General features: G+C 41.1%; 7 protein-coding genes across 12 annotated transcripts; 3 read left to right on the top strand and 4 right to left on the bottom strand.

Moving 5' to 3' along the window:
- Nucleotides 1-22,518: 22,518 nt before the first annotated feature.
- Nucleotides 22,519-49,430, bottom strand: IRS2 (insulin receptor substrate 2). 3 transcript variants are annotated; one of them, XM_065741013.1, is made up of 2 exons: nt 45,862-49,430; nt 22,519-23,182 (listed from the first exon to the last, which is right to left on the bottom strand). In XM_065741013.1, exons 1-2 carry the CDS (start codon nt 49,298-49,300, stop codon nt 23,178-23,180), a joined length of 3,444 nt encoding a protein of 1,147 aa, XP_065597085.1. In that variant the 5' UTR covers nt 49,301-49,430; the 3' UTR covers nt 22,519-23,177. The 3 variants fall into 3 exon arrangements, with proteins under 3 accessions (XP_065597085.1, XP_065597083.1, XP_065597084.1); XM_065741011.1 differs by lacking the exon at nt 22,519-23,182 and adding an exon at nt 44,041-44,567; XM_065741012.1 differs by lacking the exon at nt 22,519-23,182 and adding an exon at nt 44,551-44,608.
- A 143,656-nt stretch (nt 49,431-193,086) lies between these two features.
- Nucleotides 193,087-299,569, bottom strand: COL4A1 (collagen type IV alpha 1 chain). The gene is made up of 52 exons (XM_065741010.1): nt 299,329-299,569; nt 256,681-256,731; nt 239,200-239,289; nt 239,066-239,110; nt 237,504-237,548; nt 237,331-237,393; nt 237,180-237,233; nt 236,881-236,907; nt 236,015-236,098; nt 235,841-235,903; nt 234,814-234,849; nt 234,268-234,309; nt 233,077-233,166; nt 232,439-232,474; nt 232,232-232,291; nt 231,719-231,763; nt 231,465-231,518; nt 230,975-231,016; nt 230,032-230,125; nt 229,433-229,468; nt 228,225-228,389; nt 225,915-226,010; nt 224,934-225,017; nt 224,181-224,251; nt 221,428-221,619; nt 220,498-220,666; nt 220,047-220,139; nt 219,849-219,953; nt 218,086-218,183; nt 217,620-217,770; nt 217,173-217,286; nt 215,833-216,000; nt 215,197-215,286; nt 214,498-214,650; nt 212,683-212,781; nt 212,501-212,590; nt 211,249-211,388; nt 210,235-210,365; nt 210,053-210,129; nt 209,244-209,342; nt 208,705-208,755; nt 206,706-206,891; nt 205,914-206,047; nt 203,835-203,907; nt 203,128-203,199; nt 202,642-202,770; nt 201,120-201,218; nt 200,455-200,667; nt 199,642-199,819; nt 196,964-197,078; nt 195,906-196,078; nt 193,087-194,609 (listed from the first exon to the last, which is right to left on the bottom strand). Exons 1-52 carry the CDS (start codon nt 299,389-299,391, stop codon nt 194,528-194,530), a joined length of 5,010 nt encoding a protein of 1,669 aa, XP_065597082.1. The 5' UTR covers nt 299,392-299,569; the 3' UTR covers nt 193,087-194,527.
- A 139-nt stretch (nt 299,570-299,708) lies between these two features.
- Nucleotides 299,709-430,385, top strand: COL4A2 (collagen type IV alpha 2 chain). Its single transcript, XM_065741008.1, has 48 exons — nt 299,709-299,956; nt 300,085-300,145; nt 337,616-337,696; nt 382,718-382,852; nt 382,935-382,979; nt 385,050-385,166; nt 385,781-385,852; nt 387,425-387,460; nt 387,558-387,620; nt 389,789-389,824; nt 390,469-390,510; nt 391,045-391,119; nt 392,254-392,298; nt 393,413-393,475; nt 394,211-394,255; nt 396,142-396,195; nt 396,459-396,525; nt 397,678-397,779; nt 398,193-398,348; nt 400,061-400,153; nt 400,486-400,652; nt 403,117-403,189; nt 403,277-403,383; nt 404,689-404,890; nt 405,628-405,687; nt 406,466-406,528; nt 408,908-409,015; nt 409,373-409,594; nt 411,658-411,819; nt 412,384-412,554; nt 413,616-413,759; nt 414,462-414,587; nt 414,945-415,126; nt 415,905-415,968; nt 416,348-416,422; nt 417,031-417,138; nt 418,108-418,215; nt 419,704-419,775; nt 420,140-420,265; nt 421,268-421,384; nt 422,867-423,028; nt 423,154-423,252; nt 423,651-423,797; nt 424,371-424,487; nt 425,274-425,465; nt 425,782-426,068; nt 428,737-429,420; nt 429,456-430,385. Exons 1-47 carry the CDS (start codon nt 299,913-299,915, stop codon nt 428,989-428,991), a joined length of 5,148 nt encoding a protein of 1,715 aa, XP_065597080.1. The 5' UTR covers nt 299,709-299,912; the 3' UTR covers nt 428,992-429,420; nt 429,456-430,385.
- A 2,848-nt stretch (nt 430,386-433,233) lies between these two features.
- On the bottom strand, nt 433,234-454,451 carry RAB20 (RAB20, member RAS oncogene family). The gene is made up of 2 exons (XM_065741007.1): nt 454,190-454,451; nt 433,234-434,336 (listed from the first exon to the last, which is right to left on the bottom strand). The coding sequence occupies exons 1-2, from the start codon at nt 454,359-454,361 to the stop codon at nt 433,816-433,818; spliced, it is 693 nt and encodes a 230-aa protein (XP_065597079.1). The 5' UTR covers nt 454,362-454,451; the 3' UTR covers nt 433,234-433,815.
- A 31,741-nt stretch (nt 454,452-486,192) lies between these two features.
- NAXD (NAD(P)HX dehydratase) lies at nt 486,193-535,176 on the top strand. Of its 2 annotated transcripts, XM_065740999.1 has the most exons (12): nt 486,285-486,346; nt 487,218-487,786; nt 488,817-489,188; nt 492,453-492,603; nt 493,790-493,835; nt 495,337-495,425; nt 507,576-507,684; nt 522,979-523,029; nt 523,110-523,214; nt 523,552-523,672; nt 532,767-532,887; nt 535,026-535,176. In XM_065740999.1, the coding sequence occupies exons 2-12, from the start codon at nt 487,237-487,239 to the stop codon at nt 535,174-535,176; spliced, it is 1,866 nt and encodes a 621-aa protein (XP_065597071.1). In that variant the 5' UTR covers nt 486,285-486,346; nt 487,218-487,236. The 2 variants fall into 2 exon arrangements, with proteins under 2 accessions (XP_065597072.1, XP_065597071.1); XM_065741000.1 differs by lacking the exons at nt 487,218-487,786; nt 488,817-489,188 and having other exon boundaries at nt 486,193-486,346.
- Nucleotides 535,177-537,474: 2,298 nt separating this feature from the next.
- On the bottom strand, nt 537,475-564,493 carry CARS2 (cysteinyl-tRNA synthetase 2, mitochondrial). 3 transcript variants are annotated; one of them, XM_065741002.1, is made up of 15 exons: nt 564,192-564,493; nt 564,060-564,110; nt 559,461-559,578; nt 556,525-556,596; nt 555,772-555,877; nt 554,986-555,069; nt 553,153-553,315; nt 551,579-551,712; nt 548,426-548,493; nt 546,194-546,260; nt 543,122-543,260; nt 541,447-541,570; nt 540,596-540,694; nt 538,214-538,477; nt 537,475-537,631 (listed from the first exon to the last, which is right to left on the bottom strand). In XM_065741002.1, the coding sequence occupies exons 1-15, from the start codon at nt 564,383-564,385 to the stop codon at nt 537,557-537,559; spliced, it is 1,758 nt and encodes a 585-aa protein (XP_065597074.1). In that variant the 5' UTR covers nt 564,386-564,493; the 3' UTR covers nt 537,475-537,556. The 3 variants fall into 3 exon arrangements, with proteins under 3 accessions (XP_065597074.1, XP_065597076.1, XP_065597075.1); XM_065741004.1 differs by having other exon boundaries at nt 553,153-553,282; nt 564,192-564,400; XM_065741003.1 differs by having other exon boundaries at nt 537,631-537,705.
- A 3,905-nt stretch (nt 564,494-568,398) lies between these two features.
- On the top strand, nt 568,399-571,585 carry ING1 (inhibitor of growth family member 1). Its single transcript, XM_065740992.1, has 2 exons — nt 568,399-568,596; nt 570,417-571,585. The coding sequence occupies exons 1-2, from the start codon at nt 568,461-568,463 to the stop codon at nt 571,118-571,120; spliced, it is 840 nt and encodes a 279-aa protein (XP_065597064.1). The 5' UTR covers nt 568,399-568,460; the 3' UTR covers nt 571,121-571,585.
- The last annotated feature ends 5,131 nt before the right edge of the window (nt 571,586-576,716 follow it).

Here is a 576,716-nt window from a genome sequence, read left to right as displayed (position 1 = left end):
CAATACAGGAGAATGATGATTATACATAAGTATGTATATAAACACCTATTTTAGATCAACTCTGAGACATACATTTGCTTCTTCATCTCAAATACTGCTAGGATGCTCCCATACACACTAATTCTAGTTCTTTGGTTGAAACTCTTTCACTCTCAGAAGAAAATCTTGCTAAAGGCAAAGAACGTGTTCTCAGATCATCACTGAGATAATATTCAGGCCCAAACCTTTACCCCTATCAGAGATACCTGTGATCTGCAATTCAACCAGAGTGATAATTCTGACACTTCTCCTGAAGGGTTACTGGCTTTCTCCAGCTTTTGACTTGAGTCTTAGTAATGCTGCTTTCATATAGCAAGGTGGGGTCGTCACCTGATGAGCAGAAACTTGCTGAGAACTATTTCTGAACTATATTATGTTCAGTATAAACAAGTCATTAACCCACTGAGGAGGGAATGTTCCCTTCCACCTGATGTTCAAAGAATTCAGCTCTCAGTGTATATATACTTTAAAAACAAAACTCTGTATCTCATAGAAACATCTAAACTGTCAATTGTAGTTTACACAAGCACATAAATTACAGCATGATGGAGCTCTTTATGTGCTGTTGATTGAGGATGCACATAACACTAAACAAAGAACTATTAAAATGTTGTAGGTTTGAAGGTTCTTGTAGTCTGGACTTGGAAGAATATCATGCTGTTTTTAACAGGGACTGATACCAAGCAGCCATGACTATGATGAACACTTTTTCATTTCAAACCTAGAAAATGTTCTTCATTATACCTGGAGTAATAAATACAGCACAGATAAGTCAGGTCTAAAAAATAAGACACAAAAGTTCCTACCAGCGAAATCGCTTCTTTGTTGATCCCAGGAAAAGCTTTATGGTTCCCAACTGGCACCAACTCTCAATTTTTATGATCAAAGCTGAAAGCACAGCTGCCACCTTGAAGCTCTTAGCCTTTTGTTTGTCGCTGTAGAGACTCACAGTGGTTAGAATTTCTGTTGCTGAAAATTATCATTTTGCACAGCAGTCTTTAGTAGAAGCAAACTTAAGACATTCATCTCCTCTAATGGCAAAGCAATGTGACAGAGAGTCATATAATCACAGAACAGCTTAGGTTGGAAAGGAATTTGAAGATCATTAAGCTCCAATCCACCCACTGTGGGCAGGGCTGCCCCCACCAGCTCAGGCTACCCAGGGCCCCATTCAAACTGGCCTTGAGCGCCTCCAGGGATGGGGCACCACAGCTTCTTTAGGCAAAAGACCTCATTGCTACACTGTACTGGAATGCTTGGCTCCCTTCTTTGCAAAGTCAGCTGGCTCACCACCACAGTTCAGTGCCCTCAGCTGTGCTGGCTTGAAGGTACAGCGGGGCTGGGTTGGGTTGTGCACTGATCACAACCACCAGAAGGATATGGGGGAATTTTTTTAAAAACTACTTCTAAAGCAGGGTTTTGATGATTTCAAGGATGTGGTTGGCAACATAACTGTACAAATGATTGTATAAGTACATCTGGGAAAGAAGTAGGAGAAGCATAGCAGAGGAGGAACAGGTAAGGGAATAAGAAAAGGAAGAACCTCTCAGACTCTCTTTGCTGGTGGGAAAAGGATTACTGGGATGAAATTCTGGGGGTATGGCTTTGTATGAGTGGGAAAAGAAATGAAAAGCAAGGAGAATGCATGTGGGGTGGGAAGAAGATGGAAGTAGAGAAGGAAAAGGGTCTGCTCTTCAGGGGCAGCGGTTACTGATCTGGCTCAGATGAGTTATAAAATCTTGCCATTACCGTTAAAAAGCAGCAGTGCTAATAAAAATATAACCTCTGCAACCAATAAAAATATCCACATGCAGACACATTTCTTGTTATGAGGACAGAAATGGGTTCTTACTCAGCAAATCTCCTCTGTGTGATGTTGTTTTCATGGACATGATGAAAACGTGACCCCAGAGCTAGCAGTGTTGCACTCCAGCAGGTAGAGATAGGGCCTGCACTCTAGACTGGACTTCAGAGTGTGGGATACAAAGTAGCTAAGAACACGTCCATTCACTGGTCTAATCTTTAAATATGTTTGGAAGCGAACATTGTCACACTGAACCATCCTTCTGGGACCTTCTTCCAGAGCTTTCCAGCATACAGCCTGCATTGCCTTCCACTCCTCTTGGTCTTCATTTAATCCAGCAGTGTCTCTTGGATGCGGCTCCAAAGGAAGAGTATGTAGCAGGATGCTGTTGCCAAAAGTCACTGCAGTGCTGCTGTTCAGGCAGTTTTGTCTCCTTTGCATTGTCAACATAATCAAAAACAAGGATAGATTAGGCTCTTCAATAGTAATAGTTTTGCATGAGAAAAAGGAATAAAAAGCTTGAAATCACTGACTTCTTATTGATGATACCATGTTATCGTTGATAAGGTACTAAAAGTCCTCTCTGATGCATACTTGCCATTTTATGAAAATATAGTTGTTCCTGATTTTTCCCGTTTTCATACTTTGCTTTTCATTGGCATACTCTATTTTTGTACTAGGTTTCACTGAAGTTAACCCCCAATGGAACAAACAATAATCAAGCACATACTAATTTAGCATGGGGTAAAAAAACTGAGAATAGACGACAAACTCCAGGCAGCTTGGGAAACAAAAATGAAGCATTCTTTTCCCCCCAAGAAGCAAGGTAAAGAGCAGCAGGGACACTAAACTGCCGTGTCCTTCGGTATGACTGTGCAAAACAGCATTACCTGTTGGCAGAGTTGCTTGTGGGTCTAGAGTTCCTCGCCTGCAGCTTATTAATGGTAAATCTGGGAGTCATTGCCTTAACCATTGCCTCATCCTGACATTGTGCTCGATTCCAAGAGCATCAGCTAGTTTTCTGGCGACCTCTTTGAATCTGAGTTGCTCAGCACTTTTCCAAACAGAGCCATAAGCTGGATAAAGTTCAGTGGTTTCACTGCAAACAAGTCTGCCTTCTGCTGGGTTGTTGTTGGTGTTAAATTGTAAAAGATCAATCTGCTTTCTTAAAAAAGATTATTTTCCTCTCTGGGAAAAGTAACCAAACTCCAGTAACTTCCTCTGTTAGGAAAACATTTTTTTACTCTTTCCTTTGTCAGCAGGCACCTGACTGCTGCTGTGGCAGACACCGAGCCTTTGCTCTGTTTACTTTAAAGAATAAGCCACTGCTGTTTGATTTAGTTTATCATTTTTAATGCATAAGCCTTCTCTTGATCCTGCATTCCAGGGAAAAGGAAGCAGAGTTCCTCTAAACATCATGCAGGGTGCCTCTGGAGCCAGAGCTGTGGATGTAAATCTCCCTAGCTAATCTGCAGAAGCGAGATTATAGGGAAAAAGCCACCACCCACAAACATGTGAGCACCAAGTTCCCCTGGCAGCATTAATATGACAGGTGTACCTCAGCCCCGACAGGCACTTCTCATTCCACTGTCAGTGCTCCTGTTCAGTTCTTCTGACTGCATTGCACCAGTATAGTTTTTTATTCTAAAGGTCAGTCACCCACATTAGAGTTCAACAAGACATTTAATACGAGCAAAAAATAAATAAATTGCAGGTGGCTTTCATCAGACTTTGCTTAGAACAACTTGGACAGGTAAGACTCGTTGATGCATAGGGCCTAAATTAAAAAATAAATAAAAAAATCTTGTCAGGGATGTGTGAACTGCAGAATTAATAAGATGTAAAGAGCTACGTTCCTCCTTGTGCTTCCATCTGTTTAAAGGACTCAGGTTGCAAACGGAATTGCACGGGGTGTTTTTTTTATGCTTGTATTTGCAAAGAATAAACACTGAAGAGCAGGTCTTAATGTTTCATTCTTAAGGCAGAAATCTGGACTATGATCTTCTCTCATGAAACCTCAGAGCAGCTATTAGGTGGTGAAAAGCTGGATTCAATCAACCTAGAGGAACTCTCAGTCCTAGGTCCTGAAGGCACTCCCCAGGTCGTCTCACTGGAGGTGTCTGACACAGGTGTGACAGCTGCTGAGCATTTGCTGTCAACAGAGCAATGAACAGGGCAGAGTCCTACTGTCCTGCTAGATCCTTCCCCATATCACATAGAGGCAGAAAATGAGCTGCAGTGACATCAGCAGAAGATATCTCTGTGCACTCGCAGTAGAAAAACAAAAACAAAAACAAAAAAAGCTCCTTCTCTTCCTTCCTCCTGTGTCTTTTCTTTCCTTTTTCGTCTCTGGAAAAGGGGCTGGCAGGGGAATCACAACAGCACTTCACAAAACTTGGGGATCCTGTGAGGCAGGAATATTCCTTCTTCTGGCCAAATTACCTGTTATTTTTGCTGCCAGAGGAACAAAGCAGCCACTATGTCCAAGAGGAATGGAAACAGGGTAATAAATGTGAAGTTAAAGAGTTTTTTGTTTTATTCATTTATTTATTTATTTTTCTCACAGAACCAAAAACAGCAACAGCTGCTCAAGATGTAAACACAGACCTCTTTAAGCATGGAAAACACTTATACAAGTTGTTTGAACTGACTGATGCTCAGTTAGGGAAAGATGTTTACATAAATCCCATACTTCATCCAAGATAACAGCATGGTGACATCTTAATTTGAATGATGCCAGGCCTGATCTTTCATGTGAAGACTTCCTGCAGAATTCCCCAGTTCAGAAACAGGTTACTATCCCTAAGTGCATCTATCTGATGAAAATATTTGCTGTTCTTCACACAGCAGATCAGCCTTGGGGCATCTTAGCTGGTTATGCCCACACAGTGATCCTGGAGACGTCTTCGGGCACCAAATGCTTGAGATGTTCTGGCTATGCTAAGGTAAAAGAAACAGATTGCTGGGGCAGTTTTCTAGTACTTTAAAGCTTATTTACAGCTACAGAAAACAGCATTACAAATCATCCTTCCAGTGAAGAGATCAGTCTGAAGAAGCTTGAAAGTTTAGTAACACCTAACCTGACCACTCTGACCATGGGGAATCAGTCTGTCTCAGGAGCGACCATAACTGATCTCCAGACCTTTCCTCTGCAAAGCAGGAAAAACAAACAACAGATTTCTTATCCTTTTGTTCTCATGTCATTTTTTAGTGTAGACCTGGGGATAATGTTCTCACAATTTTCATAATTTTTCATGTTTTGTAAGAATGAAGAAAAAAATAAACGGTTTCCAGTTGGAAGCTTGGCTTTGAGGAGTGTATTGTTTTTCCTCTCGTGGAGTATTGAACAATGTGAAATTTTTGCTATCAGCTGAACAGCCACTTCAAGTTACTTCAAGTTAAAAGCAACTTTCTGTGTAAAAAATGTCATCAGTTCCATTCTGAATGCAAATCTTTAGAATCCTTATTCAAAAAATTCTGAGCATTTCAAGGGATACTCCTAGGCCTTCCCGGTGTTCAATAAGGATGTGCAGGGGCTCAACTTGAAGTGTTTGTTCAAGTGTTTTGCTGTAGAGGAGCCCCTGAGACCTTGATGGCAGAAGGCATTGTTGTGGTGATTTCAGAGCTTGAGGCAGGAAGCAAATTGCACATGTGGCATCTTGCAAAGGGTAGAAAACAGCACCGGCCTTTTCTGAAAATATAAAAGCGGGCTTCCCCTTGGATTCTAAATGCACAAATTAGTGGTCATCAGCAGAGTCAAGGAAAAGAGGAGGAAAATGATAGAGAAAGTGAATCGCAAGAATAAATAGAGGTCTGTCTTCCTGCAGGCTTTGCTGAAATGCTTTCAAACAATTGTCTTTGGATCAAGAAGAATTCCTGAATGATTTTGCAAAACAAAGTAGAACTGCAAATGAAAGCAACACTCTTGACAACCAAAGGAGATGTTTCCAAACAGAAATATAGTGAAATAAAAGGTTGGGGGAAGGAAGGGGGGAATGTGTAGCTCTATGCAAGAATGGAAAGAGTGTTTTAGAGGGCTGGAAGTAGCTGTGAGGTTGTTAAAGCACTTTACTGCCTGAAGTTTGTGTGGTACATGTATATCCTCAGTGTTTCACAACCCTGTCTCTGGCTGGTGTGGTTTGTAAGAGAATTTGTGTTTTCATCCTCCTGTTGATGGTTTACATATCAATAGAAGAGTTTTCCTCCAACCGGAGATATCCATGAAGTTGTTTTGCTGACCAAAGTTTTCACGTGGATCCACTGGGGGTGCCTGGGCCTTTCACCCAGCACTGATCCCTCTGTCTGTCTGTCCCCGGCCCTGTGGCATCATCCACCCTTTGGAACAGGGCTCTTTGGAACAGGGACTCCATTTTCGGTTACTTTTTAAAGCCCCTTAAACCCAGCCCCTAAAACACATGGTCCTTCCCTCTGTGGAGGGCATCTGGCTTATTTCTTTAATTATTTGGGATTTCTGAGTAAGTGATTGTGTAACATTTGGAAGACTTTCATTTCTTTGCGGAGCTCTGCATATTTTCCCTGCACTGCGGCCATCCTGGACCTTGCCTCACTCGTGGTTGCTTCACTCACAGACACGTTGTGCAACCTGACAAACCTCCTGGTGCTGCAAACCCTTACACTGATCCTAGTTGTACTTGTGGAGTGGAAAATCATGGTGAGAACCACTCCAAAACTAAGCACAGCCTCCCTGGCCATGTCAGAAGGGGCATGGCCCCATGCAGGTGCCCCTGCACGGCTCTCTCAGTTCACAGGGACAACAAATGCCCCCAGAATTGTGCTGAAGGATACATATCAGTCTGCAGTATCTTTCTTTAGAGTGAGAACATTGAGCGCAGCCTGACTTAGACTGGTAAAGACCAGCTTCAATCCAGCATTATTATCCAAACTTCCACAAAAACAATGTAAAAGAAACACATTTATTGCCTGTATTCCAGGAACCTGACTGAATAAGCAATGGATGCTGTTTACCGTAGGCCAGAGAAAATTATCTGTCAAAATAAGATTTTATTCATGGTTTAACGATGTTAATTCAAGAGATCCAGACCTGGTGTTGGACGGCTTTGGTTCCACAAACACTTGAGTCCAGTACTGATGCCAAAAGAAGCAGTGTCATTCTCTCTCTGCCATGATTTTTTTCTGACTGGACGCTGTCCTCTCTCTTGTTCTGGCATCAGAAACTTGTGTGTCCATGCAGTGGACCATGTTAAAGCCAGCCAAGGCCTTTTTCCAAGCATAGGTTTTCTCCTGGACTTGTTCCCCTGTGTGAAGCCCTGTGGTGGCACAAAGGATGTAATGGCACAGATTATAGAGGGAGACAACCACGGACCAAGGAGGCAACAGGATGACTTATGTCAGTGGTGGTGCTGTCTTCTTGATTAACTTGTCCGTAAACAACTCTATGGCATCAGTCATTCCTTCTTGCGGTGGCCTTCAAATTTGCTGACCTGTTTTGGAAACACACCCTCCACAGTGCCCTGCTACAAAGAGGTTAAGAGGATGTTATGCATACAGGATATTTATTAAAGTCACTGAGTAGCACTCACCCAAAGAAAATATACAGAATGTGCAGAGAATAGGCAGCATACCTATCACATGGGGTTAAAACTATGTCAGTGCTGAATTTCCAAATCTGGAACTCAGGAGGCTGCATTTTCCGAACACTGGCATAAATGTTTGTAAACTAGAATGGGAAATGGGGGTGAGGCCATATCATCTATCTCTCCCATAATCCAGACTTCCATAATCTATGGGATTATGCTGTACCAATAGGTACAGCAGAACTACTGTTGAAAATACGTTCCAAAATAATTAACCTGATTTACAAGCAGTTTAAATAAAGAATATTTATTTTGCTTTGCTACATTTTGGATACTCCTTAATAACAGGAAAAAAAAGCCAACAACAAAACCCAGTATTTTTCTGGGACCCAAAAGCAGCAGTTAAGTTGCTGGCATGAATCCCCGTAGAGTACACGGAAGAAAAGAGAGGAATTGGGCTGTGCTATTTTAAAAGGCTGCTTTCATTGACCGGAACTGCTCACTGGACTGCAGCACATTAACACCAGGGGAGTATTTTACTTCTTTGTTGTTGTCGTTAATGCAGCTCTTAGAACTTTGATATTCTCGAGCACTAGCCAGACTAAATATTAAATATTTCTTCTGTGATGTTGATTGTTCTTTTGTGCTTCTTCCTCTGCTTAGGATGCACTAATCTGCTGACAACACACTTCGTTGGCATACAAATTGCCATTTTAATTTTTCATGATACTGATACCACCAAATGCCGTGTTGCAGGTGGTTGTCGGTGAGAACAGGGGTTTGGTTTCTCCACATTTAACACCTCTGTTTCACAGACAATATGACTTTCCTGGCAGACTTCAGTCCATAGCTGGGACTGCCGGAAAGTAGCACCATGAGATCTGTGTCTCCAGCACTTTTTCTTTTTCTTCTCTCCTTCCCTTTCCTCCCCATACCTCTTTTTTCTCTCACTCCATAGCCTATTGAACTCCAGTTTTCCAGCCTGACTTCCTGCATTTCTCCTTCTTCTGGAACGATGTCCACCTCACTCACATCAGTCCCTCTGTCCCTATGCCCTTGTCCCTATCAAGACTCATCCCAGACCCCATGACAGCCTCCTGAGCAGTGAACCAGTGATCAGACTGAAGGAAAAACAAAGTAGAGAACAGGGCAGTACTCACTCCCAGTCCATGCTCACTATGCTGATGAGGCAGAGGGCAATCCTGAATATAACTTACAGATTCAAAGCTGTAAGATCAAAGTGGGAAAGGGCTAGGAGAGGGTCATGGGTATCGCACACTGCTAAGTGGTGCACTGGTGTTGCAAAGGCCGTGCAAGCATCAGTAGCTTGATTTGGTACTGCTCAATACCATATGTGTTTAGAGCTGCAGCATGCTGACACTTCTGGAAAAAGGGTAGAGAGGAGAATTGTTGCTATTTTGGAGGATTTTTACTTGTATTCTAACTTTTTAGAAAATATTTTTTACTGGAATTGAGCAAGTAGTTACTGTACAACATAAGGCTGGTTATTCACTGACAAGAAGGCACCCTACATCTGTTCCTTGTCTCCTCAGGCAGTGGTCCCTGACTCTTGGCTCAGAGACAACATGCTGAGCTCCAGATTCCTCTGCACTACTTGCAGCCACCAGGGAAAGCAGAGCAGGGAACCAGACATCACTTGTGGTGCATCACTTCCTCAGCACTGTCACACCAGGATACTGGAAGTTGGGGTTCTCTACTTGGGTTTTGATGCTGGCCAGAAGACATCAGAAAGAGAAAATAACTGGAGCTGTAAAAGGAGTTTTCTTTTCCTTTTCTCCAGTATTATGTCCTATTTGCAAGGATGGAGAGTTTAACACCTTTCTGAGCAACCAGTTTCTGAGTTAACCACCATATATTATGTGCAGATTGAGGTGCCAAGCCTACACAGCATTGTGCTGCTCTTCATCTCTGTGCTAGTCTTGGGCTCCTGGTGTCACACTGGGTTCTGTTGGAAATCTAGAAAAAAACATGTCTATGTTTATAATAATGACTCAAGCGAATGCCTGAGAACATAAAGTAATTCAAATCACACAAAGCTATTTACTTGCTTTGGAATTACTGTCCTATTTAGTTTATGAATAATTATTTAAAACATTCTGGAGTTCGGACAGACCCCATACTTCTATTTATGCTAAAGTTGGAGCAAAAAAGTAAATAATTCATGAAAAACTAATTAGATTGCAGTATATTGCTGATACATAGCCACCAAAATGGCAAGTTCCCACTAACCAGCTCTGAAGGTATGTCACAGAATCAAAGAATCATTAAGGTGGAAAAAATCCCTAAGACCACCTAGTCCAGTCATCCACCTACCACCAATATCACCCCCTACTGTGTCTCTGTATTACATCTACCCTTTTCTCAAACATCTCCAGAAGCAGTGACTCCATCACGTCCCTGGCCAACCAATTCCAATGCCTGACCACTCTTTCCGAGAAGAAATTCTTCCTAATATCCAACTTATCACTATCCAACTTATCACTCCTTATATTCAAATGTTGTAATAATGATGGAAACAGGTTACTTGTTACTGTAGTGTCAAGGGTGGCAGCATTAATCCCTTCTGCTCAGCAGAAGTGAAAGGCTGTCCAAGCAAAGAAGACACATACACAAGTTGGCCTCATGGATACATAGCCCTGGTCAGCCAGACTTGAGGTAAAACGCATGTTTACAGACAGGATTGAAAGCATGCGTGTGCCTGACACTCTCCAGATTTGGATTATAATGGTTACACACAGATGAGTTAATCTTCTTCACTGCACAACCCGATTGTGGATGAGGAAGAGATGATCTATCTTAAGGGATCTTGTATCTGAATCTCCACTCTGCTTTCAGAAGTGCTCCCCAGCCAGGGCTAATAATCTCATACAATCTCCTGCATGGAAGAGGAGGAAGAGATACCTCCAGTGACCTCTTGAAATTATGCCAGCTTGGTCAGTAGCTCTCTTCTCAAGCATAATGGGCTGCCCTAGGTTCATCTCAGTGCACTGACAATGCATTTCCTTCCAAGCAAGTGACACCACAAGCTCCACATGCCTCTTAGCCGTGCTGTGAGCTGAGTCCCTGCCACAGCACAGCTTGCTTAGCAAGTTGCCAAGGCTACCCCACATCTCCTCTCCTCTCCTCTCCTCTCCTCTCCTCTCCTCTCCTCTCCTCTCCTCTCCTCTCCTCTCCTCTCCTCTCCTCTCCTCTCCTCTCCTCTCCTCTCCTCTCCTCTCCTCTCCTCTCCTCTCCTCTCCTCTCCTCTCCTCTCCTCTCCTCTCCTCTCCTCTCCTCTCCTCTCCTCTCCTCTCCTCTCCTCTCCTCTCCTCTCCTCTCCTCTCCTCTCCTCTCCTCTCCTCTCCTCTCCTCTCCTCTCCTCTCCTCTCCTCTCCTCTCCTCTCCTCTCCTCTCCTCTCCTCTCCTCTCCTCTCCTCTCCTCTCCTCTCCTCTCCTCTCCTCTCCTCTCCTCTCCTCTCCTCTCCTCTCCTCTCCTCTCATCTCCTCTCCTCTCCTCTCCTCTCCTCTCCTCTCCTCTCCTCTCCTCTCCTCTCCTCTCCTCTCCTCTCCTCTCCTCTCCTCTCCTCTCCTCTCCTCTCCTCTCCTCTCCGCAGATGTCAGCGCGTGTGACCTGAGGCAGGCAGGCAGCTGGCAGCAATGGCGGCCCCAGAGGAGGAGGCCCTTGCTGGAAGGACTCTGCTGGCAGCATGCTGCAGGCTGCCCTTCTCAGTTCTCATTCTCTTGGCACCTACAGCCCTGTCTGACTGATTTTGACACGGGCAAAGAATCAGCCCAACAGATGGGCCTGGTGGCAGGCAACCAAGGTTCTGTGAATGCACATTGTCTGGGTGCGGGGACCCAAGCTGCCAGTCAGGGATATCCAAAGAGCTGCCCGTCACAGCCCTGTGACGACAGCACCAAGCTATGCCCTAGACAGACAAGTCTGATTGTCTTTCATAGCAGCAGTGTTTGGAGAGAAAAGGAGCGTAGTAAAATGGTGTCAGAGCTGACAGTCTTCCTAGGGCATCTGGACAGGGCTGTGGTGGAGAGAGGAGCCCAGAGGAAGACTGGCTGTCGCTATTCCTGTCATTAAACCTTCCAGACCACAGGAGAGGATTTTATGTAGGGCAAGGCAAGCAGTAGAGAAAGTTTATCACTTGTCCCTTTGAAATTAGTACCAAAATCTCACACATCACATGCTCTAGCTAAATGGCTCAATAACCTTTGGACAATATGCGGTGGCCCCTGCACATACCATGTGAGCAGACCAGCCTTGCAAGCCTAGTTACCAAGGAAACAGGTTTTAAACTTCAAACATAGGTAGTCAGGAAGACAGAGATTTTGTACTTTTTTGGAACACACTGCTTTTCTGATCAGGGAATGTAGAATCTTGCTTTTAAAGTCATCCCTGGTTTGATCGTGGGGCTGGTGGAAAAAGCTGCAGCACTGCAGGTCCTGACTCAGTGATCAAGCAAAAAAGGAAAGAAAATATATATAAGGAAAGTTCACCAGAAAGCATTGCCTGGTGGTTTACCTTAAAAGAAAGCAAATACAGGTGTTAACTGGGTGAGACCTTCCTTTCTGTGAGGGAAACAATCAAATCAATCGCATTTTTTCTGTCCTGAGATATTTTAGCATAAAGCTTTCAAGTAGCAGTGCTACGGCTTTATAGGAAGAGTAAACTGATCACTGCCATTCCCTGACAGAGTGGCGCTGAACTGAAAGTGTCTTTCTTGCAAAATGTATTCCTTATCCCCTTCTCAAATTCTGAACTTCTTTGTTTGATTAAATGATTAAAGCAATTTTGTTCTAAAACTGCAGTCTGTAGCACAAACTTAATCAAGCTCTGGGATTGAAGAATGGGAAAGCGTGTGTATGCACCTTTCTTTATATGAGCTCCTATTCTCAAATAACCATGTGAAAGCCACTGTGAGCCCCTGCAGTTTGTCAGGCATCTGTCCTTTCTGGTTCCTTTCCACCTGCCTGGCTTTCCTAGAGATACTGCTGCCGTAGCCATTGTTACCCTCTTTAAAAACAGCTTAATGTGCAGTATAAGCAGTCACTCCTTTAGGATCTCATTTCTCAGACATTTTAGAATACATAAACTGGCCACAGAGAGTTTGAAAAACAGCTTTGGTGCATGTAACACGAAGGGAAAGAATTCTGCTAGCTTCACTGTCATCTCATCATTTAAACACATAGAAAAGTTACACCCTCTGTAGGATAGTGCAGAGAAAGTTGCAAAATTATTACTTTCCCTGCATTTCATTTAATCAGCCTGTCAGGTCTTATCTACACCATCAAAAATGTGAATCTTATTTCTTCACTAAAATAGCACCATTTTTGGCAGCAGTGTAATGTTAATGCAGACTGAAATCTTCAGCATTGTTTCTCTTGAATTTCTCAGGTTATCTTATCCTAGAAGATTAGAAATTGAATCATAGAAACGTTTGAGTTGGAAGGGACCCTTAAAAGCCCTCTAATACAACCCCCCTGCAATGAACACGGACACCTACAGCTTGATCAGTGTGCTCAGGGGTCTGTCAGACTGACCTTGAGTGTTTCCAGGGATGGAGCATCCACCACCTCTAGGGGCAACCCGCGCCAGTGCCTCATGAAAGATATTGGGCTCCATTTGTTAACATCAGACTGCATCCGGCCATCTCACCGGACCATCAGAGGTGGATTTATCATGTAAATACCCCCTTGTAAACAAGGCTTGAGAGAGAGATTGTAGGAGCAATGACAGTGCTTGATAGCATGTCCTTTTAAAACTAAGCTGTTCTATCGACTTCAGAGGGGCTGCATAAAAATAACTGCTAGTAGAACTTGGCTTGGAAACAAAAACAAACAAACAAACAAACAAGAAAGGAATAAAAAAGAAAACCTTAAGCCACAAGCACTGTGTGGTTCATTTTGCAATTACTTAGCTCACCAATATATCGAAGCTAAAAACAAACCTCCCCCACTCCCAGACCAAAGAGAAATAAAAGTAAGAAAGCAGAATTGCCTACACAGGGTAAATGACACACAAACAAACAAACCAGAGCAGGAAAAGCAGATTAATGAATCTTCTTTTCCGGGGTAAACAAAATGCTGGCTCTTTGCCATGGAGGAACACATCGACATCGAGCAGGGAATGGCAGGAAGCACAGTGAGCAGCTGGTGGGGCCTCTGTAGGGCTGCACACCAGGCAGACTCAGGCTGAGCCATCACCATGCCACGCACAAATGGCAGTGAGCTACAGGGGCACATAGGTCTCTGCTCCAGGCCAAGGGTGGCAGGAGGCCTCTTCTTCATGGAATGTGCTGGAATACCACCAGCATGGCGTTCCTGCCCTTTCAATGAGGAGAGGACAAAGGTAGAAGGACTCAGCCAAGGCTGAGCCTGATGCTTTGCATTCCCCACTGCTGCTTCTCATCTGAGAAGGAGCAGCTTGAGCTGAGCTGGGCAGGTGATGCATCGCATTGGCTCACCAGACCCCACTGCTAGGGAGGCCAGCATCTGCTTGTACGCTGCTTATGTACCTGCCAACGTAAAGGCTGACGGGTTCTTAGCTGGTCAAATCATAGAAAGATCCCTTTGCTTCAAGTCCATCATGTTCCGGAACCATCTTGCAGGTTAATGCATTAAGACAGTGGTTCAAAAAGAGCTTCGCAGAGCGCTTTCCCTCGCTAAGTATCAGTCGTAGGGATTAATGCAGTGATTTAAATGCATGCACTGAGACACACAACCAGCAGTCACAGTGCTGAGAAAGGAAGATGGTTTCCAGCTACAAACAAAAATCAGAGGCCCATCTGAAACTTCAGTTTGCATTCACAGGACGTTAGGTCTTTGTGAAGATTTTCTGCTAAAGGACAAGTGAAATAGTCACCCACCCATCAGTAAAATAAAAGCAAACAAAGAAATATAGTCCAAATCCTCAGCAATGTGCACACTGACATCTGTCAGGGTTTATTTGACTGCATACACAACTGGAGATTCCTTGTGTAGCGTTAGGTATAGCTAGGCCCCTAGCACGATATTGGTAAGAACCGATGCTGCCTCTGCAGAAGATAAGAATCAGGGAGTTTAGCTGAAAAGCACAGAACTCTACCCACAGAGCAACAAACACACCCCAGGCAATAAGAAGGTACACAGATACTTTAAGGATCACAGTGTATATCGGCAGAATTACTGGAGCTTATGATTTGCAGTAGAATAGGCCATTCATTCTACAACCTCACTTCAGGTAGTTATAGAAAACAATAAGGTCTCCCCTGAGCCTCCTCTTCTCCAGACTGAACAATGCCAGCTCCCTCAGCCACTCCTCATAAGGCACAGGCCCCCTATGCTCCAGACCCCTCACCAGCTTTATTGCCCTTCTCTGGATGCAATCCAGGGCCTCGACGTCTTTCTTGCAGTGAGGGGTCCAAAACTGAACACAGTGCTCGAGATGTGGCCTCACCAGTACTAAGTACAGAAGGACAATTACCTCCCTGCTCCTGCTGGCCAGACTATTTCTGATACAAGCCAGGATGCCATTGGCCTTTTTGACCACCTGGGCACATTGCTGATTGATGTTCAGCTGAGCATAGACCAGTATCCCCAGGTCAGTTTCCTCTACACAGTCTTCCAGCCACTCTGCCCCAAGCCTATAGCACTGCCTGGGGCTGTTGCAGCCAAAGTGCAGGACCCAGCACTTGGTCTTGTTGAACCTCATCCCATTGGCTTCAGCCCAGAGATCCAGCCTGACCAGATCCCTGTCCAGATCCCTCTGTAGGGCTTTCCTACCCCCAAGCAGATCGACATTTCCAGCCAACATGGTGTCTTCTGCAAACTTGCTGAGGGTGCACTCAGTGCCCTTCTCCAGGTCAAAGGCAACAATTTAAAGGCAACTCCAAGCATAACTGAGATTCTAACCAGGCCCCCTAGATGTTTTTCCTTATCTGTGTTTCTGTAAATGAAGAGCAAAGATTGCAGAGATAGCCTGGCAACAGATCCTCCAGGTACATCTTGTAACAAGTGTGCTCAGTAACCAACGGAAGAGTAGGTTTCTAATCGAAAAACTGGATACATTAGATTTCCCTGCAATGCAGTTTTTCTGGTTCTGAAGGCACTGGACTACAGCTGCTCAATTAGAGATCTAATTTTATTTATTCCTTTAGAACAGAGAAATCCTGGGGCTCATTACATTCAGAGAAATACAGACAATACGGAGTCAATACAGTAATGCAATGTTTATATTGTCCAAGTATTTCCTGTGAAATAGTAGAATCATTATTTGATACAAATAATATAACATCCAGCACTGGACTATTAATCACACTGCAGCAAAGGCAAAGAATAATACCATTATTTCTCTTTAGTCAAATCTGTTACTAAGAAAAAACTATGCTCAAAGTAGAAGCATTTCAATATTCGTTCTTTAGATAATTAAGATGAAATTTTAACCTTGATTCTTCTGAAACCCTTAGAGAAACATTCATTTATCTGCATATGAAATTAATATTGGAATGCTTTATTGATCCAGTGGCTAAAGGCACAGACAAGCCCTGGAAATTCCTCTCTATTTGCACTGAGGCATTGAGATGGAACAACAAAAAAATGTCACTTAAAAGCAGTTCAGCCTTGAGAAAATGGACTGTCATTGTGGGGTTTGGCATTCTAGGGAAGAAAAAGAACACGTTCTTATTGTATCCCACTTAAGAATGAATGCATTTATATAGAATAGCTTGGTAGACATGATAAATAACTGTCAACAATTAAATTAATTGAGGCACTGCTCAAGGGCAATAGAAACATAGAAAAGCCTTCACAAGACATAAGGTTTAAAAAAAAAGACCAGAAAATTAAACAAACAAACAAACAAACAAACAAACAAAAAAACACGTAAATAATCTCTCAACTCTGAGCTAGAGCTTCCCTTACAGTAAACCACCATGAAAGCAGTGGTGGCAAATTCCTAATCTACGGTCACTGATACCACGGACTCAGGGTTTATCCTTGTGCAATAACTTGCAATATTTAGACTGCAAATTGGCAGCACGAAAATGGCAGTGAGTGGTCACTGGGTAAGTTGCAGGTGATCTGGGTGATCCTACTATGGGTGAGCTCAGCACAAGTTTACTTCCCAGCTTCAGTGTTTAAACTCTGATCCCTTGGCAAGTGCAAGATAATTTGAGGTAATCACTGTTCCATACCTCACAGCCATCAGGGGTTGAGATTAAGTACGATGGTAGGTATGGCAGCACAGTTGCTGTATCCCTTATTATTTCTTCCCTTATCTCCACTGTTTGTTTAAGTATATCCATATTAATTTGAACTGCAACAGGTACATGTAGGTCCACTGACCAGCTTCACCTCTAATGAGGAGAGTGGAGGAGCCTAATTCTGACCCAGATCACCCTTGGCAAATGGGAATTGTCAGCATTCTGTGACAAATGGGAAGGTTCAGATCCTCAAAAGCATCGATGTCTCCTGATACAGTATTGTACTTTCCACAACCCCAAGAAAAGTCAATCACATTTTCTTTTCTTTAATAAAATCATGGTGTTGAGTAAGGAGTTTAATCTGCAGCTGGATAAGTGTACTCGAGCAAATGATTTGAGTTTTAATTGAGAGTAGTCAGTCTTACCAATCCTTCCTCTTCAACATCTACTTCAAAGTCAGGACAATTCCCGATAAATCATTGATGCTACAGATATTATATGTATACCTCTTTTATTTTTATTTTTATTTTTTCCAAAAATAACTCTTCTGGCAAATGAGATCATCATGTGTTTTATTTAGACTGTATCTTGAATACCTCATGAGGAACACCTGGAGACCTTTCCAGATTCACATAATGTACAGCCCTGTAAGAAATGCCACTATGCTTGAGTGATAGGAGATTTATTAAAGAAATAAAGAGTATTCAGACATTACTTAATATTAACTCCGATGCTTTAGGGTCAGGCTTTTCACACACAAGATGTGATTTCAGATGTATAAAATTCAGTCTTTTATACAAAAGTTTCATCTTGAATTAAGAGTACAATTCATTTCACTGACTTTGAAAAGGTCTATGTTGAAAGTTCTGAGTCTTGGCTTTCTTGCTTAGGCAAAATTTCGAATTTTGGTGTTGTTTGTAGTGGAGCCATAGGCCTGGATATTCATCTCTGCAGCAAAGGTTACTCAAGCTAATGAATGAATGGGGAACTATAAACTGTACTGTTGGATACTCCCACATTTTCATTTCTACTTAATGAGAAGGAAAACTACTGCTAGGAGAGGTAGCATACATTTCAAAGGTTGAGACAGAATAATATTTTTATGTTAATTCTTGTCAAATGTGGGGGCATTTAATTTTATCAGTCCATCTGCAGCAAGCATGATTCTAAGTAGGGGAGTCCTTTACCTTTACGTAAATCCGATGATATTTATATTAGTAGAAGTTTCAAGGTGCGTCTGATTCCACCCTGTGCCACCTCTGCTTATGGTATGCAAACACAGCCTGATGTTTATAACCTCTACCTTCTGTAAGAGCTAGTATTTTGGCAGAAGGATTCCTCACATAGAGCTATCTGCTACATTCACTTTAGCACTTACTGATGCATTACATACATATTAATCACTTAGGGTGAGGGGAAAGAGAAGATTTGAAGATTCCCTGTGAATAAATACTGGGGATCGAGTAAAATTTCCAAAAACTTTTGGAAGCTACACATTCAGCATGTAACATGGTGTTGACTAATAGTATGAAGTAAATTATCAAGCCATGGCTTATAAAGAAGCAAAGCTGTGTGTCACAGTCATCCCACAGGCCAGTTCTACTTTAAACAGTGTAGAACATGTTTAGTCTGATATGTAGATTAGACTAATAATAAATTAGGCATCTGTATTCTCAGAAGTGGACTGTAATATTTTCTGTCCTACTTACTTTGGTAGGTCACTGGGATACTACAAGGAAGTACTGTTTTCAGAAGTCCTATTTCCACTTAATGTCACAAACTGTACCCTTAAGTAAGAAATACGTATACAGTACCTAACCATAAGTTAAATATTTAGTGCCCCTAATATGCCAATCACTCATTCATTAAATACAATCTCTATTTTCATACCCTTTCAGAGGCTCCTGTCATCCAGGAAAAGCCAGGCACAAAGGTGATTCCTGCAATGTATGTTGATGTAAGAGTGTGTAAGAGCTATTTGAAGTTCCTCATGATGGAGAAGCTGTCTGGGAGTGACTGAAGTAATACACTGAAAGATTCAGTAGGTCATTTGCCTCCCACAGAGCGTGAAGGCTTGCATCTCTGACCAAATCTCTTTCCTTTGTGCTATTCAGTAATGTATCTTCAAAGAGCTAGTTGCATTTCTTCACTCAGAATATTCACAGAGGGATACAGAATTCTTACAGCTGAGACCTGAACTCTTTCTTTGCCCCATTATCTTTGAGAACACAAAAATGTTGAGCATTAGGGATAGATGTTGAAGAAGGAAACTTGTTTGACCCATGCTCTAAAGGCTGTCACGAGGTGATGCTTTTCATAGTGGTCTCCAAGACCATCCTGAATTGGAGAATTTGGGAATGTTGCTAAGCTCTGGGCACTGGTCTATGCTCAAGGTAACCACATCCCATTCTAAGATGGTACCTGGATATGTATTAATCCCTCCCAGCTGTATACCACAGAAAACAAACCAAAGTTCCCAAGAAGGTCCTTGAGAAGGATAGTCACTGGATGGGAACCTAGCAGCATAAAATAACATCCAGGTCAGTGCAGATGTTGCTCTCCTACATCACACAAAACTATGCTGTGGGTGAGCTGAGTAGCCAAAGGTTTGCCTTATGCTCTATCAGAAATTGAATTCAAAAGAATTCATTTCCTGATGTTTTATCAAATGCGTCCACATTCTGTGTTAGTGTAAGGTACCACTCACACAACCCACTGACATTAGAAAGGAAGATACATATGGATAGTTGTTTCTCCATAGCTATCAAAGACTAAAGCAATTGCTATTTCCCTTCAAGGATGTCAGTACTGTTAAGACCCACAAGGTATCATTTCATCTCACCTAGCTTAGCCTACAGTAGAGACAGTCATGACATGAGAAGCAGCTGAATGTTTTCTCTTGGATGGCATACACATTATCTGTGATTTAAGTAGCCCAAGCTCAGGAAGTGTACTACTAATACCCTTCCACAAAATTAGGAGGAGTAGAGTGACCATGGAGAAACACATACTGGTGCTGGTTCTCAGATGTAATATAAGGCAGTCTCCCTCTGTTAGGCAATGTTGAGGTGGGGAAAGGGGATGCATATTTTGCCACTGGTTTGCACAACATTGTCACAAGCAAATGTAAGAAATAAGCTGTTGGTAACAGTGTAAAATGGCTTTGCATTTATTGGAAAGCTCTGTTTGAAAAGAATTGTTGGCTGGATAATAATGGTGATAAGACGTTGTTCTGCATTATTTTTCCATTATGCTTTCTTTGAGAAAATATGCTTATTACACGTTCAGTCAGATAATGTGAGAGGTGCTGCAGTACCTTGCAGGGTGGACATATAATTACACTGGTTTCTTAGTCAAGCAGGAGAGGTGGTATAGAGGTAGGGTTTATATTCTTCTGCTCCAAGAAGAAATCCAGAACAGGAAATGAGTGAAATTTGTGTGTGCTTTTGTGAAACGAGGGTTAGCCACAGTGATATAGGGTCACAGAAAAGCAAATGGATACAAATGCATAAAACCAAAGGATTATGTGTAAGATGGAAAGCACACCTGCTCTGTCTCATAAAGGAGGACTGGCAGGTAGGTTGGACTATATGGTCATTAAAGGTCCCTTCCAACCCAAACCATTCTACGATTTGATGATTCTGTGGCTTATATGGATACTTCAGCAGCAACAAGATGATCCTACTGTAGTAGTGACAGACAGTTCCAGCCACTTTCAGAGAAAGAGACTGAGTTTGCTGCAGCGAGACGGGGGTTTGTCCTTTTAAAACAAGGTTGTATTAATATGCTTCTCCAACTATGCCCCAAACACAAGGTAACTATGAAAATATCAGCCCACTTAGTGGTAGATGTTGCCAGGAGAACATAACATATTGACTGGATTTCATTCCAACTAACTTGCACATCTGTGCCTTGCTGTTGGGATGACAGCTTTATAAATCGGAATTAAAAATTAAGACCATATTCCATTCCCAGTTGTTTCCTTCCCCTTTATAATACAGATTTCTTTATTATTAAGAAACGATTTAAAATAATTCCATGGATTTTCAGGAGCGTTTTTTGTGTTAAAATAAAATAAAGTAAGTATGGGGGTAGCAGATTTACTTAGAGAAAGGGTGTTTCACTTAAAAAAGAGAAACTGATTTTCATATAAACAATGCCCAAGCCCCCACCTCTAAAGAAAAAAGGTTCAGAAATAGTTTCCTCCTTTCATAAATAATGTATTTTATTGCATATGGCTATTAAGGAGAGCATCCATGATCAATACAGACTAAATACAATACACTACTCTAGTTCCATTTATTCTGGTCTCCAGCAGCATCACATTTATCCTTATATACAGCGTGTACATTGGAAGACACAGCAAGATAAGTTAAGTCTCTTGTCATATCACAATAGCAAGAAATATATTTAACATCTTGATATCCAGAAACAATACGTACCCAAAAAGAAAACACTGCTTAATAACTGTTAAGGTTATATAGCAAAAAATATTTTAAATTTAAGGTAAGTCAGGCAAAATGTACAAAGACCCAATATACATTGTGAAATTTTAGCAAACATAACATTTATACATTTTGGTTCCATTCTGTAAACTAAATTAAGAATGTAAGTATTGCATATGCCTTTGTGAAATCTACAGGATAGAGAAGAACTGACTACATTGTCAAGTTTTTGTTTTGAAGTTGATGTATGTATTTTAGCCATTTACTTTAGTGGCATGATTTCCTAATTGGTACAGGGGGCTACTTCAAAATAGAAGATCAAAATATTGTATTCAGCAGGTACCACACTCGGTGCTATGGGGAGGTTCAGACAGAAAATGTCAACAATATTATTTGTACTTTCAGCTACAGAATTGAACAAGCAGCATTTTAGAATGTTTTAGAACCATTTATAGAATTATTATTATTATTATTAAAAAAAAACAACACTCAGATTAGATGTTTAAATTGATTTTAGATCTAATGTTGTATTAGCCTATGCATTGTTGTGATTTAAGATCCCCCAAAATTACAATGAAAAATAATGTCATGGGGTAGAGAAGGAATTTGTTTACATTCATCTTTGTCTTGTAATACAATCCTCAGTTCTAAAATGTCAGCATGTGAGCAGGAAGATCACACTGTCGTTTGTTACATTTGTAAGACATTGACTCTCATCTTCCTCAGAAAAAAAAATAAATCCCAAAAGATAATGCATCATTAATAATGACGTACAGGTCCCACCTAGCACAATGATTAAAAAAAGGTCTCACATAACTGAAATAACTTAGTAATACTTACATGTCTATCAAAGCAGGCACTGGGGAGGTACCATTAAAATGTATACAAACTCTTGAACAAATTTATCAAAGGAGAAACAAGGTGGCATGACATTCTGCTAGTCTGGCACACCAGTTGTATATGATGTTTGTGACCACAACCGCCACACTGCTTGTATTTTCAGACTACTGAAAAAGTGATGCACAAGTAGTCGTAAAAAAAACTCTGGATAAGCAACCGCAACGTTTCTTCTTTCCCTGTAATAATGCCTGTAGCTGCAAGGATGCTCTTCTGGTAGAAGGCAGATTTCAGGACTTTCTAGATGGCAAGATAATACTGTGTTCATATTAGTGCTTGAACCTGTCCTGTACCCACTATCATCCCTGCATTCCTAGCATGCCTACCTAGATTTTTGGTTACAAGAAACGCAGCTAAGAACAGGGTTAGCTGACAAAAATGAGCTTGTAGATAGGAGAAAAGGCTTTTGCAATCTGAAGTACCTACATCAACACCTACCTAGAGAGAATTAAACAAGTGTGTCAAAGGTAAAGAGAGATAACCCCGATACAGTTTGATGCTTTTAACTTACGTCGCTTCGGTTACATGTTTTTACTTTTACGTTTTTAACTCCTCTGAATTCTCTGTCCCAGTCCAATCCACAGAGTTCCCAGTGCCCTCACCAGGCTCCATCCCAGAATCAGACACCACAGCTTGTGATGGAGGAGCAGGTAGCAGCTGCATGCGTTACGAGTTCAGTAAGGCTGGCGACTGCTCTTGAGAGACTCAGCATAGAGATAAAGGAGGTCCTGTCGTACACCAACACCACAAATCCGGCTTTACTTTGAACTGAGGTAGGTAGTACTGTGATAGGCTTGAAATTATGCCAGTAAATACCAGATCTGACTGCTTCAGCAGGTGCCACAGAATCCCCCAATATGTTGAAGGATAAATACAGTTTGTCTTTGCAGAAAAAGGAAATGAAGGCATTGGCCACTAGTTAAAGAGGCCGGCAGAAAAGTTCCTACTGTCTAAAGAACATCTTCAACTTCTGTCAAAACAGCAGCAAAATGATAATGTAGATGCCATTGACAGGACATGAGTTGGGCAGGTTGCTTTCCCTTCCTCGCTGATTTGCTGTAGGGTTTAGTCCACAACAGTTTGAAAGTTCAGTAACTGTCCAGACCAACAATGACAACAACAAAAAGTAAACCTTAAGCAGCTTCAATTAAAAAACAAACAGAACAAAACAACAGAAAACCATATATGCCGAGCAGCTTCTTTGAATGTTGTACTCTTTGAGGTCATGGTGATAAAACTAACTCCTTCACTCTGAAAAGGAAAAAGACAGAGTCAGTAACAGCTGCAACAAAAATCATACATAAATGATAAGAACAACTCAAAAAATACCATGCTGAGATTATTCAGAATGGGGTTGCACAGGAAAAAAAAAAGCTACGTAATAACTGCTTTTCTATTTGCATACATCGTAAGGATTTACAAAGGGAACAAAGAGAGCTCTTTCCACACCAAGTTCTTAGTGTTGGACTTCCCCTCTGTGGCTCTTCAAGCCAGCAAGTCCCGGGAGGCACAACCAGTCAGAAAACCTGATATGAAATCCCCCCAGTTCAAGTTATGACCTTCACTCAGTACTGTTGGTAAGAAAAAGGTGTTGAAGAAAGTAGATACTAACTAAAGTAGTTTCACAAAGAAGGAATGGACAGGATGTGGCATTGCCACAGAGATGTCGTCATAATAACAACATAAAGGTGGTTTGTTAAAGTGGTCATTAAAAATCAAACCTCTTCAACATATAGTTTATTACATAAAGTTTCCCAGTTTGATATAATATTTGGAAATTAGCAATGCAATCAAAAAACCAAGACCATGCATTTTACATAGCAGAACACTGATACTTCGTTTTGAAGGGTGCCAAATATGGCACAGCCCCATACAATCCCAAGTTACAATATTACATTCCTCATGTTTGCTATTAATATGTCTATTCACAGCAATTTTGTTGTATGTTGCTACCCTAAGTTTACAAGTTAAATGAAAACTTCAGTTTGGATACGTGTTACAAAGGTTTTCCTAGAAACTGAAATTATGTGGAACACTTGGGTACTAACATTGTTACTTAGAAAAGCTGTAACACTTTAATTTCAACTGTATGGATACAAGTATTTGCTTTGGGATCACTCTGAATTCTTCATGGAACCTGGAAGTTAAAATAACTGTAGTGCTTGTCTGTGCAAGTTTTATCTTACACGAGTCTCTGATAAACCAATACAAAGACTCTTCTTCAAGTCTATACAAAAAACGCAGGTTGACATATCTTGGCATACATGTGAGAATTGCTAAATTGCTATTGAATCTCTCAGAGCTAAGGTTTACTTAAGAAATAAGTCCTGTCTAAGTCAATTGGAGCTGCTCTATGATCAGTTACTGATGATATTACTTAGGATTTAGTTTACTGACACAGGTTGAGATGAATTAATAGCTTGCCAAGAACAAAAAGAAAGCATCTCACTGCCCACATCCATTATCATTTATTTGGTGCCACTTTTCCGATATAATGCCAAGTCAATTCTAGACATTCTAACATCATAAAAAAAGCCTTTTTTTTCCCCTCCCCAAATTAATAACCTGAGATGGTTTATGATGCAACTAGGGGAGCTTCAAAACTGCCAGTAGAACTGAAAGGGATGTTCTACTTGAATTCAGAATATGAAATAGGAGCTGAGATGGAAAGAAGAGGACATAGAAAACTTGAGAGGACAGCAAGATTCCTCACTTTTGCTGTTTGCAAACTGTTAAGCCCAACCACTAAGGATGAGGATCTCATAAAACCATACCCTCGTGGGTTTTCTAAATTTTAAATGTGGAGTTGGAAATTAAAAACAAAACAAGACAACCCTGTATCACCTGGATTAGTAATCACCATCATCCAGCAAGGCTAGGTGGGAGAACAAGTGGCAGGATGGGTGGCTCTCAGAAGAGAGCACAGATCCCTCTTTTAAGGTACAGCTGCCTTAACACTTTCTTCTGACTTTTATTCAGGCAATCAGGATGCACATGCACGATGTCTACCTATGGTGGTCACCAGGGAGGATTGTTAATTTTTGAGTAAGTCTGACACTGCTCTTACAGCATAAGTACTTTCCAGATATAAACTGTGTGGGTGAGGCAACCTATGCTTCAAAGCTTCCCCAAGCTTAGTTCATAGGGTTTTGTAAAAGGACAATGGGGACTGTGGGTCTAAGCTTTACAGTCCGGAATGCAACCAACACATCACCCAAAGACACTATAATGCTAGTTCATAACCTCAGAGTTAACCCCAAGGCCATCTTCAGTAATTATAAATGGCTTGGGATGGAAGGGATATCAAAGACCATCTAGTCCCAACTACTCTGCCCAGGGCCCTATCCAGCCTGCCCCCCAAATTCAGTGCCTCCAAGGGATGGGGCACCCACAGCTTCTCTGGGCAACCTATTCCAGTGCCTCCCAACCCTCTGAGTAAGGAATCTCCTCCTAATATCTAACCCAAACCTCCCCTCTAATGAAACGATAACTAGTGCTACTCTGCAACACCCACAATAGCAAGAAGACTACTAGCAAGCATTAATTCCGAGTTCCACACTAAAATATTATTTTGTTTGTTGTTGTTTTTTTAATTACATCAATATCACTTTTGTTTGTTTTTGTTAAATTCAGTCATCAGTATCTCCCACTTTTTTCAAGTCCCAGATCAACACTGCACTTAAATCTATCACTGCAAGTGTACACAGTCTGTAACCAGGAACTAAACAAAATTCCTGAAGGACACAAATATATTACTTGATAACCTCATTCCCCTGGGTACAAATCACAATACAAAGTGCAGCACTGTTTCAATGCTGAAGCTCCCTCTTGATTCTGAGCTTTATTAAAAAAAAACAAGTCTACAATTGCTGCTGAATTTCCAGACCTACTTCACATCATCTGATTCCACCAGTGCTTTCTGGGGAATAAATCAGACAATAAACACACACACAAATTGCTAGGAAACAACCAAATGCTCGAAGATTTGCTAAGTAAACTGTGAAGAAAATATACTAGCTAATCAATTAAATATCTCTTTTGCTTATTTATTTTCAAATTCAGTAAGCAATGAATAAAATTTTTCTAAATTCCTAAAAATGATTCTCTTCTGCTGGCAAGCACAGGGACAGAGCTATTCACATGGTCGATGGCTCAACACTGTGCAGGGTATTCTTTGCTTGTCAATTTATTCAAGTGGCAGAGCGACCATCCAAGTGGGTAGAGTGTGGGGAGGGGAGCCCACAGCACTGCCACAGACCCAAACCATGACTCAAGGTAAACAGCTCCCTGGCTTTATCCCTTTGTTCCCCCTCCCCACATTGCCTGCCACATCAATTGAGGCTCTGATCCTGGTAATTTTTCCTAGGAGAGCAACCCTATTGATATAACTGAATCCCAAGGTCAACAAAGGGAATGTTTCTAGACTTTGGGCCAGGCCATTCAATGGCACAGCCCAAGGACCCAGATCCCACCTGCAAAACACACAGGATGAGACACTCCTTACCTAGCTCTGACTCTCATTAAACAATTTAGTGAGACATATATACAATAAAAAGCCCAGAAACAAACTTGCAAAGACAACAGGAGACCTCATCTGTCTCCACCAGTACTTCCAGGGAATTCAGTGAGACTGCTCTAACCAAATAAAGCAGGGCTTGGTCATCATCACAAGTAAAGCTTTCAATTGGAGCTTAAACATTTGCCATAATAACACTTCACAGGAAAATGGAAAGCAGTACACTCTGACAGATTACAAAGTCCACAAATAACAGCAATCCAAAGTGAAGTGCCTTCACATTCAACGAGAAAACAAAAACAAAACAAACAAACAAAACAAGCTAAATTATGAAATTTAAAAGGCTATGTAATAATGATTTCTTTTAAACAAGTCATGGTTCATCATATTTAGCTGTACCCTTTTAGTACATAATTCCACAAAGGAACAGCACACAATGTTACGTGGATATGTTTTTGCTGTTTTATGAATTTAGGGAAGCAAGCACTGGGACAATGCAGACTACTCAGAACTGATAATGAAAATTACCAAATTTCTTTAAAGTTGTGGCCCAGTTATCTCTAATAACATAAGCTTTATTAGTAATCTTCTGTCTTGAGCGACACAGTTAAAAAACATAATATTTTGAGTTCCGTTATGATGAACATGGAGAAAGATCTTATCTTTTAAAGTAGGAAAAAAACCACTAGATTGAAAAAGATCCTGCATGCCAGCAGTTGCAAGTATGTTCCCCCCCCCCCCCAGTATACATACAGGAGGCTGAAATGTTCATCTGATCCATGCACAAATCCACACAATTTATACCGAGTGTCAACTTTTATCCAAAGCTGCTAACAAAATCAAAGTCATTTGTATTTGATACCATCTAATTACACGAATAGCAACTACTTTACTCGTAATTTCACTAGCAGCTGAGTGTTAAGTTGAAGTGCAGATGACAGCGAGGGCTACACTTAGTTGATTTCAGAATTTGATATAATTTGTAGTTCATATCATTTTGTCAAGGTTCTTATAGATTTTGTAATATGAATAACTAAAACATTAAAATGTAATTATGTGGAAAATAAAGGATTAAGCTTACAAATGTCATTATAATGAATTTATAGCTAAAGTGCTGGTCCAGAAATACATTTCCCATATAAATTATAATAAAAATAGGCATTTAAAATTAAGAGAGTAGACATGCTCATTTTTCCAGGATAAATTTAATACATCTGGAATCCTACCTCTTAATTTTGGAGCAACAGACATTGTATAGATGTGATTTAATCCCATGATCAAGAATAAAATAAATTAGACACAAATACCTCAACATAGTACTATCTGAAATTTGTTCAGTTATCCTCTCTTTTGCAAGTTGGGTATACAAGTGCTTAAAGACGTTCAATGAAAATGAACAAAATGAAGTTTTTCTGAGAAAACTAAACATTAGAAAAAATATTTAGTCTCTTTCACCTTTTACTGGCAAGTTCATAGGGGGGACTCAGACAGAAAGAAGCCAATATGGAAACTACATAGGAAATTTGCTACTAAAATGAACAGTTGGTGATGGCCAGCCAAAGACTCACTCTGCAGTTCACCAGTATAGGATTTAGCCATCATGGAAAAAGGAGTAACGTTCTAGTTTGATGACCATTACCAGCAACTGTAACTGCCTCCCACCTTGCAGACCATCACACTACTCCTTTATCAATGCAGATGTAAAACCTGAACACTGGAAACATAGCTTCAATTAGGTTGTTGGTTTGATTTGTTACAGCTTCTTTGGCCACATCAAAGAGAGTGCAGCTCTTCCCAGAACAAAACTGATGGCAGTGAGCAAATTCTAGCAGCACTGCTTTGAATACAAAGTGAGGCTTGAAGCTTCTTATTAGAGATGAGTTTTGCAAAATAACATGCTCACCACCTTGGAAGTGTTGAAGGACAAGGGAGGAAGGGATTGGTGACTAATGTGTTGAATTACCTATTAACTCCACCTTAAGAGATGCAGTACAACCACGTACATTTGCATGTCTAGCTCTTAAAGTGCACACTAGATGACATCCATCTCAGCTAACTTCTGGTATCCTCAGTGCATACCTCTACATCTCTGACCTACTCTATGAAGAGCTAGAATGACTCATTCCTTATAGTTTAGGAGAAGAAACAGGCACTTTAAGCAGCATTTCACCTGGCTTATTTCACACTAAGCTCATACAAATAAGAGTTATCAAAAGGTTTCCAAATCTGTGAGGTGCATGGTTTTTTATTCATCTTAGGAGCAAAGACCTAATCCTCTTATATGCTGAAACATTGATCAGCTTGCAATTTGAAGGTATATTTGTCTCTCCTGTAACACGTATCAGTAGATATTAGCAAGGGTAACAATGTCTGACAGGAAAGACCCTTCATAAATAGAGCTAGAAATTCTCACACATCGAAATGCTGTTGGTGGACCTTATACATATAGGCAACAGTAGAAAAAAAAGAAAGATGAACGGCACTACAGGTTAGAGCCACTAGCAAGAACCTGACTGACATTTCAGACACCAACAGTCAATACCAAAGTCTGACAGCTTCTTCTAAGCCACTGGGTCACCTCCATGACTAAATACACAATGGTTAAGTGCTCTCAAAGACAGAAAAGTATGCCTTTTCTCTCTTGTTCGGGAGAAAAAGCAATTTTTTCCACTGATTAAATTGAAGAATTATTCATATTAAATATTTAAATATTCATGGGAACAGGGATAAGGACTCACGTAAATTGTGGGAAGTTGTGTTCACTCTCTTTCCACTACAACAGATATCTAATTATTCCATGATAACAGCTTCAGTAAGAAAGAATGAGAGCACTCTATTGAAGAATATATGGCTAAGATGTGCTAAGGGCTAGGGGAGTGGGGAAAGAGAAATGTGATTTTCTTCTGCCAGAAAGATACTGGATGCAGTGGAAGAGTGCCCTAACCACTTATTTAAATGTTGTAGCTAGGGGAACAGAAATACTTCTTCCAGGCCCTCTGTGAAAGACTGATACTGTCCTTCATCATTGAGGATAGAGCTGAGGCATATAGCATCAAAAGAGATTTCTGATGTACAAAGTTAATATGGGGACAGGTCCATTCTTCCTTCCTAGAGGAAGACATTTACCTTTCAGAGAGTGGCATGCTTTAAAACAAAAAGCATCCTTCAGTTTTCACAGTCAAGTTATCTGCCTGCTGTGCAAACTGACTTCAGGACTGCTTATCAAGGAGACAAACACATTTTGGCTTATCACCTTGACTTCAAATTCTCTGGATGGTTACCCTAAAACTAGCTTTTGCAGCTCCGAGATTTTCCCATGTTCAGGGAGATGATGCTTCTTGCTAAGTAGTTTGGAAGGGAAGGGATGAAGAAAAAGAGCAGGGAAAGGCTAACAGGAACAATTGGGCGTGCATGGTATGACAGTCATGCCCTTACCACTTTCCCTTGTTGCCACACTCTCATCTACAACTTCGTGCATCTGACGGGAGTAGGAAATCATTTTAAGAGGTTGTTTTCAATTTCCGACAGTGCTTTTCTAGAAATCTTTCAGAAATTTTCAACAGTGTTCTCATTGTGAATTGGTCAATAATAAACAAGAAGAAAATGAAGCTAGGCAAGAAGCTGTGGACTTAACATTCTCAAGGAAATTCTCAGTGAGAAAAGAAACATCTACAGGTGTCCAGTGCTTCTCAACAAAGCTCACTCCTTTATTTTGCCCATTTACTTCAAGTTCTCTTTTTAGGACAAAACAATAATAAAAAATAATAATCAAAAAGCCTGGAGCAAAAGAAGTATTCCCTTCTAACATAGTTTCCTAGGGGGCTTTCAGTATTTGACATACATATAGTGCCTTTAATTTGTTTTTTAAACAATCTTTTCTCAGGAGGTTTATATGAAGAATTTTTTTAGTATTTTTTTTTATTCTTAATTGACATTTGTTCTTTTCATATGCTGAAGGAGTTGTTTTATTTTTTTTTCCCATGAGATCAGGTAAGAACCTTTCACACTGAAGGAAAAGTGAGCCAATGTATTTTGGTGGATGCTACAAAGTAAGAACAGTTTGCTTTCTCAATTTCATATCTTCCAAAGTATCATTATTGAATATCATTAAATAACTACATATTTTAATTCATCTCTTAATCTTTTTTGCATATAACGTCACTCCTGCTTTTTTAAAACTCTCTCTCTAGTAGCCCAGAGGTGTTAATACAGTAACACAAATTGGGTTAAGTCCTTAACCTTTTTCCTCTGTTAATTCTATCTAAATAGTAATTGAAGCATCAATATACACAAGTGTGCATATTAAAAAAATATATATATTCATTAATAAAGCCAAAGTCTCCTTATTCAAAGGCTACTTCATCCTGTAAACTTTATGGCTTCTGTATTTCTGTTGTGCAAAGGCACTGCGCACGCACAGGCACAGTACATTTTTCTACTAACCGAAAACAAAACATTCTAAACAAAGTAAAATCTAGCAAAAGATAAATTTGACTCACAACAGACCTCAACAGTTTGCTTGCAGCACCCAGCCACGAGTAATAGTCAGGTCCAGTCTGTTGTCAGGGTCACATAACAACACAGACACAAGGGAACTACATCCTTCTGTGAATGAGCATTAAAATTTTCTGAGCCTTTGAAATATTTCTGAAGATGGCTGTATGAAATAAAAGCTTATTTTGTTGTGGGTCAAGAACTATTTTTTTTTTTTGACAAATGACATGGGATTTAGGAGATCGCTCCTGCTCAGAACCAAAAGAGCCCAAGTTAAACAAATACTTTCTAGTACACAGAGAATGATCAAAGCATCTTACCCTTTTCTCAGGTACACATAGGCCATCATCATATTTCAAGATAATGTTTATCAAAGTAGTTCTAGTGACCTCATTAGAGACAACAATCTGAGCCCTCACAAACATCTTTAGATTGTGGGCTTGCAGCCAACACATGCACTTGGCACATTGGTTACTGTCTTACGATGAAACTCACAAATTTTGCAAGGTACCTTCCCCACTGATTTCAACACCCTTGCCCTTTAGATTCCTTATTTACAGACTGGATTTATCCTCCCTTGCATTAACATTCCTGAGAAATGCTAGAAAAATTAAAAGCGTTTCTATGTTGTACTTATAAAGCTAGCTTTTAAAACAAACAAGGGTACCTGCAGCTTCCTTTACAATATGGTGCTCTGAAGATATATTTTTGAAGCTGATATAGACTGCATATAGAAGCAAGTATTATGTTAGGATATAAAAGGAAAGAATGTATATTAATCACATCAGCATCATAACCATCATCAGAGGCTAACCATCATCACATCACATTTGGAGGCTAACTGCTATTTTGTTTGACAGAAAAGGCAAAAAGCTCAGTAAACTGTTTCAAAAAGTATTTTGTTGTTTAAAATTTATCTCCTGAGAAGACCAGTTTAATAACTAGAAGTTGTCATAAAATAACTTGTGAAAGCAACAATGACGCTGAACAAGCCTCCTCAGTCCTACTCGTATTTTGCTTTCTTTCTCACTCTAAAAGCACAGATTGTACAGAATAAATGAGATTGTTCCCAGCTCCACTGCATGCATCTTGAATCCTCCCTAAGTTTCCTGCAGAAACAAAGTGAAGCAATCCTGGATTCATTTGCTCTGCAGGACCAAACAGCAGATGCTAAAGTTTCACTTTCAAGAAAGGTAGCTAAAGAAATGCAGAACGCCAAGTTTCACTTACCCTAAGGAAGAGCTAAGAATAAGACAGACAATGAATCTCAGCTTAGAAAACAGCATGTACTTGTGTTGTTTCTCCATAGTGAGACCTGCAGTACAAAATGTTACTTTTCCCAAGAAAAGAACATTTGTTTAAATATGAGAAATATTATGTTCTCAAAGCACAGTGTGCTTTCCCAGCACTCTTCTCCAAACTTCAGAGACTGAAAAAGAGACAAAAAATAGGTATCAATCATGTCCAACACTGCTGACTGCAGAGCATCAGGCTCTTTCTCCTGTAATTACAAGAGCTCTCAGAACATATTTGCATAAAGCTGTACTTGGCTGTCTCAAGAGCTACGGTTTTTCCTCATCTCCCAGGTGCTCTCACACATGCATCTCTGCATCCTTTTGTTTAATGGCTCACTGATAAATTGATGTGTAAATATGTTTATAGGCAACCTTCGATGGTTAATTTTCTTTTTACTTTTCTTTTTAAGGTTTGCATATAGCATTTTGACAAACACATTCTACTCAGAGCAATAATGACTATGTGACTGCATAACTGAGAGCAGTGTTTTTTTGAGATCGTCAGAATCACAGAACAAGAAGATTAAAACTCACAGTTGTCACTTCATGAATTACACCTGAAAGTTTGGCTCTAGACCTACAAGTGCTCACAAGAGAATTTCCTTAGACTCCAGTGGGCATTTCCAGCAGAGAGCTGCATATATCTTCTCCCATTGCCAGCATCCTAACTCTCTAAACCTGCTTAGGACATCTCAAGTTGGTGTTGTGAGCGCTTCAGAATGTCAGTCATGAACTGGAACCCCCTACCATACAGTAGATGAGACTTCATAAAAACTAAGATACTGTTGTAGAAATACTCTCTGCAAAAAGAAGATTGCAGAAGAAACACTTCGCAAACCACAAGAATTTTCCCCAGTATGCCTGTAGCTTTAAAGCACAAGTTTATTTCCAAGTTCTAAGGAGGTGATATCACTGCATATTTAATGTATTGTGATTGAGATCAGGAAATGCATTGAAAAGTGTTCAGTCAACAGTGCAGCAGCTGCATACCTAGAGAAAACACAAATCCCTTTTAATTTCACATTTACTGAACACACACAATGCATCATAAACTATGATAGAGAGTACAGGCCAGGCCAGGCAGGACTGCTTAGCTGTACCAGTGGATATACATATGAATAGCAGTCTTGTTTTGAAGTGCTTTTGTTTTAAATAGCCTTAATACAGCAAGTTTGATGACACCAAACCACAGCCCTCTAGAAGTTACATGTCTCTTTTCCTTTAAGCATGTAGGCTCCCTCTATAGTCAGGGAAGGCAAAAGGATTCTATCAGTCATGAAGATGGGCCTCGTCCTGCCTCTCCAATATACCTTAAAGTTACATATATCTTTCCAGTGATTACTATTGGAAGCTTGAACCTCATTTTAAGAGGACTTTTTAACTCCTAACAAGTTGCTGATGAGATATCTACAGATGGAGTCCAAACCTCTTAGATCTATGTGTATCAAAAAACCCTGGCTAGATGAAAAAAAACCAAAACAGGAATACTGACATTTCATACCTATTGGACACCTTCAACACTGGATAAACAGAGCAGTTTCATTCTGAACACATGTATTAAGGTCCCTAAGATTTAACCACAGAATTACAGAACTGTTCAGGTTGCAAGGGACCTCAAAGCTCACCCAGCCCCTCCCTGTGCCCTGGGCAGAGCTGCCCCCCCCCCCCCCCCCCCAGCTCAGGCTGCCCAGGGCCCCATCCAACCTGGCCTTGAGCGTCTCCAGGGATGGGGCACCACAGCTTCTCTGGGAATCTTGTGCCAGCTCCACCTCCCCACAGTGAAGAATTTGGGGTCCTGTGATCACTCTGTTGCCTCAGGCAAAGATATTTCTGCCTATTAATTACACTTTTGCATCCATCAGGAGCTCAGAAACATTTAAACCCACAAAACACATTAGGAAAAGAATGGCTAAATTACATCCTCCAGAATATTCCCCCTTGCCTTGCAAATAGTCCTACCCAGCCTACGCTGAACAATCCAATTGAAACTTTTCCATAGCAGTCACAAGATGTCTGTTTACAAACAGGGAAAACCAACCAACCAACCAACCTGAGGCTCAACTCCACCAGTGTTTTCCAGTTTGACTCTCAGCCTCCTTAGTAGTCATCAGAAAAGTCCCAAAATAAACATCTAAGGAGTCTGGCTTTTTTAAGACAGAAGACCACAAGAACACATCCCCATACAGTAGATACAGTAGATACAAGACTTGGGCACGTTCCCTCAGGTAAGAAAAATAATTCCATAAAACATGTGTAAAATAAACCCAGCACGAACAGCCTCTAAATGAGTGGCTCCTCCATAAAGCTTGACAAATTACAGTCCATGGACTGTAGGGCTGGCAGCTTACTCTGTATCAGAGGTTCTTAATTCCAGCAGCTATTTTTAATTTAACTACATTGAAAAAAATTAATTTGAAGGAATTAATTATTGTGATTCCAGAAAGATATGACGTGGTTGAAAATGGTCCAAAAAGGGATCTAAAACAATTCAGAAGCAAGAAAAGAAATGGCTGTAAGCTTCCCTATTAGTATCTGATAGCTGCTATGAAAGATCTTAGAAGCCTCTGTCAAGTAAGATTAAAAATTCCCACTTTATAGAGGCTGAAAAGTTTGAAAGTAGGTGCCACCATATACTTCAAGACAAATATCTATGCTGCAGAAGAAAAGCTTCACTAACATCTGTTCCAATACAGAAACAGCAATTGGGTTCAAAGACATATGGCAGGGCTGTTCATTCCCACACTCAGTGTCCCAGCCCCACACAGTTGTCTCAAGTACTGTTCTGGGTACTGTGTATTCCCAGTGTTTTTCCTGAACTAAATCACAGAATTTGGGCAAGCGTTTCCTGCTCCTGGATTACTTGAAAAACACCAAACATAATTATTGTCAGCACTGTGCTCATTTTGGTTTTTTAAACTGATGAGGAAACAGTTTCCCACATATCAAACACACTGTATTTCCTGCTTCTTAGTGAGAATTAGCTTTGCTTCTATTTTACTTAAGTAACGAGTTTAACGCCTTCTTTGACACATATAAAAATGTGAGTTGTTTCTTAGAGTACAGAAGGAAAATGAAAGCTTTACTCAGGTACACGCAGACTGCTATACTAATTTGAGTATGATAAAGCCACTTCACCATTCAGTAAAACAATGGTTTTACATAATTAAAAAACAGTAATAAAGGATTGCAAAGAAGAATGTAACAGGTTACTACAAAGGACTTATTTGCCTGCTACTCTGTCACACTGAGCAGAACTTGCTGGAGGCTTGCCTACCAAGTGCAATGAATAAGAGTTGGCTGCTCAGGCAGCTGTCAGCACAGTGCTTGGGAAAATTCCTCCAAATGACCAGTTGAAAATCAGTACTCGGTAAAGAGAATGGGACCGAAACCAAACTAACAGGAAATACTGAACAAAGAAATGTTCTTAATACTCACATAATCAGAGCTAAGATACCTGAGGACACGACGCGTACACTACATTCTACTTGGGATGGAGAATCTAAATTTTTGTCCTACAAATCAAACATCTGAAGAGCTCAGTGTTTTCCTCTTAACTTCAGCAAGTAGAGAACTGTTGAAGGAATGGCATTTGTCTAAGCGCACCAGACCCGTGACTCCCATCTGCTAGGAGTCTAAGTACTAGGGACATATCTTAACATCTCACCAATGCTTAATTTAAGGAAACAAAGCATGCTGTACTATATAGTTATGTGGAAATCGTGAGCAAAAACAAATGTCCTTCAGCAAATTAAAAATAAGCAAAACACATGCCTGAGTCAAATAAGAGAAAAGCATCTAAATATCTCTAAAACTGTTTTTAAAGCTGTATGGCTGAAGTGTTATCACCTCGTAAAGCTACAAAAGACAATGTATGAGTACAAAAAAGAAAACCATTTGCTGAGGATTGTGAAGAGTATAAAGTGTTACAGTACTTTCTCTCACTACATTGATAAGATCTCCCCCCCTCTCAGCCTTCTCCAGGCTGAATAGCCCCAGGTCTCTCAGCCTTTCTTCATAGGGGAGGAATTCCAGTTCCCTCATCATCATCCCTGAAGCCCCGATAATAAACAAACAAAAAAACAACAGATGCACTATTCTAAAGTTACCAGCTCTTACATTGCATTAAGTTTATTGTCACTTGAACGTTTGCACTAACGGGAAAAAAATAAAATAAAAAGGACCTGGTCTAGAAATCATTTACAGTGCTGAAATACACTGGTGCATTTATATCTGGAAATCATCCTATTGGCTAACATTCAACAACTGATTACTACCAAATTATTTATTTAGAACCTACACAATCCACTATTTATTTAGATTACAGCAGTCATTGTTAAATTAAAGGTTTATCTTGACTTTTGTTTGACATTTACAGATTAGAACAGAGTTTGATACATCATATTTCTTGTAGAACTCCAAAAGAAAGCAGCAGCATCCTAGCACTTATTTGTGCAAGCAAGAATCTCTCTCTGATATTTGCAAGTGGAACTGCGGGAAATATTGAGTTTAAGAGGTCATGAGTACTCCCATTTTACGTTTACAGCCAATTCCCTGAAGCATTACGTGCTTTAGGATCATCCATCTATCCCTTATGCCTCTTTGCATACTCATTTCCTGTAACTATTGTTAAAGTCATGAACAATAATTCTGTGACCATTATGGAGTGAATTACGTACCCTTGCACTGCTTTAGAAGTTTGATTCCAATTCTAAATGTAAATGTTCAGTGTTTTATTAGGTCAAGACCAATTAGTTGCAAATAATGCTCATAATAAAGGGATTTTTTGCAGTTCACAAACAATCTGAATATTTATCGTCATCATGAGTTTTTAATCAATAGCTCTTGTTTATTACAACAGAAGCAAAACTTTTCTTCTTGTTACGTTAAAGAGACAATATTATTATAGTCAATGCTTCATTAATTTTGGCAGAAAATTGCTCAGGAATTAAATCTTCATTGGAAAAGATGCAAGTCCACCCTCTTATAAACGTTTACAAATGATATTGTAACACAATTTAGAGAAACTACCATAGAGATGAATTTCACCTCTACCTTTCAGATCCAAGTCGCAGAATCCCCTTGCAAATAAACCTTTTTCTGGCATGACATAACAGAGTTTATGTCAATTCTACTCCTACTTCTTATAAATAATGCTAAAATGCAGCACCGGTAGTTGTTAGGAATAACTTTGTACAGTGTCAATTACTCTACCCCTGAAAACAAACTAAGCCAGCTTCAGTACTACTTTGCCATCCTCAGCAACTCTTCCTGTCATGCCCAGTACTCCCATGCAAAAGCCAAGTCTAACTTTCCCTCAGAAGATGTTCACAAGAAAATCTTGTTCGATCAAGTCTGTAACTTTCAGGGAGCGAAAGCCCAGACCCAGAAGAAAAATCTTTCAAACTCTCATTCTACATATTAGCTTGACAGCATTCACCAATTTAATGAAGGGTTAAAATGGACATAGAGAACCCTCTTTAACATTATTTTTAAATAATATGCTGCCAGAGAAGGCATGAGACAATAGGTAAATCTAAAATTGCTTAGATCTAATTTCATTGACATGATTTTCCCACAGCTGCTGGAAGGATTTAATAATTTGTCTTTGACTTCAGAGAAGCTGAGTCCTCACCTCAAGTCTTGCTTACAGCATTATTCTTCATCTACTTGAAACTGCCTGTGAAATCGAGACAAACTGAACAGTGAGTTTCATACCTCACACTCATCACCAGAGCACGTTTCAAACACATTTTTTAAAGCAGCACTTGAAAAATCTTGGAAGACTTTCCACCGTGTTGTTTCTAATAAACTTCTGCTGTTTGTGGTGGTGGCAAGTTCCCCAGTTTGGCATTGCACTCAAGCCCCAGTGCCTCCATTTCTGACCCCTTCAAACAAAAACAAGCTGCTCAACAATGTCTAATCCGTGCGTCATGTAATCCTGCTTAATACTCTACAAACTCTGGGTAATATTTGGGTAGTTTTTAAATTTAGCAAAGAACATCCTGGCCTACTTCAAAGACACCCTCGCCTTGGGTAGTGTCCGCGAGGAACGTCACCCATGCGTATTTCAAATCAGAACGGCAGGCTAACCTAAACATACAAGTGAAGGAAAGACAAATGAAGAGATCCTGGCCTAGTGACATAATAACAACATGCAACACTGGAAGGCAGATGACTGAAAAATGAATGCATTATGCAACCGCAGCACACACCATTCATAAACAGCTAACAGCAGCCCTGGACCCTCCAAGCAGCGCAGGACTGAGCCCCCCGCAAGCACCCCACGCCCCTTCCAGCAAGGAGCAGGTTTTGCTGCACAAGACTGAAGGCTAAATGACACACGTGCTCCTACCATCTGCACTGAGCTGAGGAATAGGAAGTTGGGTGTCACTCCAGCAGAGAAACAGAAAATCCCTTCTTTGAGGCACCCTTTGCTTTCTGCAATATCATTATCTCAGAAGCGTCTCACACCACGGCAGCTTCCGAAGAAGGTTAAATTAAATTCCACGATAATTCTCGTGTATACACCCAACCGTCCTTCCTAAGATCTTTCAGAGTCTTGCTGAAGGACAAATGTGCTCCTGTTTTGTTGAGGCTGTCAGGCAGACAGTCTCCCATCATTAGCCTTTTGTCAACAGCGATGCTGGGGTAGATTACGAGCGCAGAGCCTGTCGTGGCAGGTGCATGGCCCTGGGGCTGCCATCTGCCAGGAAGGAAGTGTTCTCCTCTAGGACGCTGAAGAGATTGAGAAAATGTAAACAAAACACTGAATCACTACTAATCTATGGAATCAGGCTACTATGTTCCCCTTCCGCAACGTAGATGCTACGATTAGAGGAGGGGCTTAGGTCTGGCACTTGGGCTTTTCTGTCAGCAAACCGATGACAGAGATAGATTGTTGTTTATTCTTTATTTATTCTGAGTTTAACCGAGACAAGCAAATCTGAGTGTGACAGAAAACAAACTCAGTGCCAAAAAGATGCGTATTTTGGAAATTACCTCTCCACCTGCAGCTTCTAGTGTGCTTTTTTATAAAACACGTTGCCTTTCACTGCGTGTGCAAAAAACCTGCTTTTTGTTATTGCTGTTAGTTTTGCTACACCTATACATAACTCGGGGCTGTCATTGCTGATGAATAATTGATTATTTGAAAAGCAAAATAGATAATTTGGAAATAATGAAAAACTGGGTAGATAAAAGAACCCAAAATATTGTCCTTGTTTTAAAAAAAAATAGTCTTCCAACGGAATCCCTCACATTCAGACCAAATATTTATGCTGAACAGTGTTAGTTTTGCTTTGACTGGTGTTGGAGGTCTGTGCTTCACCACAGCTGCCAGACACACACACCTCCAAGACACACTTACCAGAGGAGTCCCAGTAACAATGCCTGTTCCTCAGGTGAGCTGCTCTTAGCGCCTAACAGAGATGGCACTCCTCTGCTGTCCTTTAGTAAGCCCCAGATGTTACCCTCTTAGTGCTCTAACACTGAAGTCCACTGTTTTAAGTTACTCTCTGCAAAGATGTATGTAACCCTTTCAGTGCTTTTTCTAGTTTTTTTCTAAGTTTTCAGTCCAGATACCGATGCCTAAGCTGCAAATATAAATGCAATCCTGCAGCTACAGGATTCATCCAATGTAAAGGAGTGTGGAAACAACAAATGTGAACTAAACCAGTAAATCCAGGTTTCTTCTATACCTGACAGAGGTGCAGCCAAGTGGAGGGGAAAATTCACGCTGCCTTCTAGTAGGTTTCTACATTAGGTGGGAGGAGCACTTCTCTAAGAGGAGCTGTTTACCTCTGCTGATTCTAGAGGATTACCAGGAGATGCACACAGCCAGGCTGCAGAGACAAACAGCAGGGTGAAAGCAAAAACAAAAAAACAACAACCTTGTCCTTTGGACAGGCTCCAGGAGGAAAAGCAGTCTTCTCAGCAATTGGCAGCAAGGAACTACTCAGCTGAACGTGGCTTTTCAGGACTGCCACTCTTGACCCCCTTCATGCATACACACAGAAACTTTAAAAACAACTGCGCTCCAAACACACATACATGCAAAACACATCTGAACTTTAGGGTCAGTGCAGTATCACTAGAAATGAATGGATGCTACCGATTTCCATGTGTATGCAGCTCACTTCTAAGCAAACGCGCATAGAAGTAACAAAAAGAACTGTGAAACCCTCAACATTACACACCCTAATCGATCAAATAAGTCACTGTGTTCATGTTTTACTGTTATTATACACATTTTGTGAACGTAATGTTAAAACTCTCACAATCTTTGCTACACTAATACATAACACACACAGACACGGAGAAAACAAGTGGACAACCACTGCAACAATGTACTACACCCTCTGCAAATTTAAAACAAAAATAAGCTATGGCCATTTCTGTTTATTACTTTGAAAATAAACATATTAAGTGTGCTTCCTAAGTGCTTTAGAGAAAATCTGATACATAGAGAAAAATGCCTTAATGTGCCTAAGCTGCCACTGAACTGACAAATAGGGAGGAAAGTTACATTACATACAATAATGATAGCATAATTTTTGTGTAGATGCTTGCTGTGTTTCAACTTTCAAACCACTTCAGCATTCCAGTATAATTATCACTATTTAAAAATGATAGTAAATGAAGTGTAAAGAATCCCATGTTATTCCCTCATTAGAAAAAAACAACCAATACACAACAACGCAAAGACCACCATATAAAACATGTCCTAATGCTCTTTCTGCTCAAACATTCCTTTATGCATTTTAGTTACAAGGGAACGTTAGTCTCTGTAGCTATCTTGAAAGAAATCAAGTAATCAGAAGCAATCATCAACCTAAGCATTTCCTCTGCCTTGAGCAATGACTGTACCGGTGCATTTTAGAACAAACCCACCATTCAACTCTGTCTATAACAATTTATCTTAAATGACTCAAAGTAACCATGACATTCTTTATAAGAACAGTATAGCTAAATATAATTTAGAGTATAAAGCAAAATAAAAGTCTAATTCACGTTACAAGTCTTAATATTCCGCTTGTAAAAAGCTGATATCCACATAATCAACAGAATTTAAAATATCAAAGGCTTCATTTAATCTCAGATAGCTTCAGTTTGTTTTGTTCCACGAATGGCGCTGCTGGGTTCAGACTTAGCCATTTTGGTATGGTTACCTGTAAAATGCAATCTGAGAGACAAAAAGTGCATTCATAGAGGCAGTAAAAGACAACCTCAAGTTTTTAATTCAAAGCGGTAAAATACAACTAAAAAGCCAACTCTGCGAGTTGTTAAAAGTAGCTCAGTTCTTTCAGGTGTTAACTACAATGTTCTTAAGGAACTTATCAGCAAGGGAAGATACTACACTTCCAACTAATTTACCCAAAGATGACTTTAAAAGATGTGCAGGCTTCTAATATAACACAAAGCTCTTTCAGTCCTTCTAAGAAGTCACTTAAAAATGAATACAAGTCTTGGAAATGCGACAATTAAACATTCTCACGCTGCTCTCAGAATCAAAACTTTATGGCAGTTGGCATTCTTGATAGGAAAAAATTTTAATAATTCACTGTGCAAAGCAATCCAAAGGAAAAAGGAAACAAGGGTTATGCTTTAAATAATCTGAAATGCCATCAGAAAGACACAGGGAGAGATTTCTTAAGATAGGCTCTTTATTTGTTTTAGGTGCAATCACAAAACCCTCACAAAAGTAAGAACTAATTAACAAGGGGGAGGTTCATTATTATCAAAAAACACCTTACGTGGATGCATTACAGATAATTACTTTAATTAGGACAACAAAACTAATACAGGAGGAAAACAATCCTCGGGTTGTTTTTTTTTTTTTTTTTCCTTTTTTTTTTTTGCACCATTATACATAATATCTGTTCAGTTTTAGAAAATTAGACCAACTTCTATAAGCATTTAAAAGTTACAGAGCATTTTGTTAACAGAAGACAAAATTAATGAGAACACACCCAAGTCCGGTGCTCTCAATTATGCAGAATTCCCAATTATACAGTCACTAACCTTAATGGGAATTTTACTTACTAATTCCAGGATTACACATAAAAGGTAAAATCTTTACCCCACTGAAACTGAGACAAAACTCCCACTTTACTTCAACAGAGTTCAGATTCACCATAAAAAGTCAGCTCATTGTTGAGTGTTACCTGTCATATACACTGGAATAAATAACTGACACTATATGAGAAAATGACTCCAAATGTCTCTATAAATAATAAAACCATAACACAGGCCATACATTTTTTTTCTTTTTTCAGCAAAAAAAAGTGGTCAGAATGTCAGAACAAGAGGCTAGCTAATTATCCACATCCAACAAGAGCTTGAACTGACCAGTAGAATCATTGTTTTATTTACAAATCGGATGAAAGCAAGCATTTCTCAGATTCTTAAGCACGCACACACTTTCAGAGTACAGTAAAACTAAATGCACTGATAATTTCAAGCAACCTTTTGATTTCTCCGTTGTCACGGCCATTATGGTGGCACAAGCTTGCTCCTGTCTTGAGAGGACAACATGGAAAGAAATCCCAGAAATACAGCACTGCTACAGCAGAGGTCAGGTACTGGCAGCAGAGAAAAGCTACACGTGAAAACCAACCACTTTCAAATGACACAGATAATTTCCTGCAAAACATTTATGCATGTGAAAACACATTGATTGCTACAGAGCTTAAGGAAGAATTCAAATTGATTTTTTCCATATACTTTACACTAATTTACTATTAAAGCAACTACAAGGAGCTTGTTTGTATATCCTGTATCTGACCCATTCTCTTGTTCCAATTATTAAGCGTATAAGGATCCTCCATTGTTTTAAGAACTCCATAGAAAAATCCCCCGTGTTCAAAGAGGCAAAGCCTACCACTTTAATACATATTCCAAAACTAAATTTGAAAATAGTGCAAACAGCTCAGTAAACAACGCTGATTACATGTGATAGATCTCTCATGCAAACCATTACTTTACTAAAATAGATTCTCTCCAATCTACCTGAAATACTGCTTTGTTAAAATAACAATTTACTCTTGCTTTTGCTCAAATATAGTTTCCTTTAAATGGTCTCTACATTTCTCTGCAGAATATGGAAGTCTTAACAATCTCCCAAGCCACAGCTTTTGGAATTTAAATACACAAAACTCAGCAATCGTTTTAACAGTGGCAGAAGCAGCTCTGTAAACAAACTTCAGTGTGAAACCCTAATGAAAACCAAAAGAGAAACTCGGAAATTTGCACAAGTGGATCCAACATACCCTGACAAGTCTTTTCCCGATACATTTCTACTGTTCCCTGCTACAGCTTTTCCTGCTTGCTTACCACAAACAGCTCACATGAAGCCCTGGGTTTGATACACAACCCAAAACACTCTGACTGATGCTTTTGCAACTTTTATCTTACCACCCTGGCTTCATATTGGCTACAGCAATCCCCGAGTACAGCAACTGCGCAGCAGGCAGACACATTTTCCAGGGAAACAGGAGGGTGGGAGGAGAGCTTTGCCTCCTACGTGAAGATTAAACCTCAACGAGTTTACCCAGAGCACTTCTGGATGAGGTCTACATTTATGAGCTTAAAGGAAATAGGGAAAATAAATACACATACAGATTAAATATTAAAATCTGTCTATAACCACGCTTTGATAAATATACAATAGAATTAGATCCTCTCCTCTGTACGTTATGTACCAAATTAACATGGTCTTGTTTCTGGCATTTCCCCTTTGTTTACTTTGCAGGAGGACAGCAGTCAGTCCCCAGCTCTGCTCCCCAGTCGGCTGCCCCACTCCCACTCCCAGCCCAGCTGATGGGAGTGCTGCCACACATGCCAGGTTTTCTCTGTCACTGCCTCCCACTGCCCTCCCCCCTCCTCTCCCCCCTCTGCCTTGGGGTCAGCAGTTTGGAGACTGTTGTGGAAATAGTTCTTTCTCAACAACAGCTTGGTTTGCACTTAGGGCCATAGGTGGCTCTAGAAAACCTGTTATTTCTGTGAAAAAAATCAGTTTGTAAAGAAACACACACAATAGCTTGCTAGTGTCCTGGGCTGTGAATTCAAAGCTGGCCTTGTAAAGGGCAATGCAACCCATACGCGCAGCATCTGCACCGCTTTAGGTCATGACATACGAATCCCGAAAATGACCCCAGCAAAAACAAAAGCAACTGCCAAATAAAACTCTGCCCTTGGCCCTTCAAGTCATTCAGAATAAGCGTTCATCCTTTAAAACTTTGCCATCTCATTCAACAATCCTCTCGTGTTAATTAGGTTCAACGCTTGCTCTGCCAACGTTGGAGCTCTCATCTTTTCCATCTTCCTGTACTTCCTATCAAAAGAGAAAATATTTTCTTCTTCAAAATCAACTGGCTAGGAAGAAAACAGAAGGAAAAAACATCGCGAGCGTGGCTCTTAAAAACTTGTCACTTTTTGCACATAATTGACGGCCTCTGTCAGCAGTACAGATGCAGAAGCAACACGTATTTACCTCCAAGCAACCACTTCTGCGCACTACGTCGTTTCACCCAGCCAGCCCCATAAACATCTATTACAGCTCTATATGCATACAGGTTTAAAGTACCGTGTCTTGCATAAATGCAACAGCAAAGAGGATCCCTATGGTGCCTCATCATTAACTTTTAATCCTTGACAGATTGGCTGTTCTGGGCCCTCCCCAGCCAGCGTTCACTTGTGTACAAATTCCCGCTTGTTAGAAAGAGGCGGGTTGCTATTTGGGGGGGGAGGGAGGGGGGCGAGAGGCTTCTTTGTTCTTCCCTTTTTAAGAAAAAAAGAGCAGGAAAACCAGCACCTCAACAAAGGAACAGCTACAGAATTAAAACATACATTCTTCCTCTGCCCTCGTTTCAGATTTCGCTGGCTTGCTTTTGTCACTGAACACAGAGCATTGGTGCCCCAACACCCACCTATCACCCCCGGAGACAGCCCAGTGGAGCGCGCACAGCCGCCATGGGGTGAGCTCCCAGTGAGATGCACAACGCCACGTGGGGCAGCCTGGGCACACAGCAACTGCTGGACATCTGGGGACAGTTTTTTGGTTTTGTTTTCTAATTTCACATTCCACGCTCACCATGATTTACTGTTCAACTTTTGCAAGAGATAAGAGATTTCAAAATCGAGATATTGAAATAACCTTTCTAATTTTGTTAGGATTGACCTCCCTAGCTTGAGTGCCAGGGATTTTTTTGGTAATCTCATGCCCTCACCCCAATTCAATCGTTTTACATTGTTAAATAATATTTAGAAGCTGTATTAATGTGAATCATTTTGGCCACGTTTTCCAAACACTTTCTGAAATCTTACATGAGAAAATTCTGAAGTACAACCCAACCATGGCAACAACATGAACATCAGCTTCTTTGGGGTATCCCGAAGTAAACACTCACAGCAGCCCAGCAGAATTTAAACACAAAGGAACATCCCCCCAAAGTAAACTTTTCCCTCATACAAAGAGGCAGCAAGCTCCTTCAAGACTGGGGATTACAGCATGTGTTTGGGAAAGGAGATTTTGGAGAAAGAGCAATGGGAGTCTCTGCCACAAAACCCAGTCCCCCCATGAGGAACAAACCCCCTCCAGCCAAGCACCACCTGGTGTAACTACTCACCTTTCACAGCGCTTGCTTCTTTCAGGTTGTGAGACAGAAAGTCTATGCTGGCGTAGGCGCTCATCTCAACTCCGTTGACACCTCCATTCAGGACATGCCTGGCTTTCGACCTGGCTTTGTCACAGCCTGCCAGGCTGCCGTCCACCAAGTCAACAGCGATGTAGTTGAGGCCGTTCTGGAAGCCAGCCGAGGTCTCCCGGCACATGGGGCTGCTGCCCTGCTCCTCCTCCAGGCCTTCGCTTTTCCTGAGGGACACGTTCTCCACCGAGGCTGAGTTGTGCCTTTTGGGGTTGTGTGCAAAGGAGGGGGACACGGGGGTCACAGTGGTGGTGGAGGAGAAAGTTTCCGAGCTGTGCCTCCTGCGCCCCTGGGGGTCAGCCCGAATGACCTTGGCCCCGCGGTTGGGGTCTGGGGGCGGGCTGGAAAGAATAAAGGCCTCCACCCCAGAGAGGGTGAGCCTCTTCACCCCGGCCGTGGGGCTGGTGACCCGGGCACTTTCTGGCTTCTGAACGATGGGTTGGGGTGGGGTAGTGGCCATGCCAAAGGTCATCTCAGTGTAATCCCCACTGTCGGATGGGCTGGACAGACAGGCCACCCCCCCAGCCGCCTTCATGTAGCGCCCGTCGGGCTGGCTGGTGCTGGAGGAAGAGCCAGGAGAGAGAGCTTCCAGGGAGCCCACCGAGACCGTGCCTGACTGGGAGGGTGACTGTGAGCTGAAGTCGATGTTCATGTAGTCGGAGAGAGGGGAGCGCCTCTGCCCCGTGCCAGAGCCCAGGGAGGAGGCTGGGCTGTCGGTGGGCAGCGAGGGGGGAGAATAGACAGCAGCATCCCCGAAGTCAATGTTGATGTATTCCCCGGGGCTCTTGGGCTCGGGAGGCAATGGGTGCTCATTCATGCTGGGCAGCATCGTCCGCAAGGTCTCCAGAGAGAGGCGGCTGGGCCGGACGGCCCGCTGGCACCGCTGGCTGAGGAAGCCCTCGGTCCGGCTGTGCCGCAGGGGCGAAGGCACCGTGTGGCTAGAGGGGGTGAAGGTGCCGGCCGGGGACGGAGTCGCTCCGCACACCGCTTCCTCCGGGATCATCCTGCCCGGAGAGTTCATGAACACGTACTGGTCACAGTCCTTAGCCGGACCCTGGCTCTTGTAGGAGCGGGGCAAGGAGCTGTACGAGTAGCAGCTGGGTTTGGGGGGCTCGCCAGCCCCATGCCCTGCGGGGGCAAAGAAGAAGTCCGGGGGGGTGAGGGAGGGAGCCTGGGACCCGTGCTGGGGGTCCCGAGGGGACATGTTGATGTAGTCGCCGTTGCTCAACCTCCCGTCCGAACTCTCCACGGATAGCTTGGAGCCGCACCACATCCTCATGTAGCCGCTGTCGTCGGGGGAGCTCTCCCCAGGCGAGCTGGTCTTGTAGCTGCTCCCGTTGCCGGGGGAGCCGCCTCCCACCCCCGCCCGGGGCTGCAAGATCTGCTTGGGGGCCGACACGCTGGTGGGGCTCATAGGCATGTAGTCATCGCCACCCCGCCCCCCCCGACCCAGGGCCGCGGCCACGCCGGGGGTCATGGGCATGTAGCCATCATCATCTCCGCCCCCGCCTCCTCCTCCTCCCCCCCCTGCCGGCGGCCCCAGGTTGGTGCTGCTGCCGCCGGAGCTGCGGTGCGAGCCGATCTCGATGTCCCCGTAGTCCTCGGGGTACGGGGTGTAGGTGACTTTGGGGGAAGCCCCGGCCGGGCAGGAGGGGAAGAGGCGGCCGGCGCTGCCGGCGAAGGTGGCCCGCATTAGCGTGTACTCGTCCAGGGAGGCGGAGGAGACCTGCGGCGGGGCGGGCCGCTGCCGGCACGGGGTGGTCAGCGAGTAGGTCCGCTTGCGGTGGCCCCGGTCAGCATCGGGGCAGGGCCGGTAGCAGAGACGGCCGCTCGGGGGCCTCTCCATCGCCATGTAGCCGTACAGATCGGTGCCGCCGCCGGAGTCCCGCACCGGGGGGGTTTCGGCCACCGACTCGGGCGTGTTGCTGCGGTTGCTGGCGGTGGAGGAGGAGGAGAAGGGCCGCGGATCGCCGCCCGGGCTGGAGCCGTACTCGTCGAAGGACATGAAGCCCGCGTCGCTGGGCGAGCCGGACACCGAGGCGCTGCCGCTGGACGGGCGCTGTGGGTGATGCGGGTGGGCCGGCTCGGAGCCCAGGCCGCTGCTGGAGGAGAGACTGACGGGGCTAGTGGCGGAGGGGGGTGAGTGGGAAGCGGGCATGGACATGGAGCGGCTGCTCTGCAGCCCGCCCCCGGCCAGCACCGGCAGCAGCTTCCCCGCCGGCCGCCCTCCGCCGCCGCTCAGCGTGTGCGAGCGGCTGAGCGGGGTCCGCACGGGGCCGGGGCTCATGGGGCTGCCGGCGGCCGAGCCCACCCGGCAGCCGTCGCCCTCGCTGGCCGTCCGCACCCGGCACGGCGCGGCCCTGCTGCCGGCGGCCAGGCTGTCGGTGCGGGAGCGGCGGAGCAGGCCGGTCTGGCTGGGCGGCAGGTTGACCAGGTGGTGGTGCCGGCGGCCCGGCACGGTGATGGGGTGCGTGGCCGAGGGGCCGCCGCCGCCGGCCGCCCCCCCGGAGGAAGAGGAGGACGACGACTGGCTCTTGCTGCGGGGCCGGAACTCGGACAGCTCCTTTAGAGCCTTCATAGCCTCCAGGATGGTCTCGTGGATGTTCTGCGCCACCACCGAGTCGTCCGCCTGCATCCACAGCTCGCCGGGCCCGGTGGCGGCCGAACGGCCCACCTCGATGAAGAAGAAGCTGTCCGAGTGGCCGCAGCGGCGGATGTTCATGAGCTGCAGCGTGACCGAGGGCAGCTCGCAGTTGAGGCGCACGAAGCCGATGGTGCGGGCCGAGAGGCAGAGGCGATGCACGCCGGTGAGGTTCTTGCTCTGCCCCAAGCCCTTGGGCTTCAGCGTCACCTGCCAGACCTCCCGGTAGGCGGCGGCGGCCGGCGTCACCAGCCCGTAGTCGGGCTCCTCGCCGGCGGCCAGCGCGGCGAAGGGCGAGGGCAGGGGGCGGTGCGGGGAGCCGGCGGCCGCCTTGCCCTCGCTCAGCAGGTCGGTGAGGGCGCGGTACCAGCCCTCCTGCTCCTGCTCGTTCTCGGCCGCCACGGCGAAGTACTCGTCCTTGGTGTAGAGGGCGATGAGGTACTTGTGCTTGGCGTCCGCCCGCTTGTTGATGTTGAGGCACGAGTCCAGCGCGATCACCCGCTTGGGCGCCCCGGACTTGTTCCTCCATTTCTTCTCGCTCTCGTAGTACTCCAACCGGGCACCCCCCGCCTCCTCCCCGCCGCCCGGGCCGCGCAGCACGAAGAAGCGCTTGTGGCCGTGCTTCTGTTTGCGCAGGTAGCCGCACTTCCTCACGCCGCGGTTGTTGTTGTTGTTCAGGTTGGGGCCGGGAGGCAGCCCCGGCGCGGCGGGGCTCGCCATCCCCCGGCCGCGCGCCGCCGACGCCGAGCGGGGTTGGGGCTGAGCGGCTCCGCCGCGGGGAGAGCGCGGCCGCCCGGGCTCCTCAGCCGCGCCGGAGCCGGCTCTAAGCAGCGGGAGCTGCCGGCGGCCGTCCGGCGTCCCGCCCGCCTCGGCTCCCGGCGGCGGAGCCCGGCCGGTGCTGCTGCTGCCGCGGCGGCTGCTGCCTGTGCCGGCGGGAGCGTGGCAGTGAGTAACGCATCGCGCACCGAGTGCCCCAACTAAAGAGCAAAACAACACGTGACCGCCGAGTTACCGAGGCGCTCGCACACCGAGACGGGGCGGGACAACGCCGCCGCCGCTCTCGCCCCGCACTGGTCGCCGCGCCGCCCGAAGGACGGCCCGATCCGCCAATCGGGACACGGGGCGGGCCGTCGGGCGCGAGTAGGCAAGCTATCATTGGCCGTCCGGCGCCTCGCCTCCCCCCGCCCACGGCCCCCGGCTCCCCTCAGGCTCTGCCCCGCCCCGCCTCCCTGGAGCGTGCCTGCGGCGCGAGAAGAAGCGCGCGCGAGGCGGCCGTTGGGGGCCGTCGGCGGGGTGCACGGTGCTGGGGGGGCGTGCACGGCTGCGGCGGTCCTTCGCCGCCATCAGATTCCCCCCGCCCCGCAGCGGAGCTTCCGGACGCTGTGTGTGTGTGTGCATCCGTGCGTCAGCCCTCCCCACGCACGCACGCAGCGCCCACGCTCGCAGCCCCTCCACCTGGCGGCTGCGCGCCCGCCCCCGTCGCGCCCGCCCCCGCTGTGTGCGTGCGGCGCGGAGATGCGCAAATCGGTCCCCGCAAACGTGGAAGGATTTTCCTGGACGTTTATGAAATCAGCTCGGTGACCTTGAGCACGCGTTCCTGGATCTGACATATTAGAGAAGATGAATATTCATTCGCCCAAATGATATTTTCATACGTGTTACTCATTAGTATACGGTCAATAGACGTTTTGATCCAGTGACCCGCAGCAGAACTAAGCACGCTGTTTGTATGACAGGCGTTAAGACAGACTCGAATTCGAGATTGATTTCTATATTGACATTGGTAGAAAGAGCGTCTGTAGCATTTAAGTTTTAGTAGCGCCTGATGCATAACAAACCAGTATTTTTCCTTTTTATTTTTTGACATAGAACTTCGGTGCAGAACACAGCAATTGATACCGAGGTTTGCATAAACTTCAGGTAAAAAAAAAAATAGAAGACACTTTTTTTTTCATGACCAACTCCCTAGAATGGGTGCCCCTAGTTTACATAGTTGATCTACATCCCGACTCTATGCCTTCCGGAAAAATAACCCAGTCCTTTCAGTGTAATTACGGCATCTTTAATTAAAATAAATGGACTAACGTCACTACTCCATCCCACCTCACTGCTACAGTTCCCTGCTTCTGACGTCTCTTATGCTTCCACTATTTCAGTGCATCGTGTTAGCAGACTAGCTTTGATTTCTGCGGGGTTTCAGCGAGGCAGGCTGTGAGTCTGAATGGCTGAAGCTTAGCACATGTTCTCCTGTGCCACCGAGTCAGGCAGAACACAGGGGTGGACAAATAAGAACAGTAGCACCTTCAAGTAATTGCAATAGATTTGCCAGAGGATGTTTGCTCAAATCATCTCCAAGGGATAATTCCATCATGATGAAAGAAAAAATGATCTTGTTTTACCTCTCCCATTCTTTTTTCCCTGTCATATCTCCCTGCCCTATCTCTATTTCACCACATTTATCTTGTAGCTTGAGGTCTCTGCTGGGAATGCTTTGCCAGTATATGAAGTAGACCAACAAAATAGTGCTCTTTCAACTGCTAAACTCTGCTTTTGCCAGCATACCGTGTTCCAGCCATCTCCTTTTTCATCCAAGAAAAATAAGCAGTGCTGGGTAATGGTCAGACATCAGAACAGACTATCCGTGATAGGGGCCTTTGCCTACAGTTACATCAGCCATCAAGTGTTGCCTCCTTTCACCCTAAGCTGGCAGAGACACGCCAAGGGAAGAGCAGCCTTTGCTTGTGGAAAGGGTGAAGTTCAGTTTAGATACAGCAAACAGAGTTTTGCTAGCACAGAGCAGAGCCTTACTGAGTTCATGCTGCCACTCTTCAAGTATTTGGAGGTCCTACATGCCAAAAGAACGCATGTGATCCTTTCATATAGTTACAGATATACTTAGACTCGTGTTACTGAACTGTATGGATGGATAACAGTGATCAGCAATGCCGTGATCTGCAAGCCACAAACCTCTCAAATGAGTTTTGCTTGGGAAGATTGCCAGAATGTTCAGCATTACCTGCACCTGGTCAGATAAAAGTATTACCTCTGGGGATGTGCAACTGTTTTCAGGTGCATGTGGAAGCTTGATTCTACAAGCCCAGCAGCACATGCAGGTTCCATCTTTAATTTTTTTCTCACGCTAGGGGGATTGGAGCTCCAGGTGCTGCGAATACGTTTAGATATTGCCCCAAATCACAGGCAGGTTATCCAAAGCAATCGCAGAGGCTGAGTGCGTGAGTCGGCTGGATTTCAGAATTTGTCACGCACTTCAAAAATACAGTTTTGTTTGTTCTTAGCCTAAATATAATTTTGAAATACCTTTCAGTCTGAGGATAAGGAGTAAGAGTTGAAAGGGATGTGCTTGGTGTTTGGCTTGGCTGTTGCCTTCTACCTGCTGCCAGGATCACAGAGCTGATGGTAGTCAAGCCATGGGAAAAGCACAGAGAAAGATTATGTGCGTCAGCAGCACTTTCTTGTACTATCAGGAGTACACTTATCTGTTCCAACAAAATAGAGTGATTTATATTTTGATGTCCTTGAACTTCCACATAAACAGGTGAAGTCAGTTTATTCCCTTGTACATTTGTTTGCATACTTGCGATACAGTGTCATTCTGGTTATACATTTCATAACCTTACTGTATGAGGACACGAACTCTCAGCAGCGTCTTCCTCCCTAACCTTTCTCAGTTCCTTTGAGTGCTAATGGGCCGTGACAGCTCCTGGCCAGGCACGGGGACCACAGTAGTGGGGTGAGAGGAGTGGCTATCCCTCTGATAGCTTTAGGGACCTGTTTGTTGATACTGCATCTTGGTTTGTGTCAGCTGCAGGTGCGTGTTACACCTCTGTAGCAGGAGCAGCTTGAAGGGGTATAATCTTCTCATTCCCCAAACCGCCACAAACACAAATGATGTTTGCTCAGACGTTATAATATGGGATGGATGGGGAAAAGCACGGGGAAATCTGGCCCACGCCTTGTTTCCAGTCCATTGCTTTCTGCAAACACAGAATTGGGTATTTTCCTACCTGTCTCAAAATTTGTGCTCCTAGTGGGCAGTTCGAAGCGTCACAGTCCGGACCCGCTGGGAGAGAGCGCTTCGGGGACAGCAGCAGGTGAAGCCCTGCGCACGGAAGAGACTCTCCGCGGGACAGCTGCACCGAGACATGGGCAGCAATTTAACCCGGGGCCGGACGGAGCCCCCGGCGCGGCCCCGCTGCCCGGCAGCGCGCATGCGAAAAGGAAGGGCAACGCGCGCTCCCGCGCCCGGTGCGCGATCGCGCCTCCCCTAGCGTGGTCCCCACGGTGGCGCGCCGGTGCTGCCCCCATCCGGCGGTGGTTGGAGCCTATACTGCTGCTGCGTGAGGGAGCGCGTAAACAAATAATGTAGCGCTCTTTGGAAACGATGCCCTTTTAAATTTTCATTTTAAGAGATTGTGTTACGTCCGGCGCTGAGCTGCAGGGATAGCCGGGATCTGGGGTCTTTCAGGGCCTCTCTGTTCAAGAAGAGACTGATGTTAGAAGTCAGCATTTCTTTGATGCAGTATTTACAGAAAATTCACCCAGGCTTTTTTGCCTGAGCACAACAGCATGCAGCAGAAGTCGGGTTTCCTTTTTTTCTTTTTCTTTTTCTTTTTCTTTTTCTTTTTCTCTTTCTTTTTCTTTTTCTTTTTCTTTTTCTTTTTCTTTTTCTTTTTCTTTTTCTTTTTCTTTTTCTTTTTCTTTTTCTTTTTCTTTTTCTTTTTCTTTTTCTTTTTCTTTTTCTTTTTTTTCTTTTTCTTTTTCTTTTTCTTTTTCTTTTTCTTTTTCTTTTTCTTTTTCTTTTTCTTTTTCTTTTTCTTTTTCTTTTTCTTTTTCTTTTTCTTTTTCTTCTTCTTTTTCTTTTTCTTCTTCTTTTTCTTTTTCTTTTTCTTTTTCTTTTTCTTTTTCTTTTTCTTTTTCTTTTTCTTTTTCTTTTTCTTTTTCTTTTTCTTTTTCTTTCTTTTTCTTTTTCTTTTTCTTTCTTTTTCTCTCTTTCTCCCTTTCTCTTTTTCCCTTCTTCCCTTCCCTTCCCTTCCCTTCCCTTCCCTTCCCTTGCCTTCCCTTCCCTTCCCTTCCCTTCCCTTCCCTTCCCTTCCCTTCCCTTCCCTTCCCTTCCCTTCCCTTCCCTTCCCTTCCCTTCCCTTCCCTTCCCTTCCCTTCCCTTCCCTTCCCTTCCCTTCCCTTCCCTTCCCTTCCCTTCCCTTCCCTTCCCTTCCCTTCCCTTCCCTTCCCTTCCCTTCCCTTCCCTTCCCTTCCCTTCCCTTCCCTTCCCTTCCCTTCCCTTCCCTTCCCTTCCCTTCCCTTCCCTTCCCTTCCCTTCCCTTCCCTTCTTTTCCCTTTCTTTCTCTCTTTCTCTCTTTGTCTTTCTCCCTTTCTCTCTTTCTCCCTCTTTCTCTTTCTCTCTTTGTTCTTTTTCTCTTTTCATTATTTTTTTCTTCTCTGCTCTTTTATCACTGTTTATTCCCTAGCAGCTTCTGTGTGAAAGCCCATTTGCTTGCCCTCTTCCCCAGCAGGTCCTTTCAGCATCCATCTGTTTGCCTCTTACTGCCTTTGGAGGCTGTTCCCCAGCCAAACAGTCCCCAGTATTCAGTGCTTCCCTCTAACCTACTGCTTCATTGACTGTTTCTCTTTGTTTCAGATCTACTTTAGGTAGTAACTTGTTTCCTCTTTTTTTTTTTTTCTTCCTTATTTATTTGTTTGTTTTTCATTTGAACTTCAGAAGAGATCCCAACATCCTCAGTTATTTATCTTGACGCTGGGATAATTCTAACAGCAGGGGTTATGCAGTTCTGGGGCAGGTTGTCAGGGGATTTTTATGGAGTCCCCATCACTGAAGCATTTGAAGCAAGGCAAATATTTATCAGGAATGACACAAGTATAGTCGTCCTGACTCAGGGCAGTGTGATACCTGCGTGATCTCATGTTTACTTCCAGTCCTGTTTTATTGGATTTCTATGATATATACACCTTATAAATAGCCCCGGGATTGTTAATGATGAAAGGGGAAAAACAAACTTCTCTTTTTTTTCTGTGTCTCTACTTGTTCTGTCTACCTATTTGACAGAGTAAAACAAGAAATGTGAAGCTATTAATTATCATAATTATTAATTGTCCCTTTATTTCAGTGTTTGGAGTATGCCATCAGTGCAATTCTTACCCATGCAAAACATTCACTGACTTAATCTGTCCACACACAAGCATCAGAAATATGGGCACTGCAGAGGAAACCTTGGCGCTTTTTTCTATGTGGCCCTTCAGTGGAAGTTTTATGTGCGTAAAATGAGGAAGGCTTGCCCTCAGAATGGACTGGCTGCTTTCACAGAGGGTTATCATCTATCTGCATTATTTAGACAGCGTCTGGGATACTTGCTGGAGCCTCGGGCTCCCATTGTGTTAGACATTGTGTAGATGAGTAATTAATGTTGGGCCTCCTTCTGTTTTGCTTAATGTATATATTGTACATATACAATGAGTTGAGGAAGGTTGCTGATGTGGGGAGTCAAATGGGAAAGACAATTCTGCGGCCCCATACACAGTCTGGCTGGCAGAGAGACTTCATCCTGACAGTGGCCTCACAGGTGAGCACTGCAGACATGTTCAACACTTAAAGAAGAACCCCAAAAATGCCAGCTTCACACATTTTGGCATGTTTGGCCATATGGGGAAGGCAGGAAAGGCAGTGCGTATGCTGAAGGAAGAGGTGGAATGTCTTTTTCAAGATACTGTTCCGTATTTTTTCAGCTGTGCAGTTTAGATGCAGCTATTCATTTCAGAATGATAAAGCATACTGACAAAAGAAATACAGAACTGGTATTTATCCAGTTAGAATAGATCTTCTACTAGAAGCTGAAGAAAACCTTCCCACAGTCAGTGGGCTTGGTGATGCGAATACCACACTCACTGGTATGAACTGGATGATGGGGCAGAAGAAGCAGAGGACATATTGCCAGGATTGCTCTTAACAAGCACCACCATGCTTGGAGGCAGTTTATGTATCTAAATAATAATAACTTGCCAGGATAATTGCTATCAAGTAATTTTCACAAAAATAAAAAATAAAAAGAAAATAAAAAAGAAAATAGTATGCCGTGCATGGTCTGCTGAGTGCTCATGGACACAGAACAAAATGGTCACTTAATGATAATAAAATATTCATGTGAACATTACATTTTCATTACTGAAGTGGGAGACCACAAAATCAAATAGAAGCGAAGAGTGCGCTTTCAGTTAAACTGCTGATTTTGCAAAGGAATGTTAGACAGCATTAATAACAGTAGAGCATGATGTAATCATAGCAAATTGACGTGTTTTTAATTTCATCTCTTGTGTGTAATCATATAACAAGAGAATATTTCTAGGTACTCCATTCCCACTCACTTCTGTTTTATCTCGTCTCCCTCTCCACTTTGTTCTTTTCTCCCAGGTATCTCACTGATGCTCAGAGAAGATTTCCCCCCACACACACAAAGCCCACAGGGAGTGGGAAATGTCCACTGGATCATGCTTCAGTCTATTTGGACCATCTCCTAAGGAGAAATAGTCTGTGCATTGGAAGTTCGGCACACATCTGAGCTCAAATGTTCACTTCTTCCTGTGGTGTGAAGGGATCTGTAGCCATTTTTGGCTAAGGAGTTGCTTACTTGTAAAACGTTTGAAGCTACGAAAGTAAATTGTTAAAAGGTGAATGACTCTAAACACAGATGTTGCAGAAACTGCAGCTGCAATGGATGTGGATCAGGTAGCAAAGGCTCAGTGCTAGCAAATCAAAGGAAACTCTTCCTGCAGCTGGAGCAATGCAAAGACCTGGCAGAACCCTTGGAAGTGCAGCTCCCTACATATCTTTTTCTTACACCTTCTAACGGGCTGAAAGAGCCTTTCAGTTCTGGTACAAAGCGTTCTGGGGTTGTTTGCTAACAAAAACTGCTTTTGTCTCAGCTGGCTCAAATCTGACGAAAGATCCTTGGATGACTCTGTTGCTCGGCCTTTCTTTTATCTTTCCCAGCCAGTGTATCTGCCCCACAGTCTCTGCAATGCTTTCATGGGATGGTGTCCCCCTTTGTAACAGTATGACCTCTTTTTTACTTTGTTTAGAAATACGTAAGGAGAGTAAACGGGCAAAACATGTAACAGTATCGCAGTGATATAAATTACACAGAGGTACAGTATTGATTGTGCAAAGATCAGATAGTTTTAAAGTCAGTGGATGGCTGTCAGGTTGTTAATTGAACATTTGCTGAAAAATGCCTATGGATAAGTGATCTAGATATTGCTGCAGGATAATGGAGTTTAGAAACAACATTTGTCTGCCACCATTCTGCCTTGGATGCATTTAAAGAAGTACCAGGAAGCTGAAAGTCACACTCCTAAAAACATTCGCACTCAAACATCCTTACATTAGTAATCCTTTAGAGCGATGATAATGAAATAACCCAATTTAATAGCTTGTTGATTTTAGTTACTTTTTAACTTTCAGTTGAGTAAAAGGGCTCTCTTGATTTTCACACTTTGAAGTCTGTCTATAGTTAACTTTGATTTGCTCTTTGCAGGTTCAACTTTGTAACTGTTCTGCACACATATATCAAATTAACCTATTACTTTAAACAAATTTATTGTCCCCAGCCTGACTTCAATAATTTAAAAACAATTACAAAGCGTTCCCTGTGAATTGTTTCCGTAAGACTCAGGAATACACAATAATTGGTTTATGGGAGGTTCAGGCTGGATGTTAGGAAAAATTTCTTCTCAGGAGTGGTGAGGCAGTGGCACAGGCTGCCCAGGGAGGTGGTGGAGTTACCTTCCCTGGAGGTGTTGAAGAACCATGTGCATGTGGCACTGTGGTCAGTGGGCATAGTGGGGTTGGGCTGGCACTTGGACTAGATGATCTTAGTGGTCTTTTCAAACCTTCATGATTCTATGATTCCCCTTTTTGAAAACAAGCCCACCGAACTGACAGTATTTTCTCTCAAGTTAATTAGTTTCAGAGAATTAGTATCTGCTTCTCATCATGAATAAGCCCAGGAGAATACACTTTTTAGTGCTGTGTAGGCCAAGGGTATTTGACATAAATGCTGCAGCTATACTCTTGTGTTTCCAGAGGTGATGTTAGAGCTCTAGAAAAGCAGTCCACAAAACCTCTTTTCTATCAGCCAACACATTTCATTTTATTGGTTTTCTTGGATATATTTTATACTTTTTCTCAGGTTTTATGAGTCAATTACAATTGATTCAAATATAATTGAAGCTGTATTTGTTATAGCAGCAGGGTATTTAAAACTAACTGTTGAGACTTCAGTGATCTGATGCTTTCCATAGCACAAAAAAAACCCACCAACTTGTCATTAACTAGAGCACATGTAATTCTTCCTATGTCATTAGATTATATCCACTAGTGATGGGATATGTGAAGTGAGGCTATATGCTAGGCTGGACTGAATCTCCTGCATGTATGGTGAGGTGGAGTTCATGTCAGCTGTAGAAAAGTTGGGTGGTTAATGCACTAGGGTTTCTCCAAAAGTGGTGAAGAGTGTCATTTATCCATTCTTCAGTTAGATCTGAAGCCCCATAGTGATTTGGTCGGTCTGTAGCCTAACAGGACTCAACATCGTGTGCTCTACTCACTTAACAAAAACATTCAACTTATATTAAAATAAACATTCATGATATATTTAGTATTGTTTGTGTGCAGCACTTGGTGTGTTTGTGTGCAGCCCTGGTATTAATGATCAAAAACCAATGGCCTAAAATAAATATAAAATATTTATATCAGAAATTAAATGTATCTCTCTACTTTCTGTAAAGAAACTCTAGAGAACTAATATCCCAAATCTTTTAGATGGCTAAGATGAATATATGCATTTATTTCCTTGCCTGTCTGGATACCATATGACCACCTTAGAATTTATCGGAAGCAAAACTGAAAACTTCAGGAAATGTTCTAGACATTGTGGGGACAAATCTTAATAATTTCGCTGAAAATCTGAAAACTGAAAGGCATCTGCACTTTAAAGTTGCTCATTGCTCTCAGAGTGCTGTGCACCAGCTGTAGGACAGATGTTTAGCCAGCAAGGGAAGTCAGAGGGGAGCCAAATGAAGACATCTGACTTTTTTCCTCTCCTCCCTCACAAACTGTCTGCTGTTGATGATAGAGAGAGAAGGAAGACACCAGCTGTTGGGTCACTTTTTCAGAAAGGGCAGAATTACAGACTGTTTGGAAGGGGGATTAAAAAAGGAAGCCTGAAGTATCTATAGTATGATGGCGAAGATTCTGAGGGATGGTATTCCAGCTATCTGTGCATTGGCACTTAATCAGAGATAATCTGTCCTTTTTTATCCACTTTCATCTCTATGGATCTTCATATTCCATACAAATGTCAGTGGTTATTAGCTAAGGTGATTTTGACTCCTGCTGTATCAGTCCTGCCTCACATTTGCCAGTCTGTCTCATGCATTAACCATGAGATTTGTACACTTGCTCCCACTTGTCCCTTCTCTCCATTTGGCCCACATCTCACATATGTTTTCTGCAGGCTCCTCTGCTCCATGAAATGATGTAGTAGATGCAGCTGATAGAAATAATAATAATAATAATAATAACTCCTTATTTTACTGATCAGATAGAGATAGGATCACTTGTCAGGTCACAGATGAGAGGCTGCAGAACCTTAATGCAGTGACTGACCAGATAGCTTGCACTCACAGGTTTATGGTGCATATGGCCCCATTGCAGGTAAGTGTGTTGCCTCATACCATGACCTAATGCCTCAGTCTGATTCTCTATCATGTTAGCGTACGTTACTGCTCTCTTATCCACTGGCATTGAGATTATTTGGTAAGACCCCTTCCTGATGGTTCAAGCTGGCAGCAATGAAGTCACTGAGAGAAACCTGAGGACTATCATAAGGGGCTTCAGGGGACTGGGGCAGTTAGTGGAAAAGAATTTTCCCAGGAGCTGTTTTGGGCTCATTGACAGAGCTTTAAACTAGGTTTGAAGAGGGAAGGAGGTGATAGCCTGACCACGACAGTGCAAGATAGCATAGCTAAGTTAGAAGAACAAAGTGTCAGAGAGGGCCTGCAACCTGCTACATCTTATAATGATGAAGGCAACAGGGAATCTAATGGTAAACACTTCAAAGGAATTAAGGAGTTATCCTCCAAGCAGGTGACAAGACCAGCTGTCCAGCTAAGTGCCTTTACACCAATGCACGCAGCTTGGGAATCAACCAGGAGAAGCTGGAAACAGCTGTGATACTAGAAAACCATGATGTAGTTGCCATCACTGAAACCTGGTGGAATCATTTCCATGACTGAAATGTGGCTACTGATGGCTACAGGCTGTTCAGAAGGGACAGGCAAGGAAGGAGAGGAGGTGTTGCCTTCAACATCAAGGAAGGAATGCTGTGTCAGGAGCTGTTCCTGAGGAGCAAGTCAAAAGCCTGTGGATGAAAGACCAAGGCAACAAAAGGTGCCTTATGGTTAGCATCTATTACAGGCCACCTGATCAAGTGGAATCTGTTGAAAAGCCTTCTTCCTCCAGATATATAAGATGTCGCAATCTCATCCTGCTGGGGAACTTCAACCATGCTGACATTTGCTGGAAAAGTATCACTACAAGCTATCGATGATCCAGGACGCTCCTGGAATATATCAAGGATAACTTCCTGAGCCAGGTAATGGACAGCTCCACCAAGGGGGGATGCAATGCTGGACCTGTTGCTCACCAACATTAATTAAATGATTGGTGACATCAGGATTGGAGGCTGCCCGGGATGTAGAAACCAGGCAGTGGTGATGTTCAAACTCTTGAGGGATTTCAGGCAGGCAAATAGTAAAATTAGGAAGTTTAATTCTAGGAAAGCCAACTGTCAGCTATTATTCAAAACTCCTTGGGAATCTGTCCTGAAGCACATGGAAGTGAAGCAGAGCTGGCAGATCTTTAGGGAAGATATTTCCTGAGGGCACAAGAGCTCTCCAACTCCAGATGTAGGAAGGAAGTCAGGAAAGGAAGGCAATAGACTATTATGGCTGAAACAGGACCTGTTGGTCAAGCTGGAGAGCAAGAAGGGATGCTGCTAGGCTACGTAAGGATGGGGTCAGGAAGGCCAAGGCCCAACTGGAACTGGACGTGGCAAGAGGAGTAAGGAAGGATAAGAGAGGCTTCTGTAAGTACATCAACAGGAAAAGGAAAGTCCAGGACTCCCTAGTGAGTGACACAAGCAGGCTAATAACAACAGACAAGGAGAAGTCTGAGATATTTGATAACTTTTCTCCTCGGCCTTCACTAGCAACTGCTCTTCACACAGCCCTTGACCAAATGGTTTGGAAAGTGGAACCTGAGGAGAGATGCCACTTCTGCTGTAAGGGAAGATAAGATTTGTGACCTCCTGAGGAATACGAACACCCATAAGTATATGAGTGCTGAGGAGATGCATCTCAGAGTCCATAGTCACCAAGCCACTCCTGATGATATTTGAGAAGTCATGGTGGTCAGATGAAGTCTCTGGTGACTAGGGCAAAAGGCAATATCACACCCATATATAAGAAGCGTAGAAAGGATGATCCAGGGAACTACAAACCTATCAGCCTTACCTCTGTACTGGGGAAGGTAATGGAACAAATCCTCCTGGAAGCTATGCTAAGGCATATGGAAGAGGAGGAGGCGATATGGGACAACCAGCATGGCTTGACCAAGGGGAGGTCCTGCCTGACCAACTTCATTGCTTTTTATGATGGCATAACTGTGTCAGTGGACGGAAGAGCCACTGATGTCATCTTTTTGGACTTCGGTAAGTCCTTTGCCACAGCTTGCCATAACATACTTCTCTCCAAATTGGAAAGATTGGATTTAGTGGGTGGACTCTGATGGACAAGAAACTGGTTTTGAGATTAAGAAATGAGGCTCCTAGGACCAGCTACATGTACCCTGTCTGGGGCAGCTTCACAAGCTATCATGAAACTGCTTTTGTATGTGCTTTCTTGTTTCCAAACCAAGACACAAGGTGAGGCCGACTCCAATTTTTAATCTCTTTCCACTTTAAAGCATTAAAAAGTTTCTCTGATGCTCCTGGAGAGGGGCAGACAAATAACTGCGTCCCCTCCTAATGATGATGACTCCCCTGGAGGGGATCAGGGGACCATTCCACCTCCTGTGCTTGATGGTTCTTTCATGAAACATCTCCAGAATTTCGTCACTGCCTAGAGCTTCCTGATTTCCTCTAAGACTTACTTTATGTTTACAAAAGTAAAAAACAGACAAGTAAGACAACAAGCAAGCAAATAGCCAAAAACAAAAACACAACATCAAAAAAGCTAGCAAAGTTGTGCAATCTTATTTACAAATAATGTAGTCAAAGTCCTTTTTCTCCAGTCATAGCATATAAATACTCCCTCCTTTCACACTGGAACAGGTTGCCCAGAGAGGCTGTGGATGCCCCATCCCTGGAGGCATTCAAGGCAAGGCTAGATGTGGCTCTGAGCAGCCTGCTCTAGTGGTTGGCAGCCCTGCCCATGGCAGGGGGATTGAAACTAGATGATCTTTGAACTCCTTTTCAACCCAGGCCATTCTGTGATTCTGTGATTCTATAATTCTGTTTCACTTTTGCAGACATATATATAACCCCTGCTAACCATTTCTTCATCCACTGTGCTCACATCACAATATATCCCATATAAATTGCTCTGTCTGTACATTACAAAGCAGAGTAAAATGTGTTTGCTGAGCGGTAGCATTCATTGTTTATGCCTTTCTCTATGGAGACCTTAATTTGGTTTGGTTATCATCCCGTGAGAAGCCCATCTCTGGCCCCTTTCAGAGTAATGCTATGGATCATGTCAGCCAACTTCATGTTATTTTTTCACCAAAAAACTGGCTATCAGCTATTGTCTTCTCATTTTCTTAGAGCCATTACACTTCTCAGGCCTGCAAGTGTCATCTATATATCCTTCTTCCAAAATGTTTTCCCTTTAATTGGCAACATTAGCATCCATATTGTTTCTGCTTAGCCAGAAAGTAATATGGATCACTTCCTGCTTGTAATCTATTTTTACAATTTCTCTATTCCTTTTTGTTGTTCGCACCATTTAGAAATATTACTAGAATTAGTTTGTGTTTTGTTTTTTGTTTGTTTGTTTAGTAATATATTTTCTCCATAACATAGGTAAAAGCATTGAATATGGTCTTGGACAAGAAAGCCGCCTCCAGCACTGAACTGGTGAAACTTGGTAGGTTTTAGTTAACAATTACATATTGAATTTGCAAGTTACACAGTTTAATCTTATTTAATAAATATTTTCTTGATTTCCTTCTGAGGTTATTATTATTTCCTTCTGAGAATATAATGTGGTATCAGTGTTTCACAGATGTCTGAAAACCATTATTTTGTCAGCATATTTACCTTTATTAAATAGACCAAATAATGGAAATTCTGATCTCATAAAATACTATGCAATTTGTTTAACTTTAACTGTTTTGCATAAAATCATGTTGACTGACAGCAATTATGTTACCCTTTCTTATTTCCTTATGGACAGAGTGCCATATCAGCTGTTCCATTCTTCTGCACAGAACCAAGGTTAGGTTAGCTCATCTACAATTACCCTGTTTATGCTTTTGAAATATCAGCACAGCATTGGATATTTCCAGGCCCCTTTGATTTCCACAGCATGCCAAGGCTTTTTGCCAGAAAGCACCACTACAAGATTCTTTGTAAAAGTTTAAATAAGTTTTCCACTTTTGCCAATTAAAGAAGTTAATAGATGCTCTTTACCACCCACTTAGAAAAATATTAAAAAAGATGGTATTTCAGCAATGAAAAAACTCTGTTTTCATTTCTAAATGCAAAATGTAAATATTCACTGAATGCTTCTTTTTCTTCCCTGCAGATAGCAATGGAGCTGTGGATCACTGGAATTACTTGTGCTCTGAATAGTCCTTCACAAATGAAAAATAAAGCAAAGAAATATTATTTTTTATCTCTACTTTTGCATAGATGTACTTTGCATACCACTGTACTGCATTTATTAATGTACTAAATTTGTTAATTTATGTAAGTGTCCACTGACTTTCAGATGCTTTGTTAACGACAGCTGTTATCTATAGTTGCATTTCAATCATTCTATTACATGTACGTGCTTACATACAATACTATTAATATGCTCTTCTGTACACTTACTGTAGTGCATATACTAATCAACACTGAATTTTGTGTATACATCTTTAATCAGATCACTGTCATGTACTTCTTGACAAGGGCCAGTTTTAAGCTTTGTAACCAGTGGCTTTCATGACTCAGAATGGAAGATAATGCAGTATTACGTGATATTCGTTGTGACAGAAATTTCAGACCGTAAGTTTTAGAGGATCGGCACTGTAGGTAACATGGAACAAGAGCTTCAGCAAGTATTACTGTATTAGAAAACTTTTAGAGACAGTATTTTTTTCTTCATAGGTGTTTGTTCTTGATTACAGAAATTACACAGAGTGGAAATGATCTCACCTTACTTGATAACACAGATATCCAGATCTAAGCTCATCATTCCCTAGGGTGACAGTGCCTTTGTCCATAGTGAAAAACAGACATTATGGAGCTCCTCGAATTTGACCTATTTTACATGCTTACATTAGAATGGAATGAATCATGCCTCAGAGTGCCTTTTTTATTTTATTTTATTTCCTATAGAAAATAAAGTGATTAGTCCTGATCCAGTTCTTTGCACTGCAGCGATCTACACCTGGTCAGTTCATAGTACTGAAAAAAAAATGCTGGTTATATAATTATGAGGAGAAAGCAAGGCAGCAGCTGAGCCTTGAATCTTCAAGATAAAAAAACAAACAAAAAAGAAATCATTGCTTTTCTTAAGAAAAATAATAAACTGGACTATGATTTTAAGAGTACTTAATTATTTTTAGTTACATTTGATGAAAGAACTTTAATAGCTTTGCAGTAAGTAATAATTATAAAATTAGATATTAATACCTTTAAGGTTACTATATGTCAAATATATCATACTCATTCTGTCAATAAATCATTCTGTAATTCCAATCATTCTCTAATTCCAGTAAGTGTTAATTAAACTAATTTGTTCTATTTTTCTTTGCTTTACCCAAACACTACTTTTGCTACACTTGAAAAATAATTTTAAGTTTCTAAGACTCTAAAATATGTTTTAAATTTAAAGCATAAGGTGAATTTTTTTCCATTTACAAGTAAACCATTAATATACATATAATTTGTTAGAGAGCTATCTGAATGCATATGTTGAACCAGATTTCAAAAATCTCTTGTCTTAGCTTATCAGTCAATCTGGCAAAAGATTTCAGCGTGCTGAATGCGTATAAATAATGAGATGGGTGCACAGATCACTTCAAATGGCTTTGGCCAATGGGTGAAGAATTTTTTTATCATTTGACAATTCTGCTCTAGTGATGAAGAGGGAGGACATCCTTGGAATAAACCATTTGGATTTTGTTTCTTCTGTAACACAGGATTTTAAATTCACTCATGGGCTCATCAACGTGATTTAGATAATCATCAACATACTTACTAAGTGTTCAGTTTGAACGAAGTTACTGGATCACCAGGTAGGAAAACTCTAGAAAAATTACATTTCAAATAAATTACATTGCAAAAAAATTCTATCTAAGTAAAAATCCAACATTAGAAAATGCCTTTCTCATTGTTGATGTTATTTATTTGCTTCCTCTGAAGATTGGAGGCATTTGCAGTGTTGACCAGTTCCTTTTTGCTTATATAAGCTATGACAACAAAATCTGTGGACCAGCCAAAACTTTTTTGCTACCTACCATTGTGAATAGGAAAACCTGTCATGCAGGCTTTAAGAAAATCCCCTGAAGACTTTATCACACACAACATCGGAGGTTCTTGTTGCATGTGTGTTTCTAACCAGGGACTTGAAGGAAACAACAATCCACGAGATGTGTATCATTTGCTACCAATTATGCAACTGTACCAAACGCTTGAGTACCTCTGAAACACATTGCATTATGCCAAGGGCTCCCCACCTGTCTGAGCTCTGTAGATCTCAAGAGTAATCGAATTTGTTGATGCAGTTATGGAGTACAGAGTTCTTCCATTCTCTTAGTGTTGGATGTACTTAAACTGCAGCCTTCTCATCCTCACTTGGCTATGGCCATACTTGGCTCTTTTGCTGAGTATGTCGAGAACTAATTAATTTAAGAATTAATCCAAGAGTATGTCTTATAAAGATGTTTCCCTGCATGTAATATACAGCATTCCTACTGCAATAGATGCTTTGTCAAAGGTTTGAAAATAATTCTCTCTCCATTTTACACACGGTCTTCAGAAATACATATGTACATCTATGTGGTTTCCAGGATTTACTCGCTTTAGTGTTCCTACCTTCTGCAGAAACAATTGAAGGGTTATCATAAGCATTATGATTTCTGGTCACTTCTTTCTGGTTCTTTGACCCAAGTAATATATTTCTGAGTTGGCTGTGGGTAGTCTTCACTACAAATTTAAAGCAGCTCTTTTATTTACGTCTCGTGATGGATGTCAAGATGCCTATCCACTTCTGATTCTGTAATGCACATCACCTCCATACAAATGTCATCTTCCTCGAATGGCTAGTTTCTAACATCACTAGCACCTGTAACTTCAGATATGAAAGCTAAAATATCTCAGTGTGCAGTACCACAGTCTCATTTCCTGTAAACGTAAAGCAATCCTCACATGAAATCTGCCAAACTGCTCTTTATCACTGTTGTCTCTATCTCCCATTCTACTATTTAATTCAGATTCATACCTATCCAACGTGGCAACTCCTGTGTGGCCTAATTAATAGAATGAAAGTTCATTTTAACAACAAGTACAGGATAGGAAAAAAATCATGGAATAATTTTCCTGGCTCATTTTCATTATGCTTCAGATTTGAACTGAACTTTTAAAGGTAAATCACCCAACTCTTGAATACACAAGCATTCAAATAACTACAGACATTGTTAGCTTTTTTTACCTTTGGTGACTGCAGATTCGTGTTTATCTAACAGTTGACTTTATACTGACCTAAGGGTATTAGAAAAGAAATATTCAGGTAAAGATAATACTTTATTTTGGAATGGATATTGAGCAATTAAGGAAATAATATTTTACCATTCTTGGCACAGAGACTAGTTCTTGGGCAATGACTACCTGCTCCTTTTTATCTTTGCCACCCATGCCATATTGCAGCAAATGTGGCCGCAGGTGCCTGCACTGGATGAACACCTGCCCAAACTATGCAAGAAGGAAAGGAAATCAAGGTATGTCGTGCTCACAGGTTTTATGTACACAACTCAGGAGAGTGATAAAAAGGAGAAATGTGAAGAAATTTAAATTTAGCATGATTAAGAAGAGAAAGTTGAAGAAAATGGCTGTGACCTTCAGAAACAGCTTTTGCGGGAGACGGAGAGCAGGTGAGTCTAAACATGCTTCTTTCAAAGGCAGAGCACCACTTTCTGTGTCTGTCAGCCTTTCTAAAGCAACACATCTACTACAGTGAGCTGGCAGGAACCTTACAGAGTTCAACAAGAGGAAATGCAGAGTCCTGCACCTAGGGAGAAACAAGCCTAGGCACCAGGACATGCTGGGGCCACCCAGCTGGAAAGCAGCTCTGCAGAAAAGGACAAGGGGCACCACATGAGGACAGCACTTTGGACATGAGTAAGCAGTGCACCTTTGCTGCTATGAAGGCCAATGTTATCCTGGGCTGCATTAGGTTATAAATTGCCAACAGGTCAAGAGAAGTGATCCTTCCCTCTACATAGCCCCAGTAAGGCTGCACCTGGAGCAGTGTGTCCAGCCAGGTCCCCAGTGCAAGAGACACAGATGTACTGGAAAGGGTTCAAAGAAAGACAACCAAGATGGTCTGGGACTGGAGCACCTCTCCAGTGAGGAGAATATCATCAGTGTCTGTAAATACCTGACTAGATGAGGCAAAGAAGATGAAGCCAGGCTTTACTCAGTGGTGCTCAGGTTCGGGACAAGAGGTAAACTGGAGCACAGTGACTCCCTCTGAACAACAGAAAGTAGTTCTGTCCTGTCAAGTGATGGAGCACTGGAACAGGCTGCCCAAAGGCTATGGGGCTTTCTCCTGGGGGATCTCCAGAAGCTGCCTGGCCATGGGCCTGGGCAGCCTGTAGATCTGTAGTGGCTTTTTATAACAATTTACAGGTACAAGTTTGTCCTTTCTTATTCCGAGTTGCAAAGCAATGAATAAAATACATTTCATATGAGACAACATAAGCTCATTCATTTACCTGCAGACATAGATTTTTTCTATGCTTCCACAGAATATTTCTCCCTGCTTTCTTTCTATAACTACCTCATAATTTCTGAAATTATGTTTATAACATTACTATATTAAAAGCTTTACAGAATTCCCTGTGTGATTTACTGAAACCTTTTCTGTATACAAATTTCCTGACTCCTGCCCTACCAGGGAATCCATTTTATTCAAAAATCTGGTTTCATTTCACCTTTCAGTCATAGTGCATCTCTGGCTGTCTCATTTCTGATCAGAGAAGTGCACTATGGGTACTTCTACTACTTAAAATGTTTCAGAGTTCTCCTGTTCACTTTGCTCTAAAAAAATTCTGTGTAACACAGAGCAAATAATTCTCATATAAGGTAAACAGTGCCAACCCAGGATCAAGTTTTTCAGTGTTGTTAATGCATAGACTATAGTAGATGGGGAATAATTGATCCTTTCTTCTGTTGAAAGTGAATCCAGTGAAAGGCTTCATTAATGAAGAAGAGATGGGTCTATGGGTGTACTAAATCTTTCAGCTGGACAAGAATAATCAAAGCGCTATTAATTTATGTATTTCCCCTTAAAAAAAAAAGCACTAAGTAGCCCAGTGTTTCTAAAAATGTAAGTTTCTTGTACCTATCCATCACATCATTCTAATATTAGCAAGTCTTCTGTGATGATCATCTGTCTTCACTACATGATAGAAGAATCCTGCCTTCTGTTAGGTATGATCTGAAGTGAGAACAGCCATATCAGTCACATTAATTACCTAAACATAATGAGTAACCTGCAAACATTTAGATTCATCAATAAATGCCTGTGCATTGCTAAATCATAAGGAAAATGGTTTGTTAGTTGGTGCACATGGCTCCTTCACAGTAATCCTTACCTTTTTTCTTTTTTCTGTGTATTTCTCACTTCAAAAATGGTTACCAAATGAAAATGGTGGGACTTCAGATGAAAATGGATGATTATATTTCACTGTGCCAAGAGAAATTCTTATGACATGTTCCACTCTTGCAGTTGTAAGGCAATTTCTCCATTTAAGGCTCCTGAAAGTTAGTATCCCCGAACTCTGTTGAAACTTCTGGCTGTCCCTGCTCTGCATCACTACTGAGCCTTACCATTTCATGCTTTATTTTAGTCAGATGTCTCTGCTCAGTTTCATCTGCACACATGTCCCTGTCCCTAAAGATAAACAAATAGCACCAGGAACAGTCTAGCCGTTCATGGAGGATCCTGCCTGGTACCTATCATTCCTTTTCAAATGTAGTTCCCTTCTATCTCTGTGATGAGATGAGAGAAACTGTGGGATATTTTCCACAGGCCGTCTTTTACAGTCAGCATAGGAAAAGAAAAAAACATGAAAAAAAACCAACACAAAAACAACATATCAGAAAGACAAAGTAATAAATGATAGAATCAACCAAGAGTGCAAAGCAGCAGTTTAGTAATAGCAGTGAAGACACAGTGATTCCAAATCTTCGTGTAGACGTGATTAGTGCAAACACAGATCGCATCACCAAGGATAATGAAACACTCTGGACACACTGCTCCCTATTTCAGATGACCTAACATAGATACAGATGTCAAGAGTGAATTTCAAATGCATGTAGAATTTAGGTCCTTTTGATAAATTGTGCGTTCTGTATGCTGTGGTGAGCAGACTGCAGAATTGCTTCTGGAGTGTAAAAGCAGATGATATAGACTAAATCTTTGCTGCTAAACAGTATGTGATATTTTTGTATTGAAGTCACATATAGATGTCAGATATGCCAAATTAGAAACACAGCCTGGATACTTTAATTTCACCATAAGTTTGCTCAGCAAGGTCAGCCCTGTCCTCTGGCCTAGGACTGACCTTGGAAAAATTCACCTCAGTACAAAATTAAAGCACCTTATCTGGACTGTGGTTTTACCACAGGAGGGCTGACGCACATTGGTTTCTCTGATGTTAAAATAAATTAGTTAATCTTTTTAATGATGAACGACAGTCCAAATCAACAGAGCCTGTTCCAGTAGGGCATCTCTGCAAAACCCATGTTACCTATGTTCTTCTATGTGCTAACAGTGCATCAGAATATGATCAGTATGATTAGTAACCACAGTATGGACGCAACATGGCAGTGGTGTGGCTGCTGGTGACTGATTGTTGGATTGTTCTTGACAGTAGGAGTGTGAATTAAGTATGACTTTGAAGAGACAGAGGCTGGCATAACAAGCAACTCTGTCAGTTACACAGATGGCCACTGAGGTGCTTTCTCTCGTATCTTTTCCATTCTGGACTAAGGGAAAACCCACTTAATCATGGCACAAACGTGTACAGGCTGTTTTGCACTTCTGTTCTAGTATAGGTTGCATAGGTGAAGCACTTTTCTCACTCATACAGGATCCCTCTGTTTTATGAGGGCTTCCACTCACCAGATAGACTACACTGGCAAATCCTTCTTGACATGGATTTGGCTCAAATTTTTAAGTAGGGCACACTTACTGGAACACACATCTATGAAAGTATAAGAATGATTTTTCTCACTGATCTTGAACAAGATTACTGACAAATTAAAAATGATAAATGCCCTATTATACCAGGAAGGTATGTAATACAGACAGACACTATGATGACTGTACTGGCTTCAAAGCTAATTAAATTTACCTCAGTGCAGCTTTCCCCCATAGACAAACACAGTAGTGCCAGCCACATCAAGCATTGCCTTACCTCCCTGTCCTATCTTTAAAACTAGAAAAAATAGCTGATCGCCTCCTCTCCATTTCTGTTTTGTGCTCCCCAGCCTGAAGATCTTTTTAAGTCCTAGCTCCTGGCACAGTGCCTTCCAGTCACTGGTCAGATTCAGCAGTGCCAGCTGCTAGCAGAAAATCCTACTATTCAGGAGATGACCTTATGTGCTCCGAATGCTGCTTTCTCATTCTGCTTAAATCGTCTCCTCATGTTCAATGCCTGCACTGATGCCGTGATGTAGACAGATAGGTTGCAAGATTTCTAGAGGAAAAGTTATTATGTAGAAGATAAGAGATTTTATATTTTTAGTTCAACACCATGGTCTTTTTACTAAACAGAATATCTCACATAGAGTACCAACATTTTGTTTGGAAATCAGTGTGACAGTACCCATTCCTGATTCACTTATGAAAGATCCTCTGTAAAGCCTTGTAATGCCTTGTGAATAATTTCAGTGATTCATTCCCATGCAAATCTCTTATTTTCCAATGCAAATATTGCATAAGGGTAGCACAGTACTCTTAAACTTGAACAAGACATAAACCAATTTCATTCAGATTATGTTTGTGTCATAAATAAAGCTCTGTATCCACTCAGTTCAAATCGGCCTCCTTAAGCAGGCTTGCACTTGTTAAATCCTGTCTATGACCTCAGGCAGCCTGCTCTAAATGCATGATTCTTGCATGTGAAGAGTGGAGCTTGGAAAATAACACTGAACTGAGCTAAGGCTAAATCTGTTTGGATTCATTACGTCTATGGCCAGACTGTCTTTGTAAATAACACATATATTTCACAGCCTATCAGTTCTGCATGTGGAAAACAGAATCACGTGGATATGGAAAACTCACTCAAGTTTATGTGACTCCTAGACCCCCCAAAATGGCTCATTATCCTTTTGTACTTCACAGAAAATAGGTGGTGAGTGCACGCTTCCTCAAGTCCCTACATTTCTTCCTTCCCTTTTACACACCCTTTTTTTTTCAGTTTTCTGCTTATCTCACTAGCTTGAGTAGGTTTTACACATGCAATTCTCTGTGCGTGCATATGTCTGAAATAATTGAGTGACAAGCCAATACCCAGGAACATTTTGATGCATTTTTTTAAAGAAATTCCAGCAATGTGAAGGATGGGAAAGTAAAAAAGTTACATATGGGGTGATGACTGTTTTAAAACGTGTGTTCAGAGAGTTTTTCTCACTGAAGCAGACCTGTACATTTCAAGATGCTAAACTGATTTAGCTTTGATTTGTATAAGTTCAGCTCTGTTAAATTTTTAAATTTTCTTCTTTTTCTTACATCTTATTTTCTAAATTTTCTTACATCTTCTTTTCTTGTTTTTATTTTAGCCTTTGCTTAGCTGCTCCAGTAAGGTGCTGTAGCTAGAAATCTTATGTAGTAGTACTACCACAATTAGGGGATTTGACTCATGCTCACAAAGAACTCTGACTCAGGAGAAAGAACGACTTAAGCTGGCATGACTGTAATGTTTCCTGCTCACAGTCATCTATTTTGGTCCAACTTTCTCCTCTCTTTCAAGTACATTGCACAGAGGGCTAGATTTCATGAGAAGCAGCCATAAAACTGAAATTTCTTGGCCTGTCAGAATAAACTAGCACTGATACCTGGGTCTTTAATTCATACCATTGACAACGTGTGAGATGCAGACAGAGCACTTTAGCTGGGAAATGCTCCTTGTTGCCCAAGATTTAGCACCTTTGCTCCTCAGTTGAAGCTGTGGAAGTCCATCTTCTTCCAGATCTGTTTGTGGTATCAGAAGTTACCATCGTCCATAAACAAGTATTGGCAGGTTATGTCAACTAAGCCAGTTTTGTTTAAGAAAGATTAAAGGGGGTAATGAGAGAAAACAGACAGATGCCTCCCCTGAAAGGACTCTGAGGACCTAGGAGATTGAGACATTATCAGAACATTACATTATTTGCAAAAAAAAAAAAAAAAAAAAAAAAAAAGTCCATTATAAACAGTATGATGATCAGACAAAAAAACACCTCCTGGTCAAGAGTTATGTCAATCAAATGCAAGTCTACATGTTGGCACACAAGTTCAAATCTTGACAGATTATTTTAACCTCACCTCTATAAAAAATTGACAGTTAAGATACTTGACTCTGCTGCAAAGCATCTGAGGATAATTCACGTGTTTTGTGCTGCCGTTCTCCTAAGCAGGTTCTACCCTTGATCAAGGAAAAAAAGGAAAGACAGAGGACCAAATAGCTGCAGGTGGTAACCTCTTTAAATGCTACTGTTCATTCTTCTAAGTATTCAGTGTCGAGAACAGGACCAAATAGACATTACATGATTGTATAAAAGTCCTAAATCCCATTACACAATTAGTGTGCAAGCTCCGCCCTCTGCTTTTGCTTTAGGGATACAGAGCATATGCATACTAGTGCAGATAAACCAGTTTCAATTACTTTGGCCTGAGGGTTGATACTGAAATAAAGAGAATATTTTGCCAAGTTTAAAAGGTATATTATTTGGCTCTAAGTGTAAATTCAGGCAAACCAAAATGGATTCAAACTGCCTAGAATTATGAGTAAATTGACAATTCAAATAAAGCACCCTAATGGGAACAGTAATATACAAACAGGATGGGTTAAATTGCCAGGGAAGATGAACTAGATGAGAGCCTCTAGAAAATGTCATTTTTAATTTTTTTCTGTCCCTTGTTTGTCAGCAGCTTACTAAGAAGCAGACCTTTTACACTATTGGTCTTCTTGTGAGCACATACAGACCTCCTCAGGAGGAGGATTCATTAGAGGTATTGTTCTGATTAGTCCCAGAAAGAGAAAAAGAGTGGGTAAGGAAATACATGTCATCTCTGGAGGCACGGGTCTCCTACCATGTGAAGGCAATTTGATTGTCCAGGTCACCACACACGCTGGTTTTTTTGACATGAATTGCTGCAGAACAAGCCGCAGGCTCTTTAGAACTAACAGTCTTTGGAAGAAAGTTAAGCAAAGACTATTTCACTTGTAAGAAACAGCAAGCAAACTCCATAAATGTTTCTTAAAGTAGGGTACCACCAATAAATTTGGTGATTCTTGTTGGAACAACTTAAGGGATTGCCCAATTGACAATGGGGCAACAATTTCTTTCAGAGAGGCAAAGCCACCAAGGGGAGCAATTGTTGTCTTAGCAGCGCTCTTCTTAAAGCACAGTTGTATTTGTTGCTGTTTGGGACTGTCAGTGGATACTACTTACTTTTTGTGAGCTACCAGTACAGCAGGCTGAGTGGCCATACCCAAGCCAGTAGGTAGGTCAGATGCTCTTCCAGCATTATAACCTTTGCAATGTGGAGTGTGCAGTCTGAAACACAGCAGGCTATGTCTTAACTAACAATTAATATTAATGCCTTCCTCCCAAGGAATCTATTGATACTTTGTTAAGTAAAACGTGCCATTACACAACACCTTTTGACTGGGAAACACTAGGAAAATGGTCACTGCTATGAAAAAAAACATTTCTGTGGAATCCATGGTTGCTCTATTGTCTAGACAGAGGCAAGCTCTGAGATGAAACATTTGTTTTTCAAGTGGTTTTTCTCTTGGCCATTATGAAGATAGAATGCTGTCCCTTGGTTCTCTGAATAGGAACAGTACATATTTCTTCACTCTCAACATAGGAGCAAACTTTTAGCTAGAGGTTGTTTCTAAATTTAGCTTCAGAGAAAAAAAAGGAGGCAGACAAGAACAAACAAACGAACAAAAACCAACCAACCAACCAATCAATCAATCAAACAAACAAACAAAAAAACATTAAATCTAAGGAATAGATTTCAATCAATTAATTTGCCTCAATTCAGACCAATGGATTAGCACTCCATGAAGAACAATAACAGGCCCTGCTGGCAGAGGTCTTATTACCTTCAGGCTAAGGTCTTACTGATGCATCAAAGCTCAGTTGAAACTCCTCATACAATTAGAGAAAGGTGCTGCTTTTAACACCACAAAATCATAGTCAGCTTAAGTCAATTTGAAAATTCAGTGCCACTGATGTGAACCCTTGAGCTCATCTGCCTGCCACCCCTCCTATATTGGCACACAGGTGATCAGTTTTCTAATCTCAGTAAACACTGACTTTACAAAAAATCAAAAGTTGTTTTTCAGCTATGTCAGAGGAGATTTTAATGCATTGTCAGGACAAAATAGCCACTTCTGTGAGCAGTGCTGTCTTGGGTTTCCTCCCCAACCAAATGATTGATCGGCGACTGTATTTAAGAAATATGGTCTGCCTATGGTCAAAATTTCCTATGAATAATGTTTTTAAAAAGACAGTATGTATCCAAATTGTTCTTTATATGGTTCCCTATGGTTCCTAGCATAACAATTCTAGAGCTTCTAAAGTGTTCTTAAATTTCTAGAATTCTAAATGCTCTAAATCTTGGAATATTTATGAGGTTGTTGTACAATCATAAATACTGTAACTTCTCTTTATTATATAACCCAATGAAAGAGATGTTATTCGAATCAGTTATGGAAACAGAATCATAACAATTGAAATACTCAGAAAACAAAACAAAATGAGATTCAGTCTGATTTTATGCTGTCTTTATGCTAATTGTCTGTGATTAGCTTATACAGTTAACAATTCTGCCTCATGTCTGGTGCCAAAATAGTACTTCTTTAGCACTGATAGATTAGAATTTCATGGCAAGAGCAGACAATTAGGGAATTAGACTTGTCCTTTTCGTCTCAAGTGAAGCTGGACAAAGATATGTTAAATCAATAAGATTTTATTTATATTTGCTCAGAGAAACATGTTAGTTCAAGAGGAAAATGTTTAAGTAGGTTTTAATTACCATTTAACTGTCTAACCAGTTCAGATTCACATCTGTTAATCACTCAATACTCAATACTGTTTGTTCTGTGGCTTGGAATCTTTTATAACACACCATCTACTTGAGTACATCCATTCGAGTTAATTTTCCTCACTGTAAAAACTGTCAGTATAGTCATGAGAACAGAGAACTTGCCCGTATCTTCTTGTCGGGATCCTCTGCCATCACACAAACCTCATCACAATACTTGAGTAACACTGTCACCTGTTTTACATTGCCATTCTTCCTTAAAACTGTTGTGGTTCATTAATCCATCTTATCCATACTAGATTATTGTCCCAGAGTCTTATTCTTCTGATTGTCCGGAAAAGTCTAATTTCACAAAAAGGTGAAATGCAGCACATTGTCACATTTCACTGCAAAGACATCGGAGCATCTGTATTTTCATAGTGATGAATGCTGTAAATTCTAGTCACCATAGAACGTTGAGAGGTTTAAATATGAAAGGGCTGTAGCAACAGCAAGACCTACGTTTACCTAAATCAGAAGATAATGTACCATCAACAGATTTTTTTTTTACTGCTAAAGCTCTGTAACAAATCTAAACAACTCATGAATTGTTCAAGACAATACATTGCAACCAGCTCACATCAGGCTATTTCTGTTAAAAACCAGTGCAAATGAGGTGTAGCAACTAACGACATAGGTCTTCTCTTTCCTAATATAAGGCTGAATTTTCATTGGTAAATCATAGTATGCCTAGATCACTGATGGCATAATGGGCAATTACATTTCAAATTGACTTCAAAATTAGCAACTTCCTTTATACCTTCAATCATTTAATAACTAAGCACTTAAATCTTCAAGTGATCATTTGTATTCCATTGTCCTTCCTTTTCAGAACTAGGTAGGAAGTAATTAGAAGGCTATCTTCTTTGCTGCTCCTTTCTTTTTAAAATAATACCTATTATTCTACATGTAATCAGAAGTAGAGGGGAATCATTTTAAATATATAAAATTAAAATGGAATTACATTTGATAGCTCCAATAAATTAGTAAAAGGACCTCCATGATTATTTTTGTACAGTGATTACTTAAAACTACTCTATAGTGTTGCCTTTTTAAAGAAAGTTGTATTCTGTTTGTCTTGTGTTTTATTCTGTAACTTGTATTGGAAATGTATGCATATGTAAGTTTTAAGTTATTCTTGTCTTGTTAGCAAAAACACTTCTGTAAACTACAGAAAATAGATGGGAAATATAAAAAGCATCCCAAATATATTTGAAAGTATAGCATTTTAAAGTCTTTTGGAGCAACAAAGCTGGGAATCGTTACAATTTCACATTTCTGAACTGGAAACTCTTTGTTGAAAACATGCTCTAGTTTCAAAATGAATGCAAAATGATTTTTTTCTTCAATTAGTGTACATACTTACAAAGGTTCAGATGAAATTAGAATTCAGTCAAGATGAAAAACTACTTAACATGCACAAAATGGGACCCACAATTACAGACTGGAAGTGGGTTAGACACAATAGTGAGAATACATAATGCAAAATGTCACTCAGAAATCTACGTTGGAATAACGTTAGTTGTATGCTGATTCTCCCGTTTGGCAACTGAAAACACGCTTTAGTTCAAAACAGGAAAAGAAACTGTATTTCATATCATTCTGTTTGGGAGCACAACAAAAACGAGATTTTCTGACAGTTTCAGAAGAAACCCATACCAAATTAAATAAAGCTGCTGTCTTTCACTTTGTCGTCACTCAAAAACATAATTAATCTGCACACAATTCATTATAGAATTCCTAAAGAGCTCAGCGTATCTGCCTCAAGGTTTCAGCTTACTGTAATGTAAAGTAATGCAGATCAACCTGGACTAGCTTGAAAAGGAGGGAAAAAAAAGGAGGAAGTGAGTTGAATGAACGCTATAAAAACTCTAAGCCTTTTCAGGAGACAAAAAAAAAAAAAGTGGAGTTCACTAATCCATAGTTTGGAGTTTTATTCAAGTTCTTCTTCAAGGCTTTCAGAAGAAGAGAGTTGAGAAGAAAGAAGGGTACTTCATGGAATAGCTGGAAAATACAACAGTAAGGGCTGCATATTTGCCATGAGCAGTTGTGGAAAACTGTCAGACAGTGACAGGAAAGTCAATTGACAGGTGCAAAGGTCAGCATAAAAGAAATCAGTACTGAGGCCCTGAAGCGTGGAGAAAAAGGTGAACGAAATTGTTTACTCAGTTTTGATTTATAGCTGCTGCATCGTGAATTTCAGTTACAGTTTGCTGCATAAGACAACATTTCTTTTCAACACAGTCCCTGCCAGTAAATGAAAATAACTGATTTTCAAAACAACCTTTCAGAAAGGGAGTATTAACTAGTTTATTACTGATGGGTAACTACAGTGTATTAAAATTAATCTACTCTTATCCACTCTTTAAGTCTAAGAGTGAGTTCATTGTTCCAGAAGAAAGGCAAGTTAAACAAACAAACAAAACAAAACCAGCAAGAACAACAAACCAACATTACAAAACTCCAGGCTTTACTTCATGTTCATAAGTAGCAATCAGATTATTTGCTTAATGATGGCAAGTGAGGTGCCTAACCATTAACCTTCCTGAATGCCATCAGATATGATAATATATTGAATCCAAATTAATATTGTCAGGTAACTGCATTTATGAGAAAAACTTTGGTTTGTTTGTTTGTTTTGCAATCTTTCTCCATTAAATTGCTCTGCAGCCACAGGGAATTGTTGAAGCAGCTGTTCTAGTGAAAGGTGGTTCTTCCTAAGATCACACAGGGAATATAGAGAATGCTGTTAGATATTTAGGGATATTGTGCAGGTGGGACATCATCCCAGAGACCTCCAAAAAGATATAAAATGAATTCTAGCACTTATAAAGTGTTTCTTTAGAACATCATCTCATGTGGTTGTGCCAGCTGGGGCACGGACAGATGTTGACCGCAGAGCCCATGAACTTAACATTTTTGTTCCACTTTCCAGCTGCTTAACATCACCTCTCAACGATATCTCACTTCTGTGACAGAACAATGTTCTTCACCCAATGCAGCTTTAAGGCCTTTAAGTTAGCTAAAGCTAGTTTATTACAGAAGCAGATGAGATGTATTCATGTAGTCAGTTCTAGCATCTCTGAACACTAACCTCCAGTGAAGCTTTTTGACAACTCAAAGTGGCAGCTGCTTAAAATGAGCTGATTGAAATATGTTACTGGTTACTCAGTCTACAAAAGAACACCTCCTGCACATCACCATAGCAGTGTAAAATCAGCAATGTTTTAGCCATAGCTAAAACTATGGAACTTACATCCATTCTTGCCAGTTCCACCTCTACTCTCAGAGATACCAGTGAAACATGGGACCTTTGTCACCAGAGGTGACAACTGGAACCCATTTTGCCTTTTATTATTCAGGTTTCTAAAGCCATAGTGGACATTGAGCACCAAGGATTTATCTTTGATAATGTCTTGATCAGCTCTTATATTTACAGATTACTTTTCAGCACTGTTATGGGATGCAACAGATCTGCTTAGGGTAAGCAGGTGGCAGAGTATGTGTTTGTTTAGGGACACAGGAAAACTAAGTGTCCAGTGAATGAGGAAAACAAATTAAATTAACAGCATAAAACTGCTGCCTCGAGTTGCTGTTAGAAAATAAAATGCAGAACTGCACCTACCATGAAAATTTTATAGAATGAATATTAATGCTATGAAGATAAGTAGGGTGGATTTGCATTATGTATTTGACTTGTCCCCAGAGCGCAAAGACTGAGACAGACTTGTGACTGCATTAACTATAGCTAAATTTTAATTGAAGATGATTGATTGTTGAGCATTCAATTAATTAACCTATTTATTCAACATTTTCCTACAGAATCTGAAATGTCCTCTGAAAGCAAGTTTTCCAGATTAACTATAAAAATATGCACATGAGCTTTATTTACCAGAGATGCTTTGATAATAATAAGGGAGAAAGAAAAGAATAAATGGCAAGCATAGTAGGATTGGATTTGAGCTCAGAAATGGTTCAGTGCAAACAGGAAAATATTTAATCCAGGCTAGCTACTTGTCATTTCAAAGCTAGAAGACCTCAGAAGGTGACAGGGGTTGGTACTCATAATATAAAGGTAAACTCTCAGAGATCTCTTTCAATAAATACAAGAAAATTAAAATAAAATATATTCAATTTAAAATTAAAAAACAATCAGTGAAAGAATCTTCCCATTTTCTAACTAAATGCAACAAACCTTGCTTCTTGTGAGCTTTTGTTTCATTTTAGATTTGAAATTAAATACAAATTTAATTACAAAATACATTTTTTTTCAATGAGTTCTGCATTATTTGCTGACAGGTTTGTGCAATGCACTTGATTTCTCATCCTGACGCAATACAAAGGTCAGATTTGTGATATGAATGACTAAAATCATTTGCTTGGGATAAAAAACAAAACAAAACCACAACAGAATACTTGTCTGCAAATGCAAAATAAGCTTCTTCTAAGTCGTGTACCTTTCCCAAACAATAGCAAGTGCTATGTGAAAAAAAGGAACCTTGTACACGCAGTGAGCTACAGAAAGGGAAGGACTCTTCTTCAATCACTCAATATCAGTCACCACAAGCAGCTGTTCTACATCTCATCAGGCATCACTCCATCACTCTTCGGCTGCCACACAAATGGCATCTTTGAAGCATCTTGTCAGTGGCAGCCTAATGCAAATTCCAGCACCTTTGCTTAACAGTGCAAAAAAGATCATGATTCATAGAAAACCAGAAGAAAAACAAGGCAGTTAAAATGATCTACTCACTTTGGGATGGCACACTGTACCATTCAGACTGAAATTTAGGGTGGGATCAATCTAAACAGTGAAGTCATCTCAGCACCAGAGGCTGAAGCCAAATTGTTTCTCTGCACTACCTCAGTGTGTGTCCAGGAAAAGAGATAGACACCACCAGACGGTGATCACCCTGTCCTAACACGGGTGTCAGAGGAGGTGTGATGCATTGCTTCCTAAGGTACCTACTTTTTTTCACTGACTGCAGAGGAAACACTGCCTAGACATCTTATTTTATAGGCTAAAATTAGTTCAGAATAAGGCTACCCAACTGCTTCAAACTCAGGCAGCATTTATTTTGCTCTTATGTACTTCATAGGAGGTGCAATTAGGAAGATAGGGAAAGGATGAACAGAGATTGGTGAGTGGGTAGTTCTCCAATATTTTGTTTTAAACTCATCTTTCAATGTATGCCCTGTCCATTATTTACTGCATACCTTCTGAGTGCTTCACTGAGTAGAACATCACTCATTTTCTCATGGGTTTCTCAATGGTGCTCTCATTGTAGTACTCCATTATTAATGAATTTTTCTTCCCAACACCCTACTGATATCATCTTCCTCTGTGTTGTGAGTTGAGACACTGAAAAGTGAAAACTGCCCTCTAATTGTGTTTCCTTCACATCACATTCTTTCCAGATGCTTTTTTTTTTCAGAGTACTTAGCAATTTCTGAGCCTTCATAAGGTCAACATACAGTTCCTGCCCACTTCTATTGTGGTTATTGTTGCCTAGCATTCAACTGAGTAAGCGGAAGGGTGTTTTAAGATGGATAGCCAGAAAGTGAAGAAAAAACTGGGATCCAAAGGCTTCTAATTGAAGTTATTTGCCATAATCCTGACACGTTTTCTAACATTTAAGGTGAAACAGATTTGAATCATAAAATCATAAGGGTTAGAAAAGACCTCTGAGATCATCTAGTCCAACTATCCACCTACCCTAAATGCTGCCTACAAAACAATGTCCTTAAGTACTACATCTACTTTTTCCTTAAACACCTCCAGGGATGGTGACTCAACCACCTCCCTGGGTAGCCTGTTTTGATGCCTGACCACTCTTTCTGAGAAAGAAGTTTTTCCTAATATCCAACTTGAACCTCCCCTAGTGCAACTTGAGGTCATTCCTTCTTGTATTACCACTTGTTACATGGGAGAAGAGGCCTTGGGCATTTTCATTGTTCAAGTTTGACTCATTCCCTATCTGAATGCTTTTCCTCACTTTTACCTGTCTGAGGGACCTTTGGCTTTTGTGGCTGCTTGCTCCTGGAAACTTCATATATCCTCAGACATTTACAGTTACAATCCAAGCCATTCCCCAGATACTCTGCAAATATATGCAAGCTCTGTAAAATCATTACTAGACTGAGTGGCAGGAGCATGCTCTTCTACTGGGGACAGAATGGGTTCACCTACAGGCAGGTACAGAAGCCAGAATTGAGCACTAGGTCCCTCATCACTGACACTGTTAGCTCTTCCTTCCTTGCCCAGCTCCAGCCATCTATGTGTAAGTGGTCCTCAATTGTAGTCTCAATTGGTAATGGAACATACCTGGCAATGCTCTTAAAATGCAAAACAGAGGAGCCTGCTTCACTCTGGTAGATAGCAACACAACCCTTGAACCATTTTAGAGGTTATAAACCAGAAGAAATTCCCATTTGAATATGGTACTCATGGCCTCAGACCTCAGGAGCCATCCCATGGAGACGTGCTTTACAGCACAGGAAATTATTCTGTGGAAGAATGCCACATGGTTCCTGCAGCAGGATTTCATCTTTGGCTCTCTTATTTAGCAAAAGCTCTCCTCCACGCTGTGTGCAGAGAGCAGGTCCGCATGAAGAATAGGCTGGCCAGCCAATATTTGTCTGAAGGGTGTGATCGTCCCCTTTCTGCAGCTCTGCCTGTGTAGTGTCAGGCACGAAACAAATACATTGAACAGTACATGCTCTTTCACTACTTTGTTTTGAAAACAGTAATAGCAGTGTTGGGATGGGTTAAGAAATGTGTTTGTAGGAAAAAATTCTATTTTTTACAAATCATGAAATAATTACAAATAATTTTAAATCACTTCGCCCTGTAAATCTCACTCATATTTCAAAACAAGGCATTTTTCTGTGTTAAACAACCTCATCTGTCAGAAAAAAAAATAACGAAAGCTTTCTTTCTCTTCTTTTCTTTCTTTTATTCTGAAAGGATTGCTGCCAGAAGTATGTTTTTGCCAATGCTGCACACGGTCCAGGCTGTGTGGCAGGGGCACACCGACTAGATATGTTAGCTGAATAAGCTTTTTTTATTTCAGTGAATTTCAATTACTCTATTAGAATAAGACAGACTGCTACACTTAAGAATAAAAAAAAAAAAAAGAAAGCTACAGGAAAATTTAGAATGAAAGTCACCGGTACTGTGGCCTGATTTTAATTTAGTGAAAGTTAAATTAAGATAAGCACAAACGGTAAATTAAGATAAGTGCAAACAGTGTTTATGGAATGAGTGTAAGTTTTGGCTAGTATTTTGTTATAAAAATAATTAAAAAAAAGAATAGGATATTCAATATTGCCAAGTGAGTTTCTAAAAATAAATATGGGATTAATCAGAGTCCATTAATCTTCATTCTCTGCCTCACCAAATATAAAGAAATTTTATTTTATCAGCCTCATTGGTCATTTTTGCCATTCACGTTTTTTACAGTGTGTGAACCTCTCATTTGCTACTACATTTCTGCTTTTAATGGGAATATTTTGTTTTGGAAATTCTGAAAAAAAATACATTTGACATTGCTCTGCTTCTGTCTTCGTAAGTCTTTCTTTATCTCTGCATCCATTAGCCGACTGTTTGCAATATGGATTTATTTCAGTCTGCTTCTTGCACCATCAGGGTCTTTAAATTAAGTTCTGCCCTTGAACATGAAAAGACTTCTTAATTCATAGTTTCACATTATACAGAGATTAACAGTAAAAGGTTATTAACAGTGCAAGGTTATTAAGAGCATGTTTAATATTATTTGAATGATGGCAGAATCCCATGGAATCCCATTTTGGTGTAACTTTATTAATGACAGAAGTATTCCGCTGATTCCATGCTTTTTCATAGAATAAGCAATAATAAATCACTGCAAATTAGCAGGCATTTTAAGCTCCTTTTCAAGTAGCTGTTGACAGATATTTTAGTTTATTAGAGGGTGTGCTTTCTTGGTGTAAGCAATTGGAAGTGGATGCACTTTACCAATGTCAAAGCCAATAATGGTATTACTGGTATTTTACAGATTTTCTTTCTGGTTTGTATGTTATTGCAGATACATTTGGAAGTTTTTGAGTTCAAGCATAGCATTCAGTAGGATTTAGGTTTCCTAAACTCTGGTGAGAGTCGGACACTTTCACATTTTGTTTCTGTGCAATCCAGGCAGGAAGAGAACAGGGGTAGTGCGACAGATCTAACAACCAATTTGGCTTGTAAGGCCTCAGAGGAGGCCATTTCTGGACCTATCTGGGGACAAAAATTAGCCTCTCCATGCTTCATTACTGATCCTCAGCAGAAAGTCTTTCTCCTTTGAGCTCAGTTGACATCAGGGATAACCCAGGAGCATGTTTTCCCCTGCCTAGCCACAGGAACCCATATAGATGGTAACCTGACCAGCCCTGTGACTTTGAAACTCTCTCCAAATCCCTCACAACACCTGTATTGGAGGATGGTTCCACCATCAAACCACATGTCAAGTGTAAACATCTTAAACTGCCATGACTGTAGATAAAGTAATCATAAGTCTAAGCTCTTAATCAACACCTACACTGAAAATACCATAGACTTACAGGAGTCAGCTAATACATTAAGAGCTCACACCTACACATACCAAACAAAACTCTTCTTCCACTAGCCCAGGTAATACCTTCCTCATGAAGATCCAAACTCTCACAATCAGCCTCAATTTTTATCCTTTTGTGATTTTCTCACAAGATTCCTGCAAGGCCAGCCTAGATGCACTACTACAATTCACACACTTGAGGATCTACTTCTTCAAAAATGCCCATTCTTTTCCACTAGAAAAATAAACAGATTATTTTCTGTTGTGGGACAGATGTACTTTGATTTCAAAATCAAACAGTGCCTAACCCTTGGAGCCTCGTCTTCATGACACTTTGTTTCTTTATTTAAATTGCCCATTGTTACACGGCTTCTGCAGCAGTGGGATGCTCAAATAGATGAGCCCCTGGCAGCTATCGGCGCTTTTCAATCTTCATGTAATCCAGTCCTACTTAGAGAAGGGCTATAGTGTAGTTCCAGATTTCATTTTCTCTAGTAGCAAAACCAGTGTAATAGATTTCCATCCTTTCTCATCCAGTTGCTCATCCCCGCCTTTGTACTGCAATTCATCACCTCCTGAGCAGTGCCTGCATTCCAGAACAATGCATGGTCAGTGCCATGCACTAAATTAGATTAGTGAAATAATCTAGATTGAAAAGACTTTTTTTTTTTTCCTGAGGATTTTCTTAGCTTAGAACATTTTGCCCATCCTATTGAGTACAATCTCATCAATGACTGCACTGGTAGAAGCAAGATGATAAACATCAACACAAGAACAGAAGCAAGCAGCTAGAGAAAACAACTTTGTCAGAGGGAAGCTTGCTCATAGACATCCATACCATATGTCTTAGTTACTCCTATGGATAACCAAAGCTCCTGTTTTCTATGATGTGGAAACTCAGTGAGGCAAAGAAATCTTCAGAACATATTTAGTAATAACTATGAAATCCACACATTTCAGAGCATTCTAAAAATCCATTGAATGCTTTGGCATTTTTATTCCAACTAGAAAATACTTATTTGGTTCCAAATTCTATTGCATATTCAGCTTTTTTCCCCTGGCTCTCAGATTTGCTGCTCCGTAAGAGCTGACTTTGCACTTTCCACTTGAAAACCTATTTTTCTGCTTCAGAAGAAGGTTTTGGTCCAGCACTGTGAACAACCTTTTGTTGCTTAGCTTCTTTTCAGCCTGGGAGTGTGAGATAATTGACACAGAACAGACAAAAGCTTGAATATACTCTCCACAACAATGGTGAAATGGTATTTATGTACACACACTGCACAGGAACAGCCAAAAAGAGATTGTACGGTCAGTGACTGAGATCCCAATGAGCAATGAAAATCCTGGGAACATCTGTCTTTGGGCATGTAGTGGATACCTGCCTAGATGGAGTGGTAACATTTTTAGGATCAGATTTGAATGTGCTTTCACTATGACTCTTTTGCAAAGAAATATCTGGATAACTGAAGGTAAACTGGTGAACAGTGAAAAATAGAGATTGTTTTAGGTAACCTGTTGTAGAAAGAGAGGCCAAGGTCATGCTAGGCCAGGATGTCAGCCCACAAATGGGGTTCAGGATTAGATCCTGTGAGAGGAACTGAAGTGATAAGAGTGGATGAGCAGGGCCAAGGGCAGTGACAGGCCAAGAACGGGTTGGGATTTGAGCGTGTGGTTGGACCTAGCTCGTCGGGCCCCGTGGCTGGGCAGGGCAAGGCTGTGTGCAGCTGGAGCCCAGCACTGCCAAAGTCTCACTGGGGTAGGGCTGATGGCCCTGGGGTTGGTGTTGGGCCCTGCACCTGAGTGGATTGGGGAGCCCTGGGCTGGGCAGGGACAGGGAGGGCCTCAGTGCCCTCAGGGTCAGGACAGGCTGAGAATCACAAGGAGCAGTGAAGTGAGGGAGAAGAATGTAAAATAAATCTGCCAGAACTCATTTGCCATGGGTTAGGTGGAAAGCTACCGTGGAAAAAAACTAACAGATTTAACAGTTTGCTGAACACAATTTGTTATGGTATTGATATAGAAATAAAACATACTCTGCCTCTCTAAGTCAATGAAAAACAATCATAAAATTTCTGCAGACAATAAAGATACAGTGATGGTAACAGAAATGCAGAGTAAATTTGTTAGGCCTAGTCTTACCCTGCATGTGAGAGGAGGGGAATCTGAGCTATTGTTAATAAAGGTCGCAGAAAAGACTATGGAGACAAAAGGTCTTGCAAATATGTTTTCATTCGAGCCTAGTGATCCTGCCCCTTTCCAGCTCACACTACCTTCCTGGTTATAAAATGAACAGCAGCTCTCACTGTTTGCCTTTCCCTCTTATCTTGAGCGTCTCTGTGGGCAATTAGCACCCTGGGGGAAAATAGATTGTTTGCTCTCTTCTGTATTTAGTGAATAGGAAAAGCTGTTTTGGTTTTGGTGTTGTTTTTATTAAAAAAAAAAAAAGATATTTAAAAAAGAAAAAAAGGTTAATAAATAAGTGGGAAGGTGATAATTTTGGTTCTATTCTACCCTGAAAAAATAGGATCTCAATTTTCTAGAAGGTTTTTTGAAGGATGGAAGGCTATTTCCATCACTCACAGCATAGATAGATACTGATGATAGACTTCATGAAGGTGGTGGCATGCCTATCCTACTCCCCCACTGCCCATTTGTCACTCATACCACACACTTTTGGTGGAGGTGAAAAAGTTTGAGGAACCAGATAAACCTATTTGCACTCTTACATCAACATGTCCCTGACAAATGTGTCCATCTACGAACATCTAAACTGAAGGGCTTGTTCCATAGAAACACCGAGATCTAGAAAGGACCTGTCATACTTATTATTCATCTGCCTGTTTTACTGTGCTTTCTGTACATTCTGTACACTAACATTTCACTAACATTCTTTAAGAAAAGAAAATATGCTTTTCTTTTTTTCCATTTTAAGCCTGACTGTATTTTATTTGCAGATGGTTATGAGAAGAAGCACTTATCTCAAGCCACAGGGTTTAGCATTTGATTTTAAATCTGAGGTAATGATGGGTCCTCTGCAATTCTCTTACTGCTGCTTTTGTAGAGTTTATATCTTATATGAGACAAGATTATGTCAAATAGCTAAAATATGCTTTTTCCCCAGTGATTGTTTCTAATTATTGTTTCACTATAAAACTGAATGAGGAGTTAGATAGGCAGAATGACAGAGAAGTTGACATAAACATTCAAAATGAAAAATAAGCTTATTTGGGAGAGGAGATGAGGGCAGAAAAACAACAAAACATGCAACCCGTTTTATAATCCAGGTCATTCTTGAGCATTTCAGCTATTGCTTCAGTCTGACAGAACTAAAGTTGAGAAAAGGCAGATTACCAGAATTCCCCAACTTTAGAGTTCCTATGAAGATAAGGTGATTTATTTTGTTGAACTTTCTCCACTGAGACTTACATTCTAATTTGTTAATGTGGAATTATGTTAGAAGTTCCATAGGCCTAATATGAAAAGCCTTTCATTTTCAGGTGTCACTTCCAAGCTGTCATTTCACAATATGCTGTCCCTAACCACTCATTCTTACCTTCCCATATTGTACCACCTCCACAGTTGTGTCAACACAACTGCTTGTGGCACTGCAATCTAAACTGGATCACTGAACTGATTTGGATTAAAAATAACATTTGCTTTGGAGGGGCCAGGGCGTGGGAATGAGCAATGAGGGGCAGAAAAGGGCTGACTGAAACAGGGGGAGGAGAAAGCACAGGAGATCATTAAACTAGTCTTACCACTGAAGTGGAGCTATTGTAAGATTGAATTTGCTCACCTTTCAGCTAGTACAGTCATGCTTTTCACAGAGTATTAATCAAATTAGGCACTTCAAACTCTCATTCTCTTACATTTAGAGTAAACAAGTGGACAAATTCCATGAAGAGCTTATGAACTGTCACTCAAACTACATCCGATCCATATAGTGCTCATGTTATACCGGGTGAGTCAGCAGCAAACAACACTGCTGTAAATGTCTAACCCAGACCTCACAGAGACAAGTAAAGGTACACTTTACTAAACAACCAAGAGCCATGGAGTAGGTTCTTTGGTTTTAACCGTTCCCACAGCAGATTTGTTGCTTCACTCCCAGTCTCTGCGCTGGAGTGTCACATCTTGCTCTCTTCAGGCAGTTCTTACATAAAAAGGACTAATTTGAAATTGTGGGTGCAGTTCAGCAGTTACACGCAGACTTCAAGCCAAGTACTCATTCCTAACCCACTGTTGTTAAGATGTAGAAAGAGACCTTACCCCCCTTCTTTGGCTTTCAGCAGGCTTCAGATCAGAATCCAGAAACTGCAATGTCAAAACAAATTGTTCATACTTGAATTTCACACAAAGAGTTGCAAGCAACACAAATACACTTGTACGCCCTCTGTATATTTTGCTTAAAATAGATCTGGAACTAAAGGAGTTTGGAGACTGAATTAGAAACTGACTCAATAAAAGTTGATTCCATCTCGTAGAAAGTCACCATGATTACCCAGTGATCTGGAATTATCATTTAATGACATCAGTATGTCAAGTAAACAATTCCACAACCAAACACCAGAGTGACCCATATGTAATTCCCTTATTTATAGCACAAGTATCAACAGGACATAAAATTGTAATTAAATACACTAGCTCATTTGCCATAGATTAATCAATTAGCTTCTAAAATCATTGTTAATATGTCATGAGCTTAGATAATGTTTTGTCATATCTTAAAATATTATTTCATACTTTCATGCCAGCATTCTTCTAATGAGCAATTATTTCCCAGGTGTCCTATCAATCTACATAAATAAAAAGCCTAGGTAATTTGCTAACATGTAGCACTGAGAACATAGTTAGACATTTGTTATTGAAACACCCTTGGGATTATTGCTAGAAGCAAAGAGAATCAGGTTAATAGAAAAAGATAAAATCTTACGTCCTCTTGGGGAGAAAATCGGCATCAACAAATTAGTGCTTTCCAATTTTCTCGTAATTATTCTTTAGCAGGCTCAGCCACACAAATAGTTGTGATTCTTAATCTATCCTGCTCTGAGCTACGATACAATGCTCAGACACAATCAAGTGCAGTATCTAAGTTAACATGTCCAGGTCATGTTTGGCTGAGAAAAAGAAATCAAGTATTTTTATTTTTTGAGCGCCACATTTGTGAAAGTTGTTGGTAGGACAGTGGCTAGTGATGTGGACAGACATTCAAGTGTTGTTTAATTCTGCTTAAGCAAAAGTTATTTTTTGACAAGGTTATGACTGTCACTATCATAGACCAATTAGTGCTCTTGATGTTATCTTTAGCCAAAAATACTATGTGATTCATTGTGTGCTGTGGCTCCCATATGGGAAATTTGACAGGGAATGAGCCCTCAGAAATAATAAATCAGGCCTGAATTTACCATGGAAGAATGGGATGCCACGATGTATAAGATTTGTCTCCTGTATCACGGACAGAGAAATGTGATGCTTTGGTTCCTTCTGATTATTGTTCTGACAAGGAAAGCTTTTCAATTTTCTCATATTATTCCAATTTCAACCATGGGCACCAGGCATATAAACCAAAAAAAAACACCAAAAAAACCTCAGAATCTATAATACAAAACTCAGACTATTATAATAATAATAATTTTTTTCTGCAAGATTCTAAATAGTTGCAACCTGTATCATTTTGGAGGAGTGAATCTACACCCTCTGATGCAAAGAAGAGCTGCAAAAGGGAATGACAGTGCCTACCTGCAGATGCCTCCACATTTTTTAGTAGCTAAACAATGCAATTGCAATGAAAAAGAAGCTCCAGTGTCCGACAGCACTATCAATGTACTGAATGAAGAGACACAGAATTCGAGGATTCAGATTTAGCTGACTGTTAGAAAAACAGAGCCTGCTGATTTTTCGAATTCTGGAACAGGAAGACCTGCAGTGCGTAGAGTGACAGGTGATTTCTGTTCCATGGCTTCATACTACAAAGAGTCTCTGCAAGATTTACAATGCCATGTTCATCTTCAAGTTCTGATGCCACAAATAACTTCTCAGCACATCTAAGGGTTTGCCCTCAGCCATGGTTCACAGTAGAAGGAGAAGAAAAGGAGAAGAAAATACAAAGCCAGTGTTCATGCTGAGATCTTTAGGCCAATGAACAACATCTTGAACATCTTGATTTTCAAACACATTAGGCAAATCAAACGACCAGAAATCACAAGTTCTTGCAAAAAAACAAGGACTTTTTATTAACAGTTTGGAATAAACTGCCAAAGGCTGACACATCAAAATTCATTAGTCACTTGAAGAAAAATAGGGTATATTTAGGTCTAGGAGTTGTTTATGCAGCTCCTAGAGGTAAGGTAGGAGGATAAAGATTATTTTTGATGGATTTTGGTCTATCTCAGGCAAGAAATTTTGTTTTAATTAACTTTTCTGATGTACGGAGATCAGTTACCTCTACAAGAGAGCATGTTTCATAAATGAAACAAAAGAAAATTCAATTAAAATCTGCAAAACACTACTGGCAAGCCTGGCCAGATCATTTTTAAAATCACTGCAGACAGCTACTGAAGTTACTGTGAAATAAAGGAATTGTTTTGTAGAGGTAGCTGACATAAATTATATTCCCTTACACATGGAAAAGAAGAATGAGAACTATTTCTAAAATATCTAGAAGCTTTGGATCTAAGCCAGTTTTCTAGCAACTTCAACACTGATGACTTACCAAAACACAGGATATTTATAAATATATCATTAGAAAAAAAATCAGCAGGGCTCTAAATACATATATTTTACTTTGAAATTTAGACGTGAATTAATATTACTCATTGAGATTCAGATTAATAGTTTCATTTTAAAACTCCAGCGAACTGAATGTGGACCACCATAACTCTTGTTCATGCGTCAGTGAAAATCTCTACACTGTTCTATTAATGTTTGGGAATAGTATTCTCACTTTTCCCAGTGCTTATCAGGCCATTATGTAACAGTTCTGAGTAAATAAGGAATGGCAAAAAATGGGTCATTTTAGTTACTAAAACTTAGGACCATTTTATGAAATGCTATGCTGTTTGTTCTCAACATCTTCATTAAGTATTAAGGGTTGTCTGTCACTCAAAAATTAGGGCTCATTCTTCTCAAGTTATGATTTTATAAATAGATTACTATTACTCTTTACCAAAATTTATTAGAAGTACATAGGTCACTCCAAAAGTAATACCTTCAATTAATTTCCATTGAAAATACAGTGGATATCATGAGCACAACACTGTTTGAGAAAATTTTCATCTACAAAACACCTTTTCAACATGGTCACCATCATTACAAGAGCCTGCATGCCATGTTTGTGACAATCTGCATGGCCATCTGGAATGTGGCTTTTCTTTCACATCACTGTCACCACTGCTGAAACGCACCATCTACCACCTCTCTGAGCTCACAGCCACCATTTGGTCTCCATAAATGTTCAGAAAACACTGATGAATGTCAACGGGTGCCATTTTTTTATGCATGGAGCAATTCAATGACACACCTTTGCTTCATGTGCACTTTCATTTCAGATGCCATTGTGTAAGACTGCCCCTCTGCTGCCATCTGTCGCATGGCAACGGTGTGTAATGGAACACTGGAAGAAAGGTTCAGCCTCTACTTCCATGCCATCAACATCTACCTCTGATGTGGGCCAACATAATAAAATAGGAGGCATTACTTTCAGACAAGGTACTAACAAGGATCCTGGAGAACAAAGACAATGGGATACTCAAGGACAAGATTCTTGACTGGTGTAAAAAAAAGAGTAAATCCCAGATTTCAAAAAATGTGTATTAACCAGCACCTGCAGACAGAATAAGTCTGTAAGTACACAGGTGTGGACAAAAACAGTTCAGTGAACTTATTTCCCCCCTGGGGGTCTACATACAGCCTCCTGCTCACTTCATCCCTTTTTACTCCAAACAACCTGCACATTATGAACCAACTCAATGTGAGTAGGAGCGGGGAAAAATAGGGTCGTAAGTTGCCTCAAACCCGTGAGCTGGAACTTTGGGAAAGGAATTTTAGTACTCATGTTTTGTTTCACTTCAGGGGTTAACTATTGAGAATATTTTTCCAGTCTTCAAGTAGGAACTTGGCAGCTTCTTTCTGAAAGGCAGCACTTTGGCAAGGATCCCCTGACAGCAAGAATGTCCTTACTATGGAGCACGTAGGAGCCCTCGGAAATGAAACTATGCTTTCTTCCCCACGGATGATGAACTGTCGTATGACAAAACTATTTATTATCATGGATGAACATGTGGCAATCACTACCACACATAGTTTTTCCATGCTTTTACAAATACATCCGAAAGGAGATAGTGCCCATGTATGTGACCATCAAGAAATCCCTCTCCAGTACATCCTGTAGGAGAATGATGGATGGTAAAAACAAGACCAGCTTCACGTCTGAAATAGCAAGTGATACAGAGCAATGACGATAGAATGAACTGTCAAGAAATTAGTCTATTTGAAAATACAGATGTTTCCAGCAATCATACAGGAGAAGAGTACCTCAGGAGGGTCTCAGGAGTAGTTAGTAGTCAGCAGCTTCAGCTGAGAGTGATAGCTGAACTGGCCTTAAATATGTAGTCAAGTGCTCTCATTTTTTGCTATCAACCTCATGTTTAGAGAAATAAGGAAGTTAGCAAGGAAAAGAAACTGAGAACATTTGCCCCAAACTTGTAGGATCAGAAATGCCAGTTCTTAAACCTTAAATTCTATTTGCAGACTGCCCCATGCCCTCTCACTATTAAGGCTCACGGTGACCAGTTTAAATATTTCCAAGGACAAGATGTGAACAATTTACCTCCACTGTTCATTCCTTAGCCTAGTAACAGCAAAATTGTCATCTACTGCTGGTTATTTTCTAAATATGCTTTGTTTAAAAGAGATTTTATTGGCCTACGTATAGCTGACCCAAAATAAAACTGCAGTGAAGGCTTAAGGTGAAAGACTAGAATAATGGTTTATGTGATCAGGTCTATCTCTACAAGGAAGCCTGCAGTTCCTTTGTAGTCTCCTTCCTCCCAACAAATAACAAGTTTGTAAGTGACACATAAGGAGTTTTATTTGCCATTTTTGGAACTGTGGAGCTATTTTAACATTGTTATTTACATGCTTAATAATTTAAGATAGTGCTTCTCTCATTTATTCTTTTAAACATATTTTAAGTATGTCATATGAATCCATGAGGGAAAGCCTTCTCTCTCTTTTTTCTTCATTGCTAAAAAAATGACAAAAATGATTAAGAATATTCTGCTGAGCATTTACACTTCGTGATATCAATATTTCACTTCACATTTTGTAGAAAAAAAACTAACTGTGTATCCTTAGTTTAGTCACTGCGAAGTGGCTCTTAGAAGGGAAAAATTCATGGTTTTTAGAGACCACAAAACAACATAAGCAACGGAAATTCAGTTGAAAGATACCAGCATCACAACACAGAAGAGCTGTCAGGGGACACTTTACATTCTGCACCTAGTCGCCTGCTAGTGTCTTCAAGGTTACCCTTTGTCACATGAGAAGCATCAGTTTCCATGGAGCATGGAGCTACAGTTACAGCAAGCTTAAATCTGGAATGGTTGTCCTTCTCTGTTCATAACAGCGTTTAAAGCATTCGTAGCTATCTCGTAAGCTCTTTCTGGCTGAAGAACTTTTGCTATTTTGCAGTCCAGGGAACAGTGTGTGCTGTGCTCTGGAATATCTACTATCTGTACTTCACATACAGCTGAGACATTAATCATTTGATAGTAAGTCAATTACTTAGTACATTACAGCTTGTCGCTTGCCTATAGATTTTTTCTTACCTGTGTTAAAATTGCAAAATCTTCTTGTATAATACTTAAATTAAACCTAGTACATGCAAATATACTGAGTCTTAGCTGCCTCAGTTTGAATTAAACTGTGGCATAATAATAATAAAGAAATGAAATTATTTATTCTTCTAGAAATTGACACACTTGCCCTCCAGAAATCTCCAGAAATTTAAGAGAATTCAGAATACAACTTGATCTTGAAAAACTTTTGGCATACGATAAGAAAGTCTAAACCCTGAAACAAAATCACTGTACAAAATCATAAATTATTGAGTATTGCCATTTAAATCACGCAACCTGTTTCTTAAGCACCAACAAACAGGGCTATTTATCTTTTGAAATCAATCATGAATTATCATAATATATTCTACAACCTGATTTTGGATAATCTCTGAAGAGCAGTAAATCCTATAATTTGAGTAACAACAATAACAACAACAATAATGATAATAATCTTATTTTCCTGTCATGAATAGAAATAAGTCGATGCACTGCTCTTCAATGGTACTTAGCACCTACCAGTCCCATGATTTTAGAAGCATGGTTTCTCAGTAATAACTGTATCAGATCTGGTCACACTAAGCTCTTCATTATGCACTAATAGTGCACATATGTTGTTTTTGTATGATATTATTTCTTTGTAAGGCTTATACTACAATGTCATCATAGATACATCTTGAAAAAGTACTAGACTATATCTCATATATAGACACATTTGTAAGGGTGATATGACTGAGGAATACAAAAAATAAGTTTGTGCATTGTCTGTGACTTAGGTTTGTTATGCATTTGACTTTTTCTTTATGCTTAGAGATGTGATATACAACCAAACACCTCACTGGTGTTTAAAGCAATTTTGCTCCTGAGGGAACTAAGATTGAAGTAACACAGAGGAATACCACCCAGAGCACCTCACCTGCAACCTGCTAAAGTCCTCCAACAGTCACCTGCCATGCATGCACAGATTGTGTATGCCAATGCCCTGCCATTGGCATGAATCTCATCATTAATAAAGATGCAATAAATATGCAAGTATGGTGCTAAAATTGTAATAGGTCTTAGCAAGTTGAAACTCGGTGCTTTCCCTCTGCATTGCACCAGCTGCTGATAGGGATGCAAATCAAATATTTAAAAGAACTCTACAAATAATAACAAATATATATTTCTTCTAAAACATGACATTCACATTTCTGACACACTTATTCATCACAAACACTGGCCTTGCCATATTTAAGTAGGGTCTCTCCAAATCTATTCCATATACCTTCCTAAGTAAGGGATGTCCCACTCTAAATGAAATCAATGGAAGCTGAGTTGTATGTCTGGATCACTGTAAGTAATCAGTCGCAACCAAATAGTAAAGCAGTATATATAGAACGTGTATGAATTTACATAGCATTTATCACCAATCTGGAGTGTATTTCTTTTTATTTCTTGCTGTTGTAGCCAAGAATTTTACATTTTAGTTAACGATCTAGAGTTCACATTCAAACATGGAGGTGCTTTGAAAGCCAGCTGGTGAAAAGAACAAACAAAAGTTAATTTACTTATTTCCTTCAGATGCACAAGAGGATGCAAAGACAAGTTTCTAGGATGCATTTTGCAGCAGGATGTACTATTTCTGACATGCATCTGTTCACAAATGCCTCTGTTTATGCTTTTGTTGGTAAACTATTAAAAGGTCAGCGAGCTGTAATAGTTTCCAGTTCAAACAAATCAAATGTGTTTAAGTAGGAGATACATCTGTGACTTTCATGCACTGCTTTTTCACTAGGGGTTAACAAGGAGAGATGTGGTTCCTAATGCTGGGCCAGCATTCCTCACATAACAGCAGTAACTGAGAGTAGCTACTGAAGTTATGGACATCCCTTTTGATGTTTCAAAGCTTAAAATGGAGATATGGTTGGCAACAAAAACCCAAGCAGTTTAAAAGGCACAGCACACTGATATAGAAGCTTAAACTTATAAGGAGATTAATTCCTCTTTTTAACAAAGCAAGACCCATCCACTCTTTCCACATGGTGTTCCTCATTTCTGCAGTAAACAGCTTTCAGCAGCAAAGCTGAGTAGACACTAAGTTCGTGTACTATGTGCTTCTTCAGATTTAAAAGGAGTGGCATTGCCTAGAAATAAGGAATAGCTGAGAGGTACAGGTATGAGTATATGTTGTAGCAGAAGGAAGATAATTTTGGCAGTAAGTTTTATGTATAATGACACTGTGCGGCGATGAAAATTAAACAAATTTGCCCAAAGTAATTAATGCAAACCAAGTATGATGTGGCTTTGAGAAAACATACCCTTGGACTGCTGACAACAGAACTCATCTCCAAGGAAGCCTGCATTTAGGGAGCATGCCTGTCTACAGCTTTATTCCACAACACTGACTTACTTGGCAGTTTCAGTCCTTTTTCCTCTCCTTGTCTGCACAGACTTGAAATCAAATACTTTCCCTGCAGTGAGTTTTGTGTACACATTTTGTGTACTGCTTTAGTTTTAAGTACTTTGCTGATAATAATCTCACAGTGATAGTAGTAGCATAAACTGAGAAGGCATTCCATCTCAGCAAAAATAAAATAAAATAAAATAAATAAAATAAAATAAAATAAAATAAAATAAAATAAAATAAAATAAAATAAAATAAAATAAAATAAAATAAAATGAAGGAACAAATATGAGCTGAAATAAATCTTATAGACTCTGAAGATACTATTTATGAGAAATCACAAAGGTTTCTGGGGATTTAAAAATGCATTCTACATTTAACTTCATAAAGTATGTATCTTTAATAAGTCAAAATGCTAGCTAGATATACTTCATAAAGCTTGCTATCCTCATCCTGTATGTCAACAGCAATGTTAGTGAGGAAAACAAAATTAAAAGGCCTCTGTAATTGTCATCAAACCAGACAGTCAAGAAGAATAGGAGCAATGAATTTCTGAAACACATAAAAACTCTGTCAAAGCTCCATAACTTAGGTTTTAGAGAGAAAGGGAAAGGTACTTGGAGAACTGAGTTAAAGAGATTATTTTAACAAACAAAAGAAGTCATGGTGCCTGCAATAATGAGAAATAGCTCCTTAAATCAAAGGGTTATTCTCCTCTTCCCTGTTTTCTGCAAGAAGTGAAAACAGAGAGTCAAATGTCTATCCACGCTAATGACTGATTTTACAAGCAAAAGAACGCTAAACAAAACTTCTCATATAACACTTCATGCCCTTATGTCTTGAGAGAGGTGCCAAAGGACAGTATTGCGCTCTGCACTTTTCTCAAACATTTGCCTCTTCCTGCAGTCCTTGACTCAGTCAAGGCTCCTGGTTGTGCCAAAATGTCAGCTACTCTCATTGTGAGGCCCACGCAGCATCGGATCTGAGCACCTCAGCACTTTGGGGTCAAGGTCTTTCTTGCTAAAAGCACAACTGGTGTGCAAGGGGTAAAACATTTGCCTGGCAAAACAAGAATTTTCTTCCTGTCATATAAACAAAGTAGCAGAAGCCAGATATCACCTTAAACAAAAACAGTAAAATGCAAAGCGCTCAGAGCCAAAACAAGATCAATGCTGTATTTTGGTGTAAGAAAAAGGAAAAGAGCTAGAAAAGTACAGCAGAAGGCTTTCAAACCTTAACTTCTAGCAAATAATTGCCAGCAAATGTCTAACAATTTATACGAGGGAATAGAAATATTCGTTGTGTGTGTGTGTTTTGGCTTTGAGCACTGTGTTCACCCTCCAGCTAAGGAGCTGCTTACATCTGCCAGCCAGCAGCCAGCCAGCAGCAGGGAGCTGGCAGGGCCCTTATGGGCTTGTTATGTGTGAGCCTGGCCAGGGAGCATGGCCAAGGCTCCTGCCTGGGCTCTCCCCAGCTGCCAGCAGCAGCAGATCCCCTCAGCAAACTAAAAATGGCCTCCCTACCTGCTGGCTGGGTCTGGCTGGGGGCCGGGCCCAGGTTGGCTGAGTTGGACGCTGCTCCCAGCACGTCCCTCTGAGTGCTTCCTCTGTCTGCTCGCACCTGTGTGGCGAGCCAGAGGCCCTTCGACAAAGACAAATAGATTTCAAACAAAACTTCACACTTCAGCCTCTGATTTTTGTTTATTGTGGAGAAGAACAGCTATGGTCCTAGTGCAAAATCACCCCTTGCCTTCTCACAAAGACACAGCAGAGGTAGAGAGGTGAAGGAAAATGCCCGTAGCCAAGCCCATGTGGGGAGTGATTGCCCCAGTCACTTTGCTCTCTGTTTCTTCAGCTTCTTCAGAGTTGCTGGATACAAGCTTGGTTGTATTCATCCATGTGTGGGAAGACAACTGAGAGGAGTGCATAGCGTGGTACCACAGATGATGTAAGACCAGCAAGGAATAAAGGAAAATAAATGGAGGAGAAGAGGCCTTCCATGGAGCATGGGAGACAAGGCTGGTAAGGGCTGGCTTCTCCTCTGCTCTTGAGCCACCCGAGCTAGCTATATGATGTCTGTAAGGTAGTACCATCTTGGATACTTCCACATTAGCAAGGGCCTGATAGCCAGAACCCAATTGCAGCCACATAGCCCAGCTAGCACACTAGCACAAGGGTGTGCACCAAATTTACGTTTTCTTTTCTCAGGACATTTTGAGAAAATTGTTTTTCTATCTACCTGTAAGCCAACATAGATGTAATTCATGCACACAGATTGTGAATCATTAGTGTATTTATGAACTGAAGTAATTGCAAATATAGATATATCTAGAAATACAAAGCAACTAGAGTTCAGTTCTGTTAAGTGTGAGTGCTTTGTGTCAACAGATGTACAGTGTATCATAACATTCACAGTGATGGACATACCTCCTTCACTCACTCAGTACATTGATCCTAAGCAAACATGATTATTCAGAAGGCTATGGCACATGCTGTTTTGTAATTCAGATTCGTGATCTTTAAAACAACTCAGTGGGAACTATATTTGCATTTTGCAAGTAGAAGATGAATTGCTGGTGAGTCCATAATTAGCACTCTCTCATTTGTTTCATTCAAATTTGATTTTTGCTTTCCTATTTCTCAGAGTCCAGGATAATTTCTTCAAAGTTCAAATGTTCAGCCAGATGATGTTTTTACTGTCTTACTCATTTTATTCAGGTAATTCCTTTGGAAGTAGGAAATGGAAAGTCATTTTAAAAACAGTTAAGAAATGAGATGGAGAGGTGTGGGCTACAAGTGAGATTTTCATAACCTTAAAATGATTTCTGTTGCTTGAAATTAAAAAAAAATCATAAAAAGTGATGATTTAATGGGTTTTTATTTAGTGTGGCCGATCACAGCATTCAGGAATCACAAGTCATTCAAGAATCATAAGCATAAATGAATGAAATTGGCTTAAAAACAGATTTTACATGCAATAGGCTTAGAGTTCATTGTATTTATATCACTTTTTGTACTTTTAAAGTCTTTATTAACAATGATGGCTAGAAAGCTTCCATAAAGAAAACTGAGAATCTTCTATAGCTGAAGGAAACAGTGCTTAAGTAAAATACAGACTTAGGAAGCTCTGTAAACTGAAATGTTATCTAAAATTTTTCAATTCTGTACTAAGTTCACTGCCTGAAAACACTTTGTGATAAGAGAATTTCAGCACCTTCATGTCAATGTTTGCATTTAAAGAGCAAAATGTATATTTTTGAAGGTTTGAAGTTTTCTCTATAAAATAATTTTAAAGGGTAGTACATTACAGAAAAATATTTTAGGTTAAACATTATGACTACAAAAAAAAAAACAAACACAAAAAACTCTTTGCAACTAACCTTAGTTATTCAGTTGGAGCATTTCAGAGACAAGTATACACTTTGTTAAGTGGTGAGTGAAAAACCTCATGGGAGCAGAGAAGCTCATCCTACTCCTGTGGAGTTTCTCATGTTCAATAGCAACAAGTAGGAAACAGAGAAGATGAACAGCTCTGTACCCTCCGTACCCCAAGGCATTTCTAGGGAGAGAGGATTATGCTTGCAACAAGTTCTGCAGCTCTACCTCAAAGAGGAATCCCTCTGGAGTGTTAGAGAAATAAGTTAAGAAACAAAAGAACCAAACTCCTTTAGCAATCTGAATCCCTCATTCAGTAAGTGAATGGGAGGTAATTTTGGAATAGGTAGTGAATGACATTAGCAAGCAGATAGATGGGAGCAGATGAATGATGAGGCAGTGAATAAGTAAGGAAGGAATGAGTGGTAGGTGTGATTTGAAAGGGCATAGCCCAAAGCTGCTATCTTACAGCCTTAACAGGACTCCACAGCAGAAGAGAAAGAGGACTAGGAGAAATGCCTGAGTCACTTGCAAGATCAGCTGTCATCAAAGATTTCACTGGCTTTTTTTTTTGTTGTTGTTTTTACATTTGCAACATTTATGCAAGGATTGTTACAATGAGGTCTCTGAAATATACTGTCAGACTTACTGGGTCCTGTTTACTTTCTTATCTGGGAACTCCTGATCACTTTGACTAGAGCTTCTAGAAAGACACATGAACACCTCCAGCTCTGGTGGAATAAATTTACAACAAAAAGGCTTAGGCATGTGCTCAGTGGCCAACTCAGCTGAGATAGCTGAGGCAGCTTTTACCCATAGCTATCCCCTCCCTCTCCTGGCAATTGTCATCAGAAGTGGCTGAGCATGACATATATAAATCACTCCTTTTTACCATTTATCGTACAGTCACAAACAGAAACTGACAGTGGTTTAATGTTAAGGTTAACAATATGATAATACATATACATGCTGGAAATTATAGCAGTAGAGGACTGGATATCAATCCCATTTAAACCTCTTCAATATTGTGACTGATACTTCAGGAGGGTGGGCAGCTGAGGCATTGGCCACTTCCCAGCTAAATCTTCTGAACTCAAATCAAAGTCCAGATTAAAACAGTCTGTAGCTGAAATCAATAATACTCATATCTATATGAGTTTTAAGTTGTTTTGTGACTGACTCTTGCATATTACCAGCAATCACAACAACCACTTATGAGCGATTTGGGGCCAGTTTATAAAACATCCTCTGAAATGCAGTTCCTCAGGACCACATTCATCCTGCATCAAACTTTCCCATGTGTAATTTGATTGCCTGTTGTTGCTAGCATCATTTACTATAGCATCATTTACTTGGGACTGTGAAGGACTGCATCAGACCAATATTCAAAGACATCATGTTATACTGCAACTGTGCAATACCTTCCAAAGCAGTGCAAACTGTGTTCATTATCTTAAACCTGTGTTTATTCTGTATTCTTGACAACCTATTCTCTAAACAGACTCCTTTGTAGCTGAAAATTATACAAAAATGTCCAAAATACACAATGACCCAGTAATTCCACTACCAGAAGTGGTACTGGCTGCTTTGGCTTCTAGGTCTAATTTAACAAGGTTCGAGATTTCAAACCCTTAGGATACTTCAGAGAATTAGATCCTGTATGAATATAGGCAATCAGGCCTAATGAGTGTGAAAACAAAACAAGAAAAACATTTATTTAAAAGCAGTCTGTTTCTTAATGCCCATGAAAGCCTCTGTATTTTGGTATATCTCCTCTTTTCTTTTTGTAAGATTATCACAAATAAAATAGAGGAGGAGAGAGAATGAGCTCTTGTCAGAATGAAAGAAGAAAGAACGATACCTATTCAGCTACTCTTGGAAAAATACTTTAACTGTGTATTGAGTGAATGCCAGACTAAGCAGCCGTTTATGACATGTGTGGGTATTATATCCTGAAATATTAAACAAGAAAAGTGATTTTTAAAAGGTAACAGTAAGTAAATGTTTAAAAAAGATTTGTTGTTCAGAAAAAAGAAAAAGAAAATAGTCAACACGAGGGGCAGCTTAAGATCAAAATATCATCTGAAAAACCAAACAAAAGTCCCCACTAAATAAAACTGGAAATGTTACATAGTTGGGGCTACCAGAGATCTTTACATATGATAGGACAGTAATTCTATGCAGAAGTTGAGTGAGGATGAAATCACCATTGCTGCAGTTCCATTCGTGGTGAATGGTCTTTAGTAACAGGGACTGAAAACCTCCCTGCAGAAAAGCAGACAGCAAAAAAAAAAGAGGGGAGTTATTTTCCTAACAGTGGAGAACAGTGACGTTAAAACCCTTAAATCTTTTGATGATTTTTATGATCTCGTTACCTCAGCAGTGCTTACAGTAATGAGTAGTGTATAAAACATGTTTCCCCTTTAGAAATAACACTGTTGCTCAGGTAAGGTGTTTTTGTAAGAAAGCCAGTCTTGTGCTCATATCATGTTACGCTGCATCCAGGTCAAAGTTAATGGAAACCCACAGCTCACAAAAAAAAAAAATAATAATAATCCATTCTGTTACTTGCTCTTCCTCCATAAGTAAGAAAATGAAGTACGAAACAACTCTTCTGGTGACGCACAGTTCAATATGGTTGAAGTGTTATGTGTTACTTGAGTCATAACTGACGAGGTGCCAGCCTTAACATTTGTTAGAGCAAACAGAGATCAGCTTTAAATTTCCGTGCTATTATGTAACCATGCTATTACTTAAAGGACTACTTGTACTCAAACAAGAAAGACCACCTACCTTCCTGTTACAGTGATGATATAATTGTCTCTTCTACAGACAGTTTTGCACAGGCACAGACATATACATTTATCCCCCTACATACATCACAGCATTTTAACCACATTGAGAGAGCACTCACTACCTGGCCCTCAAGCATGAGAAAAAAAAATAGTTCACTAACATTGGAAGATTATTGGGGAGCACAGCTTCAATGTTACTGCTGAAAATAATAGAAGTTGGCCTGCAGATTCCATGGACAACAGGTTACCATGCAGTCTAGAAATGTCTGATTCTAGGGTCTACCTGCAAAATAGGCCAGGAAGTGGCAAGTCCTAGGTGTCACTAATACAGAAGGCAAACTAAATTGTCATGGTTTCAGCAAGCAGTCCAGAGGCCTCCTGAAATCCAAGGAAGGCAGGCCACAGTGTAGCTGCTTGCCTTTAAGTGCTGCAGCAACTTCTTTACTTCTTTTCAGAGGCTGAATCAAGAAGACAGTGCTATTCTTGCTTAGATTATCAAAGATAGCCATATGACTAATGGTTAAATCATTCAAGTATTTATCACTTCTATGTAATTTCTACATACTATTACTGGGGTTGCACCTTCACTGGTGTGGCACGGGGATGATTGGAGCTGACACTTGGGGAGCATCTTTCAGCAAAGAGCTTAAAGAGCTTGAGTGCCTGAATACTGACAACAGGTGACACTGCTGTTGGCTTGGATGCAAACAGAGGAACAAGCTAAGAGGCCACGACAGCTGTGGAAGAAAGCAGAAGTGACACAATTTGATATCATCTCCAGGCTGCTCCTTCAGGTTTTCCCTGGAAACCCAGGGCTCTTCATCCTATGATGTGAGGAGAATTTTGGTGGCAAGTGACATGGACAAAGAGCCTGAACATATTGTCCTGAGGCATGTGCCTGAATGAAGCGATGTGATAATGCTTCCACAGCCCCTAGAAATCATAGGGTTTTCTCCATCGGTCTATCTCACCTCTCCATGGATTTTCCTGTGCACACAATGCAAAAACCTGTGATTTCTTCCTTTGTGAAGGTCTAAGGATATGTGTTCCTCACCTTCTCCAGTACAATAGCAGTGAAGGCATAAAACAAAGTTTGGTGGAATTGTGATATCTCTTTATCACAATCTCAAGGTAATTTCTGTTCTTTAGGTTTTTAATTCAAATATGGGTGAGAAGGATACTTGCTTGAGCATTTCTTCTGAGGTAATCATACAGTGACACTTTTCTCTTCTGCTTTGAGAATGCAGCTTTCACCTGGTTTCTCCTCAGGCAAACATGTTCCATGACTTCTAATGCTGGGAAAATTCTGCTATCATACTGGCATTTCTGAATTTTTCTACAATCTCTATATCAGCACAGAATATCTCTCCCATGTCATTTTTCTCAGTCTGCCTAGGCAAGGCAGCAGGAATCATTTTTCCAGCCCAACTCTTTCCTTCTACTTTTCCACTAGTCACTTGTGGTTCAAGCTAGAAGACTTATTGAGAGTATATGACAGTCAGTGGGGAGAATGTGCTCTACCCTTTCCCAGCTCTCTAAGCGAAATTGTGAAGCTTATGTGGATTATTTTACTTTTTGTCAGAGATTGTTGCTGTTCTCCATGGAGGCTGCCACCTATTTGTCCTTCAACTCTTCACCTTTCAGTGAATGTTGAAGGGGCTTTTACAGATCTGTCAGAGGTAAAAAAAAACAAAAAAAACCACAGAAAACCAGCATGTAATACAGACAAAAGAATTACTTCTTGGCTTATCATTGATGGCACAATGAATTACATATGGATTCTATGGATTCCATTCCCTTTCCCAAGTTTTGTTTCATGTTTTAAATTATATAGCCATCAGATGACATACAAAAAAACAGGAACAAAGGATTAAAGGACTTCATGCTCTCATTGAGGTGCTTTGCCCACTAAGACATGGCATCATAAATGTAAGCCTTCATCTCATTCCTCATTAAGGCTGAAATCTTTTCTGTACAGTGGCATATGCCACTAAGGGAAAGAAGCTGGCAGCAAATGACATGGTCAAATAGGAAATGTTGGTCTGAGGGCAGTGAAATGTGTTTTCTGTTTCCTAAGTTGATGCTTTGACCCCTAAATTATGAAAGAGGAGCACTACTTCATCATTTTTTTTTTTTAAAGAAGAAACAATAGCATTACTTGAGGAGCCCAGTACTGTGGGTATGTTGTAAGTGTGCTCTGATTACAGATTAGGTTCCCCAGGGTAATTATGTGCAGTGAAGCCGAGCAGCTAGATTTCAATCACACCTGTGAGAACCAAAGTGTTCACAGTTGGTGACTGCGAAGTGCCTGAAGTTCCCATCAGGGTGTCTGCAAAACAAGACAGTACTAAAATGGGTATTTAAAGTTGCGGTTTTCGTCCTACAGATTCCATTTTGGGTGTTCTGATTCTTAAATTCAACCTCCTCATATCTAGCAACTTATAATAATGCCTTCTTGTGACTTCTCTCACAGCACCAGAGGTTTCTGCCATTCTCACTATTAGCTTGTTTTGCAGAAGTGTGACATTTAGAGACACAGAAAATATGAAACATTAAGACACACTTCTTACTGTAAGAAATGGGTCAGAGAGCAATCAAATAAACAAAACCACTGAAGTATCCCTGGTATCTTGCCCTAGTATCTGCCCAGGAAATCCTTGGTTCCCAAAATATCATCACAGCCTTCTCTCTGCTACTACCACTTACTGATATCTCATCCTCATATGAGGAAGGGAATTTGAAAATCTGGATCCTATTCCCTTAAGAAAAAGTTTTCTCTGTTAGATAATTCCTATGCCTTCCTTACTTTGGTTCATTTTCAGGCAGCTGTTACAAAGTCTCTCAAGGAGCCATGTGGCCAGGAGGCCATCCTTTCCCTTCAAAACTACCTTGCTTAAGCACAGAGCAGGAATAGAAGATTCTGACATGATTTAAAGGTCAGAAACTGCCAGCCCTCTGTTTGCACATCAGTATTCTCTTGCCTGGACAAGCCAATATGATGCATATACAGAGCAGTGCCATGGTTACTCTCCTACTTCAAGCTACAGCTGGTGTTTGGCATCCATCACCTGGTTAGGAGCCAGTGATTTAGTTCCCCAGCTATCACTGTGCCTCCACAGGGGATCTCGCAGACCAGCAGCACAGCCTTCTCTCCGCTCTCGTCCTCCAAGCACATGATGCACAGTGCCCTGAGATGCCCCCGTCACATTGCCACACGCATGCACAGCAGACACACGACTCCAGCGCCCTGGACCCCTGCCACCCATCATTTGACCCAGTTCATGGCATCTCGTATGCAGTTATGGAAGTAACTGCACAGCCTGTACTTGCATTCCTCTGAAGACTGCTTAAGCTTGTGGACAGAATGTATTTCACAAGATATGCCATGTACAATTTCTGCTGTTCAGCCTATGTGTACATATTAAAATAAAGCTGGCTGTGTTTGTGTATGCTCATCTGGGGATAACTACATGCAGAACCAGGATTTGGTCCTGAGGCAAAAATAGGAGAAGCACAACCCGGCAGGCACTTTAAAAAGATATGAGTCTTAATAAAGTGGTGATAGTCCTATTTTTAATTTGGCTTCTGTGTCTGCTCAGTAACAATTTTTCATCTGGATTTATTAGCCCCGGCTTTTTACTGTGCTCTTCCTGCTAACACTTTAAGAATGGTAAAAGCCTCGGTCCTAAAATTTAGTGCTTTATAGATGCTTTCTTGAGAGAAATATCAAAAAGTGGTTTGGGTTAGCCAGATTTTTTTTGGCTGTCTCATTTCTGCTTGGCTCAAGGCTTACTTATTAAACATTTTCACGTTTGTAACCTTGGCAATGGAAAAGCTATACATTCAGAAATCTGGCACATGCACAAAGATGCGCACCAGCATTCACAAAACATTTGCTAAGGTTTTAGTTGCTTGAATTTCAGCTTCTTAATTAGCAGGATACCTACAAGAAGACATTTTCAGGGTTGTTCTTACATTTGATTATTCTATTTAAAAGGTTACCCCTAGGATTAAATTTACTGTGGATCCTGACCCTGGATACATCTATGGATTTCTAGACAAATTGCCTTTCACCACTTTGAGTTTTTGTCCCAGTTAAGGAAGATTCTAGTACCCAGTGGTCATTTTCAACGCAAAAATCTAATATGAGGTAAAGGCAGCACAGTCAGAACATGTTTGCCTTACTCCATATAGTATGCAGTCAGTAGCTATCAATACCTAACAGTCTTGGTGCATTCATACTGATAGTCAGCAGGACTGACATGTCGCAGAACACTGTCCTCAGGGTGCTTGTTCTGCATGGTTAGGTGTGCAGGATTTCCTGGAGAGAAATGCAGGAGCCTTCCCCAGTCTTCCCTTCTGTGAATGGTTTTGTCTAGACAAGAGAAGATTTTTGGCATAATTATTCTCTTGCATTTTAGTTCTATGTGCAAATAACTAGAATTATGATGTTACAGAATGATTTTGAGCAGACTGTGGTGCTTGCAAAGATCAGAAACAAACTCTTAGAGACCATTGGGAAAAGGGAATAATCTAAAACGCTGACAAGTCAGCATCTAATGAAAAATAATTTAAAAAAATCTAGTATAGTTCTAGATATGGTGCTAAATATTACAGATAATGAAAGTTGGTGAAGGAACATGGTCTTTCACAACACTGTGCATTTAGACTGAATTACTCTGCCATGGTACTCAATGCACACCAACTTTTGCTCTTGAAATTATGACTGCTTTTAATAGCAGAAAGTTTTCTATGTTTAGATAATGCCATGGAAGATTCATAGGAAATAAAAGGAAAAGAGATGCTTATTGTCAGCCTGCCATTCATTCCTTTGTTTGCCATATGCAGCACAACTATGTGTAGTGCCAAGTGAGGACCTCAGCATGAAATGAGGCATTAATATAGATTAAAAAGATACACTTTTTCTGGGTGTGTTTCTAGGTTATCAGTTTCCCAGCCTAGCTCATTCTGCAGCTGTACAATGGAGTCCATGAAAATGGGGACTCACAGTATGAACTATTTCTGCCACAAAAAATAAGTGTTCATCTAAATGGGGCCTCTGTTGATTTATCTTAAAGTAAGCAAACTAGTTCACCATGTTGGATGTGCTGTACTTAAACTATTCAAAATTCCTTATCTCTTCAAGAAGTTTGCAAACCTAGATACTCACTCTTGGTTTTTTTTATTTGGTACAAAACCACCTGATATAATGATCTCACTTTATATATGTGCTTGAAACAACTGCACAAGTTCTAAACACCTTTTGGAATGTAGGAATATAATATTTTTAGGAAAACTACTAACATCAGGCTTAGATGAATAATCAAAATTGTAATACAGTCTATGCATCTTTTTTACTATTTCTATATTCTACAATGTCTCCTCCACATAGAGAGTGTTATTTGAAATAGAGCTGTTTTAGTTTTAGGACATCTACCCTGCTTCATAAGTAGAGTAATTATTCTGGAACATGCTCATTTACATTTTGGAGCAGTGCCTGCAGAATAGCTCAGAGGAATAATTATTTGGATGAGCTATTCTGATCAATTTCTGCATCTGAGGCCCTACAGACCATATGTGTCACAAAAAGCAGGCCAGGGCTCCACAAAGTACTAATTGAGTCCTTTCACTTGAAAGACTTAACACTATTTGATCCAATACTTAGAATTAACTATTTACAGTGAGAAACAATAGAGTTATCACACATTTAGATCACTATTTATAATAGCCAGATAAATGCAGGATGTAATAGTTAACTGCCCAGCACAGAAATTTCAGCACATTACAGAGGAAATGCATTTGCCTACAATATGCTTCTAGGGCATTGATGGCCTTGTAAGAAATGTAATTTTTTTGCCATAACACACTTGGTATTGCCAGTGTAAAACTTGAAAGAGAGATTCAGCTGGCCCTAGTATGCAGGTAGTAGCTGATCAGTGGATCAGGTGATCAAAAAGCTGCCCAAAAAAATGTCCAAACCAAATTCTTTCCTTCAACACTGTAACTACAGGATGCTAGATGATGGAAATACCCAGCCAGCACAGCACCAGAGAGGAGGGAGACTTATGGACTGGGAATGTTCCCTAGCAGCACCTTGCTCACTGGTACAGTCACAGATTTATATTTCTGTCAAGGAACATGCACAGTAAGATGGTTTCCAGATTATTTGTGCTCCTGAAAAATGATAAGACTTTGTACACAGTGTCTTTGATTTGCTGTCATAGCTCATATCATTTCTTCCCACGGAATATCCAATGGGAGCATGTGCCAGGAGCAAAAACCTCCCAGGAGACCTTGTTGTGGAAAACTCCTCATTTCATTGGGAATGTCCTCAAGGGCAAGCTGTGGGGTCTGTCCCAATTGATGTATTTATCAGAAACTCAAGATCAGGAGGAAGGAGAGAGCAGAACCTACTTATTAGTCGTTCCATAATAGATTAAAAAAAAAAAAAAGTGCAAGGTCACTTACATAAAGCCTGCAATGCCATATGCTCAACACATTCCAGAACAGCAAACACATGAATCACTGCAGCTATATTCATAAAAATACTCTCCTACTCCCCCAGCACATCACACAATGATGGAGTTACAGGAACTTTTTTCAGGTGGTAGCTGATTTAAGAGGCTCCTGCAATTGCTGGTTATTCCTGCCCTGTAGCTATAACTTCATCAGTTGTGATGGCTTAACTTTTTGTGGAGATGTGCCAGCAAGCATACTGGGTTAAAAAAAAAAAAAGAAAGAAAATAAAAGAAAATAAAATAACAGAAAGCAAAACCATCTCAATTGATGTACCATGGAGAGATAAACTGTTGCTTCACCACTACCGAGGAAGTAGTGAACCTGTTTGCCTGGTGATAGGAATATTACATAAGGATAGCTTATGTTGGCCAGAATGCTGGTGAACGGCCTGGGGAGCAGCTGAGCAAACTGGGATTGTACACTCTAGAGAAGGCTCAAGGGAGAGCTTATCATTCTTTTCAACCACCTAAAAAGAGGTTGTAGCAAGGTGGGGTTTGGCCACTTCTCCCAGGTAACAGTGGTAGGAGAAGAGGTAATGGTTTCAAGCTGCACCAGGGAGGTTCATGTTGGATAGGAGGAAATATTTCTTATCAGAGAGTGGTGAGGCACTGATACAGGATGCCCAGAGAGATGATGGAGTCACTGTCCCTGGAGGTGTTCAAGAAACACGGATGTCGTTGTGGTTTAGTGGGCATGGTGGTGATGGGATGACAGTTGCTCTAGATGATTTTAGTGGTCTTTCCAACCTTAATGATTTTATTAGAGCATGTAGCAACAGGACAAGGGGAAATGTTTTTAAACTAGAGACTAGATATTAGGAAGAAATTCTTTACTGTGAGTGGTGGGACACATGAATAGGTTGCCCAGTGAGGTTGTGGATGCCCCTCCCTGGAAGTATTAAAGGCCAGTTTGGATGGGGCTTTGAGCAACAAGGTCTAGTGGGAAGTACCTCTGCCTATATCAGGGGAGTTGGAACTATGTGATGTTAAAGGTCCCTTCCAACCCAAACCATTCATTCTATGATTCTTCTATTCTACGTGGGGAAGATAAGTGCTCTTAAGCACCTACAGTTAGAGACAGCTGATCAGTCAGACTGGATTCTGAGAGAACAGCAATGTTAAGGATAAAACAAAGCATGTCACCAGAAAATGTCCTTCTCAAAAACTTCTGCATATCTTTTAAATAATAGAGAAGATCAGTAGCTGTACCATAATGCATCTGCATAAAAATGACAAACCTATGAATGTCCCAAGCAGTAAGTAGGAGGGATGTGTGAATTGTCTGGGAAAAGCTTGCAGGGAATTCAATGCTTCTTTAACTGTTGCATCTTTCTAAAGGATGCATAGCAATAATAAAATATATATTAAAAAAGTACTTTTTAAAAAATCTGGTTTCTACTGAAAAGCAGTTTTACCTTCCCTCTTTTAAAATCAACATTTCTATGTATATTCTGCATATATACATACTAAGAAAAATATGACTCTTCATTTGTTTGCATCATTTGCACAAGCACTTAGACTCAATAAATCTGCTTTTTTTGTATTGTTTTGTTCGTGCTTTTTTTTTTTTTTCTCACTCTCTGGGATGCGACAAGAAGGCCTCAGTGGAGCTGACAGAATTAAGCCATCCTTAATAAGTACTGATAAAAGACGAAGCAAAGCCTCTTTACATTGGTATTTAAAATGAGGTCAGTTGGGAGACAAATTTCCAATGTAACTGGCTTACTAATCAATATGGAATAACTTTCATTTGTTCCATAAAATTAACTCAGTATGCTTAAGAAAGCTGTGGTTCTGCATATTGAATGCTACGGGCATGTGTGTGGAGAAAACATTGCCAAGTGTTACTTTTGTGTTTGATGGAGATTTGTTCAAGACAATTTGACTTCTATTTCATAGAAAGACTAGCAGTTTTTCTGTAATGTGTCTTGACGTTTGACTGCTGTTGTCTCTAGAGTAAGAACTTGATCATATATACAATGTTGATTGATTTTTTTCTCCCTGTTACAATAAACTGTTAGTTTGCAGGGAGAGGTCACAAGAAGTCCTGTTTCAGTGAAAAGAGCCGAAGAAACATGATGCTATTTCACCACTGACAGCTTTATGGGCACTGATTAAGGAGTGGGAATGGCATAGCTGGAGGTGGCAGAAGAGATTAGACTCACTAGAGATTAGACTTCCACTTTCAATAACTTGTTTTGCACATCTGTATGAAGAGAATCATATGATCATAGAGTCACCAAGGTTGGAAAAGACCTCTAAGATCATCCAGTCCAATCTTCCACCTACCACCAATATTTCCCACTAAACCATGTCCCTCAGTACAACATCTAAACATTTCTTGAATACCTCCAGGGACAATGACTCCACCAACTCCCTGGGCAGTCTGTTCCAGTACCTGAACATTCTTTCAGGGAATAAATTTTTCCTAACATCCAGCATGAACCTCCTCTGGTGCAACTTGAGGATATTACATGGGAGAAGAGGTTGACATCCACCTTGCCACAGCTTCCTTCAGGTAATTGTAGAGAGTTTTGAGAAAGTGCAGAATTACTGCTGCCTACAGCTGCTTCATAGTAGAGTAAAGAAGATGGGGCCATACTCTTCACAGTAAGGTGTGGTGGAGAAAGACATGGTGGGCACAAGCTGCAACACTGGCAATTCCCACTCAAAACAAAAGAAGTATTTTCACCAGGAGTGTTGTCAAATAGTGGAATAGGAGGCCAGGGAGGTTGTGGACAATCCACCCACAGGGATATTTAGTTTTTGACTAAATAAAGCTGAGGTTCTGCTATGAGTAAGGTACTGGGAGAAACTACCTCCATCAGTGAAGCCACACTACTGAGTGATGATAGATGGCTTACCCTAGGTTTGATTTACCCCAGAAATTTAGGTAGTGAACTGAGGCAGCTCAGCACCCAACTGAAGGCTTAAGTGGTTATATTGAGGGCACAAATCAGGGAACAGAGTCAAAGTCTTATGCTCAGGTCTCCACAGTGAAGCCTCCCTTTTCTAGTCAAATTACACTGATGTCTAATTTCTTGTTTTCCTCTCATCCTTTCTCCAAGAAGATTAACTCCAGAGCTGTACGCATTGTGAGTATCACTGAAGTAGAAAGAAAAATCAATTTTCAGTGATGTTATGGACAGGTACACAATGTGAATGTATTCCCAGACATCCAGTATCAAGGAAAGAAAGCTTATCTGTCTGCAGCTACTCTAGGGTCACCAGTTGCTTTCGCATCAGAGCTCATTCATCTTTGGTCTTTTGCCTTCTGCCGTTTTCCATTCATACATCTGCAGCAGTAATGTGGGCTCTTATTACTCTGACTCCTTCGAAGTCTTCTTCTCTGGTCTCAGGAAGAGCCACTAACATCTGTTCGTATTTCTGCAGAGATAGTTTTGATTCATCACTATGACAACATCATCCTTAGTGTTGCCTCCCAACACGGTCTCTGCTCCCACTGTTGCATCAGTCACAAAGCACTTGTCTTCAGATCTCACCTACAGAGAAATCACTTGCTCCACTGCTGAGCTTCGTCTTTCTCTGGGATGGTACTCCAGTAATAGATAACATCAGGTTTAGGAGAGGAAATGAAAATTTGTAGTGTATACAATATTAAATAAGGATGGATCTATGTAGGTAGAGTGTAACAGCCAAGTAAGAACTTCTGTTTGGAAAGAGATTAATTGTATCTTACTTTCTGACATGTCAAAATTTCTCATTGGCTTCTGGGATTTACCCAAAGGAGTAGCTTAACAGGCTCCTATCAAATATTCAGTGCAATTGCACTCAGAAATAATTTGCATCACTTTTAAAGAAAGCAACCAACTGAGCTGAGCCTGGCTGCTGGAAAGATACAGCATGATGACTATCTGAACCTGGCCTTAGTACTCTACTGGTACATCCTACTCTTTCTTTAGAAACTAAATGTTAATTTGTTTTTAGTAAAAGAGTTTGCAACAGAGGTAAAAAGGACCATGGAAGCTTCCATTCCTGTGCTATGATACATATGCAAATTTCTGTGTTGGTTATGTCCTGACACAGAAACTTGACAAAGCATTAATTTTCTTCATAACACTCCCGAGCCATGCTTGATACAGTGGTGCATTTGGCTACAATTCAAGATCTAGTTTGATATTTATATGCTATTTTACATTGAAATATGATTGCATGCTTTTAGATTTACAAAACTCTGTTCTTGCCAGGAAATTCTTGCCTGTAAAGCTATTTTAGGACTTTATCAGTTAAAAGGTTTAAGAGCTAAATTTTGTCCTCACATTGACTTAAATGGATATTGTGTATGCATATTCAGAGGCAAGCTTTGGCCTTAACTTTGATTTAATTGTTTAGCATGGTTAGAATTACATACTTAAAAGTCTAGGGTGATTAATGAGACTGGTGACAGTTTGTGAACTCCTAACGTTTCTCTGATGCTTGGAAAAAGCTCTAAATTTCTTTCTCTGACACTTTATACAAACAATAGCTTAAAGCCCCATATGGTTTCTATTTGTCATAAATGCAGATGATCTAAAAGTTATAGTGAAATACTGACTTTGAAAAGAAAATTTTCACATTGTGTATTTCCTTCTTTCACTTTTTTTTTCCTGACTACTCAGTAGAAGAATTGAAACATTTCCAGCATTCAGAATCAATCAATTTTAGTTTCATACAGAAGATATGAAATCTCTCTTCTCTTTTATTTTTATTTTTTTCTCCTTTAGGGATGCTCTTGTTGTTTTGTAAACTTTTAGGAAATATTTACAGTTTCCTAACTGACCTAGAGATGTGAGCCAGAAGAGCTCAGACACTTGGTCAGTAGCTGCTCCTGGCAGCCATCACTAAGTTAGCAGCCCACTGGAATCCCCCAGAAATCCAAGCTTTAGCTTAGGAAAATAAATATGTTTCCAACCCTAACCACTTCAGAAAACAGTGTAAACATGAACTGGGAGTAAATCAATGCATTGTTCCTTCACTGACTGTGCAGACAGCCTGAAGTAAAGGCTGGAGAGCCTGGAGTGTTTATCACAGTAGACTACTGATTCAAAATCCTTAATATGATAATTTAAGTTTTAACATCAACTGATTTGTAACTGTTTATCATTTTAGCAGCAGTACTGAACTCATGTGAATGCATTATGATTCTAAAGTGGCTGACAATCTGTTCAGTGTGACAGCTGCCAGAACCTCTCCTGAACCTGGAAAATGGAAGACATTGATTTTTGTATCACTCAGAAGTCCAGTCATGGAGGTCTTGTTGCATAAACCATTAATTAACACAGAACAAAAGGCTAGTCTCTGCCCTAAGGAACTTGCAATTTAATTATGACTGGAGTCAACGTATAAATACCAACAGAATCATAGAACAGAAAATAAATGAGGATTCATTTAAGATTTCTCCTGGGAATCACATTCAAGTAATGTCTTCTTCTTTCATCTCATATCCCTTTTCAGGATCGAAGAAGTGTTCCTATTTAAAAACCACCGCCTGTATTTTTAGCAGGGGCTTGAAGAGGGGTTAGCTTGGATCATTTCACTTTTTGGGGCAGGCATGAGAGCTTGCAGGGATACAGATCAGAACACTTGGGGCACTGATCGGCACCCCATGAGCTTGTGGCTGATGCCTTACACCTGATTTAAAATACAACTGGTATCACAATGACATTTTTTTTCTGTAGATATTACGCATACAATAACCACTGTAAAAGATAGAAGAAACTCTTCCCTAAGTGTATTCTCTGTACACTCCACCTGGGTCTTGCTGAGTCCCCCGTGTAATTGTTATGTTTCACTCAGCTTTTAAATAAAACACTCTTGACTACCATGAATTTATGGTACATGGCAACTTTAAACTTGTTCATAAAGGTTTAAAGGCAGGAATTGAATTCTCTGGAGTGAAGTTAATTTTAAATGCTTTAATGGGTGAGTTCTCTTACTGTAGAGTGATAGTCCTAGAAGCTTTATAAAATGCCAGTGTTTGAGGATACAGAGATAGTCTCTGAGTCAGGTTGCTGAAAGATGTCACACACCAATGGCAATTACCACTCTCCCTTTTGCAGTCACATGTAACGCCATAAAATTGGCCCCAGACTTCCGTATTTAATTGCCTGTTTTCTTTTCATCTCAAGCACGGGGCAACAGAAATATGTTTATTTCGCCTCTGTAAAATAGCACACATTTTCTTACCTTTGTGCATTTGAAATATTGCACATGACAGCGAATATTTAGAGAATTTCATGAATGGGAGAGACTTGTAAGCAGCCTTATCCTGGGGATATTTACTGGCAAGAAAGCCTCAGTGGCATCATGCTTCAATGGTGTTGAAAAGATAAGTGCATGCTAGTGGATGTGACATGTGAGCTGACTTTTCCCGTTTTAGAAGGGTAATTTGTGGCCTAGTATGGCTGCCTAAGGACCATGCACCTGGTGTGCAAGTCAAACATGTCCTCATTTTTAATTAGAATATTTTGAATGAAGAGATATTAGAATGCCATTTTGCAGAAATATTTTAACATTGAAACTTTAATTTGACAGGCAACTCTTGTCCTGGACCTTGATGTGATCTTGGATCAATCATAGAATCACAGAATCACCAAGGCTGGAAAAGACCTCTAAGATCATCCAGTCCAAATTTTCACCTACCATCAATACTTCCCCACTAAACCATGTCCCTTAGTACAACATCTAAATGTTCCTTGAACACCTGCAGGGATAGTGACTCCACCACTGCCCTGGGCAGCCCGTTCCTGCACCTGACCATTCTTTCAGAGAAGAAATTTTTCCTAGCATCCAAACTGAACTTCCCCAGAGCAACTTGAGGCCATTCCCTCTTGCACTGTCACTAGTTACATGGGAGAAGAGGCTGATTCCCACCATGCCACAACCTCTGTTTGGTAACTGTAGAGAACTACAACGTCTCTTCCAAGCCTCCTCTTCTCCAGAGTGAACAACTCCAGTTCCCTCAACTACTTCCCATAAGACTCACGCTCCAGACTCCTTACAGCTTCACTGCCCTTCCCTGGACAAGCTCCAGGGCTTCAGTGCCTTTCCTGTAGCAAGGAGCCTAAAAATGAACAAAAATTTCTTCATGCAATGGACAAATTGTACATTTATGCCTCCTTGTCCCTATATACTAATCCTAACTAATACTAATCCCTATATATAATCTCAACTATATATTAGGAATATTAAAAATAACAGAAATCCTGCTGTGTTTGCTGAGCAAGTTTGGAGAGCCCCTGTGAGTTGTAAGGGTTCCTATGTAAGCACCAGGGGAAGGAGTGAAAAGCCCACATTTAAAGTCTGTCACTGCAGACTACTAGAGATTACTGTCCTATAGACACACTTGCTGAAGTACTTGGATAGAGAAAACCTCTTGTACATCTGATTGCACATACAAGAAGTGCAGCCAGCAAGGTGCCTTCTCTGACATTCTGTACTGACACATGAGCCCATCCCCAGTGCCAGTGTGCTACCACCTGCATGTTTGACTCCTTCTCTCCTCCCATAAGGACCTGGGAGACATTGTTTTGAGGTAACACAGTCTCTTTCCTTTTTTTTCCTACTGAGAGGTGATAAGCAGGTATTTTGTTCTTCCCACTATGTCTGAGCTTCTCTCAGGGAATCTTCTGTTGGTCCTCCCATAAGTGTGCCCTTTTGATAGTCTAAAGTGAAGAAACATGGGTCCCTCAGTCACTGATCTCCCAGCAGGATGTTAGTGACAGCTCCTACAGAAAGAAATACACTTTTATTAATACATTTGAATACCTCAGAAGATAAAGCTTAGTCTGTAAAAAGTTATGAAACAGTGGTTAATATGTGTGCATAATGAGTTCTGAACTAAGAGATAAATTAAAGAAATCAATCCTTTTACCCAGCAAGAAGAAGAAAGGGGATGAGTACACCCACAGTAATAAAGATACAGGCTTTTAAAGCCTGTAATCACTCTACTTTGCACAAAATGAATGAATCAGAAACTCAATGAGAAAAGAATTACAGGGGAGCGTGGAGACAGTCTTGCTCCAAAGTTGGATAATCTCACTAAAGCCTGGAAAAATAAATCCTCTATATTTGAAGATTGGATATTTCCTCTCGTATTCTTTCCTATACAAATTCCTACATTAATTTCCTAGCCCATGTTGCCACTAGAGTACTGGTGTGATCTCTTGTGCTAAAGAGAATTCTGTGGCAAGGAAGGTTAAAAAGAAGAAAAAAAAAAAGAGAGAAAAAGAGAAAAAGAAAAAAAAAAGAAAAAAACTCAGAACCTTCTAATAATTAGATGACTGAGCTTCCTCTCTGTTAGCTCCAAGGAAAAGGAGAGAAAAGCCTACCTTTAAGGTCTGTTGCTGCTGTAAAACTAGAAATTACTGACCAAATAGCCAAAGATCTTCTTGGAGTTTCTTTTTTTTTGTTAATTTACATTCCATTTGCAATGCACTGAATACCACATTCAGAGTCTGTGTGCAGGGACGTTCAGATTCTCACGTCCAGCAGGAGTACTTGAATGGGATTAATCCTACACCTATAAGCTAAGGACAGCTTTTGTTGCCGTGCTGTAGAAGGGATGGTCAATAGATGTTAGGCAAACTTTGTAGGAATATGTAGTACATTTTATTAAACCAGCCAGTAAAAAACAGAAACATCTACTTCAGGCCTGAAATCAAATCCTTTTATCCTTTTCTTTGCCTCTGGGAGATGTTACACTGGGACTAGTTGGTTGTGGGGAATTTTCTGCCACAGGTGAGAATGGAAGCTGATCAGCCACCCATCCATACACCGCAAGAATACCTATAAAGGGGTGTGAAAGTAGCAGTGGTGTACCTCCATGTGAACTGTATCTCTTTTGAAATGTATCTCCTATGATAAATATGCCTCTTTGTGTATATAGACTTTATCTATCTAGTACCTTTAAGGGTGACTTTTCTCTGCATTTCAAATAGAAAAAATGAAATATTACTAACCAGGGCGGCATAAAGTAAACATTAACTTATTTAGTGTGTCTGTTGACCTGCAGAAATGAAGCACAGAGATCTACCATGCAGGCTTACAATTTGCTCTGATTTCAGCATTCGATTCCCACCTTCCCCACCACAAGTGCCCTATCCCAAGAACTGATACAGTTTATCTTCTGTCCAAAAAGAAGTCTACCTCCTTTGTGGTCAGCTGGATGATTGCTCCAGACGCAGACAGAACAGGCAGGTGTGGTAGAACAGGTAGGTAATGTGTACACTAAAACACCTTCGGTCAGCGTATACTGGAGCAGCAATTAAACATTCCTTTGGTCAGTGGCAGCTGCAATACTGAGATAATGCCCAACAAGGCAAGACCAAAAGCTGAGATAGTGAGCTGGTAGTTTCCCAGGGACCTGCTTGCAGAAACAGGATCTGGTAGTACTGATTTATTTTGCAGCTGGGTTTGAGGCAGTCACAAAATGACTACAATGCCAAGAGGTAAAGAAATGTGGTAGTGTGTGTCAACTTCAGGCACTGCTTTGCTGAGTGAGTTTTTGGGGAATAAGTATTAATGAAAAGGTCGTGTCTGAATTCTTGAAAATGGAAACTGCCTCCTCCTCAGTTTTACAGCATTTAGGAGAGCAGAACTTTAAATTTATTTATTTTTTAATTTCGTGTTAAATATGTGAAGACTGTATCAAAGAAATTACTGATCCATAATTAGCTACTTATAGTAAGATAAAGCTGTCCTGTGTGTTCCAAATGTCAGTACTGGCTGCTTGAACCAGCTAGTGAATGGAGTTTCCATGGCAAATGGAAAAATTTCAAAGGCAAATGAAGATGCATTTTTTCAATCTGTTTTGCTTTAGCAAGTTTGTGAGGGGTGTGCAACAGGGCCACCTTGGTTATTCAGATCCTTGTAAAGTACACAGCTGGTACGGCAGAATTTTCTTTCATCAGGTTAATTTTAAGACGGGACCAGGGAGCAGAAGCTGTAAAGATTTTGCAATTTTTAATTAAGGAGTTATGTAAATAGATGAACAAGGCAGGTAGATGATGAACAAAGAAACTAGGCATAAATGTGTTTGTGTTTACACAATACATACATAATAAAAAAGAGTCATGTAAGGAGATAGCTACCTCCCTTCAACCTACTAGAAAACAAAGTACCCTAAATTGCCTCTCACCATGCTTTCACAAACACCCTCATGTTTTATCACCATCAGCTCTATCTGAAATACCAACAGAATGGAGCCACACAAAACTACTGTTGAAGAATGAAGTCATCTGGCACTGCAAACTGTATAGCACCCTGAGAATGAGCATTTTTTTTTTTTGCCAAATTAAAAAATATCATGCCATATACACACAGGTGCCAAATGGGATGGAACCATGGACATCACTGGGGAATAACTTGGAAGTTTCCAGGTGAGCAAGGCATCCTTGTTCTCAAAGGCAAGAGGTCAAGGCAGAGGAACACAGATGGCTCTGCATGGTGGGACCAGCTGCCCTGATTAACTCCATCCATTAAGGATAACCTCAAACACCTAAAACAAGTTGTACCTTACCTAACTGGCCCATTGAGCTTCCTTTAGGGGATAGGAGTGGTTTTCATCAGAAAAGGGTCCTGTGGGCTCCTTGTAAGGCAAAGTGAGTTGTCTGTGTTTGAAAAATGTGCTGGATTTTGACCAGAGGAAGCATGAGCAAGCAGCTTGAAACTTTCATGTTTATGGAAACTGACAATCTTGTGCAGAAAAATAGTCTCATATAATTAACACTGACATGGCCAGGCCTTTATGAAGAGTTTCAAGGGAATGTGAGAAATTATTATCTATCTCTAAACTTTTGGCTCAAAAACTGTTCTAACACAGCCAGATTTGTCTAATGGTAACACATAGCCATCATCTGCTGAGCTGCTGCTGACCTCTCTCCTGTCCTACAGCTCTTTTCCTCTTCATTGACATTCCCCAGCTCAGTGGAAGGCAATTTGCCTACATTTGGGTAATGAATAATGAAATGGTGAGAAGGAATAAGTAGAGATAGGAGGTGTTAAAAAAAGTTGGATAACTACACTTTAAAGACAATGGTTACAATGGCATTTCAAATAGCTATAAGAAAAACATGTATATTTCAGAAAATAACCACATTTTTTAAATGAAAACTCTGATTTCCTTCATGATAGTGAGTAGTACTTTTACTCAGTGAGAGAAGTCAGAGTCCACACAGGTACAATTTCCTTAAGCTTGCTGTAACTCAAACAATAACAGTAACAAGAAAACGACTCTCGAGTCGTATCAGAGGTGATAACTGTACAAACTTTGTTCCTCTAATTTCAAAAGCACTTTCAAGAAGATTTTGAAGGATTTATTTAACCTCTGAAGAACATCTTGAAAGATTACAGCTGAGTGACAGAACAACTCCTGGGCAGTTTTTACTCCAAATGCTACAACACCAGTTTTGAAGTCCCTTACATTACTTGGGTATAATACCAAAGTCTAGTTTCACACGGTGTAATTGAGATCAGAGAATTTCTTCACATCAAGTGACCATTAAATAAATGTAAGCATATCCCCTTTTTCTCCCACAAGCAATATCATGGGCTGCTCTGGAATTACTGACAGATTTATTCAGTCTTTAGACTGGCAAGATGGTGTTGCTTGCATGTAAATATGTATGTATACGCCTTCACACAGGAAGTAACTTAACATCCATGCCTAAAAAAGTGCTCCTCAAAAGGTCTTGTGGTGTAGATATGTAGATCATTTAATGAGTTCCTGCTTAGATGTATTTTTATTGGTCTTTTATCAGAAAACACAGCTTCTGCTCACAGGTGGTACCTCTTTGCATCTGCCCTATTTTAGTTGTTTCCAACAAAAGATGAGGGGATTTGAGGTTACTTAACTACATCATTTGTAATTTAATCATAAAAAAAATCTCTGCATCCTGTTACACAGGGCTGGTATACAAAACTCTGCCTGTTACAAAACATGTTGTTTACCAGAAACATATAAATTGTACATACACACAATAGAAGTCATTGAAAATACATAAACAAGAAAATTAAATCTCAGACATGAATTTCATACTATGTAGTATACTGGATTTCAGCTGAAAGCACAAATTTGTAAAAACATCCATGAATTTTCATACACACATGTCCCACATTTTCAATTGTTCCGTTAAGAAACTAGCAGAAAAACAAATCTGTCTACTAGATGAACCTGGTAGAGAAAAATCAAGCTTTATGCTATTTTATATTATTGTGGAAATATGTAGAGAAACATCACAGTTATTTCTCAGTCCTTTGAAATATGTCCTACTTTCCTTTGTAGACTCTAAACCTTAATCTACAGAGAAACATTTATATTCCATGTATGTGCATTTTTACAGTCTATGTAGGTATCAGTGAGATTTCAGACTATGGAAAACTGATTTAACTGAGTCATTGCATGTAAGTTTGGTTTAAAAATGCTTTTTTTTTTCCCCATATCCGTATGTTTCTATACCCCATCACTGTAATGACTAAAAATGATCCCACATCAACATTTGGGGTCAACATAGCTCATTTGTTTATAAAAGATGTACTAGAGATAGTTTGTGAGATACAAGCCATGAAAATACAATTTTTTAAGTTATTGTGAACATTCAAGTAACTCTAAAGTCAGGATATGCTGGCAACATCAACACCACTTTTACAGAGTAATTTTTTAATATAAAGCATTTATTAAAAATTATAGTTCACTAAAAATTTTGAAATACAAAATAATTTTTTCATACATTTTTAGAATGCAGTGTTCTCTCCCTCTAGGCCTGAGCACAGAAGAGATATGAAACACTGAGTAAGCAGAGTTTCTCAGAAACTACACAGTGGATTTTTCACATCCTATGTAGTCTTCTAAGAATATCTTAAAATCAGGAGAGGCCAAACTGGTGGTATAACTGATGGGCTGGTGCACTTCTCCTGTAAAGAAAGGCTGAGGGAGCTGCTCTTGTTCAGTCTGGATTAGAGGAATCTGCAGGGAGACCTCGTTGCAGCCTTTCACTACTTGAAGGAAGCTTATATAAAAGCTGGAGTGTGACTTTTTACTCACGCAGACAGTGGCAGAACAAGGGAGAATGGCTTTATACTAAAAAAGGGGAGACTTAGGTTAGATGTTCAGGAAGAAATTCTTGAATTCTTCTGTCATTCTGAACAGATCAGCATCCCACCCTTATTCCCAACCCACTTGGGCATTTGTATAGTAGGTCAGTACTGTGATACTGGCAACATACTTTGGAAGGCACAATTTCTGTAAATTTTGTACAGATGAGGTCAATATGAAAGTCTTCTCTGCCTTATACATAAACTCGTGTTTCCTTTAAAAGTAGAAAAAAACTTTTGATATGGAAGTAGAGAAACTCATATAGATCACTGTGGGCCGGACTGGTATGGCTGGTGCACACTAAGGTCCCAGAAGACAGCACATCTGTCGCCTCAGTGCCTCATCCCAGAGATCATCTGGCTCCAGTCTCAGGTCATTGCTGCCTTTGCAAAGCATAACTGAACAAATCATCCCTTGCTGATCCTCCGATATGTGTTTTGGGAAGCATCAGCCATTTTCATCCAAAGTCAGTAGGAGAAAAAGCTTCCAATACCATGAGGGTCCAGACAGCTCTGTGCATTGGCGGAAGGAACTGTCTATAGGTGTGTCTGCAGAGCCATGTGGGATTGTGTGACTGCTCCACAAAGTGAAAAGAACAGAGCAAAATATTATTTTTATACAGGTTTTCATGTCTCCCAGATGCTGTTTTGGGTATTAGAATCAGCTGAATACAATTCTCTTAACCTTACTGTCTTGGCAGCCCATGGTCACCATTTGAGAAATCAGCATTTATTCTCAGGCTGGTTTGTTACCTTCTGCCTGACTGCAAATGTTTCAGGAAAAGGTAGAAGAGTGAGCAAGCTGAGAATTATGTAGCCAGAGGGGAAACATCTACATAACCTCCACTATCTGATAGTTCTCTAACCCTGCAACACATCATGGTTATATTCTGTACATTTCTTATCCCATCTAATTAACTATGAATGTTCTCATTATCTGTATAAAAGTCAAACCATTTTTCAAAGCCTGCTAAGTTCTTTGCCTTCATATCTTTTAGCAATCACTCCTAATAGACAATTAAAAGTTGCCTACAGAGCATTTCTTTTAAACCAAGTTTAAACATGTTGTTTCCTCATTTCACCATCTCCTTCCTCTTCTATTATGGGACCCATAAAAGGAAGTGCACAATTTACATTCTCTCTGTTTAAATTCCCAGTATTTCTCCCTCTCTTGTGGTTCACCATACTTGTCTCCCTCTTAGCATGAATTATCTCTTGCTCTCAAGATGTGGAAGTTTCTGCATAATCCTCAGGATTTTAGCCCATTGACATGAAAATTTGGGGCTTGTTTTATTTTACTTTGTTATTCTTCAATGTGACTACCAAAATTTGGCTCAGATATTATTGTATTTGTCATTTGCTTTCATATTTTAAAAACTTTCGTAATGGGCTCTAATATAGGCAGTTTGAATCTCAAGACTGCTTGCTTTTGTATTAAGGGCAGTCAGGAATTTTTCAACAAAATATTTTTACTCCAAAATGCAATGTTTTATTCAAATGTTTTGTCTTTCTTTAAGAAATATTCAATTGCCATTTTTTTTTAGTTTTTTAAGATCACATGAAATTGTGACAAAAAAAAAAAAAAAAGAAAAAGAAAAAAGAGGGGATGGGGAGGGAGGTGCACCTCCATGTTGTCTGTGCTGTAGAATCAGGGCTCTTCCCAGGATGGAGAGCATCCAAGTTCAAGACCACACATTCAGTAATGCTCCTGGCATTTCAACAAAAATCAAAGGATCCAAGCAGGTCAAATATCAATTTTTCATACAAAATGCAGGTTTTTTTGTTTTGTGGGTTTTTTTTATTTTTTGTCATTCTCATCCCTTGTACTTTGCTTTTGTGCTGAGACTCACAAATAGACATTTTGTTTTTGTAGAAGCTGTACTTATTTACCTCTGTTATGTCACATTTATCACAGCATTCTATGAGTCTAATTTTGGCTACTGCTTCAATTAATTTACCAGTTACTGAAGAACTGGTTTCTCTGGTTTTGGTCTCAGGAACACCCCTTACATTATTATTAAAAGGAAGATTCAGTATTTATTTTTGGTACAGAAGCTGATTTTAATACACCATTTCATATTTTTAACCTTTCTTTCTCGTATCCCTCAGAATTACTACCCCAAACATAGTCCTAGCATTTTTTAAAACTTTATTTGTGAGTGTTAAATATTATTTGTATAAAGCAGTTGCCCAGCTACCTTCTTGATTTTCTACCAGAGCCACATACCGTTGGACATTTTAATTTCTATACGCTTCAGTGACCAAGGTGAAAAATGACATTTTAATTATTTTTGCCTTGTAGATGGCTAAATAAGAATTTAGGGAAAACTGGCAAGGTATGTGAGTTTTTGGCCATATGGTTGGAGGGGGACATATGGAAAAGCAGGGCACTGTGCACGGATAGCAAAATTCTGCCCCAGACATACGGTACTTTTCAAGTAGAAATTGCCCTGAGTGGAACGGATGGGAGGAGAGGGAAGAAATTCCAGATCAACAAGCACACGTGGCTCACACCATCGCTTGTCTCGTGGTGGTCAGGTGCTGGTGAAGGTGAGTCTATTACAAACTTGATTTGTGCCTGCTAACAGCTGTGCATACAGTATGTGTAATAGTAATACAAAGCAACTTGAAGAAGGAGTTGTACTGCTGTGAAAACCAAAAACCATGCCCCCCTCCTCCCCTCAGGTACCTAGACATCAATTTACAAGTTGTGTATTGCTGAGCTGTGTGCCCCAAGCCTCTGAACACCCACAGTCTACGCACTCAAGAATATTTAAGTTGTTTCTCCAAGGGTGTTCAAAGTCTTACTTGATAAAGTGTGAGGATGGAAGCTGGTATTAACAATCACACGGAGTGTGAGGCACCTCCCTTTTCCAACAGCACTGACACTGCTGCGCTCCATTGCAAAACCTCCATGAGTGTGGGCTCAGCATGTTTCTCCTATGCATGGTGGATGCTTGGCACTGCACCACTCAGGTTTATAACACTTGGGTAAGGGGATTTGTATACCATTACTTCCTATTTTGGACATAGGGCAGTTCTGTACAGAAAGTGGTTTTGAAGAAAACCATGCGGATGAGGAATAGTGTCTCCTCCACATGATGTCAAGCTTTTGCCCCATAGGTAGCATTCTCTCGCTCTCAACAAACCTCACCTCTCAATCACTCCAGATTTTGTCAGAGTGAGTCTTTATCATCACAGTGGTAGTGGCTGCTCTCCCTTTTCCACAAACACACACAGAGATACACAAGTTAAGGCTGAACATTGTCTTTTTAGAATGGAATTTACCTTCAGTGATGCTTGGCCTGCTGACCTTACCCTTGAAGGTGAGAGCCCTAAAGTGAAGAGAATAGAAGATGAACTTCTGGACTTCATGTTTATCATATGAATATAGCACGGAGTGTGGCTACTTGGACCTCAGAAGGATAAGAGACCAGGTTTTGGAGTTGCAGATTGTAATGTAGTTGACTAGGAATGTAAGAGACCTCTAATTTTTGTGGAGTAGCCTTAACTTATCCTCTTCTGAACACTAACCATTATGCTGCAGATTTGGGATGCTACTGACTTCTACATAAGCTGGATGTACTCGGTATCGACATCTGTAGTGATGGTTATTGTACGCTCCTTGGTTGTTGAGGCTCATGAGTACATGTGGCTGAGTTTGCTGGAGCAGTAGATACAATTCTCCCTCCCTTGATCCCTTCTGCATGAACTTTTCATGCTAGAAGTGTGCAAGTCTCTGCTTTAGCCACTGATTAAACTATTAAACTTGGCAAAGTGACAGAGAAGAAAGAAAACTAAATGGTGGAATACGCTGACCATTACTGAAAATCTAAAATCTTGAAACTCTACAAACTTTTCATATAAAGCACTGAAGAATTACTGAAATTCTACTTGTGGTTTTGTTCTTTCTCCAGATCAGGACCTCAGAACTCTTAGGATGAGTCCTTTCCATCCTCTCTCTGCAGTCACTTCTGGAAGGTGTGATATTGCTGTATGTTCCAGTTATCCCCTGCACAGTCAAGGACCACATGCTCTGGGCAGCAACCAGCACTGTTTTACTACAGGTAAGCAAAGCAAATTTAACAGGTGTAGCCAAGTTTTTGAGAGCAAAAGTGGGGGAATGCTAGGAAATGAACAATTAATAGCATCCCGTTTGACTTGTTGAAATGATCAAGTGAAGAAAAAAGAAAAAGCCCAAACCTTAGATCAAATAAAACTTTTCCCTTGTTTCCAAGTAAGGAAATTAAAAACAACAATGAGGTAATGGAAAGAAAGGATAGGCGTAAGCACCGATCACAAAAATAGCATGGAAAAAAAAGTCTAAGATTACAGTTAAAGCCACCCAAGATGTGGGAATCTGAGGTTTAGTTTCCTCCTCCATCTGAAAAGACGAGAACGCCTTCCTCCCAACATTGTACTCTTATACTGACACAGAGAGAATAAGCTTCTGGGTATTTTAGATGTCCTTATGCATGGTTTCTAACACCAGGGTCAGTGCATATTTCAGGATCCCACACAGCTTAGGAAAGCTCCAGTCACACACAGATGATTGCAGCATTCAGACGGTTCATGGGGCTGGAGGCCCAGGTGCAAACCTACTTCAGCAGGGAAGGAGCAAGCCCTAGGCCTTCTGAGCTGTTAATAAAAGTTCTTAGTCCTGAAGAACAGACTGAAGGGGACAGACTCTTCAACAGGGTCTGTGGTGATAGAACAAGGGGAAATGGCACAAACTCAAAGAGGGTATGTTTAGGCTAGATATAAGAAAGAAGTCTTTTACAGTGAGGGTGGTGAGGCACTGGAACAGGTTGCCCAGAGATGTGGTTGATTCCTCATCCCTGGAAACTTTTAAGGTCAGTCTGGATCAGGCCCAAGGCAACCTGATCAAGCTGTAACATCCCTGTGCATTACAGGGGAGTTGGACTAGCTGGCCTTTAAAAGATCCCTTCCAACTCTAAGGAGTCTATGATTCTAAGAAGGAGTGAAAATGAAACAAATATTATTTCTTTGTATTCTTTTCAAGTTAATTGTTCGTATATATATAAAAGAAATTGGATTTATCTTCTTGTGCTCAATTATGAAGCCATAATGCAGGCTTTGGGGTTTTTTTATAACTTTAGATAGTTTGTCTCACTCTACTTGCTTGGGATTGGAAGGAGCTTTTTTCCATATGAAATTTTTCCATAAGGTATTCCGAAATGAAGACAAAATGAGCTCTCATGCCAAGCTGGATTTTGGCTAGTGGTGCAACAGTTTCCTTAAACACAGGTCATTTCTGGGAACACTGAGCTCCTAGCATTTCAAACCACCTACATGGCTTGTTCTGGAATAAAGCTGTCTGCTGTCTGAAGTGTGATCATTCACCCACAAACATGCAGGACACTGCTGTACAAAAAGCAACGCATCTCTCCATCACTTCATAAAGGAGTCGATAATAGCAGGGCTGACAGAATGTCCCAGGCAAGTGAAATTACACTTTTTTGCAGGATCTTGGTGATGATTGCAGGAGTGGACATTCTCAGACATGTCTGCTGTTTGTAGCTTGAAGCCTGGGTGCTTTTACTCATTCATTGACTAAACACAGTGTGAGTCATTCATCTTTATATTTACACACGCTTACACACACACACACACCCTGAACAGCTGGGCTGCTAAAAACTTTTAGACTAGAAACATTAATAATTAAGTTGCTCTGGCAGCTACCTGCGCTGCTTCCTGCTACGTCTTTCACCCTTCTCCTCGGTGGGAATTGTTCTGCAGCACACGCACACGCACGGGTGTACGCAAACACACGCCAGGCAAACTGCACATGGCAAACACACTGTTCTAGGAGGCTGTCATGGAAATAGATTTACAGGGCTCTGAGCTAGTCATTGTATGCCTACAAAACAAAGGGCTGCGCTTTTACGTCGGCTGCAGTGTCCCAGTACGCACACACATAGCAAAGAAGGAGGAACAGGTAAAGGAATAGTGGAATATTTGTCAGTTCGATTCTTTCATGGAATTGCATGTTCAGCACAGAGTAGGAGCCACGTATTTAAGATGTCTGGGTGCTCAGCTCTTGTACTGTCAGGGAGTCAAATGCTTTCAAAGATATGTTTTAGTTAAAATCAGTAGTCAAGAAGAACTTAAAACCACCAGATCTCACTGTGAAGGGAGATTCCCTGTGGATTTTAGCATATCTTCTTAAACAACTTCATGGTAATCTTCCTGCCAAACAGAAGCTCAATCACATATTTGCATGAGCAAGAGCCATACAGTACATGCCACCAAACTCAGGAGGCCTGAGGAAAGGAGGAACATGAGGGCTTTCTCTATGAGGAAGGAAGAATTTCCAGCAAGGCTCATGGTGGGATGGGAACGGGACATGGAAGGCCAAAGCTTGAGTCTGCAGCCTCTTCCCACTGCAGGATCTGCCTCAGCTCCTGTGCAGCCTCAGGCATTTAATGTTGATCTCACACAGGTGTCTTCTTCAAACTGGTTCTGATAACTGGCCACCCGTGTTCAGAGGAGGAGACAGCCCCTCCTTCAGTGGGCAGCTCTTCCTGCTGTCTCCATTGATCTCTAGAGAGAACTGCCACATGATGTTGCAAGAAGCCTGCAAGAATATTTCCTTGCATTTTATTATCTTGAATTTCCTCATTCTTTTTAACTGGTAAATGTATTAAAAGGAAGAAAATGGTCACACAGAGGGTGTGTGTTTTGCTTTGTGTTATTGATGCTGCAGGTTTATATGTGCACATTAATAACTGCTGTTGTTTGTAGTCTCTTTGTGAAATAGAGGAGGCAAGCCTTTCCTGTCTCCCAGGGGTGCAGTGGCATTTAATGAATGCTCGTATTATATTTTCAGCTGCAGGTTAAAACGCTGGGCATATTGGACAAAGGTAGCACTTTCAAATGTTTTTTTAGAATTAGCAATATTCTGATGGACCACTGTTGAAAGAGTGTCCTAGGGCTATGGCCATGAATGTAAACAGACACAGAAAACATAGAGGTGGATGGAAAAAAGCCTGTGGTTTTACTTCTGCCAAAAGCAAGGCTTTTATTTTTATTCTCTTTCACAGATTACTCATATCTTTTCTGTTTTTTTCTTTTCTTATTAATTGGACACAGTGGATTCACTTCCCTAGGGTCCAGTTTCACCTACCTTACTCTTTCCAGTTACCATTCCCACAGCTGGAATCATCGGGTCATTAAAATTGAAAAGACCAATATGATTATTTAGCCCAAACATCAGCCCATGCCTTTGACCACTCTAGACTCAGTGCTGCATCTACTCCTTTCTCAAAATCCTTCAGGGACAGTGACTCTATCACCTCCCTGGGCAGCCTGTTCCAATGCCTCACCAGTTAGCTGATATATGAAAGTAAAAATGATTTTTCTTACTATAGCAATGAATCTGTGCATCACCAGGGGTTCACACCATATACCTACTGTCTTTTTCACTCTTCCTATTGTCCAACCAGTTAACTGTATTCTAAGAGTTAGCCCAAGGGACCAGAGAGAACAGTGCTTATTGCTAAGCACGGGCAAGCAGTCTGACAGCCATAAGAACATCTGTAGCTATGCTTTCTACCACACAAATCTGTGCTGCCTGTGGCTGCCTGGGGGGACAGGAAAGCCTCCATGGCATACGCTTAGTTCACATCTGGTCAGATAAGTGTCAGTGCTTTCACTGTGTTGGCCACAGCAAGAGACATGAAGACTGATAGGCAATTTCTGTAATTGCACGTTTCTCTGGAACTATTAGCCAGCAAGTAAGGTTCCTGCTGCTACAAATATAACCGGGAGAAGTAGTGTGCTGTCAAAATGAATTAAACACTACTCTGGTTTAATTAACAAATTGGGATTGTGCTGCAACCGTCCAAGTCATTTTACTGAGTATGCACTTTAAGTTGCACAGTCTGAAATGGGAAAAGAACCCTTCACCTGTGCAAATGAACACACTGGTCCCAGCTGGAAAGAGCAGACATATGCTACCTCTGCCAGATTGCTCAGAAACGGTACTTTAGTCATCCTCACCTCCAGCCCACAAAGATGCCTGGAGCAGGGAGCTTGCTGGCAGCCACCATGCTTAGTCCTAAAGCCTCAAGTGCAGAGAAATAAAATGATACCAAAGACAGAGAGCACTGATCAGCTGTTTATATAGGATCTCTGAGACTTGAACTGGGTGCATGGGATTTGGGAGGGAGTACATTCCTTGATAATTTACCCTAGTATGTTCATGCTCTATAACATGGACAGAGTTTAGTTCTGCTTTCCACCAGATGGTATGTAGTTCAAGGATAGCAAGTATATATTTTGCTCCTTTTTTCAATCCTTCACTCTGCTTTGCAGTTGATATACGGAAAGCTGAATAGTAAAATGTATAAGTTATGTAAAAAGCACAAAATATTAGAATATTCCCTGACAAACTGATGTGGAGCTTGAACTGATGAGGAGGAGTCTAATAAAATTAAACACTGGTGATGAGAACAAATTAAAATCAAAACAGCCACTCCTTCTTTGGTTTGCTACTTCATGGAGAGCAATTAAGAAGGCACAGCGTGCAAACATCTCTCAGTATCATCCATCCCCTGGCTAGCCTGCTAGGCATACTGTTTCCTTGGCCCTCTCCTCCTACTTTTCATCCCTGGCCTCTCTGCCCCTCACATTAAGTACCTTGTTGAGCTTCACTGGGGTAGTGGGTAGAGAAAAAAGAAAATAACTTTGTAAGATAAGAAAATGAAAGAATAGTGCCTGAATAAAAATGTGCTAATTTAGAGGTATTGTTGATAGCGAATTTCACAGCTTTGTTTTCATCAACATCATCTCAAAGAATAATATTTGGTATAATATCTTCCTCATTTTCTGTTTGGAACATCCTGATCCATGCTGGGACTCATTGTACAGATATATACATAAAGACGGGACATTTTTGAGATATCTTGCGTATGAGGAAAGAATGCCACACAAACAGCAGCATTAGAAACCAACTCTGTGGATATCAGATGTGACTTTCCCTGAAGCATCTGACATTGTCTGCTGCCTGGAGAAGAGTGATTCGTTTTAGTTTGATAATATTTTTAATATTTCTGTTTTCTTGATGGTGTAGTGTGTTCACTATTTGTTTTCCTTACCCTAACCCTGAGCAGGTTATCTGACACAACAGGAGGAAACTAAAATTCATCTACAGGCTTGAAAGTAATCTAGGACCCAGAAGCATAGGAATGTGGATATGATAAGAGGTCTGAAAGGAATTGGAAGAATCAGAGGATGTTCAAATATGCAAATGGATATGTAATTATACTCCCACACCTCAGTGAAGCATCTAGTGATGCAGAATATCCCTTTATAGATGCACTCACTCCATTCCACAGACATCTGATAACATCGTACATTTTAGCATAGGAAATAAAAGTGAGTGTCACAAAAAATAGGAGAAAGAAAAGAATAATACTTCTGAGAGCATGGCTTTATAAAGATACTGTAGGAATCAACTCATATGAAGCTCAGTTTCTAATTGACTAATTGATAGCAGAAACTCCTACTGCAATTCTAAGCTCAGGTCTTTCTGCAAATTCATTGTAGAAGGTCCTAGGAAAAGGGCTCATAGAGGTGGACAGAAGGCAGTTCCATGAGCTTCACTGAGAACATATTGATCCTTTTGCTGCTCAAATGCTGGACTCTGCTGGCCGCTTTCTTGACAGTTGGACTAGATGACCTTGAAGGTCTTTTCCAGCCTTGGTAACTCTATGATTCAGTGATTCCTGCAAGACCCTCAGCTGTAGAGGGACTCTCCTCCTCAGGTCCTGCTATTAATAGGACAAAGAGGACAGCTTGCAGTATTATTTCTCATCTGCCCTCTTGAACTCCAAACTGGCATTTACTCTTCCATGTTTGGCAAAACATTGCTCGGCTCTGGTTAATCCCTTCCTACCTTATTCAAATATCTGGCTATCTGTCTTTCTGTCACCTTCATGTTAGCTCAAAGATTCTTGTAGTCTGTGCAGAAATTGAGCTTGATAACTGATTTTGGATTAAGCAAGTCCAATTGCAAATACTTTTTGTCGGGTATTTCAGGAGTCTTTTAGTACCTGGTAGACTGAAAAATCTGAACATATATTCACCTTTAAATATTATAATATCTTGTTTCTGAACTAATACACCGAAACATCAAAACAAGACCAAAATCCCAGTTCGAATATCATCACACACTAAGTGTGAAAAGATACATAAAACTTGAATATTTGTGCTTAGTGACTCAAGAAGATGAAATCCTTAATTTATGCTCCCGATAATCCCCCAGATTGTGAGGAACAGATTTAGATGTGATCACATAGTTGAACCTCAGGCAGACTCCTTGTGATGATTCACTGATGCTTATCCAGATGAAACACATAGAGTGATGAGGGGAAAATACCAGACACTCTACTGGAAAGGTTTGGTTTCATTTTTTGTAAGTATAATCCTATGCAAAATATTTGCTTTTAAAATATATGTTATAATGTGAAAAGATTGTACGAATTATATCCTACAGAAGTAAACAAATTAGGTTTAAAGGACAGCCCTTTGTTACACTTTTATGGTACGTTTTTTTTTTCACTTTGTTTGATTCCAAAATTATCATTCAAGGAGAGAGAAAATAAAAAGTCACAGAAGTCCAGTGGGATGCTTACTTTCTCAATAATTCATTACTTGAATTATTTTTTTCAACATTTTCTTGAATTATATACTGACAAATGAAAAAAAAATTAAGTCAGGTGGTGGAGTGATTTTGGTGTGCAGTGAGATGTTCCTTGGAGGAAACTTAAATATCTACTTCAGAAGTGCTCCAGTGCTCCATGGAGACTGGATTTTGAGTCACCATGTGGTCCACATCACCATTCGGTGATGCATAAAATATCATTGGCCACGTGTCCACCAGTACAGATGTACAGTTGCATTTTGGGGTGTTTCTGACTTGGCTGCTCCCAACGTGACCTGCAACACCCACTCTTGGATAAAGTTTTCTAATCCTGTTCCTGCACTTTGAGGAGAAGGAGCAAACCTCTAGCAGAACTGTAGCTGTATATTTAGTGTTGTGGTTTAGTACACTGCTGGTTTCCATTTCTGCAAACTATTGTCCAAGGATTATAAGCTTCAGAGAATTCCTCCATGCAGCAACTGTCTACATCCAAACCATTCATCCAGTCCTACCCAGTATGATCACCTACCTCAGACCAGGCATCCAGGCAAGCTGGAAATGCAGCACGCTATGGTGATTCATTTTTCTTCATGTTCCACAGTCAGACAGAGACAATACCTTCCCTTTCCCATGTGCACTGGATTATCATTTGAAGATGTAGAAATGTCACCATGCACTATTACTCCCATTCCTGACCTCAGCCATGAGACAGGTAAAATGTTTCCATGTATTTACAACACAAGGCTACTTTTGGGGTAGACAGGTAGCTACTGTGCCTCTGCGTCTTCTATATTCTCACCTTGGCAAAAAATTTTCACAGTTCCCCACTTTTGTGGATACTCACCTCCTTCAAGGACTTCCTGCAATAATGGCTATCCTTTCATTAGGGTCCCTTATGTCACCAAATAACAAAGTTTGGGAAAAAAAATGGTTCTAGGTAAATAGATGTAAGCAGATCTAGAAAACATATGGGGGTGTTTTCTTGTTTCGTTTTTTTTTTTTTTTTCAAACTTTCACATTTGGATCATGGACTTTCATTTCTGGAAAAGACAGGGTCTTTTAAATACCCTGTCTAAGTCCTAGGTGATCTCCCAAATGAAGGAGCAGATAGCATCCTGAGCATGAATGCCACTCCAACTGTTTTGTGTGCAGAAAATGCAATGTGGATTTTCGGAAGGAATTGTTCCTCATAATTTCTGCCCACAGTGCTTTCTCCCACAACCCTGGAGGAAAGTGGGCATCCTTAATGTGGAGGGCAATGGTATCAAGGTGTCGCCGTCTGGCCCTCCACCTTGCATCAAGGTAGCCAAATGTACCTAACTTGCAGATGGCACCAGGGAATCCCTGCAGTAAGGGAACATTCCCATCCATAGTGGTGTAGTCATATTCATTAGTATGGAGGGCCTGAGTAACGTGAATGATCCTTGTTCACTTTTGGAAGAGAGTGCCAGTACCCCATTGAGTTCATGACCAGGGCTGCAGAAAGCATGAGTATCCTGAATCTTCTCAATAAAGCCTATCCCATCAAGGGACCTTGGCCTGCCATGTGCCCATACAGAAGATTAGATGGTCATAGATGCAGTGCCATGGGAAGTGAATGTGAAACAAGGTCATTACCTTGCTCTTCCACCCAATAAAAATGTCTGCAGCCCCTTAGAGGCAAAAGTCTGAATGATTTTGGTGACATCACTTATTTGCACTATATGAAAGAAGCAGATGTGGTGAGCGATCTGGGAGTGCTTCACTGCATTTGCCTATGGTCTACTTGCCCATCCCACTCTGGTTAGCCACAGACCAGACTTTGAAGTCTGTAAAGCTCCACAGGCCTGCAGCTGCTATTTTGAATACAGATACCAGCTTTAAAAAATTTAAGAATGGTGAGGTCACGACACCAGCTTACAGGAGAGATTCCTGATGGTGCTTCACTGCAGTGGAGATCTTCATACGTACCATCGGTCACTTCAATGGTAGTGCAGTCCCAGTCATCTCAACTCAACACCAGTCAAGCCTGAAGAAAGTAGTCATTGCAGACAGAGAAAACAGGGACTGAAGTTGTCAGATCATCCTGGTCTTCAGGCCTAGAGCTGATAAAATCACAAGCCCTATTTTGGAGTCTTCCATCCTGGGCCACAGAATTGGAGGTACTTAAGAAAAGCAATTATGCCCACAACAGTTCATCTGCTCAGCATGACAGACTCCAGGCCTTAGACAGGGGAACTAACAAGTTCTTACAGCTTCTGGAAAATGCTGTGCTCTGAAGTTGGACTGACGCTTAGGTGCCACAAAGTCTCCACTGCTGGACTGAGGTGTCCGTAAACTATAAAGAGAAGACCAAAGCAGAAGCAAACAGCTCAGCTTTGCCTATGTATGCAGGCAGAAACTCTCACTGATTCACAAAAGAACAGTTTTCAAGAGTGGAGTTTGGGGAGTTGTTTATGAAATGAATTACGTGGTATAGTTTATTTCTAGTTCTGTGGCCCCAAATCAGTGGGAAATACTCCACAGATACTATAAGGTTATAGAGTAATCTCATTTTAAGTATATGCCTTACAAAGGAAAGCAAACATCCTTAGATCTTTATTACAGTTATCTTTACTCTTGCTAAATCTAATATCTCATTAAATTTATATAAGTGATGCATATCTCAACTGTGCATATTTTTAAGGCAAACTGTTCTCCATTTTCATTTAACTTCATTTCCTGAGGGCTGACAGAATTGCATTTATGCATACCAGAACAGGAAGAAAGAGTTATCCTAAACTTGTAGGGTACAATAATGCCTGAGACTCCAGTCTTGCTTTGTATCTTTTCAGGACAACGTTTAGTCTTTGCCTTCATTATCTTATTCAGTATCTCAGAACCACTACCTGTCTTGTTTTAACACAGCTATGTACACGCAGCATCTCAGTCACCTTTACTGACCACGGGGCTTGGCATCTGTTGAGATTCATTGACTCAGAGCCAAAGAGAGATCATTGTATACCATCTAATCCAATCTTTTGGATGTATGAATATAAATTACAAAGGTACTATTTTACAGGACATTTTCAAGTTATACCTTGTTCTCTTTCATGCTGTTTTTTGGTCCCAAATCCATACACTACAGAAGCAGCTCTGTCCATGTATAAATTGTTACCATCTTTTCAGCTCAAGCCTTTGGGTTTAATTTTGCAAAACCTTCCTACATAGCTCTTACTCAGAGCTATCATATTTAAAAGTGAGAATATTTTCATTGGCAGGATTGGGTCAAAGATTTTAAATTGTTTTGTTTTTTAAACACTTTTTCTGTTAATTAGAGAGGATATAGCTCCATCTAGCTGTTCTGGATCCAAAGGTGGAGGCTGACGTGAATGTATACCAAAAGAACAGACATCCTAACGGGACAGAACATACCCTGTTCTGATATCTCGTAACTATTTGGGGAAAAAATAACAACCCCTCCCCAGACATTATATCAGTAATACATTAAATACATGGTAAGGCATCACTGAGACCACTAAATGAAACCATTTTGAGAAGACATTCGGAGGCAAAGGGGAACCTTTCCAACCACAAATGCACATAATTTGCTTTCATTTTGAGAAGTAATTATCCCCAGAAGAAAATGTACAATGAATTGGAGCAAAAGAGCCCACAGCTCATTTTGTTTGCCGTCTTCTGTTGCATCACCTATTCTGTACTAATAAATAAACATCTACTGCACAGTGAATAGTTTTCAAATGATTCAGCAGAAGTTATTAATGATGCATTACTATTTCTATTGCAGCAGCGCCTGAAGGTCCCAGTGGGGAATTGAAGCCCACTGCACAAACAAATATGGGCAGAGCTGCTCTGTTTGTGTGGAGCAGCGGCTGCTGCTCATGCACATGAACTCAAGCTAACTGTAAACTAGCAGGAGTGCTGTTACTGCGTAGCTATGGCAGCACAACTCCTAGCCGGGGTTACGCAAACCACCTGAGAAGTTGAATAAATAGCTGGAAACAGCCTACACTGCACTCTGTACTGTTTCAGCTATACAGCAGATACTTCAAAGCAGGGTCAAACACATCTGCTCAACAGCTGCAGCAGCTGAAGATGTTTCAGGTCTCCCCTGTCCTGCAGTTGCTTTTTCTTCTGCTGGTGGTCACTGTCACAGGATAAACCAGGAAGAAAGCCACACAGTTTGTTCTTTAGCATCTTAATGCAAATCCGCTGCCATCAGCAGCTCAAGTGTGAGATGGAACAGCCACGGTGTGAGCACATGTTCTGCTCTGCTGGCCATCCTCAGGGCAGTAGCTTGACAAAGGTGCCTTGGAGCAGTCACATCCAGAGCCAGCCCAGCACCTGCTGCAGGGCTCCTCTGCCAGGGCCCTTCAATAACTGGGGAGGGAGTAAGCAGAACAGGAAGGAAGAGTGGCTTTACCAACATAGCCTTTGGAGGCATTGCTTGTATTGCAGGTATTGAAGAGGAGTGTTCAAACCAGAACTTTAAGAAAGTAGTTTTTAAGAATATTTTAAGATAATATTTTAATAACAATGAATAAACTCTACTTATAACGTATTAATGAATAAACTGTGCTGAAGATTACAGCTCCAACCTTGCTGACAGAGGTAGACTATCCCTGCATCTTGCCAACAGCTATTGACCTACCTCAAAGAAAATAAATATGAAGTTGTTATTTATTGAAGCACTCCAGAGTACTGAGTGTGGCACTATCTCTATTCCATGCATTTATACACACACAGATTACTGCCATCATTGCAGCTGTTGCAGATACCAAAAGCAGAAAATTGCTATGACCACAAGTAATACAGGTTGAAGTTCCAGGCAGCACAGAAAGGCAGAGATAGCAAGGATTTGTTGTCTAATAACAGGAAACACTTTTGGCGACAGGAGTTTTTAAAGCTTCTGTGCAGTGAGATTCATTTCAGATGTGTGCAGAACTGAATGACATACCTGGAGGATGGTGGCTGATTGAGATCACTGTTCTGCAAAATCAGAAGCTCCCTGGCAGAGTGGAGACAGTTCTTATGGTTTTGTCTCTGAACAAAAGAGAAAGCTGATCAAGTCCTCCACTGTAGTTGATATTACTGACTGTTTGCAGTTTGCCATGCAGCCTCTTTCTTTCTTACAAAATTTAGATTAAACTTTGCTCCAAAATTTGGATCTTCAGCAGCACACCTATCTTAACCATCCTTGGCATATGAATGATCTATTTTCCCTTCTCACAAGTGGAAACCTCCTGAGGTGGAGGACCATGATACAAAACCCAAAAACCAAAGGTTATTTAAACCTTTAGGAAGCATCTTAAGAACTTCTAGGGCCTTCTATGTAGTCACTCTGCAAGGAATCATTTTTTCACTACAACTTCTCCTCCATCCACTGGGAGTACAGTGTGGTTTGGTTTTATGTAAGAGCATTCATCCTAAAATGTCAGAGCTTTATGTAAGGATTTACATTAAGGAGTTTTCTGCTGCTTCTTGAAGCAACTAAAGGATTCAGAATATACACAGAGATCATACAAATGGTCTTACTGTCACTTTGGAAAAGGTTTGAAATTGTTAAGAAGCATTTGGTAGTTTATACATGTATTCTCCCTTGGTGGTATTCATATGCTTCATGTGGACCAGAAGAAATGGTATTTAAATCATAAAAGAAACATCCTGGCTTACAGGAGGTGGGTTTCCATGGCATCTGGATACTATAGGGATAAATTATATCCACTTTGGTGCTTTCTAATATACATTTGGAACAGCACCAGTGTTATTCTATTTCCCATGTATATCCCGTATGAAGTGTGAATGGCAACCCTACGAAGGCTGCCTCTCCTCAAACCCCCACCCCAAAAACTGCTGCTGGGAGGGAGCTGCTCATCACTCAGGCATACCTCTACAACTCTCATAAGTGCCTTGCTACTTGCAATTTATCTGCAAGTGAAGGGTTATGGAATTATTTCAAGAAAAGGAGCATGCTTTCCTGAGCAAAACCAGTTACTTCTCATTTCCTGAAGTCACTTACTCCTTGGCAGTGCTGCTGAAATGTTTTAGTCAAAGTTGTATTTCTAAATAGTTGTATTTCTAAATAGTGGGTTTTGCTCTGGTAAATGTCTTTCTGTTCTGACCAGTACCAATGAGAATAATGTCCTGCTTAATGAGCGTTACTGATTTCCCCTGCTGTGCACAGTTTGCTATTGATTTCTAAGTATTATCTTGTCAAGCAGTGTTTCCAGAACTGCTTTACAGATAGAAGGATCTATTTAGAAGAAACTGCAAACATAATTTTAACTATCTTGTAAAATTCCATAAGATTAGCATGAGTAAATCTGTAAATTGAGCACTTACAAAATGGAACTTGTTTCCATTTTTATAGTTGTTTCTAATACTCCAAAGTGTATTGATCTTCATTAATATTATGCCATACCTGGCAGGGATTTCAATTTCTAGTCTGGAAGAAATGCATATTTACCTGTGCTTGCCTTTGTGAGTGAACAGTGAGCACAGAGACAGATCTTAAATACAGTGTCTCTTGCCAAAACTGTGTTCTATCTTTGTAAAATAAGAAAACGCAAGTATCGTGAAGAACAAGAACTTTAAATCTCTTATTTAAGGATTTCAGAGTTATGTTCTGGATTTCTGCAAAGCCTTTGACATGGTTCCTCACTACACCCTTCTCTCTAAATTAAAGAGGTATGGATTTGGAGGCTGGACTGTTCAATTGATTGAGAACTGGTTGACTGGTTGCAGCCAAAGGGATGGGATCAACAGTTCTATGGGTGGAGGCTGGTCATGAGCGGCGTCCCCAAAGAGTCAGTCTTGGGACCAGTGCTCTTCAACATCTTCATCAGTGACATAGATGATGGAATCGAGTGCATCCTCTTCAAGTTGCGGACAACAACAATCTGTTTTAATCCTCCTTTGCATTCCTGATGTTTTTAAAATGTTGCTAAGGTTTATAGTCCTCTTCATCTTCCAAATAGTAACGTGTAAGCACAATAAAATCTTTAGATGGGCATATCCCTTTAAGATGACAAAATACACATCCAAAAAGTGTGCCTAGTTTGAAGGGAGCCCTTTGGCTTCATGGCATTGATATAAGCTTCTAATGTCCAATGTGGATCGCAGAGCAGATGGAGGATGTATGAGTCATGCTTACACACACCTGGGAATTTTATAGGGTCCAGAAATGCAAGGTAGGGCAAAAGATGTGGCAGATGGATGCAAGGTCATAAAAAACTGTAAGAAAGTTTGTTTTAAGCTGTTAGCAGTCATGGACTTGGATTCAGAGGCATCATGATTTACACAATGTGTTGGTAAACATGTCTAGTGTGACGAGTTCCCTGACAAAGTATCTGTGTAATAAAGAGACTGTCTCTGTCAAGACCACTTCTCCCCTCTCTCCTGCAGTCTCAAAAAGGACACATCTATAATCTAAGATATGATGTATTCAGAAGCTAAGTATTCCTGTCTTCAAAGAGGTCAGCGCTGGAGAAATCACAGCCGTGAGTAGATCGCAATGCCACGTTTTTCAGTGCCTACATTAAGAACAGAATTTGCAGTTCTACAGCTGGTTTCTTCTTCAGGGAGGCATATGTCTCAGAAGGGACCTAAAACAGCTACAACAGCATACTGAGTGTGGACACAAGACAGTCATTTGGGAAAGGCTTTTCTTTTATACTGTAGAATGTATTTGCCTTGTTTGGTTGTCTCCCACAAGATTCACTGTCCTGAATATCTTTCTTACAGTTCTTACAGAACTAGAGCAGGGGATGACTCTCCCCTTGCCAGATGTAGCTAGAGGAAGAGAAGGTGATAACATCAGTCTCCTCTCCCTGAACAGAGACTCCACAGGCAGAGGAAAGCTCTGAGATGTGGGAGATGCAAGGCTGAGGGCATTTTCCATCTCCAACCAAAATCAGTCTGGTAACTGCAGATTCACTCAGCTACCAAGTAGGAAGTAGAATAATTTACATGTTCACATATGATAGGGGTGCTCAGATGCATGCCAGTGCATATTATAACTGCAAGGCTCTGTAGATCTCAAGTGACCTCAATTGCAGAGGTGATTGTCCTTTTCTGGCTCTCTCCTGTCATTTTTACCTCCTGTCTCATAGAAGCCCCTTTCAAGAAGATCCAAAAGAGCCTCAATACATCCCAAACATAATACTGTGCCTTGAGTAGGAGGAAACAAGGCTTTTCAGGGCAACTCTGCCCATCACATCTTCCAGTGTTTGACTGAGGTGGTTTGCTATTCAATACACGTGTGTTTTCAGCTCCCTCTTATCCAGGGGCACAGGATAGTGGTGCTGGGTCTGACTGCAATCCTGGCACCAGGAGACAGTGTGCAACCTCTGAGTCCTTTTTGGTTGTCAGTATAAGAACCTGAGTAGTGACATTTCATCAGACTCAGTAAATTTTGTTATCCTCCTTAGAATCAGGAATGGTACCTGAGTTTCAGCTTGCAAAGAGCTGAAATGTTGAGTTACCTTCTAAATATTAACAGGCTGTTAAGCGGAGGAGGCCTTGCCAGTTACCACTATAACTTCTTGGACTGATTTTGCACTGTGTAATGCATTATCAGCTTTATGCTGGCATTTCTTTAAGATGGGACCCAGTTTGCCAGAAAGGCAATATTTCAAAATGAGTACGATATTTAAAACATTGGTAAAACATTGCCTACCTTGTCTGCTTCTTTCAGAGCACAACTGTAGCCTCCAACTCTTATCTGTCTTACACTAGCTTTAACTTATCCTAATACATATTAACTTTATGCCGAGAGAAAATGTCAGATACGCAACCTGTTATACATGGGTTTGTCCAATAGAGAAAAAAAATCTGAAAATGACTTGGATGTAAAAGAAACAGTAAAGAGACTCACTTTCTGAAGAAAGAATGGCAGATAAGAGAGCAACAAAATCAGCAGGGCAATTATGGTCAAAGCAATGTCCACACAGCCTTGAGCGGGGTGAATAAAACCTGCTCAACTCACTATCAGCCTCATTCTCTTCACAGTGTTGTTCTTGTTGGAGACATACCAGGAGATTCTCAGTCTAATGAGACAGCCAGGGGAGCATAGATCCTTCAGATAGGTCAGTACTACTCTGGTTATTTTGACTGCCATCGTTTTGGATCATCCATCTATTAGCTGGCTGGAATGACAGAACAAGGAGTTGATGCTGCATGCAATGACATGGGATAGTAACCTTGTCCTCTAATCTAGAAAAGAAGACCTGTTCCTACTATGAACATCTACAAGGGCACTTAAAGGAATGAGTACCCTACAAGTATGGCCCAGGATACAAAATCATGTAATCCAGAAGCAAGGGGTTTTCAAAAGAACCTCAAAAGATTCCCTAGTTCAACACCTTAATTTCTTTCTTTCCTCCACCACTCCCCTAGTCTGCTCTTGTCTTGTTTTTCTAACCTTTTCCATGAAGATCCCAAGATGATGGAGATTTCCAGCACCCTTTCAGTGCTTCTCTGGCCATACTCTTATAAATGGTGTTTCATCTGTCTCTCCCTCACTATAGTTTAAGACCATTCCTTCTTGCTTTATCAGTCATCGGCTTGGAAGATATATATGCAAAACTGCTTTTCAGATATCTGAAAAGTATTAAGTTTTCTCTCTCAGTCCACTCTTTTCTAGACTAAACAACCTTGATTCCTTCAATCTTTTCTCTAGATCTCTGCTCATTCGTCTTTCCTTTCTTCAGATTCTTTCCAGCAAATTCATATCTTTCCAGAAGTGCAGTGCAAAAACTGACCTTCCAGTATCTGAATCTCAGTCTTGGTTTGTACGAATAATCTAAGTTTGAATGATAAGCAGTGTCTGAACTTAGTAAGTCAGTACAAATTACAGCATAACAGAAAGGTAGGTTCACAAATGGAAATGGAAAATATGAGTTTGATTTTACTTTTAGCAGTGCAGACACTTCTGGTGTGTGTCTGGAATACTGATATATGTCTTTGTATATATACACACTTTTCTAGCAATTAGTACAAACATTTATAATCGAGGCCATAGCTGCTGCTGTTCTCTATGTAACTCATCTGGATTTATTAATAAATATTTTAAAAGATGAAAGATTAAGTTCATAGCAATGAAAACTGTCAAATTGTGATGATTGTTCACACATGTAATTATATTCAAAAGGATAGTTTCCACTACTGCTGTCTGAAAAGAATCAACTATAAACTGTCATACCATTTTACTACCAATAAACTCAATTTGTCTTGCTGGGGAGAAAAAAAAAAGAAAAAAAGAAAAAAAAATCTCAATAGTTGGTTTTGCTTTGGTTAAAATTCTGTCTCTTTCAATTGGGAATGATATATCATTCGTCAGCATAAAATTTCCTACTTCCTAAATTTGAGAAGCAATGATACCTCTGTGAATAGCCAAGGAATAGTGAAAAAGGATCCAAAGACACCATTTCAACAACTAGCATATTTGCCACTATCAGAGAAGTAAATACATAATGAGTGTGCAGGACTGTGTGTACTTTTCCTTTCACGGGTAGTGGGTGGAAATTCTCAATTACCAAATTACTGAAATTACATCAGACTGTAACAGTTTGTTCCTTTCATTATTTGTTTTATAAAGTTCCCTTTCCTACACATGTGCCGCTTATAGAACGTCAATCTTGTTTTTCTGAAGTGTAATGAATACAGTCTCTCCTTGTATCATTTTGTTTTTGTGGAATAAATTGCTACGCAATAACGTTTTATAGATTGGTAATAGCCACTCATCCTTTAAAGGCTCTTAAACTTATGGCTCTGCTCCACAGTGCAGTGCCAGTTTAAGATACAAGAAGCATTGCTGACTCTCAGCAGTCAGTTTGCTAGCAAGGTAGCAAGCTAGGAAATTAGAAAGCTAATTGGCTTTCTGACCACTGACACTGTGCAGGTAGATACGCTCTCTCAGGTCTATCCTGAAAATCAATGCAGGTGGTTCACAGCAGTCCCTGAGACAGTATATCTGTCTCTCAGGCTCCAGATATCTACCTTACATACACAGTTGTATCACAAATGCACACTCTACAATATGAAGCTTCAGTTTAAAAGTCACAAAAAACAGGTTTAGGGTTCAAAGAAAAATTAATTTTGAGAGAAGAGGTGCAAGGAGAGAAACATCTTCAGTAGCAGATCTTCATTTACAGATTCTTCCTTTTTTTGAAGGAAGTGAAAAACATTCATAAAATCATTGCTTTTAAGGAGAAATGCATGTCTCGAGTCCTCATTTTCTGGAGTATTTGCAATCTGCTGCTGGAGGAAAAGAAGAAAGGAAGCAAATGGATTGGAAACACTGAGTAATCAAAGTTTCTAATTGGAACTACAATCTGTGTTTAAAAATGATGTTAAAATTTTGTTATGGTTACATAGATTATACAGTGTAGCTTGGCTACCAACAAGGTAAATTAAGCAAATAAGAGTGGAGATCACATTTATGATATGGTAACTTCTCTACACGGGTATAACCCACTGTTGATATGTCATACTTAAACTGACCATCTCTAACAGAAGAAGAAAAGACCACATTTTGCTTAAATTACAGCAAATTTTATTCAAAGGAAGCATTCCAGGCAAAATAGTACACTCTCCTTAGTTTTCATACATTTCACTACTTTAATTTCTTGATTATTTCACCCAAACACATTATCAAGATTCTTCAGGGCAGAGGGAGGGGAACAGAAATGTTGCAAAGCAGAGGCAGCCAAAGACTATATGGAAAAAAGGAAACATCCACTCTTTCAAAATATAATATGTACTTGGACAGTGTTAATAGTATTCATTTTCTGAGGAACAGAATCAAAACCAGAAAACAGATTTGATCTGTATCATTCTTCAGAAGCAAAAAGACCTGTTGTTCCTCAGTTAAAAGTAAGCTTATGTCACTACTTGCAGCTGTAAAATGTTGCATGGGGACTCCAACTTCCGATGTCAACCTGAGTGGAGTGTTGTTTAAGCTGGGGTAAATCAGGTAGGCATTTTTATTGATTTGATAATGTGGGTGATCACTAAGATTTAACTTAGGATGACACACATTAACTGTATTTCCTGAGTGACTTCTGCTGCAAGCTATATGAATATGAATGGTAGCTCACATGTCACCATTAATATTCCTGTTCACTATTTCATAGAATAGAACCATTAAGATTGGAAAAGACCTCTAAGATCATCTAGTCCAACTACCAACCCATCCCTACCACCATGGCCACTAACCATGTCCCTCAGTGCCACATGCACACAGTTCTTGAATACCTCCACAGTGCCTCTACCACCTCCTTGTGCAGCCTGTTCACCACTCACTCAGATAACTATTAGCCAAACCCCATACACAGCTCACTGACACTGTCTCTGCAGCCTGGCACACAGGATTGTGTACTCTACTTCTGTAAGCATTAAACTCTTAGCAACAACAAAAACTCCAAGTCAAGATTGAAGTTTTTATTTCCAAGTGCCAGTTTGGATATCTCAACACAATCTCTGAAGTCCTGCCGCCAGCAGGCATTTCCTGAAGAGATGTATCTACCACAGAAAACCACCAGCCAGCTTCTCCTCCATCCCAGATTAAATGTCAATTATTGCTCTTTATAAATTAATACTTTTTAAAACTTAGTGAAATCTAGGGAAAGATTAGTTTCACTCAAACTTGAAGAGGACACAAGCCTCACTCTTAACATAAATTTCTAAAGAAATCCCAAGAATGCAGTTATAAGTAATATCCATTTAGAGAATTCTGGGAGTTCATAGTCAACCAAGATCTATGCAACTCCAAAAGCCTATTTAAAGTCTTTTGATGGGGAACTAGACCAGAAGAGTGATGTGGAGGAGGGAAGTAGACGGTCATAGCTCTTGTTTGCTCTGTATCAACTGTGTTCATTGCTGTTGCTTTCTCTACAAAAAGAGCACTAGCATAATTATTTCAGAATAGCTTTGTTAATCATTTTATTGGGCTCCAATAAGAATCTAGTAATTATGTGGGATTATAGAACATAATTAACCCTCTGACCAAAAATAAATTAATTAACACAAAGATCACAGTTTTATAGCCACTGTTTGCTAATCCACAAAGCTTCCATGTGGGGAGGTATTTTCAGAGGCATGGAAGTGGTGTTACTGGTAATTGAGCTGATTACTGAACTGTGCACCTCTGCCTGTGAGCAGGAATCAGCAATGCAGAGGGCAAACCAATGGTACATGTAAACTTCTGGGGAGCATGCAATAGGACAGGCCCAAGGGGCTGGGGGCATGGCATCCTGGGATGCACTGATGGGAAGCAGCACTCACTTGGAGAGGGAAAGAAGGATCTTGCTTTCTGTGGAAATCATTTTTCTCAGAGAAAATCCAAGGGTTTTACATGATACCTTCAAGGCTTGACACAGCATGTATCTCTAGTCTGAAGGAGAAGTATCTGACTTCAGATTTGCCACCCCAGGCTTCCCAGCCAGCTGATGCAGCACAGTGCTGTTATCATCCATTTTGCACAGGCAGATACACAGGCTTTCTAAAGGCAAGGGTATATTTCTGTCATCAGTAGCACTATGAGTATCCACCCACACTGCACATGAGACAAATTCATGTGCTCTGTTTTGATGGTGACACACACCGTTACCTATGTGCAAACACACAGCCCGTACACAAAGCTTCATGGAAGGAAATGCACCTCTGAAAATCTGCACCCTGGATTATGCATACTGCCTCTAAATGAGTTCTTGCAGTATATGCTGGAGTAATTTAAGAGGTTATTATTCTCAGCTGCCTGCCCACACAGCCAGGAATTACTGCCCAAGTGCTAAGACCTACTGCAGTTTCAGTGAATACACCAGGCTGTGACCTCTGTAGCTGAGAGAAGGGTATATTACCCTTTCTGCTGCCTCTGCTACTGGGGTAATAATGTCTGGCAGAAAAATGGAGCAGACATTTTAATATACTCCTACACAAATCACCAAAGTTCATCCTGAGGTACCCTCAGCAAGGCCAAACTAGAAGACCAAAATCCTTATGCTTCCTTGTTGCCCTATCTGCTTGCCTGAGGAATCTTTGTGAAGTTCAGAATCCATCAATTCATCCAATAATTGGTAGATGTATTAAAAAGGGAAATATAATTCATATCTTCTGTAATTAGCCAGGAGAAGAGAAGCAGGTAACAACAGATGAATGACATATCAAGCATTAAAAGGGAAATCTTGTTTTCTGGAGAGTCTTCCAGCTTTCACATTCCTCTGGAATATCCAGCACATTTCTCCCTCTAACAGCGGGGTTTAAAGTAAAGAAATGCTCTAAACTGGAGCCAGAACCTCAGGAGATTCAGCAGACATAATATCGCCCCCATTTACATGTCCCTGATTGTACTAAATTCTGTAGTTCAAGCTTCTTATCTCTGTTAGTGTAACTGCAAATTAGCACAATATGTTCTTTAACCAAGCATGTCAGCAGACCCCACACTGCTTGCCAAATAATTATGTTCAAACTTCAAAGTCACCCTTGGAGGCCTTTATGTATAGCACTAGAACTTTTAAAAATAAATTTTTTATATATTCTGAATCTAAGCAATGATTAATCACAAGCGGATAGAGTTAAAGAATGTTCTCATGTGAATTCATGCACCAGAATAGCTTGCTCTGCAGAAGCAGGGTGATACCTAGATAAAACTAGGAGGTGAGAACATTATTTCTCATTCAAAACAATGCCAGAGACAAGAAAGCTCCTTTTTCTAAGTGAGACAGCTGACAGACAGAAACCGGCCCTCAAAATGCCAGCAGCACACAAGGCTGGCCGGAACCGAGACACTGAAAGTGTCTGATGTGACAGTAAAGGGGTGATAATCCAAGAAAGGAATTGATTTGGCACAAACCAAGAAATGCTCCCAATATTTCTGGTTGAAGTGAAGGGAAACCTTGAGAAAATCTTTCACGTGTTGCATTAAACCTTTTATTTAACTCAATTCTGTCTGAGATGCTGATGATAAATACAGATGATATGACAAGCTGGAGTCACAGCACAGGAAGGAGGCTGCAGCTGAGGAAAATCAAGAATAAGTAGGGCATGTTCTATGTAGGAGACAGAGCTTAGACCCCAGCTACACTAATTCTCCAACACATACCTGTATGGGGAGGTTGGAGAGAAAGAAGGCTCGTTGCTCCAGTGGTGATACAGAGAGGTCATCTGCCTTGTGAGAGGTGGTCAAGGTGTTTAATTTGCATATGGGTGAGGTAGCTCTTCACAGCCTCAGCCCAAAAATAGAAGTAAATCCAGATCTGTAGCAGATCCTCTGGGGCCAGAACTCCCATGAGATTTAGCTCATCCAGAACAAAGCCCCTCAGAAGACACTGAGACTTTACTATCATTATTTTTTCCCTCCCAGCTGAATTTTAACCTGACTGGAGCAGCATTCCCAAGACAGCTACAACTACATGCCACGTACCAGATGTCTGTCAGGAAAATAAAATAGTTCACCAGTTCTGCTGGGGGCCTGGAGACCAAGCACAGAGGGACATGGATGCAGAGGGAGGCTAACAGGTACCCTCTGATGAAGCAGTGAGTGCCTGACTCTGCATGAGCCTTCTCATGAGTGGGAACACATGGAGATCTGGTGGACAGCAGCCAGCAAGCATCAAAAATGTCGTTTTATGCTGAAGTCATGGTCCTGGCAGGAAGCCTGCCCAGCAGGGGAAGTTCTTTGCTTGCTGATGGTGGGCACTTCCAACTGGAAGTAGAGAAGACAGTTTCCCCTTTCAACTCCTTCCAAATTCATGGGCATTGGATCTCACAGCAGTTTGTCCTCTTAAGAGAAGCATCCACCACTGCTCTGAATAATGACTAACCCTTGGTGACAAGCAGGACAACAAAGCAAGGCCTGGAGCATGAGTAAGACCTGTGCTCCCCAGGACTCTTATGCATAACCGCCTCACCAGTTGCCTTTGCTTAGGTAAATGTCACATGTGCTAAATAAAGGCTGTGACTAATTGATTTCTGCTGGGAAGGAATGAGGAAAAACAATTGTTTTGTTGTTGTTTTTATTTTTAATACATCCAGTTACTGTAGACTAGCAACAGTTGCCAGGACAAGCTGTTTCAGTTTCACTCCCAGTGCCAGGGGGAAGCAGGCCATTTTAAGGAGTGGTTCATAGGGGAAAGAAACAGAAATACCCAAAAAGCTGAAGTGTCAATACATCCTTAAGCATGCTTGAGAAAGCTGGCAAAGTACTTGGGGAAAAGAGCCCCCGAGAGAGGCTTCTGAGATGAATTATTACAGATTTATTGTAGTTCTGAAGTTGCAAACAGCTCTTGAAAGCCCAGCAGCAGATCAGTATGACTTACCAAGGCAGTGACTCCACAGAGATCACAGTTGCTCTGATTAGTTAACCTGTCCAATAGTTTTCTGGTATACCCTGAGTTTTCTGTAGGTGCGGCTAAATTTTAAACCACCAAGAATAGGAAATTATTTCACATATGGGATTCAGCTGAGGAGATGCACATTCCCACCAGACCACCTCCTTGACTCCGTAAAGTAACAAGAAAATTACTGCTAAAGAAAGAGCCCTGTTGCTGCATCCCACCTTTCTGCTGTCTTCAGGGTTTCAGTTGGAATTTTGTTTTCATCACAGCCTCCATGCATGAAATAAGCATTCATCATTACTGCTTTTAGATTCTGGGTGGAAAAAGATGGTTTGTATCCCAGAGCACTTGAAGCAGGAGCATTTTAGCTGGAGGTAGATAGTAGTTTTGTCCCAATAATTAAGATCTATTAACTATGAAGAATTTTGGATTATTATATTTAGATAAGATTTCATTGCATCTTGAGTTCAGAATTAGATTTCTCAGGCCAAATGCTTATTTCTCTACAGTTTGTAAATTTTTTTAGGCAAATTTGTACTGCTAAAGTAAGCAAACATGTATTTATTTCATAGCCTTCTAGAGCCAGAAGAATTTGAATGAATATGCCAGGTTATAATTCTTTAAACAGCCCTAGACTTAGTAGCAATATTGTCAGCTAAACCATTTTAGAAAGCAATCTCCTCTCTTCATCTTTTCAGTTACAGTTCCCCCACACTTCTGGCTCCTTGATGTCTGTTTGGCCTTGAGACAGTGCCCTTCCACAAAGGAAAGACAGACTCAACCAATGAAATGAAATTTCTTTCACAATTGCCTCATGAAAACTTGCTCTGATTCTTTTTTTGGTGAAATATTCCTATTCCAACAGGAGTTACAGACTATTTACCGTGCACTCTTCTTTGTAAATAAGGTTTATTGTTTAGCCTACATATTCCGTGAGACACCACATGGTCTCCCATTAGCAAAGGAAGCGATTGCATCTGTGGGTCTGAAACAGTATTTCAGTTCATGGAGGGGAATAAGATGCAAAGAAGAAAGAAAACTCAAAGCAAGCTAATTCTTTATAGACTCTGCCGCAGAATATCTGAACTTAAAATTCTGGATGACTTTTAATCAAGTCAATTCAAGCAAGAATTTCTTGTGAACTTTTCTTTGGAAATCCAGTTTTCTTTCTGAAGCAATCTTGAAAATAAATGTCTAAACATCTTCCTGCCCCTCTAAGCTTTTTGTTGGAACTGCATAAATTCTTTAGAGTCAAGATTGTGCTCTATTTGTTTTGCGTAAAACCAAAATCAGCCATGAATCACCATAAAAAATGCTACCTTTTAGATGAACAAGCATAAATATCTTGTATTCAGAACAACAGCAACAAGAAAAAAAATAGCTCCAACAAGATAGAACAATTCCTCCCTTCATGTGATGACATATGCCAGCTAATTAGCCGCATGGGACACTGAACACTGCAGGAGACACAGATGGCAATTCGGGGCTTATAGTCCTACCACAATCGAACAGCACAGTGCTTGTTGGCAGAATAAATAGCCATTTCTGTGCTGGTCTGTGGAGTAATCATAGCAGCTCTTTGTTTTGATAGGTATAACTTCTCTCAGTACAGATTCTCAGGAACAGAAAGTAAATTGTTTTGAGATTGGCTATGTCTGTTCATGGAATTGGAAGATCTGAGTATTCTTTCATTTATGGATCTGCACAGGTACCTTGACTACATCCTAGTTCATTTTTGCAAAGGGATGCACAACTTTCCTCATTAATCCAAAGACCAGGTATAAAAGGACAGGGCATGTGAAACAGGTGTGCTCTCTAACCATGATCCCAGATTAGATCATCAGGAAACCATGCTATAGGTTACAATATGACACACCCCCATACAGACTGACCATTAATTTCTTGGTAGAGTTGCACAGTAATCGTGAATATTCACTTTAGCATCTTGGGTACAAGCACTCTAATCCGCCTCCCATCGATTGACTTAAGTTCAAATATTCAGAGTCTCCACAGAAGGAGCATATCACTATATTCAACTTGTTGTCCCTATATCAAATTTTTGGATATTTTTGGATGTATTTGGTGTACTGGTGGCCCTGTCAATTTGTCGTCATCAATGTGATTGGGGAAATTAGGGGAGACAAGTTATATGCTCATTCTTGTGCATGTTTTAAATGCTGATCTTGTTCATGCCAGGCATAGCAGAGAGCAGGAACCCCTGACTGGAAATGTTTCTTGAAGACTTCACGTTCATTTTCAGGGCTAAAGAATGACTCAAGTATTTCTCTGCAGTAAGACATTGATTTCTGAACCCCATGGCACATTCACGGGCTGTGACATTACTGGATAACTATATAGGGCTGTGGCAGATACTGTAGCAACGGCATGCCACTCAGGGGGTATACTCCTTGGCAGGGCTTGACTTCTACTGGTCCATATAAAGACATGAATCCCAGTAGAGCTTGGTCAAAGTTTCCTATAGAGAGTAAGGATGGGAAGAGTTTATTTGGTATAGAGAAAAGAGATTTTAGCCCCTCCATTTCACTGCCACTTGCTTTGTGGGCCGCAGAACACCATCTACACCATGCTGTTGTAGGACATACCTAGCTTTCTGGAACTTCCTAGTCCAGATCTAACTGAAGAAGTTTGATGGAAAGCAACATTCTCAGCAGTTTGTTCTAGGTGTACCAACTAAAGCCTGAACAGTACCTTCAAGAAAATGGGCTTATACTTTTGTCTGTCAGCCAGCTCCCAAACATAAAAATCCTTGTGCTGTCTGGCACAAAGCCCTGGAAGGAGAGGCCTCACATTGCAAGCCTCACTCTACCCCTGCTCCCAAGCCAAAACATGCATCACCCCATTTAATACAACTTCATACTTCTCTGCCAGGCTTCTCTCTTCTGGAAATACTTCTCACAATCTCTTTCCATCACACTCCTGATACTCTTCCAGGCCTTCTCTCATTTCCTGGCTAACCCAAGCCTCCATTCCTCCATGCCTCCTCTCATATCCTTTCATCCTTTTATCTGGCTTCCCTTTTATTATTCTGGTAGACAGATTATTCCTGAGCCCTATGATGCCAATGATTTCCCTTTGAGATTGCATTTCCAAAAGATTCCTGTTGTTAAGCCCTCTTAAGAGCTAGAATACTTGATCATGGTCACAGTCTCACAGTGAATTGCCACTGTAATACCAGAAGGTATCCCCTAAGAAAGAAAGAACAACTCACCTTCTGCTAGAAATGTATGCTTAACAGCACAATAGAATAGAATGAGAGTGTGCCAAAGGCAGATCTAACACTGTGCTCATAAAATGAGGAAATGTTGAATCTGTTGCAATTAGGTGTTTTTATAGTATGTTTGTTCCTGTGACACAGAAAGGAAGCCGGTGTTCCTGGAGCTCTGGGCAATAAAAGGCTACCTGTCTCCTCCTACCAGAACCCAGAACATCACATAAACAGTTGATGAACACATGCCAAATGCTGTGAAACTTGTTTGGTTAAATACATCTAATTTGATTAACTGAGCTAATTTTATGTCTGAAATAAGCAGGTGGAAACACAGCAGAGGTTTCACCTGTTCACACAGATTTTTATTAAGAACTCTTTAAGAACACTTCACTGGACAGCAGATAAGTCATTCAAGCAACAGATTAGGTGGAAATCCATACCTGAAGATGAAGAAACAAACAGTAATGTACTTGAGAATCATTTGCTACAACTGGGAAGAGAGCAATCCTGGAATGTTATTAGTAGAGACTGAAACTTTGCTCATGTTAACTTTAAGCTTGATAAGTATATGGGAGGTAAAAAATAACTTCTGTGGATTTGAAAAAGTTATTGTATAAAGGGGGAATTTCATTAATAATGAATTTCATATTCTTACTGTTACAGGGAAGGTGGGTAAAAAGATTTACTCAAGCCCTCACAGCCATTTAAATCTTCCAGGCACTCTCATTAGTACATCACACTCCCTTTAAACGTGCAACTGCCTTTCAAATTCCAGAAGCAAAATATATTAGTGAAATGTCATATGCTTGTAGATCCTGTTACCTTTATTCAGCACCCTGCTCTCTCCACCTCCCTTTTCTCCGTCATTACTACTCCATTTGTACAGTACATCCAGGACACAGACCTCATTTCCCATTGGTGCTGAAAACAACTTGGAACACAATTAGCCTTGTCAAGTCCTTCACTGGTATGCCACACAGGGCTGCCAGCTTTCCAAGCAATTCAATAGTCCCTAGAGCACTGCCTCAGGGTCTGCGATTAACAGAGGTGTTTACATGGCTGAAAATGTACCAGACTAAAAATAGAAGTCATTTTCTTAGCATCCTGTGATGCTGGATTTGTTCTTTTTGCTTTCTTTCCATGTGCCAGGTTGACAAATAAAACACATTTGCTTAATTCCTCCTGCTGATAGAGAAGAAAAACAACACAAGAATATCACTTCTCTGTGGTGGTGGATGAAAAAAATTCCAAAGAAAATACTTTCTGATGTAAACTGAAAACAAAAAAAGACCCAAAACTGCTTGCAAATATGTTTTTCTTTGCAACACAGAGCACAACTCCACCTTGGGGCATCCAAAGCAGGGTGATGGTCCAATATTCCCCCATACAAATTTTGAGTTTAAGGGTAAGGCTCTGCTGCTGCACAGGGGAAGGCAAGAGACATATAAGAGACATATATAAGAGACAAGTATCAGGAGTGCTTCTGTTTTCCTGGTGTGATAAGATAAGTAGGAGGAATCATATTTATTTCCCCTTGGGTCAGGTGGGATAAACACTTTCCTGGAAGAAAGCCATGTGAAGAAACACTACTCCAGGAGTTCCTGGAAGGCTGGCATCTCTAAAAGAAAAACTTAAATATTTCGTATTCTTTTTCTGAGGGTTGGCTTACAGATGGAAAGGGACAGGACCCTTTGTCCTCTTGCCCTTCTAAGGCAATGTGGTTCCCTCAGGAGCCACAAACACAGTTCCTAATGTTCAGCAAGAGGACAAGTGAGTGGGCTCAGCTCCTGGACACCTGATCACTCCCTGATAGTTCCCTCCCTAGTTTTCTTTCAAGTAATTACCATTTTTCCTCATTAGGGTGAATAATGTCTAACAGTGGCAATCTTAAATTGAGTGGACATATTCCAGCCTGTGGCACTTATCCTTGGGCTAGGAATTGGTTACTGAAAAATTTTGCACTAGAGACCCAGGCAGAACTTCTTGCCTGTGATCTGTTTAAAGACTACTGCTGGGCTGAAAGCTACTCCTATAAATGTCAGGTCAGGTATTTTTTCTGAAGACAGAGCTTGTAACACTGCTTGTCATTAGCTTCACATGAGTGAAAACAAATTCCCTCGATATTTTCGGGATATACCTCCATTTGAGCAGAGGGCTACAAACAGCTGGAGCACCTCTCCTATGAAGACTGGCTGAGGGAGATGGGCTTGTTCAGACTGGAGAAGAGAAGGCTCCAGGAAGACCTCATTGTGGCCTTCCACTACTGAACAGAAGCTTACAAACAAAACAGTGAGAATTTTTTATGCAGACAGATGGTGTTAGGACAAGGAATAATAGTTTTAAATTAAAAGAGGGAAGATTTACGTTAAATATTAGTAAGAAATCAGTTATTCAGATGGTGGTGAGGCACTGGCACAGGCTGCCCTGAAAAGTTGTGGGTGCCCCATCCCCAGAGGTGTTCAAGGACAAGTTGGATGGGGTCCTGGGCAGCCTGAGCTGGTAGGGGCAACATTCCAACACAAATCATTCTATGATTCCATGATTTCCAGAGAGTTGTTAACTTTTCAACTTTGGGCAGGTAATTTAACTTAGTAGACTGCAAATTAGTTTATTCATTTACTGCTGTGCTTGTGAAATCTGTAAAAGTCTATGAAACACCATATGGATTCAAATTCTTCCAGAAAATGTTACAGATCCACCAAATGTCTTCGTACATTACATTTAGCATTTGACACTCATAGCTCACTGGGAATTAAGTATACCCATGTGTCATCAGGTAACTATACGTCACTTCCCAATTAGTGATATTGAAGATCATGGGCTGCTCCTGTCAGTATGAAAATAATATCTTTGTGTTTCAGATGGTAGGTAACCCCTCCACACATTCTGAAAGATATTATCATCTTGTGAAACTGAAACTTTAAAGAGGAGCAAAGGTGGCAGATACTCCTTTAATCACAGAAATAAAGCAGAAATCAGGAATGCAAAGCGAGCAGCAGAAATTTCCCCTATGAACTCACTGCTTCCAAATGTCCAGGGTTCAAGCCTCAGAGTGCTTTAAGTGCTGCTACCTGAGGCATATTCCTTATGAAGTCAATGTAAATTTTATCCCTGTAAATTATTAATGGAAAGGGGACCTATTTTACCTCCAAATTACAATCTACTCTCTATCTGTTAAAATCATAGCTTCATCTTTCCCTGAATCTCAGCACAGTTGCTCACATTATAATGGGATGTAAAAAAAGATTTTCTGAGTGCTCTTTTACCCTGAGATATCATTAATAAAATGTCTGTCCGATTTTTGTTCCAGACTTCAGCACAGACAGTCTTCCTTTTGGACCCCAGGTGTTTATCAAACAACACAAATGGACTAATATCAGAAGGTTGTTCTGTCCTTTTAGGCTGAGAAGAACAATCAGCATCTGTTTTTTTTTAACCAGTGTTTGACAGAACAACCAAGCTATGCAAAAAAAAAAAAGGTACGTTTTGACACTTCACTAACTGGTGAAGTGGTGTTTTCAGTTCCCCCAAAGCTTGTCTCCTGCAAGGTAATATGTCACAGCAGACCACAATAAATTTGCTCCTTCCTGAACTCTCTATCAAAGCATTTGTCTTTTTTGATATTACCTGTGGATGGGAGACACTAATTTGACTGGCAAGACTGGAAAAACTAATCCAGTGAAGATTTTTAAATATGCTACAGGGAGATCTCACATTTTAACAGACCAAGTTTGTAAAACGAGCCCTTCGCTCCGGCATCCTGACCTACAGTTTCTGTCACTCAGCAGCTACTCCTTAACCAGGAGAATGCTTGGCTGCCAGATGAAGGAGTCACCTCTATATGAACACATAAGGCCCAATTACTTACTCACTGTGATGTCTGATGTGACCAGTTTGCCATCTCCAGCATGAGTGCAAAATCCCTCTCTTTAGATGGGAGTGTTATTTTTATTCTGTCCTTCCTTCCTCTCCATATGTATCCCTATGGAGCACGCCTGCTAACAGTCACTCTGGCATGGTTAAAATGTGGAGCGAGAGTGGCACTGTTAGTGTGCCTGATCAGCAGCTGGGCTTCATGCTGTGCGTGAAAAGAGCTGAGGACATTGCACACGGATTGAAGACACTCCCATAAATAATATAATGTTCTGTTCCTTATCTTTCATTTCTGTAATTTCTTCTTGGCTCAGACAGATTAATAGATCTTTCTCATGGCTACAACATTGCTCTTTATCAAAGCATGCTACCCACATTTTGTCCGGATTGTTAAGAGGATCATAGTGACTTTCATCTATCTGACTCCAAACTCTGAAATGTCCCTTTTACTTACTGAGGTATGATAGATATACTCATAGGTATGATATCATGCCGCCAAAAAGATATGATCCCCAAATATAATCGCTACCTGAAAAACTCACTAATGGGGTCTTTGTAATGGGTGACCTATAAAGGACAGACAGCTCTGGAATGGAAACGGGGCTATTTAGTCATTATGGCAAAGATCAGTACTTTGCAACTGTGGAAACACTGAGTTAACTCGGCTTTCCTACATGGAAGTGAAGTATAAAGGAATGGGAACTTAATCCCATATTTATAACCCCTGGCTGAAGCTGTAGACATATGTCCTCTTCCAAATCCATCTAGGTCAGCTGAAGATAACATCAGCTTCCATTCCCTCCCAGCTGTTTTGTTACCACAGCACAGACAGCACACAGAGTGTCTTCTCATGCTTCACTTATCCAGGACTGCCTTGGCAGCTTGAGGCCTTGTGTATGGGGCATGCTTTTGGATGCCATTGTCCTGACTTTTGCAGTCCTACATAGCTAGAATAACCATTGTACCTTGTGACTCTGTGTCCTACCTGCAGCTAATGAGGCTGGTGAGATATCTGATGTAAACCCCAGAAAGCAGGTATGGTAGGTCTGAAACTTCTCAGACTCTATTAATGATTCAGTATTAAAGAAGCTTTACAAGAAAATATGAACATTTAAAATCACTACTTATTTGTCTTCATTTGACTGTCAATAGAATCTGGATTTAACTTGCAAAGTCCTCAGTTGTCCCACTGTTGCCATTTGGCAGGATGGTATTTGACTGAATTAGATGCCAGACTTACACCTCTCAGGCTGGTTTTGAACTTACTTTGAGAAACACATCACTGCAATTTCCCCAATTTTCCAGTTTCTTTCTTCAGTCTTTCTTTTTTCCCTATAGTGCCACTCACTTATAAGGAAGTTCACCAGGGGGAGGTCGTGCTTGACCAACCTGGTGTCCTTCTATGATGTCATCACTGGCTGGGTGGATGTGGGGAGAGTGGTGGCTGTAGTCTACCTTGATTTCAGCGAGGCATTTGACACTGTCTCCTACAGCATTCTTATAAAAAAGTTGAGGAATTGTCCAATAGATGAGTGGATGATGAGATGGGTTGAGAACTGGCTGACTGGCAGAGCTCAGAGGGATGTAAGTGGTGGTGCAGAGTCTAGTTGGAGGCCTGTACTTAGCAGTGTTCCTCAGAGGTTGGTGCTGGGTCCAGTTCTGTCCCACATCTTCATCAATAACCTTAGTGAGGGGATAGAGTCCACCCTCAGCAAGTTTACTGATGATACACAACTGGGAGGAATGGCTGACACATTGGAAGGCTGTGCTGCCATCCAGCAAGACCTGGACAGGCTGGAGAGTTGGATAGAAAGGAACCAGATGAGGTTTAACAAGAGCAAGTGTAGAATCTTACACCTAGGGAGGAATAACTGCATGCACCAGTAGAGGTTGGGGGATGACCTGCTGGAGAGGAGCTCTGAGGAGAGAGACCTGGGGGTCCTCGTGGATGACAGATGGGCCATGAGCCAGCAGTGTGACCTGGTGGCCAAGAAGGTCAATGGGATCCTGTGGTGCATTAAGAAGAGCATGACCAGCAGGTTGAGGGAGGTGATCCTCTCCCTCTACCCTGGTGATGCTTCACCTGGAGTACTGTGTCCAGTTCTAGGCTCCCCTGAACAAAAAAGACAGGGATCTCCTGGAAAGAGTCCAGTGGAGGGCTACAAAGATGATAAAGAGTGTGGAACACCTCCCTCATGAGGAAAGGCTGAGAGACCTGGGTCTGTTGAGTCTTGTGAATGAAAGACTCAGAGAAGATCTGAGTCTTCTTTTCTCTAAATAATATCTAAATAATAAATATCTAAAAAGCGAGAAGCAAAGGGATGAGGCCAGAAGTGTGTGTAATCTCAGTAATCTCAGCAGTGTGTGGCAATAGGATGAGGGGAAATGGCTGCAAACTGATGTATAGGAAATTCTGCACAAATGTGATGGGAACTTCTTCACAGTGCAGTGACGGAGCAGTGGCACAGCTGCACAGAGAGGTGGTGGAGTCTCCTTCTCTGGAGACGTTCCAGATCCACCTGGACGCCTACCTGTGCAACCTGGGCTAGGGAGCTGCTTTGGCAGGGGGTTGGATGAGATGATCTCTATAGGTCCCTTCCAACCCCTACAATTCTGTGATTCTGTGATATATTAAGGCTATGATAAATCAAGCTGAATGCTTTGACCTATGAACTATGTTTGGTGGAGAAGCTCCAAGGAGAACTTGTTTTAAATATGATATTGTGTGAGAAGTGGTATAATGACTGCGTGAGTTTCAATCGCCTTTAGATTTTATTTCTGTTAAGGTCAGATTCCAATGTATGATGTGTTCTTGTTCGAAGTGCAGTGATTTATAAATAGCGAATGCTTTCAAGGTTTTCCTTACTGGTTTTGACGTTAGTGAAATCCATGTTGTAAATAGGACCAACCATGTGCCGAATATACAAAGCAAGTCACTTGACTCACCATCCATCACAGCGCTTAGAAAGAGTGGTTTACACAAAAATTGACATGGACATCTTGGTTCTGTATTTTCTAGTTTTTAGGCTGTGTTACTGATCAGTAAGCAACACTCAGGGAGTGTGCATTTTAAACTCGTTACAAAGATTGTTATATCTGCATCAAACATTTGGGCTTCCACTTATTTTGAAGCTGAAATCATCCGTAATGTAGTGTGTCACCTCTTCCAATTACTGTGTGAATAGAAACTGCTGAATATTTACAAAAGCATGGCTCTTGGGAGATGCATGTGATATTCTGAGCAGATAGTATAATTAATTTGGTCTTCTTTTTAGGGATATAAGTAGAGCTAATTTTGTGTGAGAGCAGGTGCAGCAATACTTTTCTGGAGTGCTAACAGTATGGCACTCAAGATAATTCTGGTATGAAATTAGTTCTTCAAAACCCATAAAATCTGCTTGAGGGAAATAGAGATCTTTTTTTAGGTACAGCATTACAAACCATCATTACCTTACCTGAAAGGCTGCTAATATAGTGTGATCACCTTGCTCTACAGATTGTGCATGCTGCCTTGTTTTATAAAAAAAAAACAAAAAAACAGAAAATGAAACGTGCACCCTATTTTGTAGCCATTGGCATGTTCTTCTCTCGTGAGCAAAATGGATTGCCTAACTAGCAGATTTATGGGAGTCAGTATGCCTCAGATGGTGGAGCATCACATGTGCACAATTTTTTCCTATAAATATCTCACTCATCAGGGCCTTAGAATATATATGCTCCATTAAAGTGGTCCTTCTTATATGTATGGCCTAATTTTCATTAAAAGTTTATTGTCTCCTCTTACAACACCATTCTCCCCTCACCACTTTCTGCTGGATTCATCCTTTTTCCTGCATACCTAGAATTCTTTCATCCATTCTAGTTACATTTTTCATCTTGTGCTCTTGCTTAGCAGTAAACATCTCCAAAACCTAACTGAAAATGCACTGGGGAAATTAGAGCTTCCATTTGTTTCCCATCTAAATACATTGATTAAAAGAAAAATATTGCATTATTTAATTTCTGGAAACACTTCTGCTAACTTCTGGCTAGCTGCACAGGGCCTGGGGCTCCTGTCAAGAATCCCCCCAACCTTGCCATGCCTGTACATCATGGGAGCCTGAGGCTATGACTATACATCTGTTGTGGAGCGTGGTACTTCCGTCTCCATTGTCACCAATTTATCTTAATGCAAATTCCTTTCCAATCAGGCACGAACATTTGAAGCATACCACATTCACTCAGAGGTAGAGATCTGTGCTAACAACTGGTATAGATTATCCTGAAATGCACTGGGAAATATTTATGCTGGGCTCAGAAACTGTGAGATTTTCTACCATCAGGAGGGTGGTAGTAATCCTCTGTGTGTATAATCCTGTAGCGAAGTTGAGGTAATTGGATTTAATTGAGCCTGCAGTAATGAAGAGTTTAGATAAGCTGAATTATCTTGCATTTGCTAGAGACTAAGAATATACAAAGGTAGTTACCGTGCCAGCTGATGGGTGGCAGCTAGTTAAGCACTGGAAGCTAACTATCTGAACCTTCTGCAGTAATACTCAAAACCTTTAGACAGAATATCCTATGGTGGTACTTGCTACCCTGTGCCTGTACAGACAATGGAGCAAGAGCTGGTGGCAATGAGTGGGGCCCAGCAGGTCCAGGGACGATCACCAGGGCTGACCTGAAAGGCAATGGGAACTGGCCAAGGTCAGGTGGTGTGCCACATCGTCCAGGCAGGGCCAGGATTAGCCAGGCTGGGTGCAACTGTACTCCGACAGACCTCAGGCAGGAACTGCAGTGTGACAGCAGTCACAGGTCTCCAAAGCCATGAGCCAAATGGGCAAGTCCACCAGCCTTCATCAGCACCTCACAAGGAGACCTTCCAGCCTGAGGGGAGCCACTTCCTCCTTGAAACAGCCAGAAGAGTGACTGTGGTATGTCCACAGACCTTTTCTCTTTAATTATAAATTCATTGCCAAAATGTTGGAAACAGATGAGGGCTACAAATTTTGCTTCATATGGAATAAAATGTACGTATTTCCTCTCATCACCTGAAGGGTCCTAAACTCTCTCACAAACGACAAGCATGATTGGCAAAGTTGTAAGCCTTCAGTATACATAGTACACAAGGCTTGAAAATAAGCAGAAAATATGAAACAAAATCTATGAGGACAGCAGAGGAGCAACTTGCAATTAGAGAAGAAAGGCAAGTATAAGCTTTTTTCCTAACAAATTGCAGACAAACTTGCAGGGGGAAAAGTTGTAAACAGGTGTATATATATGTATGAGCAGCATAGGGACATCTACTAAAAACAATTGAGAGTAAAATGGAAAAAAGGTCTAGAGACCACTGAACCTCATGTTCCTGAGATCCTGCAGAGTGTAGCAAAGAGGCAAAGAAACAGACTGAGTGTCTCGAAAGTTTACACTATATCCACTACAAATTACACTGCCTTGCTTTTAGCACGCTTTCTGTAACACTCAGGTATTCACAGCCTTCATTACATTTATTTTATTGATATCCCCCCACTCATTTTCTTAAATGCTCTTTCCACCAGTGGTAAACAACAATGTAATAGGGAACATGTAAATAAACACTTAGGTCCATATCCCTATCTACATGCTACATAAGAAACAGAGGAGGCAGAACCAGTGACCCATGGTACTCTGACACTACTAGGAGACTGATCCTGATTTCTAGCACAAACTGAGACAGATTGAAGGTCACAGAAATCTTCAATTACCTCTCCATTTCCCTTCATGCTGTATGTAGATGAGGGTCCCATCTCTGCCATGTTTGCTTATTCTAGAATAAAATTTCAGCTAAACATTTAAATAACTACATACATGGTGGACACCGCACATGGAATTTTTGAATAAAATTGGGCAGAGCAAAGCCCAGCCACCTACAAGAGCAAGTATCTGGAAAGTGTAGTGTTTTATAGGTTTTTCAAACTTTAAAGACCCATTGCTTTACCTAGAGGTTCACAGAAAGCACTAGAGATGTATCCTATTCAGATGGCTCACAGCCCAGCCAGGGCAGCCAGGCAGGTCCAATGGCCCAACCAGATCTCTGTACTGAAAAGGTCTCCCCAAGCAACCCAGATTAACTCTGCAGGGTCCAGGAGACCATGCCTGAACAACACAGCTTCGCCCTCTTCACTGTCCCCTGGGATGCAGCAAGAAAGCTGAAGTCCCAAAAAGTATCAGCCTTTAAGGCTCTATATTCTGTTAGCAAATGGTCTATTAATTATTACAGAGTGACTAGCAGTAACAGCAGTATCCAGTCTCTCTAGATAAAGTAATAAAAATAACCTAATCATTTACCTGGTTTTCCCACTCAGAAAGCCACTGTGCATTAACTTAATCCATCATACAAGAAGTTTCATTTTGTTTCTGCATTTCAGACCTAAAAGGAGGCTGTCAAGCTCTCATGATAAAAAATAATTACCTCTTTTGACAGTGGTCCCATTTAAATGAATCTTTGAAAGAGACATCTCGAGTATATTTTTCCTTTCTTTCACCTTGGCAAAAAGAAATATTCCTCAGCCTAATATTCCCTTCCACTTCCAAATTCACATTAAAAATAAAACCTAGTTGTGTTTATTATTGCTTGCATCTATGAGCATTTGTTTGTTTACCCAGAATTTGAAACAAAGCTAATCGAAGTCAGTATGTTTTTTGAGCTGACTTAATTGAGTCTTGAGTGAGGTACCAAAATATACGGTCAGAATAACATATTTTACTAGAATGTTGGTGTTTAAATAAATAAATTATACATATAAATATATATGTATATATATGTATTTTTCCATTTCTGTGCTGATTGTGCCTGGTAGCTATCCCACCTAGGAAATCAGCCAGTACTTTCTATTACATTACTTTATATTACAATACAAGACTTCCTAATATAGGATTTATCTATCTCTATCTACATATATGGAAGACTTCAGATAGAGGTAGACACAGCACATGGAATTTTTGCATAAAATTTGACACAGTAAGGTCTAACTACCCACAAGAGCTAGTGTGGGAAAAAGATGGGGCTTTATACAGTTTTTAAACTCCTAAAATCTATTCTTACACCTGCAGCTTCACAGAAGGTACTTGAAATCTCTGGGGGGATTAATGACTTCTTATTTTTCTTACCCAGAACAGTCCAGTAATAAGCCTTTGAAAAATCACAATTTCACTTAATGTTTAAAAATCTGTAGCTAATTGTGTAGAAATTGCATCCTTTGCACAAGTGTTCTAGGGGGAAGCTGCAGAGGGCAGAGCAAGACTTTTGTTCTACCTGGGCCAAGCAGGAAAGGATTCCATGAGCTGGAGCTGGAGCCGGGGCTGTAGAGTCCAGGTCAGGCAAAGGATTTCATTTCAGGGGGATGTGGAGCCAACAGGAAGGATGTGCAAGGGTGGAGCAGGAAGGACAAGCGGGCAGAACAAACCTGCAAAGGGAGACTTGGACCTAGTGGAAGTATAGAGTAATGGGAAGGAAGGTAGAAGAGCGCAAATGAGCATACTTTGGGTTCCTGAGAAGGAGGAGGAAACAGTAATTGTTAGAATAAGGATAAAATGGGAAGCCTGGAGGCTAAGAATGGCCAGATAAAGAGGTTTGGCTTTCTTTTCCCATCAGACAACTTGTATGTCTTCTAGCAAGTGACAAAGCAGTAACAGAACCCCCACTTTTGTTCCCAAGATGTTATAAGCACCCACTGACCTTATCTCAGGTGACCTTATCTCTTAAGGTGAGAACCCCTGCATGAGTAAGATAGAAGACAACTCACCAGGGCTGCATTCAAACATGCTTCAAACCCTGCAAATTCAAGATCCTCCTTTCTATTCATTTTTCCTTAATTTTTTTTTCTCCCCTCACCTGTGTTTTCTTCGGAACTCCAACACTGTGTTTGCCTAGTGTCTCTGAGGTGCTAAGAACCCTTTCCCCCTTACTTTCCACTGTCTTTGATAAAATTATAAAAATAACAGAGAGGAGCACTGCCCTACTGTTAGTGTGCATTCCCACACAGCTCGTGACTAATTCAGCTCTAAGCACTCTGGACACAGTATTTCTTTATACACTTTGACATGATTGTATTAAACAAGTAGAAGATCCAGTTGTAGCAGAACAGTGCAGCCATCCAGTTGACTAGTGAGCCATCAAAAGTATTATAGGTCTTGTGGACTCTGCTGTAGGACAGAGAGGACACATGCCCATATAATGCGTTGCATTTCATACTGGGATTCCCCAAACACAACAATGTGTGCATATATCACACCATCCGGTACTTCTGAGAATTGATAGTCTAGACAGAGCATGCATAGTAAATCCAAATCTTTCCAGAAACATGTACATCTTTGGGTTTATCAGCTTTGTATGGCAAAAGTTCTGGGCAAAGACTGAAATGACAGATAAATATGCATAAAGAAAGAACAGAAGGCAAACAAGGGCCCACTTTAACACTGATGAAAGAGGAAATGGTTCATGTGACCTTTAACTAATTTCTTTCACGTGAAGCGTCTGATACACTCAAATGGCTTTGTCCATTGAAGAGATGTACTTATCTTAATAAACTACATTTGTGCCATTGAATAGCATACAAATTAGTACTAAGAAAGCCTCGTTCCACTACTATAATTACTCATCTGGCATATGAAACCTTTTTACTAATAATAATAATAGCATTTGCAAAACATTGGTTTAAAGGCAGTGGTACTCAGTGCAATATTAATTATAGTGCATTGCCAAGCAGCCAAGGCAGTGCTCATATAAGCAGCTAGATGGGCAACAAGGCATAACCATAAAAGGAAAACACTCCATAGAATTGACATAACATGTCTCCCTTATGATAGAATTACCAGCATAACTGCATACTAAGAAGAAAAGCAGAAATCCTATGTCATAAATGTATACCCTTCTGCTTTCAGTCTAGTCTTAGAACAATTTTTACAACCAGCCTCCAGAAATTAGAATCATAGAAATCCTTAGAGCTGGAAAGGATCTTCAAAGGTTATCTAGTCCAGCTCCCCCGCAGTGAACAGGGTCAACACAGCTAGATCAGGTTGCCCAGGGCCTGATCCAGCCTGGCCTTGAAAGTCTCCAGGGACAGGGCATCAACCACACCTATTGGCAACCTTTTCCCACTGCCTCTCTACCCTCACTGTTAAAAGACAGTTCCTTATAACAAACCTCAATCGACCCTTTTTAAGTCTTAAGCCTTGTTCTATCACCACAGACCCTGCTAAAGAGTCTGTCCCCTTCTTTCCTGTAGCTCCCCTTTTAGATACCGAAAGGCCGCTATCAGGTCACCTTGCAACCTTCTCTTCTCCAGGTTGAATGGCCCCAGCTCCCTCAGCCTGTCCTTGTAGGATAGGTGATGCATCCCTCGGATCATTTTTGTGGCCCTCCTCTGGATGCACTCCAGCAGGTCTATGTCTCTCCTGTACTGAACCCCACATCTGGACACAGTACTCCACGTAAGGCCTCACCATTGCAGAACAGAGGAGCACGATCACTTTCCTCAACCTGCTGGCCACACTTCTTTTGATGCAGCTCAGGATATGGTTGGCTTTCTGGGCTGCAAGGGCACACTGCTGGCTCATGTCCAGCTTCCCATCCACCAGTACCCCCAGGGATCAGCAGAGTTGTTCTTAATCGTTAAGAGACAAATTTGCTCCATGCCATTCCTAAGTAACACCCACCAGTCACCTAGACTTTGCAAAGATAATTGAGAGAGGCTTCACAATGACATCAGCCTGCTCCCTTAGCACTCATGGGTACAATCTATCAGGACCCTAAGACTTAAAATGCCCAGTTTAATTTTAAGAGCTCTCTAATATGGTTCTACTTCATCAAGGGTAAGTCTTCCTTGTTCCAGAGTCTAGTCTCTGGAGCATATTATTCATTATTCTATATAGAGAAATAAATAGATGTATAACAATAATAAACACTGGTTAGATCCTCAAAGCTACGTGAGTGCATAAATTTTATTCAAATTATCCAAATTAGCTAATTTAGTCACTGCTAAGTTTGGCCCTCAAAAGTTATTTAGATTGCCTAAATGAAGTGCCCATCCCTTTCCTCTGGCCTGCAAGCAGCTTCCATGTCTCTAAATTGGTATTTTGTCATTCTGTCATGTTGAACAGAGAGTGACCAAGAGCTGGCTTGCCACAAACCTTAATGAAGAGTCAAGGAAGGGAGAGATGGGTAGGCTGTGAGAAGCAAGACATGAGTGATGCTTCCCTAGGAAAACAATAGGTCATCTTTCATTTGTTTTCAACCATTTGACAGGAAAAAGAAAATATTTGTTTGCTGTTGCTGGAATCAGCTTTGCTTTCCTTCATTTGTTTTCACAGTACTAGATTCAGATCTCTATCCACTCAGTGGTCTCAGTGCCCTGTGGTTCAGGGGCATTCAGCCTGGGAAGCAATCAATGACCCAGCCCAGCGTGCCAGAAACTCACATTCTTCAGTCATGTATCAACAGACACATTTGTGAAAATGGATATTTTGCATACGTTCATCTGGCATTTCATAGCAACAAGTCTAAAAAGCAATTTCTAATCTTATGAAATTATTTTCCTATCCTGCAGCCTGAGCTGCAGAGCTGAGCTGCATCCTTCCACAGCCACACTAATTTAAACTGAGGTTATCCAAGGCACTACAGTCAGCTCACATAAATCTAATAGAAAGATCAAAGCCAGTGCTGTAAAGATTGTAACAGTTATGATGGAGATTAATAAATGGAAAACTCAGTTACTTTTCACTTTTTATTATATGTGTAATTGCTGGTACTCACTGATATGTCATCAAAAAGTGATGTTTTGTGTTCTGAAAAGCATGGCTTTTTGTTTATTTTCCTCTATTGTGAGTTTTCACATCTTTCTAAAACCCTAAGCTTCTTTCTGATATGTTTTTTTTTCTCTTCCAACTTAACGAGATGTTTGTGGACTGCCCTTCTAATTAGAAAAACAAGCTACAGATGGTCTTGAAGGAGATCTAATTCCTTAACTAAGCCTTTGCTCATTGGAAAGATGCCTCTCTGGAAAAGGCTAAGGGAGAATTGTGCCACATCTGAGCTGTTTATGAGCAGGCCTTCAGTCATACCCAAGCTCTGGGGCCAGATGTGATAAAAACACTACAGGTAGGTTGCTCTTCTTCACAGTATTTTGAGATTGCATTCTCAAGGTCCTCTCTCATGACTTCCGAAGCTTTTATCTGTGCATGGCTTGATTCTACCCTGGAACACGTCATGTTCTCTCTGCAGTGTTGGTATGTGCCTCATCCCACTAATAGTTCAATTATTTGTTGATGTTTTTGTTATTTACAGTGCAAGTTACTGATAACGTGTGATTTGGGTATTTTTGTTTTTTGGTTTTTTTTGCAAGAGGACTTTCAATGGACTTTCAACTAAACTTGATTTCTGAGTTGATCAGTTTGAAGTGCGTTACAGTCATTTCAAAAAATAAAAAATAAAAAATGCAGTGGCAAATTCAGGGCTAAAAAGAGTTTGTGTTTAACAAGTTTAACGCAGATGGTATGTATTCAAGCACTTGTACAACTGAATCTACTTTTAGAGGCTACAAATACAGTTACCTTTTACATATACTGCAAGAATGTCAGATTCTCAGATCTCTATTGCACATTGAAACAGTTATAGTATAACCAGGTGTCACGCATATAATGAAATTGAGCTGTTTAAAAACAGAATCAGATTTCTATAATAGGATCTCACTGTATCTGTGAACTTAATCTGTCTTAATACTAAGGAATAACATATGTTTTTAATGGAACAAAAATACCTCTGCCAGTAGAACAAATAAAACTGTAGAACTTCTGAACTGTACATAGTAGAGATCCCTTAGTACAGATGACATTGATTTCCCGTATTTGCATATTGAAGACAATAATTCAAACATTTCCTGGAAGAGAATAATTGGATTGGCTTTGCGTAGAGGAATGAAAAAATGGTGGTTGGTGATGAAACGAGGCACAGCAGAATAAATATTAAAAGGCTGTCTTCAATACTGCCTTTAAATTCCATTTAAAAGAGCTTTTTATAAAACTGTACCATAAGTTCCTGATGACACAAGGTATTTTTTGTTTCTTTTGAGTTTTATTATAGATATGTGTCTTGAAGTATGTTTGCAATCCCAGAATGAAGTTAGTTCTCCTGTGACCATAGTCCATACCATATTCAGAAGAAAGGTTCTATAATCGTGAGCAGTAGCTGCCTACTGAATTTGATGGACTTTTTAAGAGGATGCCAGATAAAAAGGCTGTTCAGGACAGTCTCTATAGGCTTTTTCTGAGATACATGTATCTGTTTTTCTGAATAGGAAACCTAATAACCACACATACCACACACAAACTTGAAGTTTGTGCTTCAGCTGGGAGGTACAAATACTTCACAGGACCCCTGCCTATGTAAAAACTGCCACGCATAACACTACTGTTGCATACCGTCTCACTGAAGTCAAGTACACTACTACAATTGCCATGCACAACTGTTTGCAGGATCAGACACTGCTGGTAATAGCAGACAAAAAAAAAGAAAAAAAAAAGAACCTTTGAGGACTTATGTCATTTTAAGCGACAGTGTCACAATTGCTTTAAACCAACCATGTTTACACGCTTGCATTTTAAATGAAATACACAATTTCTTTTCAAATAGACTGTCCATCTTAAGAACTAGCAGCATTTTCTACTTCCAGTACTTGCAAAGATCATAATGTTTTATTTCTGTGGAGTTATTTCTAAACATTTTTGAATGCTTGAGATATTCAGTTCTGGAAAATGGAAGAGAATTAAGCAGTGTGTTCAAATAGGCAGTTCAAAGACATATTGAAACAATTTGCATCAAATGAAGGGCTCATAATGAAAGGGGCAGCTAGTAATCAAAAAAAACTACAAACAATTTAAAAACAGAAAAAATGAAACCAACATCTTATCATAGCTATTAGACAATCAGAAGGAATTTCAACTTCTTCTTCCTACCATTGTCCGTGGTTTGAATAACCTGCCCTGTGATACTGACTTTACCAGCCTTCCTCTTCCTCTATCCCCAGGCCTTCGCCTCCAGAGTGAAATGTGAAGAGCTGTGCCACGCACATACAATTATTCTGGAACTGGTTTAGCCCAGTCTCCTCGCAAGCAGTATAAGCAGAACTGGAAAGAGGTCCCAGAGTGAAAGCATTCACACCAGTATGTCATCATTCAGATAAAGTTGCACTACTACACGGAAAATATTTTTGTTGCTGTGTAGACCAGACCTGACTCCTGCCAACTCTTCTGGAACTGGTTCCCTAGACTGGGTTTAATTTCCCCTACATTTAGATACTTAGCAGTCTGATATCAAAGTGAAAATTAACAAGGAAAGGTATGCATGTGTTGGAGAGTATCACTAGGTATCCCCTAGCGATGTCTGGAGTACCATTTTCAAATGACATGGCACTCCTTCTCCAGGGGCTCAAAGCTGGAGTTGGAGTGACCACAGGGCTGTACCTCTGGGCACAGTGCAGCTCCCCTGGGAGGAGTTTTTTTCTTTTACTTGCCACAGTACTTGACTAATCACACATGACACACAATGTCATATGCTACGGAATATCCCTTTGCCCAGTTTAAGTCAGCTGTCCTGATTCAGTCCCCTGCCTGCTCCCACCCTCCCCCCTGCTCAGAAACCACTATAAACATTGGCGTGTTATTAACATTGTTTTTCTCCTAGAACCAAATAGCATCATGCCAGACAGTCTTGAGAAAAATGATTCTATCCCAGCTGAAACTAAGACAATATGGAGATCATATTGGGTTTAAAGTATCTCAATTTAGGAGGGCTTGGAAAGCATCCTAGAAGCTCCTTCTCAAACAAGCATTAGGAATCATTTCAGTAGGCTCAGATGTATCCCTAGACATAGGTGTCAGTGTCAGATGCATGCAGGTATCTGAGACATCTGTGCTGGCTGGCAGATACAGCACAGGCCTGTCTGTCCTACTTGTTTCAGGAGGGTCAGCTGTAAGACAGATGGCACAGCCTAGGGCATCTCAACTGGCCTTTAGACTTCTACGTGAGCTTAGGTGAGTGGGCCGTAAGTGACATATAAGTGCTGTCACCACAATTTACATATTTTATTCTCTAACCAAATCTCAGCTATCACTTTTTAAACACAGTTTAGGGTGAGATTCATTTAGTTCATCAATCTGATCTTGAATGCTAAGCTCACATTAACTGTCCTCATCCGCATATAGTCTCTTTCCTACCTTGATCACAACATGTTGTTGCTAAAATGAGTTTGCTTTATCCTTCCCTGTAATTGTATCTCAGATAATATTTGTAATCTCTCTATGATATTTCTCTAGCCCTGTATCTTCAGTTCCTGCTACATCCCTCAAGAATAAAATAGTATCTGCATAGGTGTGAAGTGGTATCAGGGCATGATTGTAGCCTTTTTAACTAGGCTAAGGTCAAGGCCCACAGATGGAGGAAATGTGAATTCTGGCTTTTAGACAGACATTGATATAAATGTGTGGCTTTCATGATGAATCTTCCCATTCAAACCCACACCTTTCCCTTCACCTCCCAATCCTAAAATCAGCACAGACAGTTTTAACTTGATGTTGTTTTGCCTTCTGGCTGCTTGTCAGCACCAGACTCTTTGCCTCTATCTCTGCCCTCTTTCATATGATAAGAACCATTCTTTCTTATTTTTGTTACCTGTTTTTGCAACTCTGAGCCCCATTGCACCACACACCTAAATTAAAAACCCCTAACCCATACTTACAGTTTAAGTAGAAAGACACATAAGGTAAGTCAAGTCTTTATTTTTTTCTTTTTAAAGTCAAGCATTGTTTTATGCTTTAGGCCTAATCTTGAAAATCATACACACACTGAGATAATTTAATCATATTGCAACCATCACTTGAGATCAAAGAGGTCATTCACATGTGCTTGCAATATTATATCTTTGACAAATTGAATGGGTTCACCTTATTCATCTGCAGAGTACTATGCACATTTTAACTGCAAATCAGCACCTGCAAGATTTACCTTACAAAACTGTCATCACTGGAAAGGACCTATAGCTGAGCAACAGCAGGTTAAAAAAAAAAAAAAAGAATATTCAACTGTTGCTATTTCTAGTCAGCTTTGGTGTGCAGGAGTGAATTTCATTCTCTTTTGTATCAGTTGGAGGTTTCACTTTGTGACTTCATATCTTATGTAGTCAGCAGAACAGAATGGCAGTGCTACTTGTTGTAAATGCTATTCATAACAAGCTCATTTGTTGATGTTCTGCTAAAGTGGAACTCTTCTCAAGGACATTTGCTCATTGTGACTGTGAACTGTTGCATTCACATTGTCTGGTTAATTTAGTGAGTACTGTAATGGGACTTGTCTCCTCTGAGAGAGCAAGGTGATCACAACTTAGCTCCACGGGATGGGGTTACAGCCTGAGGTCTATTAGAACATAACAATAGATGGTATTTATATTAGGTAAAATCACTTACATTTTACTGCTTAAACTTGTCTCAGTATCAATCCCTGAAGAAAGATGCCTTGTATGAAAGAAAAATCTCTTTTGCAGGTAATTCCATGTGTGTGAACACACCAATGCAAGCAGAAAGAAAAAAGGGTCATGAGAATGTTATAAATATCTTGAGAGCTTTCCCATGATTTGAGATACACTGCAAAAACTCACCTGATAAGCAAAGGTATCTCCTATAAAATTTCATGCCCCATTAGAATAAAATGTGTAATCTTTATTTGAGAAAGAGATAACAGCTTAGTGATTTCATGCCTTGTATAACTACATAAAGCTGAGCTGCACGGCCTTGCGTCTGCATGCTATAGAGGCAGGAACTGAAATGCAGGCTTGAAGCCAGAAAAAATGAGCAAGGGAGCAAAACACTTGTGCACGAACACTTGTGCCTTGCAGCAGGCAGCTACACCCATAGGAACTAGGTCCTAATGCCAGAGATTAAACTGGATGAGAGGCTCTTCTGGACCTCCTCTATTCCAGTGGTCTCAGAGTATGTTTTATGCTTTGTGAAGAGGTTTTTCAGTCCTCTTTCAACAGAAGTCACAGCACACAGTAGCAGCCCATGTGCCAGAATGGGTGGCCCCATGGAGAACCCAGGACTATCGGCTGGCCAGACTGGCAGGACTGTCCTCACACTCACTGAAAGCATGAAGTAACTGATTTTTAAATAACGAAGCCTGCTGAGTTTACTTTAAGCAGCAATAGCTAAGAATAATAGCAGGTATTCATTTAACCTTTGCTGGTTGTGAGCCCAAGGGTTTGGCATTAAAGAAACCATAAATGTTTATGTCCTGTGACAGACATTTCAGGAGTGTCCAGACTGCACGTAGAACTGTGGCTGCTAAAGTTTAGAAATAACCTGCGTGCTCCTCACCGAACAGAGCCAGGGACTCGACAAAGTCTTTTTGACTGTGCATCTGGGCTGCAGCCGGCAGGGCCGCGTTGCACAGGCCCATGTGTCTGCCTTCTGCTTTCTGCTGGCTGGCTGAAGGAAATCTTGAAAACACTGCTCCTGGTGCCTTCTTTTCCCAGCTCAGGATAATAGAAGGGACGATGATTATATGATGTTAATGCTGTATCTTTAATCTGCCCCTTAACTAGTCTAAATAGCCTTTTGCACGTGGTTCTTAGGATCGTAGACTCGAGGAATCACAGAATCATTCAGATTGTAAAAGACCTTTAAGTTCATCAAGTCCCACTATCACCTAACACTACCACAGCCCAAGACACAGGTGGTGGGATCAAGTGCACCCTCAGCCGGTTTGCCAATGACACTAGGCTAAATGGTGCAGTTGACACAATAGAGGAAAGGGATGTCATCCAATTTGTATCTGGATAGGCTTGAGAAGTGGGCCCATGAGAATCTAATGAGAATCAACAAGGTCAAGTGCAGGATGTGTCACTTGGGTCAAGGCTATACCAGATACAAGTACAGGGTGGGAGAAGAATTCATTGAGAACAACCCTACCAAGACCCACCAGTTCTGGGGGTTCTGGAGGGCAAAAGTTTGACATGAGTCAACAGTGTGCAATTGCAGCCTGGAAGATCAACTTCATCCTGGGCTGCAACAGAATAGGAGTAACCAGCAGAGAGAATGAGGTGACTGTCCCCCTCTACTCTGCCCTTGTAAAGCCCCAAAGTACTGCATTCAGGCCTTGGACCTTCACTACAGGAGGGATGTGAAGCTGTTGGAGCCCAGAGGAGGGCCATGAAGATGATCAGATGACTGGAACACTTCAGTTCAGAAGACAGGCAGAGCAAGCTGCTTGTGTTCAGTCTGGAGAAGAGAAAGCTCCAGGAAAACCTCATTGCATCCTTCTAGTAAAAGAAGATTATAAACAGAAAGGAGACCAATTTTTTACATTGTCTGATAGAGATAAAATAAAGGAAAATTATTTTAAACAAAAAGAGGGATTATTTAGATTAGGTACTATTTAAAAGTTCTTTACTCAGAGGGTGGTGAGGTGCTGGCACAGGCTGCTCAGAGAAGCTGTGGGTTCCCCATTCCTGGAGGTGCTCAAGTCCAGGTTGGATGGGGCCCTGGGCAGCCTGAGCTGGTGGGGCAGCCCTGTCCACAGCATGGGATTAGAACTTGACGATCTTTAAGTTCCATTACAAACCAAGCCATTCTGTGATTCCATAATTTAATGACTTAATGAATCTAAGGACCACATCCACACATCTCTTAGACACCTCTAGGGATAGCAATTTCACCACCTCTCTGGGCAGCCCAATTCTAATTCCTAACCACTCTCTGTGTGAATGAACTTTTTCCAATATCTAGTCTAATCCTCCCCTGGTTTACTTGAGAGCATTTCCTTGGATCTTAGATCATTTCCTCTTGCCTCCTTTGCCCACTCCAGTATGTTTCCTTGTCTGGTGCTAAAGTGCCTTATTCAGTAAGAATGGGTCTGGTGAAAGGAGTGAATTCAAACCTAAATTCAGAGTCAAGCCAGGCCCAAGCACCTCATCCTGCACTGTCTGCCTTCAGCCCATAGAGTGGAAATGAATCGTTTGGCCTCACTGCATGATCAAACAGCAAAGCAGGGATATCTACTGAATTTTTGTCTTAAATCAACTCTTTCTTCATATGTCTCCAGATTCACTGTGAATGGAACATTTGTTTTTCATGCTGCAACTATTTTCATTTCTGTTAAAATAGTAGAAGGGAACAGTCCGTCTTCCCTGGTATCATTTTGGGTGATTCTGCACAGAGCCTGACCATCCTGTGTTTCCTAATCATCATTTCATTACCAAGAGCTACTTTCTACCAAGTTAAATTTATTTGTGTAAACCCACGATCTTCATGATCTTCCAGTGTGTGCAATTGGACAGCTGCACAGACCCATGGAACTTGTACTAGAAAAAATAGCAGGACCAAGCTGCACATAGAACTTAGTAAAATAGCTTCTCAAGCAAAAGCAGACGTGATTCACAGAGTCACAGACTGGTTGAGGTGGACAGGGCCCTCTGAGTCCATCTGGCCCAATTCCTGCTCCAGGAAGGACACCCAGAGCAGAGCGCCCAGGGACATGCCGCCTCTTTTAGTAGTGTTTTCTAGTAAGATGATACCTTTGCAGCAACAACAGGATTTTACAACAAGCACATGAGAACAGAACTTTTTTTTCCATCCAGCGTAATAAAGATCCAGAGACTTTTTTCCAGTGCTACACTCTTTAACAAGCAAAACTGTCTCCATTGCTTCAACATGCTGATTTCCTTCTGTGTCATCAGCATGAGCTCCTTCACTTCACTTGGCTTTTATATTTGGCATATATGACAAAATTTAACAGATTCGTCAGTGCAAAATAAAAATACAGAACGAAGCACTGTTTGAGACATTTGCTTTCCAAATTTCCAGGAAATTTCAACTCAATTGGTGCTTTTTTTTTTTTTCAGCTACTCATTCCACCACTCTGAGCATTTCACGCAGGTAGTATTTTGTTCCCAGACAGTATATGTTTTTTCAGAAGGCACTGTGAGCCAAGGACCAGGACAGAGGCCTGCTTTGTCTAGCATCTAGGTAAGGATCAGCATTGTGTAACGTGAGCTTCTGCAGGGTGCAGGACAAAGAGTTTCAGTGGTGTGTGCTAGGGATTTTTAAAGGTAAAACTAAATTCACTTGATAAAAGCTCTGAATAAATAGGAATGAAATGGATCTTGGGATTTTAGGAGTAAAGACACAACATTACTGCTTTTAACAGCCATTAGATTTTCACAGTGGCTGAAAGAATAACTTTATTCAGTTGTTTTTGAGTTAGCATGCAATTCTAAGTAATATGTAGGGATAACTTCAAATTTCACCTTCTGGGATGGGTACTTCTCTTAGAGACACGTCCTTCCTTGGTACATTTCTAATCCCAGGCAGACAGCTTAGCGGTTCAGGTTGCCTCTCTGTCAGTGTGAAGATGAACACTAGCAGAGCTTAATGGTCTTTGGGTTCATCTATTCTCTGTCTCTTTGTTAACCCACTGCTCTAAGACATTTACAATTTTGCCAGTATTTCCTTTCCTAATGAACCCGCACATTTAGGATATGTAAGAAAATAGGCCCAAAGGGGTGGTAAGAGCTTCATTTCAAATCACATCAATAGTTTGAAAATATTTGGGAAACCTTGTACGTGTAGAGGTACTGCTACCTCTTCTAACTCTTCGTTGTTTTCTAACCTGCCATGTCCTTGCTCAATAATCAGTCATCCATGCAAACTTGACTACAAGCTCAGAAAACTTGGAGTCTCTGGCTCATGCACACAGCTGGATGGTACCTGTGTGAGAGGTCCTTTACTGTTAACCCCACTCCACTCCATCAAGTTTTCCCTCAGCAGCAGGGCAGAGTTCAGCTTCCTAAATGGGAGCTGCCTTATCTCCCTAAAGCACAGATGCAGCCTGCTACTGAGTTCAGCTAAAGATACATACACATATCTGTAGGCACCCATGTATACTACGTACAGTGTACCTTGAATATCATGGCAGTTGGACTAAACAATTTCAGTGGTCTTTTCCAATCTTAATGATTCTATGATTCTATATATGTACAAGAGGAAAGAGTCTGTTTGGCATCCCTCCTGCATATTCCCCTGTAATCAAGCAGCAATTAGGGAACTTGCATGAGCCTCAGAGGGCTGGTTCTACCCAGGAAGGATAGGTTAGGGCCAAAATAGGTGACTGTTTTCACAAGCCAGTACAGAAGTTTCCAAGGTGGAATGGGTAACAACTGTAGAGCTCATAAGTCTGGAGGATCTGGAGCCAGTGGAAAATCCTTGAGAAATGGCCTCAAATTACAGCAGTTCCTATAGCTGATGTGGTTAACGCCCAGTGATGCGTCAGTGGCTGGAACACAGTCAGTAATGGAGAGAGCACACCTTTCCCTGCCTCCCTATTCCTCAGAAGACACAGGAGACTCCTATTCTGAACCTCTAGCAGCAGGTTAATAAAAATTAAGATCAACGATTAACTACAAGTGCTATGTGCTTTTAATTGGTGCATTTAAAAGTGCTGAGAAGGCAATTTCTCAGACTGTGGGTTGAAGCAGCTAGCAGGAAGTGGCACAAAAACAGCAGAGCACCACATACCCTGGTGGGAAGGCTGAGGCTGGGATGGGTGGAGGGACATCAAGGGTCATCAAAGCATGCTGCCCCCACACAGGAATGATGTGTTGTTTTTTTTTTTTTTTTTCCTACAAAGCTGATGAGAAAAGGAGCCATGGCTTTTGCAACCTGGACACCAGTCCTGTAAGGAAAAGATAAAGACTGTCCAGAAAATCACGCTGGGGAAGGAATGACAACATAACGCAAGAGCGCTGATCAAACCAAGGATAAACCAGGAGGGTGAGATCAAACTTGGAGGGGCTTCATAGAATCTTTTATTTCTCAGAGTGCTATACTTTCCATTCCTGTCTCTTCAATTACCCTGTTCCAGAGTTTTGGCTTTACATGTGTCCAGAAACCAGAGTTCCCCCAGCTAACAAGAAAAAGTAGCTCAGCAATTAGGGGCTCAGGAAGGCTGTGGCACCAGTTATGGTCTAAAGCCATATCTACAGGATCCGACTGACTACAAAAGTGTCAGATACCACTTCAGAACCCAAAACACTTCTATGAAAAAACAGTAATGCTGTCAAAGTTCGGAGCCTTGGAAACATGCAGGCATTCACATTTTGTTTACAATGTGCCCAGTGATAAGAAGTGAAAAGATAGTAACTGTTGTGAAAAATTAGAAGCAGTAAGAACAGACAATACTAAAATGAGTGTTGACAGCACATCTGAAGAAATCATAGGTACAATTAGTATGTTGGGGTTGGAAGAAGGCAGTGTCCACGTGTTATCTGTGTTGTAGGAACTAACATAGTGTGCTAGTATAGGAGTGCTCAGAAGAAGGTTCTCACATTTTAGTTGGCAACATCAGACATTTTTCATGGGAGACTGCAGAGCATTGAGAACCAACACCAGCAACATCTGTGTGGAGAGTTGGCTATGGTAACTACAAAGTCCTTAAAACAGTCATAGAAGGTGAAGACAAGAGAGCTCATCTTGATGAACAGAAAAAAATAACTTCTGATTTAGGCTTTTGTGAACATTAGTAACCATCCTCTCAACAAATTTAGTTGACTTAGTACGGGTACTAACAAATATTACATCATATCAAGCTTTTAGGAGACATTTTTTAATGCTTAGACTAACTGGCAACACAGTAGACTGGTATGTGTATTTTAAGTGAGAAGATGTTTTAAAAAAGCACACCAGGAAACATTCAAGAACTACTTCTTAGATGCTGAATAAAAAACCGTGGTTTAATAGCAGTGATCAATGAAATGTTTCTGGTGATTTTTTGTTTTGTTTTGTTTTTTTGTTTTTAAAAAAAGGTCCAGAGTAATAAAGAAATTCTCAGAATAAACGTTTAAAATCTTGGCAGGAACAAAGAATGTCAGTGGCGATCAGTGATAACATGGAGAAGGAAGGAGAGAGAGGAAGCTGCAGGAATCAAAGAAATGTAACCAGTCACAGTGAATGGCCGATAAAATTTAAAACGATTACAGAGCTTTAAAGAAGGAACACCACATTAGAAACAAAATGTACTCTTGAAGTCATGCTCCAGTCTGCAAGAAATGCTGACGGTGAACTGTGGTGACTGAGATAAAAATGGAACTTTTAGCTGGACTCTTTTGAGAGGGAGCATTGAAATACAGTGATCCGCACTGTGTTGATAAAGTTGCCATTCACAGTTAAAAATCAACAAAAAGGAGCAATGGTCTCTGCTATATCTAAGTAATTTTGAGTCAACAGACTGTACACTAGTTTATGCTAGTGGTCGAGATGCACAGGTCCGGCTTACTGTGCTCAACCAGGACTCATTACAAGCACAAAACTGAATAGGAATGCATCTGAACAGGAGGAATATTCTTCACGCTCCAGTGCCTAGTATTGTTCGTTAGAATTGTGGAATCACAAAACACATAAGTTGGAGACATTCCAGGTCACACTGAACAGGGCTCTGAGCACCCTGATCCAGCTGTAGGTGCTTCTGTTCATTGCAGGAGAGTTGGACAAAAATTCCAACTCAGATCTTTCAATGATTCTATGGTAATTAATTCTGAAACAAAATAATTCTGGTTCAGTTTTGGATTTCATCTGCACCAGCACCTCAGTCTTGCACTGGCTGTGGCCTCAGGTACCTGTGAGCCACCAGCAGAAAATTAGGACTTTCTCTTTTGTGTTTCAAGCTACATTGGCAGTGTTCAAACAACAAAATCTGCAGAAGTGTGCCCTGAATAGAGGATTTTTTCTTCCATTTTCTCAAGAAAATGACTCCCCTCAAACACTTGCATCTCTATAGGATCAGAGAGGCAGAATAATTTTACCCCAATTTCAAGTACCCAGGCAAAAGCCCAAATCTTCGCACTCAACACACCTAACAACTATTCAGAAATATTTGTGATAGCTGTAATTTGCAATGATGTGGCAGTAAGGCTTGGTATTATTAGACTGGTGTGGAACATTCATGAGCAAGTAGAAAGTCTATGGGTGACAGAGACCAAGGCAGCAAAGTGAGCCTTGTGTATACTACAAGCCACATGGACAAGTGGAGCCTGTCAATGGTAACTGCTTGTCACACAGCCCTCATATGTTTGGTTTGGAAGGAGGGGATCAGGGAAGCAACATCCTTCCCACCATAAGCAAAGATCAGGTTTGTGACCACCTGAAGTACCTGAAACATACACATGTTCTGATGAGAAGCATCCCAGAGTCCTAAGGGAACTCACTGAGGTAGTCACTAAGCCACTCATGATATTTGAAGTCATGGAGGTCAGGTGAAATCCCTGGTGACTGGAATAAAGGCAACATCACATCCATTTTTAAGAGGGTAGAAAGGAAAACATCAGGAGCCACCAACCCATCAGAGGCACCTCTGTGGCAGGAAAGATCACAGAACAGATCTTCCTGGACACTACGCTAAGGCGCTTGTAAGACAGGGAGGTGATACATGAGAACCATGCATGGCTTCGCCAAATCAAATCCTGCTTGACCAACCTTGTGGCCTTTCATGAAGATGTCACTGCATCAGTGGTCAAATGAAGAGCCACTGATATCATGTCTCAACTTCAGTAATATTTATGACACAGCTCCCCACAATACCCTTCTCTCCAAATTGGAAAGATTCAGATTTTATGGGTGGACTGTTCAGTGGATGAAGAACTGGCTGCAGGATCGAGTCCAGAGAGTGATGGTCAATAGCTCCATCTGGATGGAGATCAGTGACGAGCGGTGCCCCTCAGGGGACAGTACTAGGATTGATACTATCTAACAGCTCCATCAATACCATTGACAGTGGGGGCAAAGGCACCCTCACCAAATTTGCCGATGATGCCAAGCTGTGGGGTACAGTCGAAATGCCTGAGGGACAGGATGCCATCCAAAGGGACACAGACAGACTCAAGCAGTGGGCCCACAAAAACATCAGACTGTTCAACAAGCACAGTCTTCACCTGGGTTGAGGCAACTTCCACTACCAATACAAGCTGAGGGACAGAAGTATGGAGCACATCCCTGCCAAAAAAGAGTACTGGTGGATGGAAAACTGGACACAAAAGCCAAGCTTATCCTGGGCTGTATCAAAAGAAGCCAGAAGGTCAAGAGAGGTGACCCTAACCCTCTTCTTTGCACTAGTGAGGCCTCACCTGGAATACTGCATCTTGTCATAGAGCACCCAGAGGAGGACCATAAAAATGATTAAAGGGATGCATCAACTATCCAAGGACAAGCTGAGAGAGCTGGGGCCATTTAGCCTGGAGAAGAGAAGACTTCATGGTGACCTGATAGCAGACTTTCAACGTGTAAAGGAGAGCTACAGGAAAAAAAGAGGACACAGTTTAGCAGGGGCTGTGGTGATAGAACAAGGGGAAATGGTTTCAAACTTAAAGAGAGTAGATTGAGGTTGGATATAAGGAAAAAGTCTTTAACAGTGAGGGTGGAGAGACACCTGAACAAGTTGCCCAGAGATGTGGTTGATGCCCTGTCCCTGGAGATTTTCAAGGCCAGGCTAGATCGGGCCCTGGGTATCCTGATCTAGTTGTGTTGTCCCTGTTTGTTGCAGGGGAGCTGGACTAGATAACCTTTGAAGATCCCTTCCAGCTTTAAGAATTCTATAATTCTAACAAAAAGTGAATAGAAATGAAGATGGATGGATATTTACCGCCTTCTCAAAGCTATGTACCTTGTAGATGAGAGTAGAGGTAGAGCTAAATTTAGTGTGCTAACACCTAGAAGTTGCCAGTACAACACCTTCCAATGTTTAGTCTTTATTTTTCCATCACTGATCCTGGATTTTTTTCTGCAGTCCATGGACATTCTTCAGGGTAATGCACTTCACTAGGCAAGATTTAAAACGACAGATCTACAAGTCATGCTGATGGAAAATTCATTCTGATTTGGGATTAGTTGCTAATCTTCAGGATTATTAAAAGTATACCACCCGGGCATTCTTCTTTTTGTTTTAATTGCCTGTGTTATGAACAAAGGGCACAGCCAATCTAGCATCTGGTGCATGTGCATAATTTCTTATGAGCAACGACAGACAAATAAATAGGAGCTATTTTCAAGCTGACCTTCTCCTTCTATCTGTATTAGAATGTTCTGACAAAATTCATAATTGACTCAAGTCTTTTTATAGCAGCCGTAAACACAATGACCAGGGACAGAGTTTCCAGCCCGCCCTGTCTCCGCTCAGTTTCCTCTCCCAGACATGGCTCCAGTTGGACTACATGCGATCAGGGCAGCGCCTTTACTCTGGCGGAGTGTAAAGTCTCAGCAGTCTCACTGCAGGATTTGACTTCACAGTGGATTGCATTTCGAACTGGAAATAACGATGTTTTGGAAGTGTCTAGTAAATCCCAGCTGGCCATGTGTCCTATTGTTCACTGAAAGAAATGGAAATTAAGCCATCAGCTGTAGTCTGCAAACAATTTGCTGCAAAATGCATCCCTTTCTAGAAAAAGTCTGCCTGGTCTAAGGTTGCTAAATAATACTTAGTTTTCTTATTACAGTTTGTGAACCTTGCTTCAATCTAAATTAGGAAAAACTCGCAAATTCATTATAAAGACTTAAACTGACCTGTGAGCTTCCTGGTTACTGCACCAAATGAAATGCCTTCTTGCCACTTGATTATAATGCAGACCCCTTGGAGTTCCAGTGAGCACTGAAACAGCCTTTCTGATTCCAAGAGAGCGAGCAGTACAGCAGGAACCTCAGAAAGCAGCCACAAAGAAGGAAAGCAGGACAGCTGATAACTACCAATGTCACCCTCTTTTTCTTTGGTACCTATGAGGCAAAACAAGGAGATAATAGTGCCTTCTACTAGGATGCAAGTGCTATGGAATAACAGAAAATAACAAAGAAGATAAATTATCTCAACCCTTCCAACAGCCAGTGACATCTCAAGGGGAATACAACCTCTATTCAGAAAAATGCTACTCCCTTGGCTGTTAACCCTTAAATGAGGGTGAGGAGGGGAGGACCCAGGCTCCACCCTTTCTGATCTCTCAGGTGCATTGCTTGCACCTGAGCCCTATGGATTAGCCATGCCTTCTCACCTGGTGTTCAACCCAATGGTTGAATGGTTCAGGCCATGACTTGGCAATTCTTCTGCAGTACCCAAGACCTCTTCAGGTTCATATGAATGTATCTAAGGATCACAATCCCATCTAAGAAGGTCCTGGCGTGGAAGGAAAATCTTGATGTATTAGAAAATCAGCAATACACCAATGTGAGACATGCATGCAGTCCACTGTGAATTAATTACCCCAGTAGTTAATTTGAAGGACAAGTTTTTCAACACTCTAATGTGATCTTAGTGATCTATGCATAGAAGTGTATCAAATAACACATGTAAGATCAAGCACTTTACCAGCTTTGAATCATGATATCAATGTAGAATTTTCCTATGATCCCTTAACATTCCTCAGAACAAATACTTTAATACAGCCCTAAAATTCTAGCAGCAATTGTGGGCGCAAGGACAACAGTGGGTGTTATGGACATGGCCTCAGACTGCAGCACTGGATGTGTGTAAAGGCAAAGGGACCAGCAGAAACAAGGAGATTTTACATAAGGAAGGAAAATGAATACTCACAGGTCTCCAAGGACTAGGCTCACAAGAAAAGAACTCCAGAAGAAGGAATCTCTAATGAGATACCCTTCTTCAGTGCAGTGGCAGTCAGCCCTTAAATGAGGCTCCACCCCTTCCAGTTGCACAGGTGAATTGCCTTTACCTGTGCTCCCAGGGCTGACTGGGTTTTTCCTTCGGATGCTCTATCAGTGGTTCAGGCTGTGACTTAGTAGTCTGTATACAATGTGTGAGGGCTCTAACTTTTCTCCTAGCCCACAGCATTTTCATAGAGTCACAGAATGGTTTGGTTTGGAAGGGACCTCACAGTCCAGCCAGTCCCACCCTGTGCTGTGGGCTGGGCTGCCCCCCCCCAGCTCAGGCTTGCCAGGGTCCCATCCAACCTGGCCTGGAGCACCCCAGGTGATGGAGCATCACAGCTTCCCTAGACAACTTGTACCAGCACCTCACTTTCCTGTTAACATCTGACCTATATTTCCCCTCCTTTAGTTTAAAATCATTCCCCCTTTCCTAACATTATCAGCTCATTGTTTAAAAAGTCAGTCTTCATTTCTTTATAAGTTCCCTTTAAATATCGAAATCTTTGCCTTCTCTCCTCCACCTGTGAAACAAGGCTGATCAATTGTATTGCAAAATGTCATTATGTAAGGTCAAAAATTTGGCATTTCATGATGTTTTTGTGCGTACAGTATGCCTCGATGTGGTCATCAAGAAAGGACAGAGCAGCAGGTGAGGAAGCAAGCCAGGTGCTTTTTCAGGATACGCAGATGGCAGCTTGTACCATGTCAATGATGTCAAAAGAACTCATACTTCATGCTTAACAGAAAAATTATTCATCCAAGAGTTCTTTTTTCCATTATGGTGAAATGTGAGAAAATTACTTTGGTTACTGGGTGCAATTACCTACTTAGAGAACATCTCCCTACAATGTTATCTGAAATAGATGCATTTATTGTACTTTAAAAAGATATATATATTCTTGCAAGTCATGGACATAAAGCAGAATGGTGACAAGCCTGAAGAAGACTTGGTTAACTGGAAGTCTAGAAGCAGTTCTTAGAAAGGCAATGACTTTGCCAACTAGGAAACATTTAAATGGCAACCTTCTCACAGAGAAACCCTTGGAGATAAGGAAAAAATAGGAAGCTGTTCAGTTGTGCCAGGAAGTATTAACAGAGGCACTGCAAGCTGGGCTGTTTACTTTTGTTGCAAAGGCAAAGGCTTTTGTTGTGTGCCCTCGTGATTTAAAACTAACCCAAGCAGACTTGGAGGGCAGAAAATGAATTCAATTAAGTTTATGCTTTGTCCTTAGGAAAGGGGCAAATTTTCTGTGTATGCAGCAGAGGAACGTTGGAGCAGAAAGCCTCACTCGGCATCATAATTCCCACCTTGCCATAGGAAACCAAGGTATCTTGATACCCCACTGCTCCTGTCACTTTGTCAAGAGAGGATTTCTTCTGCTGAAGAAAATATTCTTGGGCCCTTCTGCTGACAGCACGAACTTCCCAGCAGTACTGGAGGAGGCGTGCATGTAGTGCTGGCACACTAACTCTACAGCATTGAAACAAAACTTAGGAGCAGACACTGCCTGGCATGTGGGTCTGTCTCTGAGCAGCCCAAGAAGGACAGTGAGAGACAGATGCTTATGGCAACACATGGGAGGCAGCAAAGAGAGTTTGCTGAGATTTTTAACTGCTATGTAGATAACAGAGAGCAAAGTTCGGACTAGATAGTGGCAGGAAAGCAGTAGGTCTCTCCAGCTTACTTTCCTTTCATCAGGACAACACACTGTACAACCAGCCACAGTTTCAACAATGGACTGGCTGGAGATGAGTCACTAAAATGAATAATCCTTCTTAATCTCTATGAAAAACATCCTGTTAGTACTGTCATATTCTAGGAATTGTTATAACAGGAGCAGCAAAAGGATTAAGTGCTAAAACCCGTCCCATCAGGGCAAGTTCACAGCAGCAAAATCTCTGCTGGTAATGAGTCTCCACTTCTACCTGAGAAAGCAAGAGAACAACCCTATTCTGTGTTTCTTCCTTTTTTAAGCAGCCCTCCAAGACCCACCAACAGTATTGCTGGTTTAGAACAGAATTGCTGGTTTAAAATCTAGATCAACTCACAGCAGACACTGAATATGAAATGCAGGAAGGGGCCATGGGTTCAAAGGGATCCCAGCAGAGCCTGCTCTTGGTGCCTTTTGCTAAGGGCACTACATTTCTGTCAGCACATCCACAGAGAATATGAACGCTGGAGTCACAGTGCTGTCCTCTCTGTGCTTTTCAGTGCAGCACTGCGCAGCTTGCAGAAGGTGAGTGATTCTAGCAAGTGATTAAGACATACAGGATGCTCTTTGCAGTCAGTCTGAAGCCTGCACCTTCAATACCAAACTTAAGAAGGCTCACAGCTGTAAGGAGGAACAAGCGATCCAGCTACCTGACAGCAAAGATTAGTCTCGGGAGCTATGAAAATTGCCAGAGGAGGCAGATGAATGCTTTGTTTTCCCCACAATACTTAGAATAGCAAGAGCTCACTACAATATTTTGTGTTAACAAAAACCAATGACAAGTGCTTACTGGTCTCAGTTCCAGAAGGCTGAGTTCAAGGAGCCTTGCCTCCTTCCCTGGCTCTGTCCCAGTACAGCACCCACGGGATTATGCTGATGCAGTAGAGGATGAAGGAAACACTTCAGTTATTCTCATAGCTTTATCACCAACAGGTGCCTTAGTAGAGCTTCTTCTGGCCATCTTTCTCAGCAGGGATTTTTCAGGGCTCTCAAGCCTCACCAGCTGTGCTCCCACCAACCCAAAGCAGGGTGGGATGACGTCGGCTGTATGTGCACTGTGGGGCAGGCAGCTGTTGTGCCTGAAGGCCACACACCTTGGCCAGGCCCTGCTCCCAGAGCAAATTCACACTGCAACGCACCCACCTGTCTGAGCACCCCGCTCGCAGACCTGCCAGAGCCCTTTCCTGTGCCTCTGGGCATCTTTCCAAAAGGAAGTGAGGGGGAGAGGGAACAGCCCGTGCCTGGGTCTCTGTTCAAGGTGAAGCTGAGTCAGAGCTAGAATTCACACCTAGGTCTCTCCAGCTCTTGGCACAGCTCCCACCTTCCTTTGGGGAATTAAAAACTGTAGAACAGGACTTCGGAACTCCTATGCATCAGGTTCTTCTTTCTGTCAGCTGAATTTTAATGTTTTGGATGAGTAATAGAAAGGGGGATAATTGTTCCTAGATGTAAGATCTGTGTAAAATAATTGATGATAACACATATATATGTTATCCCAAATAAGAATTCCAGTAGAACATAAAAAGAAAATATTTGATCATAGGAAACTACAGAAACGGACAACAGATGTGCTTTTCTTTTCAGTAAGTGATAACACAGCTTGGAACATGCCTCAGTTCTTCAGTCTCACCAGCCCAGGCACTCCCATCAAACAACAGGGCAACTTTACCACGTCTCAACATACTTTTGCACCAACATTTCTAGCGCAACAAACAAACAAACAAACAAAACACGAACAAAAAAAACCACAACCAACCAACTCCAAATCTCCCTCCTTTGATAGTTATAAAGGAATCTCCAGAATATATATATTTTTTACGGTCAACATACACCCAGTGTGCAAAGTCCCTTCTCTATTAAATGGGAACATTTCTCAGTCCCTTCCTTCGAACTGTGTGTAGGAGTTTCACATTTCTTATCACAGAAAAAGAAGTGCTGGAATGGATCAAGGAGGGCACTGGTAGTGGTCCCTACCTCAGGATTCTCACCTAAGAGCATCCTCTTCCATTCATTGCTGCTTCTTCAATACTGACTTTTCCTGGAGCCCAAAGAAAAGAAGTAATATGCTGCTTTTCTTTGTTACATACATATATCTATTTTCTTGCTTCATTTCACCTATCATTGGTTTGCTTTGGAGGCTTTACTTTGAATACATGCTTCAGTGATTTTCTTCTCCAAGAAAGTGACGGAAACACAAAAGGACTTGAGTTATTTGACATCCAGCCTGTACATCTGATCCAGCTGCAACTGCTGCACCTGTTGGTATTCTGTGTACATGTATGAAGAAGTCTAACATGTGCAATGGAATGTGCAAAAGCTCTCTTTTTTTGGCCAATACTCAGCAGTGTCAGACAGTTTGGGGCAGGGCATGATCAAGTAGGGGCAGAACTGGCCCAGGAGTTACAAGACCAACTCTCTTCCTTCCTTACTACAAGTTATTCCATCTTCCATTTCCTGCTTGTAAAAAGAGAGCGATGGTATTTACTTGCTGTTGCATCAAAAAGCTTGTGTATCAGTCTATTCTAAATAATGACTGGGGGATATTTGCTTCTAAATTCCTACGGGTTTCCTTTAGAACAATTTGTCTGTATTTGTGGCTGGACATATGTTCGTATCCAATGCATTTTCTTACAGGAAGTGGAAAAAAAATTGGTTGTCACAAGTCTATACAATCGTGTTTTAAATTAGTTTCACTCCATAAACATGACAGGAATGTCCTTTATGGAAGCCCAGTATCCCACAGAAGAGTGGGCTGTGTGGAAACGGAGGCAGATGATTTTACACGTGCCTTCTCTTAGCACTTGCTGCCACATGAGGAGTTAATATTTGATTAGACAGTACTGTAGCTATGACACCTGTTCACCAGGGAGACTAGGCCAACAACTGATGTAATCTACCTTATTATACACTTAATGATAGAGGAGAAGTGCTGCTTTTTCAGCTTCCCACGTCTGCTTTTCATTTCCTCTCCTACACATTCCTGAGGGGTCATGTTCTGTGTCTTGCAAAAGCAAACAAACAACTACAAAACCTCTCCCCCCCTCTCTGTGATCCTCTGCAATTTGCTTGGAAGAAAAGAAGTTAAAAATTTCCACTGTACTGTGTGTTCCTGAAAAGAAATCTACTTATTAGCAGTTATTAATCTACATGTGTTGGCTAGGTTTCTCTGACCACAGTAGACCAGGAAAAAAACAGCGTTGGTACTAAAGTTACTTAGAAGAGCTCTGACTTTTCCTATGAGCTAATCAAGCACTTGGCCACAGCTCCCAGATCCTGACACAAATGCAATTTCAGACTCCCAGGCTTTGACCATTGTTCAGTTTTCTGAGTGGCTGTAGCTGAAAGCACACAGGTGCTCTGGGGCACCTCACCTGAGCAGAATTTCAATGATCCTCTTTGTATCTCTGGTCCTCAGATCACGGTGTCATCCTGTAGGAAACTCTGTACATCTGGTTTGCACCACTAGCCATCACTGGCATCAGCACATGACTTTTATTTCAGATGTATAAGGTTGTGTTTACAGAGAGTCTACTCAGCCAATTTGTTTACTCTGTGTTTTTTTTGGGTTTTTTTTTCAGTTTCACCTTCATAAATTCTGTAGCCATCCTGTTAAGAAATCCCCAGCTTTACCCCACAACTATGGGTGATTATAGCGTTTCAGATACTGCCTTTCTTATGCTGAGCAACTGTAGTTACAATGTGAATATATCACCCATTTTCTTACATTTCTATTGCAGGTTTCTTCCCTCCTTAATGAGAGAGTTCACTATCTTTCCCTGAAGAAATGTTTATCTCGGAGCAGAGGAGGAGAGCTGCAGCTTCTTTTTATTGGAATGCCAGCAGTCCCCTTCCTTTTTACGTGTTTATTATTGGCAAAGGGAGGCTGAGAGTAAGACAGGGTGCATCACTCATTGCCTTGGGCTAACTGCTTTTCTTAGTGCAGGGAAAACGCTGACAGGTCGGGATGGTGTTACAAACACTTGTGATCACAGACACTAGGCAGACCCCAAGTGCTGATGAAATGTGGCCAGAAAATGTGTGAAAAATCACAGAATCACAGAATGGTTTGGGTTGGAAGGGACACCAAAGCCCACCTGTGGGCAGCGCTGCCCCCCAGCAGCTCAGGCTGCGCAGGGCCTCATCCAACCCGGCCTTGAGCACCTCGAGGGATGAGGAAAAAGCTCATCTGTTTGGAAATGAGAAGAAGCCAACCTTTCATTCCCAGACATGCCTGTTGTGCTACTGAGAGCCATTCACATTCACTTCCACCAGGTACATACCTACTTACCTGTCTATGTCCTCAGTCCCAAAATCATGCAGATGATGCAGAATATTTGTCGTGCTATGGCAATAGGCAGTAAATCTCTGCGCAGATACAAACCCTTTCTCACTGCGACTTGTCTGGGAGCCAGTGCCTGAGCGTCACAGATAGTGTGGGAATTCCCAGAAACATTTTTCAAGGGGGTACACAGAAACAATTCTTGACATGTGATTCATGTGGTTGTGTTTCAAGTCCCCGTGATCTGATTGCCACTTTGATCACATCTTGCAAATAGGTTCGTTTCCAAAATTAGTCTGGAAAACATGCTGCTATAATTATTTAGAGGAAATAAGAAGAGGCTAGCATCTTCCACTGCCCACCATGATGCTCACAAAGATCACAAAAGCTTTGGCACTGGGCATGTGCCAACACTCTCCACTTTGAACTCCCTCCAAGGTCTGGTGGTGAGAAATAACCACCGTGGCAAAAGCCTGGGAGGGATATTCTAGAGAAAGAATACAGTGAATTATACCAATATAAAAGCAGTGCACTAAGAGTAATAAAAAGGTTTGATCAATGCTCTTTCAACTGCTCTACAAGGGCTTTCTCCCCCGCCTGGGCCATTGTACATGCTTATTTACTACGATGTAAATCATACCCCGTGCAGCTGAGATGACAAATGAAGCCTGCCATGATTCTGCATGAAACGTAACATGTTTTCTTAGGCGAGACAGAAGTTGACAGAGCATCAGATGATCGTGTTCCATCTATAACTTTCACTCTGTCAAATCTTCTGTCCTCTGCATGCCAATTACAATAAATACAGCTGACTGCTGAGAGCCAGGAGAAAATAAAGGCAGCTTTCTAGCATATGTGAAACCAAAACATTCAGGCATTTGTAAATCTCCCATTTGTTTACAAAAACGTTGTGTTCTGTTCTCTTTGGGTTGAAGACAACAAGAAGGAATATATATTTAGAGATCAACAATGCATGTAAGTAAAAATATTCAGCTCAGAGTAATATCCTCTTATGGTGAGAGGTGAAAACAAGAGATGGTGTCGGTAATCCCAGTTGGGTGAGACATCTTTACCATAGGAAATATTACCATGCTCATGTGCACTATTACTGATTTATCACCCCATATGTATTAACACTTCAAGAAACACAACACACACATCATTGGCTAAAAAGAAATAACCAAACCACAAGTCTTTCTTTGCATTTTTAGGAGGGAATTTCTTCTGCTACTCTGAATTATTATAAAGCATGCATATTTTTTTTTACATTTTTCTGACTGTTAGTATCTCTTTCACAAGTAACGTGTGCTTTTTGCTCAGCTGTTAGCAACACGTGTGTTGGACTTGATGATCCCAAGAGGTCCCTTCCAACCTCTACAATTCTATGGTTCTGTAATTACATTTGCATATTATTTTGATTTATAATCAGACTGTACTGATCTTCCCAATATCAGAAATTTACAATATTGAGTTCATATTAAATATACTACAATAAATGGATGGAATCATTTCCTTTTCTCTACGCTCTTACCTCAATCTGAAAACTGAGGCTGAATGCATCGGCGTGCTACTGGATGCCTCTTTTCTTAATAATGATTAATTACATCCTAGTCCCCCACCAGTCTCTGCATTAGCCTGAAAATGATGTATGCATTTAAGCATCCACACTGGTCTCATTTTCTCACTGTGTTATCTTATTCAGAATGTGAACTTCATAGGAAAGATTATTTCTGTATGAATAAGTAGAAATGCACTGGCAGCACGCCATTGCTGCTATGTGGACAGCAGAGACAGAGGTAACTCCACTGCAGCGTCAACAGAAAAGCTGCTAAATTCCACCTGAATGCCACAGTGCAGACATGATCTGACAAACCCCATGAGTAGAACAAACAACAGAGAATATGGAATCATAGGTTCATAGAAACAGAACAGCCTTGTTTGGAAGGGACCTCAAAGCCCAACAAGCCCCATACCCTGCTGTGGGCAGGGCTGCCCCCACCAGCACAGGCTGCCCAGGGCCCCATCCAACCTGGCCTTGAGCACCTCCAGGGATGGGGCACCACAGTTTCTCTGTACGGAGATACCAAGAGAGCTGTGATTTCAAATTGCCAGGAGTGTTTCTTCGTGCCATATGTTCTGCATACTGGATCTTCTGGGACCCAAGCACCTTGTGCATTATAAATGTTAGCATTTTGGCCTGGGTACTTAGTGTAGGTTATTCCCAAAGCATGAAAGGTGAAGAAGAAACTCTCAGAAAATCAGAGGTTTAAGATTTCAGGCATAAAAAGATATAGCTTATACAACTGCTTTTCAGGGAGCCTACCAAAAGGAGGTAGTTTTCAGAAGACATGTTTCACAGGGGGGGGGAAGAAAAAGCAACAAAACACAACACAATGTATTTCATCAAGGAAGATACCAGTAAGGAAAAGAAAAAAATATTTAAACTGAATGAACATCTGCCAGAAAGGATGCAGAGGCTAACAGATCATACTCTGAATTACTTCATTGCATTGTATGGTTATTTGGTCTATATAAAAAATCTGTTTTGGGAGTGGGAGTTGGTTGGTTTTACTGAACGCTGCTCTGTTCCTATTTGAATAAGAAAATTTCTGGTAACACAAATGTCTCTGCATAGAAACAGAGACTCAGAAACACAGAGCCCTGCCACCCTGCTGTACCTGTTAGTGGGTTAGAGAGCACAGCATTTGTTAGTTTAAAGTGGTTAGTACCAATCTTACCATTAAAAGAGCAAGGGCACCACCTGCTGTTTGAGAAATGTATTTATTTGGGTCATGAAAGTTACTCTTCAAGTACTGCATTCAAAAACAGTCAGGCCTATTAAGCAAGCCACACTGCTTTAGGAGAGCATTTTCCTTAAACTGAAGCTTAAATAGGACAGTTTTAGGAAGGATGTGCTTGCAGTTGCCTGTTCACACAACGAACTGTACTGAAGTGATAATGCTGGCCCCCAGTGGCTGACTGGGGGACACTTACAAACTTGTGGAAATAAGAAAGGATTTCACACCTGTGCTGCTTAAAAGTTCATGGGCTCTCCACACTCAGGGCTCTCAACCTGAACAGTATCTTCAGGAGATCTGTTCTGCATTCACTAACACTGACAAGTGAAACCACCGACTGAAGTAGAAACAATATTTCTAGCATGATAAAGGTTTAGGTTATTTTATGAGTCATAGGTTATGGAATAAAGTCTTATTAATACAGAAGTAAGACATGAAACTAATTCAAATAGTATTGATTTCTTTTTCCCCCAAAGGATCTTGTTTCCAAACTACTCCTCCTCAAGGAAACAGAGGTTAGTACACAGCCACCTGCAGTGAGCAGTCCCTCCATGAGCAAAAGGCATTATTTTTTTCATTTAAACATACATGCAGGACTTTAAGAAACCAAGAGAGATGATCCGAATCAGGCAAATCAAATACCTAGCTGACACACAGATAAGCTGTAGAGTGCAATTAAAAACTCTGAGAGGCAGCTTGGATCTTCCGAGTTGCAGAAGGTCTGTATGTCTGCTTGATTCCTCCTAGACAAGAGGAATCACCCTACATTCACCTCTTCCTCTGAAAAACAAGCAGCATTTTGCAAAACCCCGCTCCAGGCTGATTAGACAGAAACAGACTGTACTTTACAGGCCAGTAAAGGGCTCTTGTGAGGACTGCTCGTTTATAAATAGAATGATCATCTGTCAGAACCTTCACGAGAGTAAGAACCGGCACTAAAGGGAATGGCTGATTTCTTTTCTGGGGCACTCAGTCACTTGGCCAGCCAATATTCCCAAGGAATTGCAGTGAAAGTGAGTTCAGAACAACAGCAGCAGCCTGTTCATGAATCCGGGAGAGCAAAACACAGCATTAATAAATCATGTGCTTTTGCCATGGAAAAAAAGATGGCACAACCCATTTCTGCTTCAGACAACCACAGCAAAGATAGACCTTTGCTGCCTACGAGCAAAATTACACAATGCACTTGGATTTTTAGCCTGTATAATTTATTTCTGATTTGTTCTTGGAAAAGTCAAGGGAAGAGTTTAAAAAAAAAATAAAATTGTATAACTTGATCACTTCCCATGAGCTGAAAATGAAGTTTGAATATTCCTGTAACACGTTAACACCAAACACATTCAGTGGAAGGACCCACGCTTTGTCTGTCAGTACAGTTCTCACAACTAACAATTGAGGTGTGACAGTACAGTATCCTGCTTTCCCCTTTTGAAGCTGCTTTGTACATCTGCAAGATGTGCAAAACAAAAATAATCTGTGTTTGCATCAAGCTCGTGCATTTATTGGTGGCTTATTATTCAAAATCAGTTCACTGCTGTAAATGAAGGCTAATAACAAATTAGTAGAAACTTTTTCTTTCCTTCTTTTTTTTTTTTACACAAATAGTTTTATTACAAACTTGAATTTTTAAGAAATAATACACGTTTAAGAAATTACACAAAGGCCTTGGCATTTGTAAAAAAAACTTTTGGTATCTGCATGATTATAGTCTGTAAAACACTTTTGGATGCCGATGTGCTCAAACATCGGTATCGTTGCATAGAAATTCCTTAGAAATATTAATGAGGCCACTGTAAAGAATTTTTTGGCACAGTATTAACAAAATTAAGGCCTTATACTTTTCAAAATCAAGTCATTCAGTGTGTGAGTAGTGTTTAAAACCCTGAAAAATATTAAATACAGAATAAAGACTATAAGCTCAAAGCAGGATTTACTATAATAAACACAAATAGCTATTAACCTGGGTTCAGTCTCTGTAAATTTGGAAATGAAATGACCTATATAAAATGAACATTTCACATCATATTTTGGTATTTGACACCTAATTTATGACACTGCAAAGAAGAAAACTTCTGTAAGCTTCTTTTTGAAATGATAAACTCAAAGCCTAATGGTTGATATCTATATAAATTACTAACACATTTATATACTTTTTTCTTAACCATTGCTGGATCATTCTTAATTCCACAGGAAAGTTTGTTCTACTGCATGAAGAAGCTGCATAGTACCAACATAGCAGAAACACTTACTTGCCTATTTGGGAGACCATTTCAGAGGTCTCTTCCAGGTGTAGTCCCATTAAAACCAATAGCACTAAGGACTACATCAGAAGCAAAGGTTCGCGGGATGGCAATCTATGCTTTGAAAAGATGGTTATTTGTTGCTTAGCCACAGTCTGTAATCCCAAAACTCCTTTTTTTTTTTACATTAGTATTGCTTTGTACAATAAGGAACAATAAGTACATACACAGGAGTCTGGGATTTTGAGACATCTAAATAATGATATCAACAAACTCATCTGGGGAAGAAAAATGAATCTAAATATATAATACAAGAATGAGAAAGGGGAGTCCAACAGTATAAGGCAGAACTGCATACCTCCTAGCACCTTTGCATTTTTCTGGATGAATGCTGACTCTTTATTCTATCAGTGCATTGCATTTATATAAAAAATATATATTTTTTGATCAAAAGTGCCATTTGGCATGTCAACATTTGAAGCTTATCTTTGTTGTCTCTTTTCTTCTTCAGCAAGGACAGGGCCAGTAAAGCAGTGTGTGTTAGTTATGCAAGTTCCTAAAAGGCACTTTACTGTTTTCATATTGGACAACAATGAGGTACATATGATATATGTCTAGGCTTCATTGCTGTTAAACAAATAGCACCATATTGTGTGAAATAAGTTGAAATTCAAAAGTCATTATGTATTTCTCATACAGACTTGACAACGGCTAACGTTTGAGCGCAGATCCCCTGCTTTCAAAGTTGACGGAGTCGGTTTCCTATGAAAAATCAAGAAATGAAAAGACCCATTAACAACTGTTACTACAAATGGGAAGGTTTCAGTTGACAAGGCAAACTCTGCACGCAGCCACATGCCACTTTAAGCTGTGCTGAATCAAGAAGTATGCTTACATTTGACTTTTTTCTTGAAAAAAGGATTATAAGTTTATAGGAAACTGAAGAGTACTTGTGAATTAGCATAGCATAACAGGTACCCTAACCTAGGATTTAGTAATTCAATACACAGTTTGTAGCCAGGAAGGTAAATGGACTTCAGAGGTCTCTGTGAAGGAATCAATGAAGACAATTCTGGTGCTGACTCCACTACATTTTTCTGACCAGCTTCCCTTCTTCCAACAGTGCCAGTGCTCACTCCAAAATTCACACATGGGCTCTTTTAGTAGATTTTCTGACTAATGAGACTGTCACAGCCCCAGTCACTGTCAGACACAGCGCTCAACTCATCCACCTATTTATTTGGCAATTATCTCATAGACAAACAGTCAGAACTGGGTCAACATCTTGCTTCAATTTGACTGAGACAGGCTAGGGAGCAGCCACACCTACGAGCAGAAGACACAAACAGATGAAGTGAACTTGAAGTGGCAGCCTGGAACACTGTGGAAGAGGATGCTTGCCTGCACTCCAGAGAAGTATTTGTTAATCAGGTAAGCTTTGTAGACCTGGGAGCTGGTCTAATTTGGAAGACAGAAATGAGATTGTGTTGAAAAACACAGTTGTGTGCAAGAGACCTGAACAAATTCTACTACCACTTAATTCCTGAAATTAGAACCTTAGAAGGACTGAAGAAATGCCTAAGAACTCTGCCTTCAGCTACATTTTATTCAGACATACTTCCTCCACCATTGCAGAGCAGTAAGTAACTGTTCAGCTTACTTAAATTCCTCTCTATGTTCAACACCTGCACTAATTTCAAGCGGTTCTATTACATTCTAATGTTACATTCTAACTTAATTTTAATCAGGATGTCAGCCTTTTCCAGTTACAACTCAGTGAATACAATCAAACATAGCAGGAATTAGAACATTGTTAGATTATGCCAAAGAGCAAAACACCATGAACAAATGATAAAGACTAATGGAAGATACACTCATTAATTCCCCACAAAGCTATTAAAATTTTTCTTTTTGTTATTAAAGTCAGTAACTATATATACTAACCACACTGGGCACAGCCAATACTTGAACCATGTATTACACTCAAAGAATACTTCTGTTATTCAGTGACAAGGCTTGACAGAGTCTCAGATTCCAATAAATAAATCATGAACTTACTTGAACATCTCATTCCTCTCTATAGTGGCAAGCCAGAAGCTGTAAGCATTTGCATAATAATTGCAGGTTCCCCGGCCATGGCATTCAATGAAGGGAGCGCTGCGGAACTCCTCCAGGCAGGAACCAGGAGATGCCAGGGCCTGGCCAGAGCCCTCAGCTCCAGCACTGGTGTGCTAGGAAAATGCAAAATCATCAGTGAGAAAGGGACTTTTCACCATTCCTGCTACAATTTCTGTTATTTCTCTTGCACAAATACTTCTGCACATTTCTCTCTTCATCCTCTGTTTTGTGTGTTGTTTTGTTCCTCTGCTCAAGGAGGAGTGAGGAGGTGGAGCTGAAGAGCTCCTAAGGTCGCACTGGGTTGACTAGTTCAATGGCAGCACAGCACATCACCAATATGAACCTCAGGACAGCTATATGCACCGAAATCCCTCGGGGCTGACAATGAAACCCAAGCTATGTCTGTACTATTATAAGGCCAGAAGGCTCTCTGGCCCAGAGGGCATACAGATCACTATGGCTATGCTGATAAAGGCTGTAGATACCTACCACGTGCTAGCCAATACAGTGGACTACAGATAGGCTCCTCAGACTACTCCATGGCCCTGCTGGTTTTCATAGCATAGATAAAGCTGAAGAAACTTGATAACCAATCAAAAATACCATTTGAAAAATAAGGGTTTATTTATGAAAAGAAATGGGAAGAAGATATCAGGCACTGATACGCTACTGCCTGAGGAGGATGCTGCAACACAGATGTGGAAAGACCATAGAAAATTCTGCTCATTTCATCATTTATTGCACATTTGGATTCTGTGTTGGAGCTGTAAACAACAGAATATGCTTCATACATTTCCCAAAAAATGAACAACAAACTGCTGTTGTGCTATTCTCATTTAATAATTAGGCTGAATTGTTCTCAAGTAATCAGAAAAGGCAGAGGTCTAATGCTTCCTGAGACCTAAAGTGATATAGTTAGCTTTCCCAGAGCAGAAGTGTATATCAGATGCCTGAAATAAATGCTTTTCTCAGCTCAGAGTATGTCCCAGTACACTTACCATGACAAAGGAGTAACCAATCCAAAGGGAACTCCAGCCTTCAGGACATGGTGGTATCTGAATTGTTTGACTGTGAACGGCTATTACCATAGCAGGAGCTTCACACACGGCGCACCTAGAAAGACCAAGATTGAATGAGATGCATGCATGTGAGGCCTAAACCTATCTTATCTGAATAGATGCCCTTCAGAAAGTTTGAACTAGAAAATATGGTCACCTTCAAAAACACATCAAAGACCAAACTGTTACATGCAGAAAAAAAACATCTACTGCTTTTTCATTTCTCATGTACTTAGGAACCATTTAACCACTTAAGTCTTGTTCATATAAGCCTTCCTAAGAGCACAGAACAAGAGACTTCTTATCTGAATATTTAATTGTGTTTGTTTTTCATTGTCCCACTTGTACTGTTCCTTAAAGTGCTCAATGTCATGAACACCAGAGGCAAATGGTCTCACATCGTAACTCAGCAGGTATCACTTATAAAGTGGTCTACTGTAATCAGAGACAGATAGCAGCCAATCGTCATCCTGAACACAGCCCTGAGTGAATTACAGAAAGTCATCTCTCTAGAAAAGATCTTGCAAAAATACTCACTACCAACCCCTAATGTGATTCAGACTCTTCCCTGTGCATTTTCCTTGAAAGTGGCTTTTATTTACATCTGTGGTCCATATTTCCCATAGAAGATTTCTAGCAAAATAACTGAACAATGCACTTGATGAAAGAAATTCTTCAAAAATTGCACCAGTTCTTTTACGTTAGTAAATTCATTGTTTCACAGAACTGCTAGGTCACTGAGTACTCCAAAGGCCAATCTTGTTTTCACAGGGGAATTACAGAAAACACAAAGTAAGTTGCCCATTATAATATGAAAGCTGGTAGTAAGGAATTTGATAGATATCCATTTTCTTCTACAACTCCCAAATTGACTTCTGTGGTAAGCAATGATGGAAATGATTCAAAACAGATACCTACAAGTAAATAGTCTTAATTCTATTGTTACAGCTGTTAAAAATCCTCAAGCGCAAAACAGATTTAGTTGTATTGTAGAAAATGCACAAAAGGAAAAGAATTCAGAATGAAAGCTTTCTATTTCTGACTTATTAAGACTTCTTTCACACCTACTGCCTTCATCTTTATTGCAAAAGGAAAACAGCTATTTTAAGAAAATATTAATGAAAGAGTAAGTTAAAAGAATGCAAGAGCTGCCTTCGTTCTTGGAGCTGTCACTGCTTCAAGAAGTTACTGGTATTTCAGTGGAAGTCTTTACATGAAATTAAGTCCCATGACCCAAGGCAGCAAGTGACACTTCTATATCTTTTCAACAGGGATAACTGTTGGTTTTAAGATTTCAGCTAATAAAATAAATTGAAATAACATTTTTTTTTATTCCTCGCTGGTTTTTAAAAAGGGGTATTACAATTATCCCACTCTCTGACATGGCCAAAAGGAGAAAAACTCATGTATAAATAAATGATGGCACAAAAGGAACTTGAATTTCTAAGTTCAGTCATTCGAATTTTTCAAATCCCTTCCATCCATATCAAGTTAACAACCAAAGATGCAAGACCAACAGAAGCTGTACACTCTTGAGAATCTGTCTGCCTAATTTTCAAGGAAAATACATTTTTTGCCACTATACCACAAGTAGAGTATGGAGGACAAGTACAAAACATATTTGATTCTATTATGCAAAAGTAAATATTAGATCTTCTGCAGTAAGAACAAATAGGTTTTTTGAACCTATAAATAAGTCAGGACAGTTAAAATTATTAGAAGGTTGCAGTCTTTTCTCTTACACGCTATATAGCAGCCTGAGAAAGAAGTGCCAACAATCTCCATTCCTATACACATTATATGGCAGGAAGAAAGATCAAAAAATGCTAATAAAGAAGTTAGAAGCAATTATGGGAATCTAAACAATGCTTAGATTTACTGATTATCATTAAAGTTTTAGGGTGGAGCTTCCTTTGTCAGACTCCTGACTAAGGACAGCAATAGAATTTACCACACCTCTGCCTTCAGCTCTATGCACATCACACCAGGATATTTTTTTGAAGACTTAAAATCGACCACAATTTTAGCACGTTGGACAGATAAAGAACACTTAAATCCAATGTAAGTGTCACAATTTATGCTGAGAATCTGGATTTATTAAAATATAGATTATTGACTTTGCAACAGTTTCCTGTAAGTCAGATTCTAATAGCTGTATTCAAGCAACCTGTCCTAAAGAACCTCGTCAGACTACTGTGAGATAAATTATTCTGCCATTTGCAGGCAAAAAGAAACTGAGTGCTAAAAAGTTTCCAGCTACAAATAAAAGTTTAATTGTTTTGGACAGGAGTTGTGAATAAATTCAAACCTTTCTCCTCTTCAAAGTACATCACAGATTTTGCAAAACATTATTTCAAAGTAAATATTTTTGTTTCAATTAGACTCAAAACAGACTACCTTATTTGTTTGGGTTTCCTCTAAAACAAATTCATTTTTGATCAAAGTCTGAACTGAATACATTCACACTTTGAGGGTCTTCATCAAAAGGACTCAGATTTCAAATTTAAAGGCAAGAAACAAAAACATACAGAATATGGGCCTTTTGCAAGGAAATAAAAGTACCACGCACACCTTTCAGGCTTCTTCATTTTATAGACACAACAGAATTTAAACTGTACCTGCTGATGAATGGTCTGATACTTTCACCAGTGATTGGTGCCATACTCATTGGCATGGGTTCAGGAGTGGACAGCCAGTAGGAATAGTCATTCCTCGATGCGAAGTTACATACATTGTTGATATTGCAGAATAAGAAAGGCATAGTACTAAATTTACGAAGACAGCTCCCTGCAGTGCCTGAAAAGTGAAATGTTGGCCCATTTTTGTTAAATCATTACCAGTTGACAAACAAATACTTACAGTAGCAGCTTAAAAGGACTTGCTCTAAGGAGCCCAGAACAAATATTAGCTTGATATGTATACTTCATAAAGAAGGAACAGGGCAGGGGAACAGCCTAGTTTTGCCTGCACAATTAAAGAATCATTTATACCAGAATACATCTCTAGAGGTCACCTATCCTAACCTCTGCCAATTGGATCACATTGCTCAGGTCTATACTCAATTGAGTCACGAGTGTCTCCAAAAAGAGAGATGCAACAACCTCTTCAGGTTCTTATTCCAGTACTTGAGCACAGCTATTGTGAAAAATCATTTATCTCACTGGGATATCTCATCCTTATATGTGTTGCTTCATCTAGAATCATTGAGCCTTTTTGAGAAGAGTCTGGACGTCTGGATCCATCTTCCACCTGCTCTCCCATTAGTTAGCTGTAGATTCCAATAGAGGACTTCCCTTAATTTTCTGTTTCAGCTGAGCCAACCGAGTTCCATCACACTGATCATACTCCATACAGTTTTACAAATGAAAGAAATATTTGGTTGGTTGAATTTGTATTCATTTTACTTGAATACTAATTTATTCTCTCCTTACCCAGATCTTGGCCATGTGCTCTTTCATTTCCTTGTACGTAAAGCAAGGAGTAGCCATGGTAAATGAGCCTTGTTCCAAATGGGCACTGTGGTTCTTCAGTGGTTTGACTGTGTCTGGTAACAAGGAAGCCATGAGCAACAGATGCTGCACCTGGTGGGCCCATAGCTCCAGGCAAACCTTCAGGGCCAGGTGGACCAGGGAATCCTCTGGGCCCTACAATAGAAAAAGTCTTCTTTAATCTCTACAGACATCACCTGGTATGTTAAAGTGTATCCTCCTTGCTTTAACTTAACTAGCACTAAAATTCAAAACATTTCGAATTTTAACAGGCTGTAATTATACTACATAACAGAATCTCAAGAATTAGTGTTTACTAGTAGCTATAAACATTAGAATACAATTGTTCAAAATGTACCACAATTTTTAAAACTTATCTTTTGTGAAGCATTCAAAGGTCAGTAAACTCTCACTATCAGTGACCATATTACCTTCGTTCTAGCTGCTTTTCCTTCAGCATCTGCAGACAATTTCAGATCTAGTCAACCACCTATGCTGTTTAGCCTTGTCTATATAATTAAAGAACTAAGATTAGGTACTTTCACACCTAATCTCTCATGTTATTTTTCTATGAAATCATCAAGTCTTCACAGAAGTCATGTGCTTACCTGGGGGACCATAAGGACCAACTTCTCCTTTTTGCCCGGGTCTGCCATCAAACCCTGGACTACCAGGTGGTCCTGGTACACCTGAAGGTCCTGTTACTCCTGTTTAAAAAACAAAGAACAGTTATTACTGAATGCTATTGTGCCAGGTCAGATCTGACTTTCCAGCTTTTGATAGTACAATATGGCACACTTGAGCATAGATCATGCTCATTTAGACTCAGTGCACATACTTCAGTATCTTCAGCAAATACGTAGGTTAATGCAGGTAACATCATTGTAGTAGAGACAACAGAACAGAAAAAATAGGCAGCGTGTGCTTCTAAAACAACTGGTATTTGCCTGGACTATGAAAAGGAAAGACAGCAGTCTCTTCCCTCTGCATATCATACAACACATTCAAAAATATAAAAAGTAGGGTCACGAGCAACAGAAAAACTAGAAAAACAAAACCAAATAGGTTTTAAAACATCTATTGTGTCTTCCTTTCATTAGTTTCAGCATCAGTGGATGTTTTGAGTACTACACAAACTCAGTAACACTGACTTTGTGAAGAATAACACCATCAGTACTTTAGCAGCATATCAGCCTTTCTGTGGCATAATCAGTAGCTTTAGTAAGTCACAGTTGATCTTTTAATGAACACTTCAAAGCAACACTGTATTACTGTATTGAACTAACTGCTACAGAACAGCAAAAGAACCCATAAAAGCACACCTGCGCTGTGCCCAGGCACTGAGATATCATAAGCTACATCCTAATGGGCAATAGTTGCAAAGCTGTGATCCTACTTTCAAGAGCAAACTTATTTTCTTCTGTATTAAACAGAAGGAAAAAAAAAATAATTGTAATCCACCATAATACCTCCTCAGTTCCTTATGAAACAATCAGGAATAAAGCTTTCCCTTAAAATCTTAATAGCCGAAGAATGCATCTTAACAACTCCTCAAACCCTGTCATTCTGAAGGACACAGGATACAGCCCCTCTGCTTGCATTTAGCCTAGCCCCTTGCTTCATTTCCTTATTTCCTATTGTGCTTTATTTCTGCAGGTCACCTTTTCTGTACAGAAATTGTAATGTTTGTGCTAAAAGCAAAAGTTGAGGACTATGTAACAGGCTTTCCCAGGGAGCCCTTTCCACTCCAGGATCAAGCTCTTTTTCCTTAGGCTTGTTCTCACTCAGAGATATACAGTAATTAAGTTTGGATTCAATACTAAAGACAGAAGACACTCAACCAAATACCTTCTGGGAATTGTGGCAGATCATCCTGTTTAACACTGATCTCAGATACGGGTGTGACGACTGAAGAGAGAGAGCCTATAAAAATCCCTAAGGAAGGCATTTGTTTCTGGCACTCCTTTTTGGAAGAGCTTCAAAGAGAAGTACTCTCTTCTTTCTTGTCCAACAAAGCTTGTAAAAGCTGGATAGTGCTACACCAAAAATCTTCTAGTGTCTAGCCTGCCATTGGCCTGTTTTTGCATTACTTAAAATGTACCTGTACTGGCAAGGTACAAATCCTCTCACCTTGCTGTCCTTTGGGACCTGGAAGTCCTGGAAATCCTTTGAGACCAACTGGTCCTACAGGGCCAGGTAAGCCAGGATCCCCTTTGATAAGCTGAAAAGCGCCTGGGGGGCCTGGGGGGCCCTGTAAACCTGAAAAAATAATAAAGGAAAACAGAACATATATAGAGTGGCACAATAAAAAGGTGATACAATAATGTTACCTTATATTCCCATTTGAAGGATCTAATACTATGAAAATCTCAATATTTATCTTCCAAAGCAAGAAAAAGAAACAAGACTCTACCCAAAGCTCTACTCAATACTCAAAACTAATCTGAACAAGTGGATAGTGATACCACAGTACCTGTTTTCATATTCTACTTTTTTATACATAATAAAAGTGTGGAGGATATATGCAGTAGTTACTCACAAATAACCATTTTAATAACAAAATCTGGAAAAAAAAAAAAAAAAAAGTAGCAGCAGTAGTTAGTCTTCACATTATACCTTTAGATCCAGGAAGTCCTTGGTCACCTCGCTCACCCTTTAGGCCTGGGAATCCCGCAGATCCTTTTGGACCTGAAGCCAAATAGAATGCCTATGTGAATACTCAATTGTTTCCTTATTTGAAAGCAACAGGTTCAGAGTCATCAGGATCCCATGATCGTTCAAGAACCACATTTTTATTCACACAAGTACCAAATGCACTGTCACTAAAGAACCAATCTTGAAACAGATTTCTCTTTATTTAATTAGTAATCTTCCTAAACATGAAGATTTTTTTCTATTAATAACTGTATTTTTTCTACATACAATGTTTTCATCTATGCAATCTAACAAGAAGATAAATTCATGAATCCATGTTTCCTCCAAAACAGCTATACTAGCCTCTCCCACTAAAGAAAATCCTGAAGATTCTTGAGTGGTAATGTCCAAACAATTGAATTTACACCTATTTTCTAAAGAAAGAAACTTTACCAATTTTAAGTGCAGATTAAGAAAACAGGAAAAAGATTAAAAACAAAAATACTTAAGAAAAATCCCAATACTCTTGATTGCTTTTTGATGCAGCTTTCCATGTTCTGTTCCAAATATCTTGTAACATAAAGTCAACATTCTCTGAGTATTTTTTTTAAATTTATTTATTTCTAGAAAGAGGAAGAAAATGAAAGATTGATCCAGCTTTTTAGGAATATGACAAACTCTCTCCTCACCTGGAACACCTGGGACACCTGGAGGCCCTAGATCACCCTTTTCACCAGCACCTCCTGGCGAACCAGGACTACCCTGTACAAAAGAAAAAGTGAAGTATAGTTATCCTACTCTATTATGATATGAATTTCAAATAGGCTATTTAGTTTTGGAAATCTATGAAAAATACAAACAAGGGAAAAGTCATTATGCTTATGAACATTCTCTGACATGATTAATTAAAAAGCTTCTCCTACACGAACAAGTTTGGCACCCTACTAAACTATTTCTGCCTCACAAAACACTAGCTCAGAATAAGGTGTCTCATTAACAATATAGTTAATAAATAAGTCTTCAATCATAGACCATGCCCTGATGAGAAACATCAGTAAGCACAAAAATCATCAAATGAGTCAGTAACTTCAGTGCACCTCCACCACAGTAGGCAGATAATCAAATAAAGTAATTCCAGATTACAGAAGAATTAAAAGCTTCTGCATCCAAACACAGAACGAAATTAAATGTACTCAAAAATTCATAAACATTCGAAGGCTTTCACGTTTCAATACGGTAAAATACTAAATAACTTAAACTATTTAAGCAATGTGAAATCTTCCTCTGGCCTTCTCTGTTACAAACTGCTCCACTGAAATTAATGAGAAATTCTTAATAGCTTCATTTCAAGGAAAATCAAGCCTGTGTTTCAGAAGATACTGTAGATAGCTGTTTACCCATCAACGTGCTTTTCTTCTTTTGTCTACTGCAGCTCATGTGCAAGAAGCTTTTAAGCATAGCTTAGAGTTTTTCCTCGAATAATTGCTAACACAAGTCTGAAGCAACACAGTAATGACAGTTCCCTGCATAATACAATGTAGAACACGTGGAGGAAAGAAACAAAATCCTTTTGCTACGTAACCTACTAATCAGATCTTGGAGATATGACTTGAGTACTCAGTGAAAAATAACACTGATTCATCTCATTTTACAAAAGCAATAGAATAGATACACACAGAAGTGATTTTTCATCTGATGCAGGTTAGATGTTTACATTAAGGTAAGAAAAATGGGTCCTTACAAATGCTTAATTCTTTCTACTGACTATAAGGAGAGATGGCTATCTCTAAAATGAATGTCAACAGTAAGACTTCCAAAGTTAAATGAAAGAAATCCTACCCTTTGAGTGGTAATGGAGACATTCATAATGCCAAGTTAACTGGTTTCTTATAGTCATACAACCATAGTATGTATAATTTTTTAAAGAAGTGGCCCTTGCTTTGTATCATAACATGAACTTCTGCAGCACAAATCAGAAGGGCTAGCATTCATTCAAAAGGCAATCATGTGTCAGACAATCTCAGTAAAATTCAGAGATGTTTAATAACGTCGGTTTTAGTTTGTAATTATAAAACAGATTAACTTATAATGGGATTTATATCTCAGGGTCTGACTTTTGCATTTCCTTTTTTGGATAGACCTGGATTTATTGCATCACTCACTCGTGATTTAACTTGATTTCCATTTAGGTTTCCACATATCAGTAGTTATCAAAAAACAATTTAAGCTGATAAATAATCAGGACAGAGACAGTCACATGGAAAAGGATGAAGACATCAGAAACTCATCTTTAGCCTGACAAGAGGAAGTTTTGTATTGAAATTGGTACTTTTCACATTGGGTTGACAAACTGATACTAAGCATTGCATCTGAAGGATTCTAAAACATGCTGTTCTAATCAAAGACATGGAATCAAAATCATTTGCCATCTCTTATTCTTAAGAAAATCATCTTGGAGTGGAATATAAACCCATAAATAACTTCAGAATTCCCTAATAGAACTATTTGAAGGACAAGTATATTGGAAGGCTCTTTTGATATATACTATTTTCGGATCTCATATCATAAAATGATGCTCTCAAAGACAAAAACAACTAGCCAAGATCCCACATTCTGAAACTGACTTGACACCATCAGCATTAAGTCCGAAGTCATTTTCTTTGCATAAAGTATCATCATTTTGAGCATGAGACATCTGTGATTAATGTACTAATTAATTATAAGAACCAGGTTTCTGCACTCAAGATGGTGTGCTGAAAGTTACTTACTGGCAGTCCCTGGAAACCTGGATCACCTTTGTCTCCTGGACCTCCAGGAACTCCAGGCCAGCCATCGGTCCCCTGCTCTCCCTTAGCCCCTTTCAGACCTGGAGGTCCTGGTGGCCCTGTTGGACCTGGTAAACCTACAGACCAGAGGAAAAACAAAATATTTAGTGGCAAAAAGTGGTATTACAGAAGTAATACCCTCTGGAGTTTGAACTGGTTCAAAATACAGAGAGGTGGAATTAAAGTATCAACAAGATTTCAAGAAAATATGTAGGAAAATCTGTTGCAGGGAGGTACAATTACCCATCTGACTGGGCATCTATCATTTGTTATGTTTGTAACTGATTGATAGACAATAATGTAAAGAGTTCTATATAAGCGGAAAAACAAGCTGTAGATTTTCAGCTACAAATGTGCTAGAGATGTATTACAGCTCTGCTCTACTCTCCTCCTTAACCTCCAGCACATAGCACTTGCTATGTTAAGGCCACACTGGCTGTTTTTAAATAGATTAACTCCTCAGGACTTAGGAACATCAAGCCACAGCTGTGCCAAAACAATAAGTAAAGCCTAGAGGGAAACAAGTGGAAATTAGAGGCAAACTTCTCAATGTCAGGAAAAGCCTGAGGACATCAATGTGTCTGCTCTATGACATAAGGCCAAAATGCCTACGGTGGATAGCTGTTCCCTCATCTCTGAGAATAGGATTCAAAGCAATATGTAATATTGGTTATATTATTAATCAATTACTGAGGAATTGATTAACAGCAGTAGATTAATATTAAGATGAATTACCTGGAAGGCCAGGTTGGCCTTGGGGTCCTCTGTCTCCTTTAGGGCCCTCAATTGCACTTCCTGGTAGTCCAGGAAGACCTTGGTTGCCTTTAGGGCCTGGTGGGCCAGTGTACCCTTGTTCTCCTTTTAAGCCTGGAATCCCTGGGCTTCCTGGGGATCCTGGGAAACCCACTTCACCTTTTGCACCTAAAAGTTGAAAAGAAACCCAAAATTTTATTAGAGAAAATATCAACATGAATGAAATCTTCTGCCTTATCATCCTCTCTTAATAAGCTTTATTTCTTAAGAAAATACTAACCTTGCCTTTATATTTTTGGATAAAAACACAAAGGTTCTCTATATTACTGGTATGAAATGAGAGAATAGAGTAGGTTGAAACAAAACAGATGAGCCTTTAACATCTCTGTCAGCCCTTCCACAAAGAACAAAGCCCCTTGAGTCCTTATTTCATTACAATTATTATTGTCACATGCAAATAATTGAGTTTTTACTTTAATAAGCACTAAAGAACTTGCTATTGGAGAGAAAGGGAATATGCATACTATGATCTAGATAAAATTTAGTACTTACTTTTAATATTGTACAAATACTAAATATTTGCAACTCAGTTGGATTTTAGATCATTATTGAAGAAAAAGATATATAATAGCTAGCACAAGGATAACAATAAGAGAAATAAAATGTATAAAGAATACTTTCCCCAGCTCCTTAGCTAAACAGAAGATGAACTTGTTTTTTGGAACTATAATACTTGCAGAACACAAATGATGTCAGTTGGATTTCTATTTACTCTAAGACTAGGTATTCTTAAATGATCTGTGTTGGCAAAACACACAAAATGGGTGAGATGGGAAAATGGGTTTCATAATCTTACATGCCTTACTGAGCTATGAATAGAATATTTGCTTATTAAAATAATTCTTTAATATGAGGGCAATCAGAATGACAATTAATTACTCTGAGACGGTAAATATAATGTTCTAAAGTTAATCATTATTTATTGTCCACACAAGTATCATGTACTTCCAGCATGAATGATGTAAGACAATGGTATTTCAAGCTATGTGAATTCTCCCAGATCTGTCACATCATGTAAATTTTATAGATGGAAACTAGCTGCATCTTTTTTATTTTCTGTACTTTTAAAATTGAAAATCCTTTAATTACATATAGTTGTTTTTTGGGTTTTTTTTTTGTATCAGCAACAGCTTGATGTATCTTCAGTACTGTATCTACTGCAGTCTAGTTTCTAGGACATACTTATTTCATAAGTGGAACATGGTGCATACGGACACTTTGAACAAGTACTGACTCAAGCCAATCAAACCAATCTGACAGCACAATGTGCAGATACATTTTGTGAAGACTGGAATTGGTCTTCAAATTGTGATAACTATGTGCCTACACTCAAGGTAGTAAGCCTTGAGTCCAGGTAATAACAGTTTTCAGTAGGACTTCATTTGGTCTCTGACATTTTTGGCACCTCTGTACCATGCTCCTGTGCATAGTTTAGACATGCTCTACTGAGCAACAGAGAACACTTTTTTTAGCAATGAATATGACGGTATCAAGGCTGAGCAACAGTAAAAAAAAAAAAAAAAAAAAGACTGTGGTACCTTGGCCACAAACTGTTATCTTAAGCTGTCTAGTGCAAAGATTTTCAGTAGACCTCAATCCTTACAAAATTAGTAGGAAAACAAAATTCTTGAAATCAAAAACACAGCACACAAATACAGGAGTTATTTGTATCACCTCATCACAGCACAGCTTGCAGTGAATTCCAGACTATAAATAATTACCTATTTTAGGGTTTAATCTAACTCATGTCCAAGATGCTGCCACTGTAACAGAAATTAGTTTTTGAGCCTCTGAGTTTCTGCCTGCTCTGAAAAGGTATAGCATATAAAACAATGAAGTAGCAAGTATGTCTGAATGACAGAATAATATTTAGAGTATGTTGGGAGGGAGGTTGGCTGCTTGCTGAAAAATAGTGTTTTACCTTTATCTCCTTTGGAACCTGGATATCCTGGAAGTCCTCTCCCTGGAACACCTGGAATACAGAGGCAGCAGAAAATGAGAAAATAGGACAGCAATTGCACTCAAGCTGGAATGAACAAAACTCTATTCAGCAAATATAAAATCTAAATAAACAGTTTATACAAAAGTTCTTCAGGGTATAGACCATCTCTATTGTGCATTTAGCACAATGGCTCCTGTCTGACTGAAAACTCTAAGGAAAGACAATTCATTATTTCTCAGCTAGCTTGAAAAGGGAAACTAATTCCAAAACATAATTTTTTCAAGTATTGCTAGCTTTTGTGGGAAAAGAATTGTTTATGACTATATCAGTTAAACACAGTTGCTCATCTATATTATCAATTTTATAGTGGGATGATAGTAGATTGCAGTACTAATTTCATTTTTTTAGGTTTTAAGGATAAAGTATCTCAAAACCAGCACACTCTTCTCCCAGCTTATCTTGTTTGGCTGGTTTGTGTATTTTTGTACCACACAAACATAATGTGACAGTCACAGTACCTTGTTCACCCTTCGCACCAGCTGTGCCTGGAATCCCATCATAGCCTGGTTCACCCTTCTGACCGATGGAACCAGCAGGACCAGGAACACCAGGTTCACCTGAAAAACCATTGCCATTTTCATGTCACCTATGAATCATCACACTTGTTGTTACACACATTTCTTCTGTAAATAAAAGATTAACTTATTCTTCTGTTCCCACAAAGATCAAAGATTCAGATCTCTGAAGTAACTTCCGAATTAAGTCAGCGCAAGTCAGGGATCAAGTACTACTGAGTTCCACATAATTAATTACAGTGAAACTCAGAGAGTTTTGAGTGTAGGAACTCCTGCAAAGACTTGTGAATAGCATAGCCCACATTCAGTGAGGTGATGTATTCTACAGCCAGTAAACTAAGAACAGCAGACTCCAAGTTCAAAAATGCTGTTATACTCCTGACAACAATGGAATTACTTCACTTGCTTTATCTTTGTAATGATGCTCAATGTGGTGATTTGGGTTTGGGCTCATGGATCAACTTTATTGTCTTTAAATGCACTCAAAAACGACATAACTAAGACTATAAAAATAACCAGTCTTGTGGAAGGTAGTAAAATCTCTTTCACAAACAGTGCAAACAGCCCTATGCTACAATGACTCAAATTTACCTGGGAAACAGCACTGTGTTTTTTCCTTCATGAAATGAATAAATATAACAGGAAATATCTGAGCCAGAATGAACGTAGAAGGCCACAATATTTCTTTAAGCTACTGCTTGGAGGTGAATAACACTTTAAGGAGCATTTGGTGTTTTATATTTCTTCTCTACCTGGTTCTCCTTTTAAACCTGGGATGCCACTTAAGCCAGGAAGTCCTTTTTCACCCTTTGCTCCATGGAGGCCTGGGCTCCCTAAAGAAAGCGAGAAGACATGGGTTCATATGCTGGATATTAGTTCTAAGTTTGAAAATACTTGTTTCACTGCAATTTCCATTTATTAAAGCATTAAACACCTGCCTGGAAATCCTGCTATGCCAGGGGATCCTTTGGGACCTGGAGCACCCGGCATTCCTGGAATTCCTGCATTACCCTTTTCACCTTTGTCTCCAGATAAACCCGGACTACCGGTTCTTCCTGGTTCTCCCTAGAAGTAGCAGCATTATAAAAGCCACACATTAATTCTGAAACATTTTATAGTTGCAATGGTAGACATCACTCACTCTTACCTCTTGGATTTAAAAATAATTTCACTCTTCTTCCATTCAGGAACAAAGTAATGTAAGATTAAATTTAGCATTAAATTCCGCTGTCAGAAACACTGACTCTTAGCAATTGCTTAGTAATTGCACATGAAAATGTGCATTCTTCTATGCATTTTTGCGATGAATTTCACAAAGGCTTTTCCAAATTAGCCTCATAACTTGATGATTACACTTGATCATCTTAAAAAAAAAATCTTTAAGACTTCAGTAAATTTACTGACAGATTAGTAAGTTTTATTTTTCCAATTTTTACTTATAAATTCAGGATTAGTGTCATTCTATAACTAGAAAAAGTAAGGTGAAACAAATGAGAATGCTATTAGAATACTATTAGAAGTGAAATTAACTTTACAGACTGTAGTAATACAGTTCTCTTTTCAGAAATATCTGAGCACTTTGCAGTTTTTTTTCAGCTTCTCAGTATCTTTGTAGAAGTACAGAAACAACACCTATTTGATCTGTTTGTAAGAACCCTTTTTAAAATGTATTTCCTCAGTGTTTTTGCAAGTTCTTTCCCTCCTCCACATTTCTGTCAATGTAAATTTAGCCTGTTCTGAAAGGACAGAATAAATGAAAACTCTGAATGTAGTGGTCCCAGCAAACAGAATGCATCTAAACCTGTGCAAATATTCAAGTTTTTCATCAGGTATTTAAATGAGCATAATAGAAAATACAACAAAATAGCTTAAAGGCCAAAGGTATCTTTTTAAATTAGATAGTCAGCAGAGACGAGACAATTAAATCCTCATGGGTGTAAATAAATACCTTCTCACCAGGAGATCCTGGAAAGCCAATTCCAGGAAAACCTGCTGCTCCTTTGTCTCCTTTTTCACCTTTTTGTCCAGGGAACCCTGGTGTACCAGGTGAACCTGGTATTCCTGGCAGACCCTTTTCTCCAGGTGTTCCTAGCAAGACGAAAGGAAAAATGTGTGTAACAGAGCTAGTGATACCTCAGCAGAGTTAGTAAGCATTTTTCAGCATTGCCTTAACTACTTAGAGCTAAAAAACAATATATCTTATTACAATAGCGAGTAAGTTCAATTCTGATATCCATCACCTTAAGGGGACCTTTTATGGGAAGATAAACTCACCTGATAAGAGGAGATTCTAATATTGGATTAGTAGAAAACAGAGCTATTGATAATAATACAGTTTGAGTAAAAGTTTATGTTGATTTGAATAATATCTAATAGGACAACAGTTTACATTGATTTGATTAATATCTAACAGGACAATAGTGACAAAGAGACTCTGCTGTAGCAGATCTTTCTGTCCCCCTCCTCATTTTCCACTTCCGTCTTCAATCTTTGATTTCCCAGATAGGCAGAAGGCCATCTGAATTGATATATAGCTTCCTTGCTGAGGTTTTTCTTCACCCTGTCCTTTATGAATCCCCACACCACAACAACCCCAAAGCACTAGAGTTTGTAAACACTGTTCAATACACTGGAACTCACCAAACTTTTTAGAAGGGGGAAGATACACAAGAAGTTTAAAGCAGTTCACATGCTAGCAGAGAAAGAGAGAAAGACAGACAGACAGACAGATACCACTTGAAAAACTGCCCACCTGCAACAAAAACATTTCTCCATACATCCCTTCTTTTCATGCACAAAATACCATTTAATATCCAGCTAAAGTACTTACACATAGAAGCTTAAGAAGCCACTGAACAAGAATTATTTGTATACCAAGAAGAGGTGTTACTGAAAAAGTAACATCTCCAAAGCCCTACAGTTCAGGCACTGAAAATACTTTCATCAAGTAGATGCACACAGAATCACAGAATCAAAAAACTGTAGGGGTTGGAAGGGACCTCCAGAGATCACCGAGTCCAACCCCTTGCCAAAGCAGCTCCCTATACACCAGGTTATGCTTACATTTTCACTCTCTTTAAGGGTGGGCAGAGCAGGAATGCAAAACTTTTGATGCCAACTAACATGCTACATAGTCTTCTCATAATGCTCCAGATAAACTTGAGGAAAAAAAATTAACAAAAATTCTTAGCAATCAGTACCTGGCAAACCCATTTCACCAACTGATCCTTTTTGTCCTGGAATTCCTGGATCTCCTGGGAACCCTGGAGGGCCCTGATCACCTTTTGGTCCTAAGGAGAGCAGAGAAATTAAGAGTTCCATTAGTTAATGTAGTTTAGAGTACCTTATTTAGCAATCTTTCTGTTGCTAGCTTCAAACATACCTGGTTGCCCTGGAGTACCGGGTTCACCATCCCTTCCTGGAATTCCTGGTTCTCCATACTCCCCACGTAACCCTTTTTCGCCTGTTGGCCCAAGATCCCCTAGACAACAAGAAAACAAACACAGATTATTTATATCAAAATTTATTGTCAAGCCATATAGTGGTCCTTCTAGTTAATTTTTATCAGTTGTTTCTTTCTGCTGATTGGGAATGGCTGAATTCAAGCATCATGTACATTCTACAGTAGAGTCACACCTGACTAACAGCCAACCCTCCAGTCAAACCAGTGTCAAGAGAAGGCTGCAAACTCCATAAATTTTGCAGGCATTCGTGCAAATTACAAGGCATATTGTGTCTTTAAAAGAAATTACGTGTACTGCAAAAGAATACATATGTCTGAGTTAGATTAATGAGTTATTTTTGATGTGCCAGCCAATATGAGGTATTAACAAAAATGATTTGACTTGGCTGTTCTGCTGTCTAAGCAGGTACATGTGATCAGCCAATTCACAGGCAGAAATGTCCTGCTTCCCTAGTTCTGTCTAATATTAAAGTATTTTAATTCCATAAAGCTTATTTATATACATGTAACCACTGTGTCTGATCCTCATCTCTGGAAAGGAAATAAAACTATCAACCAATCAACCTACAGGCCTCAAGCAGAAAAGAAATGAAAAACAACCTATGCAGACTTGTTTTAAAGCTTTTCACACCACCAGATATAGGACAATCAGAAACAAATGAGAGAAAGAGATCTAGATGAAGTTGTTACAGGCTTTGCACCTTACCAAACACAAAAGCTGCATCTCAGTTTAGAGGCAGATGCACTCCACACTTGTCCCTGCCCTTCCTCACAGTCTCTGACTGTTTAAGATGTGAGCCATTGCCTGTCCACATCCTATGTTTCTCCAAGTCCCAGCCAGCACACAAGATCTAAGGTCTCACTTTGAGCAGTCAGGCATGGACAGAACAGACAGCTAGACTGGGAAACCGAGAAACTCTCCTGTACCCATAGTTTAAATATAACATGGTTATTTGCTGCCAAACTGGAAAGGAGTCTCAAGGGCTTTGTCCTGAGCCCAGCAGAAAATTTATTAGGGTAATCTGCAGACATCATCACACCAGATAGGCATGAAAAGAAGACAGGATTAGCTGTGAAAAGGTTCTGAAGAGTTGGATAATGGATTGGAAATCATAATCATGAAATTCAAAAAGTGCAATACACCACATTTTTGGCAAGGAGTATTCCAAAAGCATATAAAATTGCATAAGCAGCAGTCAAGGAGAAAAAGATTAAGGATTATAGCTAATCACAAACCAAGTCAGTAACCATTTCAAATAAGATAAATTTCATTCCAGTGGGGCCTGAGTTGAGTTACTTCAGTTTCAGCACAGTGCGCTGCAGCAAGAATGCAGCCAAGCTGGGAAGAAGTCAGAAGGGGTAAGAAGAATTATAATTATTTCAGAAAACGTGATGAAAATTTTTAAAGATCTGGTTGAAAGAAATGGAATACTACATTATTTCCATAGCTCCCATCCAGCTCTCAGGTTGTTATCAAGTGGTCTTTATAACAACACTGTTTCCATTATTTACATGAAACACAAGCTTTACTCTTTTAGCAGGCTCTAGTTTCTAGTTTATTATATCCAGTCACAATCCCTTCTGCTTGTGATTGGTCTTTGTTTCTATGGAGTTGAGGATGATGGAAAAAATATTTGCATTTGCTTCTTGACATTCTTAAATCCTGCTTTGAAATCTCTTATCTGAAGCTAAAATACAACTAAACTCAACTAACTAGTCAGAGTCAGAAGTCACCTTTTTCTCCAGGATCTCCCTTTTGGCCTTTGAGACTGACCATGTCCATGGTGTCCATGCTTCCGGGTATTCCCGGAAGACCAGCTTCACCTTTATCCCCTTTGACACCTGGATCACCTTGAGGTCCAACCACACCTTTCAAACCTTGGCTACCTGTAAAGCACAGAATGTTAAAGTGGAGTATAAAACTTTGCAGAGATATTTAGTAGGTAAGAACAACTTTATTCAATTCTTAAGCATGGGTTAACATATTCCAGAACACTTCTTTTATCTCATATGCAAATATTTTATTTTATTTTTATACAAGGACTTAACAATATTGCTACTGAAAAAAGCATCTTTTTCCTACATCACAGCCATTAGTTTTAGATAATCAATGGGAATAGAAGGTTAAGAATTTAAAAATAGGGTACCAAATGAAGGATTGAATTAAGTCCCTTCTGCTGTCTATTTATAACATAAAATGCAGCATTTTTCTGCGAGTAATACCTATACAAATTTTTTCCCAGTGCCCAAATACATGACTGCTCCTAAGATATGGCTTTCTAGATTATACCACCTCTAACGTAGAGGGATGTTATTTGACATAAAATATTCCTCAGGCCAAGCATATTCCCTGTATTTGGTTATTTCCAGATTTGTCTTCAGTTGGGTTGATTTTAAAATATTCTAGAAAATTTTGAGAAAAATCTGTCCTACCTTTTTCACCAGGGAACCCTCGATCTCCAACTGGTCCAGGAGTTCCTGGCAACCCAGGAGTTCCCATAACTCCCATTTCTCCTTTGGCTCCTGAAACCAAAATGAAAGAGTAAAATAAAGCAAGCACTGTAAAGAAACATGAGAAGTGGAATGATTCACTTCCAATTGTATTAGGGGTTGCTCTACTTAAGGAAAAATGCTGCAGAGAGGATAATCTAATGTAAAATAGCATGATAGAAAACAACAATAAAATAGTATTATGAAAACCAGAATACATCATTTGTAACAGGTTTTTGGCAGATTCTTAAAACTTCCAACTACAGAAAAACTACACAGTCATTAACAGAGGCTTCATTAAAATCACATTCTATCACTGAATAATCACCTTCCATCACAACAGATTAAAGCCTAGATCCTGCAGATAGCTGTATTTCATCCACCAAAAGATTTTAGTATGAAGTTAAAGCTACACATCTACAAAGAAGCTTTGTCGATAGCAGCCCATATGTTTATCCCATCTTTTGATGAATCAATTCCTAATTGAGTGAAGAGGCGTGCTAACAGGACTTAATAAAACAGTTGTAAAAGACACCAGTTTCCAAGGTAGATTACTTTCCCAGAAATAAATATGTTTACCTGCTGATCCTTTCAGTCCAACAGATCCTTGTGGACCTGGAAGGCCAGGTAACCCCACAGACCCTGGTACTCCAGGCTGGCCCTGGCTACCTTTATCTCCTTTTGGTCCTGGCATATCTAGACCTGGGATACCAGGGAAGCCCCTTTCTCCTTTTATTCCAGGAAATCCTATGAAAAACAGATGACATGGGATTAGTCTTCAGAAGAAAACAGGGAACACAGTTAACAAGCATACCTAAGAACACACTCAGAAATTACTGAATAAAGATTCAGTAATTTCTTATTATTGGCTTGGGGCAGAATGGCTTGAAGAATGTAGAGAGGAAAAGGACCTGGGGGTGTTGGTTGATGCTCGGCTCAACATGAGCCGGTAGTGTGCCCAGGTGGCCAAGAAGGCCAACAGCATCCTGGCCTGTATTAGAAATAGTGTAGCCAGCAGGAGCAGGGAGGTGATCATCCCCCTGTACTCAGCTCTGGTATGGCCGCACCTCGAGTACTGTGTTCAGTTTTGGGCCCCTCACTACAAGAAGGACATTGAGGCCCTGGAGCGTGTTCAGAGAAGGGCAACAAAACTGGTGAGGGGTCTGGAGCACAAGTCTTATGAGGAGCGGCTGAGGGAGCTGGGATTGTTCAGTCTGGAGAAGAGGAGGCTCAGAGGAGACCTTATTGCACTCTACCACTTCCTGAAGGGGGGTTGTGGTGAGGAGGGGGTAGGCCTCTTCTCCCTGATAAGTAATGACAGGACGAGAGGGAATGGCCACAAGTTGCGCCGGGGAAGATTTAGATTAGAGCTGAGGAAGCATTTCTTTTCTGAAAGAGTGGTCAGGCACTGGAATGGCCTGCCTAGGGAGGTGGTTGAGGCACCATCCCTGGCGCTGTTCAAGAAGCGTTTAGATGAGGTGCTAAAGGACTTAATTTAGTAGTTGGGTAGAGATAGTGATAGGAGGATGGTTGGACTAGATGATCTTATAGGTCCTTTCCAACCTTATGAACTTATGAACTTATGATTCAAAGTCAGTTTCTCTATTTACATCAAAAGAACATAAATATTCCTCATTTCCTGCTTGCAGCCTCAATCCTGTACGTATTAGCCACAGTAAACTGAGGAGACTGAACAAGACAACAGATATTTTCTCACCCCTTGCCCTGCTTTACAGAACAGATGGATGAGGTCTGCGACCCCACCACAGATCTTAGAATCATGAGCAATGCTTTTAAGAACATCAACACTGATTTATGCAAAAAAAAAAAAAAAAAAGAAGAAAAAAAACCAAAACAACAACAACAACAAAAAAAAAAAACACTTCCAGTCACCAGCATGGGATAATATTTTCCCCCACCTGGTGGCCCCTCGGGTCCTGGCTGTCCAGCGGGTCCTGGCAATCCCTGTGGGCCCACTCCTGGTGAGCCCTGGGGACCTGGCAAACCCTGTAGTCCTGGAAGGCCTGGATCTCCTGTGGGGAGACAGAAACCAGTGTACTTGAGACTTTGTTTGGTGAAGATGCTAGACAGATGCTTAGAAACCACTTGGCCAACAAAACTTCATTTCAGCTTCTATCCTGAATGGGCTCAGGGAAAGGGTTGCTTTTTGTTCCTTGCCATTTCCAGTAGTTGTGGCAGGTGAAAAGGAGAGAAAAATGAGAAAATGAAAAAACCTTGATAAATTAGTAGGAATTATGTGTTGAATAGGCTTTTTTCTACTTCTACAGGGGAGTTAACTATAGAAAAGAAATAGAAATGCAGAATTGTATCTTTATTTTTCTGTCAATATTATAATATTACAATACCTCTGAATCCCTGTTGTCCAGGTATACCCGGGAATCCTTGTTCACCTCGTAAGCCAGGCAGCCCTGGATTTCCCTTTTCTCCGGGGATGCCAGCTGGGCCTGGGATGCCTGGTAATCCTTTAGGGCCAGGGAGACCCACTCCAGGCTCACCCTAGTCATAGAAACACAACAGATTTGTAATCAATGCATCAAAATCAAGAACTGATTCACTGAATGTATTTAAACTACTCAGAAAACTAACACTATGCATGACTCAGGGCATAAACGCAAGCCACACAGAGTTAACATCAAGCATTCATCTACTTTCATCTTTTGCTTGCACAGAGAGAGACAACACTGTTTGGCCAACTGTTCTTTTTTTGGGGGGTTGTTGTTGTTGTTTGTTTTTAATAAAAAGCAGGATATTTGCTCAGATTCCTGTTAACTTGAGCAGTCACAGAAAACAGCATCAGCAGCAGACACTTACTTTTTGACCTTGTAAACCTGGTGTGCCTGGAAAACCATCCAGGCCAGGGGTTCCAGGAGTCCCTGGCAGACCAGGTGAGCCAGGCTGACCTGGGAAACCTACAAAACAAAAGAAAGCTCAGATAATTACTATCTGTCCCAGTAAGCATCTCCTGTTGTTTCTTCAGACCTCTAACTGAACTACTCACACCCTCAGAGGGCTATGATTAAAAGATCTGTGTAGTCTCTTACATAAAATTTCTAGGGATGCCAGCATCCAAACATCAGTGTCCTCAACAGAGAAAACTTCGTAATTCTGTGAACAGAGGTTTAAACACTGAGTTTCATGAGACAAAGACATAAATTCTAAGTGCTCTTAAATTAAATCCTGATGAGTTAACGTTATTGAGAAACATCCTGACTGAAAAGCTGTGTTCCAAATGTCTTCTTCAGTGACAGCAAATGCAGGGGAGCAGTTAGGTTAGGGCTTGAACTGTTGATTGAGCACCTGGTGAAAGAGTGTGGTTGTCCCAGGGAACACAGGCAAATTGTTTGTTCCTGTGATTCCTGCATGACCAGATGGGATAGACCACAGGTGGAGCCACTCTGGGCTCATATAAGGACCAGCCACTGGCAAGAAAGCATCTCTTGGACCTAGGCTGTTTCCTGAAAAGGAGTGCTGCATAGCCTGAGCACTGCTTCACCAGCTTGATGAATTCTGCTCTTCTTTCTGTATGTGACTATTGGCCTACCTTGGATGTCTTGCCTGGTATCACCAAGAGTCTATTAGAAGCAATTTTGCTTCTTTGTAAGGAGAACAGTAACTCAATGTGTGGGCTGTAATACCTCAGATGCATGACAGAAGCCACCTTGGAGTCAACACTTTCTGATCAGCATATGTAGCCTAACATGTCCTATACACGTCTCTGTAGGTCACATATGTTTCTCTGCCACAGTTGGCCTACAAACTCTGCCTTCTGAATGCCAGAAAGAATACAGTCAATATTCTGCAGATCACTAAAAGATAGTGCTTGCTCAATACTAGCACATATTTAGTAAATTAAAATGATGCTCCTTTCCTAGGTAAAGACTTCAGGGAGTACAAAACTCAGCATCCAAACATGAGTGTCCTTAACAGAGAGCGCCTTGTAATTCTGTGAACAGATATTTAAACACTGAGTTTCTCAGTAAATGGAATAATGACAAAGACAAAAGAGTCTAGGAGCTGAGGTGTCTACTGAAAGATCTAATCCAGAATGAGTAGCAGCAGAATTATAACTTACATTTCCTGACAATTCAAAACAAGAATACAAACATACCCTAACAGTGGCCATTCAGGGAAGCCTAACTTTATGCTGGCTATGCCTGTATTTTGACCAAGTCACTCACGTTCACCTGGGTCGTAACGGAGTTGCTAGTGCCGGTCCAATAAAGTCATCATTGTGTCAACATGTTTTTTTTTCTACCAAGCTAATCTCATCTTTCAGAAAGGCCATTTCATCTCTCAGAAATCTCAGTTGCTGCAATGAAATAATATGTACTGTATCGCTTTCTGTTCTGGCAGTAGTGTTTACACTGCTTGCATTTGCACTACATCACTGCACAAAGCAGGTGTGCCTTGAGAATATCCTTACTGTGGCTCTTCCAGACATTCACAAGGGAAGTTCTTCTGCTACACTTCCCAAATTCCGCCATACAGCCATGGCTGGATGATAGTGTAGTCCTCCATCCACACTGAAGTTATACCAGCTCTATTAGATCACAGGTAGACAACTTTTGTCTTACCTTTGGGTCCTGGAGGTCCAGGAAACCCTATACCTGGCTGCCCAACAGCACCTTTTTCTCCTGGCAGGCCAGGTCTCCCTGGAAGCCCGGGATTTCCTTTGTCACCTTCACAAGTGTAAACAGGAAAAATGTTAATACAAATTTAGCTTCTGGGAAACAAATCCATTATGATAATCAAAGATTAAAAGGATGCTGCACCTTGGGGTCCAGGGAAACCAGGTGGTCCAGGAAGGCCATCTGCCCCAGGAGGTCCAGGCAGTGGTACAGTTCGTCCTGCTTCACCCTTTGCACCTGTAAAGATGTATTAATTATGCAAACAGATTAAGCTAAATAGAGAAGTTTAATCCACCTAACCAGCAGTGTTAGTCTCTCCATGCCATTAAAACCAACATTATATCAAGTTTATTATAGAAAGTTCATAGAAAGCTACAATTAATTAGGTTTGAGATGAGCTTAAACTATCCTGATTGAACTAACTGAAAAAAAAAAAGAAAACTGACCTCAAAAATGTGCAAGTAAGCTGCTGAAAGAAAAGAATTCCATTGGTCTAAATTAGGCTTTTTTTTTCGATCTTAAATTTCAGTTGATGCTCACTTAAAGGACAATTTTTTTACATGTTTAATTTTTTAAAAAGAACATATAGCATTACCTGGAAGTCCTGGTAAACCTGGGGTTCCAGCAAAACCTCTCTCTCCTTTGTCACCAGGTAACCCTGCAATGCCTATCCCAGGAGAGCCAGGTAAACCTCTTTCACCACGTACTCCAGGGAATCCAGGTTGGCCTGGAGGACCACGTTCTCCTTTCAAGCCAGCTGTACCCTAATTTTTTTGAAGTATAAATGTAGGTGAGACGAGAATATATTCTTCTAACTGTGTAAGTATTTTTTAACTTTGATCTAGCACAGCATCCTTATCTGTAACATCGAAGGTCAATTCTTTATCACTGAACACAGTGTAAAGAGATCTGGGTTCCATGTAGACCAGCTCATGGAAAACACACCTAGTGTGCAATGCAGGCTGCTTTCCTAATTGTGGATTTTGGAACAACTCTGAGCTGCAGATACAGATTAACATCCATACCAGCTCTCTAGCACAGAAAGACAGATACTAGTTTCTACAAGAGGTAAGTATGCTAGAACAGAATGCTGAATCTTATACTACTGGCCAATACTTGGACAAGAGCATTCCTTCAATATTCTCCAGATACAATTTAAATCATTCCCACTAGTTCTCCTTATAAAGCTACGAGAAAGGGAAAAGGAACAAATATACTGCTTATATCCACAACTTTGTGGGGGAAGTAATAATCTGAATATACAAATAATCTGAATATGTCTGAGCTGGATCACATATTTGCACGACATGTTCAGAGAGAGGTCAAAATCAAACTCTGAAATACTCTGTTGTTGAATAGCCCTATTCTTTACCAGCTCTAGGGAATGGGGGGGATGAACTACTCAGTTTAAAGACAAGATGTGGTACAAAGCATAAGGCCAACAAACATAAAACATATATAGGACAGGATGCAAAAATAAATAAACATGTTGCAGGACAGCGTGTAAACAAAGAAGCATACATACCGATGCTCCTTTTGGACCTTGAGGACCTGGCAATCCGTCTTTTCCTGGTGTTCCTTCTCTTCCAGGAATACCTGGTTGTCCTGGGAAACCAGGATCTCCCTTTTCACCTTTCAGGATGGAATCATAAGTAAAATCTCCCGGTTCTCCTTTTGCCCCAGGGCGGCCAATAAGTCCTGGAGCGCCTGGGGGCCCCTGAAATTTCATAAATTCAGATGTCATCAGTTGCCCTATCAACTCTTCAACTGATAAAATAGAAAACAAATCTTCAGAAATTAAAGAGTAGATATAAATCAAATAAACAATTTGGTTTTCAACCAAAAAGGTCAAGTGAGAATATTTTCCAGGGTACAACAGTGTAAATAAGGAATTTGTGCAAATCTTCCTGTCTTGACCATGTTGTCATTATATCACACCACAGGTATAGCACTTCAGATGGTGAACATAAATGCACACTATTTACAAAAGAATTGCAGGTTTTGACACCTAAGATCTATTCTGATTTTGCTATATACTACCCACTGAATTTCAGTTACATCCATTAATACAGTATCAAGGGAATCTAGGATTTTAAAGAAGGTTTTGTCAGAGCTGACGTGCCTGCCCCAGCAGTCAAATTCATAGTTTGTAATGCCATGGACCCAATTTGTATGACAAAAATAAAACAAAGGTATCTTTATCCTTTGAGATAATTTACAATACCATCAGAAGTAGTACTTGCACATTTAAACTGTCTATGCAAACCCAAAACACATGATTTTGCTTCTTTTAGAGAGCTATAAATCAACTATTACATTTATGAAATGCATAGATTCTATGTTAAAATCATTGTTTTATAAAAATTCAAGAGCTATTTGCACAAGAGCTAAGAATAACTGAAGACTGATAGCTTCTTATGTTTATTTATGACGCTTAGCTGATGAAAATACACATTTCACATGATTATCAACATTTGTTGATTTTGAACAATTAACATCCACGGCCTGCTGTGGTATAGAACACTATGCACATATTCAGAAAAAGTATTGCAAGCTCTCCAGGGAAAAAGTTATCTACATAACAATACACCTATACGATTTCTAGAATTCCAGTCTTTCACTACATACTCTCTAGAACTTGTATGCACTTTTTTCATCTGAACATTCTGTTTCCAAGTGAAACAGAACTAGAGTAAAGCCCAGACTTTATGGGTAATGACCACTGCTTATGTCTCATGTGTACCTTCCACTTAAACCTGAGATAGGATAAAGTCAAAGACAATCTTTCCATTAGGTTTGGTGGCTCCAGAATCAGTCTCGGATGCTCTGCCATGGATTTGAACAATGTGATCTTGCAAAGCTGGCCTACATGTAGTAGTTTTTCCAAGACAAACTGTACACTGGATCACCACCTGGCTGAATTTTGTAGAACAAAACAAGCTTAAAGGCATTCAGAAATGTAGCCATTTCTTTTCTGATGAAAGATATACACAGAACACAGAATACAACATACACAGAAGAGGCAAGAAAAGGAAAATGTAAAGATACTGTAAATTTGTGCTGAGAACAAGTGCAAGACTTAAAAAAGCTTAAATATACTAGGATGCCTTTTATTGTTTGCCTCTTTGTCACAGTTGTCATGGTGCATATTTTGCCTCTCATTTTTCTCAAACCTTTCCTTCATGGGCCTATTTATACTACAGTAAACTCAGTCTGAGTACTTTCATCCTTTTTATCATGGTGGAAACAAAGAATAGAATCCATTCAGCTAACTGATGTTATCTAAATACAGATATCTAGCATTTATTCACACTTAAGAGCAAGGAACAAGGACTATTGAGCAAGGAATTTGCATGTGAGGTTTGGTGTATCTTCTGAAAGTGCATCTCTCACCAATAGTAATAGAGATGAAGCTTGTTTAATTCCAGTGTGTGTGTGAATGTTAACACACACGAAAGTCAATGAGAAGCTACTCATATGCTGCCAAAAATGCTCAAATGGAATAAAACAGCTTTGGAAAAAAGCCTGCAAAGACACTCTGCCAAACTCAATCTACTTACATTAGAAATGGCATCAAAATCTAACTTATGCTAGTGAAGCATGTACGCTGAAGTGGATCTTCACCTTGTACCACAGTGTATGCAGAGACTCAAGCAAACACTGACAAGATCAAACATTATTTGCTAGTATGTTGCTCATCTAGGAGTCAATTGTGTCAACTTTTCAAGCATGTGCTCTGATTAGAGCTCTTCTGATTCCGATATCCAGCCTTAATCACAGAGAGCTTTGTTATGCTGCACCAACAAAATTGTGCTCTCATTAACTAGATTTCATAGAGTACATGGCACATAGAACACACACACTGTTGAAGTACACTGCATGCTAATATTGACTAACTGCTTACACTACACTAGATGGCACTCCCTCAATATATTATGTACACAGTAGCAAAGAATTACTGGATATATACACTGCTACAAGAGAAGGTCAGGGCAGAACTGCATCTAGCTCATATGAAATCCTACTTTTTACCCAGCTCTGCTGCTGAGTTTATCTGATGAATAAGTGCAGAAATATAACTAATTTCTGACAGCTGCTTTTTCTTCTCACAGCTAGACAGCACTGCATCTTAGTTAATTTTGCTAGGTATATCCAGTTCCTTCATTTTATTATATCACTGTGCTGGTCTATTTTTAACAGAACTGTTACACAAGCACTGAACATTTTTGATAATATAATAGAAAATACACAGATAGCATTTCCTAAGGCATTACTTACAGGTACTCCTGGAAGGCCATCAAGTCCAGGTAAGCCTCTATCACCCTTAAAACCTGATTGTCCCGGAAAACCTTATCAGAGACAGAAAAATAGAATTCCATTTATTATGCTCTTTTACAAACAGCTTGTTGAAAGTTAAGCCTTTCAGATTCTTCACAAAGTGTCTAATTAACAAATGCAACTGCTGAAGTCAGCAGTTGTCTGTGTTCATGTGCTAATGTGCTCCATGTGCCTACATCCACAAGCTCAGAAGTTGATGGGTCATCTGACCTATCAGGCAAACTTTGCAGTCTCAAAACTACACAAAAAATTCATTTTTTCTGCAAAACCATTGGAACAAATACTAAGTATATTATCACTGTTTACATGTGGCACTCCTCTGATATAGTAGAAGACAATTCATATCTTTCTAGCCACAGAACTTGGTGCTAGGATTGGGAATGTCGTGTATCAGTTACTGCCAAGTCTGAATACATAGAGCAAATGTTTCCCACATTTTTCACTTTCACAAGTTGGATCACAGTTTGCAAAGTTGATCCACTGTGGCCATCCACTGTGCTTCCCTGGTAGCTCTTGTCGATTTCAGTTGGAATTAAGTACCAGGCCAAAAATAAGAATATTCTGTTTTGTTGTTTTTAGGTTTTTCTTTCTTCTCATTAGTTTCACAAGCAATTTGATTAACGGGAGAAAAAGTAATTAATCTTTCAGACTGTAGCCTTGGTAGTTAATCCTCAGGTAGTTAGTGTTCTTTACCTGCTGGACCTGGCAGTCCTTGTGGTCCTGGAAGTCCAGGAGGTCCTACTTTATCACACAAGGCACAGGTTTCACCTTTTTCACCTGAAAAGAAAAAAAAGCAATGAATAACAGTGACAGGATTCAAGGCAGCAGCAGCAGGCAGGATCCAGTGGCAAATGTCTATTTAATACACTATGTGTTGAAGAATAAAAATAAATGTGTTATTTTTAACTATGCTCCCTCAAAAATAATTTATCATTACACTGCTATTCAAAAGCCTTTAAAACTTTTGAAGGAATAAAATGAAAATCACCTTCTATATTATCCTACAGATAATATGTAATAGGAGTATTAGAAGGAACCAGACTGAAGAGGATCAAAAGGAAGAGAAATACACACCAGAATACAGTGTAGAAAATAGGAAAAGTTAGAAGTGGAAAAAGAAGAAACTCTACAACCATTGCTATCTTGCAGTTTTGGAAAAGAAGTCTGTAGAATGAAATCAGGAACCATTATGTAAATGAGTGTAGCTCATTTTTTAGATGTCCACCTAGTTGATTCTGCTGAAACACATAGTTGACAATAGTACTTACAAGTGTAGCAATTTTAGATTCAATTATAGCCAAGGTAATGATTCATAAACCATTTCCTTTGCCAGCTCATCTTCCCTTCTCAAATTCTTAATCTTAGAAGTCATACCTTAAATTGTCATGAACAGTTCAATTTGTACTTAATTAGTCTATACTCAACCCATTTTTCTTCCTAGCAATGTGTAGGCTAAGTGAAATATAAGTTAAGTTTGTGTCAACCAACTCAATAGATGGTATCTTTTTTACTCACCAGAGACCCATCAAGCACCTTGCACATTCACAAACTGTTTCTGTAATGTTAAGTACTGTTTCTCTGGATCACGGTGACTTGATCAACACCTTGACATATCCAAGCCAGAGCACACAAAGCAATAGAAAGCAGCTGTACTTTCACTTTAAATGATATTACCTTTCTCTCCCATCTCTCCTGGAAATCCGTGTTGCCCTGGAGGTCCAGGTATACCTGGTGCACCAGGTTGCCCCTGTTGACATTGATCAATTCCATCTGCAATTAAAATGCAATAGAGACTATTGTTTGGCAAACACAAGTTCTTTTTTAATAGCGCTTTAGTTATGAGTGCCTCGGTTAAATGTATCCATGAGTAGTCACAAGTCAGGAGTCTTTCATTGTTCTATTTCTGTCTTCTAATCTGAAGAAAATCAACGGGAATTCTTTCTATTGATTCCAGACAGACCACTTTAGAAACCCCTGGAATTACAGAATTAAAAGATGGCTCTGCCATAACAAGGTCAAAAACAACCTTCACAGAAAAACTATTTTTATTGTAAGCTTTGGCTAAGAGAAGTGCTATGGATGAAAAAAAAAAATCTCTCTTAACCTTGAAGGAAATGAAAAATGTTGATGTTCTGAAGAAATTAGTTACAAAATGATTTTATACCTAACCTAGAAATACAGGAAACTTTCTAGGTCAAGAGCAGATTGTTAACACCTGTTTAACTTCTTTACACTGAAAAATCTTTCTGAAAATGAGAAACTAATTGTACAAGGAACTGAACTAGGTAACAAATGAGAAGATTTAGAAATGACAAAGGAATACAAATTGAGCTTATTCTGTTTAATGTTATGACATAGGTTCTGACCTAATCAAAACTGACATCATTTTGGTCAAAGTCAGTAGTCAAAATGTTTAAGTGAAGTTTGGGAAATGGTCAGTTGCAAAGAATAAATTATTTTTTCCAATTGCACACCTGAAGAAAGCTAATGAAATGTCTGGAGAAGGAGCAAAATTAAGCAATGAGAGAGATATGTATAATAAAAATATATAATTGTTCTTATTAGGTGAGAGTTTGCTATTTAATTCCCTACACTAAGGGCTGCATTTTGTACTAGCTCATTGGCAGCAATTCTGGTTTAGGAGTTCCATGGAGAATAATGTTTCTTTCAATAGTTTAAGACTGTTTAAGCTACTGTAACAATATTATCATCTTCTATTTCATATTTCACCTTTAAAAAAATTAACAAAATCACAACTGTGGAAAGGCACTAGCTTTCAATTTCTTGAAATTGAAATAATAAAATCTATAGAATGTTACACAAAGGAATCATAGGCTGCATGAAATAAACATGCCATCTGCACTTGCTATTTAAAGTTCCACCTGACCCCTGTCATTTGTAGACATCTGTAGGACTGTAAGTAAAACACTATTTTTCCTCTCATTGTGTATGTAAAAAAAAAAAAAAAAAGTCATTCTTATGCTAAGATGTACAGCCTGACAAAATAGATATGACAAGTTAATTTTAAGCATTTGCCTAAAACTGTGTAGAAATGCAGAATATTAATTTTAATATTCTGTATTTTCTACTATCCTCTTATTTTTCTTGTCATTTTATGCTATTGTTCTTCAGTTAAAAAATAACATCAAACAACTCAATTTACAATTAGAAAGTGCAAATGAACACTGTGAGGAACTACAACATATATATATTATTAAATATTAAAGTTTCATGTTGAAACAATTTGTTTGCAATGCTGTTTAAAAGCACAGATGGCATAGGGCTCACAGAAAGTATACTCATGGCAAACACAGTAACAGAATCATAAAACATAAAACCAGGAAGAAACATCTAAATCTAGTGTTTACTAAATAAACTATTAATAAAACTCTGCATAACAAGTAAACCTGTCAGACACACTTCTTTATTTAAATTTCATGTTTGATGTTGACTGATATGTACTATCAAAAATTGACTTCTTGAGCAGTGCCTAATCAAATACTTTATCTTCCCCTTTAAAAACGCTTTATCAAAAACTAATTACACATAGCTATATAATATGCTGTTATTGTTACTACAAATACTATTTGTATATTTTTGTCTGATCATTACTAGCATTTCATTTACCTCTGTAAGGTAAGTGCTAACTTCATTCTCTTGTAAGATAATTTCATTTTACAATGAAAACTTCTAAAAAATTAAAAAGATGATGTACTTCAGTCCAAAGTTCTTAGATGTATTCAGTCTGTTACTTAGTCTAGTACTGTAGACTTGTAAACTTTGATACAGTAGCTTTTTTGACAAGAAAAATATTGGTATCTGTTAATTTTTTTTTCATTTGATCCATTAACAACTCATATATGCTTTGTCCAAGATGTAAATGCATCCTGATTATAGCTTTTATAATCTTGTCTCCTTTATCATGGGCAGGCAGTGTGCATTATTGAGACTTCACAGTGAAAAGCAACTGAGCACTTTACTTACCTGTTACACCTGGAGGACCTGGTGGGCCGGGCAACCCGGGCGGACCTGGGAAACCATCTCTTCCAGGAGGTCCAGGTACAGGGAATCCTGGAGAACCCTTCTCACCCTTTTCACCTCTCTGGCCAGGGACACCAGGTGATCCCACCATGTCTGGAACTGGTCGACCTTTGGACAGAGTAAAACAAAGGTGAAAAAAGTTGCAAGTAAAAAGAATAACATTCTCAATGCATTAGCTTCCATTGGGTCACAGAAAGAAATGGGACAATCCTAGTGCAAAATAAAGTGTATTTTTACAGTGATGATTTATAAACAATTCAGGGCTCTGAATATGTTCTCTAGAGCTCAGAATAACTCCCTTTCATTATGTTCCTGAGAGAACTCTGGAAAAAGTAACTTTATGAGATTTAATTTAACCAATTTTGGGTGGCTGGGAAAAAGTGGTGATAAAGGAATTTATTTAGTTATTACATTTAGAAACCATAATATTCTTCCTTATCTCATAACATCTCAAATCTTAAACACATCTAGGAAAGGACAGTATCTCAAAGAACTTCAGTAAACAAGTATTCAAACAAGGCCAGCACACTTTCAGGCATGCTAAAACTAGAACTGCTTGTAGGAATAACAAACAGCAGTCAATGAAAACAAGTTTTTTTCTGTCTGTTTGCTATTCAATCAAGATTTTCTTCTAGATATTTGTACAGACACACAGATCTTTCTAGTTTAATGAGTGTTTTTTTTTTTAACAACTGATCATTGGACTTGATTTCTAAACTATTTTTAGCCCTCAGTCACAATGCGGGAAGATATATATATATATAATTCTATATAAACATAAATCTTAATTTAAAAAGGGTAATGACAGACAAAGAGCCACCATTCTTCTTCATGGATTACTACAGCCTATGTTATTTAGTATCTCCTTCCTAAACTGTGAGAAATCCTGGCAACTATCCAACCCTGGTTCACAATAATTTCATTCTTAGCTTACACCTAATCATCAGAGCCCTACAAAAAGAGCTAGGCTGTATCACATCAGTCATACCAGAAAAGTAATCCACAGAAAAAGTGGGATTAGGCGATCAGAGTGGCCAAGACCTGGGCACCATGTAAATCAGGCTGGATGTAACTGAGGGAACCACCTCTCAGGACTTTCCACCCAAGGACAAAGGAAAAAAGTGAACAAATCAGTGGCCACATATTCATACCTGGAATTCCTGGGACTCCTTGTGCACCAGGGAAACCTTTAAAAAGAGACAGTTTCAATTAGACAATCAAGCCAGCAATGCCAATACAAGTGAACTTCTAGTACTTATTTTTTAAGTACATATCATAGCAAGTACTCTCTGAATCAAAGGTTAAGTTAAATAATCCATAGATGTCTTCAAACAAAACACTTAGTGAAAAGGTTATGTGGAAAAATGGGAACACTCAATTTTTCCCTGTCTACTGAGGAATACTGCAAATTATGCAAATCAATTCCAAGATTAAGATCTTTTAAAGAAATCTTTGTGCTTGAATTTATTTCTGTATTTATTAAATAATCTCACTTGTTTATTTAACCTCCATAAACCCAGACTCCATTTTAACTTCTTCCAAACTGTTAATCAAATGCAGTCTTATTTATGATGATAAGAAGCATGCCACAAACTATGACAAAACATAGTAGTTTGGAAAAAAAAATAGTTAAATAACTGAAACATTCAGTCATGATATAGAGCTCCTGAACAGACAGTGGGATGTTAATTTCCTTTAACACAAAAAGTAAAAGAATAACTCAGTCAAAAAGACAAGCCAAAATACATACCTTTTTCACCTTTTTGACCTTTTAGTCCAGGCAAACCTGAAACTCCAGGGTCTCCTTTTTCACCAAAAGTATCTAATGGTCCAGCATCTATAATCTAAACCACAGGACAAAGACAAGGACACTAGAAACATGTGACTGTGCTCCAGTTTCATCTCATCCATTCCAACCTGATGGTACAGAAGCCACTTTGTTTTGTGATAATACCTTTCAGAAGCTTTGGTCATACCACCAATCTCAGTGATAGGCAACAGCTGTTGTGAGAGTGCTGTAGCTGCTGAGAAAATCAGGATTTCTTACTCTTTCAAAATTTCTTTGTATCAATAATAGGGTTAAGTGGAGAGGTTAATAGCACCTTTCTGAATGAAGATGATGTAAAGAAATCTCAGCATGTTCTAAGCTCTGATCCATTAGGTTGGTATTACTTTTCATCTTAAAATACACTATTCTGGCAATTTCTGCTGTTAAATATGAGTCATACCTACAGCATACTTACATCTATAGTGCAATACTCAAGAAGCATGCACTTTCTTTCAATGAAATTATCAGTTGTTGAGAATTTTCTCACTTGCTGGAAAGCAGCATCATCAATTATATATCTGCTGCTGACTAGTCCCATTTTTTATTTGTCATATAAAAAAAATTATAGACTACAAAGCTGACATATATTCTTTGGAACTCTTCCTCGGATAGTTTGTATGGATTAACAATACCTTACAGGTTCATATTCAAAAATATTCAAAATTTATATGCTTTGAGAGCTCTTTTCCCAAATTTCAAACGTACTTAAAAATAATGCTTCCAACTTTTGTTTCCATTGAGAAAAACTGAGAACACGACTGATTTGAATGAGATAAGAATATGCATGGTCTCAGTTTGAGTGCTTTGACTTTCTTAAAATGTTTATCTTCAGACAATTTTAAAATAAAAAGTTAATTTTACTTACTCTTCCTGGAGGCCCTTGAGGACCTTGATCACCTTTTTCACCCTAGATCAAAATACAAGTTAGTTTTAAATTCAAATCAGATGTTATTCACCTCAAAACAGAATTTCCTTAGCAAATGAACACTTGGATATAGATTCATACAAACTCAAGGTGCTAGGCACCTGGAATGTTATAACCAATAATTAGTTAGCCAGTAAGAACTGCGCTGCTTCACAATATATAAAGAAAAACTGGGACTTAAAGGAATGTATGTTTTTAAAATTGGTGGCTAAGCAAAGAGCTTGTAAAAATAAAGCCTGCATTAATCAATTCATACAAGAGTCCTACTACAGGGATACCCAAGCAATGTTGATTTTGACTTTTCCTAGTCTCTGAGAAATGGTGTTACAACACAGCAGCAACCATTTAATACTGCTCTATGTGCATGCATTCTTTCAATGCAATGAACTGGCCAAGCTCATAACTTGTCACTCTGAGAAGGCTGACTCACCTTAGCACCAGGTTCCCCAGGCCGTCCTGGAATCCCAAACCCTCCAGGCAAGCCCTGCAAGTAAAGTGACACTTTTACTTGCAGGGAAGACAAATACAACTGCATATTAGCTCTGGCAGCATCAAAGTTTCAGATTAAACTCTATGAACACAATTTTAAGTGAATAGTTTGGAAGGCAAGAAAATTTCAGACATACAGACAGTTCTTTCTTTTTGAATGTTTAAACAGTATTGAAATTTCAGTGAAATACATACGGGTTCTCCTTTTGGTCCTGGGTCACCATCTTTTCCAGGCTTTCCCTGTAAAACAACCAAGTTTCACTCTGCTTAAACATACAGTCATAGGTGCACAATTTTAAATACAGCGAGTGATCTAGTAGAACAAAACAATCATTACTGTAATGTGTTTGTCCTAACACAGCTAGCAATGTACAGGGTATAACACAAGGAAATTTTGACTGCCAACTGCTTTGCTTTATTTTACATTTACTTCTGTGTAGGAATAGCCTAATCTTGCTTCACATGAGATCAATGGGAGCCTTGCTTCTGCTTCCAGCACTGCAGCCACTGTCATGGGGTCTTTAGCTATCTGAAAGCACGTTATCTTTTAACAACACTGGATGTTATCACTATCTTGAGTTGTTCATCTGCCCTTGCTTGTTTGATATAAAGCAATTTGATGTTTCACTAATGGTTTCTAAGTTTAATTAGTTTATGAATACAACACAGTGACTGTAATTATGTTATGATAAACTCGAGCAGACTTACACGTGGACCAGGCTTCCCAGGTTCACCCTTTTCTCCTCTGAAACCTGAACCTGGCAATCCCTGGAAAATAAGTGCACACCAGATTAATAACACTGTCAAATTTGAAAGTAAGTTTGCCTTTATCCAATAGGCATAAAGAAATTCAGGATCATCATTAGATTCTTCAATATTTTTATTGTAACTAAAAAAAAATTATACAATACTTACTGGGACTCCCTGTTCACCCTTTTCACCTGGCTCACCCTAAAGAAATGATAAAAAATGTAGATCAGTATGCAGAATTCTACTCATAATTCATTTAGGGGTTTAATCATTTATTTCTTCATGTCAGACAGCATGATTAATTCTGTTCTACACTCCAAGAATTATGCCTAATAGCAGGATGTGCAAAAAGAATTTGGACAAAACACAAAATTTGAATCCATTAAGCTGATTTATTATGCTAGTACATACTGCTTAGAGGGTCTTATTCAATAATTGAAAAATTAACTAGCATCAGATTTTATTGAGTTGATTCTGTACATGAGAAGCCCAGCATAAGCCATTTAATAGATTTTTTTTATAAAATTTGAGGTTCACAGGGTTATGCTTATCAGTCCTCTTTCTTCAGAAAGTCTTTGGTTATATGCATTACTTATTTATGCAATCATTTATGCATTTATCATCATACTTTTCTGAGAAAATTCTAAAAAGGCTATCAAAATTCATTTCATAAAGTAAAACAATTTTGAAAAGTAATACGTAGGTGACTCAGTATTTTCTTCCTCCTCTTTTATTTTTCCTGTTAGTTCTAATCCCTAATATGTAATGAGGAATATGACAAGATCAATCATTTATGGTCTCACCTTTTCTCCCTTTATGATTTCGCTTCCTTTTTCTTTCATGTGCGGTGCTGGTCCTGGTGGCCCTGGGGGACCCTGGACTCCTTGTTCTCCCTGTCAACATCAAATTTGGGATATTCTATTAACAACAGTACTGAGGCCAACTTCAAGAAGACAAAAGTAGGTCATACTCTTTTTTAGTATTTATGCATCAACAGCAGGGTAAGAACTTCTTCCACTTATATAACGCAAAAGCACCAAATTTCACAGTAGAACACTTCCAAAAAGGATGGATGCATTTCTGCCAAGCAATAACACACATCAATACCATTTATTTTTCACAGATAAAGCTAACATATCCAAGAAATCTCCACATACTGTTGTCAAAAGTTTTCAAGGAATTTTAAGAATACAAGTTAATCCCAGTGATGTACCATCTCATAGAAAATCCTATTCAATGGGAAAAGTGTTTCAAAATACATAAATAAGGTAGTGGATAAAAAAAATAATAAAAATAATAAAAAACATATATAATATATTTTACTTATACTCCAAAAGGCCTCTGCCAATGATATACATGAGAAGCTTGTGGAGAAGGGCTCAGACATAGTAAGTTTACCCAAAAAACAATGACTGCCAAGCATTTCTTGCCTCCTGAAAGTGCAACATCAAGCACTTCAGCCTAGTGTCTATTGGGAAAGGTAACACTGTAATCCTCATATGTGTTACTTTCCACTCCATGCTTGCAAAGAGGATAAACAGGATCAGTTATCAGAGCTAATACATGGTAACCCAGCAACACATCATGCTGAAACAGTCCTGGAACAGGCAGGAAAGCAGTACGGCTGAATAAAGTGTACCAACAAGGCAACAATAAGAAAGGACATTTGTTTGGTATGACTGCAGGAAAGCCCTTGGAGTTGGACAGCATGAGGTGTGACAACATGCTGTGTGATGGGGCACTCTCCATTTTTATAAATAACCTGAAAATGTTGACATCATCATATCCAAAGTCCATAACTGCTCATGACTTCCCTTCTCTTAGATATGAGTTACATATTTGATTTACTCAAGTTGCCCCAAATCCACGATGCCATTTTTCATCATCCACTGATTTTCTCCATAGATTAAATACAAGAGTTTATTTATTTAAAACAAGTAAAATCTCAAGAATAATTTTGACAGCTGCCCCCTACATCTTCAAAAAAGGCTTACCTTTTCACCTTTGGGACCTTGGAAGCCCAAGCCCATGTAACCCTGAAAATAAGAATTACACATATTAAGTACATTTTTATCAGCAGTGAATATGTGCATACATATACACTTACCAAAATATTTTGTATATGGCTAAAGTCAAGAGGAGGTACAAAAGACATAAGAAGTCTTTTTTATAGGCATGTGCAAAACAAATAAATCATGTCCTAATCCTTCAGCTGTTAAAAAATATATGGAACAAAATTTATCAGTTAAATTTTAATGTTAGTATGCTCTTCTTTCAACATTTTACTGATAAATTTTGACATTTTAAAATAAGCCTGAATAATCAACAGAATGTTGTAATTACTACTGACTGGTAAACTGAGATAGGAGACCTAACCAAGCAAAAAGTTAACAATCTCTCTATGTGATGCCCCCAAATTAAGACATAAAAATTGATCTCTAATTGTAAGAAAACCATTCCTTTAGGATCACTAGTGTCCAAATTTTGGGGTAACTGATATGCTAAACAAGTAGACAACTTTTTTAGTAAAAATAACTTACCTTCTCACCTGGGGGTCCTGGTGGCCCAGGGGGACCCTACAAGACAGTACTTTTTTAGCAGATATGTATATGGCATGTTAGGTGGAACAATTCCATATTCTATTATTATAGCAAAAAATGCAAATCTTCCCATTAAATCAAGATATAAAGTATTCTTCTCCTACTTTCTGTAGTTCCCAATTTAGTCTACATAATATAAATGAACAGAAACTGTCAAAGGTCTTTCATCAGATACCTTTCTTTTCAGTTAGAAGTGCTGGATCTAATCAGCAGCTACACAAGAGACAATCACAGAAAATACATGGTACTGTACCACAAAATAATTTTATTGCTGACTTATTTGACCCCAGTTTTGTGCAGTACAGAATACTTGTGGTAAATATTCACGTTCATCTGTCTTTCATTAAGCTCGTGCTTTTTTAAACCTCAACAAGTGCAAATGCTTACTAAACTGTATGTCCTTTTAAATGGGATAAGTATTCTAACACAGGTGGTCATTTTAATTGCCAGAAACACTAGGTTGGATTTGAGATGGAAGTAACTGGGTGTTACCTGCAGCCAGCACAGGAATAGAAGATACTACATTATACCAGGCGTGACAATATTTCAAATTGTTAAAATGTCTTAAACATTTGGCAATTATCCAAATGACAGGCAGTTGGTACTACCTTGCTTTCCACAGTATTTCTTAATCAACTGCCCATAAGAACAACCTCAGCAAACATTTTGTTCATCTCTGGCTATTTTGTGGTTTATTCTCCATAAATTAATTTGAAGAAGAGAGAAAAGGAAAAATAACTATTATAACTCCATTCCTACAAAAGAAAACTCCAAATCTGCAAGCAGAGGACTCCAGGAGCAGTTGCTCTTGAAAACCCACGTACTTACTCGATTTTGTCATGGTAGGGTTCAGAAGACTAAACATGAAGTCTGGAAAGGCAGGTTGTCTTACCCATATCTAACAAACACCTTGCAGGATTTTCCTGTAATAGAGCTCTGTAAGTGAATCATTAGACGAGAAACTTACTGGTTCTCCTGGAATCCCTGGTGGCCCCATTGGTCCCTGAAACCCTGGAGTTCCAGGTGGACCCTATAAAAAATAAAACAGTAAAATTAAAAAGTGATACTTACTCTTCAATGTTGTGATAGTTACTTAATTTTAGTTCAAACTCACAGCTATTCAAAAGTCATTTAGACTTACAGGTAGTCCAGGTTGGCCAGGAAAGCCTTTATCACCTTTTAGCACACTAGGAGGTAAAAGACCAATCACTTCACCTGGATCTCCCTGTAAGAAAACAAAAAGAACAGTGCTTCGACATCCATTCAAATACATTCAAAAACATTAATGTTGAGAAGTAGAAGCTGAGGGTAAGCAGAAAGATCTTCCCACCAAATCTATCAATACTAAAGTAATACATAAGAATCAGAACATCTGGCCTGGATGCTAATGGAATTGGTAACTGTACCAGGCTAAAATCTTACTCTTATAGCTAATTCGGACATCAAAGACGTTCACAGAATATTTCTCCTTTGAAAAATGAAATCTCTTTGTCTTCTGGAAAACTATTCCAATTGTTATCAACTTATTTACGCCCTTTCTTTCTGATAGCAAAAGATCCCATTATTTCCTGCTTTTCTGTACAAAATTTCAAAGTTTTTGTGGGCTATATGACCTTTTCCCCCAAATTTTCTCTACATGGAATGGTTTGAATACATGAAACGTCAATATCAAAACAAATTTTGGAACAAGAAAACTTATCTAAATCTTTACACACGATTACACTTGTTACACATAGTTAACAATGTGTACTACTTTTTCATATTGTACTCTATCTAACACTTACATTTTTAAAACCTGTCTGGGACAACTCCTACATTCAATTGTTGTGAACTGGATGTTGATCCATCATCTTTACTTAGGAGCACTAAAGAGCCAAGTACAAAATGAAGTATCCCAGTACAATTATTCAGTCCTTACGTAAGGACTGCTAGTCTACAAGGTGTAGATTTCATCCTGATTCTGACTGTTAGAAAGAGGATAAGAACACGTTTAGGACAAAAATGTACCTTCATTCCAGGAGGTCCTGGGGGTCCCTGTGAAAAAAGAAGACATATTTGATGTTATTTTCTTCATAGAATCGTAGAATCACTGAATCCTTAAGAGTTAGAAGGGACCTCTGAAGGCCATCTAGTCCAACTCCCCTTCAGTGAACAGGGACATCCACAGCTAGATTAGGTTGTCCAGGACCTTACCCTTTGGTATTGTGTATTTCACATTTCATAATCTAAATAATTCCATAGAATACTATCTACATTTCAAGAATCAGAGTTGAAACAAGTGAATGAAGCACAAAGAATCTACTTACTATGCTCCCAGACAGTCCTGGTAAACCTGGGGGACCTACTGGACCTCTTTCACCCTAAGGGGAACACAGAAATTGGTTTTGCTTAGAGAATATACATTTGAGGGATGTTTTTATTGCAACGAAGAGATGTTGTTAGAAATATATGTGTCACCTTTGTGCCATTGCAACCTGGAATGCCAGGTGGTCCAGGAGGGCCATCTTGTCCAGGAATGCCCTGCATGAAAAGGAAGTAAAGAAATCAGCAATAGAGCACTAATCGAGGCCAGATGTCACCTGATGTCCACTTCTGATGTTCTTATAAAGATATATATACTTCACACGTACAGGGAGGCCTGGGTTTCCTGGAAATCCTGATGGTCCTGGTGGGCCCTGCAATTGACAAAAAACATACTGAACCTGGGAATCTGAAATGACAACACCATAAAAACACCAATGACAAGCCACAACCCTAGTCTCCTTTCCTTCAGGCAAAAACTGAGAAAAACTTTTTTTAAAACTCTCTTGACAGAATAATCCTAATCTTCAAACCTCTCAGTCATGGTTATTTGGTAATTGATAACAGAAAGCAATTTTTTTTATTTCTATAATTTCTAAGCAGCAATATCCATTTTATTCTTCAAGAACTGGATCAAAGTCTTACATACACATAAAAAGGAATGCAGTTTCTGTCACCTCATATCTTTGCTTCATAACATGAAATGTACTGTAGGCACCTCTCCATAGCAGAAGAGGATGCTAGCACATTGTAAAGATGCTTCAGTATCTTTCATCAGCCACATCAGAGCATCAATTTCATTTTTATCATTAAAAAAACAAAACAGAACAAACAACAAGTGGGTTGAAATATCTCTCCTTGTAGACCTTTCTAGTGTAATGGATCAAGAGTGTGATCTGACAAATCATTTTAATCATTCCAGTTTATTTATTCTTGCAGTACTACCTAATACATATATTGTGAAACAGAAAAGATGTATGAGATTCCTGAAGATGAAATAGCATACTCGCATCTGCGAAAACCTTTTCACTGCTGAAATACTCTACTATTTGCCAGGAGATTCTTATTTACATTAATATGCAGGATGCCACAAACATCGTGGACTAAAATGAGGATTTCTTGATCTATCAGAACATCTCCCTACAACAGCTTAGACATTGCAATTTATCTTTTAAATTCCGTGTGCTGCAGCCACTGCAGAAAAATGGAGAAGTAAATTGAGATAGCATTTGAAGATCTGTGGCAAGAGAGCATATCTCAGAATGCATCATTGCTCATTAAGTCACTCAAATTCTCCTTCACTGGCACACTGTAAACTGTGGAAAAGCTCAGGATGAGCTTGGTATCTGACAAAACCCAAAAGACATGGCCTTGGATAGTATAACATGCTAGTTATATGTTATAATAGTACCACATTAAACAGAAATTAGAATAGGAAAGTTATAGGCATGTTTAGAGCCTCCTTTAGCATTGAAAAAGTCAGAGGATCTTTGCCCCAGCTGGAATTTTTCTCTGCATCCTGTGCACATTTAAAACATATCTGTGCTTTACAGAATATCAGCTTATCCAATTGAGTGCTTCAAGGAGGTAAGATGGTTCATATTCAAGTTGGAATAAAGCCTCTCAGTAAGACAGGAAGGTACCAAAGGAATATCAAAACCAGTGCTGTTGGTAAAATGGTAAGCAGCAGGTGAAAATACAAAAGGAAGAATGGCACTGACTGCACAATGAACTTCAAAGGCAAGAGCAAGAATCTTGATATTACTGTGCAGCACAAGAGGATAGCACTGATTAACTCAAAGTACCTAAGAACACCTGAAAGCAACCACGAAGTCCAAAAGATATACAGGCCTAGAGTCATTATAAATGCAAAAATGTAAGTTAAACTTACTCTTGTTCCTTTTGTTCCTGGCAGTCCTGGTTCTCCAGTATCACCCTGTAAAGAAACAGAGAGATCTCTGTCTTTCCGAGGGACAACAATTTAGGGAAATCTGAGTGTTTTAAATATTAAAGTTTAATTCTTACCTTAAGCCCTGGTGGCCCAGGGGGACCTTCAGGCCCTTGCATTCCAGGAAACCCAATCACACCCTGTAGTCCCGGAAGGCCTCTTTCTCCCTGTGGGAAGAAGGAAATCCATTATCAACAAAACATCTTAAACTGCTTTTTCTAGCAACCCACATATTCCTTTTTCTGTGTTAAAAAAAACTTTCCAGGCAGTAAGAAGTTAGATGTGACAGACAACAGTTTGTGCTGTTCTTTCATTGAAGGGTTATTACAAACAAAGAAATATTTCTGTTTGATAACAGGCTGGCAAAAGGGTAAGTGTAGCATGATAGAAAACATTCTTTGAATTTAAACAGAAAATTCATTTCTGCCTCCCTGGACAGAACAGTTCATAGCATATTTATGCCCCTGGGACCAGGAAGGCCTCTTTCCCTCTAATAAGATATCTGCATTTCTATACAGATATACTACTATATCCTGGCAGTAATTCTAACACCCCAAATCAGCAGTTATATTCCTGAAAACTGCAAATATCACTGTTCAGTCACTACTGTATGAGTAGCCACTATTACTCCTTAAGTGTCATTCACAACAGTGGATTTTTTATTTAGGCTTCCCACTTAGTCTTCGGTTTTGGGTGGTTCAGAGCCAGTGTTTCATGATAGAGGGTCTTCTTATAAGTTCATAAGTTCATAAGTTCATAAGGTTGGAAAGGACCTATAAGATCATCTAGTCCAACCATCCTCCTATCACTATCTCTACCCAACTACTAAATTAAGTCCTTTAGCACCTCATCTAAACGCTTCTTGAACAGCGCTAGGGATGGTGCCTCAACCACCTCCCCAGGCAGGCCATTCCAGTGCCTGACCACTCCTTCAGAAAAGAAATGCTTCCTGAGGTCCAATCCAAATCCTCCCCGGCGCAACCTGTGGCCATTCCCTCCCGTCCTGTCATTACTTATCAGGGAGAAGAGGCCTACCCCCTCCTCACCACAACCCCCCTTCAGGAGCTCATCTCCTCCTCATGAAGCTCAACTTCTCATGAAGCTCAACTCATAGATTGCCCCCTTCTCATGAAGCTCAACTCAGAGATTGTATCTGCCATCCTTTAGCTTCTTCTTTATAGCTATATGGGACTTGAACATTTTCTGTGCTCTCCTTATTACCCCAAATATACTTAAAACCGATAAACTTATAGGCATAAAATGAAATCCGTCTGCACTCTAGAACAACTCTAGAACTGCTGCCATTGTACTTCCATTTTTCACCAGTGAAACCAAGAGGAACATTGTCCAAATAAAAACTTAAAAATCTACACATGGGGAGACGGTGAAAAAAAAATGCATCCACATGTCAAAGCCTGAAAACAGCACATTAAGCAAATCAAAAGCCAAATGTTCCACATGGGAAGTAATTACACCTGTCAAGGTGTGGTATGAAATAGGGAGGGGCACCTCATATTATCCAAAGTTGTAATAATACTGAATGAGTAGAACACCAGTGAGTAACTGCATAAAGAAGAATGTATACAAGTTTGGAGAACCGAAAAACACGGCGTGTATTTTAGACACTCAAAAATATATCAATTTTAATGGCATAGAGAGAGGGAAATCAGAACACACAGCATGAGCTAGTCATATTCCAGTATTTTCAGTTAAACAGTGAGAGATCATATTGCTATTTGTAATTAACCAATGAGTTGGTAGCAGGATCTTAAGATGGTGAATAATTTAGTGAGGACCAAAGAATTACCTTGTTTGCTCAGGATAAAGAATACCAGCAATATTCAGTAGCTGGTATGTGGTCAGCTGAGGACTGAGTACAAAGGAGAACAACATCTGTGTCTTGGAAAGATGGTAAAACAGGTACCTTGCAAGGAAAATATTACGATAAACAGGCAGGGGAAGCAGTGTGATGACTCACAGACATGGTGCTAGTTCATGGTTCCTGAAGATGTTTCCTGAAGATGACAGAGGTTGGAAGTTTTGGAGTTACTGGGTTGACAGTGGTGTTTAGTCCCTTGGGAAGGATTTTGTTTAGATGAAAGAACCAAGGAGTCCAGAGATGATTGATGGGTAAGAAGAACAGGGCCAGGGAGGAAGGGATGGAGTAAACCATGATGGAAATTCTAAGAGCACGAGAAAACAGAGGGGAAATGAAAGCAAAATAACAACTTAGCACAGAAAAGTGACTTCACTGAAAATAAAGGAAATCTACTGTCACTAGCTGTACTCAGTGCTCTTTCTGAGGCTGATCTTACTGGCTTGAGTTTCTGCAGGTTTGGGCTGTAACTTCCCTTATATCTTAAGTCTCAAAGAAAGGGATCCAGAGACACACCAGCCACTGCAGCCCCTGCCACATGGCACACAGCGTGAGTTGTGTCAGAGTAACAACCACTCGATCAAAAATTAGCAGACACTCCTGCACATTGCTGAAAAGAAGAAACAATGGAAGAAACAATGGAAAGGGTTAGAGGAGGAGTATGTCTGAAAATGCCTCGCTGCATCCCTTCCAACCCTATCCTTAACAACTCCCTCTCAATCAGTGCTCAGAAAACGACTGATGTCACAGTGAAAAAAAATGGGTCTGACACAAAGATGAATGTGAGAAGTGTTTTGGTCCACTAACACCATAACTTGTTCATAATGCTTCTGCATGGGCTGCTGATAGAGCAGATGTCTGAAGTGCAGGATGCCCACTCACCTCTCTGTGGTGTGTATACTGGACTGGATGTCATGACAGTCCATGGCCATGCAAACTGGGGGAATGGCACTCATTTATTAAAATCTCCTGCCAGGAAAAATTTTCATATTCATATCTTATCTCTTTCCTCCCAGGAAAAAAATAAAGATTTTTCAATTAAAAGTTACTTTCCAAGAGAAATAAACAGTTTTTCCTCCCTTGAAGCACCGAAACAGCATTTTAGTTTACTCCTCAGCATTCATTGTCAGGCTTTGATAATAATATTTTCTAGTTATAAAATCCAAGGTAGTGTGGGGCATTATCACAAAACACTCCAAAACAAAGTAAACAGTGGAACAGATGAAGAAATAGATTTTTAGGTCAGTGCATAGTCCAATTTCTGAAGTAATCATTCAGAGCAGGATTTTACACTAAACTGTGGACATTTGCTTTTGTGATCTGCTGGGAGATTGATTTGAGTCAGAAGACATTCAAGTACAGTAAACAAGGTTTTTCATTACAGAAGGAAAGTACAATATGTGCAAATGAGAAGAAAACAAGATTATTGTGACACCTACATAGAAGTATGAGTCATATGTAGCACAACTAATAATACTTTCTGCATTCAGGAGTTCTGTCATCCTGAGGATTTCAACACAATTTGAACCACTGGACCCTGCAACACAGAAAAGTACTCATTCTGCTATTCTTACAGAAAAATAAAACTGAGGTTTACAGACCTGATTTTCATTTATTTGAAGGTTCCCTGAAGACTGTTCTGGCACTGTAAGAGGCCTTTACTGTTCTTGTAAATCACTCACTAAGGTAATGACCACTTCATCTTGCCAAAGAAGTTAAAGCTTAACATAAATAACAACTTGGGCTTCCAAGACAACTACCATCAGTGCTGCAAGGCCACCAGCAGCCTCACAGGTTGCCCTCTCTGATGGGTAAAGCATAGCCGCAGGAGCTGCTCAGGGTCACTTTGAGCTAACGTATGTCCCAATTTTCACACAAACATTGTTTTTTCTGTTAGGACAAAAGGAGGAAAAGTATGTGGCTATTTGTCCAGGACTTCTGGACATCCAGGCAAGCTACCAGACACCCAGAGACCTTCAGAGCAAAACTCCTGAGAGTGTGGAGAGCTATCTCATCCCAAATAGTGCAGACTCACAGTTTCTCACACAAAAGCGAGCTCATATTTTTGCCTGTGATTTGTCAGAAGGAAGCAAGAAAACACAAAACTGACTCAGCTCAAAAGGTATGCAAGCAACAGGATCTCTCTGCACACGAGCTGCCACCTGAGTCATTCATTCTAACAGGGGACTATGGACTTACACACTGCTTACACTCCTCTCTCTACTTTGCTTTCCCATTTAATTTCATAGCAAAGTATGGGATAAATAGACCATATTTGTGCAGTCTCAGGCTAGACAGATAATGGGACATTCATCCTCCATGCTATGCATGAAACTCAGAGAAGCTAAGACAACATATTCCACCGAGACATAGGGATGTATCCTACTTTCTAAGTCCTTTCTTTAGTCCAGGTGTCAGAAAGCCTCTTCATATAACAATTTTAGGAAAGCAGTGTGACAGAACTCGTAAAGAAATAAACATCTCTTCTAGTATTCACTAGTGAACAAAGATCTAACTTCAGTACTTCAGTGATCCAGGTATTACCAACTTACAACATAAGATGTCTTTCTGGCATCAGTGAAACTACGCTAGATTACAGTAAAACTCAGTCAGGCTTGAAACGTCCATACTGAACAGAAGAGTACAGAAACTCTACCTTCAGAAGCAGTAATGTCATATCAGTGTTGAGCTCCACATATCCTACGTTAACTGGATATTAACTCACAAAAATTCCTGGATAGCAGCATTTGTACTGCAAATTTCCTACCCCAAGTGGATTATTTACAACTGCAAGCTCAGATGATGCTTTCTAAATTCTGAAGCAAAGACACAGCATGTCCTGAGGATGCTTTGAGTTGCAAGGAAATACTTGAGCAACATCTCTTTCTTTCTTTCTGCCCAGTTCCTTTGTTCACTCAGTGTTTCAGACAAAAAGCCCATTAGTGTTTGCACTGTGTTTATGCTGCAACTCATTAAGAATCCACACTACATTAATTGGCAAGCACTAGACCACTGCTGCTACCCCATTTATTTTTTTTCTCAGCACTGTGATTTCTAGCTGCAGTGCATGAAGAGCATAAGACTCTGACTGTAAAGGCTACATATTGTTCACGTTCCAATATTCACAGCTGCGAAACCTTGGCAAGTAACACTGAAAGAGCTTCTGCTTCTTAGAAATCAATTCATGAGACTCAGAAATTAAAACAGATGTAACCAAGTCTTCTGTACCTCCACTGACTCAACACAAGCTGTCGAAAACATAAAGAAGAATTCATCATTCAGCTCACAAAGATGAATATCCTGCCACTCAGCTGCTGTTGAAAATGTGGAGACATGGAAAGGCAGCAAGTGCTTGCTCACTGTTGCACTATTTGATCAGCAAGAAGTCTGTTGTAGTCCAACTTTTGTGAAATGCATCCAAATGCCTTCGCATTAGTTTGAGAACGGACTTATAAAGAGAGATGAACCTGTTAAAAGCATAGCCAGAGAGGATGACATTTCTGCTGGCATCTATCCTTCCAAATTAGCCATGAAATACCGTTTCACACATGGAACAACTGCAGATGGCTGTGTGAGAGTCACATGAAGCAAGTAGTTTCAGAAGAGTTAGCTGTAATAAATCAAGTTTTGAGGGGGAGGAAACAACCAGCACCACGTTATAAATTATTTCCCCTATTATTCTGTCTAGGGACTGCTGGACAGGGAGATGCTAGTATTGAGAGACTGATAACACAGATATAAATCAAATGTCTGCAGAACTGTGGGCTCACGCAAAAGCTGGGCCTGTATGTCTGATGCATTCTCCAGCTCTCCAGAGACTCAAGCATGTGGTGAACAACAATGTACAGAGCCTTCTGGAATCATTTAATTGATTATCACACAGCCGGCTCCTCCCGTTTGGTCTGCCTCTGTGTTAGAGATGGAGGGACAGACATGTGCCTGCCTTTCTGCTGAAAACATGTAAAACTCAGTCTTAGGACGAGATGCCAAAAGGCAGCTGAGCTGGCCTAACCAGCAAAGGTGGCTATTCCACTCCACTGAAATGGATGGTGCACCCTCACCCTTTCTTACAGCAGCTTTGATGGTTCTCCCAGCATCACTGCTCCACATCAATTCACTAAATCCCCTCATTTTTTCCATGGTGTGTGAGCTTGCTCTAGCCTAAGACAGCTGAGAAGCCCACCAGGCAGCTGGGCAGCTGCCATAGCTGATGGGAGGATCAGCCACATAGGGCAGAGAAGCCACAACAGCAGCTTCTCACACTGGCACGGTGGGTCTGGATAGAGTTCATCTGCCAGAGCTCTCCAGCTGTGCCTCTGCTGAGGAGGAACTGAGCTCAGGGCCAACAAATGCTTGAATGTGCATGACAGCCATTTCCAGACCGGTGTCAGTGCCGAAAGTCAACATCCGTTCAAAGCTCAAGGCTCCTCTCTTAAGAACGCACACATTCCATTTTCCAAAGCTAATGTGCATTGAACTGAAACACTACCAAGGGCACGGAGAGCAAAGAAACACAACAGCTTCAAGATGAAACTGTGGCTGTGGTTTTCCAGAAAGAGACAGAAAAAGGGCTGGACATTTCAGCATTCTTCCCTATTTGCTTTGTTTTGTTTTGTTTTGTTTTCTCAGTCTGATGTTGGAAATAATCTCAAATGTTGCTTCGGATAGAGATTAGTTTGAGGTCTAGATGCAACTGTTAACAAAAACAAACAAACAAAAAACACCAGATGAAGCCTGAAGCTCTCATCACACCTCTGTGCCCCAGTGTGACCTTGTAAAGTCAACAGCACTGCACAACAGCCTTGCAGCGACCTACACAGTTTCTAGACAGACTAACCCAAACCACGTGAGAGGTGAATGCCAGCTCTGTATTTGCTCCTTCAGCTGACATAACTGCAAGCACTCAAAAGAACTGGCCCTGAGGTGTCAGACCTGTAATTACACTGCACAGTGGGAAACGCTATTGTGGGATCCAAGTAGCACTCCCGAGTCGCTGTGGTTTTCTCCACACTCTTTTAAACTTGTTTTACAGAACCATAATTGGCTCAGAGTTGCTGTAGCGGAGAAACAGTGGTGGTGAAGAGACAATCCTTCACTAAAAGAGTACTTTTAACCACCAGAGGGAGCACCAGCTCCGAATATCTGTCAGGATTAAAATCAACTTGTACAATAAGCATCAGCTGTTTGTCCTCAGCTGCACTTACCATTTTCAGTATTTTACTGGAACTGTGAAGTGGATATCACTCAGACAGAATTAGGGCTATATGCTCACAGCACAGGAGTTCTTAAATGCACTAAGGATGCTTAGCGTTACAAAATTCCCACTGAGCATTTTTCAGTGCTAGAATCTATCTACGCTACAGCTATACAATTCTGGAGCCACACGTGTTACAAGTAATTCATTACATAAACATAACTGCAAAGACATGTGAAGAATCTGTGTAGGAGCTCTGTAAATATCTTGGCTGACCCAGAAGTTTTGGGGCTCACAGTAGAAGGGAAAGAGAGGAGGGGAGGAGGGAGGGAAAAAGTCAGCAAAATCCGGATTCTTGCACTGCCAGGAGGAAACTGAGAAAACTCACTAGCATGGAGACATGAATCCAGCATTTTTGGCATGACTAAGAGCAGGAACAGCCACAACAGTTTCACATTACCTGCACAGTTCCCCAGTTGGGATGGCTGTGGGCTGGCTGAGTCCCCTGTAAAACTCCAGGATTGCTCTACACTACACACAGACACAAGTGCAAGGAGCTATCCCAGTGGCTGCTGTCAAACAGCACTTGACTGTCAGCTCTCATTCTGCTTTTAGGGGTGGGAATGCTGAAAAGCATTCACTTATAGTGCAAAACCCAGTATTGTGCAGACTCATATACACAAAGGCAGAAAGGGCGCTCTCATCACCTTCCAAATACGGGAACATACATAGTCAGGAAGCACAGCCCCAAGGCTGCAAGGAGCATTCCTCAGGAAGTTGCTAAGTGCTTCCCCAGAGTATAAGACTAGAAATAACAATCTGCATGTATCCTTTCCTCTGCATATCAGTACTGATGTGCTTAGTCTGTATGCAAGTAAGTGGGCGGGTATGTGGTGTGTCTGAATTTGATTTAGGAGCTAAAGAAGAAATAAAATAAGCTGAGTGAATTGAAATTAATATTCAGAAGCCAAAGCTACAACTTCAGCCTCTATTTAACTACTGTCAAACAGTTGGTTGTTCATCACCAGTTACACTACTTACCTGCTTCATGTAATTCCTCTCATCATATAGTTACTGCTCATTTTCCAAACGCTGCACATAGTTTTTTCACTAAAAGTACCTAAATTTCACTTTCTAAGACTTGTTGAGCCAAACACACTCCTAGCTTAAATTCTTGACTATCCCTTGCGCTTGCAAGTCTTTTGCCATTGTATATTTTGTATTGAATTCGACTGCAGTGCATATAAGTGTTGCAGGTGCAGAAGTAGGAAGGATGGCTTAGAAAGAAGGAGTTTTCATATATAGCAAACTATGATTTAGAAGATTTGCTCACTTTGTCTCCATTATAAAGGAAGAAAAATTATTGAGGTTTGGCAGGGTACGTGCACCTTTTGTCCACTTACCAAAGAAAATATGTATAACTCCTAATGTGAACATTTAACAAGCCAGGAGTAGTCTACCTCCAAGTATAACGGAGGGCATGGGATAACAGAAGTATAAAGGCAAGACTAACAGAGAGCAGAAGCCAAAAGACAGCACGTGAGCTTTGTCTTCCAATCATAAAAGTCTGTGTGCACAATGCTTGGGTGTTTAACATCAAGGTATGTGGTTCACTGTCTTTGTGTTTAAACTTTCCTTGTTTTTTCTAAAAAGCACATCTAATGATGTTTCAGGAGGAAGTCATACAAACTTTTCACCAAAGGTGTGCATGGCTTATTTCCAAACTCTGCTTAATTTTTTGTTTTGTTTTGTTTTCTTGCTTTCTTTTTTAATCAGACCAGAATTAGAGCCACCCTGGGGAACAGAACAACCTCAAAGAGCCATGAGGGAAGAGGAGTAGACGGACAAATGCATCTGCAGTGCAAAAAAGAAAAAAAGAAAAGGAAATTCTATCACCTGGAGACAGGTTAAATAGAAAGGGTGCTATGTTTCCCACCCCTTCTAATCATCTGTTGAACTCATTAGGTCTGAGTAACTCTTCCTTTGTTTTATTGCATATTGTGTTAAGTCATTTCCAATGCTGAAAGTCCAAAAAAATAAGGGGTAAAAAATGTTCCACACCCTTCCTTCTTCATTAGTGAAAATTATTTAGCATTTGTTTGCATTTGGCATTGTTTAAAGGCTCACATTCAAAGATGAAACAGCAGAAAAGAAAGATCTTGAACTTTTCAGGTTTTTCTCATTTATTTTTGTTCACATCGTAGACCTGTGACGTTGCATGCAAGTTTTATTCTCTTGCCAAAGGTTTGTCATGGACATATTTACAGAAAATAATCTCTTCCATAAATAGTAAAAACATGGGCAGCTGGTCCTAGACAGTACAGACTGCAATAAAGTTCTCATAACGAAGTAGCTCATATCTTAAAGAGTACATGACAGACAGGGCTATTCTAGACAGTGCTATTTTAGCTGCTTTTTCAGTTTGGTCTGAAATGGCATTTCAAAAGTTTTAAACATTTAAGAAGTCGTACAGAAGCAAAAAATTCTTCCATGAAAGCTAAAGGAAATATTCTTGCTTCTGATTTTTTATCATGAAAATACCCCAAGGCAGATAACACCATGCCTCAAAAATGTAAGTCAGTATTTCTTTAATTGAATCTATAGTCTCCAAACTCAATGAGAAGCATTAGAGAACAGACAGCAATATAATTTCTGTAGTACCTTCCGAATAATTCAATTCATAGCCAATTGAGCAAAAAAAACCCAACCCACTAATAACAGTAACAGACACTTTCCTCAGACACTTTCCTTATTTTGACAACATGGAACAAGCATAATCAATCAGTAAGTAGTTCCTTGTCAGTAAACACTGACCAGAAGTTGGATCACTGCTTAGGTGTCTGACAAAAAGAGAAAGCTGTGTAAAATGGCATGGCTGGATATACAAACATCTGTGGTATATGACTGCCACCCAGAGGAACTCACAGGAAAGAGACACAGCCTCGAGTGGGGTGTCTGTCCTGGTGAGAGATGGTCTTAGACTGAGGCTCACATGGATCAGCTCTTCTCCTTTGGTACCACTCACATTGGCGATGCTGATGTTCTCTGCTCCTTCCCCAAATCCAGTTGTACCCAATGACAGGCAGTGCACAAAGAAAATTTTGCCATCAAACACTTGTACTTTGCATAGCTTTGGAAAGTTTTGCTTTTCCAGGCACTATCATTTTTCTTTTTTTTTTTTTCCTGTGGTAAAAAATTATGGTTGAGTACAATTTACACTTTAGGGACATGTGTAAATTCATTGCATTTATTACTTAGAACATTCTAAAGGATTGGCTCTGTAAGAGTTTTACAAGGCTGCACGTGTTCTTGTTATATTTCCAAGTTCTGTACCCATTTCAGACAGACAAAAAATCCAAGTTACAGATTTGTAATTGCATCTTTAATTCACTAATCTCATTAACAGTGCTGCATCCAGCTGGGAGCAGCACTTCTGGACAACACTGACTTCTCTGTTCATTGCTATCCTACATGAGCCTTTGGTATCTTTCAGTTTTTTCACATAACTTCTGATTTTAGCATCAGAGCACACTTCAGACTCCCCTCCTGCCCTGTTGTGCCTCCTCATTACTACTCCTTATGCCCACTTGTTTAGCAGTTCTGCAGGCTTTGGTTTGCAGTTGATCAAACTGTTCCAACAAAACCAAGGGTTCTCAAAAGCATCAAAGCTTTTAGCATTCTGATAACTAGCCACAAACTACTCTTGTTGCATCAGTTAAAAGTTGGTAACAGTGTCAAATGAAAAAAGATCAAGAAGACATCCGATGTGATGCCAGTGTCTGTGCTCGCTCACTCACCAAACTCACTATTTACTTTCACTGTGTGCAGTGATCTTTGACACAAGTCTCAGTGAGAATTATTTTTGTTGGCCTATCAAAACATTTAAAAATGTTCCAGCTGAACTTCAGTGGAAGTTGTCACATGCTTTCTTTAAGAGCTACAAAATTTATGGGTACATTCTGCCGTTCTACTTACTCTTGAAATATTTTAAGGAATAGAAATATGATTTTCCAGGCAAGAATCTAAGTTGCTTTCCCCTCAGCTTCACCTTAACTTCTGATTTCTTCTGTTGTTACAGATGATTAAACAAGAAGACTTTCCCTAACACTAAAAGCTAATATCTATTTTCATCATCTGGGTAAACTTCCTTTCCTGCTTTGTCTATAACTCAGTTTACTTCTTGCTCCTTGAACTTCCTCAGGTGTTACACTCACATGAAAGAAAATTGATATCTTTTTAGCATCTCTTGAAAATGCTTTCTCAGCTGATCCTTCTGTGGCATAAGGCTTCTTTTGTGGTTAAACTAAAGTGGTTCTCCAACTGGCTGCAGATTTGTTTGAGTGATAAATTATTATCACTTTTTTAGCAGCTACTTCAGACTTCCTCTCTGGAAATCCCACTTTCATTATGGTTTTTACTGCTCTGTCTCCTTCAAAACATACAGGTTACATATTTGTTTTTGCTATTGCTCCTGTTGAAGTGGTTTTGAGTTTTCTATGAAATTTGGTTTTATCCCCTTTCTTAATAAAATCCAAACTTTAAGAGAATTTACATTTCCTTTTTGGAAAGCTAATATCATGGGGCTAGCTGTTTTCAAAGACTAATACGAATTATGATGACCTATCACTGAAAACATAGGCCTACAGTCTGAAGTAGGAGGTTAGCCAAGCTAATAGAACCAAGCACTTAGCTACCACTAGTAGGAGATAAAAATAAACCACAAAACCAAACCCCAAACCACTTTTTGCTCTTGGCCAGGAAGACCAGAAAGTGACCTACAGAGATTACCATATTACTGTGTTTCCCCAGTAACAATTATATACAAGATTGCTTGCAGTCAATACCGCTACAGAGAAAATGTAGACAGAGACAGATTATTAAATGCATCAAGTACAATTAAATTCTTCTGTTGGAGCTGATGTGTCACAGAACTGTCAATTAAAATAGCTGGCTTGGTCTGAGATCCCCAGCAAACACAATATAAACTGAATAGAAGAATGATTTAAAGAACACTGAGGGGTAAATTACAAAATGTAGCTAGTGTTGCTCCGCAGACATGTGCAGTCCCAGACCCACACAGTGCAGCCAGAAGGATGGAGTTATTTGTGTCATGGGCCATAAGAACACACACAAAGCAGAAGCAGACTGCAGGTGTAGTCATATATGCCCAGATGCTAAAAAAACTGCATGTTGATTAAAAATTTTTATAAGCATTGTGTAGTTTTTAGACACAGGGAACACGACTCTGTTGGCACAGACAAAAATTAAAAGTTGAGATAATTCCAAATGATATATGGCTATTGCAGAGGCACTGGGTGGCTCTGCTGTCAGAGAAGCATGGATTCTATAGGCTTTTTTCTGATCTAACTCCAATGTCCCATTTGGGAAACTTTACAGACTTCACTGGAGTCTTACATGATTCAGATCAAAATAACGTCCTGTAATCCCTTACGGAACCAGAATAAAGACATACAGTAACAGCAGTTGTACAAATGTAAAATCAAACACTGTGAGGCTACAAAGCATGTTTTCTTCCGTGATTAAATGCCTGTGATTATTGTAACAATCTCTTTATAAGCAAAAATATGCATCTGGCAACAGATGCTCAAAAAGTTAGATTATGTCAACTGAAATATAACCATGTGAAAACCTTTTGAACTCATCTCTGAAAACTAAGTATGAGCACATCCACCACACAGTATTCCTGGGATATTCACTCTTTCCAGAGATATAAATTCATTGGGTAATCAACTAGCTTGTGTTTGTTACAGATATCTACTGTATTGAGTCCACTATATACCTTAATATAGAAAACTTTGCCAGAGAAATTCAATTCCATTTGGGCAAATGGACAAATGCTTTCACTGTCAATTTCAAAGTATGAAAATCTGATGGCTCCAAATGTCACTTCAAAGTTTGGCCTGCCAATTAGAAAAGTGTGGAAAACTTTCAGTACTTACTATATCCCACTCAATATTATTTAGCCTTTTGACATATTGTTCATATTTCAAGAATAGGAGCTTTGTTTGCGTGTTCTCTTTAGGAAACATAGATGCTTTTCTCTGAGAAAGGGTAAGTAAAATAAAAATACACTACTAGCACTGCAGAACTGACATAAACATTGGGACAATGGCCTGATTTTCAGCAATATTTATGAACCCAAGTCTCCTTGAAGAATATCAGATCTGGAGCTGAACAGTATGTTTGCTTATCTTATTACAGTCTTTTGATTTCCCCCTTTCAGGAATTATTAGACAAATTCATGTAATCTATTAGTCCTTTCCAGACTGCATTCTTTCCTCCCACATTGCAAATAAAATCCTCCCTCTTTTCAACTTGATGGCCATTTGCGGAATGTACAGTTTAGCTTTGCTTTCCTTAGTGTCCTGAATTCATGGTCTTTTCAACTCAGACGTAAGCAGGTGCTGTGAATGAGGTACCTTCCTACAGCAGCCACATAAGCAGAAACACTAAGCAAATATATGGAAGAAGTAATTAAAATCAAATAGCAAACATTTACAGGAGATAGCGCCAAGGAAACAATTAAAAGTTTAAAAACATATAGACCTGATTAAAAAAAAAAAAAGTCTTGATGTTGTTGAAGTAGTTTCAGTATGAAAAGCACAGATATACTGGCTATCAACTTGCTGAACCAGAGGAATGGACCTGCTGCCATCTGTTATTTTGTAAAGGAAACCCAGAACTATTTAGAGTTGACCTGCCCACTGACAGCCCGAGCTTCTCTACAGGACCTTTATATTGTTTTAACTCATCAATACCACAGATATTTTTGCTCTACCTTTTGCTAGTAAGATAACAGGAAAAGCCTTGAAGGCCCTCCCTAGGTGGTTAACCTTAATATTAAAAAATAATAAAATTAAAAAATACACAGAAATTCAGTGAACTGGACACAGTTAACTTTTCGATAATCCAGAGTAAACAGAGAAGTCCAGTCATCTGCAGATTGCAAAAGCATGACTCTCGAGAGCGTACAACATGGCTACAGGAGAAAAGCCCAGTCACTGCTGCTGTGAACTGGGGGCCACAGAGTTGCACACTCTGCCAAAGACAGTGACAGATTTGCCTGACTTGCAGACTTGAAATGGCTCAAGTAAGGCCAGAGTGTGCATTTCTGCAACACAGCCAATCCATGCAGGGATGATGCCCCCACCAAGGGAAATAGAGAAGTAATTTGTGTGTAGGCATAGTAAAACATGCATATTCTCTGAATTAGGCAAACAAAAAATGCCAACAAATACAAATGCTCATGAATGAGGGAATGAACATTCTTGAGAAAAATACAGAGAATTTTATTCTTCTCTATACAGTCTTTGTTTTAAACATCAATTAAATGCTTAACCTGCTTTTTTCTACACACACTAATGACTAGCATTTCTTATCTTCACAGATGCTTGAAATTGTTCTCAAAATCTAGAAGGATAAAAGAGAAAATGTAGCTTCTGCTACTTCTGAGTAACCCAATAAAATGTAGGCGAGCATTGAGGAGTGTAATCAGTTTAAACAGATCCCACACGTCAGCAAGGTTAGAAAAAACAGTTATTAGGTAGACAGACAAATAAAAGTTGGAAGTGGAAACAAATGAAGATGTTTCAAGCTAGACTATTTAATGAAGAACAGTAAGGTACTATTTATTACTTTATTATTTTAGTAATATTATGTTATTCTAAAATTTCTGCACCTTCTGTTCTGCTTGTCAAGCATCTACTTGATGCTTGACTATATATAGCTTAAAATAACAGTCTGATGCTCAGTGCAATAATAAAGGCTTTATAGGATAAGAACCATCTGTTGCAATTACACTCACTTTCTCAGATTTTCTGAAAGGGATGAAAAACTCTAGACTTCGTCAATTACATGCCCTTGATAAAGTATGAGTCATCTCAAAGGCATTTGGCATACAAATGCAATTTTCACGGAAACAGTCTAATGAGAGAACATACTGAAAATATGGCCATCCAAATGGTCTTATTGATGAAAAGATCCTCAAATAAAGGTCAATAATAAGGCAGTATAATTCACTCTTCCATGTCTATAATGCTGCTAAGAAATATTTTTGGGGCATTCCACAGCTTTTAAGTCAAATACTATTTTCAGCATTTTTTCTGGTGAGATCATTAATAAGATTATTTCACCAAATGTATGTTAATTATCCTCCACCCCCCAACCACAAATCCTAGGCTTGGAACTTCTTCCCACACTACGGTAAGAAATGTATCTCCAGATGTTAATAATTATGGCATTAAAGGGTAAACCCAGTACCCACTTCCGCAGCTGCTGCAGCTCCCATGGCAGTAAACTACTGTGGTTACAGTGCTGAAGAGTGTGGGTGGATTGGAAAGAGCCCTTCAGTGTTCATGTACCTCTGCACAACATAGGAGCCAGATCAAAAGGGCTTCCAGCACAAGGCAACATGTTGGCTGAGGATGGTGCAGGGCAGAACAGTTATGTACTTCCCACACAGGAGGCTACGTGAGGAGTGAAGAACAGATGTTCTCTAGCATATTCTGGGGTACCACAAAGAACCGACCTAGAATGGCAGCCCTCACAGCTTGGATCCTGGCCTGGATCAGCCCTTCTCAATAGTCTTTCTCTGATTAAACGATATTCAAACAGACCTCTGAAGTAACAGATACCTTGGATGTTGTAAACATTAATGGGAACCATGAGAGACAGAGTCATGTTTCAAATCCAAAAGTGCTGTTTGGAGAGACTGTTCCAACATTACAGGGGCAATTGGGAAGAATGCTTCTCTTCCTTTCCCTGACCAACTTTTTTTTTTTTTTTTTTGGCCTGGGTAGCAGTCTGTCCTTATTCTACACAGGCACTACAAACAAAAAAGTTTGACTACAATTTGGTGGCGAGGGGGCATGTTTTCAAATAAAAGCTTAGTTTTCTTCTCCAACACACAAGTACACATTTGAAAGTCGCATAGTGTTAATATAATGGGCAAGCGCTGATAGACCCTGATCTGAATGAAGTTATCTTTACATGTATTTCAAAATAGTTTAAAATGCTTTTCTTGAATATAGTCTTTAAGGCATAGCTATTCATTCATTGTTCAGAGATCTCAAAAGTCAATAATTAAATTATTGAAATGTAAGGTCTGAAAGCATGTCAGTATTTCACAATGCACATGTTTAAAGTAGAAAAGTTTGTGATGGGACTTGGGATAAGTGCTGCATAAGTGTTGCTGAACAAATGAGCATGAGATTTCAAATTTACAATGACTTCTTTTGCTACAGACTGATATTATTATCTCTTTCACATTTTTAAATGATCTTCATTAAGCTGAGGTAGTTTTGGCTTTGATTGAGTGAGGCAAGCATTTGTTTTTCTTTGAGAAATAGGACTCTTCTCAGATTCTAAACTGCAAATAGAAGCATCAGCAAGGGAAGCTCTAGCTAAATCAGGTCTAGAGCCATAAATAAATAAAGCATAAGTTTTACAGCACTTTATTTCCCCAAACTCTCATTTTTTAAGACGAGCTAGTTACAAGATGCTGGCATACTCCATGACCTGAAAAATAATGGCTTTCAACATAATATCCATTTGTTCTACAATGATTCATTTGCATTCCCAACTGAAAAATAAGATCAAGATATCAAGGGAAAAATTCTGATTTCCAGACCTTTCACAAATCTTTGTTTTATTTGTTTTTAATAGATAGCTGACTTTTATTAAACGATACTCACTGGTCATTCAAAAATGAAACTCCACCTCAAAGATGTTTTGGAAGTTGGCACTTTTCATCTTTCTCACAAATTAACCTATATTTTGCTACATATAAAATCATCTTTGCTTCAGTCTCCAGTTAAGCTATTTACATTCCTCTGTTCTGGAAAATACTTAAGAACAGCCAACAACAAACATTCTTAATATTCTGTAAGTTTGTAGCTATCACATGTGAGACAACTTAGAAGACCAGCAGTATATATATATATATATATATATATATATGTATAAGGAAAAAAATAATACAAAAAACAAACAATCTTCTGAGTATTTCTTTGGGTGACCTAAACAACTTACCTTGAAAAATGTGCCCACTGGAAGATTAAGACTTCTGTGTACACTCATTTATAATGGTAGTATATACAGTACATGTGCATGCACAACCAAAGATAGTGTAGATTAAAATCTCTACAGCAAAATTGAAAGAGATAAGGAGAGTGATAGAGTGTCTACAATATTTACAAAAGTGGGTAATTTGCAGAGAGAATTCATGGAATGTTCAAATACACTGGATTTTTTCTTCACTGCTATTGCTTCAAAAGAAGCTTTTAATATGCTTTTTTTTCTCCTTTCACATATGCAAATAATGTGAATAGCTGAATGGGAATAGATTTGCAAGGGTCTGTAAAAAATATATACATATATATACATATGGCTCAGCTGCCTTGAAGTACATTATACACTGTGTAGACTAAGTTAGAGAGAAAATGAAGCAGAGGCAGCTGACATACTCACCTTTTGCCCTTTAACTCCACTGCAGTCACATTTTCCACAACCAGAACAACCCTGAAAATAAAAGAGAAATCAGGGATTAATCATCTGAACTAGGTGACAGACATAAGTACCACAACAAGTCAGGGATGTCACCAAGGTAAAACAGCTCAGTGAACATCCACATAAGCCCAGTGCAATGTTGTTTTTTTTTTATCCTTACACAGATGTATGTTCTCAGTCACAGTTCAGTAAAAGATGACTTGGTAAAAACAATCGTAACACTTTATTACTTTTAAGTTATTGTATTTTGGGCCACCATTTTACACATAATTCATTATTATTGCTAGATGTTGAATCTGTGTGTTCTATATGGAAGACCATTCAAAACATATGAACTTCCCTCTAGGATTCAATATTTATACATTCAAAGCCCAGCAGAAATTTTAAAATATAATCAATCCCTTCTTGGAAGCATCTCTTTAGTACCAGATCATTAATAAATGGCTTGCATTCTGCATACATATTTAGCCTCTATAAATACATGTCATTGCTTTGAGGAGAAAGGAATTGTAAAATGGTTTTTAATGAGTTCTAGATTTAAGGAGGAAAACAGCAGACCCAAAGAATATAGTCTATGTTTCTTTTTTGTAGATGCAAAATACTGTCTACTCTACACCCTCCAGATCTTTACCATTAGGTGCCTTTTCCCTTATTTTTTATCCATAATTAGCAGTCTCTGGATAAGAAGAAAACAGTTTAGAAAGGAAATTAAAATGTTGATATAATTATCATAGTAAACTATTTAAACAAGTACATCTGCACATACTTCACAAAAATCAAACCAAACCACAGACTCCAAAAGGGCAAACTAGTCCTCTTTGGAGACAATTGTTAATGCCTACTGGCCAGGCAATGACTACTTCCTGGGTAACAGTCAGAAGTAATCAAAGTATTGGAATATCTATCACTTCATTATGAAGAGCCTCTCATTTTCTTTGTAAAACATGAAATCAGAAAACAGGTGAGAGAAGTCAGATTAACTGATGAGCAAGAAAAAGCTTATGGTTTCTTTATGTTCCTGCACACTCAAATGCATCTGAGCTACTCCTTTCTCCTCCTCACTGCCTCCATGAAGCCACTGGTAACTAACTCAGGCAGCCCATCACCTTTATAGTTGTCATACATCTCAGAAAAAAACTAGGAGGCAAATAAGCAAATCTCTGACTACTCCACCAATGCACTCAAGATCCTTCACCAGCCACAGCAGGACACTACCTGGGAGCAGTCATGGGCAGCACCTCTCTTAGAATCCTCTTTCAAGGATTCCAAGCACTCATTTCTCCATGCCTATGGGCTCCACGATCTACAGGGACCTCAGTACAGCTGGGAAGCCAAAGCAAATCCTAACATTTTGAGTTTGGAAATCTCCAAAGAGACCAAAAACCAACATCACTCAGGGAAGCTAAATAATACATTAACACTTTTTAAGAACATTTTATTTTAAACCAAAGCATCAAAGAGAGCAAGGGTTTTAATGCTTAAAAAGGAATTACTACAGGTTGTCCAATAAAGCTAAAATACCAACTCTTGAAGCATCTGTTGCTTTTGATGAGATCTTTTTCTATAAGTAGATCCAATGAATTTGTTGTCTGAAGTCAAGCTTTCTCCACATTCACACAAAGCAAAAATATTCTTTTTTTTTTCCACTTACATTATAATGTAGAAAGATAATTAGATCTAAAAACAATGCCAACACATGCTACAATGCCAACCCAACACTGACCAGGAGGAAATAATACCCCCCTCTGAATAATCAGCTTCATCTCTTGTGCTAGAAATTTCACTTTGCCTAGAAAAACACTTAAAACTCCTGTTTCAAGAACTGACCAAGAACAACCGCTTTTAGTTTTTCAGACCCAATGAGATCACAGCTGGAAGACGCATGCCCGAAGCTCATATTTCCTGGAGAATGTTGCATCATGGAGAATGTTATCAGTTTTATCAACACATCCCTTAAATTCAGAAGTCTGTTTTAATTGCATCTGGGAATGTAATTAAAACACAACACTGAATCATTATAAACATCTGTTTTCAAGTTAATCCCTTCATATTTCCTTAAGCCTGTTATTTAACATATACCCTTTTAGAAAAAAGTTATGTTGGTATTTATTTTCAGTTGGGTTTTGTTCTTGAATCTGGCATGGCCAGAAGAATGGACTTGTGCTTTCACATCTCCTTTTCTACTTCCAAAACAGATGCTATTACATTCTGTTTTTCCTGTTTTTTAAGCCTTAGTTTAGAATAACCAAAGGCAAGGAAGGTAAGGTATGGAGCATCAGGCAGCACAGCTGCATAATATCCCATTTTCAGTTAAGAGCCATGGTCAGCTATGCCAAAGCAGGCCACCTGTGCTGCAATACTTTGCATTTGTTTTATAGTAGCATAATCTCCTACTGATTCTGACTGTAACATTTGTAAGCATATGGAAGATCAGCCAACAATGACAGCCTCTACTGGATAACATTATCTACAGCTATGAAAACCTATTTTTAAATCTGAAGGATGTGATAAGACTTATGCATATGCTAGAAAGAAGTCTGAGCTTTTTCCTCTTGGTCCTCGGGGAAGCTGAGAGAGCCAGACTGGAAAAAGCTTATCGATCAAAGGTCATTTTAAGAAGGTCGAAGGGTCATTTAAGTAATGAGGTGGGAAATTTGGAGAGGGGAAGATGATTACAACAGGTACAGGAATTAGGATTTTTGTTCATCAGACCTAGTGCCTGTACAAACATCTGTATTACTTCACTGCAGTCACCCTTTATTCAGTGGCAAGAAACAGGCAATTCTGGGCTGGGATTCATCTCACCTATTTTGTATGTTTGTTTTCAGTGTAGATGAATTACACCTTAGAGGAACAAGTAGGAGAGACAAAAATAGACAGAAAGGAGTATGGACTAAGAGAAAAAAAAAAAAAAAAAAACAAGAGAAAAATGTACTTAGGAGATCAGAGGGCCTGAGGACTCGAAGTGGGATAGAAAATAATAATAGTTCCTCATCCTTTGGAAAGTGGAGAATATAATTTAACTGTATATCTTTTAAACAAAGAGATTTGCATTTCTGTGGTTCATTTAAAAATCACTTACTTATGAACCTTACACAGTCAAGTCCTCAATGGGAAACTTTCTCCTGATGGAAAAACTATAATATCACCTCAAGGTAAGTAAGCTTAAACTATGTAAATTATTGCTTACTTTAAATCATTCCGATTTTAAATCAGTCTTCAGATCCAAGGAATACAGATTATGATTTCGCATCATACAAGCCTAAAGATGAGATATATAGCTTTCTCCTATCTCCTAGACATTATCTCCAAAACATCTTCACCAGGAACTGCATGGATCTCAAAGCAGTCCCTGCTGTCATCCAAGCGCAACAACAGAGAAGGAATGGTGCGATGCAGGAAGTGCAATATGGGAGGAGACTCTGAAGAGGAAAGCTCTTTATCACTTGTGTAGGAACTAGCTTCAGATTAATCTAATGACCCTTGCCAGATGTATCATGATACTTCACCTCTGTACAGTCAGCTTGCAGCCTTCAAGCAGCCACAGCTCCCTCACATCTCAGGCCAGCCTGTGAGATATTTGGTGGCATACATTTTCCTTCCTCCTCCCACAAAACATCAGCCCAGAAGCAGAAGCTCATTTTAGCAGAACATATTGCTTCATTTTGTGACAAGCATTTCCGTTCTGTTTCTTTGTCCCAGACTGTCTGCCACTGATAAGTTTAGTGAATCATGCTAGCAAATCAGTATCAAACTATAAAAAAGATTATGCCCCTTTAACATCACACAAATGAATGTGCTATGCAGTCCAAATATTTGCGTACAGGAGGGCAATTCATTTATTAACAAAAAGTCCTAAAAGCGTGCTGCTGACGAATGGGTCTCCCAAGCCAGCCCACACAGGCCACAAATCCCAGTCCTCAGGGTCATCAGCCCCGAGTGACACGCTGAAAAGGCTGCTGATGGAAGAAACTCTGCTCTGCAGTCCAGTTTCTAACACATCTGTCAAACCTCAGCTACAGACTCCTGCGTTCTGCGCTGTTTTTCCACGTCCAGCTACTTTCCTGGCAGTTGAGGGCCATTGGAACACATACAGGAACAATACAAACAGCCAGATTAGCAGCCTGTGAGGGAGACAGCGGCCATATTTGGAAATGCACCATTTCTGGACACCACAGATAGGACCAAAAGAACACAAATCAGAGCCAGTTCCTGGGCACTCACCTCTGGCAGAAGTGCATTTTTTAAGACAGAATGTGGGTCACCTTCCTACAGCATCAACCAGCCTCCTTTGGCTGAGTTTCAGCTGCTGAGTTTCATACTAGCACAGGCTGATTGCACAAGGCCTCACTCTAGCTCAAATCTTACACTGTACACTGCAGGCACAACTAAAATCTGATACAATTCTCACAGTTTATTTAAGGTTGATGATGTTGAAAATCTCATTCCAGGGAATACAGTGCTCTCCCAGTGACTGAAAACCTCGTGAACAGGTGACCAATGAAACTAGCACTGATACTAAAATTCTGTGGCTAGCCACTTCAAATTCACAGCTGAAATGCTTCATCAAGTAAAAAATACTTCCAATTTCATCTCATAATTCATTCATTATAAGATGACATTTTCTGTTTAGACATACTTAAACTGGTCTTTATTGCTGAGAACGGTGAAGATTTCGCACTCTGTGTTGCTTTTGTTCATATTCCAATTTGGAATGAATTCTGGTACCAATTCCCAACTCAAACACCAATTTTGGTTATCCCAGTGGGATATCCCTGTGACACAGGTAGCTCTAAGTGACAGCTGAATCTTCCACCTTCAGACAGCCCTTTCCTTCCTCCGCTAACTTTTCCATGGTGGAGATTTATCTTTGTATAGTAAAGGCTGCACTTCTACCTGTGTACACGCTTAAACAACTCATACAGCCAACAAAAGAGCTGGATCAATCCATGTCTCCAGTTTCACATCACACCAAATACGGGAATAGGGAGGTGATGCCAACTGCAGGATACTTATCTCAAATTCCTCTCATATTTTCTTCTCTCCTCAGAACGTCAAAATAGCTCCATAGCTGCATTACTATTCCCCTGTGTCTACCCTTTAGATAGGGCTGTACTGAATTACCTGAACTCTCTTTGTGTGTAAAGTATCACAGGAGGATCACTGCTATTTTTCAGTTAACTGCAACACTTAGTCAAAACGTTTCTAAACTGATGTTGCAGTTCACTAACAACTTGAAAAAAAAATGACAGCTACAACTTTAAAAGAAAAAAAATTACAGCGAATCTTTAAAAAGAAGATTTACAGCTAGCTAGAACAAAAAGAGGGTTTGTTTGTTTTTTAAAGACTGTCTTATTAGCCTTTGCAATATTATATTTATTTTAGACTATGGAAACACATAGCTTCTCTTGAAAAAAAAAATAGAAAAACAAAATCCTTTTTTTTCCTTAAGTTAATATAGCAGTATAAAAAGTTTCGTTATTTCTATATCTGGCCATACCATATTTAAACAAAAGGATAAACACTGTTGGCAAAAAAAAAAAAAAAAAGAAAAGACAACTACTAATATATAGATCATCCATGAGCTAAAGAGTAGAGTCGAAACTTACTGACTACACTGAATGTGGCACCTTCAAAACTCAAGGAAATTGTCATTAGGAAAAAAGCAACTCCTTCAAGAGTCCAGATGCATTTCCTTCTATCACAGTGAATGAAGAAAATGAAACAAGTGAAATTTCATTACTTAAGCATCCTTCAAATATGTTTCTGATTTTTTTAATAACTGTATTTATTATTCTTAATATTTTATTTGACTATTTCATTCTTTGAATATGGTTAACATTTGTATTTCATCAGTTCTAGAAACATATTTTTAATCAGATCACTGATCTGCTAAAAAACTCATCAATTTCTGATCAAAATCTACTAGCTATTCATTTTTAAATGTTACACTTTTCTTTCATTAGTGTTTGAATGGTAGCAATTGTTGCAATGTAGAGTGGAATTTACTCTTTTGTCATCAGTCAGTTTAAGTGTAGAATCTGAACAGAAAATGTCACTTCAAAAGGAGTCAACTACAGCTAGATTGAAGTGAATCACAGAAACTATTACTTTGATGACAATTAGCTCTCACTGAGAATTAGAACGGTATCAGTGTGACTTCTTATTCTAAGTGCATGTAATCAATGGAAACCTTGGCACAAGCATTTGCACAAGTACCTGTGGGAAGCTGGGGACATTTGCTGTGCCCACAAAGGCTCCAGCAGGGCTACAAGCTTTATTTAAGTGATAAAGTGAGAGAAGAGTGATTTGGTGCATGAAGGTTACTCTCATAACCTCTGGTGATGGGAAAGTAACTTCTTTTCCATTATGTCTGTGCAAAAGGCCCTGATCACATATCTAAAGAATGGGAAATCTACCCCTCTCAGAGTCAATACAAAGCTAGTCATCCTGGATTGACAGATGAACTTCAACCCATAAAATGTTTCAGGAAAAGGAACATCTTCCCTGCCTTCATTTTCATCTTAACACAGAGAACAGAAATAGAGTACGTATCATTTCAATTGTAAAACCATCAATTTCAAACGTCTAAAGACAGTTAAATAATAGATAAAATATATAAAGAATATCTTATGATTTTATAACGTCAGCAAGTTTCAGTCTTTCCTTCTCTCCGAAGTCCCCTTTATCTCCCATTAAAAAAAAAAAAAAAAATTGGCTACTTTTTTTCTTGTTCTTTTTTGTTTCCCAGGAAATCATGGCCAGACTACACTTACCACTCTACTGGGAATTTGCTGAACCAAGGGATGGCTTAGAGGTTTCACAGCTTTCAGCCTCTGAGACTCCAAGTTCAGCTCTAGTGAGCACCAACTGAAAATTTCTGTCATGCAGAAGCTATTTAGGATCCTTAGTTGTGTCATTTCCATTTTCTGAAGATATGGTATTCACAAAGCACAGAACAGTGCCATGCAGGATGTCTTGTGGTATCCCACCTGCCTCCAGCTGCCAGGCCAGATGGAACCAGCTTTCCCCTCAGTCTTAGCTAATATCTGCCATACCAAACAAATGTCCCAAATGACACTAGGTGCCTAAGTTTAAGCAGTGAAAATGAGTACTACCCAACAATCTCCAAAGGCTCAGTAAACCTTGTATGGATAAGATGAACCAAAATACTCATTCCACTGAAGACCTCTTTGGGATGCAAGTTGATGTACAACTGTGGGACAGACGGAAGAACTGGTCCCCACATATTTCCTGTTAATGTAAAGCTGTTTTAATATATCCTTTAGAGATTGCTGTAGACCAGAGGAGAAGTTTCCTCTATCAAAGCTACGCAGTGCAAAACTGGCATTTCAGTTACTAGTGCATCAATACATCAAGTATTCCTATTAATCTGAGGGAAACTTTAAGCAAATCTCACTCAAATTAACATACAGATAATATGGAAAGGCAATTTACTGCCTGAAATATCATTGTGCATGATGAAATTTGAACTGATTACAATGACTCAAATTGGATTTTATATATAATCATTGTACAAGTCCTAGACAGTTAACTGATTCTCTACAAAGAAATCTCAACATACTATAGCTGGAAATATTTTTTTATGGCTCTTACAACATGGAGAGCTGTTTGTAGGTTTTGGCAGGTTTTTCTTCTGTTTGGCTGGGGGATGTGTTTGTTTTGTTGTTGTTGTTTTTATTATTACCAGAATCTTACAGGATGTTTATATAAAAACTGCAGACAGACCACAGATCCTTGTCAGAGATCTCCAGCATATTCTGGCCACTCACAGTAATATTAGCTAAATTTTTTATACTTAATTATTTCAGGAAAAATATATTTTTAAATTAGCATTGATGGAAGTACTTAAGTAAAAAAAAAAAAAAAAAAAAAAAAAAAAAAAAAAAAAGTTGTAATAAAAAAAAGTCACATCTTCTCAGTCAAATATGTCCCAGATTGCTGGAGCTGAAATGTTTTATTGCAAAGGTCTCATTTCTGAAATTCTTTTCCAAACTCCCCATGGGTCTGTCCTGGATGCAGGGTCATGGGAGTCCCCTGAAAGCTGTTCTGTGAACATGACTTTCCTGTCGATTGTGCGAACATCATTTTCACAAAGCAATGCAAATCCAGGGAGCTTCCAGTCAGTTCACAGGAAATATGAAGTTATTCCTGTTGTTTGATATTTGGACAAAAATGACATTTATAGTAAGTGTTTCCTCTAAGTAAAATTCCTTACAGGAAGCTCTGGAAAGAATCAAAGTTTTTGCTTATTTAGTGGAATCTTCAGAACATCACATTATGCCATGTGATTCCACACCACTCCAGCTGCTAAATACTAGCTAATCTCATCATCGTAACACTAACTTCCCCATCAGCATATCTACAAGCAGATCTACTTCCACAGACTGACATATACTTTTTAGCCTCAGTCAGGCAGAGAATATTGTATTTACCAAGTAACTACTACCTATTCAGCCATCTTTTTTTACCGTTTCCCAACCTAAGAACCTCACTTTCAGTTATATTTTCAAAGAAGTAACAGATTTTCCAGGTTTCAGTAGGATATAAGACTAGCTGGATTCTCTGGTTTTCCAGTCACTGCTCTTCACCAGCAGCTGAGAACTAGAGTACAGCCTGGGACTATCTTCTATTCAGTAGAAACATTTTCAGGTACACATTTCAGAAGGCACGACTCTTTCTAAATTTGGTTGTGATAATCATTGCCTGCAGTTCCCATCCTACTCTTCTACTTTGTGAAGGTGCAAACTTAATTCAGGCAATACAGGTGAGAAGCTCCCATATTCCATTTTGAGAACTCAAATAAATAGGTCTGGTTTAGAAGGACTGAAAACCATTCTACAGAACTGCCACTTTTGTTGCAAAAAGGCAGCCAGCCAAGCTCCTTTGTGATGGGGCACTTTCTCAAATGGAGAAATGTATTCTTCTTACAGGCCTCATAACTATCCTGCATCCTCGCTCATGGTTTCGTTGGTCACGGTGGTTTGCAGGATGTGGACAAAACTTCAGAGCTTGTGTCCTCATGCATCCATGTAGGTGGTGGAGGCCCTGCACAAGGATGAAACAATGCATGCAGTGGCGAGGTGGGTGCTGCTCCTCATCCTGGGTGGGCTGCTGCCCTCTTGGCTACGACCCTGAGGGAAAAGCAACTTCCTTTGGGCCACATATCCAGAGCCTTTTTCAGCCTTTCACTTTCATAACCAGTACTTGGCACCTACAAGGCCCTGAAACATTAGGATGGCAGAGAAAAGCAAGTGTGCAGAGGAGACACCGCCTCAGTGCTCCAACCCATCCCCAGGCCTTTCTGTAAACCTCAAGGCCAAGGAAATGCCTCAGGGGGATGTGCAGGAAGCCAGTGAAGCAATTTTACAAATGTTTACAGCAAGTTGGTGAGCCATGCTTTTCCCTTCCGTTAGCTGATGAACATGGATGTCAACATAAACAAATAGATTTGAAAGTAATGGCTATATAACAGTACAGCACTGGAAGTGAATAGCTTCTCCCTTGGCCACCGGTTGCCTAGACTAAATAAACAGGGAGGTGAAATCCTCTTGGTGGGGAAGAGTGGGAGAAAAGACCAGGAAAAAAAAATCTCCTGGATCTCTAGGCCAGGGCCCTGAGGATAAACCCAGGTGACTTACAGTACAGCACAGATGAAGACAGCTGTGCTTTAAACAAATCACACAGTCTGAGCACAGCTTTCCTTTTTGTGGGCTTGGAGCACTGTGCTTTCACTTACATAACTCCATGTCCCACCAGAGAAAGAAGTTGTGAGCAAGTGCAGTGGGAAAGCAACCCTGGGCTTGAACTTGCCCAGGAGGCATCCAGCCTCCATGTCCCATACAGTGTGTGAATGGCATTAATTTGCTCCTTCCCAGTCCTCTGCTCCTCATGACTTGTTCCTTGTATCTTAGCCCTCCCTAAGTCAGATTCTGAGAATGACTTATGAAAAATCTGGCTGTGTGACGGATAGCCCCAAATTTAGCTGCATGTACCTGTCCATAAAGGCATATGCAGTGCCTGCAGTAAGAGCTCTACAAACAGACTGCTGCAGGAGCAAATGCCTTGGGTAATCCTCTGTGGAGCCAGGAGCTGGACTTGATGATCCTTGATGAATCTTTCAGTTGCTTTCTGAAACAGAGGCTGTATCCACACAGAGGGCAAATCCCCAATACATAACCTCATTTCACGAAAGGTGCAGCATCCTGTTTAGATTTGCCCCTACTTGTGAAATGATGCAGCATCTACAAAGAAAGCCTTAAGTGAAATCCCCAATAACCTCTATGGCACATTGAGTAGCATATGACTTGCTAGTAAAATCCTTGCAGGAGGAGTCCCTCAGCTGGAATATTTGGAAGCTATCAAATTTTAAAAATTTTCAGAGTTTAATTTTGTTTTTCTGCTGTTTAATTCAATTTTTGCAATGTGGCTAGTCAGTTGGATTCTTTAAACATTTTTAAAACCTAGCCACGAGGGAAAATGCGCATTACCCATGTGTACTTGTCTGGCCCACATGGAAAACAGAAACACTTTTTTCAAAACCACATTTTTATTAAAAATTTAAATGTTGGAACATGACCACAATAGAACAAAATAGGGACAGGAAATATTATTTTAGTGTGAAACATTTGTCAGACGCAAAAGGAAACAAACTTGTCAGACTTCTCTTTCTTTTATGCTTCTTTGTTGACTAGACAGGAAGTTGACAAAAATTGTTGTTGGGTTTTTTTGTTTTGTTTTGTTTTGTTTTTTGTCCTTGTAAAACGTACAGTGTAATTTTTATTGTAACGTTTCAGCCTCTGACTGCAATCAGTAAATAAACCTACTACGTGAGCATCCAGGAAAGTGTCACATATCTGATGGCTTGCAAAAATGCTGAACTAATTGAGTACAAAACTAAAGGTAAATAGCTCCTACTGCAGAAAAGGAAATAACGTGATTTAAAAGAAAATATATTATTTTCTTTGGCAACATCCAACCATAGCTGAGTAAAATGAAATATTTGCCTAACCTGTGTTCCACAGGTAAAGGCCAGCAGGAATGAAAACAATGATGAAAACTGACATTCAGCTGTAAATATTTTGTGAGTCATTTGTTTCAAAATAGTAAGCAGCAGCCAGGTAACGTTCAGCTACAAGACTCCTTCTGCTTATGTATGGGAACATCTGAGTCATGGCCTGAACCACTGAATGAGCACCTGAAGGAAAGATCCAGTCAGCCCTGGGAACACAGGTGAAGGTGATTCACCTGCGTGACCAGAAGGGGTGCAGTTTGGTTTCACCTCTCTTAGACCTCATTTAAGGGCTGATTGCCAACAGGAGATCCTTCCTTTGTGGAGTTCCTTCCCCATGATCATAGATCTTTGGAGATGGATGAGCACTCATTCTCCTTTTTGTAACACCTCCTTGTTTGTGCTGGACTTTTTGCCTTTACAACCCTTACAGCTTATTAGTGACAAGCAAGCAGAGTAGGCTTCAACAGACTTGTACATTACTTCAAATTAATAAACCAATTGCAGCACAGTAAGCACATCTATCCAGTAAAAGTTCCATACTAAACACTTAATAAGATCATATTCTTTGTCCAAAAATAAAAGATAAGTTTTCTGAAATTAATACACACAAGTTAATATAGAAAATAGAAGGAAATAGAGCTCTTCAAAAAAACATCCTCCCAATAAGAGGCTCAAGGCACTCCAAGGGCAGCATGCAGGACACAAGGATGGCTCTTCCCCCCGCAACTCACACCAAGTGAGTGCAGTCTCAGTAGGACCTGTTGCAGGTTTGCCTTCTCCTTCCTGCAGCTCTAGACTTGCTATTGAACTGCTACTGGTATGCATCAATCCCATCCTAGAACTAAATTATTTGAGGACTTAGTAGAGTGACATTTTTCTCCACCATGTTTTTAATGGCAAATTTTAGCTTCTTAAACTAATGTTATGATTGAGTTCATGAAAAAATATCACAATGGAAGTGTAAGACGATGCAAGGAAAATCAGAGGCTGAACCACTGCATGTATTTTCTGTCAGTCTAATGTGAGAGATGTAAAACTGACAAGCTTCTCAAGTACTTCAATTACCAGAGGTACTTAACCTTTTACCAGGTGCCAAGGTAATTTGCTAAGGTGATGTATTTATGAGCTACTGCGTGCTTCTGTGCCAGAAAAAGATGGAGGTTGCCTGAGTTTATCTTTAAAATGAAATATTATTGATAACACTGCCTTTTCCAAGACTGTAACTGCCACTTACTAACAAAGATACTTCCATTTTTATTGGTTTACTGGTAACCTAATATTGATTTGTAAGATATGGTGCTCTTTTTCCTTCTTCCAGAACAGTTTGACCAACTTCTTTTAATTTTCGAAGAACCAAACTGAGTACAGCAGTCAACTGTAGTGCTAGCTTAGATAGCCTTCTAGCTTGTGAAAAATAATCATATGCTGTGGCACTACCAAAATGGATTCATGGCATAGTTTGCAAATTTTGAGGCATTCAGACAGATGTTGAAAAGGAATTTTCCAGTGCTCTTTGCTAGAGCATTCCCAGCCTGTGAACAGCTCTGGGAGATGCCATAGAAGGCACTAGCAGTATGCAGAGCTTGCAGTTTTGCTAAAGAAATATTAAATTTCTAATAGCAAAAACTTTATACTGCATCTTTCAGTACACATTCTTGCAATCTGCAATAAGTCCTCAATTATTATCTTTAGGTAATGAAAAATTACCTTGAGTGATGCACACATGAAATGTGAAGACTAACACAGTCCTAACTGACAAGCATTTCACTGATATTTCAGTGCCAGATGTGAAGCTTTTTACAAGCTATAAATTAGTCTATCTGTTTCAGAACATTCTGACTAGATTCACTAATTGAAAAATGTTCAGCTTACTGCAAGAAATGCAAATATTGACAATTTTAAGTAATAAGTGTCCTCAGAAAAAAAAAAGAATAAAAAAGAATAAAAGTGATAAATGTAAACCACCCAAAGTCACATCACGAGACTGCCTTCAATGCCAGCACATCTGCAGAAGTTGTCTTAAAACTCAAAGTTCAGAACATGTCATTCTCATGGCAACATCCTTTATGCGCCAGATGTATTCCCAAATCATTCTCTAGAACAGACCACACTTTTAACCACACATCTAAATAACATTTAACAAAAAAATCCTATTTACACTGTGTGAAGACTTAAAAAAAAAAAAGCCACATAATTCCCAAAAACACTACATCTACTTATTGAAAGTGGCTCATTAACAGAAAGGGTGTCAGTGCTATCCGCGTATAAAGTTAAACCCATACTAGTGTCTTACAGATAAGTAGCAAATATTAATGACTACCAAAGGTCCTTTGGGTTTTGGCACTCCTATTCAGGCTTGCAGTTACTTGAGTTCATGTAAACTTAGTAGATTTATTATTTTTTTCATTAAAAACTGTCATTCCCGTTCGACTGTCTTACAGGTTGGAAATCTGCAGATAAATTTCAGTGATAACAGAGGGTAATTACTAAAAAATAAACATTCTTTTTAAACTAAAATCACACTAGCTTTGGGCCAAGCTCACATTTCTTGTACATGGATAATGGTAACTTCAATCAGATTTACTCATGGATCATTTGTCTCACTGATGTAATTCAGCAGTTGAAACAAATGAAAAAAGAAGTCAAATATGAAAGAATTGAAGCTTCTAGGGCAGATTTAGTCTGTTTGATAAAGTAATTTTAACCAAAGTTTATGTAAGCACAAATTTTACAAGGGATTTAGTCCCTTAATTTCACTGGTGCTCGCTTTAAATGAGGTATTTATTCATATTATGTTTTCACAATATTTATTATTCCCTAATTCAAACAGTTTATTTGATCTTCAAGTAAAATAATTCAGACTTGAAAAGAACCCTATTTAGATAAAGATAAAACAACTCATCTAAGTTGTATATAGTGCTAAAAAGAAGCAGAAGTTCCTTTATTTAAAAGAATGTTAATAATGGAGCTGGCAGTAGTTCTCGGAATGATCAGAAATGGAAGTTTACAGTCCTATCATTGCTCATGAACAAAACTGGAAGCCTGGGAAATGTGTGGGGCAAAACAGCTCTCACCTACAGGATTGTAGGTGAGAGGTACAATCTACAATGGATTTTTAACTCTTCCCTCATTTCTTTCTCCAGCATGATCTCTCAAGTATCATCCTAGACTGTTAACAAACAGAGCACTCTAGGAGGAGAAAGAAAAGGAGGAAAACTAAATATGCCATCTATATCCTGGGCTGCATTAAAAAAGGGATGGCCAGAAGGGAGAGGGAGGTGATTGTCCACTCTACTCAGCTCCTGTGAGACCCCATCTGGAGTACTGCGTCCAGGCCCAGTGAGGCTGTGGATGCCCCATCCCTGGAGGCATTCAAGGTAAGGCTGGATGTGGCTCTGGGCAGCCTGCTCTAGTGGCTGGCAGCCCTGCCCATGGCAGGGGGAGTTGATACAAGATGAGCTTTGAGGTCCTTTTAAACCTAGGCCATTCTACGATCCAATGAAAAGCTGCTGAGATGGTGGGGGTTCTGACTGACAAATATGGAGGCACAAATCTTCATTACTCTGAAAACTGCAGTGCAGTTGTGGATATCCAGATTTGGATATTGAAAATACCAGTCAAATTTAAGAGTAACTTGGGTAAAGAAAGTAATGTCAAGTTCAAAAAAATTCTGTTTTTAGCTCTACAGAGAGCATTGAAATAATCTTTTCAAAATGGCCATTTACTATCTGGACTTCCCAAATCAAGGCCTAATGTAAATCATATCACATTTTAGATCACGTAATCAGCATTTCGTCCCATGGAAAAACTCTATACAAAAATAGCATCTGTAGGAAGATGGAAACATTAGGGAATTAGTACCAAGATTCTGTTTTACTCATTAGACAGCAGCCTTCTTCCTTTGGTCTTATTTTTCACATCCTTCCTTCCTTTTAGATGACTATGTGTCACCATTTTGTAAAAAAGAAAGCATGTGAATTTTATTGTTGCGAAACCTCTAAATGTTCTTTCTGTATTTTTCCAGAATTTTTAAGTCATTGTGGAGGAGTAATGAAACACACACACAAAAAAATTATAGGTATTGTAATATTTCATTCTTATCCAGAAAAACATGTATTCTCCTTAACGATGGTGACTAACTTCAAATACTGCATGGAAGCGTTCATTCTAATGAACAAGTCAGAAGGAACCTTGACTTACATACTTTTTCCCTCCTTTTAAGTTCTTCTGGTCTTTTCCATTTCCATTGCTACTTCTAATATATGTCCAGCCTGCTCTGAAAGTTCTTAAACACTTGAACCACAAGCAAACTTCAAACAAGCTCTAACAAAAACGTGCAAAAGCACAGGAAGCTTTTGATTACCTCTGACCAGAAGACAGACCAGCAGTAGTCAGCTGACCTAAAGGTACTGTTGGCAGTGGAAAGTTTAAGGAGCAACCAAGCTGTCAGACAATTGTTTAACCTGCTCTTCTCTAAAGATTCACCGGTTAGATTCTTTGACCTCAACATGATGATTCTTCAGGAAAATGCATAAGGAATTCCTGAGCCTACTGTTTAGACTGCTCATTCTTAAAGCAATTTGCAATATAACACATAAATGCATCTAATAGATGTGATCTATAAATCAGTGAGTTAGCTGCATGCTCAAGGTTTCAGATAGCAGAGTTCTTGCAGCAGGATGTTGTATGATAAGCTCCAGGTTCAAAAATCACCTTTCAGAGGAAGTGGAGAAGATCCTTGTGTAGAAACCTTGCATGGTTTCAGCCACCGGAGGAAGCAGTACCCTACTGCAGTACCCCACTGAAAGCAGGTACAGAAACTGCTCTGCACTTTGTACACTGCACATAGATTAAAATTCATTTTTCTCTGTCAGTATGCCCTATTAGCATTAAACACCTGCACAGCTAGAGACTCACCTTGAGAGGGAAGATAGAGCAGAAGGAGCCCCTGAGACTGGCTACAAAACTCTTCCCGGCCTAGCTTTTGCAAGAGCAGGATTTTAAACCTATTTTCTTCTTCAAGATCAGACACTTTTACACTTCAAGATGTAGTAAACTGATTTCCAACACCTATCAAGTATAGGAAAGGCAACCTTGGGTAGGAATATGATGAGGTATCTAAGGACAAGTTAGAAGAGCAGCTTCATGCATACTTAAGGAGAGTCACATGCTATTTTAATAAAGAATTACCGTACTTATTTGTAAATGTTATCTGTTTATTCTAAATAAATTGTGGCTGTTAGATGTTTGGGTATCAAATATCTTATTTTGTTTATATTAACACCTAGAAGTGCAAATATCATAATGAAACGGGTATAAAAAAATAAATGCAGGCCATGCACTAATATAAGAATTCTTTAATGGTATTTCTGTGACGTAAAAAGCAGTATTATTGTATTAGAGAAGTGGAATACATAAGTGGGTTACTACAGAAATTGATTGTCTACAGTCTTTGTCCTTATCTAAAAGCAAAGAGCACTTTTGAGATGTGTGTGCTGAACAAATGCTTTTAAATGACTGCACTGAATAATGCAGTATTTGTCAGTATATTTTCACCCCAAATTAGAAGCCTATTCTACTTCATATTATGTTTTCACTTTCAAGCAAAACCAGCTGACTTTTCACGTAGTTTCAGTTTTCAAAACTCATGCCCTGGCTATGATTTAATCTCCCCTCCAAACCAGAAGAGATTAGATTACAATTACAAAGCCCTGGAAACAGGAAATGTTGTAAACTCTGACACAGTACTAACTATTGGTTTAAATGACACTGTGAAATTTTCTTAAGCATGGTCAGTCACCATTTCCCTACGAAGCTTTATGATTTGACTCCCATGAGTGCTGCAAGAGAAACAGCTTCTGTTAACACTGAGGTCATCACCAGGTTATGCCACACAAGAACATCATTCATCCAAACCATGGCACGTTTGTATTTCATTATTGAAGGAATAACAGTAATTAGAAATCCAAATTAGAAAAATAGATAGCGAATGTGCTGCAGAGGGATGTTTCATGTGACAAAGGTGAGAGTTAACACAGAAGGAAGGTGGGCAATGCCCAGGCAATAAACCTCACTTCCCACATGATTGTAAGTCATAAGTGATTGCACTTAGCATTCAGAGAAGCTGTGAGTTGCAGGTGTTGATTCCTGTTTTGCTTTGGGATTTTAACTCCTCCAGGAATATCAGCCAGTGCTCTGGTTCGGGATTTGAGGATGCAGGACCAGGTGCCAGGAACTATTTTGGCTGGGGGAAAGCAAAATGGAGTGGGAATATTCATACAGGTGGCTTCAGAGGTTGACAACTGGCAGCAATCAGGAAACTGGGTAGGTTTCCTATGCTGGGAGACCAGGAGGGTGCAAGATGCACAAAGCTAGAGGGAAACAGATTTTTTTCCATGAAAAAGGGCCAGATAAGGGGATGGACTGAAAAGGCCATCACAACTGACACATTACCTTAATTAAGGCTGAAGCAAGGCAGTGGGCCATAAGGCAAGGGCGTACTGTAGGGAAGTCTCTCTCCTCATCCCAGGACCTTCTAGTCTGGCTGTGTGGACACGCACGGGGCTACCGCTCAACCCCAACCCTCAGTTGTTGACTTTTTTGCTATCCAAAACCCTTTTCAGGTTGATGTACTTCCTTGAATCAGCACCTCAGATTTTTGTAAATCATAAGTAAGGAGGAAGACCAGATCACATTCCATTTTTTTTTGCTTCTTAATAACAAGGGAAAACACTAAAAATTACATAACTGTTTGCACTCCTCTTCTAAACTGTGTTTCTCTGCAGCTTAGAGTATCAAAGATCTGTTTTTTTAACTATTCTAATTAGACACATAAAGCCTAGGCTCTGAATAGAAATAAATCATCTCAAATTACAAAGCCATGTCGCTGTAACAATAAGGCCTTCCTTTTCCCACTAGTGGAAGCATTATCTTTATAAAAATACATTGCTTATAAAATGCCCCGAAATATCCATGGCTCATGCAATTTAATGTAAGATTAACGGATACATGCAAGGTCATATGCTAAGTAAATTAAGAGAACAATATATTGGCTCTGTCCTCTTCACTAACTGCTCCAATACATATGTTTTATGTATAAATAATAATAATAAAAAGAGCTGCACGGTGAAGCAGTGGGAGGGCAAACAAAGAGGAGTGAAGAAAGGCCCCTTTAAAAGAAGACACTGGTGTTTTCTTACACACTGACCAGCATTTTAACACTGCATAACTGCACATCTTTTTCCCTAAGAAACACAGAAACCCCACATATCTCTCAAGGGCTGTCCAGCTCCTCTCTATTCTAGAGCAGGTGCTCATGCAGCTCAGTGGAACTCACTAAAATCTTTAACAACTTCCTTCTAACTCCCATGCACATGAACTCTCAAAAGTGATTATTAACTCAATTTTGGGCAATATGGAGAAACTGGGAGAATGGCAAAATTAGCTTCCAAAAAAGAATAGCATCACAGAGATAAGGTCTTTCTGTGAAGCCCTTTTTGAAAACTTCCAGATTCCCTGATGAAAGAAAATCCTTGCTAATGGTTCTCTTAATTAGTATTATGTGTGTGCGTTTGTGTGTGCTTTTCTTTCATGAGATTTTTTTTTTTAAATGTAAACTAAGGGTCAGGAGGAACAGGCAGCTGGGCCCTACATCTGGTCCACAACCCTAAAATGAGAGCTAAGGATCCTCTAAACCTTCTGCACATGTATATTTCACTCAGTTTGAGGTATGCACAAACAAAGCCGTTGTTCTATTTCCCTGACCATCATTACTCCAAAACAAGATCAGATGAAATTAAACAGGATCTGAAGTGACAGAAAATTGTTTCTTGAATGTGAAGGCGCAATCCACTTAAAACCATCTCCCAAAGCTGTCAAGAAAGACAGAAAGACAGAGAGAGAGAAGGAAAGACTAAAAAGGAATTTTAGAAAAGAACATCCCTCTTGCATCCTACAGAGGGAGAGATGGGAAGCAAAAAACGTATGATTATAACATCTGAATAGACTTGATTTGTTTTCCAAGTGCTCACTGATACTGTAACTGAGTTTGATTGCCAATGTTTGAGACAACTATAGGACAAGACATTGTGCCTAGCAGTCCTTCACTTCCTCTGAAGCCAAATAAAGCTTCTCTGAGGATATCATGTGTCTACACGTAGAATTTCTGCTGCTGTGCTTTAGCAGTTAAGCATCACGTTTCCTCTGTAAGCTAAACAAAAAACTGAAAATAATACCTGAAAAGAAAACCCATGAAGCTCCTAAGGCTGCTGTCACAAGGAAGGATCAACTATAGCTGTTTCTCAGTCCTTATCTGAACACTTTAATGGCCAATCTGAGTCCTCCTAGTAATTAGATTCCTTCTCTTACCTACGCAACAGAGCAAATTTCTTCTTAAAATATCTCAATAACTTTTGGCATACATCAAAACTTGTGCCTTTTCTCTTTCGTCTCAGAGAAAACTACACCTCAGTCCTTCTTAAAAGCTCTAAGTCCAGCCCTCAGTCCATGAGGCGATGCTGTAGGTATACCAACCCTTGATGTCAGCACAGCCACCGAAAGCAGACAGACATCCCACTTCTCCTCTCATACCAGCCTCAGCAGCAGATTGCAGACTGCAAACTGGTGAAGCTCATTTTCTATAAACCAACACAGCAAAGGACTTTTAAAACATCACAATTACTGAGCCGACCCCTGCCCTACCATGTAACTGGATGAATTCCCATGATAGCAGAGGAATGGGCAGAGTTCAAGAGTGGGTGTAAGCTCTTGGGGCTGGGCAGGGGCAGGAGTCAGCAAGACAGCTTCATCTAATGGCAGTGCAGCTTAAAAATATAGACTCTGAGTCTATGAGCATGAGTCATGAGGGTCGACTAATTTTAAAATATCCGTTTAATTTAAGTAGCTTCCAGCCTGCACCTTTCCTAGGATGGCTCAGATTCCTGGTGATGGGTTAACCACCTGAACATATATGCCTCATTCACCAGGAGGTTTTGATCTCCAGTCACTAACAGGCTACTTCCTGCCTGTGTTTTTTTTTCTTACTGCTTGCAAGCACATTGGAATCATTGCTCCAGTAATGCCCCCTGTGCATCTTATCCCATTCTGACCCTACTAAGCCTGCCCTACATGCCCACGCTACTCACTAACAACAATCCTTAATCATTTGCCCTTCTGACATTGTCTAAGAACTACTTCAACTCATTCAATCTCTTCAATAATGCTTATATTTGATGTCCTATTATGCTCTCTGTTCTCTTTTCCATTGTGGTTGAATAGTTTATTCTCTTTCTCAAAGGCATCACACATTTTCCTTGATTGTTTAATTTTGCGTAGAGCATAATGCTACATAAGCATCCCCAGGTCTATCGAAGAGAATCTTCTCTAACTTCATTCTTTCAATTATTTTCTACTTCTTCCCTTCCAGGAGATTATGAAAACTGCAATTTGCAATCATCATTTATCATAATTCAAAACTCATCACCATTTTTAGCATCTCTACCAGTTCCTCCCTAGAGGTGAAAGACAGATCTATGAGAACAATGCCCTTAAATACTTCCTTGATGCTTAATCCTTTTCTGGATTAAAAAAATCGCTCTGAATTTCCCATTTTATTGTGACAAATGCTACACCATATAATTGCTGTATTTTTACATCAGGACTCATTTTTATAGACTGTATATTAATAAACAGGATAATAAGTTAAACAAAACCCAAAACTCTAACACAAGAAGACTGATTTGTGTATTACGCACTGAACAAAAACAGCATTATGAAGCTTCACAAATCAAATGGCATTGAAAGAGCATTTTATTGTCTGTCCATTCTGATTTTTCTACCACCCCCAGAAAAAATACTGGACAGCAGTCCCACTACCACTCTCATTCAAAAGACGTGTATTCCATCTGTTTGGTTCCACAGAGCAAGCCTCAATAAGCTGTGAGGTTAGCACCAAGCCAAACATTAACTCTCAAAGAAGACTCTGAGATTCTGGGGGGAATAAGGTGGGTGACAAATGCTTGTTGCATTACACAATTCACTGGGTAGTAAAACTACTTGAACCACAAGGTGGAAGAAACTGGAAGATGCACCTTATCACAGATGGTCTAGCAGCACTGCAGGCCTAGGTTTGGAGTTTTTTTGATTTTTCTTTACTTTCACCCTGTTTTAGTAACTCGCCAAACCAGGGCATAGCTAAAACCACCACTCACAATTCATACATATACATACTAACATACAATGAATGCATAAAATGAACAATGCTTTCAGTTTAAAACACAAGCTGGACATGTTTGCTTCAACCTTAGTTTGCCAGCCAAAGAAAGCCCCATTCCTTTGATGTGAAATCAAGAACACTGGTTTGTCGAGGAGGCGGTATGATCTCAAAGCTCACTTAGCTTGTGAATTCTCAGGCAGTCACCATCATTTGTTCCACAGTAAAGATCCATTTGGTAAAAAAAAAAAAAAAAAAAAAAAAGGGTCTAGTGGAAACATATTTGCCTGTTTTTGGTTCTTGAGAAGATCTGCACTGATATTCCTGGCTTGGTATATTTTTTCCACTGTACACAAAGACGACAAAGGTCATGCAATACAACATTTAAAATTTCTCACTGAAAATAAATGAACCATGACTCACAAATGGATACAGCACGTTCTTTACTTTTTCCCTCCAGTAAGAGATAGCACCAAGTTTTTGCTAGCAGCTGCATTTGTGGACAATGGAAGATATATATTCCTGAATACATGTTTCTAGAATTCACAGTGGAACAATTGTGCCTATGTCTACAGAGCTGAGCATACACCAGGCAGCCTGGAAGAACATCAGTAATCTTCAACAGTAAACACTTAATGACGCACATCTCAAACATGTTGCAATATAGGAGATTAAGGCAAAAGCCATCTTCAGTTAACAGATCAGTGATGGCATCTGACAGTCTTCCAAGCATTAGTCACACTGGACCAGCACAAGGCTGGAAATACTATATTTTAAAAGACATAATACACTATGCTGTATTGCTGTCACCTTCACTCCTTCTTCTGTCTCCCAGTTGTCACCTCCTTCCCCACACCAGCAATAGGCTGCTCTCTGGGGGTACAACACAGCACATCAGAAGCCTACTTCTGTTCCCTACTGCTCATTTTTGATGTAGAAATATGGCAGCCATCTGAACAGAAATGTGTTTATCAATAAGCAGACAGGGACCATGCTGCCTTCCACTTGCTTAATGCTAAGCAATAAAGGGGAGGGAGGAGAGCACCTAGGGTTTCCAGACTCATTTGGGAGCCCTAATGTCACAGCCTCCAGCCACCTGTGCACAGCTGCTTTCTCTCTAGTCCCTCTTTCGAATTTTTAAGATATAGTTTTTCACATGAGCAGTTTTCTCCTGTAGAGTTCACCAGCCTTGAACATTAGGGATAATCATGACCCACCTGATTTTGATGTTACCGCCTCATCAGACATACCCAGATGGACAGTTTCATTTATTGCATTCTGTATTAAGTTCAGTAACTAACATCCTAACTTATTAACAGGAAAAACAAAAGCGGGGTGATGAAATATCCTATATCTACAGAATTTGGTAGCTTTCCATTGTTGAAGCAATTTTGTGCTTCATAAATCAAGTTGTATATTTAACCAATTTAGGTTAATATGTATCAGGGAGCATAAGCAGAAAGAAAGGGCTGGCATTTTGGCAACCCTTCATTCAGTCCTTGAGTTTGAGCTATTCAATATGCCACATTTCAGCCCATGCTGAGGCTCATCCTGCTGTCATCCGGCTTGCAGAAAGCTGCATTATTATGAGAGAGCCAAGGCAACAAGGCAGACACACAAGCTCTTTTCTGTTATGTCATGTGAAGTTTTGTTTAGCACAGACAGGAATTAAACTGGCAAATTAGAGTAATTTAATAGAGCAGAATACAAGGGTAAAACACACGACCGCCCGCATTCCATTTATGTGCTACATAGCACTGCCTCTATTGACTTCAAATTATCTCCTTTTATGGACTCTGAGCTTTTTGTATTTTTCACAGCTGTAATTGGACAATGGGTTAAATTCTCAGAAGAGCTTGGGAATGTTTTCTCTGCAGCCAAAACAGAGGGCAGTTGCTGAACTCACCACCTCTATCAAACAGGAAATAGTGCTTTGGGTGCATCTGATTCACACCATCACCTCTGGGAGGTCATGGTTTGTTCCCCTGGCTCCCCCCACCATGCAGGGAACAGGAAGCTCTAACTGCTGTTTTCTGCAAGTTTCCACCTGGATTTTCTAGCACAGTTAAGAATATTCCCCAAATTGATGTGCTTATATTTCAAAAAAGGTTGGTGAGAATTTTGTTGCTTACATATGCATATCCCATCTTCCACTTTCCCATATGCAGACTGAAAAATTGCACAGAAGTATCCCCACAGCTTTTCAAAATCAAAACGTTCTGGACATCAGACAGAAACATGCACGCTAGTACAAGCCCACAGGACAAATAAACAGGACAAAGACCTCTTTCTGCGTCCTTACCAGGGAAGAACGGAAGCAGGGCCCAGCCAGGCTTGCTGAGCAGACACAGCTGCCATGCTGGGTGATCCTCATCTCTCGCTTCCAGTGCTAAGGAGGAGCTGAGGAAAGGACGTGCCCCTCTCCACCCTTGCTTCTACATCTGATACCATCAATGACAGACAGATTGCTAAGAATCCTTTACATCCACAACAGTGGAGCTGAGTGGCTGTGAGCAAGCAGTACAGACAGCCCCCTGCACTGAGTGCATCTACAACACAGTCAATGGAAAGCAGCAAAGACCCAGGGCTGCACAAAGGCAGCTTATTTTCTCTTCCCATCAGCTGGAGCCATCTCTCACCTACAAAAGCAACTCTGCAGGCACTAGTGCATCCTCTAAGTTTTAACTTTCTCTGTAGTCCTTTCATCTCAGTACAAAGAGGGGCTCAAGCTACAGAGGTGAGGAGGTCCAGCGAAGCAAAGCACTCATTTGCACATAACTCAGCCCACTTAGGGCTCAGTCTTCTCAGAGATTTTGAAACAGCTGTTCTTCAAAAGACCTGGCTTCTGTCAAATTCCTGGCAGGACCAAACATACTGCTTCTCCATGTGAGGAAGCCTATGCAAGATTCAGCTTGGACCTGAGTTTATAAGACTTTATCAGAGTAATGCTCCATTTAAATACTGGAATCTATTGGTAGCTGTTTCTGTATGCAGGTGCCATGTTCTGTCCCATCCCACCTGTGATTTGAAATCACCATTTAGAAGACAGTGATTGAAGTTTTCTCTATTTTTTCTTGACTTTTTCCCCTAGCCATGTGGGTCCAGTGGAAGGAAGTGATGGAGAGGAAGAGGGCTGGGGAGTTTTGTTACACTTAAACCAACTGCCTGAAAATTGTACTGACACTCTAATGCTCTTTGACATACTTTGTATGAACAGTACATAACTGGAAACAAGGTCGGTGCTTTCTCCTCGCAGTACACACTGCTTGAACACAACCTAACGGGCCAGGATGAAGCCACAAACCCCAGGTAGTGCTAGTGGGCTTACAGCCTTCTCCTGAGAAACAGGCTCTGACCAGGGACTGCTGCGCAGTCTGGGGCTCAGCCCCTGAAAGCAACCTTCACCACCTCTTCAGAGTAGAATTACAGCTGGGAAGCCAGACAACCCCACAGCAAGTCCACAACCTTCTCTGGCCGCACTTAAAACGGGCTCATTGACAGCCAGGGATGTGCTGCCACATGAATCACAGAGCACTGCAGTGAATCTCCCCATCCTCTGCTTCAGAGGTTAGTGGTTTTTCACTCGGCCTTCTCTAATACAACAGAGAATCCATCTATAGCACAGGGACTTTACTTGAAAGCCTTACAAAAGCACACACAGCTTCATGAAAAACAGCTGGAAGCATTCATATGTTGTAAATTCCATAGTACTAGGAAGACACAGATTGAGGTGTATGTAATACAGAAGTCAGAATCTTGGCATCTATTTCCTATTAATTGCGACTAAAACCACTCTACTGTGAAAATGAGATAGACCTGCTAACAGAAGTGTGTGCTGACGCACATGGCAGGCACCCCAGACTTCTGAAGAAATAAAGCCCAGCCCTTAACACATACATACACACACAGGCATCTCTACTGCCGGGAAATTATGAACAGAAAAATTAGAAGCACAGAAGCTACAGGCTTAAAGAGCTAATAACACAGATCTGCAACAGCAGCTTGAGTCCAAGGATGTAGACTTATTTAGAGTGAGAACAAGATTGGCATTATATTGGCATTATTCATTTTAGTACTGTTGCTTAATCTGTATATCTAATTCTCCACATAAAGCTTGACTTTGTGCTAAATAAGAAATGCCTTTACACTGCACCAGCAGGCTCTGTCCATTCTACAGAAAGTGAACATCCATTTATTTCATCTAAAGGTCAAAAGTGAAATGCCTTTGGGAGATCCCATGCAACCTTAAAATAAAAGTCGCATTCCTAAATTCCGAACTATCTCGCATGCAACACAATGTCATTATTATTCCTTTGAAATTCTAAAACAATTATTCATTTATATTAAAAGCAAAACTCTTTAAAAGAAAGTCCTTAAACCAATGAAATGCCAACAGTGAGAACCTTAAATCTTGCTGTGCAAAAAGCAAAACTTCTTTCCTTGCAGTTTTATGCATTGTGACACCCATAAACATTTAAAAGACATGTGATGCAATTCTAATATTTGTTCACTATGAATTACAAGAAAACAGTCCTTATTCAAACACAAGTAGTAGTCAAAGCTACCACCCCCATCACTCCTCATTTTTTTCCACCAATTTTACTACACTGTCTGCACATGCTGTGATGCCCATTTTCTATTATTCATCAATATTTACTGATCAGATTTAGCAAAATATGAACACAAAACTCCAGTGCAGTATGAACTTTTGACTGCAGGACTTCTTTTGGATTCCTTCTTCATTTCATAGTCTTAACATAGCTTTAAGTCCAACCAGTGTTCAAGACCTAACATAAAACTCATTAAACCCCAGGAAGTTACTAGCACCATGTTTAAAAGAACACAACTTCTCATGATATCAATGCCGATCTTCTGAGAGATATTATCTATGCAGATAACTCTGAAAGTAATGCCTTCCATTTATTTCCATGGAAATGACAATCAATACTACGTAGGTCTCTCTAAAAGTAATTCCTGATACAAAGAGTATGATAACAACATTTAATAGAGGAAATTCTCAGCTACAAAACATTCATTAGCCAATAGTCACCACCATTAACTCTGCATTTTCACTGGCTGTGAACAAGAGCCTGCATGTCATGCTCATAAAATCTGCACGGGCAAAGATGACCCACTGTTTCATAGATGCTATGATGGTGTCATTACTAGCAAAATGTTTCCATATGGTCCATCTTTCAACTGCCTGAAATGATGGGAGTGAGAAGGCACCAAATCTGGACTACACGTTGGCTGTGGTAGGACAATCCAGCCAAGATTGGCAGTGCGTCCCATGGTCTTCAAACTGGTATGGGGTCTGGCATTAGCATGTTGCAAGAGAAAGGTTGTCTCCTACTCTGGACTGACTCTGGGAGTTTGAGCCTTCGGATGAGTCAATGTCAAGATGTACTGGTCAGAGAGTTGATGGTTTATCTGGATTCCAGGAAATCCAGAAGGATCACCCTTTCCTATCCTAAAAGACAGTGTGCAGTACTTTACCTGTTACAGGCTACATCTTGAACTTTATCTTTGAAGGGGAGTTCACATGTTGCCACTCCATGGACTGCCATTTTTACTCTGGCTCTTAGTGGTGACCTGACATCTCATCACTGGTAATGATGCAACCCAAGAAACTGTCACCTTCAGCCTCAAATTGGTTAATTAGAGGTTAATTAATTAAACTGATTTTCAGTTCCATACACAGTTCTCTGGTAGTGATCTGATAATTTGCATGGATGAGCTGATCAAGACACTCCTCATTTCATGGTGTGACATCTGTATATGACCATCCAGAAGATGACTTGTCATTCATGCCAATGTCACCACTGCTGACATGCACCACCAATGACAGACACCATTGTGTCAGAAACCACTGTGTCCCTCTGCTGTCATCTGTCACATGGCAACAAAACAGTACAGAACACTAGTCAGAAGGTTCAATCTCTACTGCCATATCACCAGCATCCACCTCTGAATTTGTGTGCCAACATAATAAAATAGGAGGCATTTCTTTTAGCGCAACCCTCATAATTAGAAACGTACTTAGGAGAACTTTAAGTTTTACATGTAAGTGGTAATGCATAAGTTTATATTACCAAAGCTAATTCAAAACAGGTTAGAAAAACCTGTCTGCCTACATAAAGCCTAAAAATAAGTGTTACAATTCTACCATTACTTCATCTGAATTCACAGATCTTATCATTTTCCAGTTGCTTCCAAAACTTCCAAACTAGCTTTTAGCTAGTTTGAAAACTTCATATTCATGAGATGCAAAGCAGGTTCACAAAAAGGTCTTGCAGCATCTGACCTTTCCCTTCCCTCATGGCAATGGTAAACACCAGACAGGACAGCTATAAAAACAACACAGAAGCCTGTTGAAGCAAAGACTGATTGAACAATTTCCAGGGAAAAAGAAACACAATTATTCCACCAATTCTTTCCATGTTTTCAGACATACAAGCTGTGTCTGGCAATAGTTCAACAGAAAGACAGGAACACCAAAAGAGGAGCACAAAGCACTGATGTTGGAATGGATACATCAAACAGATTAAGCAGCTCGTAAACTGGGAACTGCTTGTTCATCAGCAGTTAAATGGCAAAATACTTTTGTACTTACAGTGCTAACAACAAAACCTGTAGTTTGCTGCACACACTTTTCTTACTACAGCAAAACTAGTAGTACTAGCAATGTATGTAAGGTCCACTGGCTTCACATGAATAGGGAGGGGAAGACTAAATCTGACAGACAGATAATTTAAAAGGAAAATAATCAATACAACCAAAGAAAAGAAGGTGGGCTGGGAAACTGGGAAGAATCATCTAAATTTGGGTGTAGATTCCTCAGTGTAGCAAAATAATGGCATGGTTGAGATATGGCAAAAGAAATTTTCATTTCACCACTGCTTGAAGTGAGCAACTAGGAAGCCTTTAAGAGAGGATTTTAAATACCACACCTTCTTCCCCCTAGAGAAAATGGTTGGATAACAGAGTAGCAGGGAAACAACACCTCTCACCACAAATCTCTGCAGTGGAAATACATTTCACGGACTCAATTTCTTGAAATAGGCAAAATAGAATCATTATTACATTTTTGTTGTTGTTGTTGATTAAATTCTCTTTGCTCTTTCCATTGTTTTTAAAGTATTTAGATTTACAACCATCTCCTTCCAAGGTAAAGCAAGTTAGAAAAATCAAAATCACAGACTTATAGGAAAACTCCATGTCAGCCCTCCTCTCAACAGAGGGCTACTCTCTATCCAAAAAGTTCAATTGCTTTCTCTGCTCAGGCTGAACTTCTTCACTTACAACTGCTCTGGAGCAGTCCAAGTCCTCCACATCAGCCTGCTCCATCCAAGCTAGCAACATCGTATCTCCTGACAGCACAGAACTGCAAAGATGTTTCTTGCTTAAGGCAGTCGAGTAGTGCACGGGAGAATAGGATTTGATCGCCTTCTGCTAACTATGAATTCTCTAAGCAAGAGTTTCAAGCACCACGGTGGCTCACATACACTGAATGGGGTGAAAGAGGTGACTGCGCCTACACACCACCACTCCTCTTAGAATCTAGGGTAATTTTCTAGAAATCACAGTGAGTTTTGTGGAAATATTAGGTACAATTATGATAAAAGCAATCTGAAGCTCTTAAGACCTGAAGATCGTTATGTCATCTTCACAGGATGATTTGATTATCAGATTTTAAATAAGAAACAAGGCCAAAAATTGAAGAACAGAGGGAGAAAAAAGAAAAAAGAAAAAAAAAAACCAGCAAGACACACCCAAACCTTGCATCTTCACTCATTCATGAGAACAAACTGTACTGTGCATTGAATAAGATGGGGTCCTGGGAAAGAAAAAAATACATAAGGGCTACTAAACTTGGGGTAAGGTACAGACCGCAGAATATACTGAGTTGAAAGAGACCCACAAGGACCATCAAATCCAACTCCTGGCTCCACACAGAACCACCCAGCATTCAAACCCTGTGTCTGACGGCGCTGTCCAAATACTTCTTGAACTCGGGCACTCGGGGCCGCGCCCACCGCGCTGTGGTGCAGCACGGTCCCTAACCCCCAGCTGCCCCTCCCCTGACAGCTCCATGCCGTTCCCTCGGGCCCTGTCGCTGTCACACAGAGCAGAGCTCAGCGCTGCCCCTCCGCCCCTTGGGAGAGCTGCAGCCGCCATCAGGCCTCAGCTCCTCTGCTCTGTGCATAGCACAATCAGGGGCCTCAGCCACCCCTCACACACCTTACCCTACTGACTCTTCACCATCTTCATAGCCCTCCTTTGGATGCTCTCTAATAGCTTTGTGTCCAAACCTGCAAACAGTGCTGGAGATGAGGCCACGCAGTGGATAGCAGAGCAGGACAACTGCTTCCCTTCCCTGGTGGCAGTGCTGGGCTGAGTGCACCCCAGGGCACAGCTGTCCTTTCCACTACCAGGGCACACTACTGGCTCAGATCCAACTTGCCATCAGCCAGAACCTCCTGTATTGCTGCAACCCTTTTATTCTGTAACTCTACATATATATCACGGTTCCTGTGCACTGCAGTCAGTACTATTATTCTCAATCCCGTGCTACAAACCCCGTCATGTCAGCTGCTGATGTGTACATCAAGCATCACTGAGAGACAAAATACTGCAGTATACAGATGTGCCTGTTTTGGAAGCAGTTGGATCACTTTTCCCTACAAGGTCAGGGCTTTAGGACAGAAATAATAGCTCTACTGTTTGCTGTCCAGCTGAGAACAGCCTAGATTCCTTCCTGTCCAACTCTGTAAAATTAATCATAAAGAATTGGATCACTCAATTAGAACCAGGGGAAGAGGTGCTTTTTCTTCTTCAGACAAATTGGCAGATATCATAAGGCACGTAGGTTTAAAGCTATACTGTTAAATTACTTTTTTCTTCCACTACATATTCAAATTCAAATCTATCGCCTTCACTCGTCTAAATAATTCTGTGAATACTTCCCTATTTTACAGGAAAAAAAAAAAGAAAAAGAAAAATGACTTCTGTTTTAGTGTCATAAGCAGCAACAATTAAGTTAGGACAAATTTGTTCTCAAAGAGGATCACAAAGAAGTAGCTAAAATAAATCTTCAGCTGGAAATCCACAGCTAATCTAGTATGGTATCTTGAATTCTCTGATAAAATTCCCCTTGATCATGTATTTTTTCCTATTCATTTATTTAGACTTTAAAATGAAGTTTTTGTCTCTGTAGTTGCTGTAGAAACACCTAAAAATGAGAACAGCAAAGGCCAATGCAGCAAAGTGCTAGAAAACGCAGTTACATGGTAAGAAATAGGTGTGAGCAGAAACATTTTGGGGTATGCATATGACTTTTATTCCTGAAGGTGGTGATACTGAAAAATTAATCATCAAACTTGATAAAATTAATTTTTATTATACATTTTCAGGCTTCATATAAAACCTACAACAGCAGACTTGTATACTATTTTGAATATCAGGAAGTTCTGTTACTCCTACTTCGCTTTTGGGAAAGTGAGATACAGGGAAGCAGGACCAGACTGTGGCATAATAGGGGAATTGACTTCTCTCGACAGTCACGTGTGTATTGATACTGGATGGTGGCTGTAGAAACTCCTCACATCAGCAACAAAACAACATCATCTTTGGGCAGATCCTTCGAGACAGGCTGCATTATTTGGACCTGCTGGTAAATGGGTTTGTAGATGGAGGAGCATTGGGCGTGTGACAGTATGCAAATAACTGGGAGGCAATGATCAGACTGAATTCTTCAGACAGAAGTAACAGATCTATAGAGACGGGGATTATGGTCCACAAGCAACATCATGTATCTGTTTCTTGATCAGACATTCTCCCTTTGGACAGGATGCAATGCTTCATACCTTAAAAGGTTTAATAAGGAGGTTGCAGAACAAACTAGAAAAATCAGAACCTAGTTTGCAAGTTCTTAATTTAGCCTCAAAGAATAAAAAGGTGTTTTTGATTTTTACCTAGACTGAGTTTATTGTCAAGAGAAATTCTCTGAAACTTTAAATTCTTCCATTAATCTATCTACATCTATGGTCCTGACTTAGATGTGAAAAGTTCCCACAAGTTTTAAAGGCACTGGAGATAGACTGAGTGGAAAACTCACTTTCCCTGTACAAACTAAAAGTGTGAGTGTTAAAAAAAAAGTCTGCAACAGATATTTGCTTACAAGAATACTTAAAGTAAGCACATCTCTCAATCTTAAGAAGAATATAGCACTGCTAGATATGATTGCAGAAAAGTAAGTATAAAATACAATTGACTGTTAAATCAAATAGTGAAGGGGTTCTATGAAGAGAGAATTCTGCCGTTATGCATCAATGGTATACGTATAAAATTTACAAAAAAAAAAAAAAAGTTGAAAGACAAAGTACCAGTATTATTAGCTTATAAACAACAAAATCTGCCTGGCAGATATTGCAGGTTCCAAAATAAGGTTGTTTATTCATACTATTTATAGCTGTAGAGAGAATAGGGAGGCCTATTCTGAGAATAGAGAACGTAAATTTCAATTTTTCTAAAGATTTTCCTTTCTAGGATTCCTAAGTAAGATCTGGAAAAATAAAACCAGAAGAAGTAAGGTGACCTTTAATTCTGAAACATTTCAGGATTTTTCTTCCCCCAAACAGGTGCAATTTACACATTTCACAGGAGTTCTACACAACGTGATCTATATTAGCTGCTTATAGTTCTTTAAGAAATACCACATCAACTGGGCACAGCCACATAACTTTATGGATTTCAGTAAACCTCCCATTCTTATTCCCACTTCTTTAAAAGTGTCTCTGGCCTAAAATATCCTCTTCTTTCCATTGTTCACTTAGCAGTGAGAAATATTAAAATGAACACTACAGAAAAGCAGTTCCCTCATACACTGTCAATAACATTTCATAAGATGTCTCTTTACTGATGTGTCTTTATCATAAAAATAAAAATATCCCTTGATTACTCAGCTTAGAGCTAATTTATCTTCATTGCTACCTAGCCAGTTTCTCAGCTGTCAACACATGTAGTGATCTTGAGTGGTTTCCTGACACTGGATCACAGCATGTATTTTCACTTGCTATATTTTAATAGATTTATTTTTTAGGAGACCATCAGCCAATCAACACTAAATTCCAATATCTAAATAAACATAGGCAAAAAAAAAAAAAATTGTTACTGACAGAACCCTTGAATTTAAGTCTACAGAACAAGGTAACACCAGCTATAAGGGAGCAGTAAAATCAACCTGATCAGTCTCTTTTTCTCCCCTCAGCAAATCTGCTGAGACCAAATAATCCTCAAACAGCCAAGCCAATGGAACTCCTCTTTGCTGTAGTGACAAAGCTGGGCCGTGCTCCTGCTTCAACATGCACCTACCTGTGGCAATCATGAGGCAAATGGTGCTGCTTCACCTGCAAGGCTTTGCACACAGGAGGAAGCAGGAAAGGAGAAACTGGTGATGCTTCCAGCCTGGCCACTGTGAGAAGAAAACATGTCAGCCACCTGGGGGATGCAGAACACCTGGTGGACATCTCAGGGTGGCAACTGGCCTCACTGAGCCAATACTTTGTGAAATACTCTTTTGCCTAGATGCTATTGCAGCATTTTGCCACAACGGGCAAAATGCCTTGGCTTACAGACCATCCCTTCTCCACTTTTCCAAATGCATACATGCACATAACCAGTCTGAAGACACTATAGATCAGGCTTTCTCACGACAGACCCAATTCTACACTTAAGAAAATGATCACTAGATAATTCCAGCAACCAATCAAATGCTGCAGCTTCAAAAATACTATTTTGAAGTACCAAATCTAGTTAGATGACTGAGCAGACAACCACTCCATCACTCATCTCACTTGACTTTAGGCTGTCAGAAAGAAGCACGTAGAGCTGGCCATCACCAGTGATGAATGTGACATTGGTAAACCATAAAGATACATCATACTTCTGTCTTCAACATACCATTATTCAGATTTGAAAAATGCTTTCTTGGCAGTTTCCATTTAATACTATAAATCTAAGAACAGGAATGCTGCACTTCACACTTTCTAACACAGAAAATAATTATTACAAGAAACAGATCGCTAAATTACAAATCCATTTTTAACTAGTGTTGCCGTAACCAAGCTCTACATTTTAAATACAAGTCTAAAACTTCACTGGTTGTCTTCAGACACAGAAAAGCTCACATAAGTTGCTTACGTTTTAAACGCATCACATTATTCAACTCTTTTTAGCAATGCGTCATCCAATAGCATGTGAAACTTCACCAAGAACTAATGTTCTATCCTTATGACTAATTTGATATGATTTATGTATCTTCAGATTTAGAACCGTGAAATAATTTTCTAGACAGCTGAACCACATTTACTAGAAATTCAGGGGCATTATCGCAAACAATACAAGACGTGACATAACCACATATGCACCTTCCCCTATCACTTTCCTACACTTCATTCTGGACAGTGTAAATACACACTGTGCCATGTGCAGATCCGTTCCATGTAATTGCACATTAGCATTGCAGTGACAGAAAACATCCAAGCAAGCATAAAGGGGGAAATCCAGCACGTTTCACATTTTGCTCATAAAAGATTTAGACTTCAACCTGTTCTAATGAAAGCAGATTTCCAAACGCAAAGAATGGGCCCTATGGTCCAGCTAAAACCTTCCTCATTTTTGACATAGGCAGTTTTCTGGCTCTGCCCTGTCAAAATCATCTTTGGCCTCTGTGATATGCAAGTAAAAAATTATTCCACGCCTGTAGCAACTTCAGCTATGCTGAAGATTAATTCAATGGAAGCTGAAATCATTAGCATCACAGCCAGGCTACCAATTGTCTCGTGGGTTACCACTCTGAGCTTGTCTATGGTCGTGAAACTTCCAGTTTATTCCAGATCACAAGCTCTTTCCCAACCAGACACACCATTCCTGGAAAATGCATCAAAAATCAGCATTCACTATTTGTCTGACCAATGTGAATCAGAGCACATTTTCAAAGGCATGTCCCCAGAAGATGGATATGTTTTTCTGCATGATTTGAATGATTTTGGCATTCTCCAGGGTATGAGCCGAGACATTTTTCAACCCAAAGATGTTAGGCATCAGTACAACATTCACTATAATACCAAGGTCCATAATGGGAAGTAAATTTTAAAATAGCAATAGACAGTCACAGACAGTAATATTATGTCACACAAGAATTAACGTCACCAGAATCCACACATGAGCCTTTTCCCAGTGGGATATGCCAGCAATGGTCAGAAGAACTTCATCCAGTCAGGGAAGACAGCTGGGGACCCTGCAGCTGGTGGCAAGGGCCTGGAGCCAGAGTCTGCTCCCACAGCTGATCTCCAGGCTGATCAAAACAAAGTCTGTGGCTATAGCACTCAGTCCTTTCCCTTTTTCCCTATTATTATTATTATTACTATTTAATTCCAGTTTTTGACAGCCCTTTCTGATCCCAGGGTTCTGGGAGGTTTTTTGCCCTGGTTTCTTCTCTGGCCTGTTGGGATAAGTCATGCAGCCTTAACTCCTCACAAAACCCGCAGTTTTTTTAAACACAAGATAAGAGCAAATACTTCCTAGGATAAATTTAAGCTTTTTATTTTCTTCTCACTTTCATTTTTACCTCTTGCTATTCCCCAGCTTTCTTGAAAAGTTTCCATGTTAATTACTGCATTTTTTAAGTCAACAAATATACAGTTAATACACTTCTGCTACAAAAAAAAAAAGGTAGCTTAAATTAAACAAAAAGACAAAAAAAACCCAAAAAGATAAATTACTCTATTTACATAATTTTAGTCCTCCTTGCCTGTTTTTGCCAACTTTAAAAAACACATGTGTTTGAGCATCTAGAGCTAAAATGTCTTGTAGGTTTGGTTCTGAATACTGCTTGCAGAGGCCTCATAACTTTATGACAGCTAGAATTATACTTTTTTTTTTACTCTACTAACAGACAACTGACTTGCCATTGCCATAAAAGGGACAGAGCTTGAAGCCCAATATGAAAATTCCTGGAATGTTTGAGTCAACCTCGCTTAGCTTATTTTTCCCTTAATATGTTCAGCATGAATACAAACCGTTAATTTTTCTTCATAGTTCTGTTCTAATTTGTTAAGGTCCCATAAGTCCATGTCAGTGTATTTTTTAAGACTTATTTGGGTTTCATTACAGTCTTAGAATTAGTTTAAATGCTTTTAGATAATCAAGTATTTCAAGAGAAGTCTTCAGTAGACTAGATGTTTTCTTTTACTAGATAAACAACTGGACTAGCAAGACCAAAGGACTTAGAATACACACTCAGCACATAGCTATCTAGTGAAAATGGGCTCTTTTTTTTTTATCCCTTAGCTACAAGTGAAACATCATCTGAAGAAAAACAAAAGAAAACCAAAAGAAATAGCTTTTTAAAAATCATTCTCATTCTGTCATCTGAATTATAAGACATCCATCCATTAAACTACCCTGAAACACTCTATTGGGTTCACACCCCAGTGAAAAGGAAACATCCACATGTAGAAGATGTACATGATCTACCTTGGCTAGAAGGACAGGTTATATCTGCTGGTGAAACCACAAAGCTTCTATGTAGCCAGGGAGAAGATTATTACAAATTCCAAATAAGCTGGGGAAAAAAACAGGGACAGAGAAAAAGCTAGAACTTGTTTTGGTAGAGGAGATCCACCTCAGGTCATCTTCTTCTAGCAAATGCAAGGGAACATCACTAGACTTCTGTCAGCTTTCAAAGAAGTGCAATGTCCAGAACTAATTTGTGGTTTTCATCATATCTCAGCTCAGAGATGAAATATGGTGTCTTAAAACCCAAGCTTTTCAGCACATCTCTTCTGTCATTTCTTTAACAACTGGATAGAGCTGCAGTGACTACCTAAAAACATATTTCTGCTTCCTAGCAGCAGAGCTTGAAATATTCTTCAGAAAGACAGAAATAATTCTGTTTTACAGATAGGGCAATTGATATTTTGTGCCATCCTTTGTGAAAGGCTGATGGCTCTCCTAAAAGCAAAAGATCTAACTCACTTTTTATTTTTTAAATTTTCATTTAAAATATTCTAGTTGCTCCTACTAATTAATAATAATAAATTAATATTAATAATAGTATTTATTTCATAATTTTGATTATTCTTTCTGCCAGCTCCTTCTCAGCCATCTTGAAAACCTTCATCTCAAAATGTTGTATGTGTCACCATTACTAGCAGATGAAAGCCACAAAAAGATGAAAGAAAATGAATTACTACTTTGCAATCTGTTTACTCTGTGCACTTGACAGCACTTTGTGTTTTGTGCACTACATTGTTCTGCTGGTAACGCACACCCTTCCTTAAACTCTGCAAAGGGCTAACTGCCAGCAGAAGCAGCACTGAAGGTGAAGGCAGCGGGAACGTGCAGAGAGAAATGGCAAAGGAAAGGAGGGGAACAGAGGATGTTTAGTTCTTCTCTTGGATGGATCCACCCAAAAAGAATCCAACCTACATAATATTATGTAAAACAAGCTGAGTAACTTTGTTAAAAACACAGCTACACTTACTAAGAATTAGCTTGTCACCATGTCATAAAAGCTTACACCATTTATTTCATAACTGGTATGTAGACAGGATCCTTAATAAGGATCCAATATACTTGAAGACAATTGAAGGGGAAAAAGGAAGAAGAAAGACAGAGAGAAAAGAAGAAGAAAGACAGAGAGAAAAGAAGAAGAAAGACAGAGAGAAAAGAAGAAGAAAGACAGAGAGAAAAGAAGAAGAAAGACAGAGAGAAAAGAAGAAGAAAGACAGAGAAAAGAAGAAGAAAGACAGAGAGAAAAGAAGAAGAAAGACAGAGAGAAAAGAAGAAGACAGAGAGAAAAGAAGAAGAAAGAACAGAAAAAAATCCATCTCTTTCCCGCTTTTCTCTGGTTTAACTCATTTCATCTTTAGTCATGCTTTTTCTATTAAATTTTTGTAAGGCACTCTGTACAAAAATAAATAAATAAATAGATAAATAAATAAACCACAACTTCTGTGGGCTGTAAGGCCAGGCTGACTCATCTCCATCTCCATCCAAAAAGATTCCCAGTCTCCAGCTTCCCACAGCACCTGCTGCTTGCTGCACACAGCAGCACCTTGGACAAGTAATAATGCATCAGTGTGACAAATAAACAAAACAAAACAAAAGCCCTGCAGCATGAGTATAAAAGAAGCACTGCATTTTTTCATCTGAACTTAATGTACATGTTTTCATATGCTTGACAACCTGGTACATCCACGGTGAGGACTATTTCCTACCATCACCATACAACCATGTAGCCTTAAAAGACTTAATAGAATTTTAAGGCTTGCTGTGGTTTTTGCCCATGGAAAAGCAATTGAGGCAGACAAAATGTGATGCAGGCTGTGAGATGTGTACTGTGACACACCCAGCTGAAATACTGGATCAATCAAAGCAATAAAAAGCGAGTCTAGTGCAGAACAGAGTATAACAAACATAGAAGATATTGCAAGCAAAGGTACTTTTAAATAGACACTTCTGCACTTTTTTTTCACTTTAGAAAGTTTGTCCAAGCTTCAATCTCTGCAAGATAATATCTCAGAGACAAATTAAGCTTAAATAGTCATCTTTTTCATCCTAGAATGACTTATTCAAACCTGCTTAGTTGTATCTATGTATTTTTCTCAATACTAAAGAGAAACTTAAAGCTGAAATGAACACTTTTTTTTCCTGATCAAATCCTTTTGATCATCTTTTTTCTGTTTATACATACCAGGGAGTAACAGCAGGCAGAGGGGTTTTCTATTGTCTAGTTATATTCTTCATGAAGTACAGCTTTGCCTTTTTCCTTACTGTAAATCATTTCAGATTGAAATGATACAATGATAGTAACTCATATATATTGACAGTGTTTTAATTTGGTCTCTATTGTACGTCCACGTTGTCCAAGACAGTGCTATATAAAGACTCTTGGAGGGCTAATGCCACATACTTTTCCGATGTATTAGATTACCAAGAATATTTCTAGCCGGTCACAACCCAGAGAAGTCAAAATTTATCTTCCCACAAACATTGCTGAACTGTAAAAGTTCTTCATATGTATAATTGCCCCTTATCTGTACTGGTTGCTTATCTCCTATCTTACTGGTTATGGTTAGGTTATAGCCCATGGCCACATTTCCCCTCTGACCAAATTTTGCAAGGTGCTATATGCTTTTGTAATGGGAAAGTCAACGGAAATTCTGGGAAGGGAGCACTATGTAGCTGTTAAACACTGATGAAGTCAATTTATTCTCATGTTGAGGTTGTTGAATCTTCCTTTGTTTAGTCTAGTTCTATAAAAAGAGCAATATTCATAAGCATATCCCTAGAGATGGTTACTGACATTTTAAACAATTGTCTTAGCTCCCTGCAGCAGCTATCCTACATTTCCTTACGTGATCATGGCAACTGACAGTACATACATCCAACATAACCTCCGATGCAATATAACCTAACTTCATCCCAGGATTTAATAGGCTAAGCAGATGAGCTGTGATGAAATCCTGCACTATTTCTGAAAATATTTAGCACAGAAGCGAGAACCACGCTACTTGCGATGCCAGTCCAGAAGTTCACTTGTACACACTGATGCTGAGCAGCTGGCTGAAGGAATGGGGCTGATGAAGATGAGACACAGGAGGCCATCTTGGCCACGGCCTGCTGAGCTGGCAGAGCACAAACACTGCCAGCAGCAACCAGGGGTTCATCACCTCTCCCACCTTGGGGGCAAGTGCAGTTCCTGTCACCACAAGGCTACAGACCACACTAGGAATCACAGGGGAAGAGGAGAAGATATCCCTATCTCCTGGCCACTGTCCATGCTCTCGTGTTCCTATGAAGTGCATGCTCAACCACCCCAGGTCTCACAGCCCTTCCTACAAGTCACCCAGCTCCAAGAGCAGCAAGGGAAGTGCTGTGCCTCTTCACACAATGCCCCACCACAGGCTGCTGGGGGGAACTGACCCCCATTAAACATCCCCAGCAATGCCTCCTAGCTGAGGTGCTTCACTCACTGGAAACCATTTGAATCTCTCATTCCAGCCTCATTTCTTGAAATAAAGCAATCACATCTCCATCATGAACTAAAGTTTGTCAAAGTTTGTTAGATATGCCCTTAGTGTTGACAAGACCAGCCCTTGAGAACAGTTAACAAGGATGTCAAATTGCCTAGAGGGACAGGTAAATTGAGTTTCTCAGCACCACAGGCAGTCTCAACCCCAGGCACACACAGCAGCATATAAAAGGCGTCCAGCCTAGCCTAATTCCACTGGCAAAAGCAGACCCACATGTACTTCTGTCAGTCATGCAGCCTTCTTTAATCACTTCTTATACCTGCCTTGGGTTTACCTGTTCTGTACTTCATCTCAAGCCATTTTCTAACAAAAACAGAACAGAAATATCATCCAGACTAGCTGGAAGCTATAGTTTCTTAGGTTTTTTGTGCTTTTGGCCTAGAATTGTGTGTGTCACACAGCAGAGCAGGCCCAGCCCAGCCAGCGCCAGGCATATGCCCCAGGCAGGGCCTACACAGGGTCAGGGGTCTCCTGCTGGCACCTACCCCACCTATGGCATCGGTGATCTGCCCCAGTGTTTAAATACAGCCAGAAGATCTTGCTCTATTTCGGTAAAACACATACAATGCATCTGCAGTGGTGTGGAGTGGGTACCAAGACACGAAAGCAGGATTTCCATGGCATTGTCATCTCTCAACCAAGCAGTACGAATGTTAGGAAATACTTTCTCCAAAGGAAACGGCAGCTTGACAAGTGTCAGAAATGAGAGCCCCCCGCAGAGATCCATCAAAACAAGTTTCTCCTGTAACTGCCACATAAGAGCATACTCTCAGCCTGACCTGAAAACACCATAATCTGGTGCCCTGTCTTCTTCAACATCTCCTTACTATTTGAAAATGAACCTCCTGAGAAAAAACACAGAACAAAGCCTGAATTGGCTATAGTTAATATGTTAATTATAATTGATAACACATAATACACAAGCTTCCAGTGCCACGCGTGGGTGCACTATTACACCCTGGCAAGGTCCCTGTCCTGTGCTAGGCATGTGATCCTGGCAGCAGCCGTCTCTACACTGGTTTTGCTGCACCAAATGCCTCTGCTAGAGCAGTCCTTCCAAATCTCCTTCTATGTATTTAATCATGAATATGTCAGCAATAAAAAAATTTTTACTGTCGGCCCTGTTACTGTGCAGAACCCCTACACACAACATAGCACAAGCTGCTTCTGTTATGTCTGCCTTTGCAGATGAGACCTCAAGTCTCAGCTAGTCACTCACTAGCAGCTAGCTGCTCCTGCAGCACCGTGATGGGAACATAGGAAGAAACATTTCTATTGAGAGGTGACCGAGCGCTGGGACAGGCTGCACAGAGAAGTTGCACAGTCTGCATTTGTGAAGATGCTTGCAACCCCACCAGACATGGACCTGAGCAGCCTGCTCTGAGCAAGCGGTTCTCCAGGCTGCCTCCAATCTCAGTTATTCTGTGAAAAAGGCCACAGTACAGGCATGACGAGAAAGTGGCTGCTCAAATATTACTATTTCTTAATCTAGCTGATACAAAATGTTTGTGGGTAAGAAACAACCAGCATCATGTTTTTGTAAGAGAACGACAACTGCTTCATTGAGCCTATTGCCACCAGCACTGCATGCAACCTTGCCTACCACACAGCCCTCCTCTAACACTACTCACATGTAAACAGAGCAAGAGAGCAGCACGTTGGTCTGAGGACAACACAAGCACTGGGCCAGCACTCTGAAAGCAGGAGGACCTGCCAGGTGGGCAGTGGATAGCTGCGTTAGGCTGAAAGTTTGTCTACGGCAATGGACCTGCAAAGAGCTCGGCTTCCTTGACATACTTGAGTGGTGGCACTGATTGGGAACAACCTGCAGCCAGCCTAACAACAGAAAGAGTTGTGTTAACTCCATGAAATAACTAACAGCTCCAGGTTACATTAAGGGGTCTTGAATTTAATACAACAGTTTATCTGGCATATCTAAGATGATTCAAAAACATTTTCTTCTGAGCTGCTAGTAAAGACCTGAGATAGTATAACTGACACTGAAGTTTGCATCTTTTTTTGATGAGCACATCTTCCCTGCCTCTGACAGGGTGATTCACCCAGGAGTTTTCTGTCTCTTGACAGCCATGATTCACCCAGTGACTTCATTAGCAGTGCAAGGTAGGAATGTGTGCCACTGAGAGACATTTATACCTTGAGAAGTACCAAACTCAGAACTCAAACATGAATGACTTACCTCAAAAGATTTTAATTAATAAAAATTAATTATAGCCACAAAGGATGACATTTTAACACCAAATGAGGGGTGAGTCATCCAAAAGGTGCATCACCGAGTGATTTACTGCTACTACAGTGAGCTTGATAACATCAGCAACAGCAGTTCAGCACAGTTCTTGCTTCAGCTGATGCAAGGCACAGATACCATCCCCGTGGTCACTCAGGGAAGGCAATTGAGTATAGGACTTCCTTTTGGCAGAAAAAGTTTAAAATGACCTGCTCTGGTACATCCTTCACTGCTTAAAGTCACGGTTCTTACATTTAAGGCAGGAAATGTGACAGAAATCCATCTGCCCTTATCCAGGCAAGTTTTCTGCCTCTCTGAATTTCACTACTACAGCATCAATCTGCCCAATGTGAGAAACCAGAGACACGGAAAGATGACCCAGTTCACACCACTATGACAACTGCCTTTGCTTAGGAGACCGAGGGTCCGAGGTACTGCACAAATACCTCAGGAGTAGCAGCAAACAGTCCTTTAACTTAAGGAGAGCGGGTAGCCAGTATCTCAGGGATAAAATTAGCTCCCTTAGAAAAACGTTCAGGCTCCTTGCATACTTTCGATTTTGCATGTCTGTGGCCGAATCTCGTTCTGTCGGGAAAGGTGCCAAAGCTGAACTTAATCATTAACATCAGAATCCTTCCTTGGCCTCCAGTCGGCTGCCCATCACGGGGCTTAAAAGGCAGCGTGCACGACACTTTGAATTCATGCGGCCAAACCCTTCTTGTTCTACATTTTTTTCCTACAAAAGCTTAACTCTCAGCTTTGTTTCGCTTCGTTTTCCCTCGGAGATGCACTCGCTGTCCAAAGTCCCGCCTGGCACGGCTTCCCCTCCCCTCCCAGCCGCCGGAGGACCCGGACCCAGCGGGGCGGTCGGGGCCCCACGCACGGCTCCGCTGCGAGGCAGAGCCCACCTGGCCGCACCGCTGCCCTTTCGCACGGGCTCAGCGGAGGGACGGGAGCGCGTCGCTCCCTCCCCACGCGTGTCCCCGTCCCGCGCCGGGGGCAGCCCCCGCGTACTCACCGCGGCGGACACGGCGCTGAGCTCGGCGCTCAGCAGCAGCCCGAAGCCCAGCCAGCACCACATGTTACCGCGCTGCTCCGTCGCTCCCTGAGCGGAGGGGCGCGCCGGCGGCTCAGCGCGGCGTGGGAGCTCCTCGGGACCGGTCCCACATGCGCGCCTCTCCCCTCCGTGCCGGCCGCGGCGCCTGCAATGCCTCGGGGCCGAGCGACTGGCCGCGCCGTAACCGATGGGCGGCGGCAGCCCCCTCCTCCCCGCGGGCGGGCGGGCGGGCGGGGACCCTGGGAGGGCGCGACGCCGCTCCCTCTACGCCGGCCGCGATTCCTATTCCTCTTCCTCCGGCCGCGGGTGGGTGCGGGGGGGGCGGGGGGAGGCGCGGCGCTCCCACGCCCCGCACCGCCGCGACCGCCCGGGAGGGCACGGAGCGCCGCGGGCTGCGGTGCGGAGCGGGCGCGGAGGGGCCCCGTGGCTGCGGAGGGGCCGCTCCCCGCGCTACACGCTGTGCTGTGCTCTGCTCCGCAGGGGCGGCCGCGCGGAGCCAGCGAGCCCTGAGCTGAGCCGAGCCCCACGGCCGGGAAGGAGCCGACATGGACCTCTCGCCGCTTCCCGGAGCGCGTGTTTTTGTTTGTCAGTAAGTAACTGCGCCCGGAGGGCTCGTGGAAGCAACTTTATTAAAGTCGCGTTCACCTTTAGCTGCGGGATTTATCACGTGCTTGCGTTGCGCTCGCGCTGACCGGCGCTTGTCCACCTCTCCCGCAGGGACGCGGGGCTCCTGCTGGTGCTGCTGGAGGTCGTGCTGTCGGCCGGCAGAGTCGATGCCGTAAGTACCGAGCCCTGGGGATGGCTTTCACTGGGGAGAGGGAAGGGGAGGGCGGTTTCCGTGGTACCTGCAAGCAGGGAGCCGCGTTTGCCTTTGCCAGATGGCTTATCTATCATGCCGTTTAAAGAAACAACCGACACATCATCTCTGCGAGCCTTACGGATCGCTGCCTTCAGCGAGGTGATGTTGAGCAGTGAAGCGCGGGGCTTCGCTGTCAGGTAGCTTCAGCCATTCCTCGCTTACTTTTACTCCGGCTGGCTAACTTCTTAAAGCTGTAGCGAGCAATTAGAAGCATGCCCCGAGACGTCTTCATTTCCATGAGAAAAGCACCGAGGCGGGTGGGCGGGACAGAAATGCGGTGCCACGGATACCGGAGTGCTGAGGGAAGTGAACCTGCCGGTGAAATGTGTTTAATCCTGTACAGATCTCATCTGAGCACTGAGAATTTGAAGGCACGGCTTCATTGTACAAGTGAGAATCATGTTGATTTATAATTTGTCGTTCAAATTAAGGGACGCTTAGAAGAAGTTATTTTACTGTAAGAATGAGGAAGCACTGGCACAGGTTGCCCATAGAGGTGGTGGGTACCCCATCCCTGGAGACACTCAAGTTTGGAGGCTGGACAGAGCTCTGAGCACCCTGATCCAGCTGTGGGTGTCCCTGTCCATTGCAGGGGGGTTGGACTAGATTACCTTTAAGGGTCCCTTCCAACTCAAACAATTCTGTGATTCTATGATTATTGTCCAAAAATATAAAAATGCTAAGTTGAATGCTGTATTACGTGATAGTGAGTATCTGCTTGAGATGTTGATGTAAGAAGTTATTTTAGCTCATCATCATTGTCATGAGTGTAGGAAAGAAGTGGAAGAGTTTGCATATGCCTGTCCCAGTGCTCGGTGAGTTCACTGGGATGATTTTCCTTATTGTGAATAGGCTTAGGATCAGGCCTGACTGCTGCAGGCTGGGAGGTCGCAGAGGCTTGGCTCGTGGCCATGTCTGTTGGCCACCAGGCTGGGGTGAAGCTCCCTGGCCACATGATAGGATACCTTGAACCTCAGTTACGTTTTCTAAGAGCTGTCCTACTTATATTTTAATCCCACTTCGGAGCTTGTACCTTTTTTATGTGGTTATGTGTCTGCAGTGAAAAGGATTGGGGTTGAAACTAAATCATCTTTAAGGTCCCCTCTAACCTAGGCCATTCTGTGATTCTGTGGCATAACGCTCTAAGATTTGGGAAATACTAGGGGTTTTGCATCTTGCAGTGTGGCACACCATGCAGATTACGCATACAATCTGCAGCTGACCCATGAGTCTGCACCAGGCTGTTGGTGTCAGGTGGGATACTGGGGCGCATCAATCCCATCATGGCAAAGTGACAGTTGGTAGTTGACATAGTCCCACAGGAAAGGCACTCAAGTGTCACATACTGATTTTCCTTGCCATGATCTTCTGGTGGAATCATCCTTCTGCTGAGTTGCGTGTAGTAAATGACAATATGGCCACACACTATTGGATGTGGAGCAAGCCGATGACAATGCAAGCATTTTAGGCCTAGGAATGAAATCACTGGGATCAGGTGATACAAAAAGCCATCATTTGTGGTATACCTCTTCTTTGTGAAGGCGTGCTACAGAGTGCATGGCGTGATACCTGAGCTTTAGCCATAGCATAGATGTATCCTCCTTCGTGTTCTGGCTTGTAGGCTGCAGTGTTAGTGTAGAGGGATACGGAGGAGGTACGTGAGCTACCTCCTCAGGTTAGCAGGTGCAGTCTGGCCATTGCTGCTTGAATCTCTACAAATATTCTCCCATTTATGGTAGTTAGGTGTCCTGTGTGGAGATCCATTTTCTGTGATTTAGCATCTTTAAGGTGGCAGCTGTATGGGAAATGAAGCACTGCTGTGCACATGAATGATGTATGGTCACATTTCCATACGAAATTAGAACAGCACTGCTACCAAAATACTTTTCCTATTTCTTGCTTTATGTCACTCTCTTTAGTCAGCACACATCTTTCTGTAGTCACATGGTGAGTAGAACTGGGAAATTATTGCTTTAAACTAATCAGTCCCAAAAAGAAAAGAGTAGGGAGAGCTAACTTTGGATTAGATCCTCACACGCATTCATGGAATCTTGGGTTGGCTCTGCTTGGAGAAGCTGCAGAGGGAGAGAATGGGGGGTTGCTCGTTCCTTCAGCCTCTCCCTTGCTGAATGTATTTGCAATGTGACAGAGCAGGCATGTGTGGGAAGCAGCAGCACCTGAGGAATTGCGGGTGGGTGGCTGGCAGTTGTATGGAGAATTCATTTTGTACTTAAGAATTGTGGTTGAGGAGAAGGCCCGAGTACCAAGTTTTCTGTATGTCAGGAAAGCCCCCACTCTCTTCATACTGTCATCATGTTTGTCACATTGATCTGTTACAGTTTGTTATGCAAATTAACATGTGAATGCTATGAAGACTTTTATTAGCCTGGGTTTAAAAAAAAAAAAGCTATGAATTATTAAAATCTGTGGGACCAGATTAAAAATCATTGTTCTGTCTGTAATGAGACAAGCAGAGCAGCTGAGTTTGATAGCCATATATGTGAATGAGTTCCATTTGCTGGGGATAAACGCTGAATGAGTGAAATTATTATGTGAAGTCACTGCAGTGAGATTAAGGAGAAAGCCAGCAAGGAGGGACAGATAAAAAAGGCGAACCCAGAGCATTTGACTGGGCATCTTGTCTGGCAAACTGTTGTAGCTGCGAGGGGATGGATGTTTCTGAACAGAGAAGAAGGAGGATGTTTAGAATAGCTAAGATCTAAGGCAGAAGAAATTTAGTGGCTTTAGTGAGAGGAGAGAATGGCAGCTTCTGGCTCAGTGAGAGCTAAGAGGAATCCCTGGATGGAAATACTGGGAGAAGTAGCCAAATGGAGTGGATAAGGCTCCAGTTATCTTTTGCACTCTGGCATATGCTGGCTGGCAGTGTTAGAGGCCTTGAATAACTTTGGAACTTTTTTAACTGTAGATTTAAATGTTCATCTGTCTTAAATAAATTGTATTCACTAACCCAAATTTAGCTGCATTCACAGATTTCTTCTTCCTTTCTCTCCCTGCAAATGTACTACATCCAAAATATAATTCTTTTTTACCTTCTCAGAGAATATATCTTCTAATAAAGCCGATTTTTAACTGATCTATCAAAAACCACTCTTCTTTCTAAATGGGTCTTTAACGTTTGATTGTTATTGCTGCCCCATCAGTATATTATTCAGACTGCTCCAAATGAAAATGACTTTTTTTAAAGCTAGATGCTGGTAGATGCTGGTGAGAGCAATAGAATCCCAGAAAAGAAGGGAATGAGTGTCAGACTAAAAAAGTTAAGAGATAAATTATGCAAAAATAACTATGAGTAACTGATCATAAGTACCGTGTATTTAAAAAAAACAAAAAACAAAAAAAACCAAAACGTATTGATGTATAGAGAGATTTATATAGAAAGAAAATAGGGTCAAAGTAGTGAATGAAATAAGATCTATTGATTTCTGTGACACTGTGAAGGGATGTGTTAGGGGGAATGATATCTAAGAGAGAAAAGCAGTAATCCCCGATAAGAATGGGTAGAATCAGTAGTACTACCAATAGTACTAAATACATCTTTCTATTGATTTTTATAGTGAAATGAGATAACTAGCACAAGGCAATGCTCTAAATTGTACATCTGTGCTCTACAGCTATCGAATAACCAGGTTTACCCAAGTGTGTCCTGTCTCTCTACTAAGAGGGGGCTTATAGAAGGCTGCTGAAGACAGATGATCAAATTTTTGATTGCAAGTCTAACATTCCATTTGACATTTCACAGGTAATGTATTTATGTCAACTGATAATGGAGTGGCAAATAAACCAAAAAATTGATAATTATTTGGCAATCTTGAAGCCTGTTCTCAAATTCCTTTAACACAGCAGAAAGTGTGCATATTTTTTGCTGTTCACAGGACTCTGTTTACTCAGTGTATCAAAATCCATAAACCTATTGGCCATCACTTGAGCTGGCACTGCGACCCCATCCTGTGCTCTGATTTCGACACAGATAGGTCTAACAGCACACTGATGTTCAGTTGGTGCTGAGGGGCTGGGCTCCATCTAGGAGATCTCCCAAATTGAAATGTGGCAATCTTGTTTTAGAACAACATCATTTCACCACTACAGTGGGGTTATCTTGGACAATTCTGTTGCTTACAGACAAGGCTTGTTTATGTCTGCTTAACTGGGAGTAGTTTGTCTCATCTTTGTTCGTGGTATTTGATAAGAAAATTGTACAGAGTAATGATATGTGGAGAAAAGAAAAAGATTTGGAGTATATCATAGTATATCTCATTGCTTTATTTGCCATTTCTTTGAACACCGTGAGAGTTACTAGGTAGTTTGGAAAGGACTCTTTCTGTGTTCAGTCACAAATATGTGTAGAAGAAGCAGTTCTGCCAAAGAACTGGGAGGAGTCCTGAGCAAAGGAGATGGCATGCAGGCAGCTGCAGAGCCCCTCACTTCCACTGACACCATCGTGCCCGGGTCTGGCAGTGGTGTCAACATCCTGAGTGTCACAGCATGCAGACAGGCAGCAGGATGGCTACCCATCTGAGATATTTTTTTTCTGTTATCAGAGGCATCTGATTTCACCAGTCAGCATCTATATGATGTCAACAGACAAACACTCTCAAACTAGACTATTTCTATATAGAAATATTTCTATTTAGAATATTAGAAATATTAGAAATATTTCTATTTCTATAGAAATAGTCTAGTTCTATAGTCTAGTTTCTATTTCTATATATAAATAGTCTTGTTCTATAGCTATAAATTCTTTACTTCTGGTCCTTTCTTGTATTCTGTCTGCTCCACTCATCAATAAGATAGTTTCCTTAAATGTCTCTCTCCCTTGCTATTTCCCAAATGCTTTCATGAAATTCTTTTTTGCTGTTGTGTGTATGAAACCAATACTCAACCCAATTTGTTATGAATTAATCATTCTTCCTGAGCAGATTTATTTAAGAGCTATTTCTACTATTTCAAACCTTTATATTCAGGTGTATGTTAACACTGGTTTAAGTTATTCATGCAAGAGCTGGAGACACCAAAAGCAATATATAGTATCTCTCTGGAGTTATCAATAAGAAAGAGGTTACCACATATGTCTATGTTCTGTAATCCCTCAGTAAAGAGCCACACATAGACCTCTTGCTCGTTTTTTTTCTTGTGAGTAGATAGAGGCATGCTCAGGTGATGTCTACAATGATATATTCAGTGTGATTCTGTCTTTTAGACTTATTACAAATGGGATGTGATACAGTCATGCTGCACTGCATTTGGCAGAAGAGGCAGTTTTATCAGCTTCCTATGTTTTTCAGAGGTTAAAATGTTGACACTGAGAGACAAGAATCCAGTCATGATATGTTATCGTGTAATAAAGGCATCTTATTTTGTCACCTTTCTCTGGAAGCAACTGGTTACAAACACTCAACATTTCTTTTCCATGAACTTTTAAAAGTAGCACATCTGGCTTTTATTGTGTAGTACTTGCACCACGGGAAGTCTTTATGCATTATGACTTTAAACCTAACATTTATTTTTTTAAGATTTTGTGCAAAAAAAACAAATGATTTATAAGTCGAAACAGAATTGACTTTGCCAAAATGTAAACCAACGTTGTGGCTTCTTCTGTTAAATATATATATATAAACTGACACATGTATTATAATCATTTTTATTCAGTAGTTTAGAGTACTTTTTTGAGTGAATCTTTTTGTTTTTGCACTGGTTAATTTCTTGCATGAAACTAGGGTACTTTTAATTAGTTCTTTGCTTTTGTTTTTCCAAGGCAAGGAGTGGAACATTCTTCATATTGCATTATACTGATCCATGATCTTGGAGGATTCAGAGGTGATCTCGTATTTTACAGTTATGGTGCCTACACTTGCCAAAGGCTGCAGCTTTTCTTCCCTTTCTCCCTTAGAAAACAAATGTGCTACTGTCTTCACAATACCTTGCTTGCTCCCAAGAAGCAAAAAACAGTAAAATTCAAAGTAATTCTGGGTGTTTATCAACAGCTATTTTCTTACAAATTGCAGCAAGTAGTTGACATCAGCATTTGACTCAGCTCATGGTGAAAGAATGTGATTTTTATCATGCAAACATTTCTTGAGTGATTAAGGTTCTATAATGTCGATTTTCATGTGGCCTTTTTGTGTTCCTTGGGTAGCAGAAAGTGATGGTGTGAATCATAACTGCAAGAGCATCTCATTGTTTCCACCCATAGAAACAACATGCAGCAAGGGAAGAGCTCTTGTAGAGAAGCTAGTGAGCAAATTGGCACCTGCATGAGTAATTGCACATACTTTGAAACTTTAATTTTTATTTTTTATTTTTTCACTCCACTTTTCACTTTTCCACCATTACGGTTTTCACTGCACTGCTACATTTCTAGAGCACACACATTTCTGTGCCATCTCTGCAGATATGTAGCTCAGAAAGAAGGAATTGAGGCTTTCTGTAGTCAGGGTCACTAAAAGATGCTACCCTTCAGGGCAAGGGGCAGGAAATGGCAGTCAGGGCAGGGAGGTGTGCAAGGCTGGGGATGGTCCCTGCAATCAGATGCTGCTGGAATGACTGGGCAGGGCCATGGGGATGGGTTGAGGCCAGGACATCAGCCCACAGGTGGAGGTTGGAGGGCCTGTGGCAGAGGCCTGGCTGATGGAAGAAAAGGCTCTGCCCAAGGCAAAGGGTTTGGCCCAATCTCCAAAACGGGGCTGAGGGGGTAGCTCTGCTTCTTCTTGCCTCCTCCCTACAGTGCACAGCTCACAGCCTGCTCCCACCACAGACTGCACAGGAGCACCAAGTCTTTATTTTGCCATTATAATCCATATCCTAATGTCCAAGGCAAGGATCTCCATTAAAGTTTTCACTGATGGACATCTGTTTTAACATGAGGAAACATTAAACAAATGAAAAAGAAAAAAAAAAACCACTTTCATGTGAGCACTAAGAGCTGTCCTTGCATCTCAGGAAAACTTACTGTCTCTTAACTGCTTTCTTCCCAAGCAGATTATCACTCCATCCTGTGAAACAGGCTTTGCTCTGTAACCCAAGAGGTTCCACAAATAGCTATTGGAGAAAGAGAAATGTGTGCTGCTACTACACCTGCCATAGAGAGTCTATCTATAAAATTCTTCAAGGTAGTTTATATTCCAGGATATGGGCTTATTCCCACTTCTGTGAATGGCAGAATTTTTATTTCCTCCCAATTGCATGTTGCATTTCACACTGTGCTGTGTTTTCTGTTACTAGCAGGAGTTTGGTTTCTTTCAAATCATGCAAGTTCTGAAGAATTTTTAGATCACATCTGTTACCAGTGATGTACACTTGCTAGGGTATATCAGGAGTCGTGTTTATGCCTGAGTGATCCCAACCTTTATTTTGAAGTAGCTTTCTGAAGTCAGCATGTGAAGATCATTCAGATAAATAGGGCTTGGCTTGGTTTTGGCAGGTCTTAGGTGGAGATCGTGCCCAAACCTCTCTTCTCTATTGATTATTGAAGCCACATCATAATCTTTTTATTCCAGCTACATTTTTCCTTGTTACTTCATAAGGCTTTTAAAGGTTCTTTGCTGTTTAAAATTACCTTCCAATGATGTAATCAGTCTGTATTAAAAAAAAAAATGTATTTTAAGCAGAGTTAGGTATTCTGAATACGGCATGAACCATTCCATGTGTCATGCTTTGCCGAAAGGGTTTTTGCTTTCCTTGTTTTTCCTTTTCTTTCTGTTTAGATCTTTAGAAAGCAAACAACTGTCACTGTCTCTGGTTGCAGCTCTGTCCTAAGGTACAGCACTCAAGTGCTCTGTGTGATGTGGCTCACAGAGCCCACGTATTGACTGCAGCAGGTGGAGCCACATGGGTGCTCTTCTGCCCATCTTCATCCCAGGGAGGCTGCAGCCTCTGGGTCCGTAGGACCCAAGCCATCTCACTGCATGGCCAACTTATGGAAATGTGGGGATGGAAACAAACCTGGGGGGGGAGGATTGAAAAATAAAAAGTGGGGGGAGAAAAAAGCATTTGCACAAATCAGTGATGCGCTGCCCATAGCGTGCTCGGGTCCTGCCTGTGCTTGCAGAGCCGCAGCCTTGCAGCTGTGGGGAGCAAAATCACTTCTTAAGGTGAATATGGGAAGCTGGGAGAGCTCAGCAGGATTCTCTGTCCTGCTGGTGTGTGCCTCGCTCCCCGTGCAGTGTCGGCTTCCTGCAAGGCTCAGTGCTGCTCTGCAACCCCCTTTTGCATACCACAGGCAGATGAAGGAAGGAGTGTTACATTCGGGCGGCAGGCCCGATGACCCCGAGCAACTGATGTTCAGCCACCTGGTCACGGTCTCACAGCACTCTGAACACATGCGTGCGGAGGGCCCTGGGAGCCCCTGCGGAAGGAGAAGTGGAGCTGCCCACCAGGGCTGCCAGGGCGTCCCAGGCTCAGCCGCGGCGCAGGGAGTGAGCAGAAAGGAATGCTGCTCCCGCACAGGGCTGGGAATAGCCGCTGGGGCTGTGGAGCATGGGAAGCCGGAATATCTCCCTGAGCTGGGAGCCAGAGAAACAGCTCGCTGGAAATGGCCCAGGCGGCTCTGCATGACACTTGGAAAACCTTCAGTTGCGCTTGCTGGAAGAAGGAAGCAAGCAGGGAAATTTAAGCATTTCCCCTGCAGTGTGGAACTGAAGCTGAATCTTCTCCAGGTGCTTTTGCAGGTGCACGGTCAGAGAAGGCATAAAGTTGCCCAAATCTTCTGTCTGCTATATGCATCCATGAGATAGCCAGCACATCTGTTATCCCTTAACTCAGAAGAGCTCAGAGGCTGCTTCCTCTCTGGCTGTGTCCCTTTATGGCAAACCACAGAGTCCCAGGTGTATTCTCTGCCCTCATGGCCAGCTGGCACAGTCTGTCCTTGTCCGTAGCAGTCATTAGTCTTCATAATTATCCATTTTAGTTTGCAAAGTGGGCAGCCACTTCCAGACTGCCCATACTCGTTAGATGGTGCTGAGAAATGTCTTGACGAAGAGCTAAAGCAAAACATGCAAAAGCCTGCTAGCCCAAGTGAAAAGCAAGCAAGGGAGCTTTGCTAACAGATAAACAATGCAGATGGTCAAGCAGTAGGGCACAGGAATATGTCATATATTAATGTAAACAAGGAATGTGTGTGCCTCAGACTGACACCTCAGTTCCTAATAATTGGCTGGAAATCAGGGCTCCACTCATTCCTTGCATAAGTCAGTTGAATTGGGTAATTTTACCTGAATAGGAACAAAATGGAAGAACTAAGCTGCTTTATGGTGATACAGAAAATGCAGGCAGCAGTTAACATTCTGAATATTTGTGGCTTGCTTTGCAACTGTATTGCTATGTGGCCTGCTTGAATAGGAAATTAACACTGCAGAAGAACAAAAAAAAAAAAACTGTTCTGAAAGTTCGTTTGAAGCTTATGATGTTTCATGGCATTATGATACTCCACGGGTCAGCATGTGGGTCATGTAAATAAAATAGTGGACAAAAGCAAGTATGCCAATGCCCTGAAATAGTAGCAGGTCACAAACAAAATTGCAAAAGAAGAGAAATAAAAAAACCCTACAACATTCACCAACCCTCTTAATTATGTCAAAGAGTTAGGAAGGACAGTCCTCCCCACACAAGGGATGGTGACTTGAGGACATAGCACTTGGCTTATTTTCTGACTTAGGTTGCACTTCCCAACTGCACTTTGATCTGTTCTTGAAAAGTATGAGAACTGCAGCACATCTCGTCCATCTGTCTTCCACTCCCTAGAGATTTTGTATCTGCATGGAATGGTCAGAAGAGGAGAATGTGAAAAATGTGCTATTTTACCTTCTGTTTATAGAAAAAAATCATGACTAACTGAGAAGTCAAAGGCGGTGGGGTTTAATTGTCCTCATTTGTTGTTAAGTGGGGCATATTGGTTGTCTGTCACACAGTGTTAGTTTCCAGACTAGATCTGCTTCTTTTCCATTCTTTGTCTATGGCAATAGTTTTGATTTATTTTGCAGATCACAGCCTTTCTGCCTTATCTATGGTGCTATTAATATTACCTTTAAAAAAACAAACACACACAAAAAAAACTTTTCCTCTGTAAGACAGTCTGCTTAACTTTTGCCCCAGGCACAAAGAATATGGAGAAGACCTCTTGGGATTCCATCCTTTCAGTCAAACAGGGAATAAAGAAATCAGTACAATTTCCTCTGAGTAAATAAACTTAATTGGTCTCAAAGGAGTGGAATGTGTTAATATTTCCATGCATCAAACTATACCTGAATACTTTCCAAAGAATGGTTATCCAAATAAACTTGTATGGCCAAGGGATTAGGGATTAAATTAGAAAAAAGTAGGTTTCTTTTTAATGTTGATTTCCTTTTGGGAATTTATGACATTAAATCAAGATCCAAACATCTTATACCATCCATCCAATGCATATTTTGACCAATGCTGATCTTCTGATTATTTTTCAATGTGAGAAGAGGAACTTCAAATTCCTTGCCTACGTGGGAATAAGATCAGAGCCATTCTTGGTAAAGTACATTCAGTAGTCTGAGATGTTGGAGAACTTCAAGAAAATTTTACCTCTGCTTTCACAATTCTAATCTCTTGCTTGAGGTCTATATTGTCCCTTAGGGCATTGTATTACATTGGGTCACCATTGAGTAGATGGGTGATTAGTAAGGTAGCTTGAGGCTGGTTTGTAAATCATTTTGAAGATTGGGATCGTAGTCTTGAATTTGTCTGAGTGAGGAATCCACAGAAGCCCTACAGCAACATGCATACATGGTCCTGTCTTGCTTAGAAGGTATGCAGGGCTTCATGCTTTGAGACACTTAATCTATTGTTTTTCCCAAGGAAGGATATGTAACAGAATTACTGTGACAAAATCAGAAACACCTTATTGGCATTTGGGAAGTGCTTTGTGTATAGAATTTAGTTTCCATGAATTGGACTCCAGGCTTGTCATCTGTTTCACTGGAAGTATACCATCCCCAATTAGGACTGCTGTAATTTGTGCTACTTCTTCAAAATATTTCATTTCAATTAATGAGATTTTCGTGTTATTTGTGTGTCATCATTCACTGTCTTCCTTAAAATCATTAACATTTGTAAACAAGGAGAGAGGAATTGAGGTAAGGCTATGATTTGTTATGAATGGGAGGTAGGCTGAGTCTGACCCCTGCCATTTATTATTTATTACAGAAATGCACATACCAAGTATTTTCACTGTTTACCATCTAGGTGTAGTCTGCAACAAGATGATAGTATCTCATCATGATAATGGATAACTCCCTGGTAATCTATCCATCTATACAAAAATACCATCTTCCCAAAACCATTTTCACATAAAAATTTTTGAATTAATATTTCAAGAAGGAGTTTCCTAAGATTCTTCAACACTCATCTCACTGTGTACAGATTCTCTGTAAATAAGAACTTACTCTTGTCTTTGAGGAAAATCCTACTCTCAGTAGTGGAGAAGACAGGCCTGGGACCATTATGTTGTCTTTTTGTCACCCAGTCAAATTGCCCTGAAGTTGTTTCAGCCAGAGAGAAGGCAAAAAGGGAGTACTGTTTGGCTATGAAGGAAGAAAATATATGTAAGAAACTGCTGAATTAAAAGCAAAGTGCAAGGGAGTTGCTTATTTCTTTATTTTCTGATGAAAGACCAACTCAGTTTTGACACAGTTTGGAGAAATTTCCTCTTTTTATGGTACTTCTGAACTAATTTTAGATTAAACTCTGATATAATCTGGTTAACTTCTTCAAAAGGCATGAGCAGCAACATCACCTATCTCGTGTCTTTCAAATGAGCGGTGTACGAAGACTGTGCTCCAGAGCACAAGCAGAAAAAAATTCTGGCCTTTTGATCTGATGACCTCTTCCCAAAATCTCTGCACATCCAAAAGCAGCAAGACAAATACCAGAGAACTCGGAGACTTTCAAAAAGGGAAAGCTCCAGAATTTCACAAGCAGAAGCAGAAGGCACCTGCCTCAGGGGTGTGAAAGTGCAGGCCATGCAATTCTCTTTCAGGCCTGGGTTTCAAATCATCCATCAGCCTCCACAGCAGCAGAGCCACGCAAAAGATTGTCTTAAAACATAATCCCAAACAAGAACTGTGGTTGATAAGTAGGGAGATGGAGCAAGTCAGGGCTCACTGCCCGTCCATGCTGGTGGTCTTGATCTTGTGGTCACAGTGCAGATGAGCCAGTCCCCACTCTATGTGACACACAAAGTCTGCTGCAAGGCAGGAGAGGGACCTTGTTCTCCCTGTTAGTCTGTAGGCAGGGTGTTGATCACTTTCTTCTCCTTAACATTCAGGTCATAAAACTGCACCGCAATTGTATTGCGTTGTACCTCTCAACCTGAAAAAGTAGCGGGGAAGGAAATGTTACATCCTTCCATATCCACAGTAACGTGCTGTTCTCATTTCCATCACTGCAGGTTACTCGGCAGGCAAGTTTACCATGACAGAAGTTACCTTCAGTAGGCTCTGCGCTTCTGCAGCTTATTCCTAATGAATTCCTCTGTCAGATTTGTGTTTTTGTTTTTTTTAATGTACTACAACCCACAGTGTTCAGATTCCATGCCCAAGGTTGGCCCTTTGAAAATAGCTTTTTGGATCTCTGTGCTGTATTGCTGTGTGCTGCATTAGACATGCCCCCAACTTGTCTTATGTTTCTAAATACCATATTCAGCCTGCTTTCTAAAGTCATAGTGCTGTGGGATCTTTGTGTATTATCACATGGATTCTGTGGTATGGACTTGTGACCAATTGCTTTGAGTCTAAATACCTCAAGAACGCAATACTTCCGTGGCTTAACTATTTTGTAATAATTAACTGCCATTTTATGAGAGGCATTCCGTGCCACCAGTTTTTAAGTAGAACAGCATGCTGACTTCAGTAGAAAATTCTCTTTTAAGCTCGTGCTATCAAGTGGTCAGTGTTGTCAGTCAGTTTTTAAATTGAGATCTCAGCAAATTTGTAGGAAGTCCCTTTTGAATCAATGGACTTGAGCACATGTTGGATTAGGCAGTAAACTTTCAACATTTTGTGTTGGTTACTGAGAGATGCAGCAGAACACAATAGGATTAACTGAATTTAGTGTTCAGGGTAACAATTAATAGAAATGCTGCCTGTGTGTGCTGACAATGTGTTTTCGTGTTAATGGTTACCAAAGTCCTGCTTTCCTAGCCTCCCTCAGGTAATAATGAGTGACTTAGCATTATATACAGTTCCTAGCTTTCCATTTTTTGTAGTAGTACGTCGTATGTCTCTCTGAGCTGAGAAATGTTTTGCTATAAACATGTTCAAATTTTAATTTCTAGCAGCCAGAAATTCAGAATGGGATCCTGGAAGTGTGAGTCAGAATATGTCCCCAAATTTCTGACCTCCATTTTTTCTCATCCAGTGAACTATTGTGTTAATGATTATGTTAACAACCAGCTGGGAATTTTATTTGTTTTAGCCCCATGACACTACACTGCATTGCACTTTTTATGTAAGACTTACTACATTAAACTTTTAGGTCTCTTTTCTCTCATTTGCGATTATTGCCTGTCAATGTTTGAAAATACAAACAGAAAGTTTTATAGAGTACAGATGATTGATGCGACAAATTGTTGTAAAGAGGAACATTGAATCTTTAGAAAAAGTTTAATATTTATAATACAGACTGAGAATTTTTGAGTTTATGTTTGAATTACAGTACAGGTTTCAGAGAGATATTACTTCTCATATTCCAGTGTCTGAGAATCTACCACAACTCTTGCTAAGTTTTCCAGTAGTTAACAATTCCTATGATAAGTGATTATAGATGTTTGCCTTATTTCTACACCAATGTTATCTAGCTTAAAATTCTGTCATCAAGCTTTTGATTTACCTTTGTGAGGTAGGTTAGGAGCACAGAATTATGAGTTTCATTATGTAGATATCTGTATATATACAAGGCTTATAGCATTCAACTGTTTTGGAGTGCTTCAGGGTTGAGCATGAAGCTGGGAGAATGTCGTGACCATGGTGGTGTCTTCTACTGCCACTGCTGGTGACATCAGTGTTTTCTGGTGAAGCAATTGTTTTGAAATCTTGCTACTTTCAGCTAGTGAATCTACATTAGCCTCCTGAAATTGTCATTAAACAGAAGCTTTTTTCTCAGATCTTTGACCATTACCCCCAGCTCTTCTCTAAGTCCTAATCCATTTGTTTTTGAAATTGTAGGTCAAGACTACACCGTGAATATTGTTAGTATCAATTCAGCTCAACCTCCTTATCTCTCTTCTATTCAGCTTTGGGGCAAAAGTTGTATTATGTCTTTTTCATTTCACATTGAAATGGTAGTTTATCAAGACCTTGCTATTCCTCTTTTTGGAGAAATATAACCTGAAAACAGTCCTTTATGTTCTGTGCGCCCAGTGTTTCTGTGTCTGCAGCTAAGAATTTACAGTGGATGGTACTAATATATACTTTCATTGCTCCCATCCTAACATTTAATCCAGACTGCTTTTTTTTTATATTGTTTAGTGCCTCATCTCTGTGACGTCAGTTATCTTTGTTAGAGAAGATTCTATACTTTTTTCCAGTTGCTTTTAAAACTTATAGCTAGCACATGAAGAAACAATCATTATGGGATGTCACCAAAACCCAGACATCTGTTTAACTGAAATTTCATCTTGACACTTACCAAGCATTCAGTTCAGAACTTTCTATGATACGTTATATTGATTTTGCTGCATTGTAATTTCTTACGTGATTCATAATTGGAATATTGCACAGTATAAACTCTTAAGAGTCATGTAGGTAAATTTTTATCTGTTAAAAATGTTGATAATAGATTTTCTCATAGTTCCTTAGGTATTATTTTATTATATAAATCTGTAGGTGAATATAGGAAATATGCAAAATACAGGAAATCAGAAAAATAAATGTAATCTTTAAATCACGATCCATTAAGGAAAAGTATCCCTTCCTCTTCTTACATACTTTTTATAAAACCCATGGACCAGACTGTCCTGTCACTGATGCTGTGTAATGCCCCTAAGAAATGTAATCAGGTTTTGCAGATGTTACTGAATGGCAAATGTGGCTCTGTATGTTGGTATGCAAGGAGCATCAGAAGCATTCTTGCCTTCAGGATAATTACAAAATTGCTTCCTTTTTTGTCATCCACCCATGATGCCATCTAATTTTATGTTCCTTGGCTGCTGGCTTGTAGCCTCATTAACCTTACTTGATAGAGCGTTCCAACATTTATGATTCTCATGTGAAAAATTCTTCCTGACGGATGGAATTTGTTTTTCTTTAATCTCTACCTTTGCCCTCTTGTCCTATTATGTGTACTAGGCTGAAAATAGTAACTGAAGATTGGTGTGTCTACTCTTTGCAGTGTAATGAATTCCAGTTAATTTTTTTGCCTTTTCATAAGATAGTCGTGGTGGTTTAAGACGACTTAACCAATGATCCTGTCTTTTTCAGCTTTGGATCCTTGTGTTTTTACATTTATTAAAAAATTCCAATACTGACACTAATACAAGGTTTTAGCTGAGACTTTTTTCAAGTACAAGGAAATCCAGAAAATCAGGTATGTGTCATTCAGCACTTGGCCTTTTTCCATTAGTGTAACTTTATCTTGATGCTATTAATTTCATTATCTTACTTGGCATATGCAGTACAGCTGAGGCACTGCTACCGAGGGCAGTCTGACATTTTTTAAGGTTAAAACTTCATTAATCATTATAATTTTACGCTGCACAGTGACAAAATCCTAAATGTAAATCCAGTTCAACTAGCCATTATGATCACTGTCAAATTCACAGAATTCGCAATGGTGGGAAGTATGAATTTAACCCCTGTTCACAGGACTTTTTTTCCTTTTTAGGGAGTAATGATGCGACTCCTGTGTAGATGAGTGCACCGTAGAAGACAGTTATTCCCCCCAGCACAGTCCAGCAATATGCGTGGCCAAAGGCAAGCTGTAGTTCCACAGGAAAAGAAGCAGAAATCTCTTTATATTTTTGTTACATTTTCTTTATAGTTTTGACAGGATGAAAAGTTGAGTACCGATCTGTTAAGTGCTACAGTAAGAGTTGAGGATTGATTTGCAAAGCAGCATTTATTCTTTATGTGTGTGCACATTCACATTAAGTGTTCTTTACTTCGAGACTCTATAGCTTAGAATGCAGTGTAGTTTAGGAAGCCTGCAGTCATTTCTCGAGACAAACAGGAAAGATACAAAGCTATTTCAATTAACTTCTTTAAGGCTAGGCTGTTATTTAAGTCAAGCTGGTGTAGAGCTTGCTGTTTTTTTCTCTTTCTGTTATTTACTTTGTTGTTTCCTAACACAGACTTCACGGTGTGAAGAGAGAAACTCAAGCTGTGATACTTAATACCTAGGAAAAGAGGTCATCTCATTCAATAAGGAAATTGTTTACCATTGTTTACAAACAGTTCCCCCGAGTTAGAATTTTAAATTGTATTTATTAAGGATGGCACTGGGAATAGAAAGAGGAGCTTGTATATTACCTAACTTGAATTTTCTTTATAAAATAATGGGGGAAAAATGTATGGAAGGTACAGCAGTTCTTGAGTAGTTCTTCAAAAGATGGCATTACCCTTACAATTCATTATAAAGTATCATGTTGTTAAAGTCCATGTCTCTGGATACAAGAGGACTGGAGACTGTTTACTCTTCTGAGTATACTGTTTTCAAAATCATGAGATTGTTTCATTGACCTCCACCTTGTAACAGTAACATGCAACCAAGTGCTTGTTTCTTTGGAAGTGCTTATTTTTGCATGTATTTGCACATATAAATCTTTTCTGTAATTGAAAGAAACACACAGTTTAGACAGTTTTGGCTTTACTGATTATTTAAAACCTCTTCATAAAGTTACACCATTTGGCTGAGATCCTACTTTCTTTATAGAAAAGGTATTTCCCGGAAGGTTATCTTGACTGGAACAAAGTTAATGGATTGGTCAAAGAAAGTTTTCCCTATCTGTACATACTTGTCAAATATATGTCATTCATTCTGTGTGGGAAACAATCCCTTCTGTGAACTTCTTTGATTAATATTCTTATAACTCACAAAATTTACTATCTTTCAAAGTCTCCTTTTTAAGGAAAGTAATTTTTTTTCATCCTATAAAAGAATATAGTGCAAATAGATTATTCTATACTTATTCTTCTACGAAGATAAGCAGAGAACATGAATGTGCTGTAACGATGGTTATAGTACCAAAAATAAGCATTTACTGAGTCAGGCATTCAAGTGCCATGTTCTCCTGGGAGGTTTCCCAAGTAGCAGGAGGAAGCTTTTCAGTGAGTACTATAAATTTAATGGCTATATTACAATAATAGGATCTCCTGTACACTGTTGTAGAAACATTCCATGCTTAGGGCAAGGAAGTGTACTTTCTCAAATAAGCTGAAATGTTGTCAGGCACGCATTACTAGCCCCTTACATTTCTTTTCATGAATCTGAATGGATGCTGCAGATACCCTTTTCCATGCTAGTAATCCAAGAATTGTTCCACATTGCCTAGAAAAACCAGCAAAGATAGCTGACAGTTGAAAACCTTGTTGCCAACTTGCTGTAAATTGTCAACCTGATAAACTCATTAATGCAAGGTTCTCCCCTTCATAATAGAAAAGGTAGTGCTGAGAGTAGGTATCCAAGCTGAGATGCTTCACAGAAATCAGATTTGGAAAAAGGATGGCTTCAGCTTGTCTTTGTAGGCTTTCATTTGTATTGATCTTACAGGGCAATGCTCAGCAATGTGGCATTGAGGTCGTGTACCTGTAATAAGACGTCTTCTGCCTTCTCAAATACTTCCCAGGGGAAGATGTGGCATCCCTAGTCCTCACTCTGTGGCCATCCAGGTGCAGTGGAGAAGGGAGCACATATGCTGAAGCAAAGTGCTTTTGCTGCATGGCTAAGTACCACGTCTTGTGGTCACCAGGAAAGCAAGGACATGTAACAAAGAGCCCCTTGTGAGGGGATAAGTGCAGTGTACTTCTTTTAATCACTTTAAGCCTGAGCGTGTCTCAACATGGTAGTTTTTTGCTAAAGAATGATGAGGAGACAGGGAGATGAAAAGAAACCTCGTGGAAAAAACCACTGAGAAAATGAATTACAAAAACAAAGCGGCAACAGAAGGGATAATAGTGCTTTGTTTATCCTTTCCCTTTGAGCTTTGCAGAAATATAATAGTTTTCCACTTCTTGGTCTTGCTTTCCCTTTCCTCCTCCCCTGCCCATTTTTCCTGTGGCCATTAGCACCACAGGAGCATGCCACCCACAGTGTCCATTCATTGCTTTTGCAAAGGGGCCCAAGAGAGCAGCCACCCTGCTCAGGATAACCTGGGCCCAAAGGGCAGCACAGTGTCATAGCCTGAAGCCTGTTGCTATTTGTATAGCAATGTGACAGTGCAGGAAAAGAGTTCAGTCATGCTCAATTTTACTTCTGGTATTGCAAAAGCAGCATGTTAGTGGAGGCGTTCTGCAGATTGCATGGAACTAATTATATTAAATTGTTCCATAGGAACTCTTTAAAGAGTTGCATTTAGAAGAGTAGGATTTTTGACATGAAGTTGATTTATACAAGGCTTCATGGAGCATTTGTTTTACTTTTAAGAGTTCAGGTCACCCTCCATGTGAACAATGAGGTAAGGAAATCTTACAAAATTCCCTGTAGGATTTCCTCTCAATTTCTTTCTCCAGACACTTTCCCTCCTCAGCCTTGGAGAAGCTGGCTGCATCATTAGCACAAAGTGCTGACTCCAGCTCTTCCCTCCCTGCCCCTCTGTGTCCACTGTGACTATCTTCAGTAGCTCAGTTATGAAAAACTCCTCTGTAAGATAAATTATTCCCATCTTAAAAATCTGAGGACCCTAGCCTTTCAATCTTAGTTTCCAGTGGGGTGAGAGGCAATTTGTATTTCCAGATACTTTATTTTCCAGATTCATAGCTAGCGTTCCTAAAATCCTCTACCGATAATTGGTGAGTAACTAGCTGGGGCTTGTTGTATATTGAAGGCACATGAGGCAATACTTGCGCTTCTCTGACTGCTCAGTCCAGCTTGTTTTCCTCTCTTGAAGGCTTTATTGAGACCACCAGAACACTCTTGCTAAGGGCAGGCAGTTATCTTTCCTCATCACTAATAACGACAACTGGGTTCATAGTGTCACAACACTGATTTATTTCCCCTACTAGGGCTCTAGTTAAAAACATCTGCTAGAGAAATTCCTCTGGAAAATTCCATATGCAGTAAGCATAGAGATAAGAGATAAGTTTAAAGCTACTTTGCATACTTTTGCTTAAAAAAAAAAAAAAAAGGAGTAGCACAGAAGTTAGTTTATGTGACTTTTTTTTTAGTGCAATCAGAACATTGAGTAACAGTCAAATTATACTTTTTTCTGAATGTGTTTGTTGAAATTTTAGATTTCCTAATTCTGATTTTTGCAAGTCATCCCGCTTCTCCCTCCAACCCAATCTTCCCATGACAGCTACCTCTTCTTTCTAGCAGTTAATGTGGCACGAATGTTCTAAATTATCTGCTTTATTGTTGCAGCTTTTCCATACACAAGGCTCATGACGAGTCTGATGAACATTTTTCTTTCATGGGCTGACACAAATCACAGAGCTCATCTCTGATAGCAAAGCTCAACCTACAAACCAGCTGGTTTGGTGTCTGTTCCATGATTGAGGCTGCATTAGGGAGCCAAATGTTTGGCACTGTTATTTTTCAACCCAAATGGACAGAAGTCCCATTTTCTTTCTACTTCAGTTGCATGAAGGATGAAAAAAGTAATAGCACAGGTTTGAATTTGTGAGTTTAAATTTGTGAATTCATAGGACACAGACATGCGCTTACGAAGACAAGCATTGTTGCCATCATCCAAGCAAGCAGGGAAACCCCTGTGTCATACTGTTTTAATGCTGAAGTACAATCTCTTTCAGTTCAGTAGTTTCTTCTTAAAAAAAAAAAAAAAAAAAAACAACTTGGATGCAACTCAGATGTGTTTCTTAACTACAAATTTATTTCCATTTACTTGCTGACAGACTTGTAGGAAAACAGGAAGGATGGAAGGAATTATCTTTCCCATTATTTAATTAGAAAACTAAGATACATAAACCTTTCTTCAGTATTTGTATTTCTAAGTTTGGAATGTGCTGTGCTTACAGAGATCTTTTAGGTAGGTCTTTTGGCTAGGTCTTTTAGCTTTACTATTTATAAGAAATAGAAGAAAATGATGTTATGTCCCCGCATACCCTTTGTGTCTGCTTACATTTATCAAGTAGAGAATGAAGAATACGCTAATTTGTTTTGTCATAAGAAGATAAGACGTAGCGATGCTGTTCTCTAGTCCAAGCAACCCGTATTTATTTGATATTCAGCCATCCTGGAAAGTTCATTTTGCTGCCGGCTGTTCTCCAAGGATCAGTCACAGAGATAACAGAGGCTTGAGAGCTCTCAGTGGCATTCCCTCTTTTGCAAATGAGCAAGGAGAGAAATGTTTGAGTTTTTCAGCACTGCTAGCCAGGAACCTGCTCTGAACACCCTGTGGTACACTGTTTCCTATTGCAGTAGGTGCTGCCATGTCCTAAAAAAGGAAAACAGCTGAGTGCCAGGAGAATAGAACTTCAGTGCAGAGGAGGCTTTAGTGAAACGACTTCTCTCCTTGGGAGGGATCACTGCCTCCTTTGTCTTCTTCTGTTACATCCTGTGTCTCAGCATCTGGAATTTGTGCTTGGCAGCAGTGCTGACCCAGGCATTTCAGCCTTTGGGACTGCTAACACAAGTGTTCCTCGTGGCCCTGGGGCACAAACACATCCACAGTGCTGTGTATGTTTAGGGAACTCCTGTATCTGTTGGAGAGGGCTTCTAAACTAAGTTTCCTTTAGCCAGGCTTGTAAAAATCAAAAACTCAGTTGAAATGGGGCCACATTTTTCTGACATCTCAATGAAGTTAGAAAGCAAAGTGACACCAAACCCACCCATTGAAACGCCTCTTCATTTGGCAATCCATCTCACACAGAAGGCAGCCGTGTCCCCAGGCTCCAGCTGTACATTGCAGACCGCAGCAGCTTTGCCAGACCTCATGGCCTGCAGTTCTGTTCCCTCAGCCTGCAGGCTCATCAGGCCTCCTGAGCTCATCGTGCCTCCCAGGGGCAGAGGAGATGTCACAAAGTGCAGGCACCTTCCATCAATAGGAAGGCACGGAAAGAAAGACTTCTTTATTATCTTTTCCTGAAGGTGTGTGACATTTTTAAGTTAAAAGAAAATGAGATGTATTTCAAATGTGTAGTGAATGTCAGTGGAAAAATGTCTAAGAGGAGGTGTCTTTCTGTGATTTTTTCCCATTTAGGAAGGAGAAATGATTAACTCAAGGGACCTGTCATTTTGATTTTTACTTTGCTTTTACAGGAAGAGTATGCCACTTACTTGGCTGTATAGAGCTAAAACTTGTAGTCAAAGTTGTGAAATGTCTTCTTTCAAATCTAGTATAAATGCACCAGTATAACTAATCTTTCCCAGCCTTGCCTTGGCTGATTAAGGACTTCTATATGTTTTGATATTATTACTGCCATATCCTACCATTTACAATTTCTGCTATTTTGGCCCAAGGACTAGAGAAAAAAAAAACACACACACACACAAAAAAAAAAACAGTAGCAGAAAGTATTTTTAGGCATTATATTGAAATTGAGGAACCATAATATACTGTTAAGAACAGCGTAATGAAAGCATTTAGTAGCACCAATCTCAATGACTTCCTCAGATGATATAAATTGCAGCTGGAGTTTTTTAGTCAAGATGGACAGTGCTAATGCAAGTACATATCCTCAACTATGGGACTGAGTCATCACAAACTGTGTGCTGGGGGTGCTACCCTACTGAAAGAGAGGTTCTTTAGAATGAAAGAAGGTAAGATAGTTTCAGGACTGCTAATTAGAAACAATTAATGCATTTGGAGCTACTAGAGAAACATAGTCAAAGAATTACAGAATCATAGAATATCCCAAACTGGAAGAGACCCACAAGGAAAACTGAGTTGAGCTCCTGGCTCCACACAAGACCATCCAAAATCCAAACCCTACATCTGAGTGTGATGTCCAAACACCCCTTGAACTCCTGCACTGGGAGCTGTGACCACTGCCCTGGGCAGCCTGTGTCATGCACACTGCCCTCTGGTGAAGAACCTTTTCCTAACACCCTAACAAGGAGGATATATTTATCAAAGTTGAGAGGTGATGGCTGAGTTGTGAACATGGGGTGAGGCATGCTTGGAGTGGTGTGGGTCAGCAGCAGTTCTCCTGTGGGCTCTTCACCTCCTGTGGTGTGCTAAGCACTCTTGGCTCAGCTTTTGACAGCTGTCCAGGAGGCATCCTTACTCAGTCCTTGAGAACTCCTGGAGTCATAATGTGCATGGTATGAAAAACACTGCCAACGTCTTTCTGAGACGATAAATATTTTATTGTGTTCTGTACTTGGAGAAATGGATAGTTCTCATGTTAGAGGTCAAGGAAGCTTTATTATGGGAAAGTAGAAAATTCTGCAGAGTTTCACAGCTCCGAGAAGAATATGTTCCTTTGGAATTTCAATTTCCACTGAAATTATTTCTTGCTCACAAAGGCCTCTAGTATAGGTAAGGCTGAAAAGATGAAGTCTTTGCTTTTCTTAATTTGCATTTTTTGTATAGAGGTACTCCACTGGCAGAAGTGTGATTAGACAATGCAATTGTCATAGCAACTTGCCGTTGCTGAACTGTCCTGATGATAAATTCCTCTTTGCATCCATGAGATAGTTATGCTTCTAGATCTGGTGCCTGCTTGTCTGCATTGGTTCTTTGGAACCGTCATTCCAACTCTCAGGAAGAGAGATGATGTTTAACCCAGCAAGGAACTCAGTGTAAGAGGAACTCCTCTGACAAGAAGCAATGTAGGTCAGCATTGATTTTAAACTCTCCTCACCAAAAAAAAAAAAAACAAAAAAAAAAACAAAACACCGGAGAGCCAAACAAACACCACCAGTTTGAGCCTCCACCCAGAAACCTGGCAATCTAAATTACACTCTTATTGAGCAGTGCTTCCCTCCGCAGGAACAATGAATCAAATGAAAGGGCTTAAATAAATAAATCTTTACACTTCCCTGTTCTTTCTACCTCCCAATTAATCATACGTCACTTTGGAAAACGTAAGTAATCCACAGCAGGAAGCACAACTGTGATCACAAAGCACATTGGCAGCATCCAGCTGTCCCCAAGAGCTGTGAGGTGAATTACTTTGCCCTTCAGTCCTAGTCCCCTGTGGGAGTGGGGTTCCAGGTCACAGTAGGTGGGCACCGTCTGCAGCCCATCCCACTCCAACCCTAATCACTGTGTGCCTTGTGCTGGGCTGAGCTCTGCTGCTGGCTTTGCCATGAGTTGCTGCTAGCTGTGACTACTGCTCTGGCAGCCAGCTTCCTGACAACTCCCTGCTCTGGTCTTTTCAGCCTACCTCACAGCAGGCCCCGTGGTTTTTCTGTTCCTTTAGAAAAAGTGCAGCGAGGCAAGCATCCACGCAGAGCCCCAGCCACACAGAATGTGCTCAATGAATTAAGTCTTCTTTCCTAAAGAGGAAAAAAGAAAGAAATAATCTTCTTGGAATCTTTTTCCCCATGCACACACATTTCTCTGCTCCTCAGGACTAGAACAGCTTATTCAGACTACAGTTTAGCCCAGATATATTAGGTGCAGGGAAGTTACCCAAGTTTTTGCAAACGTGTTTGTACATGCCATTTTCTACACTTCAACTTTGATGTTTTTAACAGAAAGGCCCAGAATTCTAGAAAATAAATGTTAGAATAAGCCTGATACTGTGCAGTCCATTTCATCTCATGTAGTTCCCCTTACTCGCTAGCAGATGCCAACGGTTGTGGTTCCTTCTCCAGTCTCTGGAGAACTCTGCTCACCTGCAGGAGGAAAGGGCTGCTCTTCACACCACATTCTTTCACAGGAAAAGTCAACCACATTTGTCTAAACTCCCATTGCTTTAGTGGCAGCACTCAAATGCAGAATTCTGAGCTCTGAAGTACTCTTTTAGCACTTGGTAATAGAAGTTTCTTAGTTACTGGTGCTCCTTTTCTCATGCCACACCCTCAGAGTTGCAGCAAGGTCTGGAGGAGAAGAACTGCTTCCAGATTGGTCCAACTTGAAAGGAAGATCTGTAATTACCACAGAAAGCCTACCTGGGCAACATTTTTGTTTCTGTTTCACTAGGCATCAAGCAATTCAGACAAGCTTCAGAGAAGTACCCTGAGTTTTTGGGTGCTTATCTCTAACTCCAGATCTTTTGAAGTTTTCCCTTCATGTTTCAAGTCCTTGTCCTTTAAACAAAGTTTCATCCAAAAGAGATAACTGACATTTGTTTGTGTCTTCTCAGGGAACCTATGTGCCCCTGTATGATCCTCAGCAAGAAGGCTGAATTAACCCTGCTGTCATTTGTTGAAGTTTCACCAAATGGCATTATTTATACTAGCTTTAGCCTTAAGTCCCTATTTCCAGGGGCAGTGTATCCTAAAATAGTGCAGAAAGGATGTTTTTCTTTCCTTTGTGTCTTTGAGGCATGAATAATGCATACAGCTACATCTTTTCTTTATGTTCTCTAAGGTCAATCACTACTGAATGAAGTTTGGAGGTTGAAACAATGTGAAGATTTTTATTGAAGTGTACTTTTGAAAAGCCTGAAGGGCAGGTAGCAGATCAAAGATCACCTATTCACCGAATTTTCTAATTTTTCTGTCAGTGGAGGTTTTCTAGCTCTTCACTACTTATAACATTCCTGTTCCCACCACAACCCCATCCTTCTTTCTTCTGGTACGTAGACAGAAATTCCCTCCAATGTTCTAAAGCATAGAGATCTCTCTGTGTTTTTCTCATTTCCTTCCTTCATACTCTCCCTTTACATTTCAGTGATGTAAAACAGCCAAGATAAGAAATAGCTGTCTCTTCCCAGGGGGAGACAGGGGACGGATGTGCAATTGAGAAGAACAATTCCTTTTTTCCTACTGCCTTCCTCTGGACAGGGGGTTGACGGGGGTAGGGGAAGTGAGAAATAAATTAACCTCCCCTTTGCCAGCTTGACCAGCTATTCCTAGCAGAATGAATGCAGCAAAGCATGTTAGCACTGTAGTGCTCTCCCCTTGAAAGCAAAGGATTGGTAAAAAGGGAAAGAATAGGAAATGAATGGCTAATAACTTTTATCTTTGGTCAAAATGCAAAAAACTGCCAATTTTTTTTCTGTAATGCATCCCATTGCTCTTTTGGCATCTGGCTTAAGCTGTTGTCTTCAGTAAGTCATGTCTCTAGATCCTCTGTTGCTAGAAGAAGGTGAGAGTTAAATTGTTACCGCTGTGGGGTAATGGTGACCATTATGCTTCTGTATGAAGATTGGCATAATGAGATTTGGGCTTGAATGTTTAATAATGAAACTTCTGTGGATAGAGGATTTTTCTGCCATTATGAGATTTGAAGGGTAGTTCTGAACATGCTTCTTGCTGTTGTTGCTTAATAAAGAAAACATAACTGATGTTTTAGCTACCTAAATTTAATAAAAAAACAGCACAGACAGGAAAAAATTCTCTTTTGGCATGAAATCTAGCACATGCAGCAGCAGGAATTCACAGCCAAGATGACGATGAAGTTGTTTATTACGTGACAAGAGGCTCCATGTCCATCATTAAGGGATGAGGTTGGGTTCGGTGGCACAGTTCATGTGTACTGATTATTTTCAATGGGTGATAAGTGAGAAGAAAAAAGGCACAAGAAAAATCACAAGAATTTCTAGGAGATTTGTTTCTCTGGAAATCCTTTCTCTTGCTTAGTAAATTGACAGTTGGATAAGTCCAAAAGTGGCTTTCTTACTCTCATTCCAAGGTCTTCAAGGGCTGTTGTCATGCTGTCTTGCCTGGCTGCATCAGCTGTGACCTAGACTCCCAAATCTGGCTCACTTGTAATACAGACGCATGTGAACATTAAAAGGGAGAATCACTTTCCTTAGATGCTAAAGCCTGTGTTCTGCATAACATGGGACAGCAGGAATCACTTAGCACCACGAAAGAAGGTTTAATGTTAATGTGACTGTAATCCAGGGAGTTCTCCAAATGATCTGGTACTCTGCATGTTGTACAGTGAGTAGGAAAGAGGATGTGTGTGCACAGAGAATACAATGGACAACAGTCAAAAAAGCCTTGAAATAGTAAAATACTGTGCTTGGGTTACCAGAAGTAAAAAATGCAGAATAAGTTTTCTGAATGGACTGTGTGAACATCCGGGATCATGAAAACTGGGAGCTGTGGAGAAATGCACCTACTGTGCTTAAAGACTGAACTCCAGCAGCAAAATTGAAACTGAAACAAAGGTAGCAGCTGATTTGGGGTCTCCTGCTACTGAGAAGTTCTTGCCTGAGTGTAACCTGAGAGATGTATTCACAGAAAAGGAGAGTAAGGCAAAAGAATCAGAAGAGAAACTATTATACTTCACAGCTGGAAAAAGAATTACACGTCTGTGTGTGTGTAGTATGCACTAAGGAAAATAAGAGGATGATGTTTGGAGCAAATGCCTTCAATACTCACTTTAACATCTTTCCAGTTCAGTTAAACAGGTTCCAGGATCTGACAGCTGGGAAAACCCTCTTCTTACCAGTCAGGATATAAAAGAGAAGAGTTCACAAACTAATAAATACAGAGTGGGAGTTTTCTGGGGACCATTGCTCATCTCATTTGGTGAGGAATGAAGGTGTAGTCATGCAAGTAGTGGTTGCTGCACAGTTGGTGCTCAGCACCTCAAAGAAGAGATGCTTGGTGAGAGCCAATGGTGAAAAACCTGTGGTGCTGGAAGGCATTATAGGACTCAAAGCCTTGTTACCGATCCAGTATGATTCAATACTATTGCCTCTTTGTGAAAAAGATCTTCCTTTCAAGAATCAACTGGAGAAAATTATTAGAATCTGAAAAAAAAAAAAAAAAAGGTCACAGAATGAAAGATCCAGCTCATGAAGCTATCTTACCATGCCTTCAGCAGTTCAAGCATTGAATCTCTGTGGAAGTACCTCCTGTTTTATTGTGTTGGCCCACAGTGTCAGAGACAGATGTTGGTTGTATGGCAGTAAGGGATGAACCTTCCCACCAATATTCCATTACGTTTTGCTGCCGTGTGACAGTTGGCAACAGAGGAGCACTGTCTCATAATGATGTCTGGCATGGAAGTGCAGATGAAGCAAAGGTGTGTCACTGAATTCCTCTGAATTCCATGGAAAAAAATAGGAGGCATTACTTTCAGAGTGACCTATATAAACTGTGAAAAAAGATTCTGTTGTGAGAGGAAAGTAGCAGAGTTCTCTCAGAAACATGTCACATTCAAGATCTGTCCTGCTCACGGAATATGGCATAGAAATTGACTGTTCCATGATCAAGGAAAAGAAAGTCAAGTTAAGTACCCAGTTTTCTATGTTATCTCCTGCTGCCTGGAAATAGAGCTGTGGCTTTGCACATGAGAGCAAAGGACTCCTGAAGAAGAGTCTGACAATGTCTGACTCAGTAGTATGTCTGACTCAATAATAAAGGGTCCTGACTCCTTAGGCTACATATGGAGAGTTGTTGTCCTCTCAGGCCTTGGAGTTCAGCAGAGTCGTGTGTCTTATGTCAAACTAAAGCCATGGGATTTTTACAAGGTGGCATCTGACCACAACATTGACAGTCTCACTGCTGCTCTCTCAGCTGAAGATCTCTTCCAAGCAGAGACATGAGATATCATCTGTGAAGTTTCAGGGAGGCAAACAAGGAGATAGAGCCTGGATTGTTTTGGTAAGCTGTACCATGGCCTACAGCCTCCTCAGAAGGGGAGTGGAAGTACAGTGTTCATCTCCTCTCTCTGGTGACAGCTGAAATCCATTGCTGGGCTTTGAGTATTCTGGATAAAATCAGCATTTTGAATTAACATCACCTATGAAAACTTTTGAAAAAAAAAAAAGATATTTTTGCAAAGATGAATACATTAATCCAGTTTGCTTGTTGTCTCCCCTGGACTTCTGATTCAGTTATTCCTGAGGTACATGCGGTGTATGGCTTACACGGAGAATGGGTTTCAAATCAGGCACCACTTAAAAGCTGCTGTGGTCTTTGATATTGATGAGCAATGAGGAATCCACCCTACTTCTTTTAAAAGTCAGAACCATCTCATTTCTCATATAATGAAATATAAGTGTATTCCATCATTTATTCTTGTCTATTTTCTACTCCTTACTGTATGAATGCTTCTGGATTTTCCTTGATCTGTTTGCAAAGACAAGCTTATAATAAAAAAAAAGGATGTGAAAGAAAAGACAAGTGACATCACTTCAGTCAGTTTAAAGAAGCTTGATATTTGGTTGTTTATAATCTCAGTATGTTAGTTGTTTGTACTGTGATAAGAGCATTTTTGGTGTGGAGACTGAGCCACAAGACTTATTAAAGCAATGCAGACAGTGTTTGTCTGCTGGTTAGAGTAATGGACTGGAAGGCAGGAAGGTCTTGGCTTCTAGACCGAGCTGAACTGGTGAGTCATCGTGTGGCTCTGGGAAAGTACGTTCAACTCAGTGCTGCAGTATTGCAGAAATCTACCCAGCTGTTGGGGTGAACTGGAGCAGGTTGTAAGTGATAAGTCACTAATACATATGGGAAATGTGAGCCTTTTCTTCAGGATCAATGTAAATTCTGTATTATCTTCTGCTGAGCCGCTCTTTCATAGTGTGGTTGTGGTTACTTTTTTGTAGAGTCAGTTGGGTATTTTGAAGGAAATTGAACCTCCTGCACAAAAGCCATTCCCACCATTCCAAAGAAATTTATGTAAAAGTGGGTGTGAAAAAATAACTGAAGGAAAAAAATAGCTGCTATTTACTTCTTAGTATTAAGGAGAACTTAATTTGTCCATTCCAGGTTTTGAATTAATCGATCGATTACAAATATACAAAATAAGTGTTGTGTTGAGGTATGACTTTGTCACCTGAGTACGTAACAAGTAACTAAAACAGTTCTTCGGTAGAAGTTCGAATTGAAAACTATTGTGTAATTATTATAGTCAAGAATATAATAATGCTTCTCCTATTTCAGTTCTTAAGTTATCTCTAATCTGCATTGAGGCAGCTTATTTGCAAATGATTTAAAAAAAAAAAAAGCTTGTGCACATACTTTCTTTTCTCTTTTGTGAAAATACATTAAAACATTTTGCTAACCAGAAGTATGTGGATAAGAGAGGGGATTATCACTAATAATTGACTATCAGTTTTTATATCCTCGGGGAAGAGATCTTGTCTCAACGCCTTTTTCTCTATTTTAGGTTACCTGCCTCAATCCCATTGCAAAACAAAACTTCCACTGAGATCTGCATATCATCCTACTATACATCCTCTAATACCTTCTCAATCAGTTACATATATAAAATCTCAACTTTACCCAGAGATCTTTTAGCAGTAACAGCGCTGATCAACCGAGAGCACTGAGGCTAGGGCTCAGTGAGAAGGTTAACTTTTGAAATCTAAACTGGAAAGTGAAATGGGCCAGTGAGAAAACTAGTTCTCATGAAGTTTTTTTTTTATTATTATTGAAATAGAAAGGAAATGGTGGGTGTTGCATTTGGCCTAGCAGTTAGATATCAAATATAGTTCTTTTCCCATTTTGCAAATCTCTTGCTAATTTTTCTTACTCAAAAGAAACTCCAGTCCAATTCTGAGAAACAGCTCTGAAATGTTACATAGCAAATTTCCACATTTAATATTTCCAGGTCAGTCATTTTTCTAACAGTCAGCTCTGGACAATGAGACAGAGCTTTGAGAGCTGGTCTAGAACACTGATCTAGAACTACTCAGCGGCATGTATGATAAAAACAGGGTCAGTCAATCTGTGTCATTAGTGAAAAACCATGCAAACCCATTCATTTCAAATCATGCTCTCAGTAACTCCTTAGTTCCAGTTATTGGTATATCTGTCTAATTGCAGTTTAGCAAGTAATGCTGCAGGAGGAACTTAATCTCAATTTTCTTTTGCTCTCTCTGCTGTATTTTATTATATAGAAACAGTAGGACTTTAAAAGGTCATTAAAAACTGTCACTAACCTCACCCTTCCCAAGGAAAGAAGTGCCACGATCCCATGGTCTCTGAATATTTAAGAACCAGGTCAGCAGGTTATAGTTGTAAATAACTATGCCTAGGAGGAAAACAAACTCAATTTATAAACGCATTTCACACACGATCAAGCACTTTTAAATACAAAAATCATGAAACTGGAATAAAGCCTCTGTGGTTGTGCTTAGGTTTTAGGAAAAGCTGGCACCGTTGCACTGCGCTGAACAAACATAGACAATGCAGCCATGAAAACAGCTGTACGGCTGTTTTATATCAATCCCTTCCCCATGAGCAGGGCTAATGCAGTTGCATTACTGCTTGTTCAGAAGCAAAAATCTTTCCTATGCTGGCAGGTTTGTTTGTTTGTAGTGTAATAGGTGGAGATGAGTTTTCAGAAATATTGGATATATCTCAAGTATAATTTAGCAACTTTAAAATTTATCAGTTGCTAAGAATAATATGTTCTTAAGCAAGTTTCCTGAGTCTGCCAATTTACGTAGGTGAGTAAACTAGACAGGTCAAATAACTGGCGTGGTTTATAAATAGACTACAGAAATCTCCATATATAGAATAGCATCCAGACTTTCTATTGTTTGAAGCAAATGATATCATTACTTGGATGTCTTTCGAGAACTGAAAATGACTAGACTTCGGAAACTAAAAGTAGCTAAATATAGAAATCGCTACTTTAAAGAGTGGATGCTGTATTTCATGATTATGCTACTAGTATGTGAACAAATGTCCTTCTGTGCTTGGAGATGAGAAGGGGGATTTTATTCCAGTAATATAAGATATTGGACAAAAGCCAAATTCAGATTAAGGGCTGACAGTGCCTCTACCCTCATTCCCTTATGGAAAATATTTTTAAGATCCACTGTGCAATGCAACTGGACATATGAGATGATTACACTGTCCACTGATTTTTGCAATCCCTAAGCGTTTATACTTGTGCAAATGAAACACAAAATGGATAGGAGATTGCATAAAATAAAATGGTAGAATAAAAATTGAAGAGAAGAACTGTGCTTTTCAGTGCAAGTTATCATCACAGAGTGATTACATCTACTTCACCACATCACAGAGCTTTCTTCATCATCGCTGATAACTAGCAAATACTTCTTCTGACTCTTGCAATATTAACTTCTGAGACCACCTAAGTAGCTTCTGTGGAAATACACTTTATTCCTAGAAATGCTGTGTTGGGAAAGCAGTGCATATATCAGGATGTCTCAGCACACTTTCTCTGAAGTCAACCATTCTATCAGATGAGGACTGTCCTGTTGGAAGGTAGAGGATTTGTTCTGTCCTAAGAAAAGATAATCAGCTAAAATAATATGCACCTCTAAAAGTATACATTTACGAAGATGCAATCAAGTTTAAGAGATACCAAACCAAATTTTAATTTATCAATCCATATTTTCCTTCATCTGCTTCTGCACCTTCTACCTTTCAGATTAAAGGTATAAATATTCTTCTTCTGAAACATGAATTCCAGCTTAGACTAGATTCACTTCTGTGTTTTTGTGGGTTTGTTTTTTCTGTGAGCAAATCTCTGATTCTTAGGCTGGTAAAACTGAAAATGGAATGCTCATTAACAACACTTTTATTGCTCTTCTGTAATCATTCCAGGCTGTAGGTGTGGGTTGAAGACTCTGTAAGAGGTGTCTTCAGTCATGGCTGCAGGCACTCTCCAGACAATTTAGTTGCCTGAAAGCTTTTGTTGATCACTAGGACTAAAATTATCAATTAAAATTAAAATTATTATTCCTTCAAGCAGCAAAATCACCTATCTAGGATCAAAGGTAATGGCCTCAAGTTGTGCCAGGGGAGGTTCAGGCTGGATATTAGGGAAAATTTATTCTCAGAAGGAGTGGTGAGGCAGTGGCACAGGCTGCCTAGGGAGGGGGTAGAATCACCATCCCTGGAGGTGTTCAACATGGTCAGTGGGCATGGTGGGGATGGGCTCTCAGTTGGACGGGATGGCCTTAGGGGTCTTTTCCAACAGTAACAATTCTAGGATTTTGTGATCTTGAACAGGGAAGTGACAGCAGATAGTGCTTTTCCTCTTCTTCATACAGTTTTGTTCCGAGAAAAGCTCTCTGCATCTTAACCCTCCTTCATCAGCTCCTGGGAGCTGCAGCATGTTCAAGCAGTGGCCTAATGCTGCTTTTTAGGATTCTCTTTCTGGTAGCTTTGCAAAATCTACAAAAATAAGGAGCAGTAATGATTTTTTTTAATGTAAATTTGACTATATTTTTTATTTTTAGACTTTTTTTTTTAAACATTTTAACTGGGTTTTCCCATCTTAAACTCTAGTCCCTTTCTTAGGATAACATCTCTATGAGGAAAAAAACATGTCAAAATGCAGCTGATCCCAACTTCTTTACCAGACCCTCTTTCACTGACTTCTTGACAGAAAATTATATTACAGCATGGTCTTCTTGCTTGGAAGGGTACTGTTTGCAAACAGCCACATTCTGGTCAGGTGAGAAAGCAAGACCCCAGGGCAATCATGCAGATATCTATGCCTTATATTTAGGCAAATTTTTAGATTTACTCTGTGACACAGCCTCTTAAAGGCCTTCCTTTTGTTTCTTTAATGCCTGCTGTATCACAGCAGCTCGCTCCAGATTCCATCTGGCTTCCTTGGTAATTGTGAGTTTGGATGAATGCTACAAAATTAGAAATGCTTTCATGAAAATGTGAAGGGCAAATTCACACTGCAGCCTGTCTGTCTTCTGCAGTTGTTAGAAGGCAGTGTCTCAAGACTGGGACAAGAGAACATTTTCATTTGAAGAGGGGATGGTAAAGAGTACCTCATATAACGCGAGCATGTGGAGCTGGGAAGTTTCACTTTGAAATGAAACTATTCAGCCTTCAAATCAAGGCTGCATGCCAGAAAGTTCATATAATCAAGAGCCACAAGCCAGCCCATAAGAGGAAAGTCTTTTATAGCTTCACATCTAAGAGGTACAGGATTCCTGTTTCCCATTGCTGGCTTTGACGTCCTTGCTGAGACTTACTTGAAAGGACAAGTTTCTGTCCGCTGGGGACTTGGCAGTGTCAGAGACTTTGTATTCTCATCCTTCAATCCCTCAGCCCCAGACACCAGTTACAGGAGTTGTGCTGTTTTGGGATTCTTCTCTGCTGATGTTCCCATCAGGACCGAAAAACAAAGTGAGCTGCTTATGTGCTTGACAACCTGCTTTACAGACTTTTTTTATGAACTCCATCATAAGAGAGGAGGCTCTGGAAACTCCACACAAATCAGCAATTCATAAGTGCTTGCCACTGGCATTGCTGTTCCTGTTACAGTTAAGATTGCCTTAGGCAGTAAGCTGACCAGCATTCTTAGAATGGCTGGTGGTTAAGCGTCCTTGTGCTCATTCTAGGACCAGTTTCCTGGTCCAGGTTTTTTTCATGGAAGGATATGTAAATATATGGCTCCTTCTACTTCAGGTGGGAGGTGTAAACTTTCATGCGATATTGAGGTCACAAGCTATTCCAGTTGCCATGCATCCAGTCCAGAAAATATTCTGGCTCCTATTCAAATATGAAAGAAAGAATTTTTTCTTAACTAAATAATTCTCAGAATAGTCAGAGAGAGGATCCACACCCACATCTTTCCCTTCCTCTCTAAATGTGCCAATTTCTATCTGCCATTCCCTCAGCAGTTAAGGTCTTCAGTATGACAGTGGTCATACTGTCCAACACACTTGCAGCTACTGCATTGCAAACAGGCAGTTTCAGATGGCTGGTTCTTCCCTTGGTTTGCATTTCTCAGGACAGAGCCTTTTCCAGACCCAGTTAGATGCTGGCTAACCCAGGCTGCACCACTGATAGTGTTTGCCATGCTCGTTTTGAATGATTGTTTATGGATGTTTCTAGAGAAATAAATTTGATAAGCAGGAAACAAATGTTCATCTTTTTAAGGAGTAGAAGGCTTGTTTTGGAACAAATACAACTGTGCAGTTACATTTGAAACCAAGTCCTTATGTGTCTGCTTCCTCAGCAACAGGTTTATCCAAGCATATTCTTAATTTATATTTTTTTCTCCTTTCTTTCAAAGGCAGCAGAGGATTAACGCTTCTAAATCAGGGCTTTAATAGACCAAATTTGAGATTAATGTGAGTGTTGACAACTGAAGGTCAGATGTGGAAGTAGAGGTTTACAGGAAAAGTGTAGGCCAGTTACCCTGTCAGTGGCACTGTGTGCTGCCTCAGAAGCAGGTTTGCAATCCCGACTGAACTTTTTGGCTAAATCTCACATGAAGCATACAAGTCTGCTGCTTGTTGTGACATGGCAGGAGCACGCAATGTGTCAGCACCCCCTGCAAGTTCCCAGACCTTCCAAAATCTCCTTGCTATAACACAGCTTGTTCAGAAGGGCTGCTGTGATTGATGGAAAGCACCAAATAGGGCTGTGTCAAGGCAGAAGTTAACTCACAAATGCAACCTATAAAGAAAATAAAGAAAATATGGGTGTATAGAGTCTTTTGATTCCAGGTTGCAATATTTTTACAATAATTTCCGTGGGGTATTTTTTTGCAACATGTGAGGAAATGGCTTATATTTCCTGGCCTTTCTGTACCCATAGAACTTTACTTTGAGGTCTGTCCTCATGTTGCCTTTGTTCTTTGTCAGAATACCAACCATTAAAGTGAAGGTACTTCAATGGGTACACAGGGATAGCACATCATTAGTGTGTGGAAAAGTTTGAAGAGAACTAGGTATATGTTTCTAGGTTTCTTAAGAGCGTGGCTGAAAGAAACTGCATCTAAATCAAAAGCAAAACTATATCAATTCGTAGAGAAGAATTTGACTTTTGTTGGCTGAAGATTAACACAAGTAATAATGTTTTGGAACAAAAAACATTCTGTTATAGCAAGAGGACAAAAAAAATGCATTGCAACTTCTATGTTTTCTGTATGTTGTTTCATGGCACCTACCTCAGATCACAGTAACCATGTCTGGATATTGCCATTGGTGTAAAATTGCCTAGAAATATATTTTTCCTCGGGAAATAAACACTTTTATGGTACTTTACAGCTACATATCCCATCTCTAAATTGTAAACTTTACTTGCATTTTATTTCCCTTCATCTCAATAGTGTACTCATGTAGAGTTTGTTCTGTCAGGGTTTTACAAGGATCCTTAAAAGATCTATTTTTAAACTTTGAACATCTGAAACTATAAAACTTGATACTATAACTTCCCAATAATGGCAGACTAAATGGCAGTGCCATAATCTGCCTTTGAGAAATTATATACATTCATAGATAATAAAGCAGAAAGTGTTACGTGTGACTGAAAGCTCCCAGAGACCTCCCACTACCCATCAAAAAGTGAAGAAGTGGAAACTGAGCAATACGGAGAACCCAAGTGTAATTCGGAGTAGAGACATTAACACTGATCTCAAATATTTTCCATTTATGTTCTTTACCTTTGAAAAGGCAGGGGAGAGAAACTCTGAAATTAAGGATCCTGAAAGAGAAATGCCTGCAAAAAGGAAGAGATACAAACATAATAAGCTTGTGACCATCCAGTCATTTAATTAAAATGGACCAAACTGAGCAAGCTGCTGGAGTTTATAAAATGGTCTGGGCTTATTATTTCTTCTAAATAATAGTCTAAACAGAAAGCAGAGTTCAGAGCATGACGTAGAGCACTGTTACCTCTGTGAAATAATTTCCTGAATCCAATACCTAATCTCTAAATAGCTCGGGGCGTGCTTTCAGTTTGTGGGCTTGTTTTTGCAGCATGGAATGCCTACTTGTTCCATTAAAAGTAAATACAAAACTGAAACTGAAGTGTTTTAATATGTAAAATGAGTTAGAATACAGACAGGAACCCTCTCATGACAAGTGTAACAACTTGTTTGGGAAACTCTACATTGCTGTTGCTGTAAGTTCAAGAGCCTGTTGCATAAATGCCATCAAAGGAGGGCTTAAGCAATGTCTGCCAGATACCTGCTTTATACCTGTTACTTCTTTGGCTCTCAGAATGGAATCCAAAGCCTTGAGCTGTGTTTTCAGGATCTTGATAGTGTAAAGGGAGAAGTAAATACCTGAGAAATCAGCTCCACGTGCTGAGCATGGGTTGATTACAGCTGCATGAAGAATGCTAAGCATGGCATTGCTGGTCCCCCTCTCTGCTTCAGGTCCTTGACCCGGGGCTAGAAGCAGGATTGGCAGCATTGCTGCCTTTGTGATCCACAGCATGGCAGCTCAGAACACCTACTTTGTTCTGGAGGCTTCTTTATACCAGTGGCAGTGCACAAGAAAATTAGTGGCAGCTCTGAAAGAGGGACTTTGACTCCAGAACATCTTTCCTATACCATCAGACTTAGGTCCTCCTGTCTATTTCTTCTAACTCTTCATTTGTGATTGGGAATCATTTTATTTTTTTCCCTTTCTCAGCTTACTTAAGAAGCCACGGGTCTTCATAGTATTCCTATTCATTAAATTACAGTTTTAAAAGTTACACCACGGCATGCACAGCATCTCTGCTGTTTATGTTTCTGAACGAGTAATTGTAGCTACTGCCATTGGTGTGTTAGGTGGAATCTGAGCTGGGCTGCCTCATGGAGTCCTCCTGGGGGTTTGCATGGAGTGGTGCAAATCTTGTGATCAGTGTATTTGCAGCCCAGAGCAAGATGGCTCTGCACAAGCAGGTCAGATAGACCCGCAGCTAACTTAGGTTAGGTATGAATTCTAAGTCACTGTGGTTGGCTACTAGCAAGTTTTGGGTGTCTCTAGAATAGAGAGCCATTGAAAAGAAGAGGACAGAAGCATGGCTTACAGTTTTGAGCATGATATCTGTATCTATGTCCTCCCATAAATATTGTAAAATACAGCAGTGATTTAGAACGTGCATAGAAGGATGTGCTGCCTAGGACCTAGGACTTAGTCCATGTCCCTGAGGAATCCAAGCAGCTGTTGTTCTGTGACATGATATGTGATGCATGTGTCAAAGAGATAGGTGAGATATCACTCAGCGTGGAGCTGCAGCATTTTGGAAATGTGGAAGGAAATTAATAGAGCGACATTACATCTCTTGATACTGAGAAATCCAAGAACTGGAAATCCTGGCTGCTGCTTCTGAGTGCAGCTTTAAGAGGTTTCACCAGGAAGTCATAGATCCATAGATCATAGTCATCTAATCCAGGTCTTCGCAATGAATCTGCTAATTAAAGTTTATTGTATGGTGCCACATACTGTAGTTGGTACTAATTAATCCTTGTCTTTTATGTGTTCTGGCTTGCAGGGTGGAAAGAGTTACACAGGACCATGCGGAGGAAGAGACTGCAGTGGAGGGTGTCAGTGTTTCCCTGAAAAAGGAGGCCGTGTAAGTAATATTTTTTCCTGCAGAAGTTCTTCATGCCATTTGCTATAGGTAGACTTGCATCAGAGTGCTGGGAATATTCATTTTCTGGGTGTTTTTTTTTTTTTTTTTCTAGGTAAAAATTACTGTTGTTGCACCTTGCTTCCTTGAGAGCTTGTAGATTTGAAAAAAAAAAAACAAAACTTTGTTATAAAGTATAGCAGGTTCTTCTTTTGAAGCTAAGGGTTGAGGGACTTCACAATGCTAAATGATTGTGAACAAAATCATTCAGTAACCTTCTTCAAGTCTACTAACAAAGTTGTATCTAATGAAAAGATACCTCATACAGGTGGTTTCAATTAAATCAAATGCGAAGCAGGTCTGCAGAACCTGAAATTCCTACTGGAAGGAAACTGCCTGGAAATTCCTAGCATTGGGTTGTTTCTGGTACTCTTTTCTTTTAGGGAATGAAGATAAGAGGCAGAGAGCAGGAGATGTGGTGGAGGCAGTGAGCCACCTGCTCAAAGAGCTCTAAGCAGTAGGGCAGTTCCTTTGTGGCTCAAAGCCCTGGCTGGCAGGCTCCTTCTGTACAGCGTGGTCTTTTGCAGCTGAGACAGTGACTCAGCCTTTTCCATCCACCCATCTCTAAGAATAGGCCAGGGAAGAGACGTGGCAGATCATATGCTTTCTGCTATCACTCTTACTTTCTTCAATGAAGTAGGCTGTCGGTTCCCATTGCCATCACATTCCTCAAGCTTGACTCCACGTCTGAGTGGATGAAGAGATGGTAGCAAAGTCACTGTGTAGGTGGAAGGCAAGGAACATTCTTGTTTACTGCAGAAGTCCTGATGTCACTGTGAAAGTCAAATGATCCCAGGGTTACCATGTCATGAGCACTGTAATTGTTATACTCCCCTTCCCCAGTCATGGTCTGCTCATGATCTGCTTCCCATTGCAATAACCTAATCACAAACTGACAACACTGAGGTCAAACAAACCTTTCCCTTGAGAGACAGCTTCTTCAGGATCTCTCTCCAGCTGTTAGTGCCCTTCCCTGATCATTCAGCACATGAAGCTTAGCAGGTGCCTCCTACCACTTCCCTCCAAGGGCATTGAAAGCCAATTGTTGCTGTGTGAAATGGCTTTAAGTGTGATATTGCCATACTTCACTTCAGTGGGATTTTTTTGTTTTTCTAAGGTAAAGCATAGTTCTCCACTAATGTTCATGAAAATTGTCATCCGTTGAGAAACTACCATCTTCTGTGACTAACATATTTTTCTCCTTCCTTCTGACTGTGAATAATCCTTAATTTCAAGTTGCTACATCTGCAGGAAAAGAGAGGTAGCTAAACGAAAGCAATTGCATAGGTTAGAAAAGCTGAAAATGTTAAGCCATCAAAGCAGAGAATCACCCAGGTGCCACAGAAGTTTAGTTGCTTCATAGCTAGATTAGGAGACAAGAAAATAGTTTGTGGATGTCACTCTCTGCTCTCAGTCTTTCATGTATGTCAGGGAAGCATGTAATCCTATTAACTAAACACATTGATTAAATAGGCATTGAAAAAGGGGAAAATAAAGAGGATGTTCTAAAACATTGATTACATTTTTCATTGATTACATTTTGTGGTTACTTGTGGAAATTGTGAAAAAATATTGGGGAAAGTGATTTAAAGGCTTCAAAAATTGTATTTAAACTCTCTGCAACTATATATCTCATTCTGAGTCAGCACACTGTGCGTGTATTTTGTGTCTCCTTGTCTCCTCAGATGTCACAACCTTGGTTAAACATCTGGTTTAAGAAACAAGAGTGGCCTTTAGAGACTAGTCAAATTTGGCATAGCTTCTGGTCTCATGCTTGTCCTCAATGGGAATATTTATTTTCACAGAACCTCTGTATAATCTGGCACGACACACATTTGCTGTTTGAGGTGACTCATTACATGCACAATAGACATATTGCATGTTTGTACTTGTAAGAGTGCCTGAAGCAGCCTGCTGGAGCCTGCTTGTTCAGTGACTGTGTCAGGTACAACACAGCTGTCACTTGCAGGGCATCTGGAATTCAAGTAGAAGCAGTGCTGCCAGAGCCAAGCAGCCAGTGGCCATACCGTTGCCCTGCCATGCTGTATAAGTGCACATTCTTCTCATAGCACATCTCTCAGAACCAGGCAAACAAAAGCACTTTCTTCAGCTTGCTGCTGCTGAATGCGTATCAGAAACCGTTGAATGAAGTAAATTCATTGGAGTGGTAAATACTATTGCAAAATATGGCAGTGGAAAAGGTCTGAAAAAACCTCTATCGTTTTATTCATATATGGTTTTGCTTCATTTTCTGCCACTGTTTCAGTTAAAACCTTAAAGTACAGCATTTAGATAAAGATTATTTTCCTTATTGTTTTAATCCAATTGCATTGTCTTTAAATAAATGTTTTGTTACTGAAGTATGCTCAGTGCTATCTTCTGGGGGCTGTGTGCTAGAGGCACAGAGGCACTGCCTGTCCAGATGTGAATACTATTGTGTCAGTCTGGCTGAATATTTCCAGCCTTTTTTTGGCTGAGCTTGGCCACAAAGTTTTCTCTTGGCTCAGACAGAGCTCAGTGAAGTCCATTGGGAATGTGAAAATGAAGTGGCAGAAGTTTGACTCACCTGCCATGGTGGGGAGATGCTGCAGCAAGACATTTGTAGCAGCTAATGTGCAAGCTCCCACCTCTCATATGAGCTGGGAGCTTGGGTATTGTACTTTTGCCTCATATCCATGAGGAAAACAAATCTGATTCAGACCTTCAGAGAATCACAGGACATAGATGATGATCACATCTGCAGTTCACAGCTCAGAGAAGTTTCCCAAGGCCACACATAATTCCCTTGAAGTAGCCACCTTCTGCCTTGCTTATGAGTTGACACCTCCAGAGCAAAAGGAAGAAAGGGAACTTCTTCCATAAGTTGTTCTTTTTTTCTACTCTCTCTTTACACCCGAGTCTTTGTTTCTGTTCACAGCAGGAACCTAGTTTTAACCTAGGTGCATATTTACTGTTAGCTGGATACAAATATTCAGTCTTCTAAGGTCTGATCATACCTCATGGCCAGCTACACAGTCATCCAGCCATTTTCAGCAGTGATACAGTGAGAATCCAACTTAGTGCACAAGTGTCTGGAGCCAAGCAACAAGCAACTGCATGTGTGCAAGCTTTAGGTGGAGGATGTGGAGTGACAAGGGAGAGGGAGGACAACAGCCTCATCGTCTCTCTGAGTAATATGTGAAGAAAAGATTGTGAAGAATACCAAGGTGCCTGGATAAGAAGGGAAGAAGAAGAGGGAAGCACAGACACCGTATTGAAATTCTACTGTAAATGAAGCAGAGGCCCTCAACTGAGTGAAGGAAAGGGAAAAAAAGTATAAACTTCTGGTTTCTTTCCTTTTCCTCATAATTTTTATTGCAGCTCCTAAAATTTTGAGGGTTAAAGTTCTTTGTAGGCTGTATATTGGGCAGAGATTGCATCTATTGATGCATATATACACACTTTCAAAGACCGTTAAAACATGAATGCACTTATGTAGGAAATGGTAACTCCTTTCAATACAATGGCCAACTGTTTGACTTGCTGAAGTTCATAATAAACCTCACTTCATAATCAACCTAGAGGGCTTTGTAGAAAGTAGAAATGAATAGCAATCTTTTTGATCTTTCTGTAGAGAAAATGCACTCTATTGAAATCTTGCTATGTACTTTCTGTGTGAAGCAAGTGTCTAGCATTGCTTGAGCTGTTGTTTTAGCAGGGGACTGGAATAATGGTAACTGAAACGAAAGGGCAGCTTCATGTTTCCATAAAGACCATTTTATGGGAATGCCAAAACATTTTTTTTTTTAATCAGGATTAATTTGAAAATTCACTGAAGCTGCTTTATAGATATTTGTTATATTGCTTTCACTAATGCAATGGCCAAGGTTACGTTATTATTTGTTCACATACAATGGTTCCTGTCTTCTTTTGAGTGCTATACAGTTGTGAAATCCAGTGTCTGATCTTACAAGCATTTTCCATACAAGCTTCAATCTTAACACATGGACTACATCAAGCAGATGTTTTCTTCTGTAGTTAAGTGAAGTCAACAAAATGCAGCACTTAAATATTGTAAAGTCACTTCCATTCTTATATCCTTAGGGAAATGGTTAAAACCAGAAAAATAATTTCATTAACTGCCAGTGTAATTTTTGAACTTCACAGTTAACCAGGTACTCAGGTGGTATAATTCTGCCTTTGTAACTCATGGTTAGTGTAAGTTGATATATCTGATGAAATCTGATATTTTACTCTTTTTTAACAAAATAAGAACATGAGAAATTTCTTCCCATCATATACACCTAGTCCATTATTCTGTCCCTAACAGTGATGGTAGAAGGTTCTACTTAGGGGGAGCACAGACATCTTGTATGTATAGACCCTGTTGCATCTCTGTTTTGAAATGTGACAACCAGGCACTAATCCTTTCTTCCTATGTTTTAGCCTTTGGCCCATAAAAGCACCTCTCTCCCAACCCCAAGGGCATTTATTTTAGAATGTGTTGGTGAAGAAGCCAAGCCAGGAAGTAAGACATCTTGGCCCACAGTTCTCAGGCTCTCCTCTTGAGTCTATTCTTCACGTGGCAGTTGAGTTGGCACCAACCATGACTGTTTGCAGTGATGTTTCCACACCTTAGTCAGCAACTCTGCAGTTTCACACTGAGTTTCTTCAGAAGTCTCAGGTGAATGTCACCAGTTAGTAAGGTCTGCCTTGTCTGTTTTATCTTCTGCTTCCTGAAATTAATCTGGCTCAAAGAACAGTTTGGATTTGGGACTATCTCAAACACCTTCAGCAGTAAAGACCTATGTAAAGATTTCCCTGAGTTTCTCTGCTGTGGTCTTGCTGTCCCCAAGTGCTCCTTTTAAGCCTTTGACATTGTGTGGTATTGTTACTCCCTTTGATGGCTTCTTGCTTTGCTTTTTACTATCAGCTTGATGATCTTCTGCAAAATGTTGCCATACTTTTTCAGGCATCCTAATTGCCAGTTACTCTTGATCTCATTTTTATGAGCTCTCTTGTTCATTTAAGTAATTTTTAAAATGTTAACCTTTTTCCCTGCAATAGCCTCTGTAGCATTTTTTTATGAGCTGTGCAGGGGTTTTATTGAACTGTTTTATTTTCTTTTTGATATGCGACACAATTTACCAGGATTTTTAATACAGTGTTTTTGAAAAGCCTCCAGGTTACTTTAGGCTTCCTGCCTTTTGGACTGTTTTTATAGGTTTTTACTATTTGTCTGATTTTTATGTATTTCCCCTTCTTGAAATTGAATATCTGTGTGATGCATTTGCTTGGCTTACTCCTTCTGACTACATTATTAAGTTAAAGTTGTGTTAAGAAGCTATTACAGCATACTCCCTCACTGATACCTCTTGAACCAGGTCCTGAGCACTCAAGAGTAGATCCAAGGAGGCGTTGTTTCTTGTGGGTTCAAGGACTCAGAGACACTGTGTCCAAAAATTTTCTCTCTTTATCTCATCTGAATGAGGTGTTGTGTCTGACTGTTTGTGGGTAAGTGAAATAGCCAGCATTACTGACCTAGTTTTTGAACTTCTCTCATTTCATAGAATACTTCTTGATCGTTGCCTTTAACAGGGAGTCCCAAATGTAAACAAAGTGCTGGTTTTGTTATTTCCCCCTACAGGAATTCCCTCCTTTGTCCTCTGTTGTTATTTTTTCTGTCACACTTCACATTAGCCTTCACATCCTGTGCCACTGCTCTACATGTACCTTGTCTCCCATAATTCCAATAAAGCTGACAGCCTAGCAACTCAGTATGCCACTGATTATCCACCTCCCACCAGCCTGAGTTGCCTCCTACAACAGAACTGTCATCCTACTCTTATTTTTCAGATCTATAGCATTGCTAGAGAATCATAGAATTACAAAACACTTGGGTTGGAAGGGGCCTTAAATACCATGCAATTTCAACCCCCTGTGGTAGTCAGGGTTCCACCTGGTCTAGATGAGGCTGCCCAGGGCTGCATCCAACCTGCCCTTGAACACCTCCAGGGACGGAGATCCACAGCTTCTCAGGACAACCTGTTCCAGTACCTCACTGTCATCCTAAAAAATGAATTTTGCCCTAACATCTAATCTAAATCTCTCTTATTTTGGTTTAAAACCTTTCCCCCTTGTCCTATCACTGTCTGCCCAATTAAAAAGTCACTTTCTGTCTTTTTTTATAAGCCCCTTTAAGTACCTAAGGGGAAGCACTTAAAGCTTTTGCCCACTCTCTGTTGCAGGTGCCAGTCAAGTGGCATTGTAAATTATTTACATTCCCTATTTACTACATTCATGGTATTTATTTCCTTCCTTGCTTTTCAGGAATGTACTGAGCATCAGCTGTGTTTCTCTCTCAAGTTCCTTGACTTGTCAGTCTTTCCCCTGTTTCTAGTACAACTATTTATCTGTGACCTTTTTAACTCTCAATAATAGCAGCTTTGTTCCATTCTGACTGAAGTCCAGTTCATTCCTCTTGTGCTGCTTGCTTATGCTTCAGTTTGCCCGCACATCAGTCCTCCGTAGAGTAGCCTTGCATTAATCCCATAGGACATCCCTTGCTTGTCTGTCCACGGTGGTATAATGTAGATCATGATCACCAGTTTTACCATTTTTACCAACACAAATACCTATCTGGACATCTTGTAGTTTCTGCTGATTTTGCACAACACAACAGATTGAGTGGTCCCTGCTTTGTTGTACAACTTTTGCCCTTATCCTAACCTTGAAATATGTTAGCACTTGAAAGCTTGTATTATTATAACTTCTTGCTTGAAAGGTGAGTGGTATTACTCTGTTCTTTCTCTGCTCTACTCATGTCAAGCTAAGTAGTGACAGAAGATCTGGCCTTGATGAGACGTGCCTAGGAGTTGTGGTGAGAAGACAAGCCGACCTAAGCCTCAGTGCACAGCCTGATGAAGACTTCTGAGCCTTTGCAAATTCCACTGCCTTTGGTTGAAGGAACCACCTTGCCAGTTCATACATTGCTCAGACATCCTCAGGAAGCCACTTAACAATCATTTAAGGAAGCCACTTAACAATCAATTACCCAAACATGTACCTACCACTAAGGGAATCCCTACTGATCATGCAATCCATGCAGATATTCAGCATGCTTACATGCCTTGCAATGGCCTGCTCTTGCTTGTCTTACTCTTTTTTTCTTACTTTCCCTGATTATTTGAAAAGTGTCCTGGTTGCTGTTTGCTTTATGCAGTGTTTGCTTTATGCAAAGCGTTGGGAGTGAGCTCAGTCATGTATCATTAAAACTATTTTCAGGTTCTGCACCTGAATGGATATGAGATATCACAAAAACAAAAGATACGTAAAGATTTCAGATAGATTTATAGGCCATGAGCTTTCTATCCCTGGCAGCTCACAGGAAGAGGCACTGCCTCAAAGAGGAGATATTTGTAGTGGTGGCAGAATTAAATGCAAAATACTGGTAGTGCTAATAAGCATTATGCATTGACAGGAAGGTACCTGTAATTATTCCAATACTTTAATCAAGTCTGGTATGATGTATTGGGACTTAATTTTCTTTTTTTTTTCAGGCTATTCAAGGTATTAGTGGAGAGCAGCTATCAGTGACTGGAAAACGAAGGAAAAAAGAGTGAAGTCTTAAAAAAGGTGTTCAATAGCGTGAACCTAAATTCTGCTCTCAGTTGCAAAAGCACAGTTCTTTTTTGCATACACATTTGAGGGTACAGTTTCAAATGCATGCTTTTGTTTATGTTTATACTTGCCAAACTCTGCCTTATAAGGTCTTAACAGCATACATAAGTCCTTAAATACTTGACATTGTTCCACAGGCATCTAAACTTTAAGGCTTAATTGCAGGAACTGTTAGCAATGAATAGGCTCATAATCTTGAGTTAGATACCAGAGGCAGGCAGGCAGGATACAGGTTTGCTTGATATAGCATGATTTGAGTCAGTCTGAAATGTAATGCTTTATGACCTAATGTTTTATTTAATGAAAATTGCTTAACCCAGGCTACAGTGACTATCAATCAAACTTTGTATCTAGATACTCATGTTTGTTGCTAGTCACTGTTCTTTCGTACATTTGTTCTGACATTTTTTCTGAGTGAAATATGCATGTTTTCTCTTCTTTTTTAACTGTTTGTACATGTTTAATCAACATCAGAGATCTTTGTGAACTGGTGGATGGAGATCAGATAATTATCCCATGAGCAAGAAGCAGCAAATCCTTTCTCCACATATGTATTCTATCCAAAATCTGTAATGTGGGAAGACTCAGTGAATAGTTTCCTAAAAAGCTGTTTCAAACAAAAAAAAAAAATGCAAAATATATAAGAAAAATGAGGGCTTTTTGATATACATAGAAAAACAATTAAACCACATTTACATTTGTAAAAGTCCAGAATATTTTAAAGAGTGCTTAGAAGTTAAATAAATCTAAAATCTCCCAAATAAAAAAATATATGCACATCAACAAAAGATTATTTTTCCTCCATTTTGTTCTTTTATTGTGTGGAGCATTCTGCTTCAGCCAGGTATGAAATATCTTTTGCTTCAGCAAAGACAATTCTGAATGCAGAATTCCTCTAAAACTTTCTCAAATCAATAGTACAAGAGAAAAATAATGACACTTGACAGTCGTAAAAAGTTTGTATCCAGTTTCTTCCATGAGCAACTTCATCTGCTTCCCCATATTCACTGCATTTTCTCCAGCAAAATTAGTACTAGAGTACAGAGCAGTACTTCTTCTCTGAAGCCTGCTGACCTACATTAGTGCAGATACTTTTATAAACTTGTCTTGTAAACCTTTGCAAGTTCAGTTGTTGTGGCAGGAGAACAAATCTGCAGCACTGGACAAAGCTCAAGAATTAATATCATCAATCAAAATGAATACCAAGGTTGTAGTTCAAACAAAATTGTGACTAAAGCAAATGGGCTGAATTAACTCTATTTGTAATGAGGATTCAGCTCTTGTATTTGAAATGATGCAATGTGATGTCCTTTGCATTAGCTGTATTCCCTTCATTTGTGGCTTGTTACAGTCAAGTAAGAAAACTCTTATGGCAGTTGATAAGCAGTTTGATTGATATTTTAGGAATTCACTTTGAGGTGCATTGTGGAAAACTAACATCGTGACAATAGCTGGAACTGGGATAAAAAGCCTTTGGTTGCTATTCACAATAATTTAAAAACATTATCATCATGCATTTAAATCAAAATGAGCCATCATTTTTTTGTTTCTTCCTGACTTCCTTGGAAATACTGAAAGTATATTTTACCTTTTTTAGAAAAGAACTTCATGCAGCTAAGCAACTTCTTGGCTGTCATCTGCAATCTTTTAATTCATCGTGGTCAGTAGGATCTGGACAGCGCAGTACATTCTCATGTAGCATTGATTTTTTTTGTTTATTTTTCACATAGGAATCGCACTTCATTATGGAGGTGAAATGCACTGTCTGGATTGTTTTAGGACAAATATGCTGTTCAGTTAGTTAGACCTTCGGCTTTGATTTCTGGTGCAACAAATGCACAAAAAGACCTTCGGACAAGTTTTTCCACTTCTACTTACTGAGAGCAGTAGTTGAAAGAGTGTGCAGGCTGTGGGTGATAGCCTTGCTCTGTAACGGGGTAGTCCACACAGCCGTCCAAGGAGGATAGTCCCGGCCATCTTGTAGCGCTTAAATTGCACTCTAGAGAGTGTGAATGGTTTCTCATGACATGTATCCAAGGCTTTACAAGTTTCTCAGATAGTGCTTGTTTCTATTTTCTGCATTTTTGTCACAAGGGAGCAAGTACCACTGACCTATTTTCCTTTTGTCTTATTCGGTAAGTACCAAACTATTAATGGAATCCTTTGAGTCTGACCTGGACAGATCAGGAATGTGGGAATAGACAGACTGTCATCATGTACAGTCTCTGTCTGGGCTGACAGAGCTCATTCTCAGCATTTCCTTAATGACGCTTCAGAGAAGAAACGTTCCTTATTTACTTCAGTTTGTATGTAAGGATTCTGAAGGCTTTTCATGTCTCATCACATAATGAACAGTTGAAGTATATGTAAGTGCTTCTGTTACATTGATCTGGAAAAGGATGATGAGCATTAAAATATCTTTAAAATTAGATACTTTGCTTCCCTCAATCCAGATTACAGTGGAAAATAGAGTTTTTCCATCAAGTCTAGTATGGATTTGGATACATCATTATTATTCTCTTCTGATATAAATACTCCTTTTTTCCCATCTAAACTAGGTCTTGTTTTAGGCTGTTTCCCAGTTTCTAGATCCTCTACTTCTTCTCTATTATGTTATGGCCTTTCTGTCATCTGCTCCCAGTATTGTCCCTACCTTACACTAAATTAACCATAACATCATTTCCTGTGTCATTTCACCACACTTTTCATATTAAAAGCTTCCCATAAGGCACTTCTATTCTTTGTAGCCCGGAAGAGGAATGAAGTAAGTCAGTTCTATGAGATGAACACTTCCCTCCAGAACACAGTGTGCAATGGGCAAAAACTCAAGCACAGGAAATTCCATACAAACATGAGGAAAAACTTCTTTACTATGAGGGTGACAGAGCACTGGAGCAAACTGCCCAGAGAGGCTGGAGAGACTCCTTCTCTGGAGATATTCAAGACCTGTCTGGACGCTTTCCTGTGCAACCTGATCTAGGGAGCCTGCTATAGCATGGGGTTGGAATCAACGATCTCCAGAGGTCCTTTCAGATCCCTCTGGTCCTATGAGTGTGTGATCTTCACTGCTGGCTGTGTTTGTCTTTGGGAGGATGTAAGCTCTTTGGGGCAGGAACTACTTGCATTTATCTCTCTGCACAGTGCCAAGAATATTGTTAGCACTCTTATATTAATAACAGAGGTAGCACACCATGGAGCACTGTGACAGTTTTCTTCAAGTGAACGAGAGCTCCAGCAGCAAAACGCCCAATGGTGCTGCACCATGCTATGAGTGTTGGACTCATATATCTTCATAATTCTGATATTTAGTGAGGGCATGAGCCTGTCATGCTGGTTTATGGTTAGAACACATTCTCCGTAGTAACCACTTCAGCTCTTGCATTGCATTGCTACTGCAGTGTCTCTCACCTCTGTGTGAAAAACTCCTTCATCTGGACAGAGCACACTCATCTAAGTGTGTGGCACAGTTGTGCAGTGTAACACTGCTTTTCGCCATTTTCCACAGCTTTTATTTCACAGAATCATATAATTTTTAAGACTGGAAAAGAATCACTAAGAACATCTAGTCCACCATGCCCAATAATCTCAAAACTTTGTATGGGAAAGAGAAGGACAGGTAAGCAGGCAAGCACTGTGGCTGAAGACAAATCCATTTATTTTCCTTTTTGTCACTAAAATCAATGACAGGGTCTGAACTCTGCTAGCTCACACTTGGTCCTTCCAGCCTGGTCCACAACACATTGTGTGGCCACAGCTGAATGCAGCCGCTTAGGGTCTGCTGAGCCACAGCTCTCTGAGCAAGCCCTCCCTCTCTCTGAGGCTTACTTCTTTCAAACAGTTGCAGAGTTGGTTTTGCTAAATGACATAAGGTTGCAATAAATCAAGAGAGAAGTCTTGTGTTGTGCTTCCTACTGTAGGAAGAGAGGTCCATATGGTTTAATTGCTTCCTCAGAGCTTCAGATATATGTGTATAAAATCTCTGAAGTCATGTGCAACTGCCAAGATCCTATGGTGTGGTTTGAAAAATCCATGCAGTGAACTCTCAAACAGTGCAGATGTGCAGTGAAATGTAAATGTAAAGTGAAAGAGGCCAGCTTATCCAGTTAAATAATGACATTAAAATAATAGCAGTTGATTCCGAGAAAGACAGAGCTCAGCAGAAAGAAGTGAGAAAGAAGTGAGAAAGAATGCCTTCTCAAGTGGAGATAATCTTTTGTCTTCAGAGGAGATGGAAGAAAAATGTTGAGGTCCATGAAAAGACAGCAGAGCAGCCCGAGAAGAGCAAACATGTCTAAGAAAACCACATGGTGAACTGTAAAAGCACCTGAAAAATGTCATCATAAAACACAGTTGCTCATAGCAGTAAATGGTTGACCACCATAGAAAATTCTGCCAACAAAATGAGCTGTCCCTGTGCTCACAGGCAAAAAATGCAGAGGTGAGCCAGCATCTATAGCCCTGTGGTAGTGGCTATGTTGGTGTGCAGTTAGGGAGGAGCAGATGTCCTGGGCCCACGGCTTTCTCCCCCTCCCTGCTCCCTCAGCACCTCGGCTGGGGCTGGGTTAGGCCTTTCTCCCTTTCCCTGCGTAACAAGGGGAGGACAAGAGTGGTGGTGGTTCCCAACCTAATGTTCGTGGCCAAGGGAAGCAGGGCCCTGCCTCAGCACCTCAATTGGGTGCTGCTGGCCACAGAGCTATATTCTTAGTCCTGGCAGGCATGTAGTGGCATATTTTCTGTTTGGCACTAGGGCTTGAGCATCTCTTGAGGAGGAGAACAGTATGTGCTGGAGCAGTATTTTTAAAGACACAGAGTACCTCCGCAAGTGCCGGGGCCTGGTTGGCAGCGGTAACCTCAGCCAAGCATGCTGAAGCACGTGCTCACTTTTGCTGCCCAAGCTGAACGGCCCTGTGAGTGGGAACGTGATGGGAGCCCAACAGTGCCCCAAGGGGATCACACACTTCAGCCTGTCCACATACCATCACTGTGGTATGTGATGTGCAGAACAAGAAACATGCAGCAGGGGCTGTGGTCCTCCCACACAGGAGCAGGAGACACTCTCTCCCCTCCATCTTCATCCTTAGTGGGAGCAATCCTTGCTGGACACCACACTGCTCTGCTGTGGTGGGAGCTAGCTTCCTATATAACCATGAAGGATGTGTGTTGTCATCACAGTAGTAACTTTATCAAGGCAACATTTCCTGCTAGGTAGTGTTTCTTCTATTGCTTCTACGTGCAGTCAACGTATATAACTTCTGAATAATTTCAGCATGTCCTAATTAAACATGAAATTCCATTCTCAGTAAGTAAGCATTAAGAAGTTCATTTATGTATGCCGAAGAATCCACAGTGCTCTGGTATGGACATGCACATTGTCCTGTCTACAGCCTGGTGCATTTACACAGCTGTGGTGCTGGTTACTGTTTGCTCTCCCCATTGCAGAAACCTTGTTCTGCATTTTCCCTGTAAGGATTTTCCTTCTCTCTCTATTCTTAGTCCCTGTGTTGATTTATACGTTGTGTAACCTCACCGACTTCAAAGATGTTTTGTGTGGTGTAAATCAGAACACCAACTGGCTGAGTAAAGCCTTGTTCAGGAAAGCGAGATTGTAAAGCTGAATGTGTTCCTGCATCTGTGTACTAAATCAACACAATTCCTTTCCACTTCTACAGGATATACATACTTCTCTATATTTGCAATGGCTAGAATACTTTCACAGGCACTTGTGAATCCTGTACTTCAAGCAATCTTTGATGTAGAAATCTTTCATACTGTAAAATCTTTCCGTTATTCTGAACTAAATTCTGAGGACTGCATTTAGAGGCTGGGTATCTGCTAGTGGTGACTGATGGAGCACAATCTCTTTTTCATTTCAGTTAAAAGCATTCCAGTAATGAAATCCAACACTTAGGATTAGATTATAATTGTTCATCTATTCTTGCAGTTTGATTATACAAACAGCTACAGTGGTTTTCAGAAAGAAAATCGGTCATCTCGTGTTTTCTCAAGTATTATAATCTTTTCTTGACATGGATTAAAATTTAACTTAAACTTAAGCCTACAGCTTAAGTAGCCATTTAGTTCAAGGAAGAATTTCATGTGAATTCACTTATTTGGAAAGCAAGTCACTCCTTAGCTCCTATAGCATCTATGAATTGACCAGCCTCCTCAAGTGAGTACATGAGACCCTTTCAGCATGTGTTGCAAATTAATCCCTTTAGCTGTAGGCACATATGAAAACATCCTGGAGATATCACACCCGAGGCATGCATTCTCTGAAGAGATCTCAACAATTTCCACAGTACATCGTCTGATGTAGTGCAAGAGGAACATTTCTGGTGTCATAATTTGTTATCATGGTTGCTGGACTGATTAGTTTTCAGAACTGAAATGTGGCAACAGTTAAGGTTGGGCTTTTTAATAGCGAAGTAAGTGCATGGAAGATGCAAAGCGTGTTTTGGAAGGAAGCAGAAACATCATAGATGGATTTTACTGTATTTGACCAAGAGAAGAAAGAAGTGTTTCCAATCAAACCTACAGCAGTAACAAGGGTATTCCAGAGGGTCCAGGAGGGAATGCTAAAATTTCTAGGTTACCCTTCTGTAAGAGGATTTCAGTTACTTGTAATGGAAACAGGTAACATTCTTCTTCGCTTAAATTTCAGGGAGAATTGAAACAGTAATCTACCACTCTCCAAAGCAAAATAGAAACAGGACTTCCTTCTTAGAAGTGCTTCCTTCCAAGGGTACAAAGCTTTCAGTTTAATTATAGAACTATTGGAAGCTTCCTTGAGGTGGTTAGGATGGCCTGGATGGAGGAAAGGATGGTAGTTAAAAAAAAAAAGATGTTATATGTCAGTCAAGCAGAAAGCAATCTTTTGAACAATCCAGTAATGATTAGACATGGAGAAAAAAGCAAAGAAAATCTCAACAGAAGTGATTTTAAGAAACAAAGATTGAAAAATGTGTTTTGCCTAGTAACAAGTATTTTTCTTTCCCTTGGAGTGGAAGTAACGCACAAACTGTGAACAGTCCAGGATACAAGAGCATCAGCCAGCTGACAAATGATAAATTTCATTTACTTCCTATCTGACTTATGAATACTTGGACAGATGAATATGCTAAGAATAAATTCTTATAGGGACTGTGAAACAATCCCCTGCTTTGTTTATGACCCCAGAACTTAGACCGGTTTAGCCTGTGGCCAGTTCATATGTCTTTGTATGACACTATGGTGCATGTAATGCTCTATTGGCTCTTGCCAGCCTTTTGCTGGACATTCATGCTCCTCTGGATTCTCTTAAAGCTACAATCAGATATGTCTCTGAAATGGTGCAATCTCCTCTGTTGCTAACAGTGTGATATGTATTTTTACTGCTTTTGTGGCTGGTGGATGTTTTTCCCAGTTAAAATGAACTGCACATTTGCTTTCTGTTAACATGCTGCTATGTATCTTCCAGCAATCACTGCAGGACTCCATTACTTCTACTGCTGTTTTACCAGTTCTGTTTCTGTGAGTTTCTGTGGGCTATCCCTCTCCTTTTGGTTGGGGTATTATTTATAATATTTATATATTTATATATTTATAACACGTTTTTATATTTTATAAGCACATTGCCTGGAGATGTTGTGAATTCCCCATCCCTGGAGGTTCTCAAGGCCAGGTTGGATGGTGGGGGGCAGCCGTGCCCACAGTACGGGGTTAGAACTAGGTTATCTTTAAAGTCTCTTCCAACCCAAACCATTCTGTGATTCTGAGATATTTCAACTAGATAAGTTACCTAGGGGAAGCCCCATTGAACTTTTTTGCTCTTACATTTAACCCCAGTTTTCAGAATGCAGGGTCACTGCTTGCTAATATTAAAAGTGTCATATATTCAAAGTGAGCCTGTGAACAAAGCTTCTTGCTTGGTTGAAAGTTCCATGCTGCCTGAATGATGTTTTGGAAGAGTAACTGTAGCAGAAATTCCCCTAAATCTCTTCAGTTTTAGAGTGAGCGTATACTCAGGACTGTGAAGATGATGACATGCCACGTGAATGACTGATGGTCAGCACAACAAATCCAGCCACACAGAATGCTCCATCTTCACAGAGCTTGGTCCTTCCTTAGAGTTGTGAGGGTCTGGATACACTCCACAGCAGTGGAATCATCCCATGTTTCAACCACTGTAAATAAAAAGCTTTGGTATGTGTATGTAGCTTTATAAAGCCCTTCCAGCTTGCCCGAGATTCAAACACATGTCAAAAGTTACTTCCTTGACATAAAATCCTTTTCATAGTGAAGAGAGTTGGAAGGGAAGAGAGTCTTTTCTTTCACAGAAATAAGTTCCCAAGGAGACATTCCCAGTTATCAGTGCAGACCCACATTAGAAGTTTATAGTGTGAGTATTTCTCATTTAAAAATGCTAACTGGCTACACGTACCACCTCATTGATTATTTTCTGGAAGATGTATTATGGAGAAGAGACAATAAATTAGACTGACAGATAACAACAATTTATGTTTTTCAGAGTTTGACATTATCAAGCACCAAATTCCATGCACCACACCTTGTTCAGATAGCACCACTCAATACATTCTTTCCAGATAAGTTCTGAAAGATTAAAGAAATAGCAGGATTCATGTTTTGGGATCATACATCCTAGTTTTGCATATTTGTTCTCTGGAGAAAATGGATGTGAGTCATATGCATTGTTAACAAATGAGCAATCCAAGCAGGTGCTGCAATTGAAAACTAGAGATAAAGAAAAAAACTCACTTATTTCCATAGCTTGTCCTTTTATATTTTTAACCAGATGTCATATGAGTATTTCAGTAAATGAACACTCTGTTGAAATGCTACACAAATGTGAGAAATAAAAGAAATATAAATGTATGCAAATTTCCCAGTTTAACTGTGTTTGCCAGACAGTGCACTGGGAAGAAGTGACTTAAAGTAGAAGAACTCCTCTGAGCATTTTAAATATGAGAAGTTTTGTAGGGTTTTATTGTAATAACTATAAAATAGAATGATTTTGTTCATGTCAGATTATTTATTTCCAGAGCAAAGTTCAGAACATTTTGAATGATAGTATATAATATTTTTTCAACATTTCAACTTCAAATATATGTATGTATGCTTCATTTTTCCAGAAGTGATGGATTGCCAAGTTGTCTGACCTCTCAAGAGAGGAAGTTGGGAGGACAGTTTAGTAATATTTTTTTTCATTCCCAATGTGAAATAAGATCAAAAAATATGTATTTTAAATTCCATTAATAGCCTTATCTTTTCTAAGCCATAAGGTATTGGCAAAATAACAGTGCAAGTAAACATGGCTCTTGGTGCACCACATTAAAACATGGATTTTGTTTATGAAAACTTTTTTGTTGTAGAAACTTGTGGGAATAATATTGTATTAATGGTAGGATGTTGACCTTTTCCAGCTATGGAAGATAGTCTCAGAACAGGATCCAGGAAAAACAAACATGGAGACTACTTAACTCCTTAGTTGTGTGCCTGAAACGTAATGAAGCATTATTTAAACTTAGACTATTGTACTTACAGATTGTGTCATTATACTAAAGCATCACACATACAACCATTTTTGCTAAGCACAAAGTTATCGAGAAGTTAAGGGAACAAATTAGTTCCATGAAAAAGAATATTGCTATAATTTCATATAAAACGTTGCAATCATCTGCTATTTATCTGGTTTTTGTCTACATCCATATATAGTTTCTGAGGTCAAAAATAGGGCAGATTTTCTCCAGATTTTAAGGCACACAATGTAGTGCTTCTGAACAAGATGTTACACTGAAAAAAATGTTAAACAAGTCTGTGTTGCTTATGACTTGATTTCATGGTTGTCTTCTACCCTCTAAAACAGTCCCCACTCAGGATCTTGAAATGAGACTTGGGGAGGTTATGGATGAGTGTTGTGAGTTTCCATTTGACCGAGAAACCAGTGAAGGTTAGTTTAAGCGAATAAGAAAAACACACTGATCCATCTGTGTACCATGTCTTTCTCTTTTTGGACCAGTTGTAGTCATGTAGGTAGTTCATCTTCCATTCCTGTTCCTTTGCCCACATGTAATTCTTCTATAGTCCCTCTTATATATCAAAAGATATTGGGAGAAGATATCTGTTAGATCTTCTTACAGGACAGTTACTAAACATCAGCATCAGCTTCAAGGAAATCACATAGAATCGTTAATATCCCAAGTTGGAAGGGACCCATAAATACCACCAAGTCCAATCACTGGCCCCACACAGCACCACCCAACATTCAAACCCTGTATCTGACAGCAGTATCCAAACCACCCTTGAACTCTGGCAGCTTAGGGCTGTGCCTAAGGTGCGGACCCTTTCCCTAACTCCCAGCTCCATGTCGTTCCCTCGGGCCCTGTCGCTGTCACACAGAGCAGAGCTCAGCGCTGCCCCTCTGCTCCCTGGGAGAGCTGCAGCCGCCATCAGGCCTCAGCTCCCGAGCACATCCATGGACCTCAGCTGCTCCTCATACATCTTGCTCTCTAGACTCTTCACCATCTTTGTAGCCCACTGTTGGACACTCTGTAATAGTTTCTATGCCCTATGGCACCCAAAACTGAGCACAGTACCCATTCAGATTCTAATTGTCATTGTGAGCAAAAAAGGGCAGATTTTATTAGCATTTAGCAGTTCAGTTTTAGCATATTCTGCTCAAATATAAGATACTAAGCTGTGCCTGCTTCTGAGATCAGTTGGCAGCTAGCTCATGATGGATCAGGTCATCCTGCCCTACTGCAGGGAATCAACACTGATTTTGGCCCAGCTGTATGCACTTCTAATTCAGTAATTCAGTAATTACTGATTTCAGTAGTTCAGTAATTACTATGTGAGCACATGGGATGTGCCCACAGCCAGCACATCAGCACAAATGAGGTTGCAGCCTCTAGCTAGGATGTGCTACTTGTGGCCTTGGGCTTGCAAGAAATACTGCTTCCCTCCTTGGCTTAGCTGCAGACTCCTGGAGGTCTGGTGGAAGAAAAGGTGTGTAAGGTGAATCTTTGAGGAGTTCTGTTATCTTCAGTTACTGAAGTAAACCCATTCTGAAAATGTTGGACAACAAGTTCTGCCCATTGTATTCTGATTTTTGATCATCACATTTCTAAGAATTACTAACTGGAAGTTGGGGGCTTCTTAGGGGATGTGGTGCCAGGTCTTAGTACCAATTATTCTGGAAACTGAGTTCTTACCTCTTGATTGATATAACTATGTTTGAGGTTCTCAACCTCAGTAAAGAAAATGTCAGCAGTTCCCTCCTACCTTTAGCCTTCTTGTTTGTTTACAGTGGAAGATATATAAACTGTTATTCAATGTGCATATAGAGTGCCTGTCACAAGGAGGCACTGATCTCTTTGAGGCTCTGTAGATTGCACAACTAATTAGGAGGTTTATTTTTTTTTTCCCATTTAATTCACAGTGAACTGTAAGGTATGCTGCCTCTACTATGGTTATCAGCAAAATGATGTCCAATGTTTTTCCTAAAGGTCTCCAATGATGGAGATTCTGTGGTATTCCCTAGTGAGCTTATTGATGTATCTGAGGAGCTCTGCTGGTATCTCTCTGCTGATATATCCACACTTAGTCATTGTTTTTGCAGGCTAGATTTGCTCACTTATTGCTTGTAGGTAAAGTTCCTTATATCCATGATCATTCTTTGCTATTTTTCTCTTGATTTTCAAAATGAAATGTTCAGAACTGAATATAAACTGTCCAGATCAGAGCTTGTCAAATACTGAGAAGGGATTACTTGATATATCTTGTGCATTATATATGCCTGTCTACAATTTCCAGAAATTCACAGTTGAGAAAGTTCACTAAATAAGACAATGGTCATTTTCATTCTTTTATGCTGTTACCATGACATCTCTTCAAATTTTCATTTTCTTTTCAACAAGTATCTGAACATTACAGTTAAATATTTGGTGTAACTCCATTTATTGCCAAGTAACTCCTATTAGTGAGATCTGAGTCATAGACTGTCTGTAACATGTACTCTCTTGTCATGTGAAGGTTTCGTGTGCTCCACGTGAGGGGCTCACACCATCCTGGAGGTCCTGAGTATTTCTAGAAAGGTGTAAGAAATTGCAATCTGTAGTTGGGAAAAGATGAGGAGCATGAGAAGAATGTGACATTCACCAAGAGTTGTGGAAATCTGTGTATACCTCTTTGGATCCTAATATCGTTTTCATTATCAAAGTTTGGAAGGAATGTTTGCACAACAGTGTATCTTTTTTTGATAATGGGGTAGTAAATTAGAATAAGGAGACATTAATGTATATGTATCAGCCTGTAACTACAGAGTGCTGCGTGAAAACATGATACTGGATATGCCTGTGGTATGATACCTCCTCCTCAGCAACTTGTGATTCCAGAAAGCAAGAAGAACCTTATTAGGACTGCCTGCTCAAAGCCAGTCAAAACAGAGTGAATAACCGGAATCTAATCAACCATTGCCAATTGGCCAAAGTGACTGGGCATGCTTTGCTGAGGTCAAAATTTTACTAGAATGTATCAGTCAATGAGGAGTTCATTTGCACTATAACTGTGCCAGTAAATAGCTAAAAAATAACACTTAGAAAACTCAGTAGATGGAAACAGCTCTTCTGTTCATCGGCAGCACTGAGAAATGCGGGTGGGGGGTTGTGGGGTTTTCTTGTTGGGAATAGTTGTATGGTGAGAACGATCATGTAGCTAATCAGTTGTATGAGTGGAATTTTATCTCTACTGGGAGGTGAGCTTATTGGCCTTTATTGACCTCAAATCCATGCTTAGAGAAAAAAAAAATCCAAGTAGGATGTATTCTCCTTCCTGATAGCTTATTCTCAAAAAACTCAAATCTTTCTTACCACCCAGTGTTTCCTGAAAATTAGCTGTGATTCAGGCTGTGTTGTACTTTGTTCTGCTGAAACAACAACATGAGCCCTCAGATTGGCAACATGTATTTCTGGCTGGTTTTCAATGACAGATTTTATTGCATCTCACAGCTTGTGAAAATTGTATCAAAGAGCTCCAGCCACCTTCTTTTTCTCTCAAGACAAGGCATAAAGTAGATGTGAGGTGGGATGTTTTATTCACCCAGAGGTTCTCTGAAACCCTGCCGGCCGTCTGTGCCACCTGGCATGGAACATCCCAAGTTTATGCAGCACATTCCTCCCCTGCTTTCACTGCCTGTTTGTTTTTGCTTTTTCTCCCCAGCTATCTCCATGCCTGCCCCACCCTTCTCTATAGCTTTTTTTCTCTAGGAATGTGCAGCTGATGAACCTGAAGATGCTCTTGCCAACTGGCTCTTCGGGGAAGAGATTTAGGGAGGGTGTGGGTGTGGACTGCAGAAGAGACGGAGGAAGGTTGTGATTTGTCTAGGAGCCCTTGGCAGATAGCTGGGAGTAAGGTCAGAAGAGAAAAGGAAGAGGGAGCTGGGCAGCAGTGGAGAGTGGTCAAGACAGAGACTCCTTATTGCACACAAGGAAGATAAGTTGCTTCTGTGTAATTGCTTACGTGGTGGATGTGATCTTTGGTAAGCTGTCAGAGAACAGAAGTTTGTGTTCCTCTCCGCGTTTGAATAAAGTTGTTGGAGATTCAGGGAACTGGGATACTGTCAGTGTAATGTTCTGGTTGTCTGAGGGCTCATTTGGGCTATGAGGCACACCACCTTCTCTCATCCCTGTGAGTTCCAAGGATACCACTGTGCTGATGTTATGGATGGAGGAGCAGAGGGGCCCTTCCATCCACCTGGACAGAGAGGAGTCAGGGCCAAAAGGGGGAGAGTGTGGTATTCACATGCCAAGTCTAGCTGCTCAGCGGCAAACAGCCTTTCTTTATGTACTCAATTAAAGTATGTTTCTGCTGAGATAAAAATGAATCTCAATTCCAAGTCAACCTTTGGATGATTTTCAACAGACCAGTTAAAAAATGCAGTGAAGGACATAGCAATATAAATCATACTTTGATAAGTATACCAAATCACAATATTTCAGCGAATTTTGTAACGCTCCTGGGTAACACCAAGAGCCATGGTGCTATGCCTGCAGCTTCCCGTGGTAGCCTCCTACCATGTTCCCATGGGCAGGAAACTGCCAGCATGGGTGGGCTGAGGGAGGAAGTGCATGCTTCTGCCAGGAGGAAAGAGTGACTCATCCATCTCCCCTTACACACTGCCCAGGGAGAGTAGCAGAGGCTGGGTTTGTGTCTGTCATTGCCAGAGGGGCCTTTCTGGACAGGTAGCATGGCAGGAGGGGAAGGGAGCAGGATGGAAGAGCTGGGCCCTGCTCTCCACCGGTCACAGAGGGTCTGTGTAGGTAGAGACGAGACCCACAGCTCACTCTGTGGAAACACTGCCTGTCCTGTCAGCTCCATCGAACGGTGAAAAGGGATTTCCATACAGAAGCATTCATAAGCTCTTCCCTTCCTAGCTGGTCACCTGTGGCTTTCCCTGCTGTCACACTACCGGATCTGACACAGTGCTTAGGGACCAGGCGTAAAGGCAGTGAGGAGAAGGATTTATAAGAAGGTAACTGACCAACAAAACAAGGAAATTCAAAAGTAATGGTAACATTACTCTGTAATGGTAGCATTACTCCAGGACTTTGAATTTAATTTTGTTTTTTAATTAGGTAATTGTCAGCAAGAGGCTCAAACTTGCAATTAAATTGAATCTCGTAGAAAAATTCATGGCAAAGAAATGCTAAGCCTCCTGAACTTAGGCACATTAAGATAATAATCCAGCTTGTTGCAAAGGAGCATAATGAAGGAATTCAGCAAATGAGAATTACACAAACTCTTCATTGGTTTCAAAGGACGTGATCTATAAATTAGTAGATTGAGGGTAAACAGGAAATTCCACAGAACAATTTCAGGATAAAGAAACTATAGCAACAGATGGAGAGATGTTTCTGTTGGAAGATTTTAGAAGTTGGATTTGATACCATCTACCTTTTTTAAAAGGAACAAACTCTCTGTCTCCATGCTGTACTTGTGGATTCCAGCTCTGCAATACCAGAGCGAGGGCAGCGTCAGCTAGAGCTGAGTGCTGCACAGCTCGTCAAAAGTTCCTGCTCCCATGTGCACACAGTTCACACCTTTTCTTACCCTGTTTTTAGTGGTGTTGACAAATTAGTATGCACATTGTTTGAACTGAAATATGTTAAACCCTTAAATATGTTAGCATATGTACAAGTGTGTTTGCGTAACAGTTAATGGAAAATAGACTCTGCACTGAAAAATAATTGAAGCTTTTATGCCCCACGTGTCTTACATAAGGACAAGTAAATGGGATGTATTTTCTACTCATTTTGGTTGTATGACTCAGGTCTTAGTAATATCTCCTGACAGCAATTACTCACAAAAAGATTCACTTAGTCCTTTTATTTCACCAGCATTTCAGACAACCTCACAATTCTACTTGCTTTCAATGGTTATATTCCCAGAAATATATTAACATTCCTACTCAATAAAAAGAGAATGCTTTTGTGTTAAAAATGGACAAAATGTTCACATCCACAAGTTATTCTTTTCTCAGCAACCACTTTGTGAAACAAAAGTACAAAAAAAAACAACAGAAGAGAGACTAATTAGCAAATAGCTTGAATACTTGAGATAAGGAATCATAATAGCTAGTAGGAAAGAAGAAACCTCACGTTTAAGATAGCTTCTCAGCAAGCTGCTTGATAATGTCCAAACATACTTCCCTTTGGCACATGTAGGTATATGCAAACAAAGAAACAGGAAGAGATTTTTTTAGGTCATGAGCATACAGTTATGGAGAGCTCCACCATAAAGTATTAAAGAGAAAAAAGTAGCCTCCGTTTTAGGATAAGTGTTTTATTATAGTTTGAGTAATGTAACTGAAAAGAATGCTTCGGTGGATCAGGGTCTGGTTTTCATCTGTCCACTTTCTTGTCTTGGTGTTACTGATAGGCTCTATAACTGCAAATAGAGTATAAGCCAGCTTGTGGTTAGTAGAGAAACATGGCCCTTTGCTATGCAGAGCATGAATTTTCAGGGCTGCTGTAGGCATGGCAATAGGCAGAAAAGCTGCTCAGTGCAGCCAACGCTGGGCTTCTCAGTTGTTCTCAGATCTAAATATAGAGAGCTGCCCATATCACATTGCTCTCCCCGGAGGTGGACCACCAGGAAACAGGGCTCAGCAGGCGTGCAGTAAGGGTGAGGAGCCAGTGTGAAGGAGCTGTGCCTTCATGCACAAAGACAGACACCTGCATGATATGGAGAGGTCACTGAGTGCATGCTTGCAAGTGCAAGGCTGCTTACTCATGCTTTTACTGGGTAAATCACTCTTGCAATGAGTATGAGTTCACTGTTAAGAAAAGTCATGTGAGTAACTGTACTGAAGTTTACTTTGTAAGATGAAATAAATACAAGAATAAAAATGGAGCTCTTTCATGAACAGTTCCAAAGTGGTATAACAGACTGATTTATAGCTGTACCATGTATCACTATAAACACAGCAGTTTGATCCTAATCCTAAAAGGAGGCTTGATGCATGAAAGTAAAGCAAACAGTAGACAACTCTGCATAAAATGCTGCCTATTGAAGCAGTGATGGCAAACACTTGAAGAAAGGAAATGTTATCTGCCCATGTTAAGGAGGAAACCTGATGGAGCTGAGAATTAAACTACTCAGGTTCACAGACTGTTAATGCAGTCTCTTAGCTATGAAATCATTGTATTGCTCTGAATTTCTGTTTCTTGTCTGTATGTAACTGGTACTAGCTTGTTTGTTAAAGTAGCGTTTAACTGAAGGTTCTGGAGGCCCCTCTGCAGCCAGCCCTGCAGTGTGGGTATCCCTGCAAGCTCTCTTCATTCTTCTTCATGAACTTAGGGCCCTTCCAGTGTGGGGCAGAAGGGAAAAAAAGGAAGTTAAGTGCACCTCTCTGATCCCAATACATACTCAGGAAATGAGTATCCCTATCTGAGAGGTGAGAAGCCATGCTGGATCCTTCTCTTTAAATGCAGCCAAGATACCTTGCCAGAAGTTAAAAAGCAGGAGCTAGATGCTGTCCTGCATGTGTAAGGATGACTTAATTTGAAAACCAACAGCAATCAAGACCTCCACACTTCCCCATAAAAATTCCAGGATATTATTTGCAAAAAATCTGATTTCTCGCCTTGTTGAGATAAGTTTTAAATAGCCAAGCTGGATCTCTTAGCAAGGCTGCTGACGCAACTCTAAATAAAACTACGCAAGCAGCCTGGCTGTGATGCCAAATTAATCTCAACAAGAATATTCTTCAAGTGCAACTGAATCTTAAACCTATTGCAAGAGCTTATGGAGGAGGAGATGCTCATGCAGTAGCAACTTTGTTTAACATTTCTCCACGTCTGTGACTAACAACAAGTTCTTGAGTGCACTAGACACTACTAGAAAAGGGAAGGATTCTGAAGCTCCTGGCACTGCATATTATATACCAGCAGAAAAAGCAAAGATTTATTTTTGCTTGCTGAATGAGAGAGAGAATGAAGTGCTGAGAGCTCTGTAATGCTTCGTACTCTTTTAGACACAAAGAGCCAGATGAATATTGTTGGAAAGAATGTGTTTATACAAGAATCATATTTATCTCAGAAGCTAGGGTCCTCGCATTATACGAGGCATTGGATGAAAAAGCTGAGTGTCTAATAACTCAGCAAAATTCCTGCTTCTGACATGGATTTGAGTAAGCTTCAGTTACTTATTTTTAGGGATCTGCTTTCGGAGCAGCTCACATAAGATTTGTTTCCAATGGACATTCATGTGTACATTGAGTGAAAATAGAGTATGTTTATTAAAGAAAGCATTTTTGTCCAACTTTGCTTCACTTTCCTGAGACAAATGGTCCAAAATGGCATTATTTAAATGCACATATTTGGGGGCTTTCAAAAAAATTATCATCTTGCTTTTGGACAGAATATCAGGGCTGGTCTCAACCTTGCACTACATTGCAGGTTTTTGATAGTGAAATCTGGACAGATTCTTCTGGGATCTAAAAGTACATTCCCATGCTCTTTGACTTCATCGATTTAATGGTAAATGGCACATTCTTGGAATGCTTTCAGTGGAAGGATTCTATATAATATGGATATGAGTAAGCCTGTGAAATAGTTTGTATTTTAAGTAGAGCTGTTATTCCCTCTTGTTATATTAGTGTTGTTTCTTTCATTCTCATTTCTAAAGCTTGTTCTTGTGAGAGGTTCTGAGCTAAACTAGGTTTTGCCATAAATTGCTTTCTAAGAAAAAAAAGGAGAGATGCTGGAAATTTTCCCATTGCACATCTGTTAGATGTTAGGCCCAGATTTGTTCCCAGTTCAGCTGCACTGGTTTAGTACTGGAGTCATTTAAGTGAACTCAGTGGAGTTAGAGATGACAACTTTGTTGCAACATACTGTTTAATTAATGGCAATGGCTGTGTCTAAATAAATAGAAATCAAGAATATCTGATCATGGAAAACAGAGAAATCTAGGAATCAGGAATACCCTGTCAATGCAAAGAAACTGCAAATGACCAGAAGTTGATCCAGAAAGTACCTTATTCCAGCAGACTTTCACCATTAGTCTCGTGTTGCAGTGGAAACCTTTTCTGCATCCACTGCTGCAGTGCAGTGAATTTCCTATTCCAGCACTGTATTCACTCAGTACTACCTGCTGAATACATTTTCCTCTTGGGAAACGAACACAGTGATCCTTGTGGTCCCTTCCAACTCAGGATATTCTACAATTCTAGGATGAGTCTGAGTTCTGATTTGTATACTATATACTTGTAGTTCAGTTCACATGCTGATTAGTGAAGTTAGAAGGAAATAAAAGCACATTTAATGAAGATGGGACACATGCTGGTACCTCCTTTACTTTAGTTATCAAGGCCACAGTTCCCAGAAGCAGCTCTGTTGGGAAAGTGATGAAAAATAAGAAAGATTTCTTTATAAGTCCTCTTTTGCAAAAAATCCTGCAGAGGAAAGGAGAATTAAAGCTGCTCTGCAGAAGCAGCTGAAAAGTTTCATTCCAACACATGGAAATCTGAGGCTGGAATAAAGCCAGGAAAGCCAGCCTAGTAACTCCATTCACAGCATAGCAGGTGTAAGAGGAGGGAGACAGCATCAACCAAACATACTGTTCTCTAGGATGTTAGCTAGGAAACTGCTTCTGCTATTGTATGCAGAATGTTAACAGAACTGATTTTGCTAACCTGAAATATTTTAAAGACTTGAGATGTTTTATTTCTAAATAAGGAAAAACTGATAATTTTTTTTTTTTTGAAAGGAGAGGGAAACCACAGTTAGAAAAAAAAACTCAGTCATGGCAACATAGCTGTACTCTAGACTCGAACCTGAGCTTCGCACATCAGAATGGAGTATTGAAGCAGTTCACCAGTACAAGGGTTGGCACCAGCTCTTGTTTTGACTTCCATGCTGGAACTGGCAAATCTGTCCCAACTTCTCCCCCAGCACCATCTTCTAAATCAAGGCAGAAAGAGAATTATTTCTGATGAACTGGTGTTTTCTGATAAAATATTCAATGAAACAATCCTAAACAGGTCTTGTTTTAGGGCTCCTGAAGTCCAGTGCTGAAATCTCCTTGGACTTTCCTAAGGATTGGTGGCTGTTGTACAGCGAGATGGCTTTTGTATTCCCAGCTTTGTTTAGCCTTGTAATTCCAGAAATGTTGCAAGTATGCTTGAGTTTCACTTCGATTTTTCACAGCAATAAGAATGATAAGCTCTTATATGGCCTGTTCAGGATCTGTCGGACTACTACTTCATTGTACAGGTTTTTTGGCATTCGTGTGCAGCGTTCAAATGTAGCACTTCACGAACAGGACTAACTGCAGCTTATTCATTGCTTTACCATCCATGGTCATAACATTTCGCTCAGAGTAGTGCTGCTGAGAGCACACAGTATTCCTGTTAGTATTACACGACAGCTCAAGATTTTTTGGAAACATCCCCCTCAGAGTGTTTCTGCCTCAACATTGATATTTATCTAGAGATATGTTTTACTGCCTGTTTACTTACAAAGGTGACAGAAGATTGTTTACCAATAAAATGTAAATAAAAAAAGATTATATCAGTTGCCAATAAATTTTCTCAGCCATAATTTTTTAAACGTTTAAAATACATAGCAATGCAAAAAAAAATGCATTTTGATGTTAGAAGTATGTCAGTTACTGGAGTATATTCACTTTTTTTTTCTGCCTGCCCCATAATCAAATTAAGCTGACAAAACCCAGTTATTTTCTCTATTCAAACCAGTAGTCTGCACTGACAGGACTTCATTTCCACAATCCTTTCCCACAGGATTATCGCACTTCTGCCATGGGTAGTCTGAGCAATAAGAAAAAAAATCAGGCAAATCCAAAATAACTTTAATTACCCATAAAAGTTCTAATCCTTATTTCTCCACTTAGAGCTCCAAATATACAACTAGCAGTATCATATGCCAATATTACTGTGATTACTTTGGTGGGTTTAAGCACTTTGCAACACAGATGGATTTCGGAGCAAGTTAGTGAGAGTGAGTCAAAAATTCTGCCACGACTGCAACATGCAAGCTATTTTGCAGAAGGCAGACATGAATAGCCATGGAAAAGTATCTGAACTAATCAAACTAACTTATCATGAATGGTCTTTCTGTGGAGATAATGAGGAGGGAGTAGACTGGAATGGTGTAGGAGAACTTAAACAAGGAGTTCTATATTTCATGCTTGTGATAGTGGCCTTGGGACAATTTTTGTGGTATTTATGTCCATTTTTAGAGTTTTCATCTTCAAGCAGAGAATTAAAATGAGTCTTTCCAACTGTTAGGTGAATTTTTTTTACTACTCTGTAAAGAAAATTAGTATTTCACTTGAACTGTGCTTTTTCTTGCTTATAGAGCCTATTGTAGATCAGTATTGTGTAGATGGTCATTTTTACTCAAGGCAGATGGGCAGCAGTGATGGTGGGGATGCAAATAGTGGGTGCTAGCCCATTGTGAAAGAAGATCTGGCAGTGTAAGATAGCATCATATTCTCCCTTAAACAAGGTAATATCAACAGTCTCTATAGAGGAATATCTCCTGTGTACCAAAAAAAAACCCCAAAAACCTAGTCTCCTATTTTAGAGCGGAACCTTCATGCTGGGTTTCTTAGGAAGAGCAGTGATGAGAGCACCCATTCTGCACAGCACCTATCTCTCCCTAAAAGGAACTGAGAGACTTAATTGAGCTGGAAGTAACTCATATGTGGCATTGTTTAGGCCTTCACCACCTACCACAGTAATTAGATGTAGCCAGTTACTTCCTTGCTTGTAGAACATCAGCCCCTCCAGGAATGCATGTTGATGGCTCTTCTCCCATGTGCTGCTCTACATCAGGACTATTTATTGTTGTAGCAGTGGCACAAGAGAGACTAGAAAGCAAAATTTAATCTTTGTAGGAAGGAATCAATATGTACAATTTTTGGAAGCGTCCACAACCACAAACGTGTTGGAAATAGTTATTGAATTTTGTACCATTTTAGTCTCCCAAGGGATATATAGGAGCACTTAAAAAGAGGAAGTTTTAAGTATTTGAAATTGCTTTGCAGATTTTCCCATGCATCTCCAGCATTCCTCAACTGTTGCTTGCAAAAACATAAGTAGGTGTGGTTGCAAAGATACTTGACCTTCAGTGAGGTTTTAATAGTTACATTCTATACTGCCTGTAATAAACTATTTAACTTTCTACCTGAAAAGGTAGAAAAGCATATTTTGGGCCATATCTTGAAGGTCACATTACTTCTGTTTTTCACATCTCAGTTCCTTCAGTGGCCTCTTATGTACTTATGAACTGTAAGCTGATGATGGTCAACTTTGCTGTGAGGACCTAATAAAGAAATTCTCAGATTTTCTTTTTTTGTCTGTCTCCAATTAAAATGGCCTGCAAGCTGCCCTTGTGAATGGTCATGTCTAGTCAGGGAATTTTGCTTCAGTCCCCACCTTCAATGCTCCTGTGTGGAACAAAGTAGAACTGAAATGTTGTCTTTTTGGTAATGTCTCCTTACCTATTGTATCATCGGTTTTATAAATCTGGAAGTTATACATTTCACTGATGTACATGTACTCTTCTATTAGATTAGAGAAAGAAGCAAGCAACAATTTAAGTGTGCTAAATGCATGCCTACATATTTTCTGTTTAATCTCAGAGAATTAACTGTAGGGTTTTTTATCCACAGCATACCTTTTGAGATAGTGCATGTTTTAAATTATAGAATCACCAAATCTTCAGAGTTGAAAGGGACATCAGAAGGCCATCTAGTCCAGTTCCCCTGCAGCGAGCAGGGACACCACAGCTAGATTAGGTTGCCCAGGGCATGATCCAGCCTTGTCTTGAAGGTCTCCAGGGTCAGGGCATCAACCACATCACTAGGCGACCTCCTCTAGTGCCTCACCACCCTCTCTGTAAGATACTCTTTCCTTATATCCAACCTAAATCTACCCTCTTTGAGCTTGAAACCACTTCCCTTCATTCTATTACCACAGTCCATGCTAAAGAGTCCATCCCCTTCTTTCCTCTAGCCCCCCTTTAGATACTGAAAGGCCGCTATCAGATCATTTTGGACCCTTCTCCAGGCTGAAGAGCCACAGCTCTCTGTCCTCGCAAGAGAGGTGTTCCATTCCACGTATCATTTTTGTGGCCCTTCTCTGGGCACACTCCAACAGGTCTCTCCTGTCCTGAGGACTCCACATCAGGATGCAGTACCTACTGTAGGGTGAATAACCCAAAAGAATGGTACTCTGAGAAAATAGTGAGGAAGGTGGTATATTTTGCTAGGCTTATCTGGATGGTAAACAGACAACCAGTGAATAAAGGCTTGCCTTTTCCAGATAGTTGAGGTTTGCCAGTAACTCCACAGGGGAGGGATCTCTTGTTGGAGACCCTTCCCCAGTGGTGGTCAGCCCTTAAATGGGGTCTGGGAGAGGTGGAGCCAGACTCCACCCCTTCTGGTCACACAGGTGCATTGCCTTCACTTGTGTTCTTGCGGCTGAGTCAGTGCTTGCCTCAGGTGATCAATCAGTGGTTCAGGCCATGATTCAACAGTTCCCATACAGCTACTTACCCTACTAACACTCCAGATGAAGTCTCTATTTTTCAAACACTGAAAAATGGATCAAAGACAGCACTGTCACTGTGGGAGATGGAGCTGTGTGCTTGAACAGTGTCATGTTCTGGGATCAAGTCTATGTCTATCAGTTTTCTTCCCAGGGGTTTACATGTAGCTTTACCTCTCTTTCTTAACTGCCCTCCACCTCAGATGTATCATTTCCAAAGAGATTTAATGGCTGGCATGTAGCTGTCAGGGCTTTAGAAATAATGGTGTCCCTAGTCATGGCTTCTTGGAGCATCTCTTGCTCCAGTTTGGATTCTTTTTCCTAAAACACCTTTTGATTCCTTAGTGTTACTAATTGATTCTTCCATAGTGAATGAAGTGAATCAGGGTAGGCCTTACAGTTCATTTTTCTTTGTTAAAAATGTACCAATTAATAGTTTACCTTACATAAATATTTAAGAGGAAAAAAAGCATGTTCTTTATTAATAGCACAGACCAGGAAAGACTAGAAGGAAACAGTTAACTGAACAGCTTTTTAACACTGGTGTTTGAAGGAGGGCATCACAGATACTAGCTTGTGGGAACTGAGGAACCTTCAAGCACCCATGTTTCCCATGCATTGACTGTGACTTCTACATTCTTTGCTTCAGACCTGGTGGAGGGTTGATGGGTTTTTATAACTTCATGATAACAGTTTTCCAAGACTGAATGCAGAGAATTCAAGTGGTGGCTGTTTCCCACCGAGAAGATAATAACAAGAGTATACTGTGCAGATAGAAAAAATCCTCCTTGAGATGGAGGCTTGACAGTCATAACCCAGTGAGTGGGGCTGTGCCCATTACCAGGCTGTGCAAGTCCCTGCCTTCCCCACACTGACATAGCGTGCTCTTCTTCTCTATGTCTTTCTCAACATTCCTCTACCAGAGTGCCCTAACTCCAATCCAACTACTTTCAGCTGGTTTATTTTTTAATTTCAATTATTTGTGTTGTCAGCAGTGCGTTAAGGCACTAGTGTTCTTGATGCTGTGGAGAAGGCTGTGACCTGTTGTTAATTAGCTATTTTCTCAAATCATCACTAATTTCAACTGTCAAAGATTAGATATTCAACTGGGAATTTAAGTCATCAGTTTTCTAAGACAGGACTTGAGTGAAGTTATAAGTTACTTAGTTAAACAGCTGAAAAGCAGCTTCCTATGTCTAATCTTTTGCCAGATCTATTTCCTTACCATTTAGCATGTATTTTCAAAATATATTTCACCTTTCCAGATTTTCTTTTTCTTAATTTGCTGGGGAAAGTTCAATTGGGTAGGGACTTCTACAGAAATCTCATAACTATTTTTCATAAAACAAGTAAAATACTTCAAATTTCTATGATAGTTTCAAATCTAAGATATCCACACCTCAATGTCTAGACAACCTTTTATTAATTATTGGGAAAATTATTGGGAAATTGCAATAAATTGTTGCTCTCTCAGAAGTGAAATAGTTCTATTGAATGCTGTAAGGAAATAATTTCAGTTTTTCCTTCTGTGTCCATTATGCATCATAGTTAATAATGCAAATGCTTTTTCTATTATGCTTCATTACAATTCTTCCTGACTTGCGTAGTCTCCATGGGGTCACTAAACTGTATTGTTTTAGAATTCCTTGCATCTTCTCAAGGTATCTGCATGAACTACATTAAATCATCAAGGCCATGAAGAATATGCCGGGAGACAGCTTTTCTTTATTGCAACTAATGTTGCATTGACTGGCTGGTGTAACTAGAAATAATTTTCAGTGCAGTATTTGTTATTTCATGTGCATACCCTGAAAATTCTTTCATCCTCATTAAGACAAATTCATCACTATTCTCTGTTTCAAAGTCTGCTGTGGGTTTCTTGTTTCTTCAGAGGTGGCAGTAGAATAGGAAGAGGAGGATGGCCCAAACTCAGAAGTATTAATGCAAGACTGAAAATCTCCACTGTCGGGCTTTCTCTGACTCTTTATTCAAATCTCTCATTTTATGTACACATTACTTCAGTTACTTCTTGTGCCGGAAAATAATGAAATAATCAGCATGTGTTCAGAAAAGAAAGTCAGTTTTCTCTCAAGAGTGCTTGCTTGTGTCTTGCTGTGGAAAGATGTAATTTAGTAGCAGAAACTTCTGCAACGTAGTTCAGAATTGCAAGTTGTGCACAACACGGTGTGAGTAGAGTGACAGGTCTGCCAGGGTTTTAGCCAAGATTATTGTAGTATTGTAGAACCACAAGTCTAGTTTTCCTCATCTGCAAAGATGGAAGAGACCTCACACATACCCAGACATGACTGCAATAAGCACACAGCTAGTGTGTCCACAGGCAGATAGTCACAGACTTGCATCTTTGCTTTTGTTAATAACTGAAGGTCAACTGGAGCAGTTTATTCAGTTAGTCTTAATTGTTGTCCAGGTCACTTGGGGGTTACTAATCTCTAAGCTGTAGTCACTTGACCATCCACATTATGACAGTTTGTACTGAGTGCCATAGCACTTAATGATATAGCTCAGAGTTTGTGTGCTTTCATATGACAAGCGTCCTTTGGCTTCTGACAAAAAATATACACATATAAAAATACAGACGTTAGTTTGCATGGAAGTGCTAGCACTGGCTCTTTTCTGCAGCTAAGTTCTCCAAGTGAGAAAATTAGAGTTGAAACATTTTATCATTGAAAAAAGGAGGGAGAGAAGTCAAAGGTACACAGGAACCATGTGAACACGAAGTGTATTTGTTACTGTCTCTGTCAAAAGTACATAAGATTGATGTTACCAGTGGCAGCTGAGGTCATTTCAGGTACCCAGTGGATCCAGGACCTGTAAGTCCAGGACACAGATATTTCAGGATAAGTTAATTTTTAGGAAAGGAGGAATAGCTTCAAATTTACTTCCTACTTCCTTTCATCCTTGCTTGTAGCAGTTAGGGGAAAGCAGGAGAGTGGTGCTAACAGAGGTTCAGGGTCGTGGTTAACCTGTGGATTGCACTGTTCTGTCCTTTCATCGCCAGCAAATCCTCCTTGTCAATAAACACAGTCTCTCTGGTGAGGCTGATGGAAGCATATTTGTAGGTAAATTATCACGAGTTCATGGAGACAACACAGCACTAATTGCTTTGAGATAACTAATAGTGGAAACACAGTGGGTTGGGTTAGGTTTACTTTTTTTTTTTTTTTTTTTTGCCAAGCAGGTACTAGTTTGACAAAGCTTGGAGGCACTCTGGCATTAGAATCTGAAGTACTGAAAATGAGCTCCTCAAACTGAAGCCTGAAACTAGTCCCCAGTGATGAGACTCAGATTAGTAGCTGCAAGAAATGTTTCAGTCCCTGTTATTCCTGTAGAATGTGAAGGCTTCTGCTGTTTTTTCTCCTGTATTGGAGGACTTATCTGTTCCTCCACATTAGATGCATTTGCTGTAAGTTAGAGAACAACCTTAGTTTTCTCCTGAGTCTGTCAAATCAGCTGCATCTCCAAGGAAAAGTAATTTGCCATTACAGTTTAATAATACTCTCTCTCCTTTAGAATCTGCAAATTAAAAAGGAGTAAAGGATCAAAAATAATTATTTGCTCTGATTCTCTTTCTGATCTTGAGGTGAAACAACTATGTAGCCCACATTGTCTAGAATGAAAGGTTTAAAAATTTCCAGTTGGTTTTGAAATAAGTGTTTGAAATAATAAATATACTTTCTCCATGAACAGCTGTAGAACAGTCAGTCTGTTAATGATGTTCTCCAGAAATTTTCCCATGAGTGATGAGATTTTGGAGTCTGGAGAAGATGTGTGGGCACACTTGGCTACCTCAAACCAAGTGTAATGGAAAAATTAGATTTCATAAAGGATCTGCAAAACTATATCTTCCTACTCAAGTTAACATGCCTATCCTGTCTATCTTCATGACAGCTCTCACAAGTTATATTACACAGAAGAGTATATTTTCAGCTAGATGATATAAAACAATTTCTTTCAGTATTCAATGGACATTGTTTTCACTCTTATGCCTGATTAAAAAAAACAAAAAACAAAAAACAAAAAAAACAAAAAACAAAAAACCCTTATGTGATACTTCTCCAAGTAATTGATTGCTATAATAATTTTACCAGATTGTTTAGTTTTCCTAGACCTAGTTGATTCTAGTTATTATAGTAACGTCAGATTGTAAGAATATTCTGCACGCAGAAGATAGGAAGTTTAGTTGTATTATATAGAAGAAAACATTTGACAGTTTCAGTATTTCCCCTTACTACATAAGGATAGTAAGCCCTCTCATAGACTACATATTGTTTTTTAGACAAACCCAGCGCAAAGCTAGACTCACCATCAAAGTGATTGCTTTAGTGTTCGTGATGCTAGCAAGTAACATCCACTGGAAGACCTAAGGCTCATGTAGGTTCAGAGTAAACGGTCTCAACAGCCAGCTTCAGCAGAATCTCAGCTGCTGAAATCTGTAGACTGTCCGTGTTGACACGTACATTAATGTTCACAAGTCGTGTAGAGAAAACAATTGTGCAAACTCCATTTGGATGATCTCACAGCACCCCGCTGATCATGAGACCTATCTGGCCAGAAATGTCAAGAGAAAAATAGATGTCACTTATTCTGCATTCACAGTATCTCTTCAGAGTGCCGCACACATCTGGCTCAAAGCCCCCAGTCCTTCCTGGTGGTTCGCAGCAAACTGTGCGTTCCCTGGAGCATGAGGGTGCACCAAGTCCAATGTTCAGGCTGTTGGAGGCATATTCTGGACTCGTGAGTGGGGAAGGTATCGTAACACAAAACTTGGTAACAGTTGCTGCCTCTGTAGAAATTTAGCTTCTTTATACAGCTAAAATAGCCACTAGTAACTTATATTTGAATGAACAAGATAATTTTGATAGCTGTTCCCACCACAAAAATAGTTACGGTTTTGTTTAAACAGAAGAGGAACACAGAATGGAAAAATTGGCATGCGATAGACTGAGTTCCTGCAGGGCTTTTAATTTTCACATACTCTTAAGCTCATGGAGCCTAACGAGCTTAACATTTTGGCCAGTTGCACAATTTAGAAATTTCAACAGTGAATGGGTTTTGGACAGAAAAAAAATGTTCTCACAAATATGAAGAGTGAACAGATGTTACTATTGGTGCTTCCAACGCCTACTGACAGAAAACATCTGTGTTGAACTTCCTGAATTTTAGGATCTTGGGAACACTCCCACACACCACCAAAAGCTATTTGAAAACAATTGGGCTGGCAGATCAGTTTTCGGGTCTATTACTAAATGTTCCAATAGGAGCAGGTGCTGCTTGTTGTCTCGTCTCTAGGAGTCTGGCTCGCCAAGCAGCAGCCATACCACTACCCAAAACAGGACCACCATCTCCCTTTGCTGTGCAAGGTTTTAGGATTTTACATGGGCTGTGATTTAGTGAAAGTCATAAGAGGCAGCTGATCCTAGCATTGTGATTCTAATAAAATGAGTGGGAAGAATTTAAAATATATACATATATATATGTAGGTATAGATACTAGCAGATTCAAAGTATTACCATGTATTACGTGTTGCCCTAGAAAGAGTCTGGTTTTTGTAATCCTGTCAAAACCCATGCTAGATGAACAGAATTTTCTTCTGTTTTGAAAACATACTCATTGTGCTAAAAATGTCAGGCATTTGCTATGCCTCAAAATATTCAGTCAAACATTTGATAGGTACCATAACCAAATTCTGCCCTTTTGTGTAAGCATGATACAGCAGCTGTCACGACGTAAGTGGGAGTTCCCTGCTTCTTCCTGCTCCACACCCTTCATCTTCATATTCATCTGGTTGGAAGAGCAAATTTGGCAAGGCGGTTTTCCTCTCTGGTGAATTTTTTTGTTGACTAAAAGCTTGTTTTCTCCAATTAATTAAATGTTAATGAATGTTCACAAGAATAAATCAATGTCATTTTAGTGCTCTGTAAAACATCACTAGTTCATGATCTCATCTTCACAAGTTATGTTTAAGTTGATTCAAAGTAACATCTCTAAGTTATTTTAGTTAACTCTTCTTTAAATGCAGCTTTTAGTTGCAACTCAGCAGGACAATATTTACATGTCAGTAGAAGTATGTTTTTGTCTGGTTTTATAGCATTGTTAGGACGATGCTCTCCATGTTACCAGCATAAAGTGACATTCATCATGCTTCCAGTCTTGTGCTAACCCAGAGTACCTGACACAGAGTAAAGCCAGCTCCAGTTCTGCTCACTCTTTTTCTGATTTCTGAAATGTGAAGATTTATAGGTTCATAGGTTCATAAGGTTGGAAAGGACCTACAAGATCATCTAGTCCAACCATCCTCCTATCACTATCCCTACCCAACTACTAAATCAAATCCCTTAGCACCTCATCTAAACGCTTCTTGAACAGCGCTAGGGATGGTGCCTCAACCGCCTCCCTAGGCAGGCCATTCCAGTGCCTGACCACTCTTTCAGAAAAAAAATGTTTCCTCAGGTCTAATCTAAAAATTTCCCCATGATTATCCTCATACAAAAACTTCAGCAAAGTCTTTTGTAGTTAGAAATTTTGTTCTGCCTTACAAAAAAAAAAAAAAAAGATTATAGAAACAGAGCAAAGAAGCTATGCAAAAGTGGTGGTGTTGAAGTGACTTCTACTAGCCTAAAAGAAGCATGTATCTGAGTAACCAGAAAGGAAGCAAGCAAGGTAGGGACCAGATGATATAGCTGGAATAAATTAATATGCTCCAGAGTACTTGTCATTATCGTCATCTGATCACATCACTTTTTTACACTGAATCATTTCTAACTTCCAAGAAAATCCCACTAATCTGCATCACTGCCTGCCAAGTTCAGTAAATTTATTGTATTTACATCCAGCTCTTTTTTCAAGCAGCATAATCATCATGCTCAAGTTTATTTCTTCATTCTAACTGTCAAATATACAGCTCTGGAGCTCGATCTTTTGGGATGTTACCTTTTTGCTCAGTTCAGAAATCAACAATATGGAGGTCAACATTTGAGCTAGGGGCCTAAGTTCCTATAGACAGTTAAGAACAATTGGCACATTGAATGTGTATTCATCTAACCTAGTTTGAATGTCTGCCTGAGGCTGTGTCATGCCACAAGATGTCACCCTCACCTGAAGGGACTTTTGGATGACTACACCAAATGAAGATAGATGAATGTCTACGTATGTTCATTAAAAACAACACTTTTACAAAATATGTATATATCGTATATATATATGCATGTATATATCTCCCTTTCAAGGCCTTACAAGTCCTACTACATAATTCATATCACCAGATAGATATATTTGCTAATATATCTCAATTCTGTTTCTAAATTTCCAACCCAGTAAATTACCAGGAAGTTAGGATGGGAATTTACAGCTCGCATTGACATACATGCTGAACCTACTCAAACTGACTCCTCAGTGGTGCTGTGGTGGAGACTTCCTATTTACCACACAGTAAGAAGATGAAAGCAGGCAGGCCCTATAGGTACCTGGTGCATTGCAGACCTAAACCCAAGATTCCTGCCCACCTCAAAGTATTTTTGTGCATCCACACTTCAGCAGAGATGCCACTCTGAGCTTGAGAGCTATCCCCTCGCTGACTCTGCAGACTAAAAAGCCCTTTCCTTCTTGCCTACCGCTTCCTGCTCTTATCTTCTCCCCCTTCCTCTTCTCCCTTCCTCCACACAATGGCCTTTTGAAGGTTTGGCAAGGAAACCCTAGAGAAGTTTTGTCTAGGCTTGCCCTTACTGCTGTTTGCCTAAAACAGAGCATGATTCCAGCATCATTTTTTCTGCAGCAGCTCTGCAAAACACAGAAAGCATTTCTGACATGTGCTTGTATGTGTTTTGTGATATGAAGAAATTTTTAACTGGTTCCTTTTGAGTGTTTTCATATTTTCTTTTATGCTTGTTTTGTCTTCTTGGGTGACATAGCAACTTTATGGAAGATCACAAATTTGTCCAAGTGTGGGAACAGAAAACAGTACAAAATTATTTCATTTACTGACTACAAAAAAGGACTGTGGCTTCTGATAAAGAGAATCCTTTCAAGACTTAATGTTTATCCCTTACTTAACAAAGAAAAAAAAAAGAAAAAAACAAGAACCTTCTGCAAGCTGAATCACTAGTTTGGAATTAACATTAATGTCATTCGGTCACTGCTGTCCTGAGAGAAAATGTCACAGGTCCAGACAATGCAGCTGAAAGAACAGCAATTTTTACCATGCCAGACTAGCTTCATTTTTCAGTTATTTTTAACTTAAAGTGAACTTTATAATTTTTGTTTACTTTTTGATATAAATAAAATGGCTTTTTAACAAATGAGAAGAAAAGCTTTTTCTGAGAAAATGAGCTGGAATGTGAAACTCAGCGAAATACCCTTCTGTAAAGTAGGGAAAGATAAATTAAAACTAGAAATAACCATTAGCTTTGACCCTGTTTCCAAAGCCTGCTGACTCTGTTGCTGCTACTCCATGTTCTATCACTGGATACTGTGCAGTCTGAGGCGTGTGAGAAAGGTTTGTCGATATTCAGGCACGTTTTCTTGTGCCTCCTAGAGGACTAAGCCCTTCTATTACATGAAATAAAGCATGAGCACTGGCCCTTCTCAGGAAGCCACACTACTCTGTCTTGTGATACAGGAAGCTTGCCTTTTCTCTTGCCTTCTCTGCCAGCCTGGCCCACTGCAGGAAAGGAACACTGACACAGCCTTGAAGAGTTAGAAACCAGACAGTCACCCTAATATGTTTACTAATCAACTTGTACACAGAGAAGCTTTGAAGGCAAAGTGTTTTAAACCCGGTTTATTCCAGTAATCACTGAAGAATGTGTCTAAAAGAAACATATTTTATTAGAGCAGGATATCCCATGCAGTATCTCTTCCTCTCAGCCTAAAGCTGTGTAGTTCCATAGCCGAAGTATTTCTAGCAAAATCCAAACCATACATTCTTGTATTTATACTTCAGGAGAAATACCATGTGCTATGCCCATCTCGTTCTCTGTACCGTAGCTGGGTTTATGAGCTTATTCCTTTGAGTTGAGAGGAGCACTAAGGCCATCCATTTTCACTTAGACTCAAAGATTGCTTCGGTGTGCCTACTTCCATGAAAGCAGTCTCCCTAAATTTCTACCCCATCTTCTTCATTTTACTAGTGAAAGAAAACTTTCTTTCTCTTCTGAGAATCACAAATTCAATCAGCTCAAAATTTGTCCATTTTTCCATATAACTGATCTTATTCCCTGTTGAGTTGCTTTCTGTTCTGCTTGTTTCAGTCTCTGGCTAGTGGGACTGCATCTAGGTTCTTGCTGTCATTTCCTTTACCCATCCATTCTCAATGGTCACTGTGCCAGACTGAGCCCTCTTACGAAAGCCCCAGCTCCCTCTTGTCCATCACATTCAGATCCCCTTCCTGCAGGAAGTGAACTTGTCCTTTCACAAATGACCTTTCTAAAATGTCAGGGAATTAACCTCCTTTCTTCTTGTCCACTTTTAAATAAATTATGTCCTTTCAAGGGTCATTTTCATGTGGGGAATACTGAATCATCACATTCCATATACCAGAAGCGGTTACAAAATAAAAGTCCGTAATATAGTGATGTGGGCTTAATGATCATGAAGTTCTGCAGTAATTATAGTCCTGTCCATTTCTTCATTACTGCAGATAACTACTTTTCTCCTTTCTTTATACCTAAACACTGGTAAGTGAGCTTCTCAGCAATTCATGATGTTCGTTCTTGTGTTTTAAAACTTGTGTTTTTTGGAACAGGAACTGTCATTCATTGTTCCCCAAAAAATAGATTGCTCTCAAAATTAGCACAGCTTCCTTTCCCCATGTGAAATTAGCAGTAAATTGGAAGGAAGAAAGTATTGCAACATGACATCTCTTTCATTTGGCTGATTCTTAAAAGAACTGGAAATTGAAGTTCAAGCTGCAATACATGAACATTCAGTACAGATCTAAAAGTCTGTTCAGGATCTTCTGAAGTCCACTGGGACTGAATTGCAAAATACAGTTATTAAATTCAATGACAACCCTGACAGCATTTTCTTTCATGCACGTCAGTGGATAAGGGGCGATGTATATACAACACTGCAAATATTTTCTGGGAAGATTTCCTCCAGGCTTCCTAAATTTCTGACCTTTGCTCCTCCCTGTAAATAGCTTTTGCACATGGCTGTGCTGGCCACAGGGATTATGTGAGACCTCTTCCAGTCAGCTGGAGTCTCATGAGGAGCAAGGCAGGGACTGTCTGTTTGCGAGTGTGTCCTGACACTGGCAGCTTTGTGAATTCATCTGAATGTTAGAGAAATTTTATACAAGAGCAAAGAGGAATGTAGAACTCTTTGTTGGTCTGTAAGATATTCCATCCATCCACTTCTTCCTTTTTTTTTGGATGCTCCCTCTGATATTCTTTGCCACAGAATACTGTGTGTGTACCACACCCATATGCCTCACAGCCCTGGCCTGTAAGTCCAGCAGCAATAAGTGGCAGTTATACCATGCTCTGAATACTGGAAGAGTTCTAGTTCTCCCCAGCAAAGTACAAAGCCTTCTGCTGAAGAGCCACTTGGATCAGAACACATCTCTGCACTGCTTTATCATGTAAGACAAGAGAGCGCCAGAGAAAGTGCTTTGTGAGTTACCTAAAGTATGACAGCCAGGGATACCATGTTCCCCTGTGCTTGCCTTTTTCTTTTCTCTTTTTTCTTTTTCTTTTTCTTTTTCTTTTTTTAACCTGGAAGCTTATTCCAAACATAATTTTGTGGCCTTGGAGAACTTTCTAGGATTTCTGAACTGCCAGGAGTACGAGAGCAGTAACATGTATGGCATGTTTCACACAGGGGAACTCCAGACTCTAATAATTGAGTCATGCTTTATTTGACTAAACCTTTCAAACTGATTGTCTTTGCTTAAATCTACTTAATGACCTTTGCAAAAGAGTGCACGTTCTAAGGTCATTTGCTAATGAAAAAGGGACATACTTGTTCAACAAATGATTTAACATAAAGAGTGTAGAGGAAAAGCTGGCATGTCTGAGTTAGCTAAGGTTAATAAAGCTAATTCAGTTAGCAAGCCAGGATGCTAACTGACTGAAGAACTACACGAACTGTCGTGATATTAATTAATTCTTCAGCTCTGACTCCAGCCTCATGGTAGTCCCAGAAGGATCAGTTGCGTGTCTTTATTGCAATATTTGCAAATAATGTTAAATAATCCATCCACATCAACCCCAGTTCCTCAACTATAACCAAAGAAGGCATGGGGAGGTGCTGCTGTGGTAACTGTGTCCCACATAATGCCGCCTTTGAAATATTGCAGCTCCTTACAGAAAGCTGTGTACCTAATTTTACGATTCCAAACATAACAATTATTTTATTGGAATTTTACAATGTGCTCTGTCTGCAGTCTGATGCCTCAATAATGTGTGCAGGTATGAACTAAAAAGGCATTTCATATGGCTCATGTTGGTGAATATCTTCTGGAATCTATGAATATTGGGCCTGCTTTGGCTTTCATTTACTACAGTGTAAAAGTAAAGTGACATTTCAGAACGCAGAATCGATGATTTCCTTTCTTTGTGGAAGGAAATTACATGTTTATTTTCATAACCTATCAAAATTAAGTTGAACTCAGACATCTAAAATTGAATTTGAATAATTTTTCTACGGTCTTTGCAAGTGTGCAGGATATGTTTTCATCTTTTTTAAGTGTTCCTTTCCAGATTTGAGTGTAAGGGAAGGACAAACTTTCTTAAGTAATTTAGGTTTTTAAATCTTAATAGATATGATGGAATATTTTAACTGGGAATAGATATACTGTACTTAAAAAAAAAACAACTGCATTTAAAAAATGGATTAACTACCTATTATTTCCTGTAAAAAATGGTGTATACTCATTTGTACTCTCTTAAGCCCATTATACTTAAAGGTAGATAAAAAAAAGTATCATCAGAAAAGGCTTATTTTTCCTGATGTTGTAACTCACACATTCCAGTGCTTCTAATCAACAGCTTTCCATTACAGGCAAGAAACTAAGCAAGGTATGGCTGTTCTAGACAAGAGCTTGCAACTCCGTGAGATAACTTTTAGAGTGTAACTGATTTTAAAAGACAGAAAACTGCTAAGGTAGAGAAAGATGCTTCTGCAGTTGCTGTGACTGGCATAAGGAAATGAACTGCTGCTTACTCAGATGTATATGTCTCCTGCCAACAGGATTAACATGTTTTATATGTGTCTTTATTTCTTCTCAATTTATTAAACTGATAAATGGAAAGACCTTGGCCCCCTAAACATCAGTTATCCCCATGAGCAGGATTACTTTAGAAGTAGGGAACTTATGTTAAGTTGTGCTTGGTTGTAAGCGCAGGAGAGATTATCTTTCGTGCTGACAGCTCAAACACTTAAATCCATGGTGTCCTTTGGCAATGCTCCTAAACAATCAGTTCTGTCAAATGAATCGCAACAGTATAGCAAAGGATGCTCACTGTTGTCCCTGAGGAACTACGTGTGTGTTTCATTCTTTACACTGGTTCATTCCTAGTCTTTTTCCAAGAAAAAAGATTTCAGTTTTGTACACAATTTGCTTGTCTCATCTCCTCACTATGGACTTGTTTGATATATATACAGTGGGTTTTAAAATATAAAAACCTGCTCATACTGTTGTCACAGCATTTTTTTAAAAACTGATGTGGAAAATAGTTGGGTTTTTGTTGGGTTTTGTTTTGTTTTGTTTTGTTTTTTTACTAGTAGTACACTATGTTTAAGAAATGGTATTTTTTATTTTTTATTTTTGGAGTTTCTGACAGGGCAACTATAGCATATATAAAATTTAGTTATATATATATAGTTGAAAATGAAATGTTTAAATTATGTCCTAAGTGGGTCATAAAAGTTTGCATAAAATCATTAAAACATTGCTCATTGGCTTGACTACTACTTTCTGAATACAAATAAATCAGGATATCTTCAGGTTCATTTCTTTGAGTCTCCACACTGCCCTCTTTTACTCCTCCTGACTCAGTGACAATAAATGGAGTTGAATGATTGTCCTTGGATAGGGTCATCTTTTATCTCTTTCTTTCCAGGCATGGGTGCGAGAGGAAAATAAGCTGTTGTAGGAAGGTGGGATAAGATAGATTTTACATTATTTTTACACAATTGTGCTATATATTCTATATCAAAATATAACTTTTATATCAGTTCATTTGTAAAAATACGTTTGTTCATGATTTGCTGCTTTGTGAATTACTGATGCTGTTGCAGAATGATCTGTGAAAATCTGATTGCATTTTAAAAGTACTTCCATTAGAATCTGTTTAATTAGAGTATTTTGGTAAATGATGCTTTGTACTGTATAAGCATTTCTCTTCAGAAAAGATTGGGGGAATTTTCTATTAGTGTCATTAGTGCAATGAGTACCCCAGAGCATAAAAAACATATGCACCTTTGGTGATCCTACATTTGGAATAGTTTTCAAGTCCTTTGGTTCACAGCTCAGACACACTGTCACAGCCCCACTACTTAAACCACCATTGTGTCATTTCAAAATGATTTTTCTCCCTGTGATGGTCCATGTGATGTTGGCAGTCAACAGAATATTATTTTTAAACAATGTTTGAAGTGGTCTTAAGAGTGTCATTAAGGCTGTTCTACCAAACCAGCACTGGAAGGGAGCTCTTAATGACAGGGAACCCTTGACCAATGTGGATGTCCTTAATGGCAAGTGTGTCAAACCACTTTCAGGCTCCAGTGTTAAACAGAAGTATCATCCCAAAACAGGCAGAAATTTGTGCCATTAAATATCAGTCTCCATTTGTAAGAAATGTCCCAATAAACAGATTTCACAGTTAAGCATATTTTAACTGCTTGGAATGTAACTGACTGTTATGGATCAGTGAGAATCACTCTTGAGAAGTTATTCTCCTTATTCCAGAAAAAAAAACAAGCACTTTTTTCATAGAGTGGCAGTGAATGTTCAAGTAGCGAATATTGATTTGATTGTTCATTTCCGTGTACTGTTTTTGTCACAAACAGTGTAGTCACTTTGTTGGAGTTTCTTTGTGTGGTGTCTCCAGATACACTCATCGAAGTGTCTGATCTACTGAAATGAAAAGAGATTCTGGGTTTTGTTTCTTCTGAAGAGATTGACTCCACTGCAGGAGCAGTGGAAGCTGAGCTGCAGCCCAGCTTCATCCATCTCAACAGTTACAAAATGAATGCTTTTTTATTACTTTTATCAGGGCCAGCCAGGACTCCTTGGATCACAGGGGTTCCCTGGACCACCGGGATTGATGGGGATCCCCGGACTGCAAGGTCCTAAAGGTCACAAAGGTGAAAGAGGACATCCAGGAATAAGCGGGCCCAAAGGAGAAACGGTAACTTTTGAATATCAGATGTTTTAGCTGACGAGCAAAGTACTGGATGGAACATCATTTTAATTGTGCTGTTTTACTCTAGGGGCAAAGAGGAGTCACTGGTTTCCCAGGGGCGGATGGCGTTCCTGTAAGTAGCAGTTACCTCTTGTTTAAGAAACCAACTGCAAATATGGCAGACTGTGCTAAAGCCTTTGTACTTTAATGTGTCTGGTCTGAATTCTGTATCAGCCACATACACACTGTTAAGCTAAGGGCATTTCTGAACTAAGTGGAAATGCAGATGCTCAACAACGGGATAAAATCTGTGCTCCTGCTCATTCCCTCTGATAACCAAGGCCCATTTGCTTTGTTTTTTGGAGAAATCCCCTTGCAAAAAAAAAAAAAAAAAAAAAAGGACAAAAAAGGAAGGAAATTCCCTGTGTCTGTGTCCCTAGAGGTTACCCAGAAAAGTATGTTCTTTTATAGGAACAACATGTGAGATAAGTACTTCACTGGGTCATGCCTTAATTATTTCAGAGCTATAAAGCATGGAGACAGACCAGTAATTGTAACCATTGTTATGTGGTTTGTATCTCACACAGCATGCATGAGATTGTCTTAAAAAAACTATATAGTATCTAACTTTGAACAAATTCTCCAGATCCATGAAACTGAAACATTCAAAGAAGAAAACCGGGTAAAGTTCACAGCACAGTATTTTCCCAGCTTACACTTCTTTACATCTTGTGTCATAAAATAACAAAGAAATCTGAGTCATTGGAATCCCTGGACAGAGTTCCCAGGCTTGGGTTTCCTTTGTAGTGCTCCCTGACACCAGGGCCTTGCTCTGCAACCCACACATCCACATCCACTCAGCTTTCACCCTTTTTTGTTTCCTGAAAAACTCTGTATTCAGTTTCAGGGCTTTCTTCTCTCTCTTCTCTCTCCTTATCACACTTAAAAGAAAATCAGAAGACCCTATTTCCCATTCCTATGCAAAATTCTGTAGCCTCATGACATCATACTGAGTTGTTTTTCAGTGCTCTGTCTTCCTGTGAATATATCACTCTCCTGCAAAGCTGTGTTACTAGATCTGGACAGCTTCTGCTACCTGAGAAAGTTTTTTTGTTTTTGTCCTGCTTTCACAGCCTCTACTATTGCATTGTGGGGGATAAATGCCTTTGGATATTATTTGAACCTGCATGCTCATTGTGTACTGCCCTCAAGCTCCTTGCCCTTCTCATCTGGTTATGTTCACCAACCAGTTTTCCTAGGCCAAGACATGACACTGACCATCGGAAGGCAGATAGGCACATATATGAGCTTTAACAGCAGAGTACTAGGATATGGGGCTAGAGACCAAGGGAGGATGGTGAGAAGCCTGAGTCTATTCTGGAGTGAGGAATGCAAGCACTCAGTGGAGCTACAAAAGGACATGGACAGATTTTTCTTCTAAGAAAGGGAGCAAAAGCAAAGATAAAACCTGCTCTAGGTAGCGAAGAAGAAACAAATGTATTCTGTTTATGTTAGCTTCTGTTCTGTCCTGACTGAGTCCCCTGGAAGAAAGCAAGGGTAAGGGCAGAATTGCTTTTCATGAATCCCAATGCAAACCAGTAGTAACTGCAATTAAGGTGAACACAAATATTCCAGTGGAAACCCATTATAAGGCAGGAGTAACTTTTCCCTGCTTTCCTGTATCTCAAAGGTTTAATGTGGAGCTTCTGCAGTGCCCTCAGCACCCTTGGTTTAAGTCCCTCTGGTTTCTTCCCATCTCTGTACTTATAGCTTCATCATGGCACTTAGCAAGCTCTAAAGGCATCATTGATTTTTTTCCTAGCTTGGAAGCTATTCACAGCCAGTTATGAGCCTTTCTTCCCACTCCTCCAGTGAAAAGCACTGAAATTCTGAACAAACCCATTTCTTGGTGACTCCCTTCAGTTTCAACTGGCTTAGTTCTCTGCTTAACAGAGACTGTATTGAACATAGCTTTCTTACCCTTTCTGAAAGGTCCTTCAACTACTCATGCTGTCTGGGGCATATGGTTCAAGCTGCAGCTATATTAAAAAAAGGCACTGTCTGTTTTTTCTTTGAAAATCATAGTTTCCCATGGATCCAAGCCTTGGGCTTAATGTGAGAATGTCTAAATACTGTGTGACTGCAGGAAAAGGAAAACTAGAAACAGATGGATAGATAAACACTTTTTTTTTTTCCTCAACAGGGTCATCCAGGGCAGCCGGGATCAAGGGGGAAGCCAGGTCATGATGGCTGTAATGGGACAGTAGGTGACCCAGGTGACCCAGGAACACCAGGACACTCTGGTTTCCCTGGTACCATTGTAAGTAGCCGACAGCAAATAAATACCTGTAGCAAAGATCATTACTGAAACGAATTCCAAGTGTGTGTTGGAAACAGATGGAACAAAAGATCCATTTTGGCCCACCAGAGCATCAAGCATCCTTGTGGACCTACCATAGACATTCCCCATAATGCTTAGGGCTGTCAGGTCTGCTCAGAGCTGTACCTGTCACATAGATCCTGCAGGTAGTTTACTTCAGGAAAACCTGCACCGTTTCTGATTAAAGTAACTTTTTTCTTCCCTACCTCATGCCCAATATGTTGGCTTTCTGTGAAGCAATAGGTACGATCATGCTGAAGTGAGCACTGGAGCTCCTGGATTTACTAGCCCGTATGTGAGCTGTGATATGCTCCTGTAATATCACAGTGACAGCAAGTTCTTCCTCCTCTATCTTAAATCCATTTTCTTATGTGCCATGAGGGTTCATACTTGTTTGTAAATCACAAATTTTCAAATTTAAACAGTCTCTACCTTTAAACAGTAATGTGTGCATATTCATGAAAAGCCTTACAAATATTTTAAATTACTCTTAACTGATCATGTGTTTGCAAACAATATGAGATTTTACTCTTTTTTTTTTTGCTCACAACCAGGGAGTTCAAGGACCAAAGGGCCAGAAGGGGGAGCCCTATGTACTACCACCAGACATCGCCAGCCGACATCGGGTATGTGTGCAGCTCCTGTGAAACGATCAATCCATGCTCAGGAAACTTTTAAAAACCAGTGGGGAGTGAGTTTGCCTCACATTCTGGAAGAAGTGTTCCCAGAGAGCCACTGTGATTCTGTGCGTGTTTTTCTAGGCAGCTTCTGCTCTCTGATTACAGAAAAGCCTATCTGATAACCTTGTAAGTAATGTCCACTTACTTGCAAGGACTTCTAGTCCTTCTGGATGGCTTGCAAATACAGTTGGGCAAATACAATAACCTGTCCATTAAAAAATGTTTGGATGATTGTGCTTCTAAATACAAGTTCAGATGTTCTGGTTCAAATATTATCTTCTTTATTCAATGGCTACCTTTATATCATTTGTGGCAGAATCATTTCTGTGTCCGAGTTTTGTCCAGTAATGATACTATTAGATATTATCACCCTTTCTTTATAACTTCCATGAAGGAGTTGGTTGATTTGTGATAAAATATGCTTCAATATATTATTTATTTATATAGAAAACTCCAAGTATTCTTATGGATGCTTTTACATTATCTAATCCATAAAATCTGGTTTTTAATTGTTTGTGTCTTTTTCTCACATGTATAGTTTTGTATAATTTGAAAATATCAGATAATAGTAAGCGCTATCATTTACTGTTGGTGTATAAATTGTGACAAATTTAAATACAAAACCTACGTCTGATCTGTTCTGAGCACATAATGGATCTGCCAAGTTCATTTGTGTATATTTTGTGCCAGTGATGAGTGCCAAAATATATCTTTCTGTTGACATACTTGCAGCAGCCTTTGTTTTCTACTGGAATCTTTTCCTTTCAGAAACTTCTTACATTCCAATCACTTGTTAGCACTTAGTAATGACTACAGAATTGCTCAAGTATTTTGCAGTCAAAGATTGATACTTGCACCTGTATCATTTCAGAAAGGAATGGTTCCACAAATTATTCCATTAACTAAACTCAAGTTAACTCAATATACAAAAAATTAAGATATTATTCAAAATGATTGAAAGTGTCTGGACTGAAGACCACATTATTTATGGACGTTGGAAAGTCTTTGCAGCAGAACATTTTTGGATCCAATTTACAAAAACATTTCAACATGTACTGCAGTTAAAATATGTGGTCACTGAAAACAGTATGTTCCAAGTGCTGTTCAGTGACTCAGAAGAGAATCAAAATGATTTGGTAATTCCCATGCAACTCATGAAAAATGAGCTTGTACATTTCAGCTAAGGTTGTATCTCTGATTATGCTACTGGTTAGGTAGGTCTTTCAAAATGAATCGAATATGGTCCATTGTCCATCTCAGCCTTGCAGTCTGGTTCCCTGACTTCCCTGGTCAACTTTGTACTCTCCGACTATATTGTATGCAACCATACCATATGTAGAAAGTATAAAATCAATCTACAATAAAACACATTAGGTTATGTCAAAATATTCATTGAATGTGTCTGTATATAAGGATTCATTAAATTATTTAGAATGCATTTTGAAATAAAATTCAATGAGAAAATATTTAATTTTGTATATCTTGTTTACTGCATTTCTACTTCTTTGTTTTCTTTAGGGGGAGCCTGGGGATCCAGGGTTCACTGGTTTTCCGGTAAGTAGTATTATAGCAAATCGTATAAAATTGTCTGTGGTAACTGACATCAAAACAGCATTAATTGATGTTTGTGTGTTTGTTTTTCTATTTAAAGGGAGCTCCGGGTATACTGGGTATTCAAGGACCTATTGGTCCAAGAGGACTGCCTGGGAGACCAGTAAGTATGTTTAAAATACTTTCTGTAGTAAATCAACCTAATGGAAGAATCATGTCAGCAAGATCCATTATATTAGCCTGCAAAGTAGCAAATGAAGTGAAAAAAATGGGTTTTAAAAATACTGTGTACTTGGATACAAAACCTTGAAGAAAGCGCTGAGGCACTGATTCTACAGTGCTGAGTATTGCACGAAGAAGTGCAGTACTTTCTTTCACCTTGTGTTGCCTGAGGCTCTTGATTTGTATTGTATTTCTTTAATTTCCTTGAGTGTTTCATTTGAAAAGATTATTGAATGCAATCCATTTAGATATCTGTGACCCTCTATGCTGAGTTATCAAAGATATCAGAATCAAAGTATATCATCTTTTTGCTCATAAATGATATTTTATTAGCATTAGTTAAGTTTTCTCATTAGGTTTTAGAAAACAGTTTTATTTTTAGGTTTGTTTCTTTTTTTCAGTCGTTTTTATCAAAAGTCAGTGTTTACTGCACCAGAGTTGACAACTGCTGCTGAATACTTCTTAGAGGAGATTGTGTTCTCTCCATATATCATTTTCTACATTTCTTCCTTGCCATGGTTAATGATTTTATGGGCGAAAGCAGATGTTCAAATTCAGTATACTTCATTTTTTTAGGCTTGCCTTATTTTCCCTGTAAGAAATAGCATAGCATTTGCTTGCTTTGTTTTCTGTTTGCGTTTCAACATTTTATTTTAAATCTGCTTTACATCACTGATTTTGAGGAAAAAAAAAACAACAAAAAAAACACAGGGCTTCTTAAGCAGCCTCTATACCCATCTTCCCCCCCAAAATTCTAGGACTACGTTCATAGCATGCTAAGCCTTCCAAAATTTCATTCTCTGCAGTGTCTGTAATGTCATATAGAGTAAGCTGCACTGTATATTTCTCCTCTGGACCTATTGAAGTGAAATCTCCACAGACCTTTAGTTACTGTTTGTCTATAGTGAATCCTGAAATTTCACGAGCTTCACAAAGCCTACAATGTATTCCCAGTTCACTGTGGTCCAGCCCATGATGTTTTAATTGTGGCAACATTGCTTTTTGAACACTGCCACAGGAGATGCATCTCCACTATCTCCAGCTCTTATCAAAGCTGATAAATTTTCATAATCTCTAAAGCTGTGATTCTCCATTGGGAAGGACTTAGGAAATGTTTCCAGGTTTGTACTGTCCTATTTTCTGGAATCCTTGACCCCACATGGAGGTAAATGTGGATCCACCAAGTTCCTGCTGAGCCCCCAGTGGTGGACGTCTGCACAGCGCATCTTACCTGTAGTTTAGGCAATGGCTCATAGGCTGCTTGACTAGTCAAAACAGATCAAGTTCTATTGTTTATTCACACAGAGATACACAGCAAGACAGAGAGAGATACATAGCAAGTGCAGTTCTTGACTGAACGTTAAGGTTTGCCCTTGCAAGTTGGAGTTGATTTTGCATAACCCAAGTTGCATGCCCTTTAGGGCTCTGTAGGTGGACTGAGCTCCAGGAGCTCTGCAGCTCTCTTTTATTATTTGTCTTATTCACCATCTACTTCTCTGAAAAGGTCATGCTTCTTATTCACCCCACTTCTCCACCATTTGACTTTTTTTTAATGTTTAGAGCCCTTTGGAGCCCATTAACTACCGTAATCAACTGAAGCAATGCAAATTGTCTGTCCAATTAATAGCACTCCTAGTACTCTTAAAACTAAGGCAGCATTTTTTCTGTTTCAGTTTTATTTCTCACCATCTTCCTTTCATACCATTCTGTACAACACCAAATTGATAATCTAAGATGTTAATGGTAGTTCAGCACACTGATGCTGTACCAAGACACCAGTCTAATGTGTTGTGTCTAGTCTAGGGATGAACATAAAATGTTAACAGGTCAGGATCCAAAAGCATAAGTTCTTATTGCTTGAAATAAAAATGGAATGTAATTATGTCTAAGCTGAGAGACTTTATTCTGTTAGGAGGGATTACTGTATGACTTAGAAGGGTATTTTTCAGAGCAGTAACACAGCTGATGCTGCACTGTTAGTACATAAAGTGCTAAGGAATACACTGCCTTCCAAATACACTTCTATTTCCAACATAGAGTAACTGAGCTCCTGCATGCATTGATTACAAAGCAACAAGTAACTTCCTCCCCCCTATTGTGTTTCTCTAGGGACCACCGGGGCCCCCAGGACCACAAGGACCACAAGTAAGTCTTTGTGTCTAAGTCATTTCTGTTGATTTTGTGTCGCTGAGGTTTATCCAAGACTCACTTGGAGGCAGCGAATTAAAGAACCACAGGCCACTCCAAAGGCTGTGTAGCACAAGACTTTTTGTGTTGGCTGCATACCACAAGAAGCTAATCTTACACTGGATCAGCTGCCCTGAAACGAGTAAGCCAGTTCTAGAGCCAGATTTTATTTGCTACTGTAGTTACAGTAGCTTCCCTTGAGCAGAGAAACATGGTCATCTATGCAATATTCAGTTATATCTCAGCTGAAAAAAATATATATGAGCTAATTTTTCTGACTCACTTGAGTATTTTAATTTAACGTCTACTAAAAATTATGCAAAATAAGTGTTTGGTCTTTACTCAGTAAATGACTCAAAGTCTGTTAAAACTGGTATCATGACATTTCAGTTAAAGTCATCTTTATGAATGTTTAGGCCTATAAAAATTCTTTCTTTAAAATTACTTCAAGTTAAAACTTGACTTTTACTTGATCACATTTCTTCAGTGGCATCCTACAGAATTCTAAATCTGAAAAGCCCTTTCAGAATGATTACATTTAAACTTTACATTTACAAAGCAGAGTTGTTCTTTCTATAAATGCTCGCCTATTGCTTTTGCAGGGCAACAGAGGCCTTGGTTTCTATGGAGAAAAGGGTGAACAGGTAAAGAAAAACTGATTGATTAGTGTCACTACGGAAGGGCAGGTTGATATTGTTTGTTATTTATTGAGGAATCTATTTTAAATGTTCTCTTAATCTGTGATTTTATTACATAACTTCAATAGAAAAACAAACAAGTATAGCTTTGAAATTAACAATAATCTGCGTAATGAGTGTCATAGCTGAACTAACTTCTGCATGTCCTGGTTTTACTGTGCTCTCATTTAAACCAAGACAAATCAGAGGTAGTGTTTCTGAAATGTCTAGAGCCAGACTTCCTTGTATAAAGCAATAACCTTTACACTTATTCTGGAAACATACACAGCAAGAGCAAGTATTGCTTTATGTTTGTTTATCCCAGAACAAAATAAATTTGTTTCTTGCCATCAATTTATTTATAGATTTAGAACTATATTACTAGCAGGGGAATTACTCTCTTTCCATTCACCTTCGATTCCACTGATCCCCCTGTGCAAATCAACAACTTGACAAGGTATTGTAACTGTTAGTAGATGTACCTTTATGTTTTTCTTGCAGGGCTCCCCAGGTCCTCCAGGTCCACCTGGGCTTCCCACAAGAGAACTGATTGGTGCCCCCACTGACAAACACAAAGTAAGTACAGAATACTTTGCCAAAATGGAAGAAGAATTAAGAGCCCAGCACTGTAAAAACCAAAATATCATAGAAAAGAGATTTTACTTACAGTGCTTAGAAGGGATTAGTACTTCAAGACAAATTTGCTGCTTTCCTATAGCTTAAATCCCAAATTATTTATTGCAACTATGGTGGCTATTCAGAAAGCACTTCTCACAAGCAGTGACTAGAAATGCCCTAGCAAATTAGTTCTTTCTGTTTAAATAAACCCTAATACACAACTACTGGCAATCACTGACATCTTCTGGTTCTACAAGGAGAAATACCAGCTGAGAAATCCATTAGTATCTCATTCTCTGTAATAATGAATGAAATTATCATGCTGCAAGAAACGTGTTTTCAGGGAAGCAACCTGAGCTGTTGTGTATGTTTATGTAAGGTGTCTATGGTGCAGATGTTCAGATACCTACAGTCAAGGCTTGTCCATATGCCTTGGAGAAATTCTATACCCAAAGATACAGCTTATTCTTATCTCATACTCCATATAAACATTTTTTCATTGAACACCAATCCAGACCTAAGTAGTCCTTAGTCCTAAATTTGAAGCTACTAAGTTCACAGTGCTTATACCTTTTCTGCAGAGAGATGAATAAACTGGTGTGATACTGAAAGATCTAAAAATGTCTTTGATGCCAAGCTGGAATTTCCTTGACTAAGGAGAGATGTCTGCATATGTGCTACTTGTCTGGACAGCCTTTATAGACAATGGAGAGATAGATATAGTGAGATGATCTTAGGCTGTGATTTGTCTTGTCCTAAGGGAACTTCCACATCTGATCAGATAATTCACAGAAAAGCAATAAGTAAATCCTAGATAAGATACACTCTTCACACAGGCCTGGAAATACCCTAAGGTGTTCAAACTCATAGAGGCATCTTCAGAAAAATTATCAAATATACAAAAAAAAAGCAACTTTCTTTTTAATGTAAACAGACCTTCCACATTGCAAGTATACCGATAAAGAGTGGTGGTTTTTCTCTTGATGAACATTTTTCACTTCATATTAAAAAAAAAGAAGTTATTAAGAGTTATTTTAGAAGTTATTGAAATGTGAATGCCTAAAATATCTGAACACTTTTCTTCTTTTTTAGGGTGAAAGAGGAGAGCCTGGACAAAAAGGAGAAGTTGGACTTCCAGTAAGTCAATTGGAGAACGCTAAGGACAAATAATAAGTCAGAATTAATACTGGTGCATCTTCATTGATGTGATGTAATACAATTATGGAGCAACATTATCAGAGGCACCAGTTCTGATGCTTTAGAAAATCTAAACAACAATATGATGCCTAAGAGCTCCACAGTGTGATCTGTTGTTCTTTTATTGGTTAACCAAAATAAGATCTAACCTCACACATTTGTTAATTTTAGCCTTAACTATTAATAAATCTCCTTACTTCTGCTGGTCTCTGACATTTAAAAATTATGTAAAATTCCATTAAGCAATTCTGTATGGAAATTTTCTCAGACTTCTCTCCAACACATGTCGACTTTTGGCCTCGTAGAGCTGTTGACTGTGAAAGTAATCCCATGTGTTGCTGTATCATTGAGAGCTGCCAACCAAGCTTGACTGAATGTGGTTTAGTTAACTTACATGCAATCTCTAGTCTGTCTAAATAGCGGTTCCTTTTTACTTCCCAGAGTGGTTTAAAATACAGCCTTCACCAATTAGAGATGCCTCACTGGGCATTTTGCAGACCTTTATTTTCTTAGATGGTCTAGTCAACTTCCCATTGAGGTTATGGGAGACGGCTGCAGTCTGAATCCTGCTACAGTTCCTATCCAGTCTTTCTGCTGTTGATCAGAATTTAGACATGAAGGATTTTGCTGTGACTCTATTAGGAAAGCCACTGATTTTTGTCCTGATGTAACAGAGTGAGATATGTTTCTCTCTTTTTTTTCTAATAGTACAATGCCTATGTTTGCTGAATAGTTCTCTCAAGCTACAGTTAAGGCATAAACTGGATTGCTTACTTGGCTGTATATCAGAACAATTGATTTGGCTTATGTTTAGAGTCCCAGCTAAAGAAGTAGTACAGTAGGAGATGATAAGAGGGAAAACCTGTCCTCTCCCTAATGTCCTGATCGTGTTATTGTAATGAAGAAAGCATGATACACTCTATTTTAAGGACATTCGTTCTCTTACATGCAGATATAATAAAATCATACATGTGTTAAAATGTTATCTTCTGTTTAGCATTTTCTTTTTGCACATCATGTAGAAATATGTTGAACTGACTGTAATACTTCCTAGGGCGTACTTCTGTTTGCTCCTGAAAAAGGCGAAGAAGGGGTAATGGGCTTCCCAGGACAAAGGGTGAGTTACTCATTGAAGGTAAAATTCATGCTGCTGAATATGCAAGTCCAAGCTGAGTCTTTGCCTTTAGGTGCAAAACACAGAGTACCAAGCCCCAGAAACAAGAGCTCTTCAGCCTATATCTTTCAAGTTCTGGCCAGCTTTGAACTCTCTGATATAGGAAAGGAAAAACTACATTTTGAACTGGTAACAGAAGGGCCCTACATGACTCACAGATATACCACCCGAAGTTGTACTCATTTACCACTGCTCCTCCCCTGATCCGCACCATAGACTTCATTTCACTGTTTCCACCTTAGCCCTTTTCAAAGTGTGGTTAACAAACCCAAGTTTGACTCCAGTTACTCACTGACCCCAGGAGAAAGCAAATTTAAGTACCGTTACCTGTCACACATATGAATGCTTTCTGGGAGCAATGTTTCTAAAGTGCTTAAACAGTGTAAGAACAGTAGTCAGCATACATTTGTTACAAATCTCAGGCACTTTTAAAAGCTTAAAATCTTTGAGGTCGATTTACAATGTATTGATTAAGAAGAAGATAAAAATTAAATACCAGATTATTAAATTTCAGATCTTTCCTGTTTGCATCATACATTAATCTCATTGAAAAAGTATCTGAATTCTGATTGTTAGTTTTAGAGCTTCAAAATAACTGTCACATTTATTTTATCTGAGAAATAAAGAGTTTGTCTTTATGTCATTTCTTATTTTACTAACTTTAATGTGCTTACATAGGGGCTGCCTGGTAACGATGGTTTTCCAGGACTCACTGGAGAAAGAGTGAGTATTTTCTACAGCTGTTGTTACCAACACACATGTAGGCAATCTGTCTGAAAAGTAAACTGCAGAAGACAAATTCTGCATGTAATTGCAACAAATGTAGTCTAACAAGCATCATCTGGATTAAAATATCATTGTGATTTTGGGTCAGTTTATTTCCTCATGAGTGCGAAAAAAATAGTTCTCTAATTAAAGTCTGCTTTATCATTTCAACATGAGCATGTTTTAAAAACACCATGAGCTGTCATTGTCATTGTTCCCATTGCTACTACCATGATTTCTGTAATTTTCTTCCCACATGTGGGAAGTTATTATTTGGAATAGATTTCTGCAAACACAGTTGAGATCCATGTCTGTGGTACTTTTTGGATATCAGAAGTTAAAATAAAAAAGAAGAAGGAAAGTGATAAATACACCAGTTAAATCTCTGTCCCCATGGAAACACACCCAAATATTTAAAATTGCATTTTATCAGACCAGGAAGAGCTCATACTTTCTGTTTATACTCAGAAAAGGGCCTGTTCAATTAGCATTAGCAATCACTTCCGTGAGATTTTCAGATAACTGTGGGATGTATGACTTTTCCATGTTCCTCCATCTTTTAACTGGTTTACAGATTTGTAAGGCACAGAAGTAATAACATGAAACACAGGGGAAAAAAAAGCATGAGAAACATGAAAAGTAACAGTTGTGCAGCTCTTGAATTGATGACAAAACCTGGTGGTGTGGAAAGGAATATGCTATCCAAAATACATACGTGGAGAGAGTAATGCAAAGTCCATTAAAGCCAAATGATTGACCTCAACTTAGGTTCATGCTCTGGTGAGAAACCGTTAATGCCTTCTCCTTACTGAAAGTGAGTTCTGGCAACAACTTTAGTGAAATGTGTATTGATTTGAGCAAGTATGAAGGGGAATAAGATGCTCAATCTGCTATTCACAATAACCCCATTTCTATAGTTTTTTTAATGATTTGATTCTTAAGAAAGAGAAGACAGTTGCCCTGTAGTTCTTAATTAGAAAGCTGCTGGCTTCACTTCTAATCCGCCAGCTCCACCTAGTGTAAAGAAGTTTTATACTTAGTTCTTAGCACGCTCTTTTCTGATGGCTTGTCATGGGCGTGCTATTGATGCATGCAGTTTGATTTGTGGTATCTTGCTGAGAGCTGTGGGATTTCAGGGGCTTTAAAGTTGTGAAAATGTCTTCTGGGGCCCACTATGAAAACTCGTGCTCTGTGTAGTTGTTCCTACTGTGAAATTCAGGAGATGCTGTTTTAAATCTAACTAGAGTGAACTCTACAAGTCTACTGGCTTTAGTGAAACTACTTTAGTTGGAATCAGTTAAAGGATCCAGACACTGTTTTCTTCTAAAAGCTCACCTTCTTAACACTAGTCCTTTTCCTGAGTACATATGAATATTTTCTATAGAGAGCAAAGGTTCCCAAAATTAACAACTGAATAAAATGCATAAATTCTTGTCTCTTCTGTATCAGCATCAATGAAATCTGCCCTTTTCTGTGGACCTCCAGCGGACAAAATATGCCTTAATGTGGTGGAATGCATTGTATACTATTGTAGAATATCCCAAGGTGGAAAGGACGCATAAGGGTCCTGGATTCACAAAAGACCACCCAAAAATCAGACCATATGTCCATATAGCAGATCCCTCTGGCCCTTGGCAGGAGCTAGATTTGGCCTAAGAGTTGGAACAGTGAAGCATGAGGAGACTTAATGGTATCATCTGAATTGCTGCACACCAGGGAAACAAACTGCTCTGCTCCATTGCATACTTCTCACTGTAACACCATAGCAGGCTGATTGCTGCAAACAACAAACTTTATTGTCTCTCTGGTAAAGGAAATGTCAACCATTTTTATGTGTATTACAGGGTTTTCCTGGATTTGATGGTCAACCAGGTCAATATGGTCCTAGAGGAGGCAAGGTACTGCTTTACTTCCATTTGCTAGAAGTGACAGTCCAGGTGTAATTTTTCCTTTTCTTTTCTTTGATGTAGTAGCAATTGAAATGTTCCTTGTTACTGTAGAACCAGTGACATTGTTTATTAACTGAAATGACTCACATTTCTTACAAGTTGGGTCAGTACTTTCAGAATTTTGTTTCTTTGTGTTTCATGCCTTTGTTTCCATTTTAAAAGAAATCCTCCAGAATAATGATTAAATTTGATGCCTCAACTTCTGTTAACAGGGGGAGCAGGGTGAGATGGGTCCTCCAGGGCCACCTGCATATGTTCCTTACCGCATTCCAAGGAAAGGTACGTCTCCTTTGCTTAGACTGCACATCTCAGCTAGGTTTTATCACCTGCTACGTAGATCAAAAGCATTGAAGTCTGAGAATTCAACACCTTCAAAAGCTTTGGATTGCTAAACTCTTCCAGAAGGCTTAAGTGTCTTACAAGAGTGCCCTAATTACCTTTTTGCAGGCAGATGCTTCTTTGTCTCCTGCTGAAGCTGGATTAATAGACAAAAAGCATCCGTACATTCCTGAGTCCTCAGAGGAAGAAAAAAGAAATAAATAAAGTATCCAGTGAAAGTAAGAAAGGGAGAGTCTGTGTCTTTCATAGTCTGTGGATAAAATGCAGAGGCCATTCATAGTGCCAACAAACAGCTACCCTGAAGGGCTGTGGTGATTCTGCTTGGCCAGATTAGAAACACACAGCAAGTGATGAAAGTTTACAAAGGCCAGAACTTACAAGGAAAGCACTAAGAGGAAAGATGATCACATGCTGTTGCTCCATGCTGTATCCTTACACTGCAGAGTTTGCTAGTCTTATTGAAAGGAAGAATGTCTGGAAATAGTGAATAGTTCTCTTCCTCTCAGAGAAAATGGATAAACATTTAAACATTGTTTAAATCACTCAGAATACCTGCCAAGCATTTAGTAGAAGGAGAGACTCTGTGGAGAGAGGAGAAAGCAAGCAGTGTGATGGAATATCCTGTGCCTTTGACAAAAGGACAATACTTTCCTCATGCAATAGATGGGCTAATATAGATGCTTCTGGTGCTGTAAAGCAGAGCAAAGCTCATATTTCACACGTTGCTATAATGGCAAATTCTTGTAGGGAAAAGAAGGGGTTGTCCTCAGACAGGTCATCAGGCAAAGTGTAGTTCTAGGAGCATATTGGAAAGAATCGAGGGATGTTATTACTGGGCTTAGTGGCTCTACACCATTCCTGTTCCAGATTATGCTCAGCCTCCAGATATTAGGACTTTACAGAAATCTATCTGATATACTTGTTTATTCGCTCTGAGACAGCATGAAGTACCACATTTCTGTACTTTAAAAGCTGTCTTTAAGAAATAATGCTGAATTGTAATATTCCAAAGCAGGTGAAGTTCCTAACTCAAGCATTTTAGGAGTTAAGCATCACACTAACATGTTCAGTGGTATTGGGATTGTCTTTCAGGTGTAAGAGGTGATCCAGGCTTTCCTGGTGCTTCTGGACTACAGGGAGAACCAGGAGAGCAGGGAGATCGTGGGCTGCCTGGTATTCCAGGATTCTCTGATGGTAATGTCCCAGTAACACTTGTTCCAGCAATTTAACATGTTTTAACTGTTATGGGATTGAGGTGGAGAGAATACACCTTTACAATTAACTGTATCAGTGAAAAACACAGTGCAGTGTGGTAAAAAACTGCAGTAGCAAAAACTGAAAGGTGCATTTTACATTCCTGCTTTGTACCCAGCGAGTCTCTGCAAAACAACTGAGGTAGAGATGATGGCAGAGCCTTGCTTCAGGACCAACTATGGATTTGCTCAAGTGAAAAGTCCAGTTATGCTTTTTGTTGTACGCTAAAATGTCTCCGTTTTTCCCTGCTTGCTGCATGCAATTGTAGGAACAGTCCTTTCTGTTACCTTACAGCTCTTTGTGCAGCACTGGTAAGAAACTGTTCTGAGTTTCTTCCCCTGGTTCTGTTTCAGGAGATGCAGATAAGCCAGGCTTACCTGGAGAAATAGGACCAAAAGGTGAAAAAGGTGAAGAAGGATCTCCTGCTTATCAAGCAGGCCCGCCTGGGTTTCCAGGTAGACATGGCGAACCAGGACTCCGTGGTCCACCTGGTCCCCCTGGAGCCCCAGGTAAGTTCAAGAAGAGAGGTGGTGAGAACTCAGGAGCATCGTTGCTTATTTTAGAGATAACTGATGGCAAGACGAAGTGAAAAAGTAGATTGGGGGAATGAAACAGAGTGGGTGGTGGAAAGACACATTGGATAGAAGTGATGTATGCTCACTGATGAAAGAAGGGTTTGCATGACTTTCAGACATTCTTGGCAAAATTTGAGAAAGAGGTTTGTTGCAGGCTGGTGGAGATATGGGCATTCTATTCTTAGACTTGCATCCTGCTCTGGTAAAAATAATTTTCGTGGCTTGAGTTTCAAATGAATGATGTGTACCGGCACTCTGGGAAGAGTGTCCCATTAAGTGTGCTACATTGAGAAGGGTCTGGCATGAAGGACACTGACTCTATACTGAGTTTAGCAAACAGATTAAAATGCCAAGTTGTGGAAAAGTTCATTTTTTTGTCTCTGCAGTCCAAGAACTCTAACATACTAAAAGAAGTCGTACAAAGGATCATCTAGATGGTTAGGGAACTGAAGCAGAAGACACAGAATGGGTGGCTGTGAGAGCTGGGTTTCTTCCTTAGCCTGGAGAAGAAAAAAGCTAAAAGGAATGAGGGTTGGACACAATGATTTCTAGAGGTCCCTTCCAACCCCCACAATTCTGTGATTCTGTGAATTTTACTGCTACCTTCATGTAACTCTCTCAAGAGGACACAGTGAAAATGAAACCAGACACACTGACTGAGGAGCACAAGTGGCAGGGCAAGAAGAAAACTCTTCCCATCTTTGGGGGTACTCAGTACTCAGCTGAGCAAGGCCCCAAGCAACTGGTGTAATTTTGAGGTTAGCCCTGTTTTGAGAAGAACACTGGACCAGGTGCTTTCCAGAGGCCATTTCTAACTGAGATTGTGCTTTGTCTCTGTGAAATGCACCACACATCAGTGCAAGAGCAGGAGTGGAGAAAAGGATTGCAGGAAGTTTGCAGGAAGATTGCAGGATCCAGAGCAGGTGATCTGTGTTACTGCAAACTGTGTTGTGCTGAGAGTTAAAAACAAAGGAATTCAGGGTGAAAGAGACCAAAGAATGGAAAGTATCGTCTACCACAGCAGGAAAAGAAGTAATGAGGAAAAGAAGGCTGTAACCAGAAGTTTCAGACGTCATGTCCATGGTAGCAGTCCTAGGCCCTGGGGATATATGTGTCAAGGGCATGTCCTGTAACCATAGAAAATTAAGACATTCCCTAGCACTGTTTTTCAGACAAGAAAATCTCCATGCTGCAGCCAGTTCCTGGTCACTGGAGTACACCAGTTCTGCAGTTCAGTCAGGGACAGAGGGAGCAACAGTCCAGGCAGGCTGGTCTGGTGGGACTTTCAACGCTGAGTAATAGGAAAGATGAATTCTTTGCAAGCAGGGCTTGGGAATGCAGAGACAAGAAATGGACCTTTTGGAGTAGGTGGATGTATCAGAACAGAGAGAGAAAGGAAGATGAAGCCTGGGTAAGTAAGATGGTAGAGGGAACATCAAGACACAAATGGAAGTCACTGAGAATGGATTTGGGAAGCTGTGAGAGGGGGAAGAAAAACAGCAAGAAAAGAGGATTTAATTACAACTGACTTAGTGACTTTAGGAGAAACAGAAAAGGGCAGATGCAGTCCAACTTGAACAGGGTGGAAAGAGGAGAAGCCAATCTACAGCACATTAATTTATCTTCTTGCTCCAATAAACTTCTAGGTTCTCTCTTTGGATTAAAAGGACAGGAAGGGACACCAGGCAGACCTGGTGCACAAGGTTTTCCTGGGCCAAGAGGACAAAGAGGACCTAAAGGTAGGTTATAATAAACATCTCACAAGATGATCTGCTGTTATGCATTGTGTAAACCTTCCATTGTTATAAGTTTTAACTAAGTCTAATTATGACATATTCAGGGACCAATGAATTTGATCTGAGGCTAACAAAACAAGTAAATATAATGTTAGTTTGTTAGAAGGAAAAAAAAAACGTGGTTTTCTCAAATACTCAAAAATACTCAAAAAGTATTTTCAGGTGTGTATATATATATATATATATGTATGTATGTATATGTGTGTGTATATAAAAGGTAAAGCTGGAAGTGTTTGTTGTGACAGTTTTCTTCTCTTTCCAATCCATTTCCTTAGGCGAAGAAGGTGACTGCAGTAAATGCCTTCTGAGCGATGAACTCAGAAGAGGCTCTACTGGCCCCCGTGGTCCTCCTGGTTTCCCAGGAACCCCTGGCCAGCCTGGGAGAAAAGGAGAACCTGGTGATCAAGGTCCACATGGTATTCCTGGCTACGCTGGAGCAAAAGTGAGATACTTATTTCTTGAATGCATAGTTCTGTACATCTACCATAAACAAACATCAGCTATTCTCCATGAGAAAAAAATGATGAAAAGTGCAATTTATTTTCTTCTGTTCCACTCCTGTAGTTTTCAGATTGATACAAAATACCAAAAGATAGAAGTTGCTAAGATGGGAATGAAAATATTTTACTTTTCCACATAATCTAAAAATACGCTTTTCGTTTAAACAAAGCTATTTCAGCAAAACTGTAGCACTGATTATGAAGGAAAGCAATTTCAGTCATTCATTCAGAATTGTTTCTGATAAGAGGCAAATGTCAGATATTAAATGTAAGATTCTTGTTTATAAATATGTAACTTATTCCTGAAAACCACTGTCAGCAACCCTGATTAGAGTGCCTTGCTAATAATTACTCACTTATTATCTACTCTTAAAAGTGCTGTATTTTGTCCCAATGGCATCCTGTTTTCTTGCAGTTAAAACTTTAAGAAGTTACATCCCTCAAGAGTTTAGAATAAGATTTTAGTAAAGCTAACCCAAAACTGATTTTGTTTGTGTACAGATAATCAGAGCAAATCAAATGCTTTTAGTTTGTACTTTTGGCTGTCTGAACATTGGAAAAAAAAAAAAAAAGCTTACTTGCTATTAGCTAGAGTTTGGAGTTTTTTAGAAAATAAAAAGCTCTATTTTCTGTGAGTCATGAAGAAAACTGATGGATTTTGAGACGTTCAGTGTTGAAACTTTGGTTAAGTTTTACAAGTTCCACAATTTATTTTTGCCTTTGAAATGAGCAATTTTATTATCTTCAACCTAGAATTTTAGTTTCTGTAGACTTAAGACATATAGAGATGTCATATCATAGTAGAATACTCAGCAACAGAGCCCTGACTTTATCTCAGTTTTCGATCTGCAACAAATTCATCATAAAACAAAGAAATTACTTTAATTATTCTTAGTCCATATTCTCAGCAGATGTGAGTCCCTAATTGTCTTAACATGTTCAAAAAGTTACCTGTACAGAAAATAAATATATTTAATTTAGATCAGATCTATGTGAACTTAATGAAAACAAAACTTTATCCCAAGCAATGGTCATTCTTTTCTTGCGGAGAAAGAGAAATTAGAGTAGCTCTAAACCATTTTGAAAACATCTGTGTGCTAAATTGCATGATGCACATTTAATCCTAGAAAGCAAAAAATAACAAAGTGAACAATAATAATGCAGTGCAGTGTTATTGCTGAAAATTTCTGCAGTGATGTAGTCAGTGATATAATTATATTAAGTTCCTGAGATTTCTTTTGGCCTATAAAAAGCATTGTCCAAAAGAAGCTTCTCTACAGGAATATATAGATGTGGTTTCACTAAAACACATGAGGTAAATACAGACAGGTGAAACAGGGTCCTTTTATTCTAATTTGGTCTCCTACTTCAGACTTACAGAAGTATGAACCTATATTCTTTAGATGGCCTTTTGTTTCCACACATGCATACTTGATATTCAGTGAGAGGAAGGTAGGAAAAACATGTATGGCTTATATGATGTGTGCATGAATATGATTTTCCAGAACAGTCAGATCTAAATGAATCTGTAATGTTGAGCCCTTGGCATCACCCATGTATTCAATCCCTTGACTCAGAGCTCTTGTGCAGAAGGCTAGTAATGCTACTTTCAGCTGTGCTGTTGTGAATTGTGCACTGTAGGGAAGCAGGAATGCCAAAGACTCATCTTTAGCTTCATCACAGCTTACCTTTGCAACAGAGGAAATCTCTCTCCTTGGAGACTTTAAATCTTGACTGGACAAGGCCCTGAGAAACCTGCTGTAGCTGTGAGCAGCAGCTTGGAGTGGGGACCTCCAGCTGTCCCCTTCAACCAAAATCTTTCCTGTGGGGCTGTAGATTGGGGTAGTTCACTTAATCACTGTGTGCCTAAGTTCATCTCTCATAAATGATGAAGACGCTGCTTTTCAAGCCCACAATGGTGCTGTGAATCACAATCCATTGCCAGCCATGCAGCTGTCATTTTTTGTGGTACTGGGAAGGAGAAAATGCAGGTAAATATAACCCAGAGTTTTGTTACCATGGTGCCAAAATGTTGCTTATGGCATTTTCCTTACTGACAAACATTAAGTAATTTACTGCATTTTCTCTGATGCAGTTCTCCAGCTGTAGTCACCTATAGGACTTGATCTTACAAAAAGCCACAGATTTCCCCATGCTATCCTCGTGTAGAAGCACCCCTACCATGCCACATAGGCATTGGTCCTAGTTAGAGCATGTTAATAAGGATTCAGGCACAAGAATAGGATTACTGAAGAAGAAGAAATAGAGAGAGTAATAGGAAAGCATTATGGTTGTGGTTTGTTTGTTTCTTTTTAAGCAGGACAGTGAAAACACAAATCTGGATAATTATTTAAGTGTTTTTCTTTTGTGTTTTTGATTATTTTTTTCCAATTTATATAATACCAGGGACAATCGGGCCTAGAAGGATTTCCAGGACCAAAAGGAGAAAAGGGAGATTCAATATATGTAACTACTAAAGGTAAAGTAAAAATTCCTGTCGCATCTATTTTGAATCTATTTATACCTTTTGTGAGAGAGCAGTCTCACAATGAAAGATCTGCTTTAGGCACCAAAGGAATCCGAGGAGATCCTGGACTTCCTGGTATCAGAGGGGAAGATGGTTTCCCAGGCAGAGATGGATTAGATGGTTTACCAGGACAGCCTGGCCTTCCGGTAAGTAGCAAATTTTAAGAAGGGAAGAAAGGACGACCCGGGGAACTACCAAGGGGAAGATGGTGGAACAGATCCTCCTGGAAGGTTTGCTAAGGCACATGGAATACAGGCAGGTGATATATGATAACAGGCATGGCTTCACCAAGGGCAGGTCCTGTCTGAACAGCCTGATGGCCTTCTGTGATGGCATGACTTCATCAGTGCACAAAGGAAGAGCCACTGGTATCATGTCTGGACTTCAGTAAGGCCTTTGGCACAGTCCCCCACAGCACCTTCTGTCCAAACTGGGAGTAACAGCTAAATCATTTCCACCACACTCAAATTACAGATGCATTTAATTCTGAGGATTAACAATCACCATGCTGCCTTAACACAACTAAACTGGCCTTGCTGATATAACAGATATCAATTTTACAATCAGATTATTTTGAACCACCTTACACTTTTATTTCAATTTTATTTAAATAAATAAGTGGTGGTATGTAACCCACTTAGGCCAATTATACATAAGAAGTTTATTTGTGATAATTAGTGGTTTATTATCTAGCCTTGTGTAAGAGATTGTGTGTGGCATTTTGGTAATGAGGGAGTTAACAGTTTCCATCCCCAAAACGTTGGTCGCGCCATTATTTATGTGCTTGATAGTATCTCTTCACCTATAACAAATATTGTTTTGAACCACTGGGTTGCTCTTGCATGATATATGAGGATGGACCAGAGCTTTATCATCCAGTGTGGACTGCAGTGGGTTTTACTACCAGTAAAAGTGGTACTTTTTATTAAATCTGTAGATGGGAACATTTTCTGGTGATGTTCTAAAGATGTTGATTTAATATTGCAGTAACATCACTAGAGTAACAGATCAAGAAAGATCTGCCCATTTGGGCACAATTTTATGTCAGCTTGTCAAGATCTAAGAACTAAATGCCACACCAGGACTAACTTTCACGAACCTCTAGTGATGTGTGTGCTTTTCCCCATATCCATTCAGAGCTTTTAAGAATGGGAAGTAAGGCCATCCACAGCACTGATTCATATTTCCCATACACTCTTCAGTGGCCATCCTTTTTAGGGGAATGCTCCCTATAACAGTGATTTTCTCATGCCTTTTCCACTGTGGGAGTTCTAAAATAATGTCTGATTATTCCAAATATACTGTATTTGCCATTTTGCTTTATAAAGCTGGGGTGCAATACCTGAGGACTAGTTGCCTATAAGATGTTGTTCACGGGAGTAGTTCAGTTGTTTGAGTTTTGTTTCTTCCTCAGTGAAGGCAGAAGTGTGTTCATTTCCTACTTTCCACAGGGAGATGGTATCAGAGGTCTCCCTGGGGATCCTGGTTATCCAGGAGAATTAGGCCCAAAGGGCTTTCCAGGAGAAACAGGCCTGCCAGGTGGAGGCTTTCCTGGCCCAAAAGGATACCGTGGTCCTCCAGGCGACCGTGGAACAGATGGAAACCCTGGGCCTCCAGGTCTGCCTGGTCTACCAGGAGAGCCTGGCCAACTAGGTGAGAACAGTTTCTCTGTCTTATAGTAAATCCTTAGGAGAACATTACAGAATTGTGTATACAGCATCTGTTCAGCAACATAGTTGAAAAGGTAGCATTTGGTGGAGGATTAGATGAGTAAAAGGGATTGATTTGATTAATTGTCCAGAAATCTTAAAAAAATAATAATAATTTCATTTAAGGAATTGAAATAGCACCAGGGAATGTGTTGGTGTCAGCAATTAAAATATTCTGAATTTTAAGCAGCTGCAGGCAATGGAGCAGTGTTCTGCCTTTAGATTACTTAGAGGTGGATTTCTCTGTTCTCTACGCAACTCTGTCATTTAATTGAGCAGAGAAAACCCTTTATCTGCCCTTTAGAGCTCTTCATGGTATCTTTGCAGCTATCTGAGCCCCTTTTGGCATAAGATTACCAGGACTGTGTTCACAAAAGCTCAGGCTCAGAGTGTGTTATTTGAGTTCAAGATGCCTGGCAGAATATACAAGCTGAAACAGGCACCTGTCAACCCCACGCAGTACATGTGACATGTGAGCTCCTAATGCAGATATTGTTACATTGCAGGCTGTAATTAATATATGGATTGAGTTCAAGTGTTTTTGTTGCATATGGTTTCTCCAGTACATAACTCATAAAATAACAGATATCTGATGTTGTAATAGATGCTTTGTTTAGAACTGAAAGCTTTTTAGATTTTTCTCTTAAATGATGGCAATCCTTTCCTGTTCTTTGCTCGTAGACTGTGGGCAGGTGATTGAAGATTTTCCTAGAGGAGATGCAACTGAGCCAATATGGTCAGGTACTGAACATACAAATGGCTTGAGCATATTTTAACATTAAGTTTTAGCGTGGTTGCTAGGACTTCATACTTCCTTTCTGCTGACTGCTCTGAGTGTATTAATTGTAAGCTGTTTGAACTTCAGGTCACAAATACCCATGCATATATGGTACGTAGTTCTAAAGTGATTTAATAACATTGCACGTTTTCTAAAATTCTTGCAGTTTTACCTCTGCAATCCAGAAATTCTTTGCTCAAGTGCTTCTGAGTGTTTGTTGTGATAAAAGAATATTACCATGCAATCTGTATCAACAGAGCCAGAAATTAGGTTCCAAAGAGAATGTAAGAAGCTTTTATAAGAACTCTAGTGAAGAGTTTTGATGCAATCTGACATGTAAAGAGTAAGAACCTCCAGCTGTAGCAAAATATTACTTATTTATTGGTATAAATCGCCTGTGGGAAAACAAAATGTCTTTCTTATTCTGATAATACAGCTGTCCATTACATTGATATGGCCTAACTAAAGAAGCCACCACCACGGTCTCTGTAAAATAGGCAGAATAGTGGCTCTTGATTAAATTACTGGGGTGGATCTCAGCGTGAGTTCTCCTCAGAGAATACCACCCATGACCCATGTTGCGTTGTTGTTGTTTTAATGAAGAATGAAACTTCTAAAATTGGGATTTCTACTGTTGATTTCATTCACCTGTTTTGACGGTGTTGCCTTAGCTACAGGCACGGAGCTGATGAGAGACAGCATGTGAGCACATATGGTGTGACTAAACATCTTTCTTGGCAGGTGGAGGCTGTGTGAGGCCACCAAAGGGATCTCAAGGCAATCCAGGACATCCAGGAGCCATAGGTAATGTTTTGTCTTCGTCTTTTTTCCATGCATTCACTGTGTTTTGAGAGAGATCTTGCCAAGTCTAATGTAGTTGAGACTTAGTGGACGGTGTGTTTTAGAAAGGACAGAGGAGGAAAGCGTTGACTCAAAACAAGCAGAGGTCTAAGCAGCAAGCAGCCTTGGTGGCTACAGTGTTCCTGAATCGTAGAGTATCCTGAGGTGGAAGGGACCTACAAGGATCATTGAATCTAAATCACACCCAATAATATACCCCAGCTCTATACTCAATAATCAAATCCTGTTTGAGAGTATCGTCCAAATACTTTCTGAACTCTGGCAGGACCTGTATAGCTGCTGTTAAATAAGGTGCTTATTTTCTGTGGAGAACATACAAATAAAATGCTTGCAAAATAAGCATTGTTCTGAGTTAAAACTTTTCTCTTACTACTCTTCAACACAATATGTTAACACCAACTAGCATCACGTAATGAATTACTGAAATACGTGGTAAGCAGTGGCTGCACTCTCCATCTGCTGCATTCTTTCTCCAACATGGCTTTTTAATTAGAACACAAATGAGCAGAATGAATGAAAGTTAGTTATTACAGATGGGAAACAAAACAAAGATGCCATTTAGGTAAGAGAAGTGTTAGAATTTTTCATTGAGTCTTGAAAACCTGGGATATTTCCTTTAAAATGCTTTCTGAGGAGTTATTGTTTATATAAGGGAGAGAACGACAGCCCTATACTGCACTTGGAAAATGCTTTTCATGCTGCAAAGCCTATTTATGTGCTTTCAATTCTGTGCTTTCAAATTCTGGCCTTTGAAAGGTTTCTATATCTGCTTCACCAAAAAAAATAATAATAAAGGAGAAAGAAAAATCAGCAGCTAAAACCACATAAATTGATGTCTAAACACTAGAAATTCTCAAAATTAAAGTATCAGAAGGCAAGGGATATTTTCTTTTTTTGTTAGTTAGAAGTGGAGAAAAACTTACAAACTGAGTTGTAATTCACGATGGCACTAAGCAACAGCATTACAATGTTAATGTGTGTTGCTGACCTTCAAGACTGAGCTGGGAACTTATAAAGTGCAAGGAGCTGGGGTGTGGAGAAAAACAGAATGTTGCATGAGGGTTATTTTAAAGGAACTTCTGCAAATATCTGGATCTTGAATACAATGAATTGATGAGACTCATGTAATAAAGCTAGTGCATGAAAATATGTGTAAATAATACAGTTTTATAGACATAAAAAGAATCCTACAAGATGCTTGCAGTTCTTGAGATGCTGAGAAACAGTAATATGAGTTCAGTGCCAAAGGAACGCGTTTTTAGGGCACAGCCCTTATTTTACTGTCTAAGCTATAAACCTGCACTATTACAAGTTAAATAGCCTACTTACTATTTTTGTATCCAGTTTCTAGGATGATTAGATCTAACCTTTAGCCTTGTATTTCTTTTTTGGTTATCTAAACCAGTCATTTCTTGTCCTGTGATCAGTTTAGTAGGGAAAGGAAAATTTTGTTTCTCCTACACTATCTGATTTGTGCCCATTACTATTGAGCACTTTTCCTTTGACACTGCCTTTTGACCTTAAGCCGAATTCTGGCTCTTCAATGAGTTAGTCAACAAAATCTCCTTGGGAAATCTCCACAAGGACAACGAAGCAGAGCAGAGCTGGAAGATATTTAAAGAAGCTTTACTTAATACATAAAAGTTGCCCATCTCCAGGTGTAGGAAGGCAGGAGACCAGCATGGCTGAACAGGGACCTGCTGGTCAAACTGGAAAGCAAGAGGAAAATGCACAAGCAGAGGAAGTAGGGGCAGGTATCCTGGGAGGAGTATAGGGTTGCTTCTAGGCTATGTAAGTATGGGATCGGAAAGACCAAGACTCAATAAGAACTGGCATAGGTTGCCCAGAGAGGTGGTGTATGCCCTATCCCTGCAGACTTGCAAGGTCAGGCTGAACAGGGCACTAAGCACCCTGATCAGGCTGTAGTTGTCCCTGTTCATTGCCAGAGAGTAGAAGACCTTTAGAAGTCCTTTCCAACTCAAATGATTCTATAATTCTAAAAAGCTTCATTGCAAAATATTCTTCAAAGAAGTCTCCAGAAGTTATAGACCAGTGATTTTCACCCTAGCCATTTACATACTGTTAGTCTTAAAATCAGGAGCAGTCTTTAATCCATGTTTGTAAAAGCGTTTAACCTAGAATTTGGGGCCATTCTTGGGATCTTGAGTACCGTTGTCATCTCATAAATTTTATTTTAGAAGTCCATCTTTGTAACTGGAAACAGATTATTAAAGTATATGGCACTACCTTTGCTACATTATATGCAAATTTCTGTTTTGATTGTTCAGATCACACTTTCTTAATTTCTTTTATATAATTCAGGTACTAAAGGTGCAAGAGGATTGCCAGGTGATCCAGGTCCAATGGGATTCCCAGGGCTAAATGGTACACGAGGTGACCCGGGTCGGGAAGGATTCCCAGGTCCTCCAGGTACCTTGAAATAATTTATCATTCCTTATACATTTCTGACCATGGCTATAGTCATGGGAGCACAGCCACCTTACTCCAGATCCATCTTCATTTATCTCGCCTTCCCTCTTCAAACAATAAACTGTTATAAAAAAGCTCTCTTTTTTGAAGCCAAAAGCATTTTCTTCAATTTCCTATAATGACAAAAAAGTTGCACAGCCTTTTAAAATCTGCTTTATATCTGCAAATACAACAGTTTGTGAAGGTGATGTAGAAATAAGGGAAGTTACGTTATGATAACGTATCTAGGATTTGCACTGCAACTTCTGTAGTGGATGCAGGAATGCCTAATCTCTAGTTCTTTGCTTTTTTTAATAGGTTTTACTGGACCCCGAGGAGACAGAGGCCCAAATGGCCTACCTGGACTACAGGGACATCCAGGCCTTATGGGAAAGACTGGTGCTCCAGGCCTGGTGGGACAGAAGGGTGCTCCTGGTGAAGTTTTGGGAGCAGCAGCAGGTCCTCGAGGGGATGCTGGGCTGCCTGGCTTCCCTGGCTTGAAAGGTGCACCAGGAGATCAAGGAATACCAGGAATTAGAGGTACTTCAAGTAAAGAGATGTTTAAGATTGGGGTATAAATGTAGCCAAACTACAACTATGTGAGAGAAGTGAAAGACCAGTAGAACTCACACCGAATGCTCATGACACCAGAGCCTGTCTCCTCCAGACACCTTCTGGAGGTTCACTGCTTATGACCAACACTCCCTCACACTGTACCACATGGCGTCAGCTGCAATAGGATATCAAAGAAGAAGATTTTGCTTGTCTTTGTTGTATCAGCTTATCTTTTAGTTTTCCCCACCGTAGTTAATTATTGGATTTTCACTTATGTACTGCATAATATTCCACTTAATTTCCAACCCATTTGGATAATGGGTGGCTTTGCAGCATAGCATACTGCTTCACTGCAGAATCTGTACATTTTAGCAGAGAAGACATAGCATTTAGTAGCACATTAATAAGTCCTTTAACCTGATGAGTCTTTGAGCACTCAGGAACAAGAAAAAGGGAGCATTCATAATTTTAGGGTGCTCACTTTATTTTGTTATTTTACAAAACTTAAAGACATGTTCTACCTACATTAGACAGAGAAAACCATAGCTTCAGTATAAAAGCTGTCTTGAACAATCTTTCAGTTCAGTAGGGGACTTTCAAAAGCATAGGAATTAAGTATTCACTGCTGTACTGTTTCAGCAGCAGCTGGACACTTAAGACTGCAGATTACCACCTTGCTCTGTTGTGGCAGTGAGGATGGGGGAATAACCATGTGGCTAGCTCAAAGCAAAGACGAATTTGATAGAATTTTGGAGGCTCATCTCACAATTTTCAATAAAAATGGAAAAAGATAAGATAGGTCATGTAAAACAACATGCTTATTTGAAGCGAGGAGATCTGATTTCGTCATCAGCACAGTCACAGAGTGAAGGAATGGAATAAAGGCAGCTCTGTGGCACTGTTTGACATGTTGGAGAAAATGATACCACCAATGCCCCTAAGACTATTTGTCTCTGAAGGGCAAAAAATTCAAGGGTAAACACTGACTGAAAAGGAAAATAAAATGATGTGTCTGCACCCTCCTTTTTTAGCATTTCTGTAGAACTAAGTTTTCAGTGTTAACAGAAAATAATTACAGCAAAAAAAAAAAATTGTCTATTTTCAATGGTTTCACAGTACTGGCAAGTAATTCCGAGAAAAAGCGTATGAATTTTTTATTTTTTTCCTTTTATACAGTGTTTAGCAATTCCTTTATTTCATCTGTGCCAGTTAAACTACTAGCCCATTGGAACAGGGAGCAGCCATCTCTACTCTGTTGTTGAGAAAACTCACTGCGTGTGAGACCTTTTAGGTCCTCTGAGTACTAAAGCACATGCAACTACATTCAAGCCTCTGGACCTACAATGATGTAAAACCTGAATAAAAAGAAGCAGATCCACTTATCCTGGATTTTAAGTGTGATATGCTTTTTTGAGGTCTTGTATACTATTGCTTCTCCAGTCTGAATGCAAAACACGTATTTCCTTTTAAATATGGAAGGACTTGACACTCTCTTCGCAGTTATTTTGTAGAGATGTAAGTTTTCACTCTACACATTAAGTGTAGAATCAGGGCATTTTGCTGAGGAATTTGTATCAATCTTATAGCAATACCTCACTTGAAAAGTTCTGAATGAGAACACGAAGGCAAAATCCACTGTTGGCCTTAATTTTTTCCATTTCTGCTTATTTCATTTGAGTAAAGATATTATTTCTGTATTTTGGTCAACTTCAATTCTTACAAAATCGTGTGTAACAAATAGAAGATCAGAAATTACAGATTTATTGGAGTAAGAGGAGACTCTATTTAGTTCTACCTGGTACTAAATTGCTTCCATTCATTTGAAAGAGCCCATCAACCTTTCCAATGCAAATATTGAGACTAGCACCAATAACGTCAAGAATTTAAAAACTAATGAGCAGTCTTTTAATTTGCTCTTCCTGTTCCCACTAATTTTCAGAGGAAAAATATGTCCTGAAAGAACGGTACATATTCACTTCCTTTGAGAAGTGATATGTAATTATCATCTCAATATTTATGTTCTCTAATATGTGATTATGGTATTTTAGGAGCGGATGGTAACCCAGGATTGCCAGGCCCCAAAGGTGATCCAGGGCTGCAAGGTCTCCCTGGTTTGATGGGTTTACCGGGAACACCAGGAACTCATGGATTCCCAGGGCCACCAGGAAACCCTGGCCCTGACGGTGGACCTGGCTCTCAAGGACCCCTTGGTGAGGAAGTATTGCTGCCCTGTGTCACTTCTCCCCATTCTCTATGGCAGGAAGCCTGTAGAATTTTCCCAAGGGAAAGTTAATTTTGCCAGGCTGTAATTCTTAGTCAAGGAAATGACATGGATATTGTAGGCACTGTGAACGGAAATCATGCTGGCATTCCAGTTGAGATGTAGGGGTGATGATGGTCCCCAAAGGCAGAGATGCTGCTTTTCCTTCTATAGCCACGTGGTAGGCCAGCTTACTGGTGGCAGACTGGGAGAAGGAAGTGACCAAATGGGAGTAACCTTGTAGAAAAGAAGGTTAATTTTTAAGTAAAAGACAAAGGGAAGATCATGTTGGGAGTGTGTATAGAACCAGGATGGTTGCAAGACTGGCTTGTGTTGAGAAGCTGCTTTGTCTTTGTATTCATTTCTGAAGTTCTTTGATGGAAAAAAATCTAATTTTTTCCCATCAACTTGAAGCCAGTACGATAGCAGCTTTTTCCCTTCTTGGGCTATATTATATGAAATCACTGTGTGTATCCAAACACTTTAATCTTCTTTTCACACGTTCATGTGGCAGGTCCACCAGGTGCAAGGGGAGAAGATGGCGAGCAAGGTTTTCCTGGTCCCGTGGGCATGAAAGGTCTGGCTGGTGACAAAGGTGAAGCAGGTTTCCCAGGGTTACAAGGTATCCCTGGTGTGACTGGTCCCCCTGGCATTAGTGGAATGGATGGCTTTCCCGGAGACAAAGGTAAGCTCTGAAAAGCTGCACTGAAAGAAGTAATGTTGCTTAAAGCTGTTTGGTGCTGAGATGAACAGGACACGATTTCTGCTGGGCTATCTCTTTAAAACAGAAAAGTTATACTCCCAGGCCTAATATATTCCAAAATCATTGTCTGCTTTCTCTGGTGTTGTGCTTGGGGAAAAGCTACCTTGTGACACGCAGCCTTATTTAGAAGAGCAGTGGTGGTTTATGGTATTTACTGTTTGTTCTTTCCAAAAGTCTTTCCCTTGGCCCAGTCCCACCAGCTCTCAGTGGAATTTGAGAGATGTTTCCCCAAACCTTTAGAGTTTTGGGAAATTGGCAGCTGTGTACTGAGCAGTGCCAGACACCAGACCTTGATGCTGAATTTTAACAGGATACTGACCTGCAAAAGCACTATATACAAGAAAAGTTGTTTGTGTCGCACAAGGAGTTTCACCAGAGTTTTGACTCCACTTAAACAGAAGAAGAGATGCATGCCTAAGAATTCATGTGGAATAATAAAATCATCAGTTGAAAAGACAGTTAAGATTTCTTGTTTTTTTTCCCAGGATTACTGTGGTATACTGATCAGCTCCTCAGTAGAGGAATGAGGAATCTGTTAGCGTGACTCATGTAAAATAGGATCCTTTTGTTTAGAAGAGAGGAGTTCTGTAATCTTCAGTGAGGAAGGGCATGCCTGTCATAGACCCACAATTGTATCAAGGTTTAGAAAAAGCAGATGCCTAAAAACCTTGCATGGAATTCAGTAACTTTCTTAATCTTATCTGTAGAATCAGGGTTGAAATGATTTTTCAGAAGATGACACTAAGATCTGGCCATCTCCACATCTTCTTTTGGCCAGATAAAGAGACTCACTGATGCCCTGATCTCATTTAGATACCTACCTCCCAGAGAGCTTAGGTGTCTAGTATAGAATGGTACGTTGTCCTAGGCATCAAGGCACACAAAAGTGGTACTGCAGCAGTGCAGCTTTCAGACGGTCGTGAATTATCAGTTCATATTGACTTATTCTGCAGATAACAGTTCTCTTCCACTTCTTTTTAAAGGTTCAAGAGGTTCACCTGGTGTTGATGGCTTCAAAGGCATGCCAGGCCTGAAAGGAAGACCAGGAATCAAAGGAATCAAAGGAGAATTTGGCTTACATGGGACTCGGGGTGATAAAGGCGCACAGGGCGCACGAGGCTTTAAAGGTATTTGCTGATGAGCAGTATGGTGTTTGCTTTTCACATATGGAGAACAATTTTGCAAGGGTGCACAGTCAGAGATGACACATTTCAGACATAGCTTAGCTCAGACATTCCTCCACCTATTTCAAATGTGGGCCTCTGGCTGAGAGGCTTGGATTGGAGAGGCTCAAGGGAAGGTTGTTTCTTTGTGAATCTTCAGCATGGTCAGGATGGAGACAGACACTCCACCAAGTTAGGCACGTGCAGAACTCAACAGAGTTGAGCTGGGGGAGGGGGAACAAAATAGGTCATAACAAATCCAAACACTTTCTTTCACCCAAGCATTTTTTTTAAGTCCTGTTTGACTGAGGCCTTCCCTTTCACTGGAACCCGCCCACTTGTCTCTGCTTTCTGTGATTTTGTTTTTCATAAACACATGATAACTGATCTACTGAGAGGTAAATTATCTATCACAGAGGAGCCCAAGTCCAGCTCCCCAGAACAGCATAAGGAAGTTCAGCTCAGTTTTCATGTTTGCTTATGCTTAATTGTTCTGCAGATATGCTGTACTGACACAGGCAATTTTCTATGCAAACAGGTTTTCCATGGCTTGTGCAAGGTTTTCCATTAATCCCTTTTCACTAATTTCACCCTTCTGTTTTCTCTTTTTCTAGCACAGTGCAGCTGAGCAGCTTTCTTAAATATGGGTATTTCTTAACACTTTAGGTGACCGTGGAGAACAAGGTCCCCCAGGAGAGCCTCCAAAGCTGAAGCCTAGCATGATGATGGAAGTTAAAGGTGAAAAAGGAGATGCTGGAGAAACTGGCACCAAGGGATTCTTTGGCATCAAAGGTCAGTGCTCATGACAAAGCAAAGCAAGCATGTCTAGGGTAATTCATTGATGTCTAAGTATTTTCTCACATACTGTATAAAACATTCTCTGCTCAGTGCTCCCCCATGCTGCAGCCCATCTGGCAAAGCCTCTGTCAAACAGAGCTGAGCTCACAGCTGAGTTTCTCAGAAAGAAAACCCAAGGAAAACTCTGTTTATGCCACCTGTGTGTGCTACCCTGTTGTGCCAGCACATTGTGGTGCTGTGTTGCAGGAAGGCTGTTAGCGTGAGATTTTTTTCCACGTGGGCAACTCCCTTTCAGCCTTCTCTGTTCTAGTGTTTTAAGTCGTCTTTATTTGTCTCTTTCCCCTCCTGCAGGTAGCAAGGGAATGCCAGGCCTCCCTGGTAAGACGGGAATTCCTGGGTCCCCAGGGCACCCCAGTTACGTGCCTGGTGTGAAGGGGGACATCGGTGCAAAAGGGCTGACAGGTCTGAAAGGGTATCCTGGTCCGACTGGCTCTCCAGGCATCAGAGGCTTCCCTGGCAGCACAGGAGGCAGGGTGAGTCCATACCAGGCACAATAGCACCCTTTTGCTTCAACTTCCATGGCAGTGGCACTCACCTCTTCAAATTATGTTGAACTGCAAAGATAAAAATGCAGTTAGAATGGAATAAACAGACCAAATCCTTTTGCTTGATCTCTCTAAGTATCATTAAGGAGAATCTTTTCTCACTGGGAGACATCGAATTTGAGGTGCCAGCTTTCTGCCTATGAGGACCCAGTTTGTTCCTTCTAGGTCCTCGATTACTATAGCTCTTAGTAAAAATTTTCAGCACTCTGTTTACTCTTCTCTTTCCAGACTGATGGTGCCACTGCCAATAATTACTCACTGTCCCTTCCCTAATAGTAAAAAGCCTAAGGATTTGAGCTCCTTGATGGCAATTCACTTTGGCAGCAAAATAAGTGACACTGAAGTCTAGAAAAAGGCCTGGCAGTAGGCTCACACCATTTTTTAAGTAGAGACGAAATGTGTTCCTTTCTCAATTAGACGTGTCCTTCAACTTCAGTAGAACTTTTTCCTGACCAAAAACAGGGAGACTCTCTGCCACATAGCTGCAATATGATGTTTTCCATTTCAAACCAAGACTTAGCAAACACAGCTTGACAAAGTGGAATGGAAACAAACAAAACAAACAAACAAACCCAAAACACACAAAGCAAAAAAAAAAAATAGGGTAAATGTAACGTCCTTTTTTCAATATTCAAACTCTGCTGCTCTAAAGATTGAATAAATCCTCATTCTTAATAACTTATACTTGTTTTCAATCATATGACAGGGAGATAAGGGTGCCCCAGGAATTTCGGGCCATTTCGGTACTCCTGGCTCCCATGGTGAAATTGGTGAGTTTGTTCTTTTATCTGAGCATTCTCTGTGTTCATCGACCATCAAATGAACGATGTGAAATTCTGTAGGATCTCAGAGGGTCTTCAGTCTTAGTGGGCTCTTCCACGGTTCTTAGAGCACGGTGCTGCAAGCATAGGAAGCTGTGAAAACTTTGTTACTGTTAATTTCATGCAAATTACAAAAGTCCACAGCAGGGTGTCAGTAGAGGGGCTGTTCTTTAGTCTGTGTTCTTCTTTAACTTATTTCAATTTTCATCTAGAAAGATAATAACTGCAGTATTTTGCCTTGGAAGTTGCAGTCCTTCAAAAGAGTGGGAAATGCTGCTGGTTTTGGTTAAGGCTTTGCCACTTACTTGTTGTTTTTACCTTCAAATAGGTGAGCCAGGCGATACGATAAACTTACCAGGAATGCCAGGCCTTAAAGGGGAAGTTGGTGTGCCGGGTCTTACAGGTATTAATTTCACAGTTACTCTGGATTTCACATTTTTCACAGATCAAATTCCGCAGAGGAAAGGTGGGAGTGCTTAGCATGATTTTTGATGACTATGAAGTCTGTGGTTCCACAGCAGCTCCTGAAGAGGTGCATCTTTTCTTTGCTGAAATTAATATATGCTACGTTTACCTCTTCAAATAAAATGATGGTTATGGCACTAAACTTCAGTCACATGCAGTGCCAGTAAGACATCATCATATGATTATTTTTTTTTACCATTGATGACAGAAGGAGCAATATCAGGCCAAAATTGTGTAAGGTTGATTTTTTGGGGGGTTGGTTACATTTCTGCACATTCCACATTCCACATTAGAGCCATTATCCACAAAATCTGGAGATTACTGTTAAAAGAACAAATTTAACGATAGATTGGACAAGATGCTGTAGAAGACCATTCATTCTCCCAGACTACGAAAGCACCCTGTCTTGAAGAATGTATTTATGCAGTTAGACCAGGACTTGTCAAGTAGCCAGCTTCACATTAGCAAGGTAGTTTAGGATTATATGAAGAATACTGAGAGAATCTACTGTTTTTGTGATTTTCTTCTTTAATTTTTTTTTTGCAGGCTTAAGGGGAGGCCCTGGACAAAAAGGTGAAGGAGGTGATCCTGGTTTACCTGGCATTGAAGGCCTCAAGGGTACACAGGGCGTACCTGGCTCCTTGGGACAGCAAGGTAAAATAATCTTCCCTTTTAACACTCCAAAGAATAAAACAGGATGAGAAGAGAAAGGAAAAAGCTTGATTCACTCAAGATAAAGTCCTTAAGTTTTTAAAATATTGTTCTGTAAGTTGGTAAAGAGCAATAAAAAGAATGTGGAACTCCCAGGTGAACTTGTTAAGAGCAAATTTTGGAAGATTAACTCTGGTTCACACCAGTGTTTCCTTTTTTATAACAATCATGTGTCTGGTCAAATTGGTGCATTGCTGGCATATTTAGGTACTCTAATTCTCAGTGTGACAAGGAGGTGAGCATTTCAGCACAAGAGTGAAAAGATTTTGCTGTAAGTGCAATAAATATCCCACACAGGACTCAGTTAGGGTGCCTTTGAGCTAGTTTACCTGGCTGAACATATAAGAATACAGGGAAACCAAAGTCAGGTCTGGCTCAGGCTGGATCATAAATTTGTGGCTTAAGAGTATGTCTCATTCCAGGAGGATCATGAAAGTGCTCCTTCAGAACAGTTGCTCCACGTTTCTTATGTAATTATAGGGCATATAAATTCCATCCAAAACCAGAGCTGTGCTAGTAGGTACCTTACTGGGAAACAGTGCTATTATGATCAGTTTTCCAGTCAGGGAGCTGAAACAGAGTGGGCAAGTGAGGCAACTGAGGTGCACAGTAGCGAAATTACCTACTGTAACTGCAAGTAGAAGTCAGACAACCATTTTAGTAGGAGGAGTAAATTGTATTCCTGAGGTTATCATAAGCCTGAAATTTGCCATTAATTGTTCCATTACACCTTGCCTGTTTTACCTCTTCTCTCTTTCGTCATCCAATTGGAGGAAGGGTACCGCGTCACACAGTGACACTGAGGACCTAAGTTCTTATTTTGCTACCTGAGAGAATGAAGGTAGCACAAGCCAGTGTTCTGGGCTCTTGGCTTTTAATAACACTCATGGTGTTAACACTGTTGTCACATAGGTTTGCCAGGTCTGGTTGGCCCCCCCGGGCAGCAAGGAAGTCCCGGGACACCTGGATTTCAAGGAGAAAAAGGAGCTCCTGGCTGGCCTGGCTTACCAGGACAAGCAGGTATTCATACAGCTTTGGCTATTCAGTCATTTCAATGTGAGCACTCACTGTTATTCTTTTGGGGTGAAGAAGAAAGAGGACTTTTTGCACATCACAGTGGCAGAGCTCCCTCTAGTAAACGTGCATTCCACAAAAAGTCCAGATACGTTAATGGGGACCTGTGTAGTTGCTTTCTGATTCCTTGGTTCTGAAGGACCGTTACCTTCTGAGCTCCCTTGAAGTTGCACTGGGAAAGGCTCAGGTTGGATATGAGGAAAAATTCATTCTCAGAAGGAGTGGTGAGGCAGTGGCACAGGCTGCCCGAGGAGTCACCATCCCTAGAGGTTTTCCAGGAAATGGTGGATGTATGCCTGCGGGACATGACCCAGTGGGCATAGTGCTGATGGGCTGGCAGTTGATGATGATCTTTGAAGGTCTTTTCCAACTTTAATGATTCTGTGATTGTAACCTCCCTCTCAACCAAGAGAGCAGTTTTCAAGAAATGTTTTCACTTTTAATGGAGCTGAGAATTAAAATGGTAAGATACTTTGAATGCAGCAAGGCTGGTGATATACAGTGTTGGAATATTAAAATGTGGCATTAGATGGCAAACAATAAACTTATCCTCCATCATCATCAAAACCCACTAACTGATCTGACACGTGGTTTTATGGATTTGGACGGCTTACATCCAAATTGATGCTCAGACAGAATTCTGCTATCAAAATACAGGCAATGGTTTAAAGTGGATACGGGATCTCATTGTCTGCCACCTGACTCTTCATATATGAAGTGAGCAGATTTTTCTCTACAAGCGCAGCCAGAAATTGCCTGGATTTTAGTGAGATTCATCTGTCTGAATCTGCATCAAATCGAAGCTAACAGGGTTATGGAGTCTGCCTTTATAAACAGCAAAGAAAGAGACAGACAGTTATTTTTGTGAAGGTTTAACTGTCCTTCAGAGCTCTGACAATTGATTAAAGATACCCACCTAGCTTTAACATCATGCTTAACTTTTCAATAGATACAAATAAATGGGATAAATTTTACCTGTAACAGCAGTACAGCCATTAGACATTTTGTTAATTGTCGTTTGGTTTTTTTAATGACCCAGAGTGAATTTCTCCTGAAGAAGGCGGCTTCATTATAATTACATTAAGGTTGTACAATTATCCCATAATTGTCTTGGTTTGAGGACTTTTGAAAACATTATATGGTTATTAACAAAGTTGTGGTGGCAAGGCTGGAACTAACAGCTTGCTACCAGACAGATAAGAGAGATTTTAAGTATCTCATAGTGAGCTTATTGGATATTAATTAGATTTGCTAATAATATATATATAATTATATATGTATAACATAGTAAGCTTATTATAATTAATTAATTTGCATATAATATGCAAGAGTCTAACACAGAATCATGTTTATTTAAACCCTTCCATTTTTTTCATGAGGAATACATATGGTCTAGTAGAAACTATTAAATTAATGAGTGTAATTTTAAAACAGGCTTGCCTGGCTTAAGAGGAATCAGTGGACTGCATGGTTTACCAGGCACTAAGGGCTTACCAGGATCACCAGGTAAGTGAGTCTTTCATTCTGCCTGCTCACAGCCACTGCATTGGCTTAGCTGCAGGTTTTATCTGTGAGATCTTTGCAATGGGACTTTCTGTCCTCTAAATTTCATTGTGAATTTGCCTCACTATTATAGACTGGCAAACAACTGCTTACAGTTCACATGCTGAATTAGAATACAACTTGAAATCAGAATTTCTTTCCTTGTGTAAAGTTAAATCCTCGTTATTTTCCATTTCCATTATGAGCCATTTTTTCAGTGAGCCACTGTGTTTAGTTAATCCATAGACTCTGTACGTATACGTGAGAATGCTGGCATGTTACTACGTGAGGAAACATTTCTTCTCACTTGTGAACAATTGCACAACAGGTCCAGATGGCTATGGCTCTGCAGGCTTCCCAGGTCCTGTGGGTGACAAAGGAGAAGCAGGAGAGCCGAGCAGAGTGGAGGGCAGCCGAGGCCCACCGGGTCAGAAGGGAGAAAGAGGTCTTCCAGGTCTGTATCCTGGAGGGTGGGATCCACTTATCATTCGTTCCACTTGTGGCTGTTACAGATGTCATGAAGCAGTGTAGACAGCTGCATAGGAGAGCTACAAAAGCAGTGCTTGATGTGGGGAAAGTCACTATTTGTAGTTACTGCTTCTGCTTATCCAGACCTTACTCAGAAACAGCACGTTGCCCAATGCAGGACAAGCTAACCTCTTCTGGATGGTCTGTGTCCATCCCCACAGCAGCAGCCCTTTGTAGTCCCCCCAGAGCTCTGCAAGCTGCAGATGCCAGAGGCTGCTCTCAGCCTCCAGCTCCAAAAATATTTTTAAAGAGGCTGCAGTTACACCAACACTATGGCTCTTCTTTCTTTCTTTTCATTGCAAAACCTTCAATGTTTACTTTTCTTCTGAAAGCCTCACAGTCTCTTAATGTGTGATTTTCCTTCTGATCCCTCCTGGGCTCTATTTGCACGCACCATGTCTCACTTACACCATTACCCTCGTGCCAGGTGAGTGTATGGCTTTCCAGCTCTGAGCCACCGTGCACATTTTTGACCATTTAACATCTTCCATCTACAGAGAATTTCTTTGGATTCAAACTTCTGGTTTCACTCAACCCTCCAGAAAAACAAAGAGTCTGTGACCTCAATTCAGTAGGACACAGAGGAACAAAGCTGCTTTCTTGTCTGCTGCAGTATACTTAGGGTATCTCAAGAACCCTCTGTTTTGAAGTAATATTTAACCTGGGAGACACAATATTATTACCATTCCACATAGCGAGTTGTGATTAGCTATCCAGAGAGCTTTGAAACACAATTAATATTTAAGTTTTCTTTTTTCAAAATGCCTCCACAGCATCATCTGAGGGGAAAAGGAAGCAAAGATCAGTGGAAACTGCAGGTGTTTCCACTTTGAAAATACCATTCTTTGCACTCAGTGAAAAGTCAGTCCTTCTAATTGAAAGTGTCCATTTTCTTTGCAGTACTGATTATTTCTTCTCTTCCTTTCAGGAGTCCAAGGACCCTTTGGCATTCCTGGGCAGGATGGACTTCCAGGGCCCCCTGGGATTTCCAATATATCAGGATATCCTGGTGATACAGGTTCCCCGGGTCTAGATGGAGTGCCAGGTAATTCATGCCTTGTAATCCCCTCCCACAATAGGAGATTAAGTACAAAATTAGCAACAGCAGTTTATTTCAGTCTTTATTCAGTAAAATATCTCCATTAAATGCACCACCAAAGTACGTGTCTCGATGCTTCTTGAAGACAGAATGCTGGAATGCTCCCAGACAGACAAAACTAGGGGGCAGAACCCCATGCAAAGGGCCATTCCTGCTTGATGTCTTGATGAGAGGGCTTGGTTTTCATGCAAATAGCAGATCTAATCAATCATCTAAAATTCTCCTAACAGCTTTTAGAAGCGTTATGCTAACTTACTGCTTTAAAATCTTAGATCTGTGGTGGACTTGCAAATCTACACAATATTTTCTTAATCATTCCCGAATGTTTCCTGTGTGAAATGACAAAAGCATTACCTTTTCTCATCTCTAGAAGCCCATGCTGTGAGCCTGCCTTTTTCACACATGAACGAGCCAATCTGTGACTGTATATTTAGAAGCTGGTAGTCCTGTTGCTTATTGGACTGCAGTCATTTCAAAATTCAGTGCCACTGTGAAGCACTTGTAGCAGAAGTTCCAGGTGTATGTACGCATTTTCATATGATGTGTGGAAATTGAATGGGAACTCAGCAAAAAAGAGTAGGCAAACTATCTGTGAAACCGACAAAACAACTGGGTTTCCAAGTGTGAAGAGAATGTTAGTTGGCCTGACTCTGCATACTGATTCCCACTCCCCAGGCTGTCATTTTGTTAAAAAGTCAGTAGAAGTTGTGAAGAGAATGGGATAGGAACAGGAGGACCACCTGCCAGCTGACATGTGGAACAGCATGGCTCTTTTACTTTGCCATAAGCATCTTCCATTCATATCCACACAGGATCCAACTTCAACAGGCAGCATGAGAGATGCCCCACCGAAAACTATTGTTATTAAGTCCTTCTTTCCTTGGAAACAAGGCCCATTTCATCTCTTCTCAGGCAGCAGAGGTAGCTAAGAGAAACCTGCCAGGTTTAGCTTCAGGCAATAGGCACTTCTGAAGCAGCTGTTCCCATAAATGCCCAGGGAGAGTGAAGCAGTTATTTGTATCCAGGTGTTCAACTGAAGCACCAAAGTACATGGAACACCAACTCCTTGGCTTATTTACCACCTGGCAACAATCATGTATTCACTGCTGTCTGATTTCTCTCTGGTTACTTGGAAAATTTAGGACAAAGCAGGAAGGCACCCAGTGAATGGGGGCATTTGCTGGGGCAGGCATTGCTCATCAAAGGCTGTGACAACACCATGCTCTGTGGGAGCTCTGCACTCTAATTCCTCTGCCCCTGCCAGGCTGAGAGCAGGATGCAGTCGTCTGTTAAGACAACTGAGCACAAACTCCCTGCTTAAATTAAGGAAGTAATACCTGATTTGATACAATTAGTGCTGCTACTTTCATCTGTGCCCAGGTATGAAGGAAGTAAAAACAGACTGCATCTTGAATGTGCTCTAAACAGGCTATCCAGGACTACACGGGCAGCCTGGAATACCAGCTCCACCAGGAAGCAAAGGAGAAAGTGGACGAGCAGGTGTGAGCGGACAAGCTGGCCCCAAAGGGGCTAAAGGTGAACCTGGATCACCAGGGAGACCTGGGATTCCTGGTTATCCTGGACCAAAAGGTAAGGATGGGAGATGCTGATCAGCTGCAGAGGGGAAACACCTATGCTACAGCAGTTTGAGTGCTTCCAAATTCATGTGATCTGTGTTAAAATGCAATAACATCATGTGTCTTCTTGCATTAAAGGTCGTAAGGGTGAACAAGGTGTCATTGGCTTTATGGGCACAGTGGGGTTTCCAGGTGATTTGGGACCCATCGGACCCAAGGGGGACAGAGGACTTACTGGTGAGTAATTGCAATCAGATGTGTAACTCCTTTCTAAAGTTTCTGCAGCCACACAGAGCTGATGCAAGTGTCCCTGCCTGCAGCAGGAGTTTGGACTAGAAGGCCTCCAAAGTCCTCCAACCCTGCATGACTGTGTGACCCACAGCAAATCCCAGTGGACAGATGTCTGAATTTAACATGGATTATCAACCTTCTGCCCTAATGAATTTATTTTATACAAGTTACCAACTCCAATATAGCAAAAACATAGACCTTAGACCCAAGGAAGTGTATTGCAGACACTTGAGAAGAGTCCTTCTCTCACGTATGCAGCCAAATAACATGTCTGTGAATGAAAGCATGTGAAGGCAAGTATGCTTTGTTTTATTCAAACTGCTTCATCTCGTCTCCTGTCACAGGCTTTCAGGGCCCTCCAGGCTCTCCTGGGTTGCCACCTCTTCCTCCAAGGCTGGTTGCTGAGCAAGGTTCACCAGGTCCCCGTGGAAATTCAGGACCTCAGGGAAGCCCAGGTGATATAGGACCTCAAGGTCCACCAGGAGAACCAGGTAGGAATTGCACGCTTGGAGCAGCGGTTCAGTTGCCCTGAACAGTGAGGCCACCAGTGCTCTGCTTTGGCTCTCTTCAGCTCACAGTCAGTCAGAAAGTCATCTGGGCTTTTCAGAGCTGGAGGTCCGGCCTTCCTCTGCCTCCTAACATTCAAAAGTTAAGCAAAACAGGAGAGAACTCTTAACGACATTTGCGCAGACAAAGCAACATCAGACATGGATACAGTTACTTAAATCACGAGCAAAAGTCACCAGAAACTCATCCCTGTGGGTGTGCAAGGAATGATGCATTGATGCAGGAAGTGTAATGACATATAGACGAGATATAGCACACTACTTGCTACTGATCTCATTAGACACATGGTGGTAACAAGAATGGAAGATGAAGGTGGTGTGTGTCATGTGGTTTTGATCCTAGCAGTCTTCTCCAGTGATTTCAATGCTCTTTGTTTGAGCAGCAAGATCTCGGTCTCAGAGTAAATTGGTAAAGCTGGCAGATAGGACTGAACACATGCAATGAGAGCATTTATTAATAGAATAAGTCACTGTGCTCATCATTGTTGTTGGTGCAAGGTTTCAGAGGCTCACCTGGAGAGCCAGGACTCCAGGGCAGAGGTGGCATTCCCGCTCCTCCTGGATCCAGAGGTGAACAAGGAGCAATGGGGTTTCAAGGTCCAGTGGGATTTGAAGGTAAGCGATTCATACAGCATTTCTTCCCTCTTTCCCATTTCACTGCCATAAATTGTTCTGTAATTATAATATCACTGGATCAGGAGGAAGGAGGCAAGAGAAAGCTCGTGTCTTCACATATTCTTCATGGTGCACCACTAACTTTTAAAAGAGGATGCACTGTTTTCAAAATAAGTTGTGATAGGTGTAGATGGCAGTCAATTCATGTAAGTTTCTGATCTGAGTGTATTTTTGTATTGGTTTATTTTCAGCATAATGTTTTGCTAGCAGTTACACGGTGTTTGAGCAGGTGATGTTTTGAAGGGATTGCTTTTGTGAAAGAAATATCTGTGTCTTTATCCAGTTGAAGAGCAGCAGGATTACCATCTTAATAAGCCAAGTAAAAAGAGAAAAAGGTATTTGCAGAGCAAATCATAACCATATGAAGCAAATGCAAGCAATTGAAAAGCTATTGGTTAGTCTTAAGCTAAGAAAATGTTGTAAAGGAAGTAGATGCTCATCTGTATCGCACAAATCCTGCTAAAATTCATCAGAAGTTTATCTGTGATTTCCCCTGGCTCTGGTAGTGAAATACGCCGTGTTAGGAACCAAGGAACCTGTTACAGCACCAATCTGCTTAAAAATGAACTGCTCTAATCCTAGAGCTGCAGCTTTTTAAACAGTAACTTACCGTAAGAAGAGTTATTTTGCAATTAATCATTGTTTGTGGGCAGGTTAGCTGGAATATCAGCTACCATATGTGGGAGCACAAACTGAACTGCGTTATTCTTCTCCCTTTCATCTAAGGCCAGCCAGGCCGCCCTGGTAGTCCCGGGCTGCCAGGCATGCCGGGTCGCAGCGTTAGCATTGGCTACCTGCTGGTGAAGCACAGCCAGTCTGACCAAGAGCCCATGTGCCCGATTGGCATGAACAAACTGTGGAGTGGCTACAGCCTCCTGTACTTCGAGGGACAAGAGAAAGCACACAACCAGGATCTAGGTACGTGCGGGTGTTGCTAGCAGCAGCCTCAACTCCATCCCACTGACTGAAAAGAAGAAAAAGAAGTGGAACTTAGAGGAAGCTTGGAGCTGAGTATGCAAGCTCAGGAAGCACCAAAGTGAAAAGATAAAAACCTGCATGTCTCCATAGAGTGTCCCTGAGAGAGACCTTGCAATTGTAAAGCCAGTGACACATTATGGGCTGCAAGATTTTACTGACACGCACTTAGGAAGGAGTAGGAAACTGAACACATGAACACGTGCACTGTCTTCTGCAAGAATTATTGCCATAATTTCCTTTTCTCTTTTCTTAACAGGGCTGGCTGGCTCATGCTTGGCTCGTTTCAGTACAATGCCATTCCTCTACTGTAACCCTGGGGATATTTGTTATTATGCAAATCGAAATGACAAATCCTACTGGCTCTCAACTACAGCACCTCTTCCAATGATGCCTGTGGCAGAAGAAGAAATTAGGCCATATATCAGCCGCTGCTCTGTTTGTGAGGCCCCAGCTGTGGCAATTGCTGTCCACAGCCAAGAAGCTTCTATTCCTCGCTGCCCCGAAGGCTGGCGCAGTTTGTGGATTGGATATTCCTTCCTTATGGTACTTGTTCTCTAGTGTCACATTTTTTATGGCACTGGATTGAAAGTATAAGTCTTAGATACCAGGAAGGCTGCTCTGCCTTAGATTCAGTAACATCAAAACAATTCTTCATCCTGGGGAGCAACAGAAGTCATTCCTAGGAAGTGGAAATGAGAAGCAAAATTTCTGTACTTGAAGATAAAATTGCCAGAATAGCAATTTAGAGTCCTTTGTGGGAATAACATTTGGAGTCTTTATGTACAAAAAGTGTTTCAGAGCAGAACAGAGGAGACAGCTGTGGCTTAGCAAGTAAAACCATACTGAGGTGCAAAGATGGCCTACAAAGCACTTTGACAGCTAGAAAAAGGCGGGAATGTACCTGACCATTAAGATGCTGTTCTGGAGGAAAAACAAGATACTTCCCCTTCTTTTAGATACTGAAAATCATTGCTACTTAGACTTAGAAGTAAAAAATTTCACTTAGTCTGGAAAGAGGGAGTCTCCTCTTGCCTTAAAAGTTAACCTTCCATGCATTCTCTCCAAGCAGCTGAGGCCTCTGGGTGTGCTGAGCACAGAGCAGAGGAGCTGAGGCCTGATGGCAGCGACAGGGCCCGAGGGAACGGCGTGGAGCTGTCAGGGGAGGGGCAGCTGGGGGTTAGGGACCGTGCTGCACCACAGCGCGGTGGGCACGGAGCCTTGTTGTTAAGGCTGGAAAAAAAGAACAAGATTTATTTGGCAGCGACCATCAGATAATGTCTCTAGTCAATCTTTTCCACAAAATATTTGCTTTCCAAAAGCTTCAAGTTGATATTTCTTACTTAGTTACAGAAACAAGATCTGAGAAAAGGCAGATCAGATTTTTGACCAGCCTTGTGTTTGACCTTTCTCTTGCTTCTTTGAAAAGCCCTTGATACCAATCTCATAGTTACTTCAGAGGGCTTCCAAGGATTAATTGTTTGTGAAGGTAAACACTTGGCACTGTTAAAGGGCAGAGCTGTCACCTTAGCAAGTAGCTCTTGCCAGGACAAAGTCTGCCAGCACAACAGAACATACAGTGAGGAGAGTTCTAGAAGATTCGGATCTTCAGTTTCCCATCTAACATTCCAAGCGATTGAAGTGTTTGACATACACATTTTTTTGCTTCTCATGCAACTGTTGAAAGAGAAGAGAAACATGCTTGTGGTTATTTCAGGCTACGTATCGTTTTACTTCCTTGGCTGAAATTTGTCACTTCATTTCCCTGGGTAAGGCACAATCATGAAGGAGTCACCATGGACTCCTGCCCAAACAGCCTTGGAGATTGGTAAGATTTCATGTGGAAAGGGCACGTGGCTGTAGTGCTTCCTAGAAAGGCATAACCCTTGCAGACGGACAAGAAGCCCTGACCAGTAAAAGGGAAGCTGTTAGAGGCACTTAGTTGGTGTACACTGAGCATGGGAATACCACGGTCCTTGCCCTGAGGCTGTCGAGCAGGTCTGCTCCCAACCCAGTTGCTTTGCAGATCCAACTGCAGAGGCCTCAAAGCTGTGAATAGTTCAGCCCTTCTTACCGAGGTCGTTTACCTAGAGGGATGCTAGGACAGCCTCACTCTGAAGCTTCATAGCTTAGCACATCTTGCAATTTGTAACACAGCCCACGGGTTGTGTTTAAAAAAATAAATAAATCTAAAACCTCAGCAAAGTGCAAATCTCAGCCCAAGAGTCAGACTCCTGTGCTCCACTCCAAGGTGGCCACTTGTGTTCCTCGTGGATCTGAACACAGTGGGCTGCTGAGCAAGGCAGTAATGGCTGTAATGTGCTTCTATAATATGGTGTTTATTAAAGCATAGGCAGGCAAATGCTTTGAATATACCCAGCAGATTTCTTCCTACATTTACAGAACTATTTAGCAACTGTATTTTCCATCTGCTTTCGTTTATATTGCAAATTCCTTCAGTTTTTAACAGAAAATTAAACTGCATCACTTCTGCAGCTGTGCAGCCCTGGAAGGGACTGGGAATGCCTGTTTTGTCAGAGATTCCTTTGACAGAACACAAGTAATGTTCAGTTTGTTACTACAATCTGTGTCAAAGGTAACAGCTGAGTGCTTTCAGATGCATAAATTTATTTGGTGTAATTTGCAGTTAATGAACATATGATAGAGGGAGCCTAGTTATTTGTATAGAAGCCAAAACTTTGTTTCTGTAGTACCCCTCATATGCTGTGCAGAGTAGATAAGACTTTATAATAAATGAGAAATTTAGGTTAGATATATGGGAAAATATCCTTCTCAGTGAAGACAATCAGAGGAAAAGGGCTGCCCACAGAGGTGGTGAAAATTCTATCCTCAACAACCTGTCTGTGCCCTGGAACAGACCATTGCAACTTTGAAGCTGAGCCTGCTTTGAGCAGAGGACGAGTGACACTGAAGGAGCCCTTTTCACCTAAATAATTCCTTGTTGTATAAGATTTGCAGCAGGGAGAAATCTATCTCAAGAAAAGATGTCAGAAGTGGAATCAACACTTGAGACAGTTCGTTAGTATAAAGCATAGCCAAACCCTTAAGTCTTACACAGCTGCAGGATCAGCCTTCTCTCTGCTCTGGATTTAAAAATTAGGAGCACTTCTAGTGCTTTCCCTGTCTTCTAGTGATTTGTTAACAGGATTGTCTGAGGTTGTGTTCTGAACGCTGCCCTCCTTGTCTCCTTTAGCACACTGCGGCTGGTGATGAAGGTGGAGGACAGTCGCTGGTCTCTCCTGGGAGCTGCCTGGAAGACTTCAGGGCTACTCCTTTCATTGAGTGCAACGGGGCACGTGGAACCTGTCATTACTTTGCCAATAAGTACAGCTTCTGGCTCACGACGATCGACCAGCCCTTCCAAAGCAAGCCCTCGGCAGACACACTCAAGGCAGGACTCATCCGAAGCCATATCAGCAGATGTCAAGTCTGTATGAAAAACTTATAGAAGCCTTTCGTAGTATAAGGAACCAGCTTACCATCTAGTACTTGTACAGTGAAACCTCCTAGGAAGTTTAGACATTTGAATAAGTCATGTTGGTGCTTTTTTAACTTATTACCTCAAAAGCGGAACGGAAAGTTAATTTTTAAACGTGTATAAAAGCAAAATGAGCGTAACACCAGTTAAGTTTAACACACAGACCTAGAGCTGTGTTCTCCTGCTATACAGTACATATATATGTTTTTGCTAGTCTAACAGATGTTGCAAATACTCACGCCTTTGAAGCACAAAGAACTTCAGAAATAAAAGCTTACTGTGGTCGGATACCCACTGCATTTAAGATAATATACGCATCTCTTCTATTAATGGTATTTGTCACAACAGTAAATGCTAACAGCTGCAATTCAAACCATTAACACAATGTGATCGTGCCAAGTGTTAAAGCCTTGCACAATTCTGAGATTGTACAGTGGCAAGGTGCTTACATCCAGCATTAGAACCTAACTCGTGTGACTATTTTATGATCAGGCATCTCAAACACACTCAGAGCAATCAGCTTTTTGTTGTACTCGTGGGGTGCTTTTTTTTTTTTTAAGCCTCACCATTTTTTAGCACTTTGTCACCAGAAATAGAAAAGCCCACAACAGAGTGACCACCAAATGCAGATCTCCTGTGTTGGTTAGGAGACTGTAGGACAATGATCAGCGTATTGTTTTACAATAGATGTGCCCCAGACAGCGTTCTCAGATATAGAGTTTGAATGTTGAGTGCTTCCCAACGGAGCCAGGAGTTGGACTCGGTGATCCTCGTGGGTCTCTTCCAACTTGGGATATTCCATGGTGCTGTGGGCATTCATCTGTGTGATGCTCCCCGCAGCAGCACCGAGGGCTTTTGCACTGCAGCTCTTCCCCTCTGAAAGCAGCACACTCACCACAAACAGTGACTGTGTGCTGCTGGAGCAGCAGTTGCATGTAGAGGAGGGTTTCCAGGACAGCTCAGTGCCACATCATCTCCAAAGCTGGAGTCCACCCTTGTGAAAGCAGAGGGGAAGAGCAGAATGGCATTTATTTGGCAACATTTTTTCCCATAAAGAACTGTGGCATTGCACGCCAGGCTTGGGAAATGATAGCCAGCTCTCCCCTTCTAGAGAAGGAAGCCATGTGACCCAAAGTTGTCTGTCACCGCTGCAGGAGGGGGGGAGGAACAGTTGCAAAACATTCTCTTCCTCCTGGCAAAGTCTGGTTATATATTCCCAAACACCAAAAAGTGAAATCAAAGAGAAAAATCAATCGCTGATGTCGAAGTCACCAGTTCACTCCTGCTTCGGGTGCTTATTGGCTTTTGCAATTACATTCCATCCTCACTGTGTCATAAATAAATGGTTTTTTTCTACACCTCTATTTGTTGATGATTTCAATTTTTTAATAGGTTTCGCTGTTGTTTTCCCCTATAAGATGCATACAGAATTCCCTCTTGAATTACTTTGCACCTAAGGCAGAAAAAAAAAGGGGGCACTGCCATAAGGAGCCTTCCTGAAATTCAGACTCTTCCACTGGGAATACACTTTGTGGCACTTAATCCTTCCAAGGGGAAAGCTGTGGTTCTGGAGCTGCCCATTTACACTGAACTGCAGAGGTTACAAGGGGGAATTTAAGTCAGTGAGTAGTGATGCTGCAAGTTAAAGCCAAGTATTATTCGTGTTCCCCAGTGTCCAGGAAACATACACTGACCAACTCTGTCAAGTGTCACCTCTGCAAAAATAAGGAGTATAATCAAAGATGAAGTTCTGAGCTAGCAGGGTTTCCAGCCTCAACCTGTTGTGAATGTAATCACTTAGATCCACAAGCAGAGAATTTCCCAGAGCTTCAACTCAGCTCTCTGACCCATACTAAAGCGACAAATGGCAGCCTCCAAACAAACCAGTCTGCCAGTATTTGCTTCAGCTTAACTAAATAGTGAGTTGCAAACAGAGCTGCCCACATCAGCCCAATCTATTCCATGTTTGCCCATCCTTCTGAATTGCACACAGCAGTGATGAACACCCGAGAGTCATCAGTTTACCTCTTCCAGTTCTTCAGCAGCAGCTGAAGAGTTTTAAGAGAATTCGAGCTGAGGTTACACAGACCCTTAGAAACTATTTTGTCAGCAGCAGCAGCTCAGTGTTCAGATGTTAACGACAAACATATTGCCTGATCTTCTTTTGCAGTTAATTCGTTGTGTGGAGCTCAGCAGATGGGTCCTTCAGAAGCTGCATCTTCTCTCTCATTTCTGACTCTCACAAGCCAATTGCTCAGCACCGTATGCCAGAACAGCTCAGCACTGTACACCAGAACAGCATGAGTCAAAAGGCAGGCGTGGGTCAAGAAACAAGAAGGGGGAAAGGAAATCATGCCATGCACACACAGTTTCATGTTTTGTTTGTGCGTCATGTGCTTCAGATCAGTGTCGTTACCCCTTCAAAACTTAGGTTTCTAAACATAGCACTTTTGATTCCTATGCTTCTGCTGTTTGAAAGTAGCCTGAAGTGTACCATGCTGCTGAGTCTGGGAACAGGTCAGCAAGGATACACTCCCCTCCACAGGCAGTAGTGCACCCATGCATCAGCGCAGCCATAGTGGAATCAGTGCACACTAACTTGGCCAGGGGACACCAATGTTTTTCTCACTGTATCAACCAACTCTGCCAACTACACACTGCACGACTGGGCTTGTCCAAGGCAGCTGGAAACAGAAAAGCAGCAGCACACAGCAGCAGGCAAGCACTCTTAATGGGCAGTATCAGATCACCACTGGCAGAGAGGGTGCACTCACTGCATTATGGGTTTGGCTGCATCTTACCTGGGCAGCAGAGACTGCAGCCCTACCCCTGCCTCACTCCAACACCACCTTCAAGACGCACACTTGCTCTGCTTTTGGTCTGAATAGCATTGGGCTTCCCATTGTGACACGGAGAAGGGCATGGGCCCATCCAGCCCTACCCCTCAGGTTACAGCCTGGCCAAGCTGGTATGGTCAGGCCCAGGGCTCACATTCACATGGTGTTACCAAAAATACCATCTGCTTCCCTGTCTGCACACTCCATATGATCTGGACAAACATAATGAGGAAAAGAGGGAACAATAAGTACTTGGAAAATGAATTTCCCACCCCTCCCCACCCCAAGCTGGGCAGGCAGAGCTTTGCACACCACTGCCAACCCTTGTGCAGAGGCATCCCCACACACCACCCCGAGAGGCCCAAATCGAGGTCATGCACTGAAACTGTTAATGAGAAAAGCAGTCTTGAGAGGGCAGAGAAATACAGCACGCTTGGCAGGACACAGAAGAGCTGGCATTAAGGAGGGACACGGCCAAGACACGCCCAAAGGGCACAGTCATGTACTGCCTCAGTGCTCAGGGGACTGGAATTCTGACTAACTGTCTGGGGTGCTCAGCCACTACTTGCCCGGTGTCAAAAATTCCCCTGTGCAGCTTCCACCCACCACCACAGGCAACGGCACTCACTGCAGCCCCTGCACTGGTAGCATCCCCAGGCTCATTACAACTACAAGCTGTCAAATGAAGCTTAGCTGCAGCAGAGCTTAAGTTACTAATTTAAAACCAAGAAAACCTCCATCGGGCTCCATAAGCCTTCAAGTAGTGAAGAAATGGGGCCAGTATGCACACTGGACAATTCAGGTTCCCTCCTACACTCATACCATGCATTGCTGTGTCTCCCGGGTCCTGCTGTGCAGCCCCCTGTGCCCCACAGTTGGCAGAGCAACCATCTATCACAGCCCAGGCATTTCTCAAGGAAATATAGCCAGCAACACCACAACACCATTAACAGTACGTTCCACACACATAGCCCTAGCAAACAACCACGGTAGGGCAGAGAAAAACAACACATATGAACAGCTAACCTACTTTTGAGAAATGGTGCCAGAAGCATCAGTAGGAAGATAAGGAGACCCTGCAGAAGAACCAGCAGAACTGGAAATATTTATAGTATTCAATGTCTGTGTGGGGCAGTAGGAAGAGTTAGCCCCTCCTCTTTACTGCAGGCAAAGAGTCTGCACCTCATTAGTGCTCCTTTCTATTGTAGAATGGGAGTTTCTCTTCCCATTCTTCCTGCTTTAGCCATGAAGAAGAACTACAAGAGACAAATGAAAAATTCCTCCTGCAGCTTCTAGGTAAAGCAGCAAGGTCTGCAATGCTGCTTGTGAGTACATGCAAGCCCACATCAGAATTCACAGTAATGAGGTCTCCGTATTAACAGTAAATATCCACAGTGATTTTAATAGCACAGCTTCTGAATCTTACAATGGCGGACCTGACATAAGATGACAGTAATTTCTTTATTCGCTACAAATATAAATTATACCTAGACTCTTTTTTTTTCTTAAGAATAAAAAAGGTACCATGTGTTCCATCTTCCAAAGTCAGAATCACAAGGGAAAAGACGATAACCATTCGAAAGCTGCATAGAGTATACAGATAGATCGTTTACACGTAACACGAAATGGCAAGTCATTAAAAATAAGACTTCTCTGAAACTTCAAATGATTGTCACTACCAAACGTACCTACACAAGTTGTCTTATGAGCCCTTGGAAACTGTATGTCCTCCTCCAGCATTTCACTCCCATTCTCATACACAGAGTTTCCCAGAAACATTTAATGTTCAGGAGACTCCGTGGCGTTTTTGTTTTGTTTTGGGGTGGTCGGGTTTTTTTTTTTTTCTTCCACATAAGCCATTACAGTCTATTTCCTCTTCGCTTTTTTCTCTCTGGTGTGCTACAAACAGTCCTCTGTCTGAGAGAGTGGGCAGCCCCTCCCCCTTTTTCTGCCACGTTCAAGCACAACAACCAGATTTTGTCCTTTTGGCCGGTTTGTAGTCGGTAATGTCCACAGTCTGCGGTGGCCCCTCAGCTTTCTGCCTTACGATTATCGGTACAACCATGTCAAACACGGTTTCAAAGAGGTAGTCCACCTTATATCCCGTTTTTGCACTGGTCTCAAAGCACATTTTCTCAGCTGCCGGAACATCCTTCTCATCCAGCATTTTGTACTTCAGGATCTTCTTATAGAGCGCGACCGCATCCTCCACGCGGACTTGTTTTCGCACCTTTGAGCTGCAGCCAGCAGCGGCCTTCTCAGGCCTGTGTTCATCAGGTGCTGAAGCACAGTCGTCGCTGAGGTCCACTTTATTCCCAACGATAGCGAAGATGCAGTCAGCACTGGCGCTGTCCGTCAGCGCCAGGAACCTGTCCTCCAGCTCCACCAGGCTCTGCAGGCTGTTCACATCATATGTCAGGATGACGGCGGCTGCCCCTCTGCAGTACATAGATCCCAGGCCATGAAACTGCTCCCGTCCTAGCAAAGGTTTAAACGCAACATAAGTTAGTGTGCAGGAAGCTGCATTACTAACCGAGTTAAAAAGTTTCAGAAAATTCAAGCCAATTTCAGACGATGGTAAGGTGGGCTTTTTTCCCTTCTTTCTTTTCCTTAAGAGCACCACAGTACAGCTCAGCTCAATGCATGCTGATTCAGAGTAGGGAATCTGCAAAGATGAGCGACCGTGCAAGAGTGGCAAAGCAATCACAGTTGTCAGAAGAAAAAAACAACAAAACAAAAAACAAAACAGCATATTACTTTATGTCCCATGAACGACCACTCTGCTCACATCCACATATGTCCCATTTCATCTATCCAGCCATTTATAAACACAAAATAAGTTCCATTGTGTCAAATTCTGCTAGAATTCATAACTAAACTTGATACCCACTTTCCAAGCACATCCAGTTCAGAAACGTGGATTTTGAAAGTTGGTGGCAGCCTTAGCTGCAGCAAAGATTAAGATAGCAGAGTTCAGGATCTTGCAATCTTGTTTAACATCTTCATCAATGACCTGTATAAAGGGATAGAACATATCCTCTGCAAGTTTGCTGATATGATTCTCTGATACAAAGCCAGGAGGCGTGGCTGAAAGGCAGCACAACCTTCTGGTGTGTCAGCAAGACCTGGACAGACAGTTGGGCAAAGAAGAACATGATGAGGTTCAACAAAGGCAAGTGTAGAGGCCTACACCTGGGAAGACCAGCTTCACAAATCCATTCAAGTTACAGGCTGACCTGCTGGAAAGAAGCTCTGCAGAGAAGGCATCCTGGTACACAACAGGTTGGCCACGAGCCAGCAGCATGTCCTTGAGATCAAGAAGTCCAATGGGATCCTGAAGTACACTAAGAAGAGTGTGGCCAACAGATTGAGGGAGGTGATCCTATCCCTCTACTCTGCCCTGGTGAGGTCATATCTGGAGTACTGTGCCCAGTTCTGGGCTTCCTGGCTCTAGAAATACAGGGAACTTCTAGGGAGTCCAGTGGAGGTCTACAAGAATGATTAGTTTACCTCCCATACAAGGAAACGCTGAGAGACCTGGGGCTGTTTAGCCCAGAGAAGAGAAGATGGGGGATCTTAACAACACTTACAAATATCTGAAACACAGTGGTCAAGAGGATGGGGCCAGGCTCATTTCAGTGGTGCCCATCACCAGGACAAGGGGCAACTGGCACAAAGTGGAACACAGGAAGTCCCATCTGAACATGAGAAAGAACTTCTTTCCTTTGAGAGTGACAGAGTACTGGAGCAGGCTGCTCAGAGAGAGTGTGGAGCCTCCTTCTCTAGAGATACTGAAAACCTGCCTGGATGCTTTCTGTGCAATCAGCTCTGGGGAACCTGCTTTAGCAGGGGGCTGGACAAGATGATCCCCAGAGGTTCCTCCCAGCTACTACAGTTCTGTGATTGTGATTTTGCAAGCAGTTTAGTCTTATGCTACCCATCTCCAGTTCTTATATACATTGGCTTTACAGGAAGAGCCTCCTGGTCTTTAGTATAGACTTCCGTCTATAGACTATAGACATCCATCCCACCACAAGTATTTGTACTTTTTTAGTGCAGTAAACACAACATAAATGAACCCTGATTTCACTTTAATTTACTTGCCCTGATCATCACTCAATAACTGACAGTTAATAGCAAAATGTTTATTTCTCCTCATCATCCAGCGAGTGTCTTAACAGCACTTCCAGTTAAGCCTTGCTGGTCTCTGATTCAGAGTTATCTCTTGGAAGACAAAACTGGGAAAGAATCAGTGTTCATCAGTAGTTGCACAGGGACCAAGGGAAATGAGACACAAAACAATGTTTTCCTTTCCCACGTGGAACTGCAACTTTCCCTATGTATCTACAGCACGTGGAAATTTTGCTCCAGCACCTTCACTTTTCTTCCCAAAACTAGATGGAGAAAAAGATTAAATGCATCAGATTTCAAACAGCCACTAGGTCCAACCTTTGGTCACTACCAGAAAGAGCTGTGACTGAACAAAGAAAAGGAGAGAGCCAAGAATGTGGCTCCAACGATACTCTTTCAAACATTAAACATCGTAATTCATTGACTCTTTTCATACAGCCTCTTCACACAGGACCTCCATTTACAGAAGGTTTGGATATAACCTGGTTACTTTCACGTTTTTATCAGAAAGCTACTGATAACTGAGTTACAGCATGAAATCACTGCAAACAACCGTTGAACGGGAAAGGTAAAAACTCATGTTGAAAAACACAGGTCAACATACGTTAGGAAAATACAAAGAGGTGTGAGGAAGATGGTGAAGATGCTCAGAAATACAAAAACTTATGTGTGAGTAAAAACAATATCTTTCAGGCTGGTGAACGATAGAAAAAAAGAGTATAAATGGATGTCTATAAATTTATGTGCAGTCTCTATTACTCCTCACAGAAAATGAGGATATGTCAGCAAAAAATAATAAAAAAAAATGCATGTAGTTAAAATAATTTAAAATACTTCCTTACGCAGTGAATAATAGGAAATTACAGTCGTGATATTTCAGCAGTCAAAAGTTCAGTGAACAGTGTTCAGGAAAGCATCAGGCAAAGTTTATGGAGTAATGCATCTGGGCAATTTTGTGTAACTTCTGATTTGTTTTCCTCCAGCAAAAAGAAATTCTTTTACCCAGAACATGGAAAGAAGAAAAGAGGGCAAAAAAGAAAACAAAAGTGATGTTCCCACTCGGTGAGGCAGACGGGGGTGTAGGGGAGGTCACTGCTCTCCCACTCACCTTAATCCCACGTCCACATTTGTGCTTTCAGTTGCAGAAGAGCTGTCTTTAGAAGCCTCCCATTTTTCGACAGAAGTTTGTGCCGTGACCTACTTTGCTTTCCTTAAAATCCTGATTATACTGTGGTCTGGAAGCCACAATGGAACATATATTCTTGCCGTTCTCCCACTTGAGATGCCTAAGCTATAAAATCCAGCCCCAAAAATCATTCACTACAGCAAATGAACAGTAGAACAACACTACTGCTTGTTTGATAGAATTTGTATGCTAACCTAATCTTGCACAGCATAAACTATGATACAATTACATTTTAACTACAAAATGTCTGTTTCTACAACTAACATTGTTGAAAAGGGGGGAAAAAAGCAAAAGGAAGAATTTGCTTTGCATAAGGGATTAATTATATCAGAGCAGTCTTTTTCGCTCACCCACACAACACAATCTACATAAACACGCAGAAAAATGCATAACTCTCTTCTGCTGCACAGTCTCCTCATTCACACTGCTTGTAGCACTCAAGGGCTGGAATGTCCTTATAGGCAGAACGTCCCCAGAATTGCTTAAGGCATTTAAATTAAATCTTAGCTATTCCCCAAGGTGTTGGTCAATATAATAAAAATTAAAATAGTATCAGACAGCAATATGAAAAATCTTAATGTGCAGAATCATTGGAGCTGGAAGGGACCACTGGGGATCACTAAGTCCAACGCCCCTGCTGAAGAAGTCAGCCACCCCTTCTTGGGGTCAGTTATTTCTTGGTCTGGAACAAATGGCTCCCACTCCATCAACATGTCTTTTTACACAGTCAGCTCACTTAAAGAGTGAACACCGGCTCCAAGAATTAAGCAATTTCACTACCATAAAAAAAAGAAAGAAAAGCAACAGAGTGGCAGAACTATATCAAATAATTTGCAATCAAAGGAATTGCAAGTACAACCAAATCAACCACAGAGGAATACTATTCAATTTGAAGACTGCTAAGAGCAGAGGAGGAGGCTGAGGCTTAGCCAGCCAGCCTCCTGCAGCACCCTGCCTGCCATTCTTTGGGTGAGAGCCCAAGCAGTCTCTCAAGGGCAGCTGCTGTTAGGGAGGGCAGAAGATATCCTCCAGACAGATCTGAACCCGTTTCTCACCTACCACCTCTTCAAAGGTTTTCACTGCACCTTCTAAAACAATGCAACTTCCCACATGTACTTCCAAGAAATCCTTTGCTGGAAGAACAAGTTTTAAATCTCTCCACACTGAGTGCACAGAAAAATGCAAAGCAGTCTGCTACCTTACGTCTTGATGGAATAAAACACCACAAACACTAAAGAGCTAAAAAGGTCTTCCAGAAAAAAAAAACCATGATGTTGTTATTCTGATGGCAAAGCCTGGGAGTCTGAGTTTCTGAAGTAAGTATGTAGAGTGAAAAAGTAGGCAAAGGTGAGTGGTAGAAGCACATTCTAAAGCAGTATCTAAAATTAACAGGTGTGCAGAATTGTCAAGGAAGTTTTGAGGACAGTCTACAGGACCAGCTCCCTTCCAAGGTTTTTCATTGCTGTTTAAACAGGATTATAATCTAAGCAGAAGTCGAGAGGAATTAACACAAACATAAGGTATCAGCTACAGTGAGAGGAAGGTTCAAAGGGTGACCCTGACGCCACTGAATTGCTTCAACAGAACCATCCGTGTGATCACAAGTCTAGACAAAGAAGATCCTTCTTAAAAAAAAAAAAAAACACATTTCCTTCTGTTTGCAGATAGAACAGTAAAGTTATGACCCTTTAAATGACATTAGGGGAAGAGGTTTGGCTAGAAATGAAGTCTCTGTGCATGTACACCAAGCTATATGCAGACTACCAAAAAACAAGCAACAACATCCTTGAAGGTTTGCAGGAAAATTCTCCTGCCCACAAGTGACCTGGGCTGTAGAGTTCTAACACTGATCAAGTCAAAGTTCTTCACATTCAATTCTGAAACGTATTCCTTCTAGGCAGCTTTATCATCTTTCCCTTAAAGTCAAAACTTTATTAAGACAATCTGGACTGTGCTTGTGGTTACCTTGGGATAAAAGTAAAGCTCTCCATCACAACAGATTAACATGGAGGACGTAGGTAGGAATTAGAAGAAACAAATGAGTCTGAAAACATCACATAGCTCAATTTTTACATACCCAGAAGCTGTCTGAATACATGATTTCCCAATCCGTTTGAAATGTCAACATTTGGTTTTGCTTCCAGACAAAATTACCTATAGAATAATAGTCTTTGGGAAGGAGAGAGAGGGGGGAAATAAAGTAAAAATAAAATACAGAACAAAAGCATGAAGCCACTGAATGTTGAGTAACCAGAACATTCATTTAAGCTTTGCCTTTACCTAGCAGAATACACTCACAGTGTTATATTGTAGAACGTAATTGCATACACGGAAGCCTCAGTACACAACAGACCTCAAGCCCTACTAAAACCAAGAGGCACTTATTTTGTTAGTACTCATACCTCAGAAATTAATCAACGTTGAAGGTGTGAACCAAATCCTACTTCAGGAGCTACTACTTAAGGTATTAAGTTGAAGTATGGATGCCTCAGCCAAAACTGAACATAAGGTAAACACGGGAAAGTCCCGATCTTAATACCCAAAGGGTTTCACTTTCATCTTGAAAGCAAGAAAGAGCCACGTAGGGAAGAAGAAAATAACAGCTGCATTGGTTGCATGAACAAAGGACAAAGGAAAATGATTCAATACATCCCTGAAGAAAACCCAACAAAACCAGAAAGCCAAGAAAGGGATCTCACCATACATGATGGCGACTAGCCTGCTCCATCTCCAAATGTACGTTACTATAATTGCTGAAGTCACGTATTTGTCTCCTATTAAAGGAAGACGTGAAAGGCCAAAAAGAGTCACCCTCATCCCTTAAATCACTCTGTGGGTTGGACTCAGTGATCTTTATTGGTCCCTTCCAGCTTGGAAAGATGCTACACTCTATGTTTTTGACTTAAAAGAACAAACATGACTAATTCTGAAAGAGTCTGAGGTTCCAAATATCCTGAGAACATCCCCACTCTATAAACACAAATCATTTTAGGCACGTAAAGCTCTCCTTCTGCACAACAGCCATTGAGTGTGAGCAAGAAAGCCACATGAACAGGACCAACCACTCACTCCTTGCTCTGACAAGATGAGAAACCAGGACTAGGATATCTGGGTGATCTTAGTGTCAAAATCTTGAGGGAAGACAGAAACTGCCCTGGCTCCACTCGAATGATAAAATGGTATGTTAATCAGTGCATATACAACACTCTTATAGCATGTGAAGTCTAAAAGACACCTTTCTAGATTGCAACTGAAAAAACAAACTTCACTTTCTGCAAGAGAGTAACTGTGCAGGTACTATTTTTGGTATCTGGTCTATACTAAGTTCTTTTCACACTTTAATGATTTAGAACATGAGGTCCAGCACCAGAAAACATGCAGCAAGCACATGGAGGTTTGCAGCCACTGTCATCCTGAGGCATTCAGAGATGACAAGGTGGTCAAGGTGTGACTGGATCTGAACAGCAGCACAGGGCTGGGGGAAAGGCTCTCTCCTCCCTGTAACCTCGGGATTGTTATGGATCTGCTGCAAAGAAGGAGGCCAGACAGCCCCGAGCACACAGCACCTTGCCCTCACATCAAGAATCAGCACGGCAGCCTGAAGATGCTGCCAAGGAAATGCTCTGGTTGTTGTGGGAAGGGTTTGTGCGGCCACTTCAGAGCTTACAGCCGTAGCATTCCTTAGCACGGCACCATGGACACACCAAAATAATTCTTACTGGCTGACTATATTCAGAAGAACCATTAGGAAAATGAATGCTAAGTTCTGGTTTGCTATTTGCCTGATGTTTGCAGGTTATATAAAAAGAAAACTGCAACACTTGCATAAAAGCAATAACTTCCCCCTGCTTCAGAGATGTCCATGTTCAGCTGAAATATTGATGAACTCATTCATAAATCCTTACATTAAAAAGTGTGTGAAAATGATAAGAGAAAAACAGAACACAATTGTACACCTACTTATTTATAGATTACATTTCCATTATTCTGCAAAGAGGTTAGGATCAGCTGAGCTGTAGCGACTGCTTGCATCTATTGCTAATAAGAAAACAGAATAATTGAGTAAGTGTTATTTAGTGTCACAGTAACAGTAACCAAAATGATTCAAGGGATGGAGCACCTCTCCTATGAGGACAATCTGAGAGAGCTGGGGCTGTTCAGTACATTCTATATCTAAAGAATATTAATTCATTTTATGAAAAACATCTATAACATGATTTATTTGCCTGCTTCTTCCTCCTCCCCCTTAAAAAGTAATAACTAAACTAAAAATAACTGGTACACCATAAATAAGTTTCACAGCATGCGTTTCAGAAGAGATGGTCACACACAAAACAGGTAAAAGATTTTGCCCTAAAACTGTAGCCCTGTCACATACCTTCTAAAACAGGAGCCTTCTCTTAAGAGGTTTAATAATTTTGCTAATATTAACACTTCTCATTTATTCTCAGCCTTTTAAAAAGGAAAGTCACCTTACCAGAGAGCTAAAACAAACAACAGCAGCAACTGCGCTTAATTTGTTTCTCTTCTTACAGTCTCCGTCAGGAAAAAGTGCTCCTACAGTATTTTGGCTTTGTTTCCTTTTTTACTACAGGCACACAGTGATAATAGCACAGCCCTCCCATGACAGCCTTCACCACCTGGGGAACTGTCACCTCCATCCTTCTGAGAATAGCACTTCTTCCTCACGACTGAAATGTGCAAACTGGTCAAACCCTTTAAATCGACTGCTTAACGACTATTAAAACATCAATTCAATTAGCGTTTCAGAAGTGATACGGCAGCACAAGTCACATAAAACAATTCTTCCAAAGAAGTTCACTTAAATGGGCCTTTTATTGTTGGGACAAATAGCACAGTGGAAAGTTACTCAAGAACCATGTCCGCACAGAGTACTCTGAGTCACATGCCAAGGGCCTTAAGGAGTCAGTTAATGATCTACAAGATCATCTGAGTTTTGGCTGAAGATGACGTCTTGTTGCAAAAAAAAGGTCACACACAAGAATCCACTTAAAGAAAACATCAAAAATTTAAAAAATGGGTACCTTTGCTACAGGGTGAGTTCAATTCAGCACCCTCTGAGGTTATCTTTCTAGATACTCACTAGTAGAAGCTTCAAAATAAATGCTTAGTCACAACTATTTTTCTGTTGTGCTTAAGAAATGACTCAAAAGGCACGAGCTCAGCTCACAACACACCTCTGAAGAATCCACAACTGAAAATAAAGGGTAAGATTTGCCTTCAGTTGTCGGTAAGCTTTTGGGGTTTTTCTGTCTTTGTTTGCTGGTTTGGGGTTTTTTATGACAGTTAACAGCATGACAGTTAGGAAGAAATGTGAGTTTAAGAAAAAGCTTCTGATTTTGAAGTCAGCTAAACTTAAACAGGGGGTGTCTAGCAGCTTAAGTCTGTACTGCTCAATCCACCAGAGTACAGTAAGTCACAGAAGTATTAAAAAAGCTGACTGAATCCTCTCATCCACACCTCAGATATAATAAACATCACTCGGTCACCTTTTCAGTTCTTCTATTAGTCATATCATTCAGTTTCAGTCAGGAACTCTTCCAATCCAGCCTTGAAAATTTTCACTCCATAACTGGCAATGAAGACTGCCATTTACCAGTTCCCAAAGACAGACTTGTTGCACACATTTATACAAGGGAGAAGATGGAGACAACAAGGAGAGAGGAAAGAAAAGGATTCACAGAGCAAAGTCAGAGATAAGCAGATGTAATCTTCATTTGAGTCTCATCTCCAGCAAACAATGATGACAGATTTCACTTAGCCCTCACCTTGTGATGGAGGAAGAATCAGTATTTCAAAAACCAGCCAGAGTAGTTAATATCCCACAAATTGATCTGCTACATTTCAGCTTTCAGACTGAATATCAAATCAGGAATGCCTTCAGCAGCAAAACTGCTGATGAAAAACTGCACAGCTCTTATAAGAAGGATAAACACTATCAGAGAAGATCGATTCTTTAAAAGATATAGACCAGGAATTAACTACAACTTCTCTGGGGCAAAATGGAATCTGTTCTGTCCAACCAAGTCCAGCTGAACCACCCTGCTGAAACTGTGGTAGAGCACTTGAAAATGAAAATTACAAAGCTTCTGTACAGCTGTGCTGAAGTACAAGTGGGAGGGCAAGGTTGAAGGCAGAAAATTGAGTAAGTGAACTGTAAGCATCAATGCAAAACTCCTTTATGTTTAAAAGACAACTTCAAATTGCTACTTAAAAAAGAAAAACTGGTCATTTGGCAGATTACTTTCTTAAGGAAAGGCTTGATTTAAAGCAAACCATCAGGAAAAAAAAAACATGCTTTGGATTTACTTTGGAAGAGCCCCGTGGAAGACTCCTCAGGTGCTTCAGTCAGCTATTGCCCAGCGACAGAAACAGAGAGGCCAGTTACACATGGGGGCACAGAACCACATGGGCCATGCAAGACTCAGCCCTGGGTTGTGCAAGAAGCCCTTTCCCCATACTACTCTCTGGAGCACCCCTTTGTCACCTCTAAGAAATGTCACTCCTACAGAAAAGCAATTCATTTGCCACATGAATGATTCTAAAAGCAGCTTGTTTTCCTTCCCAGTACCTGAAAACTGATACGTGAAAACTGAATCCCACTTCCACGTGCAGAGTTTGGTACCAGCTCCCTGTCTGCAGACAGACCTTCAGAACCCACAATCTCTCTCAATGTTTGCTCTCCAAAAGGAGAGCTGGTCCTTCGCTCAGGGAGGAATGCACGGCCGGGTTTGTTTTAGCACAGCTCAGGGCCATGGAGGTCACTTCACACACGTTGGTATTTCACACTGCTCAACAAGGAGCTGGCAAGTCAACTCAAGCAAACATTGATACAGGTGTGGTATTTAAAACAAAAATCAGAGGCGGGTGGGGTTAATTGAGATCATTCCCCTTAAATTACATTGAAAAACCCTCTGAAGCCCCATTAGCTCTCTGGGAAGACAGTTAGCAAGTCAGTGTCTGCCTATTCCCTCACAGATAGAAAGATTTCCTGTTTTTCTTCGTTTTTTATTTCTGTTTTAAGTTTACTTAGGTTAGTAAGCCTCCTCATTAGATACTTTGCTTTTGCCTTAGTTCTTTTTACAACCTGTTTTTTAATCTTCAAAATTCCCCATGAAGTTCTTTGGTTGTTGGGTTTTTTTGTTCTGTTTTTTGAAGAGTAACTACATACACATCAAGTCACTACAGCACGATACATCATACAATTCTTTGAATGAGAACTACCATAAACATAATAAACACATCTTAATTAAAGACAGCAGCACCACCCACAGCATGGCATTGTTTGGGACAGACACTGGCACCCTGGAGCATACAGAAAGAGATGCTTTTGCCCTAAATACATTGGCCATGGTTCCCTTTGGAGATGAAATGACTTTCTAAATCATATCTGGACAGCACCTCAAGCATTACTTCCATAAATCTTTTATCCTACCCCTGCATTTCCAAATTTATCAGGATTAGGTAATAACAAGAAGAGGGCTAAAGTATTTCCTTTTAAAATCAAAGACCAATGCAAGACAGCAGCTGAATTCCAGTAGTCACCATCACTCACAAGAAATAAGAGACCAAGATTCATTAAAAAAAAAAAAACACATTTGGAGAGTGACATTTCTTTTTGCTAGAAGTGAACTTCAGCATCACATTATAACACTGAGAAATAATTCCTGCATGCGTGTCAAGTAAGACAGCTGTCTGAGCTGCATGAAGAAGCTACGGCTATCAGATCAACAACAGGCACCCAAAGGTGGTCTGCCCCAGCACATACTTGATTAGTACCTCTTATTTCAGATGAAATTAAGCCCTGCTGTACTGTGTAACAGTATGTTAGCTCCTGGTTTCTAACGCTTAAACTGATTTTTTATTTACTTATTCCATGGCAGGACGATGCAACCAGACCTTTGAAGTCCTTTCCAACCCAAGTCATTCTATGATTCTGTGATTCTTAAGCCAGCCCTTGCCAGCGATTTGGAAAACATTAAAGCCTTGCTAAGTGGGTAGAAGTATACTGAAAGATACAGATTCTGGAAAGTAAATAACAATTAACTTCTTTTATTTTTTATAATTAATGCATATTAGTAACAAGGGACATAAACCTAGTCTCACTCAACAGTCATGTTAATTATTTGTTCTAATATCACTTCATTTATAGGCAGATTCTCAACTAAGACTATATGCAACCTATTCATGCAGAATTTATCCTCGAGAAAACTACAACTCCTCCTTCCCATCACCAACCACCAACAGCTTCAGTTGAGCTGAAGTCTTCCTCACCAGCTGTCTCTGGATATCTGCTGTTCATCAGGAGCAGGAGAAGTCTCAGTGACCCAAAGGGCCGTCCTCAGCAAGCACCAAAAACAGGGCTGTACCAGACAGACAGCTGCCTTCTGGCTCTTACAGGAGGGGTTAACCACATACAGATAATCTTTATCGCAGGGCACGGGGCTTCTGCTCTGAGGACACATGCTGGAGAAGATGAAGATGTGGCTTTGCATTTCCAGCACTTCTCCCTTCTAGTTCCACATCAGGCTTCTCTGCCTGCACTCTTGAAGAGCATATTTAGTACTCACTCTGTAGAGACATTAATTGAAGAAACAAAAAGCGTAAAACAAGCACAATAAAAATGGATTTTGTCTTATTAATGTTACCCAGCCTGGCACAACAGGAGTAACAGTAAGAACTCTTTTTTTTTTTTTTTTTACTTCAACTAAGATGAGGCATCACCTCTAGGTCAAAGAGAAGAGGCAACAACTAGTCCACTGCCACTGGGCCTCCAAGGTTTAAGAGAAACCAAGAAGTTGAACAGGATGACATGGGAAGGGCACAGAATGCTAAAAGAGGAAAGGAGATAAGGGAAACAATAGGAGCAGGATACATAGAGCTATCTGCTGTGGGAAGGACAGCTGACAGCCTACAGAAAGTCTGATAGAGTGCTTGTTCCTCCTCATAAAAGTAAGAAGCAATTACGGGGCCAGGGAGCGGTGAGTGGCCCAAGACATTTTCAGTATCACTAAAGATTTATTTTTAAGTAAGCAACAGCCTGTAACAGCTTCTCGGAGAGGATGAAAAAAAAGAAAACCTCATTATACCAGTTATTTTTTAAAATGTGTCCCACTTGCAGTGACCTAAGAGATTTGATGATCCCTTTTACAAAGCTTGGAAGGTGATGATTCAACCGTGTACAGCTCTTTCTTTGCTTGTTTTGTGGTTGTGTTTTTTTTTTTAATCTATAAACCATTATAGATTCTGTCACATCTCTATTGGTTGTTTGTTGTTTGTTTTTTTTTTTAATGAACCAAAATGTTCTGCAAAAGGCAGCAGAAGAAAGGAAACAAATAAACCAAAACCTCCCTAAAATATAACCAAGAACCTTCTTTCTAACTTTGGCAGTTAATGAGAGAGTAACAGCAGATTTGTTCACGCAGATGACAGACATCACTTTGAAGAACAGAAAGTGAACTTTCAGAACTTCCACAGCATAAAGTGTCGCAATGTAAAGTCAGACAGGGAAGTCGGGCAGCCCAAACCCCTGGGGACATGGGAGGAGCGCTCCATGAAGCTCAATTCAGCCAGGGCACAACACCAAGTGTGCACGTTTTTACACTACTGTCATTTAGTGGACTGGGAACGTGACCCTAAGCAGGTATCCAGAGTTGGTTGACTCCATGTAAAGGAATTATTACCTATCTTAGACATTTATTTGCTTTTAAAGGTTGTTTCAATGCGCGTACTTCACGCCCTTCATGAGGTGTGCGACACTTCATTTACCTTGCCTCACCTAACAAGCTGTTTCTTTGAGATGTCTAGTTAATATTTTCACAGGAACATTTGCCTGAAAGTCTAGGCCATCCTTTGTTTTACAAACATAATTAAGCGAAGAATAAAACCTCAAATATTTAAACATCTACAGATGAATAATTTACATCACTGAAAGTTGATGAGTTATTTTCATGATAGAAAAAGAACCTGAAAGCACAGAAGCATTAATTCACTGAAAGACAGCTTCTGACTTTAACCTGTCCGACTTCTGAGGTTATAAACAATTCTCTTGGAATCCTGTACCTGAAGTTTCCACTGTGTTACAAACTAGTCTGAGATGGATTTTTGCTCTAGAGAACTTACTGAAAAGGAAAAAGCTCAAATAGACTTCTTTTTGTCTTTTTGCTATATATATATAAAACAGTAATACACTGGAGTTCAGACAGGCCTTCAGACAGTCAGCAGAGTCCTTCCACGACGGGCTCCTGGAGGGCCCATGCAAAGCCAACCTCAACTCTAGTCAGCTTCTCAAGAGATGAGACAGATACAGCTTAATATTCATTCACATCTAATGATCTATCTCCCCTTAAAAACAACATCAAGAGGTTCTCTGCTGGATTTGTTTTTCCATACCAAAACAGCTTAGTAGCATTAGAAAAATCTTGTATATGCTTACTAATTGTCCTAAGAAGATATTGTCCTCAGTCTCCTACACTGAAGCCTGGCAATTTACTTCCATGGACAGTTTGTTCAGATTTCAAGGGGAACCCCCTAACCCTTCGATCACCTGTGCTCTCAGCAGTACCACTTGGATAACCTAAGTTTAATCACCAAGTTCAAATCTCATTTTCTAGAGCTGTGCATCTGCATGTGAAGTTACATAGTGTAACAGAAACAAAGCAGGGAAAGTAATCCATCACATGTCTGACACCTAATGATCTAATCTCAGGATGTTCTACACAATGTTCCCCTGGAAGAAATCTAATCAGTCAGACTGAGGAGACAAAAATGACTCTCTTTATTTCATAATTTCTAGCAGCTCCAAGCGTATCCACTGCAGACTCAGTATATTTCCTTACAGAGGCCCAAACAAAGGTTACTTGTTTAGATGTTTTGCAACACTACAGCATGACCCAGACAAGGAATGACCAAGTTCACCTTCAGTTCAGCAGTGAAACAGTGCCTTAGGAAAAATGTCCTGGAAGCCCACATGGCTACAGGCTTCAATACAAGACAGTACCAAACAGCTGCTGTGCACCAGACAACTAAACTATGATACATAATTGCAGCGTAAAGTAAAAATACACAATTAGTTCAACTACCAGGAGCCAAAGCAGAGTGGAACTGACGCTGAGCCTCCCTAGGTTTGAGATTCGTGCATTATAACATGTACCTAGGTATAGGTGAAAAAAGAAGAGCGCTCACCATATACAAGCACTCAAACAGGAAAGATACAGAACAACTAGTTGCCTATCCTGTACCCTGCTTAAAGTAACTGGAATGCTATGGAACGAACAAGTTGCCTACCCATACCTGCTGTCACCTTCCTTCTGAAAGAAAGAAGCCTACATAGTCAACAGAAGACGACACCACAATCCAGACTGCCTAAATTCAGGCACCTGAGCATACAGTACAAATTTTAAATAACTATTTGTTTTTCATTCTGGCGCCTAGTACCTCAGAAATAACCAGAACTGTACACAGAAACTCTGCTTGATGCACATTCACCTGCATGTTACAACAAAATAAGGTTTTTGCTCTTCTATACACCGCTGTTTATCCAACTGAAGAGAGAATAATACAAGGGAAAAGCATTCCATATTTCATCCCTGAGTCCTCCCCTCCACTGTAAAACTGTTGAAAGAGGCAGCTCAGGTATGCAGGTGATAGATATTAAGCTCAAAATGAAGAGTGTAATAGGGCATTAGTAATTTGCTTTATTGCACAGAATACCTATTTAAACCGTTGTACATACCCATCTGGCAAACTAATTTACTGAAGCAAATAACTCAGTTTCTGGCCACCCTTATGAAATTTTCTTTTTTTTTTCCCCTACCATCCTTCCGATCCACAAGGAAGATGCATTTCCATACACATGCAATTTCATTTGCATTGCCTGACCAGCCATTTCTCTCTTATGCCACTCTCTCTCACAAATTTTGTTGGCATTGTCATGAAGCAGACAGTCATCACTGAAACTAACTTTCAGCTATCAAGTCAATTTTGACAGTTATCTGGAAGATGCAGCTCTTGCTTCAGTAAACAGGGAAGGAAGGACACAGCGCCAGACACACAAGCTCTTCATTATGAAGTTTCTCATACTGCTCCAACGTAGGATCTGTGGCTTTGGAACATGGGCTTGTACAAAGTCACACATATCAGGCAAAGCCAAGAAGCAAAATTTTCACATAAAAACAAGAACATAGGCAGCACAAACTGGAGATGAATACATACTTGTTCTCTAACATGCAGCCCTCACTTCAGCCCAAATTAAAAAATAAGGACAATATCTTTAATTACAGAAGTCAAGATGGTCCCAAGGACTCTAACACTGCAAACCCCAGCTATGGCTTGATGAACATGGGCAGTGTCATGGCACAACACTGCACTGCTTTATCCAGGCACAAAGCTCAGGTTACTGATTTGATTCGGAGAGTCTCCTTGAACCATAAAGTCATTTCCCACTTTGCTAGACCAGTGGAGTCACTTTGCCTGCTATTATTAAATACCACATGCAAAGCATGGATTTAACATGGGAGTCTGAATACAGAAGTTAGCACAGAAGCTCATACACGAGATTCATCTTGGCCTGTATCAAACACAATAAACAAAACAAATAGCTTACCCTCCCCAACAACTTGCCACCGAAGAGCCTGTACTAAAAATAAACACTATAAATAGAATTCCTCCTTCAATAAATAGCTGAATAAACAAAATGTGTTAGTTTTATCTCCCATTTCTTGTTGATGTTTTTGGGTTTTTTCCACCCATAGTTCCTTGTAACAAGGTATTACCAATTTTTTACTTTTTTTTTTTTTTTTTGCACAAAAGCACTTTCTTCCAGCAGCGGTGTATTTGTCACCTTTGATTTATACTTGTGTACCCATACATTCTTACCTTGGGGGACATGAAAAACAGAAGTTCCTTCACAACTTTCTCTGCACAATTCATAATTCCTTCACATTTCTCAAATCGTCTTCCAAGTTACTCTTCTCAAACAAGATTCACTGCAGAAAAATCCCCTAAAGCAATGTTTCAAAACAACACAACAATGCCTCTATGGATGTTATGAAAGCTAAACCTTTATTCCTGATTCTGCTTCATAGGTTCTAGATACAGAGCACTACTCCTCAATAAAAGACCCATGATGCTCAAGATACTTTTTGAGATGTTATCTTCTAAACCTCTCCAACAAACAACTTCCTCCAACATACCTCATTGCACATTGATCATGATCCAATCTCAACTGCTACTCTGTCACCCTACCCCCGGTACAAAAAGGTCTTTCTCCTGCCTCAGGGTTATCTTAGGCTTCAGTTAACCTAAGTAACCACCTCATCTGTAGTTTCCTCTTTCCCACTACAGCCATCCATTTCCAAAAGCGGGAAACAGCAGAATATTGAACAGAGTGGATACTACACATCTTCCTTGTAAAGAAAAGACATTTTAAATTCTACTGTTCTGTTTCATTGCAACAGAGGACCACATTTCCTTCTTACCTACAGCCAATTTTTGAGTTGTTCACACCAATTAACTTTAGCCTCTGGGGCAGAAGGGAGACTAAATTATCTGGCCCAATCCTGTACTCCAAAGGAGTGAGTCACATGCCGACCTATGTTCCTCCTGAGAACTGCACCAGTCACCTGCTCCCTGGGATAAAAACGTGCAGAAGGAAGCATACATCTACATAGAAAGAAAAACTAGTAAGGCACAAAGACTGTGCGAGGGAGGAACCTTAGACCAGACCACTACAGTTAAACTCTACCACTCTGATAGCTGAATATTCACAGATGAAAATAAGTCAAACAAATTCTCCCATTCAGATAACTAGCTTAAGATGAGAGGAAGGAAAGAAGGGAAGTCTGCTTTTCCAGTTAACTTTTATGTTTCCTCATCATCACGCCGCATGACTCTCTGTTGGTAAATTCAAAAGGCACCTTCTGTCTTCAAATGCAATCATTTCAATCACAAAGATAATTTTATGGCATACTTGTGACAAAACTACTGATCTGCTGCTTTGATCCAAGGCACTGAATCAGGAGACACTGATCACTAACAGTTAAGAAACCTTACTTTTGGGAGCATCACTGGTACGTCAGATGAACAAGCGTCAACTTAAAGAGACTGAAAACTTAACATACAAACAAGTTCTTTTTGAAATATCAAGGCATCAGAAAACCTGAAAATCCCAAACACTCCCTTAGAATTGTTATTCATATACTCCAAGCTCTTTTAAAAGTGGAGCAGGGCTAAGAACACCAGAACTTCAGGATGCGTTTGCAGTACCAGAGATAAAGGGCTACATACTACCTCAGTGCTGCACACCACTGATGCCCAGCAGGAAACCTTCGGGTTTCTACATAACTGCTGTCAGCACTGCCTAGAAAATTTTATAGCTATATATAAACATACATAAATACACATACACACACACGCACATCCTTTGACATCCTTGAGTCTCCAGCCTCCAATTCTTTCGCAGGAGGAAGTTATTCTGACTGATGCTGTTGCTGACATTTCTTGGTTACAAAAATTATGTCTTCAGTCACGCCACTAGGAAGGTCTCAAAGCATATACTCAGGTGCCTTAGTGACAAGGTCTGTATCTAGCAGAACTGCCCTTTAAAATGCACCAAAGGTTCACAGTTTCTGTTTTTTGTGTTTTGTCATGTATAGTTTAAGCACATAGTTTTGTTTGGTTTTGCTTTCTAAACTCCTTTGAATTAACTGACTCAAACAGAAAATATAATTCATAGCATCTGCTCCAAGAAAACAACAGCAGCCACACTGGGTCAGACACAAGGCCATCTAGCCAAGAACCTCTCATAACAGAGAAAACAGCCAAGAGCAGAGGGCTAGAAAGAGCATCAAGAACAATGCAAACAGTGCTTCTCTCAGGTACTCTTCCATGTGTAGAACATTTGCCTCCTTGAGTTGGATGCAATATCCAAATGACTTTTCTTAATCATTGGATTGGAAAACTGGAAATATCAAATCATTTGCTGCAAGCATTTACATTAAAAAAAAAAAAAGAAAAAATCAAGTCTGACAACTTCTGCACACCCATTTCACAAGGCTTGCGGATAAGAATACGAAAGATTTAGATTAGGCTAAGAAGCTGATCTCTCCAACATCAGGATGGGTGTGAACATAGAGTAAAGACTCCCACCTAGAATAGCTCAATTGCTCTTCAGATGTAACTTGGCAGATCATGTACAGTTCCATGGCTTACTGAGCAGTAACAATACAGCAACATACACTCTAAAACTTTTAGCACACAGTTTTAATCATTTCTGGAAAAAATGAGAGATATTTCTGAATAATAGATCAAGAGGTAATGCAAGATCAACAGTGATGAGTAAAACCGATACATATGTTAAATAATTCAGATCAGCACTTGAACTATGGTAGTATTAATATCCACATATACTTAACCCTCAGTCCACCATCTCTACTGTGGATAAACTCATCTATCACTCAAGTAGTCTTTTTCAACCTTAATGATGCTACAGTTCTATTCTATGAGGTATAATACTATCCAAAAAAAAAAGTTTCATTGTATTAAGGTTTACCTCATTACAGCCAACTGCCTAATCCATGTCAGAACAACAATCATCCAAACAGAACATAAAAAATTGAGGATTTCCATGGAGTTAACAGTGCTCAAAACAGCACTGATGAGAGAAAACAAAACAAAAGACAACCACAACATTCACATACAACATAAAATTCAAAAATTAGACCATGCACTCATAGAATCACCAAGGTTGGAACAGACTTCAAAATCATCCAGTCCAAACACCCACCTACCACCAGTATTTCCTCACTAAACCATAGCCCTTAGTGCCAGGGACATGTTACAAGTATTTGCAAGTACAGTTAACCTCGTGTAACCGAGCATTTTGCTGAAGCACTGAGTAATGCAACAGTTACAGTCAAGCACCCCCTCATTTCCCAGTCCTAATGTTCTCAATTGCTCTACGTACAAGTAAGTGTGAGGGACTGCTGGGGCGCTGCAGGACTAAGAGAAACATCTGGTGTCAGCACTCAGTATTCAGGAAAGTAAGATAGGTGCAAGTGCAGAACTGTAATTCTGTCATACTGTGATGCTAGACCTTTTCTAATTTCCTGGATGATCTTTTATTTTTTGAATTTCCACCCTTCTGCAGGAGCACAAGTCACCAGTGAGACCACCCAAGAGCCAGCACCCTCGGGTGGCAAGGGAGAGGACACCAGGCTCAGCACTAATTCCCAGCAAGAGAGGAGAGAGGGGACCACGTATTACGGTGCTCACAAGGCTGTACGGTTTTCAACTGTGGATTCAGAAGTCCTGATGAGGGTCGGGAAACAGCAGGAGCTCTGACCATGGGGTGTGAGGGATCCCAGACCACCACAAAGCAACCAGCTCTGACCTCGTGCTCCAAGGAAGGAGCCACCTGGTTGCTTCATCTGGCTGGCTGAGATGCAGCTCTGGGGCTCCTCCAGCTTCCTGCTCCAGCCTCAGTTATACTATAACGTAATACGCTGCAAAATTATATATATTAAGAAGAGAAAAAGCAAATCAGCATAAGGGAAATCCTCTTGATGAGACCAGTCTTTGGCGGTGCTACTGGTAGAGAGTTTTTATCGCAGTAACAGACTAAGAAAGGAGAAAAGTAAAGCCAAAGTAGCCAGATCTCCTACACGCCTCCTCCTCGCCCTCCGCAAACTCTCCACGCAACTCTTCAGCACTTTTGCTCCCCCTCTTCCTCCTTCTCAGCTCCAGGCGCAGGAAAAGCCATGTCGGGCTGGACTGTGACACGAAGTGAAACAGCAACCGAACTTCCCTCCCCAGCGTCCCCGAGAGGCAGCGGGATCTCCGCGGGGCTGCGGAACGCATCGGCCGCGTTCCTCCTGCCACCGCTGGGGACCCGTGGCGGGCAGCGGGGCGCAGCCACCGGCCCTGCAGCCTCGAAAAGCCGAGGTCGGGGCCCACAAGAGAAAGCCCAACCCGCCCGCACAGCCCCTCGGCCCACCTGCCGTGTCCCAGATGGAGATGTTGTACGGCCCCCACTGCTTCAGGTAGAAGGCGCCGCCGACCGTGCTGACGGTGTCCTGGAAGCGCCGCTCCATGTAGCGGTGCAGCAGCGAGGTCTTGCCCACGTTCATGTCCCCCAGCAGCACCACCTTCCCGTCCGGCTTCTTCATCGCGCCGCCGGGCTCCGGAAGCGGCGGGACGAGGGCGGCCCCGCCGCACGCAGCACCGACCCGGGACACCGCCGGAGCCGCCGCCGCCGCGATCCGGCCCCACTGCGAGACCGCCCCCGCTGCTCCTCCTCCCACTCCCTCCCGGCCCGGCCCGGCCCCGCTCCTCCCCCGGCCGGAGCCAGGGGGAGGGAGCCGGGCGGGTGCTGCGTGGCCCCGGGCCTCAGGCGTTGCGTGGGGGGGGGGAGCGGGCAGCCGGGATGTCCCGCAGGCGTTCGGCCAGTGCCATAACTCAGCCACGGCTGCAGCCACCGCATCCCCACAGAGCCAGCCAGCCCCTCCTGAACCGGCCCTCCTCCTGCCAGCAGCTCAGGAAAACTTCCCGAGGAGACGTGGAGGGGCTGGGGGAGCGGCCGCAGGGGAAGCAGCTGACAGAGTACGTTGCGGAGTTGGTAATCGATCGGCCGCTGATCGAGGGAGTCCAGCGGAGGGCTGCGAAGATGATAAAGGGCCTGAAACACCTCCTTTACGAGGAAAGGCTGAGAGATCTGGCTCTGTTCAGCCTTGAGAAAAGAAGACTCAGAGGGGTTCTGATCCACGTCTATAAATATCTAAGGAGGGAGGCTGGACCCTTCTCTGCAGTGTGTGGCAATAGGACAAGGAGAAATGGGCACAAACTGAGGCATAGGAAGTTCTGCACAAATGTGCGTGGGAACTTCTCCACAGTGTAGTGACAGAGCAGTGGCACAGCTGCACAGAGAGGTGGTGGAGTCTCCTTCTCTGGAGACGTTCCAGACCCACCTGGACGCCTACCTGTGCAACCTGGGCTAGGGAGCTGCTTTGGCAGGGGGTTGAACTTGATGATCTCCAGAGGTCCCTTCCAACTCCTACAATTCAGTGATTCTCTTGGTTCCACTCTTTTGAATGGTGGGCACCCATGCAGAAATAGAAAGCAGGAAGCCTGTCCCATCAGAGGGATCCTTGTTGTGTGCACTACTACTTCATGCACTGATTTGCTGTCCACTTAATAATAGTAATTAAAAAAAAAGACCTAAAAGCTCAAGTAGGATTATTGATTTACAGCACTGCTTCCCCCTACTCAGATGTCGTGGCTGGAGCACTTAATCATCTCTGTATTTGAGCTAGGCTCTGCTGTACTTGAGTTGCTACTGATGCACCACTGAAATGTAGCTCTTTCTGGAGTTGAGAATTTATATCAGTAGCTTGTAACAGTGATACAGGAAAGATAGGACAGAAAGCAGATGTAAAACTAGTTACTAATAAACAGGGTGTACTATAAAAAGAGAACATAGTGCCCTTAACAGATGTTTTCTGCAGTGTCTTGAAACAGAGACCTGTCAAGCCAACAGGAGTCAGAGTGAGGACTCATGTGAGTGTCAGTGGCAGTGTGTTACTTCTGTTCATTAACAATAGACTAGATAAAGGAAACCACAGATTCAGGCCACCCGATGGCCCTGGCACTACAGCAAGCGTCTGACTGAGCCTGGGATAAGCCTTACCACACTGCTATATGCTTTCCATGCACTGCTTTCTTCAAGGCTTGTCCCTGTTTCATAGCAATCTGCCCCAAACAATAGGCTGCAGAAGAGCCAGAGAGTACTGCACATTGTTTCAGATCCCAGGGAGGATTTAGGAGAAGCAGCTGGTAATGTGAGCAGGTTCCCAGCATACAGAAAGGTTCCCAAGGTCAGATTGTAAAGTCCTGAGCAGACTGAGTTTCCGCCAGCCTGGGGAGAACAGGTTGACCAGACCTAGCACAATGCTTGGTACAAATGCTCTTCAGTGTCCAGTGGAGAATATAAGTCGTATGTTGTTCAAGTCAAATAGCTCATGATACACCATAATGCAATATAGGTAATAACAGAGCTTAGGTGACAATATTCGGGGAAACACTAAGAGCCTATAATTTGCTCTCTAGCCTTCAGATATATAGGCTTGTTGCAAGATAATTTCCCACATCTTTCAGTTTTAGTGGAAGGTTCCTGTGGTGATAAGTGTGGGCATGAAGAACAGAGAAAGTTACTTGACAGGAAATCACGTGGAACACATTCCTGTTTGGACAGCAGCACACCTAGCCAGGCTGTGGGCGTTGTCTGGGGCTTTGTTTTGCTTTGGTTTTGTTTTTAGAGCACCTGAGGATAGCGTGTAATTACAGTGAGGCTGCTCATTACCCTTCCTGGCAGTGTGGCGACGTGGTCACTGTGGTTGGTCTCAGTTGGTTTGCAGTTCAGACACTTGGGACAGCTTATGGAGGTGAGGGTAGCACGTTGAATTCTCCAACAGATTTCTGTGCTACAGTAAAATCCCCTCGAGAGCAGGAAGGTCAGCCAAAAAACCTAAGCCAAGAATCCCTGTAGAGGCACCAGAGCAGCTCAGCCTTTCTAGTATCCTGCAGTATGAAAGCCACCTAATTTTGCTGGAGAAAATTAAAGCCTGTTTACTTGTTCCCTTGCTACATTTCCCTAAGTATGTCCTTACATCCCTAAGTCTGTCCCTGTGGCAGGACATTGTCCTTCCCACAGGCCCCATTTAGTCTCAGAGCGACAGGTGTTTTGTAAGTTCATATGGGGTGAAGTGTTTGTCACAAAACAGGCTTGTTTTTTTGCTGAGCTGACCTTCTTTTGGGGACAAATTGAGCAAGTGGTGGAAGGTATTTGCTGTGCCAGCTACAGCTCGAGTGCCCCAGCACGTCACAAGTGTGCTGGGGTCTTGCTGTTGAGCACCTGTGTCTGTCTTTGTTTTCCCTCCTCTCACAGTGAGTGCCTCTGTCTCCCAGAATGTTGAATACCAACACCAGCATGGAAATATTGTGGGGGAGCTTGAATGGGACTGTTTGTAGTGGTGAAGGTGGTGCTGGCAGAAACACACTGCTCATTACACAAATCCATACGGCAGGGCCGTGTGCCGCAGTTATTCAAAGAATTCTAGGTCAGGCCTTATGAGCACAAGAGGAGAGCAACAAGGAAGGCCCAGTCCTCAGTGTCAGAAGGTGGTGGCACTCTGCTTTGTGAGCTGCTGTAAGGTATGAGGTCACTGCATGCCCTGCGAATAGACAGAAGTTTTTGAAGCACGGCAATATCTGGCTTTGTTTGTGTTTAATGCCTTCCTTTGTGACTTCTTTATTTGAAATGAGCAAGTAAGTGTTCATGCTCATTAAACACAGGCATTCCCACTTGTCATCCCTTGAGCAGCCATAACTACAGCTCTCTCAAGACACTCTTTTAATCTGCAAAGCCTAAGAGAGCCATCCACTGCATTGCACTGCCCCATGTATTTATCCTTAAATAGACTAGATTCATGCTCTTCACCCTGTGGATCAGTCCACAACCTCCCTCATCAAAGGAAATTACTTCATATGAATAGTTAGCTTGCTTTCTCTGTGTTTTCAGTTCCCTCTTTTCTCCCTCACCTTTTCCCTCCCCTTTACTTCTTTTGAGGCCCCCCAGCTCCAGATGCCCACAGCCCGGTGTCTCAGGTGCCCCTGCTCTGCACCACCCCCAGTCACCATCCCTCAGAGCTCCTCAGCTGCAGGGCCACTTTCTGTCAGAGGTGGAAGCAGCATGTGGCCGTGTTACTGCTGCCTGAATCAGAGCACACTGGAGTAAGACCTGTGAGTCAACAACCTAGTCATGAAAGATCCTGACTGAATTATTAGAATTCATCTGTGCTAAGTAAAAAGAAAGTCTTAGATGAGAAGCATGAGGCTGCTTCAGCTTTGCAGTCACTGAGATGTAAACTCTGTCCCAGGGCTCAGATAATCAATATGCAGATAAGACTAGGGGCTCAGGAGGAACTGCCCACCCTAGCCTTCTGCAGAAAGCTGGTTTAGCCTGAATTGGTAAGCCAAGGTCACAGTTTAGGTTTTTCAGTGAGGAGTTCTGGGTATTCTGTGAATAGGGTAAAAAATAGGGTAAAGGGAGCAGGGCTGCTCCCCCATCCAGCCCAGTAGTCTCCTTACTAACCTTCCCACTTTACCAAAATCACACAGATGTTTTGTGTTATTGTGTGAATGCATTAACACTCCACTGTTTTTTTCTAGACTTTCCACTATATATATTATAAAAAAGCATGTTAAATGTAAGAATGGAATGACATTTTCTTGAATTTCAGAGGTCTCCAAATAACATAAAGATATAGAACCAGGGCCTCAGAGCCAGCAGTTCTGGCAAGTGCACAGCACTGAGTTTGGCATAGGCTACTGGTTACTGACTGCAACATTTAAAGATCTCATTGGACTCCACTAACGTAGAAAAAAACAAGTCTATATTACTACTGTATTATTATAGAATTTAAGAGGGCATTGTATGTGGAAGAGTACAGAAATTCACGTGCCCACAAGAAGTCACAGAATTATGGACTATGAAAAGATTTCTTAGGATTTTTCTCTTTCCAGCATCATGAAAGCAGTCAAGTTAGCTGACAGTAGTAAAGCAGATTTTGATCTAGTACTTATAAAATTTTCAAGATTCTTGTATCTTATTTGTGATAAACAGGTCTATATCTACACAGAATCATAGACTTCTTAGAGTTGGAAGGGACCTTCAAAGGTCATCTAGTCCAAATCCCCTGCAATGAACAGGGACACAGCAGCTTGATCAGGTTGTAAAGGGGCTGATCCAGCCTCACCTTGAAAGTCTCCAGGGACAGGGCATCAAGCACATCTCTGGGCAACCTGTTCCACTGCCTCACCACCTTCACTGTGAGAGACTTTATATTTAACCATAATCTACCCTCTTTAAGCTTGAAAGGTCTACATGAAGACCTTTGTGAAGACCTACAGACCTCAGTAGCGCACTGGCATGAATGTGGGTGTAGGCCTGGCAGAATCAGATAACACAAACCTGGAGTCCAAAAATAACATGAGCCTAAATGAATGTAACCTGTGCTCCTTAATGGTGAAGTTATTTTCACAGCACGGGTTTCTGGCAGTTGGAAAAGCTTTGTTTTCATTTGCAATACTGTCATATACATTATTGTTAATACCTCAATTGCAAGTCATTTCTTTAGGCTGTGAGCCGTAGCCACTGTGCTTCTATGTGAAGAAATGGTGCCAAGCTTGTCAGTCCTGCTGCTGAACGGGCAGAAAAGGCCACAGAGAGTGTTACGGACTCTGCCTCTAGGCAAAACCAAGTCCCAACAGCAGCTATGCTTCCTCCTGCCTCTAGCCATGTTGCTACATTTTCTTCTCTGGGCTGGATGATCTGTGATTACTTTTTCCCTTCCCCTTTGAACTCCTGCCCACTGAGACTGCTGGGTGAGTGTGACTTCTCCGCTGGGCACTTGCTGAAGGTCAGAAGAATTCAATTGAATTTGGCAGTAAAGAGAAGCTGTTCTCTCTTTACATAGAAAGATAACATTGTAAGCTTTGAAGTTTAAAGTGATCTTGTGAAATGACATTTGCAGCAATGATTTATTGTAAAAATGTGAAAACCAATTGTGGGTTCTTACTTCATCCACCTAGGCCTGGCCCTTGGGCTAGGCACTCACCAGATATTGATGAATAATATTTACTTAGAAAGGAGACACTGACAAAGCTGAGAAGGATAAAGAGATTAACGATTCAGCCCTATGTGTAAAGATGGTACTTGGACATGAGGAGAAAGAGGGATGATCAAAGCAAGATTTCAAGTATGCAGATATCATTTCCGTTTAAGAGGTGAAGGAGGGAAGTAGCACTGGAAACTTTTGCTCAGATCACAGAATCACAGAACTGTAGAGGTTGGAAGGGACCTCTAGAGATCAAGTCCAACCTCCCTGCCAAGGCAGGCTCCCTAGACCAGGTTGCACAGGTCTGTGGTCTTACATCAGAAACTTTCTGTGTAAAATATTCAATACTTCTCTTCAAGTCCCAGTTTATGACTAGAAAAGAAAGGGTGTCATAGTACTTTTGTTAGTAGCAGATATTTCTGTAAAAGAAAATAACACAATGGGTAAGAGAACTTCCTGGCTGGCTTCCTCTGACCTGTGTAAAGAGACTAAAAGCAAACAAATTAACAAAAACTCACTGGACTTTCACTTTACTAGACACTATATATATGTGCACTAAGGCCTACTTTACAACTCTGCATTTTATTTATTTGTGCATAATATCATTACCTTTGAAACTCTGCAATACTGTAATAACCTGTGAAGAATGTCTATAAAATGCTGCATTTAGAATTTCCTATTTTTTCTGAGTTTTTAAATATATATATAACCTTTTACCTTACAGTGTTTCAGGGAATTTCTATGTCTATCAATTCTTAGATCAGCTTCAATTTCCGCATGTAGAAATTTGCTGTTGATGAATCCTACAATACGATGATGTTTGGCTTTTCTGCTTTCTTTTCAATAGACAAATTTTCCATCGTTACCTTGGAAATCTTGTTCAAGTCAATGAAACTACCCATGGCAAAGATATAAATTAGCATGATGGGATTTGACCTTCCTCCACCTCCAAAGAAATACTTTCCCATCTAATTACACAGCCTTATTCCTGCTCTAAATTCACAGAAACACAGAACTGTAGGGGTTGGAAGGGACCTCTGGAGATCATCAAGTTCAACCCCCTGCCAAAGCAGCTCCCTAGCCCAGGTTGCACAGGTAGGCGTCCAGGCGGGTCTGGAACATCTCCAGAGAAGGAGACTCCACAACAAATTCAAGAGCAAAAAAAAAAAAAAAAAAAAATCCTTTTGAAATTTCTGACAAACAGTGTCTACTTTTTGCAGCTGAAATCCAAACTTCTATTTTCTGCATCTCTAATACTGTTATACTCTAGATCATACTGCTATGGGAAAATCTGACACAAATAACGATTACTCGTGCTGTGTATTTTTTGGCACTTTGTTTCTGAGTTGCTGTGAATTGTGTGCTACTGTTTTGCCATCTTTTCAGACTGTAGATGCTGCTGTGTTTCTTGTGAGTCTGGGAAATTACCTAGAAATGAAACTCGTTGCTGCTGATTTCCTCTATAAAAGCAAGTTGCTGAATTAATTGCTTTGGTACTTCCCATTCTGACTTCAGCTCTGAAAGTGTTATTTGAAAAATTGTTTGCTTGCTTTTTCTTCCCATTTGTAATGCCAACAGGGAGGTAAGCAGAATTGCAGTTTGCTTTTCTTTGTCTCTGTAGTTATCAGTAATATTCAGTATTTTCATGACATTTTCATTCTCCGAGCATTGCAGAAGCATAACCCTCTGCTCAGTGCTGATTTACACCTCTGCAAACTTCATTGCAACACTGCTTAAATAGCTTATGGGAGCAAATCAGCTCCATATTTGGCCTGACATCACTGATCAGTTCCAGCAGCTTGGAGCGTAAAGTACTCCAACCTTCCTTCACACCCAGAGGAAGCAACTCTTAGGGAGATAAGTTGGATCCATAAAGGGTGGGAGAAGGAAAGGAGTGGGGAAAGCAAGAAGCAAAAAGCCTGAGGAAAAAGTTCCACTCTATTAGGAAGCATTTTTTCATAGAATCGATCCTGTTAACATACTGAGAAAATGGCTTCCCTTCTGCAAGGGAAAGGAAGATATGGAAATTACTAATGCTTGTTGAAATCTACTCTAAATTCCTAATGTAAGCAGAAGTGAGACTCGTTCCAGATTTAATATGATATAATCTAATTGGCATCACACACTTGTGTCAAAGCCGGTCTGTTTAAAGAGCAAAAATAACAAAGAGTAAAAGAACACTTCTAGAACATACTGGAGAGTTAATGTAAGATATTGTTATTGGAATGATCCCATTCCTATTTAGTTTCAATAAAGAAGCTTGTAATTCTCTAAAGCTCAGGGGGAATTACTGTAAAATAACATATCAAATTTACTATTCTAAAATCAGGGGGAAAAAAAAAGAGTAAGGAGAAAATTAATTTAATATAGACAAACAAAACGGAATGGCAGAAATAATTGAAACTAAAAGGTGAAACAAAAAGTTTTTTGTCCAAAAGTGAAGAGAGAGGGTACAAAGTGTAAAACGAAAGCTTCCTTAAGAATATGTACATGGAAAACAAGAACAGACATGAGTGAAAAAAAATAATAAGTAATATGCACAGTAGAAGACATCAGGGGCTGCAGAGAAATACTGGTTTGGAGGGGACACTAATGATACTGAGTTCCAACCCACCAGCTCAGGCTGCCCAGGGCCTCATCCAACCTGCCATTGGGTGTCTCCAGGGATGGGGCACCGCAGCTCCTCTGGGCAGTTGTGCCAGTGAATATTCACCTCATTGCCTCTGCTCTCGAGTTGCCAATATGAGGGATGAAAAACTGCTGAGGAGCTAGTATTAGTGAGGGCAGCCAATAAAGCGCTGTGGGAGATGGTTTAAAACAAGGAAGTAGATGTTTTTTTCTCAATTCTCCAAGATACTCATGGCCTGTAGAACCCTAAAGTTTGAAAAAGGGTTAGATGAAGTAATGGAAATCAGAAAGTCCCCAAGCCACTTGCGGTCACTTTGCAGCATGTTCTAGGCAAGACTGCATGCTTGCTGCTTTCCCACACACGCTTGAACTTGAATCATCCTCATCTCCACAAAAGGAGCGATTTTAAGAAGTAGCCCCTAAGCCTCTGCAGTTGCACACAAGCACAAACTGAACTTTGGGTTGGCTTGTCTTAAAGCTGCAGCATTTCAGGAGATGGAAATTAGTACTTCCTGCCCTGTATTATGTTGGATATCAATCAGGAAAATATTCTTCACCAGAAGGTTGTTGGGCCCTGGAGCAGGCTCCCCAAGGCAGTGGTCACGGCCCCAAGCTGCTGGAGTTCAGGAGATGTCTGGACAATGCTCTTAGACATAGAGTTTGAATTTTGGGTGATCCTGTGTGGAGCCAGAAGTTGGATTCAATGTTCCTTGTGGACCCCTTCCAACTCAAGGCATTCTGTGATTTATGGGACACTGAGGTTTAGCAGTGCGGTCAGGGCAGGAGGTGACTGTAGAAAGGGGATGCAAAGGTCTCCTGTATTTCGGGTTGACTCATCTCTAATATAAACTAGTGCAACACGATGGCTAACAGCTGTTCAAGGCTTTATTTTTCACATTTTTTTAATAACAACATGTAAGTGCCCTCTTGCTTCCTTATTATCAGCTGTAAAGCTCGTAAAACATGTGACAACATGACACAGCTAGTTGAAAGGAAGGAAGAAATTCAGCAGTGTGGATTTTAGGAAGTAGCATAATATACAGTGGCATTAAGCACAGAAATGTAGAGATCATATTTAGAATTAAATAATTGAAAAGGTCCTGCAAAAACTGCGTAGCTTGATCAAAACTTGCATGAGGGTAGTGTTGTAGTGTTTGACCACTTTCTCTGAGCTGAAGTTTGGAGAGACATCAAACTCTTCTAAATCTCCTTTAAAACTAGAAATTTAAAACAACAACAAAAACAGTAGGGACCAATCCTAAAATGATGGGGTTTGAGTTAATGCTGTAGGTCTAATGTATCTTAAACTATCTGACAGAAGTGGTGACTTGTTTGGGTCTTTGCAGCTTCCTCCCATTCAGTCTTCTATTTCTGAGAGGTTTTTCTGTCAAGCTTTTATGAGGTCTCCTTGGTAAGAGAGATGGCTGCTTGTGCCCCACTTGTTTCCTTCTGGAAGTAAAATCCAACCACAGGAGGCTACAGAAATAAGTGGCACATATTTTCATTCTGTTAAAACAAACATTAAGTCTGAGCCCTCACATGTTTTCAGGTGTTCTGACCCAGAGTTTATCAAGCACTTGAAATAAACTGTTAATTATTAACCACTAAATGCAGGTGAGGATGGTCACATTCTGAGATCAGCTATTGCTTAGGGGTAAAATAACTCATGTCCTTGATAAACTATGTTTCTGTTTGTAGAGAAAAAAAAATCAACCTCTTCATTATCCATCAACTGTTTGTGCACATTTAATGTGTTAATATAATAAGGTAACAAACACAGTGATAGAAGTACCTGAACACATCATATCTATTCTCTACAACTGTGTTTGAACTGAGTCATGGATCTTCTGTAGGAGACCTTCTCTGCTGACTGTAGGTGTTCCCAGTGTGAATTACTTTACATTTGCTGACTGTATGCATTTTTACCACGTTTTCCTCTTGATATTTATATTTTTCTTCCATAAAAGTAGTTTGGCTGTCACAGTCTGATGCCTAATCAAGTACTGTCACTCTAGAATATAGAATCTCCCTCTCCTCCCTCAAAGTATGGTTCTTTAAAGGTGCTCCTAAGTGGGGAAGCTAACATGGTTGACCCAGACTTTTAAAAAAACTTTAACAAGATTGGCTGTATGAGGTTATCAAAAATACTGAAGAAGTAAGGAGTCATCCAGGAGAACTTAGTAAACATTCCACTCATTTTTGTTGTATCAGTTTTCCTTTGAGACTTCTTGTTTCCCATCTGAACTTCTAGATGCTTTTGTTTAAACACGCACAATAAAATTTTATTTGGAATGAATTAAAAATTTGCATGTGATACTGTAGTTTCATGGTTGAATGCCCCAGGTCCTTTCCTTGATACCTTTTCCAGCAAGTAAGATGAAGGGGAAAAAATGCTTTCCATGTGACTCAAATTATGACAGAGAGAGGAAAGCTGAGTCAATATATCTTTAGCCCATACTATTGCTAGCAGAAGCCTGTGGGTGGTAATTATGATAGTGTGAGCTACTTAGAGCTGTACTCATGAATTTGGCTGCAGTGTAGGCATACCCATAGAGGCGTTTCTATTTTGGCTAAGAAAGTGGAGATTTTAATGTGTTGCATCAACTTCCTCTCTCTGACTAAGACCATTTCTTATCAGAAGCTGAGAACAGGAGCTCTCTGTTCCCGTATGCCACCCCTTGTATGTGCTTTCAGGGTAGCATCCAAGGTCACGGGAGCCCAGTGACTGTGACCCTTGCCTCCTCTGTCATGATGTGAAAAGATATCATCACGACCATAATATGTGTCAGAAGAATTGTCACTTCTACATGTCTAAGGGATTTGTAGTGATGGGTCTTTGCATTAATCTGCAGTGTGAGTTGGTGCAGTCCCGTACTACAGTATGTGAAAGTTATGAGAATTACTGTTGCATGTCAAAAAGAACAAACTGGTCCAAGCACAAATGGATGTGCAGAAAACGGTATTGCCAAATCTGGATGCTTAAAATCTCATGTCTTTATTTCATGCTTGGAACACCATATAGAGCCTTATGTTGTCCTGCTCCACGTAGAGTAAAACCTGATGTTCAAGCAGGAGGGAGCCACAGCAAACTTTATTTGGACAAGTAGGGAAATCAAGATAGCAGGCAACACTGTGCAGCATACATGTCCCAGCAGTACTGGCACAACCTATGCTGTCAGAATTACTTTGGAAACAATCTCTTACAAAGCAAGAAGTGATTACCATTTCTCCTAGATACAGTTTGTCAAAGATCACACACACATAGCATGTGTTACCAGTACTTACATCACAAAGTGGGATAAAATCTGCTGAATGAATACCTGGGATATGTGTGATCCCAGACAAGTTTAAAAAACAGAAGGCAGTTTCTGGAGATGAGTACGTTGGTCATAAGGGCACGGGGGCAGAGGATGTCCTGGTTATGCTGATTTCATCCCTTCCGAAGGGCGAGCAACAGGTGGCAGCAACAAATGGGAGGACACGAGAGCAGAATTTGTGAAGGAAAAAAACCTCCACCTGGCTGTCTGCTTTTAGAGAGGAACGTGTGTGAGGAGCGGATGAGGTCCCTGGGTGTGCTCGGGAGCAGAGGAGCTGAGGCCTGATGGCGGCTGCAGCTCTCCCAGGGAGCGGAGGGGCAGCGCTGAGCTCTGCTCTGTGTGACAGCGACAGGGCCCGAGGGAACGGCATGGAGCTGTCAGGGGAGGGGCAGCTGGGGGTTAGGGACCGTGCTGCACCACAGCGCGGTGGGCGCGGAACGGGCTGCACAGGGCACTGGGCACGGCGTTTGGACAGCGCTGACAGACGCAGGGCCTGGATGCTGGGCGGTCCTGCGTGCAGCTCCAGCCCTGCACCGCCAGGTGGCAGCAGTCCTTCTCCTACGGATTCCGCCTCAGCGCTGTTCACTGACTTCGGGGTTTTTTTTCGTTATCGGTAATCGTTAATTAAAAATGAACTCCGACTCTTCTGCCGAAGCTCCCTCGGGGTCTCCAGAGGATCAGGCTGCGATGCGCACTGAATATCCATCTGCTCAGCGGCAGTGTCCACAGGTGTTTCACCGGGACGGAAGAGACTCTGGAAGATGAAGGGCTGCAAATGCAAGCCCGTGCGTTTGGATCACTGAGCCAGCAGGGAAGTGGGTGAGGAGAAGCGTGACAGACCCCTGGATGCCAGCATCCAGGTGCAAACCTTTCTGCCAAAAGCCCCGTAACCACGAGGCAGCCCAAGAGGAAAGGCAGTACTATGGACTCGATGAACTCCAGACAGCATGTCAGAGCTGCAGGAACGCTGTGACAGGTAGGGACCCACGTTTATCCTGTTTGGATAGAGCTCTGCTACACCTCTCTGAATATGAATGATCCCATCTGCAAATTAAACTAAAAGCTTATCACAGCACAAAGCACTTGACGAAGACTAATGATTTGAGTGTCAGAGATTGCCCACGTTGCTTACCCTGTGGGAAAGCTCTGCCAATAAGAGCTTTGAAGGTACTGTGGAGGGGCTGGAGAGCCTGTTCCCCTGGATAGTCACAGCAGGAGCTCACAAGTCATTTGTATTGCTGTCACATGATGCTGAGATGTAGACATGCGCGGGATATTGTTGTGAGCGTTCCTTGTCACACACCAGTCTGCCCCTGTAATAATGTAGAATGGCCATGAACCTAGAAAGAAAAAAATTAGGGACCAGTGCTGAATTGAAAGAGATAAAGAAGGATGTACTATTTTATCGACCGTTGATGAGATCATCATTTGATTCATTATTTCCCAGAACCATCTGATACCATTCATTAGAAAAGTACTTTTAAGGCTGCAAAATGGATGTCCAGCCCAGTGGAAACAATTTCTCATGATTTCTGATCTGGATGAAACATTGGCAAGGGGTTCTGGCAACAGATGGTCACATATCCCACCACCAGGTGTGTGCTGAGCATCCTGCACAGCCACCATGGCTTCATGGTTGTCGCAACAGCACAGGGACTGCACTCACCAGGGAGTCACAAACCAACAAGAGACCCCTATTCCAACCTGCTGTAAATGGATGCCACGTGAAGAGTGCTGAGTGCAAAATTACATGTGTTTCTCACAGAATGCAAACAACCACCTCCATATTTCTGGTACTGGAACTGTAAGGTTTTCACCCTTCAGTCATTTTTGTCCTTGTTTTTACAGCAAATCCCTTTCAAGCACCACACTCCATATTCTTTGCATTATTCTAGCACAGTGCATCAGTGCAACCCCTGGATGGGTATGCAGCCCTGGATGGCTACCTCCTCACCTGCAGGGCTTATGGAGCCTTCACCTTGCTCAGATTACCTGAGGGAAACTTCTGGACTGGTCTGTGGCTTTGGGATGAGGAATTCAGCCCTCGTCACTGTACATAGCCTGTGGGAATGAGCAGGCATATGGAATTATGCTGCTGGGAGTAGAAGGCACCAAGTGAGCTTTCAAATACTTCATCAGCAGTCAAACAGTGTTTTTCACCTCTACATCCCCTGCTTCCAAATCATGGTTTATATTCATGCACACTATCTGTGTATCTGTAGTAACGGAATGACTACACATTTTGTTTCCTCTCTTACCTTGGAAATTACCTTCTGAAAGGACGAAATACTCTGATAGCATGAAAAAATACTTTCATCAGTATGTTAAGGAAGTATATAAATAATTCTGAGTTAGCCATGGTTGAAATATCCTTAATCCAAATCTACTTAGGGTTTTTTGTTTGTTTGTTTGTTTGTTTGTTTTGTTTGCATTTCAAAAGTCAAAATAAAGAAGGAGCAACTGGGAGCAAAACAACCTCCCTATCTCCTTTGATGCCAGCTGTGGTACAGAGAGCTTTAGATTTTATTTTTTTTTCCCCCTCATCTTTAATTAAGCTTAATGATAATGTGTGATTTCTCAAATGCATTTTAATAGTGTAGGTTGCTCCAGGTGAGTAAAGTATTTCACACAGCTGTTACAGGGCTCTGCCAGCCCTGTGCATAGGAACAGCACAGCACAGTAAGGGTCACTCTGTTATCTCCGGCTAGATGTTAGAAATGCTCTTCCAAGCAGCAAGATGCCTTCTTTCCAATTTATCATTATTATGGGTTATTCAAAAGAAGAGCCACTTTCACTTTAGCTGAACTAAAATTCAGCTGACAGGAAAAATCATTTCCAAACTGAAATAAGATACCTTAAGTTCCTGCTTGCTGTGCATCGTGAGTCTGTTTGCACCACACCGGGAACCAAGCGAGCAGAACTTGATTAAATACAACCAACAGGATGTATTATTTTCAGGTGCATGAACATGAACTATCGGTTCATTATTCTTCTCCCTTTATCTTTTTTTCTCTCTCCTCCCCCCTTCAACTGTTGATTCATTTTCAACTATAAATCATCCTGGCTGGAAATTCTGTGTAAGCCATTAGAAATAAAGACATAAAGTGATCAGATGGAAAGCCAAGGAGCTGCAGTTTGACACCATTTTCCATGTTGTAAATGCTAACCTGAACAACTTCAGTGCAACAACTGCTGCTCTTCTGAAGAACTAAGCAACCTTTTATGGAGCATTTTGAAGTCAGTAGAGTTATATCTGTTTGACAATCTGAACATCTCTGAAGTCCAGATGACATTAAATTTTGCATGAGCTTCTGGGAAATTACAAAAGAAAATCTGTTTGTTGTTGGTGGTGGTGTTGTTGTTTTTTTCCATATTGAAATGGAATAACAGAACATTTTCAACCGAGAGGCAGCAAGGGCATACTTATTAGCACAATAATATTCCACTGGTTTAAATTCTGTCAATTAAATGAACACACTCTGTCTGCAATTAATAAATAACATATCATAAAAAAATCTTCTTTAGAAAAAAAATTTCAGGTTAACTGTTTTAACTGGATACTTACAATTAGAGCTCTAAATTAGTAGAGTTAATGAGAAAGACTATTAAAAATATGCTACATCAGGCCAAATTTGTAGCTATTCAGTCAGTGTTCTGTAGTAGATTCTGGCTGATTATTTCCAGTTTTGACCTCCCTGCTCCCCATCCCAAAAGAGATTTATATGTTCATTAGAGGAGCAGAAGTGAAGATCTTAAAAATTATTTTCCTTAAAAAATGTAGAACAAAATTTCAGGGGAAAAACAAACAAACAAACAAAAATAAAGGTGCGTCTGTGTTTCTCTAATAAGAGAGTTCTGATTCAGGACAGATAACCTTCAAGACTGATAATCTTTTTTGACATAATCATGAGAGTGAGTAGAAAAAATGCCCCCAATGTAAGCCATGTACATTAATCAAGCCATGTGCAACCTGAGCTGTTGAAGAAGTAACAGAGAGTTGCGGTAGGCAAAATGCATTGCAGTTCATACTGATAAAAAGAAACTATCGTACATCTGTTTGGTCAAGTCACACAGGTCACTTTCTGAAAGCAAAATGAACCAATGATACAGTAACTAACACATTTAATTTGTTTTTCATTTCTCCTGTGATCACCAGTCTTTCAGACCATTCGATAAGTCTCTCATAGCTACATATATAACAGATTTCTGAAGGTAACAGGAGCCTGCTCATGCATCTGAGCAGAGGATCCAGAATGTCTCTTAATTTTAGCAGGAGCAGTTCTCTGCTGTATCACACAGCTTCTGGGCAGCCTGTGCCAGTGCTCCACCAGCAATACGGTAACAGTGTTTCCTGGAGTTCAGAGGGAACCTCTGTGCTCCAAGCTGTGGCTATTGCTGCTCATTCTGGCACTGGACATTTCTGAAAAGAGCCTGGCTCAGTGCTCTTGTCACCCCCACTTCAGGTACTCACTGATGAAATTCCCATGAGCCATCTATTCTGAGGCTGAGCAGTCCCATCTCTCAGCCTCTTCTCACAGGAGAGGATCTCCAGTCCCAAATCAAATGGAGGTGCCCCTCCATTGGACTCTCCAGTATGACTATGTCTCTCTTGTACTGGGCACCCATTACTGGGTTACACACTCAAGGAGTGTCCTCACTAGTACTGAATAGAGGAAAAGGATCACTTTCCTCCACCTTCTGGCAATACCTTTCCCGATGCAACCCAGGACATCCTCATGCTTCTTTGCAGTAAGGGCACTCTGCTGACTCCACCAGGACCTGAGGTCCTTTTCTGCAGAGCTGCTTTCCCTCTAGACCACCCTCCCTGGTGCCTGGGCTTGTTCCTCCCCAGGTGCAAACCTCTGCACTTCTTGAACTACTAGCTCAACTATGAACATTGTTTCTTAGTGCTGAAGAACTGAAGCCTGCAAAAAGAATGTGTAAAATGAAGACTCTGTCAGTAACATAATTCAAATGAGGCTAAATGGGGTGTCAAAACCAAGTTAGATCAAATTGATCTCATCCTTAGAAGCAACATAACTGTTCTACTATGTGTTGGCCCACAATGAAACCATCTCCACACAATATCAGTAGCCAGCTTGGAGACAGCAGGCAGATAAAAAAAACACAAACTGCTTCTGTAGGGTCTGGAGGGATTACTGGTAACAGATTCTTTAGCTCCCACATCTTTGTGATAGCACAAGGTGTAGAAGACAACGGTAAACAACTCTGGTCTGTCTGTGCACACGTTGCAAGAGCTCCCCTCATCCCATTCCCATTCCCATCCCTCTGATGGAGCAATACTGCATTTTTCTGCACTGGTCTGGTCAGATATGCTTCCTCTCCAAACCATTTTAGGCATGCATTCAGAAAAAAACAAAAGCGTTTATTCCGTACTACCTCAGCTTTCCAAGGAATGAAGAACAGATTTTTCTCCTGGCTCACTTAATTGCATCCCAACACTTTGTAGAAAGTGTAAAAAGAAGCATCTGTGTCCCCAGCCAACCTCACTGGAGCACCTGCCCAGAGCAACTGTTCAGTGAATAAGATCCCTTGTGCAGTTCTGCTGAGCTCCTGTTACCAAAAGTCCACTAAAAAAAAAAATTAAAATCTGGAATAAGAGTTTTGCCATAGTATTACGCAGTGTTCCGTAGTGGGTTACTTTCTTTTCCCTCCATGTCAGTAGTGCAGTACTTTGATTTTGCATTTTACTTGGTGGGGTTGAGCACTGATGTTTATATTTTGTCTGCTGTTGGCCAAGTGTTCAAGCCAACATACTCATGATGGCATGCTCATAGTTTTTACTGAGTCTCTTATATGTCAAGTGGTATAAGGCACGAGCAATTGTGACCAGCTGCACTCCCATCCTACACCACGGACACCAAAAAATGCAGAACCTTCGACTTAGCAAATGGATGTATTCCAGGGATTTCAAGGAAGAAACAGGATCCTTTACTCCATGAGAGACTTGAACTGAATAATACTGTCACAAGACTCAACATAGTTGAGTAAAATATAGTAAAAAAAAATGCTTATCTTCAACTTAATATATTTCTTCAGATCTATAACATTTTGCTAAATAGCTGCGTGCATTTTATGATACTTGGATAGTTTCATTAACTCTAGCAGATGATAGTACACTTGAAACTTTTCCATGTACTAGTCATTGGAACAATTCAGTGTACAATTCTAATTCTAGACTGATAGAATTGTCTCTTACTTCCTTTCACCTGCAGGTTTAGATTAATGGCAGTACAATTCCCCCAACCCTTTGGTTGTCAAGTTTCTTTTACATACTGTTGTGTGAATGTTCATCCAGTGAACAGTTGTACTGGTTTTCTCTATTCCTTCCTTTATTTATTTGTCAGAAAGCTGTTAATTTGCCCTCAAACCATAAGCATCTCAAGATTCTGTCATTCTCAATATTAACTATTACTTTCAGTAATTAAGATTGGTCGATATATCTTGAAATTTCTTTATCACAGATACAGGGTTTGTATTACTCAGTAACATGCAAAAATAAAATATCTATAACTTAACTGGTATGTCAATGGCTAGAGTTAGTCAGGGTTAAGGTTTCATGTCAGTATTGCCTAATAAATGTTAGAAGATCACTTGTAGATATTTAACAAGTCAGCTGTTCCATTCTTTATCGCTCCTGGATGTGAGCCATCTAGTCCTGATGGTTACAGTAAATGTCCATCTCAGGTCTTTACAACATTTATCTGTAAGACTTCATTCTATTTTTGTTACCTGCAAAAAGGGATACCCAAGAATTGAATTACTGGTTGCCTAAATTTGTATGGTCATTCCTTTTTTTTAGGATGACATCATCTTTTATGGTGCATTTGCTTGGTGGTTGATTATAAAAGGAGCATACAGTGAAGATCTGAGACTAGGTGGACCTGGGGGTCCTGGTGCACAACAGGTTGGCCACGAGCCAGCAGCATGCCTTTGAGACCAAGAAGCCAATGGGATCCTGAGATGCATAGGGAAGAGTGTGGCAAACAGGTTGAGGGAGGTGATCCTTCCCCACTACTCTTCCCTGGTGAAGTTGTATCTGGAGTACTGTGCCCAGTTCTGGACTCCCTGGTTCAAGGAAGACAGGGAACTTCTAAGGAATCCAGCAGATGTCTACAAGGATGATTAGGGGCCTGGAACATCACCCATATGAGGAAAGGCTGAGGTCTGTATGAGGAAAGGCTGAGAGACCTGGGGCTATTAAGCCCAGAGAAGAGAAGACAGAGGGGATCTTATCAACACTTACAAATATCTGAAATGCAGTGGTCAAGAGGATGGGGCCAGGCTCTTTTCAGTGGTGCCCAGCACCAGGACAAGGGGTGGTAGGCACAAATTGGAACACAGGAATTTCCATCTGAACACAACAGAATACTTCTTTCCTTTAAGAGTGACAGAGCACTGAAACAGTCTTCACAAAGTTGTAGTTTCCCACAACATCCTTGTTATGAGACTTAGATAATGTGGGATAGATGAGTGCATGGTGAGGTAGACTGAGAACAGGCTGACTGGCAGAGCTCAGAGAGTTGTCACCAATGGTGCCGAGTCTGACTGGAGGCCTGTAATTAGCAGTGCTCCCCAGCAGTCAGTGCTGGGTCAGATCTCGTTCAACATCTTCATCAGTGACCTGGATGAAGGGGTAAAGTCCACCCTCAGCAAATTTGCTGATGATACAAAGCTGGGGAGTTTGGCTGATGTTTAAGGGCTTGAAGCATCTCCTGTATGAGGAAGAGCTGAGTAACCTAGGTTTGTTCAATCTTGGGAGAAGACTGAGAGGGGATCTGATAAATGTTTATGAATAACCAACAGGAGGTGGGAGGCAAATGTATAAGGCCAGGCTCTTCTTGGTGGTATACTGTGATAGAACAAGGAATAATGGCCTAAAACATGAACATAGGGCCAACGGTTTACAGGCCAGTTACATGCTAACATACAGAAGAACTTCTTTACAGTAAGGGTGATGGAGCACTGGAACAGGATGCCCAAAGAGATTGTGGAGTCTCCTTCTACAGAGGCATTCAAGACCCATCTGGATGCCTACTTGTGCGACCTATGGTAGGGTACCTGCTTTAGCAGGGGGAGTTGGACTCCGTGATCTCTTGAGGTCCCTTCCAACCCCTAAGATTCTGTGATTCTGTGAATCTGTGATCCTGTATATATCCAGCTGCCTAGGAGGACACCTTTGGTTTTGCAAGTTCTTAATCCTAGGCACAGCTTTGAGCTTAACATCTTCTCTCCCATCCTGGAAACTGTTTTGCACACTTGAAGTTAGACAGATCACAGAATCACAGAATGTCCTGAGATGGAAGAGTCCCATGAAGGTCATGGAGTCCAACTCCTGGCTCCCCACAGAACCATTCCAAAATCAAACCCTATGTCTAAGTGTATTGTCCAGATGCTTCTTGAATTTCAGGAGCTTGGGGCCATGATCACTGCCCTGGTGAGCCTGTTCCAGGGCCCAATAATCTTCTGGTGAATGCATGTGTTTGTACAGGTCTTCCTATGAATAAGTGACCACAGTAAAACAAAGAGGCAATGGAATACATCCCCTCTTACTTTTGTGTTGATGGCAAATAGAGTTCCCATATTCCCACTTGTCCCATTGGTGTAAAGTATGATTTTAGCAAACTGTCTTATCACATTCACACCAGCACAGAAAGACATGCATGAATTATGTGTTGGAAAGAAAGCATTTACAGAATTAGAAAGCCACCGTCTGCACATTTGCATTTTCCATGCTGTGTACTGTCCTATGGCTTTCTGCTGAAAGTTTCCAGAAAGGCAGGTACTATTCTTAGTGCTGGTTAAAGCCCTGGAGAGGTTTCTCCTTGCTGAATGCTCATTTAACTACAACCACAGATACAGATCTCTTCAAATTTATCAAGAATAAACTCCAGTGCCGATGTATTAATGCATCTCTCTGACACACTTACTAGACACGGGCTTTGCCTTATTGATGATTTGAGACCTCATAGTTCAGCTGTTCAGAACTAGAGACTCCTCACCCCTACGTAGATTTTTCAGCAGCTGTCTGCCTGTAGATCCAAGCTTGTGAGCATTTGAATGCTTTGTTTTCTCACTTCTGCCACCTGTGAGACAAAGAGTCTCACAGACTTCCAGCCACTCCAAAAATCATTTATTTTCATTCTAACTAGAAGAAATGTTGGAAGAACCATATAAATGCTAAAAAACAAGTGCTATCCTTCAATCTTTTATTTTCAGATGGTGTGGCACTGATTCAAGAATGGATAAAGAATGGATGAGGAGATGTGCTGTCATGAATAAAGATATCAAATCAGTTCACAAACAAAAAACTGGACCATTTTCAAAAAAGTCAGGTGCACAGTGAGTGGAAGCTGTTCCAAGTCTCATGCTTATATGGCAGCCCACAGATGTTGTACATCCATGTCTGAACAACCAGCTGTCTTCCCATCAATATTAAGTGTTCATCTGACATTAAAGGGACAGACAGAACTAAAACTGAGAGCTCAGAAACTTGAGTGGCATTTCTGGAGTGTGCTGTGCCTAGGAATTTTTGTGCACCCTCAGTTTTTTTCTGAAACAACAGTGTTACTGAGCATTAAAAAAAAAAGAGAAAAATTGTGAGACTAGCCACAGAGCCATGAACAACTCAATAGTAATATAAACATTCCCAAGCAATAGGAGGGAAAAATGCATATGAAAACAACATCATAAAATTTCAAGGTTAGTATAAGATGCAGAAACTAGACAGAAATGTCAGCCAAAGACCTGAGTACCATGGTCTTCTTCCCCTTCCTGCATTTTCTGACCTGCTTTGTGAAGTAGTTTCGTATTTGCGTATTGTATCTGACAGCTCAAAAACACGACTACTCTGATAAAAGAAATCTAAAGAAAGGTTATTTAGCATGATATGTCATATAGTAGGTATGGTGTAATTTTTCAAAGAGCATCTGGGTCTAGATATCCACTTTGACTTTATCTTAACTGCACTCAATAGGGAAGCCAGATGTTTGTGCTCCTTTTCCTCCCTGGGGACTCTTTTCTATCCAAGGATACTCTATATACATGAGTATGAAGGGGAAATGATGTACTCCAACAGGTCCCCCATTGTGGGAAATCAGAGTCCACAGTTTTGCTACAAGGTCAAGAAAAAGTCCTATCTTAAAGGAATTGGAATCCAATCTTAGAAAATAAAGTACATTTATTTTTAAGGGATGAAATGAACCAATCCATGTATTCATTCATCCAGACCTGAGTAGATGACAAGGGCTAGGTGAAAAGGATTTCACTGTAAGTGATGATTGGTTCAGAAGTTATTTTATTTTATATTAAGGGAGGGAAAGATTGCAGTTGGAATCTGATAACCACAAGATGATCCAGAACAATTGCTCTCACTATATTCTTTAGAAGAATTCAAACCCCAGATTTTATTCTATTTCAAAACAGAAAAAGTTGCAAACATGCAAAAAATACCAAGACCTCAGCAACTCCCTCTCTAACTTTTGCTAAGGATAATAAATGGCTCTATGATTCTATGGCTCTTCAATGAGAAGACAAAAGCGACTGAGATGAGGTGAGCAGCTGTGAAGGCAAAGATGGTCCAGGGTTAAAGGACTGTATTGCAAAAGGTGCAAGTGGTTTGAGGGAAAACTAAAACAAAACAGAACAACAACAACAAAAAAAAACCCCATAACAAAATAAACATATTTTTATCCTGGGAATAATCTAATTTGAACTGTGCACTGATCAGCTTCATTTGGGTAGTAAAGTCAGGCAACAGTAATTATGGATAAGAATTCTGACAAAACACAGCAGATCTTCCTGTCCTTCTGATATTGCACTGTCTCTGTCCAACAAGCTTTTTGCTGTGTGAGTAGATAGAAAGAATCCCTTTCAACCATAGGCAAAAGTTACCTGCAAGATTTAAGCACACTTTGAATGCAAAGAACTCAAGACAAGTTCCAACCTGAAAGTGATGCCTAGGTCATAAGACAACAAGAAGCGTCGTGCTGTCAGTAATGATTGTGAAGGGCATAGCAGAGAGGAAACCTTTTGTCAGGTGGATAGCAGAGCACAGTGATATATATGGGTTACAAGAGAGAAATCACTTCTCTTTCAAGCATTCCTACCTAAAAAAAAACATCAAGAAAATGGAATAGATTCATAGCACTGCTGCTTAACCGGGCTGCTCTATGTCTGCATTAGCAGTGAGCTGTATGGCAGCTTTTTCCCCATCTGGAGAAGTGGCCCAGAAGACCAGGGCCAGAAAATTCACTTCCCGGAGTTGCCTGATAGTAACTAATTCAAAGGTGTGCTGTTGTGAGCTGAAGGTGATCCTGCAGTCCCTGTAATCCAGCTAGTGTTTTAGTGACTAAATGTTTCTATGGCACACTGCCAAAGGACAACGAGAGTCTTTTCATGCAGAATTTTGCCCAGAACAGATGGATGTAACAGCCTTTAGTTGCAAATAGAAGCCTAACAGCAGCAAACAGGACATGACTGTGTATATAAACAGTGGCACAGACAAAGCTGATAATGCTTTTAAAGCTGATGTGCACCAGGAACACCTTGTGAAGGGAACGTGCAATGAGCAGAGTGGGACCAAATGCTTTCTTGTGAAGGGCAAGTGAATTATCTGTGCATACATCCTCTTCTGTTAGCTGATCACATCTACTCCTAGTTGTTGCTGTTAAGGATTCATGTGTTCACGTTTTATGTTTATTTGCACGATCGTAATGTATTTCCAGAAATGCTCTGTACTCATCTTATGTCCCACTGTAAAAATTAATTAGTCATTAAATTCTTGCACCCTTGTGCAACATACCGAGACAATTTGTAACCTTGTTACTAAAGCCAGCAAAGAGATATGTTGTGGTAATGTCATTGTGGGTTTCTTCTGGATGTTTTGTTTTTGTTGTGATTTGTTTTTTAACTTCTAGACTGAGCGGAGGTTAGGATAAAAGAGAAATACATGAGGAAAATATCCTTTCTAGAAGAAAGGATATTTTAGAAGAATGGGCTATACACTTGCTGGCACTATAAAATTTCTCTCTAGCCTCCTCTACACATTCCACTTATATTCCATATCAATACAGTGCTAACATTGTCATGCCACATCAATTCATGCAGTTTACTGCAGATAAGAATGGCTATATATCTAGTTACCCTTGTCAAGTAGCCTTCAGTCCTACAGCTCAGTCCATAGCCTCATCATCAAGGCTGTGCCCGTATCAGCCAGCCTAGATGACAGATTCTGAACAGAGGAAAGTTCCACAGACAGCTGATGCTGTGTGTATCTCTTCTTGTGTGTACCATGTAAAACAAGCAAGTAAATGAGCAGCTCTGGGGACATGCCCTTTCAGGACATTCAAGAAGACATGCACTGAAGGATGCATTACACTCAGCTGTCCCAGCCATCTGGCATGTTTCTGTGTGGGCAAAAGGGTATATAATTTCCCCTTGCCAAAAAAATTACCAGAGAGATGCATGTGGCTCCTCTGTCTTCAGGGAACCCAGAGTATCCTCAGGTACCCTAGATGTCTGGGTACTTGCCAAAGCTTAAGAAGTATCTTAGCTGCAGCAGGAGTGGGCCTTTGACTGACTGTCCTGGTAGATATCTAATTTAAGATGAGCTCAGTAGCTCTCCAGGCCCCAGTAACTCAAAGGACTTGATCTCCATTCCTTGAAATGGAAGATGAGGTATGTGGCTCACAGGCAGTTACCTACATTTAATAGCTAAATTTAGATGTCTACAATCTGGAGCTGAGTTACACTCCATATTTCCCATCACAGCTCATGACCTGGCAAAAATACTAAGCCAGAAGCATCTTCTGAAACTATTTGACCTCCTTTATTCCCACTTTTTTCCACTACTCTGAAACAGACCTCATACACCTCCACAATTAGATCATCCTTGCCACTCTGACCTCTAATTCGGAGTCTTTTCACTCATGCTGAATAGAATAAGAGCTTTAACTAACAGACATGACACTTTGGAAGCCCAGGAAAAAAAAAAAAAAAGAAAGAAGGAAAAAAGCCTGTCTCATGACTGTGAACACACGAGATGTTTGTAGATTAATGCATCAGTAGGCATCCTTTGGGTCTTTGAGATCATGGAATCATTAAAGCGTGGTTAACGTTAATCTCATGGCTGGTAAAAGAGTCTGAGAAGCTTTCTGCCCTCAAGAAAATGACTATACCAGTGAATTCTGTCTCAACAGGATGAAATAAACCATAAAAAATGGAGAAGGGCACAGACAGGGCACCTCTGAAGAGGGTCAAGGAAGCATGTGCAGAAACACACATCTGGCAAACAACTAGTAACCTGAAGCACCTATTAAACTTGGTAAACTAATTTTTTTCCACCAAATGTCTTCCATAATTGAGGCCAAGCTCTTTTCAGTGGTGCACAGTGACAGGATAAGAGGCCCTGGACACAAACCGGAGCACAGGGAATTCCATCTGTATATGAGGAAAAAATTGGGTGCTATGTGGGTGACAGTGAACTAGCACAGGCTGCCCAGAGGCTGTTGGGGCTCCTTGGGGATCTCCAGCAGCTGCCTGGCCATGGGCATGGGCACCCTGCTCTGTGTGGCCCTGCTGGAGAAGGAATGGGCCAGGTGGACACAGAGGGTCCTGCCATCCTGAGCAGCTCTCCGTGTTCTTGTGCAATGGTATTCTTTAATGTTTTTATCCTGAAATGATGTGATACTTCTGAAAGGTGACTGTTGCTCGTGTCACCATAATGAACTGTAACGGGTCAGCAGCTTTAATAAGCTCAGGGAGGGAAGGAAGACCTGAGGTCTCCAATTTGCCCTGCAGGTTCAGAAGTTCAGTTAAGCCCAGGCTCGCAGCACATTTCGTCACTGAATTTGATAAAACTGCTTCTGAGCCCAATAAACACAGGGTGGATTAAGACTCTGTGTGCACAGCTGCAAATGAAAAGCATCAAATTTTATCTCAAAAGAATGGCATTCCATTTGGTGGTTTTCCTAACCAGCAAACTCCCATCTGCACTGAAACGTTACAAAAGAGCACTCCCAGAGAAAAAACAAAGGTGATTACATTTTCTTTCCAGTGGTAATGGTTCCAACGCTGCTTCTTTGTACAGACAGTTCTCAATGCCCGAATGGAATGGGCAGCTTGTTAAATTATTTTTTAGGTTGCTGCAACCTTAAAAGTTTGTGTAGCTTCTGTTACCTGAATAGACACAGGACTGGTCACTAGAGGCCTTGGGAGGTGGCGGTTTTTTTGCCTGTGCCAGGGGAATCTTTCTGCTTCTTGTGACAGATGAGCTGATAAGTGACCAGTTAGAGATTGAGAGTAACAATGGAAGGTCGGAGCTTGACATGCCATTACATCTCAGAGTCCAGATAGAATTTTTACCAAGGAAAATGTAGCTTTTATTGCTCCCTGGGAGTGGACCAAATTAGTTCAGCAATGATCTGCTTTCTGTATGGCAGGTAGAAGCCTTCGTGGCCACTTGGGTGTCAGTGCCTTTAAAGACCTCTTTACAGCAGTCAACTTGCCATCTGATAGTTGAGATGAAGGTAGCTCACAGTCTATTTCTTTGCTCCTTTGCTGGGGCCTCCAGAAACAGCCCACCTGTGGCACATTTGGTATATTATATGAAAATGTACAGTGATGCTGAAAATGTGCAAGCCTGCCTGAGCTGCTTGCTCCACAGCAACATGTTCTCTTGCAGTCCATATAGTGCTGAGACTCACTTCATTTCCAAAAGAAAACACTGAGTAGGAAAGAGTCTGAAGAAAAGGGATGTGTAATTACAGAATAGAGTGGGTGAGATGTCCTGGGGGCTTTATTTGCAGAGTGGAGGTATGTGAAAAGGGTTTTTAATCCTCTCCCTTTCTAAGGAAGTGGTTGTGGGGTAGAAGAGGTGTGTGAACATAGTAGGAGTTCACCTGACACTGGAGACTGAAGATGATACTTTTACACAGTAGTACTGTCCACTTATTTCAGCTTTGCATCCCTGGCAGAGTTCTCAGCTCATTATCATTCCAGAAGAGACAAGCTTTTCTGTGGAAAATCATTGGCCAAATGAAGTAAATTAACATTGTCATAGGTTATTTGGGGTTTGTCAGTCAGAAATAGGTACCATTTTAATTATCATTATAAAACTAAAGTAATAAAACTCCCCTGCCATCTCAACTTCTTAATATGCTCATAGTTATAGTTACATAAAGGTGCTTCATACTGGGATAGCTATTCCCAAATTGTGAGGCAAATCTTCATTCCAATGTCTCATCTTTATAATGACATAGTTACATGCACCATAGAACTCTTACTCTATTTTGGCTTTTATTTTTAAATGACTTTCCCCTCTCCAAGTAGGATTAATTACACCAGTAAAAATGGCAAGGCTTGCCTCAGCACTGAGAAAACGAATAGCTGCTCTTTGTGCATTTATACAGCTGTGGTAACAACAGAAAGAAATAATATGTATGCTTATATGCTGACTTTCAAGTAGAGGATACTGTAATGAAACACAGGTATGTGTGCTAAGTTGCAACACCTGCATGCTGAAGAGCAAGCACATTAAGGACTACAGTGTACTTCCCATGTATAAGATCTCAGAAAAAAAAAAAAAAGGAAAGAAAAAAAAGGAAATAAACATGAGCAGCTCTCAGAGAAAAGAACTGCAACTTTCCCCTTTGGGCAACAAAATTATGCAGAACTCGAGAAGCAGCTGGAGGCAAAGACATCACCCATGGCATGCAGCGATCTGAGACTGATAACAAATGCTGGGTTTAGATGGTTATGGGGTAAGCTACTACAGAGTCTCTAGAAACACCTGGAGACACAATTGTTATAGTTGATATGATGGATCTGTGGGATGACTAACAATATATTGCAGGAAAAAAAAACAGAGCAAGGTATTTGAACAAGGCATTTTTCAGTGTTCAAATCCTTTCGTGGATATAGCATGAAGTTTTCTTCTAGCTGTCATGTCCAATTCATACTGTGTTTTTCCTGGACTGAAGTAGAATGTGTCAGTTATGGCAAAACCAATTTATACTTTACAAATCTGTCCATTGTTTTGAGTGTCTCTATCTTTCATACATGCACTGAAAGCTGTGTTTTGTGCAAGGGACTGACTTCTGTGCATCTACAACTGATAGGATGAGGCAAAGCTCCCATGCCCAGCTGTAACACGACTGAAATGAAACAGCACATTGCTACTGAACATTAAAAGAGTGATACATGTGATTTCATTGGGTGTGGGTGCTCTTGATACCATTTACCATTTCCTCTTCCTTCTTCAGACTATGTGACACTCCTATTCAGTAACTGTTATAGGGAAGCCAAAGCGTATTGATGTGTTTTTGTACCTGCTTGTCATTAATTCATTGCTGCTGTCCTCTCTGTTGAATATAGTAATGCACAGAAGTGTCATGACAAGAAGAATTATTATAGCTTCAGGTTGTCTTGCTCATCAAAAACATTTAGTTTCTCTGCAGCTCAAAGAGATATCAAAAACAAGAGACAAAAATGTACGTGTACATTTTCTTGCCTGTAGTAAGAAAAACTGCAATATTTGGTGTAAGACATGCTAATTCCACTCACTTTTATGGCAATAAGTTGTACTGATCATAACATCTGCAGGATTGGCACTTCATTTTTTAATCTTTACACCTACCACACTACTGTCTTCTCTACTACTACTAGCAATTCCAGCTCCTACTATTTAACTAAGTAAATGTTCAAACGAAATTAGGACTTCTGACTTTTTCATCTTCTTATGGTGAAAAGTGCTCCCATTCCTACAACAAAAATGTCTCAGGTTATATTTTATGGGAAGCTTCAAGCTACTTCTGAGCTCTTCCATTTCCTCACTCCACAGGAATGTTTAAACCTTCTGGAGCAGTTACTAATGTGGATATGTTTTCTGACCAAAAATGGTGATTCCAGTAAGGCTTGACAATTATTTGAATGGGGAATACAATGAAGAGATGTTGCAAACTCTGCTGTTGCCACCTGCAGTCCACATTCCCCTGGGAATGACTGGGACAGGCAGGATTGCACAATCCAAATGAACGGCAAAGACCAAAATATAAGCACTGGGTGTGTATGGAATGATCAGAAGTAGAAAGGAGTGAATGAGTGAAGATTCAGCAGGAACCCACAGAAGAGAAAAAAAGCGGTGGTCCAGAGCGGTCACTGCTTTGGGGTTTCTACATCTGACTTACAGCCCACACCTCACCTCCTCTATGTATATACATTCTGTTCTCAGCAAGCATGTGCTGTCAGTAACCACAGTCATCCACTTCTAAATCAAGCCTCCAACTATCTGCCTTCCTCAACAGCAGTAGGAAACTCTCAAGTAAGTCATGGATGGGCAGCCTTTCTTTGCAGTAATTATTCCATTAATGAGGAGGCTCTGCTGTGCTGACAGCGAGCTAGAAAAGAGATTAAATGCTAGAACTGAACACTGACATCAAGAGCTAGGGAAGAAGGCACAGTACTCACCAACAGGTAGGGGCCAGCAATGGAACATGCAACAGAACAATGATTTTGTCCAGGGTATGAAAGGAAACTGCACAGTCATTCCCTCCCTCCACCTGAGAGGAGACAAGCAAACAAAGGGATAGATCTGTCAGAACAGGAAGCTCAGTAAAAAATGAACAATTATGTCTTTTCTCCTCTCTCTTTTGTGGGGCACAAAATATATTTTTGATGGAGCGTCATATACTTGGTGGGATCAAAACCCATCTGCACTGTTCATTTCCATCTCTCCCAGCCTTTATATTGGTGCTGGAGTTACTGGAAATCTACATGGATTTCCTCCTCCCAGTTGGAATCCAAATGTGAGTGTAATTAACGTGGTATTCTGCAACCTAGTAACTCTTTTCTGGGCTAGAATTCATGCAGAAGCTAACCATCCATCTTCTGGGTTGCCATACAGACAGATAATCAAAGGGTAAAAAGCATTACTTGTATTGACTTCCTTCAAGGCAAATTTCACTGACCTGCTGTTGCTTTTAAAGTCATATCAGATGACCAGGACCTATAGAAGAGAAGCTTTTTGGCCGACAACAAGTTAATACTTGATAGTGTACTTGTCAGGTAGCCAAGCTGCTGCCCTGGTCCCTGAGTTACTGTTCAATATGAGCAGCTATAACTCAGGTTGTCTGTCCTGCTATTTGCAGACAGCGTGGTTTCTGTAAGTGATGCCTCCAAAACAGAAAGGTACAAATCAGTACTGTGTGAGTTTGGTCCGAGTAAACCTGACAGATCTGTTTGACCACATCATATATACGTAAATAAAAATGCAAAGGACAATGTTGTTTGGGCAGCCTGCTCCGGTGGGTGGCAGCCCTGCTCATGACAGGGGCTGAAACTGGATGGGCTTTTTGATCCCTTCCAACCCAAGCCATTCTATGATATGATAAAATTCTGTGAAATGTTGTCTGTCTTCAGCTTATATAAAATAATAATAATAATAATAATAATAATAATAATAATAATAATAATAATAATAATAATAATAATAATAATTTAAAAAGCAGCCTAAAAGGAGGTTGTAGTGAGGTAGGGGTCAACCTCTTCTCCCAAGTAACAGTGATAGGATGAGACAGAATGGCTTTAAATTGAACCAGGAGAGGTTCAGGTTGGATATTAAGAATTTCTTCTCAGAAGGAGTGATGAAGCAGTGGCACAGGCTGCTCAGGGAGGTGAGGGAGTCACCATTCCTGGAGGAGATCAGGAACACTGTGGATGTGGCACTGAGAGACGTGGTCAGTGGGCATGGTGGGGGTGGATTAGTGGTTGGACTAGGTGATTGGAGAGGTCATTTCTAACCTTAATGATTCAACAATTCCACAATTCTAACTATGTCTGAAGGTTTTTGAATTCTTAACAAGTCTTGCTCAAATTAGCCAGAACCACCAGACAGAAATTAAAACTGTTTTGAGCTTTCAGATATCTCATGAACATAATCCCATCAGTCGGAAGCTGAGAAAACCAACAGAGTAACTTGAAATGCCAGTGAGTTATGTCAAGCAGGTACTCCCTTTATTTACAGCACTGGGTGCATGGGGATCGCTCCACCAAACATGCACACTGAAGAGAGAAACAATTACATATTTAAGGACATATCACAAACATATTCATTACATTTCAAGGACAATTCCGAAGTCACTGGCATCTCTGGCAGTCGTAGGACGTTATAGTCATTTTCACTGTAAATTTCCAACCTTGAAGGGGGGAGAGCCCTAACCCATTCCCATGGGCACTGTGTTGAGCAGAGGTATCTGTTTGGTCATCTTATCAGGACAACAGGGTATCTGTTCTGCTTTATTATCAAGAAGTTTTGCTGTCTCCGCATCCTTGTTCTTATGTTTACACTTACGCAAGCCCCTTGTCCTTCACTTCGTATCCATATTTGCGCTGTGTGATGTGCTCTTCTCACTACAGAAAAGCTGATCTCATGATTCTCCTTCTTGGAAGGAGAACCTTCTCTCATAGTTCTCTTCCTTCTTGGAAAGAGTCCAGCGCAGGGCCACAAAGATGGTGAAGGGCCTGGAGGATCTCCCCTGTGAAGAAAGGCTAAGTGAACTGGGTCTGTTCAGCCTTGAGAAAAGAAGACTGAGAGGGGACTTGATCCAGGTTTATAATATCTGAGGTGTGGGGGACAAAGTGGCGAGGCCAGACTCTTTTCAGCAGTGTGTGGAGACAGGACAAGGGGGAACGGACAGAAACTGCAGCACAGGAGGTTCTGCACGAATGTGCACAAGAAATTCTTTACAGTGAGGGTGACAGAGCAGTGGCACAGCTGCACAGGGGGGTTGTGGAGTCTCCTTCTCTGGAGATATTCAAGACCCGCCTGGATGCCTACCTGTGCGACCTGGTGTAGGGAACTGCTTTGGCAGGGGGTTGGACTCGATCATCTCTTGAGGTCCCTATGATTCTGTTCCATTTTTCTTGTGTTTTGATTTACTGTGTTGATAAAAGCAGGTGCTGCAGGACCAGCGATGAACACTAGCTGGCATTCCCACTGTCTCTGATGCGATTTAAAGAAAACAGTACAAGAATACTTCTTTAAGTATATAAATAGCACCTCAGAAATTAATCGCGCTCATAAATCAGAGGTTTGCTCCAAAAAAGCGCAGTGAGATGAGGGATGTGAAGCGCTTTTAAACGCTGGGAGCAATAAAAACAGACGGTAACTCCTAAACCCTTTTAATTGCCGTCAAGTGCGAGCGTTGGGGAGGCAACCTGAGGGCCGCCGGGTACCCCTTTGTAAGCAAAGGGGCCGGGAAACCGCAGCGGGGCGCCCCGTCCCTCAGCGCGGCCGCCATTGGCTGCCGCCGGGAGGGGGAGCATGGCCGCGGGGCGCCGCGGGGAGGCGCGGAGCGGAGCCGGGCTGCCGCGCCCGCGTAGGCCGGCCCCGCGCTGCCCGGCCCGGCTCGGCCCGGCCCCGCCGCGGCGCGGAGCCGGAAGCCGCGCGGATGAGCTGGGTGCGGCGCTGGGCTGCGCGCACGGCGTGGGGTGGCGGGAGCCCCGCGCTGCGGCCAGGTAAGCGGGCAGGCCTCGCCGTCCCGCGGAGCGATGTGCGGGCGGGCCGCGGTCGGCGCGGCGGCCGCTCTGGCGTTGGCAGCCGCGGCCCTCTGGCTGCGGTGTGACGAAGGTACAGACATCTCCGTGGCGGAGCTCTGGCGAGGAGGGGGTGGGACCCGCCCGTGAGGCGGGGGCCGGGGCCTGGCAGAAGCCGTGGGGAGCGAAGCCTTGTGCCGGCTCGTGTCAGGGAAACGGGTGGAAAGGGCGCAGCCAGCCCCGCCTGTGCCCGGGCTCGCGGCTGCCCCGAGGGGCGTTGAGCCCCAGCGAGGGGCTGCCCGCGCCGTGCGTGCGTGTGTGTGTGTGTATAGGGATCGCGCTCCACTGCGGCGGGGGGGAGGGGGAGAGGGGGGGGGGGGTGAAGGAGGGAAGGAAGGAGGAGGAGGGCGCTGCCATGAGCCGGGCCTCCGCGTGCCGCCGTCCTGCCGCCCCCGGAGCTGCCCGCGGCGGGGGAGCGGCCTCGCGGGGCTGAGCGTCCTGCACGCATCTCCCGTGTTGTCGCCGGGGCAGGGGGAGGCTTTGTGCGTGTCGGTGTCGGGCTCGATTGGCGGGTTGTTTTTTTGTGTGTGTGCGTGTTTGTGGGTTTTTTTTTTTTTGCTCCTTTTCCGCAGGTGCCCGCTGGAAAGTTTGGCGCTGGGATGCGGGGCCCAGAGCCCTGCTCCCCGCCGCCTCCCGCCGCACCGCGGCCGGGGCTGCCGTTAGGCGCCCCCTGGGCGCGCGGGTATTAACCTCCCCCCCCCTCCTCCCGCTCCCTCCCGCCGCCCCCCCGGCACCTCCTCTCTCCGTCCCTCCCTCCTCCTCCTCCTCCTCTCCCGGTGCGCGGCCATTGCAGTGACCCCGGCCGGCCGAGGATGATCACGAACACGCGGGGCTTCTTGTGGTCGGACCTGGAGACGCGGGCGCTGCTGGAGATCTGGGGCGAGGCGGACGTGCAGTCGGCGCTGGACGGCAACTTTCGGAACAGCCATGTGTACCGGGACGTGGCGTGCCGCCTGGCCGAGCTGGGCTTCGAGCGCACCCCGGAGCAGTGCCGCATCCGCATCAAGGGCCTCAAGCGGCAGTACTACCAGGCCCGGGACGGGCTGAAGAAGAACGGGCACGCCCGCAAGATCTGCAAGTACTACGACGAGATGGACCGAATCCTCAGCTGCCGGGGGGGGCCCGACGGTGCCCCCGAGCCGCCGCCCCCGCTGACCGACGGTACGCAGCCCCTCGGAGGGCCGCCCAGCCCGGGCCCGCTGCACAACGGCCGCGACAACGACGCCGAGGCGGACGAGGACGCCGGGCTCGAGTCCCCCCGCGACAACTTCGCCGAGGACTCCGGGGAATGCTCCTCGTACGCCGAGCGCCCTATCAAGGTGGAGTGCCCCCCCTTCGCCATCCCGGTGCCGCCGGGTGACGGTGAGTAGCGAGCGGCCCCCCCTCCCCAGCCCTGCACCTTGCGCGTCCTCGGCAGCCTCGGCCCCGCGGGAGGGGAGGGGAGGGAGGCAGAGCCGGGAGGTTCTATTGGTGTTCAGCGGTGGGGAACCGAGGGAACGCTGGCGCAGGGCTGAGGACGCTGTCGGAAACGCTGCGCAAGGACGCGGGCATCCTTCTCGTCCGCGGGTTTTCCCGTTCCCTGTAGGTCGCGTGCTGGTTCTGTTAATGTTATGGTGGTGATGGAGGTCCTACTGAAAAATCTCCTTATTGTTGCGGGTAGGGCAGAGAGTGAAGGGGGAGCTTTTACGTAATGAATTGCTTGAGTTTTTCCATCAGCACTGCTCCAACTTCAGCAGGCACGTATCTACCAGCATTCATACAGCACCTTCCCCTTCCTCCTTGTCCTTTCCCTGCAGCTCTGTGCGCGGGGAATTGTGTGTGTGTGTGGGGGGGAAGCAGCACTGTTTATTTGTTTAAATCGAGATTAACGCTGGGCTTTAATGCAAACATGGACCTGTCTTCAGCAGTTGACATCACTAAGGCATCAGCCAATTGGTTGTCGTTTAACCAACCTTCTTTTTACGCATAAACCCCATCAAAGAGTTGTTTACACTCATGTGCTTTTGAAATGCAAATCCAGAATGCCAACAGTCTGAAACTCAATTTAGATTAATGTAATTACCTGCAGTACACAAATGAGCCTATACTATTTAATAGCCTTCGCTTAAACCTTTTTAGAAGATCAAAAAGGCTCCCATTGTTGAAGTTTAGTACTACAACAATTAAAAGATGTCTGCGTGATTTTTGTGCTGCCTTCGTAACTTTATAGAGGGCCGTGGATATTTTTGCTTAGGTACTCTGAAGTAAAAATGTTTGAAACCATTGCAGTTTGCATTGAAAGAGTAATAACATTGTGATGCATTAAGTCCACGTCTCATAGGGGGCATTTTTTTTTTTTTGCTGCTTTCTTCTTAGTCCTTCAGAAAGATAATTCTCTCTCCTCTTGTTTTAGGCTTTAAAGAAATGAGTGCTCCAACAGTTACCCCGCCTCTCAGTCAGCCCAAAAGATCAAAAAAGCGCCATGCAAATTTAACGTTGGATAAAATGATGGAGAAATTCCTGCAGCAGAGTGTGGATACAGAAGAAAAATTTTATAGATACGAAGAGCAGAGGCTCAAAATTGAGGACAAGCGTCGTGAAGCTGAGCACGCTCGAGAGCTCCAGATGCTGCAGATGTTGGGACAGATGTTGTCAGGAATTTCTTCTACGGTATCACAAAGGTCACAGTCTATACCAACGAGTCCTCCTCAGAGAGCAAACCATCGTTCATATGGGGATAACTTTAATTATAATGCTATGACAGCAGCACTTTCTCCACCGATAGGTACTTCCTTCTATAGCATAAGTAAAAGCGAGTTTTTTTTAAAGTTCTGTGTGAAGGCCCTGTTAGTAAGTAGCTCTTGAAAATAAAAGGTAGTTGGAATTATTTAATATTGTTGGTGAAGGTGTCTGTCTGATGTAAAATGGAATTAAAACATCATTTGTACCATTGTACTGATTATTTAATATAGCTACGTTAGTTACAACGAATTTTCTTGGCTGAATTAACATTTTTTGAACTCTATATACGTTGGGCACTTCTTTGCACATTCACATCTCCGTAAAATGGACTTAAGGAGGTTTATATATATATATATATATATATATATATATATATATATATAGCAGGTGGGCAGGGGAAGTATGTTGCAGCAGAAGTTCTGCCGTTGCTGAAGTTAACTGGCCTGACTCAGCGTGTGAAGTTAAGGATGTGCATACATTTTGTCTGGTTTGGGAAGGGTGTGGCTTTTTGCCTGCACTCCAAAAAAGTCAAATGTTAAAATCCAACTCCTTGAAAATTAATTGTATGAAATAAAAATTGCCAGTCTCCTCAGTAAGTACCACGTTACTGTAGTAGATTTGGTGCAATATGGAAACATTGGCATTGCTTTTTATTCTCTGTTGGTTCATTTATAAATGCTTTGGGGGTCTGAATTTGATTTCACAGTGGAATACAAAGCAAATGCTCTAGAGTTAATTGCACAGACCTTTTCTTCTGTAACACGTGTGGGCCAGAAGTTGACAATCAGATGCTTTCTGGGTCTGTGGTTCTGTGTTTGTTTATGTGGTCTCTTTAAGTGGAGGTATGCTGTGTGGGCAGGTGGAAGATGGGTGTTAGGGCAGTGCTGAAACCAGAGTGAGCCTTGGACTCGGTGGTTATAGCCAGTTGTGCAGCAACAAGTCTGTTTGGGTTTAATTCTGAACTGCACTCTGCTGGAAAGAGAAATTGTGATTTGAAAAGAAAAGGAAAGGCAACGACTGAAATGGTGTTGAATAATAATCCCACATGTTGGATCCTAAAAAGATGCACGCTGATTCGTGAGGGGATCTTGGAACCTTTCCTGTTCCATGTTGAATATGCTGTGTGTCCCTGTAGATGGGTCTGGGACTGGATGTTCAGGCCTGGCAGGGGCTTAAGCTAGGTGACAGGGTTGTTTTCTGATTGGATGGCTGGTCTGCAGAATTCCTCAAGGTCTGAAAGTTTCTATAGATAAATAACAGTAAATACATGTATTTTGTGTTTACATGTTTTCTGTGAAGGGAAACCTAAAGTGCTTTGGAAAATCTCTGAGGAAATCATTGGATGTTCTACACTGGTGTGGCAGTGCCTACAAGGATTTGCCATTACTTTTAGAAGACGTTTTTTTGACAGAAGTTGGAAGAGTTTTGCCTGTAAAGGCTTGAAACTGCAATTCAGATGCTTTTGCTGGATTTCCTTACAGGGCTGTATAGTTATATTGTACTGTGCAAAAATACCCTGTGTCTCTCTGACTGTATTAAGAGAAACTAGAGTTTTGAGGCTTTTAAATGGTGAGGGTGTAGCAAAGTGTTCGCAGTGAGGTGCTAGAAAGGAGGTGCTTCGGACAACACATCTTTTAAGGAATTAGGATTTTGGTTGTGTATAGCTAAACGTGCCTCTGCTTATGTAGGTAAGCAGGACTCCGTTGAGAATTCTGTTCTGTGCAGTTCTGTTTGTTACATAACTGCTCATATGTACAATAAACAGCAGCAAAGAAACAGAGGACTTTCTGAAGTCTTCCTGAAGTGGAAGATAGGTATGTTTCTCGTGTGGTTGAAAGCCAGTTCATGTATGAAGTGCGATTCAAAGAAAAGAATCTGCCCTATTTCCAGGGGAGATGAGTGTTTTGTTTTACTCTGGGTTGCTGCAATGCTATTTTGGCCGTAGTCCAAAACAGGGTGGATTTAATTTTTATTTATTTATTTTTTATCTCAGTAGAAGTGAAATGCCTGTATTATAGGAGGATTTTAGAAGCCAAAGATCAGCCAGGAGTATTTATCATTACGGACCACTAAAGCGTTCTATTATGGAAGATTAGCGTGTCTGGTTTAGGTTTAGATTCTCCGGAGGATGGAGGAAAAGATGCTTTCTGCTGATAGTGCACAGATGCAGTTTCTTCTTGCTTAGTACGTTTTTCTTTCATTTTCTGGCACAGTTTCTTCTCCTCCAGATTTTGGGGCTGGGCTTACTAAATTTTATACAGCTGGAAGCTGGTAATATTGTGCGAGTTATTTTCCGTGTAATTATCTGTTAATATTTAGCAGTTCCTAAGAAGTTCCTAAAAGTTGAAAGCTTCTTAGAAGTTCTGTGAGAAAAAAAATGTGGCTAAAGTGTAGGAGTCGCCTTCAAATCCTATAGACTGCTCTCCTGAACAGACTTCATACAGATGTGAGGAGTTGTGTAGAAATACAGGAATTAACTTTTTACTTTATAGCTAATATATTGTCAATTTAAGTACCGATCTTTAAATTGATCCTGCCTTGGGTGAACTCTTTAATACTCTTTAGTGATGTGTTATAACTGTTGAAATATGTTTTTCTTCTACATTTTCCTAGTCTTTCGAAACAGCAATTTGAACACATAGCCTTCTGAGTACATAGTTGGTTTAATATGTGCTTTCAAATGTAACTTTGCATCAGAGTTTGGTAGTTGCATTCTAGCTAAAAATTGTGTGTGGTTTTTGTAATGCTTGCAGCTAGTACAATGGATTAGAGTTTTGCAGAAAGAATAACATAATGCTTTGTATCCACTTGCCAAAATAAAGCAGTGAGATAGGCCCCGACTCTGCTGAGAGGTGGAAGTCTATAAGGGGAAATGATAAACAGGTAGGGTATCAATATGGAATGTGGGTTTGGCTGTTGAGTACTTGTTTTGTGTCCAGATGTGTTTAGTGCTCACTGTGTGTACCTGTTTCAGTTGAGCTGAATTACGAGAGCGATTTGAGGCTGAACTAAGAAGACAGCCTCGTGAACGTTTTGCAACTTGAACTATTCTGTGGGGTTGTTGCTTTCTCTATTTGAGCCCTAAGACTGAGCAGTGGGAATACTCACTGCATCAGACTTGACGTGTGCATAAAAAATGATCACCTTCCGTAGTTACTCAGTGTTTTAAAGGCCGTTAGGTGGTAAAGCTCTGGGTTTTTACAGCAATGTCAGTTTGTGTATCTTGGAGTGACTTTGTTACTGTTTGAGTGCTTAAATGCTGATGTTTAAGATAGAGCATATTTTAAAGTAATGCTTCTTTTTTCAGTTATAGAGAGATCCTTTTCACTGCACCGAAATCACACTCTAAAGGATATGGAGAATATTTTTCAACTGGTGCGCAATGTAATCCCTCCTCTAACTGGGAAAAGGCATAAAGGTCAAGATGGACGTATAGGCATTGTTGGAGGATGTCGAGAGTAAGTTCATTGGAGATTTGAGTGTTGTTTTTGAGAAGTTACAGATGTCATTTCTACTTGTAGAAGCCATTTAAGCTTGCCTTGCATTTAAAACATGAGTATTTGCCAGAGAGCTTTACTAGTCCATCATCGTGATCTTCCTTATGAGTAGTCGTGTTGCCCTAAGGTCATGACACAAACTTTTAGTTGTGAATGTGACTGAAACTTAGAGTGCACTTTGTGCCTGTTTGTACCCTCTCCGTCATTTTCAACCATGGTAACACTCGACATTCAGTATTAATGTCTTTTCCATCTCATGATGAGGTTATAGAAGTAAATGAACTAGAATAAGGCAGTTGATCTTTGTTGTATTTTGGTATCTGGGGAACTAGATCTCTTAAGTCAGGAATAGAAGGTTGTTGATATCATCTTACTGTACTCTTTTTATTTTGATGAATTGTGTTGTTTACTAGATTTCATTAATCTAGAAATAAAACCTCTGTTCTGTTTCTTGGCCACTTTCAGTAACGTGCACAATACTTTGAATAAGCTCCTACACATTTCTGTTTTTCATTTTACCCTTTCAGAGTAGAGGTGGCATCTTTCTACTGCTGGAGATCTGCAGTTCTATAAAGAGAGAAAATGTGCTGTATTGATTAGCCTGGAATTAGTTTCCCTTTTGGTCTGCCAGGCTTAAGATCTTACCTCTTGTCCCAAGCATACACCTCTGAGGGTGCTTCTGTCTGTATCTTGCTCTTCAGTCTTCATAAAGAGAATTCAGGGCAACTGGAGTTGCAGTTTAGGCAATTTGGTTATGCATCTAAAACCAGATGGGAGTGATCTAGGTCATGGATCTCAGACTTGGATTGCAAACAATGCTCTATTATTGTTTTCTTTTATTTGTCTGTTTTCAAACTTTTAAAGTTGATTGTCTGAGAAGAGTTTGCTTTTTTACACTGTGATCTTCGTAAATATTTCTGTGAGAGATCAGGTGACTAAAGTGAGATCCTGGCTCACTTGAAATTAAAGAAGAGCTTGAAATTGGCTTCCATGTTGCAGGATTTTTATCTGTCTTCCACAGTAAATGTAAGAGAAAGCTTTTTAATTTGCCCTTGAATTTGAGTCTTCTTTAAGGCAGACTGATTTTCAGATTGTCTAACCTCATGAACGTGTTTCCCAATCTAAATTGTTTATTATTTCATTCTAGATACACAGGAGCGCCATATTTTGCTGCAATTACAGCTCTCAAAGTGGTATGTGTTCTTCTATACCAATCCAAAATGAACTTTTCATCATTTATGTTGGCTAAGTGCCATTTTTTAAAGCCTTCAATCTGTGCTGTACTTGAAAGGTCTATTTAACAAAGAAAATCCTTAGTTTTGAATTTGTGGAAGTATTTTGTATGGTTGCATAGCTTGCTCTTTCCTGTAAATATTTTCTGTGTGTAACATATAGGAAGAGATATGCCAGAAAATTGAAGGTTTTAGAGAGAAGACTGTTTTATCAAAGGCTTGGATAGCAGATCTGAAAACTTGCTAAAGTAGTTTCTCAGATAACTTCAGGTTAGTGTTTAAAGTTGCATTTTCAGTGTTGCAGTCAGAAATCCTGGTAAGTGTTCAATGAAATGTTTACAGCTTTAGGCTAGTAAAATTCTTAGGTGCTGCAAGTCTGAACACTGTCAGTTTAATCCAAAGTATCTTTATAATACCATACTTTATTTATGTTATAATCTTTAGCAGAGGTAATCAGTACTTTCCATTCATTGTGCTCTTTTTATAGGTTTGTTTGAATAAGTAGCAATTCAGTATTTATTATTTCATCCCCCCACAATCTACCTCCCCCCACAATCTACCTCCCCCCCGAACAAGCAGTCCCTCGATTTAAAACTGAAATTATATCATTTAATAATCTTCTATAGAATATTAAAAACTACTCAGCCTTCTGCTCACTATGTGCAAATATAGAAGTACATTATGGGGGTCCCCTATTTGAGTTCTTTGGTCTCAGATCATTACATCTTCACATAAGGAATCATAGGATCAAATCTATGAATTGCTTAGAAGCTTGAAAAGTTAGACATATAAGTAGTAAAGCAGAGGGGATGCTTTATTAACCTTGGAAATTTCAACTTGGAAGACAGATAGCAGATCAGGTTTCTTACATATTATGCGTTTTTAAAGTGTATTTGTGATTTTTTTGACTTGATAATAGAACCTTGAGATTAAACCCCTCGGCTTCACTTAGCTGAAGGAAAGTTGTTGAAATTGTGCCAGACTTCGTCTGATGTGGATTTGGCCCATTGAGTGAAAACTGTAGTGCTAGAATAGTACTCAGGGATTGCCATAGCTGTGTTTTGCAAGTGTAGTACCTTATTATTTTTCTTCCTTAGTGCAGCTTGTCTCTTGTTCAACTGTTTTCTCTTGCCTTTTTTTCTTATTGTGTGTATGATGTTTTAATCTTTACTAATCTGCAAATGAGAACCATTGCTCAGGTGAGTCAAAGTTCAGAATCTGTGTTTTCAGGCATCCTACTGGTGAGAAATTGGAAAAATACTTTGGAAGTTAGGTGCTAATGAATGTTTAAGTTTTCTCTAAAATATTGTGTGTTATGCTAAGTCAAAATAGAAAAAAATAGAGAAGTTCCCTGTAACTACTGAGAAATAGGGAAAGGGGAGAATTGGTTACTGAATAAGCTTTGGAGTTTTGAAGTTGTGGCTGTATAATTGATGGTTGTTTTTGCATTTTTTCTTTCTAGGGTGCGGATTTATCCCATGTATTTTGTACCAAAGATGCGGCAACAGTAATCAAATCATACAGCCCTGAGCTGATTGTTCATCCGGTTCTGTAAGTGACTTGTCTTTTGTTTAAGTGCATGAGTCAGCAGTCCTGGTTTGAACACTGCAGTCTGACACTAGATTAGTTTGCATTAATTTACACTTACTCTCACGTTTCTTCATAAGCGTCCTGCATTATTAGCTACAAGCTGCTTCTGGGAGTAGGAGGAAAAGATTTATTAACAAGAAGGTGCAAAGTTTAATAACCAGCTGACTTAATAGGGAAGACCTGCCTGTGCTTCCCTACCTGTGCAACCTGGTCTAGGGAGCCTGCTTGGGTGGGGGGGTTGGACTAGGTGATCTCTAGAGGTCCCTTCCAGCCCCTGCAGTTCTGGGATTCTGTAATTTGAATTCTGAGGTGGATGAACTTGAGGCAGATGAATTGTTTCAGTGAGGTGTTACAGTGGTTACAGTAACATGGTGTTTTGTCTGATACCATATGATAACAAAAGAGACCCAAGTTCTTCATGGGAGTCTTAGCTTCTAACTTTGGTTGTCTTGGTGAGTGCCACTTGGAATATAGCAGTTGCCTTCTATGGGAGGGGTTGACCTTGCCTTGAGGGAAGTATTTTTAGTATTTAAGTGTGATGAATCTGGCATTTTCCATATCCGTATTGTGTTCAGACTGAAAATCAGTGATGTTCAATGTCTACTGCTTTTATTACAACTCTGATTAATTTCACCCAGGCAGCTCAGCTGGCTAATTGTGTGAATCTGTGGTTCTGCAAACATTGCTTATATGGCATTAAAAATGAAAAAATGAAAATATCAGAATGGTCAGAGTTTATCTGTTGCAAAACATCTCTCCTTTTTAATCTCTTCTGAAAACAGTCTTCTTCATTTAGTAGGGAAGAAGTCTTGACTGACTGTACTGAGCCCAGGTTTTAGTAACAAACTGGTTATTTCTCCTTTGAAGGAGAAGAAAAAGAAGACGAAGAAAAATACTTTGTCTTCAGTGTCATATTTTTATATGATCATTTCTATGTAGTGAAGCAATTCGAGTCCTGCTGGCATTGAAGCAATTCGAGTCCTGCTGGCATTGCTGGCTGCTCTTGATTCGGAGCGTAATCTCTTAGTCTTTGTACTCTCTCCCAAGCCACACTTCATGCATGGGAGAATCTCTGGGTAAAACCCACTGAGCTATGTCATTGTTTTCCTTTGTGTCCTTCCCTAAAACTTTGCTTTGTTATCGTTTCTCTGTGACCCTTCAGAGTAACTAGGTAGCTGTTGTACCACTCTCTTATTATGCTAATCATAATTATGGCCCTGTGTACTTCTGAATTCACTGTTTGAACAGCTTGGCATTTTGCCAGGGTTCAACTACCATTTTGTACAGCCAGAAGTCTGACATTTTATCATCTCCTCAGCAACTCAGCTGCTGCTACCTTTCTGTACAGCCTTCACCTCAAGGGAGATCACCTTAAGGAAGGAACATCTTTTTGCTGCTGCCCTCTGAATGTGGAGGCTCTTCTGGCTCATTAGAGCTGCTGCAGCTGATCTTTGGTGGCAGGGCTAGCAGAGGTGTGTGAGAGCTAGACTGTTTCTGGTCCTTGGCAAATGCCTGTCACTTCAAGGATGTCAAGAACATTATGTGTGAAGGATTGAGTGGGATTATAGAAGGAGAGTTATGGAAATGAACATCCCTCTTGCAGAATTACTAGGGTAATTCTCTGTGGCTACGGCTGCAAATCATTCTGGGATTCATTTGTAATGTAATATCTTGTGTTAGAGACACTCTATGATGCAAGTTTCTCTTGTGATTTATCTTGTGACTTCGTTCTATGTTCTCATGTGTGAAGGTAAAGGAGCCAGAACTGCACATTGCAGCCTGGGATTTGGGAAGGTAAAGCTTTAGTACCTGTCTCTGTGTGCCCTCATTGCCTGGGTTGAATATTATATATATATATATATATGTATTTTGTATATATATATATATGTATATGTATATGTATGTATATGTATATGTATGTATATGTATATGTATATATATGTATATGTATGTATATGTATATGTATATATATGTATATGTATGTATATGTATATGTATATATGTGTATATATATATATGTGTATATATATATATATATATTTGAATACAAATATATATATGTATATTTGAATATATAACAATTTTTCTTTCTTATTCAGGGATTCTATCAAAGGCATCATTGATGACTTGGTATTAATAAAAGTAGTAATAAAAATGCAACCAGCTGTCTGGCTCAGTATTTTTGCTGACTGACTTTTTGCTTACCTATGGAGAACTGAAAATTACAAAAGTCGTGGTCCTTTTGAAAGTAGGCTGTACTATGTCTTAGTCATATCTACCTTGCTTTTCCTACCACCACCTATGTTTTGTGCAACATTTTTCTGTTTTTTGTTCTTTTGTTTTCTGTCAGCACATTCCTACTATGAACTTTACACAAATAGATAATACTGAAGTGCAGAAGATGTACTGCAGGCATGTCAATTCCTTGGTTTAGGTCAGGTCGAGGAGTCTTCTTCCATATCTGTCTTGAGTTACGTTACCCTGTCTTGAGATCAGAGTTGAATGAGCTAAGTGAGCACAATTAGCTTTATTTTCAAGTGAGACAAAACAGATCTGTTCTGTTACATTGCCTCTTAGGAAGACTTCTTTCATAATTACACAGAATTTTTCTTTGTCTCTGTCTCATTCAAAATGTGGAGAGGAGATTCAAAAACATAGTTCCTTTGTGGAAGGAGGCTGACAGCTTTTAGTTTCGTTAGTTAAGAGTAGCTGTTAAACACTGTGGGGCTAGCCTCCCTTTTGCATAATCTGCTGGAAGAAGTGAAAGAATTTTTGTCACTGAGGCAAGTAGGGAGAAAGCACAGGTTGCTCTGATTACCAGAAAAACACCTCCTGAATGTCTTGGTTGCTGGTTCCCTATATACCTGCTGTAATAAAAACGTGCATAAACTATGTGATCTTTATCTGAAACCTCATTTAGACAGCAGCCTGGCTAGGAATCACATGAGAAAGTTGTGGGTTTGTTGTGGTTTTTTTTTTTTTTTTTTCCAAAGTACTTAGGGTGAGATAAAGGTCAGTTTGCATGTGTGCTGACTCAGGGAAGTATACTTAAGCTGTTTCTAATCATGTCATGCAGCACTGCAGGCAAAACTTGTTTACGGACCTGATTTCGGTGTCCAGTGTTCTTGGGATGAAAAGCTGCTGCTTCTTTGCTTTGTGCTGCCAAGTGAATAGGAGAAAGGAGATGCCTTCACTTCATACTATGTCTCTTTCTTCCCCGTTGTTGCAAGGGTTCTCGTCCCAGGTGAAAGCTTACAGATGTTTTGTCACCTCAAGGTAGAGATGTAGCAAAAGGATCTTGGCGTCACTGTGGCAAGTGACTCTGTTCTTGCTGCTTTTTGATACATAAAAAAGAGAAACATACATGTGTAGGCACATTGTATTCCAGTCAGGGCCTGGAATACAGTCCTCCTTCTGAGCATTTGCCATACTTCTGTGATTTGACATAAGCATTAGGTCTCTTTGGTATTTGATCTTTCTTGAATTTGAGTGAAGAAAGGCATGCCTGGTATTTTCTTTATTTATTATTGGAAGCTTTTAGGGTCTTGTTCTTTTTTTTCTATCTGACAGCTACCAAAACATATTAGACTGACACTTGTGATCTCATGTGTCCACAGCTGATTTAGAGTAATCTAGCCTTCTAGGGCCTGGTTCAACTGCAATCTCTACCTAAAGATTTAAATGTGAACTAGAGAGTGATATCAAAGTGATAGAAGCTTGTCATTTTACCAGTCAACATTAAAAGAAAAAAAAAAGTGTGTATTATTTTTTTTAGGGACAGTGCTGTTTCATTTTGAGGAAGGTTACCTTGTCAACCCAGGTTAATTCTGTAACTTAAAATCACAGATTTGATTTGATTGCAGTCATTCAATTTGGAAAAGATTTTGGCAGATTCTGCTTACAAAATCAGTTACAGGAAGTATTCATAGGTCAGGACTGATTCCATGAGCTCTAAGATATGTAAACAGCTGAGTCGAGACATTTGGTTGTTATATGTTTTGGGGGGATTGCTGTAACACACACTGATTAGGTGATTTAGATCAGAACATAGTATAACTTCTTTGAAGGTTAGGATATATCTAAAAGAAGACTGTAAAATAGTTGTGGTATCTTTACAAGGCTTGAAGGATTGCCCTTGAGTGCTGTTGCCATGTCTGTGTGAGAGATCTCAGAAAGCAGATTTAATTGATAGCTTCCTTTTCCTTTGGAGCTGTTTCTCCCAGGACATGAGATGCTCTGATCTGAGTAAGAGAAGTGACCTCCTTTTGTGCTGAGGTTCATAAAAAAGGAGGCTGTGCTTGGGTCTGTTGTCTATAATGCATTGACAGTACACCTGCTCAGTGCCTGGTCAAACAGAAAATCTCTGTATGAGTCTTTGGTGTCTGAGTAGCAGCTGTGGAATATGTTTGGGGGTTTATCAATAAGAAGGATATCATATATAACTAAGGAATTTTTTTCCAAGTACATATGTTGATAGGTCATTCATACTGTCACTACCTTGAAGATGGAACATGGAGCAAGGCTGTGGAATATGCAGATTGAGAGCAGTCTTTTGCCATCAGTGTTGGACACCACTGCTCCTCCCAGCTGCTGGATTGTTGTTCTTGTTGCTATATTGTTAATATTCAAATGAAACCTATCATATATACATTTTGGTGTCTAAATTAGTTGGTCCAATGCCTGAAGAGGAATAATGAATTTTAACACGATTCAATCCCTCCCTCATTAGGAGGGATTTTTTTTTCCATTTTCCTCCCTGTCATTTAGTTGGAATATAGTAAGAAAATAACTACTGTCTATGCAGCGTTTGCAGATTAATCACTATATAAATATCTTTCAACAGCCTGGTAGTTGAAAATGACAGTTTTGTCTTCTGAGCTTCCTTTTTGTCATTTTAATGTATTTAATTCACTAAACACCTCTTTTTGGTCTCAAAATGCATCTAGCCAACTTCACAATGCCATTGTCACTGAGATTCACTCTACCTGATCGAGGTGCTTGGTGGGAAAACTATGAGTTGTCTGTGGGGCCAGCAAGGTTTTCTAGAGTAAGCTATTATTTCTTGTTGGGCTCAAGGGACTAAGAGATGCTACCTGTAGAGTTTGGACTTCTGGAAACTTGGAATAAATTTACAAGAATAATGATTTAAACATTGACGAATGAAACTACTCTTGAGTGCATGAGCATAAAATTAATCATGTATTTTTTGCACTCTTTGGTTTTGCCTGTAATTTCTTTGACCTAACCTTTGCAGAATAATCTCTGTCCCTATCTTATTTGCCCCATTTTCCAATAATGAGCTCACCTCACCTAAAGTTCACCACAGTAGTTAATAATTAGCTTTCTCAGAGAACTACCTGCATTCTAGAGCTACACATTATGTCCTGTCTTTCACTCTTTTGATGTACTGTATAAGATGACAGGATCTAAATGTCAGCAGGTCTAGTGTTAATATAATTACCTGCAGTGCCTGGACAAACAAAACCAAAACTCTTTCATCCTCAGATCTGAGACTTTTTCTCATCTTTAAAGATAAGATTCTAGGTTGGCTTTTGAAACTGCCCACTTAAAATATCTTTGTCGGAGTTTACCTAACTGACTTTTGCAGTGATACATTTTAATGCATTTGTAATTGGCCTCAATCACTATTTGCGTGCACTGATAATGCGAAGATTTTTAAAAATGCCTCCTCCAGTAAGGTGCTGTATTGATCAGTTTGCACAAATATTGCTTGTGTCCCTTGACCTTCTCTAGTAGGAGATCCTACTGATGGTGTTTTTGTGAAGTCCAAACAGATCTCTGATTAATGAGGTGATTCCAGCTGCTTGAAACAAAAGTAAAGAGCTGCAGTCCTGCCATCTCTTGTCTGTGCTGTCATTCCTTGTTATCTACTATTTCCATAGCTCCCAGTTATACCTGTGCTGAATTTGCTTCACAGTTTCTTGTTTCCATGTAAATTTTGACAAGGCTGCAGCTTTTCGTGTCGTTCCTTTTCCCACTTCTAGAGAGCAATGACAGTAGCTGTCATTCTGGTTGGATAGGAAAAGCTGCTGTGTTTAGAGCTTTCTGTGATAATTTAAAGCTATTGCTTTGATGGCTTTTGATCATTTGGTGAAAGCCACTCTTCAAGTAAAATATGGCATACAGCAGAATTTTGTTTTGGCAGCTGGAGAGGGGAGCTATGTTTCAGGCTCAAGCTGTTGTTCAGCTCTGGACAGTGACCAGCTTACAGCAGCCTTTCACCTAGATGGTAACTACTGAATATTGCTTACAATGTTTAGAAACTGGGGAATCTTAGGACAGTAGTCACCATCTATTTTCAAGCTCTTTGGATATTTTTTTTTTTTGAAATGTCTTCATCAAGCTTTTAGTAAGATAAATATCTACAAAACTCATATCAATTTTTTTTTGTGTGTATGTATGGTCCTGAAGGGCAAAAGTCTTGACTTAAAACTTTTATTCTGCTTGTTAAGAGTTCAAAACTAAAAGGTATAGAAGGGTGTGTGGCTGTGCATCCAGGTAAGAGGTAACATTGAGACTCTGCACTACCAAATCCAGCAGTTACTGTCATATAACTAAACCACTACTGTTCTTGTATGTAAAAATAACTTGTGTGAAAAGCCAAGAGGATTTCTTTCAGCATGTATTGATATTAGTTTGACAGAAGTTATCAAAAGTTACCAATAATTCACACAGAAGATTTGTCCTCACTTTGTCAGAGACTAGGCATTGTTTAATTTGAAGAGAAACTGATGTCTTTTCAGAGTTTTGCATGAAAATGGTATTCTAAAAGACAGATAAATGAGCAAAAGGGTAGACATATATGAATACTGAGCCTTGGACCTGTCTGCATAAGGTTCAAGGAAGGCAAAGGATAAAGCTGTTTTGTCTGTTCACAGGAGATTGCAGTCTTCTCAGCATGCAGTGAGCAAGGCTTTGTGTCTCTCCCCTACCTACCACTAATAGCCAAGGAGGTTTGATCAGAGAAATATGCTAGAAGTCCTTTTTCAGTGTTCCACTATGAGTCTGTGTACTTACGTTTTTACCTCTGCTTTGACTAATAGACAGTGTGTAAAGTTGATTGTGTGATAGGTTATCTTTCTGACACTTAAAATGACAGACTCACCAAGGTTGAAAAAGACCTCCAAGATTATCCAGTCCAACCATCCACCTACCACCAGCATTTCACCACTAAACAATGTCCTTTAGTACAACATCCAAATGTTACTTGAACACACAGGGGATGGTGACTCAATCACCTCTGTAGGCAGCCCATTCCAGTGCATGACCACTCTTTCATGGAATAAATTTTTCCTAATATTCAGCTTGAATCTCCCCTGGCACAACTTCAGGCCATTCCCTCTAGTCCTATTACTAGTGACATGGGAGAAGAGGCCAATCTCTCTGCTACTTCCTTTCAGGTAGTTTTAGAGGGCAGTATGATCTCCGCTGAGCATCCTCTTGTCCAGACTAAGCAATCCCAGTTCCCTCAGCCACTCCTCATAAGGCTTGTGCTCCAGACCCCTCACCAGCTTTCTTGCCCTTCTTACCAGTGCCAAGTACAGAGGAATGATCGTTTCCCAGCTCCTGCTGACTATACTATTTCTGATACAAGCCAGGATGCTATTGACCTTCTTGACTACATGGGTACACTGCTGGCTCATGTTCAGCCAAGTGTCGACTTGATATCCCCAGGTCCATTTCTTTCACGCAGTCCTCCATCCACTCTGCCCAAGTCTGTAGCACTGCCTGGGGCTGCTGTGGCCAGAGAGCAGGACCCAGCACTTGGTCTTGTTGAACCCATCCCATTGGCCTCAGCAGAGCTGTCCAGCCTGCCCAGATCCCTCTGTAGGGTATTCCTACCCCCAGGCAAATCAACACTTCCAGCCAATTTGGTGTCATCTGCAAACTTACTGATGGTGGACTCAATGCCCTCACCCAGGTCATCAGTAAAGATGTTAAATAGGGCAGTACTTGACATTAACTTTAGACTCTTCCTTACCTACTGGACTTCACAGGAATTGAGTGGCTTAAGCAAGCTCCTTTTGTTTTCCTGAAAAGTTATAATTTTGTTTTCTTGCAGTTGTTGTTTACTTGCTTATTCTATAGTTATCTTTTTCCATATGTGGGCAAAGCTTTATCAGTTGCTCTCCGTGCAAGGGGAGACTTTGAGGAAGTTTTATGGGAAGTTTTTTGGGAGGGTGTTGGTTAGTTTCTTGGTTGAGCAGCAATGAGCTGTCATGATCTAGATTTCCTGCAAAATGATGCCTGATAATATTTCACTTAACAATGGTTAGCTGTAAATTAAGTAGTTATTTAAAGATGTATTCATTGCCTGCAAGTCTGTAACTGTGGTCTCTCACTATAATCTTTTATTGCACACATCTGCACAATAGTACTGTAGTTCATTTTTCATGTTTACAAGCGTTATTGCTTGCATTCAGCTTCCTAAATTATTCCCATTGTGTATATCCATGGTGTGACTGTCTATATTTTTAGATCATGGGAAAGCCATATTGTTTCCCAATCTCCTACCTCATCTCTTCCAAAAAAAATCTTACTTTATTGGAAAATAAAGGGCAAGAGAAAATTGGGAAATACACAGGACAGGAGATGCAGAGTGTTTGTGGAGTTTCCCAAGGTAGGATCCTTAGTGATTTCCAAAAGATGCCTGGATACAGACATGGGCATCCTGCTCTCGGAGGCCCTTCTGGAGTAGCAAGATGGATTAAACGACCTCCTGAGGTCTCTTCCCACCTCCACCATTCTGTAATTCTGTAAAACCCCTAACTTATGGTCAATCAGAGTCTTGCTCGGGGGAGCTAACAGTTCTTTCAAGTCTTACACTCTTCAGAAATTCAACTGCTGTTTCCTTGTGGCCTTGCAAAAGATATTCTGATACCATTTTATATTGTTATTAGCTTTGTTCTTCGGGGCATTTGTGATTCCTGTTTTGTAAGAAAGCTGAATTACTTTGTTTTATTGTTCTGCAACTCTAAAGACAACCCTGATTCTTGTTTACTTGATCTTGGTCTATCCAAGCTTGAAGGTCACATCTCTTTTGATCTAGAGGACATCACCTTCGTATCTCATACCTCTTCAGATACTTTTAAAAGAATATGGTGGTAATTTGTGTGTGCACGTCTTTGGCAGTGGAAGTGATAATTAAATGGAGCAGTTTGAAATAAGGTTAGTAATCAGGCCGAGAAATTGGCATGAAGGGACAAGGGAAGTGAACAGTTATTTGTGTAAGCACAGTACACAGCTCAGGGTCTGGCTTGTGTTCTGTGCTGGTATCTCTGAAACATTTTGGTGCCTTTGATTTGTTGTTGTTGTTTGTTTTTAATATCCAGACAAGCAAGAGTACATGTTGACGTTGTCTGTAGTAGTAAATTAAAGAGAGCCAAGGTGTATTTATTCAATACCTAAAAATTATCTGTACTGTCTAACTATCCAAACAGTATTGGGCAAGATTCTGGCCCATGCCAAGCAGCCTCTCCTAAACTTCCTCAGCACTGCTGAGGAATTACTACAGTCCAGGTACAGTTTGAATTTTGTACGTAGATGGTAGTTGTGAAGAGCAAAAAAGAGGTTGTTTGTGCTCAATCCCATGGTCAGGAAAGCTGGAGAGGATACTCCTTCATTGTCTTCCTGAAGAAAAATGATCAAGAATGCTGATCATTTTTACTGTATCAGCTTGAAAATATTGCTGCTTTGATGTGTGTGTGCAGGAACAAGCAGTAAGCTGGCATGATAAGCCCTTCTGCTTTGAGAAAAGCCACAGAGAATGGATAGTTTACAGGGTGTCCTTAGCTGCATAATCGCAGCTGTTGTGAACATCCTCTATCTTAAGTGAAATTGGTGTGATGCTACTAAGAGGCAGTTTTTGCTCTACTTTCCTTTATAAAGAATGGAAATCCATCAGCTGTTGTTCAGTATGTTTTTATAGCTGATTTTGCAATGTCATAGTCATTATCACCATTTTAAATCTTTTGGCTCTTTGTATGCCGTGGGTTGCCTCTTGATGTGAAATTGCAAAGGAGTTATGTGAAACGTAATGTTTGTAAAATGCTTTGAAGATGAAAAGCTCTACAGTAGGTTTTTATTATTACCAGAGGCAAAAAGCGAGCAGGAGTGGCTTAATGTTGGACTGATTATTTCCCAAGAGATGGCTTTGTTTTGAAGAGTGTACATAATCCACCAGGCTGGAGACAGAATGATCTTATTTCAAGTCTGAATAAAAATAAATGAGCAAACTTTCTACCTCGAGATTATTTGCGTGAGAGGTCTGTGAAAGAGCAAAGTTTTGGTACAATCTCAGCCCTGTTTGAAGTAACATTTGTTTGGTGTGTTTGGCTTCTGCTACCCAAAGGTATTTCGAATCAATCCTTTCAAACATGGTCAGCAGTGAAGCAGCGTTTTGCCACAGATCAGCCCTCCTTCTCTTAGCTGTAGAAAGCTATGATCATTTTCTGTATTTAATACGTAAATAATCATGTCTGCCTTCAGAGATGGTGATGCTTTATTAGACACGGGTTTAATTTGGTTTTAATGCTCTAACATGAATAGAAAAACATTATTTCCAGCCCATATCGATATCACGAGCTGATAGGTAGCTGTAGAAGTAGCGTGTTTGTACAAGTGAGCTATTGGGAAATCCTTGTACTGCTGCCGTTTCCTTGCCCCTTAGAGAAGGAGGAGCTGCGTGGCTCCATCAGAAATCCAACTTCAGCTCCCATAGCAGGGAAGCTGCTTCAGGGACACGGCTGTCATCACGTGCCCGGCCGTCCCCTCCTCCGGTGGGCCATCACTTCCAGCCAGCAGCGCTGTTTTGACAGAGCCGTTCTGTGGTGTCAGCACCGGGTGCCTCTGGGGAGCCTGTGTGGCCGGGGTTTCTGAGGCGGCTATTGTTGGTGGAGGGGCTGCTGGGCCGTGGCCAGGCGTGAGGCACCGCGGCCCCATGGCCTTGGGCGGGCTGCCTCGCCAGCCACAGCTGCAGGCACTCGGGGCTCCTGCCTGGCACTTGCAGAAATCGCTGTGGAATTTGCTGATTCTGCCAGAGCGGAGCTAAACGCTTGTACCCAAGTGGTATGGCCTGTTGTTACAGCTGCACGTCAGGGAAAACACGCGAGGGCTTTTATCCATAATAATTGAGCTTTGTCAGAGTAGTATGAGCTCAAAACATTCGGAGCAGTGCTATCACGGAGTACCTCCTTGCTTAGCTTACAGGGAGCTTTTGCCCCTCACGCTTCAGTTAAAATGTTCATCTATTATTGGCTGCTTAGCCAGAGGTGGAGAAAGAGGCTAAACTTTTCCTCCATATTGCCGGTGAGAGTTAACGCACTGCCCCAGCTGTGCTTTCAAAATATTCTGACATATTTACACAACAGAACGGCTCAGAACAAAATAAACAGCTCTGCTGAATGCTGGATTGCAGCAGTTACACCTGGCAGTGGGTATTCTCTTCATTTTTTCCATAGACAAAATGGAAAGGCTGCCAAAACCTAGTATCAACCTTCAGTGATACTCAAACCTTGAGTATCAACCATCAGTGAGTAGCTTGTTTCTTCTGTTGCCTTTTGGGGGAAGGGGACAGTTTGGCTGTCATTCAGTTGGAACAAATGCTTATAAGGCAACTGACAAAAAAAGTTTATGAGCAGCTTCGTCATTTTACCAGGCGGAATAATCAATCATGGCGTAATTTCCAGCAACCTACAGAATATACCTGCTAATATGGTGGATCTTCTCTCCAAGGTGTATTCTCCTCAGAGAAGCATTAAGTAGGAAGCATGAAACTGTAGGAAATGTTAGTTTTCTGCCTTTTTTTCTGCTTTGTAATAGCTATAGGGGACACTTGTAATTATTTCCTCATTTGTATGTGGTATTCCTTAAGGAACAAATTGAGAAGGAACTAATGTTTCATTTTACCTATTTGGTCAATCGTTCCTTATTTCCTGAGCGATAAATGCTTGGTAACTTAGAGGACACTTGCTTTGGGCTTAGTATAAGAGATCTCTCTTTCTATCTTGCACCTGGAATTCAGATTCCGAGAGTACTAAAATTGAGCTTTTCTTTAACATGTCTTTTTGTTTCTTCCTGATTCTGTTTAGTGATAGTCCCAATGCTGTCCATGAGGTGGATAAGTGGTTGCCACGACTGCACTCAGTTGTCATAGGACCTGGCTTAGGCAGAGATGAAGCTCTACTTGAGAATGCTAAGGTAATGTGTTTACTGAGGTTTTATTCCCTGTCTTCGTGTTGAATTTTATTAACAAATTTCATATCTTTTGCACGATTACTCTGCTGTTTTTGATTAGGGTTACTAACCCACAGATTAAATAAAATTGTTGCAGTATATTCCTGTAATTGGAAGGCATCTCTGTGATATTTTCTGTAGTTCATTCTCACTCAATTTCTTAAGAAATCTATATAAAATTGGTTCTTTTTGTTTGGTTTTTATTTTTGAGTTGTTGGTTTTTGTTTGTTTGCTTTTTAATCAATAGTTAGTATTTATTGTAGCAGTTATAATTTAAAGGGAAGAGTTTAACTGGATGTTGTTGACAGAAAATTGCAGCTGTTAATTATAGGCTTCATTATTAAAATTCAGGGGGATGTTTTAAGTTCAGAGATCCACATGGTTGTTTTGATTTGCTTTTGTTTTGATTGTTAAAGTTGCTAATTAGAAATTGGCATCTCTAGATTATGGGCTCTGTGTTTTCTTAGGTGCTGAGCAGCTAAGAACTGTAAGATCAATACGAATTTGAGTTCCTAAGTTTAGGAGCTGTATTTGGCAGTGTGTGCCAGGAGGGGTACCAAAGAACAGAGATTGCATCCCTTTACAATAAGAAGTAGTAGTCTTAATTGTGAAATGTTGCAGAATTCTACTCTGGGTAAAGTAGTAATCCTATTTTCTCTCAAGTCTTAGTGTTAAACTGAGAACAGGAGCTTAGATAGCTCTGTATGCTAAGCAGTAGGCACCCACATGGTCTTCCAGGTGTCCCTGTGTCACTCCCAACGCACACATCGTTGCATGTTTAGAGTGTATGCTTCAGTTCAAACAAAATTAGATTGATATCAACTTTCAGAAGTCTGAGAAGATACACTGAATTAATCAGTAGTACTAACAAGTGGAATTAATAGAACTTACAGAAATGTGGGAAGCTAAACAGTGGATTTACGAAGCAGAAGAAGCAGGAGATTAAAGATCACACTATCCAAGACATGTAGAATGCCTTGGTAGCAGCAGAGGTCATTTTTGCTAAACTTTTGTTAGAGAAAGTTGCCTATGAAAGTTCTTCACTCCTTTAAATCTTATTTTCAAAAAATATGACACAAAGGTATAAAGCCAATTAAAAATACAGATTTGGAGTGGCAGTAAAAGAATTTAATACAACTGGTAATAAAGCCAATTTGATCCTAAATGAAGACTTTCATCAAAGATTTTTTTTAGAACTTTATTGAGTTCTTTTTCCAGCAAAAAGATTTGAGCAAAGCTTTTTCGTTTTTTGTTTTATTTTTACTTTTCTCTCTAAGGAAAGAAAGTAACACTTTGTTTAGAATATCTAAAATACTTAAGCTTCTTCAGCATAAAAATTCCATCTGGATTTTAAAGATAACTGTTGTGTTCTTATCTTTATTATGGGTATCTGGAAGATTCCTTTTCTTTATTAAAGATGGCTTTCTCTATTGCAAATAAAAATATATTTTACTTTCTTACACTCATACTTTTAATTCAGCTTGAGCATCCTGGTTGAGCTTACTTGCAGTTAGCAAAACAAATCCATCCAGTGAGGACAAGCCATACAGAAGTTCCTTCATGCTAAAATCTAGGGCTGTGTTTATGTGATATGTAGATCTGACGTTGTTAATTTCAAGCCATGTTAAAGCTCAAGTTCTTTGTCTTTGCTATAATTATGTAAATGTTTGTTAATTATCCAGTTAGATCTGGTTGTGTTTTTTTTGTTTGTTTTTTGTTTTGTTTTTTTTTGCTTGTTTGAATCCACAACCATTATCTCCTAAATTCTTCATTCAACCAAAAGCTTTAATAAGTGCATATGACTGGGGACAGGTGAAAACTGCTTGCGTGCTTGAGAAAGGCTGGTGTTTCTCTGCGCTGAGGAAAGGCTGAATCTCCTTGTTTCAGCAGTTTTTAAGCTTTTAAGCTTAAAGCTTTGTATCACTTTTCACCTTCGAAAAACCAAGTGATGATAGTATTGCTATATTAAACTTTTCTAAGATGCTGGCTGAGTGTGTAATTCTCTCTCTTCCCTCATCATTCTGTTATTTGAATACAGTGCTGAGTTGTAGATTAGTGTCTGCTTTTGTTTCAGGGTTTTGTATCAGAGTGGCACTGACAATAATTGGTTTCCCCTGTTCTTCCTCACTGAAGTGATGAGGCTTAGTGGTCCATCACCTCACTGATGCTGTTTTTATCTGGATCTTGTCAGAACTATACAGGCATATTGCCAGGAAATATATTTGTCCAAACATGCATGTGTTTGAGTTTGTTTTTTTTCTCTCTTTTCTGAGGTTTGAGAAATCAAGATAGTAATGCAGTATCCTGCAGTTTCTGGTATGTGAACAACGGCAGTGATTTACTGTGGAATAGCTGTAATACTTGATTACAAAAGTGTGTATCTTGTCACTCAAAATCAGAGACTGCTTTGCTTTCTTGGTGTCATAGAAGCATAGAATGGCTTATGTTGGAGTAGACCTCAGAATCACAGAACTGTAGAGGTTGGAAGGGACCTCCAGAGATCGAGTCCAACCCCCTGCCAAGGCAGCTCCCTAGCCCAGGTTGCACAGGTAGGCGTCCAGGTGGGTCTGGAACGTCTCCAGAGAAGGAGACTCCACCACCTCTCTGTGCAGCTGTGCCAGTGCTCCGTCACTGCACTGGGAAGAAGTCCTTCCTCGCATTTATGCAGAACTTGCTCAGTTTATGACCTTATGCCTCAGTTTGTGACCATTTCCCCCACTCTTATCACCACACATCTCTAAGAAGAGTCTGGCCTCATCCCTTCAGCTCCCATTCCTTAGATATTTATAGACATGGATCAGATCCCCTCTGAGTCTTCTTTTCTCAAGGCTGAACAGACCCAGGTCCCACAGCCTTTCGTCATGAGAGAGGTGTTCCACGTCCTTTATCATCTTTGTAGCCCTGTGCTGGACTCTTTCCAGGAGATCCCTGTCTTTTTCTGTACCAGGGAGCCCAGAACTGGTAGTTCAGGTGAAGTTTGGCCAGGGCAGAGTAGAATGGGAGGATCACCTCCGTTGACAAGCTCCAACCCCCACACAGAGCTGCCCCCCAACCCCCAAATCAGGCTGCCCAGGGTCCCATCCAACCTAGCCTTGAGAGCCTCCAGGGATGGGGCACCAGAGCTTCTCTGGGCTGCCTGTGCTACCACCTCACTGCCCTCTGAGGAAAGAATTTCCACCCAGTATCTAACCTGATTTTCTCCTTTTTTAGTTTAAAGCCATTCCCCCTTGTTCTATCACTATTAGACTGTATAAAATGTTGCTCCACTTCCTGCTTATAAGCTCCCTTCAAGTACTAGAAGGCTGCAGTAATGTCTCCCCAGAGTCTAAGCAAACCCATCTCCCACAACCTTTTGCTGTGAGAGTCCTGTGATCATCTTCATGTCCCTTCTCTGGATCTGCTCCAGCAGCTCTGCATCCTTATTTTGCTGGGTGCCCCAGATCTGGACACAGGTGTCTTTGTGATATCACCCACTCCCTTCCCACTTATAGAGTTGTTTGAGATGAATGGGACCTTTAATGGTCTTCTAGTCCAACTCTCCTGCAGTGAACAGGGATACCGAAAGGGAGATGAGGTTGCTCAGGGCCTGGTCCAGCCTGACCTTGCATGTCTCTACGGAGAGTGCATTCACCATGTCTCTGGGAAACCTGTTCAATGCTTCACTACTCTTATTATAAAAGACTTCTTCCTTATAACCACTTTCAATCTCCCTTGCTTTAGTTTGAAACCATTTCCTCTTGTCCTGTCACAACAAACTACTCAAGAGTCTGTTCCCTTCTTTTTCATAGCCTCCCTTCAAACACAGAAAGGGAGCTACTGTCTTAATGCCCTCAATGGGCATGGCATTTCATGTCCTTTTAACGGCCTGCTGGAAAAGAAGCGTTTTATGATCAGTTTCCTTTTATGTTTTTCTTGAGTGTAGTGATACTCTTTGAAGATGTACTCTTAGGTTTCCCGTGGTTGACTGATTTTGGCTGTAGTTCCATTTACAAGACCTGCTACATGAAGCTACTCAAAATTTTATCCCCCTCTCTTGCATGAGCCTGTGCTAAAACCTTTATTATACTACTCCTCAGCTGCCTGAGTGAGATCTGTTGCTTCCTAGGTATGAGTTTGCCAGATCGAGGTCTGTAGTTTCACAAAAATGCTTTTGTTGGGTTCTATTACTTGTCAAACTGGATTCCATGCAGATACAGAAGCTCTAGAGTTGGCCTGGTTAGACTCTCTGACTCTGGAGCAGATAAGCAGTCCAAGCTATTCCCCTGAAAGAAAAGGGAACAAAGGATCATTTCTCCTCCGGTTCTCAGCTTTGGAACATAGAAATTGAATTGTCTCTGATCTCCATTCTGCTTCAGTCTTCCAAAGTGTGATTTCCACATTACTTGTGGAGCTTATCTTCCACAACTGGCTTCCTTGTAGGCAACGTCAGGCTGTTTTTCCCTTTCAGTATCTCTGATATTGGCTGGAGACTGAAGTACCACTGCTTCCTTTGTTCACCGCAGTTGGTATGCAGCCTGTGCTGGTTTAGACTCTGTTGAGACAGAACTAGTAGCACTGAATCCTGGACTCTGCCACTCCAGCCTTTCCTGTATTGTCTTGCAGCACCAAAGCTAAAGTGCTTTTCTCAGCAGAGCAGGCTTACTTTCATTCTGTATGAGAGGTAACGATTAATAGCAGAGTTGCTCTGTGTAACTACATTACATGGTAAAATCAGCTGGGTTCTCAAACTGCACACTCATTCCTCTTACTCAGTTCTCAGTTTTTGTTTTAGCTCCAATAGAATGTTTGGAATACTGGCTGGGGTTCTTCTTCTGTCTGAGCCCCTTCCTGGCTGCCATTTCTGCCTGCTGCTGTTGTTGGATAACACCAGCCTTCTTACCACCCCCAATGCTACCCTTCTGAGACTCTCACGCCAGTCATTCAAAGAGCATTTTCTATCTGCTTGGATATATGCTTCAGAAAACTCATTTTCTCTTGAATCTCTAGTTAAGGTTGCATGGAATTTTCTTGGCTTTAAACACCTCCTGCAGGGAGTGACAGAAGTTTGGGCCGTTGTCATGGATCACCTCCATAGACGACCCCCGTTTGAAGTTTTGTCTTTTAAGTGAATTCCTGGTCCTACTTCATATAAAGTATCAGCCTTTCCTTTCCGCCTTTGTGTTTTGTTGGTGGGATTCATTTCCCACCTTCAGGCTCCATGTCTTCAAGATTTAGGCTGAGGGGATCTTCACCTAGGATGAGGCAGGTGCAGGGATATGATGGCGTTGTGTTTCTTCAAGAGTTATACTGGTGCAAGTACGGCTTGGGAGCACCAGCCCTAAGCAGATAAATGCTGTTGGTTACACTAAGAAGTATTGCTGCTTATACTCAGAACTATTAGTATTCTGTGGCTTCCTCACAGATTCTTGATTAGAAGAACAGTGTTTGAAAATATGCTGAGGACCTTAAATACAGGTTTGCACAGCTTGCAAGCAGAATTTATTTTCTAATATATGTAATGAATCTTGATGAAAGTCATTCACAGTAAAGTGGGATGCTTATTTGCTTTCTGTGCAGGCTTATATTGTTGTTTAACTTGATTTTGAAACTTAAGGTGCTTGTAAGCAAAATGTTGGAATGGAAAGCTGTATGGGAACTGTTGAATCACGGCCTGAGCCACTGATTGATCACCTGAAGTGAGCACTGAGTCAGCCATGGGAGCACAGGTGAAAGCAATTCACCTGTGTGACCAGAACGGGTGGAGTCTCCACCTCTCCCAGACTCCATTTAAGGTCTGACCACCACTCTTACTGGAGCTCCCTTCCTTGTGGAGTTTTCCCCTGTGAGTCTTGGTCCTTGGACATGGGTGAGTATTTATCTTTGTGTTGATTGTCTCTTCTCTGTCCCAGTAATCTTTCTATTTACACTGTCTATAAAATATATTGGCTAACAATGCCATTTGGTATTATTCATTTTGTTAACTTCATCTCTTACAAATGCCTTCTCTACTGTTTCTGAGCAGTATTCAGAAAGAAACTGTAAGAAGAAATAGGCAGTGACACCTTATGGAGTTCAGCTTAAGTTTGTTTCATTTTAAGGCAAAATGCCAGCAGCTCACCAGGAATATCTTAAGCCACATTTAACATTAACATAACCAACCAGATATTGGAAGTCTTAAGGAGTTTGCTTTCTGACTGTACTTTCAGTGGATGAAACAACATGTAAAAACAGTGCATTTGTTTATTCTGATTCAGAATTCTTATTTTGGATTGGAGTAAACAAGATTTTTGCTTAAGAAGGATTTGTATGAGTTTTGGGAGTATACGAATATAGCATCCCATGTGGTTTCTAGCTGTGTGTTAATTTGGTGCGGGGAGGTAACTAAACAGGAACATTCTTTCCTCTGTGTAACCAAAATAGTATTTCAGAGACTAGTGCTGCACTTTCTTGTGTTCAGATGTTGCTTTTGATTATGTCACTTGTAAGGTATAGTGTTTGACTGAGGCAAATGTTAAGCTGCAGATCCTCCTCCAAGTCAGCAAGCAAACTGCCATGAATTTGAGAAGAGAATCTCTAAGGAGATTATTCTTCCCTATTTTTTACTGTGGAACAGAACTGTTTTGATTAACTGCCACCTACGGTACTTTCAAAGTCCTGTTAGTTTTAACAACAGCTTTTAACGTTTCCCAGAGCACTTGGTGAGGGTTGTGGGGGTACTCTTTAGGAAAGTTGTTTTCACTGTCTGCCTGGCTTGAGTGAAATATTTTCTTGTGCTCCTGAAGTTTTGGATGTAAGGACCCAGCGTGTGATACTAGAGTTAGAAGATAGAAGACCCAGTTATGCTGAACATCGCATAAAGCGTGAGATAAAGATGCTGTTTGCATCAGGGAAGGGATGTTTGTCTCTGCTAAAGGATTCTTCTATTCAGGTAGTAGGAGTGGTGGTCAGTAGTTAATTGTCCTGTGTGTAAGGTTGGAGAGCTGGGACAGATTAATGAGCCACTGATAGTTATGCATACAGGACTATATAAAGTAAAACTGAGGCAATTGGGCAGGTGATTTATATAAATCTTGCCCACAAAGCAAGACGTGGATTGACATTGCTGAACTTTGAAAGGAGGGCGAGTTCTTGGTTTACTGTGTGGGATCTAACAAAGGCCAAAGCAGGACCTTTTGTAGTTAACTTCATGTTTCCACCAGTAGGTTAAAAAAGCAGTTAACTGAAAAGATTGCTCTGATGTGAAGAGTCTCAAGCAGTGGAACTCCATTTTTCACATCTCTTCTAAAACCTTCTGTAGCAAAGCTATGCTGTTGAGGGAAGGGATGTTCCTTTCCCTTCACACCCTGCCATCCCCAGCAGCTGTGGCTGTAGCCTTGAGCACAGCCTCGACTTGGAATATTTGCCTGCCTGCGGATGTGCAAGATGTCAAACTTGTGCCTGCTAAGCCTGTCTTCCAAGCATCTCTGTCACAGAGCTGCACCCTGACTTCTCTGAAGCTGAGTCCATGCTAACTGTGTTTTTTTCCAGGCTTGAAGTGAGGAACACAGAAAATACTTCCTGGAGATTTTAGTGTCTATCTATAGGAGTTGGCATGCAGTGTACTAGGGAGAGGATCTTGTTTTTTTCCATCTGGGCACCTAAGGCATGGGGTGCAGAAGCATTTCCAGGGAGAATTCTGAATATTTCTACATTTTTATCACTTTGTTCCAAACAAAACTATGGATTCAGGCATGCTGGAAATACAAGCAAATATTGGAAGCATTTCAACAGCAGTTTCTGACCCTTGGAAGGCATTAGCAGCTTTCAGTAGCATGGCTTTGTTTTTGTGGTGGTTATTTTTTCTTTTGTAAACAGGGCTGCCATTCCTTTTTGATCACTTAAGGTTGTACCAGACATAACCAGCGCTGGGCTATGTGCACTTGTATTGCTGCCTCAAGTGTGGCTACTGCAGTTTGGTCAGACAAGTGTTTTCAGGTCAGTTGCACATGCTGAACAGTGCAGCTAAACTGCAGTATCAGTCACGTTGGTGTAGCCAGTATTTCTGAACTACTATCTGCACTTTTTGAGTATGATCCCGTCAGCCTCTTTGATTACCCTGCCAGAGGACTGCAGGGTAGGGTAACTGACCCTCAGGTTAGTATTGGGACCAGTGCTCTTTAATATCCACATCAATTATATAGACAGTGGGAACCGAGTACACCCTCAGAAAGTTCCCAGATGACACCAAGCTGTGTGGAGCAGTCAGTGTGCCTGAGGGATGGGATGCCATCCAGAGAGACCTAGGCAGGCTTGAGCAGTGGTCCAGGAGAACCTCATGATTCTCAACAAATCCAGGTGCAAGGTCTTGCACCTGTTTTGTGGCATCCCACTCCCCCCCATCAGTGTAAGCTGGAAGATGTAAGGATAGAGCGCAGCCCTGCTGAAAAGGACTTGGGGATACTGGTAGATGTCAAGCTGGACACAAGCCAGCAGTGTGCCCTCACAGCCCAGAAAGCCAACTGTATTCTGCGCTGCGTCAAAAGAAGCATGGCCCCTGTGACCATGGGGCTGTTCAACCTGGAGAAAGCTCTAGGGAGACCTGATAGCAGCTTTCAATATCTAAAAGAGGTGCTGTAAGGTGAAAGGAGGGGTCTGTTGTGACAGGACAAGAGAAAATGGTTTCTGACTAGAAGAGGGGAGTTTTAAACTGGATATGAGAAAAAGATTTTTTTACAGTAAGGATGATGAGGCAATGGAACAGGTTGCCCAGAAATGCGTAAGAATGCTCCATTCTTGCAGACATCCAAGGTCAGATTGGACAGGGTTCTGAGCAACCTGATCAAGTTGTAGGTGTGTAGATGTCCCTGTTCATTGCAGGGGGGTTGGACTAGGTGAGCTTTAAAGGTCCTTTCCACCTCAAATGGTTCTATAATGTTGATAAGCTTTGCAGGCCTTGGCTGGCTGGAGCTCTAAGTACATGAACATAAACCTAGTGGCAATGTACATAATGCCTAGATGCCAAGGGAATCAATCCAGCAGCTATTTGGACAACAGAGGACACTACTCTCAGAAATGTGGTTGCTGACAAGTTGTAGGCTTGAAAACTGTTTAAAGGACCTCACTTGCTTAGCAGCTCTCAGAAGATATTTTGTCTTTACTTTGGAATATCTAGCAGAAAATGTAGTTGCATACTTGGGAGTAGAATGCACTCTTTATGAGATTATAGCAAGAGTCTACTGCTTACTGAGGTGTTTGGGATAATTTCCTGGTCAGTGCTATCCATTATTGTGCTGAGTTTTGAACTGTCTTCAAACATGGGTTAAGGAATTTTGCCAAGAATGGTCCAGGACATGGCTCTTTTAAAGGGACCTAGGAAATGCACTGTTTAGTGCTAGTTTTGTAAAGGAAACTTTGCCTGTTGTGTCTTTCCTTTTCAAGGTAAAATGATGAGAGTGTGATGTATCTTTAGTGAAAGTTAATTACTGTTGTGGGATGAATGTTGCTGCTTCGTATGCTGCTCTAGTGGTTTTCTGTTTATTTCATTAGGATTCAATCTTTTACTGAAACTATTGGCTCCAATTTCCTGATTCTTCCCTTTCAAATACTGAATGCCAAGGTTGTTATGTAGCTAAACCAGTTAATCGGGAAAACCACAAGTTTACTGCTCATAATATATCCAAGATCATTGCAAGTATTTTCTGCAAGTACACATCTGATTAAAAGATCTGAAGAGGACACTTAAGGATGCAGGCAAAACTGTATGTAGTGGTCTTTTCTCAGATGCCATGGGGGGGACAGGTTGTATACTGATAAACACTGTCAGAGCAAATAGGATATGTGTGCTATTGTTGATCCATGGGCTTGATGGAACAAGTCCTTACAAATAGCAGGGAGCTGTGGATGTTCACTTGCCTTGTGCTCTGTGAAGACATCTTGGCTTCCTTGGCTGACCGATGCTTCAGTGGTAGCTGGGAGCTCCACAGCAATTGATTCCTCCTTGAGATGTTCCCCCCCTATTCTCCTCCTAGTTCTTGTTTCTTGCAGTGTCTTATTGGAATGGTGGCATCATGTGAGAGTCCTGCATGTCTCTGTTACCGTGGCATTGGTGGTCACTGCCTTTCATGGCAAGGTCACAGGCTGGAGGCTGGATAAATGACTTAATGGGTTTGGGTTTTTTTTGCATTATTTTACCTTCCTTCAGTAGCAACCTGCCCATTTGCTTCTCTAAGCTTCTTTCTCCTCAGGTTCTTTCCCGCCTGGATGATTCTGATTTCGTGTATTTGTGGTTCTGGTTTTCAGTGGGTTTTGTTTTGTTTTTCAACAAAGGCTTGTATTTGGCTTTGGGAATCTATTTAATAATTACTATTTGAAAGCTGGGACAGAGAACAGAGATTTCTACTGAAATTAATGCATTGCATTTCAGGGAGTAAACGTGGAAATTCTTTGCCCTTACTCTGTAATATACTTTTCCCAATTACAGTAAAGGGTTACCTTTATCCAGATAGAGCCCTAACTCCTACTGTGACACAGCTTGTTTCTCAGCTCTTACTGAGTAGGTTGCTGGCATACAAGTCCCAGATGGCCAGTCACAGAAGAAAGGTTTTTCAGGGAACTGTGTGTTTCAAGAGTAGAGTGGGAGTAGATTCAGGTTAATTTTACCCTCTCTGGTTCCCTTTATTTTAGAATCTCCACTAAAAATTGTAGTCACTGAAGAGCACTATTTTGGGCATTCCTAAATGTCAGGTATTTCTTGCCACTAACAGGTGATAACTGTGTGGAACATTGTCCCTTATAGCACCTTCAGGAGGTGTATGACTCAGGTCGTTTCAAAAGGCAGTGTCTCAGTTTTATCGTTGATACCTGTATGCATACCTGTATGCCTTTCTGTTCAATTGTGTGGAAACCTGCCTTAACTTTGGAATTTGGGTGTTTTATTAGCAAAATGTCTTAGTAGTCTTAATTAGCAATATTCTAAATCCTTTCCCACATAAGTGATTGTTACTTGGGTACAATGAAGAGCTAGTTCTTGATCTTTTGAAGCGTCCTACTGACACCATTAAATAGACTTTGGTGTGGAAAGTGAAGTTATCCTGAGCTGTATCTATTATACAGTCACAGTGTAGGTTCTTCTAAATGCTGTTAAGTATTAACACAAGAAAGCCCATGCTGAACATGCAGGTACGTTTTCAGATGAAAATTCAGTTTTGTGCTTCCCATAGAAATAAAATACTCCCCATAGAGGATGTAGCCATTATTGCTGTAAGCACTTCTTATTAAAATAACCCTCGCATGCCATATTTGTTGCAACAGAGCGTGTAAAAGGGAGTTTCCTCTCACTGAATTCTTGATATCTGAAAATACAGCAGTAATTTTCTCTGCTCCCTCTGTAAGAACTGAGGAAGGACAGATATGTCTGCTGGTGATCCACCCCCCCCCCCCCCACTAAATGCAGTGCCTAAATGCACTCTTGTACTGAGCCTTTTGACCTTTAAATGGCAGCAGGTGAGATGAATCCTGTCTGCAATCAATAAGAAGCAGAGGTTCCCCAATGAATGTTGTGCCCTTCAAGAGGTGGCTGTGTTATGAGGGCTCTCTTATATCTGATTTTTATGGTTACCACGTTATTCCTTCTCTCCCCACAGCTTCCTATGTGAGGTTCCATGTCTGTCAATGGGCAGCTTCTCTCTGGGTTCATAGAACAGGAAGAAAGGAAAATGAACAGGAAGAAATGAAATTTAGTTTTTGAAATTAAACAAAGCTTTCTAAATAAGGGAATGGACTTTGTATCCCCTGATTGTTTCATAAAGGAAGAAAGAGAAAACAAAGATTGCTTCAATATTAGATTAGAAATTGGTGCTTCAGAGACCCACTGCATGACAGAAGTTGCTTGGCCAGTGGATTTTACTTAACTAGATGAAATTTTCCTTCAGAGCAGAGGTCAAATGCCTCACTTAGAGTGTGGAAGGCATGTTAGAGAAGTGGGAGTTCAAAATGTTATTAGGAAGAAACATCCTATTTCTCTGGGGTGTGCCAGTGACCTAGCCTTCCAGAAGCTATTTACCTCTACATATCCCCCTGTGCTTGTAACTTCCACCTTTCTTCTTTCCTTAAGTGTAAAGGTGAATAAAGGTGAACACTGTGTCTTTGGAATTCATTGATTTAGCCTGTTGTTTTGTGTGTATATATAGAGAGACAAATTCTAGCCAGACAGCAACAGCCAAACCTTAACTGTTTCAGAAATGAAAAACACTTTGGCAAAATTAATTCACTGAAATAATGAAAATAAAGTTAAAAGAATTATTTGAAAAGATATTGACTTTTGAGTTGTGATGTCTCGCATCAGACTTGGTTAGGGGAAATCTTTATTCTAAAAAATGAAGTGTTGTGGAAGATTGATATACTGAAACTGGCATAACAGAATAAATGGAGGAGGTTCTTAATTAGAAGTGGGACACTAATGATTTTAAGTGTACTGAAGGAATTTGAGGAAGCTGCAAATAAACAAAAATATTCTTTCTAATTAAAACTGGTTATAAAATGAGATTGCAGTGAATGGTATTTATATCATCAAAAATTCTGGGAGATGTTTTTTCTTATACAATATTTTATTAACCTCTGGAGTTCAGTGCCATATGATATCTAGAAAGAAGAGCCTAGTACAGTTCAAAAGTAATTGGACTTCTGGATGTATGACATTTATTTATACAGAAGAAAATATAAACCTGGGTGCTAGATCCACAGCCTTGTCTTATTGTAAATTTTTGTAAATATTGTATTGATTAAAATTAAATGTAATTGTTAATTAACTTAACAGGCACAAAGCTGTACAGTTTCAGTGAAGGAAATTTGCACATCTGTACAGAATAATTTTAATGAATAAAGAATGATTTTAATGAATAAAGAACAGTTTGGGTTGGAAGGGACCCTTATGATTGCCTAGTTCCAACCCCCCTGCTCTAGGCAGGGACACCTCCCACTACACCAGGTTGCTCAAAGCCCCATCCAGCCTGGCCTTGAATGCTTCCAGGGAGGGCCATTTACAACCCCTCTGGGCAGCCTGTTCCAGTGTCTCACCACCTTTGCATTAAAGAATTTATTCCTATCATCTAGTCTAAATCTACCTTCTTCCAGTTTAAAGCCATTTCCCCTTGTCCTTTTGCTACCTGCCTTATAAAAAGTCCTTCCCCAACTTTTCTGTAGGCCCTCTTCAGGTACTGCTATAAGGTCTCCTCAGAGCCTTCTCTTCTCCATGCTGACGAGCCCCAGATCTCTCAGTCTGTCCCCATAGGGGAGGTGCTCCAGCCCTTTGTGGCCCTCCTCTGGACCTGCTCCAACAGCTCCATGTCCTTCTTGTGTTGGAGGCTCCAGAACTGGATGCAGTACTCCAGGTGGGGTCTCACAAGAGCAGAGTAGAGGGGCAGAATCACCTCCCTTGACCTGCTGGTCATTCTTCTCTTGATCCAGCCCATGGCGCAGTTGGCCTTCTGGGCTGCAAGCATACATTGCTGGCTCACGTTGAATCTCTAATCAATCAACACCCCCTAAATCCTTCTCCTCAGAGCTAATCTCAAGCCACTCTCCACCCAGCCTGTAGGTGTGCTTGGGATTGCCCTGACCCAGGTGCAGGAAGTTGCAGTTGGCCTTGTTGAACTTCTTGAAGTTGGCATGGGCCCACCTCTCAAAGCTGTTGAGGTCTCTCTGGATAGCATCCCTTCCCTCTAGTGTGTTAACTGCATCACTCAGTTTGGTGTCCTCTGCAGTCTTGCTGAGGGTGCACTCAGTTTCACTGTTGATGTCACCTACGAAGATATTATCAGTCCCAGCATCAATCCCTGAGGAATGCCACTTGTCACAGCTCTCCACTTGGACATTGAGCTGTTGATCACAACTCTCCGAGTGCAACCATCCAGCCAATTCCTTATCCAGCAAGTTCCCCTTCCACCGCATCCGTTTTGGTGACCAGGATGTTGTACAGGACAGTGTCAAACACTTGGCAAAAGTCCATGTAGACGATGTCAGTTGCTCTTCCTTTATCTCCTGACACTGTACCTCTATCATAAAGAGCCATAAAGTCTGTGAGGCACGACTTGCCCTTGGGGAAGCTATGTTGGTTACCACTAATCACTTCATCTTTATTTATCATGTGCCTTAGTTGTGCCTGCAGGAGACTCTGCTTTGTGATCTTGCCAGGCACAGAGTTGAGACAGACTGTCCTTAGTTCCCTGGATCTTCTATTTTTCCTTCTTGGAAATGGATTTAATCCCATAAGTTTCTTAATCTTTGAAAGAAAGGCTACCTAGTGTTCAGGATGCCACAGCTAGCTGCGTTCTATGATTCCATCCTCACAAAGCTGCTGAAGATGCTTATTTGTAAATGTGAATACTTTTGTAGTAGCTGAATGGTATGAGTTGTGTGAAATTTGCTATCCAAAGTTCTGTAAGTAGCTGAACGTAAAAGAGGACCTGTGGCATCTCCCTGGAAAACCAGAAAGTGTGGACACCTGGCAGTCTGTGAGACATAGCCCAAGCTGAGACCTGTGCAGTGTGTACGTGTAATGGAGTGGTTTATGTTCTGAAGTGGCTTCTAATGCAGCTGTGTACTGAGAGAAGCCCTCAGGCTTGTTGCAGTGGGTCGTGTTTCAGCCTCACACTTGAAGCATGAAAACAGCACACAAACAAGCAAAAGTAAGGTTGGGTTGAGGCACACTGCTGTATTCTGGTCATCCATTTAAAAACAGAAGGGAAACATTGCTACTGCAACTGGAAGAAATAGAATCGTGTAGGAGTGAATGAGGATATGTGCATTCCATCATTATTAATTTACAAGAAGCAATGTGGGCTGTGTTTATTTTGACCACAAGAACAGAGATATATTAAATATCCTGGAAATTAAGTGATATTACTCATTTTTCTCTTTTTTTGTTACTTGGAGATGTACAATTAGCTGGCATCGCAAGTCTCCTATGTCAGAAGAGTGAGTTAGGCATAGTTTTCTTGTTTGCTAATCAATACCACTGTGTCAGTTGCATGTAGGAACCCTCTTGGCACTGCTTGAACTAGGCAGGGAATGATGCCATTGTAAAATAACCAGTGGGTATGAAAATGTCTTTTTTTTTTTTTTTTTTTTTAACTTTGAAGAAAGTAACAGTTTAGCTGTGAAAAAGTGTGTTGTATGAGTCGATCTGTGGTACAGCACCTACCCTTTAGACAGGAAGAAAATGCAGAATTTATTTTGGATGTTAGAAGCTTTGAATTTGCAAGTGTCTTAAAAGTCATCTGCTTTTTTTTTTTTTTTTTGTAGGCTATCATAGAAAAATCAAAGCTGAAAGGAATTCCCATCATTATTGATGCTGTAAGTATATTTTTGATGCATTCAGTGGCTTGACATTTAAGGCTCTATTCAGAAAATGTTTTTCTTGCTGTTTCTTGCAGGATGGACTGTGGCTTATTTCCCAGCAGCCTTCTCTTATTCAAGGGTACCAGCGAGCTATTCTTACTCCAAACTATATGGAGTTTAGTAGACTATATGAAGCCATGGTGAGCTATTTTCCTTTTTTTGATACTTAAGAACACAAGTGTATTTTTAAATACTACATGACTAAACACCCTGTCGCTGGGCTCAACACTATGTGCTGCTTCTTATATGCAGGGCTTTTTCTAGGGCATAATTGCCTCAGCAGTAGCTATTCTTAAACAGAGCTCTCCTTTACGGAAGACCCTCTTGGGTATTTTTGGTACTGCAATGGGTATAGAATAAAAATACCTGGGAAGACTGATGGTGCTTTTTCTTTTCCCACACGCTGAGGTAGCACGTGTTAAAATGTTTTGTTCTAGTAATAACATACATACTATGTGTGGAATTCTTGTGTTATAGCTTAGAGACCCCGTAGACAGTAGTGATCATCATGGATGCGTGTTAAGACTCAGCCAAGCCTTGGGGAATTTGACAGTGGTTCAAAAGGGAGAACGAGATCTTATTTCAGATGGAGAGAAAGGTAAGTGAAACCTTTTGCTCTTAGCAATGTGACTCTTGTTTTCAGTTGAAGTCCAGTGGTTGGACTGTGTGGTAACTGGTTGGTTGTATTCTCTGATGATTGAGGAGGGGGAGGAAAGGCTATCTTTGCAGATCACCTTTAGGTACCTTAACAGTGTTGGTACTTCAGAAGAGGGCAATTTACTTGCTGAAAACAGTTGCTGATTTTGTTTTGAATTTAACTGGCTGTAACATATGTCTTACATTAAATGCATATTAAGAAACTCATTCATAGAATCATAGCATGGTTTGGGTTGGAAGGGACCCCAAGGATCATTGAGTTCCATCCCCTCATTCTTGTAAGCTGTTGAAAAGGCCTTCACTGAGATGGTCCAAGTACAGATGTCATCTCTAAACTCATGCACAATAATGCTGTTGTGACACCATAATTGAGATGTCTAAAGAAATGTGATGTCTTGAGGTTCGTGGACTGCTTAGTTGTTCATTATTGTCCACTGTGAGGTTGTAGATTTGTAAGTATTTATATGATGAATACATTACTCCTGACAACTTTTTGTTTAATTTAGCTCTAGGTTGCCATTACAACTTTTTAAAAAGCAGTCACTTACTGATGTGGTTAAAACATACTTTAACAACATTAGCTGCTTTCTGATGTTTAGATAATTTGCTGTGATAAGTATAGAACTATTCATGAGTGTCTTCATCCCATTCTGAATACATGACATTATTTCACATACGTAACAAGCAGCAGCCCTGTGCCTAATTACTTGAAATGCTCATCTCTGATAAATATTTGTTTTCAGGATGTTTTTGCATATCCTTTATCATTATTAGGAACCATGGGTATATATATTTTATAACAGAAAAGCACGTGTAGTTATGCATCTGTGGTGAAGGACTTTGGGTCGTGCAGCACCCAAATTGCCTTGCATGAGCTCTGCCATCATATTTGTACCAATAGCAGGCTTGATTAGCAACCTTGGACAATCAGTTTGTACTTAAGGGAGAATGATTCAGGCCAGAGGAAAAAATACCCTGGCTCCAGTTTATGTCAGCTAGAGACCTGTAGAGTACTGTAGCAATTCTTCTTTCTGTTTTTTGTTTTTTTTTCCGATCAACCATGCTATTTTTGTGCAGGCTTTTTGCTTTTGTGATGAATGTTGGGAAAACTAAGTGACACTTTATACTGAGCACATTACTTCATGCATCTCTGTTCCTTTGGGTTGCACTTCTTAAGATAAGCATACTCTCCCTGATCTCTGGAGGGAGGAGACACTCGGTATCTGTTGTCTACTGTCACACAGGGTTCAAAAAAGGGAGGAAACAACTGGAAATCATTGCAACTTCAATTCTGAATGGTCAGACATGGCACAAATCTGCTGTCTGTCTTGTGCTTTTGGGGCTCTCTGTTATCTTTTTCCCCACCTTTTCCTTTTCTCACATTGATATTTTTTCTCTTACTTATGCAGCCTTTTAATTTGAAATAAAAACCATTCTGTGCCTTTGTAGCAATTGTTTGATACAGCTGTAGGCTGCTTTCATGTTCTTAAATTGGTTATGTGATTGATGGCTTTCTCTCTCCTGTGTTACAGATGTTACAGGTAGCATTACTGAGCTATGAAGAAGCAGTTGTCAGGTTTAATACAGATTATAACGTGTACTACAAACACTGTTTTTAGGGTTGGTGTTGCTGGTAAAAAGTTGCTGAGAATTTTGCAGAAAAGACTTCAGCTTTCTCCCAACAATGATATCCTTTGGGTCTGAGGGATACTGTTGACAGGCTCCTCCAGTGCAGCACAGAGCATGCTGTTGTGTCACTGACCTTGAATTCTGTCCCAGGTTTTCTTAACTACCTGCTTTTGTCACCTGTCAGTTTTTGACCTGATGTCGTTATTTTTCAGCTGAGACAACAGGTGATGATTCCAGTGTGAGGGAAATGCATATCACTGGATCAGGCAGTGTCCTCTGAGCACAGCCAAATATTATGAAAACAACTATATTCTCCTTTTGCCTTTTACTTTTCATATCATCATCCGTCTGTCATGCTTAAGCCTTATCTGTTTTCAGGCCTTTCCTTCCTGAGTTCCCATGCCCAGCACTCTGATGTTCTAGTGTCCAGCATCACTTTTAAACTTTCTAAGAATTAAGTCTCACTGCTCTCCAGAAAAAGCAGAAACTGCAAACTTAGCTAGCTAGCTGTGGTGTGTGGTGCTTGGCTGGTGTGGAAGGAAAGCTTTTTGAGGATATGGAGCTTTGCAGCCAAGGAAACTTGGTGGGTACTTTTAGCTTAGGGCTGATTGTAGTGGTTATTTTCATTATACTTCTGTTCGTGTGTCTGTAGGAAATTCAGCTGACAATTTACTTTTGTTAGCTTAGAATTGAAAAGGTTATAAAGTGCTTTGATAGTGAGCTGGAAGTACAGGTCTTGTTGGTGAAAGGTTGCTGTTAGCAGATAACTGTAATCAGAACAAACCAGCATGATAAGCTCTGATCGAAAGCTGAAGTTTAAACAAATCACATTGCAAGAAAGGGAGATTTTAATTAAGAGTCAAAGAAATTAGCTGAGAGAATGACATACCAGGAACGCTGATAGATTCACGAACTAAAATGTCAGGACACCTTTAAGGTTGTTTTATACAAATCACATCGTGGTTCTTTGTAGCCTTAAAATCAGAACTGAATCACATATGTGGCCTCTGTGAAGTCAGTAACAATCCTCCTCTGCAAATGAGGCTCTCCTAAAACATCTCAGTTTCAGTTATGAGCTGCCAGCTGCCCTGTAAACGTAACCAGCAAGGTTTTAAATTAAGTTTTATACACTCTTTTTCTCTTTCCTTTTGCAATTTCACATTATAGCTTGGTCTATACTTGTTGATTCCCTGCTCTACAAAGATGAGCTTCACCATTCTCTTGATAGGTGACATCAGTGCCATCATTGACCAGGGTAGGAATGAGTACTCAGCCTATGGGGAAAAGGTAAGTCAGCTTTTATTTGCTATGGCACAGTTCTCTAAGGCTTTCTTTTTGTTATTTGTTGGAGAACTGGTCAATAGTAAAGTGTGGTTATACCCATCTTAGTTCCTAGCAAGTTTAAAATTTGTCTGGGTCCTTGAAGTGAGGAATGTATTGTGTTGTTTTGTTTTAGTTTTTTTTTTTAATGCTATGTTTTTCCTATACTTTTGCCTGCACTTGTTTGTCCTCTCCTCCCTTCCAAAAGCAGAGCTCATGGTAACCAGCCATTTGCTGCCTCTGTCTTCTCCTGCTTGGAGCCAATAGCAAAACATTGTTTCTCTTCTGTTGCCCAACTGCATGGACAAAAAAAAATCAGAGCATGTGAAAGGGAGTAAGGATTACTGAATATGGGGTAAAAAAAACCTGCTCTTGCCCTGAGTCCACAAACAGTACTTAGAGTTTCTGCCATTTATTCTCTACATGGCTGTAAAAGAAGCTGTTTAGTGCCTGGCTCGCTTAGCTAAAAGTTCTTATGGACTCTAGCTGCCTAGTAGAGTCTGCCTAGATAGTAACTGAAAGGCACTACCTTCAATTCCACTTCTGCTTCTGCAGTCCAGGCGAAACAGAGAGCTCTTGGTTACCATCCACTGTCCCACTCTGTTGTCTGCTACGTGCACAGCCCAGCCTGTTGTCTTCCTGGCATTACTTACCTGTTACAACATCCATCTCCTGGCTCCTGCACCCACCCAAGGAAAGAAATACAGAATTCAGTTTGTTTTCTTTTAACTACGTTACCTGTATTACCTAATACCTCACATTCAAGGACCTGGCTGAGTTTTATAAGTGTGACTAGTGAGTATAAAAGTATAAGCACCCTTTATATGAAAGCAAGCTTAACATCTTTCCACATCATTTGAGTGATTTAAGTTTACAGGCAGGATGAGTACCAACAGGGTAAGAGGGAATGGCTTTAAACTAAAAGAAGGGAGACTTAGGATAGATATTAAGAAGAAACTTTTTACTGAGAAGGCAGTGAAGCGCTGCCCCAGGTTGTGGAGATGCTGTGGGTGTCCCATCCCTGCAGGAGCTCAAGGCCAGGTTGGATGGGGCCCTGGGCATCTTGAGCTGGTTGGGGGCAGCCCTGCCCCACAGCATGGGGTGAGACTGGCTATGCTCAGAGATGTACGTTGGTAAATGATGTTACTTAAGACCTGATAACAGTCTAAACGCAGATCTTGAGTTTGAACAAAATGGTTCTTGACATCTACATCGTTTTGCGTAGGAAGTGGAAATCTTACACCTTTCAATCAAAAGAGATTTGCTGTTCAGTGAGGTAGCTGATGTTAGCTGATCCAGTCCTGCTGGGTCGCATCAGAAGTCAGAATGTAGATCCTTAAGTACTTTGGGACGAGTATGATTCTGCTGCCTTGCAAAAGGAAAGCAAGTGCAGAAAACTTGTTCAGGATGTTCAGTATTCAAGGATAAAGCATCAATCTCTAGTCTGCAGGCTGTGGTGCTTTACATGAGTGCTTCAGCCTTCTTTATCAGCAGCAGTGTGAGTGTTTAGCCTTAACTAGCTTTCCTTTATTTCATGGTCTGAGTTCTAAATAGAAACATCAAAGATGATATCCCTGCTATTTTTTTTTTCCTTTTTTTCCCCCACTACTGTGTATATTGTGAATCAAGGATCTTGTAGACATTCCTTTTTACACTATATAGGCCTTTGGTTTTCTAACTGCAGCATGTTTAGAAGCTAGTGTTAGAAGCAGAGCTGCCTGTGTACATATAGCTGTATCAGAATTTGTGCCTCCCAGTCAACTCGCAGTACTTGATATCAGCAAAGCTACTAAATTCTCATTTATTTTATTTTTTAACTGAGATAACAGCTACTTTCATTTACATCACAGACTAGGTTTTCTTGTTTCTTCGTTTGGTTTGTTTTTAATTGAACATAGAATAGCAATAAACGTGTCATGCTTCTGGGTTTTAATCTGCCGGCACCGTTCGGGCTGTGAGCTCCTTTGGCTCAAAGCTTGTTGGCAGAGATATGGGTTATCCTGAGGCTGTGGTCTGAATGCTTCCCCAGATGCTAATGTTTATTTTCAAGGGATGCTGAAAAGGGACTGAGCACCTCTCCTACGAAGAAAGGTTGAGGGAACTGGGCTTGTTTAGCTTGGAGAAGAGAAGGCTCCAGGGAGACCTCACTGTGGCCTTCCAGCGCTTGAAGGGAGCGTATACAGGAGGGGGAACAACAATTTACATGGGTCGATAGTGATAGGACAAGAGAGAATGGTTTTAAGCAAAGATGGGAGATTTAGGTTACGTATTAGGAGGAAGTTTTTCACTCAGAGGGTGGTGACGCACTGGAACAGGTTGCCCAGGGAGGTGTGGATGCCCCATCCCTGGAGGCATTCAAGGCAAGGCTGGATGTGGCTCTGGGCAGCCTGGGCTAGTGGTTGGCAAAGGAGGGTTGAAAATTAGATGAGCTTTGAGGTCCTTTTCAGCCCAGGCCATTCTGTGATTACTCTGTGGTCTGATATAAGTTAGGCCGAGAGCCACTAAATAATTGCCTGTAGTTATCCAGAAGATCTAAGGCTCAGTATTGAATTGTTTAGTAACTAGAACTTGTGAATTTCTACTTTCTCATATTCACAGTGTGACAGCCTTCATCTTTTCTTCCTGTTGTACTAATGTCTCAGTACAAAATTATTTTAGTGGACTTATGTAAGCAAGAAACCTGTGTGACTCTGTGCCAGGGTGTTGTATTTGCTGCATGCAGCTCTGGCAACAATTATGTGCTGTTTAACTGCTGAAATAGTGTTGAAATTGTTGAAATGAGGCTGTGGTTGTTCTGACTCTAGCAGATCTTTCTTGCCATATTTCATTCAGTAATTTCTTCAGTTACAGCATTTTTATTTTAGCTACTTCTTAGTACGGTCTGTACATGCTTCATGGTGAGGTGGTAGGGAGTCAGGCTGGTTTTTGGTTGTTTTTGTTTTTTTTTTTCAGGAGGTTGCTTAGCATAAGTTGGTTTTCATTAAAAGTTTGCCTGTTAATTATACTGAGTTAGTTTTTCAGTTCATCACCCTGTGAAATAACAGCATCAGATCTGGTTAAAAACCATAACAGGACACCTCACTCCAGCAGGCAGCGTGAGCAGTGTGGGCTGCCTGCTCTGCCTCTGGAGGTCTTGGTTGGACTGAATCTCTCCATTATTTGGGTTGGAACTGATGTCTAACTACTTGACCTTAAGCAGCCCCAATTGCCACCTCTCGACACTGACACATTGTGCTGATTTCATTCTTCACAGTTTTTGTGGTTTTGAACATTGTCATCTCAATCTCCTCAGCTCCTCTACAGAGGCAGTGGGCACTCTGTCCCTGGAGACACTCGAGGTCAGCAGGACAGGGCTGTGAGCACTCTGATCGAGCAGTTTAGGTGCCCCTGTTGATGGCAGGGGATGAACTAGATGGCATTTAAGGGTCCCCTCCAATGATCCCACGTTTGTATGACTCCATGAATCAGATGAAACTCGTTTTCTAGGCCTTCTCATTTACAGTGCTCATCACTAGCCTCACTGAGCAGCAGACTGAGAAATGCTTCATCCTGATGTAAAAATATTCTTCATCTCTTCAAGAAGCAGAACTGCCTGCCTTATTTACCTCACCCACTCATGCCCATCCAGGCTGGATGGGCCTTTGAGCAACCTGGTGTGGTGGGAGGTGTCCTTGCCTACAGAAGGTGGCTCTGTGCAGGCACTGGGCTGTGGGCCCTCAGCTGTGGTGTGGGTTGGCCGGGGTGGGGAAGGCAGCAGTTTGTCTTTATTGTTGTAGGAGAAGGTTAGGAAAGGCATCTGGAAGACTTTGTCTTCTGCGGGTTTGGCAGCACGCCAGGCTGCCACAACTCTGGTGTGGGATTCCTTCTTTTGTTTCAAAAGCTCTCGGTGGTGACTGTTGCTCGGAGGTTTTCACTCCTTTTCGCACTGCCTGCTGTAATGTTCATCGTCCTTTAATTTTGAGGTGTTCTTTGAGGAAAGGGTTCTCTGTGCAGCAGTGGCTGGGCGTTATACCTTTCCCCCCCATTCAGTGGTTTTCCTGTAATTCTGCTGCTCTGAAGCTATTGCGTGCATTTGTTTTCCAGCATCTGTGAGCGGAGTACAAAGGTCCGCCTTTGTTGCTGCCTGCGAGGTACTCTGCACATATTTGAGACTAGAGCACTTTTTTGTCGTAGCGGGGTATTATAATTGGCCTAGTTTGAAGAGATCTTACTTTGCTGCACAGCTCAAAACTGGCTGTAAGGTTGTGGGGCTACAGAACAGTGGCAGATGGTGACATACAGCTAATAAGCAGGGGCTTGTGCTCAGCTGTCAGTCAGAAGGCCTCAAAGCTTTTGAACAGAGGATTTCTATCCTGCCTCCTGCCAGGAGTTCAGGACCTCAAAGTGAAAATCCTGTGAGATACCATCTTCAAAGTAGCAGAATTAGAGGTAATTTCTCCAAAGCACTGTATTAAAAAAAAAAAAATCCACCTAAAAGGGCATACTTTTTTCAAATACCTCACTCAGAAGAGTATTACACTTGTGAAATTCGACATTAGCTGCTGCTCACTGAGAAACACCTCAGGAATCTTAATTTGGGGCCGGGGGAGGGGAGGGAGAAAAGCAATTGAGAAAATGAAGTGCTGGGACCGCTGCAGTGGTGTGTGCTGTGTTGGTGGTGACTGATGAGTGTTTGCCCTCCCAGTGGCAGCAGAAACACACAATTGCTCGGCCTCGTGGGCCCAGCAGTGACTGCTGGAAGAACTGGGAGGCAATGGAAGCGAAGCACAGTGCTCCGCTGCACTGAGTGACAAAGAACAGAAATGAACTATGCAAACCAACTGGAAACGGTTTGCTTGTGTTAAGTAGGGCTTTTTTTCATCTTGCTGTTTAAGAGGGCTTACCTGCCAGGCCTTCAGGTTTTGCACAGATTTTTCCCATTATCTGGAAGACACAGTTACTCTTAAAAATATGAATGGTAATCCCTTGAAAACTCCTGGGCTGCTGTGTCACGCTCCTTGGAGAATCCCAAGGTAAAAGCTGCTGGTACAGCAGTGCCTTGCTTCCTGCTGCCTCATGTGCTTGGCTTGCCCACACTAATAATGATGTGCACAGCCCTGAATCTGAGGAGCTGCAGAGTGGAGCTGCTGAAGGTCACCGCTTGGCCTCCACTGGTTTTATCAGCTCGCTTCTCCTAATAGAGGAAAATAAAGTTCTGTTTCTATTTTTCCTTCAGTGAAGGTGAGATAAAAGCAGACATATATGCACAGGAGAGTTCAGAGAAGGTTAGTGGGACTGGTGCTGCTCTCTCTCTCTCTGTGCCTTACAGATCCTTCAGGCTTCCTGCTTTTGGGCTTCTTGAGGGTGGAGGTTAAGGGACTTACATTCAGTGAGAACATCTGCATGTCCCTTGTAGTTAAAGCTTCAGAAGGAGATCAGTTTGACCAAGGACCTTGGTATATCTAAAGCAGAAAGGCAGCAGCTGCTGTCTGACTCTGGCGGAGTCGCCTGCCCACAGTGACACTGCTGACAGATGGGCGTGGACTGAGGATACTGCTGACTGGCAGAGATCTCTTTTTGCCTCTGGATTTTACAAAGCCTAAGGAAAGGACTGTTTTCAGCAAACTTGCTTTCTGACGTGCACAGCTGGCTTCAGAACTCAGTTCCATTTTGCATTTACCCTGTAAAACACCTTGGTTCACAAACCCTGAAGGGCTGAGGCCGTGTGGAGCTGCACTCACACAATGGCTTTGGTGGGCAGATCTGGGCCAGGGTGCATATTATGGCAGCACTGGTGGCGTGCCAAATCACCAAACTGCTGAGCAGCAGTGTTCTCTGCAGGCTCAGGGAAATGGAAACAGCAAGGTCCACACGTTGTGCTGCATTATTTACAAAGGATTGAAAAGTAACTGGGAAGTGTGTGTGTGTGTATATACATATTTATTTTTAAAATATTAACATAATTTTATTTTGTTGTTAACAAATAGTGTATTTCAGCACATGCTGCTGCCTGTAAGCTCCCTCAGAGTATAGCTCCCACAGCCACGGCACTACCATGCCATGTAGAAGAAATGCACCTGACTGGTTTTTGGTTTGCTTGTTCACAGTGCTTGTGTGCAGCCACGAAGGAAGCAGCCGGAGATGTGGAGGACAAGGAGACCTCCTTTCTGGTTCCCTTGGAGTCTTAGCACACTGGGCATTTCTGGCTGGAGCAGAGAAAACAAACGGGTATGGATGTTATTAATTATTTCTTCGTTGTTGTGAGTCTGCGTTCTCCTGAGGTGATTGTTACATACCTGCTCGAGGCATTTCCTAATAAAATGGGAGGAGTCACTGGGGCTGAAGTATCCATGCAGTTTTGAAAGTGTGCTCTGGAGGTAGGCAGTTACAGGACAGATATTTCCCAAGTCTGAGGCAGAAGAAGAGTGTGAGCTTGGCTTAGTTCCCAAAGACACTTATGTCTGCAGTGTGTGTTTTCAGAACAGCTGAACAAAAGCAGGAAGTGTGAAGGATAAGCAAGCGGTGGTCACTCTCAGTAGCATCTGTGTAATTCAGAACCAGGATTGATGTCGTTTTGCTTTTGTCATTTGAGGATTTACCTTGCATTGCAACTAGGCAATGTAGCGGGGCTGGTATGCTGAGACTTGAAAACAAAATACAGATTCAAAGAGAGTGACAGCTCTAAGGCCAAGTAGCTGTCTGGTTTGCTCATATGTAAGGCAGGCGTGCACCTGCAGCTGGCTCTTAGCTCTTCTGTTAAGTTACATCAATTCCCATCTGACTGCTTGCTCCGTGAAGTTCTGTGGTCCCTCTGTGAAAGAGGCTGCTCTAAGGGAAATGGAAAGCATGACAAGAAGCTAGGGAACAACAGCATTTCCTCCCACGACTGGAGACTGCAGTCTTGAAGTAATGAAGCATCAGATCTTTTCTTAGTCTAAATACTAATTTTAAAAATAATACATTTTAGTATTTGTAATTTATTTTGTCTGTTAATCCACTAAGCTACAAGATTTCCCCAAGTGCTTCTCAAATGTGTTGTTCCTTAATGTGACTGTATGTCCCATACAGTGTTGTAGCAGCAGTAGTCATATGCCCCTTGGTAACACATGAAATCATAGACTGCACGAGAAGGAACTCTGGAGCGTTTCATTTATTTTGCTGAGCAAAAGAAATTTTATTCATATATCACCATCTTATTGTCTCTTCCAAAGATTTTATTTTCAGCACCTCCTCGCAGGGCAGTCTCTCATTTTCTAGGTATCTTTCCAATTATTTTTGTATTCTTTCAGTCCTGGATATTTGGAGAAAGGGTATTGAGGGCTGAGCACAGTTTTGAAGCTTAAGGCTGAGTTCTGCCTTGCCGACTGCCCCTCTGAGCATGGCTGGCTGCAGTGAGTGCCAGATCCCTGCTCCAGTTATCTTTCTCTAGCTGGTGTGTTAAATAGCAAATGCAACAATCATCTCCTCGTTTCCATTGTATAAATCGTACCATATCCACAGTGGGAAATGAAATCAGGATTGCTGGTGTGTCTGAAGTTGCAGCTGTCACTTGAAGCAACTTTGTTTCATGTAATGAAAAGGGTGAGTTCATTTGTGTACACTGTGTGCACACGTGTTGGAGAGATCAGCAAACCCAGCACAAGCTCTGCAGACTGGTTTAGCACCCAGGGTTCTCCTAGTAAGTAAGGCAGGATGCTGAGGTGATGGCTTTGGAATAGCATAGGCATGAACGTGGTTCTGCAGAAGACAGGAGCTGTGTGCAGGCTGCTGGGCCTCGTGTCTGTGCTGCTTTCCCCAGGGGAGGATCAGGGCTTGAATGCCAGGCACTGATACGCTGTTAGGCAGTTCATCACTGTAGGGAGCTTCAAGAGAGTTGCTGTTGTGGCCTTCCATGGGTTACAGTGCCATCCCATTTTTAAGCCCTTTTTCACACCAGCGTGGCTTCTTAAGGGTGTGCTCCAGCTCCATTGCTGAGGAGCTCCCGGCTCCTTTTCAGGGTTACTTGCATTGGCTGGATGGATCATTGTTCCAAACCTTGAAACCTTGAATGCATAAGGTAAAACGTGGCATGAAGTGACACGTTCCCCATCCTCTCCTGTCCTGGGGGCCTCAGAGCAATGACTGTGGACCTGTGTAAAGCCACCCCTTGTCCGCATCCCCCCCATCCTCCTCCACCCCCCATGCATATCAAACAAAGCCACGTTACATGGCGGCACTGCTTCAGCAGCAGAAGTTCATAAGTTCATAAGGTTGGAAAGGACCTATAAGATCATCTAGTCCAACCATCCTCCTATCACTATCTCTACCCAACTACACTCAGAACATTCAGATGTTGTTCATCAGCGTATGTACTTTTTCCCTTTCAGTCAAAACCCCTTCCTGGTGGCCGCGTTTGGAGCTTGCTCTCTGACCAGGCAGTGCAACAACCAGGCCTTCCAGAAACTCGGCCGTTCCATGACCGCCTCTGACATGGTTGCAGAAGTTGGAACAGCTTTCAGCAAACTTTTTGAAACCTGAAGTCAGAGCAGCACAGGAGAGGAGCAAGGACACCGCCTGGGACAGTCGTGGCAGTGCAGTAGAGTTTCACTAAGTAACGCACCCTTCGGGTGCTGTAGCAGCATTGGTATGCTAGGTAGACTTTTTTTTTTTTTAATTTTATTTTTAAGAATAGAGAAAATATGATTAATGTAGATATTTTTTAAGAGTTTGGAATACAGAAATGTTTTGGCTGAAAGAAGCTGTAGTTGCAGATCTGTTATAATATAATAAAACTGAGCTGAAAGTATTCCTCTGTTCTTTTTGATAGTTATTGAGCAATAACTGAAATATGAACAGCAAAAAAAAAAAAATGCACTTGAGACTTAGGTAAGAATAAAATTCTTCCACCAGCTCAACCGAGTTTAGGTCCTAGATTGCACCTGAGTTGTCCTGAGTTCATCCTTAGACCCTGTGTTTAGAATCTAACGGTTGCACTTCATGTTTCGCCATGTAGTAGAGTCACTTTAAGAAGCAGAGAGACAGCCTCCTCGGAAAGGGAATGCACGAGCGTTGCTTTAGGTGCTGAATGTAACTAGTTGCCTTTTCTGTTCCCAGTCCTGGGGGCAGAGGTATATGAGTGTTAAAGAGCATTCATGCTTTCCTGAGAGGACTCCCTTCTCGTCCTTCAGCTGGTCTCAGTCACTGAGAACTCAGCACGATGAGTTGTGTCACATTCCTCGTTCAGAGAGGTGCTAGACAGGGTAGGAAGGCCGTGCCTCCAACCCAGCCTGCTCAGGCTCTTGGGTGTAATGGCCAAGTGTTTTAGAACTCAGATTGCTGCCGGACTGCAGCTCTGAGAATGTGACCTCTTGTATACGTAGGGTGGTAGGAAGTGGAGGGACTAAAGCAGGCAGCTGTGCCTGTCCGTACAGTCAGAGCTAACACGTGCAGTTGTGTGCTGTGAGCCACAGGGAGGAACAGAATCATGGTGGCAGGGGCCGAAGCTCTGCATGCATGTAGCAACTGTGCAGAGAGATGTGACCAGTGCAGGTCTGCTCCTGTTTGTTTGCTGGGGATGTACCTGGCTGGCAGAACAGCTCTACTCTCAGACACAGGGTTTGAATGTTGGGTACTCCTGTACAGAGCCAGGAGTTGGGCTGGATGGTCTTTGTGGGTTCCTTCCCACTTGTTGTATTCACTGTTGGACATAAAGGGGAAGAGGAATGGCGTTCTGCATTATATCACCTCTCATAGCTCTGGAAATTCAAAGCTTGCAAGGATGAAGAGGGGCACATTCATTCCGAGTGCCCTTAGAGAGCTTTGCAGCAAGCGGTGCTACCCGTGGCCCTGCCCTCTAGCTCCACCTCTCTCTATATATAGACTCATTACAGCACAGGAACAGGCACACAATGGTGTGCCTGGTTATTAAAACAGGTGTTAAACATTCATTGCAACCACTGTTTTCCAGCTCTAGAGTGGAGCACAGTGACATGCAGGGGAGGCAGATCGTGTGCTCGTACCTTGCAATAGCTTCCCAGGGAAAGCAGCTGGCAGCAGCCTGCTCTGCCTGTCACCCCTCCAGCCCTTAGCGTTACTACTTCTGTATGCACTGTGACTACTACCTCACCCCAACGCGTTTTGTTTTCTTTTTAACTCAGTTACCTATTTTGTAAAATGGGTTTTGAAATGCTCGCTCATTTTGGTCAATGAGGGCTCACATGTCTTAAATTAGGGCCCAACTGTCTGCTCATAAGAGACAGATTCCTGGTGTTTACTGTAAGCAGTTTCATACCCTCCCTTCGTGCCGGGGGAAGGCAAGGCACTGTGATTTTTCCCTTTCGTTCGAGAAGCTCAACTCCTTTAAAAACAAAATGAGAAAGTGAACTGATTTGAAACAGCTACTGGATTTCCTGCAAAACACTGAGCAAAAGGTTTTGTATCTAGAACATCAGTGGCAGTACAGCAAAACGGCATCTGTAGGCAAAGCCAATGGCTCTCCATCAGTACAGACCTCCACCTGCCACGTTGGTTTGAAGTCCACACCCGCGTTGTAACTTTGTTGTTCACTAATGTACTCCAATTGTTACGGTTTTTAAACATCCTGGAAATGTAGCAATTCCTTTCAGTAGGAAATAAAAATATAGCAACTTAACCCTGTGTACTTGGCTGTGTTCTGAGCACGTTAAGCCCCTCTCCCCCCACACACACCTGAAGCTCTGTAATGGGAGCAGTAGTGCACTGCATGCACCGCCCCCCTCTTTCCAGTGCTGACCCCGAGCCCCTGCACTCCCGCAGTGGGGGGAGACGACCCTCTCACCTCTGCAAAAGCAACCTGGAAAGATTCCTCCTTGTATTTTATTTGGATGGTGGTAGTATTTACAACACAGCAGCTACAAAGCACGAGTCCAGTGCTGAAGGCTCAGCTTTTCTCCTCAGCCCGCTGCTCCGCTCGCCCGCCTTCCGCCATTTCCCACGTGGAAGCCGTGCTCCTGTCCTGCAAGGACAAGCAGCGGGTCAGGCCCAGCAGCTGCGAGCACGCAGGACCTGGCTCACACTGGGTCTGCCCTTCTGCAGGTGAGAAGGAAGGTGAGAAGGGCAGCGTGGTGCACAGCTGGAGGCAGCAGCACCACCTGAATGCAACGCAGCGTCATGAAACCGGGAGACAGCAGCCCTGCGAGGGGACTTGCTTGAGCACAGGCACAGTTGGGGTAATGCAAAAGGAGAAGAGTGGCATTAGGAACGGACTAAAAGCAGAAAGCACCGTGGGGAGAGAAGCGGTACAGGAACCACGGAAAGCACGTACAGCTCAAAAAAAGAGTGAGGAACAAACCCTCAGGTAAGGATTTAGCTTTTTGCTATGGGGGTTTTCAGTGGCAAAACACCACCCTCGGCAGCTGCAGAAGGAGCTACAGCGTGCATGGGGACAGAAGGCTGTGGGAACAGCCAGCAGCACCATCAGGCACCAGCCCAGCTGCCTCCTGCTGCTGCACAGGGACAGCATTTGTGATGGGAGCTGTCAAAGGGCACAGCTGGATGCTGCCTGACAAACCACTGCCCACCTCACGCCGTCTTGTACCTTGATGTGGATTCCGAAGGCAGCGAGGTCTCCACGCAGGCTGTCACACGCCTCCAGGAGGGGCTTCCTCTCCTGCATCAGTTGCCGCCTCTTTTCCTTCTGTTCTTCTTTCGGCCCTTTTGCTGCCACGGCACCTTCCTCCTCTTGCACAGCTTCTGTGGCTTCTGGCAGCACAAGAGCGTAGTTACGGACCTTTGTGCGGAAACTCACGAGCTCATCCATCACATTTGAGAGCAGAGCTGTGTTTCCTCCTCCCACTGCAACCTACAAACCAGACACGTTGTTTTAGTAACACCTGAGCATGATTTCAAAGTCCATCACAACTCAGCAGCCTAAACCAAGGCCTCCTCACCTCAGCTGAGTGCCTTCCATTACACTGATGGGACTGCGGCATCACAGCCCCTTCACACAGCAGACAGAAGAGCAAAGAATCACAAACTCACCCAACGCTTTGGGTTGGAAGGGACCTCACAGCACAGTCATTCCCACACTATGCCCCAGACAGGGCTGCCCCCACCAGCTCAGGCTGCCCAGGGCCCCGTCCAACGTGGCCTTGAGCGCCTCCAGGGATGGGGCCCCACAGCTTCTCTGCGCAGCTGTGCCAGCACCTCACCGCCCATATTGTAAAGAACTTTCTTTATAACCCATCTAAATCTCCCCTCTTTCGCCATCACAATTTATTACTTTTTGCTTCTACACCGCCTTAGTAAAGCACAGCGGTGCCAGAGGGCGAGGTGGCAGCAGTGGTACTCGGCTGGGAGCAGAACTGTGGCTGAGTAATTAAAGCCTGACAGGATGGCGTGTGGTCACAGAGCAGGAGAGTGGGAGGTACCACAGAGGCTGAGAACAACTGGGGAGGAGGAAGAGAGAAGAGCTATTTGAGGGCTGCAGCTTGAGATGTTCGATGCTCCGCGCTGTTGTGAAAGACAGCAAACTTTCAAGAGATGTATGAATAGAATCATACAATGGTTTGGGTTGGAAGAGACCTTTAGGATCACCTAGTTCCAACCCCCTGCTCTGGGAAGGGACACCTCCCACTACAAAAGGTTGCTCAAAGCTTAGTCCAGCCTGGCCTTGAATGTTTCCAGGGAGGGGGCATCACAACCTCTGTGGGCAATCTGTTCCACTGCCTCACCATTCTCACAGGAAAGAATTTCCTCCTTATAAACATTCTGAAGTAGTGGTTTATTGGACTGAAAGTAATAAATTTAAGAGCCAAGAACCTCGGGCAGGGAGAGGAGCACAGTAAATGCTTGAATGCAGAAGGGAAGGAGAGCAAAGACGAATGGGGCTAAGCAGCACGCTTCCACAGTCACCACTGCCAGCGTTCAAGGAGGCATGGATCCATGGCACAAAGGCAGGATCCTGCCCAAGGAGGACAGCTCTGGATATCAGATAGATCAGATCAGTTCATCTTCCATATAAAACACCATACGGGCTCTGAGGGCTGAGCTCAGTTTTTCTCTTCCGCAGTACCAACCAATCCAAAGGGCCCATAAGGAGTTCTGTAAGGAAACGCAGCCCTTGCCTATCCTCACGATGATTCCTGCTGTTGCTCCTGGAACACAGTACTCCTCAGCAGAACTTGGGCCTCATCTTTGACTTTTGGGTGGTCCTGTGTAGAGCCAGGAGTCAGACTCAAAGATCCTTATGGTTCTCTTCCATCTCAGGTTGTCTGTAGTTCTGTGATTCTTTGCTCACAAGCTCTAAACAGGCAATGAGCTCTAAACACACAAGGCCAGAACCCCAGCAGTAACTGACTAAGACAAAAACATCTACCGAGACTTCTGTCTGGAGCCCTCCCCTCTACCTGGCAACCTTACACCAACACCGTCTGCTGGCCCTCATACCCAGAGAAACCACAACGAAGCACTGAAGTGCTTTGAGTTCAGTGAAAATAAATATCCAGTGAAACTTGTTCACAGACAGCTCAGTCTGGAGGAATGAGCTGTTCTCTGTTCTCCCTCTGCATTCCTGCCCTTCCAAGTACCAGGAGATACGTATTTCCAGCAGAGGTCCTGGATGCAACCATCAGAAAGAGGAAGAGCCGGGTACATAGCACACAGGTAACAGCACCAGCATAAAGGCTTTCAGTGCCAACTTTCTCCTCTCATTCCTCGAATGTACATTACTACAGCACGACAGCTGCAAAAGTCATACGGGGACACCCAAAGGAAGAAACAGGCTCCCACAGGGCTTCATCCTTTTCTGCCTGCTCAGATGATTTCCTAAAACACCACAGCAGAAACAGCAAGCAGTGCAGGAAGGCTTACCGAAACCATAAATAGCTCCGCTCCCCCTGATGCTTTTAGCAAGTGCTCCACAGAGCATAATGCTGACACTGTTACTACACGTCAGCTCATCCCAAGAGGAGTTCCATACCTGTCTTTCTTCAAAGGACATCCCGAGGGCACTAAAGAAGTTTTGTATGTAGGAAGCAATGCTCCCGTACACAACTGAGCTTCTGGGAGAGCCAGCATCCTGTAAGGAAACACTCAGAAGAGAATGCCACAGTGCGCATTACACAGCTCAGCTCCCAGCAGCACACAGCACAGACCCACCCCTCCAGTAAAGCACACCCAGGTGGGGACTGACACAGCTCTGAAAGCACCTTCAGCCACTTCCCCTCACAACAGCAGGGGGAAGGACACAGGTGCATGCAGGGGGCTGGTTACCTGCAGGCACAGTGAGGAAGAGGAGCACACAACCGCAGCGCGTCATGAGATTAAAGAGGAACGAGCCACGTTCACATGACTTCACTCACAGTTCTTAGGGAGGAAAAATGAATACCCCAGAGGGCTCAGAGCTGAGCTCAGGCACCAGCATGCACCTGCAGCTCACTGTGCCTGCCTGCCACAGCCCCCCAGCACGGCCACCCCCTGCTCCCCCCCCTAATGTCCATTTCTACACACAGACAGCAGGCAAAGAAGCGTGGTAAGGCCATAAAACCTGCATTTGCAGCATGCCACCATGGCTGCAGGCCTTCCAGAAACCCCAGGTATAAATAATAGAGGGCAGCGAAAGAGACACACTTTGTACACAGTGAGGCATAAACAACAGCCATATACCATTCCTGCTACATGGTCGGGACAAATGGGTATCATTAAGGTCAACAATTTATGGAGCTTTGTTTCTGTCGTTTTCTTATGTGAACAATAAACTAATCTGTCTGCATTAAACAGTGGGACAGTGGACAGCTGTCATTTTCTGATCTCTGTATCCTAATGGGTTACCTTAGTAACAGCCTTAAGCTGTCTGTTGCCATGGTGAATGAGGTCCATAATTGCTGCAACAGCCCTGGAGGTGTCAAAGTCATCTGCAAACGCAGCCTTCACATTTACCTTTGTGCTGGCCAGCCTGCAAGGAGGAGAGGCAATGTTTAAGATGAGACAAACAAGATGCCAGCAGTGTGCTGAATTCATCAGCTATTCAGCCAGATGGAGTCATCGAAAGGACACTGCCATTTCCTTCTTAGCTGCTCTGGGAGATGCCACAGCCAGTCAGGAGAGAGTGCGTTTTGCATCTGTAAAGGGAGAAACTTGATGCCTGTCAAAATCCTGTTCAGTAAATACACCACTAACCAAAGGAACTAGCAACAGTAGAGCAATACTTGCTTAGTCATTTAAAACCACATGGAAAAATTTGCTTGATAAAAAGCACATCAACTATTTGCTGAGCCCTTTTTTCCCCACTTTTCATGCTAGCAACACATTTCTCTCCCAAAGCCCTGTCCCCTGCCTTGCCTCAGCACTTTACAGGAGAGCTCAACCAGGGCTGCAAACTTTACCCTGTTTTGCCTGTTGCAGGGTGATTTTGCCTGGAATGCCTGCCTCTCCTGGGTATCAGATTGCTGCCACCTTAAACATCCCCACCCTAAGCTCTTCCCTGTGACTTCCTCCATCTCTGTTCAGCACCTACCACTTTCCAAAACTATGAACTTTGTACCACCTTGGTGTTCTTTATACTTAACAATGCACAAGCATCGCCCTCTTACGTCTTCCACTGACAATCTATTTGACTTCCTTTCACGCCTCATACCTCTAAGCCTTACTCCCCACCAGCAAGTGTCCCACAGCCTCCAGCTGAAGCTGTCAAACACTACAAGCAGTTAATTCAGCCTCTCCCTCCCCTGTAGCACGCTCCAGTGCTTCCTGCAAGCCACAGTGCAGCCACAAGCTCTCCAACAATTACACACATGCACCACCAAGAAGCTCTCTCCCTTCTACAGCACAGACCACCCTCCCCTCTTGCTGCCTGTACATGCATCACTTCAGAGCGATCACTGCCTCTCCTACTCTGCCGCAAGAGCACAACAGTCCTCAGTTTTACATCCAACAGAATCTGCATCTCTCTGCTCTGTAAGGTGATCCAGTTTTCATAAGGGACTCCATAGATATTCTCCTTGTCACTGTCAGGGTCTCAACAACCGTAACTTCTTTCCCTATGACATCTACCCTAGACAGTTTCTGAGCGACCCTTCTGCCTCACACCAGGACGTCAGCACACCTAACTACAAGCCCATGTGCCCAAGGCACACTCCTTCCCAGCTGTCCAGTTGCTAACACACATTCCTCCTCACATCTTGAGCAGCTTTACAACTTCAGTCACAGATTTTCCTTCTACATAAGTCAGGAGGTGCAAAAGCACCTACGTTAGGTCAGGCATACGAGATAAGTAACAAAGATTTCATGAATAAAGCGAGCACAGCAGACTGTTAGCAAAAACAGCTGGCTAAAAAAGAAGGAAAAAAGCCAGATGGGGTGGCAGGGAAGATTACTTCTCAGTCCACCTCTCCTGCTTCTTTGACAGAAATCAGTAAGCTACAGAGCTCAGCCCTCTGAGCCTGTCAGCAATTTGCAAATCATTGCTCCCATAATTACACTCTTTAGACAGAGGAAACGTACTTACCTTTCCCACAGTACATCTTCTCTAACAGGGTCACACACCAGCTGTCCTTTTATATAAGCGTCTGCATCTCTAATAAATGAGGAGACTGCCTGGAGAATGTTCTTGGCATCATTCATGGTCTCATCACTAAATTCGACAGCTAAGAAAAAAAACAAATATCTGAGCATTATGATACATAGGATGTGACTGTCACACCTGAGCACAGTATTCTGGGACAGTTATTCCAGTAAAAATGTTTGTTCATAGGTTCATAAGGTTGGAAAGGACCTACAAGATCATCTAGTCCAACCATCCTCCTATCACTATCCCTACCCAACTACTAAATCAAATCCCTTAGCACCTCATCTAAACGCTTCTTGAACAGCGCTAGGGATGGTGCCTCAACCACCTCCCTAGGCAGGCCATTCCAGTGCCTGACCACTCTTTCAGAGAAAAAATGTTTCCTCAGGTCTAATCTAAATCTTCCCCGCCGCAACTTGAGCTGGGTAAGCCAGCATACTGCCAGACCTTGTGGGAGCTGGGTCTGCTAAGCGTGCTCCTTCCAACAGCACCATGGCAGCATCAGTCTCTTCCACTGAGGGGCCATACGCAGTGGGTGTAACATCACACCACTGCTCTGTAGCTGGGGAGGCCTAGCTGTTTCAACAGGCTTTCCATGGGATTCATCCCAGGAGAGCTGAGGCATAGCCCTGGGATGTGTTTGTCAGATTCTCCACTCGTGTGCAATTAAAAACTTGCATTACTGTCTCACTAATGCTGGTCTTAAAATGAAGCTTTACAAGGCTTTTTAAAAGGCTGAGGTACTGACTTTGAGAGAACACTGAGGTACTGAAAGAGATCATTGATATCTGCTACAACTACTCAACTCATCGCCCCGGTTACAGGGCTCTGAGGGGAATACTTGATGGAAGTTTATTCTGATGAAGTGTTGATTAAATCCATTCTTCTCCACTGATTCAGGGCATTCTCCTGAACCTCCATGCACCACACCACAAGCAGGCCCAGCTCCTGCAGTTCTCCCCCTCCTTTGCTACCCAAAACCATCGTCGCTACATCCAAAAGAACACAGTGTTTGTTATTAGCACCGACAAGAAAATAAAGACCTGAACAAGCAGAATGTCCCACTTCATTCCAGCTCAGAAAATCTCTTAAGCCCACTCCAGAGAGCAGCAGAGGGGTTTGGAGGTCAAATCCCAATGCCTACAGCAGCTTCACAGCCTGTGTGCAACCGTGAGAGCAAAGCCACGTGTGACAGAATGCAAGAGGAAACCCAGTGACTCACAGCTCCTCTCCCCACCAGCTGCACCCAGCAGCAGGCAGGAGGGCACCACACACTTTCACTGTGCTACAATCAGCCCTACATGGACCCAGCTGTGATTTACACCAAGAAGGGGTCCAGGAAGAGAGCACAGTCTTGCACCAAGGCCTTCTCCCTCCGACTTTTCCAATTTTTCTGCACAGGTGAGGCATCCAGCTTCATGGTGCCACAGCACAGGGTACTGAGTGTGTGACTGGTGCCCTCAGAATGAATGAATCAGTACAGAGGCCAGAAATCATTGATGCAAGCAGCATCAGCAGCAGAATGCGTTTGCTCTTCTGTAAGCATCTTGTTTCTCCCCAGCAGCACTCCAAATGCACAGAAACTGATGTACAGGGTGAGCTGGAGTCAGGAAGCACACGTGGAAGAGCCACTCAACATTTAATCCCTGAGAGAAGGAGCCAACCTCAGTCTATTATTCCACAGGCTTCAACGTTGAACCAGTTTTGCTGGCCATGTCTCTAGGCCATGAGCTCCTACTGCGCAGCAGCACCAATGTCTGCAGTCAGTGGTGGCAGCCCACAGGTGCCTGCTCAGCCCCAGGGAACACAGCCCAAGGAGCTTTATTCTGGTGGACACCACCTTCACGTTCCAGAGGAGAGGTGCTGTCAGATGCTGGCCCCACCACTGTGCTCCCACTCATGGGCTCACCCCGATGAACACATGAGTGGCACCCAGCTCTCCCAGACCATACTCAAGCAATTCTCCTTCAAAGCCTGGGATGAGAGGAAACATTACAAATAGGTTTAGGCTACAGAAACCTTTTTAGGAACAAAGAGGATGTGCCTGGGATCTCGTTTCTGATAAAATCACTTTGGAAGCAGACAGCAAGACAAGGAGGAATGAAGTAAACTTATCTTTAAGCTGACAGCACAGACACGTGCTAACAGACTGCATAGCAAGTACCTGACTCTGCCTGCTTATCTGACACAGGTCCTGCCATCGGCATCGCATCCTGCCAAGCACTGCACACCTTCCAGCAATTCTTATCTGCCAAGCAGCTTAGTGGCACCGTATTCCGATACACCACCACCGCTTCCTCTTATCAAATCTGCCTGCATTTACAAGGTAGCCCTCTGCTTTTATAGCAGGAAGACGTTAACCACCTAGAATTGTCACATCCTTCACGTATGTGTTCAGATGCAACCAGTTCAGGAGCAACAGAGGAGGATGTGCAGGCACTCACAGCTGCAGGGCTCAGAGCCATTCCTCATGTGGAGGTAACCCAGCCATCAGCTCCCAGTTACAGAACAAATACACATGTGGCAGTGCTGTAGGTGTTAGGCTTTACCCTTCGCCCTTTGTTTCTGTAACACATCCATGTGAGACTCCCACGTGCCCCCAGCCAGTGGGGGCAGCCCAGTGCCATTGAAGCGTGCACAATTTATTTCCTCCTGTGAGGAAGGAAGGTATTTAGACAAACAGTTAAGCACTGTCCTCGGTAAATATGCTTTTCTAAATGTTGGCCTAAGAGCAATCCTACAGGGAATCACAGAATGGTGTGAATGATCTTTTGCTGCCCCTTCCAACCCACTTTCAACCCCCTGCCCTGGGCAGGGCTGCCAGCCACTAAACCAGGCATTAGATAAGGCTGCCCAGCACCCAACCCAAGCTGGCCTTGAACACCTCCAGGGATGGGGCTGCTACAGCTTCTCTGGGCAGGGAACCTTACCACCTATGAGGCGAGAGCTCCAAGGCACCCCTGGAAATGCAGGCTGGGAGGTATGTGATGAGCCACACGCACCTTCTCTTACCTGAGCTGTATCTGCTGCGCAAACAGAACATCCTGAACTGATCCGAGGAAAACTTCTTCAGAAAATCCTAAACCCCACCCACAAAAAGACAGCTTTAGCATTACAGCAAATCATTTCTCACCCTGCTGTCCAATCTTCTCACACCAGTTTTACAACCTGTTTCAGGCAAACTGACTTTACAAACAGCCCGTGACCGTACTTGAAGATAGGATTAAAACTTCACAGTAGGAAACTGGTTTCAAGTCTCAACTATTAAGTCTAACATCATATACCTACAAGATGTATACGTAGATAGGAGACATCAATATATATGAAATATTAATGATGAATATAAGATGTTGGTAAATATTTTGTAATTATGACCTATCGTGCTTTGAATAGAGACTTCTGCAGAAAACAAACCAAAGCTACCAGACCAAAGTAAGTGACCTTGCAGGAAAGGACAGCTCCCAAGTCTTGCTAAGTTTATGAAAGATTGGAACAAGAGAGTGGATGGAGTGCACGGAGGAAAACTGAGTGAATAAAAATAACATGTATATATATATATATCTGGAATTTATCTATGCTGGCTGTGAAACCTCATTAATTTCACCCTGCTACTTATCAAGCTTTAAAAATAATTTAGTACGCCTGCAAAGAACTATTTAAATGCGTGGAAGGCACACTGATAAGACATTCAATCACTCGGCAGCTCCGCTCTCAGTGAGAAGGCTGGACAAGGTGGACGATTAACTGCGACTCTGCACTCCTGAGTTTTAATTTGAAAACTGGTGGTGAGAAGTTTGTAACATTGAAGTACTACTGCAAAAACCAAATCACAAGGTGAAGTCAAAGTACTGTATAGCTCTGAAAGGGGGTTGCTTGGCTGGGCATCACTGCTATGTGCTTGATTTTGGAGGTCAGAGTTAATAGCCATTAAAGAAAACAAAACTTGAGCACAAGGAAGAAACATGGAGAAAGGAACGAGGGGGAAGAAAAACAGAACAAGGGGGAAGAAAAATAGCGCAGCTGGATGGAGAGCATCTAGCATGGGGGCAGGAAAGGCAAGCCATGCCTCAGTGGCTGCCAGGAATGTGCTCTGTGCTCCTCTGCCACCCGAGACAAAGGAAAAGCAGCCGGCACCATCCGAGGCTGTGAATTTTTCAGAGCACAGAGTTCCACACAGGGCTTAAAGTCCAGGATGCAGGAAGGCCGCATGGGAAGAAAGCTGGTTCGCTGGGCTGCAAGTTACTTGAGAGAGAGGATTAATACTTGCTCACCATGTCTAATCACAAAATTAAAAGACCAGAGCAGCAAGGGAAGAGAGCTGGGATTGAATTTTTTGTTGTTAAGCATATTGCTGCTCGCTACAAAGAAATTTTTGTTCGCCTCCTGCACAGCACTTTCCTCTATACAAAGAAGTGCCACTGCAAAAATAGAGGGGAGCATTTCCATACATTATTTTTTTCCACTGCATGCGTTGCATTAATGGTCACTTCTCTGGCCTGTCTACAACATCTGCTCAGACTCAGGAAACTGCTGTGAAAACTGAGTGATGGATCATTTTCCTGGGGGAGACAGGGCTTAACTGCATGCAGACAAGACAAGATCGGGAGAATTAAGAATAAAGCAGCTCACGCCAATTAAAAAGGATTGTAACTAGTTTTCCAAGGGGGCAGAGGGGAACATATGTGCTGAAGCTGCCTCTAAGCCTTGTCTTGAGGAAGAAAACTACCCGCTTCTAACAATAGGTGTCAGCTGTCACCAGAGCTATGTTGGTGGTTACAGTGCATCACAGATGTGGTGACACAGAAACTCCGCTCTGTGTTGAGCCACAAATTCAAACCCAACCTCTTCATGGAGGATAAAAGATAAACCCAGAAGCTGATGAGTCACTGAACTCCCACTGGTTAAGGGCTCCCTCTCTCTGACACAACAAAACAGGACACAGTCATGTGTCCTGGTGGGAATTAAAGCTCTCTGTGCTTCAGCAAGAAAGTGACAGTAAGAAAAATATAACAAAGAAGACAGGAGATCAGTATTAATGGTCCTACAAGCACTCTCAGCTCAGAGAGACCCAAGTTAGGAACAATCCCTGAGAGAGAGCAGGCTTCCTGCATTCAAATAGGTACACTAGCACTAGACAAAACACTCCACTGTAAGAACAAGTTCACATCTTTTCTCAAAATGAGACTGTGGTTAGTATTTCCATATTACATATACACATTTCTTCAACACACATCCGTAGATTACCTTAATTGTTATGTAGTTTTTTAACGACTTCGACATCTTTTCTTGACTTCCTTTAACGTGCAAATGCCCTAGAACAAAACAAATGCATCAGGGTAAGCGACTGTGCTTTTGAATGGGCACTGAGCAAGAGAAAACTCTGCACTGAGACGCTGGAGTGGCAGGAGGCAGCAGAGGCTGATGTGGATGTGTGCCAACCATCTCAAAGCAAGGCACAAGTTACTGTTTGTAACTGTTGCTAGCGGTCCTACACACCTTCCCATCCTCCACTTTGGATAGGTGAATTTTAAAACAGAAGAAAATGTTATTCAATGAAGAATCAGGGTATGAGTAGAGACATTAATGAAGGAATAACAAAGTCTCCATTAACTAAATTGATAATAGTTTAAAAATAACAACAACAAAAACAAACAAACAAACAAACAAATCAAGCAGAGGGATTTAGATGAAAAAGAACTTTGGCAAGCTGCCTGACCAAACCCCTGCTCCTAGCTGGGGAACTTCAAAGCCAGATCACGCTCGTAACTGCCCACATTCTGCTCAAAGAAAGGGATTCATTTTTCACCTGCCCACCGCAGCTTACAGCAGAGGCTGGTGGCGTGATGTGTACAGAAGCCTGCTCCTCACCTCGGTCTGCTCCACGCTGAACTTACTACCTACCAAATGGAATGTATTTCTGTAGCCTTTGGGAGGCCAAGGAAAAGCAGGACACGAGAAACACCTGGCTCCACCTCCTAGCTCTTTCTGACAGTGCTCAAAATCAGTGGGGATTCTCCACAGGGAAGCCACCTCCAGTCCTACCCCGACTCCTTGGAGGTTTAATTCTTCACATCACTCTGTCAAGGGTAGCAAAGGATTGGGGGATCTGCAGATCCAGAACCAGCTACAAGAAAAGTGCACAATTCAAACAAAACCTCACTTCTTCGTGTTTGCCCCAACTATCAGGTGAGGGCATTTTCATTACATAGTTAAATTTAGGGCCCTAAGAAAAACATGCAGACTGCCAGAAATACTGGATACCTGCAGCTCTAATGACTCCAGTAAAATCAACTGACGCTTTTGTTCAAGGAAAAGGAATAGGAACAGCTTGGGTGTGATTTTTTTTTTTTTTCATTTTCTAAAGCTGCCTAAATATTGACTGACTTAACTTTTGGCAGCCAAATTTCAAACAACTTGGCCACGATTTCCTAACAAAGTATCAGTAACATCTGAATTTGAAATAATACTCCTCTTCAAGAGTTTCGGTGCTTAGAGAGAATGATTTCATTAAAGAATCACAAAATATAAGGATTTTCATAACTTTGGCTTGGCGCTCTTCCCAGAGTACAAGTAGTCTAAAAATAAAGTCCTTATAAGAAGATTTATCCCTGGTGCAGGGGATTTTCTTCCTCTAATGGGGATTGCTCCTCCAATTCTGAGCCTGCTAAAATTCTGAAGTCTGTTACTAGAATAAATTGTTTCTGAGGCTGATTCATTTGCCCTAAATAATTCACGCTATCATCCTCCAGCAAATTTTTTTTTGAATTAATGAACACAATCTGTCAGCTCCTAGAGAACATCAGCATTCAAATTGCTCCTGCAATTAATGTTTTTGTTTTCTTTTTCGAGACATCTTCAATCCCCTTTAGTGAGTTTCAAAGAATACTCCCCCTGTAGTTCTGGCTCCAAGCTCAAAAACTCAGACTGACAGTTCTATTTAGCAGAAGGCTCCAGCTGGCAGCACCTCAGTGCAAGTGCAGAGAAATCCCCAGCACAGCAGGAGTAAAGCACACCCTGGAGGATGCACCGTCCTCTGGACAATTTCTGTTGACTTCTAACAGCTTCTGCATTGGGAACTGAAACCAGAACTTAAAATTCATCCCAAACAGTACAAATAGATACATATTTACAAAAAATAAACCCGACAGAGTAATTCCCAGAGCATACCACAAGCCGTGCAACTCTTGCTCAGACAAGTAACTCAAAGACTCCAACAAGAGATGATCTTACAAGAAGTACCGTTCAGCAAGAAGAGAAAACAGACTGAACTCGACTTCCTAACGCCTTCAGTACTTTGGAGACCATCCAGAACCACTACAACTACTGCCTGAGCAGACTCAACCAAAGTGTCTGACTCACGCAGTCCTTAGCATTAATTTTGTGTCTCTTACTCATCACTCAGCATAATGCTACTGGAGTATTTAAAGGAAAAGAATGCACCTATAAAAGCTTCTCAGGATAATTCATACAATTACAGGTATGTGAATGACATGTTCAAAACTTGCACCAGAGGATCTGTTGGTTAGGATTCCCCCACGTTTCAAACCATGCAAAACATCTCAACTGAGATGCTCGTCTGCAGGATCACAGCCATGCACTTGGTTGGCTCATTGGTTCATGCAGCTTTGCATCCACTCTGCTCTCATCCTCCAGTAGTACTGTGCCTTTTTCTTACCATGATAAAAAGCTTTTCACCATAATTACTACTTAACTCAGCAACTCTACTTAAAACTTCCTCTCAAGCCCACCACAAGCAACTGGTGCTAAGAGAGACTGGAGAACTGAAGCGGTTTATTCCAGTTTCAAAGCTTTTAAAATATTACCATCAGTTACCTGTCTACCTGGCACCTTCATACACCTGCCTCCAGATACTGAAGGCTCTAAGACAGCAGGAATCTCTAATTTTAGAAGAACATACAGAAAAGAGCAATTATTTCCACTGCTGTAGTTAAAAAAAGAAAAGAAACTATCATAAATGTAAACATTTTGGAGAAACTCAAATGAAAGGGAATGAGATTCTAGAGGAAGAAATCATCTTTCTGCATTTTCCATTGGGAGTAAACACTGCACGTGGGTAATGCACACGCTGTTATTATTTGGAGATTGAACTGGATGATATTTCACTGTAACCATTTTATAAATAATAAATTTATAAATAATATTCACTGTAACCATTTAAATAGTCACTGTACAAATTCAGGATTCACTCTTATTTATGTTTCTTTACTTAGTGAGGACAAAACTTGGCTACTCTACTACAGCATCTACGTGTAACGTTTCCCTCATGTTTCATGCCACAGAGATGGCAGACGTAAAAAAATAAATAAAAAATCAAATTCCCTACAGTTAGAGTGTTACAGTTCGACGTGCCTAGCAGGGGATGAATATTTCACTTACCAGAATGCAAAAAATAATTCCCCCACTGCTCACACTGATGATACACCTCACACTGCGCTATTTCATTTTCATGATGAGGAAATGCGAGATCTATTCCACCGGTATGGATGTCCAGTTGCTTTCCAAACACTGCACTGTAACAATATTGTCCTGATCAGTAAGCAGAACATTACAAAAACCTTTAGCATTAAAATAAAAATAAACAACTATTTTTACCAATGCTCCTCTTTCACCTTCCCACACATATACTTCAAAGATACTTCAAAATTAACTCACCTTACTTCAAGTGCTTGGAGATCATGGCAAAACAGACAAGTAGTTATTGCTTAAAAAGGGTACCTGACAGCTGACTATGACAGCAAAACACTTTATGAAGTTTCCCATTTTTCACAGCCCCAGATTGCTACTCTCTGCATGACTCAGCACCTATTTAGGTGACAAAAGCCTCATCCAGGCACAGTGAAGTAAGCACTTACAGGAATAGACAGATCCTTTCGTAGCATCACAGTCACAGATATGCAATTTTGTAGAGGGTTGTTATTTCTTATCTGGAGTACATTTCAAGCGCAGCATGCTTTTGTGCACTTCAGTTGCTTCAAGAACTGTTCCGTAGTGCTGAAATTGTTTAGTGACAAAATCTCTTTTTCTAAACGTTTTTCAAGATCAGGCAGCAATTGCTAACAACCCCAGGTACATGAGCACAGCCTGTGGAAAAGAAACCTAAAGCTGTTCCACCTGCTTGCAGCTTAGGTTCCAAACACTCAAGAGAAACCAGCTCATGTCTCAATAATTTCTTATTAGTCTCAAGCCTTCTTTGGAAGCTAATGAAAACTAAGTACCACCATCAATCTATCAGGATGAAGAGTTAAAGACTCTTTTTCCAGACACAAATTAATAGGTCATAAATTAATACCACACAGAACAAAGTACTGCTATTCTGTAGAGTAAATAAAACAAAATTCCAAACTAAGAGCAAATTAATTTAAATCAGCACTGAACAAACATGCACGATTTGCATCATGTTCACTGAATGCACTGCCACAGAGAAAACAGAACATGTAAGCCTGCAGCTGACTTTTAAAGAAAGCCCTGGAATGACAGATCAGTAGCACACATATCCACAGCTGCTGCTAAGACAAGGCCAGCAAAGTCTTCTATGTTCAATGGAGCTAGAATGGAATTCCATGCCCTGTCCTGATGCAGCATCACAGACCTGACAGGTTCACTGGGGACTGCACAAAGTGGAAGACAGATGAAAGATGTACCATAACTTTCATGAAGACAGTTACTCAGTTCAAGTTAAAGACTCTCTAATGAACCGTGCGATCCCACGTGGCTTATTTTAAATGCCCACTTCTCTCTCAGAGGAGAGGAGGTGACAAAATAAAACCAGACACTACTCCATTAAAGTGGATGAGGAGAATGTGTGCCACACAAACACTTCCAAACTGCAGGAAACATATTGAAACTGGTTCTGTTCACTGATGAGAAGAAAAAAAACAGCACTGGTGCTACCATTGTATTGTGATTGAAAACAAGAAACAGCAACAGATTTAAAATACACGAAATCTGACCTCGATATCGTGGAGCATTCAATGTGCCACCCAGGTCTTCCCTTTCCCCAGGGAGAACTCCACGATAACTCCTGAGGTTTGGCAGCTTTCCACAGGGCAAAATCTCTACCATACCGCTTGTCAGTATCAACTGCCACGGAAAAGAGAGCTGTTAACAGGATACCTCAGAGAGAAAAAGTGGACAAATGAACAAAACGCCAGCTTAGTGAACTACTCAGATTTTATTCTTGCCCAAATATTCCCTGCCAGACCACTAACAAAATCACTGTGCACAATGGGGTCTAATCACACCCCCTTAGCGTTCCAGTACCAACGTGTTTTTGGAGCCCAATCGGATGGTCACTTTTCTTGATCCATTCTAATTGTACTTCACTGATATTACATGGGGTCAGTTTTTATTCAGAGCGCCATGCAATATTAAGTAAAGCACTTTACAAAAATCCACTACAGCTGCTTCATCATTCAAAATTGATAAGAAATAAAGGATAGAAACACAACCCAAGTTTTATCTACTGAATCTTCACCTTGGCTCTTTCACCATTTTGCCAAGCCCTGGCTGACCTGTGCCTGCTAATTCCATGTCTCTCTTGACTTTGAGTATATCACCATAAAAAAAAAAATCACTCTATCTTCTCAGTTATGAACTCAATAGCAGTCACAGAATCTTCACATTTCAGTAAATTTAGTAGTGAGTGAACTGAAGGGAAACAAGGTCAAATATGAGCGGCTGAGGCTTGGGGGCACCTCTGAAGAATGTCTTGTCCAACCTCCTGCTCAGTGCAGGAGGCTCGGGGCCACATCCTGGGGAACTGTGAGCATCTCCAAAGGGAGAGACTCCACAACCTTGTGGTTAGTTAGCATCTTCTGCCCGGAGACATTCTTGTTTAGTACTGTGTGCAGAAACCCTGTGAAGGGAGCAGGTTTAACAGTGCTGTGAAACACAGCACAACCCTAGCCATACTCAGTGGGCACCCCTATGCTACTAGATGCCTATGGCTAGTCAGGGAGATGGTTTCAGCCTGTCAGGAACTGCCTCTAAAGCATGTTCCCTTTGTGGGTTTTAATGATACAACTCCAGAGCAGAGCTGTAAAAAGCTTCTGGCTGTGACTCACCTGAATATCACCTCCTGTGCATTTTCAGGAATTGCAAACAGAACATTTTCAATGAAGACATGATGAACTTCAGCACGCAAAGCATGCAGGAGATCTGTTTTAAACTCTCCTATGCAGGGACTTGATCAGAGCCAATTTACAGAAACTACAGAGAGGATCAACAGTCCTGCTCAGCAAAACTGCAGCAAAAATAGAATACAACCAACGGTACAGACATACATTACCACAGCCCACCAAGAGGGCTCAGACAGCCACTCTGCTTCACAGCAGTCTGGTGGTAAGTAATGACAGATGTAAATGCATCTGAGGAGAGCACCCCAGCAGGTTGCAGCTGCCCAACTCTAACAAGGCAGGTGATGGTTTCCTGTACTTTCCTTCGCCAACCTCACTGCTGCCCAGCACACAGGCTGAGAAGCAACACCTCCCTACTAAGTCCGTATGTACTGCTTCAATTTAAATAAAATTAAGAATCATAATTGTTCTAAGGTACTGGAACAAAAGTGGAAAGAAAAACAAGCATAAAAAGGCACCACTTGCACTGGCAACAGTGACTGCCTCAATAAGTAACTACTAAATAACGATGTCCTAATTAACTAAAAAAGCTGTCTATACTCAAGAAGTTAGAAAACTGCTTCAGAATATTGAATGAAGGTTTGTATATCAATACATCATGAGTTCAGACAAAGCATTAATACGAACAAATTGTCACCAGGAACTTACCTGCTTCATCTTGTGCATCAGAAGAAACAGCAGTTAATACTCCATATCTTTCTCCCCAAGACTTAACATCAAAATAAACATTGCCTAATAGGAAAGAAATATTTAGCTTCACAGTAAAGATGGGGAACATTCACTCAGTTGATACAATGGAGACAACATTTCCCTGAAACCAAAACAAAGCACCCTTGGACTTCGGTTTGAAATTCAGAAATGATACAGCAGTAGCAGCCCACATTTCCCCTTTCTAGCTTTTCAGTAACCTAATTTACTCATTTTGCAATGAAGATAAAAGCTGTTTTCTGGAGATCTCCATGGGTTCTTCCCAGGACAAACCATCCATCCCATGACTGAAACATTACCTATACTGTTCCATCTGCAATATGCTTACACTCTTCTACAAGCATCAGCTCTACTAAAGATTTCCCACACACTGTTTGCAGGCACATCTTTTACAGTACATATGAGATATGTCCAACTTCTGTTGAGAGTTAACAGCTCCCCCCCACTCCCTCACAAAACCTAGGCCAGGAATTCCTCACAGGAGCTGAGACAGCAGCTTACTACAATAAACAATTATGTTCAATACTGAATTACTTATTTAGATACTGGCTCTGGAGTTGCTCTGCACAATTCTATCATAACAAGCAAGCTGCTCACACCATGATAATCAACATAAGGAAAACCTGGTACAGCATCTCTCACGTGACCCCAACACAGGATCCCTTTGAGCAAGCACTCACTTCCCAAGTCTGCCATAACAAGGAATTGCCCTACTGCAAATCTTACCTTGTGAAGTTGCATAAGCCTGTCCATTAGCAATAATTGTTTTTATGAAGGAAATTATCTGAGGAATGTTTTCAGTCACTCTCATATAGACTGTTGGAGGAAGGACCTTAAATAAAGAAATTGTAACAGTTCATTAGCCCACACGTAATGCACTGCTGACAAGCCACTCCAAATTAAGAAACAGTCTTTAAAAAACATCTTCCCCAAGTTTTATCTTAGCAAAAAATAAAAAAAATATCATAAGGTCAATATTTAAGATGCAGATAACACTAAAATGAAAGTAAGGGAGAGTCAGATATAATGAATAAATAAATCTACAAGTTTTCACCAGCGGCTTACTCCCTGCTTCTGGAAAAGAAGCAAAGTCATCCACAATCACAGGAAGGATATTAGATGTTTTTTGTGCTTTAGGGCTGGATATTTCTGCATGACAATAAACACACATTATCTATGAATCAAGACCTTATTGCAGGGGGCAGAAAGCCTGCTTTACAATAAAAATGTAATTTGCCCATTCCCCCTCTCTGAATAGCCAAGGTTTGCTTCCTTTCCCACTCTTTACACAAACAATGTGCAATATAAAGCCTTTGTTTTCCCAGAAGAAGTAATTCACTACCCAGTTACCTCATAAGACAAGCAACCGATCATGTTTTGTCGTTTTGTTTCCCCTCAGATCAAACTGTCAAATTCAGATTCCTGATCAAAATAACTGCTTAGAAAGACTTGAAAATGCAGAAGCTCAAGTATCTGTACCTTTAAGGATGCCATATCTTGTTTAAAGTCTTCTTCATAAATACGAGCAAGAGTTACTGGTGATATATTCATCTGAAAAAAAGCTTAGTAAATCAAAGTAGTAACATAAAATACCACAATCTTTTATCAGACAGTTAACAGCTAATTGGAGGACTTACAGAGCCCCCAAGGTAAAGAGGCAGAGAGGCTTATTAATCTAACTAACGTTATGGGGAGGCGATGCCAGCTATTTATAACTTGAGCAATATTTCATTTAGACTTCTGAATTGACAAAATAATAAAAAATATCTTTTAAGAGAAAGCATCCAAATATTAAAATAATGAATTATTTCCCTCCCCCTTTACTTTCCTCTTGAGAGGGTCATTTTCCATTTCCAGTGACAAGATAATACTACAGCACACGGATACAAAACACATTCTGCCTATAGGCAAGGGACACCAATACCACCTGTGTGTCAGAAAGACAGACCAAGACTTGCAAGATGAAACGGTATTAATTTGCAGTGATGAAAAAATTCTCAAACATCTCCACATTTCTCACTCACGGACTGACTGACAGAAACAGGGGTACTCACAGAAATGCAGTCCAAAACGAAAGAGGCAATTTAAACATGACAAGGTACTTGTCTCAAACATTCAGAATAGGCCAGGACTTGAAAGACACGCGATGGCAAATCTTGTCCCAGGAAGCAAAAGCGTGATATGATGTGATTTATGCTCTAGTGGGACACCACCTGGAGTACTGCATCCAGTTCTGGAACCCCCAACACAAGAAGGACATGGAGCTGTTGGAGCAGGTCCAGAGGAGGGCCACAGAGATGATCAAAAGGCTGCAGCACCTCCCCTGTGGGGACAGACTGAGAAAGCTGGGACTCTTCAGCCTGGAGAAGGCCCCAGGGAACCTTATAGCGGCCTTACAGTACCTGAAGGGGATCTACAGGAAAGCTGGGAAGGGAATTCTTACATGGGCAGTAGCAACAGGACAAGGGGAAATGGCTTTAAACTTGAAGAGGGTAGATTTAGACCACGTATTGGGAAGAAATTCTTTCCTGTAAGGGTGGTGAGACACTGGGACAGCGAGGTTGTGGATGCCCCCTCCCCTGAATCATTCAAGGCCAGGCTGGATGGGGCTTTGAGCAACCTGGTCTAGTGGGAGGTGTCCCTGCCTAGAGCAGGGGGTTGGAACTAGGTGATCTTAAGGGCCCCTTCCAACCCAAATCATTCTATGATTCTATCTGTGTCTCTCAAATCCAAGCTTTTACATCTTCTCTGAGGAAAATCTACTGAGGAAGAGCCAGCAAACTGCCACTCTCTCCAACTTGCACACGATCAAATCACTAACACAATAAATCCAATTTTTTACTTGAGGAACTTTAAGGGGTGGGTACTGCTATTTGAACAAGCTGGTCTAGGTGGGAGTTCTGCTAAAAGACAGATGAGATGCTCATCCAGCAATGGGAGGAGGAAGATGCTCAGCACTGAGGCAAAGCCACGTTTCTGCCTGCAGACCAGACAGAGGGCTCTCCTGCAATGTGGTTCATCTGAACAGGCAACTCAGATATTTCTTTGATCAACAGAAAGACAGCCAACTGGGAGACAAGGAAATTCCTCCCATTCAGATGGGCATTCAATTCATCTGTTCCTCGAAGGACCACAGGGGGAATGGAGCACCCTCCTCACAGAGCAGATGCCCAACTTTCAGATTCTGTCTCAATGAGTCCCACTAGATGACGGACAACAAAGTCAGATATGTTGATCCTGGTGTTATAGTGTTTCAGGTACAGAGGTCCCCAAGAAAATGTACACAGCAGGGAAAGCACTTCAAAAAGACAAAATATGCCACACAGAAGATTTCTTCATAGAGTTGAGGAATGGAGTAACTGAACACATTCCCTTTGAAATAAGCCCCCATAATGTTCTGACAAGAAAAAATGTAAAATACATGCATGCAGATTTAAAATAGTTGGGAATAGTTTAATAGCTTAAAATAGTTTCTGCTGTTGTTAAAAAGTACTGGCCTTAAAAATAAAACCTGCAAGTGAAGTTTCTAAGGGAACAAATATATTTCTAAAAGAGGGCTGTGCTAGCGTTCTTTTCAACACAGTACTACAACAGTAACAACTTATGTAAAATTAAATAAAAATGATACTTGTGAAATTATCTTGCTCAAGCACAAGGCTTGCAACTGTAATTGCAGTTCACTGCATTCACAATCCAGATTTCAAAATCCAATACAACATTTATTTAAAAGAAGTTTATCAAGCAGAATACATTTGTGGCATTTTAGGGTCCAAAAAACATTAAAAAAAGGAATTGGAATAGTCATTCACAAGCTCAGCTGTTACAAAAGGTCTGATTAAAAACCAACAACGGACTACTTACAGCCATAAAATCTTTAATTAGGCCAATAACTCTGAGAGTTCAGGGAGAAGTTGGACTGTGTTGATTTATTTTTTTAATTTACAACTTCTGTATTGATCCTGCCACCAGGCCCCAGTTTTGTCAAGACTTACCCATACACTGTATCAGCATTTAAGTAGGCCATGAACTCAGACAAGATTGAGGACACTTCTCAAGGTGCCCACTTCGCAGCTAGATGGTGCTTGGCACCTTTCAGGAATTGCCTCCAACCCTGTGTATCATCATTTATATACGGTCTTTAACAGCAACACAGAAAACAGACAGAACTGCTGGCTGAAAGTTTCAGGTTGTTTCAATTCTGGTAAAGGGGCATCATGGCTTTTTATTTTCCGCTGCCTTCCAGAGGCTGTGAGGACAACTGCCACAGGTGCAGCTAGGGGGCTAGAAATCTCCCTATTTCTTTTCTAAATAAAAAGAATAGTACTAAAACAACAACCAAATGTAGGACACCTCCCTATATAACTAGCAGTAGGACATACCAAATGTTTGTGTCAAAGGCTGTAGCAAACACCCACCTCATTGGCTCTTTTTATGATCTTGTCATCTATGTCTGTAATCCCCATCACCATGATAACTTCAGTTGCAAAAAATCGAGTCAGTATCCTTCGGATTATATCAAACCTAACATAGGAGCTGGAAAAGAGAAAAATGAGCTTTTAGAGATGCAGTAAATATGAATACAACTTCAATAAAAATGACTGAGAGCACTAACAACTGCACAAATACTCCAAACACCCAAATACTTGCCAAAGAAGGTCTCAGGTACATAAAATGCTTTTCCAAAATTAGTTCCAATCTGCACAGAAGTCAAGTAAATTTCAGTTGAACTGCTCTACCCTCTTCTGGCATTAGTGACACATTACAGCAAATTCTCTCTATTTTCTTGCATCTCTTTATGAAAACAGTGGGGTGTGTTTGAAACCACCTCTGTTCTTCCCCAAAGAATACAACATGACAAAGCTACATGTATAAGCTGGTCTTAAAATGAAAACCACCCCCGACTATACACACTAGCAGGTTTTTTCAAAGCCCACCATACAGAATAACACGGAGAAACAAACCAGCTCATACTAACATTGCTCACAGCTGAGTACTAGCTACAGATACATTTCATTAACACAGCGCTACAGATCTTTTCTGACAGCAAAGAAGAGTTGCTCTGGAGTGTTATTTTGTTTTATTTAGACTAAAGAATAAATTTTCAGTATTAGCCAGGCTGTACATGACAAAACTGAGGACCCACACACAAGCGGTGCCTCTTGCTGTCTCGGGCTGTGCAATCTGAATGCTCAAAACATGCTTCAACTGGGTGAAGTCCAGTTTCTGGGAGAAAAGTTTCTCAGTCCATCCTGCAAGACTTGGAGCAACCTCAGCCTCCACCCACTTTGAAGTGCACTCATGCTTCTGCACCTGCAGGATGGAGTAAAGGAAACCTCAAGACCTACAGATCTCCATGGTACCCAGTGCCCTGGCAGGGCCGCACCCCCAGTGTCTGTCAAAGCAAACACACCTAAGAAAACACCATCAGTGGATCTGCGTCCTTCTCCTCAGCTGCAGAGATCAGATAGCATTAAGAGACACGGAGCTGTTGGAGTGGGTCCAGAGGTGGGCCAAAAAAAGATGATCAGAGGGCTGCAGCACCTTTCCTATGAAGAAAGGGTGAGGAAGCTGGAGTTGTTCAGCCTGGAGAAGAGAGGACTCCAGGGAGACTTCACTGCAGCCTTCCAGGAAAGGCCTACAGGAAAAATGGGGAGGGAGAGTAGGGGAGCGCAGTGAAAGGACAAGGAGTAGTGGTTTTAAACTAACAGAGAGCAGGTTTAGATTAAATAAGGAAGAAACCCTCCAAGATTTGGGTTATGAGGCACCAGAGCAGGGTATGCAGAGAAGCTGTGGATGCCCCATCCCCAGAGGCCTCAAGACTCAAAGACCTACAGTTGGATGGGGAGGTGTCCCTGCTCATGTCAGGGGGCTGGACCTGGATGGTCTTTGAGGTCCCTTCCAACCCAAGCCATTCTGTAATAATTTCAGCACATGCAGTACCTTAATGAAGAAAAATACATTTCTGATGTCATCTGCACTGTGCCCATATTAGAAAAAGGCCTTTTGGAACGTGACACGTGCTACCAGGGAAACAGCTGGTATTAATGAATACCAGCTCACTGGGAGCCATATTCAACCCAAATCATGACACTATTCCAGAAGAATATTAAATTATTCTTTGGACCCCTTTCAAAGGGACAGTAGCAGCATCAAAAAGCTTTAAATCAGATTTAACAGTTCTGAAGATTTAATTCCCAGAGCATATACAATTTCTGGGCTTTTCTCTCTCCTCTGATCTTCTAACTTAATCAATGGAAAAAGCACTGCAACGGTCCAAGTAAATCTCAGAAAGCAGTCTCCTTACAACTTCAGCATCCAACTGCAAAGAAGAAAGCATTTCAAATGACGCAGCTGCTCTAGCAGCCCAGAAAGTTAACTATACCACGAGCATCAAAAGAAGCATAGTCAAGCAGGTCAAGGGAGGTGATCCTGCACCCTGCACCCTGATCAACTAGACCAGATAACCCTGAAAGTCTCTTCAACTCAATATGATTTTTTGGGGGTGTACACCAGGAAGAACAGCATGAAGGATTTATCATAGAATCATACAATGACACGGGTTGGAAGGGACAGACCTCAAGGATTATCAAGTTCCAAACCCCTTCCACAGGCAGGGCTGCCAGCCACTTCATCGAGTATTAGATCGGATGGCCCCCCATCCAACCTGGCCTTAAACACCACCAGGCATGGGGTACCCACAATCTCTCTGGGCAACCTGTTCCAGCACCTCACCACTCACTCAGTAAAGAACTTCTTCCTGACATCCAATCTAAATCTTCCTTTCTTTAGTTTAAAACCCTTTGTCTTACCACTATCTACCTGTGTAAAAAGTTGATTTCCCCCATTTATAAGCTCCCTTTAAATATTACAAAATTACAATGAGGTCTACTCTCAGCCTTCTCTTTTCCAGGATGAACAAGCCCAGTTCTTTCAGCCTGTCTTCACAGGAGAGGAACCCAAGCCCTTGAATCATTCTCATAGCTGTCCTCTGGACCCTCTCAAAAATCTCTACAGCTTTCCTGTGTTGGGGGCCCCAGACTTGAAGTATTCCAGCTGAGGCCTTGCGAGGACAGAATAGAGGGGTCAATCACCTCCCTCACCTAGCTGGCCACCCCTCTCTTCTGATGCAACCCAGGATACCATTGGCCCTCCAGGTTGCAAATGCACACTGCTGGCTCACGTTCAGTTTTTCCAATCAACCACAACCTTTAAGTTCTTCTCAGCAGGGCTACTCTCAAAGAGTTCTTCTTCCAGCTTGTACACATATCTGGGATTACCTCACCTCAAGTGCAAAATCTTGCACTTTGCTTTATTGAAGCTCATTAGGTTCACAAAGGCTCACCTTTCGAGTTCATCAAGTTCCTTCTGGATGGCATTCATTCCTTCTGCTGCATCAATCGCACCACTCAGCTTGGTGTCATCAGCACACTTGCTGAGGGTGCACTTGATCCCATCATCTACATCACCGATGAAGATGTTAAAGAGTACCCGACCCAAGATGGACCCCTGCTTGCTACCTGCTTTCAAGTAGCCCACTCAAGTAGCCCACTCTTCGAATCAATTTCTCTTCAATTTAGAGATAAGAATGTGAGGGGAGACCTCGTTGAAGGCCTTTCAGAAGTCCAGATAGATGACAACAGTTGCCTTCTGCTTGTTTGCTGATGCCATCACTCCATTAATTTAGGCTTTTTCTTATTGCAGACAAGAACCAGGGTCCTAATCAGGCTGTAGTGCACATCAGCAAAACCCAGGCCAATCTCAGTGATAGGGAAAAAAAGATGCTGTTTTCTGCAGGGTTAGTGGGGTTTTTTATGGCTTTTTTTTTCCTTTTATAATGAATTTATCTTGAAAATATGTATGCTGTCTCTAAATGCACAGAGCACCTGCTTTGAAGTCTGGAAGCACAACATGCTAGAGAAAGTTGGATCATTCAGAGAAATAAGACATCTTAGTCAGGCGAAGAAAAATAGTAACACAATGTTTTTTTTCAGATTTTTCTTAAGGTACTCAAGCTCACTTCCATTATTCATGACCTGCTGCATTTGTGATGCTTACCACAAGCCAAATATCAGAAGGATGGAAAAACAGAATTCTTGTGATAAGATCAAAGTTACAAAGGTGCAGCACAGTGAGGGACTTCTACAGGAAGGATACCATAGCAAGTGCCATGGCTCCCCATGACTTCATGGTTGTTCCCAATGTGATTCCTGGCCTGCAGACTCCCAGCAGTAGCATGCCTTTCAGCAGTGCCAACCACTCCTATATTCTCGTAGCTCTACAGGTGGGCTTAGCAACTAGAAAAAAAATAAAAATATAATATAGAATCACAGAATATTCAGAGTTGTAAGGAACCCGCAAGAACCATCGAGTCCAGCCCCTGGCTTCATGCAGAACCACCCAACAATCAAACCACATCTGAGAGTGCTGTCCAAATGCACCTTGAACTCTGGCAGCTCAGAGCCGTGCCCAGTGCCCTGTGCAGCCCGTTCCGCGCCCACCGCGCTGTGGTGCAGCACGGTCCCTAACCCCCAGCTGCCCCTCCCCTGACAGCTCCATGCCGTTCCCTCGGGCCCTGTCGCTGTCACACAGAGCAGAGCTCAGCGCTGCCCCTCTGGTAATAACAACAGCAGTAATAATAACAGTAGGAATAATAACGTATGTTCTGCCATCCAGAACAATGCAGCTGAGCAACAAAACGCCAAAACTGACATATGCACGCTCACAGACACTGGAAGAAACAGCTAATGTCGTTCTCGTGGAAGGGTTCACCCGATCAAAAAGGAGAGGGTGATCTTCAGTGCAGGCGTATTACTCTACTACAGGAAACACGTGAAGGCGCAGCATGGTAACAGCGTTACTTGTCTGCTCTGGGCGTGACCTCCAGCCCCAGCTGTTCCTTCACACAACGCTAAGCGAAGCTTGGAAGCATTAGTTTGAATACGAGATAAAAAGAGGCGGGTACCAGCTCACAGCCGCTCCGCTGCCCGCCGCGGCACCCTCCGCCCCGCACTCACCAGGCGTGCCCGAGGTGCGCGTGGTCGTACACGGTGGGCCCGCAGCTGTACCTGCCGAGAGAGCACACACGGCGCCCGTCACCCCGCGCCGGGCCGAGGGCGGCACCCCGCTGCCCCCGGGCGCCACGTTACCAGGTGGCCACGCCGTCTTTGGCCAGCACCAGCGGCTCTTTGCTGCGGCTCCGGCTGTTGTACGCCAGCACGCCGCAGGCCCGGCCCTCCGGCGGCACCCACTCCCTCGGCCGCGCCGCCCCGCTCCGCCACCGCCGCGCAGCACCGCACCCGGCCCGGCCCCGCCGGACCGCAGCCGCCGCTCCGCGCAGCATGGCCGCGGCCGCCGGCCCCGCCTCTCCGCGGGGAGGGGGCGAGGGCAGCCGGCAACAGCGCGCCGCGACAGCCGCGCCGCCTGTGCCGGGAGACAGCCGGCGAGCGGGGTAGCTACAGCCGCAGCGCAGGAAGAGGAGGGGCCCGCGGCGCCGCGCCTGCCGGGGCGGTCCCGCTGCGCTTCGGTCGGAGCGCCGAGGGGAAGCGGGGCGGGCTGCGCTACCCTGATCCGATCTGGAAACGCTGACTGCGGAACCGGAGTGAATAGAAGTGTGTGGAACGCACGCGCGGTTGCCAGAAGTCTTTTCAAGCTACTGCTCGTTTCCAAAAGTAACTGCGCAGGCAGCGGGGAAACTCCGCGAGTGCGCGTGCTGCTTGCCCCGCCGCTCTGCAGCCCCTGAGCGCTTCGGCTGCTGCCGCCGCTTTCAGGGGGAATCTTCAGGAGCCCATGATTTCAGTTTCCATAGTGAGCGGCTTTAGATGTCTGCACCGTTCAGCGCTCATCTTGTTAGGAGTCGTCATTAACTGCGCTGTCTTCTTTGTTCTGTACAGCGCCGAGCACTTTGAGAGAGCCCAAATCAATATTGAATTACACTGCGTGTTTCTCTGGCCGTCGTTCCGAGTTTAGCTGCCATGGGGTGAAAGCTGCCGACACAGGAGATTTTCCTGTCCCCGATGGTTTCAGAGGGCCCAGTGCTTCTGACGTCCTGACCAGCTTGAATGGAGCATTTCAGCTAGAAGCACTGAGGCACTTAGAGGTTACAAAGTCAGCACCAACCCTAATGGATTAGAACAGATGATGCATCTGATAAAAGCTGACAGCTGGCACAGCCTATGGCTGTGAGCACACCTCAACTTACAGCATCTGTAACCACCTCCCTTCCCCACACCCTTACTGCTGCCTCAGGACGCACAGAATGAGACCACCCTCCTCTACCATAGAGCTAGGACAGCAGCTAAGCATTTTCTGCCTCCTCAGGAGACACATCTCCTCCACCCAGGGTGTGAGAAGGTGGCCCAGCACACAGACAGTGCCTATTGGACTCAACTAAGGCAGAAGTCCTTACACAACATATCCCCAATATCTGCATTTATGGACCATAGTTGAAGGTTTGGGATTTTATTCCGTTTATATTAAGAGTTTGGAATGTTATGCTGATGAACCAGGGACATAATTATGGGAATATTTATGCTACATGAGCTATATATTACGTACACAAAATACACTCAATGGGAGCTGTATGAGTTTTATCTGGTTACACATTCCTTTGATTCTCATTGCAGAGTACAGATTTTTAGCAAGGCTGTGGCTCCAATAAACCTCTGAAAAACTTAAAACTGGGTTTCTAAATAGGAAAAGCTTTTGTACAATCAGAGCAGAGGGGCTTGGGAGCAGGAGGAGCATTAGGTATGTCATCTTCCTGTGAAGCACAGCAAATAGGAAGAAAACAAAAGCCCACGGCTCCCTTCCTGCTCTGACACATGGCAGTCATTCCCCACACTGATGAGTGCTCTGCCGGAGCAAGGAGCAGGCCCCTAGCAAAGGAGAACTGAAAGTCCACTCAGAATCTCCCATCTTATCTTCCTGCTGTAGTTCAGAGGAAAAAGGCCAACGCACAGCATAAAGAAGGAACTGTGAAAAGAGATACCAAGCACATTCGCAGATGAACTCAGCCCTATCCTTGCTGCAGTACTGGTGCTTTTTCTGTCACTCTTCAGGCCCACACCAAATAGCAAATGGAGGAAGACTGAACAAACAGTGCTCCTACAGCAGGTGACAGTTCTCCATCCTCCACACATCTACACCCATCTGGTTTCAAGCAAGCCACTGAAGCCTGGCAGGCCACAGCCATGCTCTGGAAGTTGCACCTCCCTGTAATGAGGAATAAAATATCTTGTTCAGCAAATTAGCAGGTATGTTTATGAACTGGTTCCTTATTTGCATGGCAAAAGTGCATAGCCAGTGGTGGTGACTGTGTTGAAAAACAGTGATTTGTAGCTGAGAATTTGCTCTATTAAGCAGTGTTATTGTGCTCCTCACATCTGTAGTTTCCATGGAAATATGAGACATTACCTTCAGAGCTACCTATGTATAATTACTCCTGTGTGTCTAGCACGGCTGTGCCCTTTCTTGTTAGAATGGCCCTCCTTGGGACTCACCTAAATTCTTGTTATACGTCTGACTTGTACCACATCACTACCAGGGGTCCGTTAACCACCTGTAATTGCTGACAGCAGCCCAGCTTCTTCAAGGCGAGAGTGAAGGAAGGTGGAGGCAGCGACTCAGCTGTGCTGCTCGCGGGCTGCTGCCGCCACTGCACAGCTCTCAGTGTAACTCAGAGCGCGCGGGCCAGGAGCGCCAGCTTGGAGCGCTGCCTGGATGCTGTAGTACTCACAGAAACTTACGTAAGAGCTCAGGCGAGCAGCGTCTGCTTCAGCAAGCACAGCAATTCACAGAAACAGAACACCAGGGGAAAGGACTGACAGCTCAAACGTCTTCAGGAAACAAGCAGCCGCCCTGTGAAATAACAGCACCGTATTGCGCTTGGGTCGGGAGGGATCTTAAAGACCAGCGATGTCCAACCTCCGCCGGGCTCCGCTGCTCAGCAACACCTCACAACTGCAATCCGAGGGCACTGTGCCGGCAGCGGTCACGCACCGCCTCCCGCGGCTCCGCCAGCCTCCTCGGACCGGGAACGGCGGCCCGGACAGCGTCTCCCTCCCGGTCCTTCCTGGCGGCTCGACTCGCAGGAGAATCCGGCGGACAAGCCGGACGAAGCCGCCCTACGGAAAAGCTGAGCGTTGCCGCTGAGCGTTGCCGCCCAGCGCTGCTGCTTCCCGCGCTGCGCCTGCCGGGAAACATAGTTCTACCCTCCCCTGTGAGCGCGCGGCTCCATTTTCTGCTCGCGCGGCGAGCGCCGCGCATGCGCACCCTCCCCATTCCCCCTTCCCCACCCCTCTGCGCGCGTTCCCGCCCCTCCGGTATCCCGGGCGGCGCTGTCACCGCCGCGCCCTCCCCTCCTTCCCGCCTGGCGCCGATTGGCCGAGCGGCCGCGGGGCGGGCCACGAGGGAGCACGCGATTGGCCGGCGCGGCTGCCAGCGGCCTCGGGGACGATCGATGCGCCCGCCCGCTGAGAGGCGGGATGCCGCGCCGCCCTCCGCGCCCCGCGCCGGGCCGGGCCCCGCCCCCGGAGCGAGGCGGCGGCGCCGCGTGGTTCCCGGCGCCCCCGCGGCGGGCGACCGGAGCCGCTGCTCGGCCCGCCCCCCCCCAATGCACCCCGCTCCCCTCCGGCCCCGCGTACCCGCAGTGCCCCGGCGGGGCCGCCCTCCTCCGCAGCCTCCGCCTCCTCCTTCCCCCCCCCTCCCCCCCTTTACCCCTCCGAACGTGAGTAAGGGGCGGAGGAGGAGGAGGGCCGAGGAGCGCGGGGCGGTGCCGGGCCCCGCCGCGGTTCCGGGCGGGGGAGGGGAGCGTGCGCGCGCGGTGTGCGCCCGCGTCCGTGTGTCCGTCCGTCCGTGTGTGTACACAGCGCGGGGAGGGCCGCGCATGCGCTGTGTGTGGCGGGGCTGAGTGTTTCCCAAGTGTTTGAAACTGGGATTCGGCTCCTGCGGCTCCTCCACGTTGGATCGAGCGCGGCGGGGAGGCTGCGGCCGGGCAGCGGAGCGGGGCCGGGCCGGGCCGGCCGTGACAGCGCCCGGCGGGGCACATTCTGCTGGCGGCGTGTTTCGGAGGGGCTGGCCCGAGCCCCCTCCCTCCCTCCTCCTCCTCCCCCCCCCTCTCCGCACGCACAAATCCCGCTGATTGTTCCTACCACCTCCTCCGTGAGTTCCCCGCCGCGACAGCCATTCAGTCAGCTGCTCGGGCTGTAGGGACCGGCGGGGGCCGTGCCTGGCAGCGGGCTCCCATGTAGCTGCCGGGGGAACGGGGCACGGACAGCGGCGGAGAGAGGCGTGGGGAAGGAGGAGAAGGAGAAGGAGGAGGGTTTTTGTTTTTTGTGTGTTTTTTTTTTCCCTCCCCCCCCTTTTTTATTTTTTATTTTTTATTTTTTTTCTCCTTCCCTCCTCTTCGCCGGATAAAAATGTTGAGTCCCGCAAACGGAGAGCAGCTGCACCTCGTGAACTACGTGGAGGATTATCTGGACTCCATCGAGTCTCTGCCCTTCGATCTGCAGAGAAATGTCTCCTTGATGAGGGAAATCGACGCCAAATACCAAGGTAGAGCGCTCGCCCTGCGTGCGTGTGTGCGGTGCGGGGCTGGGGCTGGGGGAGGGTGTCTGTGCCTTTCTTCTCCCCGGAGCCGGGGCTCGGCTGTGCGTGCCCCCAGCACCGCGGGGACGGCAGTCGTGTGCCGGGGGGGGCCGAGCCGCAGCGCTGCCTCTTGTCACGGGGCGGAACAAAAGGTCCCCAGCTCCTCGTACGGAGCGAGGACTCCGCTTCGCCGTGCGAATCGCCGGCCGAGAAGGCGGGGGCAGGGAGCGGGGCACAAAGCGGGGCGGGGGGGGGGGTTAGGCTTCGCGGGGAGGCTTCAGGGGGTACGGAGGAAAGTGGCGTGCGGACGGCGAGGGAGAGATTACGGCGCAACATAGAGGAATGTACAGTATTCATGATGGCTGGAGTAGGGGAGAGAGGCGGCTCGTGGGGGGGCAGGCGGGCGGACGGGAGCGGAGGGGGTTAGGCAGGGCGGGGGGCAGGGTGTGCTTTCTTCGCTGCGCCCGGTGAGGCGGGGAGGCTGGGGCCGTGCTGTGTGTGTGTGTGTGTATACACGGGGGGGGGGAGGGGGGTCGCGCTCACGGATGTGCCCAGCTCCGGGGTACCTCCTTCCTTCCCTTTGGGGCACGCTGCGCCCCTGCCCCACGGGCGGAGGGAGGGCCGGGCCGGGCCGGGGGCAGCTTTGTCACTCGCTCGCCGGTGTCCGCGGGGATGGGGGGAGGGGAGGGCCGTAAACGGCAGCGCTGACAGCCGGGGCCGGGGCACGGGGTGGGGAGCGCCCCGCTCCTCCTTCAGCCCCCGCGACCCCCTGCCCGCGGCTCCCGGGCCGGTGGGGAACGAGCCGTGCAGTTGCCCGGCGGGCATCTCGCCTAGGCGGCCCCTCGGGAGGAAAAGGGTCGCGGGGGCAACTTCCGCGGGGGCAGGGCAGCGGGTAGCGGGCGGGGACACGGCGGCGGCGGAGCCGGGCGGTCGGCGCGGTTGCGCCGCGCTCCTAGACCGCGCGGCCAGCGGATGCCTCCGCGCTGTGGTGGGGTTTTGGCGTCGGCGTGGCTTTTATAACCACCCCTCGTTAGCATTAGCGCCGCTCTCCCCGCCCCCACGCGTGTTGATTGGTAGGCGCCTTCCTTTCGGGCCGGCCTCGGCCCGCCTCTTATCGCTGGTTGGGCCGTCGGGTGGGTTGTCCCGCCTTTCGCCACGCCCCCTCGTGACGTTTCGAGAAGCAACTTTTCTGTGGCGTTGATTTGAATATCTCGACCTGCCCCGGCCGCTGGGCCGCGATTGGCTGCGGCGCCAGCAGCGGGCAGGCCAACCTTGGGCGTCCGGAGGCCGGCGGCGTCGCGGGAGTGGGGAAGAGGCTCGGCCCCGCCTCCTCCCGCTCGTGAGTGGCGCGGCGGCACTGAGGGGCGGGCGCGTGGGTAGCTTCGCGCGCTGCGATTGGCTCTGTGCTTCGGCTCTTCTCGCTTCCGATTGGGCGCGGCGCGCCAGCAGGGGCGGGCTTTCCGCGTCGCCCCTTCCGATAGGCGGAAGGGTGAGGGGGAAGGGCCGCCTCCGCTCCTCTCCGCGCCCCTCCTCCCCCTCTTTCCCTGCTCGGGCGGTCGCGCTGCGAACCGGGGAACCGCCGCCGCTTTCCTGCCGGAGAACAATAGCTGCTCCGTCACGTCCGGGGTGTGGCCGGGGCCGCCGCTGGGAACGGCTCGGCGAGCCGCGGCCGCTGGGCTCCGCCGCGTCCCGACTCAATGAGGTCGGGAGGGCTGCGGCGTTAGCTGGGGCAGAGCTCCTCGTTTGAGCTATCGGAGGTGCTCATTGGTTTTATTTCTTCTTTGCAGAGATTCTGAAGGACCTGGATGACTACTATGAAAAATTTAAACGAGAGAGCGATGCCGTGCAGAAGAGGAGAATGCTGCACTGCATCCAGAGGGCGTTGATTCGGAGTCAGGAGCTGGGAGATGAGAAGATCCAAATCGTCAGTCAGATGGTGGAGCTCGTCGAGAACAGATCCAGGCAAGTGGACGGCCACGTGGAGCTGTTTGAGACTTGCCAAGAGACCAACGACAGCACCGGAAACAGTGGGAAGGCCAGCCAGGATAAGTCAAAGAACGAGACAATCGCTCAGTCCGAAAAGCCCAACAACAAGAGGTCAAGGAGGCAAAGAAATAATGAGAATCGAGAAAATGCTTCAAATAATCACGACCACGACGACATCACTTCGGGAACTCCGAAGGAGAAGAAGGCGAAGACATCCAAGAAGAAGAAACGATCCAAGGCTAAAGCAGAGCGGGAAGCTTCTCCCCCAGACCTGCCCATTGATCCTAATGAGCCGACATACTGCTTATGCAACCAAGTCTCTTATGGAGAAATGATAGGATGTGACAACGATGAGTGCCCCATTGAGTGGTTTCACTTTTCGTGTGTGGGACTCAATCATAAACCGAAGGGCAAATGGTACTGCCCCAAATGCAGAGGAGAAAATGAGAAAACTATGGACAAGGCGTTGGAGAAGTCTAAAAAAGAAAGGGCCTACAACAGGTAGTTTCTAGACTTTCTGTGGAAAAGAAAAAGAAAACCACCAAACCAGTGTATTTATTGTCAGCATCACCTTTGTTGAGGTGAACGGATTGTAAGATGTATATTTTTAAAGGAGGTTTAAAATGGAACCATTCCTGTTACAGGGACGGCAATAAGAGCAGTTTTGTTTTTCATTTGGGATGCTGTAACAAGAATATGGTCTGTGGACCAATGTATTCCAAAAGTAAAGTTATAAGAGTTTAAACTAAATACCCATGTGGGTCTTAAAAGATTAATTAATGGGGTTTTTTTTGTTTTTCTTTTCCCCCCTGGTGCTCACAGTGCACCAACCATTGAAATGTTGACGACAGATATTTCCAAAATGTAATTTCTTTTTCCTTACGGAAGAATGTTATTTATATTTGAGCCAAGCTGTTAAAATAGTTTAGCCCTCTGGTTGTATCTGAATAAAGCTGCGATATATTACAAATGTCACTTCTTCTGGTGATGGGCAGCACGAGGTCAAACCGAGGGAGGGTAGAATTTGGTTCCTGCTACGAAGTGCTGGCATGACAGCTCGACGGCAAATGTTTTAACAGGCTCAGAGGATTATTTAAAAGGAAAGCTAATGGTTAAATTTTACACGACAAATATTTTATATTCGGGCCGAGTACCACAAGAGCAATTTTAAAATGATTGAGTATGTTTTATATTTAACCAGGAAGTGGTTTAGTAATGACTTAACATAAATGAAGCTTTATACTGTCACCGATAGTAGCGTAGCAATCCTTAATTTGTTTAAGTTGTATAAATGTACATTTTTAAGTGGAATTGCACTTACTGTATTATACTTGGAAATGCAGCCAAATGCCATTGTGTAACCAATGCGTATTTGCTGCTGTATGTATGAAAATTGTACAGCTGTGATATTAAGAAATAAATGAAACGACTTTGACAGTTTGCTTCTTAGCAATCACGCTCAACGATCATTCCAAGAGTTTATTATAAAAATTATAATTTCTCTTTAACCTTAGCAGCTCCAGCAAGCTGCTGCTAGGAAACCTGATGCTGTTGTAGTGGTAACCGAATTACAGCTCTGATAATCAATCTTTACAGACTTAACAAGAGCGTAGGAGAGTCAAAGCAGCTCTTAACCTTCTGCCCAGCTACTCTTTTTTTTTTTTTGTGCTGGCTGTTGCTCCCAGACCTGGCCATTTATCTGAAAATCAATTGCATAGAGCTGGTTTTGCTCAGTTGTTTCCGTGCCTTTACACGGTGGATGTAAATTACGCCGTGCTTGTTATTGGCAGAAAGTTCTTTTGCCTTACAGCGTTGTGTCACAGCTGCGCCAGGGCACGTCTTTTTATTTTTCGTGGTCACCCCCTATGAAAACCCATTAGGTGTAGTACAGGTGTGCTGCCGTGGGATGGGTGCCCAGAGCCGTGCCGCAGCTTTGCGGCGAAGCCGTCATGCCGTTTCCTCCACGCGTGATCTCGTCTCTTCGTCCCCCTGCGGGCAGCGGCTGTAAGTGCAGAAGGGGCCGGCGGTGAAAAGTGAAAAGTCGCCGGGCAGCAAACGCGGACGGAGAGGCTGTGATATCCACCCGTTCAGAATGCAGCTGTGTAAGAGTACGAGGGGCTGGGCTTGGCATTTTGGCGACACGGGGCTCTCTTAAAAATCCGTAATTGTTCTGCTTCCTGGATGCTGGAACCACAATGCCGAAGTGATTTTTTTTTTCCCCTATGTATTGGAGCAGACCTTCCTATTGGAAGCGGGAGAAACGGTTTGGGATGCAGGCAGACATAAGGCATTTGAAGAGGCGGAGTGTTTCCTAAAGATGTTCCGAAAAGACAGCGCCAGTTCACCTTGTGTGTATGCTCCCCGCAGGCAGACACGGGGATGAGCAGTACTCACGATGTACTTCTGACTAGGAACGCTAGGGGTGTGCGCACACATAGGCGGTGCAGGTCTCTGCAGGCTGTCAGATTACACCTTTGCCTGGGTCAGGCGGCCACTCAGCCCATCTCCTGTTCCCAACGTGCTTTAGGGTTGCTGTTATCTGCTGCTAACCTTCTCCTTTTCCATCTCCACAACTGACCCTATTAAAGGTTGCATTTGTTTTGCTGCTTGATCCTGATGGTCGGCAGGGCCCAAGCTGTGCCATTTGAAGGTCTGGTTTCAGTCTGTGAGCACAGTCCCTTACTATAGTTCAATTCGGGGTCTCTGCTCTCAGTAGCCGTTTCTCACTGTGACTGCCAGCAAAAGGCTCGAGTGGGAGGGATGCTCGCTTCTAGGAACTGAGCTGAGGCTTCTGACTCAGCTGCTGAGTATTACAGCGTTAATTTATAACAGATAAAATTCAGCAGCTGTTTCTTGAAGAGGAAGTCATAGCAATAGGAATCCTAAACTTCATCAACTTTTCGTTGAAAGCATTGAGGCAGCTGTACCCACTGCTGAGCTGGATAGATGTCCCAGGGAAGCCCAGATACTGTTACTGGTGATAAAATCCTTCTGACTAATGAAAACCACAGCTTCAACACTTGAGCAGAGGGAGCTGGCAGCAGACCTCACACTTGAGTCGTCCCCATCCTCAAGCAGCAGATTCATTCTGCGGGAGGGCTGGTGCTGAAGACACTTGTCAGAAGGTGAAGGAGGGCAGGCAGGGAGTGCTTCAAGCACAGTGGCAGCTGCACAATGCCCCTAGTGGGACAGATAGAGGCTCCCTAAAGCTGAAATGAGGCAGAGCAACGAGTTGCTTCCAACCATTCTGTCACCTGAAAGCATCCCATTTAAGCACAACTACTGTCTCCATTAAGCAGTGGCAACCTTGGCCATGCATATCATTAGGTTTAAGTAGGTTTCTCACTAATTAAGCACAGTTGCTGATTATCTGTGTCCGCATACAGAATAAATGCAGTTGAATCAGACTGCTCCACTGGTTTTACTTTTCATAGAGTATTTTCACTTAATCTTTTAAAGTTGTAATAGACACGCAAAATCTTTGTATGGGAACTGTTGAATCATGGCCTGAGCCACTCATTGATCAGCTGAGGAAGCACAGGCGAAGGCAATTCACCTGTGTGACTAGAAGGGGTGGAGTCTGACTCCACCTCTCCTAGACCCCATTTAAGGGCTGACCACCACTAGGGAAGGATCTCTTGCTGGAGACCCCTCCTTTGGAGTTTCCTATTGTGAGCCTAAGACACCAGTGAGGGTTTTTCCCTTTATTTTGATTGTCTCTTTTCCATCACAATAATCTAACTATACCATCTATAAAATATCTTGGCTATAATACCATCTGGTATTATTCACTGTGCTAACCTCACACCTTACAATCTTGTAGATGCTATGCAATATGGAAAAGTTCACAGTAGCGAGAGTGTTTCAAAGCAAATGTGAACATTACTGGGGTCCGTTCTGTTGCTTGAGTTAGACTTACCTGCTTCATAACCAATTCAGTCTCTAGAGGACATGCTCTTTGTGCTGGCAGGTTGGCCATTTCTGACTGATGAGCCCCTGTAGCTTTTACCAAAAGAGGTAAGCATTTCCTGCATTCGACATGACGTCAAAACTAAGTGAGCTCATAATGCTGCACGTGGCTTCTTATTTTCCCACGTGTTGCTGAAGTGCCAGATCTAGCAAGCAAAATTAATGGTACGATAGATGAAGTATCTCTATGAAGCACAGAAAGGCGGGACTGAGACTTTTCTCATCAGCTCAGAGTGGGTAGATCACTTTTCATGGTAAGCATTCATTGGTGGTGGTAGTCAAAAAAAGCTGATGTACCCGTTGGAACCAGATGAACTGAGTTGGTGGCTCCAGAGCAGGAGGGCTTCTGCTTCTTGGTGGACATCACATTGTTCCTTCAGCCTATGTCTGTGGTCACCCTGTAGGCACCTTTGCAGGACCTTACTGAAGCTTTGCTGGAAGAAGTGTTGCTTTTAATTTCAACAGCTGACTTTAATAATTCAACCTTCATATTCTGCCATCAGCTGAGGCTGAAGGCTTGAGGGCAACCCACAGAGCTGTAGGAGATGCAGGTGCCGCTGTCTTCATGCTGGTGTGATGTTTGCTCTCTACAGGGACACTGGATGAGCTAGGCCTGAACCTCTGCACCTCGCTCCTGGTTTGGGAAAGGGATTGTGATACAAAGACAGCTGCGTTTGGCTTGTAAGGCCCTAAAAGGTAACACATCTAGGGCTGTTAACTCAGCATACGTAAACTCACATACATAGATGTATATACATGCTTAAAATAAACTTGGATCTTTCAAACGTGGAACTTGTTGGAGACAGACGGAGTCATTTCTTGTGCTCTCACTTTGTAGGAGAATTAATGCACTTTAACTAACTGTCGTCCCTCTAGTGCTATACATCCTGCACTCCCACATCATGTACTTCAGTGATTCAATTTTTTTTCAAAATAAATCAAACTTGCAAAAAAAAAATCTTTTTGGGGATAAGGATGAGAAACCCAAGTGAACTGTGCATAAGTGATCTACCTGCGTACGGAAAGGAATGTTCTGCTGTGTTAATTATTAGATATACATCAGAGGACTTCACCTTCTGCTGGCCTCCTCCCTTCTTGAGATTTGCACAGTCTCATCTGAAATAAAATGCTCCATTCTCGTAATAACTTCCTCAGTTTTATAACTCTGGGAACAGACAATATATTGAGAGCCATATCAGTAAAAGATGAGCTGTTAGATGCGTGTTCCACATGGTGATTTTATTCAACAACTAAAAGATTAAGAGCAACCCTTTCAGAAAGGTCCTTTGAGTTCTAATGCTTCAGTTTGTAGGTGCCCCCTGAGGACACAGACATTGGAAGGAAATGAATGCAGCATGCCTTGAACTTTAATCAATTCTAATCTGTGGTCACAATTACTTAAAAACTTTGATCATGATGATATCATTTTGGCATACTGTCACCACAGGACTGAAATATGATTGTTTGGATGCACTGATTTCCATGCTCTATCAGGATTTGATTTATTTTGTAATTTGTCTCAGCTTTTTATCTGCTGATCCTATTTTGCTTGGACTGGAGACAGCTTCAAGAAAACAAAAGTAGTATTTCTTAAATTGGAGTGACTGATACTACTCTTAGTCTTTGTCATGCATATACATGCACGTATATACCTAGGGATATAGAAGATCTCATAAGAACTCTGTTGTGCTGAGCCTTTGGAAACAGCACAAAGAAACCTTTAAGGGAAATGATGGCCTTGTGAGGAGCAGATGTCAGAGCACAACAGTGAATTAAACAGCTGGACTTCTGTATTAGAAGTAATTCTTTCTGGGCTATAAAATATTTAAAGCTAATATTTATAGCTAAACAGGTTCAAGAGAAATAGAGCATCACATGTCCTGAAAAGATAAATACAAAGCATGTGACGCTTTTGCACTTCTGCTGGGTTTTGATGAAAGGTCTGGGGGCTATTATCTGCAGAGACAGCAGCAACATCCTGCAAAGCCAGAGCTACGTCAAGTTGAAGAACTGCTACAGGTGGATTGCCAAGGTGTTGTATCATCACAGACTGTATTTAACAGGACATGTTGCTGACTGGGTGATACCACCCATGTCTGCAGAGCTGTCCAGGGAAGCTGCAGAACCTTGTC

This window comes from Cyrtonyx montezumae, unplaced genomic scaffold (genome assembly GCF_038088225.1).
Source record: "Cyrtonyx montezumae isolate F1298 unplaced genomic scaffold, pur_monq_1.0 scaffold_3, whole genome shotgun sequence".
Taxonomy (NCBI): Eukaryota; Metazoa; Chordata; class Aves; order Galliformes; family Odontophoridae; genus Cyrtonyx; species Cyrtonyx montezumae.
Note: the sequence above shows the minus strand (reverse complement) of the source record. Positions and strands in the feature narration are given on the sequence as shown.

What these genes read in the sequence shown, in the direction of transcription:
- IRS2 (XM_065741011.1), bottom strand. Translation starts at nt 49,300, where the DNA reads ATGGCGAGCCCCGCCGCGCCGGGGCTGCCTCCCGGCCCCAACCTGAAC. An exon ending in AGAAGCAAGCGCTGTGAAAG is followed by an intron (nt 44,568 to 45,861) that starts GTGAGTAGTTAC and finishes CTCTTTTGATAG; the next exon opens with GAAGTACAGGAAGATGGAAA.
- COL4A1 (XM_065741010.1), bottom strand. Translation starts at nt 299,391, where the DNA reads ATGTGGTGCTGGCTGGGCTTCGGGCTGCTGCTGAGCGCCGAGCTCAGC. An exon ending in CAGGTTGCAATGGCACAAAG is followed by an intron (nt 237,234 to 237,330) that starts GTGACACATATA and finishes TGTTCCCCTTAG; the next exon opens with GGTGAAAGAGGTCCAGTAGG. An exon ending in AAATCATAAAGGGAGAAAAG is followed by an intron (nt 232,475 to 233,076) that starts GTGAGACCATAA and finishes TCATTTCTTTAG; the next exon opens with GGTGAGCCAGGTGAAAAGGG.
- COL4A2 (XM_065741008.1), top strand. Translation starts at nt 299,913, where the DNA reads ATGGACCTCTCGCCGCTTCCCGGAGCGCGTGTTTTTGTTTGTCA. An exon ending in ATGGAGAAAAGGGTGAACAG is followed by an intron (nt 390,511 to 391,044) that starts GTAAAGAAAAAC and finishes TTTTTCTTGCAG; the next exon opens with GGCTCCCCAGGTCCTCCAGG. An exon ending in CTGGCAGCACAGGAGGCAGG is followed by an intron (nt 415,127 to 415,904) that starts GTGAGTCCATAC and finishes ATCATATGACAG; the next exon opens with GGAGATAAGGGTGCCCCAGG.
- RAB20 (XM_065741007.1), bottom strand. Translation starts at nt 454,361, where the DNA reads ATGAAGAAGCCGGACGGGAAGGTGGTGCTGCTGGGGGACATGAACGTG. An exon ending in CTCCATCTGGGACACGGCAG is followed by an intron (nt 434,337 to 454,189) that starts GTGGGCCGAGGG and finishes AACCTTTGCTAG; the next exon opens with GACGGGAGCAGTTTCATGGC.
- NAXD (XM_065740999.1), top strand. Translation starts at nt 487,237, where the DNA reads ATGATCACGAACACGCGGGGCTTCTTGTGGTCGGACCTGGAGACGCGG. An exon ending in ATTGTTGGAGGATGTCGAGA is followed by an intron (nt 492,604 to 493,789) that starts GTAAGTTCATTG and finishes ATTTCATTCTAG; the next exon opens with ATACACAGGAGCGCCATATT. An exon ending in CAATTACAGCTCTCAAAGTG is followed by an intron (nt 493,836 to 495,336) that starts GTATGTGTTCTT and finishes TTTTCTTTCTAG; the next exon opens with GGTGCGGATTTATCCCATGT.
- CARS2 (XM_065741002.1), bottom strand. Translation starts at nt 564,385, where the DNA reads ATGCTGCGCGGAGCGGCGGCTGCGGTCCGGCGGGGCCGGGCCGGGTGC. An exon ending in GGCTTATGCAACTTCACAAG is followed by an intron (nt 555,070 to 555,771) that starts GTAAGATTTGCA and finishes CTTTCCTATTAG; the next exon opens with GCAATGTTTATTTTGATGTT. An exon ending in TGATGCACAAGATGAAGCAG is followed by an intron (nt 553,316 to 554,985) that starts GTAAGTTCCTGG and finishes TTTCTCTCTGAG; the next exon opens with GTATCCTGTTAACAGCTCTC.
- ING1 (XM_065740992.1), top strand. Translation starts at nt 568,461, where the DNA reads ATGTTGAGTCCCGCAAACGGAGAGCAGCTGCACCTCGTGAACTACGTG. An exon ending in AATCGACGCCAAATACCAAG is followed by an intron (nt 568,597 to 570,416) that starts GTAGAGCGCTCG and finishes TCTTCTTTGCAG; the next exon opens with AGATTCTGAAGGACCTGGAT.